This window comes from Megascapheus bottae, chromosome 10, assembly GCF_031878675.1.
Source record: "Megascapheus bottae isolate mThoBot1 chromosome 10, mThoBot2.hap1, whole genome shotgun sequence".
Classification (NCBI taxonomy): domain Eukaryota; kingdom Metazoa; phylum Chordata; class Mammalia; order Rodentia; family Geomyidae; genus Megascapheus; species Megascapheus bottae.
In genome coordinates this window covers 42,116,903-42,685,921 of record NC_143518.1, presented here as the reverse complement: position 1 = coordinate 42,685,921, position 569,019 = coordinate 42,116,903, and the positions used below count along the sequence as shown (strand labels likewise).

General features: G+C 42.8%; 27 protein-coding genes, 1 long non-coding RNA gene, 1 other non-coding gene and 6 pseudogenes across 49 annotated transcripts; 18 read left to right on the top strand and 17 right to left on the bottom strand.

Annotated features, from left to right (window-relative positions):
* Positions 1-1,549: 1,549 nt before the first annotated feature.
* On the bottom strand, positions 1,550-2,355 carry LOC150058348 (destrin pseudogene; annotated as a pseudogene).
* A 19,647-nt stretch (positions 2,356-22,002) lies between these two features.
* On the top strand, positions 22,003-43,514 carry Fbxo28 (F-box protein 28). The gene is made up of 5 exons (XM_090341132.1): positions 22,003-22,298; positions 31,266-31,375; positions 34,014-34,152; positions 40,344-40,539; positions 42,118-43,514. Exons 1-5 carry the CDS (start codon positions 22,041-22,043, stop codon positions 42,510-42,512), a joined length of 1,098 nt encoding a protein of 365 aa, XP_090197258.1. The 5' UTR covers positions 22,003-22,040; the 3' UTR covers positions 42,513-43,514.
* Positions 43,515-55,610: 12,096 nt separating this feature from the next.
* Positions 55,611-65,760, top strand: Degs1 (delta 4-desaturase, sphingolipid 1). Its single transcript, XM_090341133.1, has 3 exons — positions 55,611-55,790; positions 61,668-62,410; positions 65,286-65,760. Exons 1-3 carry the CDS (start codon positions 55,709-55,711, stop codon positions 65,430-65,432), a joined length of 972 nt encoding a protein of 323 aa, XP_090197259.1. The 5' UTR covers positions 55,611-55,708; the 3' UTR covers positions 65,433-65,760.
* A 27,689-nt stretch (positions 65,761-93,449) lies between these two features.
* Positions 93,450-94,076, bottom strand: LOC150058345 (THO complex subunit 7 homolog pseudogene; annotated as a pseudogene).
* A 1,402-nt stretch (positions 94,077-95,478) lies between these two features.
* Positions 95,479-96,010, top strand: LOC150058344 (glycine cleavage system H protein, mitochondrial pseudogene; annotated as a pseudogene).
* Positions 96,011-112,029: 16,019 nt separating this feature from the next.
* LOC150058343 (golgin subfamily A member 7 pseudogene) lies at positions 112,030-112,864 on the bottom strand (annotated as a pseudogene).
* Positions 112,865-127,036: 14,172 nt separating this feature from the next.
* On the bottom strand, positions 127,037-127,107 carry Trnag-ccc (transfer RNA glycine (anticodon CCC)). Its single transcript has one exon. It is a non-coding gene; the product is annotated as a tRNA-Gly (tRNA).
* A 9,247-nt stretch (positions 127,108-136,354) lies between these two features.
* Positions 136,355-143,774, top strand: Fcgr1a (Fc gamma receptor Ia). Of its 2 annotated transcripts, none has more exons than XM_090339906.1 (6): positions 136,355-136,415; positions 137,099-137,119; positions 138,090-138,344; positions 140,828-141,079; positions 142,227-142,505; positions 143,301-143,774. In XM_090339906.1, exons 1-6 carry the CDS (start codon positions 136,385-136,387, stop codon positions 143,537-143,539), a joined length of 1,077 nt encoding a protein of 358 aa, XP_090196032.1. In that variant the 5' UTR covers positions 136,355-136,384; the 3' UTR covers positions 143,540-143,774. The 2 variants fall into 2 exon arrangements, with proteins under 2 accessions (XP_090196032.1, XP_090196031.1); XM_090339905.1 differs by having other exon boundaries at positions 136,385-136,415; positions 138,087-138,344.
* Positions 143,775-149,255: 5,481 nt separating this feature from the next.
* Positions 149,256-150,272, bottom strand: LOC150058340 (histone H2B type 2-F). The gene has a single exon (XM_090341131.1). The coding sequence runs from the start codon at positions 149,709-149,711 to the stop codon at positions 149,331-149,333; it is 381 nt and encodes a 126-aa protein (XP_090197257.1). The 5' UTR covers positions 149,712-150,272; the 3' UTR covers positions 149,256-149,330.
* A 139-nt stretch (positions 150,273-150,411) lies between these two features.
* On the bottom strand, positions 150,412-150,880 carry LOC150058339 (histone H3). The gene has a single exon (XM_090341130.1). It carries the CDS (start codon positions 150,878-150,880, stop codon positions 150,470-150,472), a length of 411 nt encoding a protein of 136 aa, XP_090197256.1. The 3' UTR covers positions 150,412-150,469.
* Positions 150,881-152,648: 1,768 nt separating this feature from the next.
* Positions 152,649-161,324, bottom strand: LOC150058337 (histone H3). 2 transcript variants are annotated; one of them, XM_090341128.1, is made up of 4 exons: positions 160,632-161,324; positions 154,317-154,479; positions 153,839-154,194; positions 152,649-152,668 (listed from the first exon to the last, which is right to left on the bottom strand). In XM_090341128.1, the coding sequence occupies exon 1, from the start codon at positions 161,171-161,173 to the stop codon at positions 160,763-160,765; it is 411 nt and encodes a 136-aa protein (XP_090197254.1). In that variant the 5' UTR covers positions 161,174-161,324; the 3' UTR covers positions 152,649-152,668; positions 153,839-154,194; positions 154,317-154,479; positions 160,632-160,762. The 2 variants fall into 2 exon arrangements, with proteins under 2 accessions (XP_090197254.1, XP_090197252.1); XM_090341126.1 differs by lacking the exon at positions 152,649-152,668 and having other exon boundaries at positions 153,802-154,194.
* On the top strand, positions 154,464-154,787 carry H4c14 (H4 clustered histone 14). Its single transcript, XM_090341129.1, has one exon. It carries the CDS (start codon positions 154,476-154,478, stop codon positions 154,785-154,787), a length of 312 nt encoding a protein of 103 aa, XP_090197255.1. The 5' UTR covers positions 154,464-154,475.
* Positions 161,325-161,873: 549 nt separating the features above from the next.
* LOC150058336 (histone H2A type 2-A) lies at positions 161,874-162,368 on the bottom strand. The gene has a single exon (XM_090341124.1). The coding sequence runs from the start codon at positions 162,366-162,368 to the stop codon at positions 161,976-161,978; it is 393 nt and encodes a 130-aa protein (XP_090197250.1). The 3' UTR covers positions 161,874-161,975.
* A 23-nt stretch (positions 162,369-162,391) lies between these two features.
* On the top strand, positions 162,392-170,825 carry LOC150058335 (histone H2A type 2-A-like). Its single transcript, XM_090341125.1, has 2 exons — positions 162,392-162,822; positions 170,323-170,825. The coding sequence occupies exons 1-2, from the start codon at positions 162,723-162,725 to the stop codon at positions 170,721-170,723; spliced, it is 501 nt and encodes a 166-aa protein (XP_090197251.1). The 5' UTR covers positions 162,392-162,722; the 3' UTR covers positions 170,724-170,825.
* A 549-nt stretch (positions 170,826-171,374) lies between these two features.
* LOC150058334 (histone H3) lies at positions 171,375-172,179 on the top strand. The gene has a single exon (XM_090339904.1). The coding sequence runs from the start codon at positions 171,526-171,528 to the stop codon at positions 171,934-171,936; it is 411 nt and encodes a 136-aa protein (XP_090196030.1). The 5' UTR covers positions 171,375-171,525; the 3' UTR covers positions 171,937-172,179.
* Positions 172,180-177,230: 5,051 nt separating this feature from the next.
* LOC150058333 (histone H2B type 2-E) lies at positions 177,231-180,438 on the bottom strand. Of its 2 annotated transcripts, XM_090341120.1 has the most exons (2): positions 179,777-180,438; positions 177,231-179,521 (listed from the first exon to the last, which is right to left on the bottom strand). In XM_090341120.1, the coding sequence occupies exons 1-2, from the start codon at positions 180,151-180,153 to the stop codon at positions 179,386-179,388; spliced, it is 513 nt and encodes a 170-aa protein (XP_090197246.1). In that variant the 5' UTR covers positions 180,154-180,438; the 3' UTR covers positions 177,231-179,385. The 2 variants fall into 2 exon arrangements, with proteins under 2 accessions (XP_090197246.1, XP_090197247.1); XM_090341121.1 differs by lacking the exon at positions 177,231-179,521 and having other exon boundaries at positions 179,691-180,438.
* A 47-nt stretch (positions 180,439-180,485) lies between these two features.
* H2ac20 (H2A clustered histone 20) lies at positions 180,486-181,024 on the top strand. The gene has a single exon (XM_090341122.1). It carries the CDS (start codon positions 180,519-180,521, stop codon positions 180,906-180,908), a length of 390 nt encoding a protein of 129 aa, XP_090197248.1. The 5' UTR covers positions 180,486-180,518; the 3' UTR covers positions 180,909-181,024.
* A 47-nt stretch (positions 181,025-181,071) lies between these two features.
* On the bottom strand, positions 181,072-181,527 carry LOC150058331 (histone H2A type 2-B). Its single transcript, XM_090341123.1, has one exon. It carries the CDS (start codon positions 181,462-181,464, stop codon positions 181,072-181,074), a length of 393 nt encoding a protein of 130 aa, XP_090197249.1. The 5' UTR covers positions 181,465-181,527.
* Positions 181,528-187,682: 6,155 nt separating this feature from the next.
* Bola1 (bolA family member 1) lies at positions 187,683-188,815 on the top strand. Its single transcript, XM_090339903.1, has 2 exons — positions 187,683-187,887; positions 188,162-188,815. Exons 1-2 carry the CDS (start codon positions 187,870-187,872, stop codon positions 188,582-188,584), a joined length of 441 nt encoding a protein of 146 aa, XP_090196029.1. The 5' UTR covers positions 187,683-187,869; the 3' UTR covers positions 188,585-188,815.
* Positions 188,816-190,856: 2,041 nt separating this feature from the next.
* Sv2a (synaptic vesicle glycoprotein 2A) lies at positions 190,857-204,420 on the bottom strand. Of its 2 annotated transcripts, none has more exons than XM_090341118.1 (13): positions 204,306-204,420; positions 199,209-200,128; positions 197,923-198,103; positions 196,992-197,143; positions 196,758-196,891; positions 196,096-196,185; positions 195,562-195,672; positions 195,336-195,424; positions 194,547-194,711; positions 194,222-194,355; positions 193,083-193,289; positions 192,427-192,586; positions 190,857-192,117 (listed from the first exon to the last, which is right to left on the bottom strand). In XM_090341118.1, the coding sequence occupies exons 2-13, from the start codon at positions 199,828-199,830 to the stop codon at positions 191,934-191,936; spliced, it is 2,229 nt and encodes a 742-aa protein (XP_090197244.1). In that variant the 5' UTR covers positions 199,831-200,128; positions 204,306-204,420; the 3' UTR covers positions 190,857-191,933. The 2 variants fall into 2 exon arrangements, with proteins under 2 accessions (XP_090197244.1, XP_090197245.1); XM_090341119.1 differs by having other exon boundaries at positions 199,209-199,955.
* Positions 204,421-210,013: 5,593 nt separating this feature from the next.
* On the bottom strand, positions 210,014-216,478 carry Sf3b4 (splicing factor 3b subunit 4). Its single transcript, XM_090341117.1, has 6 exons — positions 216,371-216,478; positions 215,818-215,946; positions 214,964-215,506; positions 214,261-214,467; positions 211,042-211,215; positions 210,014-210,724 (listed from the first exon to the last, which is right to left on the bottom strand). Exons 1-6 carry the CDS (start codon positions 216,402-216,404, stop codon positions 210,537-210,539), a joined length of 1,275 nt encoding a protein of 424 aa, XP_090197243.1. The 5' UTR covers positions 216,405-216,478; the 3' UTR covers positions 210,014-210,536.
* A 1,272-nt stretch (positions 216,479-217,750) lies between these two features.
* On the bottom strand, positions 217,751-227,807 carry Mtmr11 (myotubularin related protein 11). Its single transcript, XM_090341115.1, has 17 exons — positions 226,214-227,807; positions 225,792-225,891; positions 225,304-225,425; positions 224,968-225,028; positions 224,692-224,831; positions 223,738-223,816; positions 223,460-223,601; positions 223,151-223,238; positions 222,908-222,996; positions 222,701-222,825; positions 221,709-221,775; positions 221,426-221,496; positions 220,521-220,687; positions 220,010-220,183; positions 219,568-219,750; positions 218,611-218,904; positions 217,751-218,376 (listed from the first exon to the last, which is right to left on the bottom strand). The coding sequence occupies exons 1-17, from the start codon at positions 226,277-226,279 to the stop codon at positions 218,281-218,283; spliced, it is 2,064 nt and encodes a 687-aa protein (XP_090197241.1). The 5' UTR covers positions 226,280-227,807; the 3' UTR covers positions 217,751-218,280.
* A 2,580-nt stretch (positions 227,808-230,387) lies between these two features.
* On the bottom strand, positions 230,388-290,970 carry Otud7b (OTU deubiquitinase 7B). 4 transcript variants are annotated; one of them, XM_090341113.1, is made up of 13 exons: positions 290,196-290,970; positions 273,498-273,572; positions 257,558-257,708; positions 252,441-252,629; positions 250,724-250,951; positions 246,889-246,990; positions 244,886-245,013; positions 240,306-240,418; positions 238,433-238,560; positions 237,927-238,076; positions 237,008-237,122; positions 235,504-235,588; positions 230,388-234,636 (listed from the first exon to the last, which is right to left on the bottom strand). In XM_090341113.1, exons 3-13 carry the CDS (start codon positions 257,640-257,642, stop codon positions 233,440-233,442), a joined length of 2,520 nt encoding a protein of 839 aa, XP_090197239.1. In that variant the 5' UTR covers positions 257,643-257,708; positions 273,498-273,572; positions 290,196-290,970; the 3' UTR covers positions 230,388-233,439. The 4 variants fall into 4 exon arrangements, with proteins under 4 accessions (XP_090197239.1, XP_090197240.1, XP_090197238.1 ...); XM_090341114.1 differs by lacking the exon at positions 290,196-290,970 and adding an exon at positions 290,107-290,122; XM_090341112.1 differs by lacking the exon at positions 273,498-273,572.
* An 11,327-nt stretch (positions 290,971-302,297) lies between these two features.
* LOC150058325 (uncharacterized) lies at positions 302,298-331,101 on the bottom strand. Of its 2 annotated transcripts, XR_016536869.1 has the most exons (4): positions 330,939-331,101; positions 326,565-326,635; positions 303,972-304,077; positions 302,298-302,423 (listed from the first exon to the last, which is right to left on the bottom strand). It is a non-coding gene; the product is annotated as an uncharacterized LOC150058325 (long non-coding RNA). The 2 variants fall into 2 exon arrangements; XR_016536870.1 differs by lacking the exons at positions 326,565-326,635; positions 330,939-331,101 and adding an exon at positions 326,106-326,182.
* Positions 331,102-331,454: 353 nt separating this feature from the next.
* On the top strand, positions 331,455-386,301 carry Vps45 (vacuolar protein sorting 45 homolog). Of its 2 annotated transcripts, none has more exons than XM_090341109.1 (15): positions 331,455-331,615; positions 332,221-332,355; positions 337,000-337,060; positions 340,055-340,134; positions 341,347-341,415; positions 341,541-341,678; positions 342,765-342,875; positions 345,698-345,832; positions 347,094-347,207; positions 348,024-348,191; positions 353,576-353,734; positions 355,048-355,155; positions 355,603-355,724; positions 364,531-364,662; positions 385,732-386,301. In XM_090341109.1, exons 1-15 carry the CDS (start codon positions 331,523-331,525, stop codon positions 385,817-385,819), a joined length of 1,713 nt encoding a protein of 570 aa, XP_090197235.1. In that variant the 5' UTR covers positions 331,455-331,522; the 3' UTR covers positions 385,820-386,301. The 2 variants fall into 2 exon arrangements, with proteins under 2 accessions (XP_090197235.1, XP_090197236.1); XM_090341110.1 differs by lacking the exon at positions 331,455-331,615 and adding an exon at positions 331,685-331,949.
* A 3,406-nt stretch (positions 386,302-389,707) lies between these two features.
* Positions 389,708-399,211, top strand: Plekho1 (pleckstrin homology domain containing O1). Its single transcript, XM_090341108.1, has 6 exons — positions 389,708-390,082; positions 390,654-390,800; positions 395,140-395,280; positions 396,193-396,297; positions 396,640-396,741; positions 398,387-399,211. Exons 1-6 carry the CDS (start codon positions 390,056-390,058, stop codon positions 399,086-399,088), a joined length of 1,224 nt encoding a protein of 407 aa, XP_090197234.1. The 5' UTR covers positions 389,708-390,055; the 3' UTR covers positions 399,089-399,211.
* A 20,506-nt stretch (positions 399,212-419,717) lies between these two features.
* Positions 419,718-420,269, top strand: LOC150058322 (large ribosomal subunit protein eL19 pseudogene; annotated as a pseudogene).
* Positions 420,270-449,715: 29,446 nt separating this feature from the next.
* Positions 449,716-466,276, bottom strand: Anp32e (acidic nuclear phosphoprotein 32 family member E). Of its 3 annotated transcripts, none has more exons than XM_090341107.1 (7): positions 465,901-466,276; positions 462,008-462,157; positions 460,988-461,110; positions 459,263-459,428; positions 456,091-456,242; positions 452,921-452,975; positions 449,716-452,071 (listed from the first exon to the last, which is right to left on the bottom strand). In XM_090341107.1, the coding sequence occupies exons 1-7, from the start codon at positions 465,952-465,954 to the stop codon at positions 452,004-452,006; spliced, it is 768 nt and encodes a 255-aa protein (XP_090197233.1). In that variant the 5' UTR covers positions 465,955-466,276; the 3' UTR covers positions 449,716-452,003. The 3 variants fall into 3 exon arrangements, with proteins under 3 accessions (XP_090197233.1, XP_090197232.1, XP_090197231.1); XM_090341106.1 differs by lacking the exon at positions 465,901-466,276 and adding an exon at positions 465,058-465,123 and having other exon boundaries at positions 449,716-452,068; XM_090341105.1 differs by lacking the exon at positions 465,901-466,276 and adding an exon at positions 465,058-465,078.
* Positions 466,277-485,771: 19,495 nt separating this feature from the next.
* Ca14 (carbonic anhydrase 14) lies at positions 485,772-492,382 on the top strand. Of its 3 annotated transcripts, XM_090341100.1 has the most exons (11): positions 485,772-485,860; positions 487,811-487,831; positions 488,690-488,869; positions 489,142-489,284; positions 489,485-489,580; positions 489,752-489,818; positions 489,937-490,094; positions 490,184-490,304; positions 490,540-490,560; positions 490,684-490,768; positions 491,899-492,382. In XM_090341100.1, exons 1-11 carry the CDS (start codon positions 485,806-485,808, stop codon positions 491,963-491,965), a joined length of 1,014 nt encoding a protein of 337 aa, XP_090197226.1. In that variant the 5' UTR covers positions 485,772-485,805; the 3' UTR covers positions 491,966-492,382. The 3 variants fall into 3 exon arrangements, with proteins under 3 accessions (XP_090197226.1, XP_090197228.1, XP_090197227.1); XM_090341102.1 differs by lacking the exon at positions 488,690-488,869; XM_090341101.1 differs by lacking the exon at positions 490,540-490,560.
* Positions 492,383-492,928: 546 nt separating this feature from the next.
* On the bottom strand, positions 492,929-496,466 carry Aph1a (aph-1A gamma-secretase subunit). Its single transcript, XM_090341104.1, has 7 exons — positions 496,149-496,466; positions 495,448-495,618; positions 495,242-495,315; positions 494,884-495,006; positions 494,603-494,730; positions 494,071-494,194; positions 492,929-493,733 (listed from the first exon to the last, which is right to left on the bottom strand). Exons 1-7 carry the CDS (start codon positions 496,259-496,261, stop codon positions 493,669-493,671), a joined length of 798 nt encoding a protein of 265 aa, XP_090197230.1. The 5' UTR covers positions 496,262-496,466; the 3' UTR covers positions 492,929-493,668.
* A 2,542-nt stretch (positions 496,467-499,008) lies between these two features.
* On the top strand, positions 499,009-510,795 carry C10H1orf54 (chromosome 10 C1orf54 homolog). 3 transcript variants are annotated; one of them, XM_090341098.1, is made up of 6 exons: positions 499,010-499,127; positions 500,931-501,014; positions 503,729-503,787; positions 504,202-504,318; positions 509,951-510,049; positions 510,709-510,795. In XM_090341098.1, exons 1-5 carry the CDS (start codon positions 499,082-499,084, stop codon positions 510,044-510,046), a joined length of 402 nt encoding a protein of 133 aa, XP_090197224.1. In that variant the 5' UTR covers positions 499,010-499,081; the 3' UTR covers positions 510,047-510,049; positions 510,709-510,795. The 3 variants fall into 3 exon arrangements, with proteins under 3 accessions (XP_090197225.1, XP_090197224.1, XP_090197223.1); XM_090341097.1 differs by having other exon boundaries at positions 499,013-499,127; positions 509,948-510,049; XM_090341099.1 differs by lacking the exon at positions 509,951-510,049 and having other exon boundaries at positions 499,009-499,127.
* A 2,453-nt stretch (positions 510,796-513,248) lies between these two features.
* Ciart (circadian associated repressor of transcription) lies at positions 513,249-518,450 on the top strand. The gene is made up of 5 exons (XM_090341096.1): positions 513,249-513,654; positions 513,791-513,866; positions 514,291-514,369; positions 514,779-514,890; positions 517,762-518,450. The coding sequence occupies exons 1-5, from the start codon at positions 513,292-513,294 to the stop codon at positions 518,287-518,289; spliced, it is 1,158 nt and encodes a 385-aa protein (XP_090197222.1). The 5' UTR covers positions 513,249-513,291; the 3' UTR covers positions 518,290-518,450.
* Positions 518,451-523,592: 5,142 nt separating this feature from the next.
* Positions 523,593-535,586, top strand: Mrps21 (mitochondrial ribosomal protein S21). Of its 3 annotated transcripts, none has more exons than XM_090341095.1 (3): positions 523,593-523,697; positions 524,139-524,251; positions 535,293-535,586. In XM_090341095.1, exons 2-3 carry the CDS (start codon positions 524,169-524,171, stop codon positions 535,471-535,473), a joined length of 264 nt encoding a protein of 87 aa, XP_090197221.1. In that variant the 5' UTR covers positions 523,593-523,697; positions 524,139-524,168; the 3' UTR covers positions 535,474-535,586. The 3 variants fall into 3 exon arrangements, with proteins under 3 accessions (XP_090197221.1, XP_090197220.1, XP_090197219.1); XM_090341094.1 differs by having other exon boundaries at positions 524,108-524,251; XM_090341093.1 differs by having other exon boundaries at positions 523,593-523,701.
* Positions 535,587-537,695: 2,109 nt separating this feature from the next.
* LOC150058315 (proteasome subunit alpha type-6 pseudogene) lies at positions 537,696-538,426 on the top strand (annotated as a pseudogene).
* A 605-nt stretch (positions 538,427-539,031) lies between these two features.
* On the top strand, positions 539,032-568,707 carry Prpf3 (pre-mRNA processing factor 3). 4 transcript variants are annotated; one of them, XM_090341089.1, is made up of 17 exons: positions 539,091-539,130; positions 539,611-539,768; positions 542,523-542,723; positions 544,540-544,670; positions 546,902-547,048; positions 548,823-548,906; positions 549,409-549,629; positions 551,639-551,945; positions 553,389-553,555; positions 554,582-554,661; positions 556,946-557,089; positions 557,936-558,035; positions 558,211-558,324; positions 559,951-560,069; positions 560,336-560,419; positions 563,526-563,587; positions 568,345-568,707. In XM_090341089.1, exons 3-17 carry the CDS (start codon positions 542,579-542,581, stop codon positions 568,489-568,491), a joined length of 2,052 nt encoding a protein of 683 aa, XP_090197215.1. In that variant the 5' UTR covers positions 539,091-539,130; positions 539,611-539,768; positions 542,523-542,578; the 3' UTR covers positions 568,492-568,707. The 4 variants fall into 4 exon arrangements, with proteins under 4 accessions (XP_090197214.1, XP_090197215.1, XP_090197216.1 ...); XM_090341088.1 differs by lacking the exon at positions 539,611-539,768 and having other exon boundaries at positions 539,032-539,130; XM_090341090.1 differs by lacking the exons at positions 539,091-539,130; positions 539,611-539,768 and adding an exon at positions 539,176-539,271.
* Positions 568,708-569,019: the final 312 nt, after the last annotated feature.

Here is a 569,019-nt window from a genome sequence, read left to right as displayed (position 1 = left end):
ATCTGCTGTCATTATTAGAATAGACAAGTGATTCTCAAGATAAAGACCACACCTGCACCTCCCTCCCCCAGCAAGGGACATACCTGTCAGAGCAGAACCTGAAATTCCTATCAGTATCCAAAGAAGACCAAGACATAAGAAGTTAAAATAAATAAATAAAATGAACTGGTTATGTTAGTGAATCCTGTAACCCCAACACTCTACCAAGGAAAGGAACAGGAAGATGGTGAGTTGGAGACCAGCCTTGGTCACATAGCAATTTCAAGGCCGGCTTGTACTACACATCAAGACTGTGCCTCAAAAATAACAAGAAATATAGATGTAGTTTAGTGATAGAATGCTTGCATAGCACACACAAAGCCCCGAGTTAGAATCCCAGCACTGGGAGAAAAAAAAACAGGAAAAACATTGTACCAGACAATGGATCATGTCTTATCCTTGTTTATTCCCCCTGAATTTATGATTCTATTTGTACAAAAAAAAATCAGACACAAAGCTAGTCTAGAAAATGTATGGAACTGTTGCTTGACTGAAAAAGAAGTGGGAAATGGAGAAGAACTTTCCACAAGGGAACTTTTGGACTGGTAGAAATGTTCTTCATCTTGATTGTGGAGCACTTATACAATTAAAATGGGAGAATTTCATCACCTGTGCATTATACCACTCTGATTCCTAGTCTTTATATTGTTCGTGTTTTTTTTCCATATGTTTGAAGGATAACCAATATCTGATGTCATCTTTCTACCTCTCCGTCTTTCATACTGAAGGATTAACTCCCACCCTATTTTCCCAGATGCACACAGATACCAGGCAAGCCACTGAAGATAAGTATAGACTACCTGACTCCAGCAGGGAAACTTACCTAAGCCTAGCTGTAAACATCCCATTGTGGGACCAACCGGAAAGCCCACACCTCCCTTGACCCAGTGGTTTTTGCATTAACTTCTGCCCCCTTGCTCAGACCCCATAAAACCCCAGATCCTGTCCCAGTTCTGATGCACAACCTCCAGTTCTGTGGGAAGGTTGTGCCCCTTGCTGCTCCTCAATAAAGAGTCCATGCCTGTTGATGATTGAGTCTGGCCTATTCCTTTTTCATTCTCCCTTTTCCTAACAGTTGGTACCAAAACCCAGGAGAGGAAAAGCCCCAGGAGTAACTGGGTTCCCTCTTCAACTCTTGGCTGGTTCAAGAACTTCCTAAGTACCCTCCCATCCTCCATTCTCTGCTGCCTGTTCTTCTCACTATAGCCAGAATAAAGTTCTTAATAGTTTGATTTCCCCAAGTGTTTCCATGGCTTACAAGGATGCATAATCCATCTCCTATCTTCTTCACCACATACACATATTCCCTCCTTCCCCCCACATGCATACGCATTTTTTTTTTTTTTGTCAGTCCTGGGCTTGAGCTCAGGGCCTGAGCACTGTCCTTGGGCTTTCTCAAGGCTAGAGCTCTACCACTTGAGCCACAGCACCACTTCCAGGTTTTTCTATTTATATAGTACCAAGGAATTGAACCTGGGTCTTCGTGTATGCTAGGCAAACACTCTACCACTAGGCCAAACTTCAGGCCCTTCCACTTGCATTTTTCATACAATTACCTTCCTCACTCCATCAGTTCCACAAATACTCTCCCCCATGCTGTTTTCTTTTTTGATTGTTTGCTTTCTTTTTTTTTTTTTTAAACTTTAGACTCTAGATTTATTTAGGGCTATATCTGGACATCTTTATATATTTTGTTTTACTCTAGAAGATGACAAGACAGTAAGACCCTGGCCTAAATAAATTTGCTTTACTTATATAGCAAGAGGATAACATTAAACATGGAAGCTTTCAATTTGTGGCACTGAATGATGATCTACACAGGGCCCCCTTCAAAAGCTACACTTAAGGACCTGCCTAGCTTTTCAGAAATACAAGCACGGTTGAGGTCTTCCAGCTCATTTGCTTGACATTCATGCTTTCTGCCTTGAAACTTCTTTTTAATGGCATCCTTGGAGCTTGTATAGATCATTTTACTTTTCAGGGGTGCTAGTTGTGGTGCCCACAAGAAAAATATGAACTCTTCTTTTCTAAATACCTTGGTTTCAAAGCTTGCATCACACAAAGCATAACGACAATGTTTTTCAGGAAGCATTCCCACAACATGCTTGAAAGCATCGGTTATGGTAGCACCAACATCTCCAACCAAAATTTCTTTGCCTTCCTCAACAATGATGTACTTTTTGTCTGCACTGAAATAAAAAAATGACAGCCTCCTTCCTTTTCTTGATTTCTTCTGGTGTAGAGAATTTTTGAACTTTCATGTCATAGAAAATTCGACACACTTCATCAGCAACTTGCACTCCAGAGGCCATCTTGCCTGGGGTGGTCACGGGGGTGGGGGGGATGGCCGAGGGTCTTCCTTGCAGAAGCTTGACTGATGGAACGAGCCATTTGCTTTCTTTTTGAGACAAAGTCTTGTTACATAGCCCAGGCTGACCTAGAACTTAACAATCTTGCTGCCTTGACCTCCTGGATCCTGCTGGGATTACAGCTGTGTGTGACCATGCCTGGATTCTTCCATTATGTTTTACAGAAACACTAACCCCATTTCTGCCTCAGAACTTGGACTTTTACTTTGCCATCAATGGTATTGACATTCCCATGGTATATTCCTACAAGATCTTCAAGAGAGGCTGTCGCTGACTGCCCAATCCAAACTGCTTGCTTTGTCACTTCATCGCCTGCCCTTCCCTTATTTCTCTTCATAGTGCTTATCACCACCTTAAATATTATATTTATTTTAAAATTTTCCCTAACTAGATTATATTTTGTTCACCAAGATATTCCATGAGCCTGTAACAAGGCTTGGCTCATTAAGGATGATCGATGTATTAATTAATCCTACTTTCAAAATATGAGTCAATCTTTCAATTGACATGGCAAAAACACAGTGGTTGATTTCTCAAACTCTGCTGAAACCTGTCTCTCCCTTAGCCACTATTTCCCATTAATTGGCTCATCTTTTATCTTATTGCTTAAAAACTTAGGCATCAATCATTTTTTATTCTTTTTTTTACTTTATCTACCAATCTATCAGTAATTCATTGTCTGTCTCCAAAATATATCCATACTCTTTTTCTTTTTCTTTTTTTTTTTTTTTGGTCCATGGTAAGACTGGATCTCTGGGCCTGGGCACTACCCCTGAGCTCTTCAGCTCAAGGCTATTGCTCTACCACTTGAGCCACAGCGCCACTTCCAGTTTTATGGTAGTTACTTGGAGATAAGTCTCATGGACTTTCATGTGCCCAGGCTGGCTTTGAACCATGATCTCAGCCTCCTCAGTAGCTAGGATTACAGGCATGAGCCACCGTCACTTAGCCAATTCTATTTCTTTGCATCTTCAATATCACCATTCCAGTCCAACTCAACATTATCTCTGTCCTAGATTAATAAAATAGCCATTTTATCAGCACACCCATCTCATTTAATATTCTTCCAATTCAATATCCACAGAGAAACTGATTACTTTTTTCAACCCAAGACCTTTTATTTCTTGCTTTAAAAAATACTTAGAATAAAATATAAACTTCTTCTCATGGCCTAGCAGATCCTATGTGATCAACCTTTACCTATTTGTGGCCCCTCAGTGTTATCCAGCTTTCTTGTTTTGTTTTGTTTTGTCTTGGGCTTTGCACAGTCCTTGGACTCTCCTCAAGGCTAGCACTCTACCACATGAGCCACAGCACCACTTCTGGCTTTTTCTATGTATGTGGGTCCAAGAAATCAAATCTAGGCCTTCATGCGTGCTAAGCAAGCACTCTACCAGTAGGCCAAACTCCCAGCCCTTATCTAGCTTTCTTTGAGAAGTATCATGTTCATTCTTCCCTGTTGGCTTTGCATTTGCAGTTCCTTCTGCCTGGGATTCTCTTGTTTGGGACCTGTGATGATGAATCTTATGTGTCTACTTGACAGACTGTGAGTCTCTTGGCCTTGAAATCTTACTTCAAAAGGAAAAAGTTCTTCCAGCAGGAAACAACACTTCCACTGGACTGCACACTCTGGCCATGTTGGACAACTCAGACTTCTGAATTAATGGGCAAAGAAAGGAGTTAGTGTGCTAGTGAGATTACCCACCCTAACCATCAAAGAAAAATCGGACTCCAGTCCTGCTTCACAATGGAGGCAGAAAGAGAATTATGAAATATAAGAGATTTCCTAGAGCATCTTCTAGTATTACCACAGTAAGGGCAATGAAAACCTATAATTGTCCAACCCAGGCAAGACTACTAATGACTGGGTTAGTCTGTCAGGTAGGGAACTCTGACCAATTGAGGTGGTTCCTAAAGGCAAAGGATATGCAGATTGAGTCATGGAAGAAGACAGGTATAAATTTCAGCCACAGCTATGAGATTAGTTGCAGAAATGGGGACTGAAATTATCATGAATATTTTATTATGAATATATCATGTGTATACTAAACAACTGTTTTTCCTTTTTAGTTCTCATCATAGGATATTTTATCATAGGATATTTTATCATAGGATATATATAAGATATGAGATATAAGGAGAACAGCAAGCATCACTCAAGAATTTTACTTACCTTCTTTCCTGAGAGATTGTTACCTTTTTAGCTGTATGCAGTATAGTTATATTATGTTAGAAGTGCTTGCATTATTACTGTCTTTCCTTGAACAGTACATTTAAGGAGATGTCTATGAGGACCATATTAGCCAGAAGTAGACTTATAATTTTCGACTTACTAATTTCATTTCAACTTGACAGAGTCACAGGTATGAAAATATTTATTTAGCCAAATGTTATGAGAAAGCCAGGCACTAGTGGCTCATACCTGTAGTCCTTGCTACTCAAGAGTTTAAGATCTGAGGATCTCAGGTCAAAGTCAGCTTGGGAAGGAAAATCTGTGAAACTATTACCTCTCATTAAGCGCTAAAAAGCTGGAGGTGTAACTGTGGCTTAAGTGGTAGAGGGCTATCCCTGAAACAGAAAGCTCCAAGCCCCAGTACACACACACACACACACACACACACCCCAGAATTTTTTGGATGAAATTAACAATTGTATTGGTGGGTAAAGTAAAGCAGATTGATCCCCATAAAATGGTTGGGTTTTATTCAATCATTTTTGTACTTGGTATGCACGCGCGCGCACACGCGCGCGCGTGCGTGCGTGCGTGCATGTGTGTGTGTGTGTGTGTGTGTGTGTATGTGTGTTGTTTTTTCATACTCAAGGCCTGGGCATCATCCCTGAGTTTTTTCACTCAAAGGTAGTGCTCTATCATTTTGAGCCATAACACCACTTCTGATTTTCTGGGGGTTAATTGGAGATAAGACTCTTGGGGACTTTCCTGCCTAAGTTGGCTTTGAGCCATGATCCTCAGATCTCAGCCTCTTAAGTAGCTGGGATTACAAAAATGAGCCACCAGCACCTGACACCTTATATTTTATTTATATACATCTATGTTGGGAGCCAGAGTGGAATCAAACTGTACCTTGACTTGCATCAGACGATGGCTATATTGTCTTATTGCTTTCTGGCCCTATTCTATGTAAATGACCTGAGAATTACCATATGAATGTAACACCTGGAGGTTGCCTGGGAGAAGAGGAGGGAAGAAGGGGGAGGGGAAAATAAACGCGGCAGTCTAGTCAGTCTTTGCCTGGACGGCGGACATCCCGGACCGAGTGTGTCTGTCTCTCTTCTTTTTCTTCCTAGTCCTTGTCCCCTATTTCAGGAACCCCAATCTGCGAACCCTGGTTTGCTGCCGGTTGGCCCCGGCATCTGGCGCCCGAACAGGGACCCTGAAAATCTGGGACGAAGGTGAAGGACCCCTCCCTGTGGTGAGTAACACATCGTAGGACTATTAAGAGAGTATAGTCAGGAGTAAAAATTATGGGTCAAGCTAATAGCCATGGGTTATTTCTACCGATCTTAACAGGCCTATTTGAAGCCCACGGAACGCGGGTGGAAAAAGGGGTGCTTCAGAGCTTCCTACAGTTTGTCGAGGAGGCATGCCCGAGGTCTATAGAGGAGGAATTCCAAAAAGCCTGGCAGCGGATAGGAAAAAGAATTCTAGATTATTATGATGTATATGGCCCCGAGAAGACCCCAATAGAGGCTGCTACTGTATGGAGTTTAGTAAGTGAATACATAGATCCTCTACATGAAAATGCTGAACTTAATCTTGAATTAAGGGAACTTTATGAGTTAAAGGACCCTTCTGAAAAACCTGAGGCTGAGCCATATGCCGCAGCCCAAGAGAGTCTAAGTGAGATCTTGAAAAGGGAACAACAACCAGTAGATATTGAGTATCAGAATTCAGGTTTGAATATCAAGGAGGAAAGTTATGATGAGTCAATGGAGGGCCGAATGGCTACGATGGAGAAGAAGTTAGAAGAAATCCTACATTTTCTATCGAAAATGGGGACAGAGCAGAGAGCCCCCCCAGAAGTAGGAAAGAAATATGACCTTCAGGCCACTATGGTGTCTGATTCTAAACCTTACCCCTCACACCCACCGCCTCCGGCTGCAGCCTTACGGCCTCAATCCCTTTCTCAACCTTTAGGCAAGCCTAAAGGCCCTAGCAACAAGTCCCTTTTAACAGGCACTACAACCAGGCACAGTGCATCGCAATTAAACCTGACTCAGGCTGCTAGAGAGAGGGAAGGTATTTCAGGGCCTCGATGCTTCCCTAGTTTAGTTGATTATGATGAACAAGTAAACCATCAACCTGTTCCTGTTAAACTATTACAGGATTTAAAAAATGCCTGCTCCCAATATGGGCCAACTGCCCCTTTTACTCAAGTAATATTGGAGGCCGCGTGTGCTGGTATTGCATGCCCAAATGACTGGAAGCGGCTTGCCAGAGCATGCCTTAGTGCGGGAGAGTACTTATTATGGGAGACAGAGTTCACTGCACAGTGTCGGGCTAAAATTGAAACAAATAGGTCTAAGAACCTGCCTTACACTGTTGATCAGTTGTTAGGAGAGGGAACCTATAAAAACACCAAAGATCAATTGGGTTATGCAAAGGAGGCCTATTTACAAATAAATGCTGCGGCGAGAGAGGCTTGGAAAAAGTTACGCAATTCCAATCGTACAAAAAATCTAGTAGAAGTTAAACAGGGACCAAATGAGCCTTATCTAGAATTTTTGTCTCGATTAATGGAGACTGCAGACCGCCTAGTACAAGATGAGAATGCAAGGGAGATTATAGTTAGACACATAGCCTATGAAAATGCCAACGCCGCCTGTCAGGCAGCTATCAGACCCCATAGGAATAAGGGAGGAATCACGGACTTTATTTCACTGTGTGCTGATATTGGACCCTCCCATGTACAAGGCCTTACTTTAGCCGCCGCTCCTCAAGGAAAGACTGTTACTGAGTCTCTAAAATATAGAGGTCAGCGGCATTCTCGGGCTGCTAGACCCCCAGGGCGTTGCTTCTCTTGTGGACAAATAGGACATTGGATGACGCAATGCCCACGCCAGGCCAGGCAAAAGAGAGAAAAATCACCTGGCACATGTCCACGCTGTGGTAAAGGGAAGCACTGGGCTAAAGATTGCAGGTCAAGAACAGATCGCAATGGCCGCCCGCTTTCGGGAAACTGGAGGAGGGGCCAGCCCCTGGCCCCGCAAAACCATGGGGCAGTCCCTCCCTCTTCTCGGCCACAAGTGCATCTTCTAACAACCCCCCAAGATCAGTCTCCGGCCTCCTCCGTGCCACCCCAGGAAGTGCAGGATTGGACCTCTGTTCCTCCACCTGCTCAGTATTGACCCCAGAGATGGGGACACAAGCTCTCCCCACGGGGGTCTTCGGCCCCCTTCCCCCGGGAGTGGCTGGATTGCTGTTAGGGCGAAGTAGCTCAGCCCTTAAAGGGATACAGATTACACCTGGCAAAATTGACCAGGATTTTACTGGAGAAATCAAAGTTATGGCCTCTGCCCCGAAACACGTGGTATCGATCCCAGCCGGTCAAAAATTAGCACAATTAATACTTGTGCCTTTACCTCCCGGGGAGACTACTAATTCCCCATGTGGACAGAGAGGATTTAGATCTTCTGATATCTATTGGGTACAAAGCATAAAACAAGAGAGGCCTGAGATGACTATATTTATACAAGAAAAGCCCTTTAAAGGAATATTAGACACTGGAGCAGATGTGTCTGTGATATCTAAAAAACATTGGCCAGCCCAATGGCCCCTGACAACCTCTATGACTTCCCTACAGGGGGTTGGGCAAGCAACTGACCCACAGCAGAGCAGTGCGATCCTTGTTTGGAGAGATGAGGAAGGGCACTCTGGTCATTTTCAGCCATTTGTCTTGGATCATCTGCCAATTAATTTATGGGGTCGTGATATCATGGAAAAAATGGGAGTGTATATGTTTAGTCCTAGTGCTGCGGTCACTAAGCAGTTACTTGATCAAGGCCTCCTCCCCTTTAGGGGACTAGGCCGAGCAGCACAGGGGGAGCTAGAGCCACTCCAACCCCAGTCTCACCCTACGAGACAAGGATTGGGGTATCCCTTGACGGGAGCTGTCGTTTGCCCTCCCCCACATGCTGATCCCATAAATTGGCTCTCTGAACGACCGGTATGGGTTGAACAGTGGCCTCTTTCACTAGAAAAGATCATTGCAGTACAGCAGCTAGTACAGGAGCAGCTGGACTTGGGGCATGTGGCCCCTTCTAACTCTCCATGGAATTCTCCAATTTTTGTTATAAAGAAAAAGTCAGGTAAATGGAGGCTGTTACAGGATTTGAGAAAAATAAATGCCACAATGGAACTGATGGGGGCCCTACAGCCTGGCTTGCCTTCACCCATGGCAATCCCAAAGGATACTTATAAGATTATTATAGATTTGAAGGATTGTTTCTATACTATACCCCTGGCGCCTCAAGACTGTAAGCGCTTTGCCTTCAGTGTCCCCTCTGTTAATTTTAAAGAACCCATGAAGCGATATCACTGGCTTGTGCTCCCACAGGGCATGGCAAATAGCCCAACTTTATGTCAAAGTTTTGTGGCTAGAGCCATTTCTTCCACTCGTGAAAAATTTTCTTCTGTTTATATTGTTCATTATATGGATGACATCTTGTTGGCTTGTTCTGACCCTATCGTCGTACGACAAGCCTTTGGACAACTAAAGCAGGATCTGAGCCTCTTTGGCCTTGTAATAGCAGCTGAAAAGGTTCAGGAACACCCGCCTTTTACATATCTAGGCCATATATTAGGCCCACACTATTTTAAAAGCCAAAAAATACAATTAAAAACTTCACACTTAAGAACTCTTCATGATTTTCAGCAATTCTTAGGAGATATAAATTGGCTTCGGCCTTATCTAAAGCTCTCCACAGGAGAGTTAAAACCCCTCTTTGATCTCTTAAAAGGAGATACCAACCCTACATCCTTGCGCGAATTAAATCCTGACGCCAGGAGGGCCATCCAAATTGTAGAAAAGGCAATTTCCCAGCAACAAATGACCTATTGTGACTATTCTAAACCCTGGGGAGTTTACATTTTAGCTACTTCTCACTCCCCAACTGCTGTATTGTGGCAGGATGGCCCACTTTTATGGCTTTATCTACCATCAACACCCGGCAAAGTGCTGACCCCCTACTACGAATTGGTAGCTAATCTGATACACATGTGCCGAGTGGATTCCCGTAAATATTTAGGTCAGGAACCTCATTTTATCTGTGTCCCATATAATTTACAACAACAAGATTGGCTATTCGCCCATTGCGATCCTTGGGCCATTGCTTGGGCCAATTATACGGGAAAAATTTTGCATCACTACCCGTCTAACAAACTTCTCCAATTTGCTGCGTGTCATACGTTTCTATTTCCTTCCATAGTACAGGCCTCGCCTTTATCCTCTGCCGCTTTGGTATTTACAGATGGATCCTCAAATGGAACGGCTGCTCTGACCATTAATGGGAAAACTCAATCTTGGGTTACAGGTTTTTCCTCCGCCCAAGAGGTGGAGTTAGAGGCTGTTTTACAGGCACTCGTCCTGTTACAAGACGAGCCCTTTAACTTATACTCAGACAGTCAATATGTAATCCGTGCTCTTCAAGTCATAGAAACTGTTCCCTTTATTGGAACTACTAACTCCAATATTCAGACCCAATTTCGCCAAATACAAACTTTGCTTTGTTCTCGCAACCACCCCTGTTTTTTTGGCTTTGTTCGAGCTCACACTAATCTTCCTGGCCCTTTAAGTGAAGGCAATGCGGTCACTGACTCTGCCACCAGAGTTTACTTAACTCAGGTTGAACTTGCTAAGCAGTCACATGCCATCCACCATCAAAACAGTCGAGCCTTGCGCCGACAGTTCAAATTATCTAGGGAAGCAGCGAGGCAAATAGTCAAGACTTGCCCCAACTGTGTCCCTTTTTCACCAGCCCCCCATTTAGGTATAAACCCACGAGGACTGCTTTCTAATCACATTTGGCAGATGGATGTCACGCATGTTCCATCATTTGGCCGATTAAAATATGTTCATGTTACTGTAGATACTTATTCTAATTTTATCTTGGCCACCCCCCTTGCTGGGGAAGCCACTAAACATTGTATCTCTCACTGCATTCGATGCTTTGCTGTGATGGGGATTCCCTCGCAAATAAAAACAGATAATGGCCCTGGCTATGCAAGCCGAGCATTTCAATCCTTCTGCCGTTCCTATAATATCACTCATATTACAGGCATTCCTTACAATCCTCAAGGCCAAGGCATCGTGGAGAGAGCTAATGGATTATTAAAACATCAAATTGCTAAAATACAGAAAGGGGAGTCGTATCCCGCTACCCCTGTGAATATACTTAATCATGCTTTATTTGTTTTAAATTTTTTGAATTTGGATTCAAATAATTTATCTGCTGCTCAGCGATTCTGGGAAAAAAGAGAGCAGCGTGCTTTTGCCTTAGTAAAGTGGAAGGATCCCCTAACTGGTGCTTGGCATGGACCCGATCCTGTTCTAACCTGGGGTCGAGGGCATGTATGTGTTTTTTCACAAGGAGAAAATGACGCCCGCTGGCTGCCTGAACGCTGCGTTCGGATCGTGGAGAGTGACAGTGGCCATCCAAGCAGCGACTCACTGGGCCTACACCCCCAACCCTCCAGTGGTGCATCCTGCGACGTGGAAAGGACCTGAGTTATTTGTGCATGTCTATTGGGACTGCTACTGATCCACTTGTTCCACACATTCATATGAGCTGTGTTTCTCCTCCTTTTACTATTATGTAGGGACCTTTTAACATATTCATTGACTCTACACAATTTAATATGTGACATTATTTTGTCTTTACCATCCCTCTTCTTAATAACCTTTTTTATAAAAGATGCCCAGGTGAAAAGCAAAGGCCTCCAGAGGTAAGTAGAAGTCGGCCGACCCCCTGTATGTCTGTGTTTTGTTTTATTTTTTTTATTCTATTTTATTTAAAAAAAAAAAAAAAAAAAAAAAAAAAAAAAAAAGGGGTGCACTGTGGGCCTAAAATAGAGGCCTGGGTGGTCAAGGGACGCCTTGACCCCCCTTCCCCTTCTGAGTTTCTTGTCAATATCAAGGCATACCTGAGAGTCCCACCAGCAAGACATGTCTAAATCTAAAAATAACTGTTTGGTGAAAACATTCATTTGAGCTCATGTTTTTTGTGTTAAGTGTATCTGATTGAGTCCAATTTTCTTGTTATATGTCAATGTCTGATTATTTAAAAGTCTCCGTTTGTCTTGTTCGTGTTACATATTTTTCCTTGTCCAGTTTTGTCTTTAAAATTGGTACCATTTCTAAGTATGGATCCTTATGGTTTTTCTGTGCGTACTCAAGCACACATCCTTGTTATTTATTTGAACATTTCTGGGCCTGGTATGGCCCCTCCCAATCCGCTGCAGCTGAGGTGAGCAGAGGCCAGACAAAGCAGCTGCAGGCTTCGTTCAGTTTCCTTTTTCCTACAACCTGCTGAAGTGACAGTCTAGAGACACTTGGTGACAGGACACAGACTTGTCTTAGTTCTCCTAGGTTTAAGACTCCCACCCAACTTTCATCTGCAAAAAGTAATATGTCTGATATCAGAAACAAACTCTGGAAGAATAAATTTCAGCTAAGTTGCCTTGTTAGAAAGCTTTGTTTAAAAACAAAAACAACAACAGCAACAACAAAAAACCTGGTTGTCACCTCCAAGAATAAGCTTTGCAAAAACAACAACAACAAAAACAACAAAAAACAACAACAACAAAAAAACCCTCATGGTACTAAAATTTCCGGAAAATGAACGGCCGATATTAATTTTGCGCGCTTTAAGATCTTTGAGTATGAATGTGTGTACGAATGGGTGTGAGTGAACATGTTCAAGGTTAAATTGTCAGCATGCTGTATAAAACAATGGTTGAGCTCATTTGAAACACAAAAGCAATTGGGTAAATCTAAGTCTAAACTTCAAGAAAATTAGTAGGTTTGAATGTTTCCTATGTCTCAAAGGATTATTGCATTGTCTTAAAGAAAAACTGGTAAATATTTTTCTAGATCCTGAAATCTGCATTTTATTGCAAGGCATACAACTGTTTACATTGTAAACATTGTATCCTGTTTAGCACAGAGATGTTAGGGAATTTGGAATTTATTACTTTAAGTTAAAGTTTGGAAACATGTATTAGAGATTTAAATGTGAAATTGTTCATTAACGTCAGAAATTTTGCCTGTCTGTCTTTTCTTGCAAATCTGATGGTAAAATGTGGATAATGTGATTAGTATTTTAAAGGAATGTTTAAAGGTTTATCTCCATGCTATTGGGTGAAAAAAAAAAAAAAAAAAAAAAAAAAAAAAAGAGGAAACTAAGTCCAGACCTAGACTTTTGGTGCACTGATGTCTATAGTTCTTGCATTAGGGAAAAACTGTTATTTGAGTTTAAATTGTTGTTGGAGTTTAAGACAGTAATCTAAACTGCAAAAAAAAAAAAAAAAAAAAAAAAAAAAAAAAAAAAGGCCCTTTTCTAAAAGGCAAGAGGAGTGACTTGAGCCCTAGGGGGCCTGAAGGCAGAAGGAGTTCTTTGTGCCCTTAAAGGTTTTTCAATTGCAAATAAAGGCTAAGGTGTTGATTGTTTAAGCCAGTATCAGCAAAAGTTTTAAGAACATTGGAAATGGGTTTCTAAACAATATTTGAAAGTGAAATTGTCTTAAATGTTTAAAGAAAGAGAAAAAAGGAAAATCAGGACTACCAAAGTAATTGCTTAATTGCTATTTCAGCTTACTCTTGTAAGTTACTTTATAGCAATCTCCAGAAGGCCCATGGAGAAGGACAGCAGATCCTCATTCAGATGTAAGTTTGGCCCTCACCAAGTTCCAGGTAAGATCATGCTTAGAGACTATTTCTGTATTGACCACCTTGTTGCTTCTAATTGGAGTAAAGTGGCCTTTTGTAGACTCATTGATCTGAAAGCCACAGTTTTGAGCCTGCCCGGGCAAAGCAAAGTCCCTGTGAGACTGTGGTGTCTAATCTGCCAGCAGGATGCTGGGACAGAGTTGCTTTGGAGCTCGAAGTGGCAGAGTGATAGCTCTGAGCTGAAAAGCTGGGGGGAAGCACTCAAGCACCAAGCTCGGGACTCACAGTGGCAGGGTGCTAGCCTTGAGCTGGAGAGCTGAGAGACAGCGCCCAGACCCTGAGTTCAAATCCAGCAACCAACAAAGTGAAATGCCAATGGCATGTTTATCCCTGTGTGGAGAGACACTACCGGGACAGGAAAGCCTCTGCTTGGATGGCAGAGTTGGTGTCAGATCTTAGAGTCACTTGTGCTTGGCCATTCAAATTAATCAGAGCCGGGAGGTCATAGAATAGTTTGTAAGCATGCCTTACTAATGCCCGTGCCTTTCATAACTGGGCAGGAACTTGTCAATCTTCTGTGATAGTGGGTAGTTTAAAGTCCTAATTGAGCGAATTTTTTTATTTTTGACACCAGCCACAAATTCAGGAAAAGTTTGTGGATCTGAAGCTTGTGTCTCTATTAATCTGTTTAGATCTGACAACTGAAGCATTGTTAAGGTTGCAGAAATTTAGTTCCCCAGACAATCAAGAAAAAGCCTTTGCAAACGGGTGCTAGGTAGGCTGCGCTGTTGTGGCCAAGGATGGTTTGTGCAGTTGTTGAATGTCAAGTATGATTTCTAGTTTGGAGTAGATTGTTGTTCCTGGTGTCTAATCCTTGCAACCCCTTGATAAAACAGGCTAGGCTTCTTAAGGTCCCTGGTCAAGCGTGGAGACGGCACCCCTGAGTCAGCTTGAAGAAGTCACGGAAGTTGAATCTCCGCCCATCAAATCCCCGTTGGACCAAGGGACCAAAGTCATTTTTGGAAAATGTGACAGGATAAATTAGGGGTATAGAAAAGAGTAAAAATTGCACTTGTGTTTCTTTTAAAATAAAAAACGGGGGACATGTTGGGAGCCAGAGTGGAATCAAACTGTACCTTGACTTGCATCAGACGATGGCTATATTGTCTTATTGCTTTCTGGCCCTATTCTATGTAAATGACCTGAGAATTACCATATGAATGTAACACCTGGAGGTTGCCTGGGAGAAGAGGAGGGAAGAAGGGGGAGGGGAAAATAAACGCGGCAGTCTAGTCAGTCTTTGCCTGGACGGCGGACATCCCGGACCGAGTGTGTCTGTCTCTCTTCTTTTTCTTCCTAGTCCTTGTCCCCTATTTCAGGAACCCCAATCTGCGAACCCTGGTTTGCTGCCGGTTGGCCCCGGCACATCTATATATTATTTATATACATACTTGTCAATCTGCCTATACACATTCTCTTGGTTCTGTTTTTCTGGGGAATTCTAACTCAAGTCGTCACCTCACTAGCATCTTCTTTGTCATTTTAGTCATAGTGCAACCTTACCCCCCAGGCCACTGGATTGCAATTACGTTTCACATACATCTCGTCAGGTTCTGTGTCTTTGCCATCAAAAATGGCTTCGCCTCTTTATTTGCACTATCTTTTACTGCCTGACTGTCCTATAATCTACATAGGAACATTTTTCTCTTGCTCTCGAAGACCCCTTAAAATTAGAACTATCTAATAACTAGCACATAAAAGTGCTCACTGATTTGTTTCACAAAGAAAGGAAAATGTACTTTTTAAAAAATATGGAATGAAAATGTAGAAGCTTTGCAAGCATTTTAAAAATGAAACTAGCTAACTGATTTCTGCCAATGATAAAATATGTTCCAATATTATCCCTTTCACCTGAAAATGTTCAGACTCTTCCACTCATTAATATTCCTGGGAAGTCATTCAAAAAAAATTAAGCACTCCAACAAATGGAAACAAGAGTTTTTCTTCAGTGTTGCTGTTTTTGTTTCTTTTCTTTCTGTCTTGCTTGTCTTTAGGAAGATAAAGGGGGGAGGGCAGAGAAATGGAGGGACACTGAGTGAACAAATGCAGCAGCATTGCTTACTAGATACTATGTTGAAAACAAACTATACAACTTGCAGGTGATGGAAGGTGAAAATGTAGAAAAGATTTTTACCAGACACTAAGTCTGCAAGCACCTTAATCTTGGACTTCCCAACCTCCCAAATAGCAGTAAATTGTTGAATTTTGTGAATTACCCAGTTTATGAAGGTCTTTTCCTATCTTCTGTTATTTCTGTTATAGCAATCTGAAGAGACCAAGTTCCCAACCTTATATAAATTACCAATGTGATGTGTTATACAGAAAAAGAAAAAAGAGGCCGGGAGTTTGGCCTAGTGGTAGAGTGCTTGCCTAGCATGCACGAAGAGCCGGGTTCAATTCCCAGGTACCACATATATAGAAAAAAAGCCAGAAGTGGTGCTGAGGCTCAAGTGGTAGAGCTCTAGCCTTGAGAAAGTCCAAGGACAGTGCTCAGACCCTGAGCTCAAATATATTTATAAATATATTAAATACTAATATAGAATAAACTACAGATAATCTGCTGTGTTCAAATGGTAGAACTATTGGTCAATTATGTTTAAATTTTTCTTTGATGTCAGTCCTATATATTTCTATAAGAAAAAAATGTTTTTGCTTGCCTTAGGGCATGAACCCAGGGCCTGACAGCTGGCCCTGAGCTTTTTAGCTCAGGGCTGGCATTCTACCATTTGATCTAAAGCTCCACTTCCAGCTTTATGTTTGCTAATTAAATAAGTGTCTCATGGACTGTCTGGGTTTTTAGTCCTTGGTCCCTTCCGACCTGCAGGAGGGATAGAGAGTACATGCCCCCACCAGGATGAGCCGAGAAAGGAGAGGGCCAACTGACCCTACACCCAGCCCTCCCTCAGGAGGCCAATCAGGGAGACCCGTCAAGGCATAAGCTTGTTTATTGAGGAAGTACTTTCAGCTAATATAGGATGCAGGAGCCTATCAGTACAAAGGTGGGCAGAGCGGGGAGGTCCACGTGTTTTCTCTCACTATAGGTAAAGAAGGGGAATCATGTGCTGACCAAGAGGGTGGAAGGGTTTGGGCCTATCCCAGAGGTGACCTTACTTTATATCACAAACCACATACACACCTTCTGACTGGCTGTGGGCACCATCTCAGCCAAGAGTGGTCCCAAGACCAGGAAATGAGCATTGGGCCATGAGTTAGGCCTCCTTTTCTACAGCATAGGTTTCCATTTCCCTGAGGTGATGTGCTCCACATTGGACTTTCCTGCTAGTCTGGCTTTGAACTGTGAGCCTCAGATCTTAGCTTCTATAGTAGCTAGGATTATAGGCATGAGCCATCAACACCTAACTTACATAAGAAAATTTTATATCATGCAAAATAATGTATAGTTTCAGGTCTTAACACCATTATTCACTGATATGTGGCTAAAGGCATAGTTTTCCAAACCTGTTGAACCTAAGAATTTCTTGGTGTTTTCCTGGATTCAGCCGAGCCAGATCTACTAAATCTAAATGTTAAGAAAAAATACCAAGGAATCTATTTTTAAATAAGCACCAATGTTTTAGCAACCACTAATTGGGGAACTGAATGACATCATGATGGCTTGAGTCAATGTAATCTTCAGTCCACCAACTGATTTATTACCGTAAGTATATGTCTCCCATTCCTCTTTGTCCCCTCTTATTAAAGAACCACAACCTATCTCTTCCAGGAGCTCACAAGGTACCAATGTTCTCAAGTAATGCATGGTAACAGAAGAAAAAAAATAGATCCAGACATGGGTTATTCTCTAAATGAATGATAGGTAAAAAGTAGATCTAGATGCTATTTTTATGCCATCTGGAGGCAGAAAGAAGAAATCTACCTTTTTTTCTTAAGTGGCATTAAACTGATTGTGAAGGGCGAGGGAGGGTATGACACACACACAAGGTTCTGAGTTCAAATTCCACTGCCACCAAGCAATTGAATGGTAGAATGGGGAGAGAGAACTAATAGAAGGAAGTAAAGAAGAATTCAAATTTGAGTTTACTTTGAAAGGAGGGAATACTGTCTTCATGCCCTTACTTCTTCCCCAGCCTCAGCCCAAGTAAGGGCATGACCAAGAGTCAGATGTTCAACAATGTGGCTCAATGTTTTACTGGGATAAATGCAGGAAAGAAGTTCCCAGTGGGAAGGTGGAGGTTATAAATTCTCAGTAGGTGGCAAGAACCTGTTGAATAAATTGCTGTAGAGGTTGAGGGTATAATTCAGTGGTCTAGTAAATTACCTTGCATTCACAAAGCACTCAGTTCAATCATCAGCAGAAAGGCAAGAAAGAAAGAAAAGGAAAGAAAGAAAGAGAGAGAGAGAGAGAGACAGAGAGGGAGGGAGGGAGGGGGAGAGGTAGGGAGAGAGGGAGGAAGAAAAAGATGTGGAGGGAGGGAGGGAGAGAAAGAGAAAGAAAAGGAGAGAAAGGAAGGAAGCAAAAGAATCCAAAATAGAGGTATACAATAAAAGAGTCCAAAGAAAGAATGAAGTTCAAAGCAGGTCATTCGATTCAGTGTTTGGGTCCTTGAGGGAAGCATATTCTCTTTTCAGATGATAGCAAAACTAAACTTTGATGGTGAGGGTAGCCAAGCTATTTAATACCCTACATTTACTGGGTAAGAGCCTCTCTCTTGTTATCTATTGTGCTGGCCCAATTCATAAGATTAAGTACCTGCCTATCCTGGTTTCCTACTTAACTCTACAAGTCCACATTTAGTGTCAGAGTCCAGCCCAGACCATGATTACCTCTTCTATGAATTCTGATAAGGGTTTTTTTTTTTACATCAATTCATTTTCCCCCACTTATGCTCTCTTAGATGATTTCTCCTGCCTAAGTACTTAGCAGACCTGAGGCTGTGCATCTGAGATCAGATAAGATCTCAGATGAGCTTTCAGGGTGTTATGGCTATAGACTCTGGTGATTTCTTAAGTCATAGTTTTGACAAATAGTGTCCTAACTATTAAATAAAATGTAGTCTGATACAAATATTGTGGTCAACTTTGTTAAGTCCTCTTACGGTGTTAGATTGCTGGCTATTGCAGGCTGATAGGCAATTTTCCCAATCAAGTTCCACCTGGTCCCTTTTATCACAGTCCTTGACAATAGCATTAGAGATAGATGACTAATATACTGAGGACTTGTGAGTGAGTGAGAATGTTAACCACACTTTAACACTGTATGATGGTTCACAGTATAAAAACACCTTTAAAAGAACAATCAATGATTCTTTCCTTCAAAAACAATGATTCAGGAAGGTAAAAATCTGGACCAGCTCGTGAATATCCTATTATATGCAATCTCACTAAATGCATGATACTACTCTTGCACAGGCCCTGTGAGAGTCTGCACACATCAAATGACATCTACACAGTTCAGAACTTCCAAGAACTTAAATATTTGTTTAGTTTTCATTGGAAAGCATACCTAAAAGAAGCATTCATCTCAATAATGGAAGCAAACCAATATTTGCTTTGAAATTCTATAAAATTGTGCAAGAAATATAAGAGTAAAAGCCCAATATATATAAAGGCTGCATAAGTTCAAGACAGATGTTCTACTTCTTGAGCTGACTGAAGAAACTGGCCAAAATTGTTTCCAATATTGTATTTCATTGTTTATACCAACATATATGGGAATGCTTTTCTTTCTTCCTTCCTTTTTTTTTTTTTGTCTGTCATGGAGCTCTGGGCCTGGCAGCCATCCCTGAACTCTTCACCTCAAGACTACCCAAGACTACCACCCTACCGATGGAGCCACAGCCCCATTTCCCATTTTCTAGTGGTTAATCGGAGATAAGAGTCTCATGTTCTTTAGTGCCCTGGCTGGCTTTGAACTTCGATGCTCAGACCGCAGCCTCCAGAGTAGCTAGGATTGCAGGCGTGAGCCACCATGCCCTGCTGAAGTGCTTTTCATAAGAGTGCTTCATACAGCTATTTGCATACAATGATTGGATTTATAAAATATATAGCGTGAAGATTCACTTTTAAAAGGAAATTCTATGTGTTTCCTTTGAGGAGAATCCTCATAATGTATTTAGAACATGATTTCATTGATAGAAATTCCATTTCAATTTGACCCATCAAAAAAGCATCCCATATTAATGAAACAAACTTGAAAATGAATACAATTTAGAGTACATTATAATCAGTTCTCTGAAGCAATAGCAATGCCGAAAGAACAAAAGTGGAATTACCCTTTATTAGTAGAGACAAAATGAACACACTATAAATACACAGACATCTCAGAAAGAGTGATCCATGAAGCATATGTTGAATACTAAATAACATTGCTTTGGCTTGGATGTGGTTTGAATGTGTCCACAAAGGTTCATGGATTAGAAACTCAAGACAGAACTTTTAAAAACTTGAGCCTCATGAAAAATGGCTAGATTACTAGAGACATTTTTATTTAAAAAGCCAGACTGTCTAGGTGCTCATGGCTCACACACAGAATCCTAAACTACTGAAAGGCTGAAAACATGAAGATTTTAGTTCAAAGACAGCCTGGGCAGCAAAGTTAGTCAAGACCCCTTCTGAACCCATAGTTAGGCACCATGGTATGCATTTGCCATCACAAGGTGCTGGGAGGCTGGGATTAGAACTGTGGTGCCAATCAAGCCTAAGACTAAAAGCCAAAGAGATTTTATTTCCACATAAAAGAAACATGGACCTGTGCTGTGACCCTGTAATCCCGTTGCTATAGGAAGTCTATACTAGGTGGCTCAGGTGTAGACCTAAGTGGGAAGCAAGCCCTGGTCCTAAAAGTAAGCAATGAAAATTTCTAGCCTTGAGAAAGTCCAAGGACAGTGTTCAGGCCCTGAGCTCAAGCCCAGGCACACACACACACACACACACACACACACACACACACACACACACACACATCCCTTTTCATTTCTGGACAGACAAGGATATACCCCAGCAGACCTGGAACCTGTGTTTCTCCTTCCTGAGCCTTTTTTTTTTTGCCAGTCCTGGAGCTTGAACTCACAGACTGGGCACTGTACTTGCACTTTCTCAAGGCTAGCACTCTACCACTTGAGCCACAGCACCACTTTGGCTTTTCCCGTGTATGTGGAACTGAGAAATCAAGCCCAGGGTTTCCTGCATGCTAGGCAAGCACTCTACCACTAGGCCACAGTCCTGGGCCCTCCTTCCTGAGCCTTCTGTGTGCTTTTAATTCAACCTAATTCCTTACCTATGGATTTAAATAGCAGCCTTAAAGCAAATTATATATCTTCATGTATGAATACATTATACTGAACACTCATAAACTCCATAACTTGAAATACTCATTTTTGGTGGTGGTGCTGTGGTCTCAATTCAAGGCATTACACTTAAGCAGGTTCTCTACCATGTGTGCTATACTCCCAGCCCTTTATTTGCTTTTAGTTGTTTGCTTCTTTGTTTTTCCCAGATAGGATCCTCTATTTTCTTTTTTTCTCCCCATTGGCCTAGAACATCCATGAGCCTTTGCCTACATCTTCCAATACCTGGGATTATAGCTGTGGGCCACCACATCTGGTTCATGATCTTGCTCTTAACTACTTGATTATAGTGGTGTCCATCAAATTTCTTCAATATAAACTCGACTTTGTAATTAATATCCAATGCGTAGAAGTTACTTTGAGACTCTAAGTATAATATTTCCCATCACATTTTAGATTCTTGTTTCAGCATCTTTTGATTCTTCTTCTTTTTTTTTTTTTTTTTGGTGGATCATGGGGCTTGAACTCTTGACTTAGGCACTGTCCCTGAGCTCTTCAGCTCAAGGCTACCACCCTAACCCTGACCCATAGCCCCATTTGGAGTTTTCTAGTGATTAATTGGAGATAAAAGTCTCACATTCTTAAACACCTGGGCTGTGTTTGAACCTCGATCCTCAGATCTCAGCCTCCTGAGTAGCTAGGATTACAGGAGAAAGCCACCACTCCTGGCTATCTTTTGACTATTTTTATCTAAGTCAATAATAAAATCAATTTTAATGTTTTATTATAAGCTGTGCACCAACCATGACTATCAAATCTCATTTTTTCACCGTCTCCAAAGGAAACACTGCACCTATTAGCCGTCATTTCCCTTTCATACTCTCTCCAGCGTTGGCAACCACTTAGTCTTGTCACAATAGATTTGTCTAAGTCATTTTTTGCATAAATGAAATCAGACAAAAAATGGTATCTTTTTCATGACTTTTTCACGTTTCTAATTGTTCATCTATATAGTACTTTTAATCTTTTTTTAATTTGGCTCAATCAATCATGACTATAGAAAACGAATACATTTTAACTACAATGTTCCATTTATATTGATTATAGCAACATTGTTTTTAATTAACCTTTGTCAGGAAGTCCTTTTTATTTCAAAGAGGAAACTGAATCAGTAAAGTTCATTTTAACCTTGTCCTCAATTTCTAATCTTAAATAACCACTTTTCTTGAGGTTTACAATTTGTCTTCCTTTCCACTCTGAAAAACCAGTAAGGACATTTCTTTCCGCCTGTCACCCCAGAGGCTCCGCCCTCGTCTCTTGTGGCCCCGCCCCGCAGGAGGTTGCAGGAGGCGGAAGTGACACACGGGAAGTGTCCCTGTTCCCCCCTCACAGTGGGGGGGGAAGGGAATCAAACTTCCAAGATGGCGGCTGCGGAGGAGCGGATGGCAGAGGAAGGAGGCGGCGGCCACGGTGATGGCGGCTCCTCTTCGGCCGCTGGCTCTGCTCAGCGACAGCCCCCGCTGCCCTCGTCTCAGGCCCCGCAGTCGGGGTCCCAGGCACCTCCAGCGATGGCTCCGGACCAGCTGCCACAAAACAACACATTGGTGGCGCTACCCATCGTAGCCATCGAGAACATCCTCAGCTTTATGTCCTACGACGAAATTAGCCAGCTCCGCCTGGTGAGTCCCCCGGCGGGACCCCGCCGCCCTCTCCTCCGGGCCGCGGTCTAGGGAGCCCCCCCTCCCCGCTCCGCCCCGCCCCGCGAACCCCAGCTGGCGCCAACCCCAGAGCGCACCCCTCCGGCCGGAGGCTGCCCCGGGGCGCGCGCGGGTCGGCGGGAGTCGTCCGCTCTCCGACTGCGCTCTCGGTGCGCTGCGCTTCGCTTCGGGGGTGTCCCCGCCTGGAAGCGGCGGCGAAGTTGGGCTGAGCGTGACCCCCCCCCCACCTCCCGGGTCTCATTGCCCGCCTGCCTGCCTGCCTTTTATATCTGTCTGTGATCGGCCAATCGATGGAAGGTCGGGGGGTGCATTGCGGGGAGGTGGGGGGACTCACAAAAGCAAGCAGATGATGCCTGGCAGGCTTGGTTTGTCTTGGAAGAATCACGTATTGTTCCCCCATCCACCCAAGCTTGCTTGTTGGAGATGTAGTAGAGGTGGATCCATTTCACCCAGTAGAAGGGTCTGAAGAAATTGGAACGTGAGTGTGTGTGTGTGTGTGTGTGTGTGTGTGTGTGTTCGTGCTTTTAACCGTTGACCACTAAAGTAGAGCCCTGAAAATGACCCTTCTAGCTTTGCCTCACCCTGACACATCACATCCAGTGAAGCAACTTGTCCCTTGGCAGGTTTTTTGTTTTGTTTTTTTTTCCTTTTGCAATACATTTTTTTGACTAGTGTTTTTAACGCCCACCCGTTAGCAGGAGAGATTTATTTATATCTTAAAATCACAGTTGCTTGGGACAAGATTTGAAAATAATACCAAATTTGCCCTCAGAATTCTGCTTCGGCGCAGAGGTTTGACTGAAGGTTTGATAAATGTCTTTACTTCAGACGAATATTCTGTCTCCTTCGGGTGTCACCATTTATCTTTAAGTGGTCAGGAAATTGAAGGAGGTGGACATTTTGAAGTGATTGCAAGGCGGATTTGTGTAGACGCTAAATCTACTTGGGATTGTTTTTAAGAGGACAAAGACATCTGAATGTGCTATGTGTGGCATTTGCTCATTAATCAAAATATATTTTAGTATGGTTAACAGTTTAAGATTGATTGCTATTGCTTTTTTGAAAGATACGTTTTAAAGAATACTTACAGTTGTTACCTCAGATGGGCATCTTTTTTCTGGTCAGCACAATTCAGCCATTCCAGTCATACAGCAAAATGCATAATTTTTCCATTGAACATATTTCAGAATTGAGTGTCTCTTATTTTCAAAGCATTTCATCCTAGAAGTTAATGTAGAGTCTTAATGCTCGTTCATATTTTTACAAAGAGTGATGTTTGACCAAAATTCACAGAATTTCTGCATGAGCATATTATAATTTGAACTGAGCCAGACAGTGGCTTTGTAAAGCTTGAAATGTTCACAGTTCTGTTTTGAAAGTATTAAAAAAAAAAACTGACTAGTCTTTGTTTTGTTTTGAGAGGTTTTGTTTCTTTTTGGGGGGGGCATTGAAACTCAGTGACTTGTTCATGCTAGACATGTAAGTGTACTAATAAGCTACCCCTGGCCCTTATTTTATTTTTTGAAATTACCACATGTTTAGAGAGGGAAAAGTAGCCAATACATCCCACAATTTATTAATAAATGGTGTATTTTCCAAATGCAATTGAAATTTTCAGTTGCATACTTCATTTTAAGCTTTTAATGTTAAAGATATATAATTTCAAGTATTTTTCAATGTTAATAGGGCTTTTAATGTTAAAAATATATAATTTCAAGTATTTTTCTTAAGGCTTCACCTCCCAGAAAAGATTCTGCAGCCAGTTTTACATCTGCAAATAGACATTTTTTAGTAAAACATCTTCTTTTACTACTTTTTTACAGTTAATGAATAACTTAGACTAAATGAGTAATGTCATGGGAATTTAAAAGTGTTTTGGGTTTTAGATTAATTGGTTTCTGGAGGTAAACTTATAGTAACGTAAAAGAAAGATGTGCTTGTCACTAAGTGTCAGCATTAATTTAACTATGATTCTTGTATGAGATTGACAGAATACACTGACTAGTTAGATACTTTATATTTGTTTTCAATTTAATGACCATTTATGCATAAAGAATTGTTTGCAAAAAATCAAGTGATTTGAGTATACATGCAAGTGTCCATTGTTTGTTACAATAGTTCCATTAGCTGTATTTCCTTGGGTAGAATTAGGGCTGAGTGTGCTTGAAATGGAACAATACTAAGAACCAAATTACTAACCATAGAGCTAAATGTCAACTATTTTGGAAGCTGATGAGCTGTTTTGTTTTGTTCATGTGTTTTGTTTTTATTTCCAGTTTTCTAACTTGCTTTATCATATAAGGAAGGACCGTGTTCATAACTGTTGTTAGCATCTAGCCAAAGAGGACAAGTATAAATTCGTTTACTGGTTTTTCAGTATTTTGTTGAAAAGATTTTCTCTTAAGTTGAAATTGCTGCAGTAGTATTTTCATTTATTTTTGCAAGTCAGTCCAGAATTTGAATCTCAGTCCAGGGATTTCCAAAGGACTATCTAAAAGCCTTAGTAATTTGGATCCTTTTCTGTCATTAAGTATGCTCCAAAAAATGTGTCCAAGTATAAAGAAATACTTTTAAGTATTAACTCCTCCAATACATTAAAAAATTTGTCTGAGCACAACTTTTGAAAGATAAAACATTTTCCTTTTTTTTTTTTTTTTGGCCAGTCCTGGGCATGAACCCAAGGTCTGAGCACTGTCCTTGTGCTTTTTCAAGGCTAGAGCTCTACCACTTGGGCCACAGCATCACTTCTGCCTTTTTTTTTTATGTGCATGGTAACTGAGGAATCAAATTCGGGGTCTTCGTGCATTTTAGGCACTCTACCACTAAGCCAAACCTCCGGCCCCAAGATAAAACATGTTCTTTGAGTAGTTTTCCTAGTAAAACAGATTTGTGCTGATATAACTTTTAAGTATGTGACCTGAGCTCCTTGACAGTTACATAAGAGACTTTGAAGTAAGTAGTAAAGTGTAAGAAGTTGAAAGCTAACTTTGAACCTATAACTTTGTCTCATAAACACAAGGCTCTTGTTTGCTGAAAAGAACTAGAGGACGTTTTCAAAGGTGAGCTAGAGACAAATGATCAGTTTTTTTCCCCATGATTCAAATGGATGGATATAAACTTAATGGAATTGTTAGTGGTTCAGAACAGGAATTGAGAATTCATGCTTATTATGTGGAATGAGATTTTCCAATCAGCAGCAGTCTATAAAGTCATGCTTTCTTCCAAGGTGTTTGTCTACTTTTTGAACTATTGCCAATAGTTTGAACTGAGGTGGTTGCTCACATCTGTAAACCCAGCTATTCAGGTGGTGGAGATTAGAAAAATTGCAGTTTGATGCTAGCCCACTCAAAGTTAGCAAGACCCCTCTCAACCCCTGAGTTCAAGCTCCACAGTATTGGAGGAAAAAATGAACTGAGATATCTAATGAGCACCTTGATCTTTAATAATAGGTTCCGAGTTCCTTGATGAAAAAAATCAGTTTCTTAATTTATTTTAAACTGTAGAGCACCAAGTGAATACCTTTTAAATACTGGGTTCCATTACACTATTTTCTTGGTACTAAAATACAGCTTCATATTTTAACATTTGTAAAATGACAGTATATCTGCTACTGTATGTGTATTATAGCAATACTTTTTTCCTGCAGATCTTTCATTAACTCGTAGCATGCTTTTAAAGTCTTTATAATACCTTTTTTTTTAAAAAAAAAAAAAAGTCCAGAGTACTATTTTTCAAGGCAGCTAAAAGAAAACTGCTTTGAGTTACAGTTATTAGAAATCATATATTATGGACCCTTGCTGTCCAGAGTTAGGAAAATTCTTAGTTTCCTAAATTTGTAGTATAATTGTCTTATAGTGTGAAGAAGGACTATTATGAAGCCAGGTGCTGGTGGCTCACACCTGTAATCCTACCTACTCAGGAGGCTGAGATCTGAGGATCAATGTTCAAAGCCAGCCTCAGCACAAAAGGACCTGAGAAGAATCTCCAATTAACCTCTAGAAAACAGGAAGTGGGGCTTGGCTCAGGGTAGGATGGTAGCCTTGAGCTGAAGAGCTCAGGGACAGCACCCAGGCCCAGTTGACTCCAGGGGTAGGTTGGTAGTCTTGAGCTGAAGAGCTCACCGACATTGCCCAAGCCCAGAGTCCAAGCCCCAGGACCAACCAAAAATAAATAACTAAAAATAAAGAAAGACCATTATGGAATAACAAATCTAAAAAGATTTGTAAATAAAAATTTAACAAGTTAACTTAGAAAGTACTAATTAAAAGTAGAGAGGTGTATATTGAAAAAGCCTTTTATTTTAAATTTAAAATAGATTATACTTAATGAGCATATTATATATGAGGGGATGTCAACAGAGTATTGTGGCACATACATGTATAACAAGTACAGAACCCTAAGTACTGCTAAGTTTCAAACCTTAGTACTGCTTTAAGAAAAAAAAACAGGTTTTCACATTTATTTTGTTTTTTGAGGGTTTTGTTTGTGCCAGGGTTTTGCTGTGTGTCACAAGCTAATCTAGAACTCATTGGTAAACCCAGGCTTGGCCTTGGACCTACCATACTCCACCTCTGTTTCAGAACACTAGAATTATAGGTGCTTCTATCACCACATAGGTTATTTTATTTTTGACACAAAATAACATTGTATCATGTTGGAATCAAGGGGATCAAGGCAAATGTGTCTCCTCAAACCTTTATTCTTCCTTCCCCTTGGCACTGGGTTTGAATTTAGGACCTTGTTCTTGCTAGGAGGTACTCTACCACATCCCAGCCACCCCCCATCCTTCCCCCCTCCCCCCGCCCCAGCCTCCTCTACTCATCATTCTACCCTTTGTTTCTGTGAGCCCTGATAATTTTGATATTGTCTTCATCTTTGCTCCATTTTTCCCCCCTTTGGTCAGTCATGGGGCTTGAACTCTGGGCCTGGGCACTCTACCTGAACTCTTCAGTTCAAGGTTACCATCCGACTTCCACTTTTCTAATGATTAGATAAGAGTCACCATCTTTATAGTGCCTAGGCTGGCTTTGAACAGCAATCCTCAGATCTCAGCTTCCTGAGTAGCTAGGATTACAGGCCTGAGCCACCTCGCCCGGCTAGTCTCCATCTTTTTAACCATCTTAGACTGTCAAATTGCTAAGATTTTTGTTTTTGTTTTTGCTGGTCCTGTGGCTTGAACTTGGTGCCTGGGCACTGTCCATTAGCTTTCTCAAAGCTTGAGACATACACCATTTCCACCTTTTTCTATGTATGTGGTACTGGGGTATCGAACCCAGGCCTTCATGCATGCTAGGCAAGCACTCTACCACTAGGCCACACCCGCAGCCCTTATGTTTTGTTTTAATCAGGGAAACATTTTATTGTTTAGTACTGGAAAATCATTTGTATTCCCCTAAATTTAGAGCTACACTTTAAATGAAGTTTCTTTGATTTTGTTTTGGTGTGCTTTGCAGAGCCTTAGACTAAATCCAAGACCTTTGGACATTCTGCCACTGAGCTACATAACATGTCTTAAGTGAGATAATCTAGAGTTGAAAGTTAGCATGCAACATTGTTAGCAATGAACATTAAATTACTTGACTTGGGGAATATATTTCTGTTTTCCTGTGGCCACATTGTTTCCTTCTGAATCTTAAACTATATATATATATATATATATATATATATATATATATATATATATATGCTTTTCTGTACCTTTGCTTTATGCTGTCAGTGTTTGTTGGACATCCATGAAAGAGGACAACATTAAAACACTGATTGTCAGCCGAGTGTGGTAGCTCACGCCTGTAACCCTAGCTACTCAGGAAGCTGAGATATGAGGATCACAGTTCAAAGCCAGCCTGAATACAAAAGACCTTGAGATTATTATCCCCAACTAATCATTAGAAAACAGAAAGTGGGGCTATGGCTCTAGGAGTCGGAAGGTAGCTTTGAGCTGAAGAGCTCAGGGACAGCGAACAGCCCCATGATCCACCAAAAAAAAAAAACTGATTGTCTTGCACTAGCTACTGGTGCTTTGCACATTTTTGACAGACATTTCTTGAGCTGTTCTAATTTGTCTTTGGAGTTTCCTTTCTTCTGATCTGTTTTCTCTTTCATTAGCTCTGACACTGTGAATGTCAAGTTTTTAAAGCTTCATTTATAAGCCTTTTTTATAATTTACTTGTTCCTTTGATGTTCATGTACATTGATTTCCATTATCATCATTTTTTCAAACTATATCTTTTTAGGAATCATATTCTAATAGTGCAATGCTTACCAAAAATAAGTCAGCTGACTGACCTTTGAAAAGATGAGTGCTTTTTGTTTTAAAGTGATCTTTAAAATTATCATTTGATTTCCCTGCTCAAAACAATGGAAATTCTGCTGGACAGATGGCTCACGCTTGTAATCCTAGCTACTCAGGAGCTGAGATCTGAGGATCAAAGTTCAAAGCCAGCCCAGGCACAAAAAGACCTAAAGCTTTTATCTCCAATTAACCTCTAGAAAATGGGAAGTGAGGCTTGGCTCAAGGGTAGGGTGGTAGCCTTGAGCTTATGAGCACAAGGACAACACTCAGGCCTCGTTCAAACCCCATGACCCACAAAAGACAAACAAACAAAAAAACATTGGAAATTCTTACCATAGTCCATATACCACCTGGTCTATCTTGAGAAATATTTGTAGGCCTCTGGTTGCTCATTTAGACTTTGTGCTTCTACCTGCATCATCACCTGTAACTCTAGTCCTTGTCCTCTCTTCATTTTGTCAGGTGAGGTCTTCCTTACTTGACTTTATGTGGCTACTCATTTTCTCATCAACCATATTTCCATACTTACACTAGTTAATGCTCATGTTCAGTTGACTTTCTAGACAGTAAAAGATACATAAATCCTAGAATTATAGAATTGGATATATTGCATATAACAAAACTCAAAATAATTTCAGTCATCCCTTGAAAATTGTGACAGTAGTAATGGCCCTTAATTTCTTTTCTCTGTAAATGAGTGGTTGATAAAATTTTATTTCCAAGTTTAAATCCCACCACAAAAACATCTTTGCATAGTCAGGTATGTTACACTTATAGTCTCCTCATCTGGAGGCTAAGTAGGACCACAAAGTACAAAGTCAGTCTAGGCTACATAGTAAGACAGTGTCTCAAAGAAAAAAAAAAGTATATTAAGAAATGATTTGTTTCCAGGAAATGGGAACAAGTATTTTCTTTATAGTTGTTTTTCTTTTCTTTTTGTCTTGGCTGTGTTTGAGATAGCAAGGGGAGCCAGGAATGGGAGAACCAAGGGTGAACAAAGGCAGCAGCGATACTAAACAGTATGCTGAAAATGCACTGTATAACTTGAGGGAAAAATGAGGGTAGAACAAGGGAAGAGGTGACATTGTCCAGAAAAAAATGTGTTTTTTTTGGGGGGGGAGGGCAGTCCTGGGCTTGAGCTCACTGTCCTTAGATTTTCTCAAGGCTAGAACCCTACCACATGAGCCACAGCACCACTTCCAGCTTTTTCTATGTATATGGTACTGAGGAATCAAACCTAGGGCTTGCTGCATGCTAGGCAAACACTCTACCACTAGGCCAAACTCTCGGCCCCAAGAATTATATTCTTTACCTGACCTATGTAGTAACTGTAACCCCTCTATATGTCACCTTTATAATAGCAATTTAAAAATTAGAAAAAATAATTCATCTTAGAGAACTTAAGATAGTCTGCAAGGACAAGGAAGTGTTCTACAAGATAGAAAGATGCTAGGATATCCCAAGTATAGCATATAGAGATTTAGCATATATTTTATTTAATCCTAATAACTGTTTCTACATTTTACACCTGCGATATCAGCTTTTAAATGGTAGCTTCCGTACACAAGAATGTGTATATGTTGAGTACCAGTGCCTCATGCCTATAATCCTAACACCTCAGGATTTTAGGGTCATGGTTCAAAGGTAGCCTGGACAGGGAAGTTCATGAGACTCTTATCTCCAGTTAACTATTCAGAAAAAGTTGGTAGTGGAGCTGAGGCTCAAGTGTTAGAACACTAGCCTTGAACCAAAAAAAAAAATCAGGACAACACCCAAGTCCTGAACTCAAGCCCCAGGACCATCACAGAACAAAAAGAATGTGAGCAGACTGGACTCATACCAGCTGTTCTGACTTCTTATCTTTGGTTTAAGGACTCAAAGTAGTTGTTTGGTAGGATGTACTGAAATATTTTGGAGAACATGATTGACCAGAGTCATTAGGAAAAATAAGTATTCTTATTCTAGTTATTTATTATGTAAGCTTTGTGAGAAGTTAGACTTAAATTTGAATTACACATTTTTGGTTGAATGGAAATGGTTCTTGTTTCAAATTTCTGAGAACCTCCAGATGCATAGTTAGACAGATTTAAGGACCATAGTCATTCCTTTCTATATTGCAGTTTGGTTATTGTGGCTTTACTGTATCGCAGGGTTTTTTGTTTATTGTTTTTAAATACATACATGCTTCTTCTCCCATTGCAGGGGCTACATTCTAGAGATCTCCTCCGCCCCCAATCTCCTGCAATAGTTGAAAATCCTCTAAGTAGCAATTAACCACAGTATAGTGAGGGAGGATGAAATAACAATGCTGCTTGGTGGATTTTCACCTATTATGGGGGTGGGGGGGAAGGAGGGGGGAGGGTCTCTGGAACAGTAGGTGAGGTATCAGTGTCCTTAACGCCTAAATTGAATAACACATTTTTGCCTAGATTAATATTAATTTTTAACTAAGATTCTGTAAGTATTGTATGTTTAGGAGCTTCATCCACTTGTATTGACTCAAGAGATTCAGACAGCAAACTGTGAAACAGTACTATCACCCAGAACTTTCAGTCATCAGATTGTCTAAATTCATTGTTACTAATTTGGTTATTGACCTTTTTTAAAAAAAAATTCTATTTCCCCCTCCCTCTTAGGTTTGTAAAAGAATGGACTTGGTCTGTCAGAGAATGTTGAATCAGGGATTTTTGAAAGTGGAGAGATACCATAATCTGTGTCAGAAACAAGTTAAAGCACAACTTCCAAGGTATGTTATAACGAGCTATGAGATTAGTTTATAGTTGGAGTGTGTTGTTTGTTTCTTTGTTTTTTAAGTCTTAGAGTTTACATGCTAGTTTTCAACTTTGTAGCAAAGGACAGTTTTCAGTACAATTGCTAATACAATTCCATTTGGAAACAGTAATGTTTTTAAAGATTGGATGTGGCTGGCACACAGCACGCAGCTATAATCCCTGCACTTCACAGGATGAGGAAGGAGAATCGTAAGTTTAAGGCCAGTCTGGGCTAATTGAGAGACCTCGTCTTAAATAAATAGTATTGATGCTGAGACAACTAAGTAATAACTTCATGTGAAAAAATGAAGTTCGCTAGTGGCCAGTGACTCATAACTGTAATCTTAGCCTAAAACCTGGAGAATTGCAGTTTGAAGCCAACCCTGGCAGAAAGGTCTTCAAGACTCCATCCAACAAAATGCTGACCTTGGTAGAGAAGCTCAAGTGGTAGGGACCAGCTGAGAGTTAAGAAAGCCAAGCAAGAGTATATGCAGAATGGACCGTAGACCTTTAAGAGTAAATATCAGTAATATACTCTCACATCCTTAAAAGAAAACGTAATAAGCCGGGCACAGTGACTCATGCCTGTAATCCTAGCAGCTCAGGAGGCTGCGATCTCGGTTCAAAGTCAGCCGTGGCATTAAAGACTCTTATCTCCAATTAACCACTAGAAAATAGGAAGTGTGCTGTAGCCTTGAGCTGAAGAGCTCAGGGACAGTACCCAGGCCTAAAGTCCAAGCCCCACAACCAACAAAAAATCTTCATGAGTTTGGAGTAGACAGTGAGATAGATAGATAGATAGATAGATAGATAGATAGATAGATAGATAGATAGATAGAGATAGAGATATATGTAGATGGGTGAGGTGGTGCAAGCCGGTAATTCTAGCACCTAGGAAGCTGAGATAGGCTGGAAAGTATGAGGCCTGCTTGGGCTGCATAGCCTTGTATGCACTAGGCAAATGGTATACAACTGATCCCTTCCACTAACTGCCATCATGTGTTCGTGTTGTCTAGGCGTACATGTATATGCCTGTAATAGGAGCTTAGAGCCTTATACCTTTGCTTGGCATATTTGCTTATAGCTGGTGTCCTACCACTTCAGCTATGTCTTTAGCTTGGTTAATTGGAGATGAAGCCTCATGGACTCTCTGGCCCAGGCTGGCTTCAAACGGTATTTTTCTGATTTCAGCCTCCAGGAGCCACCAGTGGGTGAAGAATGGAATTTTTTCCCCACCAGCTTCTCTCTCACTCTCTTTGCCTCTCCTACCTTCTCCCCACCTCTCCCTCTCCCACTCTTTCCCTCTCTCCCCTCCCCCCTTTTCCCTCTCCCTCCCTCTCTCTATCCCTCCCTCCCTCCTTCTCTCTGTGTAAAAATTTTATTATGAAGTTGGGCATAGTGACTCATGCCTGTAATCCTAGCTGCTCAGGAGGCTGAGATCTGAGAATTGTGGTTCAAAGCCAGCCCAGGCATTAAAGAACCTGACTCTTATCTCCAATTAACCACTAGAAAAGGGGAAGTGGGGCTGTAGCTCAAAGGGTAGGGCAGTAGCCTTGAGCTAAACAGCTCAGGGACAACAGCCAAACCCAGAGTATCAGTTGTTACTCTCTCTCCCTCATCCCTCCTAAACCTAGAACATCTGTATGTATGCATATGATTATTTTTTTCTAACAGGACTAGGCTTTGAACTGAGGGCCTGACATTCAGTGTGCATGCTTGTTTAGCTAGCACTTTACACTTAAGGCCCACCCCGACCACTTTTTCACTATGAAATATTTTGTTAATTGTTTTTGTCAATATGTACTAGTTCTGATCAAATTTGTCTGCCTAATGTGGTTCGTTTATCAGGATACTGCCGGGGCCAACCGGCAGCAAACCAGGGTTCGCAGATTGGGGTTCCTGAAATAGGGGACAAGGACTAGGAAGAAAAAGAAGAGAGACAGACACACCGGGTCCGGGATGTCCGCAGTCCAGGCAAAGACTGCCGAGACTGCCGCGTTTATTTTCCACTCCCCCTTCTTCCCTCCTCCTCTCCCAGGGAACCTCCAGGTGTTACATTCATATGGTAATTCTCAGGTCATTTACATAGAATAGGGCCAGAAAGCAATAAGACAATATAGCCATCGTCTGATGCAAGTCAAGGTACAGTTTGATTCCACTCTGGCTCCCAACAGGATACTTAGTGATGATATTGTAGATTTCTAAATGATATGTCTTAGGCTATTTCTTTGAGGAGTTTTGTTTTGTTTTGTTTTGTTTGCCGGTCCTGGGCTTAAGCTCAGGGCCTGAGCACTGTCCTTGGATTTTTCCCAAGGCTAGAACTCTACCACTTGAGCCTCAGCACCACTTCTGGCTTTTTCTAAGTATGTGGTACCAAGGAATCAAACCCGGGTCTTAGTGCATGCTAGGCAAGCACTCTACCACTAGGCCAAACTCCCAGCCCATCTTTGAGGAGTTTTTAGGGAAGTAAGTTTACTATTATAAAGTAAGTTTACTATTATAAGTTTACTATTATACAGAGGGGCTACGATCACTGAGGAATTTTTATTGCTTCACATCCTGATCCACACTCTGCTTTTTAGTGGTTGCTGTTTATCTTCATTATTATTTCAGGAGAGAGTCAGAAAGGAGAAACCATTCTCTAGCTCGTCACGCAGACATCCTTGCTGCTGTGGAAACCAGGTTGTCACTCTTAAATATGACTTTTATGAAGTACGTGGATTCCAATCTCTGTTGCTTCATCCCAGGAAAGGTAAAATAGACTCTTGCCCGCATGATTATTCTGTGTGAACTTTGTTGGACACTTACAAAGTGGTATTTAAAAGGTCAGAATTGTTCCTACATCTCTGAAGGACTGGGTTTGTTTAGCTTTTGTATAGTTACCGATGTGAATATATATCATTCATGTGATATTTATATTTAAAATTCTAATTACAAAATATACAGAGGCTCTGGTATTCTATAAAGAAGCTTGGTAAGAATTCATACTCAAAAAAAAATGTGAACTTTTGATGTTTGCAGAGATATTGTAATGAACAAGATAGGGATTGTCCTGCCTTCAGGATTGTTATAATTTTTGGGAAGTGAAGTAGGCGAACAAGCTCATTTTTGTTTTGCTTAAGAAATGTTTCATAGTGACAACTTATAAATTTGCAAATCTGACCAGAATAAACAATTTTTTTTTTGCTCTAGGCTAGTGTCTGCCATTTGAGCCACAGTGCCACTTCCAGCTTTCTCTGTGCGTGTGGTACCAAGGAATCTAACCTAGAGCTTCATGTGTGCTAGGCGAGCACTCTACCACTAAGTCACACTCCTGGCCCCAACAATTCTTTTTAATACTTGTTTTTCTTCTTTTTCTCCCCTTTTTAAAACTTTATTTACAATTTTTTATTATAAAGATGATAAGTATATTACTAAGTTAATAAAAATCCTGCCATACCACATGCTCCTTAAACCTTTAGTAATATTTTACTTCTTGAATTATGTATAAATTCAGATGAGATGTGGAAGCAAGCCATAGCTGTGAACTTAAAAAAACATTTTGTATTTTGTTGATGTCTGGCAAAAAGACTCCTTAGCATGATTAGACTTTATTAATACTTAGTAAAATTTGGAAGTTCTCTTTTTATTATCAATGGATCATAAATATTTACAATATTATATATTACTATCTCCCAGTTTTTAAAGTTTTCTGTGTTTATTTTGATGGAGATCTTATAATTTTATTAGAAATATTCCTTAGTATCTGGCACTTTCCTCTGATGGCCTACAAATGCTTTTGTGGGCCGCTATAGAAATGAGACCAACTAGAAACTTTAGGTTCTGATTCCTAACTAACGTTTAATACTGAAAGATCCTTTCAACTATTATGTGTTTTCTCCAGCTTCTTAGTGTTGACAGTATGTCACATTTTGAATGATATGAACTTTAAGGAACATCCTAAAGTTTTTGAGTAGAGCAGTTGTGGCCAAGTACAGGGGAGCTGCAAAATTAAAGTATTTAACATTAGGCCTTAGCTGGGTGAAGTGACTCACACCTGTAATCCTAGCTACTCAGGAGGCTGAGATCTGAGGATGAGATTCAAAGGCAACCCGGGCACTAAAGTCTATGAGACTTTTATCTCCAATTAACCACTAGAAAACAGGAAGTGGTGCTGTGGCTCAAGGGGTAGGGTGGTAGCCTTGAGCTGAAGAGCTCAGGGACAGTGCCTAGGCCCAGAGTTCAAGCCCCGTGACCCACAATAAATAAATAGGCCTTTACAGTAGTTTCCACTATGTGTTCTGTTTTGACTGGATTGATGATCCTTAGCATTTAAACAAATGAGGTTAGGGTGGACGGTGTCTCTGGTGTTCGAGATGGTCCTCTTAGCATTTCTCTGAGCAGGCATAACTGGCCTTTTCACAGGAAAGGACATCTGTACCTCATAACGTGGATGTCGCCTAGCCTTTTGTCTTGTTGTTGTATATTATGTTTATGAAACAATTTCTTATTTTCAGAGCACTTTCCATGTATTACTTACCATCTGTCACAGCCACAGGTAGAACAAAGAATAGGAATACTCAGGAATAGAGAAGTGATTTGAATAAATATGATTTCTCTTCTGTTTTCTTCTGGTTTTCTCTACTAGTATCTGTTTCTTCACAACTTATTCTGTTTCTGGTTGTTGGTTATTTTTTCCGTTTCTTTCTTAAAAACCTGTACTTGAGTGGAAATGACCAAAAAAGAATAACTTTTTCTAAATTCAGATATGAAGTAATCTTAGACTACTTCATTTCTTGTACCTCCTTAAAGCTTATGTCTTGGCTGAAAGACAAAATGTTTATTCACAGTTCATCTTTTTTTTTTTTGTCAGATCCTGGGGCTTGAACTCTGGGCCTGGGTGGTACTGTCCCTGAGCTCTTCAGCTCCAGGCCACCACCCTACCCCTTGAGCCACAGCACCACTTCTGGTTTTCTTGTGATTAATTGGAGATAAGAGTCTCACAGTCTTTTGTGCCCAGGCTGGCTTTGAACAGTGATACTCATATCTCAGCCTCCTGAGTAGCTAGGATTACAGGATGAGCAAATAATCTTATTTAGACTAAAGTGGCTAACTTACTCTAGTGTTGGCAATGTTTGGATTGTTTTGTTATTGCTCTCCATTTTGTTTGTTTGGCTTTTTTTTTCCTTGTGGATCATGGGGCTTGAACTTGGCCTGGGCGCTATCCCTGAGCTCTTCAGCTCAAGGCTACCATCCTACCCCTGGGCCTGGGCATTGTCCCTGAGCTCTTCAGAGACCACCCTAACCCTTGAGCCAAGCCCCACTTCCCATTTTCCACGGGTTAATTGGAGATAAGAGTCTCAGGCTCTTTTGTGCCTGGGCTGGCTTTGAACCTTGATCCTCAAATCTCAGCCTCTTGAGTAGCTAGGATTACAGTTGTTTGGCTTTTTTTTTTTGTTTTGTTTTTAATTTCTTACACTTTCAGATACTGTCTTTAAAATATGAAATGTAGGGTCAGGAGTTTGGCCTAGTAGTGGAGTGCTTGCCTATCATGCACGAAGACCCAGGTTCAATTCCTCGGTACCCCATACATAGAAAAAAAGCAGGAAGTTGTGCTGAGGCTCAAGTGGTAGAGCTCTAGCCTCGAGAAAGTCCAAGGACAGTGCTCAGGCCCTGAGCTCAAGCCCAGGACTGGCCAAAAAAAAAAAAAAGAAATGTAACAATTTTCACATACTGAAATAAGAACATTGTCCATTGTAGTAACAAACTTCAGGAATGAAAGATTTGGCTCAAATGTCTCTTGCTTTGGACCTGAGCTGCACATTATATCATTATGGTCGCATATGAGAATGGAGCTGTGTTAATCAGAAGCAGAGGAGACAGTAAGGAGCCAGCTCTTTAAGGCTCCCAGTGACCCACCTCCTTTTTACTAAAGGTCCCAACCAATAGCATTCAACTAAGGATAGGAGCCTTTAACACATGAACCTTTAGGTGATTGATTCTCCACATCCAAACTATAGTAAACATAGTTTTCTTTTTGTTTGTTGTTGTTGAGCTCTTCAGCTCAAGGCTAGTGCTCTATCACTGAGTCACCACTTTCTACAGTTTTCTTTCTGCCTTATTTATCATTAAGTTGGTTTATGATTTCTCTAGCAAGCTATTCTAAGATGGCATCCCTGAATTGTAAAAGTTAAAGGACTTTCCTGCTTCATAAGAGCACAACTCACCTGATATATATATTATACATTACATATATGTACACATGATATATATTATATGTATATAATATGATACATATTATAGGTAGCATATATAATATCTATATATCTGTTTTCTTAAAATTCATCTCTACGGGGCCGGGAGTTTGGTCTAGTGGTAGAGTGCTTGCCTAGCATGCACAAAGACCCAGGTTCGATTCCTCAGTACCACATATATAGAAAAAAGCTGGAAGTGGTGCTGAGGCTCAAGTGGTAGAGCTCTAGCCTTGAGAAAGTCCAAGGACAGTACTCAGGCCCTGAGTTCAAGCCCAGGACTGGCAGAAAAAAAATCATCTCTACAGTCAGCTTTTTATTTCCCAGTTACTGAAATGAATATCCATAATAGCAACATGTGATTTAAGTCAGATTGCCTGATATTTATCACACTACTGTGCTACTGTTACCTAGGTCAGGCGTCAGCAGATTTTTTATTATGGAAAAGCCAAATAGCAAATATTTTTGGTTCTGCGGATTGTATGGTCTGTGTCACAGCTATTAACTCTGAGAAACAATTACAAACAGCATGTAGTAAATGAATGTGTGCCTTATCTAGGCTAACCACGGGTATGGTATAGTTGGCCAACCCTGACCACTACATTGCTATTCCATTCCTCTTTGGGAACTACGGTGCTCTGGATGGTTAGCTTCCTCCTATATGGGTCTCTCAAATCTTCAGTCTGCTATATGGAGATGTAACTTTTTGGGGGGCTAGAGCCCTACCACTTGAGTTGAGCTGCAGCACCACTTTCAGCTTTTTCTATGTATGTATGTGGTACCAAGAAATCATATTCAGGTCTTCGTACATGCTAGACAAGCATTCTACTACTGGGCAAAACTCCCAATAAGTTCATGTTTACATCAGCAGTTTGCACATATTCAAGTATGAACTACAAGTGAGCAGTGACAGTGCACTATTCTGGGAGTTGCATTAGTGAAAAAAGATAAAGATAGTCCCTGCTTTATATTATCAGTAGTAGCCTTGGTGACCCATGTGTTTGTTCTTGGGAGGGTTGGGTTTTTGTTTTTGTTTATTTTTGCTAGTACAAGGATGAGTGCTCAGGTCCTTATGGTAGTTCAACTTGCTTACTCATAGCTGTCACTGAACCATTTGAGCTACAACTCTTTTTCCAGATTTTGGTGGTTAACTGGAAATAAGACTCTTGCAGACTTTCCCTGCTCAAGCTAACTTCAAACTATGATCTTCAAATCTCATTCTCACAAGTAGCTAGGATTACAGATATGAACCACTGGTACCTGGTCTCCAGCCTGGCATTTTGCTGATTAATTAGAGATGGCGCCTTAAGAAATTTACTGCCCAGGCTGGATTTGAATCATCTGATGACAGCCTCCTGAGTAAATAGGATAACAGACATGAGCCACCAACACCCAGCTACCCATTTATTCTTGTTAAAACTGTGATCTACAAGGTAGGTTTTTCACAGTGTAAAATGATTTTGTAAAATCATGAGATTGCCTGACTATTCCTAAATAGACCTAAGATCTACATATAATGACATTTATTAAGTGTATAGAATGCTAGACTGACATGGATCATATATTACACTGAGAATCTAGAAACTGTTAAGCACTATGAGTTTGGTCAAGGTATTATTCTGCTAAGTTATGTTTCTCTAGTAAATAGATGTTTACTCTCTGAAGGAGAAAAGTAAGCAATAAATGGTTCAGGGATGGGAACTGGCTGCACAGATGGAGTGGGAGGCAGAGTGTTCAAGGTTTTGCTGATAGAATGGTTTGGATTATTAGTCCATAGTTCTTGTAAGGTGAAGTCCCATTGGAATTGATGTTATATTCTGTAATGAAGGTATGGGAATTTCTGAGGATACCCTCACAAGGATAAATATTAACAGCATAGTGCCTGAGGAAATTCATGTACAGTACCGCAAGAAAAGAGGGAATTGGGAAGCAATGTGTGTAATGCCTTAGATTCCTCCATTGCAATTACCATTCAAATGATAGCAACGAAGTGTGATCTGAAGAGACTGTTCTAATGCAAGGCAACTCTTAGAGAAGGAGAACTGTGGGGCAGAGCAAAAGAGAAACGGAATCAGAATGAGTTTCCTGAAGTTTTACAGACTAGAATCTAGTTTGGAGGATTCACAAAACATGAACATAAGTAATTTCCCATTCAAGATTTAGTTTCTGTGTTTAGTCCGCTAATTACTTTAGCAACTCTCTACTTTGTCTCAGTGTGTACAGTTGTGTCTTCCCAGTTACTCTGATTTCCTTCAGAGAAGGAGTCACATTTTGCCTTGACTCTTTAGTGCTTAATATAAAGTATTACGAAAGGCAGGCACTGGTGGTTCATGCTTATAATCCTAGCTTCTCCGGGGGCTGAGATCTGAGTCCTGGTTCAAAACTACCTGGGCAAGAATGAGACTCATATCGTCAAACAACCACCAGAAAACTGGAAATTGCACTGTGGCTCAAAGTGGTAGAGTGCTGGATTTGAGCCAGATAGCTCAGGGACAGAGTTCAAGCCTCACAACTGACAAAAAAGTATTGTAAGAAGCACAAAAGCTGTATATTGCAGTAAGTTTTATTATCCATGAACAGTGCTTGAGTTACCATATCTGGTAGGCCTTTACAAGAATTACAAAACAAGTGATCAGTTCTATGCCTGGTTAGCTATTTTAAAAATAAATAAGCATATAAATAAATAGGCGCTAATGAGAATTCATTATTTTAGGTGATTGATGAAATTTATCGTGTACTGAGATATGTCAATTCTACCAGAGCCCCTCAACGAGCTCATGAAGTACTACAAGAGTTAAGGGATATTTCCTCCATGGCAATGGAGTACTTCGATGAGAAGATTGTTCCAATTCTAAAGAGGAAATTGCCAGGATCAGATGTGTCTGGAAGACTCATGGGCTCTCCTCCAGGTATCTCTTGATTGTAGTATCTTCATCATCATACTCATAATAATACTTATGCATAAACTTTATACCTTTTTTGTTGTTGTTAAGGTAGCATTACTGGGTAAAATGTTATATAAAACTTTTAGGGCTTGGAGTTTGGCCTAGTGGTAGAGTGCTTGCCTAGCATGCACGAAGACTCAGGTTCGATTCCTTGGTACCACATACATAGAAAAAAGCTGGAAGTGGTACTGAGGCTCAAGTGGTAGAGCTCTACCCTTGAGAAAGTCCAAGGACAGTGCTCAGGCCCTGAATTGAAGCCCAGGACTGGCAAAAAAAAAAAAAGTTATATATAACTTTTATTTGCACTCACATATATGCTGGTTTTAATTTGTTTTTCAGTTTTTTAAAACAAAGGTCTTGCTATATATGACCTACTTTTGATCTCTCCATCCTCAGCTCACAAGTGTTAGCATTATAAGCCAATACCACCAAACCTGGCTCCAAAATATTCATCCATAAAACCCAGTAAATTACTTCTGCCTCTGAAGTATCTGGCTGCTACATTAAAAGACAGGACATATGAGACTTTTGCTAGCCTTGGGGCATGAACTCAGCCTGGGCACTTTCCTTGTGCTTCTTTTGCTCAAGGCTAGCACTCTACCACTGAGCCACAGTGCCATTGCCAGTTTGCTGGGTGTGGGGGGGTGGGGTTGTTTTGTCGGTTATGAGGCCTGAACTCTGGGCTTGGGCGTTGTCCCTGAACTCTCCAGCTCAAGGCTACCGCCCAACCCCTTAAGCCACACCACCACTTTCCTTTTTTGGTGGTTAATTGGAGATAAGACTCTTCAAGACTTTAGTGCTTGGGCTAGCTTTGAACAGAGATCCTCGGATCTCAGCCTCCTACGTAGCTAGAATCACAGATATGAGCCACAGCGCTCTGCACACTGCCAGTTTTGGGGTGATTAAGTGGAGATAAGAGTCTCACAGGGACTTTTCTATTCAGGCTGACTTCAAATCAAAATCCTCAAATCTCAACCTCCTGAGTAGCTAGGATTACAGGCATGAGCCACCAGCACACAATTTGAAAATATAATTTCTGGGTGTGTGTGTGAGGGCAGGGTGTTTACTACTCCTGGGTTTTGAATTTAGGGCCTTTTACTCTTGCTTAGCTTTTTAAAAAGCTACGTGTCCTTGTTCTACCACTTTAGCCATCTCTCTAACTACCTGTTTTTTGCTGGGTAGCTGGAGATGAGTCTCAGATTTATCTGCCCCAGCTGGCTTCAGAGATCCTCAGATCTCAGCCTCCTGAGCAACTTGGATTATAGGTATGAGTCACTGGGACCCAGCTAGAAAATAATTATTTTCTTGTTAGGTCTTAAAAATGTAAAATATACCATTAAATGCTCCATTTACTGACAGTCTGCATGTTGCCATATGAGCAGGAAAATAGCAATTCAAACCCATTTATAATTAAAACAAGGTATTTGATGAGTCCATTAGAAGAAATAGTTTGCAAAGAAGAGATTAATACTCTATATTAATGTAAATCTAAATATTGCTAGTAGGGAAACCTGTGAAGTGATACTTTTTATTTTTCCCAAGTTCCAGGACCATCTGCAGCCCTAACAACAATGCAGCTCTTCTCCAAGCAAAACCCTTCAAGACAAGAGGTTACCAAACTCCAGCAGCAGGTGAAAACCAATGGAGCTGGGGTGACTGTTCTCAGGCGTGAAATTTCTGAGCTTCGCACCAAAGTGCAAGAGCAGCAGAAACAGCTTCAAGACCAAGACCAGAAACTGCTAGAGCAGACCCAGATCATAGGTGAACAGAATGCACGGTTGGCCGAGCTGGAACGCAAACTACGTGAAGTAATGGAAAGTGCAGTAGGGAGCTCCTCAGGGTCTGGGCAGAATGAGGAGTCTCCTCGGAAACGAAGAAAGGCAACAGAAGCCATAGACTCTCTTAGGAAATCCAAACGTCTTCGGAATAGAAAGTAACATCTTTGGAACATGGTTCTCGCCCCAGAGGAAGACATTATGGCTTGGTAGCTTAAACAATTATGCATATCAGGATGCTGAGAGAAACAAGGTGTCCCTTAGGTTTCTAGGCTTTCAGAACTCAACTTAAATTTGAACTCTTACAGTTGGGACATTCTTTTCCTGCTTCTGATGGAACTGATGCACAGAATGTTTTTACTTTGCAGTAGATTTGTACTAAACAGACCCGTACTATAATGTTTGGGGAACTAACTTCTATCTGTGCAGATAATGTTTAAAGTAAGTTTGTTTCTGCATATATGCACATTACATAAGGATTTTAAACCCGGTCTCGACAGACTAGATGTTAAGTTTAATACAGAAAATGTCCTGTTCACTTGAAAGAGGAAAAACAACCTTTTTAATGGACACTATCTTGTTTTAAAAAAAAAGACTTTTTGTTATAAGTGACCTTTTCGTCTGGAATGTCTGAAAAGTAGTTGATGCTTTTTGGTATTGAAGTAATGGGTAACTGAATGGACTTCCATAGTATTAACTGTAGAAGGAACCTCTACAGTATTGACTATATATTTTTATAAACTACTGGCAAGGGATGTATCCAGTTGTTATATACATGTTTTCAGTTCTCTTTGGGGGCCATGTCTTACATTCGCATGGATGGATGCATGCATTGCCTAATCAACTCACTTAAAAAGCTCTTGCACTGGTATTGATCTTGAACCTCTGTACTTATCCACTTTTTAGAGTGGCATCTTCATTGACTTAGCGCTTAACATCTTCCACCGCAAACAGCTTGCCTCTAAGGGGAGACTTGTTAGTCCATTTGTCCTCCAGTTTTACAGGAACAAGAGAATCTTAAAGCCCATTGCTTTATCTATTCTCTGTAGGGTTCAGGCACACTGGCCAAGGCAGAACTCCAAATCCAAGGCTCTTTCTGTTAATAGCAGTTCTTTGGGAGCTAGTACTGAGCCTCACTCATCACTGTGCACCCGTGGACGAACTGCAGTAGGGGACCCAACTTCTTGGAGGCAGGTTTGCCACTGAAGGAATGTTTATTGAAGAAAATTGTACCATGAAAGGCAATTTGATCATTCTGGGGGATGACCTAAGAGAAGCTTTTTTTTTCATTTTTAATATTAATTTCATACTTAAACTTTAAGCAAAAGCTTTAATTTTTTTTTGCACTCTTTTGAGCTTGTAACTGGAAATGCATGTCTTGCACTGCTCAACCTTATGAATGGTCACTTTAACAACTTCCAAATTGTGTATAATAGTTCTTTTCTCTAGTTGTTTATCTCTGACACATTCAACTTAATCACTGTTTTAGTTTTCTCTTCATGAGCTAAATTATGTAGTTATTTTACTTTTAAGTTCTTTATCACAACTGTCGCTTTGAGCTTCAGTTAGTTAAAGTAAATTTAGATATAATATAGAAAACTGTCCCTTTCTAGATGGGAGTTGACACCCGTGTAAAAACCTAAGGTTTTGGTAAGTACCAGAGTTGAATAAAAGCACAAGGTTATTGCCTTTAAAAAAAAAATCCGTCCAGCATGACATGGTTATTCATCCTTTAGATAACCTTACCAAATGAAACTTTCCATTTTAATATTGTCCTTAGGTTTTGATCATTTCTATGTCTGACTTTGATGCTCCATTTATTCTGTAGTATGTTTTCAATGAAAAAAAAATCAGTAACGTCCAAATGTTTTATTGTTTGTGGAGAAGGTAACTTTAAAATAAACAATGTCCTAGAAACATTTGTCAGCCAAGGTCATCCACAGAAGTACTTGTCTGGAATTCATTTTTTTCAGCGAGTCTTATTTTTTTTAATCAGAGGATTTAGCCATATTACCATAACTTTGTATTTTAGGAGGCTTACTGGAATACTCATACTTTAACAGTCTGCTTCTCTGGTAGTAGGAAGGCTTTTTTAAGCACAGGTTTATAAATTATGATCCTTATGCATCAGAGGGATATAGCCACGAGTATGTCTTCAATTATTAGAAGTTTTTGTGGATTTCTTTTCAAACTACATTCAACTAGCCTAAATGTATCTAGTCTTCCATTAGTTTCATGAGTATGTGACTTTGATAATGAACATATGTTCTATTAGAAGGTAAATTTTCTGTTCCCAGCACCAGATTTCTATAGCGGACACCTGTAGACCCATGTTTTTAAGGTTGAGTTGTACTTATTGCATGTATGTTTCCTCACTAGTAGAATAAAGCACTACAGTTTTAAATCTTACTGAGAATAACTAAAATATGTTAGGATATCACCTTTACCAATTATCAAAACAGCTATTTTGTAGAGGTTCTCACATGCATTTATGGTTCTACAACTCAATTATTATCAACTAAAACTGACATGTAGTGGGAAAACTTAAGAACACTGATTTTACATTTCTAGTTCAAATGCTGAGTTGTTACAGTATGACACTTCATAAAGCATTTCCATCATCTGCCTTGATTGCTTTTCAGAGGAGACTTCTGTTTGGGTCATTCCCAAATATAAAATTTATTATGGTACAGCACTACACACAAGGATGAAAATGTGAAAAAGCATATGTAAGGAATGAAGGACTGCCCCACCCCCCCCCCTAAAGGATCTTCTGCTTCTCCCACCTGGATGCTGACTTGGTTTTTGCACATCCTGAGGTTATGTAGAACCTGTTTCTCAACCTTTTGATGTACGGAGCCTGGAAATGGGGCAAATGCAAATATATTTGGGGCAATCCTATTTTAAAGACTTGGGGTGCCATCAGGTCTAAAGCCACTGATTTTGGAAGCAACTTTTTTGTAAGATGTATTTTTTGAAGTATTGAACTTTACAGGGGCTTGCCTTAATCTAGTAGTTTCAAAATGTATGCGCTATTATTCTATGTGTTAAAAATGTTAAAATATTCTATGTAGCCCCCAAAGTGGGTAAAACAGAATATAAGTAATGCCTAAATAAATAAGCTAAAAGGTGTCACTACAACTGGATTTTTGAGAGAAAATGGACATGTGAGAATAGGCTATGCGTCATAAAAGAGAATGGCACCTTAGGATTGCACTATTTTATGCATTATTTTATATGCCATTTCATAGCCTGCACTTTAATCTCCAAAGAAATGATGTACGGTATCCCCATTGTTTCTTATTATTAATGAGCTTTTTCCTAAGACAGGGCACTTACTTCTATTTTACTATACTGAATTAGTTTCTTGGAGGTGGATTCCTTTTTTTTGAGTTCTCTATTTCCTTAGCCATAATGTTCTCTAGGATCTGGGAACTCCCTCTTGTTTATTTTTAATTTAATGTAATATAAATCATACTTGGTGATCAGCACATGGGTATGTCATCTTCTAGCAATGAGTACCCAGTTGTTACATGTATCAAACCCTTTAAAAATATATGCTGTAAGATTTGAAGGCAAGAATAAAAGGCCTGACAGGAAATAACCTGTTATGATGCAATTACTTAGGCATGGCTGATTCTAACAGGAGACCCAGCTGAACATGCTGTCCAGTTCTTGACTCGGAGTCCTTCTAAATTCTTTGATTAGGACACAAAAGTTTAGGTTAAAACTATTTATAACCTGTCATCTGCAGAAATCATTATTTCCAGAAGCACTAATTTTATAAAATGACATGAGAAGTTGTTGGCTACCCTGATTTCCCTTTGACTAGAAAACAGGCACAGGGTGATAAATGGAACAGCCTCAGATGATGTTAGCCTTTTGTAAGTTCCTAAGAATATTTGGTAGATTTCTGAACTTCAGACAGTAAATCCAGATCTTTCCTGTTGTGTCAGAAGAAAACTGAGGTTTAGAAGTATATCATAATAGGTCTATTGCCAAAGTTGTAAACCACCAAAAGGTTAGAGGTATTGAAAACTCCTTTGTGGTACCATGTCTGTTTAACCAACTATGCTTCTGGGCAACAATCACTAGTTTACCTTCTGGAATTTTAATTGTTATAATCTAATCAATCATTGGAACACAGAAAACACCTCCTGGTCACACAGCAGGATACCAAAATAAATGTGTTGTTACCAGTGCTGCTTGTTTTCTTTGTATTTCATGCACAAGAGTTGGAGTTCTCCATTAGCAAATGCCTTTTTGTTTTTTATTATTATGTATATGCATGTGGTCTTTTTGAGTTAGGGTCTCATAATATGTCCTTGAACTCAAAAATCCTACCTTGTCCTCAGGTGCTGGGATTACAGATTACCCAGCATGGTCAGCTGTAGCTACTGTCTTGAAGTACTTACTATATACCATGTGTGTTTTACACATTATAGTCTTCATCACAGCCACTTAGAAACATTTTACTCCACCTAGGGTAGTTGAACTCAGCATATCTAATATTAGATAAAAATTTCGGTAGAATTTGATTCAGACTCATCTACCTCAGAAGTTTTGAACTTTGTGCTGCACTGCACTCTGCTAAAAGTCCTAAGAGCTTCGGGACACTAAACTTCACAAGTGTATGATCATACTACACCTTGAATAGAAGTAGCGAATACCAAACAATGCAAAGAAAAAAAAAACGGGTAGACTGGAAACATGGCTCAAGTAGACTCTCGTGCTAGCAAGTGTGAGGCTCTGAGTTTGACCCCAGTACTATAAGAAAAAAAAAAAATGCCTTCTAGAACTTAAGATCAACTAAAGACTAGGCTCAAAGTAGGTAGTTTCACTCTAGGCACACAAGTAGAAGAGGACTTCTTTGCGTGTCAGGCTTGAATGGGCCTTGGCACTGTCCTGAACTTTTTTTTTTTGGCCAGTTGTAGGGCTTGAACTCAGGGCCTGAGCACTGTCATTGGACTTTTCTCTACCACTTGAGCCACTGCACCACTTCCAGCTTTTTTTGTTTTTTTTCTATGTATGTGTTACTGAGGAATCAAACCCTGGTCTTCGTGCATGCTAGGCAAGCACTCTACCCTACCACTAAGCCAAACTCCCAGCCCTTGTCCTGAACTGTTTTGCTCAAGAGTGGCACTCACCAGTGCTCTATCGGTTGAACCACACTTCACTTAGGGATTTTGGATAACTGGAGATTAGAGTATAATGGATTTTGCCTGAGCTGGATTCAAACCATGATCTTCAGATTTCATCCTCCTAAGTAGCTAGGATTACAGATGTGAGCCACCAGTGCCCTGCTAGAAGAGGCCATATTTAAGGCATCTAGGACTGAGGACCCATCAGGTCTTGTATCTGCTTGTCAAGTGACTACCCAATTCTTAGACCATATCAGGGAATAACGTTTCTTCACAATTGTTTCAAAGCTCATCGATTTTCATTAAAATCATATGTTGCCAGGTATGAGATCTGAGGTTTGCGATTGGAAGCCAGCCTGGTCAGGAAAATCCAGAGATGCCTGTCTCTAAAAAGCCAGAGGTGAAGCTATGGCCCGGGAGGGAAAGCACTAACCTTGAGCAGAGAAGCTCAGGGACAATTTCCATTCTTTGGGTTCAAACCCCATGGTTGGTGCGCACACGTACACACATTATACCAATCAACTTCACCTATTTTGCCTTTGAAGGTTTAACTGTGACAGGAAAATGTGAACAGCAAAATCTGAGGAATAGAAAATCCTTCACCAATATTTGCCCTGCTCTGTCTCCCAACACAAACACTATAAACAACATGGACATTGAGAAAAGAGATCATATAAGGTGACACTTCTGAAAGGTGAGTATGGCAATAGTCCTAGAAATGTCACTATATTCTAGTCATCCAGATAGCTGCCCAGAAAAATAAAGGCTGCTTCTATGTGTCCATATTCAGAAGGTAAATCACTATACAAATTATTTCCATATTCTCTGGGTGGCTATTAAATAATAGATTAACTGCCTTAGAAACCCAAGGAGTTTTTCCAGAACCCTTTTTCTTACAAAGAAAAAAAAAAGGAAAGGAAGGAGACTGGATCTAAGCAATATGCCTTGTCCTTACAGCCAGCCTGGTGCCTTGCTGGGTGGAAGCTTTCCAATCAGCTTTGAAAAGCCTAGAGGTGAGAGAGGCCATTGAACTGCAGATGTCATGTTGTTTAGCCCTAGGAAAGCTTTTGCTACAGAGAATGCTAGCCTTGGATTTCCCCTACATGGTTTGATTTGCTTACCTCTGAATATCTCCCTAAACAGAAAGTTAGAGGCATATCCCTCTCATATAAAGTTTAAGCTGACCCCTTAGCTACTTCCCTAGATGCAAAGTTCTGCTTGTACCTGAGCATTTCCCTATATGGTCTGTTTCTGTTGGATTTGGATCTCCACCCCAAAGAGCTGTTTTTTGTCTTTAAAACCTTTGTGCAAGCTCTGTACTTGGCTGCAGGTCTTTGAGACAGGAATCCATCTATAGTTGCTGGCTTTCTAATAAAGACTCCCAATTCAGCCTCTGAATTTATCTTGATATGTTTAAAGTCTGTACAGTAGTGATGCAAAGAGTAAAACTGGCTCTGGGAATGGGAGGCCTAGAGTGTACCTGCTGTGTGGAAACCAAGGAAGGAAGCATCCCTGATTGAAGGTGGGCTAAGCTGGCTGGAGCCAGCTTATCAGCACCTGCTCTTTAGACAACTACTTTCTATGACCCTAGGTGTTGCCATACTCAGTTCTTCATTACCAAAGCAGCTGTGAAGGAAAGGCAGCTTGCACAATCCTGGCTAGAGGACAAGGAGGCGCGGTTGTATGGAGCCTACCACAGTGTGAATAATATACAGATCAAATATAAGATTTTCACATGTATACATCTGATCATGATCTCCAAATGACACATGGATTTACTCTAACCTCTGGCCTAAGTATATTTGAATGCATACAAACACACTTGTTTCTTTTATCATAGGAAGTGAAAGAGTAAATTAGTTAGAACCCAGGGTCTTCAGACTCTACCTTGGGGGCTTAATTAGGAATTAGCCAATCAGAATGTTGTGGGGTCCAACCAATAAGGTGGAACCTTTCAAAATACCTGATTATAATTGGAACAACCAATCAGAGCGAGGTGTAAGAATCTCTAGAAACAAAGTCCCTGAGAAAATGATACAGAAAGAGCAAGGGGGACAGACACAATAGAGAGACAGAACCAGCCATGTGAAGAGAGGACAGACTTGGGGGAGCAGCTACAGTAACTGTAAGGTTTGCTGAAAGAAGACTGCCACGCTGTTGCTCAGGGTGAAAAGTTGATTTGGGGTAACTGAATTACTAGCCCACATGAGGTGGAAGAGTGTAGACAGATGACTATCTGGTAGAACTGAGATTATGACAGGGGGAGGAGGAGTGGCCCTGCGTGGATGCTGCAGTGAATTCAGAGCCTGGGAAACTCTCATGGTCAGAAGGAGAGACTGGGACAGGTGAGGACAAGACTTCAGAGGACATGTCCTCAAAGCCTGGAAAACCTCCAGCTGCTTCCAGGTACACCCGTTACCTAGGCTACAGTTGCTGGGCAGAGTTTTCTAGGGAAGGGGCCTTTTTTTTTTTTTTTTTTTTTCACCAAGAGGACCTAACATTCACATCACTTCTGAATAAATTCTTCATGGTCATCCTTTGTTGTCCTAAGTTGAACTTATGAAACTCCTGAGACATAAACCTGAGTTGGCCACACAGCAGTGCTTTAGTCTAGCCTAGTGGTTGGTCTCTGTTGGCTGCTGAGCCAAAAGGGTTGCTCTCCCACAGGCTTCTAGATCCCTGAATAATTTATCTTCAGTCATCTTAGCTTTGTTATCTCTTAGAATCCTAGAACAACAACAGAAAAAGTTCCTTCGAGATGATTTAGATTAATTACACCTTTTAGGTCCCTGAAGTATAAGTGACTTGCAGAGGGCTACATACCCTAATTGATGGTATCTGCTGAGTACTCATAGCCCAATATTGCTGCCAGGGCTTGGCCCAGTGACTCCCCGTCCCCCAGGGGATCTTCCTGAACTTCTCAAATCCAACATCCAGCCTGGAACCTTAATCTAAATATGAAAGCAAACTCCCCCACCCTCTCAGGTGATGGATGACTGAGAGTTGGGGCTGGAGATTTGCTCAGACTATCAGTTCCCAGTTATACTCATTACCTGACAACTGTAACCCCTCTGTATATCACCTTTACCATAAAATTGTAAAAATTAAAAGAATAGGTTTCCAGGATCAGACCTGCAGCATAAACTTGCAGAACTCTGAATTCTGGAGCTACCTGCAATTCTGACCCCACCCTTTGAGCCCTCCAACTCCCTGTGACTCTGTCCCCTAATGTGATCCTACTTAAACCCTTCTACCCCTGCTCCCAAGATGCCACAAGCCTCCTGACTCTCCTTGTCACCATGGCATCCCTCTTCAACTTTCCAATAAAGCCGACTTGATCTGCTGCTTGCCTTCTGCTCTTTTTCTAATACCCTCACAACTCGATTCCCGAACCCTAATAATAGCATAGACCAGCTTGGTTGCTTATTTTCTCTGAGACTGCATTCTCTCGTAAAAATAGCTCCTCCCACATAGAGTTATCGAAAAATTTTAAGAACACCAGATGATGTTAGCTTTTGTTTTGGTTTTTTGATTGTTTGTTTTTTGGGTGTAGGACTTAAAATCTGGGTCTGGGTGTTGTCCCTGAACTCTTCAGCTCAAGGCGACCACCCTACTCCTTGAGCCACAGTGCCACTTCCAGTTTTCTGGTGGTTAATTGGAGATAAGAGTCTCAGGTACTTTGGTGTCTGGGCTGGCTTGGAACCCTGATCCTCAGCTCTCAGCCTCCTGAGTAGCTAGGATTCAGGCATGAGCCACCTCCCCCAGCGATCTTATCTAATACTATATTTTATCTAAGTAACTCCTGAAGATCCCATGTCCATTTGCTTTTGTTGGGTTGAGTTTGTGCTTTGTTGTAGAGTAAGAAAACAGGGCAGCCACATTTTGAGAGGTCAAACTGGGAGTCTTTATTGTAAAGCTGGGGAATGCAAACAGATTCTTCTTGCAGTCTTGCAGCCCCAACAATACACTTTAACCCTGTCAGAAAACGGAGCCAGAAGTGAAGGACTTCCTTTCCCCTTTGGGCCCAATTTTTTTTTACGCATCTATGGATGGAATATGACGGACTGAGTTCTGCCTGTTCCCCAGGATCAAGCAAAGCACCAGATGCCCGCTCACCCACTTATCCAGAGGCAGGGCATTCAGACCTTGGCCCCAGGAGACAATACCCCTCTCACCCAGGTGAGCATTCTGCTCTGGACCTGGCCAAGGATACCAGCCTTGGCCTCCAAGAGACCATAGCCCATATCTTTTAATGTTCTGCTTTCTTTGTATTATTATTATTATTTTTTACCAGTCCTGGGCTTGAACTCAGCGCCTGAGCACTGTCCTTGAACTTTCTCAAGTCTAGAGCTCTACCACTTGAGCCACAGAACCACTTCTAGCTTTTTTTCTATGTATGTGGTATAGAGGAATTGAACCCACTTCTTCGTGCATGCTAGGCGAGCACTCTTACCACTAGGCCAAACTCCCAGCCCAATTTTCTGTTTTCTTGTCAAGACCTACATAAGCCCACTCACAAATCCAGCCCCTCACACAACCTCCAAATTCACAAGGTCTCATCCTCTCACTGGCAATAAATAGTCCATGCCAAGCAGACAAACTGACAAGCAGAGGGGCAGGGGCACACTCTTAATAGTGTGCTCTCACAGGGAGATAGATAGAGAGAGAGAGAGAGAGGGAGAGGGAGAGAGAATGTGTTCCTTGGACTACTGGGGTATTTATATGGTAAAGGCAGGCTTCAAAGCTAGATAAAGGTAGGTGCCTTGTCTTTGCTCTAATCACACCTGGTGTTACTGCCTGAGCTTCCAGGTAAGAATGCATCCTGCCATTCTGCCATAAAACAAATCCTTAATCTTGACACAAGGAGGTGCCCTGCTATTTGCATTTGGGAGCAGGCTTAAATTTGGGGATACATCCTTCTCAGGAAGGCAGAAATCAGACAAATGTTAATTCTTGGAGTGAGGAATGCAAGGGTCAGGAAGGGATCCATCCTGTTGTTTCTCTTTGAAGCAACAGGATGCAGCCCTTCCTGAGGGCTGCTGGAGACCGAGCCTGTCATCCTGCCTACTCAGGAAGCTAAGATCTGGGGATCACAGATCAGTGTCAGCCCAGACAGAAAAGTCTGAGAGACTCATCTCCAATTTACCAACAAAAAGCCAGAAAGTAGAACTGTGCCTCAAGTGGCAGAGAGCTAGCCTTGAGCAAAAATGCTAGAGGAGAAGGCCCAGGCCCTGAGTCTAAGCCTAGTACACACACACACACACACACACACACACAAACACACACGGAGCTGCTAACCATTTAGAGATTCACATGTGATTAACTATACAATATTTGCTATGGTGTCATTTAAAAATGAAAAATGTAAACCAATAGGTGTCAAGGGAAGACACAGACACCAGTCCAACATATTTGTGCTACAGGAATCTATTACAGGACACTACTTGCACAGATTTGTCTGACAGAAGCTAGGGATCAGAACTCCAGCAATGGAAGCCCAGAGGAGAGAAGGAAGAGGGGGGAAAATCCTGGTTTGGGGGCAGGGAGCATGGCCTAGTGGTACAATGCTTGCCTATCATGCAGGAAGCCCTGGGTTCCATTCCTCAGTTCCGCATACACAGAAAAAGTCAGAAGTGGTGCTGTGGCTCAAGTGGTAGAGCATCAGCTTTGAGAAAGCCCAAGGATGGTGTGCCAGGCCCTGAGTTCAAGCCCCAGGACTGATGGGAAAAAAAAAAAACCCATGTTTTCTCCCTCCCATCATCCTTCCCATGCCTCCCATTAGCTAAACTCAGAATGCTTCAGATATGGAGCCTGGGAAACAACCTGTGCTGATGCAGTGCAAGGCAAGAAATCATTGAAGAGATATTTTTAGCAACAGATAGGAATGGACTAGCGCAAATGGCCCAGTATGATTTCAACAAATGCCTGTCTTTCTTATTCATGGAGGACATTGAGATTGTTCTCTTTCTGTTAGCTTTTTAAGGAGGGAAGACTGGTTGGTTGAATTTGTGCTAGTACTAGCTGGTACTACTAGCTCTTTTTTTCCCTCAAGGCTGAAACTCTACTGCAATTTCAGCTCTAATTTCAGCTTTTTACATGGTGGGAGCAAACATATGAGGAGACCTGTTTACTTCATGGCAACCAAAAGGAGTGAGCAGGTGAGTGATCCGGTGAGCAAAAGAGAGAAAGGGGGAGGAAGGGAGAAGAGGAAGGGTGAGAGAGAGAAGGGGAGGGGCAGAGCTCCCAATAACCCTTTCAAGGACACATCCCTACTGATCTAACTTCCGCTATTTCTCAACTAATGCCACAGTCTGGGGACCAAGCCTTGAACACATGGGGCTCTGAAAAATATCCAAGATACAAATTACAACAGCCATACAAATAAAATCCCCGCTAAGGTAGTATTTCAGAAACTTTCCTACCTCTCCCTTTCACTCTCCTCCTTTCTTCTTCCCCTCTCCTCTTTCCTCTTGAAGGTAAGGACTTGCTCCATGTTAGGCTTATTCTCCACAATAAAACTACATTTCTAGTCCAACAAAGCTTCTTTTTGGGTAGAGAAGTGATACTAATTTTGATACAGAATGCCCCTTCTTACAGGAAGAGGTTGTGGTTTATGGCTTCTGTGACACATACAACTGAGTAAACATCAATGTAACAGCAATAATTGCATTAAAATAACTTGTATATAGTTTTTCTCTCTCAAAAATTTGTTTTCTTGGCCTGGAGTTTGGCCTAGTGGTAGAGTGCTTGCCTAGCATGCATGAAGACACGGGTTCGATTCCTTGATACCACATACTTAGAAAAAGCCAGTAGTGGTGCTGAGGCTCAAGTGGTAGAGCTCCAGCCTTGAGAAAAATCTAAGAACAATGCTCAGGCCCTGAGTTCAAGTCCCGGGACTGGAAAAATTAAAAAAAAATTGTTTTCTTGTCAGATATGGTGGTACATAAGGGAGACATTAGGGCAGCAAAGGCAGGAGGGTAGCAAGTTAGCAAATATTTGTGCTACACCATGAGCTTCTCTTTTAAAAATTAAAAATAAGGTGAGCACCAATGGTTCATGCTTGTAATCCTAGCTACACAGGAGGCTTCAGTATGAGAATCATATGGCTCATGCTTGTAATCCTAGCTACACAGGAGGCTTGGGTTTGAGAACCATGGCTTACAGCCAACTGGGGCAGGAAAATCCATGACTCTTACATCAATAAACTACCAGAAAAACTAGAAGTGGAACTGTGGCTCATATGGTGTTAGGCTTGAGTGAAAAAGCTAAAGAATGATGTCAAGGCCCTTAGTTCAAGTTCTAGTACCAACATACACACACACACACACACACACACACACACACACACACACACACACACACGAAAAAGTTTCTTTTTGCTTTCGCCAGTCCTAGGACTTGAACTCAGGGCCTGATCACTGTCCTTCGGTTTTCTCAAGAATAGTGCTGCTTTACCACTTGAGCCACAGCACCACTTCCAGCTTTTTTCTATGTATGTGGTGCCTAGGAATCGAACCCCGGTCTTCGTGCATGCTAGGCAAACACTCTACCACTAGGCCAAACTCCCGGCCCCAAGTTTCCAATTTTATTAGTAGACTTTCCATACCATAGGCATTCCTCCTTCCTCCAGGTATCAATTCTTGAAGTAGACACAAGAATAGGCTCAATGCCTAATTTGCTATTAAAAATTAAACAAAGGGCTGGCCAGCTGCCACCTATGAATGTCACGGATCCTCAAGACGAGGTGTTGCTCCATCCACCACGGGGGAATTTCCCCTGTCCGCCCCCTCCCTCCCCCCACTCCGCGCGCCTCCAACGCCCCGCCCGCCTAAAGCAGCTCCGGCGTGGCACGAGTACGAGCAGGTAGGGGAACCTGGGACTTGCCGGTGCGTCGAGAGCTACGTAGCCTCAGAACCCCGCAGACACTGTGTCGCAGAATCCAGGACCCGCGCAGGAGCCCGCCGGGCGCCGGCAGCCAAGCCCACCTACCAGGGGCTCCGCAAGACAACCGCCAGGCGGGCGGGGCGGGGCTGAACAGATCACCGAGGGGCGGGGCCAAGACACCGAGAGGCGGGGCCACACGCGCCCGCCCCTCCGTGGCCCCGCCCCTTCCCGTGGCCCTGCCGCCGCGCCCGCCGCCGGCTGACACGAGCCGGGGATCCGCCACGGAGTAGTCGTCGTCCCCTCTGAGGAGCTAGCCCGTGAACTCCTGCCGCCATGGGGAGCTGCGTGTCTCGGGAAGATTTCGAGTGGGTCTACACCGATCAACCCCACACCGACCGGCGCCGGGAGATCCTGGGTGAGGACCACCGGCGCTCCGTTATGTGCCTGCGCGGCCTTCCGCGCCGGCCCCGTGCGGGCCCTGAGCTGCCCTGGACTCCAGTGGCCCGTTAGCACCCCGTTTCCCCGCCCTGACCTGCGGCCGCCGCGGCTCCTCGCTCGCCGCCCGCCCTCCGCCCGCCCTCCGCGCGGAAGAGGCCGGGGCGAGGTGCCGGGCAGGCTGGGGAAGGGGGGAGGGGAGGGGGTGGACGAGGGTCTCGCGCGTCCCCGCGCTCACCGCGGAGCCCTCGGGGGAACAAGTGCGGACGATTCCCCGGGAGCCGTCGCCCCGGCTGGCAGGTTGGGGCTAAGGAGACCCTGTACCGGGCTGTGGTCGACCGGATCCTCCAACTAGAACGGTCCCTTGTCCGCTGGTGCGCGCCGATTTCTTCGCCCACTTCTGTCGCTCACTCCCCAGCGGGCCGAAGCCTGTGCATCCGGGCAGCCGGAGCATCCGGCTCAGGGCGTGGTCCTGGGGCATCCCGGAGCCCCTGGACTCGCGCTCACAAGGTCCCGTGCAGCCCTGGTGGGGTTTCCACTCGTCCCTGTGACCCCAAGGCCTTCCCAGACATGATGGCTCCTGACTCCGTGGTCATACAACTTCTAAGGCAAGCTTGAGGCTAAGGCAGCTTTTCAGACACATTTCATCCCCCTCGGTTTTATGGGTGAAACGACCAAAAGACCGGAGACTTGCCGAATAGGGAAGACACTCAGCGTGGCCTACTGATGTTTCTGGCGGCTCATTTGGGCCTTTTAGGCCAGACTAGGCCTAACTTTGCAGGGTCGCAGGCTGGTCTTTATGATATGCTAGGTGTTGGTTGAGGTGAGAGCTTTGCAAACGTTTCTCAATCCTGGACAATTGAACCAGTTTAGCATTTTGAAAGATGAAGTCAGAATTAATGAATAGATGTTAAGAGGACATCTAATCTGGATTAGGCTACCTCCAAAAAGAATTTGCTATTTTATTTCTGATGCCCGAGTTTTAAAAGGAATATACTTTTAGCTTCTGCTCTTAAAAAAAAAAAAATGAGGAAAGTAATGGGTGGAGCATTGACCATGAGAAATTCTTTCTCATGTACAACATTCCTATAGTTTTTCTTAAAGTTCTTTTGCCCAAAGGAAAAGACAAGGTGCTGTATCTAAATTTAGAAGTTTCATGCATAAGAATGCACAAGAGTTTGTAGATGCTATAGAAATAATTGGATTTTCTTTTTGGGGGGAGTGGGAAGAGGGTTCCCTGTATACTGGGAACTCGTTGCCTCCTAATTTTAGGTAACCATTCTACCACTGAGCTCTGTACCCCAGCCCCTGAAATGGAATTTAAAAATGCATCACAAAATTGAGAGTGAATCTTGTTAGTTGCTTATTAAGGAAGGTGCTTTAAGCTTCCTTGGGTTAGGTATTGTGTTAGTCTTTTGGGGCTTAACAAATAGCCTGAGAGAGACAGCTTTGAGGGAGGAAGGATTTATTCTGACTCACTGTTTAAGAGAGATTTCATCCTCTCTGTTGCTTTCAAATTGATAACAGTGCAGAACATCAAGTCAAGGTGTGATGAGCGGAGCTACTTGGCAGTTGGTAAGCGGGGAGAGAAATAGAGACAGACATACACAAAAGAAAGAGCCTAGGACAAGCTGTATGTTTTCACATCCTCAGTGGCTTCTTTCTCCAACTAGATCCCACCTCTCAATAATGCCCTCATGTTATAAATTTATCAGGGGAGGCCGGGAGTTTGGCTTAGTGGTAGAGTGCTTGCCTAGCATGCACTAAGACCCAGGTTCGATTCCTCGGTACCACATATACATAGAAAAAGCCAGAAATGGTGCTGAGGCTCAAGTGGTAGAGCTCTAGTCTTGAGAAAGCCCAAGGACAGTGCTCAGGCCCTGAGTTTAAGGCCCAGGACCAGCAAAAAACAAACAAACAAAATTTATCAGGGGATCAGTTCTTTCATTAGGTCCCTTTCCTCTGAGCCAGTTACTTTTCAATGATTGCATCCACCAGCCTTCAGTACACGAACGTTTTGGGGAGGCCATAGCCAAACTACAGTTCCTCTTTCTAATTAAAACATATATTGTGCAAACCACTTACCCACACTTGATAGAATGTACATTGTACATCTTTGTGTGTGTGTGTGTGTGTGTCAGTTGTGGGGCTTGAACTCTGCCTGAGTGCTGTCCCTGAGCAATTCAGCTCAAGGCTACTTCCAGTTTTCTAGTGGTTAATTGAAGAAAAGTGTCTCACGGACTTTAGTGCCCCAGTTTGAAGTGAGATCCTCAGATCTCAGCCTTCTGAGTTGCTAGGATTACAGACGTGAGCCACAATGTATGGCGTCCATTGTACCTCTTATCTTTGCCTTCACTACAAGTTTAAGAATAACCTGGCGGGGGCTGGGAATGTGGCTTAGTGGTAGAATGGTTACCTAGCATGCATGAAGCCCTGGGGTTCAATTCCTCACTACTACAGCAACGGGAAAAAACTGGAAGTAACTGTGGCTCAAGTGTTAGAGTGTTAGCCTCTGGCAAAAGAAGCTCAGGGATAGTGCCCAGACCCTGAGTTCAAGCTCCATGACTGGAAAAAATAATAATAATCTAGTGTCCTTTGTAAAAATTGACTCTCAAATACTCAAATTGAGCTATACAATCATTAGAAAAACAAGGAAGCAGTACTTACCTCATAGCTGAGCCTTTTTTGGACAAATGTGTCATCACTGAATGATTCCATTAGCACTGTAAAAGGACTGAAGCTGGACATCAGTGGCTCACACCTGGAATCCTACCTTCTCAGGAGGCTGGTATCTGAGGATCATCATTCAAAGCAAGCCCAGGCAGAAAAGTTGGCGAGACACTTTCTCCAATAAACTCCTAAAAAAGAAGTAACACTTTGGTTCTGGTGGTAAAGTGTGTGCCTTAAGCAAAAGAAACTCAGAGAGTACCCAGGCCCAGAGAGCGGTCAAGCTCCAGGACTGGCTAAATAAATTAATTAATTAATAAGCTAGATACTTCACAATGAAAATGTAACATTTGCCAAGCAGGTAGTGGTGGGAGATGGAATATCCTCAGAAAGATAAGAATCTGGAGGTTAAATTATACTTTAGGTATTATGTTTTATTTTTCTTTTTTGGAGGGAGAGAAGCATTATAGAACACAGACACATTGTTTAGTAGTGAAGTCTGTGCAGCATACATTTAGCTAGCTGCTTTGTGACATGCAGGATCAGGGTTTAAAAGTTCATTTAGACTCCTTAGCCAATTACAATAATGAATGTCTGTAATCCCAACTACTCAAGAAGCCAAGGCTGGAGGATCTCAAATCCCAAGGCCAGCCGAGGCAACATAAGATTTTCTCCCCCAAAAAAGGTAAGAAAATAAGGACTTATGGAGGCTTGGGGTGGCAACTCAGTTGGTAGATCACTTACCTGGCATGCTTAAGAACATGAGTTTGACTTCCTTCCCTTCTTCCCTCCCCCAAAAGGCATGTGTTTGATATAAATGAGGGCTAGGAACTAGACCATGTTAATAGGCTGAAAGGACTAGTCAGTGCTTCCTTTACTATTTACTTGCATGGGAAACCTTTTTAACATTCTTATTGAAAGTAAAAATCACATATAAAGTTCACCCATTTAAAGTATACAATCCAGTGTATTTTAGTATATTCATAGCTATATAACACTGCCACCTAAATTTTCATATCTTCATACTGATCTCCCAGTTCCAGGTGACAAGTAATTAACTTTCTGTCTTTAACTTTGCCAGTAGGTACATGTCATACAAAATGTGGTTGTTGGTCTGTGACTTCTTTTACTTAGTGTGTTTTTTAAAGTTACTTAGATCCACATGAAGGAAGTGGCACCAAGGCTCAAGGGGTAGGGCAGTAGCCTTGAGCTGAAGAGCTCGGGGACATTGCCCATGCCTAGAGTTGTACCATGATCAACAAAACAAAACAAAACAAAAACAGAATCATACATGTTATACCATGTGTCTGTACTTCATTCCTTGTAGCCAGATACTTCTTAATGGAGGGCATACCACATTTTGCTTATTCTTCATTTGGTAGACATTTGGGTTTATTTCCCCTTAGCTGTTTGGAGTATTACTATTCAATGTTCATATACAAGATATTGTATGGATATATAGCTTTATTTTATGGGGGTTTGCTGGATCATTGGAAATTCTATTTTCATCATTTTGAATTAACTGCCAGAGTGTCTACAGCATTATACATCCCTACTAGCAGTGTATGAAGAATCTAGTTTATTCACATCTGTGTTATTGCTTGCCTTTGTATAGTCATTCTAGTGGGTGTGAAGTTGCATCTCTGGTTTAAGTTTGTATTTTTCTAATGACTAATGATGGTAAGCATCTTTTATGTGCTTAATAGCTTTTGTAGAAATTTCTCTATTTTAATTAGTTTATTAGCATAAGAGTGTTAAGAGTTCTTTATATGTTTTGGATACAATTCCCTTATGAGATAGATGATGTTCTGGCATATTCTACTCTTTAGCTTATCTTTTACTTTTTTGATGCTATGTGCAACAGAAAAGACTTTGCAGTCAGTTTTTTTTTTTCTTCTTTGGCCATTTGTGTTTTTGTTATAGTATTTAAAAATCAAAATGATCAGAAGTCTTACAGTTTTTTTCCTATATGCTCCATCCATTTTCAGTTTGTGCATGGTCTGTAGAAGAGACTCCAACTTCACTCTTCTGAATTTTGCTAACCATTTGTTCAGACCATTAGTTAAAAAGACTTTCCCTGTCTAATGATAAGGATAACCATGTATTATTGTTGTATATTTGAAACAGCCTAAGTTCAGGCTGGCCTTGAACTCTCTTGAGTGCTGGGATTATAGGCAAGAGTCACTCTACCTAATTGGTGCTTTTTTGTTTTTGAATTTATTTTTTTGTTATTGTTGGTTAGGTTTTGGCTATACTGATCTTTGAACTTTTTGTACTTAATAGGCAGGCATTCTATCACAAGATCCACTTTGACAGCCTTTTTTTTTTTCCTGGAGACGGGTTTTGTTTGTGCCTGGGCTAGCCTGAAGCAAGATTGTCCTGTTTCTACTTTCTTGCATCACTGTGATGATGAGCACTCTTCACTGCTGTTGGTTGAAATGGAGTCTTGTGAACTTTTTCCTGTGTTAGCCTTGAATTATGATTCCCTGATCTCTGCCTCCTAGGTAGCTAGGATTAAAACTATGATCCACCAAGCCTGACTTTTTTTTTTTTGGGTCAGTCCTGGGGCTTGAACTCAGGGCCTGAGCATTGTACTTGGGCTTTCTCAAGGCTAGAGCTCTACCACTTGAGCCACAACACCACTTCCAGCTTTTTTTGTATGTATGTGGTAAAAAGGAATTGAACCCAAGTCTTCGTGCATGCTAGGCAAGCACTCTGCCACTAGGCCAAACTCCTGGACTTGTTTGTTTTGCTTTTTTTTTTTTTTTGACACAGGGTCTTGCTATATAGCCTATAATGTTCTGTGACTCCCTATGTACCCAAGTTGGCCTGTGTACCCAAATCTATCCTGTTGTCTCAGCCCTCTGAGGTCTGGGGATATAGGCATGTACCACTAAGCTTGGTTCTATGTTACCATGTCTGGCTGAGGTTTATGCTTCATGATATTGAAATATGTATAAAATGCAACTGTCCTTTGTTGGATGTTTTCATTTAAAGTTTTAAATAAAGTAAATATGACAGAGCTTTGTCTGAATTTTGTGACTTGAATATCAGGATATATTCTTTCCCTAAAAGAGATATTTGGTAAAGGCTTTGATAGGGAACATTATGATTGAAAAGAATATTTAATGATGATTGCTAGACTACTGTATACTTTGTTTCATTTCTGATTGTTTATTTTTTCTTACAGCCAAGTATCCAGAGATAAAATCGTTGATGAAACCTGATCCCAACTTGATATGGATTATAATCATGATGTTTTTTGCTCAAGTGGTTGCATTTTACTTAGTAAAAGACTTGGACTGGAAATGGCTCATGTTTTGGGCCTATGTCTTTGGCAGTTGCGTTAACCACTCAATGACTCTGGCTATTCATGAAATTTCCCACAACTTTCCCTTTGGCCACCACAGGTCACTATGGAATCGCTGGTTTGGAATGTTTGCTAATCTCCCTCTTGGGGTTCCATATTCCATTTCCTTTAAGAGGTATCACATGGATCATCATCGGTACCTGGGGACTAATGGCATTGATGTGGACATCCCTACTGATTTTGAGGGCTGGTTCTTCTGTACCACATTCAGAAAAATTATATGGATTGTTCTTCAACCTCTCTTTTATAGTTTGAGGCCTCTCTTCATCAACCCCAAACGAATTTCTTATCTGGAAGTTATCAACACTGTGGCTCAGGTTATTTTTGACATTATAGTTTACTATGTGTTTGGAATTAAGTCTTCTGTGTACATGTTGGCTGCAACTTTATTTGGTCTGGGTTTGCACCCTATTTCTGGACATTTTATAGCTGAACATTACATGTTCTTAAAAGGACATGAAACTTATTCATATTATGGGCCTCTGAATTTAATCACCTTCAATGTGGGTTATCACAATGAACATCATGACTTCCCCAGTGTCCCTGGAAAAAGCCTTCCATTGGTAAGTAAACGATTTAACATTTAAACTTGTGATAGTTAATGAGAATTAGTCTTAACTTGGTCAGATAAAACTAATATGTTATTAATCTGAACCATGTATCAAAAAATTATTTAAGTCGGGCATGTTGGCTCACACCTGTAATCCTAGCTACTCAGGAGACTGAGATCTGAGGATCAAGGTTCAAAGTCAGCCTGGGCACAAAAGGACCTGAGACTCTTATCTCCATTAGTCACTAGAAAATGGGAAATGGGGCTTGGCTCAAGAGTAGGGTGGTAACCTTGAGCTGAAGAACTCAGGGATAGCACCCAGGCCAAGTTCAAGCCCCATCACCCACCAAAAAAAAAAAAAAAAAGAAAGAAAGAAATTATTTAAAAAGGAAAGAGTATGTATGCTTGTTTCCACTAGCCAAATTTTGTTGAGGGTTCATTTTCTTCTATATTGAAACTTAATGGCTATTCTTAGAGTTCAGAAGTACTGGAGGATGTTAAGATATATATGATTTATTATGGAATAATTATCTACAACTGATTGGATGCCCATTTCCAATATTATAATTTTTCCTAGGCAAATAGTGTCTCTTTCCCTTGACTTTTAATGTATTGTTTGTGGCGTAAATGAAAGAAGGTATTTTAACCTACTTTTTTTGTTTTGTTTTGTTTTTTGTTCAGTCCTTGAACTCAGGGCCTAAGCACTGTCCTTGAGTTTTCTCAAGGCTAGAGATCTACCACTTGAACCACAGCACCACTCTTTATCTTTTCTAAAAATAATTATTTTTTTTCTGTTGTCTTCCTCCTGAATTCTCTTCCTAGCCTTTTGAATAGTTAGAAAGGGTAATAAAAGGATTCTTTTATTATGGAAAAAAACTTCCATAACTTAAAAAATGTAAATAATTATGAAATGCACTATAATTTTTCTTGATTTTTTTAAAGCTACGATATAAGGGAACCCTAACCATCATCCTTTATGTTGCCATACCCCCGTACACACACTCAAAAATTTAAACACGTTTAAAAAAATTTAAACATGTGATTAAAACTCACATAATGATGTTTCTATGACATACAAACCCTTAGCCTAATTTTGATTAAGTTCTAAATACTAAGTCCCAGTGAATGTAAATAGAGATTCCCTCCTTGAACACTTGTTTGTTAAACTTGTCATTTAAAATAGGATGTAAAAATCAGCGTTAATAAATTCTCTAATAAAAAAAAAATAGATGAAAAAAAACCCAAAAACCTCACATAATGTGACCCAACAGACACATGCATGCATCAGCTGATACTGCCTTGGAGCTCCAAAGGTGAGGAAAGAACAAGTTACAAGCCCCATTTTACAGTGTCAGTTGTGGGGCTTGAACTCTGGGCCTGGGCACTGTCCCTGAGCACTTCAACTCAAGGCTACCGCCCTACCTCTGGGCCTGGGTATTCCTGAACTCTTCAGCTCGAGGCTACCACCCTACCCCCGGAGCCACAGCGCCACCTCCTGTTTTCTGTTGGATAGTTGGAGATAAGAGTCTCGGGGTCTTTGGTCTTTAGTGTACAGGCTGGCTATGCACCGTTGATCCTCAGATCTCAGCCGCCTGAGTAGCTAGGGTTATATGCATGAGCCACCGCGCCAGGCAGTATTTTAGATCATACTTTATCAGTGTCCCATTTACAGTTCGCATTATGACTTGTAGGAAAAATATCCTTTGGAAATACATATCGTAATACTTAGTGATGAAATATTAGAGATAAGTTGATGTTTAATATCTTCAACTTTACCTGAACGTTCTGTAGCTTCAGCAAAGAGAACACTGTGTTTGTTCTGTAATCAGTACATAAATAATCCATGTAAAATAAATTGTTTATAAAAACAAGTAGAGGACATATCAGAAGGAGCAAATAACACCTACTTGACGGAGGCAGCATGAACTTGAGAGACAGTATGCTACAGCTGCTCGGCACCCTGCCAGTGTCCTGACTACTGTGAGAACTGCTTGCCTCTTCCAACAGTTCAACAGTGGGTGGCAAGTAAAGTAAAGGTTGTTGTTGTTGTTTTAAAGGGATTATGGTTTAAGAGAAAACCCAGTCATGAGTTGAACACAAAATTTTTCCCAGCATGAGTTTTGTTTTTTTTTTTTTTTTTGCCAGTCCTGAGCTTGGGCTCAGGGCCTGAGCACTGTCCCTGGATTTTCTCAAGGGTAGAGCTCTATCACTTGAGCCACAGCACCACTTCTGGCTTTTTACTATGTATGTGGTACCGAGGAATTGAACCTGGATCATTGTGCATGCTAGGCAAGTACTCTACCACTAGGCCAAACTCCCAGCCCCCAACATGAGTTTTTTGAGTAGTTTCAGAATTGAAAACTAATCTTTGTTCAAATATTAGTTTCCTTATAGCCCATTGTACCTCAGTGGTAATTCACTTCTCTCTGTTTTCTATGGTGTCTTTATTCCTTAGCTAAACTAACAAACTTCCCAAGAGTGAGTTTGTCTTCCTGCTCTTTCTCTGATACGTATGCCTTTCAAAGAGTACAGTTTTGTTCATTCTTATTTTTAGTTTAGTGGTTTTTGTTTGTTTGTCAGTTGTGGGGCTTGAACTCGGCCTGGGCACAGTGCTGGTGTCTCTATCCTAACTGCTAAAATACAGTGATTGCTACTAGCTTTGACATAGACTCAGTGTGAATGAGACCGGGGTGTGTGTGTGTGTGTGTGTGTGTGTGTGTGTGTGTGTTCTACAGAATAGTTTTACTCATGAAAGATGTGTAGGACATTTGGAAGATTGTGATCAAAGGTATGGGTCTTTGGGTGGTTTGGTGTTTTGTCCCCCTGGATTATCACTTTGGGGAGGCCTCAGTGACAATATTTACCTTGCTGTCTTCGTTCACTTCTAGGTGAGGAAAATTGCAGCTGAATACTATGACAAGCTTCCCCAGTACAATTCCTGGATTAAAGTCCTGTGGGATTTTGTGATGGATGATACCTTAAGTCCCTACTCAAGGATGAAGAGGCATCCAAAAGGTCAAGAACTTATGGACTAAATATCCTCCCGGTGAAGAGATTCTCTCCACAACCTAAAAAAAAATGTAGCTGATAAAGTAGTTTTTGTATTATTAAGCTTAGGAACACTAATGCTTAGAAGCAGCTGGATCCCAGTGGAATGAAGAGGCAGATCTGCCTTGAATTAGCAGCCTGAATTTCAGGCTCACTTGCCTTGCTCTGGTGTTGTCATCCCTGAGGATGTCCTCCCTATCTCTGTCATCTTTAAGCTTATCATTTAAAGAAAAAACGAGCTTATTTTACCTGGTTCTTTTTACTCCATAGTTTAGCTTAATCAAGACAGCTAATAAACTGAATTGTTAATCATGATGTGCCTAGAATTCATTTCAGTTTTGTATTTCTCTGTCTTTATACCATGTAATATGGTTACCTAGATAATGGGAAAAGATAGCCTCAAAATTTCATTTAAAAAAAGTAGTTTTTAAAAGTTATGAGTTGATATAGTATAAAAGTTGGAGATGGAACCATTTCTCACTATCAAATTACTTGAACTTTTTCTAATTGGTTCAAGATGAGAACTAATTAAACACATGAATAAAGTACTTAGCATGATGATGTCCAACACTCAACTTCCTCTTTAAAGTGCCTTGACTCCTGAGTGAGAAGCAGGTTAATGGGTAGCTTAAGTGGTCTCAAGTAGCTGGGATGCTGTGGTGTAGTCAATGGTCCCGGTTTTCTCTGAATGTGTCACTTAGGAAAATATGGTATAATGTGGAAAAGTACTTTTAAAATACTTTAGCTATGTTAGCTATATTGAAAATACTAAATATGGCTATATGAAATATATTAGCCATATTGAAGGTTTCTGCAGTGTCCAGACAACCATGGAGTGAAGAGTAGAGCTCTACCTTAACGTTAACTCCTGAAGTGCTTTGCTCATAAGGGAAGTCCTACCATCATTACCTACCATCTACTACCTAAAGAGCTACTGGTTTGAAAGTTTACAGTAATAGTGAAACCAATATTTCTGTTCAGATTGAATCTGTCATTGAAGAATATATGTGAAACATATCCTTACATTTCATACTGGATGTGACCAAGTCCTATGCTTGAAGTGAATCTTCAACTGTCTTGTAGAACTGTCCTCAGCCTTTCTGCTCAGTCCTCCTGAATTCCACTACCTGCCAGATAACATCAGAAAGCAGTACCATCTGTTCCCAGGTTACATGAGCATATCTTGCCTAGTAAACAGCCTGATTTTTGTAGCAGGTCTAAACTAGCCTGGTTTCTATTTGACACCTCAGTCTGTCCTTTAAATGATCTACAGCTCAGAGCAAAAAGAAGGTTGGGTCTAGGACCCTCTAGAGAATAAATATCCAGTTTAACTCCAGTTCTCATTTCTAGTATGGTTAGTTTGTATCAAGACTTCAAGGCTCACATTAGATTTCCCTAGTGCAACCTTCTCTCTAGTTGGTCAGATACCCCTTTTTTATACTTGGAAACCAGAGGTAACCTTCTTGGCTTGAATCATACTGTTAGGTGAATGATTCTCTTGAGTTCTCCTTGTGTTGTAACTCCCTAAGAGCAGAGCCAACCTTTTATATCTCTGGTTCCTCAAACTTGGCCAAGTCAGTGTCTTGAACCTGCTTGAAATAAGATCTGCTGGGGGAAAAAAAAGGAAGAGAGAAAGAACATGAGAGGAGTTTGATCTTGAGCTTTATCTAAAACGCTTTATCTAAAACTGTTCAAACCCCAAGGGTTCTTTATATAACCTTCAAATAAAAGACAGTGATATTGGCCAGGAGTTTGGCCTAGTGGTAGAGTGCTTGCCTAGAATGCACGAAGACCTGGGTTCAATTCCTTGGTATCACATACATGAGAAAATCCAGGAGTGGTGCTGTAGCTCAAGTGGCAGAGTGCTAGCCTTGATGAAAAAGCCCAAGAACAGTGCTCAGGCCCTGAGTTCAAGCCCCAGGACTGGAAAAAAGCAACAACAACAACAACAAAAAAACAGTGATATTAAAAACAGTGTACAGGTATTGGAGTCAGTAGCTCATTGGTAGAATTCCAGCCAATGAGCAAAAAGCTCCAGGTACCTATTTTGAGTCCGTCTTGCAACAACAACAAAAAAATCAATGCTCATTGAAAATCCTTTTCCTGGAGCCCTGTACCAAGTTTTTATATTCCCCCCCATACACACACTCTTTCTCTCTTGTGGACCATGCTAGGAACTGAATTAAAGGTGTCATGCATGCTTGACAAGTAAGTGCCTTATAGCTGAGTCATATCCCCAGCCCCTGAGTAAAAGCAGAAAATGAATCTTGAGTTCAAGCTCCCTCCAGAATTCAGCCTCTTGAATATGCCACATAAATGTGTCCTAGAACAGGAAAAAAGCCATTAAAAGCAGGTGTCCCCAATATATATGTATGTGTGTTCACTAGCTTATTGACCGCCTATGTGTGCTGACAAAATCTCTACTTGTTTTAATTTAACAAAGTCTAAAATTCAACTATGAAACATTAGTGTTTAATTCCCTAGTAAAAATGCATTCGTTCATTTACTCCTGATCTAAATTCCTTACCAAGCGTTGCACTAGGCAGTGGGAATACAAAGCGTGGTCCTAAGTACCAGGAGCTGGTGCTAATAGTGCTGGGAGATGTTTGTCCCATTCAGAAGTTGCTAATCAAGGATTTCACCCAGTCGGGCCGCCCATCATGTGGGGGAGGACTGGATTTAGATTGTGTGGTCTCAGTGCTCACTTAGACTTAGGTGCAGATCATTGTTTTATGTCAGCCTATTACCTCCACAATTTCCATGTGAAGACAGCACAGGCAGGCAGGCAACTAGCCAGCCTAAGGCCATGTATGGGAGCTGCAGCCTGAACAGGAAGTTGGCCAAAAGAACTGCTCTGCTCTCCCCCTTGCCCCACTGGTTTTTGTTTGGACATTCCTTATTAGGTAATTTTTCTAGGAGCCTTTGTCATTGGAATGAGGTAGAGTGGTCCTAGAAAACAAGGCTAGGAAGGCCCCAAATCTATCAAAACCCCAAGGATGTTAAAGCCTTAAGATGTTCACAGGATATCCTCTGAGATGAGAACCAAATCGATTGAGGTTCCTGCCAAAGGTGAAGACCAGAAAGCTGCCTGTGAGCGAATGACCTCTGGGGATGGTTGTCTGAGAGCTCTACAGTGGTTGACAGCTTGATGAGAGGAGTAGGATTTCACAATATGGCTGCCTTGGTCAAATCAAGCAAGTACTTTGAAAGCTCTTCTCCAAAAGGAACTCTTTAGTTTTTGGCAAGTTCTCTCTGGACTGGCAGATGACTTGGGATCTACCAAGGAGAAGTGTTCTCTGCGTGGGTACCAGAACAAACAGCATCTGGGAAGAGGAGTGGAACCTGAGGAAACGGCAGCTTCTGGAGCCAAGCAGGGATTGCTGCTTACGACACACAGGCCTTGGTACCTGACATCCTTGTGGAAGGTATAAATGATGCATTGTGAAAAGGCCTGCACAAGGCAAGTGCTGCCCCCTGGGCTTCTCAGTCATTTCTAATCCGAGGAAGGAAGCAGGTTAGAGTAAGGAAATTGAGACCTGGTGAAAGCAACTCAGAAACAAGGTGTTTCGAAACACACAAGCACTGGGTTTGCTTCTGAGAGAAAATTGGATGCATTCCTCAAGGATCTGTTTCATGGCAGGATGCATTCTTTCCTGAAAAAGACTTTCCTGCTTTGGAGGGCTTCAAACATTATGCTCTTCAGGTCTCTGCCTCCTGAGTAGCTAAGATTACAGGCATGAGCCAGCGGGGGATGATCATTCTAGACTCTGGTTGGCTTAAAACAGTTGGCAGCCCTGCAAGAATGGAGTTTAGGGCAGAGGAAAAGGCTGGGGAAAAATATCAGAACCTTTAGTCTTCTGGAAAATGATTTTTAGCTCACTGATCTGGAGTTCTGTTTCTCTGATCATATAGAGGGCATATGCAGGCCCCCCACACCCTTTAGCACTCAAGAAGAACTCCTTGTTATAATCAGGCATTAGGGAAATGGATCTGTTGCCATCCCAATTTACTACTCCTCTCCTTTTAATCCATGCAGCGCAGAATTCGTGACTGTACACTTCATTGAAGGTAGAAGAAAGTAAAACATCTAAGATGTTACGTAACTCCTTCCAAGTGGGCCAGCTTGATCCCAGTGGTGGCAGAACAAGAACCAAGTCAGACCCACCCTCTATCTAAATCCAAACAAACCCATGTTGCCACGCTTTAATTAGTTACCTATTCACAAAGAGCCACTCTTTGTGTGAAAGGAGAGGTTAGGCAATGACAGGTCCAGTGGGAATTGCATCTTCACTGCAGGGTGGAGTGCGTAGTCATCTCTCGTATTCCAGGAAGCCAGACTACTTGAAGACATTATCTGCACATGGTCCTGACTGCAGAGAAACCCTGACTAGAGCTGACCGTATTGAGGAGTCTGAGGCCCTGACCAGGTGCTGTGCTAGCTTCTCTACAGACTTTGAGTCTCACGGTGAAACTACTGATGTGTGGCCACAGAAAGAAGCTAGTAGGAAAGAACTCAGAGTTTGTCTAAAGTTATAAAACCAAAATTCAAAATCTATACTGTGGAGGCTGCAAGTTTGGCCTCGTGGTAGAGTGCTTGCCTAGCATGCACAAAGGCCCAGGTTCCATTCCTCAGTTTCACATACATAGAAAAAGCCAGAAGTGGTGCTGTAGCTCAAGTGGTAGAGCTCTAGCCTTGAGAAAGCCTAAGCACAGTGTTTAGGCCTTGAGTTCAAACCTATGAGACTGGCCAAAAAAAAAAATCTATACTTTGCAAAAAGTATAGATTATTTATTATTATTTGCCAGTCTTGGGACTTGAATGCAGGGCCTGGGAACTGTCCTTGAGCTTTCTTAAGGCTAGCACTCTACCACTTGAGCCACAGCATCACTTCTATCTTTTTCTGTGTATATGGTACCGAGGAATCGAACCCAGGGCTTTGTGTATGCCAGGCAAGCACTCTACCACTAGGCCACACTCCCAGCCTGAGAAGAATTATTTACATTCCTCAAATGTATCCATTTGGCCACTCTCAGGAATATGAACAGAGGCCAACAATGGCTGTGAGCAAGAGTGGACTGTGTGTTGGGCTCACAGCCTACCATGTTTCCAAGCTCCTCACTGGACTGGCCAGGAAGGTATTGAACAGAAAGAAAAGGAGTGTGTGCTGTGGAGCTCTTATCTAAGCATTTTTTTAGAGCTGGATCAGGCACAAATGGTTTTATATGCAATACAACTCAATAAAACCCAGTTTAGTTAATCCAGTTGTCATGTTGGAAAAGAGGCTGAACTGGTACAGTTCACTTTGACAACAAGAAAGTAAACATGAGACAATGTGCCTCTGATACTCTAGACCCCTTCTAATGCCCACGAGGGTGACTACTAGCTGTTTAATAAAGCTCAGCTGTCAGACTCATCAGCAAGGGTCCAGGCAAAGTTGTGGCAGCATAGTGAAACCTTTAAGACGTGTCAAATAGCAGTCACAGGGATGAAAAACCGGATCTGTGTAGTTTGCATGAGTGGAGTTCTCTGAACTTATCTGTCACCCTGCCTCCCAAACTATCTAAACAGCTTGCAGATCTTGGTCACCTTGTGGGCTGTGGTTATATTAGTTCTTACTAATCCTGGGACATCAGGGGATTGTGACAGTGGCAGCAAGAGAAGTCAAACATTCTAAACCCCAGCACTTTAATACCTGTTGTCCAAGTTTCATTTTTTAATTTTTAAAAATTTGTGATAGAACAGATGTGGTGGTACATACCTGTAATACAAGCTACTCAGGAGGTGGCAGCAAGTGGATCTTAGGTTTGAAGCAAGCCCTGGAAAAAGTTAGTGAGGCATTATCTGAAAAAACGTACAACAACAAAAAGGCTTGATGACATAGCTTAAGCAGTAGAGCACTTTCCCTAGCAAGTGTAAGGCCCTGGGTTCAATTTCTAGTACTGTATGACAAGGATATAGTAGGATACCAAAAGCATAGAGTATCTTATTGCCAGCATGTTAAGGTGTGAAGTACTAAATGAAATCTCACTGTTGCACAGCCAATCTCTAGAACTTTCTTCCTCTGCAAAACTGAAATTCGATGTCCATAAAACAGTTTTCTATTACCCTTTTCAGGACTGGTAACAATTATGAGTATAACCTGTGCCTGTCCTTGGGCTTAAATTAAGAGCCTGGACCCTGTCCCTGAACTTTTTTCTATTCAAGGCTAGTGCTCTACTACTTGAGCTACAGTGTCACCCCCATCTTTTTTTGGAGGGGGGGCAGTTCTGGGTCTTGAAATCAGGGCCTTCTTTTATTCAAGGCTGGCATTACTTCCAGCATTTTCTGTTTATATGGTACTGAGGAATCAAACATACGGCTTCATGCATGCTCGACCAGCTGTAACACTGCCTCCATCTTTTTCTTTAGTAGTTTATTGGAGACAGGAGTGTCATGTACTTTCATGCCTGGACTAGCTTCAAACTGTGATCTTCAAATCTCAGCCTCCAAAACAGCTAGGATTTCAGGCGTAAGAGCCACCAGCACCCAGTTGTAGATTCCCGCACCCCCCACAAAAGTCAGCAAAACTCTTAATTTGGAAGTTGATGTGTACAGCAAATAATGTTCCACAAAGGAACCTGATTTACTCACCTGACAACAAAGACAAGTATTAGTCATGGGAAGAGTCACACCCTCCTCATCTTTAGCTTAATCTTTCAACACCCCAATTTGCTGTCACTGGGCAGTAGTCAGACCTGTAATCTGACTACTTAAATGACTGAGAGGACAGGTGTGAGATGGTTTCCTCTCACAGTTCAGGAATGGGAGCTCCACTCTTCCTGGGCCATCAGTGGGGCACAGGGCCTGTGTGTGAGAAATGCAGGAGCCAACAATGAAAGCCATTACATTTAGATTACAGTAATTAACACCTTTATGCACTTAGCATCAATCATGTTGACATGATTTGTGTGTTTTTATTTACATTGCCTTATTTATGTAGATACGTTGTCTGGAGCAGGAATGGCCACAGTGAATTTGACTTTTCAAAGCTAAACCTCTGCCTGAGTGATATGGTGATATGCCAAGAGACAGTGGGAAAGAGCTGTCATAACCCCACTCACACATCACACATGTCCCCACACAGCATGGACAGCCCCAGAGCATGTGGCCCTTACCTGACTCTTCCACACCATCTCTGCCTCCTCCTCTCACTGTGTCCCAGCCCAGGCAGGTTTCTTTCTGTTCCACCTACTCAAGAATTGGGGTATAAGTAAATTCTTTGGGATGTGATCCTAGGAACAAAGGAAGGGAGGGCAAAGTGTGTCAGAAAAGTTGGCCAACCAAGTGTGTGTCCAGGTAATCGTGGGGACAGTCAGGCTGTGAAACAAATGGGTCCAGGGGAAGTAACCCAGTGGGTAAATGGCCCTGTCTCCTCTCTGATACTGGAACACGGTGATGGGGGGGGGGCAGTTCCACCTATTGTCCTCGTATCTGTCTTAGAGTACTTCAGCTAGTTGTTCATATATGATGTACTTTTCTGGGTCTACCCTGCAGAAGATTTTTTTTTTTCATTTCTCCTGGAGATTTTAGAAGGAGAGGTACATGTCCACCAACCGATGTCCTTTGCTGACAGTTGATCCTGGGGACATCTCTGGTCTCCTAGAGATGGAGAGGCAGATAAAGCCCTTAAGCATAAAGATTGAGGAAGGCTTCAGAACAGGACGTCCTTATCCTGGATGGACAGACAGAAAGCCCAGCCTGCTCGGCTACCCCAATGGAGGCTAGAGAAGCTTGTAGTTCCTTCCAGACACAAGTGCTGCATGTCACTTCAGGGATGGTCAAGCTCTTGACTCCTGTATCACAGGAAAGAGCCAAGAGTAGTGGTGGTGGAATATCACCCTGTTTGTTAGCCAGCTTTGCATTACTCTAATTGAGGGAAAACAGGAATAAAACTCTAGTTTTGCTTGCTTTTAATTGCTTAATTTGCTCCTATTTTTATTAGTTACACAGCTGAGCACCTAAGCTTTGCTATAGTTCACACCTCTGGTGTGGGTACATGGATCAAAAAGGTGATGTTTACATAGGTTGTTTTTTCAGGAATTCCAATGCAAATCAGATGACTCAAACCACTCATCCTTTACTTGCCCAAGCCAGGTGACTGCTGGGTCACCTTCTAATATCAAACTGTAGAAAACTACAATCTCAGAGACCCTAACACCCCCATTATCAGTACATCTGTGCATAGAAAGGACAGATGTACAGAGCATGTGAAACACACCAAGTATTTCACTTTCCCTTAACCTTATTGCCACCTCTTTCTTCCTTCCCTCCTTATCTCTCCCACATCCATTTCTCTTCCTTCTTCCCTTTCTCCTTTTCTAACTTCCTGTCTTCCTCCTTCTCTCCCTCCCTCTATTCTTTTTATCAGGCAGACAGGTTCAAATTATGTAGCTCAACTGCCCTATTTTGGGGAGGTGAATTTGTAACTTTAGCCATCTTGTGAGAAAACTCTCCCCTCCACCCTCTCTCAATTCAGTGGGATTTTTTTGTTGTTTTCTTTCATTCTATTACAAACTTGATTACAGAGGGGTTACAATTCCATAAATAAGTTAATGAGTATATTTCTTATTCAACATCGTTACCCCTCCCTCATTTTTCTCCCACTTTCCTTTCCCCCAACTCCCCTCCCCCTTCAACTTGTAAAGCTCATTTCAACATAGTGTTCTGTGAGTATTGCTGTTGCATTGACTTACCCTTTGTCTTTTGTCTCACTATTTTGTTAACCCTACTGCCTTCCCCAAATTAGATAAACTCATATACAAGACAGGGTTTGGAAATAGAAAACAGTGATAACCAGCACAGGGGATAAACCAAAAAGAAATACCTTCACACAGTACATTAAAAAATCTCTAGTTTCCATACCTTGGAGTTCATTCCAATTAGCATCATTTTATGTGGTCATATGTACATAGCTATTGAGCTATTGTGATCCTCTGCTGTACTAATTATTACAAAGGAAGGAAACCATGGAGCCTATGTTTCTTTGGGTCTGGCTTACTTCACTTAATACGAATTTTTTCCAAGTCTTTCCATTTCCTTACAAATGGGGCAATGTCATTCTTTCTGATGGAAGTAGAGTTCCATTGTGTGTGTGTGTGTGTGTGTGTGTGTGTGTGTGTGTGTGTGTGTGTGTGTGTGTATAGATATATACATACATATATATCACCTTTTCTTGATCCATTCATCTACTGATATGCATGTGGGTTGGTTCCATATCTTAGCTATGATAAGTAATGCTGCAATGAACATAGTTGTGCTGGTAGGTTTAGTGTAGCCTTGTTTGTGATTATTTGAGTAAATGCCCAGGAGTGGGAATTCTAGGTCATAAGGGAGCTCTATGTTTAGTTTTTTTGAGGAATCTCCAAAATGCTTTCCAGAGTGGTTGAACTAGTTTATATTTCCACCAACAGTGTAGTAGCATTCCCTTTTGGCCACATCCCCACCAGCATCTATTATTATTTGTTTTCTTGCTAATGGCCATTCTAACTGGGGTGAAGTAGAATCTCAATGTAGTTTTGATTTTCATTTCTTTTATTCTTTTTTCCCAGTCCTGGGCTTGTGCTCAGGGCCTGAGGATTGTCCTTGGGCTTTCCTCGAGGTTAATGCTCTACCACTTAAGCCACAGCACCACTTCCATCTTTTTCTATGTATCTGGTGCCAAGGTATCGAACCTGGGGTCTTCATGCATGCTAGGCAAGCACTCTACCACTAGGCCAAACTCCCGGCCCTGATTTTCATTTCTTTTCTGGCCAGAGAAATTGAACATTTTTCCATGTGTCTATTGGATATTCTTATTTCCTCTCCAGAGGGTGTCTTTTTAATTCTTTAGCTCACTTATCAATGGGGTGGTTGTTTTTTTGAGTATTTGTTATTGGGAGGATTGAGCTCTGGGAATATTTTTGATATGAGGCCTTTGTTGTGTAGTTAGTGAAGATCTTCTCCCAACCTGTGGGATTTCTATTTATCTTGCTAGTTATATCCTTTGTCATGCAGAAACTCTACAGTTTAATTCCATCCCATTTGTCTAGCTTTTTTTTTTTTTTTACCAGTCCTGGGCCTTGAACTTAGGGCCTGAGCACTGTCCTTGGGCTTTCTCAAGGCTAGAGCTCTACTATTTGAACAACAGCTCCATTTCTGGCTTTTTTCTATGTATGTGGTACTGAGGAATCAAACCTGGGTCTTTGTGCACACTAGGCAAGCACCCTACCACTAGGCCAAACTCCCAGCCCCCCTTTTTTGTTTTACTTGTTGTGTTTCTGGATCATTAGGAGCTCTCGTGTAGCCCCTATCCCTTCCTGTAATATTTGCAGAGTATCTGCTCTTACCTCAAGGTCTTTGATCCATTTAGAGTTGCTTCTGGTGCAGGGTGTTATATAAGGATCTAACTTTAGTTTTAATGTTTGAATTACTTCACAGTGGACCATGTGGGTGTTGTTCAGTAACATTACTGTAATGTACTTACCAGGAGTCAACCTGAAAGGAGGAACGGTTTGTTCTGGCTTAGAGATTCAGAGGCTGTAGTCCAGGGCTGATTTGTCCCATTGCTTTTTGCTGTGGTGGGACTGCACAGCCTGGTAGAGGCTTGAATCAGTGAGAAAAGAAAGGAAAGGGTAGAGCCCTACGATCCCATGCAAGGGTACAACTCAGTGACAGAATTTCTCTCAGTAGACTTCACTTTTTACAGGTTCTACCACTTCTCGGTAGCTCACTACCACATGAGTACCAACTCTCTAACACATGGGCTTAGATTCACACTGTAGCATCCCATATCTAGGACCTGATGGAGTAGCAGTGTTAAACCTTGATGTTTCCTCTGCCTAACATAATTTTCCCATCAAAAGCTGTATAACTTGGCCAGATACGGTGGCTGACACTTTTAATCCTAGGTACTCAGGAGGCTGAGATCTGGGGATTGAGGTTGAAAGACAGCCTGGGCACTACAGAGTGTGAGACTCTGATCTCTAATTAATCACCAGAAAACCAGTAGTGGCTCAAGAGGGAGGGTAGTAGCGTTGAGCTGAAGAGCTCAGGGACAGCGCACAGGCCCAGAGTTCAAGCCCCATGACCAACAACAACTATATATTTTCTCAAACATCATCTTACCAGAGATCTGTCTTCACCAATCTCTATAAAACATTAACCCCTACTCACGTGTAGCATGTTATTACATGTATTTTATATATATGTGTGTACACATTTGTATATGGGTTTAGCGTCTTACCTTTCTCTCCTTTACTGTTGTATCTTAAATCATATTTAAATCCAATCATGAGAAAATAGAGATGCCACATTTTGAGAAGTTGAATTTGGAGTCTTTATTAAAAGGCTGGTGACTGCGTGGAGCACTTCTGTCTCAAAGACCAGCAGCCAGCAAACACTGTTAGGAATCTGAGCCATGAAAGTCAGAGAGGAAAGAAAGAACAAAAACAATATCAACAAACCAATTCAGCTCCAATGAAGAGCTGAAATGGGACACCATGGACTGGAGAAAAGCCAAGAGTTAGGAGATAGAGCATTTCATGAGCACCAATTGGCAGATAATACGATGCCACATAGTTTATTGATTTAACATAGCTTAGCAGAGTTGACACTATAGTCTAGTTCCTATCTTCTAGTCCTAACTTGCCTAATTCTATCCTGCCTATCCTGCACACCTGCTGGGCTCCCCTCTCTGACATCTCTTAGTCCCGAAGTGGAACAGGGCCTGCCCGTCAGTTGTTAGACGCAGCTCCCAGTCCTGTCGCGGTGTGAGCTCGTCCGTCCTCTTGGGCAAAGAGCAGTTTCTGCACGGCCAAAGATCCTCGAACCGCAGTCTCAGATAAGGCCAGCAGAAGTGCCATCCCTCATTCTGGATCCTTTGTTTATATTGGTCCTTTCTGGCCCAAACTCCGTGTTTGATTCGGATTGGTTACGCCTTGGTCCTTGCTTGGTCTGGATTGATTACGCCCTTTGTCAGTGGTGTCCAGAGATGTGCTGGTTGCTTATTCTAGCTCTTGCTCTGTCTATTCTGCCCAGGTGACCTGGGCTCCTATGATGCTACATCTTATAAGCCATGCTCCTGACCGTTCCTATGGTTACAGTCATATGTGTCCTTACATCATTTTTATCGCCCATGTCCACAAGCCTTTAGGTACAAGTTTGTATTGGCGATATACTTTTTAGTTTCATTTCTTTACTCTGCTCCTCTCATATTATTGTATCACTAGTTTATATCATATTCATTTAGCATTCCACAATATATTCATCATATACCATTTTCATATTATATTTATTATATTCATCATGTTAATATTTTCATCTTATTAAATGCTCACAACAAATATGAACATGGAGACACATGGCCTGGTATAATAAGACCAGAGCTGGTCCAGGCCTAAATAGGGTCAGGTCAGGGGACAGGTTCACAGGAAACTGGGACTGACAGGCTTAGTAACCGATCATTCAAGTCTGGGCCCCCCCCTCCATGGATACCGGCACACCCACCACCTGGGAAGTTGGTGGCTTCACCTTTCCCCACCATGAAGACAAGATGCCAGACTCTACCATGCACCATGTGGCCAAGATGGTGCCAGCCAGACCCAGTCTCCTCAGTTCACTACCATTAAAAGGAAAGGCCCAGAAGCAACAGGCTTTGATTTGGCACATAGCTTCATTGCCACCAAATCTCAATTGCTAGTCAATAAATATTTGTTGAGTGAACTAGTCAGATCTCTCCTTCCACTTATGAAAGTATACTTCCAGTTTCTATTTTCAAGTAGCAGATGGACTATGAACTCAAAGTGATCATATCATACCCTGATGCCCATTTAAAAAAATAGAGTGGTTCAAAATGGACATGCTCAATTTTAACCAGCCAGCTGAATGTGTTCCAGTTTTGGGGGAAGGGATAGAGAATTCTTCAAATATTGAGAACTGAAGCAATTTCATAGGTGTCTTTTTGTCAGCAGGAAGCAGGAGAGTTCCTGGAATTTGCCCCTCATACTCTTGATTCCTAGTCACATGATGTTCATGTTCCTTCTGCGCCAAGGCCAGTTCAAAACATTGAACTTTTAAAGTGTTGACTCACCAAAATGGCTGGATGGACCTAGCTTCAAGAGAAAGGAACACAAAAGAAAGAGAAACCTGGGACAAACACCACCAGCTTTGCTTTGCACATCAAACAGTTCTCAATGTGTATTTTGTATTGAGACTGAGGTAAACACTGGCCTGAGTCCTATACATTCTTGAAGGAGAATTTATTTGCTCCACAAGGTGAGGTTGGCTGGAAACCAATGTTTACAGTCCTTGTGTTTGCTTTCTGCTACTTGACAATTTAGCCAATTACAAATCAGTTTTTTTTTTTTACCAAAACCAAAACAAACAGGGAAAAAAAAAAAACCAAACCTAAAACTTAATTGGCTTGATTTGATGGCTCATCCCTATAATCCTAGCTTTTGTGAAGCCGAGATCGGAAGGACTGCAGTTGAAGGCCAGATTAGCATAATTTTTCTTTTCACAAACCATTTTCTAGACAACTTGATATATAATCAGCCAGTTATTTCAGTAGAAAATTTTGTGGTCAGTTTTCCAAGAGCAATCAACACCTTAAGAGAGGTATTTATTGTAAATGAATACGAAAACGGCATAAAATTCATACACAGATAAAAAGATAATTATAATGCCAATCTCACATGTCTACCAGAAGCTAGAAAACAGATACAACAGGGCAGAGAAAACCATTCTCCCAGCCTTAGTATAAACCATTTCCTTGCATTTCTTTTTGGGTTGTCTTACTTATGGGTGAATCTCCTAGAAACATATCCTGGAGTTTTGAAAAGCTGAACAGTACCTTTAAAAAAGAATCTGCCGGGGCCAGGAGTTTGGCCTAGTGGTACAGGGCTTGCCTACCATGCACAAAAACCCGGGTTCAATTCCTCGGTACCACATACATAGAAAAAAATAAAAAGCCAGAAATGGTGCTGTGGCTCAAGTGATAGAGCTCTAGCCTCGAGAAAGTCCAAGGACAGTGCTCAGGCCCTGAGCTCAAGTGCAAGACTGGCAAAATAAATAAGTAAGTAAATAAATGAAAAATAGATTAAAAAAAAAAAAAGAATCTGCCTTTGGCCAAGAGTGGTCACCTAGCATGCATAAAGCCCTGGGTCTGATTCCTCGGTGCCACACACTCAGGAAAAGCTGGAAGTGGTGCTATGGCTCAAGTAGCAGCACTAGCCTTGAGCAAAAAGTGTCCAAGCACAGTGCCCAGGCCCAGAGTTCAAGCCCCAGGATTGGCAAAAAAAAAAATCTGGTGGGCCAGGAGTTTGGCCTAGTAGTAGAGTGTTTGCCTAGCATGCACGAAGACCTGGGTTCGATTTCTCAGTACCACATATATAGAAAAGCTGGAACTGGTGCTGTGGCTCAAGTGGTAGAGCTCTAACCTTGAGGAAAGCCCAAGGACAGTGCTCAGGCCCCGAGTTCAGTCCCCAGGACTGGCAAAAAAAAAAATAAAATAAAATCTGTCATTAAATAAAGGCCCAAATATGCTGATTAGAGGGCAAGAGGATGTGATGTTAACGTGCTGGGTTTGTTTGTGTGTTTGTTTGTTTGTTTGTCAAAACGCAAAAGCAATATCCAAGGTCAGGGACTGCTTCAGATTTTCTGCCTCCAGGTTCTTGGCTGAGGCTGTGGGTTGAAGCAACATGGCTGGAAGGGAGATGGGTAACCCCGAGAATGCAGGGTAGATGTACGTCAGGCACATTTGAGCAATTTTGTTTTCTGTGTTGGCTGTCCTGTGGTTATAATTCTGAGCTGGTTAATCTCCTGTGTCAGCTCAGACTGTCTTGAGCAGGAAACACAGTCATCCTCCATAGAAGTCTGTATCCCCAACATGCCATTGCTGGAAATCTCCTTTTTCCTTCACTGGCTTCCTCATTTGGTGGGGCACATCCTATGTAGTTTCCTGAGAAAGGGTGGGTGGGATGTAGATAGCTGAGGCTACCAGGAAGTAGATGGACTCAGAGAAAACAAGCGGGGGGGGGGGGGGGGGGGGGGAACAAAACTGAGCCTGGAGAAATTTAGGTTAGCACAGACTAACAAATGAAAGTAAAATTAAAAGATGATGAGACCTGTGGGTGCAGGCTCAGATAAAGGGAGCCTGATAGAGGGGAATTCAATTCTAAAATCCAGTTATTATGTCTGGGCCTTGGAGCTCCTAGATGTTACATCAGAGCATTAGAGATGCTGGAGGGAGAGATTCTGCTCCACTCTCCCAGCTGGTGGACCTCTCCCTAGCTGCAAGCTAGAGACAAGCTGGCATCTTCCTGAGATTAAAGGGAGATATTGAGAGCCACAATCTATGTATCTGGTCTCATCCCTGCCATTGCACAATGTCCCCTGAAGGAGGACAGCGAAACCAAAGCAATCTGATATTAACTCCAAGCTATTACTTCCCCTTATTTGGGTGCCACTGGGTATACTCCTAGACAGGTCATTATCTAGCTCTGGATTGGGCTGGGTTTCTTGGAAAGAGGGAGCCTCAGGGATTCTCCCTTGCCTTGGAAGTTAGAATCACCTGGGAGGCTTCAGTTGAGCTGTCCAGGTTCCACTGCAGGGCCACTGTTGTTTTTTTTTTGCCAGTCCTGGGCTTGAGCTCAGGGCCTGAGCACTGTCCTTGGACTTTCTCAAGGCTAGAGCTCTACCACTTGAGCCTCAGCACCGGCTTTTGTCTATGTATGTGGTACTGAGGAATCGAACCCGGATCTTCATGCATGCTAGGTAAGCACTTTAACCACTAGACCAAACTCCCGGCCCTGCAGGGCCACTGTTTCAGAGTCTCTAAGAGACTCCCTCACATGCATATCCACTGTTTTCTCAAAGGATTAAACACTACAATGCCCACACTGGCACTTGACTATGCCTGATGCCCGAGGAAAGATGTGAGTGCTTTCCATCACCCTATGAACAAATTTGCCTATTTTCTTAAATCTTTTTCTCCTAAGGCAGACACTAGATGCTATTTCTTCATTTCCATATATGTCTTTTTAAAATTCACTTACTTAAAATACATATGAATTAAATGTCTGAGGTTTGCTTCAAGACCATCTGAGGTGGAGTGCAATGAAGGAGGAAGAGAAGAACCATGACTGGGTGTGGATTTAGAACGAAGTTGGGGCTTGGGGAGTCATTGCATTTACTTGAACCACTGTATCCTTGATTCTATGACACCAAACAACCAGGCTGCTGACCCTCTGTAAAACCACAGATTCTACAAATTGTACCAAATCAATGTGAACGTACACAATTTCATGTCAAACACCCGAATCTAAGGTGGCAGCAAAGGAGTTGAGACTCTGTACTTCAATTTTCAAATTTTTATTTAGTTAAGACTAGAGAAAAATACTTTAAAAGACCTAAGGGAGGGGCCAGGAGTTTGGCCTAGTGGTAGAGTGCTTGCCTAGCATGCATAAAGCCCTGGGTTCGATTCCTTGGTACCACATACATAGAAAAAGCTGGAAGTGGTGCTGTGGCTCAAGTGGTAGAGCACTAGCCTTGAGAAAGTCCAAGGACAGTGCTCAGGCCCTGAGTTCAAGCCCCAGGACTGGCAAAAAAAAAAACAACCCTAAGGGATAGCACCCAGGTCCTGAGTTTAAGTTCCAGTACTGGCTCACACATACACACACAACCAGACATGAGGTAAGTATTTAAAAAGTGTCAGGATAGCTTGCTTTGATCCTCTTTTCAAATGTGGCTTCTTTTTTTTCTTTGAAAAGCTGTTTATTTTCGGTCCACTAAGTGTCCTGCAATCTTCATTTTGAGACTGCAGCTGATAGAAGCTCCGAGAGTCTGCCAGCAAAACCCACTGTCAGCTTACAGGCTCACAGTCAGCCAGAGTGGGAGAGCAGGTTTTGATTTCCAGAAGCCTTCTAATGAGAATTTCAGTTATAATAAATATCTACAATCTTCTCTTTCAAGCTTTCTATTTTGCAGAATGCTTGAGTGGGCGAAACCCTTAGAAACAGTTTCTTCTGCATGCCTTGACTGCACTCAGGCCCCAGGCAGGGTTTCCTGAGCATGACTAACTGAGCTCTCACCAGCAGTAACTGAGTATAAGACGCCCCATCTCCAAGGCCTTGAGCAAACTTCTCATCAGATAAACCTGAAGTCCCTGTCTCATTAAAACCTTTTGCTCACGCCTGTAATCCTAGGTACTCAGGAGGCTGAGATCTGAGGATCGCAATTCAAAGACAGCCCAGGCACAAAAGTCCCATGAGACTCTTATCTCCAATTAACCACCAGAAAACTGGAAGTGGCACTGCGGCTCAAGGGGTAGGGTGGTAGCCTTGAGCTGAAGAGCCCAGGAACAGTGCCCAGCCCCAGAGTTCAAGCCCCATGACTGACCATAAAACAAAACAAAACAAAAAAACCTCTCCAAAGCAGACACTGGCTCTTTTTTAAACTTCTTTTTATTGCCTTATTTCTCTGGCTAAGATTTCAAGTAGTATATTGAATAAAAGTAGACTGTAGATATCTTTATTCCATTCTTGATTTTAAAGAAAATATTTCTTCCCATTTACCATAATGTTGGCTATAGGTTTGATTTATACAACTTTACTATTTTAAAGTATGATCTTTTCTATTCTTAGTTTATTACAGTTTTCTTTTCATGATCAGATGTTGAATTTTGTCAAAGGCCTTTTCTGAATCTATCGAGGTGACCATGGAAATTTTGATCCTAATTCTGTTCATGTGGTGTTTTATGCTTATTGTATGTGTGTTGAACCATCCTTGCATCTTTGAAGTGAAACTGATTTGATTGTGGTACATGACTTTTGAAATATGTTCTTGAGTTCTATTTGCAGATATGTTGACTTGAGAACCACTTTATACAACTACTTAAAGATAAAATAGCAGGGTACCAGTGAAGCCAACCTCAGGTAGAAAAGACTGTGAGACTTTTATCTCAAATTAACTAGCAAAAAGTCAGAAGTAGAGCTGTGGCTCAAGTGGTAGAGTGCTAGCTTTGAGTATAAAAGCTCAAAGACAGTGCCCAGGCCCTGAGTTCAAGCTTGAGGACCAGCATGTATGCATGTACACACACACACACACACACACACACACACACACACGCACATACACACACGCGCACGTTAAAAAAACAACAATAACAAAAAAAAAGACTATTGAGGATTTTTGTACCACCTCAGTGACAATTCAGCATGCCATATTTCCAGCTCAGTTTAGGTTGTTCATATTTTCAGTTTTGATAGGTCACAGGTATCTAGGAATTTATCTCTTTAATTTATTGGAATACAAGTTCTCAAAATATTCCTTGATTATCTTTCAGGCTCAATAATACATGTTGAAAATCTCCATTTTTATTTACCTATTTAAATATCTAATTACCACATATAAATTGTATGAGGCAGGGAAGCTTATTGAGATATTTCCACACATGTTTACAATGTATCTCAATCAGCTGATCTCACCTCCTTACTCAATATATTCTTAACTAGACTCATTGTTTTATTTAAACTTGAGCTATTGATAAGAAATACTTTTATTTTATTTGGACAGTACTAGGATTGGAACTCAAGGTTTATTGCTTGTTAGGCAAGTGCTTTACCATTTGAGCCACTCTGCCAAGAAGAAATAATTCCATTCAAAGAAAAATACTGAGATGATTAAATCTCTGGGAAGATACAATCCTGGTCTATGTTTTATCAGAATGAAAAGTATCAAAAATATTAATTGTAAAACTACCTGATTCTATTCAATGGGACTATAGTCAAAGATGTTGAACAAAACTTAAAAAACAAATCTGGGGGTTTTTTCTGTTTGTTTTTTTTAGCCAGTATCTTATTATACTGTTCCAGTTATCTTTAAACTCATAATCCTCTTGTTTTGGTCTTCTGAGTGCTGGAATTAACAGGTGTGGTGCCACCTTCTTGACTCAAAATATTTCCTCTGGCATACAACACTTACAGGGCAAGGCACACTGTTGTTTGTCCAAACTAACAAGAGACTCCATAAGGTGAGTGTGACTTTTAACTTCTTCCAGTGGAAAAAGTCAGCATAGTTGCCTGCTCAAAACAATGACTTATTACTTAGTTTTACTTTTTGTGTGTGTGCCACACAACCTGGGCAATTCTCTTGGCTTTTTCCACTCAAGACTGGTGCTCTACCACTTGAGCCACAGCTTTACTTCCAGCTTTTCTTTTGTTAGGTTTTTTTTGGCGGGGGGGGGGGAGGGGGGCCCAGTTCTGGGACTTGGACTCAGGGCCTGAGCACTGTCCTTGGGCATTCCTCAAGGCTAGCGCTCTATCACTTCAGCCACAGCACCACTTCCGGATTTTTTTTTCTGTGTATATGGTACTGAGGAATCAAATACGGGTCTTCAGGCATGTTAGGCAAGCACTCTACCATTAGGCCATGCTCCCGACTTACTTTCAGCTTTTTGTTATTATGGACTTTTCTGTTTGGGCTGGCTTTAAATATTATGATCCTCAGATCTCAGCCTTTTGAGTAGCTAGGATTATAGGCATGAGCCACCAGCATCTGGATTTGACCTGCTATTTATTGCAGTTAAAAGTGCTAAGAGGCTAGGCTAGGAGTTTGGTCTAGTGGTAGAGTGCTTGCCTTGCACTAAGACCCTGGTTCGATTCCTCAGGATCACTTACATAGAAAAAAGCTGGTAGTGGTGCTGTGACTCACTTGGTAGAGCGTTAACCTTGAGGAAAGCCCAAGGACAGCATTCAGGCCTGAGTTGAAGCCCCAGGACTAGCAAAAAAGAAAAAAAGTGCTAAGGTGAAGCCAGGCTCCACCTATCCATTCAGGAGGCTGAGATCTGAAGATCATTATTCATAGATAAACCTGGGTAGGAAAATGCAGGAGACCCCTATCTCTAGTTAACTACCAAAAAGCCTGAAGTAGATATATAGCTCAAATGGTAGAGCTCTAGCCTTGGGCAAAAAAGCTGAAGGACAGTCTCCAGGCCCTGAGTTAAAGCCCCAGGTGTCTCTCTCTCTCTCTCTCTCTCTCTCTCTCTCTCTCTCTCTCTCTCTCTCTCTCTCTCTCTCTCTCTCTCTCTTTCTGTCTCTCTCTCTCTGTCACACACACATACACACACACACACACACACATTCCCCCTCCCTCACACACACAAAAGTGCTAAGGTATCATGTGATAGAACATATAGAGAGAGCGTGGTTTGACATAGCCTAACATCTCGTTTCATGCAACTTTTATGGACTCTGATATAAAATTTTCTGTCAGTAGTTTTAATGAGAATAATTGCTTAACCAGGGTACTAAATGACTGATCACTTAGTCAATAAACAGCTTCTCATGGTCAAGACACATTTTGGCAGTAGTATGAAACTTAAGAGAAAAAAGGTATCACAATTACACCAAATTCAGACATTCTTTAGAGAATGCAACCATTTTGCATTATTGAAAATAATATACCTAACACAGTAAGAAATAAATATGTAAACTCTGACCTTGTGTGTGTGTGTGTGTGTGTGTTATATGAGTACTGTAGCTTGCACTCATGGCTTTTCACTCAAGGATGGGACTCTACCACTTGAGCCACATCTCCACTATTTAATTGGAGATAAGCATGTCAGATTTGACTGCTTAGGCTGGGTTCAAACTGAGCCTCAGATGGCCTTCTGAGTAACTAGGATTACACGTGTGAATTGCTGGCACCTGGCAATGCTGATGCTATAAGTAAGATGACGTTAGAATGATTTTTAAATTCTTTTCCTTCTTTTTTTTTTTGTGGGTCATGAGGCTTGAACTTGGCCTAGACACTTTCCCTGAGCTCGTCAGCTCTAGCCTACCACCCTACCCTTAAGCCAAGCCCCATTTCCCATTTTCTCCCTAGAAAGAGATAAGAGTCTCAGGTCCTTTTGTGCCCTGGCTGGGTTTGAACCTTGATCCTCAGCTCTCAGCCTCCTTAGTAGTTAGGATTATAGGCGAGAGCCACCATGCCCAGCTCTTTTCCTCTTTATAGTGAAGATCATTTCACGACTGTGAAATGTATGGATAAGACTCCTCAGCTTAGTTTGGGTACAGTATAGCTGCCAGCATGTAAGAAGCCATTAGTGGAAAAGGGTGGGGTTGTTTTGTTCAAATATTATGAGGCTGAAATTCTGAAGCTGTGAAAATAGAACGATTAGTCATCCTCTCCTTGAGTAAGTAGTAGTTTGAGGACCTAGTAAAAGAAACTATGTCCAGACACCATGACACATGCCAAAGAACTCTCTCACAAAGATCATTTTCTTGCTTGTTTTCAAGACAAAATACAGCATGCAATTTCTTTCAGGAAGTAGAAATGGTATAGAAGACATGGTCTGAAAGATAGCTTCATGACTCATGAAGTTCCTGTCAATGGGAGTCATTACCTATCTCCTCTTTCTAGACACTGAACAGTGAATGTACCTTACCTTTACTGATAGAGATGGCTTTGCTCTCCAGATAGTTCTTCAAAGTATACATGAGTGATCGTGAAGTCACCTGTGGAAGAAACATACTCATATCAGTGGATGACTTATTTTCTCTGGAAAGATGCCCAGGTCTTCAAAGGGAAACTGAAGCAAGGAGTTCTTTTTTTGGAAGAGTATTAAGGTCAGATGTTTCCTGCCCACTACCACACACAGAGACTTACCATCCATAAATAGCTAACCTTTTGTAGACCCTCTTGGCTCTGTTTAACTTATCTGGATGTTACTTATGAAATAGAACCAAAATGGTTGTCTTTTAGATAATTCAAATAAATTTAGCGGAGAAAAGAAAGTAACATTTCAGAATATCTAAATATCTCCATACTGATCTAGATGGAGATTATAATTGTGTAAGAGAGAAAGGCACATGGTGTCCCTGATATGTAGATATTAGATCCAAACAGTACAAGAGCGATGACTCAATATTCGGTACACAAGGTCATTGATACCATCTTGGAGATATAACTATAATTACATAGACATAAAAATCCTTAATGAGATATGTACTCTATAGACAATATTATATATACATATATATATATATCTGTATGTGTCTATGACATATAAACTCTCAGCTATGTTCTAAAATTTATGTGCCAGTGATTACATCTAGAGATTCCCTTCTTGAATACTTGTTTGTTAAACATGACATTTGAAATATGATGTAAAAATCAGTGTTAATAAAATCTTTTTTTTTTTTTTTTGGCCCCTTTCTCTTTCTGGCCCCGCTCGCTCCGGCCCTGCTCGCTCCGGCCCGGCTAGGCCCTCTTTCTAGCTCAGGCCCCGCTCGCTCCGGCCCCGCTTGCTTCCGCCCGGCTCGCTCCAGCTTGCTCTTGGCCCCGCTCGCTCCGGCCCGGCCAGCTCTCGCTTGCTCCTGGCTCTGCTCGCTCCGGCCCCTTCTCGCTCTGGCCCCGCTCACTCCGGCCTCGCTGGCTCTGGCTCGGCTCGCTCCGGCCCCGCTCGCTCCGGCCACCACTCGGTTGGGCTCTGTTCACTTCAGCTCAGCTCGCTTCTTTCGCTCTCTGTCGCCGTCGCAGTCTTGTCTCTGCCACTTCCGGCTTGGTTGTGTATGTGGGATACCGAGGAATCGAACCCGGGTCTTTGTGCATGCTAGTCAAGCACTTTAACCGCTAGGCCAAACTCCCCGGCCCAACAAAATCTTTTAAAATAATTTAAAAAAAATCAGGTGTCAGCTGGGAATTTGGCCTAGAGGTAGAGTTTGGACTAGTGGTAGACCTGGTTTCGATTCTTTGGTATTACATACAAGTAATAGAGCTCTAGCCTTGAGAAAGTTCAAGGACAATGACCAGACAGTGAGATCAAGCCCCAGGACTGGAGAAGAAGAAGAGGAGGAGGAGGAGGAGGAAGAGGAGGAAGAGGAGGAGGAGGAGCAGGAGGAAGAAGAAGAAGAAGAAGAAGAAGAAGAAGAAGAAGAAGAAGAAGAAGAAGAACAACAACAACAACAACAACAACAACAACAACAACTGGTGTGGGGAGCCTGTGGTTCACACCTGTAATCCTAGCTACTCAGAAGGCTGAGATCTGAGGATCACAGTTCAAAGCTAGCATGGGCATGAAACTCTTATCTCCAATTAACCACCAGAAAACCAGAAGTAGTGCTGTGGCTCAAGTGGTAGAGTACTATCCTTGAGCTGAAGAGTTCAGGGACAGTTTGCAGGCCCAGAGTTCAAGCCCCACAACCAATCAACCAAAACAACAACAACAACAACAACAAAAAACAAAGAAAACACCCAACAAAACAAAACAAAACAAAATAACGGGGTAGGATTGGGGCCAAGATTAACATTAGTTAATTGGTACGTATCTGTGGCACTAAGTTCTGGGGGCAATCTATTCTCAGACTTGGAAGCTCACTGTTCCTGGACCTCTCTGTACCTCTCCCTGTGCACACTTGCACAGAAAGCATTGCATTCGTCCACCTGGCGCCTCTGCAGAAGTGCTGACTCTTCACTTTCCCCCCTCCCTCCAGAGCCATGAATATTTGCTTAAAGACTGTTGCTTAGTCAGGTGCTGGTAGCTCACACTTATAGTCCTACTACTCTGGAGACTTGAGATCTCAGGATCCCTGTTCAAAGCCAGCTTGGGCAGATAGACTCAAGAAACTCTTCTCTCCAATTAGTCACACACACACACACACACACACACACACACACACACACACACACTCACACACAAACCAACTGGAAGTGGAGCTCAAGTGGTAGAGTGCCTTCCAACTGAAGGGACCCCTTTCTTGACTTCCCCAAAATCCATCCCCTATAGGCATTTCCCATCTTTATGACAAAGGAGGACTTGACCTAAGGCGGGGCTGCAGAATCCCTGATAATAGCTCAGATTACAAGAGCAGCTAAACCAGGGGGAGTTACCAGAATTCCTCCCCACCCCACCCCCCTTGGCCTGCCAGGGAATTCCCTCCCCTTCCTTTGTAGTCAGAGCAGCGCACCAGAAGCCCATCGAGATGATAGGTCCCGTTAAACAGCAAAGGTGTCAGTGGTTGCCCCAGCCATCAATCAATCATGCTGAATTCCATTGGCCTCCTGTGTATGGCCAGCCCAACCACATGGCTGGGGGCCTATAAAAGTAGCCTGGGGTCGCTATAAAAGTAGGTGGGGTCACTCTCACTCACATCCCAGAGATGGCCCTGACCGGTCAGTATGATTCTCCATGCTAGGAGTGGAATAAAACTCTGTTTAACTTAACTTCCAACTTCCACTTTTGTGTCAGACTCCTTCCTTTGATCACGGACCCTAACACCAACCTTGAGCACAAAAAGCCAAGAAGGAGCAGGAGGCCTTGAGTTTGAATTTAAGCATCAGTGGTGGAGTCCTTCCCTCTTCTCTCTTCTGCCCACATAGATTACTTACAACCCTAAAGAAAGTGAGAAACATTCACATTTTCAGTGTGTGTCCTTTTTGTTTCAGAGTTTACTGGCATTTCCCTTTATTTTCTCCATGTTGTTTTATATCATTTCCTTCCTCTACTGGTATCTGCAATGTTCTGGGAAGATTGGAAGAAAATTCTATTAGTTTTGGAGAGGCCAGGCTGGTGGCTCATGCCTGTAATCCTAGCTACTCCCAAGACTGAGATCGGAGGGTCAAGGTTCAAAAGGCAGCCCAGACACAAAAGGACCTGAGACTCTTATCTCCAATAAACCTCTATCTAGAACACGGGAAGTGGGGCATGGCTCAAGAGTAGGGCAGTAGTCTTGAGCTGAAGAGCTCGGACAACGCCCAGGCCTAAGGGTAGGATGGTAGCCTTGAGCTATAGAGCTCAGGGACAGCATCCAGGTGCAGTTCAAGCCCCAAGACCTACACACACACACACACACAAAATGTGGAGAGATTTGTGGCTGGGAGTGACTTCTCAGCATCTTCAGGAATCCAAGTTTCTTAAAGAATTAGCAACAATATACATTCTATATAGTTTATATTTATAGCCATACCTCATGAATAATTCTCCTGCCTGGCATGCACCAAGCCCTGGGCTCAATTCCTCTGTACCACATACACAGACAAAGCCAGAAGTGGTCCTGTGACTCAAATGTTAGAATGCTAGCCTTGAGAAAATCCCAAGGACAGTGCCCAGACCCTGAGTTCAAGCCCCAGGACTGGCAAAATAAATAAATAAATAAAGATTAGCAAAAAGAGAAGGCACAAAATAACATTTTCCATCTGCTCTGTTAAAATGATATGCTTTGGTTGGAATTCATTGAACAGTAAAAAACAAACAAACAAAAACCTAGAATCTCACTCAAGGACAAACATTGTTAATATTTTGGCATATTCTCTTTACTTTTTGTATCTCTTCATTCAAAAAAAAGGCGGGGGGCAGGGGCCAGGAGTTTGGCCTAGTTGTAGAATGCTTGCCTAGCATGCACAAAGACCCAGGTTCGATTCCTCGGTACCACATACATAGGAAAAAGCTGGAAATGGTGCTGTGGCTCAAGTGGTATAGCTCTAGCCTTGAGAAAGCCCAAAGACAGTGCTCAGGCCCTGAGGACTGGAAAAAAAAAATTTAAGCCAGGCCTGGCTTATGCCTGTAATCCTAGCTATTCAGGAGGCTGAGATCTGAGGATCTGGGTTCAAGCCAGCCCAGGCATTAAAGTCAGTGAGACTGTTATCTCTGATTAACCATCAGAAAATTGGAAGTGACACTGTGGTTCAAGGGACAGGGTGGTAGCTTTGAGCTACAAAACTCAAGGACAGTGTCCAGGCCCAGAGTTCAAGTCCCGTGACCAAAAAACAACTAGGATGGGGATGGAGGATGTAATTCAATGTGGAGTGCTTACCTGGCATGCACAGAACACTGGGCAAAAGAAAAACAAAACATAAAAGCAATCTCCTTACAAGTAAGAGTTATGTTTCAGGTTTCTTATTCTCCATATAGTATAAATATAGTCAAGGATATATGTATATCCTATATATATTTATATATTTATCCTATAATTATACCTTATAGGATATATAAGAAAATAAAACATAAGAAAAACCAAATATAAAGGCAAGCTCCTTACAAGTAAGACCTATGTTTCAGGTGTCTTATTCTGTATATAGTATAGACACAATAAAGGGTACACATATATATCATATATATCCTGTAGGATGGATATATGCCCCGGCCAGCGGGGTTCAGTCAACTGAGACCCGAGAGGGAACCATACCTAAATGAGTGGGACAGACAAACACAAAGAATGAGACCAAGACAGTGCTCTGATCAAGGTCTGTTTATTGAAAGTCAGAGGGGGTTTATATAGGGCTTTAAAGCAGGGGCTAGCTTGCAAGAATATCAAGGTAAGCAGGAAAGGGGGCCTGAGAAAACAAGACATGGGGCAAGTTAACTTGTCGAGATAACAGTTCAAACATTCCTTAGCATAAGGCAGAGCAGTCTTTGTCAAGATAGCCTCTGGATGTCTCTGTACACAGAGCAAAGCAATCAGTAAATAAAGATAATGATCCAGATGTCTCTTAGCACAAAGTAAGCGGCCTAAAACTTTTTTACTAAGCTATCATATTAAAAGTATTAGACAGCAAGTTAAGAGACCCTGAGGCAGTCTCCAACAGATATATATGATATATATATGTATATTTATACCTATAATGGCAGCTACTTGAAGCAAAGCTAAGAGGATTTCGAGTTTGAGTCCAGCCTACATAAAGTTCTAAAGAAAACAGAAAACAAAAGAGGGAAACAAAAGTGGTCCATAGCTCAATCTAGAACATGAACAAATAAATGAATAAATGACATATGAAAGATCAATGACTCAATGAAAGATCAGTCATTTTAGGCAACTCCTTTATTATGCTTTTTAATCTCAAACAACTATTTATTCCATTATTTTTCTACTAAAAAGTGGATTTTAAGAGACCATAGAGAGAAATCATAACAACACACTTAATCACATTTCTCCAGTATTACATACTAAAGCAAGTAATAAATACTAAAATTTAAAATTAGTATTTAATACTCATGTATACAATACTTAAGATTATCTTTTACATCAGCAAACCACAGCATCATGGAAGCTTTCCCCATAAGGAAGGGACAAGTAGTATGCATACATCTGATAGGTTCATGATCCCCCAGAAGTTTTATTCATGGACATACCAGAAATGCCACCTTCTTACAGTCTGACTTTCTTTATAAAACTATCAAAGTTACTAGTCTAAAACTACCTAGAATGCTAAGAAGCAAAATCATGCAGGCTTACAACATTTTAGATGTTATTTTCTACTTTTAAGACTAAAAGTTGAATTGAGTACTGGTGGTTCAGAGCTGCAACTTGAGCTACTCAGGAAGCTGAGCTCTGAAGATCACAGTCAAAACAATCCTGAGTAGAAAAATCTGGAAAATTCCATCTTCTGTTAAGCAGTAAACAATTCTGGACTTTAGACCTGGCTCACTTGAGCAAGAAAGCTGAGCAAGACCAGGTGACCCAGAGTCCTGAGTTCAATCTCTGGTACCAGCAACAAGAAAGCGGGGGAGGGGATAAAACATGCAGGCTGGGGTTGAAACACTTATGGTAAAGCACCTGCCCAGAAAATGGAAGGCCCTAAATTCAAACTCCAGTACAATAACAGAAAAACCCTTCATTTCAACAAAACCAAATATATACTGAAATCATTTTTGTGTGAATATGAATAACATGCAAATATTTAAAAGCAAAATATTTCACTGCTTGGCCGGGAGTTTGGCCTAGTGGTAGAGTTCTTCCCTAGCATGCATGAAGACCTGGGTTCAATTCCTCGGTACCACATACATAGAAAAAAAGCTGGAAGTGATGCTGAGGCTCAAGTGGTAGAGCTCTAGCCTTGAGAAAGTCCAAGGACAGTGCTCAGGCCCTGAGCTCAAGCCCAGGACTGGCAAAAAAAAAAAAAATTCACTGCCAAAACTAAATATTTCAAGAATATAACAAATTCTAAACATACCACAGTCATGTAGCTGTTTTAATACACTTGAGAATGAGTGACTAGCCTGTCTGTAACTTAGGCTTTTTATCCATGAAACTTTCTTCACCTTTTTCTCCCTCAGAGAGTTTCTCATCACTTTCCAATGTTTGCTGAAGTTCATGGACAGTACAAAGAAGAACATAAAACTGTTTCCATCTCAATTTCAGCTTATCTTCAACACTTTCTTTAATATGTGAAAGATGTCCAAATTCTTTCCCCAGAGCCTCTAATTCCTTTAATGTCTGATGCCTGTCTGGATGACACTGGATCGCTTTTGCCATCATATTCTTGGTGATTCTCCCATATTCTTTTTGCTTAAAGAATCTCCTTTTTGCACTCAGAGATTTTCTTATGTGCTTCAGCAATGTCACCTTCTATTTCCTTGCAAACCTTTCTGTAATTTTCCATTTCTCTGCGACTCATATCATACACCAGCAAAGTTTTGCCCATTGAAAATTCGCACTGAGTCAAGGTGCTCAGCATACGTTGGTACTGGCCATATCATTCTTCACCATTTAACAAAACTTTTCACTAGCAGATGAAGTCTCTGATCATCACCTGCGCCGTCTCCATCAATTAGGAGAACTTCCGTTCACTTCATCATTGGTTGAAGTTCCCATGGCATCATCTTCCCGGTGGCAGCAGAGGTCAAACTCTATGTTTTTCATTATTTTATCAAGTACATACTTGGAGCTTTCATCACTTCGTCTATGGTTAACAATTTTGCCAATAGCACTAAAATTCCAGTTGAAGGCATTGTAAAGTTGATCCATAGTGTGAATGTGAATCAGTAAACAAACTGATATCTGGAAGAATGAGCCCACCATTTGTCCCATCCAAATTTATCAGGCTTAAAATACTACCTGCCTTATGTCTGGTACATGTTGTGGATAATACCCAAAGATTGCCCTTTTCATTGTAATATCCCCCCAGGAAAGGTGAAAGCATTATCAGTTTGTCACCAAGATTACAAGAAAAGAAGATGCATACTGGCATTGTGTGTGTGTGTGTGTGTGTGTGTGTGTGTGTGTGTGTGTGTGTGTTGATCCACAGATAGATAGATAGATAGATAGATAGATAAACATATACATCAACCAAAGTAAATAAGATCTCATTAGCATCACCTCTTTCTGTTTATTTGTTGTGGGGCTTGAACTCAGGGCCTTAGTGCTATCCCTGAGCTTTGTTGCTCAAGGCTAGTGGTCTACCATTTGAGCCTTAGCACCACTTCTGGTTTTCTGGTTGTTAATTGGAGATAAAAATCTCATGAACTTTCCTTCCTGGGCTGGCTTTGAACTGTGATCCTCAGATCTCAGCCTCCTGAGTAGCTAGGATTACAGGTGAGCCACCATCACCAAGCTTGCTGTCAACTCTTTTGAGGAGGCTTGAGCTTATTTTCTTCTGCCAGACACCTCTCATTCCCATGGGACTGTACCCCAATACTGAGCAGTTCATGAAGACAAGGCCTGCCTTGGAATTTCCTCTTTATTCTGCTGGAAGCACTTGATGGCTTATCTTTGAACTAGGCATAGTTCTCCTCAGGGCTGCTTCTTTTTAGGTTGGAATATCAATGGGCATTCATAAGCTTGCCTTTGTGTTGCATGTTCTTTCACCACCATGGAGACCCACTTACCAGCTGCTCCAGACTTTCTACTTTCTTTCCCATCCCTGCCATCATCTGCAACATGTAGTTTTACCTAGTAGTAACTGTTTATATTCTCTACTTTTTCTAGTATTTTTTTTTAAGGTTGGCACCAAAAGATTCTGTGAATCCACATTTACTGAACCACTGTCAAAAGTTCATATAGCATCGCTTCAAGAGGGGTGAACCGAAGGTCCACTCTGTGTGTTAAGAGAATGGCAGTGATGGCACTGCAGAAGATGGATGGATGGATAGAGAAGCTAAAAGCTATAACACAAAGCATGCCACAGTTGAGGCGGGATGAGGGGAGAGCAAAGGGAACTCTGAAGTGAGCTCTTCAAAAACTTTAATCAGGAGCGGGGCGGGGTGGTGGAGGCGCCTTGCGGCGACCCTTGCAACCCCTGCAGATGATCATGGCCAGGAGCTTGGGGTCCGCGGCCTGCAGCCTGCGCACGGCCCTGGCGCCCGCTGTGCCCCGCTGCGGCTCTGGAGGCTGAGCTCCGACGCCGTGTGGCCGCTGCGCACGCCGCCCCCACCCAACCCCGCTCTGTTCTCCGTGCGTAAATTCACATGGAAACATGAATGGATAAGGGCAGAAAATGGGATCGGAACTGTCGGAATCAGCAATTTTGCACAGGAAGCTCTGGGAGATGTTGTTTATTGCAGTCTGCCTGAAGTTGGGACAAAATTGAAAAAAGCAAGATGAGTTTGGTGCTTTGGAAAGTGTGAAAGCTGCCAGTGAACTCTCGTCTCCTCTATCAGGAGAAGTAACTGCAGTTAATGAAGCACTTGCAGAAAATCCAGGGCTTGTCAACAAATCTTGTTATGAAGATGGTTGGCTGATAAAGATGACAATGAGTAACTCTTCAGAACTAGATGAACTAATGAATGAAGAAGCATATGAGAAATACATAAAATCCATTGAGGAGTGAAAATGGCACCCTGAATAAACTAGAGTGAAGAAATTTACTACACACAGTGGTGCAGTAAATTAGTGGTGGAAGAAAAACTTAACATTTTGCAATGACTCAACACTTTCTGGTAGGAAAAGCAAGGACTCAACACTACTAAGAGAAAAAATATCCTTCACTTTCCAGTGATTACAATGTTCTTTTTAACAATACATTAATAAATTTTAGACTAAACCCTAGGATTTGGTGTTCTGAATTTATTGTCCAGGGTAAAAATCTATAGAGATTATGTATCTCAATAATAACTATTAGCATACACCCTATTGTAACTAAATCCACCTCTGGATTTGGATTGACCTAATGACCTTGCCACTTGAAATAACTGGGAGTGGAGGAAAGTGCTTGTTGGAGAGCCTCTATGAAGAATTCTAGCTCCATTTTATAATGCACTGCATGTGCTGGTGCTATTTTTATACAGTGAAGCAACAAGTTTGCAGCAAAGTAAGAAATAAAATATTAAATCTCTTCATTAACAAAACAAAAGCTTTAATCAGTAGGACATTGAACGAATCATAGAGGTAGAAGATAAAGAAGAACATGGGAGAATTCTTAAGCTTGAATATAGAATACAGGGTGTTTTCTACTAGGTTAAAGGACCTAGGGGAGGTGTTATTTCAGCTTCAGCTGCCTAGCCCTTCTCGAAGAGGAGACATCAAAGAGGAAGCCAATTTTCTATAGGGGAGCCCAGAAGAGTTCTCTGGTTGAATTATAGCTTTGACTACCATCAGCACATAGTAGTAATATTATCACCACCCCTGCCTACAGCTAAGGAACATGTGGCAATGAGACGCTTGCTTGTTTCCGTGAAAGGGAGTGATAAGGCTATACTCAACAACAACAAGGAATTCCTAAGGTTAAGAAATCCTGCTTTAATTGTACACACTTGTTTCTGTGACAAACGTGCTAAATGTAAGTAATGCACCGTGGCGTTCCCCATCGTGGCTCTGTCAAGAGATGAGGATAAGCTGGGGACCGCTGGCTCTCACCTGCAACCTTAGCTACTCAGGAGGCTGAGATCTGAGGATGAAGGTTCAAAGGCAGATTGGACAGGAAAGTCCATGAGATTCTTATTTCGAATTAATACCCCAAACTGGAAATGGGGCTGTGGCTCAAATGGTAGAGCAAAAGAAGTTCAGAGACAGCACTCAGGCCCTGTGTTCAAACCTCATGACCAGTGTGCATACGCACGCGTACCCCCCCCCCCCACACACACACACTCACACACACACTCACACACACAGACGGGCTTAATGGCATCTGACCCTCCATTCCTGGCCCAAGGCTGTGAAATGAGGAAAGAGTTGTAGTTAGTCCAGATTCAAATGGTTGTGAGTGAGCAACAGGAGAACTAATCACAGGCAAAATGATGAGTGTCACAACCACAGCAACCAGAGAAGAGCCGATAATGGACACCAGACCAGGGAACTGGTGTTTGGGTGACCAGGGGCCTGAAGTCTTCCTCCAGTTTCAAGTGTCCTGGGTCCATTGAAAGGTATTTATTGAGAAGGGTACAGGAGTGTGCATGAAGAAGCAGTGAGGTCACAGTAAGCTTGCAGTCACAAGAATCAACCATGCCACATACTCAAGTGCAAAACAACTTTTATTTTTTCTTTAGAAGCTGCTCTAAGCAGCAGCTTACAATTAACATAGAAATTTAGGGAAATTTCCAGAAAGTTGGGTGTGTAACTAGCCTACACTTAGGATAGGAATCTGAGGTCCTGCAAGCCCGGACAGAGACTCTCAGCATTCTGAGAGTTCAGAGACGAGGCATTCCATCTCCCAGTCCTTTCAGGTCTCCAGCGTGGCTTTTGGGGACTCTCACAGAGGAGCAAATTCGAGAACTCATTCACAATATTGGGACAAAAAGAAGGTACAGATGGAATATTCACCGAGATATAAAAGGAAGCTAGCGGGCCAGGAATGTGACCTAGTGGTAGAGCGCTTGCCTAGCATACATGAAGCCCTAGGTTTGATTCCTCCTTACCACCTACACAGAAAAAGCTGGAAGTGGTGCTGTGGCTCAAGGATAGAGTACTAGCCTTGAGAAAGCTCAAGGACAGTGCCCAGGCCCTGAATTTAAGCTCCAGGACTGGCAAAATAAAAATTTAAATTAAAAAAGGGAACTAGGCATGAATGCTGATGCCTAGAATTAGAGGCACAGGCAAGATTCTAAGTTTAAGACATACCTGGGCTACCTCACAAGATCCTGCTCAAAATAAGAAACAAACATTGCTGGGGATACAGCTTACTAGTAGAGTAGCCCAGCAGGCACAGTTTCTGAGTTCTGTTCCCAGTACTGCAAATGCAAAGAAATAAGACAAAATAAAGATAGGAAGGAGAAAAAAGTAATGAAAAGAAAGAAGCATGGCAAAGGAAGGAAAAAAGAAGAAAAATTTAAGTTCATCCCAGGGGGTACAGGAGAAATAAAAATTTCAAGATATTAGACAAATAATACAAAATGTCGAAGGGACCTGATACAAGAATAACTGGTAATTCTAGCTACGTAGGAAGTAGAGGTAGGATGATTGTACTTTAAGACCAGCTGAGAGTATGTGGTTGGAAGGTTGGAATAGCAGAGCGTGCGCTCTCTCTCTCTCTCTCTGGTTGTTGTGGTGGTGGGGTGTGGACTCTGGATCTGGGCGCTGTCCCTGAGCTCTTCAGCTCAAGGCTACAGCCCTACCCCTTGAGCCACAGCCCCACTTTTTCTAGTGGTTAATTGGAATATGAGTCTCATGGTCTTTAGTGCCCAGGCTGGCTTTGAACGGAGATCCTCAGATCTCAGCCTCCTGAGTAGCTAGGATTATAGGTGTGAGCTACCAAATCCGGCTTCTCTCTCTCTCTCTCTCTCTCTCTCTCTCTCTCTCTCTCTCTCTCTCTCTCTCTCTCTCTCTCTCTCTCTCTCTCTCTCTCTCTCTCACCCCCCTCTCTCTCTATGTATTTTCTTTTTCTTTGTGCCAGTCCTGGGGCTTGTACTCAGGGCCTGGGCACCGTACTTGGACACTTTTTGCTCAAGGCTAGCACTCTGCCACTTGAGCCACAGCACCACTTCTGGCTTTTTCTGAGTATGTGGTACCGAGGAATCCAACCCAGGGCTTCGTGCATGCTAGGCAAGCACTCTACCAGTAGCCTACACTCCCAGCCCAGAGCTCTCTCTTAAAGAACCAACTGAGCATGGTGGTGCATGGCTGTCTTCCCAGCTAGACTGGAGGTGTAAATAGGAGGATTGTAGTCTAAGGCTGAGGTGTTTTGGTTTTAGTTTTTCCTTTCTTTCCAGTTTACTCTCTTGCTTCACCCTATATAACCTCAATCATAACTCTTGTAAGTATAGTTGGTATTCTATATTTTCATTTTAAAAGCTCTTGCTCTGAGCTGAAATAGCAACCATATCAGCTATGTGTGCAGATCAGTTGATAATAGTCTTTGCTGCCTATTACCATAAAAGATTGAAATTCGATCTCAGCCCAGTGATTTCCAAGGGACAATCTGAGTATCTCAGTAAATTGTCCTTTTCTCTTATCATATTGTTCCAAAAATATAACCCAGCCCTGGAAATATGGCTACCCAGCAATAATTTTAAATCCTTAATTCCCCAAAAGTTGTGTTTTGGTTGAATATAACGTTTGAAAGATAAACCAGGTGCTTTGAGTTGTTATTTCAGTAAAACACAAGCTTTGCTGCTGTTAACATTAATATGTCACCTGGGCCACTGGTACATTTGAATCAAGTGACAAAGGATAAGAAGTTTTCCTTAGGAAACACAGCAGAGCTAACTTTGAACCTGTAACTGCTTCTGCAGGGGAAGTAAATTTTATATGAATTTTGTGGAAATGTTAGTTAATCAGAATAGGAATTTGACTGTAGGATAAATAGAGAATTTTTGCTTAGTATTTGGAACAAATCATTCCAGTCAGCAACAAAATATATATAGTCACATTTTGTCCTAAGGTATTTCTCTAGAATACTAACTACTGAGACCTGCTACCTGTTTATAGTTCCTTTCACATAATTTCCTCCACTTTGTTAGACGTTTTCAGTCGCAGAGTGGGTGGATCCATAGGAAATATAGAGGAAGGCTTACTTTTTGTTTTGTTTTGAAGCAAGCCTCGTTTCTCTCCCTCTCCCAGGTAATTTCAGTTCACTACTTCCCCTCTCAGGATGCATTTCTCCTCCTCAGCGTTATTGAAGAGCCCAAGAACTTACCTTAGAAAATTCTAGAACCCACCAGAGCACACAGCACAAATTTCTGTTAACTCTTTGAGCAATAATGTCATCCCAGTATTATCATAGCACCTCTAGGAAGTTCTGTTTATACTTGTGAGACTCAGAGAAAAAGTTAACTGACTTGGCATTATGACAATGTTTGGATCTTGAAAACTTCCCAGAGGTACCCAGAGCACACCTTGGGAACTACTGCCATGGACTGGTGTTATGGAGTTCTGGTCTTCTGGCCTAATGGGAATCTGCTTTGTTCTCATAACTGTGTTGCTCCCAGGGACCCTTCACCTGTGACCTTCTGTGAAAGTGCAGGACTGTAGGTATCAGAAGGATGTTTCTCCATGGATCCACAACAGGACAGGACAAAGAAATTCCAATGAAGAAGAGTCTCACCCTAGGGTCTGTAAAAACCTAAAACCTCCCCACTCCCCCATTCTGTTTTTCTGCCCCTATTTGGTATTACATGGAGTCCTTCTGCAGCCATAATTAAAGCCTGCTCTAGTCTGCGGAAGTCTCTGCCTTCTTTCTCTCCTTCCATCCACTTGATCTTCCCCAACACTCATGCCTCAGTTTCCTAAATACCCCCACACTGAAATGGGTTTTGAGATCCCCAAACTCAAGTCCTGTAGTCCCAAGTAAGGTCCACCCATTAAGCCATCACATGGCAGATAAAGAGGCATGGTAAAGTTCAGAATGTGATATAGGAACTCAGTCGGCCAGATACAGAGAAGCCATTTTCAGAGTGGTTGAATGGGGAGTCTGTATTAGAAAGCCAGCCACTGCAGGTTGACTCCTGACTCAAAGACTCGCCTATGTCACCTCTAGACTCTTCAGAGCTGAGCGAAAAGCCCCCGCCACCCAGCAAGGTGCCAGAACGGCAGTGAGAACAAGGTGATGTTATTTAGACCCTTGTACCACAACTGAGACAAAGAATTTGACACACAGACCTTGTGCTGAAGATACAAAACTGGAGCAGAGTTGTGCAGATATACTCAGTCTCTTTTCTGAAATAATACTGACATAACTTTTTAAAGTACTTATTTGTTCTCTCTCATCAAAGGCTGTCAAGCCATGGAGGGTTTCAAAAGCAGTTTCTTACATCTCACTGCCTTGTGAAATAAAAAGTGTTGAGGCAAAAGGGAAAATTGATTAAGGAAAGTTAAAACTTTACATATCTATCAGGCACGGGTGGCTCATGCTTGTAATTCTAGGTGTGCAAGAAGCTGAAATCTAAAGTTCACAGTTCAAGGCCGGCCCAGGCAGGAAAGTCCATAAGATGCTTATCTTGTGCAGGGAGTTTGGCCTATTGGTAGAGTGATTGCCTAGCACGCACGAAGACCCAGGTTCGATTCCTCGGTACCACATACATAGAAAAAGCCAGAAATGGTGCTGTGGCTCAAGTGGTATAGTTCTAGCCTTGAGAAAGCCCAAGGACAGTGCCCAGGCCCTGAGTCCAAGGCCCAGGACTGGCAAAAAAAAAAAAAAAGATGCTTATCTCTAGTTAACCACCAAAAACAGAGAGAGAAAGAGAGAGAGAGAGAGAAGAGAGAGAGAGAGAGAGAGAGAGAGAGAGAGAGAGAGAGAGAGAGAGAGAGAGAGAGAGAGAGAAAGAGAGAGGAGAGGTAGTAACCTGTCAGAATTAGCTGTCTAATTCTGTTTTTGGTTTTTTTGTATGTTTGTTTGTTTTGGGGGGCAGGTCCAAGGGCTTGAACTCTGAGCCATGGTGCCTAGCATACTGGATTCTTTTTAATGTTCAAATTTTTGTCAATTTGGTTAATGACTTATGAGATCATTTTAATGAAAAAGTAACTGAAGAAAAAAGTTATGGAAATAAAAATGATAAGAATAAGCCGGGCACAGTGCTCACATCTGTAATCCTAGCTACTCAGGAGGCTGAGATCTGAGGATCGAGGTTCAAAGCCAGCCTGGGTACTAAAGACCAAGAGACTCTTATGGCCAGTTAACCCCTAAAAAATGGGAAATGGGGTTGTGGCTCAAGGGTAGGGTGGTAGCCTTGAGCTGAAGAGCTCAGGGACAGCGCTCTGGCCCAGAGTTCCAGCCTCGTGACCCCCCCCCCCAAAAAAATGATATGGTGATCTGGTAGCATATAATGAACAAGATAGCCATTTTAATATCGTGTCAGGCTTTCTTTTCCTTCCTTCCTTCTTTCATTCCCTTACTAAAATTAGCATATGGTAGAAAAATAACCTGCTCAGCCTTGCTCTGGAAACTGGAACTAGCACTTAATAGGAAACCACCTACTACAGACTTCTCCTTTGATCTAAGGAAGATTTATTGAAAGTCACAGAAAGAAGACATTTATGTTATTAGGACTCTGGTTCAATATAATAAATGCTTATAGAATGGTATCTATTTCTTATAGATGCCCCAGTTATTTGAATGTGTTTAAAGTATTCCCTTATTGGTATCCCTTGTCCAATGTAGTCCTGGTGCAGAAGGGGCACCCAAGCCAGTGACCCAGAGGCCTGTTGGGCGGGATTATTTCTTGTCTGTTTAATACCTTTTTGTCCTGGTAAACCTACAAATAATTCAGGTCCTACACACATTTCATTTTATAGTGAACAATATTTCCACTTCCACCTCTTATCCCATTTACTCTAGCTTTACTTTGAGGCATTGGAGTTTGAACTCCTGATCTTAGATTTGATCAAATGGGTCTCTACCACTAGAACCACCAGCCCTGCTTTTGCTAGTTACTTTGGTAGTCTGCCCCCAACCAGTTCTAGCTCTTCTTTACATTGGATGGGCCACAGTGGGCACAGCTGCACCGCAGAGGTAAAGCAGTGGGGACAGATGATCCCTGGCCAATGTCATTTGATGTGTACCTTAGTTTAGCTCTTTGATAAAGTTCAAAGAAGACACTCACCTCTTAATTAGTGTCCTCCTTTAAGTAAAATGTTCAAGTCTGGTCAGCCTAACATTTTCTAATCATTTTTATTGCAGCTTCAAGTTCCTATATAGGGAGACAGACCAAGATTCAAAACCTAGGTCTGCTGTGGAGGGAACGCTACCCTACAAGAAAATAGTGTTTATAAGGCCCTAAGGAAACTCATTTTGCATGTGCTGATGGTCTAAAATCTTGTATTGGTGGGTGCAAAAAGGCCTCTGTTTTTGTAGTTGTGTTGCCATAGGTCCTAGAATCTGATGGCCTTGGGCAAATATTTTCATTTTTCTATTGTTCCAGCTGCCATTTTGTAAGCCAGGATGATAATAGTGCCACCTAAAGGTTAAAAGATAGATTAGAATGAGGGCAGATAGCACTTAGTTCATCCCCAGGTAGATACAGAGATGTCATTCAGTATTTTCTACAAAGGCTGAGTTTAGTCATCTCATACTATTATTGGCTTTCGTTCACAGGTGACAATTTCTGACTTTGTCACCCAATTCTGAAAGGCCATAACTCGCTATTATCAAACGTTCATTTTGGTGTGATGAAGGGCAGGAGTCTCTTTCATTATCCAGAGACTCCCATGGCCCAACCACCCATGCAAACTGGCCAGTCTCGAAAATCCCCTCTTGATCCCTGCCCTTTCCAACTGGCTTCCTTAGCTCCCCAGCACATGACTGTCTAAGGTGAACTTGTATGATTTACTACAGGCCCCCTTTGGAGTGATCAATCAGTCTATGCCAAGACTAGCACAAGGCTGCTGGCTCTGTCTTCAGTCCAGATCTCATCATCCATGGGGCCAAGACACCGACTGCCAGTCAAGGGCATGGAAAAATCTTGCAATACCACAGGGCCAGTTCTTACTCAGGAAAATTCCTCCTGTTTTTTTAAGGGCCCACTTAATTACCTAAATGCCTTGCGCATGCATGGTGAAATATTACCCTACAAGAAAATGTTGCTGATAGTGCCCCTGAGAAAACTCATTTAAATATGCTGATGACCTAAAATCATGTACTGATGGGTCTTTACAAAGAGGCCTCTGTGATTCAGTAGTTATGTTGCCACCAGTCCTAGAATATGGCGGAGAAGAAGTTCTCAACCTCATGGTGCCCTATCCAGTGCCTTGCCAAGAGAACTTGGTCAGCATAGAGATTGCCAGGCCTTTGTCCTTGGGACTGCTGCTCTCATGAAGGGGGTGTTGACACCAAGAAGCTGGGCAATGCCACCGACCCAGGAGGATGGGAGACAGCCATCACAGACTTCACATGCAAGCTCCAAAACTGGTATGGCCTGAATCTTCTACGCCATAGGAAAGATGGTACATGGCACTCAGGGAAGCATGGGCTTTTTTTTTTTTTTAAGGGTATTTTATTGACCAAAACCTAGACACATCGTAAACAGAGCAGTAGCAAAACATGGTAGCAGCAGTGGTTTATGAAATGCTATCTTGGCTGTGTGTGTTCCTGAGGTTTGAACTCAGAGCCTGGCGCCAGCTATAAAAGTGCTCAAACATTGAGCCACCCCGAAGTCCTCCTTCCAGACCCAATTAAGTTTTCTACTCTAGAAACTTCTTTCATCTCAAAGGCAAGACAAATTCATCTCAGTAGAAAGACTGGCCTCCAGCCTTTGCTACATGACAGCCACGGCCCTTCAGTTCAGGAGCCACCATTTTCCAGCATCCCCATCGCCACATCCCCAGTGTCAGGTGGCCCTACCACCTGCTCATGCCACAAGCACCGTGTCACGCTCAGTTCAGCCTGGTCCCTGAGCTCACATTTGGTGACATGCAGCACATTCTCATACAGGGAGGCGTCAAGGTCAAGGGCACCCACAGTGTGATGAGGTCACACCTCTGTCCCCACCATTCTCCACCAACCCAGACGCTGCTGTGCAGAGCCTGTGATTTCAGAAGGAAGATTAACCTTTCCCAACATTTGCATGGAAATAACCCTCACAAGATGGATGGCAGGATCAGCCCTTCCCGGACCCCAGGGGGAAAACCTCACCAAGCACCAGGCGCTGCACACTGGGACAAAGCCATACCACTGTGCCCAGTGTGGGAAGGCGTTCAGCCAGGCCTTTGGGCTCACTGTTCACCTCAGGACACACATCCAGGAGAGGCCGTTTATATGTGGCACATGCCCACAAGTCTCTTAGCACATCAAGCCTTGCACACTGGTCACAAGCCCTACAGCTGCAGTGAGTGCAGGATGGCATTCAACCAGACCTCCAACCCACCACACACCTCATGACACTCACAGGGGAGAGGCCGCACCGCTGTGCTCAGTGCGGGAAGGGGTTCAGACAGAAAATTGACCAGGTGTGCCACCACAGGACGCAAGTAGAAGAGACGGCCAGGGCACTGCACACCCAGGATTAGCCAGTGAACCAGACTGGAAGCTCTTTTCATGGATGAGGAGATAGAATGGCACGTTACTCTGCAGGACAGGTGACAAGGGGGAAATCCTAAAGTCCTTTAGGGTTCACAGCAGAGAAACATGTGTTCTCCTACAGAAAACTTCCATTGGTGTCCAGGCTTCCCAGCTCCGTCTCCGCCCATCTAGGCTCTTGCCTGCGCTCCCACTTTCGGTGCCTTCCCATCCATTCAGCTCCCCTGGTGTGTTCACATCACTCTGTGCTACCCAGGGCTTTTCCCCGAGCTCCAACATGGAAATCCCACTTTCTCTGGGAGGGGAGATTCTCACGGAGTCCAGGTTCCTGTAGTTGTCCAGCATGATGTCCCTGTACAGAGTCACTCCTCCTGGGTGAAATCCACAGCCATGTCCCTGAATGGCAACATCCACACAACGACCACCACTCCACGCGGTCCGCTCTGGGTGTGTGAGGTGCTGCGCGCAGCCAGGGGAAAAAAAGAGCATGGGCTTTTTAAAAGCCATAAGTCAGGTTATGGAAACTTCATAAAAACTTCACAGTTAGGGAAACTTCACAAAAAGTCAGGGAAAGGCTGAAGCCAGGCATCAAATTGATATGAAAGCCATTTTAATTGGAGCTCATGGTTAACCCATGGTTAGTTTGTAGAATCACTGGACACATTCTTATTCTACTCCCCCATCTCACATGTGGCTCCCGCTCACTTAATAATCAGAAGGATTCAGACCACAATGGAAGCTATCGAGCAATTCTTGCTATCCCGTGTAATAGTTCTCATATCTCAATGACTTAAGTTATATCCCAGAGCGGGGAATGTAGACATAATTATCCCTCCCTAGAACTGTGTTCAATGTGGCTAGGTGAGGCTATTCACTGAGATATGGATTTGGGGCAGACCACATGGAGTTATCTGGACTGGTAACAGAAACCCCAGAGCTAAATTTTGAAGCTACACACCTAGCTTGGAGTTGATATTGTATCTGCTTGGTCTTGCTTTTCTGATGAATGACCTGTTTGTATGTGTGTAACAAGCTTGTATAAAACCCAGATTTTCCCTTCCCCATTTTGCTGCTTGCCTGGTTCAGGTCACTGATAATAAACTGCTTTATCCTATCTGAAAAGTAATGTTGATCTTTGCCTGTTCACGTTGCTGCAACAGTAGGGTAGAGGTATGAACCCTTGCTTTTTATGCTTCTCCAAGAACAAAGCCAAGCACGAAACCTCCTTGGTAGAGCCAATACTGTTAGGCCTTGAGAAAGGAAAGTGGGGTGTCGGGTGGAAAGGACCACGGGCGACAGGGCAGACATAGCCCAATGTGTGGCTCCTTCCCATAAATTCTAGCCTCCTCCAGAAGCCTCGGATATTTGCCTTCATGTGGGAGACAGCATTGCAAGCAGTCTTTTCTGTGGACAGACATAGGGGAGATACCCAGACAAGGGATATTGTTCAGGCTCCCTTCCCTAGCAGGCCTCAGTCTTCAGACACAGGAGAAATAGGCATTAAGTAGAACAGAAGAGGACTGGAGATCTTGTTTAAGACGGTTCAATTATTCTCACCCACCACAGAATGCCCAGGCCTGCGTGAAAACTTTGATATTTTTGCCAGAGTAGCCACTAAGTGGCCAGAAAACACTCAGTCTCTTCTCACTTACACCACCACGCAACACCCACTCTCCTTTCTCAGGGCCTAATGGTATTGTCTACACCAGCTAGGTTTCATGCTTGGCTCTGTTCTCTGAGAAGCATAAAAAGCAATGGTCCCATCACCCTTCTCACCTCCACCCTGCTCTTATGGCAACTCGAACATAGACTAAAGCAGTTTATTGCCAGTGACCTGAGCCACTTTAGCTCCAGAATGAGTGGAAACTAAGTTGGAGAGCTTAGCTTACCTGGAAGAGCTTCAGCTCCCTTTGAAGAATTGCTACATAGTAGTAACTTCAGGACTAATTCATATTCCCCTTTAACACAAAAATAAGCATAATGGGGGCCGGGAGTTTGGCCTAGTGGTAGAGTGCTTGCCTAGCATGCATGAAGACCCGGGTTCAATTCCTTGGTACCACATACATAGAAAAAAGCTGGAAGTGGTGCTAAGGCTCAAGTGGTAGAGCTCTAGCCTTGAGAAAGTCCAAGGACAGTGCTCAGGCCCTGAGCTCAAGCCCAGGATTGGACAAAAAAAAAATAATAATTATAATGGGGCTGGGAAGATAACTTTATGGTAGAGTATGTGCCTACCATGCACAAGAAACTTGGTTTAATCCTCAGTGCAAAAGGAAAAGAGAGAAATGAGATTATTCTGGCATATTTACATTAAAAGCTTTGGTGTACTTGTGGGTGGGTACAGGAGGGGAAAATGAAGGAAGAAGTGACATTATCCAAGAAACATTGTATTTATAACCTGACTTATAGACTTCTAACCCTTTTGGTGCAGCTCCTAAATAAAGACAATTTAAAGAAAAGAGCTTTCATATTCCACATAATGCTCAAACTTTTGACACCAGCTAAGAGGCTACACTTTCTTGCCATGCATAAGGTTCTATGACTATCAGTACAAAAGTTTGGCCTAGTGGTAGAGTGCTTGTCTAGCATGCACGAAAACCAGGGTTTGATTCCTCAGTACCACATACATAGAAAAAATCTGGAAGTGGTGCAGTGGCTCTAGTGGTAGAGCACTAGCCTAGAGAAAGGCCAAGGACAGTGTTTAGGCCCCGAGTTCAAGCCCCAGGGCTGGCAAAAAAAAAAAAATCTAAAAACCCAAACCTTCCAGAATGTCTCTTTTCTTGAGTTCAATGTACATTAGGGTGAGATTTGGGCACACTGGAGATATGTAACCAGAGAAAAAAGAAGAATGAGGAGAATCTTTTATATGAGGAAAAACAGGGACTTCCCAGTGTCCCCTTTCCAACTGCCAGGAATTTCCTAGGGTCTTGAAATCCAGGACAAAAAGCATTTCAAGAAGTTTTACACACAAAAGGAGAAACTCACAAAGTAGAAATTTCATGGTGTTTGTTTAGCAAAATAAGGAGGAGAACAGGAAATAAGGCGTAATTGCTGACACACACGAGGTGTGGTATGTGGCATGTGCCCTTTAAGCTGGAGCTTTCCAGAGGAGAAACCATCTGCATGTGGTTACCATCCTGGTTTGGTTATTATTCCAACAAAGAAAAATGGGCCTAGGATGAGTTATATTGTTGATCAAAACATGGAGAAAAATGGCCAAGAGTGGGCATGTTTTAGCCCAAAGATGTACATAATGGCCGTAGTAACATTTAGGCATTTCTTTCTGGTAGTATAATCCATTTATCAGATATGCTATTCTGATTGAGTCATCTTACGCATCCATGCATTTTGCAACCTCATTAATATCTAAAGGAAGGGAAGGTGGTAAAAGAACTACTTGTTGCTAGAGGGATGCAGTGATTCACACCTGTAAACCTACCTGTTCGGGAGGCTGAGATCTGAGGATCAAGGTTCAAAGCCAGCCCAGGCACAAAAGGACCTGAGACTCTTATCTCCAATTAACCTCTAGAAAATGGTTTGACTCAAGGGTAGGGTAAAAACCTTGAGCTGAAGAGCTCAGGCACAGTGTCCAGGCCAAGTTCAAGCCGCATGACCCAGAAAAAAAAAAAAAGAAAAGAAAAGAAATACTGGTTGCTCTTAGTAGTTTTTAGCTTTACTTCCTGTTGTCTTAAAATTTTATATTTGGTACTTGGTATGTTGTATATCCATTTATTTATGCATTTGAAAATGAGAAGGTAAGGGAAAACAAGATGAGTGGGAGGGGGTGGGGGAGGGAAACTGGAGAAAAACCTGGGAAGGGGTAACAATGTTCAAGAAGTAAATCACCCATTACCTGATGAGTATAACTGTAACCCCTCTACACATCACCCCAACAATAAAATAAAATTTTTTAAAAAGAAAATAAGACTGTATATTCATATTGATACACACACACACACACACACACACACACACACACACACACACACTCCTGGTCGCCTTGTCTACCTATCCTATCTCAGAGGATCTCAAAGGTTTACTGCTTGGTCATTGCTGATAGTTTCTCTTAATGTGGCTGAAATGAACACCTAGTAAAATGTGAATGTTGTGTTTTTGTTGGCAGTATTTTCTGCGTTCTGTGTCCTTTCTTAGGTTTCTTTAAATGACATTCATTTCCTATAATTGTATTTCAAACATGCCTTGGTATATATTATTTTCCTCATTTGACCTACAGGTGCTTTCGTAGAATATTATTAAAGTGTGACTCGCTAGAAATGTTAGTTTCTCTCTCTCTCTCTTTCCCTCCCTCCCTCCCTCTTTCTCTTTTGGCCAGTCCTAGAGCTTGAACTCAGAGCCTGGGCGCTATATATGTGATACCAAGGAATTGAACCAAGGGCTTTGTGCATGCTAGGCAAGCTCTCTACCACTAGGCCATACTCCTGGCCCAGGTTTCTCATTCTTTTTTTTTTTTTTTTTTTTTTTGCCAGTCCTGGGCCTTGAACTCAGGGCCTAAGCACTGTCCTTGGGCTTTCTCAAGGCTAGAGCTCTACCACTTGAATCACAGCACCATTTCTGGCTTTTTCTATGTATGTGGTACCAAGGAATCGAACCCCAGTCTTCATGCATGCTACACAAGCACTCTACCACTAGGCCTAGGCCAAACTCCGGGCCCCCAGGTTTCTCATTCTTATGCCAGACTTTTTCTTTTTCTTTTTTTGTGCCACTGCTGGAGCTTGAATTCAAGGCCTGAGTACTATCCCTTGAGCTTTTTTTTGTTCAAGCCTAGCACTCTATCACTTGAACCACAGCTCCATTTCCAGCTTTTTTGAGTAGTTTATTGGAGATAAGAGTCTTGTGGATTTTCCACTGCAGGCTGGCTTTGAAGCATGATCCTCAGATCTCAGCCTCCTGAGTAGCCAGTACTACAGTCATGAGTTTCAGGTGCCTGGCTCTCATACCAGACTTAAACAATGCTATTTCATAGGCACTAACTTTTGTTTCTTTTTTTAGTTTTTTATTATAATTAATAGAAGGGTTACAGTTATATTCGCCAGATAGAAGGAGCATTACTTCACACACATTGATACCCCTTCTCATGTTTTTGTCCCCACTTACCTCCCTACACATGTAAGCATTGAGATTAGGTCCTATGGAGTCCTGTTCTGTTCCGGAAACCATTTCTTTCTTTCTTTCTTTTTTTTTTTTTTTGGTTTAAGAAAAGTTTTACTAATGTGTTAATATTTCAGCAAAGTTAAAGTTATTGCAACAGGTTTAAAAGGCAGACAAACACACTACCAGACTCAGAAATTAAATTTGTAAGACTAAATCCAGTATTAGCATCTACAATATCTCTGAAAGTTGGAACTTTTTAACTGCTTCATTCTCTAATATATTCCTTAACTTTCTCCCAAATACAATGCTCTCAAATCTTGAAAAAAATGGAGGACATAAACTCCAATACTAAGAAGGTACAGACAAAAGAACTAGAAATCTTGATTGAAGACTTGAGAGTCTCACACGGAAGTCACTTAGCTCACTTTACTTGAACCAAACCTAAAGTTTCTGTGTACTGAATACTGTATATGAAGAGAATATGGATCAGAAAGCTTGTGAACAGATTAAAAATTAGCAATATACAGTATTATTCCTATCAAACTTTTTCTCATAAGTTATATTTATAACAAAACTATAATTAAGTATTTATTACACTGTATTACACACTCAGGAACAGAGCAAGGGACATTTGTGTGTTTGACAGTTGAGCATCCACTTCCTTGTGCTTACTTCTTTGTGTAAATGAACAAGCAACACATACCACATCTTCCCAACATCCAAAGGTAATGTAAATCAACCCATGTCTCCAAAGAAAAGAATAAACATTGCATTAAATACTGATTTAATTAGCAATAATTGCTGTAATAAAACAAGCAACCTTATACTTTTTCTTTTTTCATTGAGCTTCAGCTTGAGAAACTGAACAGCAGAAATAAATCTTAAGATTTGAATTATGGCCGAAATGGTAGTTCGCTGAAATCTCAGAGATGCATTGGCAAAACCACAGACATAATATGCACCTCACCTGGAGAAAAGCTTTTTATCAATCTGAATTTTGACTAAGATACAACTTCTTGAAATTTAAAGCTACCAGAGAAACTGGCTCAAGGAATGGAGAGAACCAATGACAATTTCTTACCCGGTAGAAGGTAAGAAATGAACTTTGCATCAGGCCCTCAAACTGCATGCGTTATTAAATGACTATGAATTTACAAAGTGAAATGCTCCATTGTATTTTCTCAGAAGCTAATCAAAAGATTGCAGAGTCCTACACAATTTGGAGACACAAAGTGATGCCGAGTGACTAGAAGTCACTTCAGGTGTGGAATTTTAGAAAGTTAGTCCTTGGCGTAATGGCACCATGGCTCTGGCAGCAGATACAAAGGAATGATGCTCTGGAGAGGAGGTAGGGACACTGTGGACAGATGAGGGTTCCAGCTGGAGGTGGGATCTTTAATTTATGGCTTATCTTCCACTGCTCAAACCTCTGTCTTCATAAATGGTAATTTCAATCTAAGAACTCGAAGTCCTCTCTCAATGGGGTCTGTCAGAAGGAGGCCTTGGGGAGCATATATCTTCTCATTCTGCTCTTGAATATATTTGGAGACTTTCTTCAGAACCTTCTCATAATGGGTTTCCATGCACCAGAAGATGGTATATGCTGTTAAACAAGCCAAACAGCCTTCAAGACATGACTGGCCCCCAAGCTTCTCTGCTTCTGCATAAAGGTTAGAGTTCTAACAGTTTCCTCAAACTGCTGCCTATCAATCCGGTTCTCCAACTCGGCGGGGAACTTGGTCTGGAACTGGCAGCGCGTGCCACTGCTGTAGTCTCGCTGAATGAAGACCTGCGGCCTCATGGCCAGGACAGGACCCGCCGCCCTGCAAGTTCGGAAAGGAGGGGCACCATGATCAGATCCCCGGCCAGACCATGGTCAGATCCCCGGCCTGGCCGCGGACTGGCCCGCCAGCCCCCAGGACCCTCCCAGCGCCCGAAGAAGCCCAAGCCCTGCTTCCCGCCTCTCCCTTTCACCCATGCTGCTGCAGGGTGGCTTAAACTACCCCGCGCCCCCGAACATGCAGGTCCGGTCCCCGGAAACCATTTCTTGCCCTTGCACTTCTAGCCCCAAAATAAGAGACCAAAGCCAAGATGGCAGTGGCAGATGGCGTCTTTGGTGTTCGAGATGCATTTGGTCCTCATCGCAGCTCTTTGCCCAGGCATACCTTGCCCTTTTACTGGAAAGGACGTTTGTACCCATGTTTACCTCATAATGGAGATATCTCCTAGCCTTTATCGTTCCTGAATTTTATTTATTTATTGCCAGTCCTGGGCCTTGAACTCAGGGCCTGGGCACTGTTTTTGAGATTTTTTTTTTTTTTTTGCCAGTCCTTGGGCTTTCTCAAGGATAGTGCTCTACCACTTGAGTCACAGCACCACTTCTGGATTTTCCTATGTATGTGATACCAAGAAATTGAACCTGGGTCTTGGTGCATGCTAGGCAAGCACTCTACCACTAGGTCACCTTCCTGACCCTGTCCCCGAGGTTCACAGCCCTGAATTTTATGCTTATAAAATAATTCTCACTGGGTGCTGTGGCTCACACCTGTAATCCTAGCTACTCAGGAGGCTGAGATTTAAGGATCACGTTCAAAGCCAGCCTGGGCACTAAAGTATGTGAGACTCTTATTTCCAATTAACCGCCAGAAAACTGGAAGTGGTAGGGCAGTAGCCTTGAGCTTAAGAGCTCAGGGACAGCGCCCAGGGCCAAAGTTCAAGCCCCACAATTGACATAAACAAAAACAAAAACAGAAAACTCATTCTCAGAGCTCTTTCCATATTTACAGACCCATGTAGCATAGGCAGAATAAATATTTACGTCCTATTTCATTAACAAAAATCCTCCGGCTAAGAGAGATTAACCAAATAATGAATACTAATATGTAACACAGAATTTAAGAAGCAGGCAGAGGAAAACCTGTGAGGAAATGATGTTAAGATAGAAACTTACTACAATTTTAATGTTAGGATAGAAGGTTGATGGCTGGGATGTAAAATTTGTTAATTCTGGGGCCAGGAGCGTGGCCTAGTAGTAGAGTGCCTGCCTAGCATGTATGAAGCCCTGGGTTTGCTTCCTCCGAACCACATACACAGAAAAAGCCAGAAGTGATACTGTGGCTCAAGGGATAGAGCACTCGCTTTGAGAAAAGCCCAAGAACAGTGCTCTGGCCCTGAGTTCAAGCCCCAAGACTGGTAAAAGAAAAAATATATAATGCTATTCATTATTAAATGTTCTGGTCATTTAAAACTGTTTTTATTTCTTAGAAAAATTGAAACTAAGTGGTAAACAAGTCTTAGCTCCCCATTGGTAAAGCACTCAGCCACCTCATTAAATGTAATGGTCCTTACTGGGGAAAGGTTGTCCTATAGAGACTCTACTGTTCCTTGCCTTCCATTAGTTTCAGCCTCTTATTGTGGTTGTGGGAGTTGGCAGGGGAGGGGAAGACAACTCAGAGCAAGAGAAACAGTTGGAAAATAGAGGCCAGCGTACCAAGCTTTCAACTCTGCTTTACCTAACACATGAGCCCACAGAAGGAGTTGGTGCTTTTTAACAAGAGCCCTTTGTAAGTACCTGCTATTATCCTTCCCCTATGTTTCAATATTCTTTAGTCTGGAGAAATTTCTATGTTGGCTAATCTTACACAATCTGAAATTACATGATTCTTGGCCAAGAATCAACTAGCATGAAGGAGGAAATTGTAGTGGATAAAGATACACAAATCAAAAGAACTCTTTGTTCAAGTCTAAAGCAGAATATAAGAAGGAGTAAACTCAGAAGATACCAGTTCAATCAGCCTAAGAGGATTCTATTTCTTTTTTTTTTTTTTTTTGCCAGTCCTGGGCTTGAGCTCAGGGCCTGAGCACTGTCCTTGGACTTTCTCAAGGCTAGAGCTCTACCACTTGAGCCTCAGCACCACTTCCAGCTTTTTTTCTATGTATGTGGTACCAAGGAATTGAACCTGGGTCTTCGTGCATGCTAGGCAAGCACTCTACCGCTAGGCCAAACTCCGGGCCCAGGAGTCTATTTTTTAGATAACATTATGTTATGGACTGCTAACAAAACATGTTTGGGTTCTGTAGAAATAATTTCTGTGGGCTTTGCCCACAGGTATAAGTTCTCCCTTAGTTAGAAATTCCTGGGAGGCCTTTATAAAATGTATAAAATAACCTTTATATCTTTGGTTATTTGGGGGAGGGCTATGACAAGTGACTCCATTTTTATGTTTTTAACCTGAACTCACTCTCCTGTTGAGGCCTCCGTAGCCCTGATTTCAGGCGGTGCTACCATTACCCTACTCAGACAACCTTCCTTCTTGTCTCCAAACAATTCTATCAGAAGATATTTCTGTGGTTAGGTTTTAATCGTCTCTCATTGCTGGGATACAATTTTACTCATTTGTTCTGATCGGATTCCATATCAGAGGGGAAGGGACAGGTGATTTAGGAGTCAGAATTAATAAGACCCTTCTAGCCAGATGTAAGATTTAGAAGGACTAGATCTTAGACTGAGCTTACCCAGCATACATTTTTTTCATGAAGTTTTTGCTGTTATTGTAAAGGTGATGTACAGAGGAGTCACAGTTACAGAGGTCAGGTACAGAGTACATTCTTTCTGACAATATTACCCCTTCCCTCACTCTCACCAATTTTTTCCCATCCTGTCTCCACCCACAAATTGAATATTTCATTTTAGCCTAGTATCCAGTGAGTATCAGTGCTACATTTGTTCCCCTTTGTCCCTCCATTTCTGGGTCTCTCTTTACCTTCCCAAAGACAAATAAATGAACAAAAGAGACAAAGAAAAGAAAACAAAAGAAACAACAAAGAAAAAACTCATTATTTCAATAAATATTTTATATGATCACATGTGCATAATTATTGCATCTTTGTTATTGCTTCTTGCTTATCTTATTGCTCCTTTCCTAAGAATAGCCTCCTTTGGTCTACTCTGTGTGAATGTCTAGAGACCTGTGTAATTCCTTATGTCCCAGTGCATTTGCCAAAATACGGCATCAAACCAAAGGTCCCTTAGTGAGTGGATGACTAGATCCAGAAAATGTGGTTTATATACTCAATGGAATTCTACTCATCCATCAGAAAGAATGATATTGTATCATTTGTAAGGAAATGGAAAGACCTGGAAAATGTTTTTTATTAAGTTAAGTAAGCCAGATTCAGAGAAACATAGGTTTCATGATTTCCTTCATGTGTGGAACTACAATGTGCCTATAGATCTACAAGTTAACACAATGGTTAAAAAATACATTGGCATACATTTTTAGGTTTAGTTTTTTTCAATTTATAGATGTGCTTGTGCCATGTAAAAAGTACTTCTTGGGTTGTATTGTTCAAAGTAGACTTGTACAGAATGTCAACAGACAGCAGTTATAAAATTTTACAAGGAAAATGTAGAACAAAATCATCAGCAGCAAATATTTAAAGAAAACTAATTTGTTACTTATCGTCATTTGTCAAGAGGTAGATTGTAATTTCTTTTAAGAAGGATCAAAACTGCAATGATAAAAGATTTGTTAAAACAGTTTAACAATTGATAAAAGTATAGCTATTTCCATTACATCAACATTTTAGAATGGTTCTTGTGATTGAGTTTCATTTTAGGATCTGCAAGTTCTCCTTACTATCTTCTCAAACATAAAATTTCAGTGCAAGGAATGACATATGTTTATATGTATGAGAATATATATATACACACACAAATGATACATATGTGTGTATATAAAGTAAGTTACATAAATCCCCATTTTATTTTTTTAATTTATTTATTTTTTTTATTGTAATTAGTAAAAGGGTTACATGATATTTGCCAGATAGAAGGTGCATTAATTCACATACATTGATACCCTTTCACATGTCTTGGTACCCATTTCCCTCCCCCCTCCCCATTTTATTTTACCTTTCAAAAAATAGAATGTAAGTGGGGCGCCAGTGGCTCACACCTATAATCCTAGCTACTCAGGGGGCTGAGATCTGAGGATTGTGGTTGGAAGTCAGCCTGGACAGAAGAGTCCCTGGGAAACTTTCATCCCTAATTAACTACTCAAAAACTGGCAAACTAGCCTTGAGCAGAAAAGCTCAGGGATACTTCCCAAACCTTGAGTTCAAGCCAGCCCATAAAAACAAACAAAATAAGTAGATTATATTTGTTTACAGAAGAATGTTCTATGTGACCAGTGTTTAATACTTTTCATTATTTTAGTGGCACTCCCTGAGTCAGTGTTTAGGCAAATGTAAGATATTAACATGATAAAATTCACACCACATTCAAACAAGCCCAATTTAGAGGTCTCAAGCCTGGTGAAATGTTCTGCTAAGCTTGGCATTGTAGGATGTTTACATATTTGTAGAGCACAAATACATTTAAAAAATGAAGGAACGACAGTTTTAGTGTCATAGCAACATAGAATCTTTTATATATTGGCTTAGCCTTTTATGTTGACTCAGGGTAAAATCTCCCCAGTACTGACAGACATCAAAGCTTTAGATCTCTTACAAGTTTAGGGAGCAATGATAATGACCACAGACATACTTCCTGGTGTACAAGTGTATTGCATATATACAACCACAAAATGCTTATTTAGTCAGAACAAACAAATGAGGTTTAAATTGTAGGACTCCATAAGTGGGAGGTACTGAACTCACCTGTATAGCACTGATTTCAAAGACCAGCAATGTCAAAAAGGTCAGGTTCTATGTTGAAGGTCTAGATACAATGCGTATTGAAAGAAAGAGAGCATTCAGTCCCTTTGTATATGTGAAACCTCCCTTCCTGTACTTAACAAACTTTTGTACAATGTTTAAAGATTAAACACATCTTTGCACCTTTACAGTCACAGGCTGAATTCATTAGTCTTAGGTTGACTATTACCTCTAGTTCAGCATGTGATAAGACCTGACCTCATCATCCAGTTACTAGAGGATGTAACTTGCTACAACTAAATGCTCCTTTTGGGCAGAACATTCCCTTTGGTCTCCATCTTTGTCTCCCAGGTCCTGGTCCTTCTTTTGGGAGGATCATGGAAAGGCTACATGCCATGGGCCTGGCAGGGATGAAGGAGGAAGACTGCCCAGAAACTAGATTAAGGGGATGAAAAGGAGGTATGTGGGACCTCATTCCTCCTCACAACTCCAAGCACAAAGCTACCCTGGCTGGTGCAGCTGTTAAGAAAGGACACATGGGTGTTGGACGAGGTGAGCTGCAAGAAACAGGGTAGATAGAGATGAATGCCAATCCTTGTTTCACAGCCCAACAAATAATAGCAACCATCTCACAGTTAGAGGTTTGACACTTGGAAGGGTTCTAGAAACAAAGGACGACATAAGCTGTGGCAATGCACAGCTTAAAGCCTCATCCTGATCAGAGCTGGACAACGGTCAAACTCAAAAAAGCCTCTAGGTGGCAGCAGAAGCCCAAGGTTCGAGCTTCCTGCGCTTATCTATTTTGCCACCAACACCTTGTGGCTTTCAGCAAGGGGTTTTTGAAATCTGTGTCATCTCCATTCTGACTTGAGAGGGTTGAAAGTTCTCAGTCCTTTTCTTCAACAAACTGCTAATAGTATGTGGAGCTATTTATTGTGTTCAAGATAAACACTCAGCATTTTGCATGCATTATTATTATTATTATTATTATTATGCCAGTCCTGGGCTTAAGCTCAGGGCCTGAGAACTGTCCTTGGATTTTTCTCAAGGCTAGAACTCTACCACTTGAGCCTCAGCACCACTTCTGGCTTTTTTCTAAGTATGTGGTGCCAAGGAATCGAACCTGGGTCTTCCTGCATGCTAGGCAATCACTCTACCACAAGGCCAAACTCCCGGCCCCTGCATGCATTATTTTACTTGCTTACACACAAGAAGCCAACCATTGTGCTCTATCCTTTAAAAGAGGATATGGAGAAAGTGTCAATCAACTCTTCAAGATCATACATTCAGTTGGTCATGGAACTGGGACTCTGATTCACGATTTGGGGACCAGTCTGGGCCCTCCCAAGAGTGTCAGCAGTTAGGCACAGGCCCAGGGAAGAGGCTGCAGACCTAAGAAATCCCACCACTGTCCTTATCACTCTCCCTTCTCCTCCACTGCTAAATGCAAGGGGGAGTTAGGCTTAGGCGTGCAAAGTTTGGCTCAGTAATTTCAACTCAGAGCCCTGGCACTGGTAAGAGACATAACTCCAAATCTTGTTGCCTTTTCTCCAGACTCCACTATTCTGATCTTCCCCGCCCCCCATTCTTAGTGATTTCTGAAAGTTCTTCATAAACTGTAAGTAATTATGTAGGTCTGAGTGCATTCAGGCTCTACTCAGCAATTTGTCTTCTGGTGTAGGGGAAGAAATCATGGGATTTGGGGGACCTATGGGCTGTAGGCCCTCAGATCCTCCTGGCAGCAAACACAAGACCCTACCCTCATTCCTGATAGAGGACCTCAGTGCTTTCAAGCCTAGTAATTCACCTTCTTGTGAGAAATAGGAGGCTGTGGATATGCCTGATTTGTGGGGTCATGGTCCCTGAAATGCCTAGCCATCAACACATGCAGCCAGGAGGCCAGCCTCTAAGTGGATATGAAGCCACCCACAGGTTTGGTGGTCTCTTTCTACTGTGCCCTTTAGACAATAGAATTATCTGGTTATGGGAGAGTAAGGCTGCCCGCGGTGCCCTTACTATGAGGGCGCCATGTTGCTTGAACTTGCCTGTGTCCTGTGGCCAACTGGAACACAGACTCCATGGTGGGGTGTGCCAGGTTTTACTGCAGCTGTGATTGTTTCTTATTTTGAAGCCCCTAGATGATTGCAACCTGAAACATTGGGATCTATCTCCAATAGATAGATGTTTTTCCTCTTGTCTTCTTTGCTCTTTGTTTTTTGGCTTTAAGGACCGAATGTAGGGTCTTGATCTCATTAAAAGATAGTCCATCTCTGTAGTAAGTCTACAGTGAGAAATATATTTTCATGATGGTTTATATCTTTTGCATCTTATGGGAAATCTTTCACCCAACTTCCCTAAATAATGTGTCTTCTAAATTTAAAAGTATCATAATTTTATTTCCAGAGGTCTCTAAAAGAAGGAAGTATGCAGCTTGGGTACTTGGCTGGTGACTGTCACAAAACAAGAATTACTGGACACATCAAGATAGAGATCATAAAGTTTATTATGAAGGTAAAGCAAAGGGAAAGTACACATCAGGAAATGGCCACAGGCACATCTGGTAAGCTGTACAGCGAGTGCCTAACATCTAGAGTATTTATCCTGAATGAGTGCAAAAGTAGGTTGAGGCGGTGATGCCTCTGTTCCCTGTGTTCTAGACATCTAGTACATTCAGTCAGTTTTGCAGCTACATTGATTTGGGTCCAGTAAAAGCAAGTCTGTTGAGTTGGCTCAATTTGCATCATTGTGACTAGTGTGTCTTATTTCCTTGGACATTCCTTTAACATTCAGATAGGCTCCATCTGCGGTTCCTTTAAGTCAAGTGCCCTTCAAGATATAGTGGTAGGGCTGGAAAGGTGGCTTTGTGGTAGAGTGCTTGCTGAGCATGCGTAACAAAAAATAAATACAATTACTTTTTTAAAATATACATTGTAAACACAACTAAGTCATTTTACCCAAAAAATTTTTTTTCAAGGGGAGTTCCCAGAGTATAGCAATCATCTGGAAGAGAGGAAAGAAGTCACAGGGAGAAAGTTATTATTTTTACAGGGTCACAAGGAGAAAGTTACTGTTTCTTATAAAAAACAAACAAACAAACAAACAATTAACAAACCAGTAACTTATTTTGCACTAGTTATACAGGAGCAGATCTCAATTTTTTTTAATCCTTCCACACATTCATAATATATTTCAACCCCCCCCCCACACACACACATACACACATCCTACCATAAAAAATGACCATTTTGAGTCTATATTCATAATACTACAGGTCCTAAACCAAGTACACCCTGCAGAGAAAACATTAACACACTCACATTGCAGTTAAAAACCATCAAGCCCTGAGGCCAATCAAGGAAAAGAAGAGGAGCTCATTCTGCCAGAGCCACACTCAGCCACATTTCCAAAATTACTCTTTCATGTCTCCCAACTCAAACTTGTCCCTAGCAAATTTTTGAAAGACTTGCCCTACTGGAACATTATAAAGCTCATCAAATTTCGTCCCCGGGTGGGCTCAAACCACTGACCTTTCGGTTAACAGCCAAACGCACTAAAGGATTGCACCACAAAGACACAGAAGCCAGCTTTCTCTTGTTCTAATGGAGACTGAGAGCTCACTGGGAGCTAGCCAGCTTCACCTGCCAGAACCAGAGCAAGGTCCAGAGTCTCCGAAAGGCCCCAGGGCTGAATGTGAGGAATCAAGTCATTTACATTTGAAATCAGAACCTTTAGGGGCTGAAGAAAGAAACCAAAGGGGACCCTCACCTCCTCAGCCCCCCAGAGAGTCCTAGTTCCTTCCCCGTTTCCTCCTCCTTCCCCTCTCCTCCATTTGGACTTGTTGCATTAATACACTTAACTAAATACACAAATAGACTTGGTCGGACCCTACATAGAAATAGAACTGTGGTCTGAAAGCTGCTCAGGAAAACCAACCACTTAGCTCATTAAACCACAAGACCTGTGGTCAAACCTGCAGGAAGTCCATTAATAGCTAATAAAAATTTAGGGAGCTAAGTGACTTCTGAAACAATTGGCTCCATGTGGCCAGAACTTGATAATAGACTGACAGTTTGCCCAGTTATTGTCCCTCCTGGCAGTAAGATCATAGAAAGCCAAATATGCAATCACGTGGGATGCCTGCCTGTCCTCAATTGCTCACCTGCAACAAGCTCTCCAACAGAGCTTACTGGAAGCCTCACTCCTCCCCTCCTGCCCCTCCACAGCCCCCATCTCAGTCAAAACACTACTTACAGTGGCTGTTACACCCCTGCCCTAAGGAGTCCTGAACTACCACTTTTTTTTTCTTTTTTCATTTGTTTGGTCTTCTTTTCTTCCCCCATGCTCTCCCATCTTAAAGCTGCAAGTCTTTGAAGAGCTAAAAAAGCGCCCCTATTCTGAAGCAGCAACTGTCTTGTTGTTTATGTAAACTGTGAATGACCCAAAAGTGCACCTAAACTAAAGAAACAGAACTGTGGTGCCATTAAGTCCCAGGAACTGACCTGTCTGTGTTAAAATTAACCAGAACTCGTGTAAATTCAAAAATTCAAGGGATAGCATTTGTTTTCTAAAACCATAAAACTACCCTTAGACAGCTAATTAGGACTCCACTGGTATAGGAATCCCGCTTAGCTCCAACTGCCCTGACCCCTACCTTATCTCATTCCAATAGCTGATTGCTGTGTTAATGTAAATCTGTAGTCTTTGCCTTTAAAAACCCTGTAGAAAAGCTGTTCAGGGCTTCCTCCTGGGCTCCCGCTGTATGGGAGTGTAGGACCGAGGCCCGGAGCTAGCCCGCCTGAATAAACCCTTGCTTTTGCATTTCGGAACGTCTGACTCTCGGTGGTCTCTTGGTGGTCGTCCTGAGACTTGGGCAGAACATCTTCTGAAGAATTCTGAGGGGAGAAATACTGGAGATGATACTTCCCCCCCTCCAAAGGTTTTTGTTTGTTTGATTGTGTATTACCTTATTTTGAAGCCAGGTGCCAGTGGCTCACGCCTGTAACCCTAGCTACTCAAGAGTCTGAGATCTGAGGATCGAGGTTAGAAGTCAGCCAGGCAGGAAATGTCCTGAAGCTCTTAACTGCAAAAAACTACTAAAAAGCCAGTAGTGGAGCTGTGGCTGAGGTAGTAGAGCACCACTCTTGAGCAGAAAAAGGGAACTGCCCTGAATTCAAGCCACACACACACACACACACACACACACACACACACACACACACACACACACACACACACACACACACACACACACACACACACACACACACACACACCACACACACACACGCCTTTAATCCATTGTTTTCCAAACCCAGACGTCAGGAGGCCCAAAAATCCAGGCTGGTTCAGTGGGGTGGAGGGGAAAGGCAGAGCACAATGGCGAAGAGGAGGAGGCGAAGTTCTGGGAGACGTGCACAACGGGAGGGGTCAAGCTGACCTGGGGTGCGGGCCGGTGAGACAGTGGGGGAGCCAGGCTGGGCTGGGAGCCCCGACCTCACGGTGCGCCCCACCCGCGTTCGCGCCGCACCCCCCAGGCCACGGGGGTGGCGTGCGGGGCTCCTGACCTGCGACAGGACGCCGCGGAGCCGCGGGAAAGCCCAGCCACGGCCCCAACTGGGGCCGGGACCCAGGAGGGTGCAGGCGGGAGGGCAGGCGGGGCGGCTGCGAGCCCCAGTCCGTCCGCGTCGGGTCAGCTCCGGGCCTGGAGGCCGCTCAGGGGAGTCTTCCGACGCCGGGACGCCCAGGTTTCGGGCGCTTCTCACCCTCGGGACCGTCCCACTTCCCCCCTGCACCCCCGTCCGCCTTTCCGCCTCCCCCCTGCACCCCCGTCCTCCTTCCCGCCTCCTCCCTGTACTCCCCGTCCTCCTTCCCGCCTCCCCCCTGCACCCCCGTCCACCTTCCCACCTTCCCGCCTCCCCCTGCACCTGGTCCGCCTTCCCGCCTCCCCCATGCACCCCTGTCCACCTTCCCGCCTCCCTCTGCATCCCCGTCCACCTTCCCACCTTCCCGCCTCCCCCTGCACCCGGTCCGCCTTCCCGCCTCCCCCCTGCACACCCCTCCGCCTTCCCGCCTCCTCCCTGCACCCCGTCCGCCTTCCCACCTTCCCGCCTCCTCCCTGCACCCCCGTCCGTCTTCCCTCCCCCCTGCACCCCTGTCCACCTTCCCGCCTCCCCCTGCACCCCGTCCGCCTTCCCGCCTCTCCCCTGCACCCCGTCCGCCTTCCCGCCTCCCCCCTGCACCCGTCGCCTTCCCGACTCCCCCTGCACCCCGTCCGCCTTCCCGCCTCCCCCCTGCACCCCCGTCCGCCTTCCCGCCTCCCCCCTGCACACCCCTCCGCCTTCCCGCCTCCCCCCTGCACCCCGTCCGCCTTCCCGCCTCCCCCCTGCACCCCGTCCGCCTTCCCGCCTCCCCCCTGCACCCCCGTCCGCCTTCCCGCCTCCCCCCTGCACCCCGTCCGCCTTCCCGCCTCCCCCCTGCACCCCGTCCGCCTTCCCGCCTCCCCCCTGCACCCCTGTCCACCTTCCCACCTTCCCGCCTCCCCCTGCACCCCGTCCACCTTCCCACTTCCGCCCTGCACCCCCGTCCACCTTCCCGCCTCCCTCTGCACCTGGTCCGCCTTCCTGCTTCCCCCCTGCACCCCCATCCACCTTCCAGCCTCCTCCCTGCACCTCCATCCGCTTTCCCGCCTCCCCCCTGCACCCCATCCTCCTTCCCACCTCCCCCCTGCACCCCCCTCCGCCTTCCCGCACCCCTCTCTGCCTTCCCGCCTCCCCTTGCACCCGGTCCACCTTCCCGCCTCCCCCCTGCACCTCCATCCGCTTTCCCACCTCCCCCCTGCACCATCGTCCGTCTTCCCACCTCCCCCTGCACCCCATCCTCCTTCCCACCTCCCCCCCTGCACCCCCTCCGCCTTCCCGCCTCCCCCTGCCCCCGGTCCACCTTCCCGCCTCCCCCCTGCATCCCCATCCGCCTTCCCGCCTCCCCCCTGCGCCGGCCCACCAGGGCAGCTGCCTGCAAGCGCTCTTGGCCGAGGCTGTGCAGCCTGGGGTCTGGGGCCCAGGGCCTCGGGCGTGGAGGTTCTGGGATCCGGGCGGGGCGGGGTGTCATCCGGCGAGGGTGTACGCTAGGTGACTGGAATGGCGGGACAATGGAAGTGGATTTGTACGAGTCCAGGTGTGCCGTCCACCCAGTCAGTAATCAGGGCAAGCGCCGACCGACCACGACCTCACGCTCCGGCCCCGCTCCAGCCAGGCCAGCGCCGGTCCACGCAGAACGCCGGCCAGCTGTCCCGCGGGGGCGTCCCCCGGGACCTCCCTGCCAGGGTTCTCAGGACGCCTTCATGCTGGCGCAATGACAGCTAGAACTAATGAACGCACTTTAAAACACTTGGCCTAGTCTGGCTCAGTGTTTGGGGGTTTTTTGTTTGTGGAAGCCAAAGGCTATTTTGTTTCCGTTTCATTTGGGTTTCCTGAGGATGGGGTTGGTGGGGGAGGTGTGTGTGTATCTATATATTTTTTCTTTTTCTTTTTTTGAGTCAGGCCTTACTGTGCAGCCCAGGCGGACTGGACACTGTCTTCCTTCCTCTGTGGCTGTGAGCTTGTTGCCTGACTGGTCTCAAGAGGAAGTTTGGGAGCTCTGGAACTTTGGGGACATGGTGTACAGGAAGAGTCCCCGAAACCATCTTCAGAAGCAAATCAACACGGGTGAGAAACACATCCGTTTCTGAGGAACTAAGACTGGTTGGAACCAGAGGAGACTTTTGAAAAATAGGACTGTTTATATAATTTAACATTTATTTTGATGAGCACTTTATTTTGACAAAGGCATTAAGGGAGGAAACTTTTTTTTAATGTGGCCTAAAATGTCTGTAAATTCTTGTTTCTTTGAGGGAAATAATGAACTTCATAACATAAATATAATAAAAAATATTTCAAATCTTATGACACTCATAAATAATAGGATATCTGTGAATAAAAAATGTTCAAAACCAAGAAATTGGGTAACATGTCATTTTTATTTACAGAGATTTCCAACAGTCTTACAGAGAAAACAATTCCGATGGTTTTAATACAGTGTTGTTGGTTGAGATTTAAAAGGAGAAAAACATCATTAGACCTAGAAAGCTCAAATGTCCAAAGAAGTCTTTTTTTCCTTATTAGCATATAGATATATTTGTGTGTGTGTGTGTGTGTGTGTGTGTGTGTGTGTGTGTATGTACATATGCACCAGGACTAGGGCTTGAACTCAGACTCTGCACACTGTCACGTAGCTTTTATTTGGTCAGGCCTGGGACTCTACTACTTGAGTTCTCCTGGGCTTTCTGCTGATTAGTTGGAATAAGCCTCACAGAGTTTCCTGGGCTGGCTTCAAACCATGATCCTCAGATCTCAGCCTCCTGAGTAAACTAGAATGTCTTATGCTAGCTTCATATGGCACAAGCCACCTGTGCAGGGCCAGCATATTATTAATTTTACAAAGGGTGATGTTTTTGTGGCCACATTTGCACAAATGACTACAAGGTATCCCAAGCAACCTCACCCACTCTTGACCTCTCTTGTTTAAACAATTCTAACAGTTCTATTTTCATACTCGTAAGGAACCACTTCGGTCACCACTTCGGTCCATCGGCAGGCATTCCCCCCTTGTTATTGCAACCCTGTCCCACAGGTACTGACCCTCAAACAGTTACCTCTTTTATGGAGAAAACAAAAATATTTGAAAGCCTATCATTATTACAAAGAGACATTAAGTGGCACTGATTTGAGATATCTTCTTTTTTTATTGTAATTAATAAAAAGGTTACATGATATTTGCCAGAGAGAAGGTGCATTAATTCACATACATTGATACCCTTTCACATGTCTTGGTACCCATTACCCTCCCCCTACCCCCACCCCCCCCCCCCCCCGTCTTGGTTTGAGATATCATTCTTAAAAAGAAAATCTTCGACTGATGCTGTTCTTAGATAAGAGAGAACGCTGGGAAAGACATTATTCACCTTTCTAGCACGATAGATCTGTATTATTTTGAAATCATCATCTTTCCTAGGAGATTCCTAAGGTGCCAAGGTGGGGGGAGGAGCCTTACAAACCATTCCCCAGCTCTGGAATTTGTCTTCTCTTGTTGGGAGTGTAATTGTCAAACCGACCCCTGCCCGCACACGTTGCCAGGCCCGCGGTCCTCTTCTTGGAACACTAAGTGGGCTGACGGAAAACCGGGAGGCTGCGGATACCAACGAACCGGGAGCTCTCCACCTCTGCACGAGGCTCCCCTGCTCTTCAGTCTGGTTCCTTGCTGAGGGACCCTGACAGCTCCTGGCTAGTCTGGTGTCCCCCCAGCTGAAGTTCCAGTCCTTTCTCTTGTGCTCTGCGGGGAGGTATGGCCCCGGGCTCAGCCCAGGGTCCAGCACGCGAGCCAGGAGCCAGGAGCCTTAACGATCCACTGGGAGCTGGTAATAATCCGGTTATAGGAACTAATAGCCCAAAGAGTGGCCATTCACTAGAAACATCTGAAGAGTTGTGGAAGCACTGCAGGCCTTGCGAATTTGATACATTTGTGTATGTTTGATCACGCAGCCATTAATCAGAGGACTTCCTTATGCTCTGGCCCAAATCTCAAGGAAATAGTTACCTGTACAATACTTTCTTTTCGTTAGTTTACAAAGTAGAGGCGTAAGAGCGCAGCAGCGCCAATGAAAACAGTAAGAAAAGAGTATTGCATTGGCCGGGAATCGAACCCGGGTCTCCCGCGTGGGAGGCGAGAATTCTACCACTGAACCACCAATGCTTCTGTTGGTGAGCTGTCGAAAGAAGAGCTGGAATGACTGAAAACACATCCAAAAGGGAGAAAACTAGGTTTTTACTGGATTTGGTTAGTTCGCATTTATTTGGTGTGGTTTTTATAGTGTTGGCTAAAAAACCGAACACAGACATTAAAACCAAAGGTTTTTAATAAGGTACTTTTACTAGACAAAACTTTAAATATCAAAATACACGATTTGTCTGATCCAAACTTTTAATTCAGGAAAATGACCTTTTCAGGCTTCAAAACAGTTCCTTGAAGGAAAAAAAAAATCACAAAATCACCAAGCCCCTTGATTTTTGATCCTAAATCTTGAATTTCGAACTTCAAACAAGTGGTTCTGAGGAGGTCACCTTAACATATGGGCTAGAGAAGAAAAATTCTAGTCCAGAAAAGAAATAAGAAGCCGATGAAGAATTTAAATTTGAGGAAGAAGGAAACATATGAACAAGATCAAGACAGAAATAATAAATTTTGGTTGGTCATGTTAGTTCATTAGTAGATGGATGTATTATGTTCTGTTAAATATATATATACATATATAAAATTCCTAGCTACTATGCATTATCCTGACAATGAAAAAAGATTCCTATCTAAAAAATAACAGAGCATAAAAGGCCTGGAGGTGTGGCTCAAGCAGTAGAGCTTCTGCCTATCAAGCACAATGCCCTGAGTTGAACTTCCAGTCCTGAGACAGAGCTGTTGCTCTGGAACAGCTGGTGTTCTGAGGTCTCAAACCTCCCCTCTTCATGCATACTTGGTCTCTGATTCCTTGTGAAGCGTGTCTTTTATGTCCATAATAGACAGTGCTGCTTCCACGAACCTCACATGACGGTTGGGTCAATGACTTCTTGTCATACTAGCTATTGAAAATTCATATCACTTTTTGGACGATTCTGTTTTGTTTTGTTTTTTTTTTTAAATAATCATTTCTCCTAAAAAATAAATAAATAAAAACCCTATATTTTGAGCCTGAAGCAAGTGTCTCATGCTTTTCTAATCTATTGCTCAAGAGGCTGAGATCTGAAGACAGCCCAGATTGAGGCAGTCAGAACAGAAGAGTTCACTAGACTTCATCTCCAAAACAACCCTCACACACGGCTGCTGAGGCTGTGGAGTGAGTGGTAGAGAGCCACTTTAACAATGGGGGGTTCTTAAGTTCAAGTCCTGGTAGTAGTGGGGGAGGGGGTGAGTTTTGGTTTCAGGCAAAGGTCACCTTTGACCTGCCTTATGCAATTCTGCAAACCATCATTTTTCTTTCTCACCCCCACCCCCGACCCTTTTTTTTTTGATGGGTGGGGGAGTGGGGGGTGTCTGGTACTAGGGTTGGAACTCAGGTTTTTGTACTGTCACCTGGCCTTTTTGTTCAAGGCTAGAGCTCCACTTCCAGCTTTTTGCTGGTTAATTAGAGATAAGAGGAACCGTGAATAAGACTTTTATGCTCTGGCTTCAAAATGAGATTCTCAGATCTCAGCCTCTTCATCAGTAGCTAGGATTACAGGTGTGAGACAGTGCTTGGCTCTCATTTTTGTTAAACTTGTTTCTTCCAAGGGGCATTAAAGCAAGACTGAGATGGTTAAATCACTTATTTATATGTATTCTATTTCTATTTAATCTATATGTTTTCTATATGTTTCTGTTTCTATCTAATCTGTTTTCTATTAATCTATATGCTTTTTGTCTATCTTGGATTAAATTTTTCCATTAGATGTAAATAATGGAAATATTTTAACTATATATTTCAATTTAGTGGTAAGGTTTTCAAATACAAAGTTATTAAGTGAATATTTGTGTACAAGACACATGATTCCAGAAGCTTCCAAGAGGAATTAATAAGCCTCCCATTTCTGATTTGGAATGTAACTGTCATCTGGATATACAAGCCTGAGAGAAGAGAAAATGTTAATCCCTTATTGATTTGTTTCTATATCAATTATCAAGCATGGATTGATGGCGCCTGAATGTCCTTATAAATTAAGATACTAATGAAGAATTTTTCCTTGAAAAGAATAATGCTTAATATAATAATAATGCTTAATAATAATACTTAATAATATATATGTATATGTATGTATATATAATAGACTTTTAAAGAGGACACATGGTGGGATAGTCTATGTCCCATACAAGCAGGAAAGATAATATAGAAAAGGAGCCATTGAAGTAGGCTGCTGAATAAGATCATGAAGAAATATGAAAATACTTCAAAGAATTGCACAAGGAAACAGGAAATCATATGAGTAGATTACCCTACGTTACCTCATTTTCATTCTCATTATCTCCCCTTAATTTCCCCATTTCTCCCCCCTCCCCTCTTTTAAATGGGTTGTAGTGCTTGAACTGTGGGTACTGTCCCTGAGCTCTTCAGCTCAAGACTACCTTGAGCCAAGCCCCACTTCCCGTTTTCTAGAGGTTAATTGGAGATAAGAGTCTCAGGTCCTTTTTGTGCCCAGGCTGGCTTTGAACCTTGATCCTCAGATCTTAGCCTCCTGAGTAGCTAAGATTACAGGCGTGAGCCACTGTGCCCGGCTTTCCCATATCTCTTAAACAATCCACAGTTATTGTTTTCTTATGTTGGGAGGTTTGACATAATTGTTGAGGAATAAGGAGGAAGAGAATGATTTCTCCTTCAGTTACAATTCATCCCAGTGGTGATCCTTTGTGCTTAGAACTTTTTATCCTCTTACTGAGACTGCTGCTAATGAAAAGGGATTCATTCAAGCCTTTGACTCAGCTGTAGGCACAAACAACTGAGAAATTTGACACAGTCTGTTATAAGAGTTATCATCTTACATCAATTTTGTCACATCTTCCCGGAGTCAAGGGAGGAGAGGCCAAAGGACTCAATCTGCAATGATTTGAGCAGAAAAGCCAGCCAATCAGGGAATTTCAGCTATAAAAGAATGATGAAATAAGAATAGGGTGCTAAGTCTTGGCATCACAACCTTACAGGTAACAGAAAGGGGACCCAGCAATCAGGAAGCCACCCTCAGATACTCCAGATATTCCTAGCTAACCAAGGCCAATCTCCTAACAAGGAAGGGGGTCAAGATGGCAGAAATGGGCAGAAATGTTGGCATCTTGTCTTCCATGTGGCATGTCTATGTCATGTCACCTTTACTTATGACCATACCTTCCCTGAATTCCCTTGCCAGATGCGAGGACTGGGGCTGTTTAGCGGCCTTTAACTTTCTGGTAACATATTTGGTGTATTGGCTTGGAAGTTAGGGATTCGGTAAGTCTTTTTCTGACTGGACTCCTCCTCAGAGTAATACTAACTCTAGATCAAACAGGGTCTTTACTGAGTTCTACCTCAAGATCTTAAATAGTACTTAATGAAAAGAAATGTCATCTCCTGCCTCTTTGAGTACAAAAAGCCACTTTTTGTGTACAACATATACTTCTTATTGCTATTGAGTGCTAAGCCACTACAAAGATACAAATGGGGTTTTTTTTGTTGTTTTTTTTGTTTTTTTACTTTTTCCATATCCCTACTCCAAAAGACTAATCTTCTCCCAAGAATACCCAGCTTCGATTCAATTTCATCCTCATTCTCTTCTACATAATACAGTTGTTAACTGCTTGTGAAAATGATTGCTTAGAGAAGCATGCTCGGGTTGTTTAGCAGTAATTATGATTCTGTTAAGGCTTTAATTATGTATCTCCGTGCACAAAACTGGACTCAGAGCTAATTTGTGTCTTATTTACTCTGTGTACATGTGTATGTGTGTGTTTGTGCCACATCCTTTTTGACCGAGGTTAGTCACTTGATTTCTTTTAGCTTTATCTCTTGTGCAAAACTGAGATAATAGTAACATTCTTAATCCAGTAAATTGTTGGAATTTCCCAGCTTTGTTTGGATGAATGAATTGACTTTCTTTTCTGGTACTTTGTCTTTCCAGCAAATTTTATTTTCATTTCCTGCTTAGAATAAGCCTACAGGCTACTGGAGAAAGAGAAACCAAATTGCTTAGCAAGGAACAAGTTAGACTCTGTGTATCAACTTACCCACAGACTGCACACCCTACAATTAAAGTCACTATTTTCAAGGATTAGGACTTTCTTCTGCCCTTCCCCCAAGTACAATATTTTCATGAAAATAACCATCCCCCAGAAAGTCTTACTGAGTCCATAAATCCACATCTACTCCCTTTCAGGTCTGTAGGCAGAGAGCTTTTCTAAGTTTGGGAAAACCTCACATGACTCCATGAAGCAATAATGGTCACAAAGTGAAACTCACTCATTGCCCAGCTCTATGCTTAGAAGATGATAGATAGACAGATAGATAGATAGATAGATAGATATTCTTCAGTACCACCAAGTCCATGTCTAAAATATATATATATATAATAGAACATATTGAAATTAGAATTTTAAAGAGATTTCTTAGTAGAAAAATCTATGCCATAGTAACTTTAAAAATAAATTGATATTATCATCTAAATTTAAAGAGAAAAGGAGCCCAATAAAATTTAACATTCATTTAGGAGACTGAGAAATAAGCATTTTCTTGAAAAAAAAATCTATCTACAACCTGTATGAGAATAAGCACATAAGGATTAGAAAGATGAAATAAGGCTAAGTATTTGTAGGTAGTATGAGGGTCTACAAAGACACATAAAAGAATCTCTAATTAAATACATTATAAAATACTTTTTATTCTGAGTTTTGTTTTGTTTCTTGTTCTTTAATAAATTGAAAGTTTAGAGCAAATCTATGGTAATATTTTTCTAGTAACCTTCTCATTTTATGTCACATTTTGGTATTTCTTGTCATATTTCAAACTTGTTCATTATAGCTGTCACAGCAACCAGTCATCTATGATGTTTGATGTTACTATTGTTATTCTTTTGGGATCCATGAGCTACACTCATGTAGGTTGTTGCATGTACTTGGACTGCTATATCAGCTGGCTCTTTCCTCCTCTCTCTCCCTCTCTCTAATGAAAGGAAGATTCACAGGTCTGTCACTTTATATCAAAAGCTAGAAATGAGTAAGCTTAGTGAAGGAGGCATGCAGGAGGCCTGAAGCTTAAAGCTAAGCCACCTGCATCCGTATACCAAGCTGCAAAAACAAAGGAAAAGTTCTTGAAGGAAATTTATAGTGCTACTCCAGTAGACACTTCAATAGTGAAAGTGGAGGGGTGACTCAAGGGTAAAACACCAGCTGTATGCAGAAAACCAAGAGGAAGCTTCAAATCCCTAAGTTCAAGTCCCAGTACCATCACACACTCACACACACACACACACACACACATTGATGAGAAAACAAAACACCCCTATTGCTGGTGCAGAGAGTATTTTAGTGGTCTAGAGAGAATATCAAATCAGCAATAATGTTTCCTGAAGCCAAAGCTTAATCCAGAGCCAGGCCCCACTCATTTCAGTTCTATGAGAACTGTGAGAGGTGAGAAAGCTGTAGAAGAAAAGTTCGCAGCTAGCAGAGATTGGTTTAAGGGGAGAAAAGCCATCACACGAAAGAGAAGAGGAAGTAACAAACCCTGATACAAATCTACAGCTGATTATTGTTCATTGTCAATTATCATAGAGATAACAGTAGATCAGTAAACAACAGATTCCCAACAGAGGTAAAAACAGATTTACTCAGGATGCCATTTAGCACTTTGATAGCCAAAGCAAAGCTTCAAAGGACAGGCTGACTGTTCTTAGAGGCTAATGTACCTCATGGCTATAAACTGAAGCCAGTGTTCATGAACTATTCTGAAAATTCTAGTGCCCTTGAATTTATACTAAGTTTAGTCTGCTAGACTCTACACCAGCACCAATAAAGCCTGCATAATACATCTGTTTCCAGTGTGGTTTGCTGAAGATTGTAGCCCGATTGTTAATATCTGCTCTGAAACAAAGTTGTTGTTGTTTTTCCAAAATATTACACCTCTTGACAATGTACTTGGTCACCCCAGAGTTTGGATGGAGATGTGCAATGAGATTGATTTTGTCTTCAGGCTTACTAAACACAGCAGTCATTCCGTAGGTCATGAGTTAAGGAGTACTACTGACTTTCCAGTCCTATTAAGAAATACACTTTGTAAGGGTATATAACTGCTATAGAGAGCTATCCTAGTAAGTCTGAGCAAAGTATAACTTTCTGAAAAAAAAAAGGACTCATTGTTCTAAATACTATTAATAATACCAGTGTTCCGTGGAAGGAAGGAAAAATTTCAGCATGTATTGGAATTTAGACCAAGGTAATTCCAACCATAATAAATCATTTTTGAGAGGTTACAGTCTGAAGGAACTGCAAAAGCAAGAGAACTAGAATTAAAAGTAGAATCTGAAAATAAGATTGGTGGGTAGCTGTGGGTGCATACTGAGGCTTGAACTCAGGGCCTGGGTGCTGTCCCTTAGATTTTACACTCGAACGACACCTCCTTTTCTGGCTTTTCCTGGTCCATTTGAGATAAGAGTCTTTAAGATTTGTCAGCCTGAGCTGGCATCTTCAGATCTTAGCCTTTTGAATAGCTAGGATTACAGGCATGAGCCACTTGTACTCTGTTTCTTTCTGGTTATAGCAATAATATCTTCTGACAACTTTTCATTTTTATAACCATTTGTAGGAGCAGTTTACTTAATATACATTTTGAGGAACAAGTTGATGTTGGCTAAACTGTCCATGACTGCAGCTGATGACAATTTTGGTTGTGTCACTGAAATAACAGAAATGGTCACCTTGTGGTATAGATACAACCTTGATTATTTCTTGTTCTTTGGATACAAGATTGGCTTAATTATCCTCCAAAACTTGCCTTCTTATAGTACCCTCTATGGTTGCTTTAAGGAAATTCTGTATAGCATGTAAATAGCTACTTAGAGAGATACAGAATCAACATATACCACATCCTGGGAAGACTCATTTTCCTGCCATGGGCCCTCACGACTAAAATCTCTATTTTATGTAGAGATTCCTAATGCAATCGTCATAAATTTGAATTCATAATCCACAGAAGAAGTTTCAGTTTAGTTTTCAGAAGGTTGTCTTGGAAGCATTTAATTATATTTGCCACATCTGTGGTGGTATAGGACAGCCTGGTGAAGTCAGAAGACACAGTGGGGACACTGAGATGTCTGAGACCACTTCTTGGCTCCCCACTCACAGGCATCAAGCTGATAATTTCTTACTGCGCGTGTGTGAGTTGAGTTGTGGAAACCAGAAAGGGAAAGTGTTTCTTACAATCTGGACATTCATATGGCTGTCTCCACTGTACATTTTTACGTGCTCATTTAGGTGGTGTTTGTATCTTGACAACTTTTCCTCCTCAGTTCACATGACGATTAGCTGGCCACAGGCCTTTGATCTCTTCTTGTCATTCGCCATATCATGTGACATTCAAGTTGGGCTCTGGGTGCAAAGAGTTCCATTTTCATCATGGCCAGTGGCTTCTGGTGTGTCTTGACTCTGGTCCCTTGTCAGGTGACTCAGGCTAAATGACAGCACTGTCTTGTTTCAGGAATTCTTGAAGGTTAGGATCATGGTTTTGCTCATTTTCTGCATCTGAATCACATCCACCATCTTTTCCTGGGCTTCTGGCGTCCCCTTCCTGAGCTTTAGGCCCCAGGAGCCTTTGATTCATCTTCACACTCACTTTTCTTTAGCTGCCTCCTGGTAGTGCTGTCTGGTCTGAGGGCAGGCCATCTTCTGACACACGGCCTCTGTGATACCTTCAGCAGTATAGGCTTTGTCTTCATCATATGAATCGGAATTTGTTTCTATGACAGTATTTTAATTTCTAACCTTCCTGCACTGTGTGTTTACCTGGGGTCATCCGCCATGATTCTCTCTGTGTTCCCCCTGCACCTCTCCATTTCTCTGCGTTCACTCATTCAGCTGCTGGTCTTCTCTTAGATTTCATCGAGCTCTTAAAGAATTGCTCTTTTGAATTCTTTAGCATTTTATCCATCTTTTGAATCTTTACTGTGGATTATGTACTTTACCAGGTGACATGTTTTGGTCCCCCTTCCCCCCCCACCCCACCCGTGGGGCTTGAACTCTGAGCCTGGGCACTGTCCCTGAGTTCTTCAGCTCAAGGCTACTGCTCCCCCGCCCTGGAGCCACCATGTCATTTCTGGTTTTCTGGTGGTTAATTGGAGATAAGAGTCTCTCGGATTTTCATGCCTGCGCTGGCCTTCAAAGGCGATCCTCAGATCTCAGCCTCCTGAGTAGCTAGGATAACAGGTGTGAGGCATTGACACCCAGCCTTGTTTTTGCTTTTTATATTCCTTGTACTGATACTTCCACAGTGACTTCTTTGTTGTGATTTGTGAGTTTAGGTACTACCCATACTGCTCTTAGAGTCACAGTGACCCAGCATCTCTGGCAAGTGTTATATAACTGAGGACAATTGTGTTTCAGGCAGCTGTAGTATAGGCAGCAGCATAAATGGGCCATGCCCTCTGTACTACCTGCTGCTGAGGCAGGGCCCGTTCCCTGTCTGGAGTGGGCATTTCCACAGGCACTCTTGATAGTAACTCTGTAATTGAAGATTTTGATGCTGGTTTTTACTAAAATCGGAAGGTTGATCTTCCTGTAGTCCTCTCCCGCCTCGCCACACCCCGAGGAGCAGAGGCTGGCTTGTGTTGAAAGTATCCCTTCATAATCAGCCTAAAAGCTGATAAGTCTTCTGGATCAAATGACCAAACATTAGCTAAGCCTTGAGCTCAGTATAAAAACGGAATATTTCCATGTTCAGATGGCTCATGCCTATAATCCTAGCTACTGATCTCAGGATCACGAGTCAAAGCTAGCCTGGATAGGAAAATCTAAGAGACTCTTAACTCCAGTAAATCACCAAAACACTGGAAGTGGAACTGTGGTTCAAGTGGTAGAGGGCCAGTCTTGAGAAAAAAAAAAATGAATTCTCAGTGATAGTACCCAAAACCTTAGTTCAAGCCCCAGGACTAGCATACACATACAAAAAAAAGTGTAATTTTGCTATAGCCCTACTAAACAAAAATAGTAGAAGACCATAATCAGAATAGACTGTCAGGAAAAGTTTAGCCTTTCCCTTGGATTCTGAAAGTTCTTAACCCCAAAACAAGGGGATGTCCACGTAAGGATTTGAAAACAGAGAATGCATGCTTTGAGAATGAGGGATGTATTTTCCAGAAAAAGGAACATATTGAAAATAGGCAGAAATGGCCATTTCCTTCCCCTTTTCTAATCTTGACACTGAGAGCCCTCAGTATAACCTCTTCAATGTCTTGCCTATTACACATTTCACTGCTCCCCTCAGCGTGGACAGAACATGTGGCTCCTGACAGTTCTGCTTCTATGTGGTAAGTTGGCTTCAAAAAGGTTGACAAGGGGATAGGTTATGACTCAGAGTCAAGGTTATTTGTCTTTTTTTTTTGACGTATGGTAGGCTAGAATTCATGCATATGGAGACAACTGTCTTATATCTATGCTCTGATGGTTGACTGGGGCTAATTTAATTAAAAAGGCGGAAAAGGGTCCCTGAAGTAGCAGAAAGCCTAGAAGCCTCATACAAAATAAAGGCTCAATATCATGTGCTGTGGCTTACACTTATAACCTTAGCTTCTCAGGAGGCTCAGATCTGACTGAGGTTCGGAATTCAAAGCCAACTTAGGCAGAAAAATGCATAAGATTCTTATCTCCCATTTGCCACCAAAAAGCCAGAAGTGGAACTTTGGCCCAAATGGTAGAGCACCAGCCTTTAGAAACAAAACAAAACAAACACAAAAAACCTGGGACAGTGCCAGGCTCTATGTCCAAACCGTGGTACCAGCTTATAATTAAGTAATTAACTAATTAAAATAATTAAGCCTCAGCAATAATAACTATCAAGTCTGCTGGTATTTGATTTTGAGACAGACAGACAGACAGACTCTTGGGAGATCTAAGCCGGCACTTCAATCTACATTAATTCTGTCTCCCCAGTGTCCCTTTCCCATCATCTCCCACTGGCTGACTCATAGTTCTGTTTTCTGGTCTCTTGCAGTTCCAGTCTATGGGCAAGTGGGTGAGTGACTTCTACCCCAACTTCTCTTATGCTGCACTCCTGCTTCCCAAAGAAGGGTTCCATTTACCTAAAGATGCAAGTATACAAAGAAGATAGGAGAAAGACTTATATGTAAAACCTCCCACATTCTAAATGGTGTTTTAGCAAGATAAAATGCTGATAATGGGGTTTGAATGAAGGGCCTTGAGCTCAATTGGATCTTTTTGCTCAAGGCTGGCACTCTGCCACCTGAGCCATACTTCCACTTTCAGCCTTTTGCTAGCTCTTGGGAGCTAAGTGTCTCAGACTTTTTCTGCCCAGGCTGGCTTTGAATAAGATCCTCAAATCTTGGCCTCAGGAGTATCTAAGATTGCAGGTATGAGCTACCAGCACTTGGCTATAAAACTTTGGTATTAAAATTTTCTTCCTAAAGATTTGGAATGAGCTCTTACTAAGAACCAAATGGTTTGGTATATCTAGAGGAGAGTAGGCAAAGGCTGGAATTGCAGAAACACAGAAGCCTTTTGGTCTGGTTTTCCAGCATCCCCCAAATCAGTCCCCTTTACAAGAAGTCTACTCTCCTCAGAGAGAGTCAGCCAGGTTTCAAAGGTTTGAAAGGAAGGCATTAGACCCTCCATTTCCAATGCTTAGGCCAATAAAGTTCACAAGTCACTCACAGATGCAGTGTAGCACAACGGCACAGAAGTGGACGCAAGGCCCTTTGCCCTAGTTCAAGTCCTGCTTTGTTACCAATGGACAGATAGGCATGTCCCACATCTCCAAGGCTCAGGGTATAAATTAAGGGCCGGGACAGAGCTCTCTACAGCAGGGTCCGGACACACAGAAAGGTTGCCTTTTGTAGGTTCCCACAGGCCTTGGTCTCAAATTAGTGTAAATGTACAACTTTTCCTGTGCCAGCCACAAACCCAGTTGTGTTCTTGTTGTTTGGTTTTTGCCTTTGTGTTTGTGCTTTTGTCGTACCCTCAAGCAGACTCCACAAGGGCACACATCACCTTGCAGCCTCCATGGGTCAATGTGTTCCAAGAGGAAAGTGTCACCTTATGGTGTGAAGGGCCCCATCTGCCTGGGAACAACTCCACCCAGTGGTTTCTCAATGGCACAGCCATTCAGACCTCGAGTCCCAAGTACAGCATCCCTCAGGCCAGGGCCTATGACAGCGGCGAATACAGATGTCAGACATCTCTCTCAAGGCTAAGTGACCCAGTGCAGCTGGAAGTTCACAGAGGTAAGTATGGCATAGAGCAGAAAGGCTGAAGTCACAGAGTCTTTCTCCATGTGGACACTAGGACTGTGTGTGTGTGTGTGTATTGGAAATATTTGAGTGGACTTCCTAGGTCTCAAAGTATGTATACATTCAACTTTAATGAATATATACAGGTTTTCAAAGTAGTTTGTACCAAGTTATACTTCCACAGAATATGAGAGTTCGGGATCTTCTCCATCTTAATCAATACTAAGTATTATATATATATATATTTTTTGATTTTGCTATTTTGGTAGCTGGTGGTCTTAATTTGTGCTTTCATGATGATTTAACAGGACTGACAAATTTTCACATGTTCATTAACTATTTGGATAGCCTGTCTATATCCTACTAGGTCATTTTTGCCAAGTTTTAAATTTGCCTCTTGTTTTCTTATTGACTTACAGGAACTCTATTTATTTTGGATATAGTTCTTTGTCAATGTTGCACATACCTCTTTGATGCTGGGTTGTTTTGCTCAACCATATTTCTTTCAGTGAAAGAAAGGACTTGCCAGGTGTGTTGGCTCACACCTATAATCCTAGCTACTCAGGAGGCTGAGATCTGAGCATCAAGGTTCAAAGCCAGCCTGGACACAAAAGGACCTGAGAGTCTTATCTCCAATTAACCTCTAGAAAACAGGAAGTGGGGCTTGGCTCAAGGGTAGGGTGGTAGCCATGAGCTGAAGAGCTCAGGGACAATGCCCAGGCCAAGTTCAAGCCCCATGACCCACAAAAAAGAAGAAAAAGAAAGGACTTAATTTGATTATATTACAACACACCAGGGTTTTTGGCTAGCATTCTTTACAACCTATTTAAAGATTATATTGTCACAATTACAGTTAGAGCGGCACTCAGCCAAAACTGTGGATGCTAAGACCAAGAAAAAATACTTGGTTGATGTATTGTAACTGTCTTAATCATGAGGCTTAGAATGAGTGACCCCTCCCAATGTCAGGAATATGTAGAAATGGTTTTTAAACAATAAATTAGCAAGGTATATATATGCAAAAATTCATCCAATAAATTTTTGTATGAAATACTCTCATTATTGCTCTCGGTTGTTTTGGGGGTGTGTGTGTGCTAGTAATCAGGGCATGGAAGCTATCCCTTAGCTTTTTTTTCTTTCTGTATCATCAGAAAAAGGCTGTATCAGCACCCAAGGCTGGCATTATACCAGTTGAACCACTTCTGGCTCATTAATTATTTTTTTTTGTGGGTCATGGAGCTTGATCTTGGCCTGGGCGCTGTCCCTGAGCTCTTCAGCTCAAGGCTACCACCCTACCCTTGAGCCAAGCCCCACTTCCTATTTTCTAGAGGTTAATTGGAGATAAGAGTCTCAGGTCCTTTTGTGCCTGGGATGACTTTGAACCCTGATCCTCAGATCTCCTGAGTAGCTAGGATTATAGGCATGAGCCTTCGGTTCATGGACTTTTCTACCCAAGAAAGAGATTTGAGCTTTGATCCTCAGCAGATGCCTGAGGATCTAGGATTATAGATATAAGCACCAACACTTGGCTAAGACCTTTTTTTTTGCCAGTCCTGGGCCTTGAACTCAGGGCCTGAGCACTATCTTTGGGCTTTTTCCTCAAGGCACTCTAACACTTGAGCCACAGTACCACTTCTGGCTTTTTTCTATGTATATGGTACCAAGGAATGGAACCCAGGACTTCGTGCTTACTGGACAAGCACTCTACCCCTAGGCCAAACTCCCAGCCCCTTGGCTAAAACTTTTTTTAATTTTTATCATAGTTTATAGCTTTTTCCTTTTCTCTTGTTGTTACTGGTCTTGGGGCTTGAACTTTGAGACTGGGCTCTGTTCCTGAGCTTCATTTGCTCAAGACTAGAGCCCTACCACTTGAGCCACAGTACTACTTCCAGCTTTTTCTAAGTAGTTTATTGGAAATAAGAGTCTCACAGACTTTCCTTCCTGGGCTGGTTTTGAACTGCAGTCTTCAGAGCTCAGCCTTCTGAGTAGTTAGGATTACAACTGTGAGACACTTTTTTCCTTTCCTTTTTTTTTTTGCCAGTCCTGGGCTTGAGCTCAGGGTCTGAGCACTGTCCTTGGCAGAGCTCAAGGCTAGAGCTCTTCCACTTGAAGAAGCCTCAGCACCTTCCACTTGAGCCTCAGCACCACTTCAGGCTTTTTTCTATGTATGTGGTACCAAGGAATCGAACCCGGGTCTTCGTGCATGCTAGGCAAGCCCTTTAACCACTAGGCCAAACTCCCGGCCCCCCTTTCCTTTTTTTTGTTGTTGTTGCTCATAAAAAAATCTAAAAGCTGGGCCACATGTTTTTTCTTTCTATTAAAGCTAGGTATTAGAGGAGTGGAAACAAGGCCTCTGATAAAAGAGAGTTTTGAATGTGGAATGCTACCGGAAGAGAAGATAAAATTCTCAGGGTTAAGCTTTGGTTTCTTCGTACCGCCTTCAGGCTAAGTAAATATTTGCGGCCCACCCTTTTCAGACTGGCTGCTGCTCCAGCCCACTGGCAGAGTCTTCACCGAAGGAGAATCTCTGACCTTGAGATGCCACAGCTGGAAGAACAAGCTAGTGTACAATATGCTTTTCTACCGAAATGGTAAAACCTTTAAATTTTCTCCTCGAGACTCTGAGCTCACAATTCTGAAAACCAATGCAAGCCACAGCGGCATCTATCACTGCTCCGGCATGGGAAGACAGCACTTCACGTCAGCTGGAACACCTATCACTGTGAACGGTATGGTGTCTCCACAGTTACAGAGCTATCATCGTTGTAAGGACCAGAAAAGCCATTCAGAATATCTCAAATCCTCAAATGTATGAATGAAGAAGCAAACTGCCTTCACTGAAGGCCATACAATGACTCCGGGCCAGGTTAGGCCAGAGGTCACTGCAGCAGTCACTGGACACTAGTCTGCTGCTCTTTCCACTATGCTAAATGTCCCCTCCCTGCCATAATTGCTGAAGCTAATGTCCAAATTCAGAGCTCATACCTGTAATCCTAGCTGCTCAGGAAGAGATCTGAGGATCGTGGTTTGAAACCAACCCAGGCAGGAAAGTCAGTGAGACTCTTATTTCCAATAAAGTACCAAAAAAGCCAGGAATGGAGCTGTGGCTCAAGTGGTAGAGCACTAGCCTTGAACAAAAAGAAGTTCAGGGATAACATCTAGGTCCTGGGTTCAAACCTTACAACTGGCTCCAAAAAAAATCAGAGAGTTGTCTCTAATAATAATGTCTATTTTTTTTTTTTTTGCCAGTCCTGGGCTTGAGCTCAGGGTCTGAGCACTGTCCTTGGACTTTCTCAAGGCTAGAGCTCTCCCACTTGAGCCTCAGCACCACTTCCGGCTTTTTTGTATGTATGTGGTACCAAGGAATCAAACCCAGGTCTTTGTGCATGCTAGGCAAGCACTTTAACCAGTAGGCCAAACTCCCAGACCCTAATAATGTCTATTTTATCAACTTCATTTTACTGGCAAAGATCAGAGACTCACTCAACGTAGTCAGAAGAGTTATTAGAAAATAAACCAATGAGATTTCATTAAAGTTCCATCAAAATAGAAAGTGGAAAACCATTAAGAATTGGTTCTGCCTGCTTTCTATTTCCACTTCTCTCTCAGGGACAATGTGGTCTCTCTGGTCTTACTTCTAAGCATTTAAAACTAAACAGTGTCTACTCCTGACTACACTGAGTCTCTGACCTTTGCCAGTAAAATAACATTTTGAAAACCCTGAGAGTACCTGTCTATTCCAAGTGGAAACCAATATACAAAATGGAGGTATTCTCTGGGAGCAAGTTTCCAAAATAGGGCACAGGCATGGCTGTTGTGAAAAAGACAGCTGACACAGAAGCAAGCAACCCTGACATTGATCAACTCTCTCTTCAGAACTGTTTCCAGCTCCAGTGCTCACAGTGTCACCTCCCCTCCTCGAGGGCAATCCGGTCAGCCTGAGCTGTGTAACCAAGTTGCTTCTACCAAGACCTGGTGTGCAGCTTTATTTCTCCTTCTACCTGGGCAGCAAGACCCTGCAGGACAGGAGCACATCCTCTGAGTACCAGATACAGGCTGCTACCAGAGAAGATTCTGGGTTCTACTGGTGTGAGGCGGCCACACAAGATGGAACTCTCCTTAAGCGCAGTCCTAAGCTGGAGCTCCAGGTGCTCGGTGAGTAAGGATGAGCACCCCAGAAGGGGCTCTTGCTGCTCCCACAGGGCTGGTCAGGGTGCCAGGGTTTCAGGGCACAGCCAGGAAGAGGAAATCTCTTTAGGAAGAAAGCCTTGGATTCAGAAACACACTGTTCTCACCAGCTTTATCAAATTTCTCCTATATCATTTTTCAATTTTTATGTCATTTCTTTCTTTTATTTTATCCTTCTGTTTTCTTCTTTATTCACCTTTTATTCTCACTCCTCCCAATCTTACCTCCCTTCCTGCTTCCCTTCTGTCCCCCACCCCTTTCTTTCTATTACAGTCTCATGGACAATATGTTGAGCTCCTCCCACTGACTGTCATAGGTCTGGAAATATAAAGACATCAAGGTGTATCTTTAGATCCAACAGATGCAAATGGTGGATTGATGAGGCTGACTGTACAGGCTGCACACAACTTCCTGCTCCAGTGTTTATATCTAGTTGTGAGCTCCCACTATGGGGGATGGGACCTCTTTGGGAAAACAAATTTGATCTTCAAAATCTTTCAAGTATTTGATAGCATAGAGATAGCAGTATCTCTGATATGAAGAACTAAGGCCACTAAGCAGTTAAGTAAGCTAAGTAGTAAACTACTTATCCCAGCTGATGCTACCAATAGATCCATTCTGTATGCTGAACTTCCCAGGGTGGTTTCCAGGAAACAGGCACATTAGGCCTCCATCTCCCCTTTGAAACATAACTTACCTCTGGTTTCTAAATAACATCTCTTCTCGTTGTCTTCCTTTTTTTTGTACTTCTTTCGGTTTCAGGACTCCAGTCATCAACTCCCGTCTGGTTTCACACCCTTTTCTATCTGTCACTGGGAATCATGTTTTTGGTAGACACTGTTCTCTGTGTGAAAACACAGAAAGAACTGCAAAGAAAGAAAGAGTGGAATTTAGATCTATCTCTGGCTTCTGATGATGGAAAGAAAGTAACTTCCTGTCTCCAAGAGGATAGACGATCGGAAGAGGAGGTGAAATACAAAGAACGAGGAGAAAGGCCATAGCACAATAAGCCTGGAGGACAGCAGTCCTAGCTCAGTGGGTAGCCACAGCCTTCCTCTCTGTGGCTCTAAAACACAAACATCTAAAAATTGACTGATACTAAAATGATGGGTCCTATGGCATATAATTTTTCCCCATGTTCATATAACATTCTGGTATATCACTACAATTCTTTTATTACTATTGTTGCCAATCCTTTACTGTGCCTAATTTATTCATTAAACTTTGTCACACACATATATGTATAGGAAAACCAGTACCTAGAGGGTTTGATACCGTCAGTTTCTGGCATCCACCAGGGGATCTTGAAATCTGGATAAGGGAGAATTACTGCATATGGTCGTTCTAGTTTTATAGGTAAGGAAATTGATGCCAGGGAAAGTTAAATAACTTGCTTAAATATGCACAAGCAGAAGGGGAAAAGCTAGGAGTTCTACCTAGGCAGCTTGGTTCAACGTTCATACTTGACAGCTCTGAAGAGTCAGCCTTAGTCTGTTCAGGTAGCTATAACAAAATACCAGAAAACAAGTGGCTTGTGAACAGTAGGCATATACCTCTCATAGTCTGGAAGCTGGGAATGCCAAGAACAGGGCATCAGTAGACTTAGTGTAGTCATTTCCTCCCAGACAGCACATTTTTTACTTTATGTTCCCATGGCACAAAGGGTCATCTTAGCTTCCTTAGTACAGTGTGTGTGTGTGTGTGTGTGTGTGTGTGTGTGTGTGTGTGTGATGTACAGAGAGGATACCATTACATAAGTCAGATAAGGAGTACATTTCTTTGGGGACTATGTCACCCCTTCCCTCACTTTCTCCCACCTTTTCCCTCCCATCCATCCCAGCACAGAAGTTATATAGTTCATTTTCAACAGAGTCACATATAAATGTTTCATAAAGCAAATACAATGAGTGTCTTACTCAATTCCCACACAATGACTCTGCCCAGAATAGTGGGAAGTTCCTTGCTCTACCAGGGCCTACCTGCCTGTTGCACCAAGGCCCAGGGCTTGTTGGGAGAGGGCCAGGTCCCCTGCCATCCTGTGTCAAGGTGGTTCCCAGTCCTCCAGTTCCCTACAAGGGTCAGATGCCCTCTCCTGGCATTCAACTCTATCTGTCTAAAGGCTTATTTCTCCTTATTAACCTGTTTACGTCATCCCGCGCTGGCAGTACACTTGTCGATTCTAAGAAGGAAGCTAGCTGAAAGTCCTCAGTCCTTTCTTTTTTGTGTGTGGAGAGGCAGACTTTGGGGGCTGAAACCAGGGCCTCACACTTGGTAGGCAGGTACTACGCCCTTTTGGCTTTAGTTATTTGGGGGATAACTTCTCTTTGTTCCTCCTGCCCCTGAACTGAGATCTTCCTAGTTTTAAGCTTCCCAGATAACAGGATGGCAGGTGTAAAAAACCATGCTATGTTATCAGTTGAGATGGGGTCTTGCACATCTTCTTCCCAACCCCACTGGCCTCAAACTCTGCTTCTCCTCATCTGAACTCTGCCTCCTGAGTGCAGGACATGATCTACTCTGCCTGGCCTCAGAGTCCCTTCCTGCTGTCCTTTGGGGAAAGTCTGCATACTGGCAGGGATAGTGGCTATAGGACCAGAGAAAGTATGGGGAGGGAGACAGGGTAACAAGCACGCATAGGAAGCTTTACCTTAGGGTATTATTATTTTTTAATCACTTTGTTTCATGCCTAAAGACAAAGGCGTTATGATTAGTTTGATTCTTTTTACTTCATTCCAGGAAAGAACTGGGCAGGGGGGAATTCGAAGATGGTGTTGTCTCTGCCTTGGCATGAGAGTCTTGACGTTATCGCTGGCATGATCAGCCATTGTGTGTTTGGGGATTTGTGTGTCATGGTGGTCGGCTAGCTCCTCCACATATTCTGGAGTTGCCTGAAGGCACAAAAGACCTATGAGGGGTCACCAACCATTAAGAGAAAATGCTGTCGGCTCACGTCTATAATCCTAGCTCTTCAGGAGGCTAAGGGCTGGAAGACTGAGATTCACAGCCAATTCAGACAGAAAGTCGATGAGACTCCACCACTGAGTATCCCCAGCCAACTATAAATCAGGCTAGAGATACAGTGCAGACTAAGCGGCAAATCCCACAGGGGCCAGGTGCTCATGTGTGAGGCCCTCCTCATCTCGTTTCTCCCATCATGAGTCTTCTTCCAAGATTGCCCCCTAAAGAAGATCCTCACCCTTAATTCTGGCCTTAGTTCCCTCATTTGGAGCACCTGAGCTTGGTTGTTTAACTAGGTCCATACACAGTCCTGCAGAACCCTGATCCACCCGAGATACCTGCTGCTTGCAGTTCTCCTCTTTGATTCTTCTTTCCCAATTGCCCATTCCCAGGCTTCTCAAGAAAAATACCAGCCTTATCCATCCCACGTCATGTTATATTGACATAGGCATAAAAATCTCCCTGTGGAAATCTCCCTATGGTACCAAAAGGACAAAGGCAGTATAAACCAGAGCGGACCTTCTTGTGCCTTTTCCTGCCTTCCCCAATCTTACATTTATGGAGGGGAGAGGCAATGCTAAGGTTTAGAAATGGATTAGTAGGGCTGGATGTGGGATGCTTACGTGTAATCCTACCTACAAAGGAATTCTGCTTCCTCACCAGGCAGATGGAGGATCATGAGTTTGAAGCCAGACCAGACAAAGGTAGCAGTAACATCCTAATTCAAAACAGGGCAAAGGGAAGAGTAATTCAAATGGAGATGCACTTGTCTAGCATGGGCAAGGTCCTGGGTTGAATCCCCAGCACCACAGAAAAGAAAATTATATTGGTTCACATTGCTATATTCTGAATACTAGTGTACTGGGGGCAGGGCTTATAGCAATTTTCAGTGAAAGATCTTACCTCTTTTCATGCACCAAAAGATATTTGGCTCTTCAGCCTCATGCAAGCTAAGAAGAATGTAAGAAATATGAGAATGGAGCTAGGGCATGGGAGTGTATATTTGTAGTCCCAACACTCTGGGGACACGATTATGAGTTTGAGGACAAGCCTTCACTACATAATGAGAGCCTATGGGAATGGGTGACTAAGAATCCCCATCTCAAAGAATCGCAAAACAAGAATTCAGTGCTGATCCCCAAAATGACACACGCACATCTCACTCTTTGGTTAGTTCTAGTTACACACTCCCCTCAGTCACAGGAGGAAAAGGTGAAATGCCACCACAAGCACAATTCAAGAAGCTTGACGTGCTGGGTGAACCGAGTAAATGCCACCACCAAAAGTATTCAGGAGCAGAAGAAAACATGAGCTGACTTCAAAGAGCTGTCATGTTGCATTGTCACCATTCTCAGTAAAGGGAAACTGGTCTCTCCCGCACCCGGGTCCACTCAGTTTATTCCACTACATTTTCTACATTCCTTCAAAAAAAAAAAAAAAAGGTGGGAGAGAGGAAAAGTTCTTTTGCTTCTGGAAAACATTATAGCTTTCAAGTAAAAGAAATGTGTTGAGGAGCAGGGAGTTTGGCCTAGTGCTTGCCTCACATGCACAACGATCAGGGATCGATTCCTTGGTACCACATACATAGAAAGAAGAATGCTGGAAGTGGTGCTGAGGTTCAAATGGTAGAGCTCTAGCCTTGAGAAAGTCCAAGGACAGTGCTCAGGCCCTGAGCTCAAGCCCAGGACTGGCAAAAAAAAAAAATGTGTTGAAAGTAAGTCAGTGTGCTACATATCTTACTGAATAATTTTAAAAGGTGGGTTCATTCATTTTTGCCAAAAAGCAATTCTGTTCTGCAAATCCATATTCAGCTTTTAACTTGTTGGCATATCTGTTTTGCTGCCTCTTATTCCATCAAATCTCTTTTCTTCTGGGATGTGGCCTACTTAGCTGCCATGACTACACTACCTTTGAGCTGGACCCTGAATTAAGGCTAGAAGCTGCCACTGCTGGTTGACCACTGATCCTAGCGGATTGGCGCCACCTGGTGGCTACCCGTGCGCATTGCGGCCTTCGCCAGCCGCGCGGGCCGCCAACCCCCGGGACTCTCTCCACGACTTCACCTCTAAACAATCTCGGCGGGGAATGGTTTGCTTTCAGAGCCGGCAGGAGTGGAAAATGAGTTCTGTAGTGGAATGGCAACAGCAGTGGCAAGCAGGTACAAGAGGACAAAAGGTCGTGGGTGTCCGATACACTCCTGTACCAAAAAGAGCACCTAACTCGTGGCCCCACCGCTAGACCCCATTGTAAAGTGGTCCTCGGGGCCCGCAGGTGTCAGCACCCACACGAGATGTCTGCGTGGCGGGAAGCCGGAATGCGCCTGCGCCCTGCAGCTGTCCCACACAACCGATTGGCTCCGGTCGCGGCCTGGCGGCCAGGGCACAGCCGCTCTGCGCAGCGACCCCTGGCGGCCGCTGTGGAACTCGCAGCCCTCGTAAGCCTCAGGCAGGAAGGAAGCCCCAGCTGTAGAAAGGAGGCTGTCTAGCACAGACGACCCTTGTACTGGTTCCAGCACCATGAGAGCCAAGAAGGGGTCCTTAGGACCTGCAAACTGGAGGGCAGGGACCCCAGGGTCCTCAAGGGCTTTCTGCAAATACAGAGGGATGATGCGTCTTTGGCCTGAAGAATCCAAGACTTCCCCTACCTGAAATGAGAAGTTTCCAGGACTGAGAATAGGGCAGGTGGGTGGGAGGAAGCGGGACTAGGGAGCCAGGGTTGTCTGTCTTCACTCCGACTTAGGCAGAGAAAACACCTGCGAGGATCTTTGGTTCATCCTGTAATTCCCAGGCCATCAAGCCTAAGCACAACAGAGAGGACTGGTGTGGAGCACAACAGATAGGAATATAGAACCGTTACTCATTTCTCAACTTCCAGACATCCTGTAAAGAACTCCGAACTCATTTGAGAACCACATTGAGTTTTTCCTACTGAGTCCAAATAGTATATTCAGTTAGTAAAAAGAAATGTCCCATTAGCTTTAATCATGATGAGTCCTGAGTTGGCCAAGTTTGGGACAGTCTTCAGAAATTCATTGCACATATTAGCTTAGGGCCTTTTAGTGTAACTTATTCCTTCTCCAGTCACTGTTGCAATTGAAACAACTGTTTGCATTCTCAGAACGTATGACACAAGGGCTCTGACACCAACAGGTCTGCTAACATTTGGAGACTTAACATGCAGGCACCAAATACAAGTATAATTCAAAACCTATTAAACACACCCCCAACCTAACTGGATCAGGAAACTTAACAAGAGGCACCTGGAGATGTTTAATAAGCACCCAGGTGTTCTTAACACCAAGACCATTTCAAACAGAACCAAGGCAAGTTCCTGGCCTGGATGAGATGGTCCAGTAGAGAATGACTCGTGGGGCCATGGAGCATTGTTTCAGGGCAGTAACAGGTTGGAGTTGAGGGAAATGTGCATTAAAATTTGAAAGCTAGAGGGAGCCTAAATCTTGGGCTTCTCATCTCTGCAAAATGAACAATGTTCTTGTGCTGGGGGGAGGGGAGAGCGGGGGCGGGTGTCCTTCGCGTTGTAGGATGCCTGCCGGCAGCTAGCCCTTCCATCTCATTCAACAAAAACATCCTGGCATCCCCAAGAGTGATGAGGCAGATCGAGAGAGGGCGTGGACAGTATGCATTCCTTGAGGAAAGCCACTGGACACAAATGGGAATGGCAAGCTGAGGCAGGTGTTCTGGTGTTCATGAAAGACAATGGAACTCACAGAAACAGAGGCCAAGACAGAGAGTGTACAGCTCTTTTCTTTGATAAGTGGAGTGGCTCTGAAAAGAGCCTTTGGGGTGGAGTAGATGTATTGTGTCCACTGCAGGCTTACTTGGAGCTGGTGTACTTGGTGACGGCCTTGGTGCCCTCGGACACGGCGTGCTTGGCCAGCTCCCCGGGCAGCAGCAGGCGCACGGCCGTCTGGATCTCCCGCGACGTGATGGTCGAGCGCTTGTTGTAGTGCGCCAGGCGGGACGCCTCGCCCGCGATGCGCTCGAAGATGTCGTTCACGAACGAGTTCATGATGCCCATGGCCTTGGACGAGATGCCGGTGTCGGGGTGCACCTGCTTCAGCACCTTGTACACGTACACCGAGTAGCTCTCCTTGCGGCTGCGCTTGCGCTTCTTACCGTCCTTCTTCTGCACCTTCGTCACAGCTTTCTTGGAGCCCTTCTTAGGAGCAGGGGCAGACTTCGCTGGATCCGGCATGTTTCCCTCTTCTGAGACCAGAGCGCTCCCCAACTGAGGTAATCACCAACCGCGGCGGAAAGGCCTGACCACACGCTACTTATAGAGCCCGTATGCAAATGAAGCGTCCTACTATACCTTCATTTTATTGGCTCACTTACAATAGTCGTCACAGGGAGGTGGAGTCTATTTAAATAGATCCCGGTGGTGCTTTCTTAGTGGTCATTAGACTGGAAACCCTGGTAGCCAATCAGAATGTTCCTTTCCACCCACCAACTAGAAAATTACGTAGTTTCTTCACCTTTTTCCGCTTTCAATCTTAAAATTTTTACGCAGATTAAAAAACGAACTCGTCTTATCATTTTACATTACTTCAGACCAGAAGTTCTAAAAGGCCACCAGGGATAAACTTCCCTCCATTATTCCAGTTTATGCCACCTGAAGAAAATAACGCTAACTTCACCCAATTCCTAAGCAAACCACTAAGATTTCGCAATTAGGGATTGCCTCCGGGGAAAAATGTGACAACTACGCTCCACCCTCTCCAATTGCAGAGTTGGTGCAGTAAACAGACGTGACTGGGCGCGCTCAAACCGGATTGCGGGGCCAAAAGGGGTACAGGCCACTAAGTTTTCCTAGCTGCTTAAATACCCAACCCAGGGCACTTTGTGTGAGAACTAACGCCGGTTTGAGTCGGTTGTTACAGCTGCTGTTAATGAAAACGTGGGTGGCCCTGAAAAGAGCCTTTATGCTAGTTGACTATTTCAGAACATGCGGCCTTAGGCGCGCTCCCCGCGGATGCGGCGGGCCAGCTGGATGTCCTTGGGCATGATGGTGACGCGCTTGGCGTGGATGGCGCACAGGTTGGTGTCCTCGAACAGCCCCACCAGGTAGGCCTCGCTCGCCTCCTGCAGCGCCATCACCGCAGAGCTCTGGAAGCGCAGGTCCGTCTTGAAGTCCTGCGCGATCTCGCGCACCAGCCGCTGGAACGGCAGCTTGCGGATCAGCAGCTCCGTCGACTTCTGGTAGCGCCGGATCTCGCGCAGCGCCACGGTGCCCGGCCGGTAACGGTGCGGCTTCTTCACGCCGCCCGTGGCCGGCGCGCTCTTGCGGGCCGCCTTGGTGGCCAGCTGCTTGCGCGGGGCCTTGCCGCCGGTCGACTTACGAGCGGTCTGCTTCGTGCGGGCCATACTTGGGCTGCTGACTACCTACGCGAGTGGGTGGGGGCGGGGCTTCCGGGAGTCTACTTATAGACACATCCTCGTCCTGATTGGTCTACAGAACAGGAACTTCTTGGCTTGTGATCTCATTGGATAGAATTCAATCCTCTTTTAGGAGGCAGAAGATTGTCTCATTCCTTTCCTCTTTCCCCTTCTTTTTCTGTAACTTATTGATCACGATGTTGTGTTTTGGGTTTTTTTTTTTTGGTAAGACCTTTGGGAGGTAAGGTCCTTTAAGTAGATGTAACTTTTATGCTAGCAATGCATAGCATTTTGGAAGCTTTAATATTTTACCGGGTTTCTACTAAAAAACGAGCATGTCCTAAGTACGTGTTTGTTTACTTACTACTGTAACTCCCCTTCGCCTTAGCCTCTAGCCAGCTAGCACTTCAGACACGTTATATTCTAAATAACATGTAGTGAAAAGAATGAAAAAATTAAACATATTTACCTGATTTCTGAACCTAAAGCCCCATTTTTATCTGTAGTTTGATAACCAACTAGAGTAAAACCTTGGCCATCCTTTTCCCTTCTGGAATAGGAACCCATTCTTTGCCTTACACCAAAAAGCCAATTAGGTCCAACAAGAAATGTTTCTAAGTCAAAGAAAGATACAACCAAATATATTAATTTTATTGTCAATTTGTCCTTTACAATGAGGAATTACTTCTAACCAGTCTTTATCAACCAGATGTTATTTTCAAAGCAAATCAATTAATGAGTGGCTAGTACTTGTCTTCAAACTTAAATGTGGCTCTCACCTGTAATCGTAGCTACTCAGGAAGCGGAGATCTGAGAATCAGGATTCAAAGCCAGCCAGCTCAGGAACACCAGACATTTATCTCCAACTACCAAAAAGATAGAAGTGAGGCTGTGGCTCAAATGGTAAAGTGCTAGCCTTGAAGGAAAAAAGGCATGTTGGCTCAAGCCAAGCTATTCAGGAGGCCGACATCACAATTCAAAGCCAGCCTGGGCACTAAAGTTAATGAGACTCTTATTTCCAATTAACCACCAGAAAAACAGAAATGACTCTGTGGCTCAAGGGGCTGGGCAGTAGCCTTGAGCTGAAGAGCTTGGGGACAGTGTGCAGGCCCAGAGTTCAAGTCCCATGACCAAAAAAAAAAAAAAAGAAAAGAAAGAAAGCTCATACACAGTGTCCAGGCTCTTGAGTTCAAGGCCCAGGACCAGCGCGCACACACACACACGCATACGGACAACATCCAAGCCTCTGGACCACCAACAGCAACAAAAGAAGTTTCTCAAGCTTCTCTATTGAACTGTCCCATCACAAGGAGGAGATATCCCATAGGGTCTGGATGGTAGCCCACACAAGTGCCATAGTTTTTACATTTTTTCTTTACAGCATGCACATAGGTGGTAGAATGCATACATACACTTAAATCAGAAAATGTATCTCAAACTCTACATAGAAATCTTCCCTTACTCGAGGTTTCTTTTACCACATTCAATTGCACTTGGGAAATATTAAGTGGAAAAATCCAGAAAGAAGTCATAAGATTTTAATTATGTGACCATTGTGGGTAGTATGACAATTGAGGAGCTCTCATACTGTCTCACTGAGGTGGTGAATCACCCCCTTTTGCCCTTAATCTCCACGTTGCCCACCTCTTCGTCTCACACTGCATCCTCATCTTCCTGTGAACAGTCTCATCTGTCATTTTATCACAAGCAGGTTCATGATGCAGGAGAACCACTTTCTTTCAGCTGTGATGGGATCTGTATATTGAAAACTGGCACCTAGAATTTTATTAGCATGGGGGAATATGAGAAGCTTAAGGTGTTTCATGCAGGAAATAAGCAAAGAAATTTTATTAGATCAGTTATTAGACATGTATTACTTTCCATATACCTGAACTTTTTTTTTTTGCTAGCCTTGGGGCTTGAACTCAAGGCCTGAGTACTATCCTTGGACTTTCTCAAGACTAGAGTTCTACCACTTGAGCTATAGCACCATTTCTGACTTTTTCTATGTATGTGGTACTGAGGAAATGAATCCAGGTCTTCGTGTAGGCAAGCACTGGGCCAAACTTTGAGCCCTTTTGATTTTTAATACAAAAGTTAGCAAAGTAAGTTGAAATAGCTATTACAAGAGGATAGTTTGGTTTTTACTTCAAGTACCCCCCTCCTCCACAGAGTTATATGTAGGAACACTTGAACTTGAGGCTGTTTGTCTTTGATTCTAAGGTTGTATCCCCTCTTGATACCAAGTGTCATTTCATCATCCTTCACTTCTGAGGGTTTTTGTTTAGTCATGTTGCCATTTGGTCATGTCTTTCTCACTAGTGTTTAAAAGTAACCAAATGTAGGGATTGTTTGTTGTATAAACAATTGCTGAGCTTATACTAGACACATTACCATTTTACAAAACAAAAATCACTGCCAGTAAGAATCCCAGTCAGGAAAGGAGGATTAGGAAGGGACAAAGAGTTGCAACAACACATTCTAGAAGAGTTGGTTAAGTATCAGAAAGCAACAGGTTTGTTTCTCTGCCCAGGAGTAATCTGCTAGAGACCTATTTTGAGTTCCTCTATATTGGCTTGGGCATCCACTAGCATTTTGCATGGCATGACACCATTCCCTGAAGAGGCAGGAAAGGAAGCAGTAAATACACAAATCACATCGCGGAGATTTTTAAGTTTAAGCAGTTGAGTTTTTTGAAAATTTGACCCTTGAGTTTAAGATAAATTCAGAGCTACCAGATGGATCTATATGTGTCTGGAGTCTAGATGTTTGGATAAAGACCTCGGCTGCCTCACCATAAAGTACAGCTGAGTTAAGCGATGAAACCTGAAACGCAGGATTTTTCTCAAAATAAGCATATTTGTCCCTATCTGTTGGCGTGTGTGTGTGTGTGTGTGTGTCATTGTCTGTCTCTCATGCAAAACAAACAAATAAAAAAAACCCCACCATTCTCATGGATTCTTCTATAAAGAAGTTTCTCATAGGGCAACTTCGCAGTGACTGCCCATTTGAAACAGATGTCCTCTTGCAAAACCCAACTAGGAAAGCTTTTCTAGTCACAGTAACTTCCCCCAGGCATTCCCTTCCACGTGCACCCAGCAGCTGAGGCTCTCAAGTCTGGCAGCCTTAACGATGGGAACCACTTTTCTGCGGTTTTGTGTAACAACCAAGGTTCCAAATCCTCTAGATTGGATTCGATCCAGGCCCTTTTTCTTCAGTTCTGAAGTCCACCTTCTCTTCCCTGGGTTTTCTCCCCTAGAGACGCTTTTCCTTATTATTTCAATTTGGCTCCACTGTAAAGCCTACATGAGAAGAAAAAAAAAAAAACAGAATTATGCTGAGTGAGATCTGAAGTCTCCCAAGGACTACTAGAAAATTAAAAAGTCAGAGGGCCCGGCAGAGGGCAGCAGAGGAGCAAGAAGACCTCGAATGACGCAATGTCCAGGACCCGGAGGGCTTGGAGAGCTGCTTCCCGCGCGCGCGCGCACCTCCGGTTTTCAATCTGGTCCGATCCTCTTGTATATATATTTCCGTTGTGCGCCTGCTTCATCCTGCCAGGTGCTTTCCTCAGCTCGTTGAGATCATGTCTGGAAGAGGAAAGGGCGGAAAAGGCTTGGGCAAAGGGGGCGCTAAGCGCCACAGGAAGGTCCTGAGAGATAACATCCAGGGCATCACCAAGCCTGCCATTCGGCGCCTCGCCCGCCGCGGTGGCGTCAAGCGGATCTCGGGACTCATTTATGAGGAGACTCGTGGAGTGCTGAAGGTGTTCCTGGAGAATGTCATCCGGGATGCGGTCACCTACACCGAGCACGCCAAGCGCAAGACGGTCACCGCCATGGACGTAGTCTACGCCCTCAAGCGCCAGGGCCGCACCCTCTACGGCTTCGGAGGCTAAGCCGCCGCCTCGGCTTTGTCCCAGTCCCAAAGGCCCTTTTTAGGGCCAACCACATAATCCTCAGAGGAGCTGACAACACCTTTCTAGGCCTGTGCCTTAAACCTGGGACATTGGATCTTTTAGTCTCATTCGCTCTGTATTGGAACTTGGACGGCTTTGTTGGTGGTTTCTTTTGACACATGCCAGCCCAGTACTTGTCAAGGACTGCGCCTAAGTACTTGTCTATAGCTGTGCAGGAAGCTGATCTGAGAGGTAAGGGTTAACAGCCAGTCCAGGCATACAGCATATAACTGGTGAAATGCTTTGAGGAAAGCGTGGAGCTGATGCTACCCTTGAACATAGACTAGGACCTGCCTTGGTTGAATCAAGGCCTCAGGCCCAAATGGGAAAGGATTCCTAGAATTGTTTTAGCATTCCGACGAGGTTATCCCAGTCAGTCATGGGGCTTGAGCTCTGCACCTAGGCTTCGTCCCTGAGCTCTTCAGCCCAAGGCTAGTACTCTACCACATGAGCCGCAGCACCATTTCCTCAAGCTTTTCCTACCACGGTTGTCCTGATCCTTTGAAGAGCTGTTAACCATGAGCAGTGCGTCTTCCTTCCAAAGGCAAGAGCTGATAAACATTGATTAACCACTTAAAACTAAGCAAAAAGTAGGTTTGATCAGACTTCTATTTTTTTTTTTTTTTTTGCCAGTCTTGGGCTTACGCTCAGGGCCTGAGCACTGTCCTTGAATTTTTCTCAAGGCTAGAACTCTACCACTTGAGCCTCAGCTTTTTCTGGCTTTTTCTAAGTGTGTGGCACCAAGGAATCAAACCCCGGTCCTTCGTGCATGCTAGGCAAGCACTCTACCACTAGGCCAAATTCCTGGCCCAGAGACTTCTATTTTTTTTGTCAGTTGGGCTTGAACTCGGCCTGGGCACTGTCCCTGAGCATCTTTTGCTCAAGGGTACTCTTGGAACCCAAGTCTTCATGCATGCTAGGCAAGCACTCTACCACTAAACCATATTCCCAGACCTGCTCAAATTTTTAAATGCTTACTCTATCTGACCAGTTTAGTACTTTATAAATTCCTTCAGAGTTGAGGCAAGCCGAGTCTGGGAGCGTGACCTAGTGGTAGAGTGCTGGCCTAGTATACACAAAGCCCTGGGTTCAATTCCTCAGTACCACATACACAAAAAGCCAGAAGTGCTGTGGCTCTAGTAGTAGAGCACTAGCCTTGAGAAAACCCAAGGACAGTGCCCAGGCCCTGAGTTCAAACCCCATGACTGGCAAGCACCTATAAACTATAATCTGAATCAATTGCTTTCATGGCCTTGCAAGGCAGATGCAGGTATTTTCCTGTGCTCCATAAAAGTCATACAAACTATAGACTTAAGCTGAATTCAGGTATGTGATTTTTATCTTAAAATGACAGGCCTATAGCGACAGGCCTACCAACTGTTAAGTGCAACTTGGTTTTCACAAGATAAGTAAATTACTCCATATCAACATTGCAAGTCATTCTATACTTCATTTCTCCCCTGATTTGAATGGATTGTATAATGCCAAGTCTACATTTCTCATTAAGCTTAATGTTTTGCACTATTACATTTGAATGTGAAAACATTTGTAACATTTTATTTTTACATTCTATGAATGACAATAAAAATAAATGTCTAACGTAGAAGATAGATCAGAAGTTATCAAAGAACATTCTAATTAATCTTTCCAACCATACCCAATGGCCTAACAAAGTCTTGTACATCAGCAAGAGGTTTTTTGTCTTTTGTTATTTGTTTTTGTTTTTGTTTTGTGGGTCATGGGGCTTGAACTTGGCCTGGACACTGTCCCTGAACTCTTCAGCTCAAGGCTACGGCCCTACCCTTAAGCTGAGCCCCACTTCCAGTTTTCTAGAGGTTAATTGGTCCTTTTGTGCTAGGGCTGGCTTTGAACCTTAATGCTCAGACCTCAGCCTCCTGAGTAGCTAGGATTACAGGCATGAGACACCTCCACTGGCTAAGAGGGTTTTTTGCTGTTGTTTTTTGTTTGTTTAATATCCTATGTACCTAAGGACAGGCTTCATTATTCTGAAATGATTGGATAGATCAAGGTCAAATGTAATTTAGTAAAACTCCCCCACTCTTAGGACAATAACTGCTAGTCTAGTCCTAAGAAACTTAATACTCCAGATCCCTTGTGTTTCAATAAAAGCAGGCCCTGTTTTATGGTTGTTTTGTTTTTAAAGAAAAAGAAAAATCAGTCCGGCGCAGGGGGCTCATACCTTCCTATAATCCTACCTACTGAGAAGGCTGAGACCTGAGGATCAGGGTTCTAAACTAGCCCAGGCAGTAAAGTCTGAGACAATTATCTCCAATTAATCACACACACACACACACACACACACACACACACACACACACACACACACACAAAACAACAGACAACAGAAGTGGAGCTGTGGATCAAGTGATAAAGTGATAGCCTTGAGCAAAAATGCTCAGAGACAGCACCCAGGCCAAGTTCAAGCCCCAATACTGGCACACATACTCAAAAAAACAAAATAAATAAAACTTGGTTAATCTAGAGATAATCCACTTTCACTCTATTTTTGGAAAAATTGTATCTTTCCTATCTTAATAAACTTTCCCATCATTTTTACCATCTTGCCTAAATTCTCTCACCAGATGGAAGGTTCAAATTTGATTAGCTACATTGAGTTTCCAGTAACAATTTGACATTAAAATTTGGCAATATATATTTGAAATGCTGTGTCAGCTCCCAGAAGATTAACTTTTTTTGTTGGGCTTCACATTGGTTGTTATCAACACCAACTTTTAGGTAGACTAGGTTTAAAACATGGTCCTAGGAAGTAGCACTGTGGCTCAAATGGTAGGGCAGTAGAGCTGAAGAGCTCAGGGAAAATGCCCAGGCCCAGGGTGATAAACCACTGATCTCAGTAACAATTTTTCTCCAAATCTAATAAAAGTGTTAAAAAAAAAAAGCAAAAGCATGATGCCTCAGTTTACCAAAATGTAAAACTTTTCTTTCTTGGATAAAAGAGCAAGCAGGCCAATTATCCTAATACACTTTGTGTAGCAAACATATATATATATTTACATGCATATATTTAAGTTTTGTGAATCAGACATGGTGTGAATATTCACTAATAAATTTAATACACATTTAATAAAAATGTTACTACAGAGAACCTAAGAAATCATAGTGCCAAGTTTTCTCAAATTTTTCTTCTGGTTCAGGATAAAATTATTCCTAATCTTCTGTTATGAATTTTCAGATTCATAAAAATTAACAGGACTTCCTGTCCTATGATGAACCATCAGATTCATCAGCATTTTTAGACATTCAGTCCCCAGGGAATGAATAGGTTGAAGCCATCTCAAACTATTCCCAGTTGCCAGCTAAGCTCAGGCATGGCCCTGTGAACTCCAGCTCCTCTTTCCAGGCATCCTCCTCCAGCTACTCCAGGCTGGAAGGTACAGGGCCATCTTTGATTACTTTTTGCCTCAACAGCCCAGCTCTGCCCTTTCTCCCTCCAGGTTCAGGCAAGCTATATACATATGGCAGTAGCTAGGTTCCAGTTCTCATTTCAGCCTTTCTCATCTAACCACTGCCCTTCCATTTGTTTTTGTACACTCCTTCACGTTTTTTGGTGCTGGTCCTGGGGGCTAGAACTCAAGGCCTGAACACTGTCCCTGATCTTTCTCTCAAGGGTAGTGTGCTATACACTTTAGTTCCAGCACCACTTCCAGCTTGTTGTTTTTCTGAATATTTTATGAGATAAAGAGTCTCATGGACTTTCCTGCCCAATCTAGCTTCAAACTTCAATCCTCAGATCTGTCTTCTAAGTAGGATTACAAGTGTGAGCCACAAGCACTAACTTTATACTTCTTTCTATATTAACCACCTTCATATACATTTCTGATATTACCCACTGGCTTAGAGCATCAATCCTAATTTCTCCTATTTACCAATCTTAACCACCTCTGGTATGCTGGGCAATGTTTGGGTACTAAAGACAACTCTCTATCCTAAGGAATGCTAATGGTAGAGAATGGGAAGAAATGTAGGATAAGATGGAATATAGGCAAGAATCCAGAGATGAGGACAAAACAACAAAAAAAAAAAACAGAAGGGGAAAGACTCAGGAATGAATCTATAAGAATGAACAGAGTTCTTATGAGAAGACAGGTTGAACAGAAAAAATAGTGTGCCAAGATATCTACTTGAGAGTTACATATGATTTGTGGGTCCAAAAAATACCTGTTTGAGGGTAGGGAGTTTGGCCTAGTGGTAGAGTTGCTTGCCAAGCATGCATGAAGACCAGGGTTCTATTCCTCAGTACCATACACATAGAAAAGACCGAAAATGGTGCAGTGGCTCAAGTGGTAGACTTCTAGCCTTGAGAAAGCCCAAGGACAGTGCTCAGGCCCTTAGTTCAAGCTCCAGGATTGGGAGAAAACAAACAAACAAAAAACTTGTTTGAGGGTGGTGATGGGAGGGAAGGAATAAAAAGAAGGAACAGCTGATACTCAGCAAAAGAAAAGAAATACACATACCACCCAATCTCTAAGAAATGGTTTTATTATTATTTTAAAAGTTAGACTTTTCTTATGTAAAACTTGAGGCTTTTGTATTTGTTTTTTTTTTTTTTTTTTTGCCAGTCCTGGGTTTGAGCTCAGGGCCTGAGCACTGTCCTTGGACTTTCTCAAGGCTAGAGCTCTACCACTTGAGCCTCAGCACCACTTCCAGCTTTTTTCTATGTATGTGGTACCGAGGAATCGAACCCGGGTCTTCATGCATGCTAGGCAAGCACTTTAACCACTAGGCCAAACTCCCAGCCCCTGCATTTGTCATTTGTTTTGTTGATTATATTGATTATTGTGAAAGTTAAAATGTGCTTGTGACTTCAACCAAGTATAACTATACCACAGTAGTGTGAAATATATGTAATTAATCTCACTAAAGAAATCTTTGGAAAAAAAATACTTGTTCAGCTAGATATTTGGGAACCCAGAGAAACTAGGAGACAATATGAACTAATGTATATCAAAATACATTTTGAGATTTTTGTAAATTAATTAATAGGGTAATCAAGTTCCAGTTCTGTACACCAGATACCGTTATAGGTATTTGCCAATAATTACTTTACCTTTTCCAACACTAAAGTACTGTCCTCATTTTACAAATGGAAGTGAGTTCTGTGGATATTTATTTCCTGATTTTACCTATTACAGGGACAAGGCCAGGACTGACATGTAGGTTTTGCTTTGAGATTCCCAAAAGAGACTTCTTAGCATTTAGCAATGCCAGGTCTAAAGGAGTACCCTGACATACTCAAGCTCGTGTCTACATTCCTGGGCCCAATATGCAGGGTACAAAGGCAGCGTCCGGAAGAGCTGAGAAAATGCTCCTTAAACTCAGATCCTATACATTCCAGGTAAGACCATGTATTCTGCAGTAAAGCAACAGTAAATTTAATCTTATAACGACTCAGATCTCATCGAGATTGCAAATTCACATGCATTACCATGAACTGGAAAAGCCCGACCACTCAGTCAACACTCACTACTGAAAAGGCCAGGAAAAACTTGAGGCCAAGGGGCAGAAAGGTGAAAGGTAGGAAAACAAGTGATGCACAGTGCCATCCACACTGAGAATATTAGTTAACCTGATCCCTCAACACACGTTATGCGCAACTATGTTCTACTACAAATGCGCAGAACAAGAGGGCACGAGCCGCATGGGATGAATTGGAGAGCCTGGCCACAAGGAACCCTCGACAAGCTGGCAAACACCAGTAGTTAACTCTACACGAGCAGATCCTGGCCTGATAGACTAACCAACCTGGAAGGTGGAGACGATGCAGGGACTTGAAGTACCCCAACAAGTCCGCAGCCCTTTCTGAGCGGCCTGTGGGTGGCTCTGAAAAGAGCCTTTGGATGGGAGCGACCCTCTGCGGAGGAGCGCTCGGCGGATCACGCGCGCTCCCCGCGGATGCGGCGGGCCAGCTGGATGTCCTTGGGCATGATGGTGACGCGCTTGGCGTGGATGGCGCACAGGTTGGTGTCCTCGAACAGCCCCACCAGGTAGGCCTCGCTCGCCTCCTGCAGCGCCATCACCGCAGAGCTCTGGAAGCGCAGGTCCGTCTTGAAGTCCTGCGCGATCTCGCGCACCAGCCGCTGGAACGGCAGCTTGCGGATCAGCAGCTCCGTCGACTTCTGGTAGCGCCGGATCTCGCGCAGCGCCACGGTGCCCGGCCGGTAACGGTGCGGCTTCTTCACGCCGCCCGTGGCCGGCGCGCTCTTGCGGGCCGCCTTGGTGGCCAGCTGCTTGCGCGGGGCCTTGCCGCCGGTCGACTTACGAGCGGTCTGCTTCGTGCGGGCCATGGCGACGGCGTCTGCTGCAAAACACACGAACAAACGGACGGCCGGACCGCCGCGCCACAGACTTTATAGGCGACGTCTGCTTCCCATTGGACGCGAGGCGTTTGAAAGGCCCGCGCCGGCCGCCCATTGGCTGCGACGTCACCCGCCCCGGCGCTCCCGGTTGGCTCTGGCAGAACGCGCCCCGCCCCGCCCGCCCGCGGCACTTCCTGCTTTCCCGCTCAACACTTGGCCCGTACTTTTCCCCACCGGTTTCCACGCTTGTCCCCTGTCCCAGAGTCCCCTCGGGCCGCGCCGGTCAGCGGCCGACCCTTCACTCGAGATCCCGCCCGCCGTGCCTCCTGCTTGCTGACGCGCGTGTATCCCGGCTTACGGATGTCGGCGGGGTGGGTGGGCGCCTCAGGGCGTGTGGGGCAGGGGATCCCGGTACTGAGACCTGGCCCGGTGCGGCCATCCGAACCTAGCCTCCGCGAGCCCACCAGGAAGGCGGCCGCGGGAGCCCCAGCACTAGGCCCAACTGTGGGGTGCGCACTTGGAGAACAGGGAGGACTGGAAGGAGACGACGTTCGCACAGGCGGCGCGGCTGCCCGCCCGCCCACCGGCGGGACAAGTTTGCCAACTTCACCAAGGAAGGGGACGGACGCCCCACACCCGCCTCCCTTCCCGCTCTCCGGGCACTGCACGGACAGGCGACACCGGCGACTTAGCGTGACAGCTCTTCATTTGAAACAGTGGGTGGCTCTGAAAAGAGCCTTTGATAGCGCGGCCACGAAGGGCGCTTCCGAGGGGCGCGCAGGCGATCGCCTCACTTGCCCTTCGCCTTGTGGTGGCTCTCCGTCTTCTTGGGGAGCAGCACCGCCTGGATGTTGGGCAGTACGCCGCCCTGGGCGATCGTCACCTTGCCCAGCAGCTTGTTGAGCTCCTCGTCGTTGCGGATGGCCAGCTGCAGGTGGCGCGGGATGATGCGGGTCTTCTTGTTGTCGCGGGCCGCGTTGCCCGCCAGCTCCAGGATCTCGGCCGTCAGGTACTCCAGCACCGCCGCCATGTACACCGGCGCGCCGGCGCCCACACGCTCCGCGTAGTTGCCCTTGCGCAGCAGCCGGTGCACACGCCCCACCGGGAACTGCAGGCCGGCGCGGGACGACCGCGACTTGGCCTTGGCGCGAGCCTTGCCTCCTTGCTTGCCCCGACCCGACATTACGGCGACTGTACACACCACCGAGGTCCGCCTAGCGACTGAGAAAAAGTGTCGGAAGCCAGCCCGAGCTATCCCTTTATAGCAAGAACGCGGATTGTCTACGGAGCGCTCTCATTGGCTAAGGCACCCATCTTCCGTGCAGACCAATGGGATGCTTCCGCCTGGGTACACTCGTTTGCATAGTCTCGTGTGTCTGGGTACGCGCCGCTGAAGCCTCGCGAATCACGAAGTGGCGCTTCCAGAACCTTAATTTGCATATGCCCTTTATAAGTGTGCTTTCCTCCGCAACTCACACCCGCTTTCCGGTCATCCTGTAGTCTTTTGCTTGTTATTTTTCTGTTTGTGCTTCTCGCCATGCCTGAACCGGCCAAGTCGGCTCCGGCTCCCAAGAAAGGGTCCAAAAAAGCCGTCACCAAGGCGCAGAAGAAGGACGGCAAGAAGCGCAAGCGCAGCCGCAAGGAGAGCTACTCCATTTACGTGTACAAGGTGCTGAAGCAGGTGCACCCCGACACGGGCATCTCGTCCAAGGCCATGGGCATCATGAACTCGTTCGTGAACGACATCTTCGAGCGCATCGCGGGCGAGGCGTCCCGCCTGGCGCACTACAACAAGCGCTCGACCATCACGTCGCGGGAGATCCAGACGGCCGTGCGCCTGCTGCTGCCCGGGGAGCTGGCCAAGCACGCCGTGTCCGAGGGCACCAAGGCCGTCACCAAGTACACCAGCTCCAAGTGAGTCCCGCGGGGCTCGGCGCTGGTCGCCCCTCTAAAGGCTCTTTTCAGAGCCACCCACGCTTTCAGTTTAAGGAGTTGTGCAACCTCAACCTCCTGTTTTATTATTTTTCAGTCTGTGAATCAGGCTAATCCTTCGTTTTACTCCTTACCGTTTATATTTCTAAAATCATGTGTGTCCTAAATTGCTGTAAACTGATATAAGCTTTAAATGCAAGATAAGCAACAGTCTGGCGGTTTGTGGTATAAAATGTGGGTCTGTTGAGGGGATGGTGTTCTGTTTTATGTCCTGTCTTTAGAAGCATTTGCTTCTTTTCTTCCTGCTTGAAATGCACAAACTTCATATGTGATGAGAACTTTTCCCTGAAAGTTTATTAGATTTAAGGATTGCGCATGCACAACGTCAGCAAAGTATGTCATTTCCAGTTCTTGGGAGCAGGAGGCCTTGGAATATCCCAAGGGCAATTTGTTTTCAAAAAGGACACTAGTTAGCTTTATGCAGCCTTGATCTTTTGGTTATTAGGGAAGGAAAACACCTAGTAGATGGGTGTTTCTGTGTTTTGGGCTAGAGTGACTCTTGAAGTTTGGTCTCTAGTGTTATTTGAGGTCTCTGATCTCAGTAATGTTAACAAGCTCTGGAGGAGTCTAACATGCAGCGTCGGCATGCGTGTGGAATTAGAGCATGGTGATTGTAATGGAGGAAGACACTTTGCGATTAGGATGATCATATCTTGGAGGTAGAATTAGTTTTTTCTGAAGAATAGATTTGTTTTCTTTGCCATGTCCTGTGGCTTGAACTGAAAGCCTGGCATTGTCCCTCAGCTTCTGTTAGCTAAAGACCAGCACTCTACCACTTGAGCCACAGCACAAGTGGCTTTTACGTATATGTGGTAATGACATATCAAAGCCAAGGCTTACTTCATACTAGGCAGGCACTTTACCAACCAGTAAGCCACATTCCCAGCCCTGAGGAATTGACTTTCTGTCTGTCTGTCTGTCTGTCTGTCTGCAGAACTAAAAGGTAGAGAAAGGTTTGGCATTTGTCTGCATTTTGTATGTCTTTGTTCTGAGGTATTGAACTTGTACCTAACTTGGAAATCGGCAATGTCAGGACTGACCGGGTGAGATCTATACAGGGAAAAGGAAATGTCTGTCAGGAAAGGAACATCTTGACTTCTGCAGGACTACTTGCCAAGCAGCAGTGATGCAACTTGTATCTCACCCCACCCTGAGACAGCTGCCTGACCACCGGTGGCCACCTATAGCCATGAGAACCCTTCTCTGCCTAAGTGTACTTAATAATACGCACACCTCTCCTTACTCAATTCTTCCTCCTTTGTTAAAATCTCGAGCAAGAGTGCTGGCAAGATGGCTTCAGATACTCCCTCCCCTCTTCCAGAGCTGTGCCTGTGGCACATCACTTAAATCTCTTTCCTGGATCTGGGCACACGCTGCCCACACCTGCAATCCTAGAAGCCTGAATCTGAGATCACACTTTGAAGCCGGCCTAGGCAGAATAATCCCCAAGACTCTTTCTCCAATAAAGAGGCAAAAAGCAGGAAAAAGCTATTCGGGGAGAACTTGAAGCCTTGAGTTCAAGCTCCAGTACCACTAAAAAATTGAAAAAACAAAAGTGGGACCTTCTTTGCCTCTAATTGTACTGCGATTAGTGGCCATACCTGACCCTTGAAACCCAGGAGTTTGAGCTTGGGAGTCTTGTTAAATAAGTTCTGTAGCCTGGCAGTGACACCTCTGCCCCTTCTATTGTTTTTGGTCAGTGAAAGAAAATATATGGTTCCATGAAAGAAAACAAGTACTGTGTTTTCAGTACATGTTCGAGCAGTAAACTCAAATCATGGACTGCCTCCCCTCCCTCTCCTTACCCCCCACTTAAACCACAGTATCTGTATGCTCAATGACTGGGCCTAGGTTCTTGAAATTCTTCCTTTTTCTGCCCATATCCAAGCTGATCATAAAATATCCATTACAAACATTTGAGTAAGGCTTAATAACCTTAAAACAGTCTTGGCATTATTCTGGTTGTTTTACCTCATGAATGCCCAGTGTGAAGATCCTTGTGCTAGTCCTGGGGCTTGAACTCAGGGCTGGTCTGGGTACTGTCCCTGAGCTTTTCAGTTTTCTAGCACTTGAACCACAGTAACACTGCTGGCATTTTGGTATTTAGTTGCAAATAAAGTTTCAGGGAGTTTCCTGTCAGGGCTGGCTGCAAAATCTGATATCCCTACCACCTGGCGATTGATGAAGGAAGCTCAAGAGCCCAAAGCCAGAGTCTGGTGCTGGTGGTTTACATCTATCATCCCACTTATCACAAAGCTGAGACCTGGAGAACTGAGGCTCAGAATCCGTGTGGAAAGAAAAGACTTAGAGTCTATCTACAATTAGCAAAAAAAAAAAAAAAAAAAAAAAAAAAATGGAGCTCAAATACTAGAGCACCAGCCATGAGCAAAAAAGCTGAGTTGAAACATTAGAAGCCAGGTACTGGCTTCTATTTCTGGTTAGGAGGTTGAGATATGAGGATCAAGGTTCAAAGCCAGCCTGGATAAGGTCCTTGAAACTCTTCTCCAATTAACCACCAAAAAGCCAGAAATGGAAGTATGATAGTATGGACAGAATAATAGAAGGTAGAATAGAGCTAGAATAGCAGTTCCTGAAGGCTGTAGTGTGTTCTTGTAGTTTTTGTCAGTGTGTATAATCCTAAGAAGCTATTATAAAAACAGCGTTCTGGTACAGTTCCTTTTGGATTCAGAGAGGCAGGCAGTCTTCCCCCAGACACAATGGAGTCCCTTACAAAATGAAGTAGAGGTTAGGCTATTTTCAGCTGGGGCCTAATATTTCTCCCCTTAGTGAGGGGATTCATTGTTCCGGCACTCACCTGAAGCAACCTCTATTCCAGGGGAGTTGAAGGAGAGTATTATATATATATATATATATATATATATATATATATATATATATATATACTCTTGTTAAAGTACAGTCATAGAGCTGTTCCTAAGAGATTATGTAGGGCTTGAAATCTTTTTCTGTCAAATGAGTGACACAAGCAAAGCCATTTTAGTGTACCAGCTCCTAAATTGTTATGAAGTCCGAACTATGTGGTTTTTTGATCAACCTTGTGAAATCCTATTGAAAAAAGAAAGTTATTTTAATTGAGCCATATCCTGTTATTTTAAAAACAGTTTTTATGTTAATTTTTGTTTTTTCTGCTCTTTGGTGTTGGAGGTGATTGGGAAAATTCTGGACTCCATTTCTAATGTCCATAGAGTAAGACTGTCATCCTAAATTCTCATGGCATATTTTCTTAGTCAGCATGGAGAGTGATGAATCAGGCATAAAACCTGGACAGACTGCCTGACTAGTATGCTTCCTAACCAGATATGTGTCAATTTTGTACCCTTCTGCAGAAATAAAATTTGTCTTGCTGAATAATTTCTGAGGCTTGGATCTCATTTCTCATTTATACCCTGGATAACTTCATTTCCAGAAATAGGGGAACACTGTAGGGAACAGACTGAAGTTGGATAATTTGAAAAGCTAGGTTGTTTTGAGAATGGAGGCTTTTTAAAAATAATTATGTCATATGGTTTTAAGAAAAAGACAATTCAGGGTCCAGAAATGAGAATGGCAGCCAAAGGACCTACAAAGGGAGTTAGCCAAATAAACCAAGACAAGCTATTCAGTTTCCAATAAACCCAGTCCATCCATACTGATGTCATTTCTTTTGAATTTAGTGGTTTATTTTATTTTTTTGTCAGTCCTGGGTCTTGAACTCAGGGTCTGAACACTGTTCTTGAAGTTTCTCAAGGCTAGAGTTCTACCACATGAGCCATAGCATCACTTCTGGCTCGCTCTCTCTCTCTCTCTCTCTCTCTCTCTCTCTCTCTCTCTCTCTCTCTCTCTTTTTTGCCAGTCCTGGGCTTGGGCTCAGGGCCTGAGCACTGTCTCTGGATTTTCTCAAGGCTAGGCCTCTACCACTTGAGCCACTGCACCACTTCTGGCTTTTTGCTCTGTATGTGGTACCGAAGAATCGAACCCAGGTCTTCGTGCATGCTAGGCAAGCACTCTACCACTAGGTCAAACTCCCGGCCCTTTCTTTTTCTTTTTTTTTCTTGTGGGTCATGATGCTTGAACTGGGGGCTGTCCCTGAGCTCTTCAGCTCAAGGCTACCACCCTACCCTTGAGCCAAGCCCCACTTCCTATTTTCTAGGGGTTAATTGTGCCTGGGCTGGCTTTGAACCTTGATCCACAGATCTCAGCTTCCTGAGTAGCTAGGATTACAGGCATGAGCCACCGTGCCGGCTTCTGGCTTTTTCTATGTATATGATGCTGAGGAATTGAAACCCGGTCTTTGTGCAAGCTAGGCAAGGACTCTACAACTAGGCCAAATTCCCAGTCCTTAGTAATTTGTTTCGAAAGTTCACATAAGGCCCTGGAGTGTAGTCTAATGGTAGAGTGCTCACCTAGCAGGCATGAAGCCCTTGGTTCGATTCCTCAGTACCACATGCACAAAAAAGCCAGAAGTAGAGCTGTGGCTCAAGTGGCAGAGCACTATCTTTGAGTAAAAAGTGTCCAATGACAGTGCCAAGGCCCTGAGTTCAAGCCCCAGAACTGGCAAAAAAAAAAATTGATACTGATTAACATAAAACTGATACTGTTCTTTTAGTATGGTATAATTGCCTTCCAGTGTGGCAATTTGCTAAATAAAGAGCTCTTTTATTTTGGAAGACAACCTCTGCTAGAGAATCTCATTGTAACTGTATCCTCCAAGTCTCCTCAATTATTCCTACCATTGGTGAAGCCACTTCTTTTTTTTCTTTTTTTCCCGCCAGTCCTGGGCTTGAGCTCAGGGCCTGAGCACTGTCCTTGGGTTTTTCTCAAGGCTAGAGCTCTACCACTTGAGCCTCAGCACCACTTCCGGCTTTTTTCTATGTATGTGGTACCAAGGAATCGAACCCGGGTCTTCATGCATGCTAGGCAAGCACTTTAACCACTAGGCCAAACTCCCGGCCCCTGGTGAAGCCACTTCTTTAGACTGATATTGAGTACTCAGACATGAGTGAAAAACACCCATAATTCCACTGCCCAGGGCTATGAGGGAAAACAAGAGTATTGGAGTGGTGATTGACTCTGCTTTGTTTACCTAGGCAAATTGTAGGCAGAAAGGCTAAATTAGAGAGGAATGGATTTGGATAGTTGGTCTGATCAATATTAAGATATAGACGCCGAACCAAATAGGAGTTTGCAAAGGAAGACAAATCATCCTCAAAGAAAATATAACATTCTAGATGGACAAATGAAAATTATGTAAGTTAATATAGACAAAAGCTAGGAAGGGAACTTTTAACATTTTCCTTCGTAGTAAGATGAGTGGCAGACAGGCAGAGTCCTGCAAGGGGGTTAAGACATGCTGACTGGCATGCAAAATTGAAGGCTTCATCACTTTTTCTGCCAAAGTGCAAAATGGATGACAGAGGTAATAAGAATAGTCCAGTTGATGGGAGAGGGATGGGAAGAAACAGCCTGCATGTTTGAAAAAGATTTCCATTTCATTTACATACTTGCTGCATAGATGACAGAAGTAATCTATTTTAGCAGGCAGGTAGACAGAGAGTACACAAGAGTTATTGAAGATTGAGGCAGAGCCCGACTGTTTGCTTTAGGATCTCATCAACTAGAGGGCTGGAGGTATGATGTTTAGCCTTATCCCATCTGAAAGTTTAGGAAAAAGGTTGACTACTGTCGCCAGCACTGAGTGATGCCAACACTTGAAAGGATTCAGTTAGAAGGTTTTGTAGCAAAGGAGGGATGAAATGGAGTCTGCCACAAGGTAAGGCTAACTTTTTTTTTTCTTGGCCACCATTGAGGATTGAACTCAAGGCCCGGGTACAATCACAGAGTGTCTTTTGCTCAAGGTTATCACTCTACCACTTGATGCACAGCATATGCGCTCCCCCCGTTTGTGGTACTGAGGAATTGAACCTGGGGCTTCATGCATGGTAGGCAAGCACTCTACCACTAAGCCACATTCCCAACCCATACTCCCATAGAAGTCTAACTGCTATGTGTATCAAGACCTGGGTAATTGCACTTCCTGAAAGATCGGCCTCTGAATAAAAGTCGTTTATGAATCAGCCACCAGAAATAGGCCAAAGAAATAGTTTTGAGAGATCTGACCATACTTTAGTCTACAAAGGAAAAGCAGTGAGTAGGGGACGAGGTGTCTCACACCTGTAATCCTAGCTACTCAGGGGGCTGAGATCTGAGGCTCAAGGTTCAAAGCCAGCCCGAGCACAAAAGGACCAGAGACTCCAATTAACCTCTAGAAAATGGGAAGTGGGGCTTGGCTCAAGAGTAGGGTGGTAGCCTTGAGCTGAAGAGCTCAGGGACAGTGCCTAGGCCAAGTTCAAGCACCATGACCCACAAAATATAAATACATAAATAATAAAAAGCAGTGAATTGCATCATGCATCTGCAAAGCCAACAATTCTTACAGAAGCATTGATAGTTTGAAGTAAGGTAGCATAAGGGTCTACACTCACCAAAATGCATAAGTGTTAGAAGAGTAGTTTAAATTACCAGGAGGGTAATTGTGGATAAGATAGAGAAGAGCAGAGAGACCCTAATGCATGCCATTTTCTAGACAGTACCACCAGGGGATATGCCTGAACATTTAGTACAAAAGACCCAAAAGTCTTTTATATAGTACTACATTTATAATGAAGGGGGCCAGCTGATACAAAGGGAGATCCTTGCAGTGAGATAGAAGTTACAGAAATAGAAGAGAGTAATCACCTCATAGAAAAATATTTAACCTTTTTAAATTTTTGCTGACCCTATATCACTAGGACATTTCCAAGCCTTGCTTGAGAGCCTAAGCAGGCCTGGAGAGCTCAGGGAAACAAGCACAACTAGCCAAGCAGATCAGGGCGGAAGGGATCTGAAGTGGAAGGCCACATGAAAATTAGGGTTGCACCAGGGACTTCGTGATTCGCGAGATTTCAGCGGCGCGTACCCCAGACACACGAGACTATGCAAACGAGTGTACCCAGGCGGAAGCATCCCATTGGTCTGCACGGAAGATGGGTGCCTTAGCCAATGAGAGCGCTCCGTAGACAATCCGCGTTCTTGCTATAAAGGGATAGCTCGGGCTGGCTTCCGACACTTTTTCTCAGTCGCTAGGCGGACCTCGGTGGTGTGTACAGTCGCCGTAATGTCGGGTCGGGGCAAGCAAGGAGGCAAGGCTCGCGCCAAGGCTAAGTCGCGGTCGTCCCGCGCCGGCCTGCAGTTCCCGGTGGGGCGTGTGCACCGGCTGCTGCGCAAGGGCAACTACGCGGAGCGTGTGGGCGCCGGCGCGCCGGTGTACATGGCGGCGGTGCTGGAGTACCTGACGGCCGAGATCCTGGAGCTGGCGGGCAACGCGGCCCGCGACAACAAGAAGACCCGCATCATCCCGCGCCACCTGCAGCTGGCCATCCGCAACGACGAGGAGCTCAACAAGCTGCTGGGCAAGGTGACGATCGCCCAGGGCGGCGTACTGCCCAACATCCAGGCGGTGCTGCTCCCCAAGAAGACGGAGAGCCACCACAAGGCGAAGGGCAAGTGAGGCGATCGCCTGCGCGCCCCTCGGAAGCGCCCTTCGTGGCCGCGCTATCAAAGGCTCTTTTCAGAGCCACCCACTGTTTCAAATGAAGAGCTGTCACGCTAAGTCGCCGGTGTCGCCTGTCCGTGCAGTTCCCGGAGAGCGGGAAGGGAGGCGGGTGTGGGGCGTCCGTCCCCTTCCTTGGTGAAGTTGGCAAACTTGTCCCGCCGGTGGGCGGGCGGGCAGCCGCGCCGCCTGTGCGAACGTCGTCTCCTTCCAGTCCTCCCTGTTCTCCAAGTGCGCACCCCACAGTTGGGCCTAGTGCTGGGGCTCCCGCGGCCGCCTTCCTGGTGGGCTCGCGGAGGCTAGGTTCGGATGGCCGCACCGGGCCAGGTCTCAGTACCGGGATCCCCTGCCCCACACGCCCTGAGGCGCCCACCCACCCCGCCGACATCCGTAAGCCGGGATACACGCGCGTCAGCAAGCAGGAGGCACGGCGGGCGGGATCTCGAGTGAAGGGTCGGCCGCTGACCGGCGCGGCCCGAGGGGACTCTGGGACAGGGGACAAGCGTGGAAACCGGTGGGGAAAAGTACGGGCCAAGTGTTGAGCGGGAAAGCAGGAAGTGCCGCGGGCGGGCGGGGCGGGGCGCGTTCTGCCAGAGCCAACCGGGAGCGCCGGGGCGGGTGACGTCGCAGCCAATGGGCGGCCGGCGCGGGCCTTTCAAACGCCTCGCGTCCAATGGGAAGCAGACGTCGCCTATAAAGTCTGTGGCGCGGCGGTCCGGCCGTCCGTTTGTTCGTGTGTTTTGCAGCAGACGCCGTCGCCATGGCCCGCACGAAGCAGACCGCTCGTAAGTCGACCGGCGGCAAGGCCCCGCGCAAGCAGCTGGCCACCAAGGCGGCCCGCAAGAGCGCGCCGGCCACGGGCGGCGTGAAGAAGCCGCACCGTTACCGGCCGGGCACCGTGGCGCTGCGCGAGATCCGGCGCTACCAGAAGTCGACGGAGCTGCTGATCCGCAAGCTGCCGTTCCAGCGGCTGGTGCGCGAGATCGCGCAGGACTTCAAGACGGACCTGCGCTTCCAGAGCTCTGCGGTGATGGCGCTGCAGGAGGCGAGCGAGGCCTACCTGGTGGGGCTGTTCGAGGACACCAACCTGTGCGCCATCCACGCCAAGCGCGTCACCATCATGCCCAAGGACATCCAGCTGGCCCGCCGCATCCGCGGGGAGCGCGCGTGATCCGCCGAGCGCTCCTCCGCAGAGGGTCGCTCCCATCCAAAGGCTCTTTTCAGAGCCACCCACAGGCCGCTCAGAAAGGGCTGCGGACTTGTTGGCGTTTGAAGGTTCTCTGCCGCGCCAGTCAAAAGAGGTTGTAGATACGGTACTTGCCGCTGATGGGACGCTCATTGTTAATTGGAATTTCAAAACAAAGGTGCCAGTTCTTCCCCGGTGTCTGGGTGCATGCAGGTTTTATTAATTGCCATAATTAATTGCGTAAGCTTCAGAATTCTTTTTTAGTTCACAGTATAACTAGTTTTCTACCACCAGTGCTTCTACCAATTGTATCTTACCTTGCTGACATCTTCGTGACATTTTTTTCCTGTAGCTTCTTTCAGGAACAAGAACGAGCTACCTCATGCTCGAGACCAGGTCCCTTTTCCTTTCTTGGCTGTATTTTAACAGGAGCCAACTTTCTAGCATGCTAGCACAATGTGTATCCATCCCCTCCAGGCACCAGAATCCTGAGCCAAGTTTACATCTTAAATACCCAGCCTCAAGTACTCTATTATAGCAACAAAATAGGGATTACTAAGTGAGATTTCAAAGAAAAATGGCACAATAAATAGGCTTTTGGGGAATCTCTGCATTTTGGGGGCAATTTGTTCATAGTCACAGCTAAGGCAATCAGGGCCTCTATTTTAGCTTTCTTTCCCCCTCGTTTTTTTTTTTTTTTTTTGGTCACGCCTAGGGACTGAACTCTGCCTGATCACTATCCTTGGACTTCGTCAAGGTTATTGCTCTACCACTTGCCACAGCACCAATTCTGGATTTTCTAGATATGTGGTACTGAGGAGTGGAACCCGGGTCTTCAAGCATGCTAGATGAGCACTCTACCACTAGGCCAAACTCCCAGCACCTTTTTTTTTTTTTTTTTTTTTTGCCAGTCCTGGGCTTGAGCTCAGGGCCTGAGTACTGTCCTTGGACTTTCTCAAGGCTAGAGCTCTACCACTTGAGCCTCAGCACCACTTCCGGCTTTTTTCTATGTATGTGGTACCGAGAAATCGAACCCGGGTCTTCATGCATGCTAGGCAAGCACTTTAACCACTAGGCCAAACTCCCAGCCCCAACCTTTTTTTTTTTTTCAATTGTGTTTATTATTGGAATAATGTAAAGAAGTTAATTACATTAGTCTGGTGCATTGCTTCTCACACAATGATAACCCTTCTGGGGTTTTTATCCCCATTTCCTTCTCCCCATCTCCCCCTCATTTTTCTGCTCTTTGCTGTGACTGAAGTGCTCTGTTTGACAAAGCTCAAAAGTTCAAAAGTGTGAACTCAAGGAGTAGATTTGGGTGATCCAGGGCTTCCCTCTTGGCTGTAAAAGAGGCCTAGTTTTTTCTCATTTCCCAAGGTGAACTCTTAAGACAAAAGTGGAGAATAAGCAGCCCTTGGCTTATAAGGCATTTGAATTGACTTGATAATGACACAATATTACTGCTCTATGTTGCTGCCTGTATTGGTAATCTCTCCTATGCCCTACAAACAACACAAATATCCAAATAAAGTTTCCCATCCTGGCAGGAAAGGACTTTGCTTTTTGTTCCCTTTTGCAAGGCTGCCACACAAGCAAGCTTCTGGACTTTGAACCATTAAAGAATGGTCAGGCCTGCTTCTGGAAATATGTGCTATGAAAATTGCATTAATTAAATTTGGGGGGTTGTTTGTATGAGTGTGTGTGTGTTCCACATACACCAGCCTTTGTGTATGCCTAGTGTACACAAAACCCTGAGTTCCATTCCGCAGTGTCACCTACACAGAAAAATCAGAAGTGGTGTTGTGACTCAAGTAGTAGAATGCTAGTCTAGAGAAAGCACAAGGACAGTGCCCAGGCCCTGAGTTCAAGCCCCAGGACTGGCCAAAAAAAAAGAATGTCAAGGACTTTCTGCCTGAATTAACTTTAAACCAAAATCCTCAAGTCTCAAGGCTCCTGAGTTGGGACCCTTTAATAGAAGTGACCTGTCAGGAAGGAAGATTGAAGTGCTAGTTCCCCGAACCAAAACCTGACATCAGTTTCTAGAAGTTAAAAAGTCAAGGAACCAACTCTCCTAGGGAACTCCACATGGAACCAGGCCTTCCTTCAACCACACCTTTTATTCCCATATGACTTGTATTGACCTCTGACTGCCAAAACCATAAGAATAAATTGTGTTGTTTTAAATCACTGTGGTTATTGATTAAAGTGGGGGTAGAAATTAATACACCATTCTGATATAAAACACTATTTGGACAGAGTGTAAAGTATAATTGAAAGGCAAGAGGGAGGCAGGGAAGGAAAAGAAAAGAGGGATCAGGAATAGCAGACAAAATCTATGGTGATCCTTTTCTGGGTGTAGAGTAGTTCCTCCCTCATGGGCCTAACAAGCAACTCAACCTAGAGTTTCCTAAAGCATCTCCTGTCTCTGCAAATGGTACTGAGCTCTCCTAGACAATCATGAACATACTCTAGTCGTGGACCTATAGGGCTGTCCAAGACTATCTCAGGCTGAAAAACCACAGGTTGGCCACACTCTGAGCTTCTGGCAGCAGTGGCAGCCCCTGGATGCTCTTGAGGGAAGGTCATTCCTGTGCAGCTACAAGGACACTGGATTTGCTTCCCAGCTGCCCAACAGATTTCCGTAAACAATATCGACTTAATTTCTCAGAAGTCTGAAAGCAAGTTCAAATGCTCGATCCAAAGACTAAGGGATTATCCTTCCTTGTCCCTTTCAGTTCCCGGTGGCTCCTGGGACTTCGTGACTTGTGGTAGCACAATTCCAGTCTGCCTCCATCTCTATACTGATTTCTTCCCTATGTCTCCTTCTCCCTTCATATGAGAACACCAGTTGTTTTCTTTTTCTTTTTCATTTTAGAGCTAAGGACTGAACTCAGGGCCTTTTAAAATTCCTTATCCTTGCCGGGCACTGTGGCTCAGGCCTGTAAACCTAGCTAGTCAGAAGGCTGAGCTCTGAGGATCAAAATTTAAAGCTAGCCAGGGTACAAAAGGACTTGAGACTCTTACCTCCACTTAACCTCTAGAAAACAGGAAGTGGGGCTTGGCTCAAGAGTAGAGCAGTAGCCTTGAGCTGAAGAGCTCAGGCCTGGTGCCCAGGCCCAGAGTTCAAGCCCCAAGACCCACAGGAAAAAAAAAAAAAAAAAAAAATATGAGACTCATCACCAATTAACCACCAAAAAATCAGAAGTGGCACTGTGGCTCAAAATGGTACAGTGCTAGCCTTGGGCAAAAAGTGCTTAAGGACAGAACCCAGGCCCTGAGTTCAAACCCCATGACCAACCAAAGACAAAAAGTAGGGAAAGAAGGAGAGCTTGGCCTAGTGGTAGAGAGCTTGCCTAGCATGCACAAAGACCCAGTTCCATTCCTCAGTACTACATACGTAGAAAAAGCCAGAAATGGTGCTGTGGCTCAAGTGGTAGAGCTCTACCCTTGAGAAAGTCCAAGGACAGAGCTCAGGCCCTGAATTCAAGCCCCAGGAGGGACAAAAAAAAAACGGAGGGGAAAAAAAGAAATATATTATTTTCATGTCTGTACTTCCTCTATCTTAATATTTGGCCCTAATTTAACATCTATAGCGAGTACTGAGATTTGAAAAGAAAAAAGAAACTTGGAAAAGACCTGAAAATAACCCAACTGTCCATTAGCAAGTAAATGGGTTACCAATTGTATTGTAGCTATTCAATACATACTGAGCTGAGTAGTGTGACTCAATGGTAGAGTGCTTGTCTATCATGCATGAAGCCCTGCTTCAATGCCACACAAAAACTGTGTGTGTGTAATATGTATATAATGATATGTACAACAATATGAATGAATCTCAAAATTACATTCAGTTAAATAATTACAAAGAATGCACAGGATAGTATTCTTTAGTATGTTACTATTTCACAGAACTCCTTAGTATTTATGGTATATAAAGCTATAAAGTTCTATTTAGATAAAATTTTAGAAAAGACAAACTACAATTACATAAAACAAATCAATCATTGCCCGAGGGAAGAACTATTGAAGAGGCACTAAGAAATACTGGAGTTCCTTATTTTTATTGTTTTGTGTGTGTGTGTGTGTGTATCTGTGTGTGTGTAAACAGCAAATTATACTTTAATATGTGATTATATACCATTATATGCACTTTTTTGCTTTATTTTTAATTATATGGAGAAATGAAGAAATAGAATTTAAACTGGACCCTGAAAAAGATGGCCTTGGGTTAAAAGAAAGCTCTGGCCATGCCAAAAGGAAAGGCAAATTCTTGAAGAAAAGGATATGGACTGGGGGAGTAAGAGCAGGAATTGACCATTTTGACTGGAGCAGAAAACCTGTACAGTGGAATACTTGTGAGGCAAATGATAATACAAATTAAGTGGTGTGTCCTTGTTTTCTGGACCACTTAGAAACAAAGGCAAGAACAGGGCTTGAGGAGAGCAAGTTTATTAAAAAGTAGACGGAAAAGGCCACCCAGAATAGAACTGCAGGACCTGGAAATCATTTGGGCTTTGGGGGGTGGAGTTGACTCCTTTGAACTCCTCTGTTCCAGAGTAGGTCGAGTCCACCTTCAAGAGGTATTGGTCAGTTTAATTTAGAGGTAGGGAGAGACTCAACTAGGTTGGAGTGGTTTGGGTGATTTTCCAGGAACTTAAGACTGGGCAGGAAAGGGTCAGTATCCAGAAATGCTGATAAGCAAGTAGTCTGGAGCTTCCCAGCTGGCTTCTGGGAAGGTTGGATGGGTGGGAGACAGTGAGCTCTCTGGCATGCTCAGCAAGTCTGGGGGATGGGGTGCAGCACAGCTGCAGTCAGGCGCTGAGTGCAGCTTTTTCCATCCGAAACAAAAGAGACTGTGGAAGGACTTTGAGCATTGAGCATTTGAAAAGCGGGCTTTAGCCAGGCACTGGTGGCTCACGACTGTAATCCTAGTTACTCAGACGGCTGAGATCTGAGGAAGTTCAAAACCTACCTGGGCAAAAAAAATCTGTAAAACTCTTATCTCTAGTCTAGGGCCATACTACCCTGATCACACCTGATCTCCACTAATCTCAAAGACTCTTATCTCTAATTAATCACTAGAAAAAAAAACAGGAAGTGGGGCTGTGGCTCCAGGGGTAGGGTGGTAGCCTTGAAAGCTGAAGAGCTCAGGGACAAACCCCAGGCCCAGAGTTTAAGCCCCATGACCCAGAAAAGGAAGAAAGGAAGGAAGGAAGAAAAGAAAGAAAGAGAAGAGAGAGAGAGAGAGAGAGAGAGAGAGAGAGAGAGAGAGAGAGAGAGAGAGAGAGAGAGCGCGCGAGCGAGCTAGAGAGCTGGAAGTGTAGGTGTGGCTCAAATAGTACAGCACAAGTCTTGAGCAAATCAGCCCTGGATAGCACCCAGGCAGGAGTTTAAGCCTCATTACACGAGTTCTGTCTCGATGAAAATCCTAAACAAATCACTTAAATCCCTGAAACAGCCCTTCACTCTCATCAAACCCAGGACTAATAGCTAACAAATATTTCATCCTCCAGGTTTTCTGTATATGTCACTTTATTTATTTATTTTTTTTGGCACCAATACCAGGACTTGATCTCAGGGCCTGGGTTTTGCCCCTTTTAGCTTTTTTTTTTGGCCAGTCCTGGGCTTGAGCTCAGAGCCTGAGCACTGTCCTTGGGCTTCCCTTAGAGCTCTACCACTTGAGCCTCAGCACCACTTCCAACTTTTTTCTGTGTATGTAGTACCAACAAATTAAACTTAGGTCTTTGTTCATGCTAGGCAAGCACTCTACCACTAGAGGCCAAACTCCTGGCCCTTTTAGCTTTTTTGCTCAACTTGTGTTCTACCACTTGAGCACAACTCCACTTCCAGCTCTTTGTTGGCTTATTGAAGATGAGTCTCACAGACGTTTCTGTTCAAGCTAACTTCAAACCTTCTTTCTCAAGATTTCAATCTCCCGAATGGCTAGGTTTACAGGGGTGAGCCACCAGTGTCGAGCTGTTAATTTCATTTTTTTTTTCCCAGTCCTGGGCTTGCGCTCAGGGTCTAAGCACTGTCCTTGGACTTTCTTAAGGCTAGAGCTCTACCACTTGAGCTTCAACACCATTTCTGGCTTTTTCTATGTATGTGGTACCAAAGAATCGAGCCCCAGTCTTTGGGCATGCTAGGCAAGCACTCTACCACTAGGCCAAACTCCCGGCCCGTAATTTCATTTATTGAAAAAATTAAAATAAATTGCAGATAAAAGAATCTAGCAAAGCTTTTAAATTGGTACCTACCTTTATTAATAACATTACACATGTGAAAACACATGTGTACAATTCACTGGCTCATGACTTTAATCCTAGCTACTTAGGAGGCCAAGATCTAAGGATGATGGCTAAAAGACAGCCCAGGCAGGAAAGTTTGTGAAACTCTTACCTGCATGCAATTAACCAACAGAAAACCAGAAGTGGTACTGTGGCTCAAAGTGCCAGAGCACTAGCCTTGAGTATAAAAACTCAGGGACAGTGTTTGAGTTCAAACCTTATGATTGAGAAAAAGAAGAGATAGAACAAAAAGGAAAGGAAAGGAAACACATGTGCAATAAATGTTTACTCAGTCTGTGATATTGGCTTTGGACTTGTGAAACTCCTGTAATCAACTACAGAAGTCCTGGGTCAAAGTAGAGTTGAATAACTGACCAAGGACACAGATCATAAGTATCAGCAAAAACCAAGGAGGGCCTAGTATTTCCCAAGGAGGACATATTACCCCCTCTCTTCCATCTAAAAATATCAGTGGGCACAATGGCTCACGGCTGTAATCAAGAGATGATTAAGGACAGATTTTGAAAAGTAGCTCCAAAAACATTTCCACTGTTCGTGTCTTCACATACACTGTTATTAAATAGTTCCCCTAGATCTAGGGAAGCAATAATGGGAGGGATGGGCAGAAAAATTAACTCAGTAAATATTAATTCCATAATGTGTATTCATTAGCACTGAAGATATAGCTTAGGAACCGCCCAGGAAAGCCTTGAACATGCCTTGACCAGAGAAACCATGAGGAACGAGAGCAAATGAACCACTTTTCAGACAACTGCTAGAAAGACAAGACAGAAAGGAAGTGCAGATTCCTCGATGGGAGGCCGGAGGTCTCTTGGACATGACTTGTGATCGGTGCTTTGCAGTCCTCTGGGGCCACAGCGTTCCAGAACATGAAGTGCAAAAGTCATGACAAATTAAAAAAGAATTTCAACGCTCCAAAGAGTGGCAACCAATACGTACTCCCATTGGCGCGAACTTTTAAATATTCATGTAAGCCAATCAGGAAAGGGCTGGGACGCAGCTGGGGCGCTTTGCCAAGAACCCAGAACCGCGGGCCCAGTAGGACAATCGTAGGAGCCAGTGGACACCCAACCGACTAAGAGGCTTTAACTGCACAGGGCAGTCCCGCAGTCTGTGTCCTCTCAGATCATGCCAGAAGAGCCCGGTTACCTCGTTTTACGGTGACAACACACCCCAACAAAGCCTCCAGGACACTGATCTTGAGGTGGGGAAGTGGAGGGAAAGGGGAGGGGGGACACCGCATCCAAGCTGCGGACAGGAAGCTAGGAAGCAAAAAAAGAAAAAAGATGGGCTCTAGATCCAAAGGCAGACCGAGTCACGCGCCAGGGAGTTCAAATGTCCTAGTGTAAGAAGCTATGCCATGCCGTCAGGCAGGACCTTTGGACTAAAATGACTTACATCGCCAAAAGCACGTAAGGAAATGCAAGTGAATGAAGCTCTGTTCGGGGAATTAGGTGGGTGGCTCTGAAAAGAGCCTTTAGAGAGGCGACCAGCGCGCCGAGCCCCGCGGGACTCACTTGGAGCTGGTGTACTTGGTGACGGCCTTGGTGCCCTCGGACACGGCGTGCTTGGCCAGCTCCCCGGGCAGCAGCAGGCGCACGGCCGTCTGGATCTCCCGCGACGTGATGGTCGAGCGCTTGTTGTAGTGGGCCAGGCGGGACGCCTCGCCGGCGATGCGCTCGAAGATGTCGTTCACGAACGAGTTCATGATGCCCATGGCCTTGGACGAGATGCCCGTGTCGGGGTGCACCTGCTTCAGCACCTTGTACACGTAGATGGAGTAGCTCTCCTTGCGGCTGCGCTTGCGCTTCTTGCCGTCCTTCTTCTGCGCCTTGGTGACGGCTTTTTTGGACCCTTTCTTGGGAGCCGGAGCCGACTTGGCCGGTTCAGGCATGGTTTAAAGCCAATACAAAATAACAAGGAAAAACAACACTAACACAGGTTAGCAGAGAAAGAAGTTGCGGGAATGGGCGGGCTTGATCCTTTTATAACTACCTTATGTAAATCAGGGTTTAAAAAGTCTTTCCTTTCTATTGGTCAAATGTTGTTTCCTCTGCCCCGCCCCACATATATATACTAAAACTTACGTAACAAAGACGATTCTCGGCTTTATTGGCCCTTTTTAGAATCATATTGGGACCAATGAAAAGCCGGTTCCTAACTCCACCCCTGGGAAAGCTTATAAAGGCTTGGCTTCCTCTAAAACCTATTTTGTTGCTAAATTACTAGCTGGAGTTTTTTAGGTCGTTGATCTCTGTCATGTCTGGCCGGGGCAAGCAAGGAGGCAAGGCTCGCGCCAAGGCCAAGTCGCGGTCGTCCCGCGCCGGCCTGCAGTTCCCGGTGGGGCGTGTGCACCGGCTGCTGCGCAAGGGCAACTACGCGGAGCGCGTGGGCGCCGGCGCGCCGGTGTACATGGCGGCGGTGCTGGAGTACCTGACGGCCGAGATCCTGGAGCTGGCGGGCAACGCGGCCCGCGACAACAAGAAGACCCGCATCATCCCGCGCCACCTGCAGCTGGCCATCCGCAACGACGAGGAGCTCAACAAGCTGCTGGGCAAGGTGACGATCGCCCAGGGCGGCGTGCTGCCCAACATCCAGGCCGTTTTGTTACCAAAGAAAACCGAAAGCCACAAGGCCAAGAGCAAATAATTCTGACTTAAAAAACAAAACCAAAGACCACCAAAGGCTCTTTTTAGAGCCACCCAAGTATTCAAAGAAAGAGCTAGTACGCTATCTTGTGATCAGCCCTTTACTCGATATTTTGGTGGCTCTTAAAAGAGCCTTTTGAATAAAAGGATAGTACCACGACTAGTTACTTGTTCTTGCCGGGTTTGTGGCTCTCGGTTTTCTTAGGCAACAAGACAGCCTGGATATTGGGCAACACACCGCCTTGAGCAATGGTGACGCCCCCCAGTAACTTGTTGAGCTCTTCGTCATTCCTTACTGCCAGCTGCAGGTGGCGCGGGATGATGCGGGTCTTCTTGTTGTCGCGGGCCGCGTTGCCCGCCAGCTCCAGGATCTCGGCCGTCAGGTACTCCAGCACCGCCGCCATGTACACCGGCGCGCCGGCGCCCACGCGCTCCGCGTAGTTGCCCTTGCGCAGCAGCCGGTGCACACGCCCCACCGGGAACTGCAGGCCGGCGCGGGACGACCGCGACTTGGCCTTGGCGCGAGCCTTGCCTCCTTGCTTGCCCCGACCCGACATTACGGCAAAAATGAAGAGAAGGGGAGGGAAAAGATGCTGTGACAGCTTCTTTTTCCAAGGAGAAGGATGCGCAAAGGGTAACCAATTTGACGTAATTTATAAGAGCTACCGGGAGGGGTGAAGGGAAGCAGTCTAATTGGCTAGAAGGGGAGTAGGCCCAACCAATAGCAAAGCAGAAAGCTGACCCCTGGTTTGCATCCTGCAGGACCAGGAAATGACGCGTCTTAAAGCTTCTCGCCAATCGCAGAAAGCCACCTTAAAGCCCCTCATTTGCATGACAGACCTTAAAGAGAAACTTTTTTTTTTCTTTTCTTTTCTTTTTTTCCCCTCTTTTTCTCTTTTTGTCGGTCATAGGGCTTGAAATCTGGACCAGGATGCTGTCCCTGAGATCTAGAGCCACAGCTCTACTTCCAGTTTTCTAGTGTTTAATTGGAAACAAGTCTCATGGACTTTAGTGTCCAAGTTGGCTTTGAACCTTGATCCTCAGATCTCAGCCTCCTGAGTAGCTAGGATTACAGGCGTGAGCCACCGCGCCTGGCTGAGAAATATTTCATTTTTTTTTTTAACACTTTTACTAGGTGTCAATTTGTGGTGTCTCAGAAGGGTGCTTTTCACCATACTAAAAATCCAAAGAAAGACCATAAAGGCCACAGAATGTCTCACAGGCATGGATTCTGCAGTTGGTTATTTCCTTGAGTCCTAAATTACTCTCCAGATCTCACCTTTTCTGTCATATCAGAGCCAGATCCCCTTTAAAGTAAAAAAAATAATAATAATAATAAAATAAGGTTGCGTGAGTATCCTCAATTGAGTCGCTGACTCCACCACAACCCTGTCTTCTGGTGCTTATAGGAATCATTTGGTTAGAAGTGATTTTCCATCCTATTCAACCTCCAGGCGGCGTCTGTTAACTCCTTAAGAGCACCCTTGACATGTAAAATGTCACCCTCGTTTTCTCTACTGAGTTTATTTAATACTGTTATTTATCTGCTCACCTCTAAATCCATGAAGCCAGCAGGACTCTGTCCCTCTATCCCCACCTCTTCACTCTTCCCTAGGGATCTTACCCACTGACAGCCAAATTTGTTAACTGCTTGTTGGATGCTTCAAGCATTTCTACCTACAAGGTTCTTAAGCATCCTAATGCAAGTCATACAAATACACTCTCCACCCTTTTCTCTTTATCGTCTATCCATGATTAGCACCAACAAATTTATAGATACCAAAACTAGAAGCTACTAAACTAGTTCCTTAAGGTACTTAGATTGTCTGCCTCAAATTCCTTCCTCAGATTTTAGCACCAGCTCCTAAAGGGAGTGGAGGGTAGATTTTTGCCTTCATGCTGTAGTGGCTTGTAAGACCCTCTATATGTGCACTTCCTCTTCCTTAAATTTCTCTGAAACCCTATGCTTCTCAGGAAGCTGACATCTGGAGATAGAGCTTCAAAGCCAACTAAGGCAGACAAATCTGAGACTCATCTCCAATTAACCAACAAAATGCTGTAACTGAAGGTGTGGTTCAAATGACAGCACCAGCCTTTAGGGGGGGTGAGAAAGAAGAGCACAAGTCCCTGAATTCAAGTTCTAGTATGGACACACACACACACCATTCTTCCTTCTGGAAATTTATATTTCTGCCTCCTCGAAGTCTCAATATTCCTCACATAATTTTTAGCCTTTCTTTAGTAATATAGTAGGGACAGAAAGTAGAATACTTATAGAAAAAAGAACAGGATTAAATTATATTCTTTGAGTTGTTTTCTAATGTTCTCTATTATCCAGGCTTTTATCCAACCAGCATTTATGGGTGTGATATAATAATTGAGATTAACCCAAATATGCCACTAGAAAGCCTGGTGAAATCTGAAGTTTGATTAGTAAACACTAGCTATCTATAGAGATCATGTCTGTTAAGTCTCTCTTTGCCTCTATTTCAGTACCCCATACTATGAAAAGGGATAAAAAGAAAAGAGATTATATTGAATTTACTATTTGATAAGTCCTATCTCTAGTGGGACCCACCTACCAAGGAGATAAAACTGTCTACCTCTCAGATAAACTGAGAATATAAGAGGCTGAAGCACTTGGCAAAGATCACACAGCCACCAGAAGCTCACACCTATAATCCTAGCTACTCAGGAGGGCGAGATCTTAGGATTGCAGTTCAAAGTCAGCCCAGGCAGGAAAGTCCATGAAACCCTTACCTCCAGAAAACCTGAAGTGGCACTGTGGCTCAAAGTGATAGAGCACTAATTAGTCGAGAGGAAAAAAAAAGGCAAAGTCACTTAAGTTATTCAGCCTTCCTTTCTTCCCCTTTAAGAGAGTGTTAGAGAAATAACTTAGCTTTCCAAGTAAAGCCATATTAGCTATGTCTACATACACCAATATTCATTAGTTCAATTAGTTTATTGCTCCCCAGAGCTTCCTTCCCAGGATTTTTAACAGAGGTATTAGAGAAGGAAACAAAGCAGGCCATTTGTAAAAGTATACACCATCACAAACAGGCCATATCTTATTTTTTTTTAATACCTGTGTGATTGTTCACTAGAAGCAACTGATTTCCTTCTCATGCAGTTTAATTAAGCAAGCATTTATCTTGTACTCTAGCTGTTTTCCACCATTCCAACTAGTCTTCTCCTTTCTCCACCCCTCCCATTACTACTGTACCCCATAGTGCATTGTCAGTCATTCGTGAGAAGAGAGGGCTTTCCACTACTTCCTGAAGTTTATGGATGCTGTGATTTATTCTTCTTTTGATTTGGCAAAATTCTCATCTTCCTGTTTCAGGTCAAATACCATTCCTTTCATGAAGTCTTCCCCACTTCCACACACCCTCTCTGTGCCCTCATTGTTTGGTTCACATCCTAGTGACAGAATGTATTACTCCTGTGTTTTGTTTTGTTTTGTTTTGGTTTGGTTTAGTTTGGTTTGGTTTAATCTGATTTTGTGACAGTCCTGGAGCTTGAACTCAGGGCCTGGACACTGTCCCTTAATTTTATGACTCAAGGCTGGAGCTCTACCACTTGAGCCACAACTCCATTTTCCCTACTCTTTTTTTGTTGTTTTGTTTTGTGGCCAGTCTTGGGCTTGAGCTCAGGACCTGAGCACTGTCCTTGGACTTTCTCAAGGCTAGAGCTCCATCTCAAGGCTAGAGCTCCACCATTTGAGCATCAGCACCACTTCCGGCTTTTTCCCATGTATGTAGTACCAAGGAATCGAGTCTTTGTGCATCCTAGGCAAGCACTCTACCACTAGGCCAAACTCCTGGCCTCCTTACTCTGTTTTAATATTGGCCTCATCTCCTTTCTGCAAGGGGAGAGACCTTATGTCTTCATATTTGAATTTACTGAATCCTTTTACCCAGCTTTTAACACAACATTTCATCCTAGATTAGCTCCTGTATAAGGAACTCTAAAGCTGAGCTATAAGATCTGAAAAAGGTTAAGATGTTGAAATGCCACCTCACTAGTGCTCAGAAGGCTGGAAACTGGACTATTAAAACTGAGGCAAAGGAAATAAGATAAACATCTGAAGTACAGTTATCATTTCTCTGCCCCTTAACAATAAGGGAGTCAATTATCACTGTGTGCACAGGCTCTATCTCAGGTTAATGATTATAACAACAAACTATGTTGAAACCCTGTTTTTTGCTCCTATAACCTGTTTTGACCTATAGTAACATTCCCTGTACTAAACTAAATAAGCTTGCTTACAGGAACTCAGGATTCATTCATTCATTTATTTATTTATTTTTGTGGGTCATAGGGGTTGAACTCTGGGCCTGGGCGTTGTCCCTGAGCTCTTGAGCTCAAGGCTACCACCCTACCCTCTGAGCCACTGCCCCACTTCCCATCCCTAGTGAATACTTGGAGATAACAGTCTCACATTCTTTAGTGGCTGAGCTTTGACTTGCAATCTTCAGATCTCAGCCTCCAGAATAGCCAGGATTGGGGCCGGGAGTCTGGCCTAGTGGTAGAGTGCTTGCCTGGGATGCACGAAGACCCAGGTTCGATTCCTCGGTACCACATACGTAGCAAAAAGCCAGAAGTGGTGCTGTGGCTCAAGTGGTGGAGCTCTAGCCTTGAGAAAACCCAGGGACAGTGCTCAATCCCTGAGCCCAAGCCCAGGACTGGAAAAAAAAAAAAAAAAAGGAAGAAAGAAAACAGAATAGCTAGGATTACAGATGTGAGCCTCAGTGCCAGGCTAGGAACTCAGGATTCTTGTGCTTCCCACTGGTCTTCATAAAGATAAAATCACCTAACAAAAACTAGCCTAACACAATCTGGCCCCTTGTCCTCCTGGCTACTGCCCACTGACTCACAGACATTCCTGCCCCCTGGACTCCAGCCATTCATAACTACACCCTAACATTCCAGAAATAAAAAAAATATAAGGATAGGTAGTCAAGAGCAAGGACAAAAACAGTGTTGCCAGAGTCCATTCTCCATGAAGGTGAAATTATAAAAACCCAGATGGAGCAGGGTGTGGTGGCTCATGCCTATAATTCTAGCTACTCAGGAGGCTGAGATCTGAGGATTGAGGTTCAAAGCCATCCCAGGCCCTAAAGACTGTAAGACTCTTATCTCCAATGAATCACTAGAAAACCAGAAGTGGTGAAGAGCTGAAAAAAGCAGCAACCGTCTTGTTTATATAAGCGGTTCAGGGTGTAGAGATGAAAAATAACTACCCCCAGACACAAAATTATTCCCCATCAGTAAGCAGAATAAAAAGAAAACTCTGGTTCGAAAAATCACCAAGGACCCAGAGGCTGCACAAACAGGAACTTCTGGACCCTAGTCAGCCATTGTTCACACAGGTGTCCATAAGCTCCAGGAACTAATCTATTTTGTGTCAAAATTAGACTGCACATATAGCATTGTATAGCATTTGTTTCCCAAACCATAAAACTACTCTCTGACAGTTGAATGGGACCCAGCGTCGTGAGAACTTCTAGTCGGTTTCCACCAGCCTGGGAAGCTCCCTAATCCCTATTTTATCTCATCCGACCACCTGATGGGTGTAAACCTGTGATATTTGCCTTTAAAAAGACTGGGTTAACCCTGTCAGCTTCTCCCCCCACCACCCCCCCCCCCCCCCCCGCACCTCACAGCATCACTGCTTTGAGGTGTGAGTGGACAAGTTCCTTGCTGGCTCTCGCAATAAACCTTGCTTTTGCATTTCGGAACGTCTGACTCTCGGTGGTCTCTTGGTGGTCGTCCTGAGACTTGGGCATAACAGTGGGACTATGGCTCAAGGGGTAGGGCAGTAGCCTTAAGCTGAAGAGCTCAGGGCCAGCACCCAGGCCCAGAGTTCAAGCCTCATGACAACAACAACAAAAAGACTCACAGTCTAAACTGATGACTGAAACAGTAACCCTCACAGCCTCCTTATGGAGCACACTCCTAATATCAAGATCCACATGTACCAGCGCTGAAGGAATCGCTAGATATATATGGCCCACCATTGGCTTCACCTAGAAGGGTAACAGGATCGAATGCCCAGCATCCATCGTCACTCTCTCAAAAGCACAAGCATATGACCGTCCTCACCCAGGCAGACACTTGTGTCATCAAATTATTTGGGGAAGGTCAACAGGGAAAAAGATTCCGTATAGCAGCTGCCTACTTCATATGGCCAGGTGCTATACTATTACTTGGTTAATAAATCTTGTTGTCATCCTGCTCTTTACTATTCTTTTGCTGTACCTGGGGCAACATCCTAATCTTCACATTGCTCTAAAGAACACAGGACCATAACACAGGACCTTCTGAAGCACCCCATCCACTGTCAACAGAAGACTTCCTCAATATTCTCTCTCCTCCTAGGGTTTTTGTTGTTGTTTTTTGTTGTTGTTGTTTACATAGGACTAAGACATTTGTTTTGGCGCTGTCTCTAAATTCTCTTTGTCAAGTCAGGGTAACAGGCTTCCTCAGAAAACTATGCTTTGTCTTAAAATAGCAGTTCACACACTATTGTAACTGTCTGCCCTCTGTCTTCTCCAGGGTTGTGTAAACATGCTTCAGCTTTTTTTTTTTTTCTCCAGAACTGTGGCACCCACAATAGTCATGAACACAACAAGCACAAAGGACTTCTGTTTTCTTGTGAGTAAAAAGTAAAGGCGCTGATAAACTAAAATATCTATTGGTGATTAAAAAAACAAACAAACAGAAGGAATTAATCTCCACCCCTATTGAGCTGGTCTGTGCAAGGGCTCAAGGCTTGCCAGCTCAGGCCACGCCTCGAGTTGGGAAAAAGCGGAGACTACAATTCCCAGGAACCCTCGCGGCAATTCCCAGGAACCAGCGCGGTGCCTGCCTGCTCTCTGGCGCGAAGCTCCCCTAGCTGGGACGGCGGGCTGCGTCACTCCAAGCGTCGGCAGTCCCGGACCTCCGCCGCAGCTGAGGTAATGGAGGCTGGTCTGCAGGTAGAAGAGGGCCGCCCTGGAGCCCGGGTGGGAGTGGCACACAGGGGCGCCGATTCTAACGGGGGCAGTCGTACGTGCTGTATTTTTGCAACCTCCGACTGATGCGGGCGGATCACGAACGACCTGGCGCCGCTCGCTGTACTTGCGCCAGTCCCCAGCCCGCAGCTGGAAATCACCTTACCGGGCACCCGGGGCCCTGTGGGAGCCGGGTGTCGGTGAAGGGGGGTGGAGGGCCGTCTTCCCGGCCGGAGACCTGACCCTCCCTCCTCCACAGCGGATGCCGAGCGTGCCTCTGCTTCGGCGCCTCGTCCCCATGGCCACTCGCGTCTGTTCGTCCCGGGGCAGCGCGGGATCAGGGGCCGTCGGTCCGGTCGAGACTGCCATCCGCACGAAGCTGGAACAAGCCCTGAACCCCGAGGTGCTGGAGCTGCGCAACGAGAGCAGCGGCCACGCCGTCGCCCCAGGCAGCGAGACGCATTTCCGAGTGGCCGTAGTGAGTTCTCGTTTTGAGGGACTGAGCCCCCTGCAACGCCACCGGCTGGTCCACGAGGCGCTGTCGGAGGAGCTGGCCGGGCCCGTCCATGCCCTGGCCATCCAAGCCCGGACCCCTGCCCAGTGGAGGGAGAACCCTCAGCTGGACACTAGCCCTCCCTGCTTGGGTGGGAGCAAGAAAACTCGAGGAACTCCTTCCCCCTAAGAGGTGGGGAGGACCAGAATCTGAATGGGCTGCGTGAGAATAAACTACCTCAACGCTTCGGTCTGTAATGACGAGGACCCCTGGACCCCATTCACTTGACACATACATGGCTCTCTAGTAGTTTGTTGCAGGTCAGTTAACCTAAGGAGAAGCTGTCTACTTTTCCACATGAAATTGTCCATAAAGAATTGCACTACTCCTGATTAAAACATTAGAAGACAAGTTACCCTATGAGATATGTCGCTGCGTACTTCATGCCAGTTCATTAATGCTACAAAGGCTACAGTGGGGCTGGGAGCTAGCTGGTGGCTCACGCCTGTAATCCTTGCTACTCTGTTTGTTCAAAGCCAGCCCAGCAGGAAAGTCTGTGAGACTCCTGTCTTTAACTGCCAGAAAACCAGAAGAGTGGTGCTGTAGCTCAAGTAGTTAGCCTTGAAGCAAAAGAGCATAGGGATATCTCCTAGGCCAAGTTCAAGCCCCACAATAGACTAATAATCACAATGGACTAACAATAATAGTAATAATAATACGTAACTTGCAGACTAGAGAAACCCAAGTGTTCGTGGGACTAGGGGCAGGCCCAGAGTTCAAACCTCTGGTAGCAAGAGATTTTTTAAAATGTGGATATGAGGTCTGGGAGTTGGGCCTAGTGGTAGAGTGCTTGCCTAGCATGCACAGAGACTCAGGTTTGATTCCTTGGTACCACATACATAGAAAAAAAGCCAGAAGTGGTGCTGTGGCTCAAGTGGTAGAGCTCTAGCCTTGAGGAAAGCCCAAGGACAGTGCTCAGGCCCTGAGTTCAAGGCCCAGGACTGGCAAAAAAAAATATTTTTTTTTAGTTGCACATTGATGAAATGTTTTGGAGCTTTGCATGTGTGCGTGTGTGCGCTTGCACTGGTCATGGGGTTTGAACTCAGGGCCTGGGTGTCATCCCTGAGCTTTTTTGCTCAAGGCTAGTGTTCTACCTCTTGAGCCTCAGCTCCACTTCCAGCTTTTTTGGTAGCTAGTTCGAGATAAGAGTCTCATAGCTAGTGTTCATGGCTCAAGCCTATAATCCAAGGTACTCAGGATGTTGAGATCTGAGGATCACATTTCAAAGCCAACCTGGACATGGAAGTCCATGTGACTTTTATCTCCAGTTAACCACCAGAAAACTAGAAGTGTCTCAGTGGCTCAAAGTGGTAGAGCACTAACCTTGAGTTGAAGAGCTCAGGGACAGTACCTAGGCCCAGAGTTCAAGCTCTTCAGCTGACAAAAAAAAAAGTCTCATGTACTTTCCTGCTTGAAAGGTTGGCTTGAACCAGGATCCTCTGATTTTACCCTCCAGAATAGCTAGGATTACAAGTATGAGCTGTAGGCACCAGATACGAATGTTTCTTAGGCCAAGAGTTTGTTCTAGTGATAGAGTGCTTGCCTAGCATGCATGAAGATCCAGGTTTGATTCCTTGGTTACCACATACATAGAAAAAGCCATGGTGCTGTGGCTCAAGTGGTAGAGCTCTAGCCTTGAGGTACATCAGAAGATGTAGAGGACATTTGGTTCTGGTTTTTGTTTTTTTTGGCCAATGTAGGAAGTACGCCATGTTATTCTGACCTCAAGGTTAGGATGGGACTTGTTGAGCACCTTCATTTCACCTTTCCTCCGCTGTCAGGAAGGCAGTAGATGTGATGGAGAGGCAAAGAAGCAGAGCCACTTTGGATTTTAAAGAGTTGTTTCTTTTTATTTTTCATCAATATTTTTCATTTCGTTTTTCACATCAACAGAGTTAGGTAGAGAATCCCCAGGAGAGGGAGGGGTGGATGAGTGTCCCCTGAGGTGCAGGGGAGAGGGCTACATCCAGCAAATGAAGGATGAAAGAAGGGGCACACACTCATATACTGGGCACTGAAGGAGAAGGCAGTCCTTGGAGCACAGACACCAAAGAGTTCAACAGTCACCACCTGGTTCAGGGTTACAAAATTAGGGAGTGGCCACAGGGCACCAGACACAGCATGAGGGTGAATCTGGAGTTTCTTTTTTGTTATTTTCACTTTTTTCCTTTTAACTTTTAGGTTTTTTTTTAACATTTTACAAACACCTAAAACTACAACACATCACAGCTACTGTGGGTGTGGGAGCAGGGCACCAAAGAAAGCAGCCACGCAGAGTAGAGTGGGACGGGGGCAGCTTAACCTACCAAGGCTATTGTGTGGAAGGGTGAGAGGGGGAAACTGAGGCTCTGGTCCCTGCCTTGGGGTCCCTCACTTACTGCCCAGCCTCTCCTCTTTGAAAGGAGTTGCCGGGAGGGGGGGGGGGCCCTTGCCCCAGCTCCTTGTGCTTTTTGATCTGCTGGTGTGACCATATGCCTGGTTTCTTTCCTTGTCTCTTTTTACCATCAGCCAGGAGACAGGCTGGGGTAAGAGAGGAAGCTGTGCTCTTCCTATCTGTGCTATGGTGGGTAAGTGGAGCCTCTCACTTAAAAGGCCTACATTTAAAAGGAAGGAAAGAAACAGGTATTGTCAGGTGCCCTCAGGTTTCACTAGACTACCTGTCTCATATCCGGGCCTAGCCTAGAACTCCTCCCTCCCAGGCCGAACAAAGACACAAGGTTCAGGGAGGCACTGTGGGAGGCAGAGTGTGTGTCCATTGAGATACCCTTGGCTTATAGTGTAGGACAGTGTAGTGGTGCCCCTCCCCCATGGCACATACATCCACATACATAAGTGTACACATACATCCACACACAGTCCTGCCAAGCTGCCTCAGAACTTAATATCTAAATAAATAAGGATTAGAAACTAATTTTATAAAATCTAGGCTTCAGACTTATAGTCCAAATTGAGGAGAGAGTGGAGGCCAGAGGGCTGAGGTTTATTGCTACTCCCCCAGCATCCAACAAGAGGTGTAAGAGGCACCCAAGACCCTTTAGACTCCCATGAAGTTCTTTTGGTCCATTGTCTACACCCAACCCAGCCCCCAACATCATACCCATGGTTTTACCAGGGCCTAGCCAGAGGAAATGAGGGGAAGGCAGGAAGCCTGTTCTGGAACCCCTGAGCAGGGAAGCAAGGGCCCCTCACTAACACTGGGGGAGAGAAGGTGGGGCTTAGCCTTCTCTTGTGCAAAGTCAAGGATGGTAGGAAGTGGGGAGTGCTTCATCCCGCAACTGGGGTGAAGGAGCCTTCCCTGTAGTCCCTGCCCACGGGGGAATCACACACATGCGCACACACACACACACACACAGCTGAGACACCAAACACAGGAGTGGAAAGTGAGGGTTCTGGGGAGCCAGGAGGGCAGGACAGAGCAAGGGAAGAAGGAGCTGTTGGTCTCACAGTGTGCCTGCCATCCCCAAAGCCCCGAGACTGCTCACTGCAGCACCTGCCCCCTGGTCTCAGGAAGCTTCAGGGCCAGAGAGCTGCCAAGGGCCAGGGCAGCTGAGGCAAAGAGGATGGGGGCAGCCTTGGTGATGCCCACAAACGATGTGAAGATGCTGATCCCCAGCACCGCTGCCAGCTTACACAGGGCATTCAGGAAGCCGAAGGCTGTGGTTCTGCTCAGGAGTGACCCAGTGCCATGTGGAGAAAGGGCCCAGGAAGGAGACAATGAAAAATGGGACAGCAGGGAAATGAAATGGGCAGAGATGGCAGGCAGTGGGCACCAGGAAGATGAAGGATGGAGAGATCAGAGAAGGGAAGGATGGACATCAGAGAATATAGGTAAATTGGGAGACATGGGGAAAGGAGACCAAAAACAGGTTAATAGCTAAAATTGTAAGGATTACAACCCTTCCTCACCCCATTTCTCCCCTCCCCTCCAGGCCCTAAGCCTGATGCCCTGCTCCTATCACACCCGTAACTACCTCTTGTCAGAAGGGTATAGTTCGACCGTTAACACATCCAGCGCATTCCAGGATGCAATACTGACTCCCCCAAAAAGGCAGAGCAGAGCAATCATGGCTGACTCGCTGTTCCCGAAAGATAAGAAGAAGCAGGAGACACAGGACATCACGCTGGAGCCAGCTGCAGCCAGGACAAGAAACAGCAATGAAATCTACCCAGAACCCAGAGTGGCCATCAGCTAAGCTCTGGGACAAGCCCGAGTGAGCCCCTTCCTCAATGTATTCCGAAGGAAGAGGGTTTTTTGCTTGTCCTCACACTTTGTAATTATTAGTAATATCAGTGACAACCATTTATTCAGCACCAGCCATAGGCTAAATATCTTGATACTTTACATGCACTGATCTTCATCAATGCTGTGGGCAGATATAATTAGACAACCAGGCTCACAGAGGGTAAATGACGTGTCTAAGGTAGGTGGTATAGTTGAGGTTCAAATCCATAATGCCAAAGTGTGTGTCCTACCCACTTGCTATTCTGCCTACCTTCTTTGTCTCCTTAAACAAAGTTCTATCCCAGACCCGCCCCATCCTACAGAAGACATGAGCCCATTGTAAGAAGCCTATCAGCTAGGCCTTAGCTCCCCACCAGTTCTGATCAATCATTGCCTCCAGCTTACCAAGCATCCGGAGCCTGCCGATCTTGTCCATGAGCAGGGCAGACACGATATTCCCAGGAAGCACAGCCAGTGTCCCCAAGAAACTGACAAAGTACACCATGTAGGCACCTTCACCTGTCCCTGTCACATCTAGCGGGCACCCCTCTTTATTGTGCAGGAACGTGCTGTTCACAAGTCGGCTGTTAACAAACTTGTACTCAAATAGGTCTAGAGGGAGAAGGACAAAACACCAAGCAAACATGTCATAGCAAATGTGAAGGGAAGCCCCCTGGCTTTAGGCTCGGCATTTGTGGGAGTTCGTTGTAGGGGGCTCTCAAAATGATCCCTATTTGCACTCATTGCAAAACACCATGGGAATTAGGAATCTTTAGAGCAGAAAATGACCATACTCCTCAAACAGTGTGATGGTTTCCAAGGTTTCCTTTCATTAGTCTTTGCTTCTCATTGACTCTCTGTATATCTGAACTAGTTATAAATAGCTGCCACATTATGGGACTAGGAAATAAATTTCTAAGGAAAATATCAAGAACAGCTTTACAAAAGTCCTAGCCACCATCTTTTTAATTTTTCCCAAGGATGTTATGTATATTTTTTTTGGTGTGGTCCTGGGACTTGAACTCATGGAAGAAGACAATGAAGAAATACTTTATTTTTGCCTTCTTCAAAAGTACTTTAAAAGTCAGGCTTTGGTGGCTCACACCTCTAATCCTGGCTACTCAGGAGACTGAGGCAGGAAACTCTGTGAGCCTCTTATCTTCAAATATCCAGGAAAAATCCAGAAGTGGAGGTATAGTTCCAGTGGTCGATTACCAGGCTTGAGAGAAAAAAGCTAAGAGACAGTGCCCAGGCCCTGAGTTCAAGCCCCAGTACCAGCTCCATAAAAGAAAAAGACAGTTAATATTAGCTCAATGAATTATTCCAGCCAAAAGACAAAAAAAACTTAAAAGTTTTTGCTAGATATTCTATCACAAGAAAATATTCAATGTCCAACTAGATATTCCTTATTATTAGCAGCCAGTAGGCTCCCACAGCACCTTCTCCAGGGCTCTCAGCTTGAAAGCTGGAAGCTAGGGAATGAGGACGTGTCCTTCTCCCCTCTGCCCTTCAGCAGACACCCACCAACCCCCTCTCCCCCTTACCAGTGTTATAGAACACAGTGTTGATGAATGTGCAGTTACGGAAGAACGTGTTGGTGGAAGTGACATCCTCAAAATAACACTCTTCAAACAGGGAGTCCTCAAAGGACACTGACTTCAGACGCAGCCCAATGAACCTGCAAGGGCAAGATGATAAGACCTTTCCCTTTCATCCTCACCCCTTCTCCAAGACGCACTCCCTTAGGAAAGGAATGGGAAACTCAGCCTTGAGTAGAAGAAACTGCAATTCAACACCTCCCCAAGGTCTTCAAAAAGACAAGAGGCACAAGGCACAGGGGAGGAGTGAGGTCTAACAGCCCCCACATACTTGTCATTGAAGTACTGCCCCCCTCGGTGAATCTGATTCTCCAGAGTGAAGTTAAAAGTCACGTGCTCTACACGCTCCCCAGGGAACACTTTAGTGCGAGCCGCGTAGTCCACTGCCTGGAGATGGCGGATCATGTCAGGAAACCAGACAGTCAGGCCATAATAGCTGGAATGAAGGGCAGTGTCATCAGTCAGACCCTCTCAGGGTTTCTTTCACCAGACTCATCTCACAACACCTCCCTTCCCAAATGCTTTGATCCTGGGGACCAAAGCATGTTTTTTGCTTTGGTTTGGTTTTTCGTTTGTTTGTTTTTGCCATCTATTATAAAAGATATCTTTTCCCCCTGCCTAAAACACTCCTCCACTTCCACTTGTCAGCTTGTCTAACTAACTTCCTTCCATCATTCAGGATTTAGATCTCCATCCACAAGTTCACAATGTTCACACAATTCCTCCACTGTGGTCCCATCACACTGCTTTATAACTAGTCCTATCTAAACTCCACGAGGACTGGAACACATCCACTTCATCCTTACACATTACCTATTGCTAGAACAGACTAGAAATGTAATCCTAGTTCACCTGAAATACAAGTTAGTGCACGGAAGGGAGGGGTGGAAACAGGCAGGAAATGAGGATAGTCTAGACATGGATGGAGCACCAGGAAGGAATCTGAACAATGCTTTCCCTTGTTATTCATCCCCTTTATTCCTAATTGCCTTTTTCCTCCAGCCCCCCAACACACACAACCATAGCCACCATATATCACCTACCTCACCCAACCCCTCACCTGAATGACATGGTAAACCATACACCCATCATCATCAGAGTGATGCGTCGATATTCTGGACCAAAACACGAGAGGAAATTCCCCCAAACCTATAAGGGACAGAGCATCAAAAGATTACTATTCTCATCCTTCTTCATCTCAGTTCACCCCTCAAAGAGGCTCAAACCCTACCTTCTTTTCTGTCTCCCCCACTTCTTTTCTCTCTCTACCACCCATCCTCCATTACCTGTCCCCCCAGGCTCAAGGCTCGGACTCCCCAACGCTGGTACCAGGTCCCTGTGTCCGACTGGATCTCAATCAGTTCATCTTCCTGATGAATGGTTTTAATGTGGGTAACCTGGATGGAGTCAAGAGAAGGGTGAACAATCACATAGTCTGCATTTTCCAATCCCTTCCCATGTGCCTGTTTCCCCACAGCAGAAAAATGGAAGAGGGGCCGGGAGGTTGGCCTAGTGGTAGAATGCTTGCCTAGCGTGTACTAAGACCTGGGTTCGATTTCTCGGTACCCCACATACATAGCAAAAGCTGGAAGTAGTGCTGAGTCTCAAGTGGTAGAGTGCTATCCTTGAGAAAGTCCAAGGACAGTGCTCAAGCCCTGAGCTCAAGCCCAGAACTGGCAAAAAAAAAAAAAAAAAATGGGAGAGGGAGAAGATATGACCCCCAAGAATGTCATTGAGCTAGAGTGTGACCTGAGATGTCTAGGAAATCAGGGAACATCCAGGAAAGCCAGGGGGCTGGAGTAGGGAGGATTGTAACTTACTGAGAAGACTCGCTCAGGATGCCCCTTGGCTCGCATGTTGGTATCATGAACCTGCTTCAGCACCATCCAGGCTTCATCATGCTTCCCATTCTAGAGCCACAGATATGATCCCAACATCCATGTCAACCCTCCCAGCCTTTTCATCCCAGCTCCAGAAGTCCCAGATACAAAATGACTCCCACCCTCAACCGCCAGCTATGGCCTGCACTAGCCTACGCTGGGCCCCCACAACATATAATCAGACTTGAGTAAGAGTGGTGAAGGGAAGGCCAGTGCAGGGGACATATTCCAACACAAACTCTAGTGATTTTGTGGTACAATCAATAGAGAAAACTGGAGACAGGGTAATGATGTGTAGTCAGAGAAGGTGGTATCCTAACTTTGTTCAAGCCAGGTAGAATGGAATAGGGAAGAAGTAAGGGTAGAAATCTAACTTCAGCTACAAAGTAAGAGCCAGGGTCAAAGCCCCTGCCTACAAAGTCTTGGTTGAGAATATTCTTGGGTTTATTTGCCTATAAAACCCCTTTGGATATGCATTCTAACTCAAAAGAAAAAGATAAAGTTCTTCAGAGTTTGGGAAAGGAGAGCAGCCACACAAGATGTAAAACCCCACCCCGCCCAGCCCAGCCCAGCCCAGCCCAGCCCAGCCCAACCCGATTCACCTCCAGGAAGAATCGAGGGCTCTCAGGCTGCGTGGTCAGAGCCCCAATGGCAAACACAGAAGGGAAGGCGCAGACAAGGACAAAGACCCTCCAGCTATGGAACTGGTAAGCAGAACCCATCTGAAAACTCCACCCTGCCAAAGATAGTCAGAGCATCAGTAGAGAGGCCCAAGGTGGGAGTTCTCCCTGTAGGGAGGAGGGAGAATGGGGAGTGGCTCCTGGGGGGCTGCTCACCGTAATGGGGGATGATGGCCCAGGCCATGGCAGCTGCATATACTCCACCAATCATCCAGAACATGCAGAGCCAGCTTAAATGCTCCCCACGTTTCTCCTGAGCCAGAAACTCAGAGAAATAGGAGAAGACAATGGGGATGGACCCTCCAATCCTGGAAGACATTGTAAGCATTCAATATTTAGAAAGCAGTTATATTCCTTCATCCCTAGTCCCCTAAATCCCCGATTGCTTAAATTTTATGTTCCACACCTTTTTAAAAGATTCTATCTCCCATATCAAACCCTAAAAATTGCTCTCAGCACTAGCCATCGAGCACCCATTCTTGGGATAGTGGGAAACTATAGTAGGTCTGAAGGGAAGGGGGGAAAATGTATTCAATATTGAAGGTGACTACAGAGTTAGGAGAGAAGGAATGCAGAAAATGGAAAACCTCCTCAGAAAGAAGAAAAATGAAAGGGCAGGTGTGAGGGAGCAGGCTAGAAAGCACTTGGAGATGAGGCACCACCAGTGAGAGCTTGCCAGTGCTTGAGGCGTGCAAGCAGAGTAGGGCCAGGCTTCAACTTCTTGCCAGTTTGGGTGTCAGCAAGGTCTGTTGTCAAATGAAAGAAAAAGGTAACATCTAAGAGAGGCTAACAGTAGGATCCACAGCGTACGGGGGTGAGGCCAGTCCACCAGGCCTCTTCATATACGCTGAAGTTCTCTCAAAAAGAGAACTATTTTGGAGGACTCAGGAGTGGACCAGACATGGAATGATAGTCTGGATGGCAGCAGACATGCCCTAGAGGCTGATGGAGACAAAATAATAATAAATTGAATCCATTCGATTCATTCATTCACTTTATACAAATTTAAGGTGTACTTATGCTTGGAGTGGTACTGAATCCCAAAGGCAACAGCAACCAAGTCACAGCCCTTTCCTTCAACACTCACCCAACCCCAGAAAGGAGGCGACAGAAGAGGAAAGTGCCATAACCCTGGACGAAAGATGAGAAGAAAGCGAAGACACTGTTCACTGAGAGTGAGATGAGCAGACACTGTCTCCGACCCAGCCGATCAGCCAGACCTCCCCAGAGGAAGGCTCCCACCATCATGCCCAGGTAGACGATGAGGCCTGGAGAGAGGAGGAAGAGGAGATCAGAAGCAGGAGGAGGAGCAAATACTTCTCAATGCACAGATCCACTGAGTATTAGAGTAGGTGAAAATGGGGCAGAATGAATGGAGGATCTGTAGAGCACTGGAAGCTGTTTACTCAGAAATAAGAATGAGCCAGTGAGAGAAGATGGATTGAATGAGCGAATCTCTTTGACCATAGATTCAAAAGTTAGAAGGTAGAAGATAGATATGGGAGAACCCCAAAACTATTCCTGTCTGTCTGTCTGTCTGTCTCTCTCTCTCTCTCTCTCTCTCTCTCTCACACACACACACACACACACACACACACACACACACACACTTAGTTCATATAAGGAAAAATATATCTGTCTAGGTTCCCACAACCCTTCTTTGATGCAACAGGTCTCTTATTTCTTGGGAAAGGGGCTTCAATTTCCTTAAATCTTCCCAGAACATCTCCCATACAAAGTCTGTTCTTTACTCCTTCCAGTCCCAATATTTCTGGTCCTAAAACTCCCAGTTTATTGTTATCTTCATAAAATCAGAATTCAAGTTACACCTCACCAGCTCCAAAGTTTTCATTTTATCCATATCCAAGCCCAGCCCCAAGGCTTGTTCTGTCTAAAGCAAAGCAAACCCAGAATCTTTTTTCAGTGAGTCTAGGTGTTCCCCTCAAGGTCCCTATGAGAAAAGGCCACCAGATCCCACTCCTTGGCCCCTGGCCCCTTGAAAGTCTGAGGAGTTCTTATCCCCACTATCCCAAACTGACCAGCCCTGCTGAGCAGGACTACGGTGTATTTTTCCCCTTCAAGAAAAGGAACAGGGAAGGCTATGAGGAAACACTAAGCAATGGCCCATCTCACCACGGCCAAGTCTTTCAGAACTAGCCCAAGCCCCCCAGTCTAGCTACCCTGCCTCAACCTCTGTCATGCGCAACTCCTTCCGGAAGAGGGCGTGGTGAAAGGGCAGTGTGCACTCCGGCCCTCAGGAGACATCTTGGAAGGAGAGGGGGGGTTGTAGGGGGCCTGATGGGAAGAATGGGGACAAAGATGTTTCCTGAGCTGGGAGCAGAATAGGGCTGCAGTACCCCGGATTCGTCTTACCCAGCATGCCCTTGTTGGAGTCAGACAGGCACATATCTTTCTCGGCACTGGGCAGCACGAAGCCCACCACAAAGATCTCCACGCCGTCAGCCATCAGCGCCAGACCGAGCACAAAATAGAGTGTCCACTGGAATCGGCCGTGGCCACACTCCCGCAGGATGGTTTCGTACTGCTGGGCCAGTTCTTCACGTTCTTTCCGCCTCTGTGCCTCCCCCCTGCCCCCGCGGGGAGCCTCCGCATCACTCAGGCCCCCTCTCACTCCAGCCAGGGGTGCCCCATCTGCCATCCTCTCACTTTTGCCACTAGACTCCGCCCGGGGAATACCCTGATACTCCCCCTCGTAGATCTCATCATCCTCGTCATGGCCCTCGGTGGCATCGCTAGATGCACCGCCTTCCTCCTCATCCTGGGCCCCCTCTCCGCGGTAATAGCCGTCGGCAGGGGCCGGGAAGTCGTCGTCGTCGTCCTCCTCTTCGAAGCGGGAATAGGACCTTCGAGAGTATTCGTCCTGGACTCTGTCCAGGCCCTTTACCACTTTCTTGGCCGCATGCTTCTTGACTTCTTTGGCAATGTCTTTCGCCCCACGGATGAAGGCTGCGCGATCTCGAAAGCCCTCTTCCATGATGGGGCCTCACTCTTGCTTGCTTGTCAACTTTCTGCTCAAGGACGTGTGGAGGCAAGGAGATCCTTCTCCCAGCTGAGAACAGGGTCCAGGAGCAGAGGCAATAGGACCTGGCCAGTGAGCATCTAGCAGGGAACGGAAAGGAGAGGAGCTTGGGTCTACATTTAGTTCAGAAAGGTGAGTGGGGAAGGGAGAGGAGGAGCAGGGGTAAAAGAAGGGAAGGGGGAGTCAGGTTGGTCAGGGGAGCCAGGGTAACTCAGAAAGGGCTGCCTAATTCTCTTCCAGAGCTTTTGGAGACCTGTGGAAGTAAGAGAGAGAAAAAGGAAGTTGTGAGTCCCAGGACAATGACAAAAGCTAATATAGGGCCCTCTCAGCCCCTTGCTTTGAGACTGTGACCATGAAATCAAACCACTGACCACATCAAATTCAGACATCTCACTTTATCACCAACCTGAAAAAAAAAAAAAAAAAGGTGCTGAGGATATAGTTCAAGTGGTAGAACACTTGCCTAGCAAGTGTGAGGCCCTGGCTTCAATCCTCAAGGCTGGAAAAGAAAAAAAGAAAATAGGAGAAATAAGAATCCCTAGTCTACTCTGCTCTGGGGTTCTTTAGAAGGAAGACAACCCCCTCCCCTAATCTGAAGGTAGAGCTTCTGTGGTCCTTAGGTCAGGTTCTAAGGTTACAAGCTTCCAAAGAAGCCCTTCTTCCAACCTACTAGAGCCTAGTAACAGCTCAGCTTCCAGAATCAGAAAGACTTGAGTTTGATTTCCTGTTTTGGCATTTACTAGATCCACTCCACATAGGAGTGGATCTGATACAGTCAAACCTTACCTAAATCTGGAAAAGTAGGAATCAGAGATGTGGCATAAGTGGTAGAGTACCAGCCTTAAGTGAAAAAGCTAAGTAAGAACATGAAGCCTTGAGATCAAGCCCTAATACCAGCACATAAATCTAAAAATAAATAAATAAATATGGAAAAGTAAAGATTAAATGAGATATGCATATATGTTTCGTACCACAGTGGAGCCAAAAAGAAAAACCAAGTGATAGGGGTCAGTAGCCTGGCCTAGTGGTAGAGTGCCTGCCTAGCATGCATGAAGACCAGGGTTCAATTTCTCGGTACCACATACACAGAAAAAGTCAGAAGTGGTGCTATGGCTCAAGTGGTAGAGTGCTACCTTTGAGAAAGCTCAAGGACAGTGCCCAGGCCCTGAGTTCAAGCCCCAGGACTGGCAAAAAAAAAGTGATAACTAATATCTCTTATAGTTACTATAGTGAAATGTCTTAAATGTTTTCACAGGTTGTCAAACAAAAGCCATCCGTGAGGCTCTTCGGGATGTCTGGCAGAAAGGGTCACTATCAAGGAGAGTGTGGTTAGGGGCAAAGCATATGACTCGTAGATCACGTAAGCTGAAGTCCAAACTCTATTCCTAGTCATGCTTAGCCTCTCTGTTCCTTATATTTATTAGTTTGAGGACAATTAACTGGGGGGGAAACTCTATTTTCCAGAGTCAGTGTGAAAAATCTGATCTCACATAGATATCTGTAAATATTAGTTTCCTTTCTTTCCATTGTTTTGAAGGTATGAGAAAAGAAGCAAGAGTCCAGGAAAATTCATCTTGAGATGCTGCTGCCCAGAAGCCTCCAGAATCCATTATGTTGAAGCTAATTCCAACAGATAATGAGGGGCCACATTATCTCCTCCACACCAACAAGGGAAGACCTGAAAAAGGGAGACTTGAAACCTGAATAGAAGTGAGAAGATCAGAAAGTGAGAAGATTAAAAGCTAAGGTAATAGCTGGACAATGGTGGCTCACATATGTAATCTTAACTAGTCAAGAGGCTGAGATCTGAGGTTCATGGTTCAAAGCCAGCCAGGGTAGGAAAGTCTGTATTTTTTTCTCCAGTAAAGCCAAAAATAGAGCTTTGGACCAGGAGTTTGGCCTAGTGCTTGCCTAGCATGTATGAAGACATGGCTCAATTCCTCAGTACCACACACACAGAAAAAGCTGGAAGTGGTGCGGTGGCTCAAGTAGCATAACTTTAGCCTTGAAAAAGCCCAAGGACAGTGCTCAGGCCCTGAGTTCAATCCCCAGAATTGGCCAAAAAAAAAAGAAGTAGAGTTTTGGCTCAAGTAATACAACACTAGCTTTGAGCAAAAGAAGCTCAGGTACAGTGTCCAAACCCTGAGTTCAAGCCCAAGAACTAGAACACACACACACACACACACACACACACACACACAGCTAAGGTGATGACTGGTGGCTGCCTTCCTTCAGAATGTTGTATGTGTGTGTCCCCTTTCCCTGGTGTGGGTAGGAATGAAAACGACTGCTGGCGCATACAGTTTCTAATGTGAAGATCTAAGGTCTATAGCTGCACTGCCTTCCTCCAGGACTTCCTTTCTAATCCCCTTTAATCCTTTCTGCTTCTCCAGGAGTCAAGGGAAAAGTAGTACACAAATACCGCATTGCGTAGGTGGTAGTGAAGAATAAAGGGGTCCTTGGGTATCCCCCCAAAAAAGATATCATCCAAAGGGAAACATAGGATAACTTCCTTATTTCTCAGAGACTGATGATGCAAGTCTAGCTTCAGATCAGAGCTATATCCCTAAAAATATCCTGCTGCTCCAACCCATCCAGAGCGTTCATTAAATGCGACACACCACACACACACACACACACACACACACACACACACACACACACACACACACAGAGTCTAGTCCTGGTAGAAGAGGGTAAGTAAGGCTGTGTGGTTCAGAGGGGAGCACTGTCAAGCACAGCCTTACCCCCTCAGGACAGATGTGAGCGGTGGACCACAGTGACCAGAAGCAGTGACCCCTACATCACCTTCTTTTCTTCAGAATTCATAGCCCAATGATCTTCTCTCCATGACTGAAAGGGAACATGGGATCCCCTCAGTGCAAGGCAATCTGCATTCTTTTCCAAGCAGGATCTGCCCGCAAACCCTGAAAGAAGCAGATGGACCCACCAGGCGCCATAACCAATGTTTGATGACAACCATTTACCCCTAGAGGTACATAGGGGTAGAGAAGGTTCTCAGGGCCACAGCCAAAGCTTAACAGCCAGCTCCCCCAGGGCCATCAAGCCCATGGGTGAGAGAAAGAAGACAAATTCTTTGAGCTGGTGAGGAAGTGGTGCTATTTTTAGCCCCCAAAGCAGCACAGAATGGCTAAGCCTGTAAAAAAAAAAAAGAGAGACATTTGGATAGGTAGAGGTTAAAGGAGACAAGATCCGGGCTTCCAAGGTCCTTCAAGATTGGCTGGCTTCACCTGATCAAAAAAATGGGTCCAGATTTTCTGCAGAGGTGGGGGGGGGGAATTTCTCCTAAGCAGATGCTTCCTTTCAGAACAATTTGCTCAACCCTATTTGAGAAAGGGATCCAGACCACCACTGCACTCCATCAAAGCCTCTTACCTTGGGGGGCACTTGAAGGAGGAAAGGGGGAGCCAAAGCCCTCCTCCCCATTACAGCTAGAGGATTGAGCCTCGACCCTCACCCCCACCCCCACCCCAGGACCAAGGCTTGAACCTCCCCTCCTCATCACCCTCCCCTGCGTTAATGAGCGCATCCACATTGGGGGGGGGGGGCACCGGAGGAAGGTGTCAGCTGAAAATGCAAAGGGAGGAACGCTCAGGGATAGGCAGGGAGGCCGGGCTGAAGGAGAAACCTGCACACGCACAAGCTTAGAAACGGCCCCCACCGCAACTGCGGCGACCTCCCTCCCTCCCGGACCTCGCCTGAGCGCCCATGGAAGGGATGGACCCTGGAATTGACGGGACTGCTGGGGGGGGGCGCTTCCCCGCCCTTGGTGCTGCCGCTGGCCGAGCGCCCACCATCCCTCGGTCCCCCTCCCGGAACAACTGCCCGCAGCCCTGTCCATCCTTGTCCCCAATACCAGGTCGGTTACCATCTCCCTCTCCCCGGTGCTCCCACCCTGCCCCTGCCTTCTTCCACTGCCCCCCCCCCCCCGCGCAAGTCTAGCGGAGCAGACGGAGGCAGCATCCCTTCCTTGGGCCCAGCCAAGGTCATTTATCATTCATGGGGGGGGGGATGTCAAGGTGAGGAAGCGGTTGGAGTCTGGGGGACCTCGTGTGCCTCACAACCCCTCATCAGGTATTGCAGACTTGGCTAAGGAGGAGAAAAAAACACCCCCCCCTTCATACATGCATACGTGTGTGCAGAGAGGTACGTACACACGCGTCCATACACATGCGTATGCATGTGTACACGTAAATGCACATAGACCCCGAGCTGCACAACGAAGGAAACAAATACCCTCACGCCTCGCTCCCCCCAAAAACCCCAACCACCCCCCTCAGCCCAGAGCGGGGACGGTGGGCGCCCTCCCCATAAGCAAAGCATCGGAGGATAAAATGGCTGCAAGGCAAGGATGCTCTTGCCAGGGGCGGGTGGAGGTGAGAGTCTGCGGGCCGGGGAGGGGGGCTCACCTGGCTGGGGACCCCGGCCAAGGGAGTCCCGGGTGAGGGTGGGGGTCCGGCCGCGGGGCTGCGGCAGCGGCGGCGGCGAGTGCTCGGGACCGGGGAAGAGGCACTGCAGACCTGCCCCCCCCACCCCACGCGCCGGCCCCGCCTCCGGCCCCGCCCCGCGCCCGGAGCTCGGGAGAGACCATTGGGAGGGGGGCGAGAAAAGAGATGGGGAGGGGAGGGACTCAGGACCCAGAGTGATGATGAAGAAATGATGAAAGGGAAGAGGCGGGAGGAAAGAACCGCAGGGACCCCTGAAAATGACATTCAGCCTGTCCCAGCTCCTTCCCAGCAAAAGATGAAAGAAACCAAAGGGAGGGAAGCAGTGATGTTAGGAAGGCGGGTGGGGAGACAGACACGCGGGGCGGGGAGTGAGGCGGCCAGGACAGAACATGGGAGTTTCTGGGGTTCAGAACATCTCCCCTCACGTTCTATCTAGTCATCACCCCCTCCCCCACTCAGCAGTGCTCAGACTCCAGCGTCACCTGGCTGTTTTAGAGAAAGCACTCTCTGTTTCTAGTCTGAACTGCCAGGGGCAGAATCTCCTGGATCCCCTCTGTGTCTCCTCCAGGAGTCATTATTTATCCTAGGTGTGGACCTGCCCAACCTCTCATCCTTCTCCAGCTGGTAGAAGCCCCTGGGAGCACTGGGAAAACAGGCTTATTTTACAGATCAGATCCCCTTCCACTCATTTACTCCAATTAACTCAAAGAGGACTCTCCTCAGTTCCCTTCCCCATTAGCTTTTACTACACACACACACACACACACACACACACACACACACACACACACTTCTGTTTCCAAAGCAGGAAGGAGGAATTGGTTCCAGTTTATTCCTGGCATCTTTGCTTTGCCCCTGTGTCATTGGCCTGGGTTCACAGATCCAAGATATGCTGTTTGGCAACATTCTCTGACCATCTCTGCTCCAGGAGTAAGGGAGTATATCATGGTTTCCAATACACATTCTCTTTGAAGAACAGGAGTTAGAATATTCTAGACAGAGCGTTGACAAGGGCCCTCATCTGGGTTCTCATGTTAATACACTGTTGGCTTAGAGGCAAGTTCTTCTGTTGAACTTCTGTAAATCCTGGGTTTCTTGTCTTGCACTAGATGTTGAGCTTCGGGCCCTTTTCAAATCTACAACTAGAAGATTGAGTTACTCCATGTGGAGGTTTCAGGCTGCAGAGACATGTAGGAAAGGCTGGCAGCCTGTGTCTCAGGAGATGATCTCATAGATGATATTTGATATGTAGAATTTACCCACAGAGAAGTAGGCCTGAGCCTTGTAGATGCCAATGCAGGACTCTGGAAGTATTTGTATTAATATTTACAATGTACTGAAATATTAAGTCACAGTACAAGTATTAATTTTCCATAAAAATGCAGCCATCATTCAGATCTAAAACTTACATCTACATGCCCTATACACTCACTCCTGGAAACCAAATCAGAATCATGTCACTGTAAAAATACACAATGACTAAATAGGATTTGTATCTTTAATGGCATCTAGCCATCCCTAATAAGGAATCATGCCAATAGGTCAAAACTCTTGGCAACAATTCTGTACCCCCACCTCTACAGTCTGGGCAGACTTGCCAACGCTCCTGGACTACGCTAAATGTATGACTGAAGCACTCTTTCCAGGATGGTATTTGGAACAGCTCCTGCCACTAGTGCCTCAGGGATACTCTATTTACTAGGCTTTCATTGATGATCCTTCTTAAAGCTGATACTTAGTAAATATGCTATTATTTCCAATTGTAGCAAAGTTTTGCTGGCAGGAAGCCATTTCTTTAAGGTGACTTTGCATATTCTTTACTGATATATTTCTGTTCTCTCTCTCCTCTTTCTTTTTGTGCCAGTCCAAGGTCTGAGTGCCATCTTTTTTGCTCAAGGCTAACACTTTACCACTTGAGCCACAGCTCCACTTATGGCAGTTTTGGTGCTTAGTTGGAGATAGTTTCATGGATTTTCTTGCCCTGGCTTTGAACCAGGATCCTTCTGTTTCCTTAGTAGCTTAGGTTACAGGTATGAACTACCAGTGCCTGGCCTGAGTCTTTTTTTTTTTTTGGTGAGACATGGGGCTTGAACTGGCCTGGGCCCTGTCCCAGAGCTCTTCAGCTCAAGGCTACCATCCTACCCCTGGGCCTGGGCATTGTCCCTGAGCTCTTCAGCTCAAAGCTACCACCCTACCCTTAAGACAAGTCCCACTTCCCATTTTCAAGAGGTTAATTGGAGATAAGAGTCTCAGGTCCTTTTGTGCCTGGGCTGGCTTTGAACCTTGATCCTCAGATCTCAGCCTCCAGAGTAGCTAAGATTACAGGCATGAGCCACCCCACCCAGCTGGCCTGAGTCTCTTTAACAAGCAAAAAGGCATATAGCTCTGTCAGGGTTTTTAGTCCTGGGTCCCTCCTGACCTGCAGGAGGGATAAGGAGAACACGCCTGACTGACCGCTAGCACCCAGCCCTCCCTTGCCGGAGGACAATCAGTTGTGTCAGGGAGACCAGTCAAGGCAGGAACTCATTTATTGAGGAAGTCCATTCAGCTACCATAGGATGCAGGAGCCTATCAGCACAAAGGTGGGCAGGGTGGGGGAGGTACTCTCCTTGAGGAAGTCCATTTAGCTAACTTAAGAATCATGTGCTGGGGGCCGGGAGTTTGGCCTAGTGGTTAAAGTGCTTGCCTAGCATGCGCGAAGACCCGGGTTCAGTTTCTTGGTACCACATGCATACAAAAACGCTGGAAGTGGTGCTGAGGCTCAAGTGGTAGAGCTCTAGCCTTGAGAAAGTCCAAGGACAGTGCTCAGGCCCTGAGCTCAAGCCCAGGACGGGCAAAAAAAAAAAAAAAAAGAATCATGTGCTGTCCAAGAGGGCGGAATGGTTCAGAGCCTATCTCAGAGGTAGCCTTACTTTACATCACAAACCACAGCCATGGCCTTCCAACCGATTGGCAGGCACCATCTCAGCCAGGTGCGGTCCCAAGACCAGGGAATAAGTACTGGGCCACAAATTAGGCCTTTTACAGCATAGGTTTCCACTTTGATGTGCTCCACATAGCTCAAATGGTAGAGCACCAGCCACGAGTGAAAAAGCTCAATGAGAACTCAAGGCCCTGAATTCAAGTCCCAGTAAAGGCATTCACATAAAGCTGAAATACTTGATGAGGAAGAATGATTTTGACAAAAAACATCCAGACTCAACTTTTCTTTCTAGAGTTCAAGGAAGTTCACAGTTCTACAAGCCAATGATGGAGCTTCATGAAGAGAATGATAGTAATAAATGTGACAAAGGGGTAGAGCTGATCGGTTTGGTCCAGTTGCTTTTTTTTTTTTGCCAGTACTACATGTTCTTGATCAGCCTTCGAGCTCATAGCTGCTGCTCTACACTTGAGCCATGCTTCCAGTATGGCTTTCTGCTGGCTAACTGAAATAAGTCACTGGCAGAACACTAGTGGCTCACGCCTGTAATCCTACTTACCCAAGAGGCTGAGTTCTGAAGACTGTGGTTTGAATCTAGCAGACAGGAAAGCCTGTGAGGCTCTTATCTCCAATAAGCTACCAAAAAAGCTACAAGTGGGACTGTACAACTGTGGCTCAAGTAATAAAGCACTTTGAACAACAACAACAAAAAAAATCTCAGTGTCAGTACCTAGGTCATGAGTTCAAGCCCCAGGACCAGCAGTCTCACCAATTTTACCAGGCTGGCTCTTTCCAAACAGCTATGTCCAAACTTGTACCTGACTACATGCTGAAATCTTTTTTGAGTAGAGACTTAAATGTGATTGAAATCAGGTTTAGAATGAGAACAAAAATGGGAACACTCTGGGCCCCAGTGACTCATTCCTGTAATCCTAGCTACTCTGGAGGCTGATATGAGAACCATAGTTCAAAGCTAGGCCAGGCAGGAAAGTCTTTGAGACTCTTATCTCCAATTAATCACACACATGCACACACACACACACAGCCAGAAGCAGAGCTGTGGCTCAAGTGGTCAAGCACTAGACTTAAGCAGAAAAAAATCTCAAAGACAGCACCCAGGCCCTACGACTGCAAAAGTAAAATAAAATAAAATGGGGATAACATTTAGACTTATCCATAATGTCTGGTGATGAATAAAATGAGACTGTCCTGCCAGGAACATGGCCTAGTGGTAGAGTGTTTGCCCAGCATCTGGGCTTGATTCCTCTGTACCACATGCACAGGAAAAAAAACTAGAAGTGGTGCTGGCTCAAGTGATAGAGCTCTTGCCTTGAGAAAGCTCAAGGATAGTGCCCAGGCCCCGAGTTCAAGCCCCAGAAATGGCAAAAAAATTAATTAAATAAGCTATCCCTAATTTATTCATTTTAACTTTTGTCTAGCAATTCCATATTTACATGGTTCCAGGTCACATCAGCGATTCCTCTACTTCCCCAAGAATAACTTCCAATGTTTTTTTTTTTTTTAATTTTTTATTGTAATTAATAAAAGGGTTACATGATATTTGCCAGATAGAAGGTGCATTAATTGACATACATTGATACCCTTTCACATGTCTTGGCTTCCAATGGTTTTCTAACTTTCCATTTTATCGGCAAATACACACGTGAACCCATAGACAAGATTGGGGTCAGTGACCTTGGACCCGCACAATTGAGTACTCAAAGAAGAAAGCTGTTACCATGATGACTTTGGGCTGTGTCAATAGCTTCTCATTTAACCTATTTGAGACTTGATCACTGTTTTGTACGAATGTAACCCCTGGAAGTGTCCTGGTTTTAAGAAAAGTATTTAAGGTTGGAACTTGAAATAAAGGGCGCTACAGTCTTAAGCTCACCTTAGGCTGGAGTCCTCCCAACCCCATCTTTTTCTTGTCTATTTCTTTTCCCAGTCTTCACCCCCAAAGTCAGGAATCCCGGTTCGCTGCTGGCTGGCTCCAGCACAAGGTATTTTGAGTGAGTTAGGATTGGAACCCAGGGCACAGTCCCTGAGCTCTTCCGTTCAAGGCTACCTCCCTACCCTCAAGCCAAGCCCCACTTCCCATTTTCTAGTGGTTTGGAGATAAGAGTCTCAGGTTCTTTTGTGCCTGGGCTGGCTTTGAACCTTGATCTTCAGATCAGCAATCCTCAAATCTCATCCTCCTGAGTAGTTAGCTAAAACTGTTGTCCTTTAATAGTGTCCCTGTGTACTAACCTACAGGACCAACTGCTCTAATGCACAGCAGAATTCAGCTATGTTTACCAGCACATTAGAGTAAGTCTTTAAATGTAAATAGACTCCTTGCTCTTGCCGTTCTGCTCATCACACCTTGGTATACCCTTAAAAAAACATTATTCTGTCCGGGCTGATGGCTCACGCCTGTAATCCTAGCTACTCTGGAGGCTAAGATCTGAGGATTGCAGTTCAAAGCCAGCCAGGCACTAAATACCATGAGATTCTCTCCAATTAACCACTAGAAAACGGGAAGTGGGGCTGTGGCTCAAGGGTAGAATAATAGCCTTGAGGTGAAGAGCTCAGGGATATTGCCCAGGCACAGAGTTCAAGCCCCATGGCACCCACAAAAAGAAAAAAAAAATTACTTTGCTAGGATCACAATAGCTCAAAAGCTATGTACATATGGTCATACAGGATAGATGAGAGTAAATGAAATACTCTCTCTAGGATATGGAAACAAGAGGTTTTTCTTTGTGATTGTTGTTCTTAATGTACTATGTGAAGTTATTTCTTTTCTTTTCTCCTATGGTTAATCTCATGTGGTTACTGTATCTGACTGTTACCTGGTGTATTGTATATACGTTTATTTATTTGAAATAGGGAAGAGAAGGGAGGGAAAACAAGATGACTGGGAGGAGTAGGGGATGGGTAACGAGGACAAAAATATGAGAAGGGTATCAATGTGTGAGAAGTTATACACCTGATGAATATAAGTGTATACCCACTATACATTACCCTGACAATAAATTACATATTAAAAAATTACTCTGCCAAGGAAAACAAAACAAAGAATAAACAAGGAGTATAGTTTTATTTCCTCTGAGCATCTGCAAAACACTTAGGACCCACATTAAAAAAAACACCTCCTTAAAAAAATTTACATTAAAAAGGGGGGTAGAAGCTAAGTGATTAATTAGTACATTAGCCCCAAGGAGCTATAGCAACTCTGAGTGGTCCGAGAAGTGGAAGGGACATAGGGCAGATATAAAAAGAGGGAGAATTTACTGAGGGAGAGGACCCCGAAGTGGGCCTCGAGGGGGCACTGGAGGTCGAGGAGTGGGTCTGGGTGGAGGAAGGGGCCCCCGCTGGTAACCATAGGGTGGGGGTCGAGGAGGGCCAGTGTAGCCATGAGGAGGCATCAAGGGAGGGGGCCCACGCATACCATGTGGAGGCATAGGACCTGGGTGACCTGCAAGAAAAGAAAGTTGATCAAAGTGAGAAACTGGAAATGATTGACTGTGGAAGACAAGGTGAAGAAATGTAAGTTGAAGCCAGGTATGGAACAAAGGTTATTACCAAAAAACTTGAGACAGGACGTAGTGAACGTGTGTCATCCCAGCACTTGGGCAGCTGAGGCAGAGGAGCGGTGAGCTCCAGATCAGCCTAAGCTACCTAGCTGGCCAACCCGGGTTTCACAGGAAAGAGCAGGGGCCGGGAGGAAGAGAGAAGTGCAGGAAAAGAAACAACGAGAGGGTAAGAGAGATGGCTAGAATAGAAACTACTCACCCATGGGAGATCCAAACGGAGGCCCTCGGGGCGGCATGCCCATTGGGGGAGGCCCAGGGTGAGGCATTCCAGGTGGTGGGCGAGGTGGAGGCTGCCCACCAGAGCCCGGAGGCCCTGCATGGGGATGTCCTAGGCCGTGGGGGCCATGGTGGGCCAGCTGCATCTGAGACATCCCTGTGAAAATAAAAGGGACGCAAGTGAAAAGGGGAAGGTCCACAGAGAGGTAACAGAGTAAAGGAAGACAGCAAAGGATGTGGAAAAACATGCACTCCCAAACCAACCGCTCACTTCACTTGCTCCTTTCAATTTAGTCTAAGTGCTGTAAAAACACGTACCAAGAACAGTGATGCCAGGGTGCGAGGATAGAAGTGGCCTACACACTACCTGAAAAAAGATCTAACTGTAAGAGACAAACACGAATTCTTCAGGGTGGTGAGACGGATCAGGATCTATTATATACACGCACAGCAATGTCAAAATGAACCTCCTCTTATACAATTCATGTACGCTTTAAAGAGAGGACAGATGTGGAAACAGGATGGAAGGGGCCACCCGATCGAGATGTACTGCACCAGAAGCTGGGCACTAGTGGCTCACTCTTAAAATCCTTCATACTAAGGAGGCTGAAATCTGAGTTCAGTTTGAAGCCAGCTTAGGCAGAAAAGTCCACGAGACTTATCTCCAAATAACCGGCAAAAAGACAGAAGTGCTAGAGCATCAGCCTTGAGTGAAAAAGCCAAGTGAATTCAAGCACCAGTACAGGCACACACAAAAAAAAAAAAAAAAAAAAGAAAAGTATACTCAGAAACTGATATGCTGAATTGGAACCCTTTTGCATGTCTAAAGTTTCAAAACATTTTAAGACAAAGACTATTTGATGCAAAGATAGAACTGATATTACAAGCCATCTGCTAATAATTAAAGACACATCTCGCCAGGCACAGTGGCTCACACCCGTAACCTGTAATCCTATCTACTCAGGAGGCTGAGATCTGAGGATCAAGGCTCAAAGCCAGCCCCAGCACTAAAGAACTTGACACTTATCTCCAATTAATCACTAGAAAACAGGAAGTGGGGCTGTGGCTGTGGCTCCAGGAGCTGTATCCTTGAGCTCAAGAGCTCAGAGACAGCGCCAAGGCCCAGAGTTCAAACCCCATGACCCACAAAACAACAACAACAACAAAAAAAAAACCAGGCCACATCTCTTAACTCTCAACTTCCTAACACTATTTCAGTTTGGAATATGATATTCAAGGGAGTATTATGTGTATCTACAATGGTTAGCAGCATTCCTGCCCTCTATATACTACGTGCCAGTAGCATTCTGGCCCTATCCAGTTGTGATAACCGAGAACATCTCCCAACACTGTCAAACGTCATGGGGGCAGGAGTGTCACGCTTGGTTGAGAACCACTGACTAGACTATTAGGAAATGTTCAATTTCTTTTAATGAGCAAGGCACCTATAATTCTCAGGAGGCCAAGATCTAGAGGAAGCTCACCCAGGCAGAAAAGTTCAGGAGATTCCATCTCCAATTAACCAAGGCTATAGGAGTGGCTGAAAAGGTAAAGACGCAGCCACAAGCCAACAAGCGCAGCAAGCACAAGACCCAAGTTCAAGCTTCAGTAACGGGAAAAAAACTAATTAATTAGTTTGTGGCATAAATCCACACCAGCATTTATAAGCAATTGCAAAATTTCACTGGCTAAGCAAAAGAAAAGTTTCTGCTTATGTTCCATTTCCTTCCAAGAAAATTCTTTAGGAAGACAAGACAGTGGACATGATTACTCCTGAATAGAGAGACTGGGATATGCAAATCACAAGTGTGTCAAACAGCACACTATATTCCAAAGAAATACCAATATCACAGAAATCAGGATGGACGTGCAGCTGTGGGAGTCAACTGTATGGTCCAAATCAGAAGCCCTAGATGCTATGGGCTTGCATTTCTCTGTAGGCAAAAGGGGGCAGATTTGAGACAACTGTGACTGCGAAAGTAATCCAAAGACAGAAATAATAGTGTCAAAGTGACCAAGAAACACAATGAATTAAGCATAAAACAATGAGGAAAACAATGAGGAAGAAGAGGCCCGAAGAAGGGTAAAGTGTTGCTTTCTATGGAGCAAAAAGATTATCTCTAGATGATGCCAGAAGGCATTAGTATCTAAAATATTTAAAGTTACAGATACATGTCAAAAAAGAAAGCATAGGGCCGATAAGTTAGCCTAGTGGTAGAGTGCTTGCCTAGCATGCACAAGGACCCAGGTTCGATTCCTTGGTACCACATATAGAAAAAAGCCAGAAGTGGTGCTGAGGCACAAGTGATAGAGCTCTAGCCCTGAGAAAGCCCAAGGACAGTGCTCAGGCCCTGAGCTCAAGCCCAGGACTAGGAAGAAAAAGAAAGAGAAAGCGCGCACGCATAAAAATCTAGCTACAAGCAAATAAAAGGGAACTGATCAAAGATGGCTGCTGTGGCTTAAAGTGGTGAAGTGCTAGCTAGCCTTGAATGAATAAATTCAGGGACAGCACCCAGGCCCTGAGTTCAAGCCCCATGACCAAGACAAAACAAAAAAAAACAAAGACGGCGGCGGAGACCCATTCAAAGATAAAGAATCCTGAGAAACAAATAGGTAAGAATTTCAAACTGGGCCAGCAAGGTGGCTCATGCCTGTAATCCTAGTTACTCAGGAGGCTGAGATCTGAACATCAAGTTTCAAAGCCAGCCCAGGCACAAAAGGACCCAAGACTCTTATCTCCAATTAACTCCTAAAAACCAGAAAGTGGGGTTTGGCCTGGCTCAAGGGTAAGGCGGTAGGATAAGGGATAGCACCCAGGCCTAGTTCAAGCCCCATGACCCACCAAAAAAAAAAAAAAAAAAAACTTCAAACTGGAAAAACATGGATAGTTCTAAATACTGCAGAGATGAAATCAGTTAAGGTACAGAAGTGTCTCCTAGATTTCATAACTGGGTTACAATTAATTAGAATGGAGTCAAGAGATAATGAGGGCAAAATATTAAGGAAATAGGTTAGGAGATGTTAAACATTTTAAAGTAAAGCATTTTGTATTTATTTTAAGTAAAATATTTTGTATTCATTTTAATGAATGTCCCAAGAGAAATCTGAGCTAGCTATCACTGAAGAACAAAGAGCAGCCAGGTGAGCGTGAACGGTATCTCCACCAAGCTCACGGCTCCCTCTCCCAGCAAAAACCACCTACCTGGGTGGGGCATCCCACCGGGTGGGAATGGGTGTGGATGTGCATGTCCATGACCAGGATGCCCAGCCCCTGGAGTTCCTGCTGAAGGGGGGCCATGTCCTCCAGCCCCAGGAGGCATAGGTGGCGGGGGCATGGCTGGCGGTATTCCAGGCGGGAGGGCTCCTGGAGGTGGTACTGGAGGTGGGAAGGAGCCAGGCGGTGGCATTCCTATATAAGAAATCAAAGAAGAGAGAATTAATGGTAGTGAGCAATGTCTTTTTATTTCTGCCTGGTGGCTTGAGCTCAAGGCCTAGGTTCTGTCCTGAGCCTCTTTGTGCTCAAGGCCAGCACTCTACCACTTGAGCCATAGCACCACTTTCGGGTTTTTCCATTTATGTGGTACTGAGGAATGGAACTCAGGGCTTCATGCACGCTACCTACCACTAAACCACATTCCCAGCCCGTGAGCAATGTCCTTCAAGAGCCCCTAATCTTGCCTCCTAAGTGGCTGAGCCCTTTACCCTCCTTTCAACACTCTAAAGTCAAAAGCAATGTTTAGCAAGTCAAACTTCAGTCTCCTGAAGAAATCCAAACGTGTTCATCAACAGCACCCCCCTCATTACACACTAACCCAACATATTGTCTTCGTTGGTTCTTTTGCCTGCATCCTGCCCAACCCCCTTTACCCCCAAAACTAACACATAATACAAACCAAAAGTTCTACCTGGTGGAGGAAGCCCAGATCCCAATGAAGATACCACAGGATTGGGAGCAGAAGGTGGAGGGGGTGCATCTGCAAACAGCTGATGAGGGCGATCAGCCTGGGAAAGTGGATTCTGGGCTGCCAGAAGCCGTTCAGCTGCTGAGCCATGGCGCTCACCCTTAGAGTCCTTCTTGAAAGCATAAGAGACTGTGATGGGGCGGTTACAGAGATACTGCCCATTCATGGCCTCAATTGCTGCATCTGAAGCATCAAATGAAGCAAAATTAATAAACGCATAACCTTTGGAGTTGCCTGTGTCAGGGTCTCGCATAATTTTCGGGGTTTGTAAGATGACCCCAAAGGCGCTGAAAGTATCATAAAGCAGCTTCTCATCAATCTCTGGGTCCAAATTCCCAATGAAAATGTTGGCCCCTACATCCAGGTTTTTGTTATGTGCAGATGCCTTGTTCACCCGGATGGGCTTTCCATAGAGTTTGATCATGTTCATAATCTTAATGGCATAGTCAGCATCTTCCTCACTCAAGAATTCAACAAAGCCATAACCTGGAAAAGCGGACATGGATAAGTTAACTCAAGCAAAGAGAGTCAAAATGGAATATAACTTACCCACCCTCCAACCACATATAAAATGACAGAAATTACGTTATTTCAACTGTGAATGATTCCAGAAACTGTGAACTGATTTTCACACACACACACACACACACACACACACACACAAGACAAACTGTGAACTGAGGTGTAAGGGAAAGAAATATTTGGATTGTTCGTTCCAAAACCGTTATGAATACTGTTGGGACTCTTCGGGAGCACTGGTCCCTACAATACATATCCTGACCTCCTGTCACACTTACCTTGATGCTGGCCAGTGACTCTATCCTTTGGCATATGGGTATTGACCACGGGCCCTGCCTGGAGAAAGAGTTCCCATAGAAGCGGTTCGCTGACCTTTTCATCCAGGCCCCCCACGTACACAGTAGCATCTAAAGAAGGCAGAAAATAAAGGTCCGATGAAAGTAGAGCAAGAAAGAGGTTGGTGGGAACATGGAGATGGATTTCGGCACGGGGAAGAGGGCAGGGTTGAAAAATATTTTTTTTTCAATTTTTAACGCGAGGCCCTTAAAAAAACCCTCCTTCCGAGGAATCCAGCGATTCCGCTACAGTTTGATGCTCAGCTGCAAAACCTGTCGCTCTGTGGAATGTTCTTTTCTCTAGTGTTAAGTGGAAGGGAATCGGGCCTGGAAGCACCGCACCTGCAGGCCTCGGCCTGCACCGCCACCCCGCCCCCGGCCACCCCGGGCCCGAGCTCATCCCCTCCGGGAGGTCCAATCTTCCACCCCGGAGGAGCCGCTCCTTGGCTCTGGTCAGGACCCCTCAGCTCTCCCAGGCTCAATCTCCTCCGGTTACCCTGGTTGCGTTCGGAAATCGGCCCAGCAGCCATGGCGGAGAAGCTCCCGCGCCGTCTCTTAGCGGCAGCTCCTCCCCCTGACCTCAGTTACCACTTCCACTTCCGGGGCGAACCCGAGACGTTGGGTGGAGCCGTGGCGGGATGGGGGGTGAACCGGAAGTTACAGCAGCCATCTTAGGAGTCGCCGGGAAGCCTTGGGAGCTGGTGCTGCGTGCGCGCGTGTGCGCGTGCGCGCGCGCGGTGCCCGGTCACGCTTGCGTAATGGGCTGGGGCTGTGTTACTGGAGCCACGCCTCTAGTTCTCGCCACTCTTTTTGGGTGTGCGTGTGCTGGTTGGCTGGAGATGGAGTTAGCGTACTTTTCTGCCCAGCCTGCCTTCGAACTGCGAGCCTCCAGGTCGCAGTGGGCCCCAGGTGGGGATCCCCGGAGGGGGATCTGTGATTCAGGACACCATTCCCCTGGGACCCTTCACAACTGTCGCGGCGAAGCTGGAACCCGCTCTTCAGGCAGAGCTAAGCCGACCAGGAAGTCCGGACTCCCCACAGTGAAAATTCCAACGCTGGGGGGAAAAGGCTGGCTTTCCTACATATAATATATATATATATATATATATATAGATATGTATATATCATAATTTTGTGTGTATAGGTGTGGTGTACTGAGTTTTAACTCAGGCCCTTGGGCTGAGAAGTCAGGTCTCCAGTCTACCAAATGAAACTTTGGTCCTAGAAAAGGGTTGTGCAGGGAAATCCCAACTCGGACTCAGTTGCTTTGAGATGCAGAGACAGCCTTCCATTTCAGCCCACGACGTGTGCGAATATGAACTCATGAACTCATGTCCCTGTGTCCGAGTGTCAGGTGTTAACTTTTCCATCCTGGGGATGAGATGGCACAGTGTCTGAGCTGTAATAGTAATCATCGATGCTTAGGGAGACAGGAAATCTGAGGCTAACAAGTCACGTGGACACGAGGAGAGGCTAGGATCAGCTCACATCTAGTCCCAGCTTCCAGAATTCACCTGAGCCCATCAACATTTTTTTTTTTTACAGTCCTGGGTCTTGAACTCAGGGCCTGAGCACTGTCCTTGGGCTTTTTCAAGGCTAGAGCTCTACCACTTGAACCACAGCAGCACTTCTGGCTTTTTTCTATGTATGTGGCACCAAGGAATCGAACCCTGGTCTTGGTGCCTAGACCAAACTCCTGGCCCTCCACCAACATCTTGTCACAAGAGAACCTTTTCCCAAATTTGTGAATTCTGAAGAACTTTACCTAACTCAAGTTCTTATAAAATAATGGGATCCCACCTCCTCTACCCACCATGCTTTGCTTCCTAGGGATCCTGCATTTAAACACAAGGAACAATGCCAGCTATGTGTACAAATGTACTTTAATGAACTTAAATAGAAATGCCATTACCATTCCTCATACACACACACACACACACACACACACACCTGTGGGAAGAAATAGAAACTGAATTTAAAGCAGCAGCAAGAGGGAATAAAAATGAAGGATATCCTTTTGGAACTGATGAACAGCATCTCTCACCTCACAATTTAACAGTTATCCAAAAAATGGATGAAATTACCTCCAACCCCCAAAGGCAATTGCATTTTGGGTTGTTTTTGTTTCTTGTTCTTCAGGTTACAAAATATATGTATATCTTTAATAACCAAACAAGATGGAAGAGCTGGATATTAGCACCACCATCTGCTACAGAAACTCAAAATGAGCTTCTTTAAGAGGCTGGAGTGTGAAAAGCTAAGGCAGCAAGGCCAGACAGAAAAATTTAAGGATTAAACAGAATCCTCCCTCATCCATGATGCCTCTTTGTCATGCCTTTGAGAATGCCAGTAATTTCACTGGGATTGGGAGAGAATGGTATTTGGATCTCTTTTCTTGCAATGATCCTAGGGAGATACTCTTGGAGTCCATTTTCTTAATAGCTCTTGAAGACAGGCTAGTTCTTCCTGGAGGCCAGAGATTGTAAGAGCTGACAGGCCCACCTGGGGAGGGGACAAAGCAAGGTAGAGATGAATATCATGGAAACTCTAGCTTCAGTAAACTATCTGCTATTTCTTTTACATTCTTTCTCCTTCCAACTACCCCTTAAATTCTACTTAATATAAGCACTCCCCCCACCTCCTACACCCCAAACCTACTCAATTTGATAACAGGAATAGTACTTTCAATCTCCCTAGCCCTTTCTTCCACTCCCAGTCCCCATCTCCCCTTCTCACCTGGACCTCAGGCCTTCCCCTCAGGTAGCAGCGTTTCCAGAGCCTGATCTGGGGTCCCAAATATCCAGGTAGCAATAGCCCTGGAGGTAAAGGGCAAGCTCCCCAATGTGAGGGGAGCCCCCACTCCTGGTCAGCCAGGCTTTCAGAGGAGGTAGCAGATCGTGAGAGCCAACGAGAAGAGACTGCCAGAAGAGAAGGACTGTCTCGCCAAGGACAAAGCTGATTCAGGGGGGACAGGGCCCCTCTAGAGAATAGCCACATAGAACTTGGAGGTCCAGGAACCATGAAGTTTGGCTAGAGGAAAGGGAAGTCAGATAACTCCAGTTTGGGTCGGGAAGAATGTTTTGCACTGGAAACTAAAAGACAACCCTCCCTCTCATCTATATTCCTTGCTAGACATCAGCCAGGCCTTGGGACTAATTAAAGTTGATTTTAGAGAAACTTGAGACTGGGAGACAGAATAAACAGAAATGAAGACAAAAGGGATTCCCTCCGTGCTATTCTGGGATTTTTCCCCTGTGACAGTTAAGAACTATTAGCCTGGCGTGGTTACTCACACCTGTAACCCTAGCTTCTTAGTAGGCTGAGATCTGAGGATCTCTGTTCAAAGCCAGCCCAAAAAGCACAAAGCCAAGAGATTCTCATCTCCAATTAATCACTAGAAAATGGAAAGTAGGGCTGTGGCTCCAGGGTAGGGCGGTTGCTTAGAGTTGAAAAGCTCAGGGATAGCACACAGGCCCAGGGGTAGGGAGGTAGCCTTGAGCTGAAGAGCTCAGGGACAGTGCCCAGGCCAGAGTTCAAGCCCCATGAACCCCCCCACCAAAAAAAAAGTGTAAGTGATAAGTATACAACTGGAGTGAGGTAGCATTCCCTGAGGAACTCAGGTGTTGTGTCTTTCTCCTCTACTAGCATGACCTATGAAAAGTCAAGGGACTTTAGGAAGCTTAGGCCTCTTACCTGCTGTCTAGGGAACCAGGATTCTGAGCAGTGCTCTGGGTCATAGCCAGGATTGTGGAATTGTAGTATCTGTTCATTGTTGTAGCGTAAGTCCCAGTCCCAGACAGAAAGCTGCACATTTATAGAGTTCCCATCTGGGGACTGAGAGTTTCCTGGGGTGTAAACTTGTGTATAGGAGTTAAACTAGAGAGAAATCAAGAAAACAGATTATTAAACTATATATATATATATAGTTATACACATATAGATATATATATGTCCCCCCCAAATCTAGAGACAAATCATTAAATTCTTACCTATTTCAGGCATCAAATGTAGAATAAGTATCAAGTTGCCCTTTCCCAGACACAGATTTCTCTTATAAAGCAAATCAAGACTAAACTTCTAAGAAGACTTCTTGGGTGACACAGGCAAAAGCAAATCAAAACCAGAGGTGACTGACCTGTCCACTCTGCTTTCCACGCTCCCAGGGAGTATTTCTCAGGAATGTGAGAGTGTCAGGAACTCTGACACTATCATGCAAAGCAAGAAGGAAAAACTCAGAGAACTCAAATTCAGCTGGAAATTGCTGGAGGAGCTGCCAAACACAATCAAGGAAGAGGAGAAACACTGGGGCCTAAGAAGAGAGCAATTAAGGGTTAGACTGCAGTATGGCTCAAGTAGTACAGCTTTTGCTAGTAAGTGCAAGGCCCTGAATTCAATCCCTAGTACTGCCAAAACTAAATAAGAGGTCAGAGGGGACTGTGAGGTTGGATTACATAATAAGGGGTTGGGGGACACAGGAACAGGAAATAAGGGTGTCAGAAATGAAAGTCTGAGATGAAAGTAGTTCATCTGGGTCCTCAAGTTCAACCTAAACTCAGGACTTTTCTGATTCACTTCCAATGGATTATGCTATATTATTTTTCTCCCTCCCTTAGTTCATGCTCCCAAGTCCTCTAAATTGTTCTCACCTCTTCACTGGCCCCAGTTCCCCCAAACCGGGTCAGGAAGGGGTGACCAGCAGCCACCCACTCTCGCTGCACTAGGGATTGGAAGCCAAACAGTGTTCGGGCTTCAGGGGCCAGAAGCAGCTGGACGAGTGAAGAAAGGAGGCCGTTGAGATCCCGATCACCACGCTCTGGGTGATAAAGAAGAAGGGACAAAGAAGCAGGGTCCAAAAAGCTAGGGAAAAAGAGAATGAGAAGAAGAAGCATGGCAAGGAGGAATAAGAGTGACAGGGGCGGGGGGGAGGGGTTAGGGTAGGAGGGATTGAGAAGGCACACAGATGTAAAGAGAAAACAAAGCTTGAATGATTCACTTCATAGGCTTCTGGATAGAAGTACCCAGTGTCACATGCAAAAGGCAGACCACAATTTTCCTTTTTGACAGTCCTGAGGCTTGAACTTAGGGCTTGGACACTGTCCCTGAGCTTCTTTTGTTCAAGGCTAGCACTTGAGCTACAGCAGTGCCACGTCTGGCCTTTTCTGTTTCTATGGTACTGAGAATTAACCCAGGGCTTCATGCATGGGAGGCAAGCACTCTACCTACCACTAAGCCACATTCCCAGCCCCAGAATGACAATTCTGAAACCAGCTTCCACAGTATCCTCTCCACCCAACAGCAGCCCCTATCCACTGATAGAAGGAAGGGGAGAGAGGGGCCAAGAACATCCTAGTGTTCAAAACAACAATCTGGAGTGGGGAGGCAGAGGTGGGTATGAACGTGGGAGCTCCTGGGTAGTTCCTAGTGACAGGAAGATGCTAGCACTAGAAGAAGACAAGGAAGATTTATGGACCAACCCCCCATGAGCACTATCCAGCCAGGTGGGGGAAGGAAAATAAGGAAGGAATGGAATGGGCTGACCCAAGAAACTCACCTTGAAGTACTACAGAACGAACCCTGGATGTCACTAGAACAGAGATGTCACTGGCCTTTCGAAGACAAGCCCTGGAAAAACAGATGAAGCAGAGGGTGATACACCTGGAGAAAAAAGTAATAGCTTGGAATAGAGGCAGACTCCAAAATCCTGTCCCCTCTTCTAAGAGGCAGCAATAGCAGTTTTCTTGGGAAACAGAAGAGGTCATGCAAGAATATTTGGAAGTGCAAAAATACAGACATTGGAATAGCCGGCATTATAAATCATGCTAGAAGGACAGTACCTGACATAATCCAACCATCGTGTTCCTTCCAAGGCTGAGAGCCATTTATCCTCAGCTACAGATGAGTCTGGTAGAGAGGACAAGGATCAAAGGGACAAAGAAATTAGGAGAATGGGACTTGGGACTCAGGTTTATAAGTTGATGGGTTTAATAAATTAGGTGGTTATTTACGACTGAGGGTAGACATGAAATAACTTTAAGGACAGAGGATGTACCTGCATGGTAGAGTTGCTTGCCTATTGTGAGCCACCAGTGCCTAGCCGGTGGTAAATTTATAAACCTGCTTTTTGTATGCTGGTGCTGGGCCTTGAGCTTAGAGCCTGGGTGTTGTCCCTGAGCTTTTTTTTTTTTTTGTCTAGCACTCTACCACTTAAGCTACAGTTCCATTTTTGGCTTTTTGTGGTGACTTGAAGATAAGAGCCTCACAGACTTTCCTGCTGGAATTGGCTTCAAACCACATTCCTCAGATCTAGCCTTCTGAGTAGCTAGGGTTACAGGAGTAAGCCACCAATGCCTGGCTTTAGAAAGCTTGTTTGTGTGTGTGTGTGTTTTGTTTTGTTTTGTTTAAGAGTATGATGTGGCCAAGAAAATGAGCAATTAGTAAGTCTCTAGGAAATGCAATTTGGGTGAAAACTAAGGATCAAGCTTGGCACAGGTGGTTCACACCTGTAATCCTAGCTACTCAGGAGTCTGGGGTCTAAAAATCACTGTTCAAAGCCAATCTCAGCAGAAAAACTAGTGAGACTCATCTCCAATTGACCAACAAAATGTCAGAAGTGGCACCAGCCTTGAGTGAAAAAAGCTAACTGTGTTCCCAACGCCCTGAGTTCAAGCCCCAGAACTGGTAAATAATAATAATAACAATATAATAACAACAACCACCACCCCAGGCTCACTGGCAAAGGATTAATCAATCATCTATAGTAGACAAAAGTGGTAAACCAGGTGAGAGTCAGCAGGCCTAGAGGTGAAGGGCTTAAGGTTCTTCTCACCAGGCAGGCAGAGGGCCCTCAGCTTCAAGTGGGCAAGTTGGACATCTGCAAGCCCAGGCAGTTCATCCATCGTGTCCACCAGGACAACATCAGAATGCCCAGCCTGGAGCATGGACTCCACTGCTCTGGAGGGGAGGAATTTAGAAACTCAGGAAGGGAGTCTTCCCAGAACCCTGTCCCTTGCATCTTCTCATCAGGCTCCCTCACCTGATGTCCTCTGTGGTAGGGTCACTGGCTGTATAGAAACCACCACATCGGAGAAGATCACTGCCCCCTGGGTGATGCCAGGATAGGCGCTTTGGATGGGAGAGGAGAAGGTTATTGTGGCAGAATAAATGAGCTCAAGTTCTCCATGTCCCACCATGACATCTCCTAGTTCCTTCCCTCTACATTGCTCCCTGACCCCTGGGGCCCTCTAATCCCAATCTTTACTCACACCCTCACACTGACCGGTCCACGGCCCTGGCGGAAGTGGCCAAATGCTCTCCTGACCTCACTGTCCAGAATTCGGCTGGGGACCCAGAAGTACCGGGGGAGGCTGCAAAATGGAGAGTGATGTCACGGCTTGGCTCTGTGATCACCTATAAATTGAAGCTTGAGTACCAGGAAACTGCTTTGGAAGGACTGTTCCAAGGGCTCTCAAGTTTTGAGAGCAAGGAGGCAACTGGGATAGGAGGCTGGAGTTGGTGGGAAGTCCTCCATGCAAAGGACTAGGAGACAGGGAGTGCAACAGGGGTTAGGGTGAACTAGAAAAATCACCTGGTAGATACATCGAACCTCTCATTGACAGTGCTAACCCTCCAGCCCCTGGCACCCTGCTTCTTCAGCTCCATCTCCCAGTCTTCTACCGTCTCCAAGAGAGGAATTGGTGGTTTTCTTAAGCCAGAACCCTGGCCTAGAGCTGGAATGACACCCAGGAGAGGATGAAAAGTAACCAGAAACAGTTTCTAAGCTCTTATTTGCAGGCAGCACTGCTCCCCTGCCCGCCCCCATCAGATTCCATCATCCTTTCCTCTCCCTAAAGCATGCTTACTCACCAGCTTTGCTCTGGATCATCCCCCCACACTGCTGGGTTTCACTGCTCTGTGCTCTGGCTTGGACAATAGCCATGGTTACCTATGGAGGAACACACATCCCATCCTTTTAGACTGAAGAAGTGACAGGAATGCATTAGAGTTCCACTGAGCTCTAATACAGAACAGCAAAAACAGATCCTAGAGGAGGGGGCTTCTACAGGTCATGGGGTCTGGGGTTAGAAGGAAAAACAATCAAGAACCCCTGGGGATGATCTTAGGAATAATATCATCTAATATGTCTTGTTTTACAAAGAAGAAAACTCACCCATAGTCACACTGTTAGTAGCTAGCAGAGCCAGATTAACATTCAAGCCCTTTACCTCATAATACTAACATTTAACCCAGCCATTTAGCTTCTCCTCCTAAAGAGGAATAGGAGGACTGATGAGAGAGACCCTGAAGGATAGAAGACTATTGGGAATTACCAGGGAGGGACTACTGGTTCCATTTGTTTTAAAGTTCTTTTCTAAATTAGCTTATATTAGTTATAGGTGGACAGAGGTTCATTGTTACATTCCTCTACATGTTTACACAGTATTCGAATCCATCTCATCCCGTGTGTTATACTCCCTGTTCCTTACTCCCCCAAATAACACCCCAAAAAGACCTCTCGTTTCTAAAGAGAAGAGGGATCTTCTTGAATTAGGGAAGGGAAAGGGAACAACAAAATAAGAAGGCAGAGGAGAAAGGGTGAACAGTGATAATTACAAGACAATATGTTGGAAAGGAACTTTACAACTTGTGGGGGTGAGGGGAGGGAAAGTGAGAAAAATCTGGGAGGGTAACAATGTTAGAGTAGAAATGTACTCACTACCTTACTATGTAACTGTACCCACTCTACATCACTCTGACAAGGAACTTAAATTTAAAAAGAAAAAAGAGAAATCTTCTGGTTAGTGATTTTTTTTTTTTTACCTGAAAAGCCTGAGGCTCTAGTCCTTCAGCCTCAAAACCAATTCTGAGCAGCCGGAAGTCTCGGCCATGAATTAAAATCTCTTCAGGGATGAATTTAAGCTGAGAACCTGGATGGAGCTGAACTCGTGACAAGCCACTCACTGAAGTCAAGAGTTAAGAGAGCAGGGTAACCATAATGTTCCTCTAAGGAGAGCTCTTCCCACCTCATTCTCTTCTGAGAACAGAGAATGGGTGAGGAGAGGGTCCAACATCCCTTTTAATGACCCGCTGACTCACCAGCCTCTAGTCGCTCAATATTGACCAAAGAAAAGTCATATTCACTGCTCAGGGGTGTATCCTACAGAACGCAATGACTGATGTTATAGACATGTGAAATAACACTCGTTCTCCTAAAACCAATACCAATCCTCATTGACACATCAAAAAAGAGAACCCTTAACCAAATATCTGTCTAAATCCTTGGAATTTTTTTTTAAGAGTCTTTCTGCCTAGGGCATGTTGACCCCAAACTCACAATCCTCCTGCCTCAATCCCCCAAGAACTGGGAGTATAGATGTATGCTATCACATCTAGCTTCTAGTTGTTGTTTTTTCTACTGCCTAATCATCTTACCTGACTCCGTTGCCATCCACAAGGCTGGAAGGTGACCCTAAAGTTGGTACAGATCAGGATTCCAGGTAACTCGGGTTCTAGACCTTTCCTCAGCCCTGGGGCCCACGCTAGGATTTGCTCCCCTAAGGAGAAAGAAGGGAAGCCAGGTGTTGTTCACAGGGATTCACCGACACCTACTCTCTGCAAGCAGGAATCTAAAGGGAAGTTTGCAATTCTTCCCCATGCTCACTGAATATTACTTTGAGGAATCAAGAATTTGGAACTAGAACAGAGCACAGAAAACAGAGCCTGCACTCAAATACTTACTGAATAAATGGGAAAAGGGGTAATAGGGTAAAAAGAGAATGAATATCAAGGACTCCTTTCTCTCTGCCAGCTCTAGTAAGAGCAGAGAACAAGTTCCCAGCAGAGGCGCTTTGAGCCAGCTAAAGAGCATGGAAGTGTCTTTGGTGAGGAATTTGGAGGGGCTTGCAAGATCAGAGTATTACCTGGCAGGCATCCAGATGCCAAGTTGGATGCCAAGCTGCCAAGTTGCCAATTCCTGGGCTCCGGCATCCTGCTTCCCTGGAAAGACTTTGGTCTGGAATGCTGAGAAGGATAGAGGGTTAATCCTGGCTCCCTCCTCCCCCTCCAGCCCCGAGTCTGGGGTTGCCGCAGCAGCTTGGGGAGACTGGGGGGAACTGAGCTCAGTGTCTGCGGAGAGCTCAGGAGTCAGCTGGCAGACGGCAGAGGGAGGGGTTGGTTAATGGATAATGAGACCACGAACTTGAGATGGCTAGAAAGGCAGACGAAGCTCTGAGCATAGTTGAGAGACACACCCTCCTACTCTGGATCTTTTCCTTCTCTTTATCTGCACTGCATCCCCATCCATGCCCTCTTCCCATCCACCCCTCCAATGCCTTCTCCTTACCCCCATCTCTGGTTCCTCCTTCTGGGAGGCAATGTTGAAACTCTGGCCCCGACCCCCCCACCACATCTCTCTGACTCCATCCGGGGATGGAGCAGTTAAAGGATGGGAAACCTCGAGGATGCTCAGTCCTTCTGGGGACAGGCTGAATCTTGTAAGAAAGAGTTTGGGGCAGAAGGGAGGACCCCAGGAGCAGGAGCATCTGAAGTACACGAGCACAATTTGGGGGTCTTAGGAAAGGTGTGCCCTGCCTAGTCCGAGTAGGCTCTCCAGAAACTTCATACTCCGAGAGGGAGGGAGGGTTGTCCAGCCCCTTAAAGGAGAATACACTCAATTGTTTTTTGTTTTTAAGTTCAGTGAAGAGGAGGAGCCTAGGAAAAAATGGTAGAAATGGGCAACTGAGACAAAAATAGCCAGACTCTCTTCTTTACCCCAGCTCGACTGTCTAGTCTCTTCCTGCTCAGGAGTATTGGCAACTGATTGAAGGAAGGTAGACCACCGATGATTAAACGAACCATTTGAGCTACTGCTACGGACTCTAGGTCAGCAGGATACTTGGGGATCAGATATTTCATGTGTCTTCTTAAAAGGAGGGGAGGGAGAGAAGGAATGTAAAATAGTTCAGGCCTCTTCATTTCCTCTTCTCATAAATCTGACAAAAGTGGCTGAGAAGGGGAACTAAATTGAGAATTGGACTTCAGAAATTCTTGCCTGGGAAGGTTTGAGGAGGAGCTGATTAAAGTGTTTTTGTATGCTTTTCCTGAGAGAGCAAGGTCTTTTGTGAAGGGCAATGGGGAGTAGGGAGAGATGAGTCACAGGAGGTAGACTCAGAGGGTATGTTTGGGTTTATATCCTAGGGGGAGGCCTGGGAGGGAAAGAGCTCACCACTTAGCCTTTCCTGAAGCACCCTAACTAGGTGCGCCTCCCCCTCCAGCACCAACAATTGACCATAATAGGTACTTGACTCCACTTCCAGCCCAGACATCTGATCACCAAATGAATGATTCAGGTCAGGTCTTTCAAAGCCCAGGGCTAGAAGCCTCTACACAGCTCCACTGTCCAGAGCTCTCTTTCCCAAGAGATGAGGAAGGGGGCTCAGAGGCAAGGGAAAGCCAGACAGCTGAGGGTGACCTAGGGGCAGAAATAGAAAATAAAATGCGAGATAAGAGGAGTCAATGAGCTGCTGTTTTATTGTTTCCGAGTCTGTACAGAGGTGGGGACCCAATTTTCCTTAGTGACTTTCCAACATGCCCCTCCCCTCTGGGCATACAGCCTCAGCTTTAAAAGTTCCTTGTTTGGCTGCAACTGTGGAAATAGTGAAGATATTGAGACAGGCAGTCTGGAACAAGCAGGTTTACACCTGCTAGAAAGGGGACCAAGAAATCTGATTCTAGAAGTTCTAAAAGCTACTGAGTACCAGCACCTTCCATGGACCTCAACCCCTTGGGGAAGAAGATAGCTCAAAATCTATTGTAATAAGCAAGTAAGAGGAGGTAGGTATCAGTTTTAAAGCCATCAACCCCTTTCCTTCTCCCCATTACTCTTTGTTCCAGAATCATTCTATTCTTTTTAATACTTTCAGGTATTGGAGCAGCAGAGGAATACAGGAGGAGGAGGAGGAGGAGGAGGAAGAGGAGGAGGAGGAGGAGGGGGAAGGAGGAGGAGGAGGAAGTAGAGGAGGAGGAAGGAGGAGGAGAAAGAGGAAGAGGAAAAGGAGGAGGAGGAGAAGGAAGAGGAGGAGGAGAAGAAGAAATAGAAATCATGGAAATGGAAAAAAAAATCCTAGGAGTGAGGGGAAGAGGGAAATCGAGTGACTTGGACTAGCACAGAACCAGGAATGCTAAGGGTTGGGTGAGAGGAGCAGCTGAGGGTCGTCACAGGAAGACTTCCTCTCACCATCTGGAATATAAACCCCAGAAGTTTACTAGATGAGAGGAAGGGTGGAGAGTCAAGGAACTGCATCAGATTTTTCCATTTTCAGAATTCTGTTCTGGTTGCAGGTTTGTGCCAGGAGTGAAGGCTGCCGGGAAGCACAGCCTGAGGAGGGGGTGGAGCAGAGTGACTCACTAGATGACTCATGGATCCAGTTATAAGCACCGAAGGCGGCCAAGGTTCTTCCCACCCCCACTCCCTCAGCCAGCCTCCACTGCTCTTTTCTACTGCCCCTTACCCACTTGCCAATGAGAAGAGGTGGCACACAGAATCTACTTAGAAACAGGAGGATATTTTGTGGGTCAGCTTAAGCACATGGGGGCAAAATACCTTATGATTTGCAGGCTGGAAATCTGCAAACAAGACAGAGTACTTGTATGACTCACTGAATCTGCAGTTGAAGGGCTGGGAAGTAAAAGAAAAAAATTGAAAAATCTAGGGAGCAGGTGATTTCCGGCCAGGCTATATGGCAAGGGCACTGCCTCCTTGGAGAAAGAAGAGGAATGATTACAAATTTCAGAGGTGTCTGAGTGACTCATAAAAACCTCTGAAATTCTTATCAAGAAAAAAAAGTTACTGTAGCCTTGGACATATGGTTAAAAGGATAATAATAGTAAGAGTTAGCTTAGAAGTCCCTGAGAACTTCTTTTTGGTGCCCCATTCTTTTGGGCATCATATAGTCTTCTAAATATAGTACAGGAAGTCATTAATTTTACTAGTCTGTAGGCGTGTTTTAAGAGCCTACAGGAGAGGGAAGATGCTTCCATTCTAAAGCCCTGCACAATGTTGACTTTAACAACATTCCATACTCCTTAAAGATTATAATCTTTTATTGGTGATATGAGTATGAACTGAGAACCCTGTATTTGATAGGGAGGTTCTGCTCTACCACTTAAGCTGTGGCTTCAGCTCTTTAAATATACATATTTAGTGCCAGTTCTGGGTCTTAAAGTCAGGTGTGGGCGCTGCCCCTGAGATTTTGTGCTCAGGCTAGTGCTCTAGCATTTGAGCCACAGTTCACTTCTGACATTTGGGGTATTTAATTGGAGAGAAGAGTTTCATGGGCTGGCTTCAAACCACAATCCTCAGATCTTAGCCTCCTGACTAGCTAAGATCAAGGTGTGAGCCACCTATGCTTGGAAATATACTTTATTAATAAAAATCAGCATGTAGGTGGAAGCTATGGCTCACATTTACAATCTAGCTACTCAAGAGTCTAAGATATAATCGCAAACCAAACCTTAACCTCCAATTAACCAGCAAAAAGCCATAAGTGGAGACATAGCTATAGTAGTAGAGTATCAACCTTGAGTGGCAGCCAAGATGAGTTAAGAATATGAGGTCTTGAATTCAAGCTCCAGTACTGGCACCAACGAGAAAAAAAAAAATCAGCGCGAGGGAAAAGATTTTAGTTGATTCTTGTAACTCTCCATAAAATCAGCCTGGATTAAGGGAATGATTTTCAGGCCTACCCCATAGTGGATAGCTCCATTCCAGAGGTAACACTGTCTTCAAATAAAAACAAACAAAAACTTCAGTAGGTACCCTAGATGCCCTAGGCTAAAACCAAGGACACTTACATTTTAAGCCTGGCATTTAAAATTTAAGCCTAGTGTGCAGGGGTCTTATTTTCCTACTTCATTCACATACCTTCCTATATCAAAAGGGCTTTTACTCATTTAAAGGCAGCCCATTTAGGTCTCTCCACTCCTCTCCAAAACAGTAATTGTATGGGCTGGTCTATTCCACCCCCTCACCTTCCCCAAATACCACAAACCAATCCTTATCTGTCTTAATTTCCTATTCATTACATTATTTCTTAACACCCATGCCACCAAAATCCTCCCTAAGCTACAGCAAAACAAACTCTACTAACCTGGTTACAAAGACTGTGTGTGTGCATGTGTGTGATCCCTAGGTTCCTTGCCCTTAGAATTAAGAAATTTCTCAATGCCTTACTAACCTTCTCAAGTAAAAAAGAATCCTTAATAAAAAGCTATAGAAATTAAAGTCTTATTTTACCAAATTGACTCCTAGAAACTTTCCCCAGAATTTACATCTTTTTCTCTGAAAAGAGAAAAGGGAATTGGGATTGGCTAATTTATAAATAAAAACAAGCAGGATACACTTTTTTTTTTGATTTTGTTCATTTGTTGTTTTAAAAATACATATCAACTAGAATCTATTATCAGATCAAATCCAAACACAGCATTCCAGTGAAGAATCAACATTCTGGGTTTTATTCTCTGGGAAAATCCAATGTTTCCATCCCTATTGGTCCAGGCCAGCATCCTATGCCATGGAGGCCTACAGGAGAGAGAGGCAAGCTGTGCAAATTCAGGGTCTGGGCTTGACTCCCAGGGTGTGTGGGGGGTATGGAGGAGGCCGTGGAGGGTCCTGGTGTGGCTCATCAGTTATTCTAACTCCAGAGACAAAGACAAATACTATTTTGATACAGCATTTTTTTTAAGCAAAAGTTAAAAGTAAAAAAAACCTCATGATGAATATACCATTTTTTTTTTTTTAATCCATTGTGGGGCTTCAACTCTGGGCCTGGGTGCTGTCCTTGAGCTCTTCAGCTCAAGGTTACCACCCTACCACTGGAGCCACAGCATCACTTCCAGTTTTCTGGTGGTTAATTAGAGATAAGAGTCTCATAGTCGTTACTGCTCGGGCTGGCTTTGAACCTTGATCCTCAGATCTGAGCCTCCTGAGTAGCTAGGATTATAGGCATGAGCCACCATACCCGCCCCCCCTTTTTTTTTTGCAGTATTGGGGTTCAAATTTGGAGCCTCATTCTCTAAAGGCAGGTTCTCTTCTACTTTGAGCCATGTCTCCATCCCAAAGTTTTGTCTTAAAAATAAATCTTTTAAGTAGTTGTACAAAGGTGTATCCAACCCCAAATTTTAAATAGACAAGATTCATCCCCATACTTGCTCAATCCAGCCTCATTTCCTACCTAATCCTGGTTTTGTCAGATCCTAAGATTTTGATATTTTGTTCAACATAGGCTTTGGTAATTTTTTTTAGATAATGAATTAAAAATGACTTGATTACTGAGTAGACTTTTAAGTTGTACACCCGAGTGCTTTCATACTAGGTTCCTGCCCTATTCTGAAATATATAAGCTTCCTCCTTGGAAACTCATGGCTTCTTTAGAATAGAAGTCTAAGAATAGCCATGGGGAATGATTAAATCAACAGATAACAAGTTTGGAAAATAAATGACTCGAGTTCAACAGACAACAAGTTTGGAAAATAAATGACTTGAGTTCATGGAAGAGAAAGAAACCTTTCTGAACAGAGTTGTCCCAATGAGGAAGGAGTCTTGACTTGCTTTGTTATTGAGGGGAAATAAAAGGAAAACTTTCCAGATGGGGCAGCATATACACAAACAAGTCTGCAAAAACATACACACATGCACATGCGTGTGTGTGCACATGAACGCACACACGCACCCCCCCACATGTGTGCCTTAGATCATATGTGGGGATTGATTACATTCTACTAGAGGGGTGCTGATATATACCTCAACAGTGAAACCCGAGTATACAAAAAACAGCCTCAATTAACATTCCGGATACTTAAGTACACTCACTCCCCTCCTCCATATGCACCCATGAGTGTATACAATTGCATAGATGATATTTTTCCCCAGAAAAAATATAAACAAGAAAATTGGCCCAGTATTAGTCTTCTGGTTTAAAGCTCTTAGTAATGGTTCTGGCCAGAGAGTAGGCTGTCCAGATTTGTGCTTTGTGCAAAATGCAAAGGGGCTCCTCCCTTCTGTGTCTGAATCCCCACTCCCACTCCCTGGAGAAAAGGCTTGGGTCGGGGAAGGGAGAAATCCAAAGACAGATGAACTCCCTGGGATTAATCTGTGATCTGTGGTTATAGCTCACTAAAATAGATTTCTCTACTTACCTTTATAAATTGTCCCAGCCCCCTTCCCCATGTTTCAACATCATTCCTAATATCAAAAATATCACCTCTTACAAAGTATTTTATTATTATTTTAATAAACTAACCACAGATTAAGGTCAGCTATGGCTTAACATAAGAAGCCAGGATGTTAAGTCCATTCTCCACAAGTAGAGAGGAAGGAGAAAGAATCTCTTAAATAGGAAAAAAAAATAGTAATTAACTTTAAAGGTATTTCTGTTGGGGGTCTTTTTGTTTCTTTTGCTTAAAAAAATTAGTCAATAAAATAACTTGCTTTCTACAGAAACAGCAGCACAGGATGGTAGTGTTCTACATAGTTTTTTGGTTTTTGTTTGAAACAGTCAGGCCAAGTGTCTGCCTTTCCTCCAGCCCTGCCCTAGGTGCACTCACACTCCATGTGGTTATTGCTGAGTAGTTTAAAAGAAAATAGATCACCGGGCACCCATTCACCTGAAAATAACTCAGCACACACAGCTGCTCTTTCTGTCACTTCCCTTTCCCAGAGGGAATGTTTGTTTTCTTTTTCTTTTTCTTTTTTAATAAAGTCTTTCTTTAAAAAAAAAATTACAACTTTCTTAGCTTGAGCTCAGTCCTGAAAAAGGATAAGGAAAAGGTTAAGGGGGTAATCAGCAATCTCCTCTCAAACTAGAATGGATAACAAATTTGACTATTCAGAAGAAAAGAAAACGTCAAAGGGAAAAGAATCCCCTTTTATGTTCCTCTATTTCCTTTCTCCATATATAGGGACTTTAGACTATGTACGCCCCTCTTCTTAACAGCACCCAAGAGCAGGGATTATTGCTTCAGGAGGAAAAAATGTATCCAACGTTAATATCTACATTAATTCCAATCAATAGCAAATATATCCAATGTCTCAGTTTCCTTCCACACTTCCAACTCCACCACCATGGGCTCTTTTCCAACCTAAAAGAACTTTGGTCTATTTATTATTTTCTTCTCTTTAATTGACTGAGCCTTCTTTACCTGTTCTCCCCTAGACATCTGCCCACTTCCCGGCCCACACAAACGTTCCACTACTACTTTCCCTTAAGTTCTGAGATGGGACCCAAAGGGGTAAAAGAGATGGAATCAACATCTTTCCACCACTGTATTTCCTCAGTCCCATCAAAAGCCAAGCTCTGCTAAGGAATAGTACAGCCCTCTGGGTACCATCCAGCCCTGTCCTGCTCTTGCCAGTCTGGCAGCACTTCAGCACATACACATAAAAATTTCCAGCCAGGCTTCCACATCCATTTCTGCATTTGTCCCGTTAACACTGGGGCTGGGTCTTGATAAGCCAGTGAGTTGAGCTGAACTTTTTGTTTCGCGCTCCTTGCCCTCCACGTTTCTACCCATTCAGAACCTGTGCACCAGCAGCTCCCCACTGGGCTCGCACTCCCTCCTCCTCAGTTCTTCCCGGTAGCAGCAAGAGCAGAAGTTGTTTGTCTCAGGGTGTCCATAGAAGCTGCAGCTGGGTTGCTTACACTTGGTCTGGGCTAGGGGAAGCCGCCTGGGACCTCCAGACCATCCATCTGGCTCGGGGGGCTCTCTGTAGCCGTTGCTATAGGAATCAGCCACACGGAAGGGGGGTGGTAGCAATGCACCCCTGGGAACTCCATCCTTGCCTGGCTCCAGAGAAGAGATGCTGTCCTGGGGGGCATAGGGTCGCCCAGGAGGGCACTGTCTGGGGAAGGTGGCATAGGATGGAAGGCCTCCCCCACAAGGACCCCCTGCCAACTGCCTCCTGGGTTCCTGGCAGTGGACTCCACCCCCAGAAGGTCGAGGGATAGTAAAACCCCCAGGGTAGCCAGTGGATAATGCCATTGCCTTGGCCTCAGAGGGGGCCTTCAGCTGCTCCTCCCCACCATCTGGCTCTGGCTTTTTGGCTGGAGGAGGCCCACTACCTAACCCTCCATTCATGATCTTCCTCTCTGCCTCTTTCTGCTTCTGCTCTGCCAGGAATCTCTCCTCGGCATCGGAGAGGTAGCGTTGGATCATCTCCTCCTGATATTGGTGGCGGTGACCCATCTTCAGGGTTCCAACAAAAATAAACCTCCCCTCCCCTTGCATCGCGATCCTCATAATGCTCAGGCTGTGCATCACCTCCTGGCTATACTTGCTCCCTCCATTTCCAGCAGACTCCGATGTGGGCCTCTCCGATAAGGGCCCATCCCCAGCTGCCTCCTCCTTGCCACCCTTCCAGCTCTTCAGTGAGTTTTTCTTCTTTTTCTCCAGGGTTTCAGTGCCACTGCTTATTCCTGACCCGGTCCCCACCCCTCCGGGCTTAGAGCTCTTGCTGTGCATCAGGCCGCCCATGTTCTTCTTCAGCTTGCTGCCCAAGGTTTTGCCAAAGCTTCCCAGTTTGTTAGCCACAGAATCTGCTCTCTTCTTGTCCTTCTCCCGATCTCGCTTTGACTTGTCCTTCCGCTTGCTGCCCTCATTGCCAGCAGAACCACTGCCTACTGACTCCTTGTCTGATTCGCCAGACTCAGGAGTAGAGCGGGGCTCATCTCCCGCTGAGGCTGTGGGGGACTCAGGCTGGGCCAGAGGAGCCTGAAAGAGAAGAAGACAGGCTTGACAGATATCCCTTTGGTGGGCCTAGGGACATCCTCAGAGACTTCCAGCCGATCTCGAGGTTCCCAGCAGGCAATGCCACAGGAATCAGCTATGTGGGGAAGGTTGGTGAGCATCTTTTGAGTAACTGCCCTGCTTCCAAGGAGTGCTGTTGCCATGGTGAGAGAAGCATCACCCAGGAAGCCACTGTCATCTTCCTGCTCCAGTCATCTCTCATGGGCCAAGGAAAAATGTATCTAATACTTTCTGTCTCATCCACATCAGTTCCTTTCCTTCTGTAATTTGGAGATACCAAACAAAGCAAGGCACAAGCATACCAGACACAGCTATTGGGTAAGCCGGCAAAGTATTTTATGGGTACTACAGTGTTCTTTATTATACATTTACCTATTTCCAAGTCTGCTCAAAATTAATCTTAAGGAAGTCTTAACCAACTACAACCAGCCCTAGCCTGACTGTTGTGTATCCCCTAACTTTTACTGCAGCATTACGGAGTTTGCGGGTTTGCCATCATTCCTATGATATATTCTAACTCAAAACTCATGGGATCAGGAACTCTCTTTAAGACATTCTGTCTCTTTATGATACTCCAAATAGTGACCTCTCTATAATAGCATGGGACATCTCAAGTTCATCAAAAAGTCCACGAAGAAGTATTCCTTGGAACTTGTCCAACATCTTCCAGCTACTCCAGCCCTTTGATTCATTAGCTACCACTGAGAGCAAACTGAGAGATCAAGCCCCACCAGATCTCCTTCCTGTTGCTGAGGGTGACGATGGACACACACACACACACACACACACACACACACACACACACAAGGGTAGGGTGGGGGCAGCTTTCACCTGTGCATCAGAGGACAGAGGGATCCACTTCACATTCATGTAGCTATGTAGTAGATGCAATTTGACCTCCAGGGATAAAATTACACTGTGAACAACAACAACAAAAAAAAATACTGTGATCTTTTAAAAGCAAAGCAGGCTAATAGAGTTGGGGAAAGAGTCAAGAGATGATCATGTGGTCAAGGGTACTAAAAGAACGGGGTTTGAATTATATAGCTTCATCAATTACTAAGCTTTATGACCTTAGCAAGTCAAGCCTAAAGCCCAGCTGAAGTTTTGGGTTCTGTTAACAGTATCTGTCCTGTGGCATTGTTGAGAACATTAAAATAGTGCTTGAAAGGGGCCAGAAAATGCTATAGTGGGCCAGGAGCATAGCCTACTGGTAGAGCGCTCACCTAACATGCATGAAGCCCTTAGTACCACATACTCAGAAAAATCCAGAAGTGGCACTGTGGCTCAAGTGGCAGAACACTAACCTTGAGGAAAAAGTGTCCAAGGAAGTACCCAGGCCCTGAGTTCAAGTCCCGGTACTGGCAAAAAACAAAAAGCCCATACAGAGCTGGGCACTGGTGATTCACAGTTGTAATCCTAGCTACTCAGGCTGAGATCTGAGATGGCAGTTTGAAGACAGCCCAGGCAGAAAAGTCCAAGATGCTTATCTCTAATACACTACTCAGAAAAAGCCAGAAGTGATATTATAGCTCAAATGGTAGAGCCCTAAGCCTTCAGCAAAAAGAGGCCCAGGGACAGTGTCCTGGCCCTGAGTTCGAGATCTAGGACTTTTTTTTTTTAAAGCTATACAGTAGTCATTATTATTGCTGTTTTAAGTATCATTTAGGAGATTCAGATCACTGAGAACCAGCTATGAATCAGCTCCCAAAGAGTCCAAAAGAAGAAGATCCTGGGTAAGAAGGGGTGAACCTACATTCATATGCTCTCCCTAAGGGAAGCTAGGGAGGGAGGGAGGTAGACTAAGCTCTACAGCCTACAGCAAGAGAAGACAGGGGATATATCCATTATGGAGAAATTTCAGAAAGGCAAAAACTAACAGCAAACTATTTTGATGGACTATGTAAACTCATTTGGACTTTGGGCATGGTTCATGTCGTGGACAGTTGCCTAGCAAGTGAGAAGCCCTGAATTCAAACCTCAATCCATAGAAACAGAAACAAAATAAAACCTCCTCACTGGGACAAAAAGTATTTTTTGAGTGTCTTGATTTTTAGTTTGCGGATTACAGAGTATGTCTGTGCAGGAACATTTCCCTACTGCAAGAAAAGCTGAGATTTCAGGAATCCCATCTCTCACACAGAGACAAAGCAGCTCCAAGATCCAAGAATCTTTGGTGTCCAATCTTCTTCTACCTCTCCATTTCCCCAAAGAAACTGGAGTTAGGATGAAACTGTCTTGCTTCTGAGTAAAAGAAACATTCCCTGGGAAATGGCCACTGCAGGTGGAAGAGATCTCAGCTACAAAGTAGAAGGAGAGGCTAGGCTTGCCTCACCTGGCCAATCGGACGTTGTCGTTGTCATCTTTTCCCCACTCCCAGGTCTTTCCAGGGTCCACAGCAAAGTGCAAGGGCAGCAGCTTATGCTCTGAATCTGTGAGTGGGATTACAGCTGGGGGCGCAGGGCGGGGAGGAAAGAAACATGCTGTCAAGTAGTCTCCGTAAGGAAGGAAGAACACAACTAAACATAAATTGTCAACACTAAAAACAGTTCTCTACTTGCAGTCACTTCTCAGTTCTTACATTTGAATTAACCCTGACATTAAGAAGCAATAGGCTAAGCCAGTGGTCACCACTGGTGTTCACATCTGTAATCCAGGCTATTTAGGAGGCTGAAATCTGAGGATTGCAATTCAAAGCTAACGTGGGCAGGAAAAGCTTAGACTCCTATTTCCAATTAACCACCAAAAAGCCAGAAGTGAAGCTGTGGCTGAAGTAGTAGAATGCTAGCTTTGAGACAAAAGCTCAGGGACAGTGCCTAGGCCCACGGTTCAAGTCCCAGGACCAACAAAAACAAAGCAAAACAAATAAACATAAACCAATAAGCTAGTTTTCCTCTGACACTCAGCATAAGATTACTAATCCTCCACAACTCCCTACCATTCAGTCTAACTCTCATGACATTCTTGCCAATTATGTATATTCAGAGATTTCAAAGTCATGAAGACAAGACAAAAACAACAAGGCACCATTAGGAACACTTTATGACCTTAATATTTACCCAAGAACAAGGAATATAGGCTTTGTTTTTCCCCAAATCCTTTTTTTATTAAAAAATTATTTTCATTATATAGCTTAGTAAAACATGTACTGCCTGGGTTTGTATATTCCGGAATCCTTTCCTCTTATTTCTACTTTTTCAAGTGAAAATACTGTAGACCAGAAGACCACAGAGATACAGACAGTGAATTCACACCTTGTTCCTTGGCATTCTCCTTCTGCTCCATAGACACAAGTGCAGAAAAGTGGGCCTGATCATAGGCAAGCACCAGAGGGGATCGGTGACATTGGCTGGCTGGGGCTTCCAAGGGCAGATAGATTCCTCCAAAGGGAATAGGGGCAAATGCTGTAGGAAACCATGAAGATAATTGAGACTCCATCTCATTCTGTCATCTAACCTCACCCTTTCATTCCAACTTGTTTAATGGCTTTTTATTAAGGGCTGGGAATGTGGCTTAGAGGTAGAGTGCTTGCCGCGCATGCATGAGGCCCTGGATTCAATTCCTCAGTACCATATAGGTAATTTTTTTTTAAAAATGGTATGTCAATTTATTCCAACTGCTCTAAATCTCTTGAGAATTATCTTTCCCTCTTTTCCCTCCCAAATGTCTAAATATCTTCTCTCCTGCCCTCTTCCTAAGGTTCAGGCTAAGGCTTTGAAAGTGGCAGAGTGTGGTGTGGAGTGAGGACTGGCTGACTCACCTTCCCCACCAGAATCCCTCAGCATGGTGTCTGCCACAACCACGATGGGCCTCCGAAGCACGTGAGCAAGGACAAAGACATGGAACTCTTCTAGGCTCTCATACACAGGCTCCTCTGAACTCTCCACCCTACAAGTACAAGAGAAAAGAGTGCAAGGTGGACAGCAAAATGGAGAGGGAAGAAAACAAGAAAGCCACGGAGGCCAGTTCTCAAGAGAGGAAAAAGAATATCCCCTGGTTTTACAATGTTTTTTGTTTGTTTGTTTGTTTTTGTTTTTTTGCCAGTCCTGGGCCTTGATCTCAGGGCCTGAGCACTGTCTTTGGGCTTTCTCAAGACTAGAGCTCTACTACTTGAACCACAGCACCACTTCTGCCTTTTTCTATGTATGTGGTACCAAGAAATCAAACCTGGGTCTTTGTGCATGCTAGGCAAGCACTCTACCACTAGGCCAAACTCACAGCCTGTGGTTTTCTAATCTTAAGGCTGCCACTAACATAGTTGATCATTTTATGTTATCATGATTGTACTTCTTCATAAACAGGAAAACCCAAGACAAGAGATTTGGAAGCTCTGGAATGGTATTAGGAATCAGAAGTAAACCCTATCTCTTTATATTCACCCTGCTCAACCATCTCCTCCAGTTCTCTTTATCCAGTAAATAATAAACAACTGCACAGCTTCATCTGGATTATTCAACCACAACCACACCACACAACATACTCATGACGTCTTACAAAACACCTCCAGAATTCCTCTTCTTACGTAACTTTAAGAGTAACTTCCCTATTAAAGGACAACTTCTGTGAGATTCTTTTCTCCAGTGAACCAGAAAAAAGCTACAGGTGGACCTGTGGAGGGCAAGGCCCTGAGTTCAATTCCTAGCACCAGCACACACACAAATTTCTTTTTAAATCACAACTTGAAATTTTAACAATAAGCTAAGTACCAGTATATGTCTGTAATCATAGTTGAGAGTTAAAGCCAGCCTCGGTAAGAAAATCTGAGACTTTTATCTTCAAATAACAACCAAAAAGCTGGAAAGCTAAAAGTGGAGCTGTGGCTCAAGTGGTAGAGTGCCAGCCCTGAGCTAAAAAGCCCAGTGATAGCACCTATGCCCTGAGTTCAAAGCCCAGAGCCATTACCCCCCAAAAGTAACAATAATCAAAATATGTAAACATTTTTCATATTGCCCTGGTTACCTCACAGAGTCCACACATTCCACTTGGTTGATGCTTCACTAAGGTCCCACAGGTTCCCTGTGCTCTTTTATTTATTCATTTATTTACTAATGATACTGAGTACTTTTTCTGCATTTTCCTAAAGTAATAATCAAATGCAATTTAATTCCTTAACATAGTATAAGAGAAACATTAGCAGAGTACACAAAAATGTGGGTTGCCACTGGATAACAGGATCATGACTATGATCCTAGCTATTCAGCAAGCTGAGATCTGAGGATCATGGTTCTAAGCCAGCCCTGGCTGGAAAGTCTGCGAAACTCTGATCTCCAAATAAATTACCAAAAGAGTCAGAAGTAGAGTTGTGGCTCAAGTGGAAGAGCACTAGCTTTGAGCAAAAGAAGCTTAAGGACAGTGCCCGAGCACTGAATTCAAGCCCTGGGACCAATGAGAAAACAAAGTGTACTTCTATGCTTCACCTATTATTTTGTGCCATTCTGATAATACTGATTAACTAGGAGTTCCCAGGATGTACTGTTCTTTTACATATTTCTGTGCCTTTGCCATGGCGCCTCTCTTTCCTTCCAACATCCACTTAGCACAGAGCTCTCTAGATGCTACATTGTGGGAGATCTTACAGCTCAGTGAAGATTCTACGAAGATAATTTCCTACTCCTCAACTTAACCATACTTACCCACCACCATTGGCTCCATTGGTACCTAGATGCATTCGAGGTTCACTTGAAGCAAGCTTTATCAGTTCATTCCATTCCTTCTGCCATTCGTCCTCTGTGTATACCAGTCCTGACTGTGAAAGATATGTAATAATGAAAGGAGACAGTGAGCAATTAGAGGTTAGATTATAAAGACAAGGCTCATTCTAACTCACTTTCTGTAACTTGACTATTCTCTTAGTACTTGGCTTACCCTTATATGATAAAGTCAAATTCCTTCTCCCTCTCTGGCTCTCCCTCTACTTCTCCTCCCTCTCCCTCCCTCCCACCCCCAATCTCTCCTCTCTCTCTTTTGCCAGTCCTGGGGCTTGAACTCAGGGCCTGGGCACTATCTCTGAGCTTCTCTGGGTTCAAGGCTAGTATTCTACCACTTGAGACAGAGCACCATTTCTGTTTTGTTGTTGTTATTGGGTACTGAGGAATTGAGCCCAGGGCTTCATGCATGCAAGCACTCTACCACTAAGACACATTCCCAGCCTATGCTCCTTTTGACTTACTGCAATTTGACTTGTCTCTGTTCTTCACTGTAACTGCCCTACCTCCACCAATAACTTCACTTATTTGACTCTGCCAAATGACAGTGATCTTCAAATTGCACTCTTCGATTCTCATCTTTTTTCTTTTTTTTTAAATTTATTTATTTTTTATTGTAATTAGGAAAAGGGTTACATGATATTTGCCAGATAGAAGGTGCATTAATTCACATACATTGATACCCTTTCACATGTCTTGGTACCCATTTCCCTCCCCCCCCCACATCTTTTTTCTTTTTTAAGTCAGTTGTGGTGCTTGAACTCTGGGCCTGGGTGCTGTCCCTGAGCTCTTCAGCTCAAGGCTAGTGTTCTACCATTTTAAGCCACAAAGCCATTTCAGGTTTTCTAGTGGTTAATTGGAGATAAGAGTCTCTATGAACTTTCCTGCCCAGGCTGGCTTCAAACCTGGATCCTCAGATCTCAGGCTCCCAAGTAGCTAGAATTACAGGTATGAGCAAACAGAGCCGGGCTTGGTTCCATTTCTTATTTTATTTTTTTGCCAGTCCTGGAGCTTGCAAGCACTCTACCACTAGGCCAAACTCCCAGCCCCTTGATTCCATTTTTTTTTTTTTTGACAGTCCTGGGCTCTACCCTTAGACTTTCTTACCACTTAAGCCTCAGCACCACTTCTGGCTTTTTTCTATGTATGTGGTACCGAGGAATCAAACCTGGGTCTTTGTGCATGCTAGGCAAGAACTCTACCACTAGGCCAAACTCCCGGACCCTTGATTGCATTTTTTCAACCTTTATATGGTAAGTTAATATCTTTGTCCTTAAACTTCCATAGCATTGCTTTCTCTTTTTTTTTTTTTTAGTTGTCGGGATAATGTATAGAGGGGTTATAGTTACATTCATCAGGGGGTAGGTGCATTACTTCTGGCACACTGATACCCCTTCTCATGTTTTTGTCCCATTTTCCTCATCCTACTCCCATCTCTTATTTTTCTTATCTTTACTCTCCACAAAATTCAGATTGTGCCAATAGTTTTAAGCCTTGTTTTGACCTCTAGGTGATCTCTTGGTTGTCATAATCTTGTCCACTTAGCTATATCCATGACTAAATCCCTTCTTTGCTCTAGACTTCCTCTTAAGTTCTGTGTTTATAGATCCAGCTGCCTAGTGAACTTTGCTACTTACTGTGGTTAACTTCAAACTCTCTATACAGTCAAATTCATTCTTCTTTCTATATTCCTACTTAGTAAAAAGAATCAATTATCATCCAAACACCCAACTAGAAACCAGAAGGTTACCTGGTACTCTACTCTTCCTTTCATCCATCCCATATGTGGATCCTTTCGGTCAATAATTATTAGCAGGAACTAGTCTGGGAGCATGGGTTCAAGTGATAAACCACTTGGGAGAAAAGACTGTGAGTTCAAACCACAGTACAACAGAATAGAATGAGTGCTTAAATATGAATCACTATATGGTGTTTCTGTAACTGGGTTTACTCCTTCTGGTCATTACTCTTCTGATGCATTTTCTATCAGGTTACTGAAAATTGTAAAATTTAAATCTGATGCTGTTTACTTCCTAATAAGCTTTTTTGTTTGTTTGCCAGTCCTGGGGCTTGAACCCAGGGCCTGAACACTGTCCCTGGGCTTTCCTCAAGACTAGTGCTCTACCACTTGAGCCACAGCACCACTTCTGGCTTTTTTTTTCTATGTATGTGGTTCCGAGGAATCGAACCCAGGTCTTCATGCGTGATAGGCAAGCACTCTACCACTAGGCCAAACTCCTGACCCCTACTTCTTGCTAACAGTTCTTCTAAGAACCTCAATTTCCCATCAGATAGAACTCAAACTCCTACTAACTTTATACAAAACTCACTTCCTGACCTCCACCCATCTCTCCTCTGTAATAACCTCTTCATTTAGCAGTGGCCCTTAACATGTTCTGTGTTGTTTTATGCTTCTGAGCACTTGTCTTAAGTCTATGTTCTAGGCATAGGCCTTGAGCAACTCATTCCTTATTCACCTAGTAAATTGGTAAAGAGATTTTATAACTTTCAAGACAAAAGTCAAATGTTACTCCTTTATTAAGCCTTTCTTAAATTTTTTATAGTAAATCAACCACTCCTTCCTTTGTGCCTTCCATTCCCACATGCTATACAGAGCTTTCTATTATAGAAGTCATATTTGTAACCTTTTGTTGCAATCATGCATTTATATGTCCATTTCATTACAGATCTATCTTTTATTCTGCTTTTAAGAGCCAGGATTTTGTTTTATGCAATATACTCAGTATCTATTATGTGAGATAATAAATATGTACGAAGTGATATTACAACTTTTATTAAAGAACAGCATGTAGCATAACATGTTTATGTACAACTTAAAAATACACAGGTTTTCTGTGAAACAGTGGCTAGCCCCTGTCATTTTGGCAACTCAGAAGGCTGAGTTCTGAGGATAGAGGTTTAAAGCCAGCCTGGAGAGGGTAGTCCAGGAGACTAGTATCTCCAAGTAACCAGCAAAGCGCTGGAAGTAAAGGTATAGCTTGAGTTGTAGAGAGCCATCCCTGAGCAAAAATACTAAGGGACAGCACTCTACCCCTGAGTTCAAGCTCTAGTACTGGTACACACACACAAAAATAAATAAATATAAATAGACTTAAGAATGTATGTGATGATTTGATAGACAAGTTTGCCTTCTTTATTTGGTTTCTGTTAAGTGTTTTTCTATCATTATCCTTAAGGAGTTGTACAAATAAATTGCCATTTAACAGAGGCCAGGAGCATAACCTAGTGGTAGACTGCTCGTCTTGCATGCACAAAGCCCTAGGTTCGATTCGTTGGTACCACATACATAGAAAAAGCGGGAAGTGGCACTATGGCTCAAGTGGCAGAGTGCTAGCCTTGAACAACAAGTGTCCAAGGATAGTGTCCAGGCCCTGAATTCAGGTCCCAGGACTGGCAAAAAAAAATGCCCTTTAACAAAGCAGTTTGTGAATACAATATATCTTAATGTGATCCCTTTCAACATCTCACCCATCCCTCTTCTATTCACTCTTCTCTCGTCTACTTATTTTTGTAGGTTATACATTGAGTTCTTGACTATGTTAGTGTTTAAATGAGTTTCCACTACTGGAATTTACACTAACATAGCAAAATAAGAACATAAGGGGCACATGAAGAACACATTTAATGGGAATTGAACAGCCACTGTTAGCATGTTTTACTTCAGTAACTAAAAAAAGAGCAAGCTATTTTCAGTTTGTAAAATGCTATAACAGACTCATTTAAAAGTAAAAACAACAATGTACAGGTTACATGCACAAAATTTGGGTCACTTTGAAACACATATCCTACAGGATCGGACCCTCTCTCCTTTCATCTAGCTCTGATTCCCGTTTTAATACACACAACAGCCACTAGGTGGCAAACAATTCTGGCCTCATCATTTTATAAAATACTAGGCTTTGCCATCAATCTCAATATAGAAAGAGGCCCAGGAAATCAAAACTTTTTTTTTTTTTCCAGTCCTGGGTCTTGAACTCAGGGCCTAAGCACTTGTCCTTGGGCTTTCTCAAGGCTAGCACTCTACCACTTTAGCCACTGCACCACTTCTTGCTTTTTCTGTGTATGTGGTACCAAAGAATTAAACCCAGGCTTCAGGCATGCTAGGCGAGCACTTTATCCCTAGGCTACATTCCTGGCCCCTAATTTAGCCTTTTGACAAGGAAATAAAAACAAACAAACAAACAAAAATACTCCTCAGATGAAATTATATCTCATTTTACATAACAGCCACTAATGGCTACCTAGCACCTATCAGGTGCCAGGCATATTGTTAGAATGTTGCAGGCCCTGACTTCCCACACCAGTTCTCATGATTGTATTAGAAGGCACTTTAACAACATCATTTGCATGTTCAACCATTTTCAGCATCACAAGGGAAATAATACTGGTCTTACCTATCAGGAGATCCTTCTTTCTGGTTGGCTCTAGGTAACTTAAGTAACTAGGAAACTTTAAGAAACAAGACACTCCCATCCAAGCTCTCCCACCTCTTTATTCTGCTGTGTTTGCTGCCACCTCCAGCGCCTTTTCAAAGCTTCTTTCTCCACTCCCTTCTCCATCAGTGCATATAAAGCTTTCCTCAGCATCAAATCCCGATCATGGAAACCCCACATCCCTGTAGCAAGAAAGCATGGCATAAACACCTTACCTTGACTCAATTCCATCCTTTTTGCTCTGCTTTGTTGTGGTGCTAGGGATCAAAACTGTCTCACACAAACTAAGCAAGTGTTATACCACTGAGCTATATCTTTCACCCCTCTCTAACAAAATACAATACACATACTCTGGCATGAAGAAAGTTGGGCTAAGTGTAAGTTCAGAGAAGCTCTGACTATGATTTAGGGGAAATGTTCTTAATCAAGAAAGGACATCCACTGGACACCAGTGGCTCATAACTGTAACCCTAACTTCTCAAGTGGCTGAGACCTAGAGCATCACAGTTCAAGGCCAGGCTATGCTAAAAAAAAAAAAAGCATTAAATTCTCTCTATAATAATCAGCTGAAGGCATGGCTCAAGTAGTAGAGCACCAGCTTAGAGATACCCTAGTGCCACATTTTTTTTTTTGCCAGTTTTGGGGCTTAAACTCAGGGCCTGAGTACTGTCCTTGGGCTTTCCTCAAGACTAGTGCTCTATCACTTCAGTCACAGCACTACTTCCAGCTTTTCTATGTATGTGGTACTGAGGAATCTAAGTCAAGCTTTTGTGCATGCTAGGCAAGCACTCTACCACTAGGCCAAACTTCCAGCCCAAATGTTTTTTGTTTGTTTGTTTGTTTTTAAGAGAAGGAAGAAAAAGTAAAGTGTCAGAGCAGGAGAGGGAAAGAAAGAGAGGAAGTAAGAAAGGAAGACGCAGAAGGAGAGGAAGAAGAAAGAAAGGAATGACGGAAGGAAGGAGGAAAGAAAGGAAGGAAGGAGAGAAAAGAGTAAGAGAGGTGGTGCTGTGGCTCAAATGGTAGAGCACTAGCCTTGAGAAAGCCCAAGGACAGTGCTCAGGCCCTGAGTTCAAGCCTCAGGAATGGCAAGAGAGAGAGGGAGGGGAAAAAGGAAAAGACAGAGAAAGAGAGAGAGAGAGAGAGAGAGAGAGAGAGAGAGAGAGAGAGAGAGAGAGAGAGAGAGAGAGAGGAAGAGAGATAGAACAGAAAAGCTGTTTATACTCTAGAGATCCAGACTTTTAACACATCCTACAGACTCCTGACAGGAATCCCTCACTCCTGAAAGAAGTCTAACAAACTAAAACACAAAGGAGCAGCAGGAAGGATTGGTTTAATAAATAGTAATCAGTATTAAACCTTGAGAGATGACTGGAAAACGAGGACCTTTTTAAAACTTAAGAGCAATAATATACTCAACTGTAAATAATTGAGTTGAAAAATTCAAGTAAGTATCACCAAGATTACCGAAAACATATCCTTCCTATATACAAAAAAAAAAAAACTATTAAAGCGGGGTGTGGTAGCTCACACCTGTAATCCAAACTCAGGATGGAGGATCAAGGTTCAAAGCCACCCTGGGCACAAAAGGACCTGAGACTCTCATCTCCAGTTATCCTTCAGAAAACTGGAAGTGGGGCTTGGCTCAAAGGTAGGACGGTAGCCTTGAGCTGAAGAGCTCAAGGACAGTGCCACCACCGAGTTCAAGCCCCCATGACCCACAAAAAAAGAAAAAGAAAAAAGAATAACTATTAAATAGAATTTACACACAAAGAGAACTGCTTATTTACTACTGCTGAGTACTCCTAGGAGTTAGCTCAGAGTAGGGTCTAAGCTAAATCCTTTATTTCTTCACAATCTTGAAAAAAGACTGAAAAACCAGGACAGGGCTCTCCCCCATCCTCCCTTGTGCTGCTCATGCACATGTGCACACACACACACCCCTTTGTTGTGAACCATCACTTCTGCCTGGAATCAGGCTGACTGGATGAAAACTGACAAATGAGATCTGATTCACTTATTCCTTTTCTATAGGGAAGTAGGCCATTTTCAAAACTTACCAAGAGAGGCTGCGTGCAGGAGGCAGTTTCCGTCACCAGTAGTTGCCAAAGGAAGCAGCCTCTGACAGGTAGGGTCCACACTAACCCACCAGTTCAAACGCCCTGCAGAAATGTAAATGACAGAAAAGGACAGGAACAGATTATCTGCCTCTAGTAAGACTACCCAGAATAGTCGACACCCCCACCACTCCCCTTTTTTTTGGTTCTTTTTCCCCTTTTGTTTTGTTAAGACGTGCTGTGGTAGTTTAGTCTAGTTTTGAACTTAGCAGCCTCTAAAATTCAGGAGGAGGAATTACTGGTGTGTGCCACCATCTCTTTCATTACACTTCCTATCTTCATTTATATATATTCAGAAATTACTGCAGTTTATCTTAAGTAAGGCAATTTTGGGCCAGGAGTTTGGGCTAGTGGTAGAGTGCTTGCCTAGCATGCATGAAGATCTGATTTGCACAGGACAGTGCTTAGGCCCTGAGTTCAAGCCCCAGGACTGGCACAAAAAAAAAAATGCGTAAAGTAAAATGAGTAAGGGCAATTTTGTCCTAGGGACCTTGAGGAGGTATGTTTGGAACTAGGTCTGGAGATATATTTGCTTTCCACAATTAGTGGGGAGGTGCAGTTGCTTCTAGTGGATACAGGCTAAGGATTCACAAGGCAGTTTGTATGATAAAGAATTAGCTGAGCCAGGTGCCTGTAGCTCACAGGTATAATCCTGGCTGCTTCAGGAGGCCGAGATTTAAGGATTGAGGTTCAAAGCCATCCCTGGCAGGAAAAGTCCACAAAACCTTTATCAGTAATAAACTATCCGGAAAAAGCTAGTAGTGATGTTGTGGCTCAAGCAGTAGAGTGCTAGCCTTGAGAAAGATCAAAGACAGTACCCAGTTCCTGACCAGCAAAAGAAAAAAAAAAAAGAATTATTTGATCTCAAATGTCAAAAGTTCTTCAGCTGAAATTGGGTCTGGCCCTTATTATTTTACTCTTATTAGAAGAACAGTAAATGCTATAGCAATGAAGTACAACATAAATCTATCATTAGTAAAAATACACAAACAATTCAAAGCATGTATCCTAGATCATCTACATGTAGACAACACTCAGCATCTGTGTGGTGAGGCTAATATGAAGGTTATAGTTCAAAGCTAGCCAGGACAAAAAAGGCCATAAGACTCTGATTAAAATTCAAAAAGCCAAACCGGGCGGGCACCAGTGGCTCACGCCTGTAATCCTAACTACTCAGGAGGCTGAGACCTGAGGATCGAGGGTCAAAGCCAGCCCCTGTCCAAGAGTCGGACATTAAAGTCTCATCTCCAATTAACCACCAGAAAAACCAGAAGTGGCTCTGTGGCTCAAGTTGGGGAGGGTGGTAGCCTTCAGCTGAAGAGCTCAGGGACAACGCCCAGGCCCAGAGTTCAAGCCCCACAACCAAAAAAAAAGTTATAAATAAAAAGACAAAGTATATAAAACACCTAAGAGAATGTGCCTCAGTTCTGTAAAGTCAACCACAATTGCAAACCCATTTATTTACAGAGGAAAAAATATTTTAAGAATGTTGCTTCAATCTTCTTGAACTACTAAAAACTCAACAGAGGGAAAAAAAAGAAAGAAAAACTAGCAGAAAATTTTACTAGCCAGATAGCATGATTAACTTTTAAGAAGTTACAAATGGCTATATTTGGTTATTATAGATGGATATGAACTGTAAGCTCCCTTCCCTGCCCCCATCTCCCATCTTCAACCTTTCTATCATGGGAGTTTTTTTAATACCTGAATGTTTCCCAGAACTCCCTCACTATAGAGTATTAGCTAATTTTAATAATATTTGGGGGGAAGTGGTATTATCTTGTTATTGATATAAGCAATAATTTATTTCCTACTAAAGTTACAAAATAGCACTGATCTTATCCAACTGTAACCTTTCTATATATCACTTTTTTAATAAAAATTCAAAAACTAGCACTGATCATGGTAAAGCACTAGCCAATGAACAAAGCATCAGGTACTAAGTCCAAGCCCCAGTCTCACAGCAACAAAAAGAAAGAAAAATAGCACTGATCATAAAAGCCAGTAAACTGGTCTTCCTCTAACTTCAGTCTTTCTCTCTCTTTTCTTTTCTTTTTTTTTTTTTTTGGGCCAGTGTGAAGGTTTGAACTCAGGGCCTAAGCACTGTCATTGGGCTTTCTCAAGGCTAGAGCTCTACCACTTGAGTCACAGCACCACTTTCCGACTTTTTCTGTGTCTGTGTGTGATACATAGGAATTGAACCCAGATCTTAGTACATGCTAGGCAGGCACTCTACCACTAGGTCAAACTCCCAGCCAGACTTTCTCTTTTTTTTGTTGTTAGTTTATATTAGTTATACAGAGAGAAATCCATCATTACCTTTCCACATGTTTATAATGTATCTCAATCTTACTCTCTCTATGTAACTTTCCCTGCTCTTCCTCCCAAAATAAGTTTTAATAAGAATTTAAAACAAACACAATCATGAAGGTAAATAAAATTTGCAAAACCAGGCACCAGGGCTCAAATCTCTAATAACAGTTACTCAGGAGCCTGAGACCTGAGGATCAAGGTTCAAAATCAGCCCAGACAGGCAAAACTGTAAGGCTCTTTCCTCTAACCAGTGAAAAACAAGTCAGAAGTGGTAGAGTGCCAACTTTGAGAGGAAGGAGTCAAGTAAGAGTGGAAAGACCTGAGTTCAAGTTCCAGTACTGGCATAAAAAAGTAAGTAATCAATAAATCTTGGAGAACAATGCATGTAAATAGATGCAACTTTTAGTGCGTCATCATCGCATTGGTCTCTTTTGTTTGCAAAGATACTCCAGAGCCAATTATAATTAGTTATGGATGTTTCTGCTTTGTTTATATGGTTTATGTTGTTGTTGTTTTGTTTTTGTAGAGTTTTTTTTCTTCTTCCACACTTTTATTATTATTATAAAGGTATGTACAGGGGGGTTTCAGGTACACAAGTCAGGTACAGTTCTTTTTGAACAATATCACCCCTCCCCTTTCTCTCTTCCAGTTTTTCCCTCCTGTCCCCACCCACAAGTTTTTTTTTCATATATTTTTTATTGTAATTAATAGAAGGGTTACATGATATTTGCCAGATAGATGGTACATTAATTCCCATACATTGATACCTTTTCACATGTCTTGGTCCCCATTTCCTCCCCCCACCCCCACCCCTCATCTTGTTTTCCCCCGTTCCCTATCCAATTTCAAATAACCAAATACAAATATATCCGATATATCAGGTAACAAAGTGAGATACTGTAACAATAAGAGATAACCAAGACTTAGAAAAGATCATATTAAGTGAAGTAAGCCAGACTCAAAGGAACTTAGGCTCAATGGTTTCCCTCATTAGTCATAATCAGTAGAAACCTTGGGCTCTCCTAGCAGAGGTTTGCAATAGAGCAAAAACTTGATACAAAAGGCCATATAGTAGGATGCTGAATGAAAGGATCTCTAGGATACAGAAACATAAGCCATATAATGAATGATTGTTGTTTTTAAGGTACTATGTTATCTCGCATCTCTTTTGTAGGTTTTCTTTTCCCCTTTTTAGATATTGATTTTCAGGGATATATTCCTAGGCCACTAATATACACATCTGTTTTCCCTTCTAATAAGAATCTCCAGAGTAAATTGTCTAACTTGTACCCTTTCTCTAACTTCAGAAGGCTCTCAGTACTTGTTTACCTGACTGACTCTTGCCTTTGACTTCACTCAGATCATAGACTTAAGACAGGAAGCCACTGACCAAGCCCCAGCCCTCCCATGTGAGCTGCTTCTAGGCGGAGAGAAGAAAGAACACTGGGAAGAAGCACTCACTGACCTGCCTGTTCCAAGGCAACCAGCATGGACTGCTCAATGAGGTCTCTCTCTATGAAGCTACGGAAGTCTTCATTGTATACAGTGAGATCTGGAAGCTGGAAGGCACAGATGGGCATTTCCAGGGGGTGCTCACTGCTCCCCCCACCCCCACCATTGGAGGAGACATGGGACCGGGCCAGGGAAACAATGCTGGAGCTCGCGTGAGAGATGCCCCTAGACAGGCGTTTTTCTGCAATGAGAAATGGAGTCACCTTAGAACATACATTACCTACTCAAGAGAACTCTCCACTGACGTGGTGATATGGTTATCTCTTCACAGGGTTTCAGTAAGGGAAAAAAACCAGCTTTTCCAGTAAGGAAAAAAAAAAACTCCGTCTTACCAGCTACTGAACTTTTTGATCCAGTTTTCCAAAGCACATACAATTGGAGGAATAGAAAGTGGTATTTTTGCAAGCATACATCAACAACTAACATCTTTCTATCTTTGTTTGGAGTTTTTCTCATGTTCTTCTTCTTACAACTCTGCTCTCCCACTATCATTTTTCAAAATAAGGAAGACCCATTTACTTAGCAACTTGGTCATTTTGGGGTGGGAAGGAAAAGGAATAAGGGGCATGGAGTTTCATTAAACTAGATAGTCAAATGATCTCTCTACTAATCCCCAGAGTCATGGAAATATGGAAAAGATTTTCATTATAAAAAAATAAAATTAATGGTGTGAATGGGTAAGTTCTTCCATCATTAATGATATCTATAACAACTTTTCTTTATACTCATGTTATCAGAAATAGAGGCTGTCAATTATTATCATGATACAGAAGAAAACAGTACTGTACATACTGCCTCAAATAATTTCGTTGTTTTGAATAAATTGCACACATAATTTCTTAGCTGATAGTTCATTGTCAGCATGGCTTGAATATGATTATCACAGAAGGGAAGATTTCAGATGTTGGGTAGTCATTCTCAGCTCAGAGATGAAACAAAAAATAAACCAAGAAGCTGGGTGCTGGTGGCCTCCAGTGCTGGTGACAGTATAGTGCAAGTGCCTGTAATGCTAGCTATTCAGAAGGCTGAGATCTGAAGATTGCAGTTCAAAGCTAGCCTAAGGAGACAAATCTGAGACTCCTATCTCTAATTAACCAGCAAAAAGCCAGAAGTGGAGCTGTGGCTCAAGTGATAGAATGTCCACTTTGAACAAAAATGCTAAGAGTATGTGCAAAGCCCTGAATTCAAGCCCCAGTTCTGACACAAAAAAACTACAAAATTAAAAAAGGGGAGGGATGAGTGAGAATGTTGAAAGGGGTGATCCTGATCAAGATATACTGCATTCATAAACTACTTTGTAAAATAGCTCATTTGTACAACTACTTAAAGATAATTTTTGTTAAGCCTATAAGACTCTTTAATTAACTTCCAAAAAGTTGGTGTGGAGTTGTGGCACAACTGAGCAAAAGCTCAGGAACACCATTTAGTCCCTGAGTTTAAACCTCAGAACTAGCAATAAATAAATAAACACATTTTTTCTAAAGTTATGTTATACAGTAGTATTCAAAAATACTTTCTAGGTATTTAAAAAGTACCTGCTGGGATTGGCTGGAATAAGGGAAAGGAAGAAAAATATCTCTGAAATTATTGCTTAGACTTTTCTGATTCCATTTAGCAATCCCCTCCCTTCCTACTCCATATACAGAAACATCCTTCAGTTAGTTCAGTACCTTGAATGATGTCATCCTGCCGCTGAAGGATGGGCCGGGGAGGGCGGGTGGACTCTCTATCAGAACATCCTTTTTCAGGAGACTTGGAGCCACTACTCCCTCTGTTAAAGGGTGGGGACAGGTTCTCAGCGTGGACTTGCCGCAGCTGCTCAAAATCACTGAGGGCAGCACTCACATCCCAATTCTTCCCTATCAGGAGACAAAGAGAAATGTAAACTGTGTACTCAGAGCATAAAGAAATTGGGAAAATACTTAGAAAGATCACTGACTAAACCATCAAAACCACAAGGAAGAAGTTACCTAAACTAAAACTACCTTCTAAAGATAAAGCAAACAAAACTCTGACAAATAACTTGTATCAGGAACCAGCAGGACTCAAGCTCAGGTCTCCTAATTCAGAGATTCAGAGATTCTCAGTCTAGATGTATTCTAGAATGTCCTAAGCCACCTAAAATTATATACAAAGCCATGGCTAGATGAAAGATTTCACAGATATCAGCTTATCAAAGGGAACTATATAGCTCCACATTTAAGAATCATTTTTCTAATAAAGCAGCGACTCCAAATGATGTATTTTTTCAAATGGGTATTTATGCTGTTTACTTCAGTTAAACTACTTAATAATTGTATATTGCTTAATTGTTTATACTTCTGTTACTTTTTTTTTTTTTGCCAGTCCTGGGGCTTGCATGGCCTGGGCACTGTTCTTGCACACTTTTTGCCCAGGGACAGTGCTTTACCACTTGAGCCACAGCAAGACTTCAAGCCTTTTCTTATGTACGTGGTACTGAGGAATCACACCCAGGGCTTTAGACATGCGAGATGAGCACTCTATCACTAGGCTGGCACTCTTGGCCCCTGTTAAATTGTTTCTAACACCTATTTCCTATTTTCCTATCTCCAATTTATTGTAAAAAATCTTTTTTTTTTTTTTTTGCCAGTCATGGGACTTGAACTCAGAGCCTGAACACTGTTCTTGAACTTTTTTCTCAAGGCTAAAACTCTACCACTTGAGCCACAGCACCACTTCCAGCTTTTTTCTATGTATGTGGTACCAAGGAATTGAACCTGGGTCTTCGTGCATGTAGGCAAGCACTAGACCACTAGGCCTGAATAGGGCTAGGGATGTTTTTCAGAGGTAAGAGCTTGCCTAGCATGAACAAGGCCCTGGATTTGCTCCCCAGCATTGCCCTTCCTCTCTCCCTCCAAAAAGGAAAAAAAAAAGAATAAATTCCAGGCAATTCATCATTTTCTTTCTTCTTTCTCTCTCTTGCCTGCTTTTTTCGTTCTTCCTTTCCTCCTTCCATCTTTACTTCTTTCTTTCAGTGCCACTACTGAGGGCCTTCCACTCTTGCTTGTTTCTTTTTGCTCAAGGCCAGCACTCTATCACTTATGCCATACTTTCACTTACAGCTTTCTGCTAGTTAAATGGAGATAAGTCTCATAAATGTTTTCCTGGCTTGTTTTCCAAGCTTGATCCTCAGATCTCAGCCTCCTGAGTAGTTGGGATTACAGGTATGAACCATCAGTGCCTAGATGAAATTCATGTTTCTAAATCACAATGCTCAGTATTTTGGTTCATGATCAGACTGGAGGCTTTCTATGACCTGTCCTAATTTTCTAGCCTTTTCTCTGTGTTTTACTTTTGTTATTTGTGAAAATGCAAATGATACTGATAGATCTACCTCATAGAGTTGTCATCAAGATTAAATGAGTTGGAAGCATGTAGAAAGTGCTTGGTTTGCAGAAAGCATTCTATATGCACTATGCTGCTGCTGTTCTGGTTATAATAATTCAGTTAAGCCATATTAATCATTCATGCTTGATGATTTTACTTCTGAATCATTACATTAAACCAATTATTCAACTCCCTTTGCTCACTCACTCTACTCTAGTCACTGTTATCCCCCTGTCTTCCCTTAAATATTGCTAGGGCTGGGGCCATCTTAGGGTCTCTCCACGGATGGTTCCCATTGCTTAGAACGCTCTTTTTCCAGTATACTTACAGACAAATCCTATTTGCTCAAACGTCAGCCTACATTGGCTGCTTAACTAAAAATTTACCATGCACTTCACCATTCCTCTTACTATTTTTCATAGCCCTCAAGACCTTATAAAATACTTTATGTAATTTACAAAGTCACCATGTTTACTACCTATTGATTACCTCTCCTATGGCAACACAAGCATAAGGAGTTTTGTTTTGTTCAACAATCTAAACAGTATCTAGCATATGACAGATATTTGTTGAATGGAAGACATTTTTCCTGAGTCAGTGCATGAGCATTTATTTATAACTGTAGAATTTCTTAAAACCAGTACCTTCTTATCCAAAATTGAATGTCCCTCTCCTTCCCTTTCAAAGCTTGCTTTCAGTCTTTTTTTCTGCATTCCTAAGTCAGAAATGACATCATAATTACTCTAGGCCTCAAACTTCATTTTCAGCTCCTCGTTATTCCTCAATTCTACTTTCTCTTCTCTCATGATCTGGTTAGTCATCAGGATTGTTTACAGCCCTCAATATCTATCTCAAGCCTATTCCTTTTTTTGTTCATGCTTATTGCCACTGCCTCAATTCAAGTCTCCATAATCTTCACCTAGTCATTGTTTTTTTGAGAGGGAAACTTTCTTACCAGTCTCTCTGCTGCTAATCTCTTCTCTCTCTAATTCACTCAACTAGTTAACTTTAATTGGAAATGTGGGTTTCTCAGACTTTTCTACCCAGGCTGGCTTCAAATTGTGATCTTCAAATCTCAGTCTCTGGAATATCTAGGATTACAGACATGAGCCACTGATTCCTGGTGACTGTGCCGAGTCTGTTTCCTGCCTGTTTAACCAGCGTCTCATCACTTTTTTTTAATATTTTTTATTGTAATTAATAAAAGGGTTACATGATATTTGCCAGATAGAAGGTGCATTAATTCACATACACTGATACCCTTTCACATGTCGTCTCATCATTCTTACACCACTTTCCTGACTAACAACTCCTCCAAGAAGTCAAACTCTCTCAGCTCAAGGCCCTTGTGTAAGCTATTTCTCCCATGTGATCATCCTTTTCGACATCATTCATCTGACTACTCCTGTTTATCCTTTGAGAATCGGTGTAAATGACACTTCCTTAAACACTTTCCTACACTGTAGATCTACATAAAATTAAGTTTCTTCACTATCAGAGCACTCTCAACTTTTTTTCATAACACGAATACTTGTGCCTCTATGTACACACAGACAGTAATTTGGTTTGTAATGGTTAGGAGCCATCCTCTGAAACCAACTTTTTCCTAGGTTTAAATCCTAGTCTACACTATAACTTCTTTTTTTTTTTTTTTTTTGCCAGTCCTGGGCTTGACCTCAGAGTCTGAGCACTTGGACTTTCTCAAGGCTAGAGCTCTAACACTTGAGCCTCAGCATGACTTCTGGCTTTTTTTTCTATGTATGTGGTACCAAGGAATTGAACCTGGGTCTTTGTGCATGCTAGGCAAGCACTCTACCATTAGGCCAAACTCCCGGCCCCTATAACTTCAATTTTTTTAAGTTAGATGAGGGAGACAAGATGGAGCAATAAAAGGGTGTGTTTGATAAAAGTATATCATATGAATGTATGGAACTATCACAAAGAAATTGTGTACCATTACCATACTTGAATGATAAAGAGAATAATGAATGCATACTCTGGAAACAACCTAACACACTCAGGAAAAAATGACAAGTAAAGCCTGGCTCGAGCATCGGGAATGTAGGGAAAAACAGGAATTGAAACTGTCAGCTAAAAACAAAGCTATACTAAATTAGTAAAATTAACATTTAAACTTTGAGCTGGGCACCAGTAGCTCATACCTGTAATCCTAGCTATTCAGAAGGCCGAGATCTGAGGATCACAATTTTGAAGCCAGCCCATGCACAAAAGTTCTCATGAAACTCTCTTAACCACTCCAAAACCAGATATGGGGCTGTGGCTCAGAGTAGTAGAGCATTAGCCTTGAGCAAAAGAGCTCAGAGACAGTGCCCAGGCCCCATGACTAAATAAATATTTAAACTTCAGTCTTCTGGCTGGGAGTTTGGTCTAGTGGTAGAGTGCTTGCCTAGCAGGCACGAAGACCCGGGTTCGATTCCTTGGTCCCACATACATAGAAAAAAGCCAGAAGTGGTGCTGTGGCTCAAGTGGTAGAGCTCTAGCCTTGAGAAAGTCCAAGGACAGTGCTCAGGCCCTGAGCTTAAGCCCAGGACTGCCAAAAAAAAAAAAAAAAAAAAAAACTTCAGTCTTCTGTTTCCAAACTCATGTTCTTTTTTGCAGGTAATTAAACAAATGAACTTAGTATATATTTTAAACTTCTTATCATGGCCATGAAAAACACAAACATCTCTCCTGCCCACCTCCTCACAGTTTGCCACATTTTGTTTTCTGCCTACAAAACCAGCTTCAAATGTCAGACTATCACCTTAACTAAAGGCCAACAAATTACCTATATATGCTAAGAAGCTGCCTCTTCCCTATAGGCTTGCTTTTCTGCGTCTTTATTTACATGATTTATAAAATAGCATCTGTTGATTGAAGGCATGGCTTAAATAGTGGAGTACCTGACTAGTAAGGGTAAAGCCCCAAACTCGAACCCCAGGAACCATCCAAAACAAATCTATTAATTATAACACTAAATAAATACTCCTGTGGACATAATTCCAATCCCTCAGGACCTTAAAATTTAGAATATTCAAACCTATATGTATATGCAGATACAAATAAACCTATACAGCAAAGCAAAAACATTAATTCATTTAACTTAGGACTATGTGTGTTAAAGGAACAAAATCATGCATGATTCCAAAATCTAAAAAAGAATCATATAAAGAATCTTGCAGAAGTAGAATCATTTTTTCGTGGACTAATTTTTCCCTTGCATTACCTAAATGTCATTTAACAGTAGAAAAGGTGGCCACAATAAGAATAAGGTGAAAGAGAATTTTCAATTGTGGTGGGTTATACACAATGTAGATCAAAAGTAACTTTGAGGATTTACCATTTATCAAGCATCTATCTTCCTAAGTCACCTTAAATATTCTAAATCACCCTAACAATATTTTGCTCTCTCTTCTCATTCTCTCTCATGACTCCTCACCTTCCAGAAGATCTCTGGCAAGTCCTGGCTCTGCTCCTGTAGAACGGACAAAATCCGATAGAACAGCATCCATATCCAAGGTCATGTGATCATCAAGTACTTTCAGGCAGCCAGATATGGGCAGGACATAGATCAAAATTCAGGCCCCTACCTGATAAAGAAATAAACACAGAAGGCTCAAATTAACTGGAACAGGGCAGTCACAGTACAATTTCAGATTCTTAACCACATCGGGAAAATAACTTTTCTAGCTCATTTGCCCCAGTTGAATTTTTTTTTTTTTGCCAGTCCTGGGCTTGAGGTCAGGGCCTGAGCACTGTCCTTGGACTTTCTCAAGGCTGGAGCTCTACCACTTGAGCCTCAGCACCACTTCCGGCTTTTTTTCTATGTATGTGGTACAAAGGAATCAAACCCGGGTCTTCGTGCATGCTAGGCAGGCACTCTACCACTAGGCCAAACTCCCAGCCTCCCAGTTGAATTTTTTTAAGTTTAAAATTCATTTTGAAGAATAAATTTAATTTCCGAATCTTTAGTATTAATGTGTTAATTCCTGTGTAACCACAAGCCACTCTGAAAAATGCTTTCCTGGCAATTTTTTTGAGTATTACATTTCTCTCATGATGTTGCTTACCCAACTAAAGAAAGGAACAGATTTTCTTCCTAAAAACACCTTACCTGCAATGTTCTCTAACATGGCATCTGGCTCATTTCCTTCTTGGAATCTGACATACTCTGAAATTATTTTAATCACTTTCTGTCTAGCTATCTCTCTTAATACATGCAGTAGGGAACTTTAGGTGTTTTGTTTACTAATACATCCTCAATGTGAATCTTTCCCACTTGAAACAATGATTGGCATAAATGCCTTCAGTAAATGTTGACTGAATGAATAAACACTATCCACTGGGTAACTGTAGGGTTGGCTAATATTCTGATGCTAGCAAAGGAAATAGAAGAAGTGAACTAATGGCAGAGTGGTGAATAGCAATGTTCATAACAAAAAAATCAATCTTTGTCTGCTAACCTCATGAATCTAAGGAGCCTCCTTCATAACTTTGAAAAAGAATATGGGAAAGATATATGAATAGCAAAAAGTGTGTGGTATAAAGGAAAAGGCTTGAGTAAGCCAAGGCATTACAAACCATTTCCCGGTCAGACCCAGGCCCCTGAGGATGAGTAAATTTAAATGACAGCACAGTGGCATCCTAAGATCCCATGTATTAACACAGTAGGCAGGTCATCCTTTTTTTAAAAAAATAAAAATAAATAACTTGGGATCTAGAAAAACCTGTTCATCAACAAAAATTTAAAGCACTAAACCATATTTATATTTGATGTCTCCGGTGCATGCCATGGACTCCACCCCATCCCTACCCAATAGGTAAAGACAGCACCTTTTGTTACATCAACACCAACACCTGGCTTTAGCTTCTCAAATTCTCTGTGTCTCAAATGGGGACACAGAAACCAATGACTAAGACTCATAGTCTATGGCTTTGTTTCAGTACACAGTAAGGAAAAAACCTCAAAGAATACAACAAAACACTGGCTTTCAACCTTTCAAATAAAACAGAAGTAGCATGCAAATACTTGTTGAGTGAGTGATGTCCATACGCAAATCTCAAAACTCTTTAACCCAATGCTTACCTCCACGCAAGAATTCCCTAATAAATAAATCATCCAGTTTCCATTTTAATACAAGATCTGACAGTGAACTCATTACTTGGCATTTTATTATTGGATAGCCACAACTGTTAAAATTGCTTTTCAAAACAAAAGCCAAAGCTACCAATAGAGTTCTGTCTCCTGTACTTTCCAATCATAGTCCTCATTCTGTTCTCCAGTTCAATAAAATGAATCCTGTGCATAACTTCTTACAGGAAATTATTGCATTTGTCATTTTCTTTTTTGCCAGTTCTGGAGCTTGAATTTAGGGCCTAAGCACTGTCCTTGGGCTTTCTCAAGGCTACAGAGCTCTACCACTTGAGTCACAATAGCACTTCTGGCTTTTTCTATGTATGTGGTACTGAGGAATCAAACTCAGGTCTTCATGCATGCTAGGTGAGCAATCTACCACTAGGCCAAACTCTCAGGCCCATAAGTCATTTTTTTTTTTTTGAGGGGGGAGTCATGGGGCTTGAACTTAGCCTGGACATTGTCTTGGAGCTCTTCAGCCTACCCTTGAGCCAAGCCCCACTTCCCATTTTCTAGAGGTTAATTGGAGATAAGAGTCTCAGGTCCTATTGTGCCTGCTGGCTCTGAACCTTGATCCTCATATCTCAGCCTCCTGAATAGCTAGGATTACAAGTGTGAGCCACTATGCCCAGCTTAACAGAAACTTTTTTTTGTAGATCAATGTTGGCATGTTATCAAGAGCTAGCCAGCGAATTTTATTTTACAAAACACTTTCTAACATCAGTACTTGATCATACCTGTAATTATTCATAGTATAAACTCAACCTGTTGAAGAACCTTGTTCAAAATTTAAGTTCAAAATTTACTTTTGCTATCTTTGCTTCTTGCCAACACTTCCATATGACAGCAACCACAAATGAAAATTGACAAGTTAATATTAAATGCTCTCAGAAACACTATTGTATTCAACAACGAACCTCCTGAAGCTGGCCTCATTAATTCCAACCTACAAATAGAGAAACAAATAGGGCTATGTGCAATGGCTCAGGTCAGTAACCCTGTACTGCCATTCTGAAGCCAGTCTAGACTATATAGCATGTCCCAGGTCATCATGTTGGGCTGACCTGTGTCTTAAAACAAAACAAAAATGGTTTGAAAGTATAACTCATTGGAACAACTAATGAACTGTTGAACAAAATGAATACCAAAAGGCTGGAACATGTTGAGGTGGGGAGAAAAGGGGAGCATATAAATGGAGGAAGGGTGAGCAAATGCAGTTACCACATTCAATATACATCAAGTGAAAACTGAACTCTAACTTTAGGATAAGGATGGATAGGAGAGAATGATAAAAGAAGTGACACTGATCAACAAGCAGTATATTAAAAAAAAAAGAAGCAGTATATTCCTAATTTGAGTCCTGAAATTGAAAACCCTTTATACAACTATTTACTCAAAATAAGTACTCTTTTTTTTTTTTTTTTTGGCCAGTCCTGAGCACTGTTTCTGAGCTTTTTTGCTCAAGGCTAGAGCTCTACCACTTGAGCCACAAAGCCACTTCCCACTTTTTCTGTTTATGTGGTAATGAGGAATCAAATCCAGGGCTTTATACATGGTAGGCAAGCACTAAGTCACATTCCCAGCCCAATGTTAGGGAATTTTCTTACCCTTCTATCTACCCAAATTGGATGGATCCTCCACTCAACTTGTCTACTACTTTATGAAAGCAAAACAAGATGACAGTCTTGCATAGCAACACAACTACAAATATCATCGCAATAGTGCTGTTTTGCTAGACTTTGTTACCCAACTAATCTCAGCTACTACCCTATGCCTTCAATATTTTCCTGGAGCCTCCTAGCCAATTCATACTATCCCACTTACTCCTGGCACGTGATCTTGCCTATTTCATCAGAAAAACTTCAAAAACAAAGCAAGTTAAGTGTCCTCCCTTGCTCTACTGGCTTGTTACTATTCCCCTCTTCCAGGAAAACTTCTTAAAATAGTCTAATGCAAGACGGGCATGGTATCTCATGCCTGTAATCCTATCTACTCAGGAGGCTGAGATCTGAGGATCTCGGTTCAAAGCCAGCCCGGCACTTATCGCCAATTAATCACTAGAAAAGGGGAAGTGGAGCTGTGGCTCAGGGATAGCTCAGGCACGGCACCCAGGCCCAGAGTTCAAGCCCCATGACCCTCCCCCCACCCCTACCCCCTCACACAAAAATAAGTCTAATAAACTGTTGGTACTTTGATGGTACTTTTTCAACCTCTGTTATGTCCTGAACCTACTATAATGGACATCTACAGAACAAATGGCACTGATTTACAGAGAAGACCATCTCAACCTTCTGTGTCTACACTAAAGGTTAGCATACAGTTCTATCCTTAGGCCTTTTATTCTTCATGTATATAATCTCCATAAGAAAGTTCATTTGTGCACTAGAGCACCCACATGCCTATGGCATCAAGGTATCCATGGCTTTAGGGGCCAGGAGTTTGGTATCGTGGTAAAAGTGCTTGCCTAGCATGCACAAAGACCCAGGTTCAATTTCCCAGTACCACATACATAGAGAAAAGCCAGAAGTGGTGCTGTGGCTCAAGTCATAAAGCTCTAGCCTTGAGAAAGTCCAAAGACAGTGCTTACACTCTGAGATCAAGCCCAGGACTGTTTTTTGTTGTTGTTGTTTTGTTTTGTTTTGTTTTTTAAAAAAAAGGTATCCACGGTTTTAAATTCTCCATCTCTCACTGGGCAAGCCTGAATTACAAGTTCAGGGCCAGGAGTTTGGCCTAGTGGTACAGTGCTTATCTAGCACACACAAAGCCCTGGGTTCAATTCCATGGTACCACATACACAGAAAAGGCTGGAAGTGGTGCTATGGCTCAAGTGGCAGAGTGCTAGCTAGCCTTGAGCAAAAAGCGTCCAAGGACAGTGCCCAGGCCCTGAGTTCCACCTCCAGGATTGGCAAAAACAAACTACATGTTCATTCTTTCATCTTTGTCTTCTACCCTTCCAGTATGATCTGTTGCAGCCAATAGTACCACATCAGTCCTATACTCACGGGACTTTCCTCTCTTGCTTTAAGTTCATAAATATAAAATTTTGCTAATTTTACTTTTTAAAAATTATAGTTTATTGTTGGGTAATAGAGGTCTCTCAAATCTATCTTAACATCCTCCACAGGCCATACCTTCTTCATTTTATAAAAATGAGCCCACTATCTAGACTCAAAAAAGTAGCTTCCAAACTTCTCTCCTCAATTATAGATCAGGCCCTAATGTGAAGCATCTTCCACTGAGGAGGATTTTGTGACTTAGCATGCATGAAGCACTGGGTTCAATTCCTTAGTGCCACATAAATAGGCCAAAATGGTACTGTGGCTCAAGTGATAGTGTTACCTTGAGCAAAAGAAGCTCAGGGACAGTGCCTAGGCCCTAAATTCAAGACCCAGGTCTAGTAAAACTAACTAAATAAATACATAAATAAGTAGCCAGGTGCTAGTTACTCAGGAGGCTGAATCTTTGAATCACGGTTCAAAGCCAGCCCCAGTAGAAAAGTTTCCATGAGACTCTTATCTACCATAACCATTCAAAATCTGGAAGTAGTGCTGTGGCTCAAGTGGCAGAGTACTAACCCTGAGCAGAAAGAGGCTCAGGGACAGTGTTTAGGCCCTGAGTTCAAGCCCCACAAGATACATGATAGCACCATATTACAATGCTTTCGATTCTTCAGTGATGAAAGCTTAATATTGGAATAAGCCCTTTTAGTGGCCTGGCTGTACTCCCATTATTTCCTGAGTATACCAGATGCTTCAAATTTCAGTCTCTTTGCACATATTGGTCCTGAAATGACTTCTGGTCTAAGTAAAAGTTTTTATTGCTTCTGTTTTTGTTTTTGTTTTGGCCAGTCCTGGGCTTGAGCTCAGGGCTTAAACACTGTCCTTGGACTTTCTCAAGGCTAGAACTCTACCACTTGAGCCACAGCACCACTTCTGGCCTTTTTCTAGCATGTGGTACCAAGGAATCACACCCGGTCTTTGTGCATGCTAGACAAGCACTCTACCACTACACAAAACTTTTGGCACTGTTATTGCTTCTTTAAGATTAACTTAAGTGCTGCCTCATTTGAAAAAGGTTCTCTGGCTTCCTACATTAAACTGTCTACTTCCTCCTTGGGGTGTCCACTGTACTTTGCACTCCACCTCTATCATAATTTTATCATAGTACATGGAATTTATGGAGGGGTATTGTTTTGGGGTTTTCTATTTGTCTTGGCAGTACTGGGGTTTGAGCTCAGAGCCTTGTACTTGACTAGGCAGGTGCTCTACCATACTTTCAGTCCTTTCTGCTCTGGTTCTTTCTTTCTTTCTTTTTTAATTATTTATTTATTTTGCCAGTACTTGGGCTTGAACTCAGGGCCTGGGCACTGTTCTTGGACACTTTTTGCTCAAGGCTAGAACTCCACCACTTGAGTCACAGTGCCACTTCTGACTTTTCCTATGTTTGTGGTGCTGAGGAATTGGACCCAGGGCTTCGTACATGCTAGGAGAGCACCCCACCACTAAGCTACACTCCTGGCCCTGCTCTGGTTACTTTTAAGATAGGGTCTCATATTTTGACTTGCCAGATCTGGACAACAATTCTCTATGTTTCCATGCACCTGGAATGACAGGTACACTCTAACTTTACAAGGTTTTTCTATTGAGATGAGGTCTTATCAGTGTTTGTACTGGAACCACAACCTTTTCAAGTAGCTGGCACTGAGCGATACATTCAGCTGTTGGTTTAGATGGACTCTCATGAACTCCCCCACCCCACACCAATACACCACAGCTGCCTAGAGCTGTGGTTCTCCAGATCTCACCTCCTAAGTAGCTAGGACCTGACACTTAGAAAATGTGTACTTATTTGCTACTACTAAACCAGGAGCAATTTTAGAGCAAAAATCTTGTCTTGTTCATCCTGCATCCCTCCCATTCAAGCACCTAGGAGGCATTCAAATTTGTATTCACATAAGCATTAAGCATGGGCCAGGATCATGGCCTCATGGTAGGGTGCTTGTCTCCCATGCACAAAGCATTGGGTTTGATTCCTCAGCACCACATACACAGAAAAAGGCAGGAGTGGTGCTTTGGCTCAAGTAGTAGAACGCTAGCCTTGAGAAAGCTCAAGGAGAGTGTGGCTCATCCCTGTAATCCTAGCTACTCAGGAGGCTGAGATCAGAGGATTGCAGTTCAAAGCCAACTTGAGCACTAAAGTCTGTGAGACTCTTATCTCCAATTAACCATCAGAAAACTGGAAGTGGCACTGTGGCTCAGTCTTGAGCTGAAGAGCTCAGGGACAGCACCCAGGTTCAGAGTTCAAGTCCCAAGACCAACAAACCTCACACACACATTAACTGTATTTGTATAATACCCAATTATACACAGGCAAATCTAAAAGAGTGGCTCATCTCAAAGATTCTTATATGATTTTATCTACAACTTTCCCTTTGGACATTGTTTCTCTTAGACTAACACTCAACTAAAAAAAAATCAGTCTGCATGTAACAAGTGTTCAATTCAACTATTTGGTAACAGAGAAAATGAATCAAAATTATTGATGGCAGGTAATAGATCTCTGCTAAAAATGCCTGAGAAACTACTTCCCTCACATTCCCTCATGTACAACATTCCTCAAAGCTTCCATACTCACTTTGGACTCACTCTCCTGGCTCTACTAGTATATTAGAGTTGCCCAAGTCCTCCCCAGCTCCTCTAAAATTCACTAGAAAATCACAACATTTAAGCCTGTCAAGAATTGTCAAAGGTCAGGGACTCTTCCATGTCTATGATGTCAGTTCCTAGGAATCCAGATAGGAGAGAAAGGAGGGACAGAAGCACTTAGATATTTCACTCTATTGTTGATTAGGTGGGAGGGAGAGATGAATGATTGTGTTGGCAGATTGCTTTGATAATACAGGACCTTCCAACATAAGAAAATATAACCTTAAAATGAAAAGAGGATATAACCAAATTCCATACTAAAAGGACTCGGGTAACACCGTTACAACTTAAAAAGGAAAAAAGTAAAAGAAAATACTATGTGTTAAAGCTTTAGACATTTTTAGACATTGAAACTTTTTTTTTTGCCAGTCCTGGGCTTAGGCTCAGGGCCTAAGCACTGTCCTTGGATTTTCTCAAGGTTAGGGCTCTACCATTTGAGCCACAGCACCACTTCTGGCTTTTTGCTACGTATGTGGTACCGAGGAATCGAACCCAGGTCTTCGTGCATGCTAGGCAAGCACTCTATCACTAGGCCAAGCTCCCAGCCCCTAGACATTGAAACTTTAAGCAACTATACAAGGTTTGTGTCTCTAACCGTGTATCATTAATAAGATGACAAAGCTCACAGGTGGAAGGTAATATATTCAAGGTTACACAGATAAAAAAGTAATAGAACTAGTACTTTTATGGGCCAGCATGCCTGATTCTAGAGATCATACACTTATACTATACCATACCTGGTCAAGGGAGAAATCTACTCTCAATTCCATCCAAAAGAAAGAAGACATCCTAGATTCAGAGAGACCTTGGTTCAAATCCCTGATCTACTACTTAGGGGCTAGATAACCATGGGCAATGTAACTATTTCATGTTTCAGTTTCTAAACAAGAAATATGTGCATTTCAGACTTTGTTAGGGTTAAATGACATAAGATACTTAAGACCTTTAGGCTTTAGTGCCTGATATACAATCTGTCCTTAAAATATTCCAGTTGCCTTCTTTTTTGTCTAATTTCCTCCCATATCCTCTTGTTAACTCTCACAGTACCAAAAAGAACCCCTTACATTTTTCCTCATAAGTTTTCTTTTTCTTTCTTTCTTTCTCTTTTTTTTTCTTTTTTTTTGGGGGGGGGGTCAGTTCTGGGGTTTGAACTCAGAGTCTGAGCACTGACTGTCCTTAAGCAATAGTACCACTTCCAGCTTTTTTCTTTATATGTGGTACTGAGGTATCAAACCTGGGTCTTTGTACATGCTAGGCAAACACTCTACCACTAGGCTAAACTCCTGGTCGTCCTCATAAGTTTTCTCAACTCCAATTTCTCCAAACTCTCCAGTCCTGCACCCATTTTGTTTTCCTTTAGCATTTTATCTTTTTTTTTTATTATTAGAATTCATGATTTGTAGACGGGGGAGGAATTATTGCGACATTCTCACAGGTGTGCAACTCACTCTACAATCCATTTTCAAAGCACAGTCTTAACACCTATACACAATATCCAATCTTATTCCCATCCCAGTGTCTTCAATCTAGGCCTTGAAGAATGCATCTCAAAAGACCACCTTTTGTTTTATCTTCCCTCAAAAAACAAAACAAAACAAAACAAAAAACAGTGAAGTAAAGATGTCTGGTCCTTTTCTTAACATATACATACAACAAAACACTTCATTCCCAAATCCCTAGCAACAATAGTTCCACACATTTACTCAGTTCTAATGTGCGAATTTACCAGTCTTACCTTCCTACCTTTACCCATAACTCTATTCACTTCCAGGTTCAATTTGTGAGTGTGTGTGTGTGTGTGTGTGTGTGTGTGTGTGTGTGTGTGTGTGTGATGAGTCTTGGATTTAGGGTCAAGGCACTGTCTATGAGTACTTTTGCTAAAAGTTAGTGCTCTACCACTTTGAACCACAGCTCCACTTCCTGTTTTCTAGTAGTTAATTGGAAATGAATCCTATAGATTTTACTGTTGAGGCTGGTTTTGAATCTTGATCCTATCTCTCAGCTTTCTAAGTAGCTAGGATTATAGTTGTGAGCTGTAAGTGCCTGGATGAGTATTTTATAATATTCTTCTAATCTCATATATGTTATACAGCTTTTTAAAATGTAGTTATCTCCTTCTGCCCATCCTGTATATTATGCTCCTGGATTTGGTTCTACCTCTGGTATAGCACATACTCAGGAAATGCCTACTTTTCCTTCCAAATCAAACATAAAAGAAAAAACAAAAACTCAACCCACTCACAGAATTAACTACTCCGGAAACAATTTATCATATTTGATAGTGGATACATATTGGTTCTTTTCTTTTCTTTTCTTTTCTTTTTTGGTCAATTGTGGAATTTGAACTTGGCCTGGGCATTGTTCCTGAGCGTTTTAGCTCAAGACTACTGCCCTACCCCTTGAACCACAGCACCACTTCCAGTTTTCTGGTGGTTAATTGGAGATAAGAGTCTTATGGACTTTAGTGCCCATGCTGGCTTTGAACAGTAATCCTCAGATCTCAGCCTCCTGAGTAGCTAGGATTACAGGCGTGAGCCACTGGCACACAGCTTTACATATCAGTTCTTAAGAACAGATCCCATGGTTTTATCAGTATGACCCAGGAGCTGTGTGTGTGTGTGTGTGTGTGTGTGTGTGTGTGTGTGTGTGTATGTACCTCAGAATAAGTCTTAACTATTTTTTCAATATTTTCTAGCATTTAGTATCATAAAAATGACCAGTAAAATAACTCATAAATCTAAACAAAATATATCCCGTTAATACCAAACTACTAACATTTAAGGATTAGGGAGGGGTTCACAGAACTTGTAAATCGGAATTTGTCTCTTGCTGTTGGCATTGCATTTATTTAGGAAATTTAATAAATCGGAGAGCCAATATAATGACAGTGAACTTTGGAAAAATTGGGTACAGGAAAGTCTGTTATTATAATTTATTATATTAGCCTGAATAGAAACAGAAATCCTGTTTATGCTTGTTTTTTTATGATCCAGACTAGAATGTCTATTTTCCACACACATTAATTTTTTTTTTTTTCCAGTTAGAGTTCTCAATAAACTCAACTCTGGGGGCTGGGAGTTTGGCCTAGTGGTAGAGTGCTTGCCTAGCATGCACAAAGACCAGAGTTCTATTCCTTGATAGCATATACATAAAGCCGGAAGTGGTACTGTGGGGGGTGGGAGGAGGGTACAGTCCTGAGGCTTGAATTCAGGACCTGAGCACTGTCCCTGAGCTTTCTCAAGGCTAACACTCTACCATTTGAGCCACAACACCACTTCCAGTGTTTTCTGTGTATGAAGAATGGAACCCAGGGCTTCAAGCAAGTTAGGCAAGCACTCTACCACTAAGCCACATTCCTAGCCCTCAAAAGTAACTTAAAAGAATAGTCAGTCTGTAAACAAAAGTTCTACTTGAGCCTTTAATATGCTGAATCTGACACAAAAGAGAAATCAAGAGGCATAGAGGCAGAGAGGTGGCTCTCAGCTTGTAATCCTAGCTACTCAGGAAGCTGAGATCTGAGAGTGGTGGTTCAAAGCCAGCCTGGGCACTAAAGTCCAAGAGACTCTTATCTACAATTAACCACTAGAAAACAGGAAGTGGTGCTGTGGTTCAAGGTATAGGGCAGTAGCCTTGAGCTGAAAAGCTCAGGGACAACGCCCGGGCCCTGGGATAGGGTGGTAACCTTGAGTTGAAGAACTCAGGGACAGCGCCCAGGCCCAGAGTTCAAGTCCCATGACCAATTTAAAAAAAAAAAAAATCAACAGAGGCTACACTAATAGCAAAACACACAATTTCTCTAGAATCTTGTTCAAACAATGTTTAGTGGCTAGCAATCTTTCTGCTGCTCTTGACTCCTAACAATCGGATGCTTTACTGCCAGTTATAAAATGTCTATTCAGGTGCTGAGAGTTACCCATAACATATAACTACTAATTTTTAAAAGCTTGAATTGGAAAAAAAGTTTGCTTTTTATAAAATAATATACTTCAATTTATTATTAAAGTATTGTATTATTATTATTTTCTAAATTTTCCATCTTTTAAGTCACCCAGTGCCATCTTTTCTGGTCATATCTAAACCTCTTTTGAACTTTTGAACTCCACAGGCCCAGTAAATCATCCACCTGGCACTTGCTGCTATTATATTGTTATACATACATACAAACATGTGTGTGTGTGTGTGTGTGTGTGTGTATTCTGATAATAGTTGGCTTTTGAGCCTTTCACGTTTTAACTCTCTAAAGTTTGCCTATCTGCTATTTATTCAAAATTTTCCAAAGTAGTCTACCACCCATTGGACACTACCCACAAGCCTGATAATACAAATAAGCCACAGCCCTGCTTTTTAAGGCACTGTATCTAGTGGGAGACATGTCAAGGTGGTGTTAGTTTACTTCCACGGGAGTAGAAAGAGGTATAAGTGATCAGCGCACCTTACTGAGTTTAGGAGGCTTCTCAGACTTTCAGCTGAATGTTTATTTTATTTATTTATTTATTTATTTATTTATTGCCAGTCTTGGGCTTGAGCTCAGGGCCTGAGCACTCTCCTTGGACTTTCTCAAGGCTAGAGCTCTACCACTTGAGCTTCAGCACCACTTCTGGCTTTTTTTTTTTGCCAGTCCTGGGCTTGAGCTCAGGGCCTGAGCACTGTCCTTGGATTTTCTCAAGGCTAGAGCTCTACCACTTGAGCCTCAGTACCACTTCCAGCTTTTTTCTATGTATGTGGTACCAAGGAATCGAACCCGGGTCTTCATGCATGCTAGGCAAGCACTTTAACCACTAGGCCAAACTCCTAGCCCTGGCTTTTTTTTTTTTCTATGTATGTGGTACCGAGGAATCAAACCCAGGTCTTCGGGCATGCTAGGCAAGCACTCTACCACTAGGCCAAATTCCTGACCCTCAGCTGAATTTTTAAAGATAATGTAGAAACTCACCAGACTAAAGGACAAGACTACAATCAAAGTAAAATTAAGATCTCTGACCTTAGCTGGTATCTTTCTTTACATGAAAAAATTATAAACAAAGCTGGGCACCAATGGTTCACATTTATAAATCATAGCTATGCAGGAGGCTGAGATCTGAGGATCCAAGTTTAAAGTTAGCCTGAGCAGGAAAATCCATGAGATTCGTATTGCCAATAAACTACTTGGGAAAAAATCTGAAGTGGAACCATGGCCCAAGTGCTAGAGCGTTAGCCTAAAGCACAAAGAGATTCAGTATGTCTTGAGTTCAAGCCTCACAACTGGCAAACACACACACACACACACACACACACACACACACAACAAAACATTATAAGCAGGCTTAACACACTGTTCAGCATGTATTACGTATCAAATATTTGTGTTTCTAAATTATTCATGCTAGTTCATGTGTATAGATAACTGAGAGCTATTTATACTCCAAACAGACTTGTGAATTATTTACTAGTGTCAAGAATTTACTGTTTCCAAATTGCCCTCTCTGTATGATAAAAAGGTCTGTATGAACCTTTATGTTTATAAAACATATAGAAATATAAATACATAAAATTCACATATTCACATAAAGGTGCATGCAAAAAATTTTATTTAAAAAGTTATATTTAGGGCCAGGAGTTTGGCCTAGTAGTTGAGTGCTTGCCTAGCATGCACGAAGACCCGGGTTCGATTCCTCGGTACCACATACATAGAAAAAAGCCAGAAGTGGTGCTGAGGCTCAAGTGGTAGAGCTCTAGCCTTGAGAAAGTCCAAGGACAGCGCTCAGGCCCTGAGCTCAAGCCAAGGACTGACAAAAATAAAATAAAATAAAAAGTTATATTTATACAATAACCAGTTCATTAGTTTTTCTTTTGCTATAGTTTTTGTTTTTAAAGTTTTTGTTTTGATAAACAATAGCCTCATAATCAAAAAAATTTAAACTATGATGGTATACACCTAAAATCCTAGCACTTGAGAAGATAAGGCAGAATTCACAAGATTAAGACTAGCCTGAGCGACATACACCCTATGAAAAAACATCTAAACTACTCTTTAAGGTTTTATTTTTTTTTCTGACAAAGATGTTTATAAAGTCTAAAAGATACACAGACCACAAGGAACTACATATTTTGATCCTGAGGACAAGTTTCATAACAGTTCTCTATAGATCTGTAGCAAAATCAGATCAGTCTAGTTATGAAAACTCCATGGACTGAATAATTCTTAAAATACTATCCATGGTCAGCCACTGGTAGCACACCTGTAATCTAGCTACTCAAGAGACTGAGAACTGAAGGATCAGCCATCCTGAGTAGAAAAGTATAGAGCGTCTCCCAACATACTGAGCAAAAAGCAAGACCAGAAGCATGGCTCAGGAGGTAGATTGCCAGCCAATAGAGGAAGGCAAACTCAAGGCTCTGAGTTCAAACCCCAATACTATCCAAAATACATACATATATTCATGCATACACACACATAATCTGGTGGAGTTCCCATTCTAGTAGTCTTTGACTTCACAGATATTACTAGCTCTTGGTTTCCCTCGTGAGCAACAATGTAAATATATTCACAAAAACTGCTTTTCCCCATATCACCCAGCTAAATCTCTTACTTCTGTAGATGTAAACCCAAGAAAAAAAAAGAAATTAAATTACTTAAGCAAACCATAATCATGAGAGAAAATCATTCATAAGGAATATTATGAAGGCATGCCCAAAATCAAATCACAACAATCGCATCTGGAAACATTCTATTGCTATATCCCTAACATCTGAAACTTTATATAGTACAGAGTAGGACAAACATGTATTATACAAGATTTTTCTTTTTCTCCTATTTGTATCTATAATCCATTTCTAATGCAACATTCAAAAATCATAGCCATAGTTGATTTGAACAAGACAAAACATAAAACTGGAAGAAATAAATTATTTAACTTTGTTCATAAAAGAACAATGCTCTTCTCCTCCTGAAGGGCCCCTGCCAGCAAGCATAGGGGCATATAGAACACTGCAATTTCCCCTAACTCATTCAGTAAGTACTTGTGTTAAGGGCTGTTTCTTCATGTCAAGCTGGGCTGCCCCATGAAAAGCATGTATCAGGCAACAAGTCTTCACTCCTGCTTTCAACATATTCAATGGATTCATTCCAAAAAATGCCCCAACAGGTATCAGCTAACTTCCATTATTCAAGTCTTTACTGAAGACTTTGAACCTGGATGTGGTAGCTCATGCATATAATCCTAGCTACTCAGCAAGCCGAGAGATGAGGATGGTGACTCAAAGCCAGCACAGGAAAGAAAGTCTGTTTTGAAAGAAAGTCTGTAAGACATTTTTTTTTCTTTTTTGTCAGTTTTGAAGGTTGACTCCAGGACTGGGCACTGTACCTGAGCTTCGTTAGTTCAAGGCTAGGGCTCTACCATTCGGAGCCACAGTACCACTTCCAGTTTTCTGGTGGTTAACTGGAGGTCAGAGTTTCAGGAACTCTCTTGCCTCAGCTGCCTTTACACCGAGATCCTCTGATCTTAGCCACCAAGTAGATAGGATTATAGGCATGAGCCCCCAGCCCCCAGTTTATGTCTCTTATCTCCAATTAATCACCAAAAAAGCCAGAAGTGGAGCTGTGACTCAAGTGGTAAAGTACAGCCTTGAGGAAAAAAAAAAAAAGTTAAGGTACAGGGCACAGGTCCTGAGTTCTAGCCCTAGTACTGGTATGGAAGATAGGGGGAATGGTGAGGTAGACGATTAAGTACTAGGAACTATAGACATAAAAAGATAAAGTTACAAAAGGATGTGTAGTCTTCAAAATTTACTTAACAACTTGCTCATTTGGATTTTAAAATATATTCCTCTGTGCCAGGAGTGTGGTCTAGTGGTAGAGTGCTTGCCTAGCACACATGAAGGCCTGGGTTCGATTCCTGGGTACCACATACATAGAAAAAAGCCGGACGTGGTGCTGAGGCTCAAGTGGTAGAGCTCTAGCTTTGAGAAAAGCCAAGGACAGTGCTCAGGCCCTGACCTTAAGCCCAGGACTAGCAAAAAATTTAAAAAAAAAAATAGGGACTGGGAGTTTGGCCTAGTGGTAGAGTACTTGCCTAGCATGCACGAAGACCCAGGTTCGATTCCTCAGTATCACATACATAGAAAAAGCTGGAAATGGTGCTGAGGCTCAAATGATAGAGCTCTAGCCTTGAGAAAGTCCAAGGACAGTGCTCAGGCCCTGAGCGGAAGGAAAAAAGGAAGGAAGGAAAGGAGGGAGGGAGGGAGAGAAGGAAGGAAGGAAGGAAGGAAGGAAGGAAGGGAGGGAGGGAGGGAGGGAGGGAGGGAGAGAGGGAAGGAAGGCAGGCAGGAAGGAAGGAAGGAAGGAAGGAAGGCAGGCAGGCAGGCAGGCAGGCAGGCAGGAAGGAAGGAAGGAAGGAAGGAAGGAAGGAAGGAAGGAAGGAAGGAAGGAAGGATATTTTGGTTAAAGGTACTGTTTCCTTATTCTTGCTGCCTTACGAAGCTAAGCCAATACTGACCTAAGCAAATACATTTTTACTTTCTATTACAAAAGATCCGTAGTATAGCAATGTGGTTAATCTTACCCCAAAATTGGGATGAGTTGTTTCCCATGTAGACAGATGCTTCCAAGTCCTCTTAAGTCAAACATATAACAAATTCTGGTAAACCATACAAAAAGTAGGTCAAAACAGTAGAGCTAATCCTTCACAATAAATGAGGTCAAGTTTCAGAATGAAAGGTCTCTATTTTTCTTTCTTCCTTCCACACAAAGTGTAAAAGTATCAATTAGTATATAAATAGTCTGGCAGGGGCCAAGAGTTTGACCTAGTGGTAGAGTGCTTGCCTAGTATGCATGAAGACCCGGGTTTGATTCCTCTATATTATATACATAGAAAAAACCGGAACTGGTGCTATGGCTCAAGTAATAGAGCTCTATCCTTGAGAAAGCCCAAGGACAGTGCTCAGGCCCTGAATTCAAGCTCCAGGACTGGCAAAAAAAAATTCATCTGGCAAATATCTCATTCTCCTCTGAATCTTTCTCCTCAAAATAAATCCAAAAATCCAAACCAGCCCTTCTAAGAATTAGTTGTATCTCATTATTGTCTTTATTGCTGGTAACAGTGGTATCTAGTATCAGGTTTTGCAATTCACAAAATACTTTCAAATATATTATCCCATTCACTGAATAACAAAACAGAGAGGAGAAAAAAAGAAAATACCATGGGTAACTATATCAAAGACTAAAAGTTAAATCCAGTTTAACTAGAATTGAAAAGCAAGTATTTTCCATTCTACTGGAGGCAAGAAGTTACTTCTGGGGCCGGGAGTTTGGCCTAGTGGTAGAGTGGTTGCCTAGCATGCACGAAGACCCGGGTTCGATTCCTTGATACCACATACTTAGAAAAAGCTGGAAGCGGTGCTGAGGGTCAAGTGGTAGAGCTCTAGCCTTGAGAAAAATCCAAGGACAGTGCTCAGGCCCTGAGCTTAAACCCAGGACTGGCAAAAACAAAAAAACAAAAAAACCAAACACACAGAAGTTACTTCTATCAAAATAGGACTGGGGCTGGGAGTTTGACCTAGTGGTAGAGGGCTTGCCTAGCATGCATGAAGGTCCTGGTTCAATTCCTCGGTACCACATACATAGAAAAAAGCCAGCAGTGGTGCTGTGGCTCAAGTGGTAGCGCTCTAGCCTTGAGAAAACCCAACAGCAGTGGTCAGGCCCAGGACTGGCAATCAATGAATCAATCAATCAGTATTATAGGACTACAGCGAATCAAAATATCATATCTCCCCTTAAATGATAAGCTCATTTGATTCAATTTCTAAATGTTAAGATCATAATATCAGACTCCTTTTCTTTTTTTTTTTTTTTTTTTTTTTGCCAGTCCTGGGCTTGGGCTCAGGGCTTGAGCACTGTCCTTGGACTTTCTCAAGGCTAGAGCTCTACCACTTGAGCCTCAGCACCACTTCCGGCTTTTCTGTATGTATGTGGTACCAAGGAATTGAACCCGGGTCTTCGTGCATGCTAGGCAAGCACTTTAACCACTAGGCCAAACTCCCAGCCCCTCAGACTCCTTTTCACCCCAATCCTTTCACCAAATGCTTTGCCCACAGTTTAATTCTTAGTAAATATTCTTCTAAGGAAAGAATACTTAATTATGAGGAAGCTGTCTTAGGAAGATAAACTGACAGCATTGAGCATTCAAGTAAGATTTAACTAAGAGTTGCCAGGGTACAGGTGGCTCATGCCTATAATCCTAGCTACTCAAAAGGCTGAGAGATAAGGATTGAGGTTTAAAGCCAGATTGTGCCGGAAAAGTCCTTGAGACTCTTATTTTTTTTTTTTTTTTTTGCCAGTCCTGGGCTTGAGCTCAGGGCCTGAGCACTGTCCTTGGACTTTCTCAAGGCTAGAGCTCTACCACTTGAGCCTTAGCACCACTTCTGGCTTTTTTCTATGTATGTGGTACCGAGGAATCGAACCCAACAAAAACAACAACAAAAAACCCAGCATTTTCTAATTGGATAAACTGCAGAAAGAAAGCTTGACCCCAACCATATACACATCAGAGAGCACTAAAAAAATAGAAATAAAGTATGCCTAGCCAGCGGTGGCTCACACCTGTAATCCTAGCTACTCAGGAGACTGAGATCTGAGGATCAAAGTTCAAAGCCAGCTCAGGCACAAAAGGACCTGAGACTCTTACCTCCAATTAACCTCTAGAAAATGGGAAGTGGGGCTTGGCTCAAGGGTAGAGTGGTAGCTTTGAGCTGAAGAGCTCAGGGACACTGCCCATGCCAAGTTCAAGCCCTATGACCCACCAAAAAATAAAAACAGTATGCCTATAAATATGACTACATTACAATGTTAACATTTTACTCATCATTGTGCTACAAAAAAAGAACTCACAAGAAGACAAAGAACTTTCAGGAAGTGAAGGAAACAAAATTTTCCCACCCCCCAAAACAAACATGTCCAAATGCCAAAGCAGGTCACACTGTCTAGTTTGTACTCAGATATGAATAGGTAGGGAGTAAGAAGAGAGAAAAAACAGGTGCAGGTGTGCTTGTCAGCATCAAGACATTTCTTTACTGGATTAATCAAGAGCTTTTTCAGCAAAGAAAAAGCTATTTTTCTGATTTATTAGGGGCTTGAACTCAGTGCCTGGGTACTGTCCCTGAACTGCCGAGCTTAAGGTTGGAGGCCTACTACTTGAGCCACAGCAGATCTCAGGCCTTCAAAGTATCTAGGATTCCACTAGTGCCTTGCTTCAATCACATTATTTATTTATTTTTATTTTTGGCTTATAACCTTGGGCAAAGAGTTTTTTAAACTTTTCTATACCTTGACCACAGGGACTTCATCTAAATTTCACTAGGACCTTAAACACTGCCTAAACAGTAATAAATAGAGAAATTCATAAGTGGAATTAATTCCACCTTATGGCATTGTTATGAGTGTTAAATGAAAATCTATGTAAAGCACTTAGTATAACTTAATGTAGGATCTCACAATTAAATAGTAAAGTTTTTTCTCCTTTAAGGAAAAAAATTTTTTTTTGGTCATGAGGCTTGAACTCTGGGCCTGGGCATTGTCCCTGAGCTCTTCAGCTCAAGGCTAGCACTCTACCACTCAAGCCACAGCTACTTCCAAGTTTTCTCCCCTTTACTCTCCAGTCATGAGTAAGATCAGGACAAAAGAGCCAAGGCAAAGAACAAGACAAGGTGAGGGTTGTAGCGGCCAAGCCTTGGAAGACTACTAGGAACCTAGTCAGAGGAGTCAGCCGTGTTGTCTTAACAGTAACAGGTCCTTTTAGTAGGCGAACAATGTTAGCTAATTCAGAAAATTCTATATGTATTTTAGTGCGTTATCTGTTACCACATAGAGAAAAGCTTGGCCAAAAATAAAAGACGGGTGAGAATAAGCCATACCCTAAACACTCATGATTAGATATTTTAAAATACAGAAGAGGAGGTTTTTGTTTGTTTGGGGTGTTTTTAGTCCTACTGTGGTTTTCATTTAGGCTAGAACTTGAGGAATGAAGAAGTCCTTGTTAGAAGGCACAAAAGTCCATGGAGCTCCCTCAGACCACATAGTGAATCACTGGCTAAAGGTTGTTTACTGTGCTCATCACCGAGTTCTAGGTACAGATCATTATAAGGATGCCACTTCAGCCCTGTAGGTTGGTAGCTGAGGAATGTCTCCCCACCCAGAACATGAAAACCATGAGTCACAAAGCTCAAGAGCTGCTTACACAAGAGATTTCAAGAAGTGCATATGAAGACATGACCACTCTGTTCCTGATATACACATCTAGGTCCCAGTATGTCTGTTCACCCAGACATCACTCCAGTAAGTTTTCTAAATGCATGCTATACTTTTGGGGGTGGCAATGGCCCATTCTTAGGGTAGGACCAGGGCAGCACATCTGTGGTCATGTGAAAGGCTGGCTGTACCTCCAATAGTACCATGCATGCTCCAGGTGGTCTTTTGCAAACTAGACTCACAGGGCCCCTGTCTTGACTGCCGTCTTCTACCAATGACTTTTAGAAGGTTATTCAATCCCCTGGAAATTTCCTAGTAGTAAAACTCCTCCTTTTCAGGTAATAATAACTGTGTAAGTAGTTTTGAATTGCTAAGTCTGAAAAATTTGGATCTAAAACTCTCCTCCTCTCTTTACTCTAAAAGACTTCACATATGGCGTATCAACCAAAGATGTCAGACTACTGACACAGGGGCAAACTAATTCATTTTTAAACTGAGAATATGAGAAAATAGTCATTTAAATTCAGAACCCAGAATCATTTCCCTTGGATTCATAGATCTGACTCAGAAGACGGCTCTAAGAAACGTAGGCCTATCTGTTGCATTAAGAGCATGACAGATACAAGAATACACATTTAGTGTATAAATAAATACAAGGAAAATCTAGGCAGAACTGAAAGGGCTTGTGGTTAAACCTCATCATAATGTGGTCTTCAACTTCGCATTTTCCAGGCACATTTGTTCTGTTTCAACCACTTGACCCACCTCCTCCTAAGCAATACAATATGCTGAGAGGTGGGGGGAGAGAGGGAGATTCCTGAAGGTCAGTCAAAAGAATGAGCTCTACACCAGCTTCTTGACTCACCAGACATACAAACTAGTCACTTAAACTGTCAGAATGAAGTCCTAGCAGAAAGTACTTTGCTATACTTAGTGCTTGTTTAAGGATCTCACCAACCACCCAAACTCAATCCCTTCATTGCTATAACCATTTGAAAATGTTCACATTAACATATCCCATCTCATGGGATATCTTTAAATCAATCAAATCTCCCTCACATTAGTTGTTAGAGAAAAAACTTACCTATACCTTCTAAACTTGTATATAATGCTACATAAGCACTTAGTATTTATAAAGTGCCTATGACTTTGAGCTACTACTTATCTCTTATGCAAATATTTAGTGCCCAATACTAATTATTTATTAAATTCTTGATGACTTGTAACTCAATATCTGAGTCCTAACTTTTTAAGCCCCAGTCCTGGGGCTTGAATTCAGGGCTTGAGCACTGTCCTTGGGCTTTCTCAAGGTTAGAGCTCTAGCACTTGAGCCACACACCACTTCTGGCTTTTTCTATGTATTTGGTACTAAGAGATGGAACCTGGTTCTTCAGGTGCTAGACAAGCACTCTACCACTAGGCCAAACTTCCGGCCTGAAAGTGCTGGTGATAACTACTATCTTGGACAAGTAATTTAAATAGAAAATTTCCTTACCTAGAAAATAATAACACGTAAACCTCCTTTTACTTCTAAGATGCTATATAATTATATGCTGTGAAGCCCAATTTTTTACATTCTTTGCTTTATGTGCACTAACATACGTAACTATGTCTTAAGTAATTTAAAGTGTAGATATCCAAAGGACCAAAGTTTTTACCACTACTTAGCATCTCTTGTCCATCTTGCCCAGATTCCAGGACAAAACAAGTGTTAAGCAGAAGGGAATCTTACCTAGGCAGCAAGCATCAAAAGGAATTTGAAGTCTTAATTTTTATCAAGAATAAGTATATGGGGCTGGGAGTGTGTCCGAGTGATAGAGTGCTTGCCTAGCATGCATGAAGCCCTGGGTTCAATTCCTCAGGGCCACATACACTGAAAAAGCCACAAGTGGTCCTTTGGCTCAAGTGGTAGAGTGCTAGCCTTCAACAAAAAGCTCAGGGACAGTGCCCTGATCCCTTAGTACAAGCCCCAGGAATGCCCCCCCCCAAAAAAAGTATATGATAAGAAAATTACAAAGATAATCTAAGAAGGAACTTTATGTTGTTAACATGAGAGGTAACCTTATGCCCAATAGCCAGGATCTTATTTTAGGTAGTCAGAGAAACTGGGATGAAGCAACTCTTTATGTCTAACTCTAAAATTCTATTTGCAGAGTTCCAACAAGAAACATGAGAGGTTTCTATCTCTGATCAGTAAATAGCAGCAACCAAGCATTATTCATGTTAAAAGATCTTGACCCTTAGTATTGATGGAAAATTTAAGGAAATACATAGTCTTCCAATACAGAGATAAAAACAATATTCTGAAACACATAAAAATGGTTACTTTTTTTTTAATGAGAATTTGCTACCTAAAATATATTTTTGCAAGTGGTATTATACTTTCTCATGGCCATGCTTCAGTTCTTATTTTCATGCAAACATCAAGACTTACTAATACTAAAGCCTCAGAGAAAAATCTGTTTCTTGGATGTCAGCTATTGAATCAAAAGGCCTGAGTAGACCAACTCATTTAAAATAACCTTGACTTTTCAAAGAACTATTTTAGAACACAAAACTGATACTTTCAAAGCTATATTCTATATGTGTAAATGTGTATATATGTATATATATATATATATACACACACACATATATACATATATAACCCAAGTAGCTACCTGTAGTATGGTAGGCCTGGGATATTCCTTTGAAATGGTTAAGATACAAGGTTTACAAAGAATCCTAAACTGGGATTCTTTTGAAGAATGAGGGGGAACACAATCTCTTTAAATGTTTATATATTTATACCAATCTCTTTTTGTCTGTTCCTGGTTCCACAATTCTGTTGTTCTATAATATCTGCTAACTCTTGCTATTTATTCTGTTTCTTTGTTCTTTCCCCTGTTTTTGTTTTTGTTTTTTTTTTGTTGTTGTTGTTTTTTTGCCAGTCCTGGGCTTGAGCTCAGGGCCTGAGCACTGTCCTTGGACTTTTTCAAGGCTAGAGCTCTACCACTTGAGCCTCAGCACCACTTCCAGCTTTTTTCTATGTATGTGGTACCGAGGAATTGAACCCGGGTCTTCGTGCATGCTAGGCAAGCACTCTACCACTAGGCCCAACTCCCGGCCCTTTCCCCTGTTTTCAATATTCTCCTTCCCACACACTAAGAACGCTTCTGAAAACCACAATAGTAGGAGGCTAGGAGCAAGGGTCCTTTCCTTTCACAAGCCCCTGAAAAAAAAGCAAAGGGCCACAGACAATTTTCTCTCTTATAACTTTCCCTGTTGTATCTCTATTACCAAGAATAGAAGAGGACATGGAGAAGGCAGGAAAGGGGAAGACAAAGTTATTTACTTATAGTGAATATAAATTCATTAAAACCAACTTAACCAATTATATGTAGATATTCACAGCATAAATTTTCCTGTCAGTCTTATTTTCCAGTGCCTTCTCTGGTCTACCATTCTTACACATTCCCCTACAAACTTCTCAAATACACCAAATGTGTGTTCAGAAATTTAAAAAAAAAAAAGCAGTCCATCAAAACTTTGAAGTAGAAAAGTTGCCTAGCAAAGGCTTGATTCTATTCTCAATACACTCCTGTTCAAAAAAAAAAATGTTAGCCATTACTACAAAAGAAAATTGATTAAAGTTCAGAAGTGCAGTTTAGAAGTATAAACAGATAATAGAAAACACCCATGACACCAATCTTTCCCAAGAGGAAATCAAGATTTTATATCTATAGAATTAATATAATTTGAAGTTTTTGGTTGTTTTCTTTCTTTCTTCCTTTTTTTGTTTCTTTTTTTGGGGGGTAGGGGGTGGTCATGAGTCTTGAATTCAGGGCCTGAGCACTGTCTCTGAGCTCTTTTGCTTAAAACTAGTGTTCTACCACTTTGAACTACAGCACCACTTCTGAACTTTCCTAGTATTTTATTGGAGATGAGAGTCTCATGGACTTTCCTGCCCAGGCTGGCTTCAAACTGTGATCCCCAGATGTCAGCCTGAATAGCTAAGATTATAGACTTACTGAAGCTTTTTGAATAACCTTGACTTCATCAATAAAAAAAGAAATGTGGTACATACCTGTAATGCCAACACTTACAGGCTGAAGTAGGAAGACTGTGAGATTTTGATCAGCCTGTGCAAATCAGACTTTGTCTTAAAAAAAAAAAGTTTAAAGGGACATATACAGCTGGATACCTGGTGGTTAACACCTGCAATTCTAACTACTCCGGAGGCTGACACCTGAGGATCACAGTTTGAAGCTAGCCCAGGCAGGAAAATCCATGAGACTGATCTGCAATAAAATACTCAGAAAAGATTGGAAGTGGTGCTGTGGCTCAAGTGGTAAAGAATTGAGCAGAAGTAGCTCAAGGATAGTGCTCAGGCCCTGAGTTCATGCTCAGGACTGGAAAAAAAAATGGTACATATACATATGCATAAATGTATGTACAATATTTATTCCTCAGAGTTTCTGGTCCTCAGCAGTACTTAGTAAATGAACAGATAGATTGCTTACTAAAAAAAACTCTGTGAAGGTATCAAAACCCTAATGACAAAAGCAGAATTTGATAGCTAGTGAAATGGCCACAGGAGCATACTGCTTTAAAAGCCACTAGGATCAATTCACACAAGTTTCCCCATCAGGATGATATCACATATCAATTCTCATTTCATCTTCAGTCAAGAAGCTAGTCTTAATGCTCTGATCCTTTATAGCCATTTTAATGGAATTTTCAGTGCTGAATGTTTCTTTATAAGCTTTTACTTTATGAGAGGGGACACGCCAATATCAAAATTAAACCAAGAAGCCAGGTATGGTGGCTCATGTCTGTAATCCTAGCTACTCAGGAGGCTGAGATCTGAATCTGCAATCCTAGCTACTCAGAAGGCTGAGATCTGAGGATCAAGGTTCAAAGCCAGCCTGGGCACGAAAGGACCTGAGACTCTTATCTCCAGTTAACCTCTAGAAAACAGGAAGTAGGGCTTGGTTCAAAGGTAGGATGACAGCCTTGAGCTGAAGAGCTCTCGGAGTTCAAGCCCCATGACCCACAAAAAAAAAAAAAAAAATTAAACCAAGAGCTCACCAGTACAATTACAAGCATATTTGTATTCATAAACCTGGGCATGTAGTCACTCAATGTGACTAAATGTATATGAAACTTACTATAGCAAGGCCCACAGGGATATAAAGATAAAAGAGACTAATCTGTTTTTAAGGAGCTTACATTGTGGTCGAAGAGGCATACCAATGGCACAAATATGCCAAAAAAAAAAAATCCAAAAACCACTCAAGTACCAACAAAATGACACAACTAAGCAATAAAAAAAAATCATATTCTTTTGGAGGAAAAACAAATCAGGACAGCTTTTGTGAAGAGCAAAACACAGATTTTACAGATAGGGGAAAAAATTTAACAGGACAAGTAGAGACAGCAACGAAGAAAATAGGCTTTTAGATTGAATGAATTAGCTCTACATATCAACACATCTGAAAGACATGGAGAGAAAAAGTTACAAATTAAATGGTATCATTCTATTGTTTATGAACAGGCAGAAAAATGACAAAACAGAATGATGCATACCAATTCAGGCTAATAGTCTCTTCTGAGAAAGAGGAAAGAGAAGCTATGCAGGGTGAGACCTCAGCTATATCTGCAACATTCTATGTTTTAAAGAGTACGTTCCTTGAATTTGAGCTAAAATTTTTATGATTTTTTTCCTAAAATTATCTAAATATTTTAAATATATCATGCAAAAACTTTAAATTAAGAAAGGACTTAGTAGCTGGAAGAACGGAGGAGTCATTAACATAAAAATAAGGCCGGGAGTTTGGCCTAGTGGTAGAGTGTTTGCCTAGCATGCACGAAGTCCCGGGTTCAATTCCTTGGTACCACATACGTAGAAAAAAGCCGGAACTGGTGCTGAGTCTCAAGTGGTAGAGCCCTAGCCTTGAGAAAGCCCAAGGACAGTGCTCAGGCCCTGAGCTCAAGCCCAGGACTGGCAAAAAAAAATAAAAAAAAAATAAGATGGTTCCCTTCAAGTTTAGGGGAACACGAGTTAGTTTAGTTTTAGACTAAACAAGAACCTTCATATACTCACACAATGGTACGTACAAAAAACTCTTAGAACAGGGTGGACTAGGGCTGAATATTGGACAGGAAGGAAGAATTTATTGCCATCTCAAATCAGATAGCTGAGGAGAGTGAGAATCACTGTCCCACATAACTTAAATGCCCGTGTAACCAAGTCATCTCCCCCCAAACAAAGCCAAGGAAACTTCCAGCTACACAGGAATTCAGACAAGGACTCACTGTAAGCAGCTATTCTGTGCCTCCTCTTTCCCCTCTCCTCCCCCAAAGACTCACAAACAATAACAAAATGTACCCTTGCCCACTTGAGAAAGAATTAAGAATTGGCAGCTCTGCTAAAGTGGAGACCTTCCAAACCAAAGCCCTTTTCTGGGGAAGATGTTGACAAAATTCAGAAAAAAAGAATAAGGAAACAACTCAGCCAAGCTTTTTGAGGCAGGCCAATGGAAGGTATCCATCTTTCAAATTTCAACTGCAAATGTCATTACTTCCGGGAAGCTCTTTCAAATCTCTGCATGCCCGAAGTGGAACTAATCTTTGGGCCCCTACTATTTCTCTAAATATTTCTACTATAGGTCTCATGCCATTGCACTCCATCTGCAGATCCACACATTTCCTCTCATTGGACCATTACAGAAACAGTAGACTTTGATCTATTTCCTTATCATTAGTGTGTAAGAAAGAGTTTACACGATAGGAGAGCAACATTCAACAGATATTGTATGAAGTAGAGAAACAGGGGGAAAAGAAAAGAACCAATTAAGGTGCCTTTGGATAAAAGATGATGATTTGGGTTTATCAGTCCTACTATCTTTGCCCTTCTCACTCTTTAAATTCTATCCTTATAGAGCTGAATAACTGTCGTGACTACAGCTTCTATATCTATGTCAATAAGCTGCAAAACTGCATTGGGTTTGTTTCTTTGTTTCTTGGCAGTACTGAGGTTTGAACTCAGAGTTTTGTACTTGTTAAATGGCATTATGACCATGTCATGCCTCCAATCCTTTTTTACACTGGTTATTTTTGAGACAGGGTCTCAATTCTGCCTGGATACATACCTATACACCATTTTAGGCTTTTCGTCATAGCTAAGATGATGAGCATGAACAACCAATTCAATTTCTCTCTGCTGAGATGGGAATCTCACAGACTTTTCTTCCCCAGGCTAGGTCTAGGACCACTATCTTCCCAACTTCAGCAACACCACTCAGCCCAACTATTGTTTGAGAAGGGGTCTCTTGGGCTTTTCTCCCAGTATTGACCTGGAACCATGATCCTCCCATTCTCAATCTACCAAATAGCTAGAATTACAGGAGTGAGGCAACCGTACCCAGTTTAAGCTTATGACCCATTTGAACATTTTACTGTCACTTTAAATCCAATACATCCTAAATAGAACCCATATTCTCCTTAAAAATACAGAAACCTTCCTAACTTCTTTAGCTTAATCAATGTGCTAAACAATCCACTTAATATATTATAGTCACACCTCACTTAGCACCTCTGTCTTATATCCAGTATTCACTAATTTTTTTCGTTACAATTGCATTTCTTTTTATTCCTTATCTTATCTTCCACAACTCAACTCAGACCTCATCACATATTTCTGGTGTTAATCTCCCTTCCTTCTAAGCTGTCATTATAATGCTTGTCCTAATGTAAAAAATCCTCTGGATTCCCTTTCTCCTATCTTTTAAAATATAAACTTATAAGCCTGACTTTTCAAGTCTCCTCCATAAACATAGCTCCAAACCAAGGAAACCACTTGACATCGCTTTTCACTGCTACTCAGGCAAGTAAAATCACTAACCTCTCAGATACAGTCCTATTGCCAAGATTTTGCTTGACACCTTTCAGCTCCAAATGAACCTTTCATTATTTTATTCATCTCTAGCACCTATTAGTATTTCTGTTGCTTGTTTGCAACAGGCTCTCCCTATGTAGCTCAGGCTTGCCTGAAACTTACAAACCTCCTGTCTCATCCTGTTGGATGTGTGCTCACATCCAACTTTTTTTTTTTTTTTTTGCCAGTCCTGGGTTTGCACTCAGGGCCTGAGCACTGTCCTTGGGCTTTCTCAAGTCTAGAGCTCTACCACTTGAGCCTCAGCACCACTTCTGGCTTTTTTTTCTATTTATGTGGTACCAAGGAATCGAACCTGGGCCTTTGTGCATGCTGAGGCAAGCACTCTACCACTAGGCCAAACTCCCAGCTCCCCCCCCCCTTTTTTTTTTAAGATTTTAAATGTCTACATCTGTGACATCCATCATTTGTAACTACCTGAGTATTCTCCCAAAATATCTATCACATTGAGGCCGGGAGTTTGGCCTAGTGGTAGAGTGCTTGCCTAGCATGCACGAAGACCTGGGTTTGATCCTTCCATACCACATACATAGAAAAAAGGCTGGAAGTGGTGTTGAGGCTCAAGGCTCAAGAGCTCAAGCCTTAAGAAAGCCCAAGGACAGTGCTCAGAGCCTGAGCTCAAGCCCAGGGCTGACCAAAAAAGAAAGAAGGAAAAGAAAAGAAAATATCTATCACATGAAGTCTGTATTATGTAACTAATAACATATTTTCACATTCTAAACTTTTTATTGGCATACTAACAGAAATACAATAGGTATCCATTCTTTCCAACTCCCTTACTTGCTACTGACCTGTCAACTCATCAAGGGCACCAAGTTAGCACAGAACTGAACCCATAGCAGGTCACAAAAAATAACAGTTTAGTAATTCCTCCTAGGTAAAATAATTTCTTAGAGTCAATGAAGGGATAAAACTTTTACTTTAGTTAAAATAATCCTAATCTAGCTGTATAAAATAAGATTCCTGTCTATTCACCACTGATCTCCAGCTCAGAAATAATATGGGGTCTGACTCAAGAGGCAACAACCTGTGCTCATGACATCACAAACACAGTTTTGTAGTGACTACAAGGGGGTGTATGGGGGCAACTGACAGATGAAGGAAAGCAATGAAATTATAGCTTTGTGATTGTTTTTACTTCTTACATGAGAGCATTGCCCATTCATATTTTTACATTGGCCATATTTTCAAAGAAGTTTCCTTCAAGAGGAAAACATCTGATAGTTTAGTAACGGTGATACACAGAAGAACCTCTACAGAACCCAAGATTTGAGCAAGTCAGCTGAAGCTTCAGCTCTGCAGCATAAGGCAGTAAGACCCCTTCAGAGTGAAGATTCCTTTCTGGCTTGAACACAGACATCATCTGCCAGTGGTTTTTAGGCAGAGGGCAGGCAGACTTTGAAATTAGTCTAAATTAATATGCTCAATTTAGTCTAGTCATAATATTCACAAATGGATTCTTTTGTGGATTTCTGAAACCAAATCTTGAAAATGGATTGCTCTTCGACATGAGTGAATTCTCCTCACCAGCAGGTAATACTGAACTAGAAGTATCAATTAATTTAAGGATCAATGTAAGCCCCTAAATACTAAAATAAACCTAGTTTTTAAAAAATGTATTTTTAAAGAAAAAAAAATGTCTTGAGTTCTAAATGCCTATGTCAGTGCTCCATATATATTGTCAAGGGTAACAGAGTTAAATGCCCTTGAAACATAATGCCATCCTTAGCTTACCTATCACAAGCACTTGAGGAGAACACAGCCATAATCTTGCTATTTCCCCACAGGTTCGTACAGTATGAGACAGGTATAAACAGAGCTCAGTTTTATAAATACTTAGACTTCTAGGAAGAACTTTATGTCTCCTGTCTGCTTCCCTTCAGGCCAGGATGGTACAGAGGAGAAGGAGTAGTCACAATGTACTGGTGCCTGCCTGACTCCTTTCCCGGAGTTCCTGAGCCAAAGACCTCAATACTTATTAAATCCATCCTTTGTTCATAGACCTACAATGACTCTATTGACCCTCCTATCAACATCCACCAGTCTGGCCTCTGAGTCCCTTCCACCCTCTTGCTTCCCCATGATTTGACCAACCCACATTCTCTCTAGTCACTCAAGTATTCCACACACACACACACATAATTTAGTCATTCACAGCATCATTGCACACGGTACATTTTATTCAAGGACTTTTCTTTTTATTCCTAACAGAAAAACAATTTCATTTTCTTGAATATTCATCCTTTTATAGCTGATTGAGAAGTAACTTGTCCAAGGTCATAAATTAGAAGAACCAAGGTTCATATAATTCCATAGCCCATATTACTTCATAATTAATCCATAGCTTTCCATGTGTATTTCAAAATTCACTGACTCAGAAAACTTACTGTATCTCAATGATTGTGAAGTCAAGATCTCTTAGCCCTTACACGTTCCACTTGCAACACATAAAGTTTAGTTTTATTTGGACTTTGTTCCCTAAAAAGTTAAAGCTTCCAATAGTCTGGCTTCCTATTTATATGTGACTTTATATCCTGTTCCAAGGAAAAGGGCATCTGTTTTACACCTTTTATATCTCCCAGCTTGTCACTACAACTTAAGAGATTTCTGTGTCCATAGGAATGCTCAGTCATTATACAGCAAAAGAAGTTATTTTACCAAAAAAAAAAAAAGATGAAATTGTCCTGCCTCTATCTTTCGTTACACAGCATCTTATCGGAATTTATCAGGAGTGATTCAGAAGGTTCCATTCTAATATTTCACAGATCTTAAGTTCCATAGGAAAGACTGCTAAGGTCACATTTCAAAGCACCATTTGAGGATTTTCTCTTTGGTGAGATAAGTGTTTGAGGTAAGAAGAAGGGTAAGTCCCACAACAGAAATGTGCAAGCACACACACACACACATAAACAGATATTCATGCACATATATACACATAAAATACTATGATGGTTCTGCTAGCATGTTTAGCACACTTATGATATCCAGGAGTTCCAAAACTTTTAACAAGTGGTGCTCAGTATCATTTATGTGAGATCTTATATTTAATGTTGAATTTTCCTATCATAATTCTGCTTACATGTAATGAATCAAAATTCCAAACAAAGCCTTCTGAGAACTGTAAGGCAATGAGCTACAGGAATGCTGTATACTTATTCCTAGGTTTCTTCAAACGCTTCAGTCCCCACCCTGTGGAATAATACATGCAGTTTCATGAAAAGAACTTGCTAGATATAAATAGAATTTGCCCATATATCATAAGTGCTATTGGCACTAAACTACTTATGCTGATTAAGACAACTATAGTCAAGACTCTGAGTGGGTGTGATTTTTTAAAATCAGATTTTAGTCTCCAAACTAAAACTTTCCTGACTAAGGGACTTTAGGGGAGGGAGGGCGAAGGAAAAAAAGAAAGAAATTAAGCAATTAATGTACTACTTCAGGAATACTTAATTGTTATCACTAGCAAAGTACAACCAACAATTAATATTCATTACTGATCATCCTGTCTTACATATGACATCAGACATCTTTTATGTTTCCTGCAAGTCTTTAGCATTGAATGAAAGGGATAAGTCAAACCAGACAACAACAACCAAAAGTATTTGTTTTAGTTTGTAAACTATTTCCCAAATTTTCTTCCTGCTTGAATGGATAATGCCCCAAACAGATATCTGTTCAATTTTAAATTATTCATGTTAATGGATAATTATTGGCAGAAAGGTGCTGATAATCCAAAATGAGAAGAGAAATCGAAAAAAATCTATTTTGGTTTTGGAATATATGTTTTCAGCATATTTATCTTCTCAATTATTCCCAGCATGAGCTAATATTTGTGTTCATTCGCAATCTCTAAGTACATAGTAACTGGCCACTTAGTAGGGGGTGGGGAGTGCACTGAAGTATGCCAATTCACTAGTGGAAACTAGAACAGACTGCTATTCAGGCTGTACAGGAGCAACATAAATTTCATTTATTTTATAGTTCTGTTTAGCCTCCAAAATATCAATAAACTAGCATAACAGACTGATTTACTATACTTTAAAAGACCTGCTTGAGAAACAATGCAGACAATGAACATAATTCTTCATTGTTTGCAAATTATGTACAACAAACATGTACAAGTCCGAGTCTCCAGGGTCACTCAGCCTAAATCCCTGCAGACTTCTCCACCCCATCAGGAATGTAATCTCATTTACTCGGAAGGAAATTTTGTATATATTTTTAGAAGTTATATAATACAGAAAACGTTCTTAAAAACATTTAGAAACTATTTAAAAGAGTATGGTCTATTCTTAACACCACCACCTCTTATCTCTCTCCACTTTGCTTTCCTACTTTTGACTCAGGTTCAGAAAAACAAAGAGATCCACCCTCCTCAAAGAGCTCCTAAATATACAAAAGCCAAGACTGAAAAGTTACCAGCCTCCAGTTTTCTAAATAAAGCATTTTATGTAGTACTTATTCTTTTTAAAAGAAAAATTAAAGTCAAAGTCTGGCTAATTCATGAAAAGAAAACTGACTAAAAGACTAGGGAGAACATCTTACATAAAATTTCACCAGTCAGCTTCTTTCCAATTTTTACATCCGTATTGCTCCTGAGAAACCATCCAGGTTAGACAACCATACTACCAAAGGAGGGATGGGGGTGGGAAGAGACTCCGAGTTGGTCCTTGTGAGCCGACCAGCTAAAAATACGCCGGCCCAGTAAACAAATCCCACTCCATCCCGACCGGAGCTACACCGTTAACCTAGTAATTATGAGAAGAGTGAGATCACGCAGCCCCCGGCTTACTCATCATCAGCTTCTAAAGTTTCCATCGGCTCATGGCAACTTTTCTCTTTTCTAAAGTTCATAAGCTCACCCTACGAGCGCGCCTGCCTTCTCTCTCTCTCTCTCTCTCTCTCTCTCTCTCTCTCTCTCTCTCTCTCTCTCTCTCTCTCACACACACACACACACACACACACACACACACACACACACACACCCCACCTTTTCGCTCCCTTCCTCCATTTCTTTGGATGGACGCACCTCAGTTTGGCTATCGATAAGGAACAAGTTTGTCTTCTTTTCATTTTTACCTTTTGCAGAGACTTTAAAATGAACTCGATCCTACTGTGGGGACTGGAGCCTGCATCTTAACCGTTCTACAACTCTTCCGTCCCTCCCGGAAAGTCCAAACTGCCCAGTGCAGCTCAAGGAGGCCGGGAAAGCCCGGGGCTTAGGAGCGCGGGGTGCAGGTGGAAGGCAGGAGTGAAGGGGGTGAGGATAGGTGAGGACGAAGCGAGGGGCAGTCAGACGACAAGGGGGTGCTGAGGGAGGTGGCTTCAGGTGAAATATCAGAAGGGAGAAAGGGGGTCAGTGGAGATCAGAGTCCGGGACTGCAGAGTGGGAGGGGCGGGAGCAGACCGGGGAGGGTATCAGGGCTGGGGGCTCCGTTACCCTCGCGACTCTCAGGGCCAGGCCCTAGGCCGGGGCGGAGCGCGGGGCCCGGCCGCCTCTCCTCATTCCTCGGCAGTGACCCAGGGGTCCGGCCGGCCCCTCCCCCGACGACGATGGAGGTGGAGGTGGCGGCGGACACGGAGACCGCGGCAGTCGCTCCACACAGGATCTGAGCCGGAGCTACACGGGACTGATCGGGACTGGCCTCCCCGGTGAATCTTTTTTTTTTTTCTTTCTTTCTCTCTTTTTTTTTCTTTTTTTTTTTCCTGCTCCACGGAACCCGGTCACCCACTCCGACTCCGGCGGCTGGTTCAGAATCGGTGGCTTTCAGCCGTCCGGCCGGAAACAAGCGCCAGTTTCCGGCCGGAGCGGGTTGGTGGTGACACCCAAGCCGCCCCCGGGCCTCCTCCCTCCCTTCTCCCTCCCTCCGCCCCTCCCTCCTGTCCTGTCCCGCCCCGCCCCGCCCCGCCCCGCCCCGCCCCATAGCAGTCCCGCCTTCAGCGCCTCTCCCCGGCGGCGGGGCGGTTGCGGCGCCTGCCCCGTGCGTGACCCAGTGCTTTCCGGGCCTGCATCCTAAAGCCCCGGCCCCGCCCGCGTGCCTCAACCTGAGCCGGGAGGGTCGGGATGAACTCCCGGACTTGGAGGTCGAATCAGTCTCCTCGGGTCCCACGGGAAGAAACAGAAAGGGGTGGAGTAGTTCTGGAAAGGTGAGAGGAATGAAAATAACTTTAGAAGGAGAGACGGAAATTCTAGTTAATGTCCAATCTTTCCCGACTGACCCAGGGAAAACTGACAACGCTTCTTCTAAACCAGTCTCCACCCTGTCCTCTCACTTTTCAGTGTACATACCCTTCTCTATAAACACTTAATGCCTGCCATAACTAGGCTTCCCTATTGACATATCAGCCTTAGACTGTTAGCACTATCAATAAACATTATGTGCCACTTTTGTTTGAAATGCCTTTTTAGAAGAATACAACATAAGTCAAATAAGAGTCCCTACTAGGCGCAGGGCACTGTACTGCTTAATTTTGGAGATACCAACATCAACAAGATATATCTCAAAAATCATCTTACAGTTTAGTAAAATTTATAAGGCTATATATAAGGCTATATATAAGATAATTCACACCATGTGAGTTACAGTAAGCTACAGCTATAAAGCACACAAGCCACCTCTGACATTTAGTAAACTTACCAAATTTATTAAGTGAATAAATATGAGTAATAAGAACTTTATCAAATAGCCATTATAATTGTCCATGACAAATACAAAATAGAGCTAGCCTCTCCTATACTACAACCAAAGAAATACTATTCTAATTCAAATTCCTAACATTGTACCATCTAGTCTGTAAATTCAAAATAATGTTCATTGTTTAGGCTTATACAAAAAAAATTACAATCATCTTTTCTTTCTGCTATTTCCTGAAGCTCTCAGATTGTGAAGGGGAGAGATGGAGTACAACTATTTAAACTTATCCTGCTCAGACTAGGAAACTGATACTTGAAACAGGAAACTTCTAGGCAGCTATATCTCTTGGGAATACCCTTGGTTTAAAGTAGAACATTTAGAGGTGGGACTAAAGCTATACATACATACTTCATCTAAGCAGGCTAGAGTCTCTTGTATGGGGAGTGTCCATACCAGTGTCCTACAATACAGGATAACAGAATCATTTAAGTTTCAAGAATTTTGGCAAAAAATATTGACCCTAGTAAAGAATAAAATTTGTGATACTGCTGCACCTTAAAAAAAAATTCTGACCCTGGTTCACTGGGAAACTTAAAGAGTAGGATGAGATTTAGGCATCTGTGCTAATTCAAACAATTTCATAGGGTATACCTACCCCTTGGTAACTGAATCGGAGGTAGAAGAAAGATCCAGAGATAAAGAGCCTCAAAAATCTGGAGCCAGGGGCTGGAAGTTTGGCCTAGTGGTTAAAGTGCTTGCCTAGCATGCACGAAGAACCCGGTTCTATTCCTTGGTACCATATATATAGAAAAAGCCAAAAGTGGTGCTGAGGCTCAAGTGGTAGAGTTCTAGCCTTGAGAAAGTCCAAGGACAGTGTTCAGGCCCTGAGCTCAAGCCCAGGACTGGCAAAAAAATAATCTGGAGGCAGTTTAGCAATTGATCCAGCAATACCACTCTTGGGCACCTACCCAGAATATTACAAATCAGGATACAGTAATACAGGATACACTTGCACATCCATGTTCATTGCTCTACTATTCATGATAGATTAGTTATGAAGACAGCTCATATGCCCTACAACAAATGAGTAGATCAAGAAAATGCAGTACATTGGCTGGGAGTTTGGCCTAGTAACAGAGTGCTTGCCTAGCATGCATGAAGACCTGGGTTCAATTCCTCACTATCACAAACATAGAAAAAGCCGGAAGTGGTGCTGTGGTTCAAGTGGTAGGGCTCTAGCCTTGAGAAAGCCCAAGAACAGTGCTCAGGCCTTGAGTTCAAGCCCCAGGACTGGCAAAGAAAAAATGTGGTACATGTAGCTAATGGAATTTTATGCATCTATTTGAAAGAATATAGTGTCATTTCCAAGGAAATGGATGGACCTAGAAAAAATTATATTAAGTGGAGCAAGTCAGGCTCAGAGAGACAAATGGTGCATATTTACAAGCATACGTGGTAACATATACAGGGTTTTATGCATATACACACAAACTCACCAAACGATGGTATACTTAGAGGAGGAATATGAACAACTAACGATATCAAAATGTATTACAGAAAGTAGAAACATGTCTGGTTTTAGGGTGGGGGAGGAACAACAGGAGGCACACAAATGAAGGGAGGAAGAGTAAATGCAGTCATTATATTAAGAGTACATTACACAGTATGTAACTTGAGAGTAGGGATGTGGGGGGGAGATAGGGAGAACAATAGACATTGGACAAGACACATTATACTCATAACCTTATTGTCCTCTTATAGTAACCTCTTTGTACAACTACTTAATAATACATTTTAAAAAACAAAACAAACAGAAAACCTGGAAGCTCTCTTCAACAAGCTTGCTATACTCATCCTTTAACTGTGTTTCTAGTCTTAACATACTACCAGAGATTCGCTGGATCAGGTATGCAGTTAAAAAGCACCCTCCATCCTCAGTACCAGGCATACTTCTCTTGACAGTGACCACAGAAAGTTTACAGATTCAAGGTCTGGGCCAAGTTGCTGGTCAAAGTCATTTAAGTGACCACACATTGTAGGCCTGCCTGGAAATTAAGGGACCAGGAAGTGATAGGGTTGCAATTGCTTTGTGCCTGTTTCTTACTCTGACCATCTATCACTCATTGTTATTTGTGTAATTGCTCAATGAGCTGCTTGTCTTTGGTCAGCTCAGGCTGTGTGGGTAGCAGTGTGGTCAGCTGGGCTAGGGGCCAGGCCACCTGGGTTCTAGTTCCAGAGCCAGATCCATTAAGTTACTCCTTTCCCATCCCCATATGTTGATTTCACTGCTGCTTGTGCTGTGCAGCCAGCACAGGATAGACGCTCTACATCTGCTTTATATATCTATCTAATGTAGAAGGTCATAGAGTCTGAACACAGTTGATTATTTCTTGCTGCCAGGCAGAACAGTAAGGAAAGAAAAGAAAAGCAGCAGAAATATCTTTACTAGTGTACATAGAACATACACCCTTTGCTGCTATTTGATTCAGAGTTATTTTCCACCATCATGACCTGTTTTTATTTACCCTCTTTAGCAATCCTAGGGCTGCTTCTATGAACTCCCAGAGCTTTTATTTCACTTAAACAAGAGTAGAAGAACCAGAGCTTTGTATTTCCAGAGATACTTAAAGGAGGGTCTTAATACAGGGGCTAATGGATAGAGTAGGGGAAAATGTTCAGAGAAAGCTATTTTGCAGTTAACATGGAAGGAGGGAAATTATTTGCATTTGTATGCTTTTGTGGTGGAAAAGAAAACCAAACCAAAATAACTTCCTTTCCACTACAACCACTATAATTTAGAACGGTTCTGGGGGAAGGGGCATGTTTCTAAAACTATGTACTATACATGCCTAGGAACCTCAGATCAGAATTCTTAAGACTAAAGATCATGAATATATATAATACATACATATTATATATACACATATTATCTCAAGGATTCTTTTAAAGTTAAACATATTCCTAGAAATGAAAATATATGCTAAGGGCTAGTGGAATGGCTCAAGTGATAAGTCCTTGTCTAGTATACTCAGAAACCTGGGTTCAATCCTAGTCATGCATAAAAAAGGAAGGAAGGAAGGCAGGCAGGCAAGGAGGGAGGAAATATATGTACACAAGAAATTTACATACGAATATTGTAACAGCTTCATTCATAATAGCCCCAAACAAGAAATAGCTCATGTGATCACAAATAGAAAAACAAATAACAGTAGTATTGTTATATAATTTTTTAAATGAACTACTTTTTTTTTTTTTGCCGGTTCTGTGGTTTAAACTCATGGCCTGGAAACAGTCTCTGAGCATCTTTGTGCTCAATGCTAGCACTCTACCACTTGAACCACAGCATCACATCTGGCTTTTTCCGAGTAGTTTATTCTCCAATAACATAAGAATTTCAAGGACTTTCCTGCCCAGACTGGCTTCAAACCATGATCCTCAGAATTCAGTCTCCTGAGTAGCTAAGATTACAGGCTTGAACCACCAGTGCTCAGCTTTAAAAGAACTACTTTTAAACAACAATATACATTAATTTCAAAATCATTTTTTGAGGGCTGGAGGTAGAGGTCAGTTGTAGAGGACTTGTCTAGTATGTGTGGGGTCCAGAGTTTGATCTTCAGCACTGCAAAAACAACAACAACAAAATGATTTGTGGGGCAAAAACAATCATTTATATAAAATTGAAGCCCATCAACAGGCAAAACAATCTTGTAGATAGAAATCAGCCCTGGCTATCTACTGGGGGAGAAGTGAAGAGCAGAAAGGAATACAAGGGAGCTTTCTAAGGTGATAGAAATGTGTATCTTGATGAGTGGTTGTTCCACATATGTGTCAAGTTATATACTTAAGATCGCTAAGCCAGGCATGGTGGCTCACGCCTATAATCATAGCTACTCAAGAGGCTGAGTTCTGAGGATCGTGGTTCAAAACTAGCCCGGGCACTAAAGTCCATGAGACTCTTATCTCCAATTAACCACCAGAAAACTGGAAGTGACACTGTGGCTCAAGGGGTGGGGCAGTAGCCTTGAACTGAAGACAGCACCCCGGCCCAGAGTTCACGCCCCACAACTGACAAACAAAAAAACAGATTGCTATATGTGAGTTTTATTTAAACTCAAAAATAAAAAGACATACAAGGGTTCATTAATAACACCTGAGCAAGTTATAAATTTATATTTATATTGGTGGATCATCTGATTGATGTTTGCTTTACTCATTAGAGTCTGAACCTCCATGAACTAAATTCACTAATTTTTTTTGTCAGTTGTGGGGCTTGAACTCTAAATTCACTAGTGTGTGTGTGTGTGTGTGTGTGTGTGTGTACAAGCATAGTATTTGACCTATGAAACTCATTCATTCACTAGTGAATGCATGAATAAATTGATAGACAATTAGCAGTTGATAACCAGTGCTTTAGTAGCTTATCATTTCACATTCATACTCATAAAAATACAATTGGAGCTGGATATATTAGTGTAATCTCGATAGTAAAGGGAAGCAGAAATGGGAAGATTCAGAGTTTGAGGCCAACTTGCCTTACCCTTACATAGGAAGGCTGAAGCCAGCTTGAGTTACATAAAGAGACTCTGTCTAAAAAAAAGGTAAAAGAAAAAATAAACCTACTTGGATTCTCTGTTCTCGGTCTGCTTGGATGTCATTATTAGATCAAGCTTTCTAAAATTTCCCATTAATCTCTTCTTTCTTTTCCAAAGCTATAGTATATTAGTTATTTTTAAAATGTTCACACTTAGCCAGGCGCTTGTGACTCACAGCTAAAATCCTAGCTACTCAAAAGAGTGGGATCTGAGGATTGTGGCTTGAAGCCAGCCTAGGCAATAAGCTCAGTGAGACTCTTCTCTTTAACTCCCAAAAAGCCAGAAGTGGTAGAGCACTAGCCTTGAGCAAAAAAGGCTGACAGGACCTGGGACAGAGCCCAGGCCCTGAGTTAAAGCTCCAGTACCAGCACAAAAAAAAAAAAAAAAAAAAAAAAAAAAAGTTCACCTCTTGAGGTTCTAGTCCCCAGCCAGTGCTTGGTTTAAGCAGGTGATGAACTTCTGATTAATGAGATGTAACAAAATTCTACTGAAAGCTTTTTGGAAAAGACTTCTTTGTTCTTACAAAAGGGTAATAATAATAATAATAATAAATAATAATAATAATAATAGCTGGTGGCTCTCTGTCTGTAATCTTAGCTACTCAAGAGAGTGAGATCTGAGGATTTCCGTTCAAAGTTAACCTGGGCAGGAAAGTCCATGAGACTCTTATCTCCAATTAACTGCCAGAAGACCAAAAGTGACTTTGTGGCTCAAAGTGGTAGAGCACTTGCTTTGAGAGAAAAAAAGTTCAGGGACAGTACCCTGATCTCAAGCCCCATGACCAACAACAACAAAAATAAAAAATTATTTGGGGCCAGGAGTTTGGCCTAGTGGTAGAGTGCTTGCCTAGCATGCACAAAGACCTGAGTTCCATTCCTTAATACCACATACATAGAAAAAGCCAAAAGTGGCACTATGGCTCAGGTGGTAGAGCTCTAGCCTTGAGCAAGTCCAAGGACAGTATCCAGGTCCTGAATTCAAGCCCCAGGACTGGGAAAAAAAAGAAAAGAAAAGAAATAAATTATTTTCATCTGCTGTTGAATGTCATTGAATTTGGGACTAATGTACTGGCTAGAAGACTAGCTAAAGACAGCAGAGTTTATGGGGCCGGGAGTTTGGCCTAATGGTAGAGTGCTTGTCTAGCATGCATGAAGACCCGGTTCAATTCCTTGGTACCATATACATAGAAAAAAGCTGGAAGTAGTCCTATGGCTCAGTGATAGAGCTCGCGTCTTTTTTGTTGTTGTTGTTGTTGTTGTTGTTTTTTGTTTTTTGCCAGTCCTGGGCTTGAGCTCAGGGCCTGAGCACTGTCCTTGGCCTTTCTCAAGGCTAGAGCTCTACCACTTGAGCCTCAGCACCACTTCCAGCTTTTTTGTATGTATGTGGTACCAAGGAATCGAACCCAGGTCTTCGCTCATGCTAGGCAAGCATTTTAACCACTAGGCCAAACTCCCAGCCCTAGAGCTCTAGTCTTGAGAAAAAATCCAAGGACAGTGCTCAGGTCCTGAGTTCAAACACCCCAAATGGCAAGAATGATTGGATTAACCAACACTATAATAGTTGTACTTTAAATTCTTATTATGTGAACTGTCTCCCTTAGCACTTAAGCCATTTGAAATTAAATTTTGTTACTTATAACCAAAAGCATCTCAACTAATAAAATTTCATCAACCCCAACTCCTCAGTTTCTACAGGATACAATAAAAATTCCCTAACTTACCTTGCAAGATCCTATGCAGCCTGACCCCAATTTGTCCTAACTCCAGAATAGAGTAACTTGTAATTTTCACCTTTACACTTGAATTCTACTTTCTTTACCACAAGTGGTATGTGAGTAAATATTAATAACCAGCTCTCCAAAAAGGGAAAAGCCATGATTTATAGGGTTTACAAATATCCACGGTGCAAATATTCCTACCACTGATGATTTCAAGCTATCAAAATAATAGAACTGAACAAGGAGTTGGGAAGAGAAATAGTAAGAGACAGCTGGAGCTAACCTACATATGCCTGTTTCTTCCCAACATTTTCTCTCATCTATTAAGTTGTCTCTTTAGGTAGAGTTCAAGGCCTACTTTGTATCACTTCCCTTTATAAAGTCTTGTGTAAAGTTCTAAACTATAAAGGTCTTACCAATGGATTGGAATTTAATGGTTGCCTAAACTTATTATCACAATTATTTGTTCATAGTCAACTACTGCTTAATTCATGAAAACCAGAGGGATAATATTTTAAAAGATAGAAAGGAGGTTCAGTGACACTAGACTACCTTCCTGCACTTCCTAAGGCTTTCTAGGATTAAGCATTAGGGGACTTCTAAGAAAAAATCTCTGTCTTCAGGCCTTATGAGCACTCTAGATCACTGGTGTACATTATTGTAAATAGGACTTGGCTCACCATTATTACAAGTACCAGTCCCTGGGACAGCTGAGTTAGGACATTAACTAAAGGGCTCTTGGCAAGATTGGGTGTGTTCTTATTCATTTGACTCCTGACAAATCCCTGAGGATATAAAAACAGGCTTCTAAGACCACAAGCGACCAACTGGCTGGTAAAAAGAAGCCCATTCCTTAGACAGTGAGGAAAGCAAATACTATCTTACCTAACTGGAATGCCAGCCAGGTGGGTCAGCTTCATCTCCACCTCACATGTGACACACCCTCAGGCTTGAAGGAAACAATAATTACGTCTGCCAACACACTGACCAGGGCAAAGAGGGGAAACCCAGGAATGTAATGACTAAGTCACTCTTCCCCCTGACTAGCAGCACTGGGACGCAGGCCAAATTTAGGCTACTAGAAACTGACCTCGCATTCAGAGAATAGGAAATGTAGGACTACATGAAGCTCTGGTTATTATTTCAGGGCATTCATCTGAGCCCTATTGTTAACTCCCCATTTTTTTTTATCTGACCAATGATTTCTATTAATCTCTATAGTTACTACACACTAAAAGTACCTTCCTAAATTATAAATTCATGTTTATTTCCCTGCAGCACAGAGCTCTGGGGCTGGGTGAGTATATCTAATTGGCATCTTCATGAATGTCTCAGCGATGTGCTGTCCACTATTGCTTTCCAGATTGCTGAACTGAACCATTCTGTGACTGTTTCCATGCTGCTTACACCTGACGACCATTGCAACAACTCATAGAGAAGTAAATGGAAGTAGTTTTTACCCGGATAAATAAAATCTGGACTTGAAAATTGTGACTATCATTTAGGTAACTTTGCTTCATTAAAAAGAAATAAAATCCTGAGGTCAAAGAAAACTAGGAGAATAAGACTGAGTACTTATTAAAGGGATCCATGGATGAGTTTTCTAAGAGCACCCAGGGAAAAGTAAATAAATTTAAAAAAAAAAATGACCCAGGCATGGTGGGCTCACACCTGTAATCCTAGCTACTCAGGAGACTGAGATCTGAGGATCCAGGTTCAAAGCTAGTCCAGGCATTAAAGACCTTAAGAATCTTATCTCCATTAATCACTAGAAAAGGGGATGTAGGGCTGTGGCTCCAGGGTAGGGCAGTAGCCTTGAGCTGAAGAGCTCAGGTACGGTGCCCAGGCCCAGAGTTCAAGCCCTATGACCCACAAAAAAAAAAAAGAAAGAAAGAAAAAGAAAAAGAAAAAGAGGGCCGGGAGTTTGGCCTAGTGGTAGAGTGCTTGCCTAGCATGCACAAAGACCGGTTCGATTCCTCGGTACCCCACATACATAGCAAAAGGCCAGAAGTGGTGCTGAGGCTCAAGTGGTAGAGTGCTAGCCTTGAGAAAGTCCAAGGACAGTGCTCAAGCCCTGAGCTCAAGCCCAGGACTGGCAAAAAAAAAAGAAAAGAAAAGAAAAAGAAAAAGGAGACTATGGGAGAGAAAGAATAAGAGGAAAGGAATGAAGAAGAATGGAAGGAGGTCCTTTGTGCTAATTAGGGTGCTAGTCTTGAAACACTTTTTAAATGTGCTAACTGTCCCTCAAGTAGTGTCCTTCCTCTTTTTTCCCTGGAGCATGAGTGGTAGCTCCATTAATATTTGCTAGTAAGTGATGCTGAATCAAACACCATACTACCTGCCTCCTTATCAATACCTTCTACAGGAATAACAAGAGCTCAACAAAATGGGAGTTAATACATTGATTCCTAACATACACTATGTAAATTTTGTCAATATTTTAAATACAAGCTATGCAAAGATGCAGCCATTGCCCTTAAAGAAGTCCAAATCATTCTGTATTTAGTGCTGGTCTTTTATCTTTAGAGAAAAAAAAAAGTTGGCAAGCTGGCTGTTCTGTGCATACCTGTAATCCACGAGGGGGATATGGCAGGGGGATCACGAGTTCAGGAAAATCATAAGGGCTACACCTTAGAATGATGAAAGGGGTAACATGGATCAAGATACATTGTACTTTTAAATTGATTTGTATAAGGACAGTATAGTCAAAGGACTGTAGCTATTCATTCCTGCAAGGAGCTGAAAAGGCTACTTTCACTGCCACATAATATGTTGTCCTTTATTTCCTGCTTTCCAAGAGATATTCCGTTTAATCTTTAGTTTCCTCCTCCCCTTTTTCCCTGTATTTGTAGTATCTGCAGATCCAGATCTGTATGCCACAAACAGTTTCTAACATTCAGCAAGAGAGTAGTGAGAGTAGCTGAAGCTACTGTTAAGTGAAGCATAGCCCAGTTGTTTCTGCCCTAGCCTTTCCTGTGGAACGTTGGGACACTAGTGACAGACACATCCACAATGAGATAACATACGACATAGTTTGTGTCAGTGACCCTGATTAAACATTATTTTTTAAATGTCTGAACCCATTGTCAATACCTCTATATTGAATCCTTCTATCGATTCCTTTCTTTCAATACTCCCTGACCCAGTCCTACCTCATTCTCTGTGACTTAAACCTTTGTCAAAGTACTCTATAACTGGTCTCTTGCCTCTAACCTCTCCCACCTACACTTCAGGCCCTATTGTTAATGCAGTTCAGATCATGTAATCCCCTATTCAAAAACCTTTAGTTGTCCTCAAAGGGAAATGTAGCTACCACCAATAATATCATTAGCTTCATTATCATTATTAAATAGTCTAATAGACTGTTTGGAGAGTTGTTGTACTGTTTTGGTTGAGATCATTATGTAACTGGAAATAGTGTTATTTTAAACCAAAAATAACTATAATTACTGACCCTTGAAGGAGGTGACATAATTCATATAGCAGAAAAACAATTCTTTAATTTTCACACTGCCTTCTTTCTCCAGTAGAACTGGAGGGAGGGAATGATGGTCTTTACAAGCCTCTACTTCTTCTGAGACTTAAGATTGGAACTGAAGGACTCACTAAAGAATCCCTGACAATAATTTAAAGATCAGGGGTAGAGAGAGGGAAATGGGGACAAAAACATGAGAAAAGGTATCAATGTGTGAAAAGTAATACACCTTCTGTCTGGCGAATATAACTGTAACCCCTCTATACATTACAATAAAAAATAAAATAAATCAATAAAATAATTTAAAGATCAGATAATAAAAAAGAACCCCACAGAAAATATGGAGTCTTTAAAGGATGAGAAAGGGCCAGGCAATATGGCAATTTGGGACCTCACCATTGTCCTTAAATCTTCAGCAAAGATAATAAATGTACCTTTTATCATGTGAGACGTAGTTTCTGGTGAAAATGAAGTAGATGTTTTGCATCTTAGTGCAAATGTGGTACAACTAGCAGCAGCATATTAGCAACAGTAAAACCACCCATCCCTTGAACTAGCTAGTAACCAAAGAAAATACAAGGCTAACCTTCACCTTCGGATCTACACAGGGGAATAAATGTGCTTAAGGCAGTTACATTTGAATCTCAAAAAAGTGGGTTATAAATTGATAAGAGGTGAGTACTATACTTTCATTCACTTTACCCCATGATGTGACAGACATTTCCCACTTTATGAATAGAAAATGAATACTTACATGGTGATGATGTTGACATCACATTCCATTTTCTTTTCATCAGAGGCCTGCTCCATCATGGGTCTTCTATTCCTTTCTAACTCTGGTCAGCAACCAGTGTTTCCTCCTTCACAACTGCTTGGGGCAGTTGCCCTCTACCCAACAAGTGGAAATAGGCAGAATCCTTTGAACATAGTGGCCTTTTCCTTAGTGAAAACATCAGTCTCTTCCCCAGACTTATTGCCACCCATGTTCTTTCTTCCCTGACAGGACTCCCATGGGTAGTTTTGCTATTAAGAGAGAGCCCAGAAAATTAGTACAGGGAATTGGATCAAAGAGAGAAATAATGGAGGATATCATCACCATAGTGTCCTATTTAATAAAACTAGTATCTGAGCAGAACAATAGGTAGCCTTCCTGTGGTCTGAGGAAAAATAGTAGTCAAGGAAAAAAGACAAGGACAGGGACTTAGTAGTAGAGTTAGGAATAATAGATGATTCCCATATGATGAACCAGTATCCACACTATATTGTAAGTAGTCTCTCTGCCCTGAGTCAAGAACTTGAAAAGGTCTCATTCTGACTTTCCTCTGGGCACATCCTTACCCATTAGGTAAGGAGCCTTCAGGGTCAGGAGACAGACACAGCTGCAGACTAAGACCACCCTATGAGTATCTAGGAATCTGAAGCTTCCACCCCAAATTGCTGAGCCCACTCCCAGAGACATCACAGCATTTCAAGCTATGAAGATATATTTGCCAAGGTAAGAAAAAACACTTTTTTTAACAAAACTTACTAGCATTGTGCATAACTTTTACATATTTAGGCATATGAGGTATGGGCCTCTATTCTTGTCCCAGGACCCACAAAAGTTAATGGGTAAAACCTATTTCAAGTAAAAAGTGCTTAAGACTAGAGAATTATATATTTAAGAAGAAACATTTCTTTATTATTTAGTAAAAGCCTATTAAAGGAGTGACATTATTAATATATATATATATATATACTCTTTCCCTGATTTATGTAACTGTAACCCCTCTATTCATCTTTTTCTTTTTTTGCCAGTCCTGGGGCTTGAACTCAGGGCCTGAGCACTGTCCTTGGGCTTTCCTCAAGGCTAGCACTCTACCACTTGAGCCATAGTACCACTTCCTGCTTTTCTATGTATGTGGTAGAGGGGAATCGAACCCAGGTCTTCATGCATTCTAGGCAAGCACTCTACTACTAGGTCAAACTCCTGGCCCTATACATCATTTTATAATAACAAGTTCTAAAATCCTATATAAAACTTAAGATCTTTATTTTATTTTTAGTCAGTTTTGGGGCTGGGGCTCTGGACCTGGGCACTCTGGACCTGAGGTCTTCAGCCAAGGCTACCATCTTACCCACAGTGCCATTTCTGATTTTTTCAGTGGTTAATTGGAGATAAGAGTCTCACTGACTTTCCTGCCCTGGCTGGCTTTGAATCTCGATCCTCAGATCTTAGCCCCTTGAGTAGCTAGGATTACAGGGGCGAGCCACTGGGCACCTGACTTAAGATCTTTATTTAAAGTTACTAGTTTACCTTGAAATTTTTCTTTCAAACCAGATAGTCCCTTTGTGTGTGTGCATAAAATTATATAAGCCCCCAAATGTTTGATATAACTAACTAGTTATTAGCACCTGTTGATTTCTTACTTCCCAAAAAAGGTTGTGGCTCTTTACCTGTAATGGGCTTTTTCTAGCACTACTCCAATCTCTGCTGGGGTCGCCACCCATGTCTTTTCTTCTGCTCAACTTCAGTCTTCTTCCACTTCTTTTCGCTAGACTTCTAATAAAACAAAAGCAATATGTTCTTTTAAGCTCAGTTTATAAAGTTTCTTATTAACTGGTTGTTGTTGTTCCAGTAATGGAATAGTACTTTGTGCAGGCACTTCATCACTGACACACACCTCAAGCCCTTTTTGCACTGATTATTTTTACAGTCTAGCTCTGTGTTTTGTCTGAGCCTGGACTTCAGTCTTCATATTTTGCACTTCCTACCAGTTTAGATGACAAGTACAAACTACTGTGCTCAGCTTCCCTAAGAACCAAGTCTTAGGAACATTTTGCTAGCCTAGGCTAGCCTTAAACTATGCCCTTCCCTGTCTCTGCCTCTTGAGTAGCTAGGATTAGAAGCACAGTTTACAAAAAAAAAAAAAAAAAGCCTTAGGTAAGGTGGTTCACACCTGTAATCCTAGCTACTCAGGAGGCTGAGATCTGAGGATCAGGGTTCAAAGCCAGCCCAAGCACTAAAGAATGTGAGACTCTTATCTCTAATTAACTATAGAAAATGGGAAGTGGGGCTATAGCTCAAGGGTAGGGTGGTAGCCTTGAGCTGAAGAGCTCAGGGACAGCGCCCAGTCTCAGAGTTCAAGCCCTATGACCCCCCCCCCCACAAAAAAGCAAATTAATTAATCCATTTATATTCTTTGTTTGCAAACAAAACAATTTTTTTAATTGACTCAAATTTTTTTCTCTCTTGGAAGTCATATACCTTAATAGGGAACAAGATCCATTTTTCTATATCAGATGATATATTATTTTTTTCTTTTACCAATCCTGGGGCTTGAACTTGGGGCCTGAGCACTGTCTTTTGGACACTTTTTGCTCAAAGCTACCACAATGCCACTTCTGGCTTTTTCTATGTATGTGGTACTGAGGAATTGAATCCAGGGCTAGGTGAGCATTCTACCACTAGGCCAAACTCCTGGCCCTGAGATAATATATTATTGAGGCTTTTGATGTCTCTTTTTTTCCCTAGTGTGAATGAGACGAAAGGCATGCCAGGTGTGTACAGCGTCTTAGAGGTTGGGAGAACTTGAGTTAACTATTTATCTTTAGCAGCTTGGAGGAAATGAAGCCAGAGGGTAAATATAAAACTATATTTGGGAAGGTGTGGCAGGGTTCAAGTAATATGTTGTCATCTCATCAAGTCTAAGGGTCAAATTTTGAGCCAAAAATAGGAGGTGAAGTCAGTGAACAGGAACTCAGTAAACTTCAGTGCAATGGTTAAAGGAGGTGTGAGGTGAAAGGGACCAGTGCCAAGAAGTGAAGTAGGCAGAGTCCCAGCAAACTCTGGCAAAACCAGGTTAGATTTAGTGAGAGAAGACAAAGAAGCACGTGTCCAGTAGAACTTATATTTCAGTGCTCAATGAACACTTTTCTGTGTGTGTGTGTGTGTGTGTGTGTGTGTGTGTGTGTGTGTGTGCGTGCACACATGCCAGTCATGGAGCTTGAATTCAGAGCCTGAGTGCTGTCTCTGAGCTTCTTTGCTTAAGGATAGTGCTCTACCACTTGAGCCACAGCTCAAATTCTGACTTTTTTAAAATGATAACTGGAGGTAAGAGTCTCATGGACTTTCCTGCCCAGGCTGGCCTCAAACTGAGATCCTCAGATCTCAGTCTCCTAAGTAGCTAGGATTACAGGCATGAGCCACAAGCTTCAATGAGTAATTTTTTTTTTTTTTGGTGGGTCATGGGGTTTGAACTCTGGGCCTGGGCATTGTCCCTGAGCTCTTCAGCTCAAGGCTATGGCCCTACCTTTGAGTCACAGCCCCACTTCCTGTTTTCTATGATTAATTAGAGAAAAGAGTCTCATGTTCTTTAGTGCCCAGGCTAGCTTTGAACCGTGATCCTCAGATCTCAGCCTCCTGAGTAGCTAGGATTACAAGCATAGCCACAGTACCCAGCTCAATGAGTACTTTTGACATGATGAAATAGATTTACTCACTAGTAAACAATACTTATAAAGAACACATAAAACTTATTTAACTATGTTTATGGCTGGCAAACCCAATAGCTTTCCTTAAGAGAAGCAAAAGGGAGGAAAAGATGTGACTATGACATTTAAATTTTACCAAAATTATATACACAGTGGTTGTTTTAGATTTTCTTTTGCCAAATCCAACATCTAACCCAGGGATCATTTAGAAACAGAAAATTTCTTATTCCAAAATAAAGTTTTTCTCCTCTCCCTTTCTTTCTCCCTCTTTCTCTTCCTCCCCACCCCCGCTTTCTCCTTGTTCTCCAGCCTGAGTCTGAAACTCATGGTGGAAGCAGTAAGTAGTAAGTAAGTCAGGGTTAGTTCCAATCATTACCTGTGACCAGCACCACAGCTTCTTTCTCATCAGCTGAAGCTGCTGACCTGGCTGAAGGTCAAAATGAGTCATCTTCCTGGGTAATCATGTGTTCTGAGCATATGTTTCATGGCTTCAGGGTATAGTGCCCAGCCCAATGACAGTACATCACCTGGGAACTCATTGGAAGAGCAAACAGCTGACTTGTGGGCAAAGATACCATAGGCCATATGACATCTCGTTACCTTATCCCTAAAACAGCGAGGTGCTGATGGCTCACACCTGTAATCCTAGCTGATCTCAGGGTCCTGGTTCAAAGCCAGTCCATGTAAGAAAATCTGCAAGACCCTTACCTCCAATTAACCACTCAAAAACCAGAAGTGGAACTGAGGCTCAAAGTGATAGAGTACTAGCCTTGAGCAAAAAAGCTCAGGGATACCACCCAGGCTCTAAATTCAAGCCCCAAAGACCAACAAAACAGGATTCCACTAACTACAAATTGTAGTAACAACTTGGTTAGAGGCCATTCTCTATAAATCTTCAATTTCACCCAACTCTGAAGTATTCCACCAGATTCATTTCATGTTCCATGGTACATTTTTCTTTGGGCCAATCCTGAGGCTTGAACTCAGAACCTGGGCACTGCCCTGGAGCTTTCTCAAAGCTAAAGCGCTACCACTTAAGCCACAGTATGTGTATGTGGAACCAAGGAATGGAACCCAGGGCTTTATGTGTGCTAGGCAAGCACTCTACCACTAGGCCACACTTCTGGCCCCTTTGGTACATATTTTTAGAACCCTAGTAAGAAATCTAAAAAGTTCTCTCTCTCTCTCTCTCTCTCTCTCTCTCTCTCTCTCTCTCTCTCTCTCTCTCTCTCTCTCTCTCTCTCTCTCTCTCTCTCTCTCTCTCTCTCTCTCTCTCTCACACACACACACACACACACACTCAAGCGCATGCACGCACACACGCACATACAAATCCACAAATCTAAGTATCCATTAGTGAGTGATAAAAAATATATATAGCATAGGGGCCTGGAGTTTGGCCTACTGGTAAAGTGCTTGCCTAGCATGCATGAAGACCCAGGTTTGATTCCTCGTTACCACATACATAGAAAAAAAAAAAAAAAGCCAGAAATGGTACTGTGGCTCAAGTGGTAGAGATGTAGCCTTGAGAAAGCCCAAGAACTGTGCCCAGGCCTTCAGTTCAAGCCCAGGACTGGCAAAAAAAAATTTATGGAATTCCATCTCCAAAAAAAAACTAGCAAAAAGTCGAGATGGAAGTGTGGATTAAGTAGTAGAGTGTCAGCTAAGCAAGCAAGCAAGCAAGCAAGCAAGCAAGCTGAGCAAGCCCAAAGCCTTGACTGTATGTGTATTAGACTAAGTGTGGTTGTACACATGTGTAAAATCCCAGCTTGTCAGGAGACAAATGGCAGAGGATTGCTAGTTAGAGGCCAGAATAGACAAAAGTAGTGAAATTCTATCTCAAAAATGAAATACAAAACAAAAGGGCTGGGGAGGTAATTTAAATTGTAAAGTGCTTTCCTAGCAGGAGCAAGACCCTGAATTCAGTTGTTCTAACTACAAAAAAAATCAGTAAGTAGGTAAAATGATAGTTACATTAATCAGTTGATTTAACCTTTCTATTTTATACAGATATAAAAATATTACATTATACCCCACAATATATATAATTATCATTTGTCAATTAAGAAAAAGTAAAGAAGATATACTAAGCTGACAGTGTCATTAACAACACTTCCTGCTTCTTACACGAGATGATAGAATTTGTCTTTCAATTTTATTCTTTTTTTTCAGTTGTCCAGGTAATATATAGAGGAGTTACAGTCACAGTCATCAGGTAGTGGGTACATTACTTCTCAAAAATTGATAGCCCTTCTCATGTTTTTGTCCCCCTTTCCCTCTCCTCATCCCCTAATTTTATTCTTTTATTGAGTATAAATACATACATAGAAAATACGTACATGTGTACAGCTTATTAAACTTAATAAGCTGAACATGTAAAACCATTTAGATCATGGAACTTATTAGTAAGCCTTTGGCTTACCTTTCTGAGGACAACCACATTCCTGACTTACAATAGCATAGGTAAGGTTTTTGTTTTGTTTTTTTTTGCCAGTCCTGGGCTTGAGCTCAGGGCCTGAGCACTGTCCTTGGACTTTCTCAATGCTAGAACTCTACCACTTGAGCCTCAGCACCACTTCCAGCTTTTTCTATATATGTGGTACCAAGGAATCGAACCCTGGTCTTCGTGCATGCTAGGCAAGCACTTTAACCACTAGGCCAAATTCCCGGCCCATAGGTAAGTTTTGATTATTTGATGAAAACATTTTTGCATATGTGTGCCAGTCCTGGGGCTTGAACTCAGGGATAGGACACTTTCCCTGAGCTTCATTTGCACAAGGCTAGTACTCTACCACTTGAGCCATAGTACTACTTCCAGTTTTTTCTGTTTATGTGGTACTGAGGAATCAAACCCAGGGCTTCGTGCTTGGCACATTCCCAGCCTGACAAAAACTTTTTTTTTTGCCAGTCCTGGGGCTTGAACTCAGGGCCTGAGCACTGTCCTTGGGCTTTCTCAAGGTTAGTGTTCTGCCACTTGAGCCACAGCACCACTTCCAGCTTTTTTTGTGTATATAGTACTGAGGAATCAAACCCAGGGCTTCATGAATCCTAGGCAAGCATTTAACCACTAGACCAAACTCCCCGCCTGACAAAAACTTTTTTAAAAGTAGAAATTGTCATCCAGGCATGGTAGCTCATACCTATAATCCTAGCTAATCAGGAAGGTGAGATCTGAGGATCCCAGTTCAAAGTCAGCCTGGGCACTAAAGTCCATGAGACTCTTATTTCCAATTAACCACCAAAAAACCAGAAGTGGCACTGTGGCTCAAGGAGTCTTCAGCCTTGAGCTGATGAGCTCAGGATCAGCACCCAGACCAAGAGTTCAAGCCCCATGACCGCCCCCCCTCCCAAAAGTAGAAACTGTCAGCAGGCATCAATGGCACAACCCTGTAATCCTCAAGAGGCTGAGATCCGAGGATCACATTTTGAAGCCAGCCCAGGCAAGAAAGTCCATGGGACTCCTCAATTAACCACCAAAAAGCCAGAAATGGAGCTGTAGCTCAAGTGGTAGAATGCTAGCCTTGAGCACAAAAGCTTAGGGACAGTGCCAGACCCTGAGTTCAAGAGCCAGAACTGGCACCAAAAAAGAAAACTTTTCTACCTGAATAATATATGTTGGTTGTCAAAACATTAGAATATTCACTTTTGGTATGAATTTTAAAAGTCTACAGACAGTGGCATATAGCTACAAATGTCTTCAAACTATGTCATATACAACAAATCAAACCATAGGCTTTGTTTCAAGTCATGATCATCTTATGGCCAACATATTAATGTCTTTGACTCAATCACTTACTGGCAGGAGCAGAACACAAGTAACTTATGTCAACTTGACTTGCCTTGCTACTGCAAAGATCCATAACACTGAATGTAAGAGCCTGAAAAGCCGATCTATGTATGAGACCCAGAAGGGTTAGGAGAATTGGAAGTTCATTATCCCAATGTAACTTTCAGAAGTCTGCGAGTTCCCTGGAAAGGTCAATCAATCCTGGCTTACTAGGAATTTAGATTTCTATCTTGGGTATGGGCTAATTGGAGCATAAAGTGCTTGGGAGCTTGGGGATTGACAAAAGCCTATTCAATTTGTAAGTCATTTACTGCTTACCTCTACTTCCTAAGATAAGGAAGTCATTTACCACTTGAATAAGATTGTATCACAGGTTGGTGCTTATGTCTTCAAAAATACTGATACCTCACTTTCTGCATGTGCACCCCTGTACCCAACTCAATAAATACCTTCCTAATGGTAGAGTACTCACCTAGCATGCACGAAGCCCTGGGTTTGATTCCTTGGTACCACATATACAGAAAAGGACAGAAATGGTGCTGTGGCTCAAGTGGCAGAGCGCTAGCCTTGAGCAAAAAGTGTCCGAGGACAGTGCTCAGGCCCTGAGTTCAAGCCCCAGGATGGGCAATAAGTAGTTAAGTAAGCAAGTAAATAAATAGATAAATAAATAAACAAATAAATAAATAAATAAAATACCTTGGTAAAGGGACCTTGAGTACCTGAAGCTAGCAGAAGGCTACAGGTCCCTAGGAATCCCAAACCTCAATTCCATCACCTGGTCTCAGTTACTGCCCTGTCCTGGTTGCAGCAGGTTGCAACAACTTTAGTATGAGGACTGTGGATAAAGTCAGCTATGAACTCACCAGAAGTTTGGACTCATGTGAGAGCAGTTATGAGACAGGAATGCAAAGGGCATAGTGACAAGATTTAGCAACTCTAGCAGACAGCAATATTGTTTCCTCCCTCATTTTGATATATCAAATAGTCAATGCTAGGAATATAAATGGTAATTATTTCTCAACAGAGCACCACTTCTTAGCATACTAATAAAACATATTTTCTTTACAAAGAAATTGAGTATTTCATGCCTTAAGTGAAACCTACGACTTGATTAGATTTTATTTTGCTAAGAGCCTATGTTCTGTTTTTAAGATTAAACTAAAAGTCTCTTCAAATTTTGGGTTTTTTTTCTTAAGTCTGAAGCAAATATTGCCATGGCAACCATTTTCTGACAGGAGTATATACATGATTATTGCCTCTGCACAGAGGAATAAAGGCTCTCATGGGTTTATGAGGGGACATTATCCTAAATAGGAAGGGAACAATAAAGAGGATAAAGGATTTGAGTATAAGGTGATAAAGCCTAGGAACAGATGGCCTTGTGAAGAATGCTAAAGGAGAGTAAAAGATATTGAGCTCTCTGCTACTTTTAGTGGTTCTTCTAAAAAAAAAATGACAGAAATTGTATTTGATCTCTTAGGAATTTAGTCTAAGATAGCTGATAAGAACTGTAAAGATATAAATACAGATACTTGAGAAAAAACACAATACATAGAGATGACAGCTATCATTTTAGAGAATGCCATATGCTAGACACACATAACACTAAAGAATTGATTATGTTTTGTTCAATCTTCTCAGTAACTCTTTTTTTTAACCTAGGTTATTAGTGTAGTTTTATGAATCCACAAACTGGCCTTAGTTAAATTTAAAAAGGTAAAATATAGGCCAGATTTCTGAAAGACCAAAAGCAGGGATTTCAATGTTTCTAGCATTTTCTATAGCCTTCATCAGAACTTCTTTGTGCATTTGAGCTTTATTCTCTCCACCTACTGACTGACTGTTTCCATTAAAGAGGGAATAACAACTCCAGACCCTCATATCTCAGGGTTCTCACAACTCAGACTTCTTAAAATTCCAAAATGAAAGTATTTCTTTTCTTTCTTCTTTCTGAGATAATCAGATTTTAGTCTATTATATATCAAGAAGATCAAAGAACTCTAACTAATTTGTGAATTTAAATTATTAAGATAATTAATTAGCCAGAATTAGATGTATTTCTGAGGCATTTGTTCTATTTTGTTTGTTTTGGTAGCACTGGGGTTTGAATTCAGGGCCTTGCCCTTGCTAAGCAGGCACTTCACTACTTGAGCCATACCTTAGCCCCATTTAGTATTTACAGGGAAAAATACAAGAGAAATATTTGTAAAGTAGCCATAATACATTGATATCCAAATTATAAAACCATGAATTCTATTAGCTGGAAAATTAATTTGTTAGACATGAATTCTATTAGTTAGATTAATTTGTTAGACATTGGGTGGTTTTTCAACAATATTCATGTTTTCACTGGGTCTTCTATAACTCATTCTCAAAAGAGTTATTTGTTTAAATCAAATAGTCATCAGTACTACTCTTTAAAATAACAGATGCTACAAACTTAAGCACAGAGAGTCAAACAAGTGTTAGGCTCTGTAATAGAACCTGTTTAAGCCTCAGTAAATCTCTTCAAAATCATTTGGCCTAATGAAATGTTCTGTGATTCTCAAGAGAACATAGGCAAAGCCAAATCAGAAGAAAAAAAAAGGAAGTGGAGGGCCAGGAGTTTGGCCTAGTGGTAGAGTGCTTGCCTAACATGCACAAAGACTGGGGTTCAATTCCATGGTACCACATATATAGAAAAAGCCAGAAATGGTGTTGTGGCTCAGTGGTAGAACAAGTGGAAAGCTCAAGGACAGTGCTCAGGCTCTGATTCAGTTCCCCACGACTGGCAAAAAAAAAAAAAAGGAAGGAAAAGGGACTAAAGTACAGTAGTTTTATGTTTTATATAATAGCATATATTTTAAAAATACATACATGAAATTCACTTTTGTAATAACTTTAAGTTTATAGTTCTGTTATATTGCTGTGCAACCATCGCCACTATCCAACTCCAGAATCCTTTCATCCTGAAAAACTTGAACACTATACCAATTAAATAACTCCCCATTCCCTATTCTTGCTTACCCCTGGTATTTTATTTTCAGTCTCTGATTTTCATTGAATTAGGTACCTCATATAAATGAAATCATACGTTTTTTTTTTTTGCCAGCCCTGGGTCTTGAACTCAAGGACTAGGCACTGTCCTTGGACACTTTTTGCTCAAGGCTAGAGCTCTGCCACTTGAGCTACAGTACCACTTCTGGCTTTTTCTGTGTATGTAGTACTGAGGAATCAAACCCAGGGCTTTGGGCATGTTAGGAGAGCACTCTACCACTAGGCCATGCTCCCAGCCCTAGTATTTGTCTTTTTTGTGCATAGCTTATTTTACTTATAAGCCTCAAGGTTCATCTATGTTGTAGCATATGTCAGACTTTTAAATATCAAATTAAACTCAAAACACTATAAATCCTTCAGTCATTCCCAACCTTTACCATCATCTTCCCTTTATAACCATCATATTTCTCCTTCTCTAAAGATCAAAAAGCTAGCTAAGGCACTGAAGGCTTACACCTGTAATCCTAGCTATTCAAGAGGCTGAAATGTGAGGATTACAGTGTAAAGCCAGCCTGGGAAGAAAAATCAAAACAAAACAACAACAATAACAAAAACACTGAGATTCCTATCTCCTTTTAACTAACAAAAAGCCAGAGGTGGAGATCTGGCTTAAGTGGCAGAGCATCAGCCTTGGGTGTAAAAGTCAAGAGAGAGTACAAGCCCTTGAGCTCAATCTCTAATACTGGTACAAGCAAGCAAGCAAGCAAGCAAGCAGGCAGGCAGGCAGGCAGGCAGGCAGGCAGGAAGGAAGGAAGGAAAGAGAGAGAGAGAAACAAAAAGGGAGGGAGGGAAAAAGAGAAAGGGAAGAAGGAAGAAGGAAGGAAAGGAGAGAAAGAGGGAGAGAGAGGGAGGGAGAGAGGATAAGGGAGAGGGAGAGGGAGAGGGAGGGGGAGAGAGAGAGAAAGAATGAGCCCTTTGTGTGCATACTGGAAAGGATTTATTTAAAGATCAGCCCCTATATTTACAGACCTACGTTCTACTAAACCATCCTTATACAAGTTTCTGAGGAAAACAATTTTTCCCTCTAGCATAGAGAAAATGTCCCTTCTACTCAAGGTAAATTCTGCCAGTTATTGTGAAAGGGCTACCACCTTCTGTTTCCTCAGGGAATTTATGCCATTAATGTTCCATTTATGACCTATATTTTCAATTTCCTTCTTTTAACTCTCTTTCTCCCTGTAGCCTAACTAATCATTTTAAAACAAAACAAAAAACAGCTTCATAAAATATTCACTGGACCCTGAAACTCCTTTAAATGACTGGTCCCCTTTACAGCCCAGTGTTTAGACTTTTATATCAAATATCTCTCTGATTTTTACTTCCTCAGATACTACTTGCCCTTCCAATCTCTTGAACTGGGCTTCCATTTCCACCAATTTACTGATACCACTAGAACAATGTCTGTTACTCTTTAATAGTTTGTTTTATTGATATCTGCATTACTTTCTTGAATAGTTTAAACTTTTGTCCGTACATTTACTGCATATTTTATTAGCCATTAAATCATTAGATTGGGATCATTAAGTTAGATTATTATTCTTAAGTTTCAGTGTGAAAGAAATTTTTTCCATGTTCATTTTCAAAGTGGTTGTTAATAGTATAAAACACATTATTTTTGCACATCAGGCTACTCTGGCATTTCATTTATTTTTGTTTTATGTAGATTATGTCATCTTCAAATAAAGATAACTTTTGCTTCCAATATATATGTCTTATATCATCACACTGGTTCAACTTCCAATAAATATTGTATAGTAATGACAAATCCCCTATTCTATGAATTCTTCTAAAGATGTACCGCTAAGAATATATATACATATATATAGTGCATCCTTATTATATCATACATATACATATATAGTGCATACTTATTACATATATAAGTATATGCATTAATATTGAAAAATTGAAAAGTTTATTCTTTTTTTTTTTTTTTTGCCAGTCCTGGGCCATGAACTCAGGGCCTGAGCACTGTCCTTGGACTTTCTCAAGGCTAGAGCTCTACCATTTGAGCCACAGCACCACTTCTGGCTTTTTTCTGTGTATATGGTACCAAGGAATTGAACCCGGGTCCTCATGCATGCTAGGCAAGCACTCTACCACTAGGCTAAACTCCAGGCCGAAAAGTTTATTCTTTTTCTACATAAGTTTTTTAATTTTCATTATTCAGATATAGATACTACATTTTATCAAATTCTTTTCATTCATCTGTTGAAATTATCATGTATCTTTCTCCCTTTAGTATTTCAAACATCTGTATACTTTATATCTTTGTGTGTGTGTGTGTGTGTGTGTGTGTGTGTGTGTGTGTGTGTGTGCTGGTCCAGTCCTGGGGCTTAAACTCTGGATGTGAGCACTGTCCCTGAGCTATTTTGTTCAAGGCTGGCCGTCTACCACTTTAGCCACAGTTATACTGTTTTTGGTGCTTGATTGGAAGATGAACCTCATGGACTTTCCTGCCATCTCCCTGCTTTGAAAAACAGTTCTCAGTCTCCTGAGTAGCTAGGATTACAACCAGGAGCCACCAAACACCTAGGTATCTAGTTATTTATCTTATTCATAAACGTTTTAATATTAAACCTTTCATATTTACCTGAAATTGTCATATTCATTCTCTCTGTCTCTCTCTTTCTCCCCCACCCCCTCTCTCTCTCTTGATCAGTCATGAGGCTTGAGCTCAAGGACAGTGCCTTAAGTTCTTCTGCTCAAGGCTGGCAGTCTACCACTTTCAGCCTCAGTACCACTTCTGGTTTTCCGGTGGCTAACTGGACAGAAGAGTCTTATAGACTTTCCTCCTTGAGCTGGCTTCAAATCACAATCCTTAGATTTCAGCCTCATGAGAAGCTAGGATTACAGATATGCGCCACCAGCATCTGGACTGTCTCTGAGCTGTTTTGTTCAAGGCTTGCACTCTACCACTTGAGCCACAGTGCCATTTCTGGCTTTTTCTGTTAATGTGGTACTGAGGAATGGAACCCAGGGCTTCATGCATGCTAGGTAAGCACTCTACCACTAAGTCATATTTCCGGCTCTCTTTCTGCTATAATTCTTTCTGTCTTCAATATTGGAATATAGAGGCAGGAACTGTGTCTCATCATTTGGTAATCTCCCCACCATCTATAACACTGAATAACAATTGCTAGGGGATTAATAGATATAATGTTAGCAGAGCTCTCCTTATGACCTCTCAGGGCATACAGTATTTTTTTATTAGTATTTCTTTATCTTCCTTACTAAATTATACACTTGGTTGTGGCTTGCAAGAACTCTAAAGAGCATTCATGAAAGTAATTAAGCTTTAAATGACTTGAAAAAGCCAAGAACAACCATATTTTAGAGAGGACGGATATGGGAAGGAGGCAGGCCTAACCAAAACTTTTCTCCAGTGACAGCCATCTGCATTTCACTCCCCATCACCCTCCTCATTAACCTACTCTTGCTGGTTTTCTTTCTGGCTTAATGCTCTTCCACTGTCCCACAGCGTCTGCTCTGCCTGTGTCTCTCCTTTCTACCTCCACACAATTTACCTGTCCTATTTTCTATCTCCTTAGGGTCTAAACTTTCAGCCAGAAAAATCACACAAACTAATTTTTATTCATAGAGAGGGGTAATTGGAAAAGCCAAAAGCAGCACATACCTATGCATACCTAGAAATATGTGTATTTTGAACACACATTTATAAATACATGCTTATTACAGAAAGAAACACCAAAGAAAGCCACAAAGAAAAAAAAACACATACACAAGATCTCAAATACATTATTATCTTTTGATTTTACTATAACACAGCAGTTAAAAGCCGAGACTCCACTGCCTAAACCTGAATCCTATCTCCACTTTGCAGCTGTTTGACTGTGGATGACTTTCTTAAACTCTATAACTCAGCTTTATTATCTGTTAAATAGGGATAGCAGTAGTAGCTAATATTATTATGAGGATTATTTATGATTGATATATAGAGTTTGAAATAATTCCTAGCCTGCCGGGTGCCAGAGGTGCAAGCCTGTAATTCTGGGTACTCGGGAGGCTAAGATCTCAGGATCATGGTTCAAAGCCAGCCAAGCCAGGAAAGACTATGAGATTATTATCTCCAATTAACCATCAAAAAAACAGAAGTTGGGCCGGGAGTTTGGCCTAGTGGTAGAGTGCTTGCCTAGCATGCACGACAACCCAGGTTCAATTCCTCGGTACCATATACATAGAAAAATAGAAAAAAAGCCAGAACTGGTGCTGAGGCTCAAGTGGTAGAGCCCTAGCCTTGAGAAAGTCCAAGGATAGGGCTCAAGCCCTGAGCTCAAGCCCAGGACTGGCAAAAAAGAAAGAAGGAAAGAGAGAGAGAGGGAGGGAGGGAGGGAGGGAGGGAGGGAGGGAGGGAGGGAGGGAGGAAAAACAGAAGTGGCTCTGTGACTCTGGTAGAGCACTAGCCTTGAGCGAAAAGGACTTGAGTACAGGGCCCAAGACCTGAATTACAGCTTCATCACCTACCAAAAAAAAAAAAAAAAATTCCTAGACCATAAGGTCTATGTTAAATATTTGTCATTATAGTTTTAGCAAATATCTTTCCAGATAGAAACAGATCAACCAGCAGGCGGAGAAATGGATGTATTTATAAATATTCCAATATTTTAAAAATTAAAATTCTTTTTTTCTTTTTATAGTACTGGGGACACAATCAGGGCTTCACCCTCTAGCATCTCCAAACAATTTGCTTTCTAGACACATGAAGATATTTGAGGGTTTTTTTTAATCCTCAAACATAACTTTTAGAAATTTGCATGCTACTTCATTCAATGACTATATCATTCTTATATCATTCTTGTTTGTGTGTATGTGTTATTGAGGATCAAACCTAGAACCTGGAACAAGTGTTCTACCACCAAGTTTCATCCCTACCCCTTACTCATAACCAGTTCTTATTGTTGAATATTCAACTTGTCTGACTTACTACAAATAATGCTGAGTACAGTTATAACATATCTTTTTTTTTTTTTTCAGTCATGGGGTTTGAACTCTGGGCTTGGGTGCTGTCTTTAAGCTCTTCAGCTCAAGGCTACCACTCTACCACTTGAGCCACTGCACCACTTCCAGTTTTCTAGTGGTTAAATGGAGATAAGAGTTTCTTGGACTTTCCTGCCTAGACTGGCCTTGAACCGGTTCTCAGTTCTCAGCCTCCTGAGTACCTGAATAGCTAGGATAACATGTGTAAGACCACCAGTGCCTGGCATAACACATCTTTTTTTTTTCATGTTTCAGTTAATCTGTAATATTCAATGAATCAAACTCACTCCAAGTTTCCAAGTTTACACAGGATATTCTTTTTATGCTAAAGATATATATTTTATTGTTGGGATGATGTATAGAGGGTTATAGTTACATTCATCAAGTAGTGGGTACATTACTTCCCATGTTTTTCTCCCACTTTCCCTCCTCCCATCCCCTCTAATCATCTTGTTTTTACCCTTCTCTTCCATATTTCAAATAAACAAATAAACATATATACAATATGTCAGGTACCAAAGTCAGATACAGTAACAACATGAGATAAACCACAAAGGGAAAAAGGGGGGGGCAAGAAATGGGGACCAAGACATGAGAAAGGGTATCACTGTATGTGAAGTAATGTACCTTCTATCTGGCGAATATAATGTAACCCTTCTATTAATTACAATAAAAATATATGAAAAAATAATGTCACATAGTACCTTAAGAACAACAATCACAAATTAACACATTTTCCTCAGATAGCATTTCAGTGTCTCTTTGTCTGAGAAAAAAATTACTAAATACAGTAATCCTACGTCAAAGTTTGAAGAATTTAGAGATTTTGTTTTTGGCCATGTGGCTTGAACTCTGGGTCTGGGCATTGCTCCTGAGCTCTTCAGCTCAATGCTACCACCCTATCTCTTGAGCCACAGTGCCCCTTCTGTTTTTTTTCATATATTTTAATTGTAATTAATAGAAGGGTTACATTATATTCACCAGACAGAAGGTGCATTACTTCACAAACATTGATACCCTTTCTCATGTCTTGGTCCCCTTTTCCCTCCCCCTGCCGCAACCCTCATCTTGTTTTTCCCCCTTCCCTATCCACTTTCAAATAACCAAATAAGCATATATACAATATATCAGATATCAAGGTAAAATACTGTAACAATATGAGATAACCAAAGGACAGCAAAAGAGATGAGAGATAACATAGTACATTAAGGACAACACTCATTATATGGCTTTTGTTTCTATATCCTGGAGGTCCTTTCATTTAGTGTCATACTATATGGCCTTATGTGTCTAGGTTTTGCTCTATTGTAAATCTCTGTTAGGAGAGCCGAAGGTTTCTACCCCTTCCGGTTTTTTAGTGGTTAATTGGAGATAAGAGTCTCACAGACTTTAGTTCCAGGGCTGGCTTTGAATCTCGATCCTCAGATCTCAGCCTCCTGAGTAACTAGGATTCCAGGCATGCACCACCACATCTGGCAGTGAGATTTTTCGAACGTATCACTCATCTTCTAAAATTATACTGTTGGAACAGGTGACATTGTTCAAAAGAAATATACTTAATATCTAACTTATGTAACTGTAATCTCTCTGTACATCATCTTTATACTAAAAATTAAAAACAAAAATAAACCCAAAACCAAAACTCCTTGCTTTGCCACTTAAAAGGAAACTTTTAGGAGCCAGGAGTGTGGCGTAGTGGTAGAGTGCTTGCCTAGCATGCACAATGCCCTGGATTCTATTCCTTGATTACTACATACATAGAAAAAGCTGGAAATGGTGCTGTGGCTCAAGTGGTAGAACATTAATCTTGAGAAAACTCAAGGACAGTGCCCAGGCCCTCAGTTCAAGCTCCAGGACTGGGGGGGGGAAGGGGGCGGGGAAAGAAAAAGAAACAGTATTTTTTACTTGGGAGGCTAAGATCTGATGATCAAGGTTCAAAGCTAACTGGACCAGGAAAGTCCTTGAGACTCTTATCTCCAAATAATCACCAAAAAAGCTGGAACTGGAGCTGTAGATCAAGTTGTAGAGTGCTAGCCTGCAGCTAAAAAGCTCCGGGCTAGCACCCAGACCTTGAGTTGAAGACACAGGATTGTCACAAACACACAAAAAATCATCCTGTTTTACATTCTCTCCAGCCCATTTCCTATTAATACAATAATAGCCATCTTTTAAATAAATGCACCCCTCCCCAGATTTTCACTCATTCTTTTCCCAACTGTTCAGACAACTGAGGTGAGAATCTTAACTGTCCTTAAATGACATCCAAGATTACCCATGTGTCTCTGGGTCTCCAAGAATTTGTCAGTGGTGAATAACAGAATAAGATATAGAAATGTGTAATCTATACTAACCTCTGTTACTAGTTATTAAGTTAACATTAGTGTAATTACTATTGTACCTGTTATTAATAGCAGTAATCATCCACTGCTCACTTTACTATGTTCAGGCACTATAGCAACACTTTTACTGTCATTAATCCTCACAATAACCCATAATATCAGGATTATTTTAAGTATTGCACTGAAAACATTGAGTGTCACAAGCTGGGTGTGATGGTTCACGCCTGTAATCCTAGCTACTCAAGAGGCTGAGATCTAAGGATCATGGTTCAAAGCTAGCCTGGGCACTAAAGAACCTGAGACATTTATCTCTAGTTAAAGAAAATGGGAAGTGGGGCTGTGATTCAAGGGGTACGGCAATGGCCTTGAGCTGAAATGCTCAGGGGCAGCGCCCAGACTCAGAGTTCAAGCACAGACTAGTTTAAATCTAAAACAACAATACTATAATGTTTCTAGGCCTCTTATTATTGTAGCTAATAAATCTTCTTTGTGTAACACTTTAAATCTTTCAAAAGATCTTCATATTACCTATTCTGCACACTATAAAGAACAGGTGTAACAAATTCATAGATTAGGTAACTACAAAGTCTGTAGCAATCTATAGTGGCAACAAACTCAAAATCTCAAAAGTCCATTGCTTTCCATTAAGGTCACAACCAAGAACATATTTCCAGTTAGAATTTAAAAATTACTCCCATAAGCACTTTAAGTTAGATGTAGATGACAGCACTATAGATTTTCCACTCATTTAGACTTTTCCTAGCTGTAGCAGGAATGCCAATTACAGAATTATGACAGGAGTTCTAGCCTACTCCAGCCCATCCTCATTCAGCAAGTTTGTCTGTACTCAGCTGACAGTGCTACTTTAAAAAAAGAAATCATTTCTGCAAACCCATTTGAAGCAACTCATCCCTCTGGCTTTTAGCAGAATAGAACTCTGTCAGAACAATCAAGAAATCTATTTTTCAATGCTAAAATACAAATGTCTATGTTTTAAGGTTTTTTGTTTGTTTTGTTTTTATTCTTATTCTATTAGTTTAAGTCAAAAATATAAATGTATGTGTGGATTTGGGGGCACTGAAATTGTTTTATATTTAATTTGGGGCTTTTTTTTTAAAAAAATAGGTCATTTAAAATGTCAATATGCTTTATACTAATAAGATCTGTTGTATAATTAATTTTGGCAATTTTCTTCATAAATATCAACACTTGACAGAGCCAAAATTTAAAGATTTTTCTTCTTTTTTTTTCCCTGCCAGTCCTGGGCCTTGAACTCAGGGCCTGACCACTGTCATTGGGCTTTCTTAAGGCTAGAGCTCTACCCCTTGAGCCATAGCACCACTTCTGGCTTTTTTCTATGTGTGTGGTACTGAGGAATCAAACTCAGGTCTTCGTGCATGCTAGGCAAGCACTGTACAACTAGGCCAAACACCAGCCCCAAAATTTAAAGATTTTTCTAATGAGTGATAGATTAGGGATAGAGTATTTCAGTCTAGAGTCAGGTTTAGGGACAAAATGAGCAGAAGGAGTGACTTGGCATGACAGAAGAAAAGAAAAAGGTAGCCTGAGGCGCAAGACTCAGGGGAACAGAGGACTCCCAAGAATCTCTTAATTCTAGGAATCTGAGCCTAGTAAATGTTATAAATATTAATAATGTAAGCTCATAATCAAGGATCCAAAACCATTTAGGGATCAAAATGATATATCCTAATTGTTCTGAATCAATAATATCTCACACTATTATACTTTTTTCAAATTTAACAGTTGTCTAAGGCTTAGTTTAAGTCATTTCTGCACACATATATGATAGTTTAATCAAAAATTAAAAACACAAAGGTATAACATCAGGTGTGCAATGCCAATAAACTCATCCATTACTCATTTGAAGTTCATAATATGTAGCAAGGAAATATTATAATGCCTATATCATAACTCTTCTACTTCTAACTTCACAAAGATGAAATAAATGAGTTTGAAATGGAAATCAAAGGGGCTGGGAGTTTGGCCTAGTGGTATAGTGCTTGCCTAGCACACATGAAGACCCAGGTTTGATTCCTTGGTACCACATACATAGATAAAGCCAGAAATGGTGCTGTGGCTCAAGTGGCAGAGTGCTAGTCTTGAGGAAAAAGCCCAAGGACAGTGCCCAGGCCCTGAATTTAAGCCCCAGGAGTAGTGGAGAAAAACAAACAAACAAAAAAAGAAATGGAAATCAGAGATAGGCCAGGTGTGGTGGTAAATATTTATAATCCCAGCACCAAGGAAGCTAAGCTGGAAGATTCCAATTAAGACTAACTGGACTCGGCGGCGGGGGGGAGGGGGGTAATGGGGACCAAGACATGTGAAAGGGTATCAATATATGTGAATTAATACACCTTCTATCTGGCAAATATCATGTAACCCTTTTATTAATTACAATCAAAAACATAAAAAAAAAGACTAACTGGGCTATATAGTGAGACCCTGTTTCATTATAAACAAAATGAAACAAAAAAAAGGAAGCAAAATAACAACACATTACTTGTAAAAGTGAGTCTTCAATTGTGTATCTTTATATTGAATGAAAGAAACTTCCATTTTAAAATAAAACAAAAAATATGTATCACTATGTTTTTTTGTTTTCAAATATTAGCAAATATTTTGATGTTTATAATCTTTTAAACTTTAAAATTCATCATTATGTTTAAATCGTAACTTGGCCTACTGGTAGAGCACTTGTCTAGTACTCTAGCACAAAGACCAGGGTTCAATTCCTTGGTATCACATACACAGAAAAAGCCGGAAGTGGTGCTGAAGAAAAAGCCCAAGGACAGTGTTCAGACCCTGAGTTCAAGCCCCAGAAATGGCAAAAAAAAAAAAAAAAATAGCTGCAGCAACATCCTTCAATAATAAATTTTCCAGTGGTGTTGAAAATCAGTAGTAATACTGCTATAGTTCAGATATTTTGTGTTCCCCAAAGGCCCATCTCTTAAGGGCTTGGCACTACTTTCAGTAGTGTATCTTTATTAGGTAAAACCTAGTAGGGGAAAATTAGACTACTGGACACATGCCCTAGGGGGGCCTTCTCCCTTCCTTTCCTTTCTCTTTTCTTTTTCCATGAACTGATCAACTTCCTCTACTACATGCTCCTACCTAAATGATCTGCCTCACCAAAGTCCAAAAGCGATGGGAACAACAATCACGAACTGAAACCTCTAGAACTATAAATGAAAATGTCTTCATTTTCTTTTTAAGTTGATTATCTCCAGTATTTTGTTATAGTAATGGAAAGCTGACGACAAAAACACCAAGAATTATTAGACTCGGATTTCAAATCCAATTTGAAAAATCACAACCTTTTATCTTTTCTTAAAGTTTTGGGGGTTGGTGATATATCTCAGTGGTACAGTGTTTGCCTAGCAAGTGTAAGGCCCTAACTTTACTTCCTGATACCGAAAACAAATAAGAAATAAATACTATTCCACAGATTTATAGTAGATGAGGGAAACTGTTGGAAAATGGAGCTCAGGGGGAAAAAAGCACTGTGATTAACCTATTTCTTAGAAAGAACTTTGATAATACAGTATTAGAAGTAAATGCCTTAGAGAGCAAATTACCTGTTTTTTTTTTCAACTTGCATCATCTTCACTATTTTGAGTTGTTACATAGTTCTATATATGTTCATTAACAAAAAAGTTACATATTTTGCATGAAATAACATTAATCTCAGACTAGAAATATAACTATAGTACTAGATTGCCAATATTTTAAGTTCCCTACAAGCTTAAGAAAGTCTTCATGTGCAAAAAATGTGAAAAGGGGCCGGGAGTTTGGCCTACTGGTAGAGTGCATGCACGAAGACCCAGGTTCAATTCCTTGATAACACATACATAGAAAAAAGCCAGAAGTGGTGCTTGAGGCTCAAGTGGTAGAGCCTTAGCCTTGAGAGAGTCCAAGGGCAGTGCTCAGGCCCTGAGCTCAAGCCCAAGGCTGGGAAAAAAAAATGTGAAAAGAGGCTTTCTATTTATATTAGGATATAGCTATCAATTTATAAGAAAGAGACACAAGTCTTAGTTAAAAGTAATATAATTAGGGGCTGGGAGTTTGGCCTACTGGTAGAGTACTTGCCTAGCATGCATGAAGACCTGGGTTCAATTCCTCGATTCCTCGGGACCACATACATATTAAAAAGGCAGAAGTGGTGCTGTGGCTCAAGTGGTAGAGCTCTAGCCTTGAGAAAGTCCAAGGACAGTTCTCAGGCCCTGAGTTCAAGCCCCATGACTTGCAATCTCTCTTTCTCTCGATAGATAGATAGATAAATAGATAGATAGATAGATAGATAGATATAGATCTACATAGATATCTATATAGATATTTCTCTATTAGATCTATATCTCTCCATAGATCTATAGATAGATAGATATTAAGCATTTCTAATAAAGCAGAGAAATAATTAGATTTCTTGTTGTTCCATTGGGAGTTTATTGAAATATTAAAAACTGTTTCAAAAACAAAACTGCTCTAGAATTCACTTCCCCCCAAACCAAACAACCTAGTTTTAGTTCCTATGGCAGACAGCACGGGTTAGAAAAGGAAGGAACACAGTTAGAGAGTTCCAGTTGTGTGACATATAATGTAGGTAAGAATAACTTTTGAAGTGAAATGATCTTCCCATACACAACTTGCTTTTGTGAATCCACTGTCACAACCTCCAGATCCTCTTTATCATCTCCATTTTTCCATCTCCCATCTCTTCCCTGGACAAGTTTTATTTATCATCATCATCACCATCATCATCATCATCATGTCAGTCGTGGGACTTGAACTTTGTGCCTGGACATTGTCCCTGAGCCTTCAGCTCAAGGCTACTGCCCTACCCTGGAGCCACAGCACCACTTCTGGTTTTCTGGTAGTTAACTGGAGATAAAAGTCCCATGGGCTTCTTAGTGCCTGGGCTGTCCGTGAACCGTGATCCTCAGATCTCAGCTTCCTGAATAGCTAGGATTACAGGCATGAGCCACTGCACCAGGCTTCCTGGATAATTTAAAGCTCCTAACTGACCTCTCTTCTTTTGCCTTTGTCCCTACAATTTATTCTCATCCTAACAGCCAGACTGATGAGCTCAGAGCTCTCTAGACTGAGTTGCTAAGATTACAGGTGAGAGCCATCAGCACCGAAGTAATTAATTTTTTGGAATAGAGTGATACTGTTTCCCAGGCTGGCTTAGAATTCATGGACTCGCCACATCCTCCTGCCTCAGCCTCATGAATACTGTGACAACAGACTCATACATTATACTAAGACCTCATATTATTTTAACTACAAACGTCCCCTTTCTTGCTTCTTTAGGCTTATTTTTTTCTTCTATGAAACTAATAATCACACAATAACTACATATATTTACTCACTGTGTTGTTAGATTGCCCTCCCTGGCTTACAAATTCTATGAAGTTAGAGATTTCCATGTTTTATTCAGCCTTCCTTCCTTCCTTCCTTCTCCCCCCCACCCCGCCCCTTTCTTCCTCCCTTCCCTTTTTCCTTTCTGTCAGTTGTGGGGCCTAAACTTAGGACCTGGGTGGGGACCCTGAACTCTTTTGCTCAAGGCTGGTGCATTACTACTTTGAGCCACAGTGCTACTTTCAGTTTTTGAATGGTTAATTGGATACAAGTCTCACAGACTTTTGTGCTCAGGCTGGCTGTGAACTGCCATCCTGAGATCTCAGCCATATGAGTAGCTAGAATTACAGGTATAATCCTAGCGCCTATTTTCAGTGCTGTATTTCTATAGCCACATACCTTATGTCCAACAAAGGCTTATTGGATGAATGACTATCTTCTACAAATCTAGTAACCAGTGCTGTGAATGGGATAGGAGCACGATATAAGCACAAAGCTCTGAATTCAAACACTAGTGCTGAAAACAAAACAAAAACCCACAAGTAAAACACACACACACACCATGTAGATCGTGGTCCCAGCTACTCAGGAGGCATAGGTAGGAGGATCTTAGCTTTAGGCCAGCACAAACAAAGTGTGAGATCCCATCTGAATATCAAACTGGAAGCAAAAGGCAGTATTCAAGTGATAGAGCACTCGCCTGGGAGGCTCTGAATTCAATCCCTATGGCCACAAAAACAAGAAGAAATGAAAAAATTATGTAGAAGTAATTTATACAACAAATTGATAAAATTTAAAGTTAAGAGGCAAAGTAGTACATACTATAGTCCCACATATTAGGGAATGCAGGATCTGAAATGGGACTGTAGGGGCCTGTAAGTTCAAGTCCCGCCCTGTCTCAAAACACAAACAAAGGCACCCACACAAAAACTATACACAAATTTAACAAGCATTTTGTAATCTATTTCAGCTCAAATAATGTTTTAATGATTTCCCTTTGTTCTTGTAACCATTACTTACCAGCCAGCAGGTTTTACAGAGCCTGTTATTAGTTTCTCCTTGATAGTTCAAGGGCGCCCTCTATCTGAGTGCTGAAAAAAAAATCCAGAGGCAAATTCATACTTCATAAAGGTGATAGTTTCTCATGTAAAATAAAAAAATACATAAATAAATAATAATAATTTTGCCAGTCCTGGGGCTTGAACGCAGGGCCTAGGCACAGTCCTTGGACACTTTTTTCTCAAGGCTAGCACTCTGTCACTTGTACCACAGCACCACTTCTGGCCTTCTGAATATGTGGTATGGAGGAATCGAACCCAGGGCTTTGTGCATGTAGGTGAGTACTCCACCACTAGGCTACACTCCCCGCCTCCCTTTTTGGGGGTCATGGGCCTAGGCAATGTCCCTGAGCTCTTTAGTTCAAAGCTATCACCCTACCCCTTGAGCCTCAGCCCCACTTCCAGTTTTCTAGTGATTAATTGGAGATAAGAGTCTCATATTCTTTAGTGCCTGGGCTGGCTTTGAACTGAGATCCTCAGAGCTCAGTCTCCTGAGTAGCTAGGATTACAGGTGTGAACCATCGTGTCCAGTTTCAAGTAAATTCTTAATCAGTAAGTGTATGGAATTGCTTCTATCTTTAATTATTGCTGGAAAGTGCTCAGAGAAAAACAAATGTCACGTCATTTGTTACAAGACCACCAGAATTCTTAGTCTATGACCCTGTAATTGACTTGGGAATGTGGAGAAAGATTGCCTAGTTTGGAGCCGGGAGTTTGGCCTAGTGGTTAAAGTGCTTGCCTAGCATGCATGAAGACCCGGGTTCCATTCCTCGGTACCACATACATAGAAAAAAGCCAGAAGTGGTGCTCAGGCCCAAGTGGTAGAGCTCTAGCCTTGAGAAAGTCCAAGGACAGTGTTCAGGCCCTGAGCTCAAGCCCAGGACTGGCAAAAAAAAAAAAAAAAAGATTGCCTAGTTTTCTCAGAATTTATTCTATATCATGCACTAAGATTATTGGCATGAACCACTTATGAGTATACTGATCTCTTTGTTCTGCCCATGTAAAACTATACTTTATTTAACACGCTATGGTAGCAGTGTGCCCATAGTGAGTTTCACCAACGTTAAATATTTATTGGGTATCTTTTAAGTGCAGGATACTATACTTGCTGTAAGAACAGAGAGAGAAAAGAGGAAAAGAGAAGAGCAGAGCAGAGAAGAGAGACTTTTTCTACTGCAGAAATAATTTAGCTTCTAAATCAGATATTTAAAATGGATGCATACAAAGAAATATGAGGAAGTAATACTGTGGCTCAAATGGTACAGTGATAACCTTGAGCTGAAGAGCTCAGGGACAGCACCCAGGCCCAGAGGTCAAGCCCCACGACCACCACCAATAAAAAAAAAGATAGATAGATAGACATGATAAAATGCTCATGGAAAAAAAGGCTTCTCTCAATTTGGTGCTTTGTAGAATCTTAGGAAAGTTTTTCAACTTCTCTGAATTTCAGTGTATCTACAATATGGAGATAATTAGATAATGCCTAACTCAAAAGAAAGTTGAGCTCAGCACTGATGGCTCAGACATGTAATCCTAGCTACCCAGGAGGCTGAGATCTCAGGTCTGCAATTCAAAGCCAACTTGAGCAGGAAAGTCAGTAAGACTCATACCTCCAATTAACCACTATAAAAAAAAAAGTGGTGCTATGGCTCAAAATGGTAGAGCAAAAGCCTTGAACAAAAGAGTTCAGGAAGGATGGGGCCGGGAATTTGGCCTAGTGATAGAGTGCTTGCCTAGCATGCACGAAGACCCTGGTTCAATTCCTCGGTACCACATACATAGAAAAAAAGCTGGAAGTCGCACCGAGGCTCAAGTGGTAGAGAGCTCTAGCTTTGAGAAAGTCCAAGGACAGTGCTCAGGCCCTGACCTCAAGCCCAGGACTGGCCAAAGAAAAAAAAGAATTTAAAAGAGTTCAGGGACAATACCCAGGCCCTCAGTTCAAGCCCCACGATCAACAAAAAAATTTGCAAAGTTTAGCAGAGATATTTGTAAAACCCTCAGCACCTTTCTAGGTGCTATTAGTACTTTTTGTCGGACATCAACAAAATGTAGCTGCTTTAATTACTATTCTTGTGAAGAGATTCTTGAATGATAACAAAGATTTCATTTTCTTTTTTTTTTTTTTTTGCCAGTCCTGGGGCTTTTTCTGAATATGTGGTACCTAGGGCTTCATACATGATTGGTGAGCACTCTACCACTAGGCTACGCTCCCAGCCCTAAGATCTCATTTTCTTCCAGTGGAAAGATGTACAAATAAAATATTTTGCTTTTTTTTTTCTTGGCAGTACTTTTTTTCCCCTTGATTTCAGCACTTTGCACTCACTTGAATTGCTTTGCTCATGACTAGCACACTTTCACTGTGCCATACCTCCAGTGTGATTTATTTTTGGACAGTCCTGGGGTTTGAATTCATGGCTTCATGTTAGATAAGCAAGTGTTAAACAACCAGAACAATGCCTCCAGCCTAATAATAAGCCATTTCTAAAGTTCTGGGCTTGAGCTCAGGGCCTGAGCATTGTCCAGTCCTGGGCCTGAGCACTGTCCTTGGACTTTCTCAAGGCTAGAGCTCTACCACTTGAGCCTCAGCACCACTTCCGGCTTTTTCTATATATGTGGTACCGAGGAATCGAACCCGGGTCTTCGTGCATGCTAGGCAAGCACTTTAACCACTAGGCCAAATTCCCGGCCCCTGTCCTTGGACTTTCTTAAGGCTAGAGTTCTACCACTTGAGCCTCAGCACCACTTCTGGCTTTTTTCTATGTATGTGGTTCCCAGGAATCAAACCCAGGCCTTCATGCACACTAGGCAAGCACTCTACCACTATACCAAACTCCCAGTCCCAAGACTCCTTTATTCTTAATGATAGTTAAGGAGGTACAAGAAAATGCATGTTGCTACTTCCTATGGCTTCCCTGTTCTTTTGAAACATCTAAGATGTTCACAATTTCATAACACTTATGATCATATACATATACACCATGAAAGCTCAAAACAGAATTGAGATCATAAAAGAAACCTTAGCAATAATGTAGTCTTGCTTTTTTTTGGGGGGGGGGCAGTCCTGGGCTTGGGCTCAAGGTCTGAGGACTGTCCCTGGATTTTCTCAAGGCTAGAGCTATACCACTTGAGCCACAGCACCACTTAGGGCTTTTTGCTATGTACTTGATTCTGAGGAATCGAACCTCGGTCTTCATGCATGCTAGGCAAGCACTCTACCACTAGGCCAAACTCCTGGCCCCAAGTCTTGCTTGTTTTTATAAATAAATATGTTATTTAAAAGTTCACCCTATAAATTTTATTAATTTCTCAGGAAAGAATATGACCTTTATATTTTTATAGTGAAACTAGCATGGCATAATTTGCTAAAAAATTGCTTTAAGCTAGGCTAAAGACTATACATAGAGAGGGAAATAGGAGAAAATGAAGTACAGGGTAGCACTGTTGGACAAGAAATATACTCATTTCCTTACTTGTGTGACTGTAACTGCCATGTCTATCATCTTCACAAAAATGTTTTAAAGACTTATATGTATTATCTCATTTAATTTTCCTACTAGCCAGAAGTAGCTGTTATTTTCTTCATTTACAAATGAAGATTCTGAGGCATAGAAAGGTTATATAACTTGCTAAATTCACATAGAATTAAATTCAAATTGGCTGATTCCTGAGTCTGAAATCTTAAATCTCTACCTTACGGTTTTCCTGACACTAAAAACACAACCATCTTATATTATTCTCCTCCTTTATCTTGTTCTCCCCTTTTCTTCAACTTTTGGTAGTACTGGGACTTAAACTCGGGGCTTTGGTGGGAAAGCACTGCTCCATTTGAGCCACTTCCTCACCACTACCTTTTTTTTTTTTAAGTTATTTTTTCAGATAAGGCCTCATATTTTCCCCAGACTGGTTTCAGATCCTGATCCTCCCCCGGGTAACTGTGATTACAGATGAGTTAATACCACACTAGGCTTGTTGGTTGAGATCTGGTCTTGCAAACCTTATACCTGGGTTGGGTTGGCCTTGAACCCTAATCCTCCAGTGTCTGCTTCCTAAATCAGCTGGGATTACAAGTAGTGAAAGCTGAGCTCTTCGGCTAAAGGCTAAGGCCCTATCCTTGAGCCACAGCCCCACTTCCCATTTTCTATCGATTAACTGGAGAGAGTCTCCCGGCTCTGTAGTGCCCGGGCTGGCTTTGAACCACGACCCTCAGATCTCAGTCTCCTGAGTAGCTAGGAAGCCCCCCTAATATTCCTAAAAGACACTCCCTTTGTGCCTGTCCTTCAACAAAGTCCTGTTTCGCTGCAGCAGTGTGTCCACAGAACACCAACTCGGGCCTCACTTTCAGCCACCACACAGGCGCTGTCCCGGCCTCATCAATCCACGTCGGCCGCGGCCTCCTAAACGCCGCGCGTGATTCACCACGCGCCGTCCTGGGCGCCCAGGTACCGGCGGCGTCTTCCCCGCATCCCTCCACAGCCACCCGAGGAAGCGACCGTGGCACAAAAGTGTCCGCGGCCGCGCTCGCTCGTTCCGGACCACAGCCCGCGGCGCCATCCTCCCCGTCAACGTAGGAGACGCGTCAGGCCGCGCGGCCAGGCCTGCGGGACGGAAGGCCAAGAGGGGTCTGCGCGACCCGAGCTTCCAGACCAGTCCTAGCCGGCTGGGGCGGGCGGGGAGCGGCGCAGGACGCAGAGTGTTTCAGTCTGGGCTTTCCTCTTCCGGTGACGCCAGCCAGCCCCCCCCCCCCCGACTCCGCAGCGGAACTACAACTCCCAGCTCCGTAACTGCCCGGACTTCCGGAAGTCAGCTGCCAGCCGGCCGGAAGCAGCTGAGACCCCGCCAAAGTGTGTGTGTGGTGGGGGGGTTAATTCGGCAAGAAAAAGGGGGCGGGAAGCCGTGGGGGGCACCTGTCATTTCGCCACCATGAACGTAGTTTTTGCTGTGAAGCAGTACATTTCCAAAATGATAGAGGACAGCGGGCCCGGGATGAAAGTACTTCTCATGGATAAAGAGACGGTGAGTGTGCTTCGGTTCGGTATTTGTTTGTGGACGAGTCCTCCCTCCCCTGGGGTAGCAGGACCCAATTCCACTATAGGATTTTTGTTTAATTCAAGATCATGAGGGTCAGTCCTGTGCAGAACTGAAAAGTGTGTAAGGCTTTCCCAGTGGGTTTTCAGTCTAAATGACTCTCAATCGGTGCCCAGAGATTTCTTATGCCCGGAAACAATGTCTCGGCTAAGAAATCAACTAATTTGTGAGAAGACTTGGAAGCCTTCAGGACTCTCCTGCTGTTTTCACTCAGGCTTGTGTTTTCCAAGAAAAGCTGTTAGAACTCACACTGAAATGACAGGTTGTTGGCCACAGACTTAAGGGGGGAAAATATTCTTTAAGGCCACAGACATAAAGAAAGGGAAACACTTTAATGTGATGGGGAAAATCTATCTTTTTAAATTTATGGATCGTTTCTGTTCTGACAGAGCCTGTTTTTCATTCTGGCATTATTTTGGATGTTCAGTAAATGTTATTCTGCACTTTAGAGATTAAATTATTCAGCTGAATCTTAATTTTTTTAAGTTGTCTTTCTGAACTAGCATCATCTAGTTAGTTCTTTCTCTTTCCAGACTGGAATCGTGAGTATGGTATATACCCAATCAGAGATTCTTCAGAAGGAAGTATACCTCTTTGAACGCATTGATTCACAAAATCGAGAGATCATGAAACACCTGAAGGCAATTTGTTTCCTTCGACCTACAAAGGTACTACACAAACCTGAGCTACCATCTTCCCAGGCAGATGCAGAACATTCTGATCTGAAAGCATTATGAAGGCAAAATAAATTTAAATTATCACTTATGTATCATAGTGTATCATATTTATCCTAATTTGTCAGTTATAACTTTCATTCTCTTTATCATAGATCAGTGTACACCTTATAGCCAGTTTTTCCTTTAAGATGCCATTGAGGTTCACAGTACTTCCCAAAGTTACAAACTACTCTAATAGAGATTTGCATTAACACCACTGGCACTTACTTAATTTTATATACAGCTGTTAGCATTTTTAAACCTTTTCCATTTCATTTGCATCTATGCTTAGAAACCAAAAGTGGCTTAATTTTACTTCCATGATTCCATCTATAGTTAGTGACCTAATAGTTACTAAATTTATTAGACTGGCCTTATGTATCTTCTTGTGACTTTTTTTTTTTTTTTGTCAGTCGTGGGGCTTAAACTCTGGGCCTGGGTGCTGTCCCTAAACTTTTAAGCTCAAAGCTAGTGCTCAACTACATCCAGCCACACCACCATTTCCAGCAATTTTGCTTTTCCAGTGTAGCCAACTGGGCCTTTATCACATTCCTCTACATGCTCATTCCTATCCCTTATTTGTTTGTTCCTGTTAGAACCCAAGGCAAAGAAAATAGGCAAGCAGATGGCTCTATGCCTGTGCAAATTTACTCAGGAAAAAAGCCTGTGGAGGGGGCCTCTAATAAAGAGCTAGCACTAACACTGTCGCCTGATTTAAGAAGATCCCTCAGCCATTCGTGTGTGTGCACACATGCACACGCACATGCTTATTCACCAATCGAGGGCTTGAACCCAGAGCCTGAATGCAGCCCCTGATGGTTTTTTGCTCAAGGTTAGTGTTCTACCACTTAAGCCACAGCTCCAATTCAACTTTTTGGTGGTTAATTGAAGGTAAAAGATTCACTCTCCTGCCTGGGCTGTCATGAAACCATGTCACTCAGATCTCAGCCTCCTGAGTAGCTAGGATTACTGGTATGAGCTGCTGGTGCCTAAATTGTCAGTTTTTGTCCATCACTGTCTAAATGTAATTTGAGCATCACCTTTAAAAGTCCTTTGCCAGGATTGAGAATGTGGTTTAGTGGTAGAGTGCTTGCCTAGCGTTCATGAAGTCCTGGGTTCAATTCCTCCGTACAACATAAACAGAAAAGGCTGGAAGTGGTGCTGTGGCTCAATTGGTAGAGTGCTAGCTTTGAGCAAAAGAAGCTCAGGGACAGTGTCTAGGCCCTGAGTTCAAGTTCTAAGACTGGTTCTAGGACTAGCTTATTTTTTCTTTTGGTTAATATCCCTGTGCTTCAGCTCTATTGCACTTTCACCATGCTTGTACATTGTGTACTTCCCAAAATAAAAATCTGACTATATCACTTCTGCTTGAAATCATAAGATGACTTCTCATTGCTTTTAATATATAGACAAAACTCCTTTCTTGTGGCCCAGTGTGATCTAGCTCCAACTACTTCTTTTTTTTTTTTTTTTTTTTTTTGCCAGTCCTAGGCTTGAGCTCAGGGCCTGAGCACTGTCCTTGGACTTTCTCAAGGCTAGAGCTCTACCACTTGAGCCTCAGCACCACTTCCAGCTTTTTTTCTATGTATGTGGTACCGAGGAATCGAACCCTGGTCTTCATGCATGCTAGGCAAACACTTTAACCACTAGGCCAAACTCCCGGCCCTCCAACTACTTCTTAAGCCTCATTTCAAACTTCTCCATTTTGTACTCTGCACCTACACCAATAGTCTTTCAGTCCACTACATTTCCCATTATTCTAACATGCCACAGGACTTTTATATGATCCCTTCTTTAAATTCTCAAGAAAACCTTCCTGGGGCTTACTGACCAGGTCAAATTCCTTTGATAAATACAGCACCATTTTCCCTTCCCTGTCACTTATAATGGTGAAGTTGTATGGTTTGTGATTAATATTTGTCTTACCTGTCAGCAGTAAGCTCTGTGAGGGCAGAAGTTATATTTATTTTCTCAATATGTTCTCTGTTGCTACAGAGAACATTTAATAAATATTTGCTTAATATAACTTGATGAATATAAGTTGTTTCATGTTTGTTGTTCTGACTCATAAAAGTTTGTTTCAAAAGAAGTTGTACAGATCATTTAGTTCATTATTCCCCAACTGTGAGAGAACCTCTTTCACAGCAATATGCACTCTCAAATTCTCTTAGACTTCGTCTTTTTTTACCGAGCATATTATGAGAAAGTAATCTTGGATTTAAAATATTTTTTATTAAAAGCAATCTATGCCGCCGGGTGTGGTGGCTCACGCCTGTAATCCTAGCTACTCAGGAGGCTGAGATCTGAGGATCAAGGTTCAAAGCCAGCCTGGGCACCAAAGACCTAAGACTCTTATCTCCAGTTAACCTCTAGAAAATGGGGAATGGGGCTTGGCTCAAGGGTAGGGAGGTAGTCTTGAGCTCAGGGACAGCACTCAGGACGAGTTCAAGCCTCATCACACACACACACACACACACACACACACACACACACACACACACAAAATAAAACACAATTTGTGTCTAGCTACCTTGGGGATAGAGGCAGAAGATTAAGGTTCAAGGCCAACCCAGGCAAAATAAGGTCTGGAAACTCCATCTCCACCAGTGGATAGATGTGGTGGTATGTTATCTCAGCTATGAAAAAAGAACAAATAGGATCAACATCCAGGCAGGCCTGAGCATAAAGTAAGGTCCCATTTTGTGCCTTGAGCACAAAAACTTAGGAATAGGGACCAGGCCCTGAATTTGAGCTCCAGGACAGGTACTGGAAAAAAAACCAAAAACTCAAAAACTAGCTGTTAGAGTAACTCAAGTGGTAAAGTGTCTGCTTACCAAGTATAAGACTCAGTTCAAAATCCAGTATCACCAAAATAAAGTTTTTTTCCAAATGTATTGATACATTCCTGTAATTCCTAGTGCTTGGACAGTGAGGCAAGAAAATATAGAGCTCAAGGCCAGCCTGGGCTTCATGGTCTGGCTGCCTTAATTTTTTTTTGTCCTTAAGGTTTTTTATACAAAGTTAATTTTGACAATTTTGAATACTTTTTCCCACTTAGAAAATAATGTACCCTAAATTTTTTGCATAGTGTAAATAAAAATGAATATTAAATTAAAAAATAGGATTGAGGGCTGGGAATGTGACTTTGTGGTAGAGTGCTTGCCTAGCATGCATGAAGCCCTAAATTCCATTCCTCAGTACCACATAAACAGAAAAAGCTGGATGGACATGGTGCTGTGGCTCAAGTGGTAGAGTGCTAGCAAAAGAAACTCAGGAAAAGTATCCAGACCCTAAGTTCAAGCCCCAGGGCTGGAAAAAAAAATAGCATAGAATGTTTAGTTTTGGAGCCAATTTATATAAAACTTTAACCATATGTTATAGTTTGAATATAGATAAAATATGTCATGACTTTTCTTTTTTTTTTTTTTTTTACCAGTCCTGGGCTTGAGCTCAGGGCCTGAGCACTGTCCTTGGACTTTCTCAAGGCTAGAGCTCTACCACTTGAGCCTCAGCACCACTTCTGGCTTTTTTCTATGTATGTGGTGCCGAGGAATCGAACCCGGGTCTTCATGCATGCTAGGCAAGCACTTTAACCATTAGGCCAAACTCCCGGCCCATGTCATGACTTTTCATAGTTGGAATTGACATAGTTGGAAAGGTCATATAAAACTGTTGCTTTGTTTCTAGCAATCATTTTATTTTAAAATAATGAAAAAATGTCAGCATGTTATTTGCAAAACTTCACAGACATTACAGTTGTGAAGGCTCTCAGTCCCAATAAGTTAAAGAATGAATATGAAATATTAATTTAATGAATATTAAATTTAAATATTACAGTAAGAGCTGAGAATGTGACTTACTGGTAGAGTGCTTGCTTAGCATGCAATTAATCACTGGAAAACGGAAGTGGCACTATGGCTCAAGGGGTAGGGCAGTAGCCTTTTGCTGAAGAGCTCAGGGATAATGCCCAGGTCCACAGTTCAAGTCCCAGGAATGACCAAAAAAAAAAGAAAGAAAAAAGAAATGTACTCATTACTTATGTAACTATAACGCCTCTGTACATCATTTATATAAAATTCAAATTGAAAAGATAAAAATAGAGCTAAGATAGGTAGTTAATACTATATATTAACTTAATATATGTATAATATTAAATATGATGTATGATTCTAATTGTTATATCTAATGTATTTCTTTTTTGTCTTCAGTCCTCACTGGCCAACACACAATCTTGTCTTCAACATACATTGATTCAGTAAACCAAGCACTGGATGCAATGAATGATACTTATTACTTTTTTTTCCCCTTTTTTCTTTTGCTAGTCCTGGGGTTTGAACTCAGGGCCTGGGAACTGTCTTTGGACACTTTTTGCTCAAGGCTAGCACTCTGCCACGTGAACCGTGGCACCACTTCTGGCTTTTTCTGTTTATGTGGTACTGAGGAATCAAACCCAGGGATTTAGGCATGCTATGCAAGCACTATCCCAGTAGTCCATGCCCCAGGCACTTACTACCTTTTGTTTTTGTGGGTCATGAGACTTGAACTCTGGACCTGGGCATTGTCCTTGAGTTTGTTTAATGGATCTGTATTTTCTAGGAGAATGTGGATTATCTGATTCAGGAGCTCCGAAGGCCCAAATACAGTATATATTTTATTTGTAAGTATATTAGTTCATTGTTCAGTCATGTATATGTATCCATACATATATGGATATTCCATGCAGCATTTTGTATCATCAAGTTTATTGAATCCATCACTATAAAAGTATAGCTTATGTGGCAGCCTTTCAAAGTATTAAAGGTACTGTAGGCAGTAGTCTCTTTATGAGAGCTAAATATGATTACCATTTATCAGTTTGCTTAAAAAATAAAAACCTTTTTAGTTTTACTTTGCCTCAGGTTGTCAAATTTTACATCCCACCTCCACCAGAAAAACAAACAAACCCAAAATCATGTTTACTTCATCCTATATTCCACTCATGAATTGAGGTACAGATGCTGATCTTATTTGGGGATTTGGTATCCTTGGTCTGTTGGAAAAGTAAAGATTTACTTTACATGCCAAATGAAAGCATCTGACTTTTCTTTGCTACTCTGTGTAATGCATGAATATACAAATCATCAGGTAGTTATCTCTTATGCAGAACTCCATGGAAAGAAACTGGGTTTATGTTTACTAGACTATTGAGGTGGATTTATCTGATCTAATACATTTTTCTATAGAAGTTACATGTGTTCTCCTCTAGATGTCATTATTGATCTTTGAGGTCTATTTAGCAATGGTTCCAAAACAAAAAGACTAAACCATGCTCAGTCAATAGGACATTCAAGATGTTCTAAAGCTTTTGAATTTTAGGGTTTACACTATAGTCTAATGCACACATATTTCTTTAGTATATATTATAATTTAATAAGTATACCCAACATTAACATTTGTAATAAGACTTTGTTTTTATTTATTTATTTATTTATTTTTGTTTGTTTGTTTTTATTTATTTTTGCCAGTCCTGGCGCTTGAACTCAGGGCCTCAGCACTGTCTTGCGCTTTCTCAAGGCTAGAGCTCTACTACTTGAGCCACAGCACCACTTCCAGCTTTCTCTATGTATGTTGTATGGAGGAATTGAGTCCTGGTTTTCATGCATGCCAGGCAAGCACTCTACCACTAGGCCAAACTCCCAACCCCAAGACTTCATATTTTTAAAGAAGTATTTCATATTTTATTTTCTTTGATCCTTCATAATACCTCAAAAGGTACATTATCCTAGTTTTTGTTTGTTTCTTTTGGTTATGTTTTTGGCTAATAGTCATAATTTTTATTTTTTAAATTATACTTTTAATTTTGAAATAATTGAAAATTCACATATGCTATGGTATGAAACCTGTATTAGAATTAGTGCCTGTTTTAAGATATTAAATTAAGTTTTCCATAGTCTAGATCATCCAAATTACATCACCATGGAAGTAGTTTACATGTTCCTTACAGCTTAAAATATTCTTTTGCCTATAAATTCTTAGATGTATAGCCTTGATTGGATTGTTTCAATTTCTCTTTGACAGGATACTCAGTAAGTTGTATTACATCATTTCATTAGTTGTTTGTTCCTGTGATACCAAACAACTGTTGTTGCTCAGCGCTTAGGATCCAACACTAAGGCTTGAAAAATGACCTCTAATTCAATTATAATAATTCTATATTTTTGCTTTGATATTGATTTTGTAGGTTCTAGACTGGGTTGTGTAAATCAAGATGGCCTTGAACTTACTATGTGGCCCAAGCAGGCCTTAAACTCACAACCTTCTCAGTGCTGACTGGTACTACTCTGGATAGCATGTGCCACCACACCTGGCTTCCTTCTTTATTTTTTAGATTGTTTTTGGTTTTGTTTTCAGTTCTGGGATTTATGAGGGTCCTGTGCTTGCCAGGCAAGTGGCTTAACCACTTGAGCCACTTTGTCAACCCATTTACGCATTGGTTCTTTTCAAGGTAGGGACTAGTTTTATACTCTTGCTGGCTTGGGCTGAAATCTGCCTGTTTGTGCTTTCTAGAATCAGTGGGAGGACACACTCACAGTACCAGGCCTACCTATTGTGTTATCCTGAAGTGGAGATAACAGATGCCAACTACAAAATTCAGCCACTAGTTGACATAAAATCTCATGAACTTTTATGATGAACTGGCCTTAACCCTTGCTCCCCCATCCCTGCCTTTGCCTCCCAAATACCTTTGGTCACAGTACTCAGCCAAATGAAATGTTTTATAAAGAAAAATTTCTTTTTTCTTTTTTTTTTTTTTTTTTTTGTGGGTCATGGAGCTTGAACTCGGCCTGAGTATTGTTCCTGAGCTCTTCAGCTTAAGGCTACTGCCCTACCCCTGAGCAAAGCCCCATTTCTCATTTTCTAGAGGTTAATTGGAGATAAGAGTCTCAGGTCCTTTTGTGCCTGATCTGGCTTTGAACCGTGATCCTCAGATCTCAGCCTCCTTGAGTAACTAGGGTTACAGGCATGAGCCACAGCACCTGGCTTATAAAGAAAATTTTCTAAGGGTTGAGAATGCAGTTCATTGCTTGAGTTTTTGCTATAAAAGGGGGAAGCCATAGGTTTGGATCCCAGCACTGAAAAACAATTCCTCATCTACTATTTAATATAAGTTACATAAAAGAAAGGATTAGGGGCCAGGAGTTTGGCCTAGTGGTAGAGTGCTTGCCTAGCATGCATGAAAGACCTGGGTTCAGTTCCTTCGTACCATATACATAGAAAAAAAGCTGGAAGTGGTGCTGAGGCTCAAGTGGTAGAGCTTTAGCCTTAAGAAAGTCCCAGAACAGTGCTCAGGCCCTGAGCTCAAGTCCAGGACTGGCAAAATAAACAAGTAAATAAATAAAATAAAAAAGAAAGGATTAGAAAAACTTGCTTTTTCCCCTTGATTTACTATTTTCAATATAATGTCTTGCTTTCCTGAGATTATCTAGTATTTCCTGTGGTGGTCTTTTTTTGTATAGATTTAAGCATTCAATTTGAAGGTATTACTTCGGCATACACCATAATTTGTACCAAACTACTTATTCATTAGGTTTTTAACTGTCAGTCCCATTTATGTCTGTTGCAGCAGAGATAATCTCCTTAGAGTCAAATTGAACTCCTGTGTCTGTTTCAGATTTCAGTAATGTAATCAGCAAGAGTGATGTGAAGTCATTAGCTGAAGCTGATGAGCAGGAAGTTGTGGCTGAGGTTCAGGTAAACATGTTGGTTTCATAACTGATCTCTAGTTCTTTGAAAAGATTTTAGTCTAACAGTATGAAGATGCTGTCTCAAAAGAAGAGCGGCACAACAAATAAATGTGCATTGTACCAAAATATACTTACATGTAGAAACTTGAAAAAGGGATCAGATTGGATCTGAAAGGAATCAGTGGAAAGAAGAAGAAACAGTGAGCAATGAGTTGATGAGAAGGGCTTCACAGGGTCAGGACAAGTATGTTTATTAATGGGACTGTGCCTGATCAGGAGAGTAGGAAGCTAGGGGGCTTTCTTACAGTTACTGTTCATAATTTTCTCTCTTTTCTAGACTTTTGTCATTAGGTTAAAACTTGGAAAATCCCAAACATTTTACATATACTATACAAACATACACATATATACAACATACATATATATAAACATATTATATTAGGACATATGTTTCCTTTTCCTTCTTGACTACTTAATATGGTATTCTTTAATACATTTATCACAAACATTTGGATATATTTATCACCTAATGAAGAATAGTACATTCATAGGCAGTAAATGAACTAGTTGGTTTTTTTTTTTTTTTTGGTTGGTCCTGAGGCTTGAACTCTGGGCCTGGGCGCTTTCCTTGAGCTCTTCAGCTCAATGCTAGCATTCTACCCATTGAGTCACAGCCCCACTTTTGGTTTTCTGGTGGCTAATTGAAGATAAGAGTCTCACAGACTTTCATGTCTAGGCTGGCTTTGAACTGTGATTCTCAGATCTCAGCCTCCTGAGTAGCTAGGATTACAGGCATGAGGTACTGACGCAATAAACTAGTTTTGAATTTTTCAGGAGGACATGCTAGATAATAGCTTCTTTTAGAGCATATTCTCCCTCATGAGACTACATTGGAAAGAAAAGAAAGGATAGCAAAGTTCTTTTATCTGAGTATAATGTAACACTGGGTATCTTACAACAGTGTTTTATTTTTACTAGTAAAATAAGGCATGGAAGCCTCTAGAAATATGTGTACCTCTACAACTTATTTTTTTTAAGATTTATCATTATTACTAGTGCTTCATAATTCTAATTTTTTCATCATTTTATTACCCAATTATTTTAATGTTTTTGTATCTTTATGTCTAATATGTTATATAGCATAATATCATATATGAAAATATTTCTGCTTGGTATAATTGAAGTTCATAGAATGACTGAACATGGTGCTTTATTTCAGGAATTTTATGGTGATTACATTGCTGTGAATCCACATTTGTTTTCCCTCAATATTTTGGGGTGCTGTCAGGTATGGAAAAAGACAAAAATAAATTAACTCATCAATTGGAAGTTAATAATAATTGGGCAGGTAAAAAAAGTTAAAACATTCAAATACCTTCTCTGAATTTAATGTTTTTTTTTTTTAACAAAAAGGGTCGAAATTGGGATCCAGCCCAGCTATCCAGAACAACTCAAGGACTGACAGCTCTCCTTTTATCTCTTAAGAAGTGTCCTATGATTCGTTATCAGCTCTCATCAGAAGCAGCAAAGAGACTTGCAGAATGTGTTAAGGTCTGCCATCCCCAATCCTTAGTTCTAAAAAACTGAGCTGGGTACAGTGGCTCACGCCTATAATCCTAACTACTCAGGAGGCTGAGATCTGAGGATCAAGGTTCAAAGCCAGCTCTAGCACTAAAGTCCATGAGTCTCCTATCTCCAGTCAACCACTAGAAAACCAGAAGTGGGGCTATGGCTCCAGGGGTAGGACAGTAGCCTTGAGCTGAAGAGCTCAAGGACAGGGCCCAGGCCCAGAGTTCAAACCCCATAACCGACCAAAAAAAAAAAAATTAAATCCAATCATGTCCCTCGTATTTCAGAAACTATCAGGAATATTTTCTGTTAATGATTTGTTATATTTACTGGCAAAGAAGCAGGTCTATATAATTCAAAACAAAAAAGTAACAACTTAGCCAGGCGTGGTGGCTCAAGCCTGTAATGCTAACTACTCAGGAGGCTAAGATCTGAGGATTGAGGTTTAAAGCCAGTCTGGGCACTAAAGACCGAGACTCTTATCTCCAATTAATCTCTAGAAAAGGGGAAGTGGGGCTGTGGCTCAAGGGTTAAGTTAGTAGCCTTGAGCTGAAGAGCTCAGAGACAACACCCCAGGCCCAGCTGAAGAGCTCAGGTACAGTGTCCAGGCCCAGCGTTCAAGGCCCATGATCCACCAAAAAAAAAATTAACAGCTAAGACTGAGGTTTAACCTAAGGCACATTCACAAACTATTTAACTTTTGGGTTTCAAGTCTTAAACCCTTAAACAGTCTGCTATAAAACTTTGTGAAACTTTTGGATTCTTTCATGAAAGGCCTATGAGGATGCAATGAACTATGGTTTTTGTTTCCTTTTTTTTTTTTTTTTTTGCCAATCCTGGGGCTTGAACTTAGAGCCTGGCCGCTGTCCTTGGACACTTTTTGCTCAAGGCTAGCACTCTGCCACTTCCTTTTCTATGTATGTAGTACTGAGGAATTGAACACAGGTATTCATGCATGCTAGGCAAGCACTCTACCACTAGACTACTCTCCTGACCCTTATCCTATTTTTGTCACCTTTATATGCAACTAATTGATTGATGAGGCAGTTTTTCTCTTTTACCTCACAGCAAGTGATTACTAAAGAATATGAACTGTTTGAGTTCCGGCGGACAGAGGTTCCTCCACTACTGCTTATTTTGGATCGCTGCGATGATGCCATCACTCCATTGCTTAACCAGGTGCAGAGCCTTTTGGTTAGCCTAAAAAAGGTTGATTTTAAGTGATATTTCTCAAAGTACAGATATGGAAATAACTATATGGTTTGTTCTATTTTCCTCGTTGTTAACTACTCTTGGATTTGCCTTGCATTTCCTGTGATTTAGTATCATTTTTCAGCCATATTCATTGTTAACTCCTTCTTCTGCCTTATCCTTTCAATCCCTTTCTGTAAAACTCCTGCTTCTAATCTAAGTAACTTCTAAGCTGTGTGTGTTCTAATTTCTAATATTTCTTTCTCTCTGTTTTCTTTTCCAGTCTTATTTCTATTCCCTTATAGACCCTAAGTTCTTCTGCTAGAGCATCTATTTGATTCCTTACTCTTTTTTTATTTTTGGTCATGGGCCTTAAACTCAGGGCCTAGGCACTGTCCCTGAACTCTTTTGCTTAAGGCTAATATTCTACCACTTTGAGTCACAACTATACTTTCAGTTTTCTGGTTAGCTGGCTTTGAACCTTGATTGTCAGATTTCAGCCTCCTAAGTAGCTAGGATTACAGGTATGAGCCACTACTCCCAGCTTTTCCATCTTCACCTTTCCAAAGACTTGCCCCTAGGATTACCCAAAAGCCACAGAACATCTCTGGAGAATGTACTGTGTTCTTTCAGTCAGGCATGCTCTTTTCTCCCTAAACTCACTGTAGAACTCCTTGTTATATCTCATATTTCACTTACCAAGGTATAACTTTGGTTGTTTTATCCTGGTGAAACTGTATCTTGCTAGTGTTTATTCTTTTACAAGTGACAGCACAGTTCCTTACATATAATAGTTGTCCAATTAATAGTGTCTGGATTTACAAGGAAGGCTTAATCTATGTTTCAGTTTCTTCTTAGCTTATATAATAGTGTCCATGTTAGCTAAGGGAAATCTGTGGTTGGAAAGTAAACAAAACTTCTCTGTTGTGTAAGGGAACTCTGTTTCTAAAGCTGTTCACTAAAGAAACTTTTTTTTTTTTTTTTGGTGGGTCTTGGGGCTTGAACTTGGCCTGGGTGCTGTCCCTGAGCTCTTCAGCTCAAAGCTACCACCCTACACCTGGGCCTGGGCATTGTCCCTGAGCTCTTTAGCTCAGGAACACCCTACCTTTGAGCCAAGCCCCACTTTCTGTTTTCTAGAGGTCCTTTTGTGCCTGGGGTGGCTTTGAACCTTGATCCTCACATCTCAGCCTCCCAAGTAGCTAGAATTACAGAGAGTAGCTAGGATTACAGGCTAGCTAGGATTACAGGCATCAGGGCAAGAAACTTTTGATAGTATAAAAGAATAGTATAAAAGATAGTATAAAAAATATAATTATCTCTAATTCTGTCTTCCAAAGGAAAATAACTGAGAACCTCTGTTATATACCATGTATTGAACCAAGCATTAGCAATAACAGGTTAAAGATACAGTCTCTGCCCTCAACTCATGATTCTAAAAAAGAAAGAAAAAACAATAATTTTCATTTTGGACAAAGTACTGTAGTAGAACCAGGCATGGGATGATGTCCACAGAAACATAAAACTTCATTGTACTTAATTTATGCCCTAAAGGAACTTGGTTTTTCAAGGATTCCTTTGGCAAATAGTTTCAGAAATAAAGTACCTACTTTATTATCTCTTAAATTCTTTTTCTTTTTTCCCAGTCCTGGGGTTTGAACTCAGGGCCTAAGCCCTGTCCTTGAGCATTCTCAGGGCTAGAGATCTACTACTTGAGCCACAACGCCACTTCTGGTTTTTTCTGTGTATGTGGTACCAAGGAATAGAACCTAGGGCTTCATGCATGCTAGGCAAGCACTCTACTACTAGGCCACACTCCCAGCCCTTAAATTCTTTCTTTCTTTCTTTTAATTTTTTAATTTTTTTTTTGGTCGGTCGTGGGCTTGAACTCTGGGCCTGAGCTCTTCAGCTCAAGGCTAGTGCCCTACCTAGCACAATTCTGGTTTTCTTATGTTGATTGGAGATAAGAGTTTCATGACCTTTTGTGCCTGGGCTGGCTTTGAACTGTGATTCTCAGATCTCAGTCTCCTGAGTAGCTAGGATTACAGGTGTGAGCCATTAGTACCCAGCAAATTATTTCTTAATACTACAGTATTTCTGGCATTTGGTTTCTACTTAGTTTTGTGTAATGAGTCTATGACTATGAGTAATCCATTCCTCATAAGTGGGGACAAAGCAAAACTTGGCGTTTCTCTTTTCTGATTTTACAAAAACAAAAAAATTTACATTTTTAAAGATGGAAACCAATCCTTAACAATTCACTCTAGATTAAAATATAAAATACAATAAATTCAGAGGCAAGTTTCTGAATGTGCCAATGTTTTCATCAACTTACAACTTTTTTTCTGATAACATTAGTACTTCCAGGATAAATATAGCACTACTCAGATCTGCAAGAACACTCTTCTCCTGCTGCAGAAAACCACAGAAGCACACAGGAAATGGTATAGCTTGTAACTGCAGTACCAATATAGCCCTATCTGTGAAGCCAAAAATATACACTTAATTCACAGGCAAAACTTAGAGCTCATGACAGATCTAATTTGTTTTCTTTCTAACATGAATATTCATCTTGCTGCCCTTCTTCTTAAAATGTGAAATCAAAAAGTATTTTGACTTTTGTGTATTTAACCAATTAAAAATGACAATTTTAATACATATTGTAGCCCAAAAAATTAGTGTAATTGAACTAAATAATCTTCATATAAAACAGACTAGTTATTTAAGAATGTTAAAAGTTCTGTTTGTTTTCCTGAATGTTTACTATTTCCATCTGTCAGTTACTATCATCTTTGTTATAATTCTTTATTTAGTGGACATACCAGGCCATGGTCCATGAACTGCTAGGCATCAACAACAACCGGATTGATCTTTCCAGAGTGCCAGGGATCAGCAAAGACTTAAGAGAAGTAGTTCTATCTGCTGAAAATGATGAATTCTATGCTAATGTACGTGGCTTTAAATTTTTTGTTTTTAGTTGTTCACTTTTTTTTGCCAGCCCTGGGGCTTGAACTCAGGGCCTGGGTACTGTCCTTGGACACTTTTTTCTCAAAGCTAGTGCTCTGCTACTTGAGCCACAGCACTGCTTCCGGCTTTTTCTGTGTATTTGGTTGCTGGGAATCGAGCCCAGGGCTTCATGCATGCTAGGTGAGCACATTACCATTAGGCCATGTTCCCAGCCCTTGTTCACCTCTTTTTATGTAAGATCAATGTAGCTTGTTAGAATAAGGACAAGTATGGGTTTTCATGTGAAAAGTTTACCATTAACTTTTTTTTTTTTTTGGTGGGTCATAGGGCTTGAATTCAGCCTGGGTGCTGTCCCTGAGTTCTTCAGCTCAAGGCTATTGCCCTACCCAGGGCCTGGACTTGTCCCAGAGCTCTTCAGCTCATGGTTACAACCCTTCCCTTGAGCCAAGCCCCACTTCCCATTTTCTAGAGACTAATTAGAGATCAGAGTCTAAGGTCCATGGCTGGGAGTTTGGCCTAGTGGTAGAGTGCTTGCCTAGCATGCATGAAGACCCAGGTTCGATTCCTTGGTACCACATACATAGAAAAAAGCCAGAAGTGGTGTTGAGGCTCAAGTGGTAGAGCTCTAGCTTTGAGAAAGTCCAAGGACAGTGCTCAAGCCCTAAGCTCAGGCTCAGGACTAGCAAAGAAAAAAAAAGTCTCAGGTCCTTTTGTGTCCAGGTTGGCTTTGAACTTTGATCCTCAGATCTCAGCCTCCTGAGTAGCTAGGATTACAGGCGTAAGCCACCACACCTGGCCGAGCATTAACTTTTTTTTTTTTTTTTTTTTTTTTGCCAGTCCTGGGCTTGAGCTCAGGGCCTGAACACTGTCCTTGGACTTTCTCAAGGTTAGAGTTCTACCACTTGAGCCTCAGCACCACTTCCAGCTTTTTTCTATATATGTGGTACCAAGGAATCGAACCCAGGTCTTCATGCATGCTAGGCAAGTACTCCACCACTATGCCAAACTCCTGGCCGCATTAACTTTTTTTTTCATAAAGATCATACAGTTATTTATTTCCTTCCCTTCTTATAGCTCTTTGTGAGAATAATAATGGTATTCATTACTAGTATTCTGGATATTGTCCAAATTTGGTCATTAAAAGGGAATTTGCCCTTTAATTCTGTGTTCAGAATTCTTTTTCATTTCTCATTTTAAATAATCTCTAGTTTATGAACTGTACTTCCAACTTTTTTTTCACAGAATATGTACCTAAACTTTGCAGAGATTGGTAGCAATATAAAGAATCTTATGGAAGACTTCCAGAAGAGGAAACCAAAAGAACAACAAAAACTAGAATCAATAGCAGACATGAAGGTAAATCAAATACATTGATGGGTTAAATTAATACTTTGGAACTATACTTGTAAACAACATTTCTGGTATATTCTGGATCTTATTTCTATTTTATTTTTTTTTTGCCAGTCCTTGAACTCAGGGCCTGGGCACCATCCTTGGATACTTTTTGCTCAAGGTTAGCACTCTGCCACTTGAGCCACAGTGCCACTTCTGGCTTTTTCTGTGTATGTGGTTCTGGGAAATCAAACCCAGGACTTCATGTATGCTTGCTGAACACGCTTCCACTAAGCCACGCTCCCGGCCCTCTTATTTCTACTTTGATTCACATTGTTTCATTTGAGACATTTTCTTTAATGTCCCTCTTTTAGTAAACAATATAGTGAGGCACTCATTATCAATCATGTGCTTCTTTTTATTTTTCATGACTCTTTGAAGACTCAGTCTATTGACAGACTTAAGCATATCAAAATGGCTTATATTTAAGAGTAGTAGATGTCATTACCTGGAGAGAAAAAATTACTCCTGCATTTTATTTTATTTTATTTTATTTTGCCAGTCCTGGGCTTGAGCTCAGGGCCTGAGCACTGTCCTTGGACTTTCTCAAGGCTAGAACTCTACCACTTGAGCCTCAGCACCACTTCCGGCTTTTTCTATATATGTGGTGCCAAGGAATCGAACCCGGGTCTTCGTGCATGCTAGGCAAGCACTTTAACCACTAGGCCAAACTCCCGGCCCCTACTCCTGCATTTTAAAATTACTTCTTCAGACATGCCTATCTTCAATTAAAAAAAAAAAAAGTAACACGGTCTCCCACTGATGTATTTCCCATGGCAGGCCTTTGTTGAGAATTATCCACAGTTTAAGAAGATGTCTGGGACTGTATCAAAGCATGTGACAGTAGTTGGAGAACTGTCTCGGTTGGTCAGTGAGCGGAACCTGCTGGAAGTTTCGGAGGTTGAGCAAGAATTGGCTTGTCAAAATGACCATTCTAGTGCTCTCCAGGTCAGTCTAATTTAACAAGCACCTACTATGTGTAAGACACTGTACCAGGCAGAGCAAGAGTTACTAAAACAAGTAAATCTTCACCAATATGGAATTTATCTTAACAAGAAGTTTAAGCAAGAACAAATGAACACTATGTTAGAAGGGCATATAAGCCACAGAAGAACATGGAATCCCAAGGGTTTAGTCAGTTAATTGAGTATTTATCAGAGCAGCCTAACTTACTAGAAAGAGTGTTAGATTAGAATTTTAGTGTTTGGTTTACCACTTGCTGACTTCGTAACCTAAAGCTGTTGATTTAACCTATGAACCAGTTTTTATGTTTGTAAAATAGGTATAAGACATATTATAGATTTGTTTTTAAATATAAAATATATTAAAGTGTGTTCTTTTTTTTACTAATTTAAGATTGGTTTTCCTTCTGCAAGCATATGAATGTCTGTTACATGTACATACTTTTTTGGTGATCTAGGATAGCAAAGATGAATAATGCACCTCTTTTTCAATGTGTTCACATTATAGAAGGAGAAAAAGAAATGAAAAGGAATTTAATACAATGCAATAAACACTTAATTGGAAGGATTTACACAAAAGTATAGAAATATACAGGAAGAATAGCTGATTTCTCCAATTATGAGGCTTCTTAACCTTTCTTAGAGAATATGACATACGAACTGAATCTGGAAGGGAGATAAATGAGTAAAAGTGTAGCAAGCAGAGGGAAAAAAAGAAGGAACATTCTCAACAGAGAAAATTCAGGCATGGAGGTGTGCATGTGTGTGTGTGTGTGTGTATAAACATAATAGTTCAAGATCTAACCCAAAGAATGGTTTTAGATAAACTAGGAAAATAGATTGGAACCAGTTTATTGTCATTGAAAGGAGATTGGGCTTTAATCTTAAAAGGATAGAAGCTACCAGAAGATTTTAGAAGTGACATATCAGATCTTGATCTCAGGAAATTTAATGTTTCATTGAAAAGAGGAAACTAAGGCAAAAAAATAGATATTTTAAGATAATGTTTAAATCAAAATTATGATACTTACTATAATAGGACTTAAGAGTACTAGAAGTATTTCTCTAAAAAGACAATATTAAGAAGAACCAGTTGGGCTGGGAATGTGGCTTAGTGGCAGAGTGCTTGCCTATTGTGCATGAAGCCCTGGGTTCGATTCCTCAGTACCACATAAACATAGAAAGTTATATGTGGCTCTGTGGCACAAATTGTGGAATGCTAGTCTTGAGCACAGAGAGAGGCTCAGGGACAGAGCCCAGGCCATGAGTTCAAGCCCCAGGACTAGGAAAAGAAAAAGAAAAAAAGAACCATAAAGAATGAATATGGGGCTGGGAGTTTGGCCTAGTGGTAGAATGCTTGCCTATCATGCACGAAGACCCTTATCCGATTCCTCAGTACTACATACATAGAAAAGGCTGGAAATGGTGCTGTGGCTCAACTGGTAGAGCTCTAGCCTTGAAAAAGCCCCAGGACAGCACTTAGGCCCTGAGTTCAAGCCCCAGGACTGACAAAAAAAATTTTTTTTAAGAATATATTTTTTTCTTTTTTTTTCTTTTTGCCAGTTCTGGGGCTTGAACTCAGGGTCTGGGCACTGTCCTTAGACACTTTTTGCTCAAGGCTATCACTCTGCCACTTGGGCTGCATCGCTATTTCTGGATTTTTCTGTGTATGTGGTTCCGAGGCATCAAACCCATGGCTTCATGCATGCTGGGTAAGCACTCTACCACTAGGCTACGCTCCTGGTCCCTAAATATATGTTCTTTTCTTTTCTTTTCTCATCTTTTCTTTGGTGCTAGTCATGGGGCTTGAACTCAGGCCTGGACACCATCTCTGCTTTTTTGCTCTAGCCTACCATTGAACCACAGCTCTACTTACTGCTGTTTTTATAAGTTAACTGAAGATAAGAGTCTCATGGACCTTCCTGCCCAGGCTGGCTTCAAGCCTCAGTCTTTAGATCTCAGCCTTCTGAATAGCTGGGATTACAGGCGTGAACCACCATACCCAGCTCCAGCATACAGACAAAGTTGTTGTGAATCTTGGGAAATTTAATCTAATAATGTGTTAGAGGTGAAAAATGGAAGCCAGAGAACCTTGTAGACTTACAGAGATAGTAATAAAAAATGTCTAGTAAGGTACAAATCTGGGAAACATTGCAAAGAGAAAAAAAGAATTAAATGGCAGATTGGATATAAGGATAGAAAGACAGAACAAATTAGAGGCAATTCCAAGATTCCCGAGAAATGACAAAATCATTTTGTCAAGTGACAAAAAAAAATGACATGTCAGAGATACCACTGACAAGTAATTTAGGAATAAATCTTTTAAGATTTAGCTCATTTCTAAGTTATCTACAAGAAGCACATTAAAAGGACATGGTTTTCTAACACTTAGTTTCTCTGCTGCATTTTCACTTTATTTTATAAAATTATTCCAAGCTGATATATTGAAAACAGCATAGGTTTGGGGGTCAGATTTCCCTGGATTTTATCTTGTTTCTGTTTACCACTTTCTTTGGGGAAATTACCATCTTTGCCTATGGGTCGGGAATAGGAATTTCAGATTCTGATATTATGAGAATTCAGTGAGATATGCCTCACATATGATAGGTGCTTTGTAAATGTTGGTTCCCTTTCCCTAAATGTAACATTAATATACATGATGAAGTACAAAAAAAGGAATTCACCTGTGAGTACTACGTTATAGCAAGGTCTTTAACTGGGATTTACAAGAACCTCTTCAATTTTTTTCTTTTTCTTTTTCTTTTTTTTTTTTTCTTTTTTTTTTTTTTTGTGACAGGATCTTTCCAGGTAGCTCAGGCTAGCCTCAGAACTTCAAGTCTCCTACTTCAATCTCCACATTGGGATTACAGTGATTTGCTGACATGCCTGGGACCGTTTTTGTTTTTAATTTTTAAAATATTTATTAATATTTCCCTCTGAAAACATCACAATGATACTATTGCTTTACATTTGTGATTTCTTTTTTCTTTTTTTTTTTTTTTGGCAGTTGTGGGGCTTGAACTCTGGGCCTAGGCACTGTCCCCAAGCTCTTCAGCTCAAGGCTACCTCCCTACATCTGGGCCTGGGCATTGTCCCTGAGCTTTTCCACTCAAGGCTACCACTCTACTCCATGAGCAACAGTCCCACTTCCAATTTTCTAGTGATTAATTGGAGATAATAGTCTCATGGGTCTTTAGCGCCTGGCTGGCTTTTGAACTGTGATCTTCAGATCTCAGCCTTCTGAGTAGCTAGGATTATAGGTATGAGCCACCACATGGGCTCACTGTTGTACTTCTATCTTGTTTTTTCCCTTCCAAATGAAAAACTGTAGTATGAACTTTCTTTTTTTTTTTTTTTTTTTTGCCTGTCCTGGGCTTGGGCTCAGGGCCTGAGCACTGTCCTTGGACTTTCTCAAGGCTAGAGCTCTACCACTTGAGCCTCAGTACCACTTCCGGCTTTTTTTCTATGTATGTGGTACCAAGGAATCGAACCTGGGTCTTCATGCATGCTAGGCAAGCACTTTAACCACTAGGCCAAACTCTCGGCCCTGTAGTATGAACTTTCTAAAGATACTTCTCTTGATCTCAAAAATCTTATTACCAATCAAATTCATTTCATGTGAGGATAAGGATATGCTTCAATGGTGCAAGGAATCAAATTAGGTTCTGGAATCAAAGGTTTTGTTAGGCTGCAAAATAACTAGTTAGAAATGACAGAAGTGTATAGGTTAATTTTTAATGCAATATATGTATTTTTTTACTTGACTAATAAATTCCATCTCAACTACAAACTTTAATTCATTGCTTTATGACATATTACTGTATAAGGCCAAGCCACAAAATGTTATAACCCCTCTACTTGCTGTCAAACAAAAGTTCCCTTTATGGACTATCAAACCATGTTGTCAAAGAAATCCTTTATGATGGGGGAGTCCAAATGTTCAGCTTGTTGTAAAACCCTAACACTCTGAACAAGAAAACCTTAGTCAAATTAAGTTCTAAAAATACTAAGTGAGGGCCAGGAGTTTGGCCTAGTAGTAGAGTGCTTGCCTAGCATGCATGAAGACTAGGGTTCAATTCCTCGGTACCACATACATAGAAAAAAGCCAGAAATGGTGCTGAGGCTCAAGTGGTAGAGTTCTAGCCTTGAGAAAGTCCAAGGACAGTGCTCAGGCCCTGAGCTCAAGCCCAGGACTGGCAAAAAAAAAAATACTAAGTGAATCACAGAGTTCATATTTTTAAATATCTACGTTTTTATTATTATCACTTGTTATTATTACTTTCAGTTCTTGTAATCAAATCTGAGGCCTGTTCATGCTAGGAAAGCTCTGCTATTGAACTACAACCCCTGCTCACAATCTACTTTTGTGTGTGTTTGAGCCCACTCATACCTCTAGATTTCCGTTGATGAGTCTAGTTAGAACATGGACTTGAGACATGAAGTAGGTCCTAGTAGCTTAAAAGTAGGCAAAATAGACTATTCAAAATTATCCCATAGATCCTCAAGGGAGAGCTCAAACAATTCAGGAAATCTAAATATTAGACTAAATCTCAAAAAAAAAAAATAGAAGTGGTACCATGCCTAGCAACTCACACCTGTAATCCTAGCACTAAGAAGGTGAGGAGACACGAAGGATCAAGGTTCAAGACCAATCCAGGCAAAATTCTTGTAGACTCCATCTCAACCAATAAAACATGGGACAGAAATTGGCCTCATCTCATCTGTGTTTCCCTAGCAGTGCTTGGCATAGCACCTTGTAGGAGCTCAAAATGTATTTGTTGGTTTGAATTAAGTTATTTACTCTGCTGTGCAATAAAATCCGTACCATGTAAGGAGACCCTTGATGTGAGGATGACAAAATTTAAGCATAATTTCTTCTGATTTTCTTTGCTATCAGTTCCTGTACCTTTAAGATCACACGTATCAATTTTAGAAATTATATGCTGTCACATTCTCGTGTCTCTGGCAACCACATTGAGGTACATTGTTACTTCTGATTTTTCTTAGAAATTAATCCCAGTCCTATGTAAAATTCTACCAGTCTATCTCCATTAATAATGCTAAGGTTTTACAAATCATCTGGTCAGTCTTAGCCAGTTCTGTTGTGTGTTCTATTGACTGAAGTGGCGGAAGTAGAATGTTTTTCTTATTCCAGCAAGGAAATAATAACAATGGGAATATATTTTCTTATTTAGTTCTTACCTTATGGAAAAAAAGTTAACTTTCTATGTTGAGGCAGTATGACTTGTACATTGTCATAGGAGTTATTTTGGTCACTAGCATTCAGTACTTAACTAGATAGATCTAAGGCCTTATAGGAGAGATTGTATATATGAAAGGAGGATAAATATCAGACCTATCTTTTTTCAGAATGTAAAGAGACTTCTGCAGAACCCCAAAGTGACAGAGTTTGATGCTGCTCGTCTGGTGATGCTTTATGCTCTACATTATGAGCGACACAGCAGCAACAGCCTGCCAGGACTAATAGTGGACCTGAGGAATAAAGGTGTTTCTGAGAAATATAGAAAGGTAAATGGGCAGAGGGGGAGGAGGGGTTTCAGACATTATTCTAGGTTTGTTTGGTCCTGGGGCTTGAACTCAGGACTTGGGCATTAAAACAGCTTTTTTTTCCTCCATAGATTTTTTTATTGAGATTAAGTAATTGCATGTATATATAGCATATATATATTACATATATATATATATCAGTACTGTGGTATCGTTACATTTAGATAAAGTCACAAACACATTTTAACTTTCGCAATAATAAGCATCATCATATTATTTCTATACTTTCTTTTCTTTTTTTTTTCTAGTCCTGGGTTTGAGCTCAGGGCTGAGCACTGTCTTTGGACTTTCTCAAGGCTAGAGCTCTACCACTTGAGCCTCAGCACCACTTCGACTTTTTTTCTATGTATGTGATACCAAGGAATAGAACCCGGGTCTCCGTGCATGCTAGGCAAGCACTCTACCACTAGGCCAACTCCCGGCGCTGTATTTTCTTTATATATATATATTTTTTTATTGTAGTTAATAGAAGGGTTACATTATATTCACCAGATAGAAGGTGCATTACTTCACAAACATTGATACCCTTTCTCATGTCTTGGTCCCCATTTCCCTCCCCCGACCCCCGACCCTCATTTGTTTTCCTTCCTTCCCTATCCTACTTCAAATAACCAAATATGCATATATACAATATATCAGATAACCAGATGAAATACTGTAACAATATGAGATAACCAAGGGACAGCAAAAGAGATGAGAGATAACATAGTATATTAAGGACAACAATCACTTGTTATATGGCTTTTGTTTCTATATCCTGGAGGTCCTTTCATTTAGTGTTATTCTATATGGTAGCCCTATACTTTCTTTAGAAAAGTTTCTTTAATTTCTTTTGGATTTTATTTTTCAATTAATTTTATTTTCATGGTGATATACAGAGGGTTACAGTTCTATATGTAAGGTAATTAGTACAGTTCTTGTTGAACGTTGTTATCCCCCTTCCACATTTTTCTCCCGCTTTGCTTACCCCAAGTTCCATCTCCCCACCCCATGTCTCTGAGGTTTTTGCTCAAGGTTAGTGCTCTACCACTTGAGTTTTTTTGGTAATTAATTGGAGATAAAAGTCTCATTGTGATTCTCAAATCTTGGCCTCCTGAGTAGCTAAGATTACAGGAGTAAGCCACAGTGCTTAGCATGATTCTGTTTTATTTATAGAAATGTATAATTTTATCCTCTAAAACCTTTATTTCCTTAGTAAATTTATTTCATTGTAAAGTGAGCTTCTTGACCCCAAAGCAATCAAATATTATTTCTCTCATTTTTGCTTTTCACAGCTTGTGTCTGCAGTTGTTGAATATGGTGGTAAGCGGGTTAGAGGAAGTGACCTCTTCAGCCCCAAAGATGCTGTAGCTATTACCAAACAGTTCCTCAAAGGACTAAAAGTAAGAGTTCTCTCTCCTTTCGCTCTCTTCTTTTTTACCTTTTGTAAATGGCCAGAGGTTATTTTTTGATCTGCCTTCTTTTCGGAGGTTTCCTGATGGTTTCATTTTCCTGTGTGGTTCCAGTCTCCTTCTTTATACAGTCCTTCTCTTTGTTACTTTAGCTATATTTAACATTTTCACAGAAGAATGAAACTCTATGAAAATGAAATAAAAGGTTTAGGCAATTACAGTTTTTTTTAATTCTTTTTCAATAACTAGCCTTAAATTCAGTATTTTAAATGATTGGCCTGGAATATTTTAGTTAATTTTTAAATATTCAAAAATTTCTAGTTGAATGTAGCCCATTAAATATCTATTGAGTGCATGTCCTTTTCTAACATGAGTATTATCTACTGTTATGTTGCCAGTTTCTAAAACTAACATAAGAACCATCCCCCCTCGTTTTAGGGAGTAGAAAATGTGTATACACAGCATCAGCCCTTCCTACATGAGACCCTGGACCATCTCATCAAAGGAAAACTTAAGGAAAGCCTCTATCCTTATCTAGGCCCCAGCACACTGAGAGACAGGTAATGTAACAAAGATTAACAACTGAAACTTGGAGACAAGGTTCAAGTGGTAGAGCACCAGCTATGAGAGAGAAAGCTAAGCTAGAATTCAAGGCCCTGAGCACAAGCCCTGAAACTAGTACAAAAGAAAAAAAAAAAAGAGAGGGGGGGGAAATAGAAACACTGAAAAAACAGGAAATAGAAACACTGAAAAAACAGGAAATAGAAACACTGAAAAAAAAAAAGGAAAAAGCAGAATGATGTTAAAGATGAACATTGAAGTTACATCACTTTGTTCTACCCCCATTATTTCAGTTCTAATATTGTTTTGGGTTTTACACATGTCAGTATTAGATATGAAGTGCCCTATGAAGCTTGACGTTTACTTGTTCATAAAGAAATAGGTGTCTTGGAGGATCTGAACCCCCCTTATTCTGTTTTAAGTAGTACATCAGAACTTATGGCCATTTAAGGTTCAGTTCTATGGCATCTGGTATTTGGAGTTTCAAACATTGAAGCCAAATATAGATTTGCTACTTGATTGCCATCCAGAGCAGGTTGTTACTATTTTGGGTAAGGACTAGACTTTGCCAAATGTGGCCAATATACAAACTGAGACCTAACTAACAAAGGCTATTTGTTACCCGAGGGAAAAAGATGGCTTTATTTTAGTTATAATTTGAATTCAGTAGTTAATTTTAATAAAAACAAAACTTGCCAAGAAGAATTTACTTAAGGAAACCTGAATTTTAAATATATACAAATTCTGCCTAGTTAAAAAATTACATTCTTATATTTTTATTTAGATTACATGTTATAAAGAGCCTGCCATATTGCTGAACACAATGTGAAAATGTTTTCATTGTTCGAATTCTATTCTTTTAACTAATAATAATCTAAGAGTCTTAGAAGACTGAAGTATTTGTTGTTGTTGTTTTGTTTTCTTTTTTCCAGGTCTGGTGCTTGAACTCAGGGCCTGCGCACTGTCCTTGGGCTTTCTTAAGGCTAGAGCTCTACCACTTGAGCCACAGCACCACTTTCGGCTTTTTCTATGTATGTGGTACAGAGGAATCAAACCTGGGTCTTCGTACATGCTAGGCAAGCACTCTTCCACTAGGCCAATCTCCTGGCCCAGGACTGAAGTTTTATGATTAGTTTCAGAGAGGAAAAACTGTTTTGATATTTACTGATGACTTTTGTATGGTGAGATATATATGGTTTCACTTAGTCTCTTTTCTAAAAAAAAAAATCATTTGGTATAGAACTGGAAAAAAAAATCATCTTTTAAAACTCCAACTTGATGGTCTGGGAAGGTGGCTTAGGAGTAGAGTGCTTGCCTAGCATTCATGAAGTTCGAATCCAAATTTGAAAAGACTGAACATCTGGTATTAAATTCAGAGACTATTCATTCAGATAAAATGATTACGAACCTTGACATCAAGATTCAGAAATGTTGCTCAAGAGGTAGAGTGCAAAGCTCAGGGATAGTGCCCAGGCCCTGACTTCAAGCCCCAGGACTGACAAAAAAAAAAAAAAAGAAATCCAAGTTTGAAAAGACTGATCATCTGGTATTAAATTCAGAGACTATATTTATTCACTTAAAATGATTAAGAACCTTGACATCAAGATTCAGAAATGTCTGAATTACTGGGCTGGGCTCAGGTCCCCTTAATCCTAGATACTCAGGAGGCTGAGATCTGAGGAATGTGGTTCAAAGCTAGCCCAGGCACAAAAGTCCGTAAGACTCTTATCTCCAAGTAACCCACCAGAAAATCAGAAGTGGCTCTGTGGCTCAAGGGGTAGTGCACTAGCCTTGAGCAGATGTGTTTATTGAATGTCTTTATTATGTGAAGAGCGGTTGTACATTCTGGGTGTTGGGAAGTGACAGGAATGACAAGGCACCTGCCCTCAAGGAACAGAGAGTAGACAAATGATTAGTGCTATCAAGGAAATAAATAGGGTTACATGATGTTGGAAGAGGAAGGATCATTTGGATGGAAGCAACTGAAATAAGGAGGCAGTATTTAAAATGAGTTTTGAATTAAAAGACAGCCAATCACATAATGTTGGGGAGAACAAGCATCTGAAACAAAATGAATACCAAAACAAAGGCCTTGAAGCAGAATACATGGAGAAAAATGAAGAGACAAAACAGAAAAGCAGGGCTGCATCACACAAAGCTTCTGGTAAAAAGTATTTTTTGAAAGTTTTTTTTTAATTGTAGGAAGCAATTAAAGAGCTTTTAAGCAAGTGAGTAACATGAATTCTAGGATTTTTTTAGACTTTTTAAAATTAATTTACATCAGCTTTAAATTATGTTTTAAATGGCCATTTTGTGGACAGAAGATAAAATTAGAAGCAGAGAAATGACTGAACAAAACTTCTGCAGTAGTACAAGTATGAACTGAAAATGGGCTGGCTACCAGTGGCTCACTTCTGTAATTCTAGCTGCCCCAGAAGATGAGATCTTGAAGATCAGAGTTCAAAGCCAGCCAACTAGAAAAATCTGTAACAATCCGTCTCCAAAATAACTTGCAAAGGAGCATGGCTGGATATGTGACTAAAGTGATACAGTACTTGCCAAATAAACAAGCTGAATAATTTCAACCCTAGGAGTTCCCATGTTGGAACATACTGGTCTTATTGTTGCTATAATGTTAGAAAGTATCAAAAGAGAAATGGCAAGAATACAATTTAGCAAAACAAAAACAGTTATGGGAATTGTTCAGTCTCAGCTTTTAAGTTAACCTATTTGGCAGTATGACATAGACACACATTGGCTTTGATCATCCTGCTGCTGGGATTTCCACATACCTAAGTATCAGCCTATATTTTTCTTAATCTAGAACTGTTTTTTGTTTTGGGTTTGTTTTTTTTTTTTTTGGTGGGTTGTGGGGCTTGAACCCTGGGCCTGGCTATTATCCCTGAGCTCTTCAGCTCAAGACTACTGCTTTACCCCTTAAGCCACATTGCCACTTTCGGTTTTCTAGTGGTTAATTGGAAATAAGTCTCACAGACTTTAGTGCCCGGGCTGGCTTTGAACTGTGATCCTCAGATCTCAGCCTCCTGAGTAGCTAGGATCACAGGTGTGAGCCACTGAGCCCCAGCTAGTTGCTTGTTTTTATTAGGGATAAGAAGCAGTTCTGAGCCAGGCATGGTGTCTGATGCCTGGTAGGGCAGTAGCCTTGAGCTGAAGAGCTCAGAGTTCAAGTCCCACAACTGGCAGGAAAAAAAAAAAAACTAAACAACTATTTTACTTGATGAGAAACCAGAGCAATATGATCATAAATCCTAGAATCAAACAACTAAAAGGGAAGTACTTTTCACATTGACGTAAATTTAATAGAATCAAAATAATAGAAAAGTAAGCCACAGCTTACTTTTGTTTCTATTAGCCTTTTATTTCTGCATCAAATGCTCTTGAGAGCTTTACTATGAGTGACTATATTTATTTTGAATTTTAGACATAATAGTCCACAAAATAGATTCAAAGTTGGTTTGGGGAAGTTTGTTGATTATTCATGTGTAGAAACAATTATTTCTAGAAATAATGTATATGATTTTTTTTTTGCCAGTCCTGGGGCTTGAACTCAGGGCCTGGGCATGGTCCTTAGACACTTTTTGCTCAAGGCTGGTACTCTGTCACTTGAGCCACAGTGCCACTTCTGGCTTTTTCTGTGTTTATGGTTCCTGGGAATCGAACACAGGGCTTTGTGCATGCTAAGCGAGCACCCTACCACTAGACCACACTCCCAGCCCATTCCTGTGCTTTTTCCTCGTCTCCTGTTATACTACTTGAGCCTCAGCTTCACATCCAGCTTTTTGGTATTTATTTGGAGGTAAGAGTCTCATAGACTTTCCTGCCTGGGCTGGATTTGAACTGTGATCCTCAGAGCTCACCCTTCTGAATAGCTAAGATTATAGGCATAAGCCACTGGCACTTGGCAGAATATCTACTTTTAAAACTCACCAGGAAAAAGAATGGAAAGGAAAAATGTCAAAGATACTTTTTTTGGTCATGGGGCTTGAACTTAGGGTCTTGCCACTGTTCCTGAGCTTTTTCACTCAAGGCTAGTACTTTACCACTTTGAGCCACAGCAATACTTCTGGTTTTCTGGTGGTTAATTGGAGATGAGTCTAATGGACTTTCCTGCTTGGGTTGGCTTGGAACTGTGAGCCTAAGATCTCAGCCTCCTGAGTATCTGGGATTACAGGCATGAGCCACCAGAATCCAGCTTCAGCAGTATTTGTAAATTAAATAGTAAATAAAATTGCATATTAGGCCTTGAATAGACTTTTACGATAAGGAACATTGTATAGCAAATCTTACTGTAAAGGATACTCATTTTCTGAGAATATAGCATATATATCCTCTGGTCTCTCTCTTTTTCTCCTTACCTAATCACTAATATTCTATCATAGTTTTAAAATATATAGCAGTATGTAACTTCTAAAACACTGTGGTACTAGATAGATTGTTTCAGGTAAATAGTCTTAAATCAAACGTATTTTTCCTTTAATTCAGGATTTTTATTCATTCATTCATTCATTCATTCATTTTTGCCAGTCTTAGGGCTTGAATTCCAGGTCTGGGCACTGTCCCTGAGCTTCTTTTGCTCAAGGCTCGCATTCTACCTGTTGAACCACAGCATCACTTCCAACTTTTCCTGTTTATGTGGTATTGAGGAATCGAACCCAGGGCTTCATGCAGTGTACTAGTAAGCCACATTGTCAGCCCAAGTCAGCATTTCAAAGTCATGGTTTTAAGTCCCAGGTCTATCTAGAAACAATTAATTACAAAATAACCATCTGTGCCAGGTACTAGTGGCTCACACCTATAATCCTAGTTACTTAGGAGGCTGAGATCTGAGGATCACAATTCAAAGCCAGCCCAAGCAGAAACATCCATAAGACTCTTATCTCCAATAAGTATTAGAAAACTGGAAGTGGTACTGTGGCTCAAAGTGACAAAGCACTAACCTTGAACAAAAAAAACTCAAGAATAGTGCCCAGACCCTGAGTTCAAGCCCCACAACTGACATAAAAAAGAAACAACAATAACAAAGAAAATAAACGCTTTATAAAAATTAAGAACTTGGGAAATCTCTGCAATTTAGGTTATGTGAACATATTTAAATAGCTGCAATTTCTCAATCTGCTTACATGAAGCTCCACAAGAACAAATACTCTCTAAGTTAATTGCTTCACGATGTTTTAGAAATGGAGAGACAAGCAGAAAGGAAATGTAGAATTGAGGTTTTTCATAATTTACATATGAGCATGTATACACCTTGATTAAAGATGTTTCTGTTTGATTGTTTATTGAGACAGGGTCTAGCTTACTAGTCCTGCCTCAGCCTCCCAAGAATTGGGATGACAGGTGTGTACCACCAAACATTGCCCTAAAGATTCCACTTCCTTGCTTGTCTTGGACTCTACCACTTTAGCTACATCACTAGTCCAGGGTTTTTTGGCTTTGGTTTTGGGTTTTGGGGGTTTTTTTGTTTGTTTTTTTTGTCTTGTTGTTGTTACTGTTGTTGTTTTGTTTTTTGCTAATTAATTAGAGATGGAATCTTGTGAACTTTTCTGCCCAGGTTGGCTTTGAATCTTGATTCTCCAGGTCTGAATAGCTAAGATTATAGGCATGAACCATCAGTAGGTACTGAACTTGGATGTTTCTTCATATAGTTTGAATTGTTTCCATTGAGTGTTTAACACTATTTGCCACTAAGATTTTTGCCAGGCACTGGTGGCTCATGCCTTTTATTTATTTATTTATTTTTTGCCAGTCCTGGGCTTGAGCTCAAGGCCTGAGCACTGTCCTTGGACTTTCTCAAGGCTAGAGCTTGAGCCTCAGCACCACTTCCAGCTTTTTTCTATGTATGTGGTACCAAGGAATCAAACCTAGGTCTTCATGCATGCTAGGCAAGCACTTTAACCACTAGGCCAAACTCCCAGCCCCTGGCTCATGCCTTTTAATCCTAAGCAGTTGAGAGGCTGATATCTGAGGATTGTAGTTCAAAGTCAACCCAGACAAGAAAATCCATGAGAATTCTCCCTCCCCCCCCCCTGCTCAGTCCTGGGGCTTGAACTCAGGGCCTAAGCAGGGGCTTTTTCCAAGATGAGAGAGCTACCACTTGAGCCACAGCACCACTTATGGCTTTTTCTATATATGTATGTCATACCCAGGATGCCAACACTGGTCTTCATGTATGCTAGGCAAGCACTCTTAGCACTAGGCCAAACTCCTGGCCCCAAATAACTTTACTACAGAGAGTTTGGGGTTTGTTTTTGTTGTTATTATTGTTGTTCAAGCCCCATGGGGCTTGAACTCTGGGCCTGGGCCCTGTCCCTGAGCTCTTCAGCTAAAGGCTAGCGCTCTACCATTTGAGCCACAGTGCTACTTCCCCATGAGACTCTTCAGTAAATCACATAAAAAGCCAGAAGTGGCACAGTGGCTCAAGTAGTAGAACACTAGCCTTAAGCACAAAGAAGCCCAAGGGCAACAGCCAGGCCCAGAGTTCAAGCTCCATGACTGGCAAAAAAAAAAGTGATTTTATCTTCTTTTAATGGCATAAGAAAAGAAAAGCAGCTGGTGCCGATGGCTCACACCTGTAATCCTAGCTAGTCATGAGGCTGAGATATGAGAATAAAGGTTGAAAGCCAGCCCGGTACACAAAAGGACCTGAGACCTTTTTTTTTTTTTTTTTTTTTTTTTGCAGTCCTGGGCTTGAGCTCAGGACCTGAGCACTGTCCTTGGACTTTTCTCAAGGCTAGAGTTCTACCACTTGAGCCTCAGCACCACTTCTGGCTTTTTTTTAGGTATATGGGACCGAGGAATTTAACCTGGGTCTTCATGTATGTGAGGCAAGCACTTTACCACTAGGCCAAAGTCCCAGCCCCGACCTGAGACTTTTATCTCCAGTTAACCTATAGAAAATGGGAAGTGGGGCTTGGCTCAAGGGTAGGGCTATAGCCTTAAGCTGCAGAGCTCAGGAACAGTGCCTAGGCCAAGTTCAAGCTCCATGACCCACAAAAAAAAAAAAAAAAGATAGAAAAGAAAGTCAAATTCTAACAACTTTGAAATCTGTGATTGCATTGGTGTCTTCAGAAGGAACCAATAAGAAGACAACTCTTTCATTATGGAGCCATTTTGATAAAGGTTAAAGCACAGTAAAGTAACACTGTGCTACCCAAAGCTAGTGGCTGAGCTGATGTATAGATATGTCCAGTGTCAAAACTACACCCACATTTGTTACTTAGATTTTGGTTTTCATGGTTTCTTTTTCTTGGTTTATCAATGGATCCTGAAACAAAGAAGAGGTGGAAATTCTAGGAGCACTATTTATTTTTTATTTTGTTTTATTTTGGTCAGCTCAAAGCTAGCGCTCATCCACCTGAGCCACAGCGCCACTTCCGGTTTTCTGGTAGTTAATTAGAGATAAGAGTCCCTTTGGGCCGGGAGTGTAGCCTAGTGGTAGAGTGCTTGCCTAGCGTGCACAATGACCGGGGCTCGATTCCTTGGTAACACATACATAGAAAAAAGCCGGAAGTGGTGCTGTGGTTCAAGTGGTAGAGCTCTAGCCTTGAGAAAACCCAAGGACAGTGCTCAGGCCCTGAGCTCAAGCCAGGACTGGCAAAAAAAAAAAAAAGGAGTCTCAAGGACTTTAGTGAACAGACTGGCTTTGAACCTCGAACTTCAGATCTCAGCCTCTTCAGTAGCTAGGATTACAGGCATGAGCATCTGAGGCCCAGCTAACACTATTAATTTTTATGTATCCCATTCTTTTTTACTTGTAGAACACTTCTATTTATGTGTAAATTTTTTGAGGGGGTGGGTCATGAGGAACTCCACCTGAATGCTGTCCTTGAGCTCTTCAACTCAAGACTACCCTCCTACCCTTGAGCCAAGTCCCACTTCCCATTTTCTAGAGGTTAATTGTAGAAAGGAGTCTCAGATACTTTTGTGCCTGGGCTGGCTCTGAACCTTGATCCTGAGATCTTAGCCCCCTAAGTAGCTAGGATTGCAGGCGAGAGCCACTGAGCCCGAGCCCGAGCTAGGCTTTACGTATAATTTTAAAGGTAATATACAGAGGATTTAGAGTTATATAAGTCCAATAATGAGTGTATTTCTTTTTGGACTACGTCACCCCTTCCCTGCTCTCTCCCAGTGTTTTCTCTCCCATCGCCACACACAATCCCTTTTCTTTTCTTTTTTTTTCCTTTTATTTTTTTATTTTTTTGCCAGTCCTGGGGCTTGAACTCAGGGCCTGGGCACTGTCCCTACACTTCTTTTGCTTGGAATATTCAATCTTTCTTGTTCCTATATTGTGAGGAGATCTGACTATACTATTTTTTTAATGCTTAAAGACCACTAGACCTAAGCCATTGTAACAACACTATATGAAGTCTTTGACACAGGACTATACATGAAAGGGTATATGTAGTACATGTAGAGATGCCTGTTATATTGACCTTTATTACAGTGTAGCACTCTGAAGCTCTTGAATATAAAAGAATAATTTCTACATTTGGTTCCAGCAAACACTATTATGCTATTCTGAAATCCACAGCACAGAAATTATATGACATCCGCTTATAAACAGAAAGCAAATCACTCAGCATTTCTTGCTGTTTCCTGCCAATTTCAGATAATTAAAACTTTTTTTAAACCTTTTATTCTGTTCTGCTTTAATTCTGCTTTTTGCATCAAAAAAAGGAACGGGTTAGAAATTGAAACTTTGTAAAAAAAAAAAGAAATTGAACAAATCTTGATACATTTTTGTTCTTATCTTGTGATCTTCTGTCTCTCTCTTCATCATCACAGACCTCAGGATATCATTGTATTTGTGATTGGAGGAGCCACCTATGAAGAGGCACTAACGGTTTATAACCTGAACCGGATGACACCTGGAGTGAGGATTGTCCTGGGAGGAACAACTGTGCACAACACGAAAAGGTAACAGGTAACATTTGCCCCTTTTTCAGAGAGAAAAGCTTAACTCCTTTGCATTCTGGAAACATTGATCTATGATAACTGAACTGCTGTAATCAAACTGCTCTGGTGTTTGTAGCAGAAATCCATTAATTTCAGAAGTCACTTTATTATACTAAAGATATGTATAATAAGAACCATCCTGTACTGTTAATAATTTCTATTTCCTATGTTCAAAGGAGGAGAAATTTAATAGTCACAGACTGGCATTTTAAGAATTCCTGAACAGGCAGGGCACTGGCAGATAATGCCCAAAATCCTAGCTACTCAGGAGTCTGAGGTCCGAGAATCATAGTTCAAAGCCATCTCAGGCAGGAAAGGCCTTGAGGTGCTTATCTTTAACCATCTAAAAATAGGAAGTGAAGCTGTGGCTCAAAGTGGTAGAAAAAACTCAAGCACAGCACCCAGGACCTGAGTTTAAACCCCACAACTGACAAAAATAAAAATAAAAGAATTATTAGGCAATTTTATTGTATCCTGTATCTTTATGTTTTGTTGATTAACTACATTTATTTAACAAGTCCTTAAAAGGAGAATACAAATGATTAACTAAAGATTCTATCTTGCAAGCCAGACGCTGGTGGCTCATGCCTGTAATCCTAGCTACTCGGGAGGGTTGAGATCTGAGGATCATGGTTCAAAGCCAGCCAGGGCACAAAAGTCTTAAAACTCCATGAAACTCTCATCTCCAGTTAATCACTAGAAAATCAGAAGTGTGGCTGTGGCTCAACTGGTAAAGTGCTAGACTTGAGCTGAAGAGCTCAGGGACAGCTCCCAGGACCAGACTTCAAGCTCCACGACTGACCAAAAAAAAATGGAATGGTGGCTCACACCTGTAATTCCAGCCACTTGGAAGGTGGAGATTGGGAAGATTGTGATTGGGCCAGTTCCAGCAAAACATTATTGAAAGCCCCCATCTCAACAAAATAGGCTATACATACTAGTATGTATCTATGGCCCCAAACACATAAAAGATGGCAGGTAGGTAAATTGTGCTCCAGACTAACTCCGGACAAAAAAAAAAAGTAAGAATACACACACACACACACACACACACACAAACACACACACACACACACACACACACACACACACACACACACAGATAGTGGGGGGAGGGAGAGTCTTGGGGGCTTGAACTGAGCCTGGGAACTATCTTTTTTTTTTTTTTTTTGTGGGTCAAGGGGTTTGAACTGAGGGCCTGGGTACTGTCTCTGAGTTTCAGCTCAAGGCTACCACTCTACCCCTGGGCCTGAATGTTGTCCCTGAGATCCTGGGGCTTGAACTCTGGGCCTGGGCATTGACTATGAGCTCTTCAGCTCTGGACTACAGACCTAACTCCTAAGCCACAGCCCCACTTCCCTTTTTCTAGTATTAATTGGAGATAAGAGTCTCTCATTCTTTAGTGCCTGAGCTGGCTGTGAACCATGATCCTCAGATCTCAGCCTCCTGAGTAGGTAGGATTACAGGCGTGAGCCACCACGCCTGGATTCCATGAGCTTTTTTTTTTTCTTCCACTTCAGCCACAGCTCCACTTCCACCTTTTTGGTGGTTAATTGCCCAAGCTGGCTTTGAACCTCAGATCTCAGCCTCCTGAGTAGCTAGGCTTAAACCACCAGCCTCCAGTTTAAATTTTTTTCTTGCCTTTTTCAACTTTGCCTGATGTTTTTGTTTTATATCCTCTTTTCTTATCTTAAGTCCTTCATTTTTTTTCAAGTCCTAAAATTTTAAAGAAAAAAAAATCTAAAATCTATACTCTTAAGTATTTGGAAATCTGAATCTGCTGTTGTATCTGATAACCTAAGCTCATGATAAATTATTTCCATTTAATTGAATTCTGTGAACTGCAAATTATCTTAAACAGGGTTTTAGTCTATGGCTACATAAGGGTCTAAATTGAAAATATATCTCTCCTGTGTGAATCCTTTTTTTTTGGGTTGTCTGAGGCTTGAACTCTAGGCCAGGGCATGTCCCTGAGCTCTTCAGCTCAAGGCTACCACCTACCCCTGGAGCCACAGGGCCACTTCTCCTTTTCTAGTGGTAAATTGGTGATAAGAGTCTCATGGTCTTTAGGGCCTCTTCAAGGCCCGGCTGGCTGGCTGGCGGGCTGGTGGGCTGGCAGGCTGGCAGGCTGGCAGGCTGGCTTTGAACTGATCCTCAGATCTCAGCCTCCTGAGTAGCTAAGATTACAGGCATGAGCCACAGCTCTCTGCATTTTTTTTTTTTTTTTGCCAGTCTTGGGGCTTGAACTTTTGGTCTGGGAACTGTCCTTGGACATATTTTGCTTAAGGCTAGCGCTCTGCCACTTAAGCCATGGCGCCACTTCTGGCTTTTTCTGTGTATGTGATAACAAGGACTTGAATCCAGGGCTTCATGCATGCTAGGTAAGCATTTTACCACTAGGCTACACACTTGGCTTTTATTTATTTGTTTGTGTATTTACTTTGTAGTTGTAAGACATGAACTCTGGGCCTGGGCATTGTCCCTGAGCTCTTCAGCTCAAGGCTACCTTCCTGCCACTTTTCCACAGGACTTCTTCTGGTTTTCTGGAGATAAGAATCTTGTGGACTTTAGTGCCTAGGCTGGCTTTGAACCATGATCCTCAGATCTCAGCCTCCTGAGTAGCTAGGGTTACAGGTGTGAGCTACTGTACCAGGCTTAGAATCTTTTTTTTTTTTTTTTGCCAGTCCTGGGGCTCGTACTCAGGGCTTGAGCACTGTCCTTGGGCTTTCTTAAGGTTGGTGCTCTGTCACTTGAGCCCAGCACCACTTCCTGCTTTTTTTTATATATGTAGTAGTGAGAAATTGAACCTGGGTCTTCATGCATGCTAGGCAAGCAATTACCACTAGGCCAATCTAGGCCTAGAATCATTTTTTAATGTTTAGTTAAGTTCTCAACACTATGCAAAATGCAAAACTTATTTTTATTTTCTCTTCTTATTGAGACCTACACCTTGTTTACTGACACACTGTGTAAACAATGTTTAATAACATTGGCACCCCACCTATCACATTGTCGTAACACTGGTTTATACTTACCATCTAAAGTTCTGATTCACTTTAGGTAATGGCCCTTTCATTGAAGGGTATTTGTCACTTTTAATCCTGCATTTCTATGGGGGTTTTTGTAAGAGAATTTTCATCTTATATAATGTGTTTTAAGTCCAGAAATAGAAATGTCAAGTGTGTTTATGATCTTGAGAGATCATAAATGGTAGTGACACTATAGGAACTTTAATTTAAAAACTATTAGATGGTGATATTTGGAAGGGTAGCCTTGTATCTGAAATGACAAAACAACGATTTTTATACCTAATTCAGGGATCAGTGGGGTGAACTTAAATATATTTGAGTATGGAAGTGACAAAATACATCATGACCATTTTATTTAAATTTCTCTCTCTCCTATTGTTGCTAATAGTAACAATCATGCCATTTAATACTTTTGGGGCATATAATATGTGCTAATCACTGTACTAAGTAATTTACATATAGTTACTTAATCCTGGCATGTACTCTTGTCTCTACTCTATATTTGGAAACAGAGCAGAAAGATGAATTAACAAGTAATCATATGAGAGCAGGATTGGAAGCCAGAACTCACAATACAATTCTTTCATTAGTATTACTAGAGTTAAACATGATGGTAGATGCTTGTAATCTCAGCACTTGGGAAATTCAAGACCAATCTGGGATACATAGTAAATTCCAGACCAACTTTGGATACATGTAAGCCCTTGCCACCAAAAAAAAAAAAAAAAAAGTATTATTTGAATGCTTGATACTGTATTGTTGTCTAAATGATATTGAATAATTTAGGTTTAAAGGTTTTATTATTGCTTTTTGGTAGCAATATAGGATTTTATCCTCTTGATCCAAATGAGTGTCTCAAGTATATTTAGATAGATAATCATATGTTTTAAAATAGACTCTAATAGCAAGTAGGATTCATTGACCTTTAAACAATCCTTTATCTTCTGAGAGTTAATGTTGTAGCTCCCACAGCCAGAATCTAAGATGCTAATCTTCCCTTTAAATAGGAATATCAGAGCTGGTGGCTCAGGCCTGTAATCTTTAGCTATTCAGGAGGTTGAGATCTGAGGATCAAGGTTCAAAGCCAGACCAGGCACAAAAGGACCTGAGATTCTTATCTCCAATTAACCTCTAGAAAATGGGAAGTGGGGCGTGGCTCAAGGGTAGGGTGGTAGCCTTGAACTGAAGAGCTCAGGGACAACACCCAGGCCCAGTTCAAGCCCCATGACCCACCAAAAAAAAAAAAAATGGAATATCAGAAATCTAAAACTGGGCTGGGAGTTTGGCCTAGTGGTCGAGTGCTTGCCTAGCATGCACGAAGACCCGAGTTCTATTTCTCAGTACCACATACATAGAAAAAAAAATGCCAGAAATGGTGCTGAGGCTCCAGAGGTAGAGCTCTAGCCTTGAGAAAGTCCAAGGACAATGCTCAGGCCCTGAGTTCAAGCCAAGGACTGGCAAAAAAAAAAAAAAAAAAAAAAGAAATCTGAAACTAATCTCAATGATAAGTCCCAATCAAGGTGGCTCATCTCATGCCTGTACTCCTAGCTACTCAAGAGGCTGAGATCTGAAGATCGCAGTTCAAAGCCAGCCCAGGAACAAAAGTCTGTGAGACTCTTATCTCCAGTTAACCACCAGAAAACTGGAAGTGGCACTGTGGCTCAAGGGCAATAGCCTTGAGTTGAAGAGCCCAGGGACAGTGCCCAAGCCCAGAGTCCAAGTCCCATGTAATATAATACATTTATATTTTGAAGAATGCTTATTTTCAGAAGTACTTGACTAGCAGTACTCCTACAAGCAGTAAAACTTCATTTCTTTTGTAAATAAAGGAAAAAAGGACAAGTCATATATCTGCATTTTTCCTTAAATTGGTGTCCAAGTTACTAGGCAAATAATCACTTATGTAAAGTAAGGCAACTCTACAAAAGCTTTCTGCCAGATCATCTGACTATAGCCAGCTTTGGTATTCTGTTATCATACCTAACAAACAGCATGCTAAGCTGTTTACATTTGAGTAGGTAGCTTACAATAGAGGAGTCAATAAAGTCTTGGATGGGATTGTATACTGGCTTCTGACCAATAAAACTTTTAGAAAGAGGGAGTTTCTATGGTAACTACCGAACTGAGTAAAATATTAATGCCTGAAATATAGTAATGATCCAATATTAGATCGTTATAGTTTACTTTTATTTTTACTGTATTTTATTGTCAGGGTAATGTATAGATGGGTTACAGTTACATTCATCAGGGAGTGGGTACATTACTTCTCAAATATTGATACCCCTTCTCGTGTTTCTGTCCCCCTATCCCTCCCCCCACCCATAGTTTACTTTTTATAGATCTATAACCTGTAGCCAATAAGTAGTGAGATTTATCATTAAGCAAATGCTACTTAAATCTCAGCGACCAGGTATTATAAAGGCTTAAATATTTAAAAGCAATACAATTTTCAGCTTTTAGTGGAAGGCTCAATTTTCATGATGGATGCAGAATACGTTGACTATTACTAACCTATTAAGTAAAGTTACTATTAGTTTGTTTATGAGACATCACCTCATTGTATTGCTCAGGCTGACCCAAACTCTCAAGTTCAAGCAATGCTCCTGCCTCATAGGCCTTAGCTGACTTACCAGTGTGTATCACATCAATATGCCTGGGTATACACTGTTTTATCTCTCTTTGTTTGCTTTTGCAGTTATAGGATTGAACATAGGGCCTTGCACATGCTAGGCAAGTACCTAGCATAACTGAGGGCTCTGCGCACACCCCTACATAACTCTTTTCTGCTTTATTAATTTATTTTATTATTATTATAGAGGTGATATAAGTCAGGTAATGAGTACATTTCCTTTCAAACAATGTCTTTCATTCCCTTCATCTTAAGTGGCTAGTTCTTACTTATTTTTGATGATATTTTCCAGTGATTTAAGTGTAGGCTGTAATGAAGTAGAGTTCTATTTGTTCAGGACTTCTGTAGTTGTAGATCTGCTAATACTAAGGCTTGAGCTCAAGACATCACACTCACACTTAAATTTTTGCTGGTTAATTGGAGATGAGTCTCAGAATTATCCTGGTCTGGCTTCCAACCTTCATCCTCAGAGCAGTTGCTGGCATATGATTTGTTCTTACAGGGCTCCTTCTGACTGTGTGTAATTGTGATTACCTTTGTTTAGATTTAAACATCATTTGAAATAGAAGGTTAGAAGGTGTGGACTTACTGCTAAGATCCCAAGGAGCTTTGCAGAATGCAATAATCTCCTAATCTCCCAGCCCAGCAATATTCTTAAATAAAGAAAAGCAGTTAGGGGCCGGGAGTTTGGCCTAGTGGTAGAGTGCTTGCCTAGCATGCACGAAGACCTGGGTTCGATTCCTTAGTACCACATACATAGAAAAAGAGCCGGAAGTGGTGCTGAGGCTCAAGTGGTAGAACTCTAGCCTTGAGAAAGTCCAAGGACAGTGCTCAGACCCTGAGCTCAAGCCCAGGACTGGCAAAAAAAAAAAAAAAAGGATGAACATATGCAAGTACCTGCCCTAAGCAGTTAGCGTAATTCCTAGAGTCCGTGCAGACTTGCAACATGCAGACTATCAGCTCCTATCTCAATAGTGCCCTTCTTACAACATTTCTTTTGCCCTCTCCATTTGTCTCATTAATCAGATTAGTTTACTGTATCCTGAATTAGAGGGAAATGTCAATTTTTAATTTCTAAGAATTATATATGAGTCATCACTAGAGTATGACAAATATTTTTACCAACGTTTATGTGGAATGGTTAAAAATCACATTGCCTTATATCTACCTAGAACATCACAAGTCAGGATATCATAAAGACACTTGAATGTCCATAGTCATTGCTGCATTATTCACAATAGCCAAATTGTGGAAATAGCCCAGATGCCTTACAATACATGAGTGGATCCAAAAAGTGTGGTACTTATATACAATGGAATTGTACACAGCCATTAGAAACAATCATATTATGTCATTTACAGAGAAGTGGATGGACCTAAAACAAATCACATTAAGTGAGGTAAGCCAAGCTCTCTCATATATGAAAGCTAGATCTAAAATGCACCAGGACATGATAAATTACACAGAACTCTAGGCATTCTCACACAGTCAGACCAAAGGAAGATATTCTCAGGAGAACAGAAAGACACAATCCTTATGTGCATCTGATCATATATATTTATCAAAATGAACTCCAGGCAATGGGAAGAAGAGATTCTTTCCTTTTCTGCTATTTGTGTTTTCTTTTCGTCCTATTTGTGCATTTATGTGTTCATTAAATGTCTTTGGGAGTGTAAGGGGAGACACAGAAATGGAAGGACTTCCTGGGTTTGATCCAGTACCAAAAAAGAAAAGATTTAAAAAAAAAAAATACAGTTTAAAAAGAAGCAGATTTCTAGCCAACCACCAGTGGCGCATGCCTGTAATCCTAGCTACTCAAGAGACTGAGATATGGTTTTGAGATTGCAGTTCAAAGCCAGCTCTGGCACAAAAGTCCATGAGACTCTAATCTTCAATTAAACACCAGAAGACTGGAAGTAGCACTGTAGCTCAGTGTGGTAGAGTGCTAGCCTTGAGCTGAAGAGCTCAGGGACAGCACCCAGGCCCAGAGTCAAGCCCCATGACTGACAAAAAAAAGCAAATTTCTAGATGCAGTTAAACTGTGGCCATTAGTTACTTACTTAAAATAAAAGGAGCCATTTCTTTGGGTTTCTGGAACACATGAATGAGCATTTGGTTTGGATTTTCAGCTGGTCTGCCTTATCACTTCACAAGTAAATCAATATTAAAGAGTTCTAGTCCTTGCAGGTAGCAATCGACACTTTAAGTTAGCTATGTGAGCTGAGAGGCCAACAACCTGATCCATATAAGATGAAATTGTTCTAGTAGAATAAATTCACTGTCTTTGCAGGATTCAGGACTGCAATGGAAGGGAAAGGTGAAAAGGATAGGTGATGTATTAGCCAACTGTGCCAAATCTAATTTCCAGTGATGTATCCTGCTAGAAGATAAGACTCAAGTCAACATTCTTCTTACTGGCATATTCCTTTCAAGTCAGTAACAGTTACTGCATACCTATAGTCCTAGATATTCAGGAAGTTGAGATCTAAGGATTGCAGTTTGAAGCCAGTCTAGGCAGGAAAGTCCCAAGACCACTATCTCCAGTAAACAACTCAAAAAAAGCCAGAAGTGGCACTGTGGTTCAAATGGTAGAGGGCTAGCTTTGACCAAAAGAAGCTCAGAGTCATTGCCCAGGCCCTGAGTTCCAAACCCAGCACACACACACAAATTGAATTAAGTTTAATTAAACTCATTAGCTATAAAGCTACAAAATAATTAATGATCTCATTTTTCAATTACTTTCCCTACCTAGCAAAGGCATATATTGTAAACAAACAAAGCATTCCCTCCAAGTAGTTAATTTGTGCTCACTGTAAAAATCAAATTAGTAAATATATATCAAAATAAAATCATTCATTATAATAGTAGAGATAACCACTGATGTTTTATTTCCTAAAGATTATACATTAATATTTTGTATGTAACATGATTTGGATCACATTGTACACACAGTTTTTGTTTTGTGAATATTCCAGTCCTTGGGCTCAGGGCCTGAGCGCTATTCCTGTGCCCTTTTTGCTCAAGGCTAGAGCGCTCTATCACATTGAGCCACAGCCCACTTCTGGCTTTCTGGTGCTTAATTGGAGCTGGCTTTGAACCTCAGTCCTCTGATCTCAACCTCCGGAGTAGCTAAGATGACAGGTGTGAGCCACTGGCACTTGGCTGCCCCTACCTTTTTTAATATAGCTGTTAGAACCTATTAAAAATTGTCAATCACGGGGCTGGGAGTTTGGCCTAGTGGTAGAATGCTTGCCTAGAATGCATGAAGACCAGGGTTTGATTCTTTGGTACCACATACATAGACAAAAGCTGGAAGTGGTCTGAGGTTCACGTGGTAGAGCTCTAGCCTTGAGAAAGTCCAAGGACAGTGCTCAGGCCTTGGGCTCATGCCCCAGGATTGGCAAAAAAAAAATTTAAAAATTATCAGTCTTAGGGCCAGGAGTTTGGCCTAGTGGTTAAAGTGCCTGCCTAGCATGCACGAAAACCCAGGTTCGATTCCTTGGTACCACATACATACAAAAAGGCTCAAGTAGTAGAGCTCTAGCCTTGAGAAAGTCCAAGGACAGTGCTCAGGCCCTGAGCTCAAGCCAGGACTGGCAAAAAAAAAAAATATCAGTCTTAGAGCTGGGAGCGTAACCTAGTGATAGAGTGCTCACCTAGCATGCACGAAACCTTGGGTTTGAGACCTCAGTACCGAATACACAGGAAAAAGCCAGGAGTGGTGTTGTGGCTCAAGTGGCAAAGTGTTAGTCTTGAATAAAAAGTATCCAAGGACACTGCACAGGCCCTGAGTCATCAAGCTAGTAGGTGTTTAAGCTAGAACTGGACCTAGTTGATTTCTAGTCTGAGTATTATGATGAAATAACTTTTTAAGAAAGAGTTACCTTGCTGTGATTTTTTTTAATAAAATTCCTTGCTTTTAGATGTTATTTAGAAGACAGGCAAATATAAAGTTTTCTGTCCATGGAGAAATATTACAAACCAAAGCAAGAGAAAAAAATAATTCAGAAATGAGGAATCATTTAGTTGATTTTTTTTGTCATTCCAAGATAAGAATAGTATCACTTTTGAATAAAAATAATCAATTTAATTAATTAGTGGTAGCTAGGAAGGACTTAAAACACAATTGAGTAAATTAGCAGCTGGGAAGAAGCTGATTCATGTTATCAACAGGTACATTACAGATTTCTACCTAAAGAAGTAACACTAGAAACTTGGATCTTCTCCTATAACCACAGGTTGGATCCATCTCTGAATTATTTACAGAAAAATTAGGATACTATAACAGAATTTGCATTTCAAAGATTGGATCGTGATGATTAAGTGAGATAGTAGATGTAGTAAAATGAGCGTAATGAAGTAAAGCACTCTTCTTCACTATTGGGCATTTTAAGATCAGTTTTGAAACCTTCTTTGTAGAGATTTTCTGTGGGAATTTATTTTCCTCCTGCGACCAAATTGTGAAATACTATTGCAGAAGTCATGATGGAGCTTTTGTCTGCCAGTTACAAGCATTCATTTAGGGCTTATTTCATGTGTGAGGCTCTATTCAAGGTGCTAAAAAGAAAATATGTCCTATACCTATAGATAATAATGTCTAATGGAAAAATACACATATATTACTCTAATAAAATCCTAATTTTAAAATTGAACTTAAACTCACAATTTAAATGTCATTTGATTCAAATTTCTTTATTCATTCTAACTTTTTTTTAATAGAAAGTAGATTTCAATGCCAGGCACCAGTGGCTCACACCTATAATCCTAGTTACTCAGAAGGCTAGGATCTAAGGATCACAGTTTGCAGCCAACTAGGGTAGGAAAGTTCATAAGACTCTTATCTCCAGTTAACTACACAGAAAAAAACAAGTGGACTGTGGCTTAAGTGGTAGAGTACTAGCCTTGAGCAAAAGAAGCTTATGAATAGTGCCTAGGCCCTTCAAGCCCCAGGGCTGGCCAAAAAAATAAGTCATTCCATTACAAAATGGTAACACTGTTCATTGGGAAAAAAATTAAGTCCATTGAAGCTAAAAGAAGGTAATGAAAATAACATGTTGATCACTGCCATCCAGCCATGGGGAATGGTATCAGCATCCTGATTCAGTCATTTAAATGAGCCCATAAGTATGTACACTTTTTTTTTTCCAGTCCCGGGGCTTGAACTCAGGGCCTGAGCACTGTCTTTTTTGACACTTTTGCTCAACCACTTGAGCCACAACACTACTTCCAGCTTTTTCTATGTATGTGGTACTGGGCCTTCATGCATGCTAGGCCAGCATTCTACCACTAAGCCAAACTCCTGGCCTATATACACTTTTTTTGTGTATCTTTTTGGTTTTGGGTTTTTTGAGATGGTCTCACTGTGTAGTCCAAGCTAGCCTAAGATCAGTTCACCTGCTTCGACCTTTTAAGTGCTGGGGTTATAGGCACTCACCACAATACCCAGCTATTTTTAAGTAAAAAGAAACTACATGTGCTTTCAATGAAAATACTTTATTTACATTGCTTTCATGGCAAAATCCCATTCTCCTATTTGATTCTTCCACAATTTATTTAAGTAATCCTTATGGCTTTTTTTTGTTCATTGAATATTTATCACATACCTACTATAGTTTAGGAGCTATCTTGAGGCTGGACATACAATACTACTAAAGCAAATACTGTGTGATATTAAGTATTTGCAGTTTTCATTCTTACAGTTTATAATGTTGCTTTATGTATATCTTAATGCAGTTATCTCATTTGTTTACTTAGTATAGATAATGTTGGAGTTGAAAGTATGGCTTAGTTGGTAAAGCACTAGCCAGTGAGTGAAAGCATCAGGTACCAAGTTCAAGTCCTGATCTCAGACAAAAATCAGTAGAAAAGTAATGTATTTTACAACAGACTGGTCACTTTACTACACCTATTATCTCATTTAATTATCATTCTACAAGAAGTAAGATTATTGTGATATCAATTTTCAAACAAAAAACTAAAACTTAGAGGTACTAAGTAGTTTGTTTTAACTAGGAAGTGCAAAGCTGGAATTCAAGTTCAAATTTTCATGCCAGCAGCATTATAATGAAACTATTACCTCAGAGGATATAAATCTTTTTAAGATGATAAACTACTTAACTGCAAACTAAACAAGTTTTATTATGCATGTATAGCATAATCACTGAAAGTGGATTTATCCTTCACACCATGCCTTTGCCAACATGGAGACTAGTTGCTGCTAATTCTTTTTTTGTTGGTCATGGGGTTTGAACTCTGGGTCTGGGCACTGTCCCTGAGCAATTCAGCTCAAGGCTATCTCACTCTACCCCTGGGCCTGGCGCTGTCCCTGAGCGTTTCAGCTCAAGGCTTCTGCCCTACCCCTTGAGCCACTGTGCCACTTCCAGTTTAATCACCAGGAAAAAATACCAAAATGTTTTATCAATTTTGGGCTGGGAGTTTGGCCTAGTGGTTAAAGTGCTTGCCTAGCATGCATGAAGACCCGGGTTCGATTCCTTGGTACCACATACATAGAAAAAAGCTGGAAGTGGTGCTGAGGCTCAAGTGGTAGAGCTCAAGCCTTGAGAAAGTCCAAGGACAGTGCTCAGGCCCTGAGCTCAAGCCCAGGACTGGCAAAAAAAAAAAAATGTTTTATCAATTTTAAGAAATCATAAAGATGGTACCATAATTGCTAAGCATGTGCATAACCATGGAATTCAAACAAAGTAGTCTGGTGCTGGCACATGCCCTTAATTGCCATGATACACTGCCTTTACCAGACCAAAGGGTACTAGAAGTTAGCCTATCAGTAACAGGTTCCACTTTAGGCCAGAGGAATTGTGCTAAGGACAACCAATTAAATAGCTTACTATAATTAAAGATTTACAGAGTCTTTGGCTCTGTGGTGTTATGGCTGTGCTATTTGGAGCCTTGTTTCATAGTTTTCAGCGGTTTTTTTTGGGGGGGGGTTAATATAATGACCACATTCTACACTTATAGTTGTGGTTCTGACAAATTGATGTTCTCTTGCCTGTGCTCTGTGGTAAGAATATGCATTTATAGGTCTTTTTTTTTTAATTTTTATTGTAATTAATAAAAGGGTTACATGATATTTGCCAGATAGAAGGTGTATTAATTCACATACATTGATACCCTTTCACATGTCTTGGTACCCATTACCCTCCCCCCCACCCACCACCCACCCTTATAGGTCTTTTTGTTTTCAGATGATAATCTCCTTTTCGACCACTGGCTGCTAGCATGGGCAGTTCTTTCCCTGAGGAGTCTGTCTGTGGTCCTGTGGGCTCAGAGCCTCATTTCCTCCTTCCTCAAAGCATGCGTGCACAATGGTGGATCCCACTGTTGGCTTTCTTTTTATTATTATTGTATTTTATTGTCGGGGTAATGTATAGAGGGATTACAATTACATTCCTCGGGTAGTGGGTACATTATTTCTCCAACATTGATATTCTTCTCACTGTTAGCTTTTTTGTCCTGTTTCTTCTCCATGGGCAAAACAGGGCCAAGAACGCCTATTGGTTTTCTTGTTGTGTTTTGCTTTTTTTCTTTTTTGTTGTTGTTCTTCTGTTTTCCTCCATGTTCTTCCCACTGCCTTCCATGCTGCCATTGTTCCCCTCCTTGAAAATCTATTCTCTCCCATGCTTTTCTTCCTCCCTCCTTCTGTCTCTCTCCTCCTTGTCTTTCCTCCCTCTCTGCCCTTCTCTTTCTCCTGCTCCCTGTCCTCTCTTTTCTAAACTATACTAAACTACACCTTATCCCCTCTGCCCCTCTGTTCTGTGTAGCAAAATTCTCTGAACTGTTTATACTTACTGTCTCCTATTCCTCCCTCAAATATTCTCTCTTTTTGGTTATTTTGTTTGTTTGTTTTGTTTTTTTGGCCAGTCCTGGCTTGAACTCAGGGCCTGAGTACTGTCCCTGGGCTTTCTCAAGGCTAGAACTCTACCACCTGAGCCATAGCACCACTTCTGGCTTTTTTATGTATGTGGTACTGAGGAATCAGTACATGCTAGGCAAGCACTCTACCACTAGGCCAAGCTCACTGCCCATCAAATATTCTATTAAACCCGTATTACTCCTCAAATTGCTCCTGTTATGATCCCCAGAGACTTCTGGTTGGCTAATCCCAGAATCAACTTGGAGTCCACATTTTATTTGACCTCTAAGCAGCATTGGACATAATCAGTCCCTTCACTTTGAAACATTTTTAATTCTGCAGTGATGGCAGCAGACCCTGGAGTCTTACACGTGCTAAGCAAGTGTTCTACCCCTAAGCCAAACTCCTACCCCTGACATGTTCTTCACTTCACCCCCAGGAAATACATGCTCCTGCCTTCTCCCTCATTGGCTTTGTTTCTCTGTCTCTTCTGCTTTCTCCCCTTCTTGTAGAATCTCTAGGACTTGGTCATTAGACTATTTCCCTTTATCTTTACACCCACTCCCCTGGCAATCCTCTCTGGTTTCCTGGCTAATTTTCAATTATCTCATTCCCCTGCTGACTCTAGTCCAGAGGTTTTTTTGTTTGTTTGTTTGTTTTTTGTTTTTTGTGGGTTTTTTTGGCCAGTCCTGGGTTTGAGCTCAGGGCATGAGCCCTGTCCTTAGACTTTCTCTATAACTTGAGCCTCAGCACCACTTCCAGCTTTATTCTATGTATGTGGTAACAAGGAATTGAACCCAGGTCTTCGTGCATGCTAGGCAAGCACTCTACCACTACGCCAAACTCCCGGCCCCATCCAGAGCTTTTTAAATCTTAGCATTACCTGTATTTGGGGCGAGAAAATCTGGGAGACTATCTTTTGTATTGTAGGATGTTCAACTGAAGCCACCAATTATGATAACTAGACTGGCTCCAGACATGACCACCTTTCCCTGAGGAGTAAAATCGCCAACTCCCAACTGAGAACCCTGTTTCTAATCTGAACTTCTGCCCCTAACTTGAGATTTGTATACAGTCTACTTGACATTTATACTTGAATGTCTAGTAGACATTCACACTTAGTATCATAAAAACAAGCGTATGTGGCTAGGAGTATAGCATGCTCAAGGCCCTGAGTTTAATCTTTAGCACCGTGTGTGTGGACATCTTCCTAAATATAATCCTCCTCCAGACTTCCCATTTCAGTATCACATCCATTCTTTGGGTTTCCCCCTCTTTCTCTCACATTTACAGTCTACTCATCAGTAATATCAGTAATTCCTGTAAGCCTTTCTGGATTCTTCAAGTCTATTATTCCCATTGGTAATTAGTATAGCTACCCCTGGCAGTCTCTTAGTATTTCTGTAGAGAAATCTTGTGAAAATGGGAAAGTAGAGATGGGATCTCAGTCTATGACAAAAGCGGAAGACTATCTGAAAGATAAACTATAGCAAAAAGGGCTAGAGTTGTGGCCAGAAGTGGGGAAATGCTTGCCTAGCAAATCTAAAGCCCTGAGTTCAAACCCTAGTACCACCAAAACAGAAAGAAAATATGTAACACAGGCTATGTCACAAGCTGTGCAAAACTCTACAGAGAGCCCTCATCTTTACCCAAAGTAAAAATTGAAATCCTTACAATGATTACTAGCTGGTGTACACAATCTCATCTGCATTTTCAACTGTGTGATCTCTTGATCTTATCTCTTATACCTTTTTCCCCTCAGCTATAGCTGCCTCTTTTCCATTCCTTATAACCACCCATCCTCATGGCTTTTGCCCTAGTTCTTCCCAAGCTTTTAGCTTGGATAACCTCATTCAAGTCTTATTTCAAATGTTATTTCTCAGTGAGGTCTTTTCTGGAAAACTGGATTTAAAAATCTTACACCAGGGCTGGGAGTTTGACCTACTGGTAGAATGCTTGCCTAGCATGCAGGAAGACCAGGGTTCATCTCCAGTTCTTTTTGAGTGTGGGGGGTGAGGGGATCATAGGGCTTGTACTCAGCCTGGGCACTGTCCCTGAGCTCTTCAGATCAAGGCTACCACCTTACCCTAGGAATGGGTGTTGTCCCTGAGCTCTTCAGCTCAAGGATACCACCCTACCCTTGAACTAAGCCCCACTTCCCTTTTCTAGAGGTTAATTGGAGATAAGAGTCTCAGGTCCTTTTGTGTGAGGGCTGACTTTGAACCTTGATCTTCAGATCTCAGCTTCCTGAGTAGCTAGGATTACAGGCATGAGCCACTGTGCCTGGCTCATCTCTAGTTATTTATATCTGTTTTATTTTAGCTGGCCATGGTGGCTCACCCCTGTAATCCTAGCTACTCAGGAGGCTGAGATATGAGGATCATGGTTCAAAGCCAGCCTGGGCACTAAAGACTGTGAGACTCTTATCTCCAATTAATCACCAGAAAAAAAAAAAGGGAAATGGGGGGTGTCCCTCTAGGGGTAGGGTGATAGCCTTGAGCTGAAGAGCTCAGGGACAGTGCCCAAGCCCAGAGTTGAAGTCCCATGACCACCCCCACACACACACACAAAAAAAAAAAAACTTTTATTTTTCTACAGCACTTACTTCATATTATAGGGAGTCAGTATAATATCATAATTAAGAAAAAAGGATGCCTGACCTTTTATCACAGCACTGTTATTTCCAAACATGAACACTTATCTGTGCCTTAATTTCTTTGTAAAGTGGGAAATTTTCTACCTTATTAATATTTACCTACTAATTAATTTTTTCTTGCTCACTCCCCATTGGAATATAAATTCCATAAGAGCAGTCTATTTACTTTCTTAATGCCCTATTCACAGCTTCTAGCACAAAGTAGGCACTCATATTTGTCAATTCAATTTGTTATCTCTCAGGGGCCGGGAGTTTGGCCTAGTGGTAGAGTGCTTGCCTAGCATGCACGAAGACATGGGTTCAATTCCTCGATACCACATACATAAAAAAAAAAAAAAAAAAAAAAGCTGATAGAGCTCTAGCCTTGAGAAAGTCCAAGGATAGTGCTCAGGCCCTGAGCTCAAGCCCAGGAATGGCAAAAAAAAAAAAAAAATTGTTATCTCTGGAAATGAGGAATGGGGAAAAGAGTTCAGGCAGACTCGAGGTTTATATATGCTGTATTAATTTGTGCTCTCAAAAACGTCCTAGATTTACATGGAAAATATACATGCAGACAAGTTACAACACTGTGGGATACTGAGAACCTAATTGGCAGCTTAAGGGGAAGACAGTTTCTTTGAAGAGTGGTGATGTGAGAAATGGATTTTACTTTTTTTTTTTTGTCCTGGGCTTGAGCTCAGGGCCTGAGCACTGTCCTTGGACTTTCTCAAGGCCAGAGCTCTACCACTTGAGCCTCAGCACCATCTCTGGCTTTTTTTCTATGTATGTGCTACCGAGGAATCGAACCCAGGTCTTTGTGCATGCTAGGCAAGCACTCTACCACTAGGCCAAACTCCCGGCCTGGATTTTACTATTTTTTAATTTAAATTTTATTGTAAAGGTGATGTACAGAGGAATAATGAGTAACTTAGGTAATGAGTACATTTCTTTTTAAACAGTGTTAGCTCTCCTACATTTGCTCCCACTCCCCGCTCATTCTCCTTCCTTCCTGGGTTGTAAAGTCCATTTCCAACATAGTATCTAATGAATATCACTGTTCAATTAGTTTACCTTTCATCCTACTGTTTCTGTGATTCCTCTTCCCTTTCCCAAATCAGATAAACTTATATACAAAATACGCGTAGAGAAATTTTTAAAGAGATGAGTTTTCAAAGATGTATACTTCATCTGGTGAGGTAGTTATGCCTATGCCTATAATCCTAGCTACTCAGGAGGCTGAGAACTAGGCAGGAAAGTCCATGAGACTCTTAGCACCAATAAACAACAAAGAAAAATGCCTTAAAATGGAGTTCGTACTTAAGTAGCCTTGAGCTAGCTCTAGAAGCTCAAGGATAGCACCCAGGCCTGAGTTCAAGCCCCAAGACCAGCTCCAAAAAAAAAAAGAGAGAGAAAAGAAAAAAAAAAGTAGTTCTTAGTTCTACCAGGCAGCGTGTGGGAGAGATGGGGCATCTTTCAAGGCCTGAGGCCTCTTTTGTGGAAAAACAGAAGAGTAGAGCATAACTGTGGCTCTGGAAACTAAGCAGTGGGGATGGAAAGGAGAGACAAGAGCAGTTCTCAGTGTCTTAGGCAATTAAACCTTTCATCCTCACCTCTCTAATGTCTCCAGCCAAGTGTTTGTAATTAAAAACTTGTTAGTGCGTTAAAGCAAACACTTTGAGTTCTCAAGAATTCAAATAAGAATTTTTGCCCAATTTTGCTTATTTATTTACTTAGTTATTTTTGCTGGTCCTTGGCCTTGAACTGTGGGCTTGGGCTTCTTTTGTTCAAGGCAAGCACTCTACCACTTGAGCCCCAGTATTACTTATGCCTTTGAGTAGTTTATTGGAGATAAAAGTCTCACAGAGTTTCCTGCCCAAGTCGGCTTCAAACATCCTCAGATCTCAGCCTCCTGAGTAGCAAGGATTACAGGCATGAGCCACTGACACTGGCTTGTTTCTCTCTCCCCATCCACCCCCACACCGGTTCCCCTACCCCTCCCTGTTGTGGGGGACCTAGGCACGGTCCCTGAGCTCTTTTGCTCAAGGCTCTACCACTTTGAGACATAGCTCCACTTCCCCAAATTCTTATTTCATTATTCTATTCAGATATTAGGTTCCTTTGGTGTTTTTTGTTTTATCTTGTTTTTGCTTTTTTTTTTTTTGAGTTCTTCAGCTCAAGGCTAGAGCTCTACCACTTTGAGCCACAGCAGCCACTTTTGGTTTCTGGTGGTTAATTGGAGATAAGAGTTGCATGGGGGAGGGAGGCAAGCAGGGAAGGAAGCAGGCAGGCAGGAGGGGAGGGAGAAAGGAAGGGAAGGAAAATGTGCAGAATGGAGGAAGGAAGGAACGAAGGAAGCAGGCAGTCAGGCCACTCCCTCTAATAATGTAATTTTTAAATGTTTTAATAAACCTTCATTAGTCTAAATCTTAAAAAAAAAAGAGAGAGAGAGAGAGAGTCTCATGGACTTTCCTGCCCAGGCTAGCTTTGAACCATGATCCTCAGATCCCAGGCTCCTGAGTAGCTAGAATGACAGACATGAGCCCCTAGCTTCCTGTTTTGAAATAATTTCTTAAATGATACATAAGGACATAAACTTTCTATGTCTTTATGGAATACCTTGTTTCAGTAACATACAGTGGGGCCAGGAGTTTGGCCTCGTGGTAAAGTGCTTGCCTAGCATTGATGAAGACCCACGTTTGATTCCTCAGTACCACATACATAGAAAAAAGCTGGAAGTGGTGCTGTGGCTCAAGTGATAGAGCTCTAGCCTTGAGAAAGCCCAGGGACAGTGCTCAGGCCCTGAGCTCAAGGCCCAGGCAAAAATAAATAAATAACTTACAGGGCCTGGGCACAGTCCCTGAGCGTCTTTGTGCTCTAGGCTAGTTTTGAGACACCACGCTACTTCCAGTCTTTTCTGAGTAATTTATTGGAGAGCAGAGTTTCACAAATGTTCTTGCCGGGTCTGTCTTCAAAGAACTTGGCCTCCTGAGTAGCTAATATTATAAACATGAGACACTTATTACTCCTTAGTAGTAAAAAGATTCAAAATTGTTTCCTTCTATGTGTGTGTGTGTGTGCATGCGCAATGTGTGCATGCGCTCATTGGCCATCCTGAGAGGAACTCAGCCCATGTGCTATCCCTGAGCTATTTTTTTTTTTTTTTTTTTTTGCCAGTCCTGGGCTTGAGCTCAGGGCCTGAGCACTGTCCTTGGACTTTCTCAAGGCTAGAGCTCTACCACTTGAGCCTCAGCACCACTTCCGGCTTTTTTCTATGTATGTGGTACCGAGGAATCGAACCCAGGTCTTCATGCATGCTAGGCAAGCACTTTAACCACTAGGCCAAACTCCAGGCCCCTCCTTGAGCTATTTTTGCTCAGGCCTAGTTCGAACCATCATTTGAGCTACAGTTCTACTTCCAGCCTTTTTGGTAGTTAATTGGAGATAAGTGTCTCGTGAACTTTCCTGCCAGAGTTGGCTTTGAACTGCAATCTTCAAGTTCCAGCCTTCTGAGTAGCTAGGATTACAGATAAGTGCTCCCACCTCCTCTAGCTTTTTTTTTTTTTTCCAGTCCTGGGGCTTGAACTCGGGGCCTGAGGGCTGTCCTTGAGCTTTTTCAAGGATAGAACTCTAGCACATGAACCACAGCACCATTTCTGGCTTTTTCTATGTATGTGGTACCGAGGAATCAAACCCGAGTCTTCATATATGCTAGGCAAGCACTCTACCACTAGGCCAAACTCCCGGCCCTCTGCTAGCATTTTAAAAAGAGGTGATCACACATGCCTGTGATACAGATACTTGGGAGGTGGAAACAAAGGCATGGCACTTGGTGCATGGGCTAAAACATTTCCCTAGCTAGCAAGTCCCTTTAGTACCACCAAAATAAATTGTGTGTGTGTGTGTGTGTGTGTGTGTGTGTGTGTGTGTGTGTGTGCATTATCTGTTCAAAAATTAAGACACTTGCTTTTCAGCATACCTTCTTGGGTACCTTTGCTAACCCCTAGAGGAACTTTGAAGTTGAAATTTTAAAACTAGGGGTGTTTTTCCCCGCTTTCCTTCCGCTCTATAGAACTGGGAAAGCACCCTTGAGAACAGTATGGACAAAGAGAAGCCATAGTTATCCACCATTAGTCCCCAGTACCTCTCTATTTATACCTCAGTTGTTTATAGGTCTGTCACTGAGAGCCCCTTCAGGTAGGACTCATAAGAGCTGTTCATCCATTCACGTAGTCCAATGCAGACTCACAAGGATGCTCAGTAATCATTTGTTAAATTTGAATTTAACTGAAGTGAATTGGGATCTAGTATCATAGATTATTTAGTTTTTTTAAGTAAGCTTTATATAAAACATCTAAAAAAGAAAATTTGCTTTTTTTGTTTGTTTTTAAACACAGTCTAAATTTAGAGTTCAGCTACCAATATGTTCATTGCCCATATTTTTTAAGCATTCTGTGCAGTGACTCATCAGAGTACCCAAATAGATATATTTTTTTTAAGTCACAATGGCCCTAGGAAACAAAATTGGGTTTGGCAAATAAAATGTTTTCCCTCTGCAATCAGGAATGTGGAGTCTTATTGAGACACAGAGGAGGACCTTCAAGTATAATTTTAGCAAAGTTCTTTGTTGTTGTTTTCCTTTTTAGAAAAGTTGAAGATCACCTTAGGAATCCCTGCAGGGCCTCTCCTAGTACGGATGTTGTACTTTGGTGGCACTTTTGTTCTGTACCCAAATATCACACCAGTCAGTAGTACTTCCTGCATACTAGTATTGAGTATCTTTTTATGTCCTTCAGGGGCACAAGCAAGGTACTCTATGTTTAGTGATTCTTCTATTTTTCCTTTAAGTAATCTTGTGTCTCTTTGTCAGTTTCCTAGAGGAAGTTCTGGCTTCTGGACTGCACAGTCGAGGCAGGGAGAGCTCTCAAGTCACCTCGAGGTCAGCAAGCAGAAGATGAAATGGTAACAGAATGGGGACTAGGGAAGAGGTCCCCCTCCTGCCTGCACCGCAGCCTTCTGATGGCCAGGTAGCCTGCTGGTTCCTGAACAGCAGGCAGGTGTCAAGATTGGGGATAAGCTGAGAAGTCAGAACCCATCCCAACCCACTTTCTCTCAGTTTCCTTATCAAACAAATGTTGTATATTTGATAGCACAATCACTTTCCTGTCGGATGGATGTTGTTGGGATCCTATTTGGGAAAGGGCTATCAGAGCTGAGAGGTCTAGAAAAGAGCCAGATGAGGTACATGCCTCCCTCCTCAATTTCCTCTCTTCCCTTGGCCCTTTCTTCTTTCCGTTATCCACATTCCTGTACAACTCATTTCAGAGACCTCGCCATGTTTCTTTAGAGAGCCATGGAAAAAGTGTTTGTCCCCATGTTACAATTTTCTGTGGCACTAAGAAACCATGAATGACTACAATAAAACTTCATTTTGTGGAAAGATATGAATGCTTTTATTTCTTGGGATTCATTTATGGGAATTCAGGAGGTGAGACTTGAGATGGCTTTACACTAAACACAATGAAGGCATTGCCTCTACCTGGAAGTATACCAAGGCAGATATAAACTCTGGTCTCAATTTTGCTTCTTTTGAAAGCAGTAAAAAGTGATGATATAATTATAGCAAAAATAGCACAACACAATCCTCTTCTGATTTTCTATAAGGTGTGTGTGTGTGTGTGTGTGTGTGTGTTTAAATGTTAACAAATATTCTCTGGCATCAGACATTTTATGATCAAGTTTGTGTCATATTTATGTGTGAATGCTATAATTTTGTGCCTCGGTTTCCGCGTCCATAGGAGTCATAATACTTTTCTCATAGTATTATAATAGATGAGGCAGCACATTAATATTTACCGAGCTGATTCCATTATTACTGGCCCTGTTTTTTTCCCTCTAAAACCATCATTTTAATTAAGGTTTTGTATGTTTTTAATAACCCTTTCCCACACGTAGATTGAAATGCCCTGGTCAAAACCTCACTCCTATTTACAAAAGCTAAGAATATGTTTTTAAACAACTGTTGCAATAACAGTTTCTACTCAGGAAACTTGTAGTCAGCAATTCACAAGTTTTTACCTTTAATCATGTCATTCTTTGCTAATGAAATACTCAGTTGAAGAACAAAGCCACTGGCAGTAGTGCATGAAAGTATTTAGGCGATAATCCCACCATGATTCCTTCCAATGTCTTATCTCCCTCGAAGAGAAAATGGTGTGAACTATTTCTGCTGTTTGTGTGTATGGTGGTGTCAAGCCCACTGAGGAGACAGTGTTATTAAAATGTGTCAAGGAACCTAGATGTGCCTTACTCAAATTTCTCACTTAAGCACTGAACTTTGGAAAACTGCCCTACATAAATCCAGATTCATGTGCTATAAGGTTCACTTGGTAAGAGAGAAGTCCTCATGATGAGCAAGTCAGAGGAAGAGTATGGCATGTGGGAAGAGGGATGAGTGGCCAGATAAAGAGGAGAAAGGTGAGAGAAGGTGGGGAGAGAACTGGAGCATGGAGCTGTGCAATACTGCCAGTTAATAGGAGGGAGAAAGCCAGAGATTTATATAACATCTTAAGGAGCAGACAGGCAGAGAAGGTTCTTCAGCCCACATGCATCTGCTCTAGAATCTGAAAATTACTTTGGGGGTTATTTTTTATGGGTCCCTCCGCCTGATGTTTCACAAAGCCCAGCTCCTATCTGATGGAGTACACCAGCAGCACAGGGCCCTGCCTACAGGAGGTCCTGGAGCACTGCTGACTAAATGAAACCTACAGGGAAAAAGGAAGGTGGGGGAAGTCATGCATTACTTTTTTCCACCATAAGTCACAAGCCATCTAAATTATTTGTGTGGTTTTTCTTTTTGTGGTGCTGGTGACTGAGTCCAGAACCTCCTGCGTGCTAGACAAGGGTTCCTCTGAGTTAACTCCAACCCCTATTAAACTATAAATCCAGGCTATTCCTATCTGCCTGACCAACAAGCCCTCAAAAAAGTCATGCAATAGATTTTCCTTACATTATTACCTCCCGCTTTCTCATATATAAAATATCCTTGACTTTTCTCATTAAACCTTATTTAAAATTTGGTCATTTACTATACTGGGGAGTGAACCTAAGACGTCTAATGTGCTAGACAAGAGCTTTACTACTTAAGCCATGTTCCCCAGCCCTTTGGGGGACAGTGAAGGGATGGTTTGGGAACTGTGCACTGTGTGTGTATGTCTTTGTGTTTTGCACACATGTGCATGCATGTGTCTCTCCTTGCAGACTGGAGTCAAAAAGCCTGGATTTAGCCAGTAACTTGGATAAATTTAAGCATGTCAGTGGGTTCGTTATGCCCGTTTCCTCATTTCCCAAGTGAGAATATTCATACTCACTCTCCATGCTTCACAAGGTGGCACTAAAGCCTTTTCATGACATATAAAAATATTTTGAAAGGATAAACCTCTACAACTCATCTTAAACCGGAGAATTAATTCCTATGACTAAGGGAAGGAGACAACAGTATCACTGAATTAGGAGGAAAGGTGGGACACAGAGGATGCCTAACTAATTTGACAGTTGCCAGAAAAAGCCAAAGAAACCTCTACCTCTCAAATCATAAATTTAACTTTTTTTTTAATCTTGAGCGGACTCCAAAATGTTTTCTCTTTTTCCTGCTTGTACCAAAGATTTCTATTCATTTTGTAGTTATTCTGTACCTACATACACAGAATATGCATGTAAGGCAATGTGTTCATTAGCCTAGTGTCATCCTTAGCCCTACAAGACAATACTTTAGTCTTCTAAGGACTTTCCCTGGGCACCTAACTCCTTGTTGATAGAAATGTTCGTCTCGAAGTATTCCACATGTGGAAGAAGAGAGGCTTAGAAACAGGCAATGCCTTGACGAAAGGTCTCAGCACTGATAACACTGGCACACACAGATTTTCCACCCTCCTATCTTGCCGTCAAACATGAATTTAAATATGGTGTTACTGACTGAGCCACACCCCGCAGGCTCTGAAGCAGTTCTAGGTGAGAAGGGTCAACAGAAGTCTTAGGAGTATTCATTAGATGCTGAGCCCATCCTTCCAGTGGACAGGATGGAATATTTACATGGCAGAGCAGCAGGAAGCTACCCAAGAAGCTTGAGAGCTGCAGAGTGTGTACACATGTGTACATATATGTGTGTAATACACGTTTACATATGTACATGGGTATACACACATATGCGTAGCGTAAAGGATCCTGGCTTTGAAGACAAGAATTCTTCTGCCAGCATTTATGCGTCCGTAAGTCCCTCAGCCTTCCTGTATCTCGCTTGTCTGGCCATGACATGAAGATCATAAGAGCCTTATATTTGGGACTTAGGCTCCAGAAGCTCCATAACGTTTTGCAAATTGGAAGTGATATGTATTAATAATAGTAACTTTTCTCCCAATCTATTCCTCAGAAGCATGCAACTTTTCCCCAACATCTGACCTGACCACACCACTGTCTACCACCCAGAAGGCGTCTGGGGCGCTCCTGTTTTTGTTTGGGTTTGGGAGGGAGATGATCTGGAGCTCTCGCTCGGTTTTCTGGGCTCTTCTCAAATCAGCAAGTCTCTGTTATCCTCCCAGTCTGCGAGGCTGAGCAACTGGGCAGGTCCTGGTCTGCCCACCTCGCGCCCACCTCCGGCTGGGCTCGGCTCTGAGAGTGGGTCTCCTCGGGGATCCAGTCGGCCTGCCTCCCCCTGGATGAGTCAGAAACAAAGACGGGGTGGGGGGGCGGGGGAGCGCACCGACTGCGGCTCCGCGATTCGCCCTTTATTCTGAACTCGCAACGTCAGCGGCCCGCGGATGGAGCGGCGGGGTGCGGGCCAGGCCGCCCACTGCGCGCCGGACCGGGCGGTGGGCGGCGGGGGCACGCTCGGGGCCCGGGCCGCGTGGGCGCCGGGATGGAGGGCGCCGAGGGGCGGGGAGCGGCCGTGCGTGAGTGTGCAAGGGCGAGGGAGTGCGCGGGAGGCCGGCCTCTAGTGTAACCAGAGCTACAAAGAGGGGGAGAGTCCGGGAGCGGGAGGGAGGGAGGGAGGGCGAGCGGCGGGCGGGAGCTGGGGAGGAGCGCGGTGGCGCCCGGCACCTCCGCCACCCTCCCGCTGGGAAGAAACCCCCCTCGGAGCGCCGAGACCCCCACGCGGGGCCGCCCCTCGGCCCTGCACCCCGCGCCCGCCGGGAATAATGAAGAAGAACAATTCTACCAAGCGGGTGAGTGCGCCCGCCCGCCCGCCGGCCCGCCCCGCCGCCGCCGCGGACTCGGTGCTCCCGCGACCCCAGCCTCGTCCGGGCTGCGCGCGCCGAGGCGCCCCGCGCGAGCCCCCAGCCCCGACCGCGCCTGCGCCCCGCCCCGGCCGCCCGCCCGGCCCGCCGGACCTCCGCCCGCCGCCCCGCACCGCGGCTCCGGGGGGCTTTGTTTACTTGCCTGCGGGGGGGGGCTTTAACTTGGCTTAGTTTGCGCCCTGCCCGCCCGCGCCCCGCTTCCCCACGCCCCGCGCTGGCCGCCGCGTGCCTCGAGCTGTGCGCGGCGCGGAGACAATGAGAAATAAAATAAAATGCCGTTAGTCGTGGCGAGGGGGGAGGGGGCCGGGGCCCGGGGAGCCCCGCGCCCCGCGCCCCCGCCCCGCGCAGGTCGGTTGTTGACCGGGAAGGGGGAGGGGGCGGCGGGTAGGAGTTCCTCGAGTCGAGGGGTCCCCGGCTCCAGCGTTGGTGCCGAGGAGGCCCGAGAGACGGGGCGAGCTCTGCGGACGCTCACCGGCCGCCGCTTGTCTCGCCCGGGCAGGGGCCCCAGGATGGAAATCACCAATCCGCACCGCCCGAGAAGGTCGGCTGGGTCCGGAAATTCTGCGGGAAAGGGATTTTCAGGGAGATTTGGAAAAACCGCTATGTGGTGCTGAAAGGAGACCAGCTCTACATCTCGGAGAAGGAGGTAGGTGCCTTTGCCTCTAACTCGATTTCCTCCCCGTCTCCACTTTTGCTCCCCATGGGGCTCTATCGCCCCAGCAGCCCCCCCCCACACCACTCCTCTGGATCTGTTCCTGAAGCAAGTTCAGGGGTCGCATTACTCTATAGCCTTTTCTTCCCCCAGAGAAAGGTCACCCTTTAGTGAGAAGACCTAAGAATTCGAAGTTGAGTTTGCATCTTCGTGGGGATTTTTTTCTTTGCAAATACCTTTGTGACAACAGTCCCCTCTCAACTCGTCCCAGAAGTTCTAAGTGCATACACCCCCCCACACACCCTACCCTGACCTCATGAGATACGGGATTTTTGTTTGTTTGCCGTTGTTGCTGAAGTCCACTGATCACCCATTCCTGTCCCCCTACACCATCCCAACCCGCGCCTCCTTTCCTGCCTGTAGCCGGGATCTAGGCAGGTCCTATCAGCTGCACAACCACCCTGAATCATTGAATCTCACGACCCAGGTCCAATCTGTGTGACCCCAGAATAGCTGAGGGCCAGCTAGCTTTTCTTGGAGCGAATGTCCAATAGTACAGTTCCCCATCGCACTCCTATCCCTGCCTGGCCAGCCTGGTTTGTATCAGAGGACAGGGAGACGGACAACGGAGCCTCGTAGTGTGTCTGTATTACTTTGCCTCTATAGTTAAACAGGAAAACTACCACTCACAATGGAACCTTGGAGCAGAATCTGAGCCCAGATCTGAGTCTGAAGAGTCTGAACCACACAGACTTTTCCCTTTTGTCCCTAACTCTTGGGACCAATAACTTGATAGACTTGAGAACTGGACTGCTCCTCTGTGTTTGCCTAGTCTGGTAGGCGGTGCCATGTTCCCTTGCCTGGGCCTTCCTCCCCTGACACTGGGTTCCTTCTCCTCAGAGCTGCCTGCAAAGTCCTCCCAGTCTTCAAACCCCTTCTGCTTTCAGAAGTAGACACAGTCAGATGGTATTTAGGTAAATAAATCCTTTTATGGTATTGAAACAGATGTACTTGCAAGTACTCATCTGTGGCTACCAATACAGATAGAGCTCGTCCACTGAAGAGACCTCTTGAGAGTGTTTCATCCTAGCGGTACTAAGCTGGGAACTTGTTCATGGAGTCTTAGGAAACCAAGTGAGAGAAGACAGGCAGATCCTACCGAAAGTTTTCTCACAATGTTCTGGCTTTCCAGTTTAAAAAAAAAAAAAAAAAAGATAAAGCAAGTGTCAGAGTGAATTCCCTGAACTTCATAATGGCGAGAAATGGTAACAAGCTGGCAGAACTTTATTCTAACAAGGGGGAGGCTAGAGGACAGTTAAATGTAGAAGAAACAAAACAATGGGTTTTCTTGTTTGTATTTGTCCAAAGCACAAAATCTGGGGGTAAAAACTGGGGTACCTGTTCATGACAGCAGGCAGATAGAACCAGGGAAAGGATGGAATGACCTCAGCCTAGAATGCTTGGTGTCCAATGAGTCAGGAGCACCTGACCAGTCCTGAGGCCAGCTGCCCCTGCTGAGAAGGGCATTGGAAAAGCGGAAACGGCATATTGCTGCTGCTCTTCTTCAGAGCCAGTATTCAGGCTACAGTGGGCTAGGCTAGAGGAGAAACTACCAGAAAATGCTAGACTTTAATGTGGCTACTTCCACAAAGCCCCAGGATCCACGGATTCAAGAGTTTTACAAAAAAAAGTCATACAGGAGCCAGGAGCATGGCTTAGTGGTAGAGTGCTTGCCTAGACATGCACAAAGACCCAAGTTCAATTCCTTGGTAGCACATACATAGAAAAAGCTAGAAATGGTGCTGTAGCTCAAGTGGTAGAACTCTAGCCTTGAGAAAGTCCAAGGACAGTGCTTAGACCCTGAATTCAAGCCCTCGAACTAACAAAAAAAAAAAAAAATCAGGGCCAGGAGTTTGGCGTAGCAGTAGAGTGCTTGCCTACAATGCACAAAGACCTGGGTTCGATTCCTTGGTACTGCATACATGGAAAAAAAGCAGGAAGTAGTGATGTGGCTCAAGTGGTAGAGCTCTAGCCTTGAGAAAGCCCAAGGACAGTGCTCAGGCCCTGAGTTCAAGCCCAGGACTCGCCAAAAAAAAATCATACTATGATATTTGTAATTTATGTGTAATATAAACCATTAGTAATTTTTTTTTTTTTTGCCAGTCCTGGGCTTGAGCTCATGGCTTGAGCACTGTCCTTGGACTTTCTCAAGGCTAGAGCTCTACCACTTGAGCCTCAGCACCACTTCCGGCTTTTTTCTATATGTGGTACCAAGGAATCGAACCTGGGTCTTCATGCATGCTAGGCAAGCACTTTAACCACTAGGCCAAACTCCCGGCCAAACCATTAGTAATTCTAACCCACTTTTCCAGTTTTCACGATTTTTTTTAACTTTTTGTCAAAATTGCCCCATCATTACATCAAGCCTTGCGCTTGCTGTTAATCTTTAAACCCATTCTCAGGAAAGGATAGCCCTTTTCACAGAGAGCAGGGCACCTTCTGATCATGGGCTAATGTGTAGGAACAGATGCTGGACCTCAGGAACACCTTGTGAGAGAGGAGGTCATGCTGGGAGCAACTCTTGGCAAGTGTAGTGGAAAATCCCTGTCTGTGGGCCATAGATAAAGGATCGGAGGGGAAAGGGGACTAATTTGGAAGGTGTAAATGAGGCTTCAAGAATTAGATAACGGGGGAAACAACACTGGAGAACAAGGCTGGTGGGTAAGGGATGTTTGTCTTTTCTGGGCACTGGAATATGCTTGCTCTCTCACCCTGCCTCCTGGCCCTGCCCTGTGACAAGCTGACTCTGCCCATATCTCTTGTTCCCAGGGCTCCTTATCAGCCTGCATCCAAGCCAGAATAGCAACGTTCTCTTCCCTGTCCCTAAGGAAAACAGAACAAGTGACTCTCTTCCCCTGGCTGCACACACACACACAACACCTTCCTCTCCATGGTCTCTGGCTTTGCTGATAGTCTCACTGCAGGGAAGGAAGGGGAGAAGGGAGGTGATGCATCATCCTGCATCCTGGCCCCATGTTTCTGGGAATTGTTGTTGAGTGCCCTTTGCAGCACCTTGTCATTTCTCCACCCATAATCCTTCAAGGCTTCTGATCACTTTCCAGCCCAAAGCCAGGCAGCTTTGGGAGGGCACTGGTGGAGCCAAGCCATGTGGGAACAAAAAGGGAAAGAGAGGGACAGACAAGCCATTCCTCTGTGATCATCTGTACTGTCTTCAGTCCTCTAGTTCCAGAAGGCAGATCAGAAGGGCAGGTAGGAATAAGACTCAGCTGGAGTAAGGAATGTAATAGAGACACTTTTCCCACCTTGAGATTATATACATGGTGTAATGTACACAATCCCTATTCTAGAGCTTGGAAAATGGTAGCTCTTTTGGAAACACCTCCAGTTGAGGAGAGTAATTATCTTCCAAGGAAGATGTGAACCTACTTTTACTTCTATCAAAATGGATGCTAGTGGTTTTAATTTTGGGTGGTGGTATGGGGGTTCTAACTAAGAGCGGGTGTTCCACAGTTTTGGCCCTTTTGATTTTTAGTTGTTTTTCAGATAGGGGCTCATGTTTTTGCCTAGGTCAGCCTGGTCTGTGATTCTCTAATTTATATCTCTGAGGAGGCTGCAATACAAGTGTGTAGACCATCATGCCAAGCTTATTGATTGAAATGGAGTGTCTTGCTAACTCTTTTGCTCTGGGCTGGCATAGAACCAAGATTCTCACTATCTCTGCCTCTTAATAGCTGTGATTATGGACACATCAGGGCCAGTTTTGCATTTTTTCTCCTAGGACCAATTCCTCATGACAATTCCTGAGTGTTCCCAACCAAGTAGAACATAAACAAGTTGCTCTATTACAATGTCTTTATAGTAGTATGCATTAGAAGAAGAGAGGGTGGGAACAAGAAAGCTACCATGTAAACCATAGACACAGGAGGCCAAAAACAGACCTTCATTCCTCAGCTGTCCCCAACACTGCTGCTGCCTTTGCCTCCTTTCTCTGGACCTTCAGAGGCCAACCCAGTCTTGCTTACTTGGGGACAACCGAGCAGCCAGCACACCAAATCCCTTTAAGGATATGAGCCCTTTAGGATTTGTCAGCTGTGTTCTTTAGAACTGGGTGGGGCTGTGGGTGAAGAAAGGCTCTGGAAATGGTGGGGTTGGCTAAGGAAAGTGAGGTAAACAGAAATCCTTGTGAGGACTCAAGAATTGAAGTCTGCCCCAGTCTTCTTCTCATTTCCTAAACTAATGAGGGGCTGGAGGAGGAGGGGGAAGGCAGCTAAGTAATTTTATTCTCCTCACCTCACTTCCAAATGTCCCCTAGGTAAAAGATGAGAAAACTATTCAAGAGGTGTTTGATCTGAGTGACTACGAGAAGTGTGAAGAACTCCGGAAATCCAAAAGCAGGAGCAAGAAAAATCACAGCAAGTTTACTCTCTCCCACTCCAAACAGCCTGGTAACACGGTAGGTGTCTCCTGCTGCTGTGCCCACTGGAGCACTGGGGGATCTGGGGGGAGGTGAGTGGGGAGAGCTCCTTCCTCTTCGGATTTGCTCTTAGCAGTTTGGCTCAGAGGTCCTGGATTGGTTTCCTGACTTTTATTATATCATTTGCAGTGTACTGTTGCCATTTCCTTCCCTCCAGGCAAGCCAGCCTTTAACCACAAAGATTGTATCTGTCTCTCCCATACCTCACACACATACTGCTGCATTTTTACATACATCTGGAGAGAAAATGACTGGTCTTGTACCCTGATAAGTTGAGAAAATCCAAGGAAACTTTCTGTCACATTCTGTATTTGCAAACATTTAAAGATCTTTAATGTCTGGCCTTTATCAAACCTCATCTAATTATCTCCAGTGCCACATTAATATCCATATTCAGTGCACGCACATGTGCCTCCCGCCTCTCTCCCCTCCCCCCCAATGCCAGTACTAGAGTACTAGGGCTTGAACTTAGAGCCTGGGTGCTTACCCTTAGCTTTCTTCACTCAAGGCTGACGCTTCACCACTTGAGCCATAGCTCCACTTCCCGTTTTTTGCTGTTTGGAGATAAGACTCTCCAAATGGTCCAGACTGGCTTTGAACCTCAGTTATTAGCCTCCCAAGTAGCTAGGATTATAGGCATGAACCATTGACACCTAGCTCCAGTACTCTTCTTAGCTCCTCTTTGGTCATTTCCCAAACCACCTTCCACTATGCTATTTAGCAGGAATGGGGACTGGGTTTCCTTGAGTTATAGATAGCTCTGGAAACAGAATCATATTCCTTCCAGGAGTTGAGTCTAAGAGAATGAGATTATAATTTCTTATTTCTTCACTGTCAAGGTGAGGCACCAACTCTAAAACCCTGGCTGAAACAAGAATCTTCCCCTCATAGGCACCCAACCTGATCTTTCTGGCTGTGAGTCCTGAAGAGAAGGAGTCATGGATCAATGCCTTCAACTCTGCTATCACAAGAGCTAAGAACCGCATCTTGGATGAGGTCAGGGGGCTTCTGGGGAGAAGGATACTGGGGCAGAGGGAGCGGGAGAGGCTATGGCTCACTAAAGGAAGATTATTGTGGAGGGCCCCATCATCTTCTTTCTCTCCCTTTTGGAAGCCTGTTCTTCTTCTCAAAATCTTTCCTGCCAATCCCTCTTCCCCTCTTCATGATGCACAGCCAGCCCTGGCTCCGCAGTAGGCACCCCGTCCTGTCCTTTGCACTTGCTTAGACACAGTTCATAAGATGGGCTCATTTCTCAGTCCAGAAACATTCAGGGTTGGGGGATTCTGGGTTGGGACAGAGTCCTGAAGAGCACCCGAGACTCACAGTGCATCTCTCCAGGTCACCGTTGAGGAGGACAGCTATCTGGCCCACCCTACTCGAGACAGAGCAAAAATCCAACACTCTCGCCGCCCTCCAACTCGGGGACACCTCATGGCTGTGGTATGTAGAACTAAGAAAGTAAACAGTAACAAGGCCATTCTGTGTCAGAGGCCCATGCAGGAGACTTCTAAGCTGGAAGTTTAGCCTAGTGGTAGAGTGCTTGCCTGGCATGCATGAAGACCTGGGTTCCATTCCTTGGTACCACATACATAGAACAAAAGCCGGAAGTGGTGCTGAGGCTCAAGTGCTAGAGTTCTAGCATTGAAAAAGTCCAAGGACAGTGCGCAGGCCCTGAGCTCAAGCCCAGGACTGGCAAAAAAAAAAAAAAAAAAGACTTCTATTATCAGCCGGATCCCTCATTTCATGTCCTTGCCTGATTCCCCTAAATCAGAAATGTTGTTTTAGCCAGACACCAGGGGCTTATGCCTATAATTCTAGCTCCTTGGGAGGCCGAGACATCTAAAGACTGAGATTTGAAGCTAGCTTGGGCAAACAAGTCCATGAGACTAGAATTTTATCTCTAATTAACCAGCAAAAAGCCAGAAGGAGAGGTGTGGCTCAAGTGGTAACGTACCAAACCTTGAGCAAAAAAGCTCAGCAAGAGTGCAAGCCCTCGTACCAACACGTGTGCACACAACACAAATGAATGTATAAGTAATGTATGTTGCCTGAGCACCTATTATAAGTTCAAATATTTCTGTTCTCAGCTTATTGTCTTTTGGGGAAAGTAAGAAAGACAAACTTCCAAAGCAATCGAAGAGATGAATACTGTCCAAAAAGTACCAGCTGTGCCAGGCACTAATGGCTCACTCCTGTAATTCTAACTATTCAGGAGACTGAGATCTGAGGATCGAGGATCAAGGCCAACCTGGACAGAAAAGTATGAGACTCATTTATTCAGTTAGCCAGCAAAAAGCCAGAAGTAGAGTTGTAGTTCAAGTGATAGAATGCTAGCATTGAGTGAAAATGCCAATTGGATTGAGAAGCCCTGAGTTCAAGCCCCAAGCTCTGCTGTATAGCAAGTCCATTGAGTACCACACGTATTTGAAGAGGTGCCAGTGAATTGCAGAAGTTTCTTGTACAGAGGCAATCAGGTACAGTTAGAATAACATAGGCCTTGACATGAGCAGAACCTGAGTTGGAACATGGCTTTGCAATCCATTCATGTCTGTAAGAGAGGACAGTGATAATGCCTGCCTTCCAGGGTTGAGTCAAGAATAAGCAAAACAGATATGTATAACTCCATATGAAATCATGAATACCCTTACAACTTCTTTAAATTACAGTATTCTGAAAATAAAAGAACAAGTGTTATTACATGATAAATAGTGTGTGTCTGAGGAGATGCAGATGGCCAGAGGCAGTTCCTGTGCTATGTAGGAGCATCTGTGGGTCAAGTCCACTGTGACATTTAGGTCCACAATCCAGAGATACAAGATGCCTCTGGAAGCTTACAGCAAAGTGGAAGACAGGAAGAAGACCGGCAAAATTACATTGTCACAGAAAAGTAAAAGAAAGCTCAAATCATTATCAAAGGCATAAGAAATGGCAAACAGCAGAAGGGCTGTCACTCCAGAAGTTGTAGGGTGTCATCCAGGGAAGGCACGTTGAAATGACTGCACTTCGCCCGTCTTTTAGGCATCATTCCTGGAATCCCTCCTAATGACAATTTATACTTTTTTTCCCCCACCCTCTTCATTCCCAGGCTTCCACCTCTACCTCAGATGGGATGCTGACCTTGGACCTGATCCAAGAGGAAGACCCTTCCCCTGAGGAGCCAGCCTCTTGTGCTGAGAGCTTTCGGGTGGACCTGGACAAGACAGTGGCCCAGCTAGCCAGCATTCGTCGGAGAGCTGACTCGGACCGAATCCAGCCTTCCTCATACAGGGCAAGCAGTCTTCCTCGACCTTGGGAAAAGCCAGACAAGGGGGCCACCTATACTCCCCAGGCTCCAAAGAAGTTGACCCCCACAGAGAAAAGCCGCTGTGCCTCCCTTGAGGAGATCCTATCTCAGCGGGACACTGGCCTGGCCCCAACCCTCCCCCTGCAGGCTGAGGAATCCCCAGCCCCCAGCCCACCCCACCCAGGGCAGCTGTCCCGGATCCAGGACCTGGTAGCAAGGAAACTGGAGAAGACTCAAGAGCTGCTGGCAGAGGTTCAGGGACTGGGAGATGGCAAGCGAAAGGCCAAGGACCCCCCACAGTCTGCGCCTGATTCTGAGTCAGAGCAGCTGCTGCTGGAGACAGAGCGACTGCTGGGGGAAGCATCATCGAACTGGAGCCAGGCAAAGAGGGTGCTGCAGGAAGTCAGGGAGCTAAGGGACCTGTACCGACAGATGGAACTGCAGACCCCTGACACCCCCCTCAGACAGACCACCCACAGTCAGTACCGGAAGAGCCTAATGTGAAGGAAGGGGTCTGGAACTCATGGAGGGTGGGGGCAGACAGACTATCTCCAAGTGTTGCAGGATGAAGCTTTTTTATTTACCTCGATCAAAAAACAAAAAAATGGAACTCATTGTTCTTGTTGATGTGTGATGCCCTCATGACCTTTCTTTCCTTACCACTGGGGTGACCACTGTAGCAAGAAGGAGCTCTCATCTAAACAAAAAGGGTAATAACGACACAGTCTGCTCATCTTACCTACACCCCTAGACCACTTAGTAGGGAGCCGACAAGTACATGCCCAGGCATCTAGGTTTAGAGAGATCTGGGGAACAAGAGGTTTTTCTCGTATGTCCCATTCCAGGCTTTTGGTTTGAGGGTGAAAATTTCAACTATGCAACTCTAGTTCTAGGGATGTGGAGGACAGGGCCACCTGCCCATGCCATAGGAGAAGTACAATTTACTCTGAGCTCTGAGGAGCATATGTGGAATTAAACTCTCCCCACCCACTAACCCTGGCTTCTCACTCGGAACAGTCTGACATCAAGCTGCCTGGAGCTATCATTCAGGCAAACTATTGGCTAGTATACATAAGACTCTGGATTCAATCCCCGGGACGGAAAAAAAAAAACCAAAACTGAGCCATTTGGACTTTTTTTTTTTTTTTTTTTTTTTTTTGTGGGTCATGGAGCTTGAACTTGGCCTGGGGACTGTCCCTGAGCTCTTCAGCTCAAGGCTACTGCCCTACCCCTGGACCTGGGTGTTGTCCCTGAGTTCTTCAGCTCAAGGATACCACCCTACCCTTGAACCAAGCCCCACTTCCCATTTTCTAGAGGTTAATAGTTTCAGGTCCTTTTGTGCCCAGGCTGGTTTTGAACCTTGATCCTCAGATCTCAGCCTCCCAAGTAGCTAGGATAATAGGCATGAGCCACCACACATGGCATTTGGACCTTCTTATTTGAGGTATTTCCTCCTTTCATCCATGCCCTTCCCAGCATAGCTTCAGTGGCACAAACTGGGATAGATGGGACTAATTTGGTCACTTGACTTGGGGGGTAGGGGTGACTAGCATGGAAACTGGAGACAGCTGACTCCATGGAAGAATTGAACTAAGAATGAAACTGACTGGTGATGCAGTTTCTGTAGGATGGAGGGGAAAACCAAACCTATCTCCCAGTTCCTGTTTCGATTAAGAGAGGGTTTCCTGTAGCCTCTCCCCCTCCTTCCTTAAACCTCTCCTAACACTGTTCAGCCCAGCCTTAGAAAAACAGCTGTGCCCACACACCCAGCCACCGGCGATAGTGCTGCCCGGCTCCCTTGTAGCACATTGTGCTGCTTTTCTTTGAAGTTTCTAAAGTCAGGTTTAGTTGCAGTGATAAAGGTCCAGAGTCCAGAGAAGAGAAGGCCATGTGGGAATTTTTTTTTTTTTAAAGGAAGGGACATCATGCCTCCTGAATCAGGTATCTGACTGCCGCACTCCCAGTGGCCAAGACCAAGAGCTTCCGTGGGGACAAGAGCGGGAGGGGGTGGGGAATAGAATTGCTTGTAGATCCTGGCCATGAGGGTCCTAGGAAAAGGGCAAGGTGAGACAGAAGACAACCCTTTGGGGGAAAGTCTTCCCATTCCTCTCTTCTGATGTACTCCCACAGCCATAGGCAACATGGAATATCCACATTTAACTGTCTCAAGCCCCCGCATTCAATGTCATGCTTATTTACTTGAGCCAAGGAACCAGCACAAAAATGCCACCTCATTTGTCACTCAGGTTCTCCTGGAGGCTGAGTTGAAGGAACCAGGGCTTCAGTCATTCAGATAAGCTCCAGACTCCAAGCCTGAGCATCAGAGCCACTCATTGTCACAAATTCTGGAAGTCTGAGTTGAAATACTTTCTATAAATCTCTTTGGATTCATTTTTTTCACCAGTGTTTTCCCTTTCTTTTTCTTCCTTCTACATAATGAAAAAAAAGACAAAAGCAAAATGGCATATGTGTCCCAATGTGCCCATCATCTGTGGACCAAGGAGAGCCAAAAATGAGGGAGACACTGGGGAGAGTGACAGTGACAGGAAGCAGAAGAAAGATCAGAAATCGAACAACCCCCCCCACACACACACACCGCCCACCCCCCACTCGCTGCCTCAGGGACTAAGAAAAACTGTTCACTAATTCCTGGGATCTTCACATACCAAAACCAACAGCTTTTAGTTGTCCAGCAATTGCCTCAACACTAAGCCATAATGTGATGAAATGAGCCCAGCTTGGAAACAAGGTCTGGACTCAAGTTCTGACTCTGCCACTTTATGGTTATGAGGCCCTGGGTAATTGTACTCTTTCTGAGTGTCAGTTTTCTTGTGTGCAAACTGCAGTTGCTGTTGAATAGGCAAAGCAACATATGGAAAATGCCTGTCAATAAATGGCTGCTGGGGCTGCTATTATTAGTTCAACTCAGTAAGCAACCAACAGCCAGCTCGGGCAGCCAGAGCACAAAAGGTTATTTTATTAACAAAGGGTTAATTGTGGTCACTGTCCTAGTCCACACACTTGATCACACCACAGGCTGTGCCCACAGCTCTAGTAAAAGGAGAGTGTGCCACGCATCAGGCTAAGGACAAGAGCAGTGTGTGTGAGAGAGACAAAGACAGAGAGATAGAGACATAATTTCTGGTTTTCAAAAATTTCAGAGCTGAACTCAAAGCCAGGCTTGCCACGAGAAAAGCAACTTCAGGTGTATGGTTGTGGTGGAAACTAGGAAAATTTCTGTTAGTGAAAGTGCATGCCTTCAGATGCTAGGGACAGGATGGTACTTTGGAACTTTTGTTTCCCTCCCTCCATCATTCCAATCTCTTCCTGCAAAACTGCCCTTCCTTCACCCTTCCTTTCTCCCAGTCACTGTTTTGTGGTAAATGGATGATGGGTTGGGTAGGAAAAAGAAGAGCTCTGAGCCCACACAGGGGAACTTTCTCCCTATTCAGCTAGAGAGACAGTTTTCGGGATGTTTATATCCTACCTTCCTTCCTCCTTCCCTCCCAGCAACTTTTGCTATATACTTTTCTTACACAAACTGGAAAAGAGACATTCCTTTGGGAGAGCCTAGTATGGGGAGGGAGAAACCCACAACAGAGTTGAGGAGGGTGAGGGGTAGATGTAGATAAAAAACCAGATGCTTCATTCATATTTCAATGACATTTTCCTCAGCTTTTTTTCCCTCTTCCTCCGCCATTATACTGTTGGGAAGGGGTTGGAAGAGCTGATAAAAAAAAGTACAGTCTTGATCTCCCTCCATTACAAAGAATGTTTGAAGTGCTGGCCTGGAAAGCTGATGAGCTTATTTGCATGCAATTTTCATAGCATAGCTGTAGGTTGTCTAGGGTGAAGAAGCTGGAGAAACAAAACAAGAAAATACAGGAAGAAAGTTTAAAAAAAAAAATAAGGCACAGCTTTACCTAATCCCTGTTCCAGCTCTGAAAAACCAACCAACCCTGCGCCTAGAGCTGGGTCTTCCAGGAAACAGCCCTTGCCTTCTTCCCCAACCATTCTCCCAGTTCTTGCCAACAGGAAATTTCCTCTTCCTTCATCCATTAAATCTCTCTGGCAAGCAGACCTAGCCCCGCTCTACAACCCTGGCTATCCACCCTCCCCATTCTCACTCCCTCCCCTCAGCTTACTTCATTTCTTTTTCTGTTTTCCTCCTAGCTCCGGGTCTCCCAACAAGAGCAACCAATCCCCAGCCTGCTCTAGAGCCACACCATATATGGAGAGGTTGGAAGGAAACTCGAGTAAAAGCAGGAGGCGCACGCGCGCTCGCATACACACACACACACACACACACACACACACACACACGCACGCACGCACGCACGCACACAGAGTTTGAGTGCCTTGCTGCCTGTGACCTTGTGTGTACCACACCCCATCCTCCCCTGTCCCTGGCTCACCCCATCCTCTCGGTGAGGAACCTGTTTGCTATTCCCATCTTTATTCATTCCCCAGGAGACCATCACTCCAACGGTTGCCTCTGACCTAGATTCCCTGCACTAATTACAAGCCTAACGAGATCTAACAAACACCCAACTTGGCACAGCTGAGACCCTCGAGGTCAATTAGTGCAGTCCAGCTTAATTTGGGAAATGAGAGATGGAGGCAGAAAGTCGTGTACACAGAGAATGACAGATTACCAACTTCTAAATGATCATCAACAGAGAGGTTGGCAAAGCTAACAGAACCATGTCCCTGCCATGGTTCTAAAAAAAGACTTGAGAGGCTTAGGCAACTGGGATCCCCTGGACATCAACTTTATAATAACAATTTTAAAATGTAAAGACTTAAGAACACTAACTCGTGGGCTGGAAGCGTGGCTTAGTGGTAATGTGCTGGCCTAGAATGCATGAAGCCAAGGGCTCCATTCCCTGGTACCACATATACAGAAAAAGCGGAAAATGGTGCTGTGGCTCAACTGGCAGAATGCTAGCCTTGAGCAAAAAGTGTCCAAGGACAGTGCCCAGGCCCCAGGACTGGCAAAGGAGGAGGAGGAGGAGGAGGAGGAGGAGGAGGAGGAGGAGGAGGAGGGGGAAGGGGAGGAGGAGGAGGAGAGGGGGGAGGGGGAGGAGAGGGGGAGGGGGAGGAGGAGGAGAAGGAGGAGACCAACGACTACTACTAACTCCTAACAAAGCCAGGACTGGAACTCTGGATCTGCATCATGGCCTTAATTCAAAATCCCTCCTGCGCTTTGCTTCCGGTCTTGGATAGCTGGAGCTATGGCTCCTGTCCTTCCTGCCACGCCAGCAGCTATCGCTCAGAAAGCACCCCTTCCCTTCACAAATATTAGCCTAAACTTCATTCTTTCTTTTCCTGCCTCCAGATAGCAAAACCATGAGAACAAACAGACCCTTCTTCCCAAGCCTCCTTTCTGCACAAAACAAGACAATGGACTGGCTTTCTTTCCTGTCTTGGCCTGCAGGCCAATATCCTCCTCTCCATCCCTAATACCTGTAGCTCCGTGGGGGAAGGAGAGGGTCAGTGCAAGTTCATGTACAAGCAGAAGTGGACTTGACAGCAGCTCCAGAAAGGATGTTTTGCTCCCCTATAGCAGCTCCAGCCATTCAGAGGACACTGTGCTCCACAAATAGTGACAGCCCAATAGGTGGACCTGGAAAAAAGTATGTTGAGTGAAATAAGGCTCAGAGAGACAAAGGGGCATGTTTTCTCTCATATGGAATCAGATCTAAAATATAATCGTGTGAAAACATTCAGGGACGCACACAGAAACTAGTTAAAGTATGGTATACGCAGGGGTCGATTCCCATGGTATAACCTCCTTGAATAATAGTTTAACAAAATGAAGAGCAAGAGGCTGAGACATGTCTGAAAGAGGATACAGTTTAAGAGGTCAGGGGAAGATGAAGAGAGGAATGATGGACAAATGTACATATGTGAAACTGTGCGTGAAGTTGGGATACTGAGGGAACAGGAATGGAAGGGGGAACTCTGATCAAGATACACTGTATACATGATATGTTGAATGCAAACCTCTATGTATAAGTATTTAAAGGTTTTTTTCCAGTCCTGGGGCTTGAACTCAGGGCCTGAACACTGTCCTTGGCTTTCCTCAAAGCTAGAGCTCTGCCACTTGAGTCACAGCACCACTTCCAGTTTTTTCTATGTATGTGGTACCAAGAATCAAACCCAGTGTATGCTAGGCAAGCACTCTACCACTATGCCAAACTCCCAGCCCTGAGCTTCCTTTTTCTGCTCTAGGCTAGTTCTCTACCACGTGAGCCATACCACGTGAGCCATAGCAACGCTTCCCGCTTTTTCAGAATAGTTTATTGGAGATAAGAGTCTCACGGACTTTCTGTCCAAGTTGGCTTTGAACTATGACACAGCCTCCTGAGTAACTAGGATTATACATATAAGCCACCAATGCTCAGTTATAATGGCAATTTTTGAACTCAAGTCCTGGGCACTGTCCTTGGACAGCTTTTGCTCAAGGCTAGCGCTCTGCTACTTGAGCCACAGCACCACTTCCAACTTTTTCTGAGTACGTGGTACCAAGGAATTGAACCCATGGCTTCGTGCATGCTAGATGAGCACTCTACCACTAGGTGATGCTCTCAGCCTCTTAATGACAATTAAAAAAAAAAAAAAAAAAAAAAAAACGTAAGACAGGTGCTGGTGGCTCACTCCTGTAACCCTAGCTACTCAAGAGGTTGAGATCTGAGAATCACAGTTCAAAGCCAGCCTGGGCACGAAAAACCATGACACTCTTATCTCCAGTTAACCACCACAAAACTAGAAGTGGCCCTGTGGCTCAAGGGGTAGGGCGGTAGCCTTCAGCTGAAGAGCTCAGGAACGCACCCAGACCCAGAGTTCCAGCAACAAAAAAAAAAAAAAAAAGAAAAAAGAAAATGACCCACACTGAGCTGTTTTCATTGTCACATGAGCAGAGGAAGGAAGTGCTTTAAGCTCAAGAGTTAGGAATGTAGCTCAGTGACAGATATCCTAGCCTGCACACAGTCCTGGTTTCCAACCCCAGCACCGGAAAGAGGGGGGGAGGGAGGGAGAGAAAGGAGGGAGGAAGGGGAGAGGGAGGAAAGGAGGAGAGAGAGGGAGAGAGGGAGGGACAGAGGAGAGAGAGAGAGAGAGAGAGAGAGGGAGGGAGGGAGGGAGGGAGGGAGGGAGGGAGGGAGGGAGGGAGGGAAGGAGGGAGGGAGAGAGAGAGGGAGGGGGGGATTCTGGTTCATCCAAGACTGAGAAGACACCACTCACTGCACTGTCAGGATGGTGCTAAGGAGTACCAGCGTCGCTGACTTGGCTGTGACCTTCCTCTGCAGGCCAAGGGTAAAGGGAGTTACAGAGCTGTGACTATTGAAATTGACACCATCCCCACCGCTAAGCAAAAAAGACCAGGTAGTGCAACTGATGGAAGAGGCCACACCGTGTTCACAGGCAACAGAATGAGAAAGGATAGCCAAGGGGGCTCGACAGAGAACTAATTTGGTTAATAAACACATCATGTCCCCAGAGGGAAAATTGATGGGCAGTGAACATGAGCACTGCCATATTTTTTTTAAGAAGAATGAAAAAATAGCTAAAGTACTGTTTATCAAAATGAATACCAAGAAGTAGAAACATGTTTTTTTTGGGGGGGGTGAGAAGGAGTCAGAGGAGGGACACAGGAATAAAGGGAGGAAGAGTAGGCAAAGGCAATCATTGCATTCAATGGACAACAGGTAAAAAGTGATACATGTAGCCAGCGGCTCAGGCCTGTAACCCTAGCTACTCAGGAGGCTAAGATCTGAAGGTAGCAATTCAGAGCCAGCCCAGACAAAAAAGTCTGTGAGACTCTTATCTTCAATGAACTACTCAGGAAAGCCAGAAGTGGCACTGTGGCTCAAGTGGTAGAGTGTTAGTTTTGAGCACAGGGAAGCTGAGAGACAGAGCCCAAGCCCAGAGTTCAAGCCCCAGGACTGGCACAGGCTCAAGGTTAGATCTCTACCACTTTAACTACAACTCCATTTCTGGCTTTTTGGTGGTTTAACTGGAGATAAGAGCCTTATGGACTTTCCTGTCTGTGCTGGCATAATCCTCAGATCTCAACCTCCTGAATAGCAAAGATTGCAAGTGTGAGCCACCAGCACCCAGCCATTTATGTATGTATGTATGCATGCATGTATGTATGTATGCATGCATGCATGCACGCACGCATGTAGTTTAGAGTTGTGGGCTCTGTCTTGCTCTTTTATGGTACTAGGACTTTGATGGTACAGAGACTTTCCCTTGCTAGGCTAGCACTGTCTCATTTGAGCCACACTAAAGCCACCATGCAAGGTAGACTTGAAGTGGGCAGGATTAATGAGTCTGATCAGCAAAGAGAGACAGAATACACAGCACAATAGGAATAGTTACTTGTTGCCTTTAGGCTCCCTCTTCATGCCCAATTATAGCATAGTAAACCTAAGCACAGTCAGTGAAGGGTGGGGATACTGGAGAATCTGATTCCCTAGAGAACCAGGGTTTGTGTTACACCACCAGGTGAGCCTTCAAGCCAGGCAATGATACTACTGCTATCGTCTTTATCAGGGAATGAGAGTAGGATTAAGAATGGATAGGAAGCTAGGCATGGTGGCTCACACAAGTAATACTAGCTACTTGTGAAGCTTAGATGAGGAAAATGGCAATTCCAGGTCAAACCAGGTAAAGAGCTTCTAAGACCCTATCTCAACCATAGCTGGGCACAGTGATGTGCACCTGTCACCCCAGCTACCCACAAGACTGACATCAGGAAGATCCCAAGTTCCAGGCTAACCCAGGAAAGACATCTTTTCAACAGCAAGAAGCTGAGTATGTTGGCGCATATTTGTCATCCAAGCTACCTCAGGAAGCATAAAGTAAGAAAATTACTGTCCAGGTGTGGACTTGGCAAAAAAACATGACCCTATCTAGAAAATAACCATTGTAAAAGAGGGATGGAGGTGGTGGCTTGGCAAGTACAAAGCCTGAGTTCAGATTCCAGTACCACCTCCCCCCAAAAAAAGGGGGTAGGGGGAGGGAAAGGTGGATAAAAACACGAGAAGGGGCATCAATGTTCAAGAAGTAATATACTCACTACCTGACAAATATAACTGTAATCCTTCTATACATTACCCCAACAATAAAATGCAATAATAAAAAATAAACAAAAACAATGGAGAAAGGAATTAAGCGACCTGTTATATCCCAACATTAACCGCAACAATAGCCTTGTTTAAGGTCTTTCAGAAGAGCCCACTGGAATTCTGAAAGAACCTTCCCTGGTGTGAGTGTGAAAACAACGTAGATCTATGCAGAACAAAAGGAGATGCCACACTTGGATCTGCCTTTACGAAAGACCTTGCTTTTCAGCTGTCAGGGGTACAGCAAACTGCCAGACTCTAGCTGTTAGTACCTTCTGGATCTGTCTTGATTTTCTAACCAAAGCAAATTCCAGGCCGCTCCGAACCAATGACTGAGCAGAGATGGAAGTTACTAGGGCCTAACTCAACATTTCAGTCCAATGAGAAAACTCTTCTGAGAGACACCTTTACACTAGAGTTCCCCCAATAGGTCTCCCAAAGTTTTGCTGACACTTCAATCTGAGAGGCCTGTTGCCTGATTCTACTTCCTCTCTTTTCCTTCAAGTGTTTTCCTGAAGTGTTGCCTACTTTACAGCTCTGTCCTAATACCTCTGTATCTGCTTCTAAAACCCCTGCTAGTATACCTTTCTTCCTCTTACTATTCTCAGCATCTAACCCATTAGCAAGCTCTTTGAGGGTTTACCTTAAAATCATTTTCAGAATCTGACCATTTCACTGTCTCTTCTCTCTTAGCCCTTAACTAATAACTAGTCTCCATATTTATCACTGCTTCCCCTTCCCAGTCAGCAGGTGGAATATCTTATGTAAAATGAATCAAGCCAGATCCTCCTTAAAACTATCCAAACTGGACATTGCTCTTAAATAAAACTCCAAATCACTTTGCTGCCACAAAGGCACTTCACCATCTCACCCTTGCCCACCTGTGGGCCATTACCCTTATTATTCTCTCAGTCTCAAATATTCTTTTTCTTCTCAAGAAATCTTTGTTAGAATATCAGCTCCTCTGAGACCCTTTCTCTGGCCACCATATCTCAAGAAGCTCGCAACAATATCATTCTGTTGGTCAGCCAGTGCATTTGATGTGTGCCTATAACCCCAGTCACGCAGAAGGCTGAGGAAAGGGGAATCCTCAAGGATCCTCCAGGATATTAAGACCAGAATGGGAAACATAGTAAGATTGTCTCAAAAAGTTAAAAAATGAAAAGAAGGCCTGGGAGTTTGGCCTAGTGGTAGAGTACTTGCCTAGCATGCACAAAGACCCGGGTTCAATTCCTCGGTACCACATACATAGGAAAAAAAAGCCGGAAGTGGTGCTGAGTCTCAAGTGGTAGAGCTCTAGCCTTGAGAAAGTCCAAGGACAGTGCTCAGGCCCTGAGCTCAAGCCCAGGACTGGCAAAAAAAAAAAAGAAAAAAAAGAAAAAAAGAGCCATACTCTTTACCCATCTTATATGACTGTAACCTTTCTTTATATCAGCTTAATAATAATAATGATAATAATAAAATTAAATCTGGTGTGGTGGCTTAAGCCTGTAATATTAGCTAATCAGGAGGCTGAGATCTGAGGATAAGGGCTCTGAGCCAGCCCAGGCACCAAAGACTGTGATACTCTTATCTCCAATTAACCCCTAGGAAATCTGAAGTGGTGCTGTGGTTCAAGGGGGTAGGATGGTAACCTTGAGCTAAAGAGCTCAGGACAGCGCCCAGGCCCAGGGATAGGGTGGTAGACTTGAACTGAAGAGCTCTGGAACAGACCCAGAGTCTAAGCCCCATGACCAAAAAAAAAAAAAAAATTAAGAAGTATTCTGTTTTCTTCCTTCCTTCACAACAATTAACGCAATTGCCTTTTTATTATCTTTCTCCCAGACCGGAATATACCCAGGTGCCTGATTTATTATTTTTTCTGTTGCCTCCCAAATGCCTGCATACAATATAAACTCAATAATTATTTGTGTAATGAATGCTTGGTTAAAGTCTTGTCTAAGAATCTATCCCTTTACCACATTCATCCCCACCATTAGTTCCATTGTAATAATATAATGATATGAATATCATTCAAATACTTTGATGATCCTATAGTTTAAAACAGTTCTCATTGTTAAAATAGCTTTTGAATATATTATTTATATTCCAATGTTCTAATTTCTGTTTGATGTGAAGAAAATTAGGGATAAAAAATTTAAAGCTTGGGGCCAGGAGTTTGGTTTAGTGGTAGAGTGCTTGCCTAGCATGCACAAAGACCCGGGATCGATTCCTCAGTACCACATACATGCCTTGAGAAAGCCCAAGAACAGTGCTCAGAACTGGCAAAAAAAAAAAAAAAAAAAAATTGAAGCTTAGTGCCAGGAGCTGGTGGCTCATGCCTGTAATCCTAGCTACTCGAGAGGCTAAAATCTGAGGATCCTGGTTCAAAGCCAGCCCAGGCAGGAAAGTCCAATTAACCACCAGAAAACCGGAAGTGGTGCTGTAGCTCAAGTGGTAGAGCACTAGCCTTGAGCAAAAGAGCTCAGGAACAGTGCCCAAGCCCCTAGTTCTAGCTTCACAAACAACTAAATAAATAAATACTTTTTTACAAAATTTAATCTTAGAGGCAGGAAGTTTGGCCTAGTGGTAGATTGCTTGCCTAGCATGCATGAAGACCCAGGTCAATTCCTCAGTACCGCATATACATAGAAAAAGCCAGAAATGGTACTGTGGCTGAAGTGATAGAGCTCTAGCCTTGAGAAAGCCCAAGAACAGTGAGTGCTCAGGCCCTGAGTTCAAGGCCCAGGACTGGCAAAAAAAAAAAAAATGAATCTTAGGGAAGTAATCAAGACAGGGAGTACAAAAATCTAAGTGTAAATGTCAGTCTGGGGAGATGCAATGATGTCTGTCCACCAACTATAGAAGTTAGACAAAACTCCAGGGGTAAGGATGCAGAAGTCCACAGGGGTATCCTCACTTCAGACACCAGTTGCAAATTCAGATTTTCTAGTGTCCTCTCTAGTTGGATAACAGCTAGAATGACGCCCAGAATTCATGAAAGCATAATACTTAAAATCAAACTTTTATTTTAGAAAAAAACAAAAAAAAAAACCTGAACTAAGTTAAAAAAAAAAAAGTGATATAGCCAGGCGCGTTGGCTCAGGCCTGTAATCCTAGCTACTCAGGAGGCTGAGATCTGAGGATTGCAGTTCAAAGCCAGCCAGGCACTAAAAAGTCCATGAGACTCTTATCTCCAATTAACCACCAGAAAATGGGAAGTGGCACTGTGGCTCAAGGGGTAGGGTGGTAGCCTTGAATTGAAGAGCTCAGGGACAATGCCCAGGCTCAGAGTTCAAATCCCATGACTGACCGACAAGAAGAGGAGGAGGAGGAGATACATAGGGCCAGATCTGGTATAGGCCCAGTCCCCAACTTCCATCTCCAACGGAGTCCTAGAGGGCATCACCTCCTCCCTGCTGAGAAGGAGGACAGTGCTGTAGCTCTGCCAACCTTGGAAGTTTTTCCAAGTCTTCTCCCCCCCCTGCCCCGCATCCCTCCCCCTCCCCCACTATCCCTGAGCTCTTTTGCTCAAGGCTAGCGCTCTATCATTTTGAGCCACAGTTCCACTTCTGGTTTGGGGATGGTTAGTTGGAAATAAGAATCTCTAAAACTTTCCTTCCCCAGCCAGCTTTGAAGTACAATTCTCAGATCTCAGCCTTGTGAGTAGTACTCAACTATCTAAGTCTTTAGGGTACGTTTATTGGGCTTAATCACACTGCCAACCTGATTGACCTCTTCCTTTCCTTGGAACTGACATGGCACATTCCTAAACTTCCATCATAAATCTAGTGGCCAAACTTTCCAGGCAAACAAAGACTTTTTTTTGTTTTGGTGGGTCATGGGGCTTGAACTTGGCCTGGGCGCTGTCCCTGAGCTCTTCAGCACAAGGCTACCACCCTACCCTCCAGCCACTTCCGGTTTTCTAGAGGTTAATTGGAGATAAGAGTCTCAGGTCCTTTTGTGCCTGGGCTGGCATTGAACCTTGATCCTCAGCTCTCAGCCTCCTGAGTAGCTAGGATTACAGGCGTGAGTCACCGGCACTGGCTAACAAAGACATTTTTATTAGCAGAACATTCCAGGGCCCAAGAGAGCATCTGTCAGTAACTAACTTACACCTTGCTTTAGATAAAGTTAATTCTTCACTCAAAAGGTGAGTTTTATTCATTGATTTATAATCCCAAATTTGGAACAATCCTGTTAAATGTTTGACCTCTATGTCTGCTCTATTCTCCTCCTTCAGTGTCTGCTTCAGGCCACCTGTGGTCCCAGGAGATAAATACAAGGTCTTTCTTTCTTTCTTTCTTTCTTTTTTTTGTTGCCAGTCTTGGGGCTTGAACTCAAGGCCTGGGCATGTCCTTGAACTTTCTCAAGGACTCTACTGCTCGAGCTCCACTTCTGGCTTTTTCTGTGTATGTGGTACTGAGGAACCAAATCCAGGGGTTCGTGCATGTTAGGCAAGCACTCTACCACTAAGCCACATTCTCAGCCTCTCTTTTCTTTCCGTTTTAAAAAAAAAAAAACGGAAAGAAAAGAAAGCATATTGTTGAGGCAAGATTTAGTAAATGTATCTATAAGGAAAAGACCAAAACAATGCGGCAGTGACATTAGAGTATATAATACTGTAATCTACTTGACATTCTCTGATGATATACTACAGCATTGTAGCTTGTAATTTCTTATTAATATGCCAAGAAAATAACAGTTATTTACTGAAATGCAAAACTGAGACAATTTCTACCAGCATAGAGTTATATACTAGTATGTAAGTATACATATGTGTGGCTTCTTTCTTCCTTTACAAAAGTTATGGTTATTAAACTTTAGCATAAAAATTATTGTACTGGGCAGGAGTATGGCCTAGTGGACTAGCAAAAAAAAAAAAAATTGCCATGCTATCATCAAAAACATTTACTGAGAGCTAAGAGCCAGGTCTGGTTGGGTTCTTCTACAATCCTAGCTACTCAGAAGTCTGAGGTAGGAACATCACAACATATGTTTGGGCAACATAGAGTGACCTCCTGTCTCAAAATAAAGAAAAATGGGAATATAGCTCAGTGGTGGAGCACTTTCCCACCATGCACAAGTCCTTGGGCTGGTGAATTTGTGGAATTGGCATTTTTGAAATTGTAACCACAGTGCTGGGATGTTGCCTAGTGGTACAGGGCTTGCCTTGAATGAAGCCCTGGGTTTGATTTCTCAGTACCATATCAACAGAAAAAGCCAGAAGTGGCACTGTGTTTAAAGTGATAGAGGAATGCTAGTCTTAAGCAAAAAAGAAGTTCAGGGACAGTGCCCAAATCCTGAGTTCAAGCCCCAGGACTGACATAAAACAACAACAACAACAAAACATAACATTGTAAAATTGTAATTGCTGGGCTCCAGTGGCTCACACCTATAATCCTAGCTACTCAGGAGGCTGAGATCACGGTTCAAATTCAGCTAGGGCATGAAAGTCCTTGAGACTTTTATCTCCAATTAACTACCAGAAAACTGGAAGTGACACTGTGACTCAATGCAGTACTCAGGGACAACACCCAGGCCCAGAATTCAAGCACCACCACTGACAAAATGAATGTTTCACCCAACTAAATAGTGAGCAGTTTACATGGTGCTCAATAAATGCTTTTAATGAATTCTGACAAAAAGTTAACTACTATGAATTAAGAGAAAATTACATAACATAATAAAAAGCATAATAAGAGCATAATAATGATAAAAGTATAAGAAAGCGCTGAAGTTGGTGCCTGGAAGACCAGGCTCTCGTTTTGGCCTGGCTCCCTGTTAACTGGTTGACATTGGACAGGTCTCAGCTCTTACACCTATTTCCTCATTTGAAAATGAAAATATTCTTACTAATGATGTTTATGCTTTCTTTCTTTCCTTCCTTCCTTTTGGTGGGGTTTGCACTCTATCACTTTAGCCACATCCACAGCCCTTCTTGCTTCATTTTTCAAATAGGATCTCAATATTTTCCTGGCCTACCCTGGGCCTTAATTATCCTATTTATACTTTCTGTGTAGCTAGAATGATAGACATGTGTTACCATACCTAATGTTTTTTTAATTGATGGTCTTGAGGACTTTTACCCAAGCTTACCGTGAACCACCATCCTCCCAAATAGCTCTTTTCCTTAACAGGCTTTTACTATATTGCCCAGGCTGGTTTCAGACCCCTGGACAAGCTAATCAAGCGCTGAGATCTAAGGATCATGGTTCAAAGCCATGGGCAAGAAAGTCCATTAGACTCTTACCTTAAATTAAATATCCAAGAAAAGCTGGGAGTGGAGCTGTGGCTCGAGTGGTAGAGTGAAAAAGGTCAGGAACAGCACCCAGGCCCTCAAGTTCAAACCCCAGGAACAGCACCAAAGGGGGGGAAATGGTGCAAAACCAACACATGGTCCATAAAATCATACTTTGGATTTTGATCTTTTTGAGCTAGCCAGGTGTAGTAAATATCGGAAAGAATTCTCTCCATGCCGGGGTGATAGCAAGCGGCGCCCCCAGGAGGCCATGCCATCCCCACTGATGCCCTTCTCCACTACACCAGTCTACAGCATTGTGCTACCAAGCTAGGCTGCTTGGTAGGTGAGGTGGATTAAACACGTTTTCAATGTACGTTATTTCCAACTCTTGTGACATTGATGTGTTCCTTTCATAAGTGGAGAAGTATCTGAACTCTAGAAGTAACTTCTAGAGCTGGCCTCAGCTATTTATCTATGTGTCTTCTCTGAGCCTTGGTTTTCTTCTATCCATCTCTCTGATGTCATTTGTTATATAAGGTTAAAATGTGTCTTGGCCCAGAAGGTTCGCTAAGGGGGTCCAAATTAGATCATGGTTGCTAAGAGCCCTTTGCCAGCCATAAAGTGCTATATAATGTCAAGAAATCTGGTAGGAATTCCCTGCAGATGATACATTTTCAGGAACAGTTTTTTTTGTTTGCTTGGTTTTTTTGTTTTGTTTTGCCAGTCCTGGGACTTGAACTCAGGGCCTGAGCCCTGTGCTTGGGCACTTTTGCACAAGGCTAATGCTCTGCCACTTGAGCCACAGCTCCATTTCCAGCTTTTTCTGTGTATATGGTACCAAGGAATCGAATCCAGGGCTTCATGTACGCTAGGCAAGTACCCTAACACTAGGCCACGCTCCCGGCCCCAGGAAGTTTTTTTTTTTTTTTTTTTTTTGGTGTTGTTGGTTTTTGTGGGTCTTGGGGTTTAAACTCAGCCTGGGCGTTGTCCTTCAGTTCTTCAGCTCAAGGCTACCACCCTACCCTTGAGCCAAGCCCCACTTCCTCTTTTCTAGAGGTTAATTGGAGATAAGAGTCTCAGGTTCTTTTGTGCTCAGGCTGGCCTTGAACCTTGATCCTCAGATCTCAGCCTCCTGAGTAGCTAGGATTACAAGTGTGAGCCACCACACTCTCAGCTAGGAACAGTTTTAATAAAGAATATAGGGTATGGGAAGCTTGGCGTGGCAGTCACATCCCTGGGAAGAATGGAGTATGCTTATATCTAGTGCCTTGGGTTAGATAACACATTGCCTTATAAACTCCATTCTGGTAAGACCTTGGAAAAATATAATCTATTGGCCTTTTCAATCTTCCCAACACTTGTGCCAACTGGGAATTTGCCCCTTTTACAGATGAGGAGCCTGAAGCTTGGAGATGTCACCCAGAATCATGCAACTGCTAAAACAAATTCTTCCAACATCAGCAGGGAAAGGACAAAATGTACTTAGATAAAAAGGAGAACTCGTTGGGGGGAAGGGAGGTTTAAACAAATGACTCATTTGCTCTTTCCTCCCTGATGCTTGCTACTCAGACCAGTAAAACCTATCTTGTGTCTTTTTCAGATACTACATGTTTCTCCTAATAGCAAGAGAGGTGAGAGAAATAGCCATGATAACAGGTCAAATCAGGAGGCAGCAGGGTGACATCCATGGATGGGCAAGAATGTGGGCTATTGAAGAGGAGTATGGTCATTCCTGTGACAGCCAGCGCCCCTAAAAGGTCTTTGATTTTGATTTTTTTTTTCCAGTCCTGGGGTTTGAACTCAGGGCCTGAGCACTGTCCTTGGACACTTTTTGCTCAAGGCTAGAGCTCTGCCACTTGAGCTATAGCACCACCTCTGGCCTTTTTTTTTTTTTTTTTTTGCCAGTCTTGGGCTTGAGCTCAGGGCCTGAGCACTGTCCTTGGACTTTCTCAAGGTTAGAGCTCTACCACTTGAGCCTCAGCACCACTTCTGGCTTTTTTCTATGTATGTGGTACCAAGGAATCGAGCCCGGGTTTTTGTGCATGCTGTGCAAAGCACTCTACCACTAGGCCAAACTCCCAGCCCAACACTTCTGGCTTTTTTTCTATGTATATGGTACCTCGGAATTGAACCTGGGTTTTCATGCATGCTAGGCAAGCACTCTTACCACTAAGCCAAACTTCCAGCCTAGGTCTTTGATTTTAGTAGAATAGTAGCTGTGGCTAGCTTATCTCTATCCATGCAAGAAATGACCAGCTCTTAAGTCCCCTTCCTGATCTGCCCATAGTCTAAAAAGTCTGCAAAAATACTCACTACCTCCTCACCTCCATCCTCAGAAATATGCTCACTCTATGGCTGGAGCAAGTCAAGAATAGCTTCTTAGAAACAGAAAGAAGTCTTTGCTAGAAGTCTTTGCTTATACTTAAATACTTTTCCTGCACCTAGCAGCAATCATATAATTATATAATTTTGTATTGTCTCTTCTCTATATAAAATTTAATTAAATAGAAATAGCCCTAGTATAGTTTCCAGAACAATTTAAATAAATTACAATACAGGGGGCTCTGGTGACTCAGGCCTGTACTACTCAATAATCTGAGATTTGAGGAAAATGGTTCAAAACCAGCCCAGACAGGAAAGTCTATGAGAATTTTAGCTTCAATTAACTTCCAAAGAAAGCCAGTAATGGCTAGGAGTGTGGCCTAGTGGTAGAATGCTTGCCTAGCATGCACGAAGCCCTGGATTGATTTCTCAGTACCACATACACAGAAAAAAACAGAAATGATGCTGTAGCTCAGTGGCAGAGCACTAGCCTTGAGCAAAATGTGTGCAAGAAGAGTGCCGAGGCCCTGAGTTCAAGCCCCAGGACTGTGGGGGGAAAAGGCGGTAGTGGAACTATAGCTAAAGTGGTAGAGTACTAGTCTTGAGCACAAAAGCTCAGGGACAGCAACAAGGCTTAGTTCAAGTTCCACACAAACACACGCACACACACACACACACACACACACTGCACTAACACATTTATGCAATGGGCTATCCTTCAATGTATTTCTCAGACTGTATCTTGCAGCCTAATAAAGTGCATTCTTTGGCAGGGAGTTTGGCCTAGTGGTAGAGTGCTTGCCTAGCATGCATGAAGACCTGGGTTCAATTCCTTGGTACCACATACATAGAAAAAAAGCCAGAAGTGGTGCTGAGGCTCAAGTAGTAGAGCTCTAGCCTTAAGAAAGCCCAAGGACAGCTGGGCTCGGTGGCTCATGCCTGTAATCCTAGCTACTCTGAAGGCTGAGATCTGAGGATCAAGGTTCAAAGCCAACCCCAGGCACAAAAGGACCTGAGAACCTGAGACTCTTATCTCCGATTAACCTCTAGAAAATGGGAAGTGGAGTTTGGCTCAAGGGTAGAGTGGTATCCTTCAGCTGAAGAGCTCAGGGAAAACACCCAACTCCACTCCCCCCCCCAAAAAAAGAAAGCCTAAGGACAGTGCTCAGGCCCTGAACTTAAGGCCAGGACTGGCAAAAATAATAATAATAAAATAATAATAACAATAATAAATGAATTCCTCTTCTAAGGTAGTTTTCACTGAAATAATAAACTGGGTGCCTTAACTTGGGTAGTTTTGTTTTCTTTTAAGCAGATGTTGCAAGATTGCTAAAATACTGTTAAGTGAATCAGAACAGAGAAGCACAGGTATATAGAATATTCCAATTTTTGGAAACAAGAAATATAAAATATAAGCTTACAAACATATTTCCAGCTAAGTCAGGCACAATGGTTCATGCCTGTAATCCTAGCCACTCAGGAGGGTGAGATCTGAGGATCATGGTTCAAAGCCCGCCAGGACACTAAAGACCATGAGACTCTTATCTCCAATTAATCACTAGAAACCCTGAAGTAGGGCTGTGGCTCCAGGGTAGGGTGGTAGTTTTGAGCTGAAGAGCTCAGGGACAATGCCCAGGCCCAGAGCTCAATCCCCATGACCCACAAATATGTGTGTGTATATATATATATATATTTTTTTTCTTGCTAGGTACCAGTGGCTCCTGCCTATAATCTTAGCTACTCAGGTGGCTGAGATCTGAGACTCACAGTTTGAATTTTAGTATAATGTATTTTTTTTTTTGCCAGTCCTAGGGCTTGAACTCGGCCTGAGCACTGTCCTTGGGCTTTCTCAAGGCTAGTCTAGGTCTGCCACTTGAGCCACAATACCACTTTCAGCTTTTTCTGTGTATGTGGTACTGTGGAATTGAACCTGGATCTTCATGCATGCTAGGTAAGCACTCTACCACTAGGCCAAACTCCCAGCCCTGAGAATCACAGTTTGAAGCTAGCCTGAGCAGAAAAGTCTATGAAACTCTTATCTCCGATTAGCCACAAAAAACCAGAAATGGAGTTGTGGTTCAAGTGGTAGAGCACTAGGCTTGATCACAAAAGCCCAGGGACAGTGCCCAAGGTCTGAGTTCAAGGCTGGGGACCAGAAAAATAAATAAAGAAAATATTTCTAACATACACAAAAATCATTAACAGTCATTGACTGTGCTTAAGCAGACATACTTTGAATTGTCTGCCTTGACTACTATTCAGACTTTACCATGCACACAATTAACTCTTTCAAATTAAAAAAAAGAATTAAATATCAAAATCTTTTTCCATCAAAAGCTTGACTTGTCTGTAAGTATTTCCCAAGTTTAATACCTCCTTCCTACTTCCTCTGGCCAAGCCTCACTGCAGAGTTCACAATACTCTGCCTTGAATACTAGCCATCTACAGAGGACAGGGTTTTCTTTATATCACTGTGTTTAAAAGCATAACACCTGGTTAGCCAGCTAAATTAGACACTATTAGTAAGAAAAAATTTCTGGGATGTTCTCAGTTTAATTAACAAGGTCCAAGAATGAAGGGAAAAGCTAGGTGGCTGATAGTTTATACTGGTAATCCTAGCTACTCAGGCAGTTGAAGCCTACAGGATTGCAGTTTAAGAAAGCCAGCCTAGGCCAGGAGTTTGGCCTAGTGGTAGAGTGCTTGCCTAGCATGCATGAAGACCTGGGTTCCATTCCTTGGTACCACATACATAGAAAAAAGCTGGAAGTGGTGCTGAGGCTCAAGTGGTAGAGCTCTAGCCTTGAGAAAGTCCAAGGACAGTGCTCAGGCCCTGAGCTCAAGGCCAGCACTGGCAAAAACAAAACAAAAAAAGAAAGCCAGCCTTGGCAGAAAAATCCATGAGACTCTTATCTTCAATAAACTACTCAGAAAAAGCCAGAAGTAGCATTATGGTTCAAGTGGTAGCCTTGAGCACAGAGAAGCCCAGGGACAGTGCCCAGACCCTGAGTTCAAGCCCCAGGACTGGCAAAAATGCTGTACTAGAGGCATGGCTGAAGTGGTACAGCACCAGCCATGATATAAGGGTTGGGGGAAAAGCCCAGTAGGAGTACAAGGCCCTAATTTCGAGCCCAGGTACTGGAACAAAAACAGAACAATAATAAATAATGGAAGAAGATGTATAAGGAAAGCAAATAAGCTAATAGTTCCTGCCAAACCTAACTAAAGGGCTGCTCTACATTCCTAAAAACGTGTTGAATAGTGGGAGGCAGCTCAGAGGTTCGTGGTTCCCTAGCACGCCTGAGGCTCTGCACTGAAATTACGGAATTAATGAAAACCCGGGGGGTGTATCCAGGCACTGAGGAGACATGCTTGAAATCCTAACTACTTAGGATGTAAAATCTGGAGGACTGTGGCTCAGAACCAACCCAGACAGCCTTTCGCTGCTGCAGCCGCAGCCATGAGTATGCTCGGGCTGCAGAGGAGGCCCGCCTCTAGTGTCCTCCTTGGTGGCAAAAAGAAGGTCTGGTTGGATCCCCATGAAACCAATGAAATCGCCAATGTCAACTCTCGTCAGCAGATCCGGAGGCAAGCCTGTGACCGTCCATTCTCCGGCTTGATGCCGGAAAACACCTTGGCTCGTCGGAAGGGTAGACAAGGGCACAGGAAAGGGTTCAGCCAGCGCTCGCATGCCGCACAAGGTGACCTGGATGAGGAGCATGAGGATTCTGCCAAGGCTGCTGAGGAGATACCGTGAAGCTAAGAAGATCGACCGCCATATGGACCACAGCCTGTACCTGGAGGTAAAGGGAAACGTGTTCAAAAACAAGCGCGTTCTCATGGAACACAGCCACAGGCTGAAGGCTGACAAGGCCCGCAGGAAACTCCTGGCTGACCGGGCTGAGACTCCCGGTCTAAAACCACGGAGGCCCGCAAGCGCCGCGAGGAACGCCTACAGGCCGAGGAGGAGATGATCAAGACTCTATCCCAGGAGGAAGAGACCAAGAAATGAAGCTCCCCTCCCATGTCTGTACATAGTGGCCTCTGTTACACAAGCCTTTCTCTAAAAAAACCAAAACCAACCCAGACAGAAATGACGGTGAGACTCCATCTCTAAGGAACCAGCAAGAAGCTGGACTGGAAGTGTGTTACACATGACAGAGGGCTAGCCAAGCAAATGCAAAGCTGTGAGTTCAAATCCATGCTACTGGCCAACAAAACAACAACAACAAAAAGCCAGGAGGTGACCATGAACGCACCATCATCTTCTTCTTGCACCACTAATCATGAAGCTAATAGCGCTTCTTCTTGTAGCCTTCCTTCCTAATCCCTAAATTACCTGCTTGGTGATCCAACGTAAATTCAATCTAAATTTATACTTTCTTTTCCCTTTTGCTGTTCTTTTCTTTTCTTCTTTGTCAGTCCTGGGGCTTGAAGTCAAGGTCTGGGCACTGTCCTTGGGGCTTTCTCAAGGCTAGAACTCTACCACTTGAGCCACAGCACCACTTCTGACTTTTTCTGCATATGTGGTACTGAGGGATTGAACCCAGGGCTTCATGTATGCTAGACAACCACTAGGCCATGCTGCTGCTAGCCTCTGTTTTCTTTTCTTTTCTTCTTTTTTTGTCAGTCATGGGGCTTGAACTCTGGGCCTGGGTGCTATCCCTGAGGTCTTCAGCTCAAGGCTACCACTCTACCCCTTGAACCACAGTACCACTTCTGGTTTTCTAGTGGTTAATTGGAGATAAGAGTTTCCCAGTCTTTAATGCACACAGCTTCCCTGTTTTCTTTTCTTGTTTGGGCTTGTTTTGTTTTTGCTTGTTTGTTTGGCACCACTAGGGTTTGAACTTTGAGCCTTGCACTTGCTAGGTATATGCTCTACCACTTGAGTCACATCTCCAGTTCTTACATTTTCTTTTCTATAAAACCTCCTTGAAAAATACTTTGGAGGGCCGGGAGTTTGGCCTAATGGTAGAGTGCTTGCCTAGCATGCACAAAGGCCCAGGTTCAATTCCTCAGTGTACCACATACATAGAATAAGCCAGAAGTGGTGTTGTGGCTCAGATGAGGTGGTAGAGTTCTAGCCTTGAGAAAGCCCAATGACAGGGCTGGGAGTTTGGCCTAGTGGTAAAGTACTTGCCTAGCATGCACGAAGACCAGGGTTCTGTTCCTTGGTACCATATACATAGAAAAAAGCCAGAAGTGGTGCTACGGTTTAGGTGGTGGAGCTCTAGCCTTGAGAAAGTCCAGGACAGTGCCCAAGCCCAGGACTGGCAAAAAACAACAACAACACCAATAACAAATTGGAAGCTGGGTGACTATGGCTCACACCTATAATCCTAGAAACTGAAGAAGCTGAAATAGGATCACAGTTTGAAGCTAGCCCAGGTTAGGAAAGCCTGGACAGGAAAGTCCATGAGACTCATATCTTTAGTGAATTACTTAGAAAAAATACAGAAGTGGTGTCATGGCTTAGCCTTGAGCATAAAGAGGCTCAGAGACAGCCCTCAGATCCCTAGAATCAAAAACAAAAACAAAAAATAAGAACAAAGCTGGGGGGCGTGGGGTGGCTCATGCCTGTAATCCTAGCTACTCAGGAGGCTAAGATCTGAGGTTCAAAGCTAGCCCAGGCACTAAGATTGTGAGACTCTTATCTCCAATTAACCACCAGAAAACCAGAACTGGTGCTGTGGCTCTAGGGATAGGGTTAAGAGCTCAGGGACAATGCCCAGGCCCAGAGTTCAAGCCCAATGTCCAACTAAAAAAAAGTTAGCTTTTAGATCCCACGGACATTTTCCAACTTCTGCATGACTCCAGCTTGCTGGAGACTGCAGGAACATGTCCCAAGACAGTTTTTTTCTTTCTGGCTCCATTTAAAATGGCTTGATCAATCTTTTTTTTTTTAATTCCACACTATCAAAAGACACATACATTATCATGCACACTAGTTCGTAAGGCACATTTTTTTTTTTGTCATGTGGCTTGACTGAACTCAGGGCTGGATGCTGTCCCTCACCTCTTTTGCTTAAGGCTATTGCTTTATCACTTTGAGCCATGGCTGCACTTGTGGTTTTCTGGCGGTCAGTTGGATATAAGGAGTCCTACGGACTTTCCTGCCTGGGCTGCCTCCACACTGCAGTCCGTGGAGCTCAGCCTCCTGAGTAGGCAGGATTGTGGGCATGCGCCACTGGTACCTAGTAGAAGGCATATCTTGAGTTAAGAGTTGTTTGAAGCTTTGTTTTGAGTGTCACATTTGCCATTCACAGTTTTGCCCTTACTGCTTCAGACTATCAACCCCCCTCTTCAATCACCACCATGATCTTTTTATTTTAGTCTTGGGGCTTGAACTCTGGGCCTAGGCACTCTCCCTGAGCTCTTCAGCTCAAGGCTACCACCCCTTGAGCCACAGGGCCACTTTCAGTTTTCTAATGGTTAATTAGAGATAAGAGTCTCACTGTCTTTAGTGCCCTCGCTGGCTTTCAACTGCAATCCTCAGATCTTAGCCTCCTGAGTAACTATGATTATTGGCATGAGCCAGCACGCCCCGCATCACAATCTTTTATTTAGTCTCATTGATTCTATGATTTCTCATTTTCCCTCTCCCACAATCCATATTCGTACTGCAGTCAGATCGATCTAAAACTTTAAATAGATACTCCTTTCCCCCATTCCCTGATAGGTATCACGGGCCTTCTCTATCTAAAACCGCTTCCTTCTATAGATCTAACCTCCCTCTCCATTCCCTTGACAGACACCTGGGGATTTCCTGCCCCTTCCAGCCATACCACATATGTATGCACCACACTTTTTCTATTCCTGGAACCAGTACTGACCTCTCTGGCCTCTAATACTCCTCAGCAATCTCCATTCCCCAGCTTGACTGCTGAGCAGTGAGTAAAATATATTCCCAGGGAGACCAAAGAACTAAGGAGCAACTGCCCCAGGCTTGTCTCTCTCATGCATACCCTTCTCTTGTAAGAACAAGCACAATTTCAATTGAAAGCCATAAATCTCCTCTGCGTAAGTGGCAGATAGTTATGAGTGTTCATTTTACTGTCAACGGTCCTTTAAAAAAAAAAAGGGAAGAAAATTCCATGGCATAAAAATGAGAAGTGACAGCCAAGTGCAGTGGCTCATGCCTGTAATCCTAGCTACTCAAAAGGGTGAGATCTGAAGATCACAGTTCAAAGCCAGCCCAGGCACTAAAGTCCGTGAGACTCTTATTTCCAATTAACCACTAGAAAACTGGAAGTGGTGCTGTGCCTCCTGGGGTAGAATGGTAGCCTTGAGCTGAAAAGCTCAGAGACAGTGCCCAGAGTCAGAGTCCAAGCCCTATGACTGGCAAAGAAAGAAAGAAAGAAAGAAAGAAAGAAAGAAAGAAAGAAAGAAAGAAAGAAAGAAAGAAAGAAAGAAAGAAAGAGTGACCTAATATTAAGGCCAAGAAATAACTTGCAGCAGCCAATGCACACCAAAGCCTTCATCCCAAGACCTCTAAAGGGCTAGTCCTAAAGGTAGAGTCCAAGTTCTAGGAATTCAGGCTCCTCCTCAAAGGTGAACTGGCTTTCCAAGCTTTCTCACAAAACCATGAGTCGCCTGGACTCCACCTCCTTCCCACCCTAGACCCCACACCCTTTCTGCTTTTGTTGCAATTAGGAAAAGAGGGTTTTTCTCCCTATCTGTTTGTAAGATTCTGACAGCAGCCCTTCCCAGACGTTTATTCCAACCCAGAGCAAGGCTCACAGACTTTCTTTACACTTGAATTTAAGTATATACATTTCAGGTATGTCTCCAAACAACACAGACCGTGGACCAGGTTTTCATATCCTTCTGTAATGCCAATACCATCCCCATTCTTGAAAATCATACCACATTTTCTAAGTAATTTCAGTCAACAAATGCTTCTCCATATGAAGCAGCTAGAAGTTATTCAACTTAGCATTTATACGTTGTCTTGGATTATTCTCTAATAGCTACAAGGCAATTTCAACAATTGAAGCATGGACAAAAACCATATTGGAAGGACAAAAGTCTGGCTTTTCATGGAGAATCTTCCATTCATTCTGTTTAAACTCTGAACAAGTATCCTTCCTGGTCTTAGTGCTCCCTACAGAGTAAAAGGAGGATTTCTGATCATAAGGCGCTTTCAGAATATGGCTATACAACTCCGAACTCCTCAAAGTGCAAGGGCACAGGCCACATCCTTTCCCAAGGCAGACACATCACAGGGACACTGTTAGTACTTGAATGGGATCCATTGATAAGCTGCCGCCTGGCTTCAGCCTTTCTCTGTCAAACCAACACATGATGGATAATAACATAAGAAGAGTGCTTTCAAAGTCTATGAGTAATCCCACAACTTTACTGTTACCCAGTTAATAATCTTTCATATCTTGGGAAAGCTACCCTTTAGAGTAAATCAAATCTCTCTATATTCTCCTCCAGGAAAACAAGAAACTAGGAACGGTGATGTAATATTAATAGCCTCGTGTGTGCTTCATATCCCCTACCCTAGCACTACCTCTACAACAGTGCACTGAAGTTTAAATGCACTGATGCTGCAGTGCTGGCATACAGAGAACCTGCAGCCCCACTACCCGGGTCCTGTGTTCTCCAACTGAGTCCAGTGACCATGGGAACCACTGCCTGACCTCCAAAGGCACAGCACAAATAAAAACCAAGGCAAGTACCTTTCTGAAATTTCATTTAGAAAACCAAGAATCATGGAGGGGGGATAATTTTTGGAAGTGTTTGGGATGTTAGAGGAGAGCTGGTTTCTGAAAGGCACTGCATACCAGACAATGTGCTACAACAGCCCCCCGCCCGCCGTCCCAGGCCACTGTGTCAATGAAGCCTTTCAGGCCCTCCACACTACCTCACTTGTTCCCCTAAAGTACTGCTTTCTGGAGGCTAAACCCTCAGCTGGCAAGAATAGTGAACCTTGTGCCATTTGTCTATCAACTTCTTTAAAAAGAAGAAAAAAAAAACCTCCTGGACAGCTGTCTTGTTTTGCATTTTCTATTCTGTACTTCAGTATGTGCGATGACAAACAGGCGGCAAAGGTCTTTTCAAACTGTGAAGAAAGAAGAAAGTAAAAAGTGCCCAGAAGTCTCTCCTTTCAGCTACTAGGGAAAAGTTTGCATCCCATAGAAACAGCACTAATTAAGGAAAAAAAACAATTCTAAATTCAGTTCTGAGTACCGGTAATTAATAAGCCCTCTTCAGGCTTCCAATTACAAAAAAAAAAAAAAAAAGCTTTAAGAAATGAACATGCAGGCTGGGAGTTTGGCCTAGTGGTAGAGTGCTTGCCTAGCATGCACGAAGACCTGGGTTCAATTCCTCTGTAGCACATACATAGAAAAAAGCTGGAAGTGGTGCTGAGGCTCAAGTAGTAGAGCTCTAGTGTTGAGAAAGTCCAAGGACAGTGCTCACTTCAATAATTAATTTTTTAAGTCTTTTCACATTCACTCACTTTATTGGTACTAAAGAAAGTTGGGGGTGGGGGGAGGGAAAGTGAGGAAAAATATGGGAAGGGGCAACAATGTTTGAGAAGTAATTTACTCATTACTATCTTATGAATGTAACTGTCATCCTTCTATATACATCACCCTGACAAGAAACTTAAAAATAAGTAAAAAAAAAAAAGCTGATGCAGGCAATCTAAATAAAAATATCCCCCCAAACATTTTTACTTATGTTGCCATACCCAACAGAGATTTTACAGAAAATTCATCTTCATAATACTTTTTTTAAAATTGCTTAGAGCAAGTACTTTACCCTTCTGAGTATATATGCATTAACAACACAGAAAGGCAAAGCAAAGGAAAAAAAAGTCACTTAAAAAAAAACTAGTGGCTGGGAGTTTAGCCTAGTGGTAGAGTGCTTTCCTAGCATGCACGAATACCGAGGTTCAATTCCTTGGTACCACATACATAGAAAAAAGCCGGAAGTGGTGCTGAGGCTCAAGTGGTAGAGTGCTAGCCTTGAGAAAGTCCAAGGACAGTGCTCAGGCCCTGAGCCCAAGCCCAAGACTGGCAACTCCCCCCCCACCAAAAAAAAAAACAAACCCCAAACCAACAACAACAACAAAAAAAACTAAAATCATGCCGGGCTTGGTGGCTCACACCTGTAATCTTAGCTACTCAGGAGGATGAGATCTGAGGATCAAGGTTCAAAGCTAGCTGGGCACAAAAGGACCTGAGATTTTTATCTCCAATTAACCACTAGAAAACTGGAAGTGGGGCTGTGGCTCAAGGGGTAGAGCAGTAGCCTTGAGCTGAAAAGCTCAAGGATAGCACCCAGTCCCAGAGTCCAAGCCCCATGACCAACAACAACCAACAAAAAACTGAAACCCAATGTTTTCTACAAGTTAGATATAAGAAAGCCAGGAGCCAGTGGCACACACCTGAGACTGAGATCTGAGGATCTCAGGAGACTGAGGATCAAGATTCCAAGCTAGCCAAGACAAAAAAAAAAAAAAATCCATAGTAGTTAATTGCCAATTGATCTCCAATTAACCATCACAAAGGTGGAAGTGGAATTGTGGATCGAGTGGTAAAGCACCAACCTCCTATGGAAAAGGGAAGGAAAGTTAGTTTATTTTTTCATTTCTTTCTTTCTTTTTTTTTTTTTTTGGTAGATTGTGGGGCTTGAGCTCTGGGCCTGGGTGCTGCCTCTGAGTTCTTCAGCTCAAGGCTAGCCTTCTACCTGCTGAGTCACAACGACACTTCTGGTTTTCTGGTGGTTAATTGGAGATAAGAGTCTCACAGACTTTAGTGCCTGGCTTTGAACCATGATCCTCAGATCTCAGCCTTCTGCGTAGCTAGGATTACAGGTGTGAGTCGCAAGTGGCTGAGAGATGCTCTTATCTCCAAATAACTACTCAAAAAACAGACGTAGCACTGTGGCTCAAAGTGGTGGAGCACTAGCCTTATGCAAAAAAAGACTGTACTCAGGCCCCAAGTTCAAGCCCCATGACCAACAAAAGAAGAGAAAGCCCACAATTTCTCCTGTGCTTTTCCCACTCCTAGCATTCACTTCAAAAGAAAGAAGATAAACCTAATCTCTGTCTTTCTCCAATGTAATAATCCATACCATCTAGAACCAGAAGGAAAAAGCCACAGCAAAAAATGTGTTTACAGCTCTTTACTTAAACCAAGTGAAAATATGAGATTTAGAGAATTCTTTTTTTTTAATATTCTCAATAGTATTAGGAAGCATATAATCTGATGCTACAGATTAAGGATTTTGAATCTTCAAGTTTAATTGATAACAGCCAGGCGCCAGTGGCTTAGAACATTCATATAATCCTACTTATTTGGGAGGCTGAGATTTGAGGTTTGAGGTTCAATCACAGTCCAGCATAAAATCGACCAGACTCTTATCTTCACTTAACCACCATAAAAGCTTCAAGTGGAGCCTTAAATCCTTAAGTGGTAGAACATTAGCCTTGAGCCAAAAAAACCTCAGTGAATTCAAGCCCCAGAACCAGTGTGCGAGTGGATGAACACACACGGACACACGGACGGACGGACACACACACACACACACACACACACACACACACACACATTAATTGATAAGACAGTAAAAAAAAAGTATGGTCTTCTCAACAATTCCATTCCATATAAACAGTAGAGCAGGAATTGTCAAACTTTTTCTGTAAGAGATCAAATAGAAAATATTTTGGATTTTTCAAGCCATCCAGTCCCTATTACAACCCACAAGTCCCAAAACTACTGAAGGCAATATGCAAAAAAATTATTTATAGGCACTGAAATTTGAATTTCCCATTACAAAATATTAGTTTTAGCTGGAGTCTGGCCTAGTGGCAGAGTGCGTGCCTAGCATGCATGAAGACCCAGGTTCGATTCCTTGGTACCACATAGAAAAGCCGGAAATGATGCTATGGCTCAAGTGCCAAAGTACTGGCCTTAAGAAAGCCCAAGGACAGTGCCCAGGCCCTGAATTTAAGCCCCAGGACTAGTGGAGAAAAAATATTAGTCTTCCTTTGAATTTTAAAAGCCATTTAGAAATATCAAAACCAACTTCAGAAGTGGTGCTACAGTTCAAATAATAAGAGTTCTAGCCTTGAGTACAAAGAGGCTCAAGGACAGCACTCAAGCCCTGAGCTCAAGATCCACAACAGACAAAACAAAAAACAACAAAGAAATAGGTGAAAAGGGTGAACAAATGCATCATGCTATTCAGGACACACTACATGGAAAATGAACTATGTAACGTGCAGGCGAGAACTGGAAGAAAGCAAAGGAAATGGGGAAAATGTTCTGAAAAGAAACATACTCATTACCCGACTTATGACATGGTAACCCCTCTGTACAACTTTTTTTTTCTTTTGCCGTCCTGGGGCTTGAACTCAGGGCCTAAGCACTGTCCTTGGGTTTTCTCAAAGCTAGAGCTTTACCACTTGAGCCACAGCACCACTTCTGACTTTTTCTATGTATATAGTACCGAGCAATTGAACCCTGATCTTCATGAATGCTAAGCAAGCACTCTACCACTAAGCCAAACTCCCAACTCCTGTACCACTTCTTAATAAAATATTTTTAAAATAGATGAAAGGCTTATGAGCCAAACCACAGTTTGCCTGCAGTAGTTTTGCTTGTTTTTGTGGGTCATGGGGCTTGAACTCTGGGCCTGGGCACTGTCCCTGAGCTCTTCAGCTCAAGGCTATGATCCTATCCCTTGAGCCACAACCCCACTTCCGTTTTCTAGGGGTTAATTGGAGATAAGAGTCTCTCAGTCTTTAGTGCCCTGGCTGGCTTTGAACCACAGTCCTCAGATCTCAGCCTCCTGAGTAGCTAGGATTACAGGCATGAGTTACCACACCCAGCACCAGCAGTACTTTTTATAAAGACTCCTACACATAGAGAAAAGTGATGGCTCATCCCCATAATCTTAACTGTGAGACTGAGATTAATAGAATCATGGTCTAATGCCAGCCTGGACAGAAAAGCCCACAATATTCCTGAGCGTAGTGGTCACACCTATTATCTCAACTATGACAACAGATCAGGAGCCAGGTACAAAATTTCGAGATAGCAAGATTTTATAATAAATAACCAGTGCAAAACAGGGCTAGACGTATGGCTTATCGGTACAGCACCTACCTGAGAAGTACTGCCAAAAAAAAGAAGAAAAACTTCTTGCACATGAACAAACTCAGATATATGGACAATTATGATGCCATTTCCATGAGATTTTAAAGTATGCAGAAATTATCTATTACAGTGCATACTTAACATATATAACCCAAGCAAGAAGAAACATGTGGGACCATTAAGGACCTGGAAATGGTAAAAGGTTGGAGATAGGAGATGGGTACAACTGGAGAAGGATGTGTACCTAGGCTGCCACTGGTTGTTAAGGTTTCATTTTAAGCTGTGTTAGGCATATGGATGTCCATTCTTTGATATCTTGTTATATATCAAATATTCAATGGTAAATAAAATAGAATATGCAGATTTATTGTGCAATTAACAAGTGATTTGATCTATGTGAGGAGTGAGGAGGACCAATTTTTATTACAATATCTGAAAACATGGGTGGGTTTCAGCCTGGCCGCTGATACCAAAAAGAAAAATTTGTTTTTATTAGATTGAACCTTAAGACAAAACCAAACAAAAAAATTTGAAGTGTATTTCCACATAGTGAGAGAATTAACCTTGGAATTGTCCTGAGAAGAACCTGGGAAATTGGCAAAGCACACCTTTGAGTGTGTCTGTGAAGGTATTGGCAAAGCACACCTTTGAGTGTGTCTGTGAAGGTATTGGCAAAGCACACCTTCGAGTGTGTCTGTGAAGGTATTTCGAGAGAGGACTAATTACATGGGAAGCTTTATCTTCAATGAAGGTGGTGCCATTGCATGGGGCCGGGCCTGGATGGAATATTAAGCAGGAAAACAAGAAAACAATTATGCAGGTATTCTCCCTTCCCTCCTCCCCCTTGCCCTCTTCCTTCCTCCCCTGTACAACTGCCCCTCCCTTCCTTTTCCTCCTCTCTCATCCTTTGGTTATTATTGATCTGATTTAGAGAGCTAAGTTCAACTCCAGCTGTCTAATGGACTCCATAATGATGCTTTGCCTGTGTTCTCCATTCACCTGTGCCACACACGCCTTCCACGGCATTGCAATGATCCGCATACCCTAGGAATAGCCACTTTCCATCACCTACTCTGAGATAGCAGATAGAAGTGGAAGTGGCAATGACGTTGGTGTTTCTGTATGTGAAAACTTAGCGTGAATCTTGTCTTTGCTCCTGCAGAAGCTCACAGGCATCATTATAAAAGAGGGGTGGGGGAGGGGGAAGAGAAGCTCATTGGTCTGCTTCTGCTCTGCTCATGGCAGAAGCAGTAGCTGTAAAAAAAAACAAAACAAAAAACCTGTCCTTTGATTTAAGGAAATAAAGAATGAAGTAACTCTAAAGGTCTCCTACAGTCACATGTTTCCTAGTTATCTGAATCCCAAGCTTCTTTTATCTCTCAAAGACCCCCACCCCCACCCCAAGAAACAGCAATCGTAACTGTTGAGCAGGTACTGCCCTCTAGTGCTTTTACTTTCATATTTTTTTTGTCGGTCAGGGGTCTTCAATTCTGGGCCTGAGCGCTATCCCTGAGCTCTTCAGCTCAAGGCTACCCCCTACCCCTTGAGCCACAGTGCCATTTCCAGTTTTCTGGTGGTTAATTGGAGATAAGAGTCTCACAGACTTTAAGACTGTGAGTACCCAGGCTGGCTTTGAACCATGATCCTCAGATCTCAGCCTCCTGAATAGCTAGGATCATAATAAAAATTTTAAACATTGTCCTATCTGACATCAAAGCAAATAAAGTCTACCAAAAATTAAAAATACTTTATTAACCCAAGATTTTTCAACTACATATAATCAGTTCAGTACTTTTTACAGGATTGTTTCGCCCATTGTTAAATATATAGCAGTCACCCTGGTATTTACCTACTAGAATAGCACACTTATCATGCATACACATGCACATGTGAATATCTTTAGGCATCACTAAGTGTCACAGGGAGCAAAATCATCCTTTGTTGGGAACTAATGCATTGCAGATTGTCCAAAACATTTATATTAGATTTGAAAATTGTCCAGAAAAAGGTATTTCTTCTCTGAACTAATCCCAAGTCCCTCTGTTTGTTTGTGGGTTAGTTGGTTTGGTTTTCTTATTTTGAGACAGGATCTCACTGTGTAGCTCAGCTAGCGTAGAACTCAATATAGCCCACACACTGACCTCAAAATTCTTTTCTCTCTCTCTCTTTTTTTTTGGTCAGTCATAGGGCTCTGTCCCTGAACTCTTCAGATCAAGGTTAGCACTGCACCACTGGAGCCACAGCACCACTTCCAGTTTTCTGGTGGTTCATTGGAGACAAAGTGTCTCATGGACTTTCATGCTGGGCTGGCCTTGATCCTCAGATCTCAGCTCCTGAGAAGCTAGGATTACAGGCATGTGCCACCAGCACCAGGTTGACCTCAAATGTTCTATCCTCCTGCTTCAGACTCCTGAGTTGCTAGAATTACAGGCATGTACCACCACACCTGGCTAGATTAATTCCTTTGAGTGACATTAAAAAACCTTAATTTCTGAATGAAAGACAAAAGATATAGGGAATTAAATAAGATGTTTGCTTTGTCCCCTCCAAGATCCAGGCTATTGGGACATTGCTTATACTTTTTAGTTTTTTGTTCCAAAACAGAAAGAGAAAGCAAGGCTGGTGATTCTAGCCAAATGCTGTAAATGGGAAGGGGAAAACAGTGAAGAAGCACAAGTATTTATATAGTTCCTACAAAATGCACAAAATCAGCATTAATGATACAGGCAAATGAGGACTGGTACCATAAAAATACTCAAAAAAGAAAAAAGAAAACTCTCAAAAAACATCAAGTCTCAAAGCTGGTTTTAAGAAACTATTTAGGAGAATTTATTCAAATCTGCAATCAAAGATGATTCTTCGTGTAAGCATATTATACTTCTAAATCCTGGTTCTATTCATTTTTTTTTCCTCCTTGCCAGTTCTGGGGCTTAAGAGCCTCCCATTCTCCCTTGGCCTCTTACCTCATAGCTGGTGCTCTATACCTCTGAGGTGGGCCCAGACCTCCACTCCCAGTTTTTTGTTGGTTAATCGGGGTAAAGAGGCTCTTGGACTTGTCTGCCTAGGCTGCTTTGAACTTTGACTCTGGGCCTCTTGAGTAGTTACTTACAAATGTGAGCCACTGCTTCCTGAAGTATCCTGTTCTATAAATCTTAAAATCTGCAAAGAACTGGAACTTAGACATTAAAAATAATGTTTCTGAGCTGAAATGGAGTGTAACTTCCTCTCCCGTCAAATTTCTCAATGACTTAACTGATTTCACTAAGGAAATAAAACAAAAAACAAGAATAAATTTTTTTTTTTTTGCCAGTCCTGGGCTTGAGCTCAGGGCCTGAGCACTGTCCTTGGACTTTTTCTCAAGGCTAGAGCTCTAGCACTTGAGCCTCAGCACCACTTCTGGCTTTTTTCTATGTATGTGGTACCAAGGAATCGAACCCGGGGCTTTGTGCATGCTAGGCAAGCACTTTAACCACTAGGCCAAACTCCTGGCCCAAGAATAAAATTTTGATCTAAGTTTTGGTGGCTCACACCTGTACTCCTAGCTACTCAGGAGGCAGAGATCTGAAGATCAAGGTTCAAAACCAGCCCAGGCAGGAAAGTCTATGAAGACGCATCTCCAATTAACCACTAGAAAACCAGAAGTGGTGCTGTGGCTCAAAGTGGTAAAGATCTAGACTTGATCAAAAGAGCTCAGGGACAGAGCCCAGGTCCTGAATTCAAGCCCTACTACCAATAACAAAAAACAATATATTGTGAGGATTTTTCTTTTGTGTGTGTGTGTGTGCCAATTCTGGGGCTTATACTCAGGGCCTGTGTTAGCTTCCATATCAAAAGCTTCCATGTCAAAAGGGATTACAAGTGGATTGAGTTAAGAACTTTGAGATTATCTTGGGCCCAATATCTTCACCTGTGAAAGAGGGCTATAGGAAAGTCAAGTTAGAGAAGGAAATGTGATGAAGGAATCAGAGGTAAGCATGATGTCATTGCTGGACATGTAGAGGATAAGCAGGAGACAAGAAATCCAGGCAGTGGAAAAGAGCAAGAGACACTGGAAAGAGCAAGAAATGTTTTCTCTCATGGAGCTTCCAGAAGGAAAAGTAACCCTATATCAACTTGATTTCTGGGCTAAAATAATAATTTCGGACTTCCGGCCTCTAAGACAGTAAGAAAATCAATCTGTATTCTTGTAAGCAAAGTTTGTGGTGAACTTATCCAGCAGCGATAGGAAATTAATACAAGAATAATTCATTAGTCTTTTAGTACATTATCTTGTTAAATCGAATGTTAGCATTTGGATAATTATATCTCACATTGTTACATTTGTGTTCTAAAACTGTGTGTGCTCTTTTTTTGACTGCTACTAATTAACATATTTTCATTAAAATATGCTTGCCATTTATCTTTAAGTAAATAATGTATTCTAAAATTCAAACTCAGAGTCCAGCACATATGAAGTGAGAAAAGCCTTCACTCTTAGCACTTCCAGGCAAATTTAATGGACATGACATATACACTTCAAATATGTGGCAAATTTTAAGTAGCTACCAATCAAACAAGAGATAAAGTAAGGCCAGCCACCCAAATTGGATTCACAAAAAAAAAAAAGTGTGACTTCAGAAGACAAAAATGGCAGTATTAACAGTGCTGCCTGGATGTGGCCCCAAATCAGAAAGCTGACCTTTTTAGCAGTCTTTAAAAATGAGTTTTTGGAAAAGACAGCTGAGCTACATAAAGGATAAAACATAAACCCACTTCCTTAATATAAAGAGAGAATGACAGTACATTTTCCTCTCTTATTCCACCAGCATTCTAGCACAGAAGTGGCACTGTGCAGGCACTTTGCACAGCTCCTAGAAAGCCTAAGTTGACACAGCTTCCCTTTATCACAGCATGCAGGCACCTCTCCTTCTCATAGTGAAGTATGATTCAGACACCCACAAGGAGCTATACAAACAACTGTGCATATGTTATCTGTATCTGTGTCTGTGTGTTGGTATTTGGGACTTAAACTTAGTGTTTGGGCAATGTCCCTGGGCTTCTTTTTTGCTTAAGACTGGTACTCTACCACTAAGCCACAGCTCTACTTCTGGCTTTTGGTGATTAAATTTAAAAATTTCATGATCTTTTCTGCCTTGGCTGGCTTCAAATCATGATCCTCAGATCTTAGCATGAGCAGTTAGGATTACAGGTGTGAGCCACCAGCACTTGACACAATTTTTAAGAGTTCTAATTCCTTCAGATAACGAAAACAAAGCATATACTCCAAGAAAACCACTTTTCTTCCTTTGCCAATATGTTGACAAATTTGGAAAAGATAAAGATATGCAATGTGCATTATTATTATGATTCTCAAAACTTTGTGAAGACTGTACATGGAGTAGTTTCCTGTCTTTTTCTGATTGGAAGTATAAAAATGTATTTTGCTTCAGCACCAGTTTTCAGAAAGTAAACTTCAGAATTTTTTTCTTTTCTTTTTATTTGTGGCCAGATCTGGCTTGAACTTAGGGCCTGAGCTCTGTTCTTGGGCTTTTTCAAGGCTAGTGCTCTACCACAGCACCACTTCCAGCTTCTTCTATGTATGTGGTACTGAGGAATCGAACCCAGGTCTTCAAGTATGCAAGGCAAGCACTCTACCACTAAGACACATTCCCAGCCTTCTACTGTACCTCTCTTATAGAATTCATTACATATAATCTTCCCTTTCCTTGATATGTTCAAGTGGCTCTAAAGAAGTTTATGCTTGCCAAGCACAGTGGCTCGTGCTTATAATCCTAGCTACTCAGGAGGCTGAGGACCAAGGTTCAAAGCCAGCCAAAAAAAAAGTAGGTTGGGAGGTCAGGAGTTGGGCCTAGTAGTAGAGTGCTTACCTGGCATGCACAAAGACCCGGTACCACATACATAGAAAAAGGCCAGAAGTGGTTCTGTGTCTCAAGTGGTAGGTAGCCTTGAAAAAGCCCACGCACAGTGCTTAGGCCCCGAATTCAAGCCAGGACTGGCAAAAAAAAAAAAAAAAAAAAAAAGGTAGGCTGGGCACAAATGGCTCAAGGATATAATCCTAGCACTCAGGAGGCCAAGATCTGAGGGTTACATTCAAAGCCAGCTGAAGCAGGAAAGACCAAGACACTACTATCTTCAATTAGCCACTCAAAAACCAGAAGTTGCACTGTGGCTCAAAGTAGTACAGTGTTAGCCTGGAGCAAAATAGCTCAGGGACAGCACCCAGGCCCTGAGTTCAAGCTCCATGGCAAGCAATAATTAACAGAAAGAATGTAGAAGACCAGAATATACCACCTTAAAATATACCACTTTGGGGCCGGGAGTTTAGCCTAGTGGTACAGTGCTTGCCTAGCATGCATGAAGACCCGGGTTCGATTCCTTGGTACCACTTAACATAGAAAAAAGCCAGAAATGGTGCTGTGGCTCAAGTGGTAGAGCTCTGGCCTTGAGAAAGCCCAAGGACAGTGCCCAGGCCCTGAGTTCAAGGCCCATGACTGGTAAAAAAAAAAAAAATATATATATATATATATATATATATATATATATACATACATACCACTTTGGCTTAAGGATTTGAGCCAAAGGTAATTGAGAAGATGAAAAACAAAAACAAAAACAAAAAACGAACAACAAACCTCTGCTCTCTCCACCTCTATTTTCCTAAAAAGCAAAACAAATTTACAAAAGCAAAAGGTTTTCCTCCTTCCTCTTGCTACCAGAAAAGACTGTGATTTGATTTGAAGACAACTTTAAGACATTCATGAAATGCCAGAGGAATCCACAAATTCCCATTCATTCATTATCCTACATAAGCTGCCTTGGAGATGCAGAGTCCTTTTTTTTCCTAGTCACTTCTCTAAAAATTTACAATTCTTTATAGAAGTTGAGGAACCAAAATTCTAGGCCCCTATTTATCAACTTTTTTTGCTAGTTGTGGGGCTTGAGCTCAGGGCCTGAGCACTGTCCTTGGACTTTCTCAAGGCTAGACCTCTACCACTTGAGCCACAGCACCACTTCCAGTTTTTTCTATGTAATTTTATCCATGTATGTGGTACCAAGGAATAGAACCCTAGTCTTCCTGCGTGCTAAGCATGCACTCTAGCACTAGGCCAAACTCCTGGTCCCAAGTCTCATGTTCTTTAGTGCCTGGGCTGGCTTTGAACCGCAATCCTCAGATCTCAGCCTCCTGAGTAGGTAGGATTACAGGTGTGAGTCACAGCTCCCGGCTTCAGGTTAGATTTGTTATCCTTAAATTTCTGACATAAGAACTTCTCGATGATGATGAAGTATTTTTTCAATATTTTGTAACTTCTACTGGCTTTGTTTTTGTATATAAGATTTAGAGGCAGATGATAGAAATATCTAATATTAATTATAATATCCAATATGAATATTTGTTAAGGTGTATGTGGGTGCTAGTACTAGAGTTTGCACTCAGGCTTTAAGTTCATGCCTAGCACTCTAACTTAGCTTTTTAATTAAGGCTGACACTCTGCCACCTGAGCCACTCCTCCAGTTCCAGCTCGTTTGTTGAAAATTGGAATCTGGTGGCTTTGTCTGCCTTGGCTGGCTATAAACCATGATCCTCAGATCATCTCCTGAGTAGTTAGGATTACTGATATGAGCCATTAGACCCTGCTTTATTTTATTTGTTTGTTTAGTGGTGGTCCTGGGACTTGAACTGGGACTTGGTCAGGGCCTGGGCACTGTTCCTGAGCATTTGTGCTCAGGGCTAGGGTGCTGCATATTTTTGGTAGTTAATTGGAAGTAAGAATCTCACCAATTTTCACTGGCCTGGCTTTGAACCAACCTCAGATCTCAGCTTTCTGAGAAACTAGGATTACAGGTATGAGCTACCAGCATTTTGCTTTTTTTTTTTTTTTTTTTTTTTTTTGCCAGTCCTGGGCTTGAGCTCAGGGCCTGAGCACTGTCCTTGGACTTTCTCAAGGCTAGAGCTCTACCACTTGAGTCTCGGCACCAATTACGGCTTTTTTCTATGTATGTAGTACCGAGGAATTGAACCCGGGTCTTCATGCATGCTAGGCACGCACTCTACCACTATGCCAAACTCCCAGCTCACTTTGCTGTTTTTTAATGGATCGTTTTATTTTCAGATTGAAGGGCATCATTTAGGTGACTGAAAAAGGATAAACTACATTATCGGCTATTTATAGTTACAAAGGAATAATTACTATTAAACCTTCAGGAATCCAAAATGGTGTTTGTCCATTACTATCCAACCCACTGCCTCTAGCCTCTAGCTTCCCTAAGGAGATTCTCTCCTGAGTAAGCACTCAGGAAGCAAATGGCTACAAAAGCAGAGCTCAATAGTGTGCCCTCTACTGGACAGTTGAAGGAAAACTCACTATTACAGGCCTGGTACTGTGGTACCATGCATGTTAAACCCTCTGAATGCTAAATCCTCTGAATTTTTCTTTTTTTTTTTCTTTTTGCCAGTCCTGGACCTTGAACTCATGGCCTGAGCACTATCCCTGGACTTTCTCAAGCTTATTAGAGCTCTACCACTTGAGCCTCAGCACCACTTCCGGCTTTTATCCATGTATGTGGTACTGAGGAATTGAACCCAGGTCTTCATGCATGCTAAGCAAGCACTCTACCACTAGGCCAAACTCCTGGCCCACCCTCTGAATTTCTAATTCACAAATTTACCTCTGGCATAAGAAGTTGTGGAGATATTCATTTCCAGAGCAGTTACTGATACTTTGCAGGAACCAAGTTAGGTCTATCTTATTGGCCTTTCTCAAAGCACTAACGTTATATATTCAGCATGGCTAGTATACAAGCAAGCCAAATGACATATAGTTAATATTCCACATCATAGGAAACATGCTCAAGAATCTACTATTGCATTTTGTCAAAAAAAATTGGGGGGCGGGCTGGGAGTTTGACCTCACTAGTGGTAGAGTGCTTGCCTAGCATGCACAAGACTTATAGAAAAAGGCAGAAGTGGTGATATGGCTTAAGTGGTAGGACTCTAGCCTTGAGAAAGCCCAAGAACTGTGCTTAGGCCCTGAGTTCAAGTCTCAGGACTGGCAAAAAGATTGTCTCCAATTAACCAAAGCTGGAAATGGAAGCATGGCATAAGTGGTACAGTGTTTGCTTGAGGGGGAAAAAAGTGAGAAAGGAAAAAAAATGCTGAATGAGAAGCCTGGAGTTCAAGCCTTAGTACCAACACACACATACAAATCAAAAGAACTAGGGATGAGTGTGGGTCAGTCCTGGGCCTTGCACTCAGGGCCTGGGCACTGCCCTTGAGCTTTCTCAAGGCTAGAGCTCTACCACTAGGCCACACTCTTGGCCACACACGCCTAGTTCTTAAGTGGCAGACATTTCACAGTTATTTAATCTTTCAAAACCATGCACATCAGGTACAAATGCTCTTTTACTATCATTTTTTCCAGACAGATTGAACTTCCCAGTATGTTCTGCTTTTGGCACAGACAACTAATTGCTCTAATATCCTGGGAAATGTGAAGACACCCAGGAAGGTGGAGACAGCCTCTTACTGTCAAAAATGTTGTGTGAGAGCTGGGAATGTGGCTTAGTGGTAGAGTGCTTGCCTAGCATGCATACAGCCCTGGGTTCTATTCCTTAGTATCACATAAACAGAAAAGGCTGAAGTGGTACTGTGGCTCAAATGGTAGCATGCTAGCCTTGAGCAAAAGAAGCTCAGAACAGTGCCCAGGGCCCTGAGTGCAAGCTCAAAAAAAGTTGTGTGACATTTAACACACAAGTTCACTATAATCTTCTCACAGTTTCATCTGCATATACAACCATTTAATCTTTCTTGGGAAATTATTCAAATTCCAGACTCTGAAAATATAGTATTGTTTAACTGTGACTACAGATATAAAAGACAGAATTTAAAACTTCACAGGGCCAGGCATGGTGGCTCATGCCTGTAATCCTATCTACTCAGGAGGCTGAGACCTGAGGATCACACTAAAGACTCTGAGATTCTTCTCCAATAAATTACCAGAAGACCAGCAGTGGGGCTATGGCTCGAAGGGTAGAATGGTAGCCTTGAGCTGAAGAGCTCAGGGACAACACACAGGCCCAGAGTTCCAGGACCAACCCCAAAATAAAAATTCTCAGAAATAGAAATAGTAAATGTAAGGATATTTTAACATGTGAATAAATTCCTATATTAAATAGGCTGCACAGATGCATATGCTTTGCAGATTGGATTAAAACATTTAGTTTTAGCTTTATGAAGTTCAACCTTAATATTTATATTGTATTTATATTTTGGTGGCATACAGGTTTGAACTCTGGGTCTTCTGTTCAATAGACAGGTACTCTATTATTTAAACCATCATGATCCCTAGCCACTTTTTGCTTTAATTCTTTTTCAGATAAGTTCCCATATTTTAGGTTCCCATATTTTAGATTCCATATTTTTGCCAGGGTCAACCTCAGACCACAGTCCTCTACCTATGTTTCTGTGTAGCTGGGACTAAATGTATGGACCATCACATCTGACTTCCTTTTTGAGATTGATGGTATTGCTAAAACTTTTTTCTTAGGCTAAACTTGAAATTTGATCCTCCTCATTTCCAACCCCAAAGTAGCTGGGATTACAGGCATGTAACACCATGCCTTGCCTATTATTTTTAAGTTAGTTTTCCAAGATGGGGTCTACTGTATAACTGAGGTTAGCCACTAGTTGCTAGGGAGACTGCTATTACTCCAGCATCTCCTGCCTTTCTGATCTCTCAGTTTTTGTTTTTTTGTGGGGTTTTTTGTGGGTCATGGGGCTTGAACTAGTCCCTGAGCTCTTCAGCTCAAGGCTACAGCCCTACCCTTACGCCAAGCTCCACTTCCCATTTTCTAGAGGTTAATTGGAGATAAGAGCCTCAGGTCCTTTTGTGCTCAGGCTGGCTTTAAACTAGATCCTCAGATCTCAGCCTCCTCAGTAGCTAGGATTACAAGCATGAGCCACCCCACCTGGCTCTCTCAGATTTTTTTTTAAAGTAATATGGCTAACTAGAAAAAGTTAAATACTTCTGTAACTTGTTAGTAGACAGTATTTCATCTCTATTGTTGAGCGTTGGTCCAGAGGATACAACACTATTACAATCAATGTAAATACGTATCTTCCCTGGAAATCAAGAAAACAACACCCTAGTTTATAGACATCTGGATCTCAATTTTCATCCATCACACATGGATCAACTTTGCATTAACACCATCAAGCCCTGAAATAGACAATCAGACCTTCACTGAAGTGAGCAACTCAGTTTTACAATTTCTGAGCTTCCTGAATTGTAATACCCCAGCCATTCAGGGGGTGGGGGGACTGAACCCCCTGAGTCACCAGCACTCAGTGAAACAAGCTAGGAGTCAGTTTAAGAGCAGCACAGCAGCTACTCTCCACCTTCGGGGTGATAGAGAGCAGCCCCGACCTTCAGTGGGGCTGAGCTTTTAAAGGTAAACAGCACACACAGGTGGTCCTCACCTTCCGATGCCCATAGTCAATAACCACAAGGATGAAACCACATGTGCAGGTGGTAATAACCACTCTCAGGTGGTCGAGCAGGTTAAGCATTTTTATAAAATAACTTGGAAGGGGGCTGGAAGTTTGGCCTACTGGTAGACTGTTATGCCTAGCATGCACGAAGACCAGGGTTTGATTGCTTGGTACCACATATACATAGAAAAAATCAGAAATGGTGCAGTGGTTCAAGTGGTAGAGCTCTAGCCTTGAGAAAGCCCAAGGACAGCACTCAGGCCCTGAGATCAAGCCCCAGGACACACACACACACAAAATTTGGCAGCTAAGGCTGCTGGGGTATTACACTAAACAAAAGCTGTCAGCTCAGCCATTTCTCTGTCATTTCTCTGTAGCTGGTAATTCTGGGTTCAGATTTTGCTTTTCAAAGGATAGAGTCATGAATTATTCATCATTGCTTTCCTGTTACCTAGGTGCCTTCAGAGAAGTGTACAATTAATTTGTTAAATAAACATCCACCACTTGGTATCTTTGATCATAGCTGTATGCTCCCTTGACTCAAAAAGGATCTTACATGTCTCCATTGTTTCATTTGTCAATTGCAAAGAACTTATAAAGACTGAACACATAAAGACAAAAAAAAAAAAACAGTTCTTGTCACATACCAGTGGCTCATTCCTATAATCCCAGATAAATGAAAAACTGAGAACTGAGGATCACAATTCCAAGTCAGCCTGGGCAGAGAAGTCAATAAAACTCTTATCGTCAAAAAAGCCAGAAGTATGAGCTGTGGCTCAAGTAGTAGAGCACTAGCCTTGAACACAAAAAGCTCAATGACAATGCCCAGGCCCTGAGTTCAAGCCCCAGCATTCCCCCCTCCCCCAAAAAGATGTTTTTAGTTATGTAAGGTAAATGGAGTAAAAACTTGATATCCATTACAGCATCCCTATTTTATTATCAAGGACAAAGCCTTGGATATAGATCACAGAACTGTTATTTCATCATTAAAGAATGTAGGAATCTGTCAGGATTAGCTGTCTAATTCTGTTTTTGTTCTTTTGGAAAAATGCTTAAAATGCTTGACTACCTGTGTGTGGTATTTTTCTAGTGAACAGGACCATCTGTGTATGGTGCTCTCCTTTAAAAGATCATCCCCACAGAAGGTCTGGCTCTCTATAGCCTCTGCACTGCTATTAAACTGACTCCTGGCTCCATTCACTGAGCGCTGGTGACTCTGTTGCTGGGGAATTCAGAGACCCCAAAATGGCTGGGATATTACAAAGGACAGCCTACATTATATATTTGTTCCTAATCTCCAATAACCACCTCAAGAATGGTATACTGACAGAAAAGAAAATAAGTGAAACAAAAATAAAAAACAGGGCTGGGCGCAATGGCTCATGCCTGTAAACCTAGCTACTCAGAAAGAAGGCTGAGATGTGATGATCAAGGTTCAAAGCCAGCCCTGGCACTACAAAGTCGTGAGACTCATCTCCAGTTAATCACTAGAAAATGGGAAGTAGGGCTGTGGCTCAAGGGGTAGGGCAGTAGCCTTGAGCTGAAGAGCTCAGGGACAAAGCCCAGGCCCAGAATTCAAGCCGCATGACTTACAAAAAAATAAATAAATAAATAAATAAAACCTCCCTTCTCAGCAAGTAGCTTCTCAATGACCTATGGTTTGAAAGAACAAATTTAGTTTCAACTTCAGCTGCTAGACACTATTTAATATTACGTAGCATCAAAACAATGCTGAAAATATAGACATGCTCTCAATATAAGATTTTTTGGTTTTTTTGCCAGTCCTGGGCTTGAGCTCAGGGCCTGAGCACTGTCCTTGAACTTTCTCAAGGCTAGAGCTCTACCACTTGAGCCTCAGCACCACTCCAGCTTTTTTGTATGTATGTGGTACCGAGGAATCGAACCCGGGCCTTTGTGCATGCTAGGCAAACACTCTACCAGTAGGCCAAACTCCTGGCCCCAAGAAAAAATACTTTAAAATATTTATTCAAAAGAGAAATCCTGGCCAGGAGTTTGACCTAGTGGTAGAGTGCTGGCCTAGCATATACGAAGACCCAGGTTCAATTTCTCAGTACCACATACATAGAAAAAGCTGCAGATGGTGCTGTGATTCAGGTGGTAGAGCTCTAGCCTTGAGAAAACCAAAGGACAGTATTCAGGCCCTGAGTTCATGCCCGGGGACTGGCAGAGAGAGAAGGAAAGAGGGGAGATAGCAGAGATCCTTTTCTGAGGAATGCTATAACCCAAAACAAAAATAACTTGGCTTCTTAAAGCACATGTAAATTCTTTTTTGTGCTGCTAGCAATGAAAACCAGGGCTGTGGCCATGTTAGGTAAACACTGTCATTGGGCCATATCCCCAGCCTTTACTCCTAATCAAACAACTGATTAGGTGGTTTTTATTTTATCTAGTTTTGTGGATGTTATAAAAACTATTATTAAAATACTTGAAAGCAGATGATGCCTGTAAACCTGACTATTTAGGAGAGAAAGATCAGATTAAAGTTTTCAAGACTCCATCCCCAAAGTGGTTAACTGTGGGTGAGAATAGTAGGGGAAAAACTGGGAGAAAGCAAGGAAAGGGATGACACTGTCCAAAAAGAAATGTACTTATGTAACTGTACATCACTTTTATAACAACAATTTTTAAAAATTAAGTGGAGCCGGGGGTGATGACCCATGCCTGTAATCCTAGCTACTCAGGAGGCTAAGATCTGAGGATCAAGATTCAAAGCCAGCCAGGACACTAAAGAACTAGAAACTCTTATCTCCAATTAATCACTAGAAAACCAAAGTTGGGCTGTGGGTCAGGGGTAAGGCAGTAGCCTTGAGCTGAAGAGCTCAGGAACAATGCCCAGGCCGAGTTCAAGCCCTGTGACCCCCCCCAAAAAAAATTCAGCCAGGCGCGGTAGCTCATGCTTGTACTCAGGAGGCTGAGCTCTGAGGATCAAGGTTCAAAGCCAGCCTGAGCAGAAAAGGACCTGAGACTCTTATCTCCAATTAACTTCTAGAAAACAGGAAGTAGGGCTTGGCTCAAGGGTAGGGCAGTAGCCTTGAGCTAAAGAGCTCAGGGACAAACCTCAGGCCCAGGGGTAGGGTGGTAGCCTTGAGATGCAGAGCTCAGGGACAGCGCCTAGGCCTAGTTCAAGCCCCATGACTCACCAAAGTGGGGGTGGAGGGGGGGGGAAATCAGTGGTTGGGCAGGGTAGGCTCTAGTAGAGTACTTGTCTATCATGCACGAAGTCCTGGGTTGGATTACTCAGTACCACATACTCAGCTAGCCAGAAGCTAGCTTTGGGCAAAAAGTGTCCAAGGACAGTGCCCAGTTCCTGGGTTCAAGCCCCAGGACTGGCAAAATTAAAAAAAAAAAAAAAGTGATCAAGTGCAATGCCGTGCACCTGTTATCCCAGCATGGGCGAGGGGAGCATCCGTCTTCCAGGGACACAAGTTACCCTAGGGCTGTACAAGTAGAAAGACCAAGGTCAAGCAAGTGCAGGAATAAAGACCTTACCTCAAAATTAGCAGTGCAAAGGGAGAAAGATGGAAGAGGTGACTCTGATCAAGACATATTGGACACTTAAATGGACACATTAAATTGCTCATTAAAGTGCTCTAGCACTCTAGGACTTGAACCACAACTCCACTTCTGTGTGTATGTGTGTGTCTAACTGGAGATAAGAGACCAAAAGACTTTTGTGTCTAAGCTGGATTTGAACCATTACCCTCAGATCTTAGATTCCTTGAGTAGCTAAGATTAAAGGAGTGAGCCACTAGTGCCTGGATTCATCCTACTGAAAAAAAAAAAAGTGTGGGAGAAGAACAGAAAGGCACAATACCTATGTGCAGCTGATCTAATTATACAAAATAATATTTATCAAAATGAATGCCAATGAAAAGCCTTTTTTAAAATTTTCTTTCCTTTTTGTTCTATGTGTTCATGACTCGGAAGTGTAAGCAGAAATGGAGAAAGAAAGGGTGAACAAATGCAACAGTGATACTCACTAGACACTACATTAAAATTGGCCATACAACTTGTGGGTGGAGATGAGAGTAAATAACCGGGAGAGCAAGGGAAGGGGTGACATATCCAAGAAGAAATGTACTCTTTACCTAACTTATGTAACCCCTCTGTACATCACCTTTATAATAACAATAAAAAAAATTTTTAAGTTGTGTACAAAATAATTCAATGTATTCTCTTTACCTTCCACACTTCCAAAGACACTGTTACACAAACTAAATATTCCAAAATGTATTTTACTAATTTAAATTTAAAAGTGTAATTTGAGGGGCCGGGAGCGTGGCCTAGTGCACGTGCCCTTGGTGCACGAAGCCCTGGGTTCAATTCTTCCACACCACATACACAGAAAAAGCCAGAGGTGGTGCTGTGGTTTAAGTGGCAGAGTGCTATCCTTGAAAATGCCCCAGGGCTGGCAAAAAAAAAAAAAAAAAAAGAGAGAAAGGGAGGGAGGGACAAGGAAGGGAAAGAGAATGTGTCACTTGAAGTCTGACTCTTGTAACAAGTATGTTATGTTGCTTCCCTAACTAAAATCGGAATAACCTCCCTTCACAAACACTAAGTTCTCATTTCTCTCCATGGAGCCCTTCTTTCCTTTCAGCCAAGGGCCTACTTAACGTAAGGCTATTATTTTACAAGTAGACTGCGTCCCATTTTCCAGTGGTTTCCCTCAGGATCGTTGGTTGCTCTGACATGACTGTGACAACATGACTAAGTGATCAATTCCGCAGGGAAACAGGAACCCGAGCAAACATGGAACACCCAGCTTCCAAGGTCAAGGGGCCAAAGAACTCAAGTTCCAACCTGAGCCAGGCGCTGCACACACAAGAGGGAGAAGCAAAATGGCCTAAGCTTCAAAACCGGGCACTGGGCGCGCGGGGGGGGGGGGGGGTGGGGGGGTGGGGGTGATAATGGCGAATGTGGGAATTTGGAATAATCCAGTACCTGATATTAAATCTGAAGGAACATGGGAGGCTCTGTAACTCAAGGAAAAAGTTTAAAACGCAAGGCAATAGAGAAGAGAAAGGCCAGAAGACACAGCTAGCGTGGCGGAGAGCTGGGCGACCCGACACAAGGAAGCGGAAGGAGGATCCCGAGCGTTCCGGCGCGGCCCGCGCAAGCGCACTGCTCATGCGTACTGTGAGACGCCGTGCTGCGCATGCGCAGAGCTCAGCTTTTTGACCTGGGCGATCTCCCGGAGTTTGGGGGCGTGGCTTCGTCACGTGACCTGCATTGCAGCATTTCTGGCCCTATCGGAGGCGTTCCGCAGAGCAAGCACCCTTGTGAAGCAATTTAGGTAGCCCGGGTCTTAAATGAGTCTTGATCTGTTTTTCCTGGTCCTGATTTCTCCTCGCGGTTCCAGAATTTAGGAGCCTCACCTGGCAGAAAGCTTTTGCCCTGTGACGCGGGAGTCAGTCAAAGAGCACACGGTCGAGTGTGGAGCGCTTTTTAATTTGTATGGTCGCCACAGAGTAGCACTTCCCTCCCGCCAAGTCCTTTTGTTCTTCCGTAGACGCTCCCACCCAGTTCCGTCCACCTGAGAATGCAGTCCCTGGGGGCGCCCTCAGGTAAAAACAGCGGCTCAGAAAAGGAAATTAAAACAACCCGGTTAATCTGTGTCTGAAAGGTCGAGATGATTTGGAGGCAAGGGTTCCCAGAGACAACAGATAACGGATCCTGATTTCCGAAGAGAGCATAGTCAAGTTGATAAAATGTCATGTTCTGTTTATTCAAGCTTCCAGTGGAGGTGAACATGTAATTGATTTGCTCCCGGAGTGCATCGTGAGAAATAAGGCCATAGAGAAATGTCATTTTAATGATGGGGTACTTGAGGTGAAGTCAAACACAAAATTAGATAGCACCCAGAGGCTCTGGCCTGCAATCCGAGTTACTACAGATAGGACGGATGGTGGTTTGGAGAGCACAGCTGGGTGAGGGGACGGAGGGGAAACATATTTTAATCACTAAGTGTAATCAGCTTGCTTGTCATTTCTGCTACTTCAGAAAGTACACATGGGATTACTGGGCAAAAAGCAGAACCCATCTCGAAAATACCTAAAGCAAAAAGACTTGGGGTGTTAAGAGTAACGAGAAAACAAAGCTCTGAATTCAAAACTGTAATACCACCACCACCCCACTACCCCCCAAAAAAGAAAGGGAAGGAAGAAAAGAAGGAAAAGTTAGGAAAGAAGAGAAAAAGAAAGTTAAATGTGTGCTCTACAGTGCTGATTGAAAGGGAAGGAATGAAAGGGGAAAAAAGGCAAGGGAGGAAGGAAGGAGAGGAAGGAGGGAAGAAAGGAGAAAGGAAAAAGAACTAGGAAGACTGTTCTAGAGTGCTGATCCTTCCAATACTGATTGCTTCAGCCCAGGAAACTTGGCAGTAGATCCTGACATACATTCCAATCTAGACGACTTGGTAAAATAACCAAATGTGATTAAAAAAGTAGCTTGTGGCTCAAAGAGCAGAGCAACAGCCTTGAATGAAAAGCCAAGGGACAGCACCGAGGCCGGCCCTCAGTTCAAGCCCTAGGAACACACAAACACAATGTACATATAATCCTCAACGTTGCAGAAACAAGTTTGTTCTTAGGATACTCAGAAAAGTGGTGAGAAATAGGGCAGAAAACAGGTAAAAACACTGCAATTGCACTAACTTCACTGCAGACTTGCAGTGTGGACAGTTTCACCTGGTTGTAGCTAGTCAGTCCTTAAGAATTACTTACAAATATTAATGAAGCTGAAAAGGTTAGAATTGTTTTTGATTCTTCCTTAATTCTGAGTTGTTAAATGGAGTAACCCAATGTTAAGGTCCAATCATAAAGTGACTAGACTTGAAATATAAATAAAAGTATTATACCAGCATGTGATCTTTGTTTTCTGCTTCCTTTTTTTTTTTTTTCTTTTTGCCAGTCCTGGGGCTTGAACTCAGGGCCTGTGCACTGTCCTTGAGATTTCCTCAAGGCTAGAGCTCTACCACTTGCACCACAGCACCACTTCCGGCTTTTCTATATGTGATATAGAAGAATCAAACCCAGGGCTTTGTGCATGCTCGACAAGCATTCAGCTAGGCCAAACTCCCAGTCCCCTGCTTCTTTTCTTTATGGCACTAGGCCTGAGGCTTGAACTCAGAGCCTGTATGCTGTCCCTGAGCTTTTTTGATCAAGGTTAGCACTCTTGCCACTTAAGCCACAACTCCATTTCGTTTCTTCTTTGGTGATCAATTGGGGATGAGTCTCATGGATTCTCCTGCCTGGGCTGACTCTGAAGCTCCATTTTCAGAACTCAGCTTCTGGAGTACCTAGGATTACAGACATGAGCCACCAAGGCCCAGCAGCATATAATATTTTCAAGAACCCCCTAACATCATCAGCTTATTTTGTTTTATAGTGAAACCTATTCTTGAAATTATGGCTATCCAATACACTAGTAACCCAAGTAGATATCTTATTCGTGCCATGTTCTCAAATCTTAGGCTGATTAGTACATGAAAAAGGCATGGGCTAGTACAAAGCTATTTGAAGCAACAGCTGAAGAATATCATTACATCCAGTACATTCTCAACAGTGCAAACTTCAAGCAACTGGACAAATCAATATTTCAATGATTTGCTTTAAAATACAGAACAAGGAATAAACAAGCTAAGAGGACTTAAGGCATGGCTCAAGTGGCAGAGCACCTGCCTCATAAGGAGATTCAGTTCACACTGCACTACCACCAAAAACAAGCTGAAAATGCTGAATCAATGTCTCATTGAATTGCTTCATTATCTAATTATACTTTACCAAACAACTGAGATTTAAGAGCTTTAACTTTTTAAGGTATAAAATAAAAATCATAAAGTTTGGTTAAGTTACTTGTAAACTGAAAATATTTCTATACCACTATTCAGAAAACAAAATTCTATAATCATAATACCTTCTCAATATATAACCACAAAGCAATCATGAAAATGTTTAGTTTGCGCCTTGAAGTTAAAAAGATATGTTCCAGAAAACAATGGATTATATATCCATTATCAAAAGATTCTGGGTTGGGAGTTTGGTGTAGTGGTAGAGTGCCTGTCTGGCAAGCACGAAGACCCCGGTTTAATTCCTCAGTACCACATACAAAGAAAAAGCCAGAAATGGTGCTGTGGCTCAAGTGGTTAGAGCTCTAGCCTTGAGAAAATCCCAGGACAGCACTCAGACCCAGAGCTCAACCCCTGGGACTGGCAAAAAAAAAAAAAAAAAAAAAAAATTCTGAAACAGACAGGTGCCAGTAGCTAAACCTATCTACCCTAGGAGGCTGAGATCTGAAAAACAGGATTCAAAGTCAGCCCAAAGACCAATATTGGTGGCTTATGCCTGTAATCCTAGCTACTCAGAGAGCTGAGATCTGAGGACTGCAGTTCACAGCCAGCTGGGATAGGAAAGTTTAAGAGACTCTTATCTCCAATTAACCACAAAAAAAATTAAAAAAAAAAAAATAACACAAAAAAGCAAGTAGCACTGTGGCAAGGACTAGCCTTGAGCAAAAGAGTTCAGGGACAGAACTCAGGCCTTGAGTTCAAGACCAGGACAGGCACAAGCACACAAAGGAAAATTTTAAAGAATAAAACAGAGAAATTTGAATAGCTTTCAAGTATGTTTTTGTTTGAAAAAGCCCTTCAAAGCCACCAATGATATTGCAGAAAAAGTGAATGTCATACACTGAAACTAATCATTATAACAAATCTTCAATTTATTTGAAGCAATTCAGTTTCAAAAATTTTAAGTTACAGCAGTCACAAAAACCAGGGAATAGTCAGAAATAATGAAACAATGATCAGATCAGAAGTACTGTATTATTTAACTTGCTTTTTTTTTTTTAACACTGTCATGGCTTTATTCAAAACACAGTTGCACAAAAGTATTCAAAATTTTAAGGAGAGATTCTTGAAGAACTTAACACATTATATACATACTGCCATACAAAGAGCATTAAAACAGGACCCAAAACTTCTATAAAATATAAACCCACCCTTACTTATTTGCATGAAAATACCACCCACAGAGATAAGGAAGTCTTAAAAGTTATCTGGAGGCTCGAAGTGTAGTCTTCAAAACAAAGAGCTTTAATTTTGATTGCACAATAAGATGATTGATAAGAAAGTCAATATATAGATTTTACTTTAAAATAAGCATTTTATAATGGGCAGAATGAGCAATTTTTAGGAACACAGGCATTTCAATTGATAAAACTAGGAGAAAAAAAATGTTCATCCTTTGTAGATTTCAATCTCTCCCACCAAATTTATCTCAAGAGTTTTATTTCAGTTATTTGTGCAGCCTTTAGTTTTTCACAAATGTCTTATTTTAAAACACTAAATTATATGTCTTAAACTGAAAATGACAGCAATACTATACTCAGTGATTTGTGTTTCAAAAGCAGAACATCAATTTTTAAAAATTTACAAATATGCAAAAACAGAGAAATACATTTTAAGTTGCCAAGGTTGTGTTGAACAGGGAGCTTCTATGACAAAAGGGAAATGGACTTGTCTATTCTCATTTTAGTTAGTAGCCACATAAGGAAGGACAAAATTTACAAGTATTTGTTTATTTTTAATGGACAATTTGGAAATAAATCTCAATTTTCTTATCAATTTAGTTGCAAATATTCTTTCAACTGTCTGCTATACTCCAATGGGGCACCTGATTATGCTTTAAAACAATAGATAGAAAATGAAAGGTTCTACTCAGAAAAGTTGTAAATACTTTACAAGGTCATTTTTCAAATCATTTGGAAAACCAGTTTTAAAAATTGACTGTCTCGGATTGGGAGTTTGGCCTAGTGGTAGAGTGCTTGCCTAGCATGCACGAAGACCCGGGTTCGATTCCTCGGTACCACATACATAGCAAACAGCCGGAAGTGGTGCTGAGGCTCAAGTGGTAGAGCTCTAGCCTTGAGAAAGTCCAAGGACAGTGCTCAGGCCCTGAGCTCAAGCCCAGAACTGGCAAAAAAAAAAAAAAAAAAAAAAAAAATTGACTGTCTCATCAACAGGCAATCACTCTGACTTTTGAGAAATGCTGATTCCACATTCTAAAGCCTCCTCTACTTTTCTCTCCTTATTTTGATATAGTATTACATGTTATCAACCAAGAAAGATTTATCAGTAAGTAAGCCGAGCTTCTTGTATAAAATGGTATTCATAATATTTTATCTCAGAAAAGTCTCTAAGTCTCCCACTTTGTTTAAAACCCAACAAGCCTGAAAAGGTAGCTGAGGTATTAGACTAAAGGTTTTCTGGATAGCCACAAATTTCCAGTCTTTTGGGGTAGAAGAGGGAATGAAGCTAGATGGGAAGCTGATCATAAAGAAATGATAGGAGAATGCATTTCCAAAACAAAATAAACCACCACTGGCATGTCATGATCTATAGCATGAAGAAAGGCTTACCTACCTGTCTCTAGGCATAGCATAAGCAATTTTTCCTTCTAAAACAAAATATTCTCATAAAACTCATGGACTATATTACTGAATAGAATTTCCCCTAAATCCATGACCTATACTGACTGCTACTGAACTTTTTATTATCCTGATTCTACTTTCCAAAGTATTCAAGTGACAATATGGCCCCCAAATGCTCACAGCCAGAAAAAAAATAAAATAAAAATTACTGCCTTCAAACTAAAAATCCAAATCACCTCTAAAAAAAAAAAAAAAAGAAAAGAAAATCTACTTATCAAAGAGGCTATTTTCCTTTCATAACAGAGAGCTGACCGTAATTTAGGTTAATTTATAAATAACTTTAAAACCTTACAAACGAAATGCACGAAACTACACCTGTGTAAAATTGATCGTGTTTTAATTATGGGCTAAAAATATCTAAAACTGTAAGCCTGAATTAGAAAAGATGCCAAATAGATTGCTAGAGAATTGCACAATGGAGGGGTTGAGGGAGTTAATGAAAATTTTTCTCTACATACAACATGATCATTAGCAAACTAGTAAATCTTAATTGGAATGATAAGGCAAAAATAGTAAAACCACACTTCTATAAAAAAGTTACAGATTATCTTCTGGTAGGGAGAGCTATCATACATGAAAAACAGAGAAGAGGTTGCACACCCAGGGGAGCCAGGAAATGGAATTTTAGAATGATTTAGTCATCTTCTTCTTCTCCATCATCCTCGGCATCTCGTTTTCTCTTCTCTCCGCGAAGACCTTCTTCTGAAAGAATGTGCAAATATTTAAAACAAATGAGTGTTTATTAAATTACAAAGTTTTAATATTAGTGGCAGAAGAAACAGATTGAATTGGTACTCTAAGACCTTCTGTTTCAGTGTAAACTTAATGTTGAAATGAGCATGCACAAACACATAGAAATCCATAAACAATGAATTTGCTATGCACTCTTGTGGCCAAATCATGAAGTACAGGTCAAGAAATAGCTTGCCAGAGACAGATTTTGAAAGAGCTAGGAAAGGAACAAATCTAAAGGGTGATAAATACTCCTGTAGATAAGGCTTCAATCCCTCAAAGTAAATTTAAAATAATTAAAGTAATAATAGGTTGAACTTATCTCTTCTTTCCTTCTTTCTTTTCATTCTATGGAGTTGTTTGTGACTGTATCTACATAGCCCAGGCTGGTCTCTAACTCATAACCCCTGCCTCAGCTTTCCAAGGGCTGAGATTATAGGCATCAACCTCCACACACTTTAGTTCTACTTTGTGTGTGTGTGTGCGTGTGTGTGTGTGTGTGTGTGTGTGTGTGTGTGTGTGTGTGTGTGTGTGTGTGTGTGTGTACTGGTCCTAAGCTTGGGCCTGGGCACTGTCCTTATTTTTACTCAAGGCTAGTGCTATACCACAGCACATACACCTCCCCACACTCCTAGCTTTCAACATTGATCCTCAGATCTCTGCCTTCTGAATAGAGGATTACAGGTGTGGCCACCAGTGCCCAGTTCATTGCTGTTCTTAAGATATATGACATCTGATGTTTAAGTTTTTAGAGGAATTAATGCCATGAGAAATTAGTGAAAGAGAATAATTTCAAAATTTGTGGCTATTGGAGCTCACCTTCTTCCTCCTCTTCTTCCCCTTCTTCAACATAGTCATCATCATCTTCTTCATCCTTGAAATGCAAAATATTCAGTTTCAAGAATAAATTAACCACCCCAAGACCAAAGAAATCATAGATACTCTGTGTTCTGTTAACCATTATCTGTGCCTACCCTATGTGTCCTTAAAAAAAAAAAAAAACTAAGTAATGCTTTAGATTACCCCTATTCAAAACAACCTTCTGCAACAATGTTCTCTATTTGTTTTATGCAACCAAGTAACTGCTGGCCAAACTTGTTTACATAAGTAACTAGAGCAATTTAATTAAACACAACAAAAAAGAAACACCTTCTGACTACCTGGAAAATGACATATGTAATGTGTAGACAGGGATGGGAGGGGGGGAAACTGAACTGAAAGAAAGTTGAAGGAAGAAGTGACATTGTTTAAAAAAAATATATATATATATATTATATATTATATATATATATATATACACACACACACACACTTATTACCTGATTCATGAAATGTCAATCCCTCTGTACAACACTTCAGTAATAATAATAAAATAAACTTAGGGTGAGGCAGAGCCTTGAGCTGAAGAGCTCGGGGAGAGCGACCAGGCCCAGAGTTCAAGCCCCATGACCCACAAATAAAAAAAGAAATAAATAAATAGACAGATAGGTAACATTAAAACACACACACCTTCTAGCTTCCATAAGAAGATAAAGAAAGCAAAAGGAGTGAAACTGATTGAAACATGCTATAAACATGTGGAATTATATAAAATTCACCCCTGTATAACTAATATAAGCTAATAAGTAAATGGACAAAATAACTTTTAACTATTTAAAAAACAAGATATTCTATTTTATAGATAAAAATAAAAATGATCTGAACCTAATTCCAGTTCAGTTTCATATATTAAGTAAATGTATATCTCCAAACTCATTTTCCAATCAATAAAAGCAAACCCTTGCCAGTACTGGGGCTTGAACTGAAGGCCTGGGCACTGTCCTTGGGCTTTCTCAAGGCTAATAGTCTACCACTTGAGCCACAGCACCACTTCTGATTTTTCTATGTATGTGGTACCAATGAATCGGCACCCACCCAGTCCCAAAAAAGCAAATCAGACAGGTAAGGAAGTGGGGAAAGCAGTGCTTGCAGGAAGGGGCTGGGATAACAAGGAGGATGCAGAAGGATGAATATGGTCAAAGCAGATTGTTTGCATGGAATAAAAATAGAACAAAACCTATAGAATTTTAGGAAAAGGGAAAGTGACCAAAGACATTACATCAATTGGGATATACTATAAACATGTATGGAAATTCAAAATGAAGCCCCCCCATATAGTTAATGCATAGCAATAAAAATTAAAAAACAAAAATTTGAAACAATTTGGAACTCATGCCTATAAAGAATACCCAATCCATACTCTATCCTAGTCCTCAATCCACACTTGTACTAGCAGAAATTCCTGTAAGTTCCTCCCACATCTAAAACTGTATATAATAGAACACTGTACTAGAATGAAAATCGTAGTAACATGAACTTGTGATCCTTTTGCCTTTTCCTCCCAGGTTCTGGGATTGCAGACATGAGCCACTGGCGCCCAGCGTGATGGCTTTTTTTTATGGTTACTGTTTCGATCATGAACATTATACAGGGGTGTGCGCACGCGCGTGTGTGTGTTCCCTTAGAACCTTTATGTAGGATGGCTTTCTTCTTTTCCCTTTTCTGTAGGCAGTTACTATTGCCTAGAAACCAGAAACCTTTTGCCTTGATTATTTTTTATTTTTTTAATTCACTGTTATTAATTGTACAGGGGTAGTGGTGTTCATTGTTAAATCTCCACATATGTTCACACTCTATTCCAATCCATCTCATTAGTTTGGTTATTTTTTTAATAGGGTCTTGCTTTTTTTTTTTTCCTCTCTCGTCTTTCCGTAGTTGAGATGAGAATAACTACTACCATACCAAGTTTTTCTGTTGAGATGAGGTCGTATGGACTTTTTGTCCAGGCTGGCCTAGATCCTCTATCCTCCAATCTCTTCCTTCTAAGTAGTTAATATTATAGTCATGAGCCACTAGCACCTTTAAAAAAATAATAATCAGGTATAAAGCTAAGAGGAAGGTGGAAGGTGATTGCTAAGAAAAAATTATACAAAACTTCACATGTAAAATTTCATGGAAATGAGCTGGGCATGGTGGCTCACGCCTGTCTGTAATCCTAGCTACTCAGGAGGCTGAGATCTGAGGATCAAGGTTCAAAGCCAGCCCAGGCACAAAAGGACCTGAGACTCCTATCTCTACTTAAGCCCCAGAAAATGGGAAGTAGGGCTTGGCTCAAGGGTGGGGTGGTAGCCTTGAGCTGAAAAGCTCAGAGACAGCACCCAGGCCCAGTCAAGCCCTGTGACCCCCCCCCCACCCCACCACACACAAAATATCCTGGAATGAACATAAAATTAGTATACTTTGCATACTTTGCAATATTTATGTTTACCTCAACCTAAGTCAAAATTAAGTTCATCAGGGAGCATGAGGCAAGTAATTTGGTATTGAAAGAAATGAGGCTAGGGAAGGAATCAAAGGCCACATAGTTAATCAAGAATGTTGTATGTTTTAGTGACAACAGAGAAACACTGAAAGTCTCACTGAAGGATAATGATATGATCACATTTGCACCCAGCAACACAAGCAGCACAGTGGAGAATAATCCTAAGTAGTGACATTGTATTAAAAGAGAGACCATTTAAAGAGCTATTATAAGAGTATTAAAGCAAGACATAATGAGAGAGAAGAAATTAAGTTTTCTTCAGTAGCTACAATGTGCTAGGGGCTAAATACCTCAAATATATTATCTTATTAAATCCTTAAAACAATCCTATTAGGCTGGCATAATCTCACTTCTATAAACACAAAAACTAAGGTGCAAAGGTTTTTGTAAACTGTTATCATACCATGCCATTGAAGGCAGGATGGATTTGAAAGTGATATACCTGGGAGAAAAATCAGTAGATGTTTATGATTAACTGGACAGTGCAGGGAAAAAAAATGATGGTGGAAACACAGGTATATTCATCCCAAGATTTCTAGCCAGACGGCTACACAATTCATTTGGTAACTGTATAGTAGCCCTATGCCTAGGTAATTAATGTTCAGTGCAAGTATGAAGTATCTATTACCTGAATTTCTTCTTTCATTAAGTATGAAAGACCCACTTCCTCTTCTCCCTCTCCCAAATCTGAATCTGCTTCGTCTTCATCTTCCTCCTCTTCTTCCTCCTCTTCTTCATATCCTTCAAGTAGACCACTTTCGTCTTCATCCTCATCTTCATCTTTTAAAATATTTTAAATTATTTTTATGTACTTATTTAATTTCATGTTATTTTTGTAGGTCATGGGGCTGGAACTCTGGGCCTGGGCCTTGTCCCTGAGCTCTTCAGCTCAAGGCTACCACCCTACCCCGAGAGCCAAGCCCCACTTCCATTTTCTTGTAATTAACTAGAGATAAGCGTCTCTCATTCTTTAGTACTTAGGCTGGCTTTGAACCACAATCTTCAGATCTGAGTAGTTAGGATTATAGCAGGGAGCCACCACGCCCTATTATTTTTATTAACTTTTTGTGGGTGTGCTGACCTTAGGGTTTAAACTCAGGGCCTTGAGCAAAACAGCTCAAGGCTAGTACTCTACCACTAGAGCAATAGCTCTGCCTTCTCTTTGTGGTGATTAACCGGAAGAAAGAGTCTCAGATTTGTCTACCTAGCTAGCTAACCAATCATGATCCTCAGACCTCATCATCCTTGGTAGCTAGTGTGAACCACTGGTGACCAAAAATATTTTAAAAAGATGAGCAAATCACTGGACAAATGTTCTAGATAACATGGTGGCCTTTTTAACCTTTTCCCAATCACTTTCAACTCATGCCAATGGGTGGAAAGTATGTCAATAACTTTTGACCACCATTGTGTCAAAAGTTGAGTTTCTATTTGTTTTGTTGTGGTGCCAATACTGGGGCTTGAATTCAAGGTCTGGGAACTGTCCCTTAGCTTTTTACTCAAAGCTGGCATTCAAAGACTTGAGCTATAATTCCACCTCTGGCTTTTTGGGGTCAGGCCAGGTGGCTCAGGCCTATAATCCTAGCTACTCAGGAGGCTGAGATCTGAGGATCACAGTTCAAAGCCAGCCATTCAAAGCCAAAGCCAGCCAGGCACCAAAGCCCCTGAGACTCTTATCTCCTATTAACCATCAGAAAACTGGAAGTGGAGCTTTGGCTCAAGGGGTTGGACAGTAACCTTGAGCTGAAGAGCTAGAGGACAGCACCCAGGCCCAAAGTTCAAGACCCATGACCCACAAAGAAAAAAAAGTTTCACAGGCTTTTCTGTCCAGACTAACTTCAATTTTCATAACTCAGATCTTAGGCTTCTGAGGATTACCAGCAGGAGCCTGCTTTACCTCTTAGTTTAATAAAAGTTGTTTTTGCCAGGCAGGTGGCTCATGCCTATAATCCTAGCTACTGAGGAGGCTAAGATTTGAGGATCAAGATTCAAAGCCAGCCCAGGCACAAAAGGACCTGAGACTCTTATCTCCAATTAACCTCTAGAAAACCGGAGAGAGTAGGGTGGTAGCCTTGAGCTGGAGAGCTTATGGACAGTACCCAGGCTCAGAGTTTAAGTCCCATGACCCACAAAAACAAAAAATAGTTTTTATTTTTTTTCCTTTGGCAGTAATCATTTTGGGTTTGAACTCGGGGCTTTATCCTTGCTGAGAAGGCACTCAGTTAAATCTCTGAACCAGTCCTTTTGCTTTGGTTATTTTCGAGATAAGATCACACTTTTTGTCTGAACTACAATACTATTTGTGCTTCCCTGAGTCACTGGGGTGCCAGAGGTATGTTCCCAGCCTGTTTCCTTTAATAATGAGAAGCTTAACTCAGAGCCTGGACACTGTCCTTGGACATTTTTTTTGCTCAAGGCTAGTGATCTGCCACTTGAGCCACAGCACCACTTCCAGATTTTTCTGCATATGTGGTACGGAAGAATTGAACCCAGGGCTTCCTGCTTGGAAAGCAAGCACTCTACCACTAGGCCATGGTCCTGGCTCTATCCAATTACTTTCAACATCTATTCTGCCATCTGATGTTAGTCTTCAGTTTATCTAAAGAAATTATCTGTGTTCACTGCCTAATTCAAGGATATTTTCAAAGCCAGCCTGGGCAGGAAAGTCCATGAGACTCATCTCCAATGAACTATACTCAGAAATGGTGCTATAACTCAAGTGGGCATATGTTAGTCTTGAGCACACAAAGGCTCAGGGACAGAGCCCAGGCCCTGAGTTCAAGGCCCAAGACCAGCAAAAAAAAAAAGCAGGGGTGGGGGAAGCTGGGAGTTTGGCTTAGTGGTAGAGTGCTTGTCTAGCATTCACGAAGAACCAGGTTCAATTCCTCAGTACCACATACATAGAAAAAAAAAAGCCAGAAGTGGTTCTGTGGCTCAAGTAGTACAGTGGTAGAGCTCTAGCCTTGAGAAAGCCCAAGGACAATGCTTGAGTTCAAGCCCCAGGACTGGTAAAAAAAAAAAAAAAAATTTAAATTTAATTAATTAATAAAAAAAAAAAAACAGCTTGGGCAAGAGGGCAAGAAAGTCTGTAAGACTCAGATCTTCACAAACCAACCAAAAGTAGAGGTGTGGCTCAAGTGGTCTGTGTAGTAGCCTTGAGTGATAAAGCTAAGAGACAGCACCCTGGTCCTGAGTTCAAGCTTTAGAGCTGGTACCAAACAAAAAGAAAAGGAAAAACTGCAGACTATCCAGGTGCCAGTAGCTCAGGCCTAAAATCCTAGCTACTCAAAAAAGTGTAGATCTGGGCTGGGAATGTGGCTTAGTGGTAGAATGCTTGCCTAGAGTGCTTGCATGAAGCCCTGGGTTTGTTTCCTCAGTACCACATACACAGACAATGCTGGTGAAGAGGTACTGTGGTTCAAGTGGTAAGATTGCTAGCCTTGAGCCAAAGAAGCTCAAGAACAGGGCCCTGGCTCTGAGTTCATGCCCTAGGACTGGCAAAGAAAAAGTTTCAATCTGAGGATCAAAGCTCAAAGCCATCCCTAGCAGACAATGCTAAAATATCCTATGTCCAAAAATATCCACCAAAAACATTGCACTGGAGATTTGGCTCAAGTAGTAGACCACCAGCACAAAAGAACCCAAAAAAAAGGCTATATAGCCATGGATTTTACTTGTTCTTGTCTTAATAGTATCTCATATGTGCTTTTTCTTACTGAAATATCCAAGCCCAATCTAATTTTCATGGCTACCTTGGAATCTACAATTATGACCCATAGAAGAATATTAAGAATGATCACCCTCGTCATCTTCCTCTTCCGAGTCTGGTGCTTCGTTATCCTCCTGATCAAATCCATCTAAGTATGTGATTTGCTGCAGCAGCTCAAAAATGCTTTCTCGGTAGTCTTCCAGGTTTGTGATCTCACAGTTAAACAAGTCAAGACTTTTCAAGTTTTTAAGATTTTGCTGGAAAAGTAAAGTTAAAATTTACAGTCAATATTTTAAGTAGCATGTTCTTTTTTTATTTTTATTTGTTTATTTTTGTGGGTCATAGGGCTTGAACTCTGGGCCTGGGCCCTGTCCCTGAGCTCTTCAGCTCAAGGTTACATCCTTACTCCTGAGTCACAGTCCCCACTTTCCCATTTTCTAGTGATTTATTGGGAATAAAGAGTCTCTCATTCTTTAGTGCCCAGGCTGGCTTTGAACCGCAATTCTCAGATCTCAACCTCCTGAGTAGCTAGGATTATAGGCATGAGCCACAACGCCCAGCTTATTTTTATTTTTTTGAATTTGCGGTCTAGAGAACATATAGTCTTGGATTTTTACAATTTTACAGTTAAGGTTATCAGACACAACCAACTCTCTTAATAAGACCTCTCTGACCAAAAAATACATAAGTAAAATAAAATAGGGGCTGGGAATTTAGTCTAGTGGTAGAGTGCTTGCCTGGCATGCATGAAGCTCCAGGTTCAATTCCTTGGTACCGCATTATATTTTTTAAAAAGCCAGAAGTGGTGCTGTGGCCCAAGTGGTAGAGCTCTACCCTTGAGAAGGCTCAAAGACCGTGCTTAGGTCCAGAGTACAAGCACCAAGACTGGCAAAATTAATTAATTAAATCAAAGAGCAAACTCTTGAAGCTGATAATGAAATAAATTTCTTGCTGGTTTACATTTTTTAAATATATACATATATATTATGTATAAGTATATTTAAAGATATATATATATTGTTTTTTGTTTTGTTTTGTTTTGTTTTTGGTGAATCATGGGGCCTGAACTCTGGGCTTGAGCACTGTCCCTAAGCTTTTCAGCTCAGAGCTACCATCCTACCCCTTGAGCCTCAGGCCCCTTCCCATATTCTAATGGTTAACTGGAGATAAGAGTCTCCCTTCTTTAGTGCCTGAGCTGGCTTTGAACTGGGAGTCTCGGATATCAGCCTCCTGAGCAGCTAAGATTACAGGTGTGAGCCACTGTGCCCAGCTAAAAATATCTCTTTTTTTTTTCCTTCCCAGTCCTGGAGACTGAATTCAGGGACTGAACCCTGTCCTTGGGCTTTCTCAAAGCTAGAGCTCTACCACTGGAGTCATAGCACCACTTCTGGCTTTTTCTATATATGTGGTATCAAGAAATTGAATCCAGGTCTTCATGCATACTAGGCATGCACTTTTACCACTACTAGGCCAAACTCCTGGCCCCTAAAATATCTTTTTTTTTTTTTTGGCCAAGACTTGGGCTTTGGCTCAGGGCCTGAGCACTGTCCTTGGGTTTTTCTCAAGACTAGAGCTTTACCACTTGAGCCACAGCAACACTTGCAGCTTTTTTCTATGTATGTGGTACCGAGGAATTGAACACAGGTCTTCATACATGCTAGGAAAGCACTCTACCACTAGGCCAAACTCCTAGACACTGATAATTTATTCTAAAGGAAAACAAAAGTGATAACTGTCTAGATAACATAAGAGATTTGGAAATTTCAAGAACTAAATAGTAATTAAAAAAGCAAAAATCAATCTCAGAAAAACTTACCAGAGCTTCCACGGTACTGAGATCTTTGATTTTGTTTCCACTCAGATTGAGGTAGGTAAGATTCGGACATTTTTCTGCCAGGACTTCCAAACCTCCAGAAATTATATTGTCACCAAGTTCCAACTATATATTCAACATGGAAGGAGAAAAAAAGGAAGAAAAAAATAATGAAAACTTAAGATGGCTGCAATATTTTACAAAGACACCAATTTGAAGGAAAAAAAAAAGCATGGGTTATTCTCTCAAAAGACTGCCGTGTAAATCAGCAATTTCCAACTTCCCATCCTACATATGCCAAATGACACATTAGAACCCCTCAGTTCAGAGGTGTTTCTGCTATGTTATTTAGATTTCATGATGAAAAGAAAAATATTTGGTAAATGTTAAATCCAAATTTGTGCCATGTAACAATTGCACTAATAAATTTAAATTTCTGAAAGTATCATATTCCAGAACTAACAAAAGAAAATTAAGAAAAGCAGTATTAGAGCCAGGGGCACACCACTGTAATTCTAGCTACTCAAGAAGCTGAGACTCTTTTTTTCTTCTTTTTTTACCAGTCCTAGGGACTGAACTCAGGGCCTGGGCTTTCTCAAAGCTAGAACTCCACCACTTGGGCCACAGCACCACTTCCGGCCTTTTCTATGTATGTGGTCCCAAGGAATTGAACCTGGGTCTTCCTACATGCTGGGAAAGCACTACTTACCACTAGGCCAAACTCTTGGCCCTGAAGCTGATACTCTTATCTCCAACAAACTATCAAAAAGCTTGAGGAGGTGCTGTGGCTCAAGGGGTAGAGCATGGCCCTTGAACTAAAAAGCTCAAGGACAGCAGGCAAGTCCAAGCTCCAAGACCATGATAAACGGACAGATTCAGTATTAGAGATGATTCCAAAATTCTACATAATCCTTATTAAAAACTATTTCAAACAGACAGAATGGATGTTCCAAGTGGCTAAAAAGTAAATATAATAGCCCTTCACACTAAAATCTTGGTACTTACAGATTAATTTCAACTTACCTTTCGAAGTTTATTCAAGCTGGGGAGCCGGGCCAGTGAACTTAATTTCACATTAGCCATACTCAGAAACTCTAGTTCTTTAAAAGTGTCATTCAGGCCTTCAATTTCCCCATTGACACATAGGCAATTATCAAGGACTAACTCTGTTACCTGTAAAAGGGAACACTTTAATGATTAGTTTGCAATCTGTTTAGTAATAGAACTGGGCTTTGATGCTCTGAAACTGTGAATATTAAAAATACCAAACCCAGCCAGGTGCCAGTGACCCACACCTATAATTCTAGCTACTTCAGGAGGCTAAGATCTGAGGAACATAGTTCAAAGCCAGCCTGGGAAAGAAAGTCTATGAGACTCTTATCTCCAAATTAACCACCAGAAAACCAGAAGTAGTGCTAAGGCTCAAAGTGGTAGAGCACTAGCCTTAAGCAAAAGAGCTCCAGGACAGCAACTAGACCCAGAGTTCAAGCCCCAAGACCAACAAAAACAAACAAACCCAAAGTGGGTGTGATGGCTCACATTTACAATTCTAGCACCCTGAAGATAGAAGAGGATCACAAGTTCTAGGCCAATCTGAATTACAAAGCTGGGCAAAACAAGACCACACCTCAAAAAAAAAAAAATCCTTATATACCGATTCCCTTCAAAACTGACGTAGAATCTAGTTATCGCTATAAGCAAACTGCCTGGGTATTAGTGACTCATAATACTGGTGATCTATAATCATAGCTACTCAGATACTCAGGAAGCTGAGATCCTCAGATCTCATCCCAGGCAGATAAGTCTATAAAACTCATCTCCGCTTAATTACAAAAACCAAAAATGAAGTGGAGCAGTGGCTCAAGTGGTAGAGTGCTAGCCTGGGAGGAGGAGGGGAAGGGAGCACCAATGGTTCACACCTATAATCTAAGAACTCAGAGGAAGAGATCTGAGGACCATGATTTGAAAGCAACCCAGGACAAGAAAGTTCTTTTACCTCCAATAAACTGAAGAGAAAAAAAAAAAGTAAACCTGTGGCTCAAGTAGTAGAGCACTAGCCTTGGGGGGAGATAAAAAATGCCCGGACAGCACAAATATAAACAAACAGGCTGGGTGCTGGTGGCTAAAGCCTGTAATCTTAGCTACTCAGGGAGCTGCCTTCCAGGCAGGAAAGTCAGAGGCTCTTATCTCCAATTACTCTCAGAAGAAGCAAAAGTGGTCTAGTGTCTCCAGTAGTAGAGGGCTAGCCTTGAGCAAAAAAAGGGCACAGGAATGAGGTCCAACACAAAATTCCAGCTCTAGGATGGGCAAGACAGATTTTTTTGAAAAAAGTCCCATGTGAAACAAGTTTCTGATACCAGTGAAAATGACATTTATGCAAAGCTACCCAAAGATTTAGGTGGGCTAACCTAAAATGTAGAGAGGGAGGAAACTTTTATCTTTTCCTCCCATTTAACTTTAAACTTCTCTGGTTACAAATGCCATCAGAACAACTTTGTTACCATCCCTGAAGAAATATCCGCAAGATCCCTGAGAGATCAGCGAGCTTTTCAGTGCTGAGACCAAACAATATCACCCAGAACAATACATCCTTGACAAAATGTTACTTCTTGCCATTCTAGTAGCAATTTTGTGAGCTTCTCCTTACTCTTGGAGGAAAAAAGACTGAATTCCCCTCTGGAAAAAAGACTGAATTCCCCTCTAAGGCCAGAGTGGCAGTAAACATTTAACTTGTGCGAGCCTGAATGGACTTAAATGAAAATATGCTTGCTTACTTGCTACAAAGTAGCAACAACGGCAGTCATCTTCTCTAGCTGAATATGAGTTGGAGATATAATTATTTCAGTGAGCCAAGATAGCATCATGATCTCCCTTTTGGAGATGAGGAAACCAAGGCCCAGAAAGCAAGAGTGACTTGCCTCCGGTCACATAATTAGTGTGTAACAGAGCTGTGCCTTGACTCTTAAGTCTTTCTATTCCCAGTATTTTGAGCTCATTGGCAAGGCTATTTAGATTTGCTGTCAGAAAACCAGTTCTTCCACTTGAGGAAATCACTTCATTGCCCTGAAACTCCCGGTCGCTAATTTGGATTCTAGAACAATACAACCCACCTTACAAGTCTGTCCAAAAGAGAAAAGTAAATAAACTCGACAAGTGCTTGGTATAAACTGTCTACACAAATAGGAGACCGTTATTACACCACGTCGGAGGCAGAGGGAGCCTGCCAAACAGGCAAGATCCGGCAATCCCTAACACTGGCAAGGAAATTACTACAGTAGAGGAGCAAAGGGGGGGGGGGGGGAAGAATCCATTTTTTTCCACCCTAAGACAATGTTTTTTTTTTTTTAATCTAAATGTATGATTCTGAGAAACGGCTTTTGAAGTGTGGTGGGCTTGAGGGTGTTGCGCTCTCTCGCCGCCCCCCACCCAAGTCTCCAAGAAATAAGGTCGAGCCAACAAGTTCTCTCTTGGATGACCCGTGATGTCAAAGGCTAGTTCCCCCCTCCCGCTCCCTGCCATTCTCAGAGAAAGACCCCTCCACACACACACACACACACACACACACACACACACACACACACACCAGAAGTACAAAAAGCTCTTTAGTCCCCGTCTGCACTCGGAACGCCTAAGCCAGGCCGACCCTCCTGCTCCTTCCCGCTGGCTGGTACAGGGCGACCCCAGATCCATGGACAGCTACGGCCAGTTCCGTCATCTCGCAATCCTCAGCTCCCTCCAGGGGCGGCCGACGAGCGGGACTCGATCCCACGCGCCAGACCTCGAGCGCGAGGCTCCCGGCCGGCGGTGCGCCCGCGTCTGCGGACCGGCCGACCCACGGGAACCCCACACCCGGCGGGGACGCCCCAAAGAACACGGGGTGTCCCCCGCCCAGCCCTAGCCGGCGCGTCCCGCGGCCTCCGCCCGGCGGGGCGAGGCCGAAGAAGAGCCGGCGAGGCGGAGACGGAAGCGCCTCCCTCCCACTGGACCCCCGAAAAGTTGCCTGCGTCCCCGCCTCGCGCGGCCCCTCCCGAGCCCGACTGCTGAACTCGGGAGGGGAGCGGGCGGCGGCCCACCTGGAGAGCGCAGACGGCCACGACCCGCCGGCCGACTTCATAGCGCCGTCTCCACCGACCGAATTGGGAGCAGCGGCTGCCGCACCACGCCACACGCCGACGACCGAACATCGCTCCCCGGCGGCGGCGGGGACGGGGGAGGGAGGGAGCGGATGACGCCTCGTGTCCGCTCCCCACCTCCGGTCACCGCCACCGGTCCCAGAGCTCACCCCGCCACGCGGGGACGCGCCGCTGACCCAGATTCCGCGGGTGGCGCCCGGCGCGCGCCGCTTCCCCGGGGGAGTGGGCGCCGCCGGAGCGCGCGGCGCGGGGACTCGGCCGGCGACCCCCGCCCGGGCCCAGGGCGACGCCCGACACCCCCGAACCTCGGGATCGGGGCGCCCACCCCCACTCCCCAAGAGCCCGAGTTGGCAGCATCGCAGAAAAGTTGGAGTAACTTCTCAGGTGGCCATGGCCGCAGCGGGGGCCGGTGGGCTGGGGGTCGGGCCCACGCCGTCGGCCCCCGAACCGGAACGAGCGCAGCGCTGCGGCGGGGCGCCCCCACCCCACCCATTTCCCGCCCCCACCGGCCGGGACCCACGGCGCCCCGGGAACCAAAGGGGCTTAGCCCCCAGGCACACACAAAAACGCCCCTAGAAACTTAAGCCCTTCGCCATTTTATGGAGAAGGTCTTAATGATTGAAAACTTAGAATTAAGCATTTCCTCCCACCTCCCCCAACCTCAGTGGGGATTAATTTATTAACCCTCCCCTCAAACGCTTATGTATAAAGATAAGACCCCCCCCAACCCAACCCCCAGAATACAGGGCTGGTGGGGAAGGGGTGGGGGCTGAGTCATCTCACCTCCTCCGGGGCTCTGTTCCTTAACTCCAGGCTAATCCTCTTCTTCATCTCCATGTCCTCCTGCTCTTCGGGTGCTACTCTCCTCCTTTACCCCTTTTCCGCTACCCCCAGCCCTAATTTTTTTTTTTTAAGATTTGGAAATGAATGAAAAGAAATGCAAATACAATCGCCCGCAACCACCTAATAGGTGTAGAGCAGAGAGAAAAGAATAGCAAATGGAGTCCAAGGAGTTAGGACTCTTAACTCGGCTGCCCCCACCTCCTGGTCCACACACCCGCGCGCGCACACACGCACGCACGCACACACACACACACCACACACACACTCCCGCAGTTGCTTCCCCTTCAATGGCTGCTCGGAGACTGAGCCTCCATGACACGGCACTGCCAACCCCCTGGTCTATACCCCACCCACCTCCCGAATGTATTGGTGGATTTTTTGGTGTCACACTAGCCCATTGGACTAGGTGGCTGTCTATCACTCTTTAGGGTGGCCCTGGGTCGGAAACTCTGCATCTATTGGCCACGATCAAGCGCGCAGTTAACTCGGATAGGCTCGGGACAATGTACGTCCCAGGGAAATGATTTTGAATCCCAGTAGCCCCCCTCCTCTTCTTTGTGTGGTTGGCGCGCTTTCCCTAGGTGCTTGGAGGGGCTTCGGTGCCTCGGTTGGGTTTATTTGGGATTTGGTTTGTGTTCTCTTCAGGTTTGGGTGTTAAGAGAAAGAAAGCATCCTGGCCTACCCAACTTGTGAGACTGGTAATTTAGCACGCGGCGCCCGGTAGCTCTTGGCTGTTTTAGAGCAGTGTCTGCCTTGCAGTCAAGGTGTAAGCTTCGTGAACACCCCGTTGAAAGCCTGATTTTGTTGCTTTTCTTTGCTGGTGACAGGCTTTTCACCCAGACTGCCCCTCCGAGGCGCAGAACCGCAGCTGGAATGAAGTTTTGTTGTTGTTGTTGTTCAACCAGTCCTGGGGTGCCGGGGCCAACCGGCAGCAAACCAGGGTTCGCAGATTGGGGTTCCTGAAATAGGGGGCAAGGACTAGGAAAAATTAGAAGAGAGACAAACAGATGGGGTTCAGGAGGGCTACAACCCAAATCAGGAGCCACAGCTTAAGACGCCTGTCGCCCAAGACCGGGAGTTTGGCGTAGTGGTAAAGTGCTTGCCTAGCATACACGAAGACCTGGGTTCCATTCCTCGGTACCACATATGTAGAAAAAGGTGGAAGTGGTGCTGTGGCTCAAGTGGTCGAGCTCTGTCCTTGAGAGAGTCCAACGACAGTGCTCAGGCCCTGAGTTCAAGCTCCAGGATTCCCTCCCCCCCAAAAAAAGTACATTTAAATTTATGTGATGTAGCCAGCACTGTGCACCATGGCTCACGCCTGTAATCCTAGCTACTCAGGAGGCTGATATCTGAGGATCAAGGTTCAAAGCCAGCCCAGGCACAAAAGAATCTGACACTCTTATCTCTAATTATGCCCCAGAAAATGGGAAGTAGGACTTGGCTCAAGGGTAGGGTGGTAGCCTTGAGCTGAAGAGCTCAGGGACAGCGGCTCAGGCCCCATGACCCACAAAAAAAAAAAAAAAAAAGTGTGATTTATATGAAAGAGGAATGAAGCTGGATGCTAATGGCTAATGCCTTTAATCCTACCTACCCAGGAGAGGCTGAGATCTGAGGATCGAGGTTTTAAGTTAGTCCAGGCAGAAAATTCCCCAAGAGGCCACTTGGATTAACCACTCAGAAACCAGAAGTGGCACTGTGGCTCAAGTGGTAGAGTGAAGGGCTTGAACAAGAGGAGGTTCAGGGATGGTATCCAGGCCCTGAGTTCAAGACCTACAACAGATCAAAAAAGAAAGAAAAAGGAGAAAATATATCATCATAGCATAAACAAGAATCCATCAAAGTGCAATTTCCTCTCCTTACAATGTTCCCTTCCTGCCCTTATTTCATCTGTTACCTAAATCATCTTACCTTGAAGCTTGTGTTTCCAGGACAGGTCAGTAGCTACTTAGGCTGAGACCAAGAGGATGAAGGCTAGAAACCAGCTCAAGCAAAAAGTTTGCAAAGCCAGGGGTATGGCCTAGTGGTAGTGCTTAACTAGGATGCATGAAGCCGGGGTTTGAATCCTGGGTACCCAGTCACAGAAAAATCCTGAAGTGGTGCTGTGACTCAAGTGGTAGAATGCTAGCCTTGAGGAAAGCCCAAGGTCAGTGCCTAGGCCCTGAGTTCAGACCCCAGGACTGGCAAAAAGAAAAAAAAAGTTTACAAGACCCCCATCTCAGCCAGTAAAAAGCTGGGAAAAGTGGTTCCTGCTTGTCAGTTCAGAAGTGTAAATAAGAAGCTAGTAGTGGTGGGAAGAAGAACATAGGATCCTATCCTTAAGTTAGCTAAAGAGGAGCTGGGAAAGTTGCTTAAATGGAAGAAGCACGAGACCCTGAGTTCAAACCCTAGTAAGGGTTAGCACTCTACCACTGGAGCCACAGTGCCACTTCTGGCCTTTTCTGTTTATGTGGTACTGAGGAATCAAACCCAGGGCTTCAGGCATGTTAGACAAGTACTCTACCACTAAGCCACATTCTCAGCCATCCTCTTCCCAGTATTAAATAAGAAGCCGGTGTAAGAAAGAGTTAGTTTAAGCCAGAAGTGATGCTGAGACTCAAGTGGTAGAGCTCTAGCCTTGAGAAAGCCCAAGGACAGTGTTCAGACCCTAAGCTCAAGCCCAGAACTGGCAAAAAAAAAAAATGTAGGAAGAGTTAGTTCAGTAATACTGCACTTCTCTAGAATATATGAGAGCCTAGGTTCAATCTCCAAATCCACTTTAAAAAAGGGATAAATTTTCCTTCTGAGGAAGGAAAATCACCACAGGGCTGGTAAGCTAAAAGAAAGGTGTCTGGAAAGTAATCGGTTGAAAAATATTACCAGACTGTAAGATGGTTGACTCACAGAGTTAAAATGAAGGGTGAAGTAAACTATATTCAGGAGAAAAGCCAAATTCATGAACTAGAATATATTTGAAGATGAAATAATACTAAGCAAGTATTAAATGGCAAAAGAAAGAATGAGATTAAATGATCAGCAGGTCAATGGAAGAGAATAAGATAAGATAGTTACAGAGGCTCCTTTAATGCACTGCTAGGAAGCAGACATCAGCATATTATCAAGCTCAACATTTCTTTAACATTCAGAAGCTAAACTCATCCTCAGCCACTGAATATCTTGCTTGCCCTTGGATCCTTTCTTCACCCTTCACCCTGTTCTGTAACCCAAAACCCACATGAGCTGCTCAAGTCATATGGTTGCCTCAGTTTGGCTCTGGTAAGAAATCTCAAGTCAAGAGGAGAGTGAGATTGGAATATTTATTTCCCAAGCTTCCTCTCTGCCAGATCATTCAGATGGCTGAATGTCTCTACTGAAAACCACAGATCTTGTTGGTGGTACACTGGGATATACCACTTAAGATTTTCTTACAGAAATGAGAAACTTAATCTCTTTGCTGCCTACAGCTAGAAGATGGTCCAGGGGACCACAGCCCTTTTAGGGAATTAGCTTAACTTAGCTTGAGAAAAATTGCCTACTCAGGTTACACTTCCTTCTGGGGGAAGCCCACATTAATAACGGATCCATACAGATGTACAAAGGCCTACCCTACCATTTTGCCCAGACTTATTTAACTCTGAATCATCCTTCCAGCTCCAGAACAGCTGGGATCTTCCTTCAGAACTGTGTTGCCATTCTCCCTCTGCTTACTCCTGCTTCTTTCTCCTTCCTTGCACAGGTATTGGTCCAATAAAATTTAAAAATAAATGTCTGGCCGGACACAGTGGCTCACGCCTGTGATCCTAGCTACTCAGGAGGTTGAGATCTGAGGATCTTGTTTCAAAGCCAGCCTGGGCACTAAAGACCAGGAGACTCTTATCTCCAATTAACCACTAGAAAACCAGAAGTGGTGCAGTGGCTCCAGGGGTAGAGTAGTAGGGTTGAACTGAAGAGCTCAAGGACAACACCCAGGCCTAGAGGTAGGGCAGTAGCCTTGAGCTGAAGAGCTCAGGGACAGTGCCCAGGCCCAGAGTTCAAGCCTCATGACAGACAAACATAAAGTGTTCTGAAAATAACTGCTACCTGAGAGTCTGCTTGATGATGACCCCAATAGGTGATAGTGTCTGTCTTCAAATACCCTCTGAAGAAATGCCAATTTATCAATAGGAGGGATCGTCTAAAGAGGTCTGGAGACTCGTGGTGAGGATGGGAAGAGAACAACCAGTCTCTAGCTTCTCCATCCCCCATCTTCTCCAGTTCCAGCCACAGTCTAATCAAAACCACATAAGAGGTCCTGAGTGAGAACCACCCAGCTGAGACCTTTCCAAAATCCTTCCTGAAAATAATGAAATAGGCCAGGAGTTTGACCTAGTGGTAGAGTGCTTGCCTAGCAGGCACGAAGACCAGGCTTCAATTTCTCAGTACCATAAGGCAGTAGTGTGGCTCAAGTGGCAGAATGCTAGCCTTGAGGAAAAGCCCAAGGACAGTACTCAGTCCCTGAGTTCAAGCTCCAGGACTGGGGGAAAAAAATGAGAAATGATAAAATGGTGATTACATTTAAGTGTCTAAACATAGAGTTCTTATGCAGCAGTAATCATTGAAACAACTACCTAGGTCACATTTTTACTTATTTATTTATTTTGTTGGTTGTGGGGCTTGAACTTGGGACCTTAGGCTCCGTCCCTAAGCTCTTTTGCTTGAAACTACTGCTCTACCACTTTGAGCCACCACACTACTTCCAGTTTTTGAGTAGTTAACTGAAGATAAGAGTCTGGTGGGGGAGGGAGGATCCTTTTCTGTCATTGTTGGCTTTGAACTGTGATCCTCAGATCTCAGCCTCCTGAGTAGCTAAGATTACAGGCGTGAGCCACTGGTACCCAGCTACAATTTTATTTTCTGAGCAAGTCTTACTGTTGCATGTTTTGTTCTGTAATAGCATAGGTGATAGTCATTCTAACTCTTTTTATTATGTTTATCCTATTCTATCTTTTCTTTTTTTTTATTTTTTCCAGTCCTGGGCTTGAGCTCAGGGCCTGAGCACTGTCCTTGGACTTTCTCAAAGCTAGAGCTCTACCACTTGAGCCTCAGCACCACTTCCAGCGTTTTTGTATGTATGTGGTACCAAGGAATCAAACCCGGATCTTCGCGCATGCTAGGCAAGCACTGTAACCACTAGGCCAAACTCCCGGCCCTATCCTATTCTATCTTAACCAAAGTAATTTCCCTCCTATGAATTCTTAGCTCTTACTGTTCAGTCTGGTCCTTTCTAACCAGACTGGAATTTCTTGGACAAAGACCAAGGCAGTAACAGGGGCTTTTTCTGGCATCACTCTCAGGACTTGGCACGATGCTGTGCATATATTGGGTACTGGTACTTGAGGCATGTGTAGTAATTTATTACATCTCAAATAACTTTCAGTAGAAGTTTAAATTCATATATCCAACAGGAAATAAAGAATTTGTGATGTTTTCTTGAGGAACAGGTGAAGTAGGCATTAAGGATAACTTTAGACTGCTCTTCCTCCTAACTTTTAACTTCACCCTTTCAAAAATAGTTCATTATCAGTCCCAAAATAAAGCTAAACCCGTGCAACCAATTCATTTTCACCAGAATTTCAGAAATTGCTCTCACACATACTTCTGAGGAATACTCTTCTCAAAAATAAAAAACCAAAAACCAGTGTTATCACTGCCCATCTCCCTCCCTGACTCCAGGAAACAAGATCAATACTCAATAAATACCAACAATTCTAGTTTCCTGTTGTGCTAATACCTGCAACACTTCCAGGGGAGCACTAGTCAAGGCAATAGAGGATTTTATATCAGTATAGACCCTCAGAGGGAATCCAGATATCCCAGTGTGGAAGCGGAGCTGTGGCTCAAAGTGGTATAGAGCTAGCCTTGCCCAAAAGAACTCCGAGACAATGCCAGGTCCTGACTTCAAGCCCACAACTGACCAAAAACAAAAAACAAACAAACAAAAGTCTCACCAATATCCCCAGGTGTCCCAGCCACCATGGCACAAATCAACCATACCAGCGAAACCATCTTGGAGGCGTTGGTTCTTGCCAATCTTCCTCAGATGATATTTCATAATACTGGCATAACTATAGCATGGTTGTTTTAAACTACTCATTTTCAGATGTTTTCTTAGCAATTGATACACAATAGCAGTAATAGAAAAGTACAACAAAGGGTATACCCAAGTCTCTGTCATTTGTAACTTGGAAAGAAGAATCTGAAATCTGGTTCCTCTGATAAAAGTTCAACCCTTTTGCCAAAATAAGATTCCTTTTTAATACATGAATGTACATTATGTTCTCTAAAATATCTTTCTTACTCCCTACAGATGCTCAAAGTACAACAGATAGATATCTGATAACACAACCCCTGTTAAGGTACAAAAACTTTGAGATTAGTGACATTTTGTTCTATTAAGCCCTAGTTGAAAATATTTATCAGAATTTTTTAAAGAAAGCTATAAAATGATTGAACTACCCTACATTTCCCCATCTCATTCTTTATTTAATTAGAGTTGTCAGAAGGGAAGATTTTTTTTTTTTTTTTGCCAGTCCTGGGCTTGAGCTCAGGGCCTGAGCACTGTCCTTGGACTTTCTCAAGGCTAGAGCTCTACCACTTGAGCCTCAGCACCACTTCCAGCTTTTTCTATATATGTGGTACCAAGGAATCGAACCCGGGTCTTTGTGCATGCTAGGCAAGCACTTTAACCACTAGGCCAAACTCCTGGCCCCAGAAGGGAAGATTTTTATATATATATATAAATTGCCAGAAGGGAAGATTACATATTGCTCTAGTAAACTTAATTATTGTCATGTGATAACCAAATTCTATAGAATATCTGCAAAAATAGGAAATACCACCAGAGACTAGTAGCTTACACCTGTAATCCTCACTAGTCAGAAACATGAAAGCCGGAGGATCATGGTCTGTGAGACTTCATCTCCAATTAACCAGCAAAATGCTGGAATAAAGGCATGGCTCAAGTGGTAGAATAGCAACCATAAGCAAGAAAGCCAAGGGAAAGTGAGAGGCTGTGAGCTCAAGGCTCAGCTTTCTCAGTTTGAAATTTCTTGTGCTACAGGACTACAAACCTTTTTTTTTGTTGTTGTTAACTACTTTTACCTTGCCATTATGAAGGTGATATACAGAGGGGTTACAGTTTCTGAAGTCAGGTAATGAGTATATTTCTTTTGGACAGTGTTACCCTTTCTTCACTCTTTCCCAGTAAGTACTGTAAAGTTTTAACATTAACCAAAGACAAAAAAAAAAAATATAGGGCCAGGCTGAGAGTTTACCGTAGTGGTAGAGAGCTTGGCTAGCATACATGCAGGGGTTCAATTCCTCCTTACCTAGAAAAAAAAAAAGGCAGAAGTGGTGCTGTGGCTCAAGCGGTAGAGCTCTAGCTTTGAGAAAGTCCAAGGACAGTGCTCAGGCCTGAGCTCAAACTCAGGACTGGCAAAAAAAAAAAAAAAAAGAAAAGAAAGATGATGAAGTCTCCTAGAAATAGAGCCATGTTGCATTGTCAAATACAAATGCTTCAAAGATGGAGGCATGGCTCAAGGAACAGAGCCGTCGGTTCAAACCCAAGAAGCTACCCACCCCTCGCAGAGTAAAAACATAAAATATACAAATGTTTCAAAGATGATGTACTCTAAGAATTATTGTAGGCTGGGAATTTGGCCTAACAGTAGAGTGCTTGCCTAACATGTGTGAAGGCCCAGGTTCAATTTCTTGGTACCATATATATAGAAAAAGCCAAAACTGGTGCTGTGGCTCAAGTGACAAGAGCTCTATCCTTGAGAAAACCCAAGGACAGTGCTCAGGCCCTGAGTTCAAGCCCCAGGACTGGCAAAAAAAAAAAAATTATTGTATCAGTATATTTCTCCACGGATGGTAGCTTTAAAATTTGCAACTTTTGGCCCAGTGTTTGGCCTAGTGGTAGAGTGCTTGCCTAGCATGCACGACAACGACCCAGGTTCGATTCCTCGGTACCACATACATAGAAAAAAGCCAGAAGTGGTGCTGAGGCTCAAGTGGTAGAGCTCTAGCCTTGAGAAACCCAAGGACAGTGCTCAGGCCCTGAGCTCAAGCCCTGGACTGGCGGAAAAAAAAAAACATTTGCAACTTTTGCCAGGCATGGTGGCTCCTGCCTGTAATCCTAGCTACTCAGGAAGCTGAGATCTGAGGATCCCTGTTCAAAGCCAGCACTAAACAGTAAGACTCTTATTTCCAATTAACCACTAGGAAACCTGAGGTGGGGCTGTGGCTCAAGGGGTAGGGTGGCAGCCTTGAACTGAAGAGCTCAGGGACAGCACCCATGCCAGAGATAAGGTGGTAGCCTTGAGAGGAAGAGCTCAGGGACATTACCCAAGCCCTGAGTTCAAGCCCCACAACTGACCAAAAAATAATTGCAACTTTTGTACTGGGAATGTGGCTTAGTGGTAGTGCACTTGCCTACCATGCATTGAGCCCTGGGTTCAATTCCTCATTACCATATAAATAAAAAAAGCCAGAAGTGGTGCTATGGCTCAAGCTGGTAGAGTGCTAGCCTTGAACAACAAAAAAAATGAAGTTCAAGGAACGTGCGCAGGCCTGAGTTCAAGCCATAAGACTGGCAAAAAATACATGCATGCATACATACATACATACACACATACATACTAACAAGGCAAGGTGCTGGTGACTCACTCCTGTAATCCTAGCTGCTCAGGAGGCTAATGTCTGAGGATAGCTGTTCAAAGTTAGCTTGCGTGAGAATACCCATGTGACTCTTTTTTTTTTTTTGCCAGTCCTGGGCTTGAGCTCAGGGCCTGAGCACTGTCCTTGGACTTTCTCAAGGCTAGAGTTCTACCACTTGAGCCCCAGCACCACTTCCGGCTTTTTTCTATATATGTGGTACCAAGGAATTGAACCCGGGTCTTCATGCATGCTAGGCAAGCACTTTAACCACTAGGCCAAACTCCCGGCCCTCCATGTGACTCTTATTTCTAATTAATCACAAAAAAAAAGTTAGAAGCAGACCTGTGGTTTAAGTGGTAAAGCATTAGACTTGAGAAAAAGAAACTCGGGAACTGTACCTAAGTCCTGAGTTCAAGTCCCAGGAGTAGCATACACACAAAAACTAATAACTTAATATTTCTGATTAAATGTGGAAAATTATAGCCAGGCACTGGTGGCTCACACCTACATTCTAGCTCATGCCTGTAATTCTAGCTACCAAGGAGGCTGAGATCTGAAGCTCATGGTTCAAAGCCAGCCTGGGCAATAAAGTCTGTGAGACTTTTATCTTTAGTTAACTACCAGAAAATCGGAAGTGGTGCTATGGCTCAAGGGGTAGGGTGGTAGCCTTGAGCTGAAGAGCTCAGGGACAGCACCCAAGCCCAACCACCACCACCAACAAAAAAAAGGGGAGGGGATTTTATATACATATTCATCTTCATTACTTCCCAAACCTTCCTAAGAATAAAACCTAAATGCAAAAGGACAAATACCCAGATGTTAATGGTTTCTTTCTATTAAAAAAAAAGATGGTTTTATAAAGGTGATGTACAGAGGGGCTACATTTATGTAAGTCAGGTAAAAAGTACATTTCTTGGGCTAGGAGTGTGACCTAATGGTAGAGCACTCACCTACCATGCATGAAGCCCTGGTTTTGGTACCACATACACAGAAAAAGCTAGAAGTGATGCTGTGGATTAAAGCTGTGGTAAGGGCTAGCCTTGCACAAAAGAGTCCAAGGACAGTGCCTAGGCCCTGAGTTTAAGCTTCAGGACTGGCAAAAAAAAAAAAAAGTACATTTTCTTTTATTTTTCTTTCTTTTTTGTTTTTTTGTTGGTCATAAGGATTGAACTAAGATCCTAGGCTGTCCCTGAACTATTTGCTCAAGGCCAGCACTTTACCACTTAAGCCACAGGACCACTTCCTGTTTTCTGGTGGTTAATTGGAGATAAGAATCTCTAGAACTTTTGCACCCAGGCTGGCTTTGAACCTCAATCCTCAGATTTCAGCTTCCTGCATAGGATTATAGGCATGAGCCACCAGTGCCTGGCTAAGAGTGCATTTCTTTTTGGACATACCACCCTCTCTCCCTCCACCCTCCTCCATTTAGTGTGCTAAGTTTGGATACACACAAATGAACTTATTCAGTGTACATCCTCGGAAGACAGAATTTTGGTATGCTCTTTTGCCATACATTTTTTGTTGGGGGGGGTGTCATGTGGCTTGAACTCGGCCTGGGCACTGTCCCTAAGGTCTCTAGCTGAAGGCTACCTCCCTACCCTTGAGCTAAGCCCCACTTCTGGTTTTCTAGAGGTTAATTGGAGATAAGAGTCTCTGGTCCTTTTGTGCATGAGCTGGCTTTGAACCTTGATCCTCAGATCTCAACCTCTTGAGTAGCTAGGATTACAGGCATGAACCACTGCACCTGGCTGCCATGCATTCTTTAAAGATGTTTTTCACCCTCAAGGCTGAATTTGTTTTTCCATTTTGTTTTATTTCAATTAATCCAAATGCTTCCACAAAGCATGAAATGGAAAAAGAAAAAAAAGTATATCTTAAATTAAATCCAACCTGTGATACCATTATGCATCTATTTAAAATGGTTTTAGAAAACAAATATATTAAGTGTTGGAAAGAATAAGGAGCTATTAGACCTCTCATATATTTCTGATAGAAATGAAAAAAGTGGGCTGGGAATGTGGTTTAGTGGTAGAGTACTTGCCGAGCGTGCACAAAGACCTGGGTTCATTTCCTTGGTACCACATATACAAGTGGTAGAGTGCTAGACTTGAGAAAGCTGAAGGACAGTGGCCAAGCCCTGAGTTCAAGCCCCAGGACTGGCAAATAAAAAAAAGAAGGGAAGAAAAGAGAAAGAAAACAAAACAAAAACTAGAAATAACTCACATGTTCTTCAACTAGTATGTTGATAATCAAACAGTGGTGGTAGATCTATCTATTCAATAAAAAAAAAAAGACACGCAGGGTGTGGTGGCTCATGTCTGTAATCCTAGCTACTCAGGAGGCTGAGATCTGAGAATGGAGGATCAAAGGCAGCCATGGCACAAAAGGACCTGAGACTTTTATCTCCAATTAACCTCTAGAAAATGGGAAGTGGTTCTTGGTTCAAGGGTAGGTTAGTAGCCTTGAGTTGAAGAGCTCAGGGATAGGGCCCATGGCAGTTCAAGCCCACAACTGACCAAAACAAACAAACAAAACAACAATAACAAAAAAAAACAGCCATAAAGTGGAGCAAAATTCTGATATACACCCACATGAATGACTGCTAAGTGTAAGAAGTCAATGACTGCTAAGTGTAAGAAGTCAGTTTCAAAAGACGATATACTACGTAATTGTATGCATAAGACATGCTGAGAAGGACAAAATTATAGAGTCCAGAAATCAGATGAGTAGTTACCAAAGGATGAGTGTGGGAAGAAAGGTTGACTACAGAGGGACAAGAGGGAATTATGGTGGGGGTGGTAATGATGAAACTGTTCCATATCTTGATCATGGTGGTGGTTATACAATCATATATAAGTGCAAAGCTCTTAGAACTGTACATTAAAAATGATGAATTTTAGTGTCTGAAATTTTAACTTCCATAAACTTGATATTCAAAAAGAAAAAAAGGGGGCCAGGAGTTTGGCCTAGTGGTAGAGGGCTTGCCTACTAGGCACAAAGACCTGGGTTTGATTCCTCTGTAGCATATACATAGAAAAATCTGGAAGTGCGCTGTGACTCAAGGGGTAGAGCTCTAACCTTGAGAAAGCCCAAGGACAATGCTCAGGCCCTGAGTCAAGCTCCAGAATTGACCAAAAAGAAAAGGAAAAAAGAAAGCTTGAAATTTTCCATAATAAAAGGTGAAAAGCCCTCATCCAATTGCAATTCTAGGAAATAATTAGACAAGTGTATGAATATATATGAATGAGAATATTTCAGCTTAAAAACTGTTATAGGTAGAAACTGGAGACAATGGGGCTTGGGCATAGCTCAGTTATAGAGTACCTGACTAGAAAGTTCCAGGCCCTTAGGTCAAACCTCAGAGCCACCACAAAAATAAATAAGACAGACATTGGTGGCTCATGTCTGTAATCCTAGCTACTCAGGAGGTTTAGATCCGAGGATCATGGTTCGAAACGAGGCCAGGCGGGAAACTCCATGAGACTCATTTCCAATAAACTACTCAGAAAAAGCTGGAAGTGGCACTGTGGTTCAAGTGGTAGAACACTAATCTTGAACACAAAGAGGCTCAGGGACAGTGCTCAGGCTCTGAGTTCATTGCCCAGAACTGGCAATAAACAAATAAATTATAAAAGAAAAACAGGGCCGGGAGTTTGGCCTAGTGGTAGAGTGCTTGCCTAGCTTGCACAAAGGCCCAGGTTCAATTGCTTGGTACCACATATATAGAAAAAAAGCCAGACGTGGTACTGAGGCTCAAGTAGTAGAGCTCTAGCCTTGAGAAAGTCCAAGGACAATGCTCAGGCCCTGAGCCCAAACCCAGGACTGGCAAAAAAAACCCCAAAAACCAAAAAAACCAGCCCAGATGCAGAAGATTGGTATGTGTTAGGCTACAGCTGGAGTGTAGTTCAGTGATAGAGGAGGATGTGTTTAGCGTGTACAAAGCTCTAGGTTCAACCCAGAACAACAAAACAACAAGAAAATATTAGGCTATTTCTATATAATACTTTGTAGTCATTAAATTGATTAAATGAAATAGAATAAAATGAAATAGATTTACTGACATTGAAAGATTTTTTACATATGCATATAATATACACAATCTTTTATAAGGAGTACATATAAACCTCAAAATATATACATTCATAAGAAGCTTCATAGAAAGATAAAAGCTTAGGCTGGGCACAGTGGCTCACACCTGTAATACTAGCTACTTGGAAGGCTGAGATCTGAGGATCACAGTTCAAAGCCAGCCCAGGCACTAAAGACTGTGAGACTCTTATCTCCAAGTAACCTCTAGAAAACTGGAAGTGGCCTTTGGCTCAAGAGATAGGGCAGTAGCCTTGAGCTGAAAAGCTCAGGGACAGCACCCAGGCCCAGAGTGCAAGACCAACAAAAAAAAGAAAAGAAAAGAAAGAAAAAAAGCTCAGAAGAAAGCCAGGTACTGGTGATTTATGACTGTAATCTTAGCTACTCAAGAGACTGCGAATTGAGAATCACAGTTCAAAGCCAGCCTAGGTAGCAAAGTATTAGAGTCACTTATCACCAATTAGAATCAAAAACAGAAGTGGAGCTGTGGTCTTAAAGGTAGAGGATTACCTTTGAGCAAAAAAGCTCAAAGAGATAGCATCCAGTACAGCATCTGAGTTCAAGCCCCCTGGATGGGGACACGTGCTCACGCATGCACAGTCAGGCACACACGCACACACACACACAAGTTCAGAAGCTATCAGAATGAATGAGTCTAGCACTAGACCTGAAATCCTAGGAACTAAGGAGGCAAAGGAGGAAAATCACACACAATACACACACACACACACACACACACACACACACACACACATACCTTATATTGACTTTAATTTCTTAATTGCTGCTCTGAAACTCAAAGGAAAAAGTGCAGCAATGGAGCTCATTGGACACTGATGAAAGTGAACCATGCAGCTGTAGGTGGAGACAGAGGGAGGACTAAGAGGGAAAGAGGGAACAGAGGATACTGTGCAGATGGAAATGCACTCATTACCTGACTCATGTAAGTGTATTCCTTTTGTATATCACCTCTATAATAATAAATTAATTTAAAAAACCTGTTGCTTTGGAAAAACAGTGAGAGAGCAAGCAAGGGAAAGAGTGATGTCCAAAAAGACATGTCTCTTTACTTGACATATAATTCTAACTCCTCTGTACATCACCTTTATAATAACAATATTTTTTTTGCCAGTCCTGGGGCTTGAACTCAGGGCCTGAGCACTGGCCTTGGGTTTTCTCAAGGCTAGAGCTCTACCACCTGAGCCATGGCACCACTTCTGACTTTTTCTATGTATGTGGTATGAAGGAATTGAACCCAGACCTTAGGGCATGCTAGGCAAGCACTCTATCACTAGGCCAAACTCCCAGCCCCACAATAAAAAAAAATTTAATTGCTGCTTTGGTGGCTTGAATTGTTGCTCAGTGGTAGAGCAAGCACAAGGCCCTGAGTTCAAACCCTGCTATTGTCAAAAAAGAAAAAAGAAAAGAATGTGGTTTTTTTATTTGACAATGACTAAGACATCCACAACAAGTTGGGAATATTCTGTAATAACTTGAAATATTTTGGGTTTCCTTTAAGAATCTTAACTTGTTTTGAGCAAGTGATCAAAAAAAGAACCCAATTTGGAAGTGGCGCTGTGGCTTGAGGGGTAGGGCGGTAGCCTTGAACTGAAGAACTCAGGGACAATGCCAAGGCCCAGGGGTAAGGTGGTAATCGTGAGCTGCCCAGGCCAAGTTCAAGCCCCATGACACACAAAAAAGAAAGAAAGAAAGAAAGAAAGAAAGGAAGAGCGAGAGAGAGGGAGGGAGGGAGGGAGGGAGGGAGGGAGGGAGGGAGGAAGGAAGGAAGGAAGGAAGGAAGGAAGGAAGGAAGGAAGGAAAGAAGGACAGAAGGAAGGAAAGAAGGAAGGAAGGAAAAGAAAAGAGAAAGGAGGAGAGGGGGAGGGGAGGGTGAAGGGGAGGCATAGAAAAAGAGAAGGAAGAAGAAAAGAGATGGAAAGAGGATGATGGAATAGTTGTCTGAAGAAAGTGGAATAAGTAAAGGAGAGTGACAGAGAGGATGAGTTTGATCACGATACACCGAATGCATGTATGGAAGGGAAATTTTCCAATGTTTCTCGTATTGAAGGGAATTCGTGGAAATAGTGATTTTCTGGAGTTGGTGGTACACAACCTTCGATTGAGTTAGACGAGGAGTAGAAAGTAAGAAAGAGGTGGGCAGTACAGGTAGAATGAGGCGGCCATCAGAGCAGGTGGAGTAAATAATCACCACTGCACAATACCAAGGTCACCTTTACCTGCTCATCCAGAGAAAGGACGTTACAAAGGATATGAAGAAGGTTCTTTTGATGTCCTTCTCAGAGACAATGAAACATGGGTCTGCCTTCCTTGAAATGGCAATTATTAGCTTCTTGTTTATGAAAGAACACAGTTAAATCACCATGCTTCTGTGGCCAGCTGGTGGGAAAGATCGCTACTAGGTAAAACAGGTCTCACTACTAATCATTCCTCACTTCACCTTGGCTCTCCTGACCTGCTACACCTCTCTTTATATCTTGTCACCATTCTATTTGAGAATAGAATGCATCCCTGAGACATTTATTTCTAGGGCATGCCATGGTGACAACACCTGTCATTACTTAATATGTGTTTGTAAACTAGTGACATCTCTTAAAATCCTTTCCTACAGGGTATAACAGCAAGTCAGCAACATTGCCTGGGGGCCCTCATAGTCTAAAATTCTATGCAATACCAGAAGCAGAGGGTAATTGTTTCAATGACTAGACATATTCATTTAAAGTATTTATGTACTAGACACTGTTCAATGCATAGAATAAATTCATGACACAGACCACTCCTTTTCTTAAGTTGCAATATTTCAGACCACAAACTTGTGTGGTGTGTGTGTGTGTGTGTGTGTGTGTGTGTGTGTGTGTGTGTGTGTGCTGGTCCTGGGCCTTGAATTCAGAGGCTAAAAAAAAATGTGCCTTAGCTCCTCACTCACTCAAGGATAGTGCTTTACCACTTGAGCCACAGCTCCACTTCCAGCTTTTTGGTGGTTAACTGGGATAAGAGTCTTATATGTTTCTTCCTCAGCTGACTTTGAACCATGATCCTCACATCTCAGCCTCCTGAGTAGCTAGGACTACAGGTGTGGGCCATTAACACCCAGCTCAAACCACAGACCTTTACCTGTCTTCCATCTACAAGATTCTTGGGCTTGAACTCAGGGCCTGAGCACTGTCTTTGGGCTTTCTCAAGGCTAGAGCTCTACCACTTGAGCCACAGCACCACTTCTGCCTTTTTCTATGTATGTGGTATTGAGGAATCGAACCTGGGTCTTCGTGCATACTAGGCAAGCACTCTACCACTAGGCCAAACTCCCAGCCCCAAGATTCTTTTTTTTTTTTTTTTTATTTGCCAGTCCTAGGCTTAAGCTCAGGGCCTGAGCACTGTCCTTGGATTTTTCTCAAGGCTAGAGCTCTACCACTTGAGCCTTAGTACCACTTCCGGCTTTTTCTAAGTTGTGGTACTGAGGAATCCAACCCGGGTCTTCGTGCATGCTAGGCAAGCACTCTACCACTAGGCCAAACTCCTGGCCCCCCAAGATTCTTATACTGCACATTGGGAACAAAAAAATAAAAAGAGAGAGTTTGGAAGTATGACTCAGTTGGTAGAGTGCTAGCCAATGAGTGAAAGCAGAGGTACTGACCCAAAGAACTCTGACCCACCTACTCCCCAATGTCCCTCCCCCAATTAATTTGACGTTAATTCCTGAACACTGTTGAGATTAAGAGGCTTCAATACTAAAACATTAGAAGAAAACATTGTAATACTGAATGTGAGTATCACATTAGAAGGTCTCTAGATCTACCTTAGCTCATGGCACTATGCTGTCTGCATTCTACAAAATCTAATTCTAGCTAATTGTCTCCTTACTGGTTATTTCTTCCCAGCAACTGTTCACTAACCACCTGTACTGGTTGTATAGTAAGTTCCTCTGTGACCATTCTTGCTTTATTTTGCCTTTCTCTTTTACTGAACTGCCATATGCCATTTGCCCCACCACACAAACCCAGAGTAGTTAGTGGGTTTCTGTCATGTTTTAGACTTATGATTATAAATAACTGTATTAATAGGTATAATTTAAATATCTAGGTCTTTTAAGAAAAGAACAAAGCTCCTCATCAACTATAGCACTTTGTATTCTGACATTCACATTCCATTGCAAGTTCGAAGGACAGGAGATGGCGCCAGAGGCAGTGGAATATCTTAATTCTTATGGGTGAGAGAAGAGCGAGAGGAAGAAAGGCAAAACTAACACAAAAATGCCAGAGTTTGAATAGAAAGAAGCAGGAGAGGGAAAGGTAAACACGATCACTTAAAAAACAAAAACAATTAGGGCAGCCTTGCATCTACTCCAAATTACCAAGACTGGAGAGCCACATATGAAACATGCACTGTAAAGCCAAAGATTAGAATAAAGTCAATTCTGCAGCATGATGCTAGCCTCTTTTCCCTCTCTTCTAGAAACCCGACCTTTGTCCACTGGGGAGCTCAAACATTCCCAGAGGCTGCTCACTGCGACGTGGGGAGTATTGACTTGGACTAAGACATCTTTGTGAAAGCAGTGTTCAACTGTGTAGGCAAAACCTGCAAGCCTATCAGCAGTGAATATTTCCCAGAAGGAAGGAATCACACACAGACATTTTAAATTAAAAAAACATTAATTCACCTGGTACAGTGGCTCACTCCTGTAATCCTAGCTACTCAGGTGGCTGAGATCTGAGGATCATGGTTCAAAGCCAGCTTGGGCACTAAAAAGTCCAGCGAGACTCTTATCTCCACTTAATCACCAGAAAACCAGAAGTGGCACTGAGGTTTAAGGGGTAGAGTGCTAGCCTTGAGCTGAAGAGCCAGTGACAGCGCCCAGGCTCAGAGTTCAAGTCTCACGACAGATCAAAAAAAAAAATACTAATTCACAGACAATCCAGGAGGCAGTGGCTGGAATGACACATTAACCTGCCGTGGAGAGCTGAATCTCAGACACTCTGGAGGAACTGTGTCCTGACAGCGGTCATTCTGTCCAGATCTCTTATTTCCTACCATGGAAAGAGGTCTGCTTGTTTGGGGGCGGGGGTTGTTTGTTTTTGTTTTTTCTCCTCTTTCCCCTTTGTGTTAACTACTATGATTCCTAAGAAATCTAGTTTGTCCTAATACACTTTTTATTCTTTGGGAAGAGCCCTACAACAGAAAATTTCTCTATGGGGGAAAATCATTTGAAGGGTGATAAGAGGAAAAACAGAAATGACATTTGCCAAATAGGCTTGCTCTGCAGCACAATCACAGGGCACGGAAAGGCTCCCAGAGCTCCTGTAGCTGCAGGAGCTGATGACCCAGCACATGCATTATTCTGTTCATTTAGCATTTAGTCTGCTCCCTTATTTAGCTTCTGCTCTTTGTTAGGACTATTTATTGCTCCCTGGGAGGAGCAAGGAGGGCAGAGGGAGAAGAGCAAATGGGTTCATAGTCCCTCCAGCTGTGGACTGCAGTGAAGGGTCTGGAGGAGAGACATTTCACTGTCCAGCTTGAGGCCACCTTCTCTAATGAGGGATTTAGGATGTACATTCCGATCGGGATTTCCAGTCCCGTGGGAGAGAACACACATAAGCCCACATTCCTGAGACTCCAAGACTCTATGCTCCACTGGCCCAGCTCCACGTGGCAGGTTTCACACAGTCTCACTGGTCTTGCCTTGACCTTTAGTTGAGCAACAGGGAATACCTTGAGCTCCTCTTCCATAAGGGATTCTCTCCAATCATTCTCCTCTCTTACTTTAGAGTCTACCTTTATTTGTTTTTCCTGATTGAAGGTAGTTTCTATATTGTTCCTGAAGTCTGTCCATCTTTCCTGCCAGGGCCTCCCTGGAAAGGGTCAGTGTCCTCTCCAGTGACAAAAGCCGCCCTAGATCTGAGCTCCCAGGGGAGGGAGGTGGTTGGGTCTGGCAGTCAGAGCCGCTGTCTCTCCATGGTGCTGTGACAGCCCCTCCCCCGCTGGGCATACAAATGGGCTTTATATAGCAAACAAAACCAGCTCCCCCCACTTCTCCCAGTCCACACAGGCATGTGGACCCGGCCTCACCATGGGAAGAGGGTGGCTATGGCACAGGAGAGAGAGATCAAGACAAGTTCTGCCTCTGCCTAGTTTCTCCTATCCTCAACCCAGGTTTTAAGCCCCAGCTTCCCAGCCCTTCCACCTGCACCCCAAGTCTCCAGCAGCTTCTGATCTTCTATCTCCTGATTCCTGACTCTTCCGATTTCAAGGCAGCCCAGGGGCTGCAAGGGTGTGGAAACAGGTTCACACCAGCTGTCCATGGCACCCAGGGAGGAGAAGTCAAGCAGGCAAATGAGAACACAGTGTCCTGTTAGAGGGAGAGGGGGGAAATTGGGCCCCAAATCCTCCCTTCCTTGCCCCTGCCTCTTTCAGGGGACACCGATCTGAACACTAGTAGATAGCTGAGGAAGGAAGAGCTCACCCCAGCTGGGCTCCTGAGCCGGGGCCAGGGCTCCAGTGAAACTCGCGCGCTCAGGCTCCGCACGGGGCCATCCTGCATGCCTAATCGGCTATTTAAGGAGCAGCCGCCAGCAGCCCAGGCACCCTCCCCTCCCCACTCACATTGGCCAGAGCCACCTTAAAAGCAGGAGGCAATTGCGAAGTCGCTGGCCAGCATGTGGAGTGGAGACTGCAGAGGGAGATAAAGAGAGAGGCAGCAAGAGATTTATCCTGGGACCCCGAAATCCTTGGTATCATTATTGGAAATCAAGTCCCATTGGAAGTCTTCAGAGAGAAGAGATTAAAAAGATATACTTAACTCCAGAAATCTCTCTCTCTCTCTCTCTCTCTCTCTCTCTCTCTCTCTCTCTCTCTCTCTCTCTCTCTCTCTCTCTCTCTCTCTCTCTCTCTCTCTCTCTCTCTCTCTCTCTCTCTCTCTCTCTCTCTCTCTCCCTCTCTCCCTCTCTCCCTCTCTCCCTCTCTCCCTCTCCTCTCCTCTCCTCTCCTCTCCTCTCCTCTCCTCTCCCCTCCCTCCACCTCTCTTTCCCCAGTACCCAGTCCTGGTCCCCTGCGCCCAGTCCTGTTGGATATACCATGTTGTTCTTCACCATCCTGTTAGAGGTGACTTGGACTCTGGCAGCAGAAGGGGGTAGGTACAACTGGATGTCTGTGTGTTGGGCTGAGCTAAAGTCCACATGTCACCATTGTGCTTAGTTGGTTGGGGGGAGGAGTGGAAAGGAAAGCTAAGGGCTAGAATAATAGGCACAAGAGGAGAGGGGCAGCGCAGCTGTTATGGGATAGAGGAGGAGAACTGTGAGGGAGGGCAGAGAGAATGCTCACAAGTTCAGGAATTTCTTTATAGGCTACAAATTCTCTGCAGAGCTCCTCTGCTCACAGCGCTCTTTCCCCAGGCAGCCTTCTTTATTTATGAACTCTGCTGTGGAGGGAGACAAAGAGAATTGGGGGAAGGGGAAACATGCCTACGTGACCTGCCCTACTCAGAGCTCACTCCCAACCATTCCCCCGATCACTTCACCGCCGGCTTGCTGGCTATGCCCTGCTTCAGTGTGAAGAGTTGAGTAGTAGGAATACTAGCCAACATTTGCTTGGTCTTTTATAGTTTACAAAAGACTGAGGGGCTCCCAGGTGATTCTGAGAGACTGGGAGAGAGAATAGGCCAACATGTGTGTCCCAGGAGTGTCTCCAGAGACTTCATTTTTGTGCAGAATCCAGCACACAGCAGGTGTGTAATTAACGTTTGTTGGAAGAATAAGGTGAGGACGATATCTAGAAAACAAAACGAGGTCCAGGCACCAGTGGTTCAGGAATGTAATCATAGCTGTTCAGGAGGCTGAGCTCTGAGGATCATGGTTCAAAGCCAGACCAAACAAGAAAGTCCATGAGACTCTTATCTCCTATTAACCACCAAAAAGTTATGGCTCAAAGTGGTAGAGTGCTTGTCTTGAGCATAGAAGGTCAAGGAACAATGTCCAGGCTCTGAATTCAAGCCCTAGGACTGGCAAGATAAAAAGAAAACAAAATGAGAATGTGAGAGGAAAGGGAGAGAAGGGGGGGGGTAGATTCAGCATGAATTTGGTGGCAGGAAAAGGACACCTTCATAGAACCAGAAAAGTCCAGTTATTGGGGTGTCCTACAGGCTATATCTCCTGCTTTTTACAGTTATCTGAGTGAGGGAATGGATGGTGGAATAATCTATGAAATGAGATCTAATACATCTTGCAAGTCTTAGAAATTGAAGGAATTAGAGGAAAAGAAATTTAATTTTTTTCTTCAGTTTCTAGAGGTTTAATATTGCAACGAAAGACCTCCCTTTTATGCTTGAAACACTTCGGCCCTGGGTAGGGGCTGGACCAACAGACACCCCCCCCCAGCCTTTCGTCAAGAGACAGGACTGCACGAGAGCCTGGCATGTGACCCAGCTGGCAGCTCTCCTTTCTAACACAATGCTTCACTTTCATCCTGTCCCTGCCAGTCTGGCTGCCTGTGCCCACCCACCACCCTCAACCTAGAGTAGACCCTGCCCTGACTCCAGCCCTTCTTCCTCAGTGCTCTGAGAATGTGGGTAGCGGAGACTCCTGGTGGTAGCAAGATTCCTTTACAGCTATACAAGCAGAGAGGAGGAACTTCATTTACAGTTCAGCGCCGTCATTCATTCATGCAATGCTTCAAGGCGAAAGAATAATTCCTTCTTTTTTTTTTTTTTCAGTCCCTGTCCTGGAAATCTTGTCCACACCCTCGCTCCACCCCACTCAATCTTTTAAGTGTTAGATTGATTTGGCCCAGGCTAGAGAAAAGCAAGGGTTGGGCTGACTACACTCTTGGATCCAGGTTAATTTTAGTCTCCCAGCTTTATCTCTTTTCAATCCTCCTCCCCTTTTATTCAGCAAACATAAGCACAGAGTAGCTGGTGGTTTTTAAATACCCCCCCCCCACCTTTCCACTGAGGTGTCCAGTTTCAGGGCTTCCTTTGAGGAGTACAGGCATGTTGGGAGGAGGAATGACCGAGGGAGGGGGAGAATCAAGGCCAGGGCTCTGCCTTTAGGCTGTTGGCTGTAACCCAAACCATTCTCCCTTGCAGGTCATCACTGGACATATGAAGGTGAGAGCAGAACTCTGGGCCACGCTGGGGCTTCCTCACCTAACAGGAAGACTTGTCTCTGAGAGAAGGAAGCAGATTTCCTTGAACTTCATCCCTAGCCTTTTTCTTCCCTTTCTCCCTCCACTCTGCTCTGGGTTTTGTGTAGTTGACTCCTAGACCTTGTTCTAATCATTAAATCCCACCCGCTTCTGATTCAGCAGAAAAACCAGTTGAGTCTTCAGTAAATGGCATGGAAATTGGAGTGGAAAGGACTTGAACATAGCTGCCGTTCTGGCATTCTCTATCCTAGCCAGTCCTGTCCCCAACCTACCTCTGAAACTGGACTGAGCATAAAGTCAGGGGTGAAGAGGCTGGCAGGACAGTCTGTGAGCCTGAGGAAGGTAGATCTCGATGTCTTTGAACTTCCGTTAATGACTTAACTGAAATGCAAGGTCTCCTTTGAGAGCCAGAACTGAATAATAAAAAGTTAGACATCTGGACACCGGGACTATCTGATAGGGGCCCCCAGGAGATTGTCTCTCTAGGGTCATTTATTTCCCCTCATTTTATTACTCCTACCAATCCTGTCTCTCTGGGTACTCAAACTTTCTATCCATGTCCTCTTCCCCTCAGTCACCTTTCTTGTCGTCACACTATAGGGTAAGTAAAGAGCCACCACTTCCTCAATGAGTAGGGTAGTTGGAAAGCGTTTCCTACCTTTGGGGACTACAGCATGAAGTGGAGCAGAGAGGGACTCCTGCCTCGCTCAGCCTTACCTAACTGGGAGAAGCTCATTTCTAGCTTCCCACAGATTAGTGGGGGTGTGAGGTCTGGGCTATGGCTGGAGAACCCTCAAATGTCTGTGGTGACCTCCACCAGGCCCACACGGTCAGGACCACTGGCCAGTCTCTTACCCCGAGTGTGGAAGCAACGCCCAGTCCCCCATCAATATCCAGACAGACAGTGTGATATTTGACCCCGAGTTACCTGCTCTGCAACCCTATGGATATGATCAGCCTGGTACTGAGCCTTTGGACCTGCACAATAACGGCCACACAGGTAAAAGCCCTGGCACCAAGGAGTTGGAGGGTCCATTTCACAAAGCCCTACCCATTGGAGACTGAAGAATGGTCATCCAAGTTTCCATAGCCAGGGTAGGAACTGAGTGTCTTTCATCATCACTGAAAAAAAGGGGACTGATAGTAGCAAACCACTGGCTTATGGGAAGAACTGAGTGATTATGAGGGAGAAAGATGGATGAAGTAGTGTCACCTGCAGGTAGGACTGGCCATATTCCTCCACCAATCCAGGCTTGCTTTTTTTCCTTGTAGTTCAACTCTCTCTGCCCCCTACTCTGTATTTGGTTGGATTGCCCCGAAAATATGTAGCTGCCCAGCTCCACCTGCACTGGGGTCAGAAAGGATCCCCAGTGGGATCAGAACACCAGATCAACAGTGAAGCCACGGCTGCAGAGGTACTGGGAAATGAACTTGAACTAGGAGACACAGAGGACACAGAGATGGTTGTCCTAAGGGAAGGATGCATACACTGGGAAAAGGCATCTTAGAGGATCTAGATGACAGACTTAGGACATGCTACGGGTTGCGGTGATGAATAAGACTTTGGAGTGAGTGAAGGAACATTCAGTGACTCAGTTCCTTCTCCTTCCCCCAGCTCCACATCGTGCATTATGACTCCGATTCCTTTGGCAGCTTGAGTGAGGCTGCCCAGAGTCCTCAAGGCCTGGCTGTCCTAGGTATCCTAATTGAGGTCAGTGATCCCCAACCTCCACCAGGTCTTCTGCATCTCTTAGGCCTGTGCTGCTGCTGGCCTCCCATTCAAGGCACACGGCCAACCAACCCTAAACATTTACTCTATACACAAATGTCTTACATGAAACATGAACTCATTCCCCACTCCCTGCTTTTCTTCCCCTTCCAGATGGGTGAGACTGAGAACCCAGCCTATGAACACATTCTGAGTCATTTGCAAGAAATTAGACATAAAGGTGAGCTCTAAAAATCTACACAAGGAAACGTCAAAACCTGATCCAAACGGCCTTGGGAGGAAGCAATAAACATGGGCTTCACATCAGAGGAAGATGAATCCTGGTCTGTTTTCTCCAGATCAGAAGACATCAGTGCCTCCTTTCCCGGTGGGAGAGTTGCTTCCCCCACAGCTGGAACAGTTCTTCCGTTACAATGGCTCGCTCACAACACCCCCCTGCTACCAGAGTGTGCTCTGGACAGTCTTCAATCGAAGGGCACAGATGTCAATAGAGCAGGTAAGTCATAGAGAGGTAAAGGAAGAGACATTGTTGTAACTTCAGGCTCTTTGTCATGCCCCTAAAGTGACTTGTCTTGTGTTCCCCAGCTGGAAAAGCTTCAGGAGACACTATTCTCCACAGAAGAGGAGTCCTCTGAGCCCCTCATGCAGAACTACCGTGCCCCTCAGCCTCTTAATCAACGAACAGTCTTTGCTTCTTTTACCCAAGGTAACTGTGCAGGGCCCAGAATGGCTGGAAAATCAAAGAACTTCAAAGGCAGGGACTTTGGGAGCCCTGGGAAGGTAAAGACTAAGAGGGGAGGGGTTCCAGTACTTACTTGGACTGGAAAGCACACCCTCAGCCATGGGTACCCAGCTGATTTTCCAAAAGTATAGACTCTGTGAGCTGCTCCCAGCGGGACACTATCTCAAGCTTCACTGACCCAACTGTTTCACCCCTACAGTGGAATCCTTGTATACCACAGGTAAGAAAGCCCCACCCAGAAACTGGGAGATGGGGGGAAGGCAAGGGTGATCCTCATCCAGTTGGGGAGGGCTTGGGAGCTGTCGATCTCAGAATGATACCATCCACCTTTGTATCTCCCCAGGTGAAATGGTGAGTCTAGGCGTGGGAATCTTGATTGGCTGTCTCGGCCTTCTGCTGGCTGTTTATTTCATTGCTCGAAAGATTCGGTGAGGTCCTACTTTCTATTCCTGCAGTATCTGTCTACGAAAAAGCATTCTCTATATCAAAGTAGTGTGTTTGCATGTAAAAAAGAACAATGAAATCTGCTGAAATTGTGGAAGGGACAAGGGAGATTGATAGAAAGAATGAGATTTTACAGAACAACGTTGTTTAATATATATATATAATATGTATATTATATATATATATATATATATGGGATTTGAAGCATGGCCCAGTGATAAAGTACTTGCCTTGCATGCATGAAGACCTGGATTCAATTCCTCAGTACCACATCAATAGAAAAAAGCCAGAGTGGTACTGTGGCTCAAGTGGTAGAGCTCTATCCTCAAGAAAGCCCAAGGACTGGCAAAAAAAGAAAATAATAATAATGGTGGAAATGGTATTGTAGCTCATGTGGTAGAGTGCTAGCCTTGAGCACAAGAGGCTCAGAGACAGCACCCAGGCCCTGAGTTCAGGTTCTACAACCACCAACAACAAAAATAATTATTTGCCAGGGACTGGTGGCTCACGCCTGTAATCCTAGCTACTCAGGAGGCTGAGATCTGAGGATCGCAGCTCAAAGCCAGTCTGAGCACAAAGCTCCATGAGATTCTTATCACCAGTTAATCACCAGAAAACCAGAAATGGCACTGTGGCTCAAATGGTAGAGTGTTAGCCTTGAGCTGAACAGCTCAGGGACAGAGCCTAGGTTCTAAGTTCAAAACCTTCAACCAACCTAAATAAATAAATAAATAGCTAGGCACTGGTGGCTCCCATTTGTAACCCTACTTACTCAGGAGGCTGATATATGAGGATCATGGTTCAAATTGCACGCACCTGGACTGGAAAGTCCATGAGACTCTTTATCTCCAATAAACTACTCAGAAAAAGCCAGAAGTGGCACTGTGACTCAAGTGGTAGCCTTAAGCACAAAGAAGCTCAGAGTGCCCAGGCCCTGAGTTCAAGCCCCAGGATCAGTGGGGGGTGGGGAGGAGAAAAAAAAAAAAAGCAAAGAATAGCTATCCTAATGGATATGAATGCTAGTACTTTTGAAATATTCAATTATTTTCCTAAAAAAAATTGTCATATTCTGCCTTTAATCTTTTTCTCTGAGGACTCATCTGTCTCATTTCAGGAAGAAGAGGCTGGGAAACAGGAAGAGTGTGGTCTTCACCTCAGCACGAGCAGCCACGGATGCATAAACTCCCTCTCACACTCCACAGATGCCTTCACTGCACCACTATCAGGAGCTTCTACAAAGGGGTGCAGAGACTGGTCAGGAAACACTGCTAGGAATAGTAGGCAGATAGCCACCCTTCTTATGGACATTGCCCCACAGGTAGGTAAGGACCTTGGTTCTCCTTCAAGGAAGAAGAGCCGTGTCTTGAGCCTCAGAGCACAGGGAAGGAGATCAGGAGATCTCTGGGTACTGACATAGAAGGCAAATTATATTTAATAATAAGAGAAGTGAGCTATGCCCCAACGGTCCCTTACCCCTCACCTTTATGCCCTTGCCTCAGATATTACAGGATCTCCCTTTAGAGAAAAGGCTGCTGTTGGAAATGTGTGTGTATATATATATGGTCAATGTATTTGGATATTTGAAATTAAAGTCTCTGACATCGAATCTAGCCTTGACTATCTTGTGGGCTTCTTGGAAATGTAAGATTTCCCACATAGACTGATTACTTCATGTGACAGAGATAGGTGGAAAGAAGCCTGGGTGATTCACTCCCTTTATGCCACCATTGAAAGGGAGCATCCACTCCTGGTTCCTTTTTATTTTTTCCTCCTAGTCCTAGGACTTGAACTCAGGGCCTGGGCACTGTCCTTGAGCTTCTTTTGCTCGAGGCTACCCCTCTACCACATGAGCCACCATACCACTTCTGATTTTTTTCTGTTTATGTGGTACTGAGGAATTGAACCCAGAACTTTCTGCGTGCTAGGCAAGCACTCTACCACTAAGCCATACTCCCATGCCCTTCTGATTAAATATTTATCCTTAAATTTCCACACATGAAACCACCAGCCCAGATTTCTGCCATTACACTACGACTATGAGACCAGTGGTTGCCGTGTTAGGAAGGAGGCTGAACAAGAGATGTGGGAAGGCATAAATTTCAATTAGTCTGTTCTCCCCTGCCTTAAAAGCCAAGTTCCCCCACAATTATAAAGTCCTTTTTATTAGTCAAAATCACAATCACCTTGATTAAAAGGATGGGACACTCCACCCTCAGCAGAAAATGACACAGTTTATATAGAAAACCTCCCCATCCCTCCCACACCCCAATTAAAAACTAGAAAAAAAATCTGCCCCTCTGTCCTGCAATGTCCTAGTGGACTGACGCCTCCAGTGGCACTGCAGCTGTGGAGAGGCCAGCTGCTCACAGCACCCTCCACCTCACCTTGGGGAGAGGAGGGACGCTGGTGGTCAACGAGGTTAAAACCATTAGTTCCAGTAATACCAGTTCCCATACATGCACTGCCTTCCTTTCCCCATCTGGAACTGGGAGCCAAACGGGAAAAGGATAGAAATGAGCCCAGCCATGAGGAAGAATTTGAGGGAAAATATAGTCCAAAGAGGTTAGAGTGTTTCAACATACTTTTTTCCCTACCCACACTTAAAAATAAAATAAAATAAAAAGGCAGTGGGGTCTTTAACACACTGAAAAATGGTTCCTTTCAGACCTGAGAAAATGACCAAGATATCCAGTCTGGGGAAAGAGTACTGGAAAACTCTGAGCTCATCTAATTCTTGAGCTCCTGTTAATTTCATCTCCAAGGCAATAGCTAAACTAGGTCCCTTTTCTTGGCAACCTGCACTGTCCAGAGCTAGAGATGAAGAAATACAGAGCGAGGAGATCAGGAGGGTACCCCAGGCCCAGGGGTCCCCCCCAAGGTTCCCTCAGTCCTCGGGTGGGATGCGCAGGGCAGAATACACCATCACCCGACTGTCCTCCTGCCGTCGGCCTGCAGAGGGGAAGGTGGGTGAGTCATGGGCAGGGTGAGAGTAGACCACTGACACATGGGGAGCCCTGGACAACAAAGGGGTTCCGGGGTGGTCGGGATAAGTGCAGACTCAAACCCACCAGTGACTGACTGGCTGAACCCAGACTGGTCTTGGTAAAACTTAGAGACCAAAGGTCACACAAGGACAAAGCAAACCCCTGGAAAGTGGGAGGACAAATCAACACGTTGGTGGAGGAGATGGGAAATGGACCTGGGCTAGGGCTGGGTTCGGTCATGGGCAGTGGACAAGCAGGAAGGAGGATCTGTCAGGCGATCGGTCCAGGTAGTCAGTCCTTACACGAAAGGCTGCGCTGCACACTTCGGAGGGACCCGCCGGCGGTGACGAAGGCCCAAAGCCCCATGGACACAGTGACTGCATAGATGGGCAGCAGGCTAGCCTCATACCAAGGGTTCAGGAAGGTCTGGGAATGAGGGTAGAAAACAGATGAGATTCTCCTCCCACCGAATCCCCATATTCTTCATGTGCCTCTGATCCGAACCCACCCAAATTCCTCACTCAAATTCCTATCCTACCCTTCAGAACACTAATGTCTTGAGGAAAGGGCGACTTTTTAAAAATTGTTATTTTTCACTTCCCTCAGTGGTTTTAGCCACTTCTGCTCAGCAGAGGCCCTCTGAGTTACAGCCTGATCACTCCATTCCAACCCCTCCCCAGAGCTGATGCTGAACTAACAAACTTTAAGAGACTTACCTTCTGCTTCCACCCAAGTTAAAAAAGGTTAAGAAGAGTGGACCCTCCCCCCCCCACACACTTCCTACTCACCATTAAATGCTTTTCTCCCTAACTCAGGTCCTTATCTCCAACTCACCAGTCCTGATGTCAGTAGGTGACTTCCAACCACCAGGCCCAAAGCCCAGTACCGTCTCCTCTCACAGGCATCAAAGAACACAACTCCCCAAAAGGTATGGAGCAGGATAATGGCTGCTGTCAGAAAGGCTGCAGGGAGGGAGATGGGGATGAGATAGATCCCTGATCTTCTCCCAGCTTCCTGAGATGTTGAGCCAAAGAAGCCTCCCAGGGAAAGCTAATAAATCAGAGCAGGGCCAGGGATGGATGGTGCAGGAAGGCAATATTGGAAGTGAGACTTACCTGAGGTCAGGAAGTAATAGGGAGAGTCTCCATGGATCCCAACTACACCTGGCCCAAGTGCATCAGCCAAAATATTGATAACAGAGAAGACACCACTGATGATACCGAAGGACAGACCAGACACTGGGGGGAGGGAGGGTCTCATCAATATCAGAGATCCCTACAAACTCATTATCAGTGACCCCTCCCCATTCCCAATAATTGTTCTCCCACATCTACTCTCCCTCCAGACCACCTCTCCTTGGAGGAAAAAGAAGCCACTTAGAATTCATGACTATGTAGAGGCTTCCCGGGGGGGGGGGGGGGGGGTGAGGGTGACCAGCTCCCTCCTCAGGTCCCTCTCCCTTCCTTGGCTTACCATAGGCCATTTGGCGGATGGAGATGGGTGATCTTCCATCCTCACTCAGCGAAGCTAACCCCTCATCTGCCTTCCTGAGGTGGGGTAGGGGAAACATAAGGGAGGGCAGGGATGCTAGAATCCCCCCTAGAATCCTCCCTCAGTGTCCTTCCTTCCACCCTGGGGCTGCCCACTTCCCATAGTCCAAACCATTCCACGGTCCTTACTTAAGCAGCTTGTAGTAGGCAAAGCGGAACACCTCCTGTAGAAGGACAGAGACAGCAGCACCAAAAATCAAGAGGCCATACTGGAGCCGGGCATCTGACCGGTCTGTCACATGGACCAAGATGAACCAGACCACAGAGGCCAGGAGCAAGGAGACCAGCCAGAAAAATGCCCTGGGAAAAAGACAAAGGCAATGAGACGGGCAAGGATGGTAGCAGCCTGAGACGTCAAAGAGGAGCACCGCTCAAGACTGCAGCATCAAAGTGGAAATTAGATTTCCGGATGGTCAGAGAACAGGGACCAGGACAGGGAGTATCTCTAACAAGGTTTTTTCATCTGAAGGAATCTGAATGCGGCGGGAAGGGAAGAGGTAGGACTGACTCCCAAGGCGAGGGAGCCATTCTCTGAAGGCCCGGGGCTCTCGACTCGGGTGACCGAGGTCAGCACAGCCCCCTCGCGAGGCTCTCGGCCTTGGGCCTCCTCTGACGTCGCGGGGAGGACGAGGGGTGGAATCTGTGCGCTTCCTGGGAGGCGCACAGCAACTGCAGGAAAGGGCAAATCACTCGGCCCAGCCTTCACCGATTGATCTCCCCCAACTCGGGCTCCCACGTTCGTCCCAGTGACTCCAGCCCCTTTCCGGGTCTCTCGCTCGCTCGCTCTCTTCGCCGCCGCTCCCCCACCGCGGCACGAACCCCCTACTCACCCCGCGACCAGGATGATTACACGAAGCGGATCCCCAGCCACAGTGATCAAGAAAAGAGCGAAGGCTGGGCCAAACGCGACGAAAGTGCACCCGAAAAACACTGCAGCCCCCATGGCTGGGCAGCTGGGGGCGGGATGGGGCCCCCGTGGAGAGAGACGAGTGGGAGGAGCGCGCCAGCTGGGGAGCCGCGTGGGGCGGAGACGCAACCCCAGGAGGGGCGCGGCGCAATGTCACCCCCGGACCCCGGGGAAGGGGAAGGGGGGGGCACTGAAACCCCAGATGAAGGTCCGCCGGACTTCTACGGAAGCCGACGAGGAGACAATTCCCGGCCGCAGCCCCATGGCCACCTCCCATCTAATCCCCACCCCCGGAAGGCCAATGGAGATTCGATGGGGGCGGAGCTACATCGGAGGGGGCGTGGCTCCACGACCTGCCGGGAGTTGTAGTCTCCAGAATCCTGTAGGCCCTGGCTGGACTCCGTCCGGGGCGTGGCTCCAGCTAGGGAGTGGGCCAATACTGAACCTAGATGGGATCACTGATTCTAGAGATCCTGTCGTTATTATGTGGGGAAGGGTGATAGCAATCCTACCTCTTCGTGAAGGTCTACAGAAAGGGGAAGATCCTGTTGAATCTAAGAGACAAATAAAAAAAGACATTACAGGATAGGAGGTGCAGGGAGATAGGGACGGGCATTGTTCTGACTTGAATAAGAGGAAATGGGCTAGAGCTGCTACCAAAGGGATGAAAGTTGAGACTTAAAAAATAGGAACAAGCTAGTATAGTAAACATGGAACACAGAGTGTCTCCAGTGAGGTCTTTATAATCTAGAGTAACTGAATTAGAGAGAAGCAACAGGAGCCTGGAGAGAAACGATAGGAAGATGTTTAGAAGAAATTCAGGAGTAAAAAAGCCATTATAGCGATGGGAAAATGACACACATTCTTCCCCTCCCCCCCAGTTCCTTTTATGTCATACTTCCTTTATTTATTTTCTGAAAAGTGAACTGCAGTAGTGTCCTTTCCTCTGACTGAGGAGAGAGATTCTATATTAGAATGAAAGGAAGTTACAGTAGGAGAGGAGGGTATGGTTACTTCATTTCAATGGGGACAAGTTGGTCCATATCAGAGAAGTACTTCTAGGACTGAAACGTGAGAGAATCTGGAATATTGAAATAAATTCAAAGTTAAAAATAAACCAAGAGGGCCGGGAGTGTGGCCTAGTGGTTAAAGTGCTTGCCTAGCATGCATGAAGACCCGGGTTCGATTCCTCGGTACCACATACATAGAAAAAAGCCGGAAGTGGTGCTGAGGCTCAAGTGGTAGAGCTCTAGCCTTGAGAAAGTCCAAGGACAGTGCTCAGGCCCTGAGCTCAAGTCCAGGACTGGCAAAAAAAAAAAAAAAAAAAAAAAACAAAACAAGAACAAGACAAACTATAGAAATTGTTTTTTAATAGAATCAGACTTTATGAAAGTGCTTTCTCATCCAATGCATATAATATATTCTACCTTTTTACAGGAAATTATGGAAAGAATCTGAGAAATCAATTTTCACAGAAAGACCAAGCAGATGTTTCTCCAGTAAGGTTGACAGAATGGAAGCATCCTGGCCAGTGCTCAAGACTCCAGTGTGACCTGCTTCTTAGCTCAGCAGGCAGAGTCAGGGGGAGTAGAGAAAAGACAACTCATGTTTCTGTTTCCCTGTTAGCAGAGCAGCTAACAGCTGCAGAGAGCAGACTTTAAACTTTGTTCATGAGTGGCTCCACAGAGACTTACGCAGTGCTTTGCTTACTGTAGATGTTGAGCAGGCATTATTTGGGGTGTATGTGTGTGTGTGTGTGTGTGTGTGTGTGTGTGTGTGTTCTTTTCATATACCCTTTCCTGTAAGCTGAAAGGCTTAGCTAACTGGTCTGAGCACACTGTGCCTAGCACGTATGTTACTATTTCTGAATTGAGTTGAATTGAATGAAAAAACTGCGGGCTTAAAGGGAAAGCCAAATCATTGAAAAAGGGGAGGGGGGTAGAGGGAGGGGAGATGGTACCTGTCACTAGAAAAGAGGAAAGATACTATTAATTCCTCTTTTATTCTTTCCTAGTTCCAGAAAGTTGAGAAAAACAGGTGAAGTAAGAATAGTACTGACTATAGAGGAAGTAACTAGCCTTGGCAGATTTTTACCAGCAGCAACACAGTAGGTGCTTTGAGAGTCACAGAGTGATGGGCCTCCTGTCTTGATCCTCTGCCAACATGGGCAGAGGAGAGGGACTATTTTCAGTCAGGAACAAATGCTTACCCCTTCCTCCATGATCAAAGAGGCTATGTTTAAGCCTTAGAAAGCCAGGCAACTCAGGCTGGGAGTTTGGCCTAGTGGTAGTTTTCCAGGCATGCACGAAGACCCAGGTTCGATTCCTTGGTACCAAATACATAGAAAAAAGCCGGAAGTGGTGCTGAGGCTCAAGTGGTAGAACTCTACCCTTGAGAAAGTCCAAGGACAGTGCTCAGGCCCTGAGCTCAAGCCCAGGATTGGGGGGGGGGGGAAAGCCAGGCAATTCTGGATAGTGATGCTAGAGCAAGAGGAAGAAAGAATGAGCTTTTTGTTTGTTTTTATTTTTGGTGTTTTGTTTTTGTTTTTGTTTTTTCCAGAACTGAGAACAACAAGAAAAGCTGAGGAAAGACTTCTTGGTTGATTTGGGTAGCAGCATTAGGAGTCCTGAATAGACCTAATGGAGTTAGCATCGAAACTGACTTTTGCCTCTCTCAATCCAGGCAGTTCTGAAGAAGGAAGACTGGTAGTAACTTATGTTCTTGTCAGCAAGTAGGCGGGGAATTCTGGTCCCCAGAGAAAATAAGAGCTTTAGAGAAGCACAGGAGGCGGGGTGAGTTTGGTGGGAAATTGTAATTTCCTCTTTTTACTTTCACAGGGATAATACCAAGTCCAGAATGGATGTCTTCTTTTTAGCCATCCTTGTGGTGCCACTTATCTTGGGTAAGTCTACATCTTTCCCTGAGCTTTTGAGTCAGATTTCCTACCATAAGTAGGGTGGGGAGAGAACAGAATATTGAGGAGACTCAGTCGGAAGTGCATTCCAGTGTGTGCAATAGAGGTTAAAGCCTTCTCATGCCTCCTCGATCTGTGCCAGAGCTCAGAAATGGGGGCAGAGCAGAGAAACCAAAGGGGAAGCCAGGAAACTGGAAGGAAAACAGAGTCCTCCTGTCAAAGAAGTGAAGGCTCATAGGTTCTTTCTTTTTTTTTTTCCTCCCAGTCCTGAGGCTTGAACTCAGGGTCTGGACACTGTCCTTAGGCTTTTTCAAGGCTAGAGCTCTACCATTTGAGCCACAGCACACCATTTTGGCTTTTTTCTGTGTATGTGGTACTGAGGAATCGAACTCAGGTCTTTGTGCATGCTAGGCAAGCACTCTGCCCAAGGGAAAGTGTTTAGCAAGACTGAACTCAATTTTCTGTTACAGGGAAGTTGAAAAAGACAGAGGCCAGCCAGCATGAGAATGATAGGAAAGACAGACTGTTGGAAGTTGGATCAGTCTGAAACTAGTGAAGGAAAACAGGGTATCCCAGAGAGTGTGGGGGGGAGGGTGGAAGGGGAATTTTTTTCATATTTTTATTGTAATTAATAGAAGGGTTACAGTTATATTCTCCAGATAGAAGGAGCATTATTTCATACACATTGATACCCTTCTCATATTTTTTTTTTTTTCTTGCCAGTCCTGGGCTTGAGCTCAGGGCCTGAGCACTGTCCTTGGACTTTCTCAAGGCTAGAGCTCTACCACTTGAGCCTCAGCACCACTTCCGGCTTTTTTTCTATGTATGTGGTACCGAGGAATCGAACCCGGGTGTTCATGCATGCTAGGCAAGCACTTTAACCACTAGGCCAAACTCCCGGCCCCCCTTCTCATGTTTTTGTCCCCATTTTCCTCCCCTACCCCCTCTCTTCATCTTGTTTTCCCCCTTCCCTTTCCTATTTCAAATAAACTGAAAGAATTTTATTAGTAAAAACCTAGATGTGAATTGGACTCTAGCATAGTGGAAAAACTGGTTGTCTTCAGGATCAGGGTCCCAAGAGTAGCTTGGCGCCTTCCCTCCTTTGTTTCCCAGTCTGCCAGGTGTCTCCCATTGTTTTCCTTTCCTTGAGATTCTTATGTCATTAGCTTGGGGCTGGAGGGAGAGCATTCAAGAAGCTCAGAGAAGTGCTTAGCAGGAGACCTGACATTCTGGATTCAATCATCAAAGCCACATACTTTTAGTTTCAGCAGGGAAGAAAAACTAATGGTGATGTTTCATTTAGTCCAGCTGACTCATTTTAAGAAAATGGATGTTAGCCCGCTCATTACTGGTTATCAGTGAAGCTGGGATTAAAGTCCAAATCTAAAAAGTCTGTGAGCGTGAGTTATTTATGAAAGACACTGACAAGAGAGGCTCTCACAAATACAGTAGATTCTGAAGCACACTGATTAGAAGAGTTGATGTTCTTAGTTTCTATTTCTATCTTCTTCCTACTTTTTTTGGGGGGAGGGAGGATTCAGCTCTCCCTTTGGGTTTTTATTGTATGTACACGGATTTGTTTTCTGTCTAAGAAGTTCCTGGGTTGAAAGGGCATAGAGTATACTGGCCTAATTCTAAACCAGGAGCCTAGGATATTGTAAGCTATGGAGGCTGAGAGATATGATTCTTGGAAACAAAACAGAAGGAAAACTAGTAGAGCTAGAACCAGCTCCCTGTGTCCTTGTATCCCAGCTATCCGTTGATTTATCATCCTTGCTCCCTTCCCTATAGGGCAAGAATATGAAGACGAAGAAGGACTGGGAGAGATAGAGTATTATCAGGTGATATATTATTACACAGTCACTCCTAATTATGGTGAGTATGTGAAACGCTCTGACCTTTAGTGGGCGGAGACTTTAGCTCTTAGATTGTTCTTCATTTTGCAACACATCAACTGAGTCAGAGAAATCTAGCCATCAACACAAACTGTCAAGACTCATGATATTATTACTCAAGCTAGTGATTTTTTTTTTTAATTTTTGAGGTACTGAACTTTGAATCCAAGGCCTTATACATACTTAGTAAGTGTTCTATGGCTTGTGCCATGTCCCCAGGACTCTATTTTTTTGGGGGGGGCGGTACTAGGGAATGAATTTAGGACCTCTGGCTTGCTAGGCAGATGCTATACCACTCCAGCCACAAGTCCAACTCCCTTTTTGCCTTGGGTGCCAGTCCTAGAGCACCAGGGCATTGTCTCTGAGCTTGTTGAACCACAACTCTACTACTGGCTTTTTTTTTTTTTTTTTTTTTTTTTGCCAGTCCTGGGCTTGAGCTCAGGGCCTGAACACTGTCCTTGGACTTTCTCAAGGCTAGAGCTCTACCACTTGAGCCTCAGCACCACTTCTGGCTTTTTTCTATGTATGTGGTACCGAGGAATCGAACCCGGGTGTTCATGCATGCTAGGCAAGCACTTTAACCACTAGGCCAAACTCCCGGTCCTACTACTGGCTTTTTAGGTGGTTAATTGGACATATGAATATCATGGACTTTTTTTTTTTTGCCAGTCCTGGGCTTAAGCTCAGGGCTTGAGCACTGTCCTTGGACTTTCTCAAGGCTAGAGCTCTACCACTTGAGCCTCAGCACCACGTCCAGCTTTTTCTAAGTATGTGGTACCAAGGAATCGAACCCGGGTCTTCGTGCATGCTAGGCAAGCACTCTACCACTAGGCCAAACTCCCAGCCCCTCATGGACTTTCTTGACCTGGGCTAGCTTCAAACTACCATCCTTAGAGTTCAGCCTCCCGAGTAGCAAGGATTATAGGTATGAACCTCTGGTGCCTGGATGCCTTGGTTATTTTTTATTATTTATTTATCTTTTGCCTTGGTTATTTTTTTTATAATTTTTTATTGTAATTAATAAAAGGGTTACATGATATTTGCCAGATAGAAGGTGCATTAATTCACATACATTGATACCCTTTCACATGTCTTGGTACCCATCACCCTCCCCCCACCCACCACCCACCCCCTTGGTTATTTTTAAGATAAGGTTTGCTTTATGCCTGGTAACTTTGTGTCACTGAGGATAACAGGTATGCACCATCACACTCAGCTATTGTTTGAGATAGAGTCTTGTAAATTTTCACTCCCTGACAGGTTTCAAACCCCTTCTGTTCACTTACCAAATAACTAGTATTCCAGGCTTGCATCACCTTACTCAGAAAATATTTTGTTATGTTTATATTTTATAAAATTTGCCCTATTTAGACTCAAACTCAAGATTCTCCTGCTTCCACTTCTTAAGTAGCTAGGATTACAGGTATATGCCACTATACCTGGCTTACCTAGTGATTTTTAATTATTTGGAAAATGGTTACTAATTTTGGAAATTTTGCATTCTATAACTTATTTTATGTCCCAGGTTAAAAATATGAATACAGGGGCCAGGAGTTTGGCCTAGTGGTAGAGTGCTTGGCAAGCATGCACGGAGACCTGGGTTCAATTCCTCAGTACCACATGCATAGAAAAAAGCTGAGGCTCAAGTGGTAGAGCTCTAGCCTTGAGAAAGTCCAAGGACAGGGCTCAGGCCCTGAGCTCAAGCCCAGGACTGGCAAAAAAAAAAAAAAAAAAAATACACACACACACACACACAACATACAAGTCCTGGGGTTTGAATTCAGAGATTCAGAGCCTGGGCACTGTCCTTGAGCTTTCTCAAGACTAGTGCTTTACCACTTGAACCATAGCACCACTTCCAGTTTTTTCTGTGTATGTGGTTCCAAGGAATTGAACTCAGGGCTTTGTGCATGCTAGGCAAGCATTCTATGGCTATGTCACACTCCCAGCTCATGTTTTTTTTTTTTTTTAGATTTTATTAACACTGATTTTTACATCATATTTCAAATGTTATGGTTAACAAGTATTCAAGAAAGGAATCTCCATATGCAATCACTGGCACATAGATTTTAGAATATAATTAAAATTAAGCTAAGAGCTTGTATGTCATAGTTACATACCAATCTATATAACATTATATAGGGTATATATCCCATCATAGATTTTTATGTCTGTGTAGTTATGTTTATATCTCCAAGACTGTGTCAATAACCTTGGGTACCCAAATACTGAGTCATCGCTCTTGTACTGTTTGGATCTAATATCCATATATCAAGGAAACCATGCACCTTTTGTTCCTTTGGTCTTGTCTTATCTCAGTCATCATGATTTGCTTTACTTTCATCCACTTCCCAGAGAATGCCATTATTTTATCTTGTCTGTTGGCTATGTAGAATTCCGTTGTATATATGTACCACATTTTTTTTATCAATTGATCTGTAGTGGGGGCATCTGGGTTGTTTCCATTGCTTGGCTATTGTGAATAGTGCAGCAATGAACATGGCTGTACAGGAGTCTTTATATCCTGGGTCCAGCCCCCATTTTAAACAAAGTAAATTACAAGTGGATTATACCAATAAATTTTACATCTTGAGTTATTTGGATTATTCTGAGCAATGTTTCATATTACTCTGGATATAGAGTTGCCTTTATCCTTTTTTTTTTTTAACAACAAATTGTTTTTCTCCTTTCTAGATGACTTTAATTTAAGTTTTACCCTTGACTACTCCATGTTTGAATCCGAGGACAGGTTGGTGAGTGACTTCTATATTTATGAGGGTCAGAATAAGTAATATTCAAAAAGAAAAAGAAAGTGGACAATGTTGACCTGTAACTGATTAACAAAAAAGAAAAGTGAGTAGACAGGAAAACACCTAGGAAATGAGTCCCAAGATAGACTTGTAACCATACCTGGGAAGAAGGAAGCCAGAACCAATCAGGTTAACTAAGATACTAAGATAGAGGGGTGGCCAAGAAACTTGTAGGATGGAAGTGCACAGCAGGGCAAATCCCTAAGCTTAAGTCTATGCAGGAGTGGGTCAGGGAAGAGGCTGCTGATGAAGGCAGAGGTGGTGAAGGGAAGAACTCTCAACAGAAAATCTGTGGGAATGCCGGAATGTTGGATGGTGATGGTAATTGTGTGTTTCCCAATTCTGTTCTGAGGGCAGAATAGATTGGATAAAAAGGTAACAACGCAAGCAACAGAGACTACTACCATTAGTCCTGAAACAGAACATACAGACACCCAGGAACCTGTAACCACAAAAAAAACAACAATGGAATCAGTGAGTTGAATGGGGATAAGGGTGGGGAAGGGTGAGACCCCAAAAAGATCCTAGGGCTGGTGACATGGAGTAAACAAAGCTGAAATACCAGGCTTTGGTGGAGGGGAGACCCAAACGGTTAATACCACAATGCAGGTGTTCATCTAAACCTGGCCAACACATTTCTCACTGGGAAGATTCGTGGTTAAGTTTCAGTTCAGTAAAATTCAGTGTGTATATAACTTATGTTTAAGGCTTCTAAGAATGCTGATGTTGATAGAAAAGAAATCTAGGAGTTTGTTACTGCCAAGGAATTTTTTTTAAGAAGTCATAACTTAAAATATTTTTAGTCAATGAACACATTTTCAATATTCTTTAGTCATTTTTATATTTTTCACAAGATCCAAAGTGATACCAATTTTGAAGCATTTTCAAATTTTGCTAAATAGTTTGTGACACCTCACTCTTGTAAAATTATCAAAAATTTTTACATAAATTTTTTCACATAAGAATGTTTACATCAAGAATGAACATTATCACCACAAAATAAAGTATATAGTTTTACCCCCAAATTATATCAAACTATACTTCAAATAAAAGTTGCATTTATCACTACATCTCAAACATATATGTAAACTATTATCTAAATGCTTTTGCTCATATTTTATGTATGACATTATAAGATACCCTCATCTTTATTTTATTTGAAATACCAAAACTATACTATTTTTCAAATATAAATTATTTTACAGAGTGTCAAGTATTCATAGTCATACTACATTTGAGTTGTAGTATAAATACATTTCAAATGGTTTGTTCTTTGCAATTCTTGGTGGGTGAATTTCTTTCCTTGGAAGATTAAGTTTAGTTCATGGGTATGTTTCTGAATTATTTCTATAAGGTATGAGCACTTGGCAAGGATTACAAAAAAAGGATATGAAGAAAATGAAATAATCTATAATTTGAAAGCTGAGTGAAAAGCATTCGAATCATTACATTAAAAAAACAGTAAAAAGTGTCTCATATTTTCTTAACTGTACTAGGTTAATATTTAGGGATTTTAAAATATTTTAAAATATTTAAAAAATATTTACATTTATGAACTACTTAGAACAAAAATTAAAAGGTATGTTACCATGTTAAATTAAATGATATAGGCAAGTGTCTTAGCCAGTGTTGGACAGGGTAGAATAGTCTCAAAAGTTTTAGGAGGTGATTTTGCTTGTGTTCTCTCTTTCTCTCTCTTTGTGTTCTCTCTCTCTCTCTCTTCCTTTCTTTTGTGTCAGTACTGGGACTTGAATTCAAGGCCTGGGCACTATACCTGAGCTTGAGCTTGAGCCAAACCTCCACTTCTGGATTTTTTTGAGTAGTTGATTGGAGATGAGGATCTCATGGACTTTTACTGCCCAAGCTGGCTTTGAACTGCAGTTCTCAGATCTTAGCCTCTTGAGGTAGGATTACAAGTGTAAACCATCAGTGTCCAGTGGTTTAGACACAACTTGAAGAATAAGTCATTTTTTGGTTGGTGAAAAGCTATGAAGGCAATTAGAAGATAATTAAAGAAATTAAAGATAGATATAACTGAGTGACTAGAACAAGCACAGTGTGTTTAATGAATAGGGTAAGATTAAAGAAAGGAATCTATACAGAGGAATAGTAAAAATTAAAAGAGGGCATAGGGTCATATCATGATTTCTAGGCCAACTGGAGCTACATAGTGAGATCTTGTCTTAAAAAAAATTATGAGGCCGGGAGTTTGGCCTAGTGGTTAAAGTGCTTGCCTAGCATGCATGGAGACCCAGGTTTGATTCCTTGGTACCACATATATAGAAAAAAAGCCGGAAGTGGTGCTGAGGCTCAAGTGGTAGAGTTCTAGCCTTGAGAAAGTCCAAGGACAGTGCTCAGGCCCTGAGCTCAAGCCCAGGACTGGCAAAAAAAAAAAAAAAAAAATTATGAGACTTCTGAGCTGGGCACAGTGGCACATGCCTATAATCCTAGCTACTCAGGAGGCTGAGATCTGAAGATCTCAGGTTCAAAGCCAGCCTGGGCACTAAAGACCATGAGACTCTTATCTCCAATTAACCACTAGAAAATGGAGAGTGGCGCTGTGGCTCAGGGTAGGGTGGTAGCCTTGAGCTGAAGAGCTCAGGGACAATGCCCAGGCCCAAAGTTCAAGTCCCATAACCCACACAAAAAAATTATAAGACTTCTATATTTGCTTAGTAGTATCACATATGGTAAAATGGGTTAAATTATAGTCTGAAATATCAGACTAAAGTTTGGATTTCTTTTTTCCCACTCCTAGAATTTGAACTCAGGGCCTGAGCACTGTCCTTCAGCTTTTTTCTCAAGGCTAGTCTGCCACTTGAGCCACAGTACCATTTCTACCTTTTTTTTTTTCTTTTCTTCCCATTTTCTAGAGGTTAACTGGAGATATGAGTCTCAGGTCCTTTTGTGCCAGGGCTGGCTTTGAACCTTGATCCTCAGATCTCAGCCTCCTGAGTAGCTAGGATTACAGGCGTGAGCCACCACGCCTAGCTCTCCAGCTTTTTTTTTTTTTTTTTTTGCTAGTCGTGGAGCTTGTAGGGGCCTGAACAGTCCTTGGACTTTTCTCAAGGCTAGAGCTCTACCACTTGAGCCTCAGCACCACTTCTGGCTTTTTGCTATGTATGTGGGGTACCGAGGAATCGAACCCGGGTCTTCATGCATGCTAGGCAAGCACTCTACCACTAGGCCAAACTCCTGGCCCCATCAGTGAGATTCTTATCTCCAATTAAAATCAGGAAATGGAGGCGTGGTTTTAAGTGGCAGAGTCATAGCCTTGAGCACAAAAGCTCAACCCTGAGTTCAAGTCCCATGATGGACACACACACACACACACACACACACACACACACTGCAATATAGTAGAGAAGGATTCGTGAGATTTGTATTGTTCCAGGAATAATCTGTTAAAGTCATGGACTAAGGAAGTAAAGCTAGGAAGAGAGGAGTAAAGTAATTACTATTTTTGGCAGAATATGCTTTGACTCAGTGATAATTTCATATAAGGAATGAGGAGACAGTTAATGTAACATAAGTTTTAATTATTTTGGGGAAGATGGTTAACCAAAATAGGAACTATAGGAGGCCAGGTGGTTTAGAAGGGAAGTTAAATTTGGCATTGGCCAAGCTGAATTTGTGTTGACAGCCCTATAAGGGTGTCCTAAAGGCAGCAGAACTAGGTCAGGTAGAGTTCCAAGTGCAAAGGCACAGTTGGGAAAGAAATGAGCTCAACAGAGCAGTACATACAGATCATGAAAACCTCAGGCTGTCATTCATAAAAAGAGGAAGGGTCAACCAGGGAAACGTAGGATGACTGGAGAAGGAAGCAGTTTGTACTGTAGGGTTGAGGAGAGAAAGCTTAAGGTAATCAAAAGCTAGGGGCAGGGAGCAGAGCCTAGTGGTAGAGTGCTGGCTTAGCATGCATGAAGCCCTGGGTTTGATTAGTCAGTACTACCTACTCAAAAAAAGTCAGAAGTGGCACTGTGGCTCAAGCCTCAGAACACCAGCCTTGAGCAAAAAGTGTCCAAGTACAGTGCACAGGTCCTGAGTTCAAGCCCCAGGACAGGCAAAAAAATTTTTTTAATAAAATTTAAAAAAAAATCCAAAGCTACCCAGAGTCAATGGACTAGGAATCCTTCAGTAATTCCCAATGAATGATTAAAGAAAGTTAGATTTTGTGGAGTTCAAAAACCTATGATGGGCTGGGAGCATTGCCTAGTGGTAGAGTGCTTGCCTAACATGCATAAAGCCCTGGGTTCAATTCCTCTGTACCACATACACAGAAAAAGCCAGTAGTGGTGCAGTGGCTCAAGTGGTATAAAGCCTAAGGACAGTGCCCAGGCATTGAGTTCAAGCCCCAGGGCTGGCAAAAAGACAAACAATGAGCCAGTTGAGATAGCACGACATCTGAAAGGTGGAGACTGGAGTATCTCAAGTTCAGAGTCATTATACTGTTTCAAAAAACCTAGAAGCTAACCTGTGGAAATTTCCCAATGAAATCCCCTTATATAATTAATGCATGCTGAAGGGGGTTGGGGGTGGGAAGACAGGAAATTATCTCTGTGGTAAAGTGCTTAATCTGTACATGGCCCTGTGTTCCATTTGATGCCACAAAACAAAACAAAGAGGCTAGGAGTTTGGCCTAGTAGTAGAGTGCTTGCCTAACACACGAACACCCAGGCTCAATTCCTCAGTACCACATACATACAAAAAGTCAGAAGTGGTTCTGTGGCTCAAGCCCTAAGCCTTGAGAAAGTTTAAGGATAGCACCCAGGCCCTGCGTTCAAGCCCCAGGACTGGCAAAAAGAAAAAAGAAAAAAAAGAAGAAAGAAAGAGAACATGAAGGTTCTCTTTCACATACACCGCAAATATGGTGACCCAGGTATGGAAGGTATGGAGACAAGTAGAGACAGACCTATCTGAAAAACTTGATATGAAAAAAGACTAGCAGGGCCAGGAGTGTGGCCTAGTGGTAGAATGCTTGCCTAGCATGCACGAAGACCTGGGTTGGATTCCTAGGTACCACATAGGTAGAAAAAGCTGGAAATGGGGCTGTGACTCAAGTGGTAAAGCTCTAGCCTTGAGAAAGACGAAGGACAGCACTCAGGCCCTGAGTTCATGCCCTACAACTGGCAGAAGGAAAGGAAGAAAGAAAGAAAGAGAGAGAGAGGGAGGGAGGGAGAAGGAAGGAAGGAAGGAAGGAAGGAAGGAAGGAAGGAAGGAAGGAAAGAAGGAAGGCAGGCAGGCAAGCAGGCAGGCAGGCAGACAGACAGACTAGCAACAGGTGGACAACAGGAGCAAAGAACAGCCTGCATGTACTGCATGTAGTTGAACACAGATGGGAGGAGCCAGTAGAAATGGAAAGCAGAAGTCTGACAGTAAGGACAGATTTTTGTTTTTACAGTATGTAGGAGGTTTCCTATAGTCTGTAGGAACCACAACCTTGTGGGAAAGAGCTATGTCTTATTCTTACTCATATCCATCATATAGCACCTAGCAAATTGTCACACCTGTAATAGATTTTTTTTTTTTTTTTTTTTTTTTACCAGTCCTGGGCTTGAGCTCAGGAGCTCAGGGCTTGAACACTGTCCTTGAACTTTCTCAAGGCTAGAGCTCTACCACTTGAGCCTCAGCACCACTTCCGGCTTTTTTCTACATATGTGGTACCAAGGAATCGAACCCGGGTCTTCATGCATGCTAGGCAAGCACTTTAACCACTAGGCCAAACTCCCGGCCAGATTTTTTAAATTAGATATATGGCTAGGAACGTGGCTTAGTGGTAGAGTACTTGCCTCGCATGCATGAAGCCCCAGGTTCATGAAAAAGCTGGAAGTGGTGCTGTGGCTCACGTGGTAGAATGCTAGCACAGAGAGGCTTAGGCACGAGCCCAAGCCCCTCTGAGTTCAAGTCCCAAGACCAGAAAGAAATATTTAGATAAGGGTATTGAATTGAGAGCTTTATAGTGATGGGGAGGAGAGCTAGATCTCTTCTGGGACCAGAGTGAAGGAAGACAAGCTTGATGTAAAGAGGTGTCTATCCTTTTGGAGGGGGAGTGAGAACCAGTAGGGTGACACTGGTCTATTGTGGGGGGATGTCTATATTTTAGCAGAGTCCAGACCTGAATGATGCTGTATCCAGTCTGCAGAGTCCTGTTTCCTTTCTCCTGTCCTGGGCCCTCCTACAGGGGGGGATGTATTTCATGTAGAAGGTGAGAGTACAGCCACTGGACTTGGGGGGAGTCTATGACTAGCATTTCCAGCCTTGTTACTTCTCAGCTGCTTAATGAAAGAAGAATAATCACATTTAGCGGCGGGGGGCGTGGGAGGAGAATCTCTTTATTATCTAATCTTAAAGAAGTTTGGGAAATGTGAGAAAACTCAGTACTTTTTCTGAATTAAGAAGACTTCTGGATCTCCTAAAGCAGAAGCAAGTTGAATAGAGGAGCTTCTCCTGGCTTCCAGTATGCCTTGGGAAATCAGAGGTGGTTCTATTCTGGCTGGGTTTGAGGGCATGGCAGGTGTCAGAGGGCAAAATAGGCAGGGCTGATAATGTAGTAGAGTTAAGAGTCAAAGTTCAGAGTCACAAGTGGGTGGAGGTTTCTTATTATGGGAGAAACTGTGAGGGAAAGGAGGAGGCAAGAGGAAGCTGCAGTGTAAGAAATGTTCTATACTTAGTTATAGAACATTTAGCTAGAGGAGAAACGAATGAGAAATGGAGAGGACGGATTTTTCTCAAGAACTTAAAACATGGAATAAACCATAGTTCACAAAATATGCAGTCTGTGAACTATTTGCATAAAATTGGGACCCACAGAGAAGCTACATGGATTCCCTGATCTGTTTCTATTATTCACTCCCCCACTTTCAGTTCCCTTTTAGGTGAGAAAAAGCTGCTTTGACTCTTTGGATGAAGTTTTAGCAAGAAGATGGAAAATAAATTGTTTAAATGAAATAACTACTGTCTATTTGTTCATGAGGGTCTACTCTTAAATCACAACACTAAAGAAATCTCCAGGATTCAGGGGCAGGAAGAGGAGATTAGAGAGGGGGTTAGGACGTAAAAGATGAGAGAAAATTAAGGGCTGTGGATAAACCTAGAATTGTGTGCCAATTTGTACAACACCCACGGAAAACAAGTCTATGTATTGAGACATTATGTTGGGGAAAATAGGATAGAGATTTATAAACCCCTTTTTAAAATAAAATAAGATCACTAAACATATGAAAATGTTAGGCCTTGAAGTCATACTTGGGCTGGGAGTTTGGCCTAGCGGTAGAGAGCTTGCCTAGCATGCACAAAGCCGTGGGTTCGATTCCTTGGTACCACAGACACGGGAAAAGCTGGATGTGATGCTATGGCTCAAGTGAGAGAGTGCCAGCCTTGAGAAAGTTCAAGGACAGTGCCCAGGCCCTGAGTTCAAGACCCAGGACTGGCAAAATAAATAAAACATACTTAAAATAACTCACGCTTAACTCTCACGTCCTACTCATATTCTTGTCCAACAATGCACCTTTTGCCTTCAGTAACTGGGACAAGCATACACTTCTAATTTTGCTGTAATCCTTAAGCATCCAGTAGACTCGAATCAGAACTAGGCTGCCCCCTGGCGGCTCGCTCCACGTCAGGTCGCCCACAGGTCTTCTGGGCCCCGGAGCCCGGCTTCCTCTTCTCCCCACCGTGCTCTTCGAACACTGCAACGGATATCGAACAGTTTAAGCCTCTCCGTTATTGTTTGCGGCTTGCCAAATTTTAGTCTCGCCCTCGTCTCCCTTCAGACGAGAGCAAATAAAGGAACCGAAGCCGGACCACGCCATAACTGAGTTTTTCAAGAGATCTTACCCTGCTCTGACTTCACCCTGTGCTCAGAATCCGAGAACTCGGGGTCCGAAAAGCCCCGGCAGAAGCGAGGAACAACCGAGTTGGGCTTTGACCTCTAGAGTCTTGGCGGGCTGGCATCCGAGCCGGTAACGTGCGTGGCGGGTTATGTAAGGCGAGGGCCGGAGGAGCCGCCCCAGCGGGAGCCCGGGCGAGGACGCGGTGTTCCCGGCCGCCGTCCCCACCCTCCTCACCCCGCAGGGCCAGAGGCGCCCGACTTGGAGGAGAGGCGGGGAGGGTAAAACAGAGACCGGGGAGTCACGAGGGCCGGGCCGCCCAGATCAGGAGCCGACACACCGTGCCTCGCGTCCGTGCTCTCACACACACGTTGCAGACACAAGTCGCTGGCGGTTTCCACGTGTGGCGCTCGTGAGCGGAGGCGCTCGCAGAAGGGGGGCCGAAACCCCGAGAGGCGGCACCGGAGATCCCACGTCCCCAGACACGCGCCTCCAGTCGTGCGGCCAATCTCTCCAGCCTGGCGTCCCCCCAAGCATCCCCAGTCTATTTGAGGCCACGGGTTCCGCCCTTTTCCTCCCCTCTCACTCCCTTCCCTCCCCTCCCCCGCGTCTCACTCTTTTTGCAATCCTTCCTCCCCCTCCTCCCCTCCTTCATTACCGAGTCCTCTCCCGGAGCCGCATGTAAGGGCGGAGCCCAGAACGCTTTCCTTCCAGCCAATCATCACCTGGCTGCTTCCCTATTGGCCGAGCCCCCGTGCGCCGTAGCCAATGGCTTGCGAACTTCTGTATGGAGAGTCAAGTGTTACCGGCTAAGCAACCAATGGGAGCGCGAGATCTGTGTACGCAGGGGGAGGCACGTGCCGGGCCGCACGTGTCTGGGAGGGGGTTGGGGCGGGACCCACGGTGAGGGAGGCGGAGGCGGGTAGACCCGACTGGGTGAGACTGCCTGAGGAGAGCTGCTGGAAACTGAGCCCGACGCGAGCGGATCGCCACAAGTAAGGAGACTTGGGGGGCCGAGAGCCGTGGGGGAGGACTGCATCCAGAAGCAGTGGGTTCGGAGGAGCACACACGGATTTCAGTTTTAGGAGGGATTGCATCACCTGGCTGGAGGCGAACCCGGGGATACCAGCGCAGAGATCTTGATCCTGAGAGACGGGAAGAGGGGCGCCCAGGCCCGGCAGGGTGGGGCGGTGAAGAGGTAGGTTGCCGGCTGCGGGTTTACCGCTGGCCGGTGGTTTGATCTCGGGTCGGGCTGGAGAGGAGCTGAGGGAAACTGGGCGAATGGGAAGGTGTCAATTCAGGTATCTACTGATTCAAAGGGGGGAAAAAAAATCAGACGCTTGTGCCAGGCCAAGAGCTGCTCTGCAGAAGCTAGAAATCAGTACCAGATTGTTTTTTTTTTTTTTTAATGTAAGGGGGTGGGGGGTAATGTGGGTTGTTTTTTTTTATTGCTATGGGGACAGAAAATGGGGATGTTAATCCCGTACAGCGCACTCTGTCTCCCAGTCCATTTTCAAATCCTTACGCTTTGGTTTCAAACTCCCCTCGCTTTGCTCTTCCGTTGCAGGTTCGGATCTTTGGGTACTACAGGAGCTACTCTCCAGCCCCTTCTGGACCTATGGATTCCCCATCTAGCGTTTCTTCTTATTCCTCCTACTCTCTCTCTCCTTTTTCCACCTCCCCAGTGAACAGTGACTTTGGCTTCCCCTCCGATAGTGAGAGGGAGGACAAGGGAGTCCCTGGGCCCAGGCCAGACACTTTTGGGCAGAGGGGAGGTTCCCGGCCCAGTCCGGGACCTATCCGATTCAGACATCGTACCAAGGTTTCCAGTAACCAACATACAACATCTCACCTGGAACAGCAAGGCTTGGCTTCTCCTATGTCAGGATCAGGAGTCAAAAGATCAAGATCTGGTGAATTGGAAACACATCTGGACACCCAGATTTGTACCACAGAGGGAGACCTTCTCTTTGCTCAGAAGGTAAGACAAAGCAGGAAAAGGAGACACTGCTGCAGTGTCTAGCCACCTAATTTGATTGGTTGATAAAGTAAGAATCATTACTACTGGAATGGGCAGTTCTTACTTTTGTTAGAACCTTTGTGCTGTTTCTCTACAGTGTAAAGAGCTCCAAGGATTCATACGCCCCCTCACGGACCTACTGAATGGGCTGAAGATGGGCCGCTATGAGAGAGGCAATTATTTGATTAGTTATTTTTTTCTGGGCTCTTACCCAAGAGAGCCTTTACCCTTGTGTCTATATATCTACTTTTGTCAGTTTGACATCTCTGGATATTTTTCTGTCTTTTTCAAATCTCTCCTCCCCCTTCCTCTTTCACCCTCCCTCCCCATTTCTCTCTGTCCCTCTTAGTAAGGGTTTGAAGTCAAGGCCTAATACTTGCTAAGCAAGTACCCTATCACTCCAGCCACTCCTTCAGCCTGCATGGGGTGGGGTTGAGGGGGAGATGATTTTAAGTCTTTGGGGCTAGAATTATTCTTTTTGTTGCCTTAGTATCTTCTTTAGGTTTTAAGTTAGGTTTTAATCAGTTTTAGTACTTTTCCTGCTTCCTTATCTGATCATCTTGGATTGCAAACCTTACCCTTTTTTTCTTCATGCAGGATTGAGCAGCTTCCAGCAGAGTGTGGCAATGGATAGGATCCAGCGGATTGTAGGTGTTTTGCAGAAGCCTCAGATGGGGTAAGTCCCCCTAGTTCTTTCCTCAATGCCTCATAAAAGGAAAGCTGTAAAATCATGTTTTATCTTTTTTTGGGGGGGGAGGGTCATGGGGCTTGATCTGGGCCTGGACGCTGTCCCTGAGCTTTTCAGCTCAAGGCTACCGCCCTACCCCTGGGCCTGGGCGTTGTCCCTGAGCTCTTCAGCTCAGGGCTACCACCCTATCGCTTGAGCCAAACCCCACTTCCAGTTTTCTAGAGGTTAATTGGAGATGAGAGTTTCTGGTTCTTTTGTGCCCAGGCTGGCTTTGAACCTTGATCCTCAGATCTTAGTCTCCTGTATAGCTAGGATTACAATTGTGAGCCACTGTGCCCAGCTGTTTTGTTTTGTTTTCTTCATACTTAATGATTTTCTTAAAATGTCCATTTCATAGGGAACGTTATCTAGGAACTCTGCTACAAGTTGAAGGGATGTTAAAGACTTGGTTTCCTCATATAGCTGCCCAGAAGTCATCACTGAGAAGCAGCAGGCATCAGAAGACTAAGGTAAGAATTTAAAAACCAGAGGCAGAGGTAAAAGAGTTATCCAATGTTGGGATATGTGCTCCACCCCTCATTTTCTCTGATCTTCCTCACAAGTTTCTTTGAGGAAAGGAAAGGAATGCCCAAATCTCCTTCATTGTCTTGATTTCTAGATTTGTTTTTATTTTGTCTCCTAGTTTCTGTTGTTGTTGTTCTGTTCTGTTTGGATACCTGGTGTACAACTCCATGAAGTTTAATTCTATCCCTCATGTTGTAGCTAGATAGAGAAGACTTTTTTTTAACCTGGCCAAAAGATTCCTGAAGGAAGATGCCTCAGCTTTCTTCTGTTGCCCCTAAAATTTTTTCTTTCTCCATCTTTTTCACTCCTGTCCAAGTATCTCTACTGCATTTCAAGGACTGATCATGAGAGATAAATCACTAAGAGTGAGGGAGAGGGGCATTCATGAGACATGTAAAGGGAGTAGCATCAGATAGATTCTTAAACCTGATTTTCAGATGACCTATTTTCTGTGCCTTCTAATAATAGGATATTGACATGGAATTAAGGAAATGGGGAAAGCAGGGAGCTTCTGGAACGTGATAACTTATCCTTTAGTCAAACACACAGTTTAATGCTGTGAAAGTAACTGGTTAAAAAATAAGCTAAGTATGTACTGCACTGGCAGAACACTTATATGAGACCCTGGGTTCAATCCCTAGCATGCCAAAAAAAAATTAAAACCAGTACTCAGGAGGCTGAGGCAGTAGGCAGTGGGATCACAAGTTTGGGGTTAGCCTGGACTGCATAGCAAGTTCCAAGCCAGCTTGAATTACATAGTGAGGCCTTAGCTTTAAAAAAAAAAAAAAAGCTCATCATAGAAAAATTAGAATTTAAACTACAGCCAGGCATGGTGGTATACTTCTGAAATCCATGTATTCAGGAGGCTGAGGCAGAAGATTCTCATATTGGAGCCCTGTATGCTTGCTTGCCATATATGTGCGTATATATATATATATATATATATATATGCATATATATATAGAGAGAGAGAGATAAATAGAGAGATAGAGAGAGAGAGAGCGAGAGAGAGATAGGTAGATAGATAGATAGATAGATAGATAGATAGATAGATAGATATGGGTTCTAGGATAGTTTGGGCTACATAATAAGACCCTGGGTCAAAAGCACAGAATTTTTAAAACTTTTTTTTGGGTAGGTCATTGGGCTTGAACCCTGGGCCTGGGTACTGTTCCTGAGCTCTTCAGTTCAAGGCTACTTACTGCCCTATCCCTTGAACCATGGGTCCACTTCCTGTTTCGTAGAGGTTAATTGGAGATAAGTCTCATGTTCTGTTTTTCTTTTTCAAGTCTTGAACTTAGGGTCTGGGCACTGTCTTTGGACACATTTTGCTCAAGGCTAGCACTCTGCCACTTGAGCCACAGAGCCACTTCCAGCTTTTTCTCTGTGTGGTAATGAGAAATTGAGCCCAAGTCTTCATGCACGATAGGCAAGCACTTTACCACTAGGCTCTGCTCCTGGCCCCAGTCTCACGTTCTTTAGTGCCCAGGCTGGCAGTCCTCAGATCTCAGCCTCCTGAGAAGCTAGGAGTACTGGTATGAGCCACTGCACCCAGCTTAAAACTTTTTTTTTTTTTTGTCTTTTCGTTTTTTGGTACTGGGAATAAATCCGGCACATTATACTTGCTGGGAGAGTGCTTTGCCTCTGAGCACATCCCATCATCTGCTCCACTAGTTGTCCCATAGTCCCATAGTTCTTTCTTTTCTTTCTTTCATTCTTTCCCTAGGGTCTGGGCACAGTCCCTAAGCCTCTTTGTGCTCAAGGCACAAAGGCACTGTTCTATCAGTTCCAGATTTGTGTGTGTGGGGGGGGGGTCATGGGGCTTGAACTCTGGGTCTGGGTGCTGTTCCTGAGCTTTCCAGCTCAAGGCTACCACCCTACCCCTGAGCCACAGCCCTACTTCTCTTTTCTAGTGATTAATTGGAGATAAGAATAAGAATCTCACATTCTTTTTTTTTTTTTTTTTTTTACCAGTCCTGGGCTTAAGCTTAGGGCCTGAGCACTGTCCTTGGGTTTTTTTTCAAGGCTAGAACTCTACCACTTGAGCCTCAGCACCACTTCTGGCTTTTCTTAAGTATGTGGTACCAAGGAATCGAACCCGGGTCTTCATGCATGCTAGGCAAGCACTCTACCACTAGGCCAAACTCCTGGCCCAAGAATCTCACATTTTTTAGTGCACAGGGTGGCTTTAAACAGTGATCCTCAGATCTCCATTCTAGATTTTTATGAATAGTTTATTGTAGATAAAAGGCTCATGGACTTTTTTGCCCAGACTGGCTTTGAACCATGATTCTTAGATCTCAGCTTTCTTAGCTAGGGTTACAGGCATGAGTCCAGAAGCATTTTGTTTTGTTTTGTTTTGTTTTTTTCTTGTGCATCCTGGGGCTTGAACTCTGGGCCTGGGTACTGTCCCTGAGCTTTTCAGCTCAAGGCTACCACCCTACCCCTGAGCCACATCCCCACTTCTCGTTTTCTAGTGATTAATTGGAGATAAGAGTCTCAGATTCTTTAGTGCCCAGGCTGGCTTTGAACTTTGATCCTCAGATCTCAGCCTCCTGAGTAGCATTTTATTTCTTAATAGTCAGTGCCTAATATGGTGTGTGGCTCATAGTAGGCCCTAAACTACTTGGTGAATATGTGATATTCCTAGACTAAAAGTTTTTATTTAATCATACTCTGGTAAGAATATATCTGTTACACAAAACCAAGATTTATTTGTATCTCAAACTTATTCCCAAGGAAATCAAAGGTCTAAGCAGGTAGATGGAGCTAATATAAAAGTTTTAAAATAAGTTTTTATTTTTCTCACTGTCTAGTATTTTCCCAGCCATCACAGAGATTCAACTGCTTCTTCTCCTGCCCTTCCCGTGGAGAAGATGGGTGAGACACAGCTAAGACATTTCATTTTGAAACCAAAGCAGCCGTGGCATGTTACAGAATGGCCAGCTATGAACCTCACCTGGATTCACACCACTCCAATTTGCAATCCCCCTCTTAACTCCCCAGGTACTATCTCCTTTAGCCATGGTCCCTTAGGCAGTGGAACCAGCGTTGGTGTCATTCTTCTCCTCCAACACGGAATGCAGCCTTTCGCCTACTCTGCCCCAACCACTCCAGTCCCACCCACTGCAGTGCCTCCTGTTGTTCCTGGTGATCTTAAGAAACAATCTGGAGAGGGGCCTCGATGTCACAGCTTGCCAGTAACTCTGTTATCAGATTGGAGCTGCACCCTCTCACCTCCTGGTCCACCTACCACATCCAGAGAGATGACTATGGGACAACTAGAGGAGCAGATGAGAAGCTCTCTGCCCATCGCTTCCAAGGCTCATCTCCTCAACCCCTAACCCAGGCTATGCACTTGGCCCATGTGATGGTGTAAATCTATGTGGGTTGTTTTTTTTGTTTTGTTTTGTTGTTTTTTTTTTTTTTTACTTTTAATGTATGTATTTGTGTCGAGGGAAGAGAAATCCTTTCTGATTAAAGAGTTGTATTTTTTTTTACTCTATCACTTCGTGATTGGAAATTTTCTGTCTCAAATATTAATCTTTATTTCTCTGAGCTGCAGAAAAGATGGGGTGAGAATGTTTGGAAACATGAATTCCACCAAGAGTTTGGATGGGACACCATAAATCCTAAGAGAGAGGTAAAGGGACTCTTGCTATCATTTTTCTAGTGAGTATCTTTGGAATGGTTATAGGATTGCATTGAGTTTATTTTTGTTGTTGTTGTTGTTTAGATTCAGATTAGTATCTTTCCTTTTGTGTGTCTTCATATAATCTAGCTAGCCCAGACTAGCAGGTTCTTCTGCTCTGAGATAGCTCTTTGCTTTGAGAAGAGGTGTTGAAGTTTGTGAACATTGTAGCCTGCTGCTGCTAGAGGAGGGACACAAAAACTGAAACAGCTACTGGGATTGCTAGTTATGAAGAAGATGGGGGGAGGGGGCTGGGAGCGTAGCCTAATGGTAAAGTGCTCACTTCACATGCAGGAAGCCCTGGGTTCTATTCCTTGGTACACATATACAGGAAAAGCTGGAGGTGGTGCTGTAGCTCAAGTGGCAGAGCACTAACTTTGAGCAAAAAGTGTCCAAGGATAGTGCCCAAGCCCTGAGTTCAAGCCTCAGGACTGGCAAAAAAAAAAAAAAAAGGATGGTGGAGTACCGTGGAATTGTCGGGTAAGGGGGGATCCTTTAGACAATGGGTTACATCCTTATTCAAAGGTACATCAGCTAGATGTACAGTAGACTAAGGAAAGCAGCCTAGCATCATGAGGATGCAAAAATGAAATCCATGAATGTTATCTATTTCTACCCTTCTCTGTGTATTACTCTCTTTTTGATTTGTCCTAGTTTCTACCAAAACCATTTCCTCTCTCATTCAAAGCCTTTGCAATGTTATCGGACTATTCTGTCATCTTAGTCATTGCTTTTTGGCTCTTTAGTGTGTTTCTCACAGCTCATCAGACATCTTTTTCCCAGTTCTCAAGTTCTCTGTTGTCAGTGAATAATTGCCTCCCTGTATTTCAGAAAATATGACCTCCTTTCTAAAGAAAACTTTTTCATTTGTGATTTTTCTTTTCTTTTTTTCGTTCCTTTTTTTTTTTTCCTCAGAGCATCATCTCTTACTCAGCTTTTTCTTGCAGGCCTGGTGTTCTATCACTTGAACAGGACCTCCAGTCTAGCAGTTTGCTGGTTGTTTTGTTTTGTTTTGTTTTGCTAGTCCTGGGGCTTGCACTCGGCCTAGGCACTGTCTTTGGGCTTTCTCAAGGCTAGTCCTCTACTACTTGAACCACTGTACCACCTCCAGCGTTTTCTGTGTATGTGACACCAAGGAATTGAACCCAGGGCTTTGTGCATACTAGGCAAGCACTCTACCATTAGGCCACATTCCTGGCCTTTGCTGGTTGTTTTGGAGTGAATTTGTCTACCTGGGCTCACTTTGAATGGTGATCCTCCAGGTCTCAGGTTCCTAAGTAGCTAAGATTCTAAGTGTAAGCCTCAGACACTGGGCCTCTGTTTGTGCTTTTGATTGCTGTTCGCTTGAGAAACTTGTACCATCTATCTGCCATTTATCTTGCAACTTCTATTTGTTACCTATAATAATTTCCTTTACAAGTGTGATCAAGTGTCACCCTTTTGACATTATCTTTTCCTGTTATCTTTGCGTCACTATCTTTTCTCTTTTCTCCATATTTTTTTTTTTTTTTTGGTGGGTCATGGGGCTTGAACTCTGCCTGGATGCTGTCCCTGAGCTCTACCCTACCACTGGGCCTGGGCACTGTCCCTGAGCTCTTCAGCTTAAGGCTACCACCCTACTCTTGAGCCAAGCCCCACTTCCCATTTTCTAGAGGTCAATTGGAAATAAGAGTCTCAGGTCCTTTTGTGCCTGGGCTGGCTTTGAACTTTGATCCTCAGATCTCAGTAGCTACGATTATAGGTATGAGCCACTGAGCCTGGCTCTGGCCCATTTTTTTTTTAACCCTCAGTAATGGAGATCAAAGCTTACGTCTATGCATGCTAGGCCCAGGCTCTTCCACCTAGCAACATCCCCAGCCTGCCCTATAATTCCCAACAGAGTCATTTTTCTGGTTCCTTTCTACCACTTGTCCCTTAACCTCTTTGCAGCCTAGCTTCCATTGCTTTCATTTGATTGTGTTTCCAAAGTCATTAGTAGCCCACAGAATCCTTATTACAATCTAGCATTCCCCCTAATCAACATCTAACCCAGGGTCCTTTACAACAAATATGAACTTCATGTTCTATCATTTGACATTTGATGCTGTCCACTGAAACTCTCCCCCCTTAGATCTCATGACAGTACTCTATCCTAATTCTCTTCTTACCTAACTGGCAACAATTTCTAGGTCTCTCTTAATGTCTCCACTTCTGCCTACTCCAGAGTGTGGGTGTTCCCCCAGGCGCAGGCTTGGCCTTTCTTTGTGATTGTATTCTTCCACATAAAGGTTTCATTTGCTATCATGGCTTTAATTACAGCCTCAACTTAAATGACTGGTTAACTTTCATCTCACATCTCACCTTTCACCTGAGAGAATACTGAATGGATACATCTCTGCTAGGAATATTTATACATTGCTGACACAAAACTTACTGATCCAGGTCCTGGTGCCTCATGCCTATAATCCTAGATGCTCAGGAGACTGAGGTCTGAACATCGTTTTTAGAAGCCAGCCCAGGCAGCTTTTCCCAGAGATAGCCAATAAAATTTTACTTTCATGTCCTGCTCTTGTCAGTCTCTTCTTTTGTTAGTGTTATCTTTGGTACCAACACTTTTCCAGTTAAGTAGGCTTAAAATGTGGGAATATTCAGTCACCAAATCCTTTTTCTTTCTTTGGAGCAGCTCTTAATATCCCTCTCTACCCACTTATTTTGTTGTGGACCATGCTAAGTTTAGATTGTTGCTATAGCCATAGACTTTCTTATCTCCACATATTTCACACTGGTAACCATATTAATTTTCCTAGAATGGGGATTTGTGTGTCACTCACTGTTCACATCCTTTTTGGTTCCCCAAGGCTATGAGAAGTCAATCACAATCTTTAGGCAAGGTCTTTGTTTTCCTTCTGCTCCCTTACCACCAATACTGTAAGCCTGGTTTTTTTTTTTTTTTCAAAACGTGATGCATAGTGTTCACATGCATAGCATTTTCTTCAGCTCAGGTCCTTCTCTTTGTTTCAGTTAAGCATACTACATATGGGACCAGGAGTATGGCCTAGTGGTAGAGTGTTTGCCTACCATGCACAAAGACCCAGGTTCACTTCCTCAGTACCACATACATAGAAAAAGCCAGAAGTGGTGTGCTGTGACTCAAGAAACAGAGTGCTAGCTCTGAGGAAAAAGCCCAAGGACAGAGCTCAAGCCCTGAGTGCAAGCCCCAGGACTGGTGTGCACACACACCCCAAACATATTACATAGACTTATCTATGGCCTTCTACTATATCAGATAGGATTGTGTACATAAAACACATACTATAGAGTTTGGTATAATATAGGCTCTCAAAGAAAGTAACTATACTTATACCTTCTTTTTTTCTTTATTTTATTTTATTTTTTATTTTTATTTTTTGGCCAGTTCTGGGCCATGAACTCAGGGCCTGAGCATTGTCCGTGAGCTCTTCAGCTCAAGGCTACTATGCTACTACCCTACCCCTGAGCCAAGCCCCACTTCTAGTTTTCTAGAGGTTAATTGGAGATAAGACTCTCATGGGCTTTTTAGTGCCCCGGCTGGCTTTGAGCCTTGATCCTCAGATCTCAGCCTCCCAAATAACTGGGATTACAGGCATATGACACCTGCCCAGCTTAACTGTGTATCTTTGTTTCCCCTATCCAATCCTGCCATTGTAGCTCAAAATATTCATACTTAATAAACAAATGAGCATGATCTTGTTCCAGTATTTTTATTTACAAAATCAGGGATAGGCCTGCAGATAGTTTTCAGACCCCAATTGCAGTGCTTATTCTAGGTCAAATGACTTAGTCTCAGAATTGGGTCCACTTTCTACTTCTAATCCAGTGCCTTTCCACACCATTATGCATCTGTCTATAAAATTCCTTTTGAATTTAATACATAACTATCCTCTCTTACTATTTATATATTATATGTAGACTGTATGTCTACATAACAGTCTTCTAGTGGTGCAAGAGGCAGCAGATTAGTACCAACAGTACCTGGCACAGAATAGGCAGGCAAAGTTTGTAAATAAGCAGAAGGATGTCATAGCCCAGCTCTATTTTTGCTCTTTGGACCTGGCTTACAATGAGGCAGGCTTAATTTTTTTTTTGAGTTCCTGTTGCCATAACTTGAGAGGATGCATCTGTGTGTTCTACAGGAGGTACATTTCCTTGTAGCTATCAGAACTGAACTTACATGGTAAATGGGTATGTAGAGGTCACATACAATAAAAGTTTGATTAGTGTGGAATATATATATATATTTTTTTAATCTTTTTTTTTTTTTTTGCCAGTCCTGGGCTTGAGCTCAGGGCCTGAGCACTGTCCTTGGACTTTCTCAAGGCTAGAGCTCTACCACTTGAGCCTCAGCACCCCTTCCGGCTTTTTCTATGTATGTGGTACCAAGGAATCGAACCCGGGTCTTCATGCATACTAGGCAAGCACTTTAACCACTAGGCCAAACTCCCAGCCCTGGAATATATTTTTTTAAGATGTCTATATGTCTATCAGGACTTACTAGGAGATAACTGTCCAACCTGACATACAACTCCTACAGCTGTTTTCTGTCTTTTATTTAGTGATTTCACCCTAAATATTTAGTGAAACAACTAGGACCCGCTTCTCACTTGAGCCGAAGTGGGGACGGCGGGAAGGCAGACCCTGCGCCCTTCACTAGGAGGGGCAGGACGTATGCTTGGCAGGTTTCCTTGTCCTTCCAGAAAAAGAAATCACTTCAATCTCTATTAATACTTAGTTGCTAATCGGACTTCGGGTTATGGAATCAGGCCCAAAGGAACGTGGAGAAGTGGAATCAACGAGCACGTGGCTTATTGTGGTGTAGAGTAGCGACCCGGGGACTGGCCGCGAACCTGAAACCCGGCCAGGCCGTTGCCATGGTTACGACGCCGCCTGTGGTCGGGTCCTTTACCCTTCGCGCGGCGCAGGGGATTCCGTAGTTTCCGCTTCCGGCTGCGCACGGGCTCGGGTCGACCGTGCGCTGCGTCCTGGGCCGTCGACACGCAGGGCCGGTGCCGGGCTGGGAAGGTCAGGCGGGCGTTGTGAGTGGCGGTAAGTTTGCCTGCCGTTGTCCCTTCCCTGAAGACGGACAGATCCCTTCCCCAGCTCGCAGCCCAAAGCTTCCCGGGGCGGTGAGCGGTGCGTGGGGACGCCCTGCGGCCCCAGCCCTCAAGCAGCCGGTGACACCTGCTGCCATCTCACTTCTTCCATATGCTAGGGTTTGTGCTAACAGAGAACGAGGGAAGCTTTTCTTTCTTTCTTTATTTTTCCTGGCACTTACTGGGGTTTGCGTTCAGGGCCACGCTCTGCTGGGCTGGTGCTCTATCATTGAGACACGCCTCCAGTCCCAGTGGAGGTGATTTCACCTGTGAGATGACTTGTGTGAACTTCCTACAAGATGACAAATTATAACGTTCCGATAAATAATCAGTAGTTTGTATTCCTCTGTGTTTCTTTACCAGGCCTTTGTGTTTTCTCTGCATCATCATGTAGGTCTTGCAACGTGAAGACAAATCCAAGGTGATGGCAAAACATCTGAAGTTCATTGCCAGGACTGTGATGGTACAGGAGGGAAACGTGGAAGGTGCATACAGGACGCTAAACAGGTAGCCAACTGGTAAAGAAACTGAGTCATACCTGATCCAACTCGTAGAAGTATCTTGGCTTGTTTTCTTCTTCACCTGGCATAGATTGTTCTCAAACCAGCGCTTAGTCTCTTGCAACTTCCTCAGCCCCTTAGTTTCTTTTGTTCTTTTTCTTACGTTGGTCCTGGAGCTTGAACTCAGGGCCTGGGTCGAGTGGTAGAGCACTAGCCTTGAGTGAAAAAAAGCTCAGGGACACCACCCAGGCCCAGAGGTCAAGCCCCAGAACTTGCACAAAGAAAAGAAAAAAAAATGTTTTCCACAAACTTAGCTTTGTAACACTTACTCCGTGAGCATTCATAATCTTTTCTAAAAAAAAAAATAACCCTGAATTCTATTTGAGACTTATAATACAGCCCAGTGTCGTAATCAAAATGTAGAGTACTAGAAGCAGAAACAGAATACATGGTTTGCTGTGAAACAAAAGTTAATGGAAAAAGATGAATTCTGATTGGGCTTTTGGAGAAACAAACAGATAGGAAGGAATTAGATTACAAGGCATCTTACCCCATATGCTAACATACATATAGACAGAAGCAAGCTGGCTGGAGAAGCAGTATGAAAGGGTATGAATGCCATGCGGTGAGGTATAGGATAACCCTAATTATGTCTTACCACTCTTAATTTTTCAAGCTCAGTGTTCCTTAGCCTTCTTCCCTTACCAGCGGTAATGGAAGGATTCTGATGCTTGGTTTGGTTTGGAGCCTGCCTTTTTCATCATCGTCTCACTTCAGTGTGAGCCAGTGATTGAAGACACAGACTGTTGAGTTGAATTATCAAAGAACTTTAAGTAGGAAGGCGATCTTAAGAGCTTATATGATCTGGATTTCTGCTTTAAGGCTTTTAATGATGTGGTATATTTATTTCCCAAGTAACGGAAGCCTACTCATTAAACTATTTCTTTGGTCAAACAATTATTGAATGGTGTAATGGAGCACAAAGCACACCTTCCTCCCCCCTCCAGGTGGGGTATATTTCTCAGCTATTTAATCCAGGGTTTTGCAAGTGGTATACCACTAAACTACATCTCCAGCCTTTCAGTATACACCTTGGCCTAGAACTTGTAACCTTAACTCCATCTCTATGCATGCTGGCATTATAGTATATGCCGCCAAGTCTGACAAGCAGTATTTATATTACCAGATTATTTCTTGTTTGTTTGTTTTTGTTTGGGATAGGAAGAGGAAATAAAGACCCCTATTGCAGTTATTTTCCAATTAAAAATCTTTATTTGAAGGATGGATGTGGTAGTGAATGCTTGTAATCCTAGCTACTCAGGAGGAATAGGTGAAAAGATTGTGGATCCAGGCCAGTTTGGGCAAAAAGCAAGGAGACTTCATCCCAGCAAACAAATGTATTGTTGTGGTGCATGCCTGGCCTCCCAGCTGCTGTGGAACACACAGGTAAAAGGAAGATCACAGTCTAAGGACAGCTTGAGCAACAATGGGCGATACTACTTAAAATATAAGCGAAAAGGAACAGGCGCATGGCTCAAATGATAAAGTGCCTACTTAAAAAGTGAGACCATGTATGAAGACCGATTCCTTGGTACCACATACATAGAAAAGGCTGGAAGTGGTGCTATGGCTCAAGTGGTAGAACTCTAGCTTTGAGACTCTTTTTTTTTTTTTTGCCAGTCCTACGCCTTGAATTCGGGGCCTGAGCACTGTCCTTGGGCTTTCTCAAGGCTAGAGCTCTACCACTGCAGCCATAGCAACATTTCCGGCTTTTTTCTATATATGTGGTATCAAGGAATAGAACCTAGGTCTTCGTGCATGCTAGGCAAGCACTCTTACCACTAGGCCAAACTCCTGGTCCAGAACTCTAGCCTTGAGAAAAGCCTAAGGACAGTGCTCAAGCCCTGAGTTCAAGCCCCACAACTGGCCAAAAAAAAAAAAAAAACCTATTACTGTTAACAAATAAAAAGTGCAGACTGCCTAATTCAGATTCTAGCTTTGTCACTTAATTAAGCCTCCTGATATCTGGTAGGCAAACTGTGTCTCTTTGCCTCAGTTTCTTCATGTGTAAAATGGAGTTTATTAATAATACCTATCTCATGATAGACCTAAAATAGTGTTTGGTTCATATTATTATATGTTAGCTCTTACCCCAATTTGGAAGTCATTGTATTGAAATTTTTACCTTCTTAGTATTATTTTATGGATGATTTGTTAATTGTGTGGGGTTTTTTTTTTTTTTTTTTTGGTCTGTCCTGGGCCTTGAACTTAAGGCCTGAGCACTATGCTTGGGCTTTCTCAAGGCTAGAGCTTGGGGCCGGGAGTTTGGCCTAGTGGTTAAAGTGCTTGCCTAGCATGCATGAAGACCCGGGTTCGATTCCTCGGTACCACATACATAGAAAAAAGCCGGAAGTGGTGCTGAGGCTCAAGTGGTAGAGCTCTAGCCTTGAGAAAGTCCAAGGACAGTGCTCAGGCCCTGAGCTCAAGCCCAGGACTGGCAAATAAAAAAAAAAAAAGGCTAGAGCTTTACCATTTGTGCCATGGCACTACTTCCAGCTTTTGTCTATGTATATAGATCCCGGGGAATTGAACCTGGGTCTTTGTGCATACTAGGCAAGCACACTACCACTAGGCCAAACTCCTAGCCCCCTATTTTTCCTTTTCATCATCCTTGACTATCAAATTACTTAAGGTAGCCTAGAGACAAAAACAATGAGAAAATAATAAAATTTATTCTGACTACTAATATTGGAATGAATTTTCTTTTTTTCTTTTAAAGTCTGCTGTAAGGCTAACCTCTTTATGCATAATGTCACCATCAGTGACATTTCATTAAGTAGGCAGACATCTGAAGGAAGTTAAAAGTCTAGAAGCATGTTGTGATGCTTTGTAGTTCCAAGACAGCAGGGCTCCAGTGTCAGACAAGTGATTCAGAATTCTGTGAAGACATGGGAAAATGCAGATGCACAGAGCATCTGTGCAAGGAAGTACAAGGAAGTGATCCTCAGGGAAGCAGGTTGTTGGAATTTCCAGCATCACATTCCTATACAAAGTCCTCTGAACAGGGGCCAGGCATTTCCACTCCTCCTGGGTGAACTGTACACCCACATCCCTGGAGGGCACCAGAGCCTGAGCAATAGCCTTTGCCGACTTCTCTTCCTGTTCTCTCCTGGGTCCTTTCTTAAGGTAATATTTATGGAGTTGGCCAGGTTATAAAATTCCGTCTGCTCAATCCACTTCTGCGTCTGCCTGGAATAAATTCTCATTCTTTTTTTTTTTCTGAGACTGGGACTCAAACTTGGTATTGGATGCTTTTGCTCCTTGCCTGGCAGTCTACCACCTGAGCCTCATCTCCAACCCCAAAATTTTCTTACAAATTATGATACTTTGCAAGCAAGCCCTCATCTATTTAGCCTATTGCTAATCTTGTAAAATGCTAGCGTTCATAGCCCAGCACAGGTAGCTCATGCTTATAATCCTAGCTACTCAGGAGTCTTGAGTGTTTTGTGCTGATCCTGAGGCTTGAACTCAGGGCCTAAGCACCGTTCCTGAAATTTTATGCTCACACCTATCACTCTACCACTTGAGCCACAGCTCCACTTCCAGCATTTTTTGGTGGTTGACCAGAGATAAGAGTATCACATATTTCCTGCTCCAGGTTGGTTTTGAATTGCCATTCTCAGATCCTGCACTCTGCTGAGTAGGCAGGATTATAGGCATGCCCTGGCACCTGGCTTCTTTGTGCACTAGGAGAGGGTATGGAGCTCAGTGATAGAAAGATAGAATAGTTAATGCCAAGGCCCTGAGCTTTATCCCCAGTACCAGAAAAAGAGAGGTGGACAGAGGGGAATGGTGGATGGTCCATGCTGATGTTTTAAATGTGTCAAATGCTTGGTACTCTGTTCAGTGTTCTGGTTAAGAAGCATAAAGTTAAAGTGTAACTTGGGCTAAGAATGTCACTTAGTCGTACAGTGCTTGCCTGACACCCACAAAACCCTGGGTTTGATTTCTCAGTACCACAGAAATACAAAAAGCTGAAAATGGTGCTGTGGCTTAAGTGATAGAGTGCTAGCCTAAGCCCTCTATCGGAGTAAAAAAAAACTCAGGAAAGGTGCCAAGGCCCTTACTTCAAGCCCTGTACTGGCACAAAAAAAAAAAAAAAAAAAAGAAAGAAAAAAAAAGAAAAAAGCAAGCAAGCATAAAGTAGTTTTTCTTACTTTAGGGATAAAAACACCAGACCAAGGGAGTTGTAGGGTGTCGGGGGAAAAGGTTACATTAAAAAAAAAAAAAGAAACTGAAGCCAGGTGCTATGGCTCATGCCTGTAATCCTAGCTACTCAGAGGCTGAGATCTGAGGATCATGGTTCAAAGCCACCCTAGGCACTGGAGAATGTGAGACTCTGATCTCCAATTAGCCACTAGAAGTGGGGCTGAGGCTCAAGGGGTAGTAGGTAGTCTTGAGTTGAAGAGCTCAGGGACAGTGCCTAGGCCCAGAGTTCAAGCCCCATGACCCACAATATATTTCTATATGTATGTTGCTTGTTCTGTGCTCTAATTACAACAGGTAGGAGAGTTAGTAAAAAAAGACAGGTAAAACCTTCACCATGTTTGGCACATAGAGGGAGTCTTATAAAGGAAACAGCCTGTGTCTCCCAATGAGATGCCACAAAATGCCTGTTATGTAACCAGGGGCCCTCATTGCTGCCCTGAGATGAGGAGATAGAGAGTATGGGTTGTTAGGAAGCCTTGTGTTAATTGGCTGGCAACCAAACAAGGAAAGGAAGGCAGGCACCCTGGCAGCATGCCTGGCTGACCCCCTTTATTCCTGGTGGGCCAGCTTCTGGGCTCATTGAGTCCTTGTGCACACATTAGTCCTGACGTAGTTTGGATATAAAGACATGTGAGTCTGCCACCCCCGGCTTCCCTCTCCAGGCAGCTTGGCAACCTTTTACATAATCAGTTGAATTTCACTAAAACTGGCAGCTGGTTTCTCCTTCATGTTAGGTTGCCAGGCACCAGAACTCTAGACCGATCTGTTTACACTGTGTTCCTGGCCTGCCAGTCCTTGAACTACCTTTGAAGCAGAAGCATAGTTATAAACACTGTTTACTTTTTTTTTCCCCCTCATAGGTAGGAATTGAACTCAAGACCTGTACATTCTGGCCTAAGTGCTCTATCACTGAACACTGAACTGTATAACCCCCTGTTCTTGAGTTCTACAAAACTCTTTTGTATCCTTTTTTTTTTTTCTTTGCCAGTCCTGGGGCTTTAACTCAGGGCCTGAGTACTGTCCTTGAGCCCTTGAGCTTTCTCAAGACTAGAGCTCTACCACTTGAGCCACAGCACCACTTCCAGCTTTTTCTATGTATGTGGTACAGAGGAATAGAACCTGGGTCTTTGTGCATGCTGGGCAAGCACTCTACCATTAGGCCAAACTACTGGCCCCTTGCATCCATTTTTGGATGACTTTAGGGACTCACTTGAAGTTAATCTATGATTTTTAGGGTGACTAAATGGTACAGGGAAATGGAACCCCTGGTACTTATTTGGTCTGTGTGTTTGGTAGTTAAATCCCCTTGGGAACACTTTTCCAACTCTGTCATTAATGCCTTTTCTCCCTCTTCCTCTATCCTTAAGTTCATTTATTTTTTTTCCTTCACTTTTTTTGTTTCACAGCATAGGAATTTACTTGGTAAAATGACCAAGTCTCTTTTAAATACTCTTTGGAAACTAATAGACTGTTGGTGTATTTAAATTCAGATGGAGTATTTTGAGTTTTAGACTTTGCCTTGTGATTCCTTTCATTCTAATTTTAAATTGTCATTCCAATAGGCTCTTCCTAGGTGATTATTTATTTATTTATTTATTTCGGTGCCTGTTCTGGGCCTTGGACTCAGGATCTGGGCACTGCCCTTGAGCCTTTTTGCTCAAGACTAGCACTCAACCACTTAAGCCACTGCACTGCTTCTAGCTTGTTGGTGGTTAATTGGAAATAAGAGTTTCACTAACTTTCCAGCCTGAACTGGTCTGGCTGGAGTTTATACTAATGGTGCTCAAATTTGCGCATTGGAGGAAGTCGGGGGGAGAGGTCCCCTGGGAGAGGAAGAAAGGAAAGGAAAGGAAGGAAGAGAAAGAAAGAGAAAAGGAAGGAAAGAAAGAAGGAGGGGCTGGGAATGTGGCTTAGTGCTTAACGTGCATGAAGTTAAGGTTTGATTCTTCAGTACCACATAAACAGAAAAAGCCAGAAGTGGTGCTGTGGCTCATATGGTGGACTTGAGCAAAAGAAGTCCAGGGGCAGTGCCCAGCCCCTGAGTTCAAGCCCCAGGACTGGCAATAAAAAAGAAGGAAAAAAAGGAAGGAACTTGCTACATCCCTTTTTCTTCCTTTGTACTTTGTGATTTAAGATCTACTGTGTGATGTAGAAGTTTTCAGGATTCCCGGGGAGATATTGGAATAAGTCTGGGAATCAGGCTTATAGTGTTCTCTGTGATCTGATTTATGTTTTAGAGCAATAATTGGTGTAGAAAAAGAGTGGAAATAGGGCAACCTACTAACCTTTCAGATTTTAAATAATTGCAGTAGGAAGCCTTCATGATACTATCTCATTCTCAAATCCAAGTTAAATGCTTCAGCTCTGTGCTTTTATAGCAGTCTTTCTCTTACAGTATTGTAATTTGTGCAGAATAAACTTGGCAATGAAACCAGTTGTTTTCTGTAGAGATAGAGGTGATTAGAAACAATAGGTTATCAAGCAGTGTCTGGGTCTCTTATTCTCAATCATGGCTCTACATAAGAGTCATCTGGAAAATTTTAAAACAGTTTCAGTGCATAGCCTGACTCTAGACAAGGTTAATCACTGAACAGTCATAGCTAGGTCATCAATATCTTCTAAAAACTCTAGATGGCTTCATTGTACATCAGAATTGAGGTCCTCTGGCAAAGGTTAAAGAAATCATAGAACCAGAATGGAGGTTTACAGTCAGAATCAGGAAAGATAACAGTGAATAAAGTGAGGGAAAAAGTTTACTTTTCATAGACTGAGATACTAGAACTTCCCCCCCCCCCCCCCCCAGACCAGCTCAAGGCTAATACTACCCCTTGAGCTACAGCTTCACTTCCAGCTTCTTGGTAGTTTACTGGAGATAAAAATCTCATGGAGGGGGCCGGGAGTTTGGCCTAGTGGTAGAGTGCTTGCCTAGCATGCACAAAGGCCTGGGTTCTATTCTTCAATACCACATACATAGAAAAAGCTGAAAGTGGTGCTGTGGCTCAATTGGTAGAGCTCTAGCCTTGAGAAAGCCCAAGGACAGTGCTCAGGCCCTGAGTTCAAGCCCCAAGACTGAGGTGGGGGGGGTGGGGAGGGACAACCTTAGCCTTCCCAGTAGCTAAGATTCTAGGTGTGAGTCACCAGCACCCAGCTAATATGACTATATTTCTAAAAAAAAAAAAAAAAAAACCTAAAAACTTGCACTGATTTGCTTCTCCTGCTTTTGGGAATTGATAGCAATTCTGTTTCCCATTTCCTTGCCAAATATAAATACAAATATAACTCCCTAGTATGCTACAAATTATTCTTTAAGTGGGCCAGGGCATACCTGATCTTATACAAAAGACTAGTACTACCACTCAAGCTATGTCCTTGTGTGTGTGTGTGTGTGTGTGTGTGTGTGTGTGTGTGTGTGTGTGTGTGGTGGTGGTGGTGGTAGTGGTGCGGGTGGGTGGGGACGAGGTAGGAGTTGTGGATGGAGATTTAACCCATGGCCTTGTGTGTGTTGGGTTAGCCCCAGTGCTAACCTCTCATTTTTTTTGTTAAATAGTAAGAGACTGGGGGAGGAGCCAGAAGGACAGTGTTTTCCATGCTTGTTCACATTTGTAATTTACCTGAAGCCCAGTTCTTTACAAATTCATGACCAATCTTGGACTTCGTAGTACAGCAGCAGCAATGAATGGAGTTTCCCACTGTGCAGAAATAGCTTATGGTTTTTCTTGTTTTTATTTCCTTCCAATTATAATAACTATGTCTCAAACCCCTAATCTCCAGTTGTGTTTGTGACTTACTTTTTGCATGTAACAAAAAGACCAGGCGGACAGGAACAGGGCCATGTAAACAGTGCCATGAATGGAGGGTAACCCAGAGGGCTCCTTAACTTCCTCAGAACCAAATGATGACAAGTTAATAAGGAGCCTTGGGATTAGGTTGGATATAGAATAGGCACACTATCTTAGCTCAATTAGAACAAAGAGTTTGAACTGGGGAAGTTAATTCCTTGTGAAAAGCTGCATTGCAAGGAATTGGATAAGCAAGAAAGACCAATTTCATAGACATTGAGGGTAATATTAATAGAACTGTTGTTTTTGCCAAATGTGGGGCTTGAACTCAAGGCCTGGGCACTATCCTTGCGCACTTTACTCAAGGCTGGTGCTCTGCCATTTGAGCCACAGCCCCACTTCCCATTTTCTAGTGATTAATTGAAGATAAGAGTCTTACGGTCTTTAGTGCCCATGCTGGCTTTGAATTGCAGTCTTCAGATCTCAGCCTCCTGAGTAGCTAGGATTACAGGAGTGAGCCACCGTGCCCAGCTCCCAAAGAGGCTTCTATATCCAATAAGCTACTCAGAAAAAGCCAGAAGTGGTGCTGTGGCTCAAGTGGTAGAGTAGTAGCATTAAGTACAATGGGACTCAGGGACAATGCATAGGCCCTGAGTTCAAGCTCCAAGACTGGCTCAAAAAAAAAAAAATCTGTGGGTGTGTTCAAAGTATAGGCAGCATATGATCAGACCACGTGGCACATGGAAAACTGATAGGTGAGACTTTCATAGTGCTGGAGTTGAACTCAGGCTTTGGACTTGCTAAGCAGTACTGTACCACTTGGGCCATGTCTCTAGCCTATGAGGCTGTTGTTTTTGTTTTTTGTCTGTCATGGGACTTGAACTCAGGTGGAGAGGGAGATGCAGGCTACCACTGATTCCAAAACAAAACAAATCATTCACAGAAATAGATGATTCATAATTAGTCCTCAGTGGAAAATGTAATTTCATCCTTAGTGTAAGCTCACACATGAAACTCTTATCTACTCCAGAAGCCAAGATCAGAAGGACTGAGATTCAAAGCCAATGTGGGCAAAAAAATAGAGGCTTACTCCATCACCAGTTCATCTAGTCAGCAAAATGCTATACCAGAGGAACAGCTCAGGTGATAAGGTACCAGCCCAAGAAGAGTATGAGGCCTTGAGTTCAACCTGATTATGGGCAGAAAGTGAAGAAAAAAATAAGAAGATGGGTGCTAATAGCTCATGCCTGTAATCCTAGCTGCTCAGAAGGCTGAGAGCTGAGGATTATGGTTCAGAGCTGGCCCAGGCAAGAAAGTCCATGAGATGACCGGGAGTTTGACCTAGTGGTAGAGTGCTTGCCTAGCATGCACAAAGACCCAGGTTTGACTCCTTGGTACCACATACATAGAAAAAGCTGAAAGTGGTGCTGTGGCTCAAGTGGTAGAACTCTAGCTTTGAGGAAAGCCCAAGGACATTGTTCAGACCCTGAGTTAAAGCCCTATGACTGGCAAAAAAAAAAAGAAAGAGAAAAAAAGAATTGATACAATTAGATACGTGTCTATAAATCCTGATACTCTGTAGGTGAAACAAGAGGTTCACAAGTTCAAGTATGCCTGAGTAACTTAGTGGAGCCCTGTCTTAAAAATTAAATTAAATAAATTAAAAGGGGGGCCAGGAGTTTGGCCTAATGGTAGAGTGCTAGCCTAGCATGCACGAAGACCCGGGTTCAATTCCTCAGTACCACATACATAGAAAAAAGCTGGAAGTGGTACTGAAGCTCAAGTGGTAGAGCTCTAGCCTTGAGAAAGTCCAAGGACAGTGCTCAGACCCTGAGCTCAAGCCCAGGATTGGCAATAAATAAATTAATTAAAAAGGGACCAGGTGCCAGTGGCTCAATGTCTGTAATCCTAGCTACTGAGAAGCTGAGATCTGAGGATTGAGGTTCAATGCTAGTCCAGGTAGAAAAGTCCGTAAGACTCTTCAGTTAACCACCAAAAAAACAGAAGTAGAGCTCTGCCTCAAGTGTTAAGAGTGCAAAGATTACAGGCAAGGCATAGAATATCACACCTGACTTGGAATCAGTTCTAATGACTTTCGTTTTTGTCAGTGATGGGGCTTGAACTGGGTCTGGTTACTATCCCTGAGCTTTTTTACTCAAGGCTAGAGTCAGTCTCCTGAGAGGCTAGGATTACAGGTGTGAGCCACCAGCACCCAGCACTTTTTAAAAAATTACAAATGGCTAGTCCCATTTGGTGTTTCTGAAATGCCTCCTTGATTGAGCATTACTGCCATAGGAAGTTAGTGTTCCTGTGAGAGTGTGTAGTATCCCTCGGGTGTGTTATAGTAGAGAAACTTCTTCAAGAGTAAGATCCCTCAGGGCCGGGAGTTTGGCCTAGTGCACAAAGACCTGGGTTCGATTCCTCGGTACCGCATACATAGAAAAAAAAAAAGCTGGAAATGGTGCTGAGGCTCAAGTGGTAGAGCTCTAGCCTTGAGAAAGTCCAAAGATAGGGCTCAGGCCCTGAGCTCAAGCCCAGGACTGGCCAAAAAAAAACAAAAAAAAGTAAGATCCCATGTAATTGCTTATTTTCCTCACCAATTCTTACTGAGACCCATGTAAATAGGCAATTAATATCTATTGCCACCTTTGCATATATTAATTTGTACAAACACTGATTGTTTGGAATGATTGAGTTTCTGTTTGTGAAACTGGGAAGAAATCATAATGAGCCAAGCTTTGTGGGCGGAAGGGGACTTGGACTCTGGGCCCCGGCATTGTCACCAGCTCAAGGATTCCACCCTGTCCTGAGCCGCAGTTCCACTTGTACTTTTCTAGTGGTTAATTGGAGATAAGGGTCTCTCAGTCTTTAGTGCCCAGGCTGGTTTTGTACCTCAATTCTCAGATCTCAGCCTCCTGAGTAGCTAGGATTATAGGTGTGAGGTACCGCGCCCTGCATGAGCTGAGCTTTTAACTTCATTGCCTGTCTTTCTCTACACAGAATCCTCACAATGGATGGGCTCACTGAGGATATTAAGCGACGGCGATATTATGAGAAGCCTTGTCGCCAGCGACAGCGGGAAAGCTATGAGACCTGCAGGAGGATTTACAACATGGAAATGGCTCGAAAAATCAACTTTTTGATGCGAAAGAATAGGGCTGATCCATGGCAGGGCTGCTGAGGCCTATGGGTAGAAAGCCCACATCTAGCTGGTGCCTCCATCCCTTTTTCTTCAACCTCACTTTTTGTTACCTTTCTCTACAATAAACTCCATCATGTATATGCAAGAAGACATGAATGTGTAGAAATGATCCCATTAATCAACACTAATCATTTTGATTAAGAAGTAGTCTTAGAATAGAAAGGTGCTTGCTTAGGGCTAGGGAGGCGGAGGGTGGAAGTAAATGTTCAGTGGATACAGAACTTTAGTTAATGAAAAGGAAAAGGTCTGAGGATGGATGACAGTGATGGCTGTACAAAAGCATGAGTGTATGTAATGACACAGAATTGTTCACTTAAACAATTAAATCAGTCACTTTTAGGACTATTACAACCTTCTTAAGCCTAGAAGGCATGAGGAAAACTTCCAAAATTTAGTGAGATAAATCTGCCATTTATCTACCATACATCCACCAATTTAAAATTGTATATCTATAGATATACAATTGTGTGTGTGTGTGTGTGTGTTCTAAAATACTAAGCCACCAGACTAGAGTGCTGGGATCCTTGTTCAAAGGAATCTTCAAGATGAATCTAACAATGTTCAGTCCTGTTTTGGGTCTCTCTTTTAGTTTTCCTAAAGAAGGCAAAAGGAAAGCTAACAGAGAAGAAATAATAAAGTAAATGGTTGTAAAGCAATAGATGAATGATGGGAGTTAAGACAAAGAGGACACCAGCCAGAAATACCCTAGAGCAGTGGTTCTCAGTGTCTTTAGATCAGTAGCATCAGTATCATAGAAGAACTTGTTTGAATACAATTTTAGGAAGTTAGGTCTTCTGAATTGGAAATTAGGATTGAGGTAAAGCAATTTATTCTACCAAGCCTGCTAGAGTTTGAGAAGTGGTGCTAAAGTGGAAAGTGCTACCACATCACCGCTTTCCAGCAGACAACACCTGAGTATGGTGGGCTTTCGTATTTTTTTTTTTTTTTTGTCAGTCCTGGGGCTTGAATTATGGGCCTTGGCACTGTCCATGAGCTTTCTCAAGGCTACCACTTGAGCCACAGCACCACTTTTGGCTTTTTCTGTGTACATAGTACCAAGGAATCGAACCCAAGGGTTCTTACATGCTACACATGCTAAGCAAGCACTACCACCCCTGTGAGAAAACTAGGTGCCCTGCTTTCTCTCCTCAGGTTTGCTTCCTTTGCTCTTGGTCCCTAGACAGCTATGCTGCCAGGCTTAGGAGAATTGGTACCATCTCTCTCTTTCTTCCTTTCTTCCTTTCTTTCTTCCTTTCTTTCTTTCTTTCTTTCTTTCTTTCTTTCTTTCTTTCTTTCTTTCTTTCTTTCTTTCTTTCTTTCGTGGGTCATGGGGCTTAAACAAGGCCTGGGTGCTGTCCCTGTGCTCTTCAGCTCCAGGCTACCACCCTACACCTGGTCTTGGGCCTTGTCCCTGAGATCTTCAGCTCAAGGCTACCACCCAACCCTTGTACTAAGCCCCACTTCCCATTTTCTAGAGGTTAATTGGAGATAAGAGTTTCAGGTTCTTTTGTGCCCTGGGTGGCTTTGAACCTTGATCCTCAGATCTCAGCCTCCTGAGTAGCTAGGATTAAGGTGTGAGCCACCGTGCCAGTTTTTTTTTTTGTTGTTTTTTTTTTTTTTTTGTGCCAGTCCTCCTGGGGTTTGAACTCAGGCCCTGAGCACTGTCCTTGGGCTTTCCCAAGGCTAGAGCCATTTCTGGCTTTTTTTCCATGTATATGATTACCAAGACTCGAACCATGGTCTTCATGCATGCTATGCAAGTACTCTACCATTAGACCAAACTCCCCACCCATGGTACCATCTTTCTGAAAGATGAAATGAGGATGACCGCCCATCTGTAACTCAGGGTGCAGCAATCTCAACATGAAACAGTAGTTAGCTAGACTTTACATTTAAAGTTATGTTCAAGCTCACACTTCTAATCCTAGCTACTTAGGAAGCTGAGATCTGAGGATAGTGGTTTGAAGCCAACCTAGGTAGAAAAGTCTGAGACTCATCTCCAATTAACCACAAGAAAACCAGTAGTGGCACTGTGGCTCAAAGTGGTAAAGCACTAGCTTTGAACATAAAAGTTTAGGGTCAGGGCCTGAGCCCTAAGTTCAAGCCCCATGACTGACAAAATAGTATTCAGGGAGTGTCTTAGAAGGCTGGAGCTGGAGGTTTGGGCAGTAAGTAGTGGTGGACCAATATGTCCTGTGGTTCCAGTGATGGTTTTGGCCACCACATTACCACTTTTTCACCCATGAGCCGGCTCTACCAAGTAGAATAAGCTTTTAAGACCATTAACCAAGGTGGCCTAACATCAGTATCTGTCAGAGGGAAAGACTGCAGTAATTGTCACAGAGAAGAAAGTACCTGACAAGTGATTGGATTCCAGCACAGTGACTCATTGGTTCAAGATAACTGAAAACATTGGTTGTATAATGACGGGGATGACAGCTGACAGCTTACCCCGGGTTCAGAGGGCACGCTATGAGGCAGCTAATTGGAAAGACAAGTATGGCTGTGAGATTCCCATGGGCATGCTATGTAAAAGAATTGCTAATGTTTCTTAAGTCTACACACAAGATGCTCAAATGAGACCACTTGGTTGCTGTATGATTTTAATTGGTATAGATGAACAAGGCCCCAGGTGTACAAGTGTGACCCTGCAGGCTATGACTGTGAGTTTAAAGCTACTGCACCAGGAGTTAAACTGAGTCATCCAGCTTCCTTGAAAAAAAAGTGAAGAAGAAATTTGACTGGACATTTGAACAGATGATTGAAACTACAATTACATGCTTGTCTATAGTTCTAGCAATTGACTTCAAACCTTCAGAGATAGAGGATAAGAGTAGTTACAGTTGAAAATCCTAAATTCAGTGTTCTCACAGAAGCAGACATTGATGCTCACCTTGTTGCTCTAGGATAGAGACTAAACTTGTCATTAGTTACTGCATAAAAAAAAAATTAAAAAAATACTATTCAAACATTGCCCTTTTGTGGAATAACAGTGGCTTTTTTTTTTTTTGGGTGGGGGACATTCGTGTTCTGTAGTCATAGCCCAGGTTCCTCACTGGCCTCACATTAGACAACCTCCTGCCGTAGCCCATTGAATTCTGGGATTGAAGGTACTTACCTTCAATCTTAATTTCATTTTTTCATAAGTACCATACTTATGGATAAAGTAGGGCCTGCATAAACATATTTTTTTTTTGTATGTGTAGGTCTTGGGGCTTGAACCCTGGGCTTGGGAGCTGTCCCTGAGCTCTTCAGCTCAAGGCTATCACCCTACACCTGGACCTGGGCTCTGCCTCTAGCCCTGCGCACTTTTTCTTGTCACTGCCCGATTTCTGTTGCAGGCGACCGTGACTTTGAACTAACCTAGTTATTAGATTTAGCTGGGAAAACCTGCAGCCCGCAACCAGCGGGGAGGGGGAGGAGGAACGATGCAACACGCCGCACGCGTGCGCCGGGATGCAGGCAAAGTGTTAACTGCGGCTGCGCGATTCGGCGGCCCGGCCTTCCCAGATCACGTGTTAGGGACCGCGGCGTGGCGCGACGGTGGCGGTCGCGACGGTCGGCCGTAGGGCGGTCTGAAGGTTTCCGGTTCCGGTGTAACGTTCGGGCTCCGTCTCAGGGGCTGAAGTTTGTGAGGTGAGTAGAGTCCCCGGGCCCAGGAGGGTTATCCTTCGGTCTGAGCAGCCGGGACCCGGGGTCAATCCAAAGCAGGCACCCAGGCGGGAGGGTTCCGCGGGGAGGAGGCCGAGCGAAGTCCGCGGCTCTGCAGGAGGAGCGGTGAGAATGAAGCTAAGGGCGGGGGCGGGAAGGGGACAGGGTGGGGCATGGGGGGAGGACTTCGTGGGGTGTCAGGGGCGAGTGGAAAGAGTACGGGATGGGAAGGTGGGCGCTCCGGGGAGTCGCGGGTTGTAGCTAGGAAGCATTAGGGATCCCGCGGCGAGGACTCCCTTCTGCTACCTGCTCATTCAGGGAAAGCTGTCTGCCTTGGATGCCCCGGCTCCCCTCCGCCGCACAGTACTGACGAGGATTCGACAAGGGGCGAAGCTGGTTACTGTTTGCAACTTTTTTTTTCTTTTTGGTTCATTGATTTTTTTTATGTTACACATCTTTTTGCAGAGGATTGGGTCAACCTTGAGTACATGTAGCATGACAGTACTTAGGCACGCTTTCCAGCTGATAATCGTGGTACTTCTTGTATTGTTGTGAGTTTCAGAGTGCTTCCACTTTTCTAGCATGTGATTGAATTCTAGTGGAAATTAAGCCTCATTATTAAGGTGAGGATTCTTGTCTGTTCTGTGTTACTGCTGTGTGTATTCTCAGCGCCTGGGAAGCACTCTTCTTGACATTTAGGAGTTACTTAAATATTGAACTGTAATGTAGATAAGACAGATGTCCTCATTTCCTAAGATGAATAGACTGAAGCTCTGAGGAATTAAGTCACCTGAGGGCTTGTAAATGGTATGCTCATTACCCTGTTGAGTGAGCTTTTTTTGTGCATTCTATAGTGCTGTGTTCTACACTCTTTGTGGTGCTTATATATGCTTTTTTAGCAATGTAAATTGGATATGTAGAAATTGATAGACTATACTGCCATATTGTGTGATACGATAACAACCACCACAGATCATCCATACCACGTGTCACTGAGGTGCAAAATCTTTCCATCATAATTTCATGAGTTCAATCTGCCAGATTTATTTAGCTATACCAAGTTAAATCCACTATTTGACAACAGATCTTCTAGGAAGTAACTTGCCAAGAAGGTAGAAGTTAATCAGACCACATCTTTTAGGAGAAAAAAAAATGTATTAACGCATTTTGAACATTTGATACCCAGATCTACTATGATGTCTGGCAATATTAAGTAGAGGTTAGCTTGTAAATTGAGGTCAGTAGTTTATTGGCTATCATACAACCATTATGTAAAAAATAAAAAATTGTTTTCCAAGCTCATAAAGCTAGAAGAATAAAAGAGAAAATGGAAAGAGCCAAAATAAATGTTGGGGGGGGAAGAAGGGAGGGAGAGAGAGAGAGAGAGAGAGAGAGAGAGAGAGAGGAGAGTTGAGAGTCGGTGCATTAGGTAGCTCACACCTGTAATCCTAGCTACTCAGAAGGCTGAGATAGGAGGATCACAGTTCAAAGCCAGTCCATGAGACTCTTATCTGCAGTTAACCACTAGAAAACTGGAGCAGTGCCCCCGTCCCAGAGTTCAAGCCCCGTGACTGACAGAGAGAGCACGTACTAGTCCTGGGATTTGAACTCAGAACCTGAGTGTTATCCTAAACTAGCTTTGATCAAAGCTAACCCTCTATCCACAACTTCACTTCTAGCTTTTTTGTAACTTGTAGGTAAGAGTGTTATCAATTTGCTTGACTGGTTTGAACAGTGATCCTTGGATCTGAGCCTCCTGAATTTGCTGGATCACAGGTGTGAGTCACCAGCACCCAGTTGTGGAATTTTTTTGGGGGGGGGGGGGGGTTCATGGGTCATGGAACTCAGCCTGGGTGTTGTCCCTGAGCTCTTCAGCTGAAGGTTACCACCCTACTTCTTGAGCCAAGCCCCACTTCCCATTTCTTAGAAGTTAATTGGAGATGAGTCTCAGGTCCTTTTGTGCCCAGGCTGGCTCTGATCCTTGATCCTCAGATCCTCTCAGCCTCCTGAATAGCTAGGATTACAGGCATGGGCTGCCATGCCCCGCTTTTTTTTTTTTTTTTAAGTTTAGGGTTTTTTCTTGATTGAGTCAGCTGACAAGAGACTCAGTAAAATATGTAGCATAACCTGTGTGTAGAATTCCCATGGCCTTGAATGAACCTATAGAGAATGTGACAGAATATTCTCAAGGTTATAAGATTTAGTACAGGATGACTAGTGTAGGCATCCCTTAGGAGAAGGGAAACTCACAGGTCAAGGTTAGATTAGTGTTAATACCTGCCTAGAATAAGAAGGAAGAGAAAAACTAATCTCTGACAGGGCTTTTTTAGTTAATTTATGCAGTGCTGGGGATGGAACTATCTTGTTCATACTGAGCACACAGTCTACCGTTGAGGTATAACCCTAGTCCTTAAGACCTGTTTTATTGTTAAAATTTTGCCATTCTCCTTTAATATGAGAGGATCAAAAAGAAGCTAGAACTCATTTTTTTTTCTTTTGGTTGATTGTGGGGCTTGAACTCCAGGCCTGGGCACTGTTCCTGAGCTCTTCAGCTTGAGGCTACCACCCTACCCCTTGAGCCACAGCCCCACTTCCCATTTTCTAGTGATTAGTTGGAGATAAGAGTTTCATGAGTTCTTTTTTTTTTTTTTTTTTTTGCCAGTCTTGGACTTTAGCTCAGGGCCTGAGCACTGTCCTTGGACTTTCTCAAGGTTAGAGCTCTACCACTTGAGCCTCAGCACCACTTCCAGCTTTTTCTATGTATGTGGTACTGAGGAATCGAACCTGGGTCTTCATGCATGCTAGGCAAGCACTCTATCACTAGGCCAAACTCCCAGCCCCCTCATGAGTTCTTTAGTGCCCAGGCTGGCTTTGAACCATGATCCTCAGATATCAGCCTCCTGAGTAGCTAGGATTACAGGCGTGAGCCACCGCACCCAGGTAGAACTCATTTCTTAAACTAGTATTTCCCCAGATTCTATTCCTCAGATGCCATTGGTACTTACAGAGTTAACACTAAAAGTCAAATGGAGCTGTGCATGGGGTGAAAACCAGTAACTCTAGCAACCAGGGCAGAGGCAGGAGGATCAAGAGTTAGAGTGTATAGGGTTGCATAGTTAGACCCTGTCTACAAAAAAAAAAAAAAAAAAAAATAGGCCTTATTTTCCTCTGCTTGGAAGCAGTTTTTAGAGAACATATTTGTTTTCAGATGAAGTGGAGAAGTTTGCCTTAGAATTGACGTTAACAAGGTCAAGTTGAGAAGGTATTCCTGAATTCCTGATATACTAACTGTGGTCCTAGATCCCATTGAGTTTTTTTGTTTGATTTGGGTTTTGTTTTGTTTTGTTTTTGTATTTTCTAACTCAACTCTTTCCTAGTTTCTTTTAAGGTGTATTGAGTCCCATTTGAGCTACTGTTCTCCTTTTCCTGAAAAATGGCACTCTCTAAGAGGGAGCTGGATGAGCTGAAACCATGGATAGAAAAGACAGTAAAGAGAGTACTGGGTTTCTCAGAGCCCACCGTGGTCACAGCAGCGTTAAACTGTGTGGGGAAGGGCATGGACAAGAAGAAGGCAGCTGGTATGTACCTCTCTGACTCTTGATTTTGTATACTGAATAACCCCTAAACATTACTTTGAACTTGCCTAAATCCTTCCTACTAGGAGCATGTCATACTTCTTTTTGTATCTTGTATTACAATGAAAGTAGGTTAAATAACTTGAGGTTGTTTTTTTGTTTGTTTTGTTTTTTGCCAGTCTTGGGACTTGCACTCAGGGTCTGGGCACTGTCCATCGACACTATTTGTTTTTCTTTTTTTGTTTTGCCAGTCCTGGGTCTTGAACTCAGGGCCTGAGCCACTGTCTTTGGGTTTTATCCATGGACTTTTTGCTCAAGACTAGAGCTCTGTCACTTGAGCCACAGCATCACTTCTGGCTCTTTCTGTGTATGTGGTACTGAGGAATCGAACCCAGGGATTCATGTATGTTGGGCAGGCACTCTACCACTAGGCCACACTCCCAGCACAATAATTAGTTTTTCTCTTATTTTGTGTCATTCTAGTTCTGTTCTTTGTCACATTTTGAATCTCAGGCTGACTCCTTTTTGCCATCATGCTAAGTTGCCTGAATTAGATTTAATACTGAAGTCAACATGCACAAAGACCCAAGTTTGATTTCTCAGTACTGCACACATAGAAAAGAAGTTGGAAGTGGGTGCTGTGGCTCAAGTGGTAGAGCTCTACCCTTAATAAATCCAAGGACAGTGCTCAGTCCCTGAACTCAATCCCAGGACTGGCAAAAAATAAATAAATAAATAAATAAAAATAAAAATATATATACATATATATACACACATATATATATGTCAAATTTGGATATTCAGAAATTCAGATTGACATTACATGGAAGTCTTGTCTTTTTTTAATACTTTTTATGATTTTTTTATTAAAGTTTTTTTTTGCATTGTTTTTTTTTTCATCATTTTTCAAATGATGTGTTTAACAAAGAAGTATTCAAGAAGGGAGTCTCTATATACAATCAGTCTTGTCTTTTTTTTTCTTATCATTTGTGGGGCTTGAACTCTGGACCTGGGCTCTGTCCCTGACCTCTTCAGCTCAAGCTAGCATTCTACCACTTGAGTCACAGTGCCAGTTCCAATTTTCTAATGGTTAATTGGAGGTAAGAGTCTCATGGGCTGGGTTGGCTTTGAATCAGGATCCTCAGATCTCAGCCTACTTGAGTAGTCAAGATTATAGATGTGAGCCACTGGACCAGGTTTATGTAGAAATCTCTATGAAATTCATTATAAAGGTTCTATTAGCTGGGAGTGATGGCTCATACCTGTAATCCTAGCTACTCGGGAGACTGAGATCTGAGGATCGTGGTTTAAAGCCAGCCTGGGCACTAAAGTCAGAGAGACTCTTATGTCCAATTAATCACTAGAAAATGGGAAGTGGGGCTGTGGCTCAAGCAGTAAGGTGGTAGTCTTGCTGAAGAGCTCAGGGACAATGGCCAGTCTCAGGGGTAGGACGGTAACCTTGAACTGAAGAGCTCAGGGACATTGCCCAGACCCAGAGTTCAAACCCCATGACCAACAATTGTATTGTACAATTTGCTATTTGAGAAAAGTCTAGAGTGATTGAATGATTATCTTGAGTTTTTGTGGCTGTGTATACTTTGTTGTTTTTGTGTGGTTTTGTTTGGTGCTTCATGCCTTGTACATGTTAGGCATGTAGCTCGATTATTACATGTGCCACATGGTCATTCTGTATAGCACAATTTAAGAACATTAAAATTACATCTCTCCTTCCTATGGTTACGTGACTTTACATGTCTAATATATTTTATTGCCTTTTCAATTTTACCACTCCTTTTTTTTCCCTCTCTCTCTCTGTCAGACCATCTGAAACCTTTCCTTGATGATTCTACTCTCCGATTTGTGGACAAATTGTTTGAGGCTGTAGAGGAAGGCCGAAGTTCTAGGCATTCCAAGTCCAGCAGTGACAGGAGCAGAAAACGAGAGCTAAAGGTAGGTTACAGTTTACCATCTAATGAGCTCAAGAATATTTGAATGATAAAATTGCTGCCCTTCCTGGGCCGACACTTGGATATTCATTAGTAGCATACCTAATGTTAAAAAGAGGTCCTTCGGTATTAAAGTCGAAAAGATGAAGTTATCACTATTTTGTAACAATGAATTACCTAAGTTCATTTGAAATATTTCTAAGAAATAATTGACAGCTATGCCATTTTTTTATATATAGCCAGGAGTTTGGATTTTCATGTTTTCCCAGGTCTCTATCTTCTATTTCTACTTCCTATGAATTTGTTGCACCTAAAATGTGATGCCTTTGATTTACTTGAAGCCTAATAAGGTGCTTCAGAATGTGACTCCACTGCTACTTGACTGTAGTGCTTATTGATGTTCTTTCATAGAGATATGTCTGCAATGTACTTATAGATAGAATACCTAATACCAATTATATTTATTATGTGTTGAGAGCCTGTTATGTAGCATACTGTGGGTCATGTGGTCCCATTAGTGGGGTACCTAAAAGAATCAGCAGTATCCCTTTTTTTTACTATATTTTATTCTGTAGTTCCTGATTAATCATGGCCTTTTTAATTATTACTAGATTAGCTGATCTTATCTAATTTCCCTAACCTAGCCAATTTCTCTGTGTCATTTCCCTCTTCTTTCTCCTACAAAATGTTTCTGTGACTCCTATCCAAGTCTTTTTGTATGTTGGCTATCCCATTACTTTTCCTGTGACACAAAAATTGGATAATAAAGGTCTGCTTGGTCCCCTGGCCTGGCTATAGAACCAAGAAAAATAGAAATCTCTATGCCTTCTGTTTTTAAGCAATAGTCCCTTGCCTTAAGAGAATTTGCAATATACAAAGTTGAGAATGCAATAAAATACAGTCACAAATTACAAAATAGCAGTTTTATGTAAATGTTAAGATGGATTATAAAGTTTCAGATTTTTAGTGAATTCTGTTATATTTAATCCCACAGTATATACAGACTGATACATGCAGTGAGAATTACGTTATGGTAGGGTATGACACTGTGAAAGTGCTGATGCCATGCTCTAAATGAAGTGACTACATTGGGTGGGATTAATAAAAGTAGCTTTTTAAAGGAGGAATCTAGATAGTTGTGGGATATGGGTCCCATTTTTGGTCCATTCAAGTCCCCACTCCACACAATATATTATGGGAGAGTCCTTTTTCTTGAACTGTAGGAGTTCCAGGAAGCGCTCGCCCCTGGCCGAGGATATGTCCTTGCAAAACACGAGCCCTCCTAGTGAAGAGGGGATGTCACCCAAAGCCTACCACCGGTGTGTACATTTGCTTTTTCCCGTTGTCCCTTCAGTTGGCCACTCTTGGTCCTATTAAATTCATCTTGCAAATTAGTCAACATATTTGAGTTCCCATTATATGATAAGAACAAACTGTTATTGGGGAATACTAAAAAAGAAAGAGAAAGCCCCTGTCCTGGAAACGTTTAGAGTCTAGTTGGAGCTGGGCGCCATGGCTCATACCTGTAATCCTAGCTACTCAGGAGGCTGAGATCTGAGGATCACAGTTTGAAGCCAGCCCGAGCAGGAAAGCCGGTAAGACTTTTACTTCCAATTAACCAGCAAAATGTTAGTAATGGAGCTGTGGCTCAAGTGGTAGAGTGCTAGCCTTGAGTCCAAAAGCTCAGGGACAGTGCCCAAGCCTTGAGTTCAAGCCCCAGCACTAGCACTAAATAAATAAATAAAAATAGTCTCTAGTTAGAATAACATTACTACCATTGAAAGACCTAACACTTAGCAAACAGACTATCAACAGTGTAATTTAGCCTAATATGAACCAAGCTTTTAAAGAGGATGTGAAGCAGAAGTTTGATCAGAATGGGATGAGTTTATAATGAGGAAAAGTTCCTGGAGGAGGTGAGTTTTAGGCAGGATTTGGAAGGGGTTGTGGAAAAGTTAAGAAATGTGGGCAGTGGCTTTGCAATGATGTTGAGATAGGACGTTCTTATAAGAACACCTATAAGAAGTCCTACTGGAGTAGGAGACTGATGAAGTTGAGTGAAACGGTCCACTTGGTGGCAAGTCTAGAAAGCCCTATTTCCTGCAAGTAGTTATTTGCAAGATTGCATCATATTCCCCTGGGAAAAGCCTTAAAGTGCTGGTACATGTTAGGATGATTCTTTTCTTCTCCCCATGGGGAGGGATACAACTCTTCTTTCATTTTGGACTCCCTTAGGAGGTGTTTGGTGATGACTCTGAAATCTCCAAGGAATCATCAGGAGTAAAGAAACGACGAATACCCCGTTTTGAGGAGGTAGAAGAGGAGCCAGAGGTGATTCCTGGGCCTCCATCAGAAAGCCCTGGCATGTTGACTAAACTCCAGGTTAGTTAATAGACATTGGAAGCAAAGTGCATTGAAGCACAGAATTTATGGCTCCATACCTCCTATGATCTTAACTTGAATTAGTGTTTATTATTTGGGGAAATTTTATCTCCTGCTTATATTTTTGTCATTTCCTGGCTTAATTTAAGATTATTTTAGTTATGGATTATTAAAACTACATTTACTGAATACCTACTGTTAAGTGTGTATATACATTGGTTATCCAGTACCTACCTCATTTGTCATTGGAAAAATTTAAGTGATCAGAACTCAACTTGATAGCAGAGATGAAGAATCTTCAGATGTGCAAAATAGATGTAATCCACTTACAAATAATTTCCAGTGGAGATGGAAATATAGCTAAGTAGTCAAGATTCAGATGCCCTATGTTTGAACCCAAACATGGCAAAAAAAAATTAAGAGAAATGTATATTTAACCACTATATAAGTAATCATGTGTCTTTTAAAAATTGGAAAGTAGTTGGGTACTGGTGATGTATACCAGTAATCCTAACTATTCAGGAGGCTGAGATCTGAGAATTGCAATTTGAAGCCATTCTAGGGGGAAAAGTCTTGGAGATTCTTGTCTCCAGTTTACCACCAAAAGCCAAAAGTAGAGTGCTTGGCTAGCATGCATGAAGCCCTGGGTTCAATTCTTCAATACCACATACACAGAAAAAGCAGAAAGTGGTGCTGTGGCCCAAGTGGTAGAGGACTATCCTTGAGAAAGCTCAAGGACAGTGTCCAGCCCTGAGGTCAAGCGCCAAGACTGGCAAAAACAAACAAGCAAAAACAAGCCAGCACAAAAAAGAAAAGAAAAGAAAACTGATGATACTGATTTATTTTTGATGCCAGTCCTGGAATTTGAACTTGGGGCCTGAATGCTAGGTGCTGTCCTGGAGCTTTAAAAAAAAAAAAAAAAATGCTGGTCCTGGAGCTTGAATTCAGGACATGGGTACTGTCCCTTGTCCCTGAGTTTTTTTGCTCAAAGCTTGTGCTCTCCCATTTGAGCCACAAGTTCACTTCTGACCTTTTGTTGGTTAATTAGAGATAAAGGTCTCGTGGGCTTTCCTTCCTGGCTGGCATCAAACCATGATCCTCAGATCTCAGCCTCCTTAGTAACTAGGATAACAGGTGTTAGTCACCAATGTGTTCAACGTGATTTTTAAAAAGTTAAATACAGTAATTGAGGTTTTGTTAGGAGGTTTATATGTATCACTTAAATTTTCATATTAGGAAGAATGAGAGAGATAGATGCAGGGAGCAAGTCTGTTCAAGATACATTACGTGTACATATAGACAGGTCAAAATGAGGTCTTCTTGTATTGATGCTAATAAAAATAGAGACACACAGCAGAAAGAGATATTTCAGGAGAAATTAGATGAATAAATATGACTTCTCATTCAGACAAAACAAAACTAACTGCAGAATTGATACCCTTGCAGAATTGATACTATTTTTCCCCTTTTTTAGTCTTGTGAGTTTGAGATATTAAGTATCTTGTCCAAAGTAGCACAGTTATGATGAATACTGAGGTTGTCTGAGTCATGATCATTGTGTTAATCTTGCTTTAAGGAGTTGTAGTGCTGCAGTGTTTCACAATGAAGACTCACCTTTACTCAATGTTCTGGCCTATGGTACAGGTATAATCTGGTGAAGACATTTGAGGAACATTTTTGGTCTCTAGACCTAAATGGGTTTTGGCTATAGGAACCTTTATGAGAGAAATAACATGGAGAAACTTAACTTTCAATTTTTCTCTCTGGAGAGCAGATCAAACAGATGATGGAGGCAGCAACAAGACAAATTGAGGAGAGAAAAAAACAGCTGAGCTTCATTAGCCCTCCTACACCTCAGGTAGGTATTATGCCCTTACTATTCTAAAAATAATAGTTGTTGGCACAGTTTTTTTCTTTTTCTTTTTTTTGAATCATGGGGCTTGAACTCTGGTCCTGGGCACTGTCCCTGAGCTCCTCTGCTCAAGACTATACTATCTGCTCCTTGAGCCACAGTACCACACTTCTTGGCACTTTTTTTTTTTTTTTGCCAATCCTGGGGCTTGAACTCAGGTTCTGAGCACTGTACTTGGGCTTTTTCCTCCAGGCTAGCACTCTACCACTTGAGCCACAGCACCACTTCTGGCTTTTCTGTATATGTGGTACTGAGGAATCAGTCGTGCATGCTAAGCAAGCACTCTACCACTAAGCTAAATTCCTGGTCCCTGGCACAGTTTTTTTTTAACCATTCATTCAAATGAGAGTTCAGAAGGTTCTACCCCGTAGTCATCTACCATATGTGAGTATATGAGTGTGGTCTGTGTATCTCAACCCCTCTGATTTCTTTTTTCTCTGTCCCATAGCCAAAGACTACTTCTTCCTCCCAGCCAGAGCGACTTCCGATTGGCAATACTATTCAACCCTCTCAGGCTGCCACTTTTATGAATGATGCCATTGAGAAGGCAAGGAAAGCTGCTGAACTACAAGCCCGAATCCAAGCTCAGCTGGCACTGAAGCCAGGACTAATAGGAAATGCCAACATGGTTGGCCTTGCTAATCTCCATGCCATGGGCATTGCTCCACCGTGAGTACCTCCTAAAATCCCGTAGCCTTGAATATTATTGAGCCTCATTTTCTAGTGAACTTAAAATAATTTCTTAAATTTCATATTTGCTACATATGATATGTAAATTGACTACTTTTTGGCTTCATTACAGGGTTTATTATCTTTTTGTAATTGGTAGGATTGAAACATAAATTTTTTATCAACTGTTGGGACTTGTGGTAGTATCAGGTCTCTGAGTTTCTAATCAGAGCTTTAGCCATGAAGCAGCATTGAGTGAGACCAGATCTATGAGTGTTCTACAACCAGGCCAAGATTAAATTTTAGTTTAGTATTTGATTGGCCTGGAATGTCACAAGTAATTCAAGAATTTTGTAGTATGAATGTCACAAGCAACTCAAGAATTTTGTAGTATGAGCTAGAGATGTAGCTATCTTGCATTGAGCCCTGGATTGAGTCACATAAGTACACACATACAAAATTCAAAAGAAACAAAAGGTTAAAAGTCTTTTCAGGGCCGGGAGTTTGGACTAGTGGTAAAGTGCTTGCCTAGCATGCATGGAAGACCTGGATTTGATTCCTTGGTACCACATACATAGAAAAAAGCCAAAAATGGTGCTGTGGCTCCAGTGGTAGAGCTGTAACCTTGAGAAAGCCAAGGGCTCAGGCCCTGAGCTCAAGCCCAGGACTGGTGGCAAAAAAAAAAAAAAAAAAAAAGTTCTTTTAATATAATTTAAAAACTAATTTCATTTGGTTCCCTATATTCAAATGTTTTATATGTTTGTTTTCCTCTCCTTTTATTATTTTGAACTCAGGGCCTTACTTTACCACTTGAGCCATTCCTGACACCCTGGTATTTTTTCAGATGGAATCTCACATTTCCGTGGCCTCCTTTGTAGCTAGAACAGTAGGTGTGTGCCCCTATTTGTCGAGACAGAGGGCTTGATAAGTAGCCTGAGTTTTGCCTACTCTTACAATAAACTGCAGTGCTCTTTTTTTGCCAGTCCTGGGCTTGAGCTCAGGGCCTGAGCACTGTCCTTGGGTTTTTCTCAAGGCTAGAGCTCTACCACTTGAGCCTCAGCACCACTTCCGGCTTTTTTCTATGTATGTGGTACTGAGGAATCGAACCCGGATCTTCATGCATGCTAGGCAAGCACTTTAACCACTAGGCCAAACTCCCGGCCCAATTGCAATGCTCTTAGGACTATGATTTCTATTTTCCTCTTTCCCCCTCCATTTTTCCCTCCCTCCCTCTTCCCCTCTCCCCCTCTCTTCCTCTCTCTCTTTCTCCCTCTTTGTGCCAGTACTGAGGCTTGAACTTAGGACCTGGGTGCTATCTCAGCTTCTTTTGCTAAGGGCTACTAGTGCTCTACCGCTTGAGCCACAATACCACGTCCAGCTTTTTTTTTTTTTGGTCAGTCATAGGGCTTGAACTCTGGGCCTGGATGCTATCACTGAGCTCTTCAGCTCAAGGCTACCACCCTACCCCTTGAGCCACAACGCCACTTCCAGTTTTCTGGTGGTTAATTGGAGATAAGAGTCTCATGGACTTTAGTGCTGGGGTTGGCTTTGAACCCAGATCCTCAGATCGCAGCCTTCTGAGTAGCTTAGATTACATAGGTGTAAGCCACCACGCCGACTTCCGACTTTTTCTGTTTCTGTGGTACTGAGGAATGGAACATGGGGCTTCATGCATTCTGGGCAAACACTCTACCACTAAGCCACATTTTTTTGTTGGTTGGTTGGTTGGTTGGTTTTTTGGGGGTATTTATTTTGTAGTTCTGGGCTCACACTTGGTGCCTTGTACATGGTAGGCAATTATTCTATCACTTTATCTCAAGCTTCAGTTTGATGTTTTTACCCTTAATCATAACTAAAAAGAAAATAGATCAGTTTGGTATTTTTTAATCAAGATTTTATACTTCCCAGATGAGTCTTTATTACCTTAAATTATTCTTTGTTTTATTTTCTGTTTTTGGCTTTAATATTTCATGGGATTTACTTTTTGTTGGCTTCTTTTTTCTTTCCAGGAAGGTAGAGTTAAAAGATCAAACTAAACCTACACCACTGATCCTAGATGAGCAAGGTCGAACTGTAGATGCCACAGGCAAGGAGATTGAGCTAACACACCGAATGCCTACTCTGAAAGCCAATATTCGTGCTGTGAAGAGAGAACAATTCAAGCAACAGCTAAAAGAAAAGCCTTCAGAAGACATGGAGTCCAATACCTTTTTTGACCCCCGAGTCTCAATAGCCCCCTCACAACGCCAGAGACGTACTTTTAAATTTCATGACAAGGGCAAATTTGAGAAGATTGCTCAACGATTACGAACGAAGGTATCCAACTTAGTATATGTCTCAGAGTTTTGAGTAGTAAGCCAACAGAGAGAAAAGTACAGCAAATTCAGAGTTTTCTGCTTTGAGGAATTTAAAGCCATGGCTAAATTTTTGAAGTGCTGTATTTATTTTTGTGATATGATTGTCTGCTTTTTCTAATTAATATCTACCTAGATGGAAATAAATGAAGCTTAAAATGTTCACATAAAACTTACAATGAGGCCGGGAGTTTGGCCTAGTGGTAGAGTGCTTGCCTAGCATGCACAAAGACCCGGGTTCGATTCCTCGGTACCACATACATAGAAAAAAAGCCGGAAGTGGTGCTGTGGCTCAAGTGGTAGAGCCTTAGCCTTGAGAAAATCCAGGGACAGTGCTCAGACCCTGAACCCAAGCCCAGGACTAGCAAAAAAAAAAAAAACTTACAATGAAGGGAAATAACTCAGAATCCTGGGGTGAAGAGAGCCTGTCTAGTGTTAAAGGTCACTGCAGCCATTCTGGAAAGTTCATTTGAGTATACTCCATTGGTTTTGTCTAGAATTCCATTTCTTCATATTTAAACATACATTATAGGTAAAGGAGAGGAGTGGGTTTGATACATGTGTATGTACTAAGTAAGGAATAACATAAAAACAGAATGGCTCTATAAGCCTTGAGAAATTATAAACTCTTTATATTAGGTAAAAATATCAACAAGGGATTTTTTTTTTTCCAGTCCTGAGGCTTGAACTCAGGGCCTGAGCACTCTCCTTGGACACTTTTACACAAGGCTAGTACTCTCCCACTTGAGCCACAGCACCACTTCTGGCTTTTCTGGGTATGTGGTACCTGGGAATCGAACCTAGGGCTTTATGCATGCTAAGCCAGCACTCTACCACTAGGCTACACTCCCGGCCTGCTTTTTTTTTTTTTTTTTTTTGCCAGTCCTGGGCTTTTTTGAACTCGGGGCCTAGACACTGTCCTTGAGCTTTCTCAAGGATAATGCTCTTTAATACTTAATCCACAGCACTATTTCCTGCTTTTTTCTGTGTATGTGGTACTGAGGAATCAAACCCAAGGCTTTCTACATGCATGGTAGGTAAGCACTCTACCACTAGGCCAAACTCCTGGCCCTCAACGAGGGCATTTTAAAGTTCAGGATTATACTTCTTTTCTGTGGCAGCAACTTGTCTTGCTTCATATATATATATATTTTTTCTTTTTCTTTTTCTTGTTTTTTGCCAGTCCTGGGCTTTTTTGAACTTGGGGCCTGAGCACTCTCCGTGAGCTTTCTCAAGGATAGAGCTCTACCACCTGAGCCATAAACCATTTCTGACTTTTTCTATATATGTGGTAGTGAGGAATTGAACCTGGGTCTTCGTGCATGCTAGGCAAGAAGTCTACCACTAGGCCCAACTAGTGCCCTCTTGTCTTGCTTTATCTTGTCTTCTTTTATCTTGCTTTTAGGCTCAACTGGAGAAGCTACAGGCAGAAATTTCACAGGCTGCTCGAAAAACAGGCATTCATACATCTACTAGGCTTGCCCTCATTGCTCCTAAAAAGGAACTAAAGGAAGGAGATATCCCGGAAATTGAGTGGTGGGACTCTTACATAATCCCCAATGGCTTTGACCTGTGAGTTTGTTATCTTTTTGTGTGTATGCCAGTCTTGGTGTTTGAACTTGGGGCCTGAGAGCTGTCCCTGAGCTTTGTGCTCAAGGCTAGTGCTTTACCTATTAAGCCATAGTTTCACTTGCTTTTTGGTGGTTAGTTGGAGATAAGAGTCTAAGACTTTCTCTGCCTGAGCTGGCTTTGAACCAAGATCCTCAGTTAAGATTTCAGGCATGCAATTCTGGCACCTGTCTTAATACCTTTTTATGTGTGTGTATGCCAGTCTTGGGTCTTAAATGCAGGGCTTGGGTACTGTCCCTGAGCTTTTGTTCTCAAAGCAGTCACTCTACCACTTTAGCCAAAGCTCTACTTCTGGTCCTTTTTGGTAGTTTATTGGAGATAAGAGTTTCACAGATTTTCCTGCCCAGGCTGGTTTGAACTGTCTTCCTCAGATTTCGCTCAGCCTCCTGAGTAGCTAGAATTATAGGTGTAACCACCAGTACCTAGCTCTTAACCTTTTCCAGCTCTTCCTTTTCTAGGGATTTGTTGTTACTAATGAGAGACTGTGGTCTCTTTCAGGAGTGTTAGTGTAGGAAAAAGATTGAAGATGACTTGTTTAGTGAATAGAGCTAGCCTTAGTAGGACCTTGTTTTCCTAAAAATTAAATGTGACATATAGATGGCTTGGTGGCTCATGCCTGTAATCCTAGCTACTCAGGAGGCTAAGATCTGAGAATCAAGGTTCAAAGCCAGCCCAGGCACAATAGGATCTGTGACTCTGATGTCCAATTAACCTCTCAAAAAGGGAAAGTGGGGCTTGGCTCAAGGGTAGGGCGGTAGCCTTGAGTTGGAAGAACTCAGAGACAGGGCCCAGGCTGAATTCAAGCCCCATGACCCACAAAAAATGTGACCCAAATACACGTTATGCATAAATAAGTACTAAAAGCACTGTTACACATTATAGAGAATGATTTTTCTCATGTCTCAAGACTCCTTTCTAGCCATCATCTCTATCCATATATCTTGTTTTTTCTTCTTCCTCCAATTTTAGTACAGAGGAAAATCCCAAGAGAGAAGATTATTTTGGAATCACAAATCTTGTTGAACATCCTGCCCAGCTCAATCCTCCAGGTAATACATAAATTACTCAGTGAAGACACTAGAGCAGAATTAGTAATAAAACTTCATCAATAGTGGACAAGTCTGTCTGCTATGCAGTGTTATGATCATTATCCCAGTGTGATGAACCACCTGAAAACTGAATGGTACTAGTGAAGTGAAGGTCTTGAGGTTTTCATTTATTCTGTCTTAATTAGTTTAAATGATACATTAGCTAGAAGCTATTGGATATACAACACTGAAAGTACTGAGGCTTCAATTAGAATATTAAAGCCTAATCTTTTTTTTTTTTTTGCCAGTCCTGGGATTTGAACTCAGACTTTTTGCTCAAGTCTAGCACTCTGCCACTTGAATCATAGCACCATTTCTGTTTTTTTTTCTGTGTATGTAGTTCCGAAATCAAACCCAGGGCTTTGCACAAGCTAGGTGAGCACGCTACCACTAGGCCACACGCTCCTCGCCCTCTTTTTTTTTTTTTTAATCAGTCATGGGGTTTGAACTCTGGGCCTGGGTGCTGTCCCTGAGCACTCTACCACATTGAACCACAGGGCTTCCGCTTTTTTTTTAGTGGTTAAGTGGAGATAATTGTCTCGTGGACTTTAGTACCCAGGCTGGCTTTCAACTTCGATCCTCAGATCTCAGCCTCCTGAGGAGCTAGGATTACAGGTGTGAGTTACCAGTGCCCATCTTTAAGTCCAATCTTTAGCCTCACTATGTATTACAAATTAGACTTTTGCCAGCTCCAGTCTTGTACACTACCACTTAACTCCTGCCCAAATAGAATTTTAGATACTTTCACCTACCCCGGTCCTTACCCAAAGCAACTAAAGCAGTAGTAATCTTGTCTGTTATATTTGCTCATTGCTTTTGATGAGTTATACTACTTGATCAACTCATTTATGAAAGATAAAAATACTTTTTTAAAAAATGTTTAAGCAATTACTTATTTTAGTATAACAAGTCAAAATAGGGAGAAATGCAGAAGAGAGAAACTGAGCCATGCAAAAAATGAGAGTTTTAAAGACTCAGGACTAAACCAGATGCCAGTGACTCACACCTAAAATCCTAGTTACTCAGGATGCTGAGATCTGAGACTCTAGCTTCAAAGCCAATAGAGGCAGAAAATTCCCTGGGATTCTTATCTACAATTAACCAACAAAAAAGCCAGAAGAGCAGTTATGCCTTTCAGTGTTACTCTGCTAGCCTTGAACAAAAAACACCCAGGTCCTGAGTTCAAACCCTAGGACCAGGGCTTGGACTCAGCCTGGACGCTGTCCCTGAGCTCTTCAGCTCAGATGCTGCCCTACCCTTGAGCAAAGCTCCATTTCCCCCCCCCCTTTTTTTTTTGCCAGTCCTGGGCTTGAGCTCAGGGCCTGAGCACTGTCCTTGGGTTTTTTCTCAAGGCTAGCACTCTACCACTTGAGCCTCAGCACCACTTCCAGCTTCTTTCTATGTATGTGGTACCGAGGAATCAAACCCGGGTCTTCATGCATGCTAGGCAAGCACTTTAACCACTAGGCCAAACTCCCGGCCCTCCACTTCCCTTTTTATAGAGATTAATTTGAGATAAGAATCTCAGGTCCTTTTGTGCCCAGGCTGATTTTGAACCTTGATTCTCAGATCTCAACCTCCTGAGTAGTTAGGATTACAGGTGTGAGTCACCACGCCGGCCCATATGTGTGTGTGTGTGTGTGTGTGTAAAATATTTTTATTTTTGGGGTCAGTGTGTGTGTGTGTGTATAAAATATTTTTATTTTGGGGGTCAGTAGTTTGGCCTAGTGATGGAGTGCTTGCCTAGCATGCACAATGACCGGGGTTTGATTCCTCAGTATCACACACATAGAAAAGCCGGAAGTGGTGCTGTGGCTCAATGTGGTAAAAACACTAGTATTGAGGAAAGCCCAAGGACAGTGTGCAAGGCCCTGAATTCAAGCCCCAGGACTGTCCCCCCCCCCCAAAAAAAAGAAAAGAAAAGATATATATATATATACATATATATATATGTATATATATATATATTTGCTGGGTGCTGTGGCTCATGCCTGTAATCCTAGCTACTCAGGAGGTTGAGATCTGAGGATCCCAGTTCAAAGCCTGCCTGGGCACTAAACTCTTTGAGAATCTTATCTCCAATTAACCACCAAGAAAACTAGACGTGGCACTGTGGCTCAAGTGCTGGAGCAGTAGCCTTAAGCTGAAGAGCTCAGGAACAGCACCGAGGCCTAGAGTTCAAACCCCACAACTGACAATCCCTCTAATATTCTATTGGTTTAATACACTCATTTCCTGTTGGCAGTTGACAATGATACACCAGTTACTCTGGGAGTATATCTTACCAAGAAGGAACAGAAGAAACTTCGGAGACAAACAAGAAGGGAAGCACAGAAGGAACTACAGGAGAAAGTCAGGCTAGGTCTGATGCCTCCTCCAGAGCCCAAAGGTACACTTTTTAGTTGGCACTGCTACTACAAAGAGTGTCAGCTTTATCTTTTTATTTCTAGAAGGACTTAAACAGTGTTATCTGTTTCTCAGTTACTTGCATGATTTATTGTATATAGCAATATGTACGACTTATTTGTAAGAATTATTAGTTGTATAGGCTAAGAATGTGGCCTGGGTTTGATTCCTCAGTATCATAAAAAAGAAAAAGCCAGAAGTGGTGTTTTGGCTCATGTGGTAAAGTGCTATCCTTGAGCAAAAAGGTCAGGGTCCACGCCCAAGCCTGGAGTTCAAGCCTCAGAACTAGCACACACATACAAAATTATTATTTGTATAGTGCTTTGATTTTCCTGCAATGGTACTAGTCTTGAAATTCGTGAAAATAGTAATGTCAATATTTGTAGAGTTGTTACTGTTAATATTTCAAATTTAAAAGTGAAAGATAACTGACATGGGAAGCTCAGGCAAGAGAATCTCAAGTTCAAGACCAGTTAGGCTACATAGCAAAATCCTATCTTAGGAAAGAGCCAGACAGTCCGGTTGTGGGGTGCAGTGGCAGAGGTCTATAATCCTAGCTACTCAGGTGGCTGAGATCTGAGGACCAAGGTTCAAAGCCAGCCCGGGGACTAAAGGGTACTAAAGAATACAGAGACTATTATCTCCAGTAACTAGAAAACAGAGTAGTAGGGCTGTGGCTCATGGAATAGGACAGTATCCTTGAACTGAAGAGCTCAGGGATAGCTCCCAGGCCCAGAGTTGAACCCCGTGACCCACAAAAACAAACAAAAAAGTCTTCACAGCTAGAGGAATAACTTTGAGAATGATTTCTGTCCTCTCTCCACTGCAGTGAGAATTTCTAATTTGATGAGAGTATTAGGAACAGAAGCTGTTCAAGACCCTACGAAGGTAGAAGCCCATGTTAGAGCTCAGATGGCAAAAAGACAGAAGTAAGTGCCATGAGGTTGGGTGGAAATCCTGGGCAAGTGCACTTTACAAATGTGTGTTTTGGGGGATCCATATTTGGAGGGAGGGGAGAGTCCTCTGTTGCTCTCTCTTTCCCTTAGCCCTGCCTCTGATCTTCAATGCCTTTCTCACTTGTGGATGTCCTTCCTGTCACGACAGAGCGCATGAAGAGGCCAACGCTGCCCGGAAACTTACAGCAGAACAGAGAAAGGTCAAGAAAATTAAAAAGCTTAAAGAAGACATTTCACAGGGTGTACACATATCTGTATATAGGTAGGTGTTCACAACAGGCCAACTCTCCCCTTAGAAAAAACAAATATTTCCAAATGCTTGAGACAGAATCATTATAGCCTAAAAGCATAACCAACAGTAACCTGTTGTCAAATAATGACATTCCTTAATCAGTGAGTAGCAAGTCTTTTACAGTGGTAAGAGTCAAAGACTTCATTTTTATGATTATCGATTCCCTCTTAAGTTATCTGTTAACCAGCAAATACTGGTTGTTCAGAAAATGAAAGTACTTGCTCAAGTCACATTGTTAACTAACAGTTATCCTTTGTGAAATAATTTATGCAGGAAGCATTAAAAAATGTTTCCACCAATAATCATATCCTTATCTGATGTATTGCTGAGCTCCTTTTATCCTCACTCCAAAATGGATTTTTACATTGAAAATAGTTTTCTACTTTTTTTGGGGAGGGAGGGGAGGAAGGTGGCATTCATGGGTCTTGAACTCTGGGCTTGGGCACTGCCCCTGAGCCATTTAGCTCAAGGCTAGCACTCTACACTTTGAGCAACAGTGCCATTTCTGATTTTCTGGTGGTTAGAGATAGGAGTCTTACAGACTTTGGTGTCCAGGTTGGCTTTGAACCACAATCCTGAATCTTAGCCTCCTGAGTAGTTAAGATTATAGTATGAGCCACCAGTACCTGGCGAGTTTGCTGCTTTTGTACTGATTGAATATTTTTGTTTTATTTTTTTTCAGTCCTAGAGCTTAAACTCAGGGCCTGGGAATTGTCCTTGAGCTTTTCTCAAGGCGAGTGCTCTACCACTTCAGTCACTTCTGCCTTTTTCTGTGTATGCTGTTTCTGAGGAATCAAACACAGGGCTTCTTGCTTGTTAGGCAAGCACTCTACCGCTAGGCCACACCCTGGCCCCTTAAATGTGCTTGTTTCTATTAACTAGTTTATTGTCATAAAGATGGCACATTAGTCCAAAATTAAATAATACTTAGGAAGTCTTAGGATTCTAACATGAGAGAAGTGCACTTACTGAAAAAGTATCCTTCCTTTTCTTGAATCTCTTAGGACTCCTTTGTAATTTATTGCTATTGACAGTTTTTCACGTCTTCATCTAGATTTTTTTTTTTTTTTTTTTTTGGCCAGTCCTGGGGCTTGAACTCAGGGCCTGAGCACTGTCCTTGGGCTTTCCTCAAGGCTAGCACTCTACCACTTGAGCCAAAGCACCACTTCTAGCTTTTCTATGTATGTGGTACTGTGGAATTGAACCCAGTTTTTTATGCATGCTAGGCAAGCACTCTGCCACTAGGCCAAACTCCCAACCCCAGAGAAAACTTGTATGCATACATGGCATCTATATTACAAGTACCTAATGGCCACAGAATTTATGTTACGCTGTCAAGAAGAGTCTGAGGAATAATGAGCTCGTAAATATTTTTGGATAACAAATACCTCTACTTTATTCCCAGTAAATTTTGACTACCTTCTATTTGTTGTCTTTAAAGTGTATGACTGTATAGTTTACATTTAAGAGAGTGAAACTATGTTCACTCCTTTGTTTTTAAAGAATCATTTTGTATTCATCCTGTTAATTTGCTATTCCATATAGGCAGCTACTGATGCTAAAACTGAAGACATAACTAAACTTTCCCTCCTCCAGAGTTCGAAATTTGAGCAACCCAGCCAAGAAGTTCAAGATTGAGGCCAATGCTGGGCAACTGTACCTGACAGGGGTGGTGGTACTGCACAAGGATGTCAACGTGGTAGTAGTGGAAGGGGGTGAGTCTTAAAAAAAACTGAGACTGTCCTCAGACAGCCTTAAATCAAAAGTGATTAGCACTGTGGGAGAAGGGAGATACAGGACTTTAAAGCCATACTTAGATGTAATATGCCAGGCCTCTTATTTCTGTGTTTATTGGAATGAAAGGCTACATGGTAGTTCCTGGGATTTCTTCAACCTCATTAATGTCTGAGCATCAGATGAGCTCAGAGGCTCCTTCCACCTGATCATCTTAACAGCTCTGGCAAAATTTTTCTGTTTATAGGCCCCAAGGCTCAGAAGAAATTTAAACGTCTTATGCTGCACCGGATAAAGTGGGATGAACAGACATCTAACACCAAGGGAGATGGTGAATGGGTGGTTAGAGGGGATTCGGTGGGGAGCTGTGGGAGGTAGAGGTGGAACATCTGCCCTTTCATTGCCCTCATTTCCTATAACATTCTTTTCTAATACTAAAAAATGTTCAGTAACGCTGGGCACAGGGACTCACGCCTGTAATCCTAGCTACTCAGGAGGCTGAGATCTGAGGATAAAGGTTCAAAACCAGCACGGGCACTAAAGTCCCTGAGACTCTTACCTCCAATTAACCACTAGTAAACAGGGAATGGCTCTGTGGCTCCAGGGGTAGGATAGTAGCCTGAGCTTGAAGAGCTCAGGGACAGCGCTTAGGCCCCAGAGTTCAAGCACCACAACTGACCAAAAAAAAAAAAAAATTGTTCAGTAACTTTTATGACCCAAACATGAACCTCCTAGACATTCATTCAATATTTTGTGTTTCATGAGCGTATTTGTTGATCATATGCATAAATGTAGAAATTATTCTTGAGCTGGGAATGTGGCTTATTGGTAGAGGTATGAAGCCCTGGGTTCCTCAGTACCACATAAAAAAGCTGGAAGTGGCACTGTGGCTCAAATGGTAGAGTGCTAGCCTTGAACAAAAGAAGCTCAGGAAAAAGAAAAAAAGAAGCTCAGGGACAGGGCTCAGACCCTGAGTTCAAGCCCTAGGACTGGCAAGAAAAAAAGATTAATCCTGTCCTTGAAGGCTTTTCTCAGCCTCCTGAGTAGCTAGAATTACAGGCATGAGCCACCAAGCCTGGCCTACTTACTGCCTGCTTTTTAGGGGCTAATTGAAGACACAAATTTTATTGTTGAGGCTGGCTTCAAACCACAGTCTGCCTCGCCTCCCAAGTAATTAGGATTATAGGCATAATTAGAATTTCAGGCGTGAGCCTGAAACTGTACCCAGTTTACTATTCTGTTTTAATTGTTGTTGGTTTTGGAGCTTGAATTCTGGGCCTGGGTGTTGTCCCTGAGCTCTTCAGCTCAAGGCTAATGCTCTACTACAGAGCCACAGCGCCAGTTTTCTGGTGGTTAATTGGAGATGAGACTCATGGTCTTTTGTGCCTGGGCTACCCTTCAGTTACTGTCCTCAGATCTCTGCCTCCTGAGCAATTAGGATTAAAGGCATAACCACTGCTGCCATGATTTTCTTTCTGTTTTGTTTTCTGGTACAGAGTTAAAGCTTAGGAACTTAGACTTGCTCTCAGCGAATGCTGCAGCACTTGAGTAATGCTTCCAGCCCTGCTTTTGTTTTCTTTGTGTGATCATAGTGCTTGAACTCAGGACCTGGGCACTGTCCCTTAGCATTTTTACTCAAGGCCAGTGATCTACCACTTACGCCACAGTTCAACCTCTAGCTTTTTCCTGGTTAATTAGAGATACAAGTATTGGGACTGGGAGTTTGGCCTATGCTTGCTTAGCATGCATGAAGGCCTGGGTTCGATTCCTCGGTACCACATACATAGCAAAAAACAAACAAATCAGAAGTAGTAGTGCTGTGGCTCAAGTGCTAGAGCTCTAGACTTGAGAAAGACCAAGGACTGGCCAAAAAAAAAAAAAGTCTCATTAAATTTCCTTCGTAGGCTGGTTTCGTGTGTGTGTGTGTGTGTGTGTGTGTGTGTGTGTGTGTGTGTGTGTGTGTGTGTGTGTATTTGTGTTTGATATTCTTCATATCATCATATGTGCATCGATATCCATTCTTCACATCTGGCTTTTTTGTTTTGTATTTTCTCAGTGCTGTGAAATTGAAAGTATGGATTTTTTTTTTTTTTTTTTTTTTTTTTTGCCAGTCCTGGGCTTGATCTCAGGTCCTGAGCTCTGTCCTTGGCTTTCCTCAAGGCTAGCGCTCTACCACTTGAGCCAAAACACCACTTCCAGCTTTTCTGTTTATGTGATACTGAGGAATGGAACCCTGGTCTTCGTGCATGCTAGGCAAGCACACGACCACTAGGCCAAACTCCCGGCCCTGAATATAGGGTTTTTTGGTATTTGGTAGGCAAGTGTTCTACCACATGAATCTCATCTCTGGTCCTTTTGCTTTTAGTTTTTCAGTTAGGGTCTCATGGTAACTCTCTCCACTCTTTTCTTGGGCTGAGATTATCCTACTTCCCAGTAACCGGGCTTGCCACCACACCTGGTCTGCATTTTTCCCATCCTTGAAGGCATGAATTAGCATTTAATATCTACAGAGAAATTTTGGAGGGATTTTTGTTCAAGATGACTTCTTGCTATTTTTCCCAGGCTGGGCTTCAACTCATGGATTCCAGCAATCCTTTCACATTAGTTTGTCCTGGAGCTACGATTACAAGCATATAGCACTATATCAACTCAACCTTACATTTCTTGACTTTACCTAACTGTGGCCCTCTTGTACTTATTGTCCTTGAAGTACTTAAGGTATACTTTTTTTTACTATAATTGACTTCTACTTTTTAAAATGTTTTGTAAATGTTAAAGACATTTATACTTGATTTATCCTACCCTCTATCATTATCCTTGAAATTATTTTTTATAATGTTAGCATTTGTAACCTGGCTTACAGAGTATCTCACAGGACTGGGAATGTGGCTTAGTGGTACAGTGCTTACCTTGCATGCATGAAGCCTTGGGTTTGATTCCTCAGGAGCACATACACAGAAAAAGCCAGAAATGACGCTGTGGCTCAAGTGGTAGAGTACTAGCCTTGAACAAAATAAGCTCAGGGACAGTGCCCAGGCCCTGAGTTTAAGCCCTAGGACTGGGGCGGGGCAGGGAGGGAGGGGGTGGAATAAACTATACACACACACACACACACACACACACACACACACACACACACGTGTGTGTATATACATATATATCACAAAATTTTTATTATTGACTGTCATTCACTTCTTTATTCTTAATATATAGCCTATCTAAACTGAACATAGTAGGTACTCAGTAAATGTTGAATTAATATCCCTGCATATCTGGAGTTTTCAGTCTAATTTGGAAAATAAAGATTAGCAGAAAAGAATATACATAATTCTAACATATGGGAAAAGGTGACAATATGTAAGAGTATTTAAGTAGACTTGAATATTGCTTTCTGGTCTCAAGTTTAGACTAAGATTTAGCTAACTGTTTTTTTACAGATGATGAAGAATCTGATGAGGAAGCTGTGAAGAAAACCAACAAATGTGTACTAGTTTGGGAGGTATGTAATCCTTTGTGAAACATTGAAGTAGAAATTTAGCTAGTTCATGGGCCGGGGGTTTGGCTTAGTGGCAGAGTACTTGCCTAGCATGTACAAAGACCTGGGTTCGATTCCTTGGTACCACATACTTATAGAAAAGCCAGAAGTGGTGCTGTGGCTCAAGTGGTAGAGCACTAGCCTTGAGGAAAGCCCAGAGTTCAAGTCCCAGGACAGGGACAAAAAACTGAAAAGAAATCATTTTTAAATACTTGGGAGAAAAAATTCCTAATCATATTTAAGTTAATCAGTATGTAGTATGACCATCTGAGAAAATACATGGAAAATATTGATGATAGGAATATAAGTTGTCACCTGGAAATTATTTCCAGGGAATATGAGAAGGGATTAAACTGGGATGCTTTGGATGTAGTAAAAGAAGTACTAGAGTTAATACAAAATAGAGGGGCTGGGAGTTTGGTCTAGTGGTACCTAGCATACACAAAGATCCAGGTTTGATTCCCTGGTACCCCTTACATAGAAAAAGCTAGAAGTGATGCTGTGGCTCAAGTGGTAGGGCTCTAGCCTTGAGGGGAAAAAAAAACAACAAAAAAACAAGAGCTGGGCGTGGTGGCTCACACCTGTAATCCTAGCTACTCTGGAGGCTGAGATCTGAGGATCATGGTTCAAAGCCAGCCCTGGCACTAAAGAACCTGAGACTTTTATCTCCAGTTAACCAATAGAAAATAGGAAGTGGGGGCTGTGACTCAAGGGGTAGGGGGAGTAGCCTTGAGCTGATGCGCTCAGGGACACCACCCAGGCCCAGAGTTCAACCCCCATAACCCACAGGGAAAAAAAAAAAAAGAGCCGGGCTCTGTTAGCTCACACACCTGCAATCCTAGGAGGCTGGAATCTGAGGATCCCAATTCAAAGCCAACCTGGGCACAAAGTCTGTGAGACTCCTATCTTTAACCACCAGAAAACTAGAAGTGGCTCTGTGGCTCAGTGGTAGAGGGCTAGCCTTGAGCTGAAGTGCTCAGGAACAGTGCCCAGGCCCCGAGTTCAAGCCCCACAACTCACCCCCCCCCCCCAAAAAAAATAAAAAGCTAACCAGGTACTACCAGTGACTATCTTAAGTACTCACCGCCTATAATTTTAACTACTTAAGCGGCTGAGATTGAAGATCTCATTTTGAAGCCAACCCTAGACAGCCAAATTTGAGAGCCTTTAATTAGCAAAAAGCCTTAAGTGGATGTGTGGCTCAAGTTATAGTGTGTCAGGGCTGAATGAAAAAGCTAAGTGAAAGTAAATGCACTGGGTTCAAGTCCAAGTACTAGTATAGACAGAGACACAGAAAGATAAGACCGAATATTGTGAATGCGTGAGGATAAGGACATAAATAGCTCAGTGGGAGAGTACATGCCTATCTTGATTTGATCCTCAGCACTTGAAAGTAAAACAAGGTGGAAAGCTGGCACTAGTGTTTCCTGACTCTGATACCAACTACTCATTAGCCTGAGATCTAAGGACTGTGTTTTGAAATCAGCCTGGGCAGGAAAGTTCATGAGACATAAGACTCTTACCTCAATAAACTATTCAGAGAAAGTTGGAAGTGGAGTTCTGCTTTTGTGGTAGAGTGCTAGCCTTGAGCACCAAGAGGCTCAGAGATAGTGCCTAGGCTTTGAGTTCAAGGAGGACTAAGAAAACTACAAAGAAGTGGGAGGCTAGGAGGCAGCACTGCTTTTATTAGATACAATCTGAGTAAAATACTTAGGTCAAATACTGTTGTCATATCTGTAAGATATGGATATTATTTTTCTGTTGTCAGGTTTTTATTTTGTTGAGAAATAAATTGGATCATTATATGATAGTGCTTCATAAACTGAGGCAAGATCTATTTTCATTTGTTCAGTTCTTTCATCCTTGAGATCTTAGCATATCAGTATTTATGGTTTTTATTCTATTCACTTAGGTAGAATATACGTGTCTTCTGGGTTATTTATGTGTGGTGGAGGGTGATGCTTCTGTGCTAGTCCTGGGCACTGTCCTGATATTCTCCCTCCCTCCCTCCCTCCCTCCCTCCCTCCCTCCCTCCCTCCCTCCCTCCCTCCCTCCCTCCCTCTCTCTCTCTCTCTCTCTCTCTCTCTCTCTCTCTCTCTCTCTCTCTCTCTCTCTCTCTCTCTCTCTCTCTCTCTCTCTCTCTCGTTGGTTGTGGGGCTTGAAGTTGGGTCCTGTGTGCTATCCCTGAGCTCTTTTGCTCAAGGCTAGCACACTTTGACTGTAGTGCCCCTTGGGGTTTCTGGTGGTTAATTGGATAGATAAGGCTTTCAAGGACTTCCTCAGATCTCAGTAGCTAGGATTATAAGTATGAGCCACAAGCTTCTGCCTTCCCTGAATTTCCCCCCCCCCCCCCACAATTCTGGGGCTTGAACTCAGGGTCTGGGCGCTGTCTATGAGATTGTTTTGCTTTAGGCTAGCACTTTACCACTTGAACCACAATGCCATGTCTGGCTTTTTCTCTTAATGTGGTACTGGGGAATTGAACCCAGAGCTTCATGCATGCTAGGTGAGCACAATACCACTAAGCCACGGGGGCTGGGAGTTTGGCCTAGTAGTAGAGTGCTTGCCTACTATGCACGAAGACCCAGATTCGATTCCTAGGTACCACATACATAGAAAAAAGCCAGAAGTGGTGCTGAGGCTCTAGTGGTAGAGCTCTAGCCTTGAGAAAGTCCAAGGACAGTGCTCAGGCCCTGAGCCCAAGCCCAGGACTGTAAAAAAATTTAAAAAATAAATAAATACCACTAAGCCACATTCCAGATGTTCCCTGAGCTGGTTGGTTTGTTTGTTTTGTTTTGGGGAGGGGCGCATGTCTGGGGCTTGAATTCAGGACCTAAGCACTCTACCACTAGGCCAAACTCCCTGCCCTCTCTGAGCTTTTTTGTTCAAGCCTTGCACTCTCCCACTTGAGCCACAGTTTGATTTCTCTTGGTGATTGTGGAGATAAGAGTCTTAAGACTTTCCTGTCTTGGTTGGCTTCAGACTGAGAACCTCAGACCTCAGCTTCTTGAGTAGCTAGGATTATAGTTGTGAGTTACCAGCACATAGCTTCTTCTATACTTATTAAATTTGTTATTATAAGGTGAGGTACACTGAAGTTACAGTTACATCAGGGAATCAGTACATTTCTTTTTATTTTCCATTTTCAAAGGAGGCCTTTTTTTTTTTTTTTTTTTAATTTTCCTTAGTCCTGGGGCTTGAACTCAGGTCCTAGGCTCTATCCTGAGCCTCTCTATACTCAAGGCTGGTGCTCTACCACTTGAGCCACAGTGCCACTTCTGGCTTTTTCTGTTTATGTGGTATTGAGGAATCAAACCCAGGGCTTCACACATGCTAGGCAAGCACTGTACCACTAAGCCATATTCCCAGCCCCTCTTTCTTTTTTTCTTTTTTCTTTTGGTCAGTCATGGGGTTTTAACTGAGCCCTAGGCACTATCCCTGAGCTTTTTTGCTCATGGCTAATGCTTACCACTTTGAGCCAAAGTTCCTCTTCTAGTTTTCTGGAGGTTAATTGGAGATAAGAATCTCACTGAATTTCTTTCCTAGGCTGGCTTTGAAAGGTGATCCGCAGAAAGCAGCCTCCTGAGTCACTAATACCTGGCTTCAAAAGAGGCATTGATCATTTATTTTTGGACAGCATTAACCCTTCCCTCACTCTCCCAGTTTTTCAGTACCAAACCTACCCTCTTCTGTTTTGTAAATGTGCTTATTACTTTTTTTTTTTTTTTTTTGGTGGGTCATGGGTGAACTCGGCCTGGATGCTGTCCTAGAGCTCTTCAGCTCAAGGCTACCGCCCTTGAGCATTTTATAGACATTAATTGTAGATAAGAGTCTCACTTTCTTTAGTGCCTGGGCTGGTTTTGACCCCTGATCCTCACATCTCAGCCTCCTGAGTAGCTAGGATTACAGGTGTGAGCCACTGCACCCAACTTTAACTCATATATTTTGAATGTCCAAAAGTACCATATAGTTATGAAGATTAAGAAAAGCTGTATTAGCGGGCACCCTGGCTCACACCTGTAATCCTATCTACTCAGGTGGCTCAAGGAGTAGCGCAGTAGTAGCCTTGAGCTGAAGAGCTCAGGGACAGCACCCAGGCCCAGAGTTCAAGCCCCATGACTGACCAAAAAAAAAAAAAAAACTTTATAAAACTGCACTTAAGGGTCCCAACTGTGGTCATCATAGCTCGGCCTCCTGAGTAGCTGTGGTTACAGGTGTGATCCAGTGATGCCTGCCTACATGTAACCTTTTTGGAAAGGGAAAAAAATTTGAAATTCTGAGTGTAGTAGTTCACATCTGTAATCTTAGCACTCAGGAAGTTGAGGCAGTTTCCAACTGGTCTCAACAGTCTGGTTTATATAGCAAGATTTTTTATTTTTATTTTTGAAGGACTCAGTAGTCAGGCTGGTGGCTTATGCCTGTAATCCTAGCTATGCAGGAAACTGAGATCTGAGGATTAAAAGTCAACTAGGCAGGAAAGTCCTTGAGACTCTATCTCCAATTAACCACAGAAGTAGCATTGTGGCTTAAGGTGGTAGAGCAGTAGCCTTAAACAGAAGAGCTAAGAGATAGCACCAAGACTCTGAGTTCAAACCCCATCACGGACTAAAATAAAGGGCATACTAAAATGAGGGGCATAACTCATGTGGTAGAGTGCTTCCCTAGCAAGAAAGAGATCCTTACTCTAGTCCCCAGTATTTTGAAAATAATTTTTTCTCCAGGGTACAGCCAAAGACCGGAGCTTTGGAGAGATGAAATTTAAACAGTGCCCCACAGAGAACATGGCTCGAGAGCATTTCAAAAAGCATGGGGCTGAACACTACTGGGACCTCGCACTTAGTGAATCCGTGTTGGAGTCCACTGATTGAGACTACTGCAAGCCCCGCCTCTCCCCCTTGCCTTTGTCTTTCAGTCCTTCCCTTACTCTCTCTCCTTCTCCACCTACCCCACTTGTGTGTGTGATCACAGAACTGTGCCAAGCAGACACTGGGGCAAATGGAGAATACTTGGCTCCTTTTCCCCAGTCAGCCTGGTGCTACCCTTCATTCCCTACATGTGCATATGATTAAAGAGCTATTTTTAAACTTGGTGTAATATATTTTTCATGCACTTACATATATTAGACTTATGTCTTCGTGTTATCTATTCTAGGTACCTGGCCTCCTAGAGGTTTTTGAAATCTAATGGAATAACAAATGACAAGATGCCAGAAAAGATGTTAAATAATCTGCCTAAGCTGGGTGCTGGTGGCTTACACCTGTAATCCTAGCTACTCAGCCCCCAAGTATTGGGTTCAGGATGAACCGAGGCAGACCATGAGACTCTTCTCTCCAACTAACCAACAAAAAGCCAGAAGTAGAGCTGTGGCTTATGTGATGGAGTTGAGTACAGAAGCT

Excerpts from the sequence above, each read along its gene's own strand:
- Fbxo28 (XM_090341132.1), top strand. The coding sequence starts at position 22,041 with ATGGCGGCTGCGGAGGAGCGGATGGCAGAGGAAGGAGGCGGCGGCCAC. Across the intron at positions 22,299-31,265 it reads AAATTAGCCAGCTCCGCCTG|GTTTGTAAAAGAATGGACTT; the intron begins GTGAGTCCCCCG and ends CCTCCCTCTTAG. Across the intron at positions 34,153-40,343 it reads GTTGCTTCATCCCAGGAAAG|GTGATTGATGAAATTTATCG; the intron begins GTAAAATAGACT and ends TCATTATTTTAG.
- Degs1 (XM_090341133.1), top strand. The coding sequence starts at position 55,709 with ATGGGGAGCTGCGTGTCTCGGGAAGATTTCGAGTGGGTCTACACCGAT. Across the intron at positions 55,791-61,667 it reads CCGGCGCCGGGAGATCCTGG|CCAAGTATCCAGAGATAAAA; the intron begins GTGAGGACCACC and ends TTTTTCTTACAG. Across the intron at positions 62,411-65,285 it reads CTGGAAAAAGCCTTCCATTG|GTGAGGAAAATTGCAGCTGA; the intron begins GTAAGTAAACGA and ends GTTCACTTCTAG.
- Fcgr1a (XM_090339905.1), top strand. The coding sequence starts at position 136,385 with ATGTGGCTCCTGACAGTTCTGCTTCTATGTG. Across the intron at positions 138,345-140,827 it reads GCAGCTGGAAGTTCACAGAG|ACTGGCTGCTGCTCCAGCCC; the intron begins GTAAGTATGGCA and ends CACCCTTTTCAG. Across the intron at positions 141,080-142,226 it reads AACACCTATCACTGTGAACG|AACTGTTTCCAGCTCCAGTG; the intron begins GTATGGTGTCTC and ends CTCTCTCTTCAG.
- LOC150058340 (XM_090341131.1), bottom strand. The coding sequence starts at position 149,711 with ATGCCGGATCCAGCGAAGTCTGCCCCTGCTCCTAAGAAGGGCTCCAAG.
- LOC150058339 (XM_090341130.1), bottom strand. The coding sequence starts at position 150,880 with ATGGCCCGCACGAAGCAGACCGCTCGTAAGTCGACCGGCGGCAAGGCC.
- H4c14 (XM_090341129.1), top strand. The coding sequence starts at position 154,476 with ATGTCTGGAAGAGGAAAGGGCGGAAAAGGCTTGGGCAAAGGGGGCGCT.
- LOC150058337 (XM_090341128.1), bottom strand. The coding sequence starts at position 161,173 with ATGGCCCGCACGAAGCAGACCGCTCGTAAGTCGACCGGCGGCAAGGCC.
- LOC150058336 (XM_090341124.1), bottom strand. The coding sequence starts at position 162,368 with ATGTCGGGTCGGGGCAAGCAAGGAGGCAAGGCTCGCGCCAAGGCCAAG.
- LOC150058335 (XM_090341125.1), top strand. The coding sequence starts at position 162,723 with ATGCCTGAACCGGCCAAGTCGGCTCCGGCTCCCAAGAAAGGGTCCAAA. Across the intron at positions 162,823-170,322 it reads CAAGAAGCGCAAGCGCAGCC|TCGCCGTAATGTCGGGTCGG; the intron begins GCAAGGAGAGCT and ends TGGTGTGTACAG.
- LOC150058334 (XM_090339904.1), top strand. The coding sequence starts at position 171,526 with ATGGCCCGCACGAAGCAGACCGCTCGTAAGTCGACCGGCGGCAAGGCC.
- LOC150058333 (XM_090341120.1), bottom strand. The coding sequence starts at position 180,153 with ATGCCTGAACCGGCCAAGTCGGCTCCGGCTCCCAAGAAAGGGTCCAAA. Across the intron at positions 179,522-179,776 it reads ACCAAGTACACCAGCTCCAA|CTTCCTGTCCGCAGCTTGGA; the intron begins GTGAGTCCCGCG and ends TTTGCTTCCTAG.
- H2ac20 (XM_090341122.1), top strand. The coding sequence starts at position 180,519 with ATGTCTGGCCGGGGCAAGCAAGGAGGCAAGGCTCGCGCCAAGGCCAAG.
- LOC150058331 (XM_090341123.1), bottom strand. The coding sequence starts at position 181,464 with ATGTCGGGTCGGGGCAAGCAAGGAGGCAAGGCTCGCGCCAAGGCCAAG.
- Sv2a (XM_090341118.1), bottom strand. The coding sequence starts at position 199,830 with ATGGAAGAGGGCTTTCGAGATCGCGCAGCCTTCATCCGTGGGGCGAAA. Across the intron at positions 198,104-199,208 it reads CTCCAACAAGGGCATGCTGG|GCCTCATCGTCTACCTGGGC; the intron begins GTAAGACGAATC and ends TCCTCTCTCCAG. Across the intron at positions 194,712-195,335 it reads TGGTTTACCATGTCATTCAG|CTATTATGGCCTGACTGTCT; the intron begins GTGAGGGGTTGG and ends CCTTCATTCCAG.
- Sf3b4 (XM_090341117.1), bottom strand. The coding sequence starts at position 216,404 with ATGGCTGCTGGGCCGATTTCCGAACGCAACCAGG. Across the intron at positions 215,947-216,370 it reads GATTTCCGAACGCAACCAGG|ATGCTACTGTGTACGTGGGG; the intron begins GTAACCGGAGGA and ends TGCCTTCTTTAG. Across the intron at positions 211,216-214,260 it reads CGGTGGGATGCCCCACCCAG|GGATGTCTCAGATGCAGCTG; the intron begins GTAGGTGGTTTT and ends TTATTTTCACAG.
- Mtmr11 (XM_090341115.1), bottom strand. The coding sequence starts at position 226,279 with ATGTGGTGGGGGGGTCGGGGCCAGAGTTTCAACATTGCCTCCCAGAAG. Across the intron at positions 222,997-223,150 it reads TCCGCCAGGGCCGTGGACCG|CGCCTATCCTGGCATCACCC; the intron begins GTCAGTGTGAGG and ends TCCCATCCAAAG. Across the intron at positions 222,826-222,907 it reads CCTACCACAGAGGACATCAG|AGCAGTGGAGTCCATGCTCC; the intron begins GTGAGGGAGCCT and ends CCTCCCCTCCAG.
- Otud7b (XM_090341113.1), bottom strand. The coding sequence starts at position 257,642 with ATGACCTTGGATATGGATGCTGTTCTATCGGATTTTGTCCGTTCTACA. Across the intron at positions 246,991-250,723 it reads GGTTGCCTTGGAACAGGCAG|GGCGTTTGAACTGGTGGGTT; the intron begins GTCAGTGAGTGC and ends ACATTTCTGCAG. Across the intron at positions 240,419-244,885 it reads AAACACAGCAGAATAAAGAG|TCAGGACTGGTATACACAGA; the intron begins GTGGGAGAGCTT and ends TATCTTTCACAG.
- Vps45 (XM_090341109.1), top strand. The coding sequence starts at position 331,523 with ATGAACGTAGTTTTTGCTGTGAAGCAGTACATTTCCAAAATGATAGAG. Across the intron at positions 332,356-336,999 it reads GTTTCCTTCGACCTACAAAG|GAGAATGTGGATTATCTGAT; the intron begins GTACTACACAAA and ends TGTATTTTCTAG. Across the intron at positions 348,192-353,575 it reads ACCATTCTAGTGCTCTCCAG|AATGTAAAGAGACTTCTGCA; the intron begins GTCAGTCTAATT and ends ATCTTTTTTCAG.
- Plekho1 (XM_090341108.1), top strand. The coding sequence starts at position 390,056 with ATGAAGAAGAACAATTCTACCAAGCGG. Across the intron at positions 395,281-396,192 it reads CCAAACAGCCTGGTAACACG|GCACCCAACCTGATCTTTCT; the intron begins GTAGGTGTCTCC and ends TTCCCCTCATAG. Across the intron at positions 396,298-396,639 it reads AGAACCGCATCTTGGATGAG|GTCACCGTTGAGGAGGACAG; the intron begins GTCAGGGGGCTT and ends GCATCTCTCCAG.
- Anp32e (XM_090341107.1), bottom strand. The coding sequence starts at position 465,954 with ATGGAGATGAAGAAGAGGATTAGCCTGGAGTTAAGGAACAGAGCCCCG. Across the intron at positions 462,158-465,900 it reads GGAACAGAGCCCCGGAGGAG|GTAACAGAGTTAGTCCTTGA; the intron begins GTGAGATGACTC and ends TCCCTTTTACAG. Across the intron at positions 456,243-459,262 it reads GGAAGAGGAAGATGACGAGG|ATGAAGATGAGGATGAAGAC; the intron begins GTGATCATTCTT and ends ATATTTTAAAAG.
- Ca14 (XM_090341100.1), top strand. The coding sequence starts at position 485,806 with ATGTTGTTCTTCACCATCCTGTTAGAGGTGACTTGGACTCTGGCAGCA. Across the intron at positions 489,285-489,484 it reads GTGAAGCCACGGCTGCAGAG|CTCCACATCGTGCATTATGA; the intron begins GTACTGGGAAAT and ends TCCTTCCCCCAG. Across the intron at positions 489,819-489,936 it reads GCAAGAAATTAGACATAAAG|ATCAGAAGACATCAGTGCCT; the intron begins GTGAGCTCTAAA and ends TGTTTTCTCCAG.
- Aph1a (XM_090341104.1), bottom strand. The coding sequence starts at position 496,261 with ATGGGGGCTGCAGTGTTTTTCGGGTGCACTTTCGTCGCGTTTGGCCCA. Across the intron at positions 495,007-495,241 it reads CATCCGCCAAATGGCCTATG|TGTCTGGTCTGTCCTTCGGT; the intron begins GTAAGCCAAGGA and ends CCCTCCCCCCAG. Across the intron at positions 494,731-494,883 it reads CTATTACTTCCTGACCTCAG|CCTTTCTGACAGCAGCCATT; the intron begins GTAAGTCTCACT and ends CCCTCCCTGCAG.
- C10H1orf54 (XM_090341097.1), top strand. The coding sequence starts at position 499,082 with ATGGATGTCTTCTTTTTAGCCATCCTTGTGGTGCCACTTATCTTGG. Across the intron at positions 499,128-500,930 it reads TGTGGTGCCACTTATCTTGG|GGCAAGAATATGAAGACGAA; the intron begins GTAAGTCTACAT and ends CCTTCCCTATAG. Across the intron at positions 501,015-503,728 it reads CACAGTCACTCCTAATTATG|ATGACTTTAATTTAAGTTTT; the intron begins GTGAGTATGTGA and ends TCTCCTTTCTAG.
- Ciart (XM_090341096.1), top strand. The coding sequence starts at position 513,292 with ATGGATTCCCCATCTAGCGTTTCTTCTTATTCCTCCTACTCTCTCTCT. Across the intron at positions 514,370-514,778 it reads TTGCAGAAGCCTCAGATGGG|GGAACGTTATCTAGGAACTC; the intron begins GTAAGTCCCCCT and ends TCCATTTCATAG. Across the intron at positions 514,891-517,761 it reads GCAGGCATCAGAAGACTAAG|TATTTTCCCAGCCATCACAG; the intron begins GTAAGAATTTAA and ends CTCACTGTCTAG.
- Mrps21 (XM_090341095.1), top strand. The coding sequence starts at position 524,169 with ATGGCAAAACATCTGAAGTTCATTGCCAGGACTGTGATGGTACAGGAG. Across the intron at positions 524,252-535,292 it reads GCATACAGGACGCTAAACAG|AATCCTCACAATGGATGGGC; the intron begins GTAGCCAACTGG and ends TTCTCTACACAG.
- Prpf3 (XM_090341088.1), top strand. The coding sequence starts at position 542,579 with ATGGCACTCTCTAAGAGGGAGCTGGATGAGCTGAAACCATGGATAGAA. Across the intron at positions 551,946-553,388 it reads CTCAACGATTACGAACGAAG|GCTCAACTGGAGAAGCTACA; the intron begins GTATCCAACTTA and ends TCTTGCTTTTAG. Across the intron at positions 563,588-568,344 it reads AATGTGTACTAGTTTGGGAG|GGTACAGCCAAAGACCGGAG; the intron begins GTATGTAATCCT and ends TTTTTTCTCCAG.